Genomic DNA, 505,360 nt, shown 5'->3' with positions numbered 1-505,360 from the left:
TACTCGGTAGTGAAGCCACTTTATAAAAAGGGAGACAGGGATAATATTGACAATTATAGACCTATTTCTATGCCATCGGTGTTTGCTAAAGTTATCGAGAAGGTTGTATATACAAGGTTACTGGTGCATTTAAATTCACACAATTTGCTGTCAAATGTTCAGTTTGGTTTTAGAAATGGTTTAACAACTGAAAATGCTATATTCTCTTTTCTCTGTGAGGTTTTGGACGGATTAAATAAAAGGTTGCGAACGCTAGGAGTTTCCTTTGATTTAACGAAGGCTTTTGACTGTGTTGACCACAAAATATTACTGCAGAAGTTGGACCATTATGGAGTAAGGGGAGTAGCTTACAATTGGTTCGCCTCTTACTTTAAGAACAGAAAGCAGAAGGTAATTCTCCGCAATATTGAGAGTGGTAGTGATGTTCAGTCCCAATGGGGCACTGTTAAGTGGGGCGTTCCCCAAGGGTCGGTGCTGGGGCCACTGCTGTTTCTTATTTATATAAATGATACGCCTTCTAGTATTACAGGTGATTCAAAAATATTTCTGTTTGCTGATGACACCAGCTTGGTAGTGAAGGATCTTGTGTGTAATATTGAAACAGTATCAAATAATGTAGTTCATGAAATACGTTCGTGGCTTGTGGAAAATAATTTGATGTTAAATCACAGTAAGACTCAGTTTTTACAGTTTCTAACTCACAATTCAACAAGAACCGATATTTTGATCAGACAGAATGGGCATATTATAAGCGAGACGGAACAGTTCAAGTTCCTAGGCGTTCGGATAAATAGTAAGCTGTTGTGGAAGGCCCATGTCCAGGACCTTGTTCAGAAACTAAATGCTGCTTTATTTACCATTAGAACAGTATCTGAAATAAGTGACACTTCAACACGAAAAGAAGTCTACTTCGCATATTTTCATACGCTTATGTCGTATGGTATTATTTTTTGGGGTAATTCTTCTGATTCAAAAAGGGTATTTTTGGCTCAAAAACGAGCTGTTCGAGCTATGTGTGGTGTAAGTTCGAGAACGTCTTGTCGACCCCTATTCAATACTCTGGGAATTCTAACATTGCCCTCACAGTATATATTTTCTTTAATGTCGTTTGTTGTTTGCAATATTAGCCTATTCCCAAGAGTTAGCAGCTTTCACTCAGTTAATACTAGGCAGAAATCCAATCTGCATGTGGAATGCACTTCCTTGACTCTTGTGCAGAAAGGAGTGCAGTATTCTGCTGCATCCATTTTCAATAAGCTACCACAAGAACTCAAAAATCTTAGTAGTAGCCCAAACTCTTTTAAGTCTAAACTGAAGAGTTTCCTCATGGCTCACTCCTTCTATTCTGTCGAGGAGCTCCTGGAAGATCTAAAAAATTAAGCAAATTCCAATGTTACATTGTTGATTTTCTTTATTTAAACTTACTTGCCACCTGAATATGTTTTTTATATTTCATTTTATCTGTTTCTAATATCGTGTTATAATTGCATGTATTGACTTGTTCCATGACCATGGAGACTTTTCCTTAATTTGGTCCCACGGAACAATAAACAAATAAATAAATAAAATAAAAAGAAATTTGTTTCATATCAAGCGAGAACGCAGATTCAGTTTTCCAGTCAGTACTTTCAGGACTGCTCCATTAGACGTCTCATGCTGTTGCAGCAGTTTTGTTAAATCCATTCGATAGCTTGTGTGGAGACAGTATCACAATGTTCACCTTGACATCCAGCCACTCTCCCTTCCCACCACCTCGAACACTTACACACGCCATTTTGGCTATTCGAGACAATGTAACACCGTCGACCAAGATACTGATAACCAGGAGCACTATAAAACAGTAACATTACATGCTACCACACATCCAGATGCCTAACCTATCATCACCCAACATGCCAACACCAAACCGCATACTACCCAAACATACACATCCACCAATAAAATGTACAAACAGAAAGAGTAAACCTCAACACCAAACAACTGGACTCTACCGAATTTGATTCCATCCACCCACGGTACACTCCATCCAGGGAACTCCCAGCCAGATCTGCTACAACCATATTGATAACCCAAGGTACAGCCCAAAAATAGCATTATGCACTACCATAAACCCAGGCATTGTCTAACCTAGCTTCACCCAACATACCAATACCAAAAGACAGGTTGTCCAGACAGGCACCTCCCAATCGTTCATTGCCCAAACAGCAATCTTCTAACCTAGAAACTGACCAAACAGAAGAAGTAAACCTCAACACCATACACCAGGATTCTACTGAACCTGATTCCATTCAGCTACAACACCCACAACCAAATTGATAATCCCAGGCACTGTCCAAGAATAACATTACACACTACCACACACTCATTCATTGTTTAAACTATCATCGCCCAACATACCAACACCAGAGAACAGACTGCCCAAACAGCACCTCCCAATTAGTCAACCCCAAACAATACTCTGCTCAGCTAGAAACTGACCAAACATCAGAAGTAAACCTCAACAACATAAACCAACTGTATATCGAACCTAAGCCCATCCACTCATGGAGCACACCATACAGGAAGCAACCAGCCACGTCCTTCACAACCACATTGATAACCCCAGCCACTGTCCAACAGTATCATTACACACTACCATACAATCATATATTGTCTAATCTACCATCGCCTAGGTTAGGAACACCAGGCCAAACAGGCACTGCCCAATTAGTTATTCCCCAACCAATACTCTGCTCACCTATAAACTGTCCCAACAGAAGAAGTAAACCTCACAACCCTACACTTAGACTCTATTGTACCCACGGCGCACCCAGCCACATCCCCCACAACCAGAAATCGCCCAAACCACTACACTACTCGCACTCTTGCAGCCCAACCAGTCACTGTCCAACCAGTCACTGGCACTCCTTTCTGTTGTTATCAGGCCAAAGTGCCAGCCTACAGACTGCTGTTAGCAATCACTTCCATCAGAATCACAAAATTCAGATTTCCATATGGACTACCGCTTAAAAGGTAGCCAACAAACCACAGCAATGATGTTTCGTTATTGTCTCCTGACAATGAAAAGCTATGTGTACCAACTTGCGTCACGTTAAGACCCCACTTGTGGCAGAAAAGGCCACTGACCGTTTGTGCTGAGAAGTCTTTGTGACTAGTGTGTCACGTATGGTGTTGAGTTCGCATAACATCGTGGGCGTCAGCAGGTTATCCACAGCCGGGAAAAAAGGAAACCAAGCAAATTGGGAGGAGGAGACCAAATGGAACTTCACGATTTGACAGAGTGTGTGATCCTATTTCAGTGATCACAAAATGGAGTGAAATTCACGAAGAACGTGGCCTCTTGAGTCCACTTATCAGTATGACGCTGCACTGCTCTTGCCTGAATACAAGTCATGTTTCGTGTGGAAAGGGTATCACAAAGCGCTTGTGATCAACGGAAGTGTCCGATTCCACCCGTCTACTTTAATCCTTGATGCATGGAACCGTGCTGCTGCTACGGTCGCAGGTTCGAATCCTGCCTCGGGCATGGATGTGTGTGATGTCCTTAGGTTAGTTAGGTTTAAGTAGTTCTAAGTCTAGGAGACTGATGACCTCATACGTTAAGTCCCATAGTGCTTAGAGCCATTTGAACCATTTGTATTGTTGTATTTGATGGTGCCCTCTGGCAGTGAATGTGGAAGTGCTGAGTTTAACGTGTGGTATTGGGTTCATTTGAATTTTGGTTGTCATTGTGCTAACGTAGTTTTGAGTTTAGGTAATTGATGCGGTAATGTGGGTTGTGGAAGTGTCTTCAGTGAATTATCGAGGTTTTTTTTTGTTTATGTGTTTGGTGTTTATGTCAGGTCTGATTAATTTAGTGTGAAGGTGTGTGTGTGTGTGCCGGAAACTTTTGTTGGAAATTTTTGTTTCGATTTTATTCTGTAGTAATTTTAATGTTTTGTGTATGTTTGTATTTGTGGTAGGGCGGTTGTGTCGACTCCAGTGATTTTGCTGGTGTAGCAGAATGTTGTAATTTAAATTTTTTTTGGATATTAATTGTTTTGGGATGATGTGGTGTCCTTTCATTGTTGTATATTTAGCTTGTCCTTGCCTCAAACCCCCAGATTTCTGTGGTGCCTCGTTAGTTTCGTTTTATTTTTGGAGAGAGACATTATTGCGTCATTTATACTTTTGTTCTCGTTTTTTGACATGTGTATGTAGTGATATCATTGTCGTCATTTTCTATAAGCTGGAAGAAGCAGTTTCCACCATATTGATGACGTCATGGGTCAAAGCAGACGGATGGACTCGGACGCTTCTGTAATGCCAAGAAATGTTAGAGACCCCGTCATATTTTCAGTCGCCCTATGAAAGTTTAGCCTGTTACCGGGTATTACATTGATAACAGTGAGATTGCATAGATGTTCATTCATGGGTGAAAAAAATTATATATCAAGGGAACTATTTTACATGGCATTACTAGTGAGTTCATAACACTTATGTGCTCGATTAAGATCAGACAGGTACGGGGATTGCCCAGAAAGTAATGCACCGAATTTTTTTTTCTTCAACAATTTTTTATTGAACGTAATGAGAATTACATACACGAAACAATGGTGTTTTATCTACGCACCCTATTTTTCCACGCAACCTCAGTCCCGTTTCATGGCCTTCGTCCAGTGCGAAACAATGGCGTGTGTTCCCTGTCGGTACCAATCCATGTCCTGGTGGCGGAGCCAGTGCTTCACTGTGTGAACTTCCTTTGCTGATTGACAGATGCAGCGCCAACTGTCTGTCCTCGCGAATGACAACATCAGCTCGCTGCAACATGTCAGGTGTGACAGCCGTGGACTGTTCAGATAGTTCAAATGGCTCTGAACACTATGGGACTTAACATCTGAGGTCATCAGTCCCCTAGACTTAGAACTACTTAAACCTAACTAACCTAAGGACATCACACACATCCATGCCCGAGGCAGGATTCGAACCTGCGACCGTAGCGCTCGCGCGGTTCCAGACTGAAGCGCCTAGAACCGCTCGGTCACACCAGCCGGCCCGTAGACTGCCTCCCCGACCGCTGCAAATCGTGGAGCCGAACCGAACCGGCTTCTGACGACCTCACCCTCCGTGCCCAGGGACTAACTGTACTTCTGTCGACAGCAGACGCTCCATAGACTTTGTACAAGCCTTTGTGAATTTTCCCCACAGTTTCCTTCTCTGCAGTGAGAAATTCAGTGACGGCACGTTGGTCGTAACGTACATCACCTACAGACGCCATTTTGGAACTGCCCTGCAGCTACGCTATCTGTCGGAAGTGACGGAAACTTGGCGCTCTCTCTCAGGAGACTTCAAATAATACGTACGTAACATTTCGCATTCGTAGCATTGTTTTCGGCTGAGAGAAAAAATGTGGTCCATTACTTTCTGGGCAACCCTCGTAGTAAGCGGCTTTTAGTCTCTTCGTCCATGAGATACAGAGAACTGTAGACAGTGTTGTTCAGTATGATGCTGCGTCCCTTGAGATGCGGGAGGTATTCGATAGAGTTCCGCAGTGTCAGTTAGTGTCAGAGTATCGGAGAAGATTTCTGACTGGATTCCTAGCAGAAAGAATTCAACAGTTCGTTCTTAACGGGACAACATAGTCTGACGTAAAAGTTACTTCTGGACTACCCTAAGGGAATGTTATACGGCCGCCATAGTTCCTGTAATACTACGGGGAAGCAAGAAATTGTAGCAGAGCAAGCTGGACGGCGTAATATTGTCTTCAAACAAGAAGAGGAGGTAAATAACTTCAAGGCTGCAAGAACTATCATCTAATAATCCAATATCATATGTCACAAATTTTCCGTGTGTACGACAAGTCATAAGCCTGACTGTCTGTAGTGTGTGTCGTTGTTCGTAAATTAGCTGAAACACACGCTCCCGAGTGAACTCACTATCTTGTGCGACGTCAGTAAATTTCCGTCGTAATTATTTATTATTCTTAAAATTGGAAACTAACCAGTAGAACTGACGACCGTTCCCTGGTCGGTGCTAGGTAGATTAGACACGTGCAATAATGAAATGTTGTGTAACATTCTATTGTACTAATTGTTTTTTATTCATTTTGTTCCATGATTGGAATAACACTGCCGAGAGAAAACCAAGGGCAAGCACCACGTGTAATGCGTAAATTGCTAATTGTTAACCGGACGAATTGTACCAACAACATTTGAGAAGATCGTCTGTAAGGCAGGAAAGAGCTCCACCTTATAGTTCGCATGTCTGCGCTTGGTAATGCCTCGATCAAAAGTAGTATCATTACCTTACCCTGTCCTGTCATAAATTTGAAGCATTTTTTGTGAGCAATAGAGATTTGTGATAACATTTTTTGATATTTTGCAATCTGGACACAAAAATTGTAAACGGCAACAATAAGCTCCAACACTACCGTAGAATACGTCATATACTTATCGGGAAAATTTTCGGAATCAGTTTTGAGATTTAATTTTATTTCACATTTATAACTTTATAAAAGATTTACAAAATGGAACCAGTTAAAAAGGTTGTGCTGACTAATGAAAAAAGTGAAGAGATACAAAATGTCGCCGCAATGGATGCGACGACAAATAATGGTGACACCGAAAATGTCGATCCTATCGACAGTGGGGAATATTACAGAAATTCAGTTTATGCTGATGACAAAAATGTCTCACTGCCATGCTAACGGTAGACAAGACTAATTCCCAAAACTCACCGAGAAGCATTTTCTCGTAAAAAGCCAGTGCAAGACGCGCTAGTGCGGAATCAGCAAAATTTCAATTTCTCCATGTCACAAGAACTTGTTTCAAATGTGACGGAACAAGAGACGGTAGATACATAAGAATCTAATGTGTCATCAGTGCATTCAATGCTGGACATGTATAAATGCCTCATGACCCAATGAAGAATTTATTTAATAATTTTTCTACACAACAAATCGAAAAACTTGATCAAAAATTTAGTGATTTTAAAAATGAACAAAAGCAAACATTTGATGGCTTTAGGAATGACCCATCACACAGGTTCGTTAATTTAGGTCAAAATCTACGCACTGGCCCCTCTAATAATTTAACATGCAAAACTTCAGGTATGGGGAAGAAATTAAAAGTGAATTATTCACTGATTTGCCTCAGGGGATAAACAAACTAGATCGAAAAATATCATCTGTAGACCAGGCACAAGAGTCAATGGCAGACCCAGATAAAAGAGGCTCAGTCAGGAATTTGCAAAAATTTAGAAAATATGACAGGTGCTGTTAATGAGTTGCAATCTTTATGTAAAGAATTGCCAGAACAAGTGCAGGAGCTGTCGATAAAATTGAAAGCGCAAGAAAAAATCAAAAAGTAGGTGAAGAATTTAGAGGACAGAGCCGAAGTGGGAGTGGTAAGTAGGGATATGACCTGCGGCGCGGGATTAGCCGAGCGGTCTCGGGCGTTGCAGTCATGGACTGTGCGGCTGGTCCCGGCGGAGGTTCGAATCCTCCCTCGGGCATGGGTGTGTGTGTTTGCCCTTAGGATAATTTAGGTTAAGTAGTGTGTAAGCTTAGGGACTGATGACCTTAGCAGTTAAGTCCCATGAGATTTCACACACATTTGAACATTTTTTTGGATATGACCCTCGCCACAGAAGGTCGTACAAGAGCATAAGACCTATGTCGAAACAGTTGAACAGGTAGTAAAGGAAAGGGTTGACGAATTGAATGCTAGGACGGAGCTAGACGTAAAGGCAGCGGAAGAGAAATTGCAGAGCAGTCCAGTTAACATTGCGGATGTCACAAGAGAGACGCCATGGCAACAATCAGGTGCAGTCGGACAGAATAGTTAGCGGCAATATGTATCAATGATTTGCTACCAGTCCCTCAGACGGAGAAGGAAGGAATTACAGGCACTGCCAATGTCAATACCACTTGCGCCAACACATCCAGAGTATAATACTGAACATCAGAACAACGCCATGGCGGCAATAAACAATACTGCATGTTTGTATACTTGCATACTTTATTAGAGATGGTCAGCTCCATCATAGGCAATTTCTGATTCTTTCAACAAAGGGTGAGAGAACGAACCCAATAATGTTTATCAGACCTTTTCGCAACGTGTTCCCCGCAACTGGTCAGAAGCGCAGAGGATCGGGTGTGGGGTGCACGCAGGGCGATGTTTTATTGTGGGCAACAGATATGGCTGAGAGATGCCATCAATTTTATGGACTTTCTTGGACAAACATTAGTCCACAGCAATCCAAGAGAGGCTACCTCGAGAGGTTTTCGACCCCTCACCATACATTAGTAAACATGGAATACTGATGAAGTATTTCGAAAAACAAAACCAGATCTTGGAGAAACCCAGTCTTCCATGTGGATGTCTTGAAAATACGGAAAAGTCGCCTGTCCACCCGTATCAAGGAAAATCTGATCACTTGACCTGAAAATGATACTGGGTATATCTTATCAGTACTCAGCTAGATTGATCTAACATACACTACTGGCCATTAAAATTGCTACACCACGAAGATGACGTGCTACAGACGCGAAATTTCACCGACAGGAAGAAGATGCTGTGATATGCAAATGATTAGCTTTTCAGAGCATTCACACAAGCTTCGCGCCGGTGGCGACACCTACAACGTGCTGACAAAAGGAAAGATTCCAACCGATTTCTCATACAGAAACAGCATCTGACCGGCGTTGCCTGGTGAAACGTTGTTGTGATGCCTCGTGTAAAGAGGAGAAATGCGTACCATCACGTTTCCGACTTTGATAAAGGTCGGATTGTAGCCTATCGCGATTGCGGTTTATCGTATCGCGACATTGCTGCTCGCGTTGGTCGAGATCCAATGACTGTTAGCAGAATATGGAATCGGTGGGTTCAGGAGGGTAACACGGAACGTCGTGCTGAATCCCAACGGCCTCGTATCACTAGCAGTCGAGATGACAGGCATCTTATCCGCATGGCTGTAACGGATCGTGCAGCCACGTCTCGATCCCTGAGACAACAGATGGGTACGTTTGCAAGACAACAACCATCTGCACGAACAGTTCGACGACGTTTGCAGCAGCTCGGAGACCGTGGCTGCGGTTACCCATTACGCTGCATCACAGACAGGAGGGCCTGTGATGGTGTACTCAACGACGAACCTGGGTGCACGAATGGCAAAACGTCATTTTTTCGGGTGAATTTAGGTTATATTTACAGCATCATGATGGTCGCATCCGTGTTTGGCGACATCGCGGTGAACCCACATTGGAAGCGTGTATTCGTCATCGCCATACTGGCGTATCACCCGGTGTGGTGGTATGGGGAGCCATTGGTTACACGTCTCGGTCACCTCTTGTTCGCACTGATGGCACTTTGAACAGTGGACGTTACATTTCAGATGTGTTACGACCCGTGGCTCTACCCTTCATTCGATCCTTACGAAACCCTACATTTCAGCAGGATAATGCACGACCACATGTTGCATGTCCTGTACGGGTCTTTCTGGTTACAGAAAATGTTCAACTGCTGCCCTGACCAGCACATTCTCCAGATCTCTCACCAATTGAAAACGTCTGGTCAATGGTGGCCGAGAAGCTGGCTCATTACAATACGCCAGTCACTACCCTTGATGAACTGTGGTATCGTGTGAAAAATGCTTGGGCAGCTGTACCTGTACACGCCATCCAAGCTCTGTTTGACTCAATGCCCAGGCGCATCAAGGCCGTTATTACGGCCAGAGGTGGTTTTTCAGGGTACTGATTTCTCAGAATCTATGCACCCAAAATGCGTGAAAGTGTAATCACATGTCAGTTCTAGTATAATATATTTGTCCACTGAATACCCGTTTATCATCTGCATTTCTTCTTGGTGTAGCAATTTTAATGGCCAGTAGTGTATGAAAAGGGGCCGTTGCAACCACAGAACATTAATACGCAATGTGCGCCTCCGCAAAATAGTCAACAGCAGAATGGCAACGGTGGCGATAACCAACACAATTGACACTCGTACGTCCCGAGCAAGAACAATAACACAAGCAAAACCTAAATTACAAACTAGCTTTCAATGGAAATTACAAACCGAATTATAATAGACAAGTTTATATGGAACACAGAGGCTATGGCCAACAAGTTCACAACGCACCCCAGCAGGTGGCGGTAACGAATACAGTAATTGGCGGGAACCGACAGCAAACAGACCATCCGGCAGTCTTCCACCTGGCATTTACGATCAACGGAATAGCAATTATGTATCCAGTGAGGGTCAAGGTCAAGGAGAATTTAATTCCAGGGCAATACAGGACACGAACTGGCGAGGTCAAACCTACACCACCGTGCACATAGTTGAAACCACTCACAATGAAGAGTCTAACTCCCCAACAAATCAGGAAAACTCGAACAGGTGGCGATAAGCCCCTTTTCGCGGACCAGTAAAAGAAGTAGGGCATGCAATTTATTAGAAATTACCTTCTCAGATATGACCGAGGAGTAGACACGTAAGAACTGTGTCGGGAAGATGTAAATAATATAGACAAGGATACGAGGAGTCAGTGCAAGCTGTAATTCATGTCCAGATATGTAACCTCGTGTTACCTGTGTTGCTTGACACGGGTGCATAGACAAATCTAATATCGCAAGGGCTGTTTAACGAGCTGCAAGGACGATGTTATATACCAAGTTTTCCGGTACACAATTTTCGTACTTTGACCTCATTGGGGAGCAAATAAAAAGGAGTTCAACTTCAAGCATTCAGGTATTAGTACCCATTACCATCAGCAATTTTTCTCTAAAGTGTATTTTTCTTGTAGCGGAAAAACTTGTAGTAAACTTATTGGAACAGATACCTTCCGACACTGCAAAGTACAGATTGACATACGGCAAGGAAAATTTTTCTTTACAATCAACGAACAGAGGTTATCAGTAAATTTAATTAAAACTACCACAACTGAAAATACACTCAAACCGATTACTGATATCGGAGTACAGTTATAATATCCAAACATACTGTTTTGAGCAGCTGTCTGAAGAAGACATGAACCCGGAGACTGTCCAAACCAAAGTAAGTGAATCTGCTTGTTTGTCAGAAGATCAGAAGGAGCAGTTACAAGAAGCAATACTTTGGTACGCGCAAGTATTTAGAAGGTGCCCTGGGGTAATAAAGGATTACGAGTATAAAATTGTCGTTTACCCACAAGAGACATTTTGCTTTTATTCATATCCAATTCCCTGGACAAAAAAAAGAAGTTAAGAGGAAAGAAATTGAAAGGATGGTAAATTGGAAGATCATACGGCCCTCCTATTCCACATATTGCAGCCCTATTTTAGCTATCACCAAACCCGATGATAGCATCAGGCTTGTCTTTCACGCCCGAAGTATAAACAAAATCATTGTTCTTGTCAGGACACGCCTTGACAACCTTGAGGAACATTTATTGAAATTTCACAGTGTTAAATACCTCATTATAATTGATTTAAAAATGTCGTCTTGGCGCCGGCCAGAGTGGCCGAGCGGTTCTAGGCGCTTCAGTCTGGAACCGTGCGACCGCTACGGTCGCAGGTTCGAATCCTGCCTCGGGCGTGGATGTGTGTGATGTCCTTAGGTTAGTTAGGTTCAAGTAGTTCTAAGTTCTAGGGGACTGATGACCTCAGAAGTTAAGTCCCATTGTACTCAGAGCCATTTGAACCATTTTTTTGTCGTCTTGGCAAATAGCATTACAGGAGAGCTTCTGTAAAGTTTGGAAGGTAGGAGGCGAGGTACTGGCAGAAGTAATGCTGTGAGGACGGGGCGTGAATCGTGCATGGGTAGCTCAGTTGGTAGAGCACCTGCCTGCGAAAGACAAAGGTCCCGAGTTCGAGTCTCGGCCCGGCACACAGTTTTAATCTGCCAGGAAGTTTCAGCATTACATGAAGATAGCGGGTAGTACACAGCCATTGTATGTAGAGTCAGAAGCTTTGAAATTTGTGTTTTGGTGTTCGGCTTGAACATGAGTGTGGGTATTTTCATTTCCACGTTAGACAAACTTTTGTTAAATTTGAATCGCCTATTTTCTCCTCCGATTACCAAAATACTTTTTCGCGGCCACCAACATAGGGAGAAATGATCGTCATAACAAAATAAGAAGAACCAGAGCTCGCTCAGAAAGATTTAAATGCTCGTTTTTCTCGCGCACCGTTCGAGAGTGGGACGGTAGAGAAATAGCTTGAAGGTGGTTCGATGAACCCTCTACCCAGTTAGTCATCTGTGAATTGAGGCGTAATCATGTAGGTGTTGATGCTTGTGGATGTATACACAGAATTCGCCAGTAGAGTCACTCTCTATGTTGATGACTTGCCAACAGCTACTCCCACATGGGAAGAACATGTGAGGCTTCTGGCACACGTACTATACCGATTTGCAAAATATGGGGCACAGCTAATTTAGCAAATTCGGAGTTTAGCAAAGAAAAGGTCAAATTCCTGTGTCATACTATCTCGGCATTTCCTGGATCAGACATCTGCCACCAACAACTCAAGGTATATTTGGGTTTGGTTTCATTTTTTAGGCAATTCATTCCAGATCAGTTACTGAATAGTGACGCATTGCTGAATATTTTGAGGCCAAACAATCCATGGATGTGGACCATTCAATGTCAAGCAGACTTCAACAAAATAAAGGAAGCCTTACTATGTGCAAACATACCACATTACCCTGACGTGTCACAGGATTTTTGCTTGAGTACAGGTGCATCTTCACAGGGACTAGTTAGTACGCTTATTTCAAATCACTGAGACGATGGGGAACCGACACCCAAGATAATCTGTTTTGCTAGTCGAACACTTTCTGAATCAGAGCAATCATACTCCGTGACAGACCTCAAATCATACTCCGTGACATACTTCGAGGCTCTCGGGGTTACATGGGCATTTAGGAAATTTAAGTACTACTTATGGAGCAAGCACACCAAAGTCTCTTGTGACCATTAAGCGCTTTCTTTCCTGTTGACATGCAACTTATTACAATGAAGGTTATCCAGGTAGTGCAGGAGTTCAGTTCACATACATGAAGGGTAAACAAAACATAATCACATATGGCTTTTTAAGGTCACCTCAAGAGCTCCATAAATTCTTCGAAATCACGGAACACAATCCTGAAATTAGGATTCTGCTTATGCAGGACAAGACACAACAACCCAACAACCATATTATGTGAAGACGTTTAAGAGTTTGGAGCAATTGCAAGAGGCAGACCTGTGATGGAGAAAGGTAAGGTAGAAACTGTCTGAAAGTAACGACGAAAATTTGAAGAAATTCTATACTATATACAAGAGAGTCCTTCTTCATCTGCATACACCGAATCAAGAAGAGTGGTGTGTGCGTTTACCGGAAAGTTAAGTAGGTGATTTCATTTTGTGCACTCACAACGTATGGGGTCACTACGATCTTTCCAAATGCACAAACAAGGTAAGTACGTACTACTGTTTTGCCAACTTGCGGAGAAGAGTTTTCCAAGTAATTCGGCAGTGCATTATTTGCGAAAAGACGAAATTCTCAAACAAGTCCAAGTCGATTGATCTATGTCCTATACTGCCCACAAAAATCCTTAGAATTAGTGACCTTGTATGCTGCTGGACCCTATACACAAAGGAAGGGAGGTGTCAGATATGTCATTGCCTTGTATGATGTTTTCACAAAATATGTTAAATATGATAAGTTGTACGCAGTGCGGTTTGTGACTGCAGGTTCTATTATGAGGAGGATTATGGAAGATTATTTCCCGAGACTGTGGAAGCCAGACGTATTGTTAACGGACAATGCATCGCATTTTGTAGGCACCAGATGGAAGTAATTTACTAACACAAACAAGATAAAACGAATACTGGTATCCGGTTTTCACCCGAAGGCAAGTCCAATAGAAAGGATAGCCAAAGAATTTAACAGGTTTATATGCACCTACGCACCCCAGAAACACACAAGTTTGTCTCACCATTTCAACAAATCTTTAACAACTTACCACACACTTCAACCTATTTTACACCTACAGAATTGATGTTGAAAAGAAGTCTACAAGTGGGAAAAACCATAGCCAAAGATACCCAGGGGAGTTGAAGAAAAAGTAAGCCAGGCCTTGATTAATCTGAAGCAAAGGGCTGAGAAGAGGAAAATGTCATACGACAAAAGATTAGGGCGCACTGTACCATTTCAAGCAGGACAAGAGGTGTTACTACAAATGCACCCTAAATCTACGAAATATGGGAAGCTCAATCGTAAATGGCAGTTTTGTGCACAGGGCCATTTGTAGTTATTAAAAATTCCGCATCTAGGTGTATACAGATTAGTCTACCCTAATAGGGGCATTGACAAGGGACTTTATCCACTCAAGGATCGAAGATGATTGGACAAAGGTCAAACCTCACTTGAAGTACTATACATGAACAACTGAAATATTTCAATACAATACATATATAACAATTATTCGCTTAGTTTTATTTTATTTATTTATATGTTTTAAATGGAAGCAAGGTACGTTACAATAGTTTAAGATTCTGTTTGATGTCAAACACGGTTGCAGTGATGCCGATTCATTCTACAATAGGTAGATTTCCCAAATACAATATGATGATGCACTTAGGAAGTAAACACGTGAAGTAGCATTACAAGCCAGAGAGGACACCCAGGCGTAGTAGCAGCTAACAAATAGGTCAGCAACCTCATTGCAAGCGCAGAAACAGTTCAGTCCAGATGGAATGGAAGCTGTATTCTGGAGGTTTTGACATAAGTTAATTACTCTTAAAATGAAGGTGTCTACACTATAAGGGTAATATAGTAAGGAGGTATAAAAATTTACAGATGAAGAAAAAATAACTAACTAAAAGAACCTACGTATATAATACACTACTATTTATAGTATTTTCAAATTTACACGGTAGTTGTGTACACAATGAATAAAACACTACAGCGAAAGTATCTATGTACAACGGAAAAAATAATAATTGTAGAAGTATGGTCACATTCTAAATAAACTATACGAGGTATGAGGTTGTGCCCGTCTACAACACTTATTAACTGCAGATGTAATCGTACGCGAATGTGGAAGTACTGAAATAGTAGAAACGACGGACATGCTCTGAATATTTTCGCTCTTATAAAAGAACTGGTTTTGAGAACTGAAAAGGAGTTGATGATTTTCCTCGTCCAAGTACTTAAAGTAAAAAGTTGTGTGTGTGAGGGGAAAAATGGTAAGTTAGTTAGCCAAGGAGCGACTACGTTCTTAGTTTATAACTTATTATTAAGTTTCTTTTCCAAGTAACGATACAAGGACACGCCCTGGTAAAGGCAGGAAGGAGAATTTAGGTAGCTGATACCAAAAAACGGCCCACACCGCAATACGAGTAATTATATGTATATAAACATGTGTATGAATGTGTATGTGAAAAGATTACAGTTCGTAGAATGTTGTTAAATGAAGTTTAGTTCTGGTACTACCAAGGGAAAAAAGGGGTTAGGCCACATATTAATAAAGCGCAAACTACTGATGTGAACGCCAAATACGAGTATTCATGATGCATTTACACAGGATGAAGACTTATCTGAAAGTTCTTCTAGAATATTTTCTAGGCACAACCTACGTAGTTGCATATTTAAGTATATTGTATACACAAGGTGGTATCCTGAAGATGGATATAAGCTGGGAAAACAGGTACTTTCAAACAAATAATATTGATAATTTATGTGACACTGTACTGTGAGATTTCTGCAGTTAGTTCAGCAAACAGTAAGTAAGTAGTTTCACAAAGATGCAACGAAGTGTGCGGGAAGAGTTTACTCAATTATTCTATGGTATGTAGGCGATGGATTTCAGTAGCAGATAAAAAAATTCTTCTTTTCATTCCCTGTATATCAGTAAACGCATTCCTAGTAGACTTGGGAGGGTGGGGATAAGCGTAGCTATTTTTGCTTGTGTTGGTTCACGTGTAAGAAGATTTCTTCTCTTTATCAATCTGGATTTACAGGCACGAGTCAGACATGTGAGAACAGTGGTTTATATATATTACTCGTATGTATATTGCTCTTTCAACCCAGAAATTGAAAAAAAAGAATTCTGTGTAAGGTAATACTATTGCATGAACTCAGAAATTAAGAGAGTTACCTGTTCATGGAAAAACTGTAAGAGAAAAGTAGCCTTTGATTGGTCAGAGAAAATGCAAGTATTGTGTATTTAAAATGTCATAAGAAGTTCCTACTGGCCATTAAAATTGCTACACCAAGATGAAATGCAGATGATAAACGGGTTTTCATTTGACAAATATATTATACTAGAACTGACATGTGATTACATTTTCACGCAATTTGGGTGCATAGATACTGAGAAATCAGTACCCAGAACAACCAACTCTGGCCGTAATAACGGTCTTGATACGCCTGGGTATTCAGTCAGAGCTTGGATGGCGTGTACAGGTACAGCTGCCCATGCAGCTTCAACACGATACCACAACTCATCAAGAGTAGTGACGGGCGTATTGTGACGAGCCAGTTGCTCGGCCAGCATTGACCAGACGTTTTCAGTTGGTGAGAGATCTGGAGAATGTGCTGGCCAGGACAGCAGTCGAACATTTTCTGTATCCAGAAAGGCCCGTACAGGAGCTGCAAATTGCGGTCGTGCATTATCCTGCTGAAATGTAGGGTTTCGCAGGAATCGAATTAAGGGTAGAGCCATGGGTCATAACACATCTGAAATGTAACGTCCACTGTTCAAAGTGCCGTCAGTGCGAACAAGAGGTGACCGAGACGTGTAACCAATGGCACCCGATACCATCACGCCGGGTGATACGCCAGTATGGCGACGCCGAATACACGCTTCCAATGTGGGTTCACCGCGATGTCGCCAAACACGGATGCGACCATCATGATGCTGCAAACAGAAACTGGATTCATACGAAAAAATGACGTTTTGCCATTCGTGCACCCAGATTCGTCGTTGAGTACACCATCGCCGGCGCTCCTGTCTGTGATGCAGAATCAAGGGTAACCGCAGCCATGGTCTCCGAGCTGATAGTCCATGCTCCTGCAAACGTCGTCGAACTGTTCGTGCAGATGGTTGTTGTCTTGCAAACGTCCCCATCTGTTGATTCAGGGATGGAGACGTGGCTGCACGATCCGTTACAGCCATGCGGATAAGGTGCCTGTCATCTCGACTGCTAGTGATACGAGACCGTTGGGATCCAGCATGGCGTTCCGTATTACCCTCCTGAACCGTTCGATTCCATATTCTGCTAATAGTCATTGGTCTCGACCAACGCGAGCAGCAATGTCGCGATACGATAAACCGCAATCGCGATAGGCTACAATCCGACCTTTTTCAAAGTCGGAAACGTGAATGTACGCATTTCTTCTCTTTACACGAGGCATCACAACAACGTTTCACCAGGCAACGCTGGTCAGCTGCTGTTTGTGTATGAGAAATCGGTTGGAATCTTTCCTTTTGTCAGCACGTTATAGGTGTCGCCACCGGCGCCAACCTTTTGTGAATGCTCTGATAAGCTAATCATTTGCATATCACAGCATCTTCTTCCTGGCGGTTAAATTTCGCGTCTGTAGCACGTCATCTTCGTGGTGTAGCAATTTTAATGGCCAGTAGCGTATAATACGCGTCCCAGCAGAACATGCAGTGATATTGAAATATTGTTTTATGCACGAGTTATAAATGTTATAATAAATCTAGATGCGGAAATGTATAAAGTGTACAATATATGTACCCAATGTTTCAGCAAGACGTAGATATAGATTTATGTATGCTTAGGTTAAATCAAATGATGTTGGACTCTAATGCTTATTTATGTTATTTGAAACAATATATGTATTGACAAAAGAGTCGTCAAGAGGAACTATACAATTAATAAATGCTTGGCGTGTGCTGTAAAAAGCTTACACTGACGTCTATCATTGTTGTTGTTGTTGTCTTCAGTTCTGAGACTGGTTTGATGCAGCTCTCCATGCTACTCTATCGCGTGCAAGCTTCTTCATCTCCCAGTACCTACTGCAACCTACATCCTTCTGAATCTGCTTAGTGTATTCATCTCTTGGTCTCCCCCTACGAGTTTTACCCTCCACGATGCCCTCCAATACTAAATTAGTGATCCCTTGATGCCTCAAAACATGTCCTACCAACCGATCCCTTCTTCTAGTCAAGTTGTGCCACAAACTTCTCTTCTCCCCATTCCTATTCAATACCTTCTCATTAGTTACGTGATCTACCCACCTTATCTTCAGCATTCTTCTGTAGCACCACATTTCGAAAGCTTCTATTCTCTTCTTGTCCAAACTAGTTATCGTCCATGTTTCACTTCCATACATGGCTACACTCCATACAAATACTTTCAGCAAAGACTTCCTGACACTTAAATCTATACTCGATGTTAACAAATTTCTCTTCTTCAGAAACGATTTCCTTGCCATTTCCAGTCTACATCTTATATCCTCTCTACTTCGACCATCATCAGTTATTTTACTCCCCAAATAGCAAAACTCCTTTACTAATTTAAGTGTCTCATTTCCTAATCTAATTCCCTCAGCATCACCCGATTTAATTTGACTACATTCCATTATCCTCGTTTTGCTTTTGTTGATGTTCATCTTATATCCTCCTTTCAAGACACTGTCCATTCCGTTCAACTGTTCTTCCAAGTCCTTTGCTGTCTCTGACAGAATTACAATGTCATCGGCGAACCTCAAAGTTTTTACTTCTTCTCCATGAATTGTAATTCCTACTCCGAATTTTTCTTTTGTTTCCTTTACTGCTTGCTCAATATACAGATTGAATAACATTGGGGAGAGGCTACAACCCTGTCTCACTCCTTTCCCAACCACTGCTTCCCTTTCATGCCCCTCGACTCTTATAACTGCCATCTGGTTTCTGTACAAATTGTAAATAGCCTTTCGCTCCCTGTATTTTACCCCTGCCACCTTCAGAATTTGAAAAAGAGTATTCCAGTTAACATTGTCAAAAGCTTTCTCTAAGTCTACAAATGCTAGAAACGTAGGTTTGCCTTTCCTTATTCTTTCTTCTAAGATAAGTCTTAAGGTCAGTATTCCCTCACGTGTTCCAATATTTCTACGGAATCCAAACTGATCGTCCCCAAGGTTGGCTTCTACTAGTTTTTCCATTCGTCTGTAAAGAATTCGTGTTAGTATTTTGCAGCTGTGACTTATTAAACTGATTGTTCGGTAATTTTCACATCTGTCAACACCTGCTTTCTTTGGGATTGGAATTATTATATTCTTCTTGAAGTCTGAGGGTATTTCGCCTGTCTGATACATCTTGCTCACCAGATGGTAGAGTTTTGTCATGACTGGCTCTCCCAAGGCCAATCAGTAGTTCTAATGGAATGTTGTCTACTCCCGGGGCCTTTTTTCGACTCAGGTCTTTCAGTGCTCTGTCAAACTCTTCACGCAGTATCTTATCTCCCATTTCGTCTTCATCTACATCCTCTTCCATTTCCATAATATTGTCCTCAAGTACATCGCCCTTGTGTAGACCCTCTATATACTCCTTCCACCTTTCTGCCTTCCCTTCTTTGCTTAGAACTGGGTTGCCATCTGAGCTCTTGATATTCATACAAGTGGTTCTCTTCTCTCCAAAGGTCTCTTTAATTTTCCTGTAGGCAGTATCTATCTTACCCCTAGTGAGACAAGCCTCTACATCCTTACATTTGTCCTCTAAGCCATCCCTGCTTAGCAATTTTGCACTTCCCGTCGATCTCATTTTTGAGACGTTTTTATTCCTTTTTGCCTGCTTCATTTACTGCATTTTTATATTTTCTCCTTTCATCAATTAAATTCAATATTTCTTCTGTTACCCAAAGATTTCTATTAGCCCTCGTCTTTTTACCTACTTGATCGTCTGCTGCCTTCACTACTTCATCCCTTAGAGCTACCCATTCTTCTTCTACTGTATTTCTTTCCCCCATTCCTGTCAATTGTTCCCTTATGCTCTCCCTGAAACTCTGTACAACCTCTCGTTCTTTCAGTTTATCCAGGTCCCATCTCCTTAAATTCCCACCTTTTTGCAGTTTCTTCAGTTTTAATCTACAGTTCATAACCAATAGATTGTGGTCCGAATGCACATCTGCCCCTGGAAATATCTTACAATTTAAAACCTGGTTCCTAAATCTCTGTCTTACCATTATATAATCTATCTGATACCTTTTAGTATCTCCAGGATTCTTCCAGGTATACAACCTTCTTTTATGATTCTTGAACCAAGTGTTAGCTATGATTAAGTGTATCATAGTATCATAGTGAGTGGAAATGCAAGTGCTCACGTTTTCGGTTCGTTTGTAGCGACGAGGAATGCTAGACTTTGCTTGAAGGGACCATATAATGTGAAAACGTTTGTGACTTTACCTGACATTTGACAAGATCTCGACGTGATGCTGGCGGGCTGGCCTTGGACACTGAAATATATGACGCACGACGTGGTTCCGGTACCATACACCGGAAACGACGGGGCTTTCCGTTCTAGAATCAGAAACCCAATCACGCAGTCGCCTGTACACACTATACTACGGAACAGTTCTATGGACATTTTGACGACATAAGACTCGTTGTTATCTAAAAAGTGTGAAAACAATGTGTACCGCCTAGCCATGTTGCAACAACGGATTTACGAGGTGCGTGCGCAACGAACTTCGCTTAAGGGGGGTAGGACGTCAAGCGGCCCGACTTGGAGCAAGACAGGCACCACAGGACATTTTAATTCCCACTGTCTATACTTTTACAAATACATTCGTAAAACTTTGTCAGCATGACCAGCAGGGATTCAGGATTCACACTCATAGTAGTGGAAGTTCAAAAACATAGCAAAATAATTTTGTTTTACATGTGAAATTTCATCATTTTTTAGTTTACTACTGGCTGTATTTGTTGCTATAGGTACACTTTTCTTCGTAAGTAAGAGAGATTGTTCGATTAATTTTGCACCGCACACAAACCATACTTACAGGTATATGAAACTCTAGAATTCATTTAATTTATGAAAAAATGAATGAGCTGTTGCATTTTAAACTTCATGTTTAGAAAAACACTCAACTCTTATAGTGAATTACCTCAATTTTTACCACAGTTTTTAATAGATTTGGAAAATTCTAGAGTTTCATACACATGTAAGCATGGTTTGTATGCTGTGCAAAATTCATCGAACAATCTCTCTTACTTATGAAGAAAAGTGTACCTATAGCAACAAATGCAGCCAATAGTAAGTGAAAAAATGCTGAAATTTCACAAGCAAAAAAATATTTATTCTGTTATGTGTTTGAACTTCCACTGTTATGAGTATGAATCCTCAATCCTACCTGGTCATGCTGACAAAGTTTTACGAATTTATTGGTAAAAGTATAGACAGTGGGAATTAAAATGTCCTGTGGTGCCTGTCTTGCTCCAAGTCGGGCCGCTTGACATCCTACCCCCCTTAACGAGTGTGAGCATAGCCCTGCAAGAGCCGTGTAGCGGTTACTTCGCAATAATGCAGCCGCGGACTGTACCTCTTAACATGCCTTTTGTTGCGGCATGGTGTAAGAGGTATGTGCTTCCTGCGATATGTAAGCTATAAGAGAATCTGAGACCAAAGAGCAGTGTTGATTGCAGTACGAACTGTGTAGCTGCAGCAGTAAGTTGTTGCTAGCGAGCAGTCGCCTGTCTGCGTTTGTCAATCCAGTCTGGTGTATCATGTTGGTTGGGCCGGTCGCGGTGCAGCGATGCCGGAGCCTGAGTATTATTGTATAAGGTAAAAAGCAGCCTCGCGCATATCTAGTAATGTTATGTGAAGTCCCATGTAAATCTTTTAAAAATGTCCTAATAATAATCTTCGTGATATAAAGTAATATCTAACAAACATTCATTTCAATTTAAAGAATTTACTAATTTCTTCAATCCATGATCATTCCTATTGTTGCAAAAGAAAAATCAGTTGCTTCCTTTCATAAATGACAGATCTATCGGCCAGCATTGCACAGAGCTGTCCCGGAAAAATTTTATATAAGAGCAGACATATTCGCCTTTTTTATTGAGGTAAGAATTTTTCCTTTTTTATTCAGAATGATCTTACAGGGCCATGACGCAGCGTTGCTGTCGTCCAAATTCTACCAGGTTACTGAATTTATTTTTTATTACGAGGTTTAGGAATTTTTCTGTTTCGAGCTTACATTAAATGGGAAACAAATTTTGTGTGGAGGTTAAATGTGAATGAATTTCTGTAGGGAGGTTATAAATGGAAACCAATTTTGTTCTGAGGTTACACTAAAATTAGAATCGCTATCCGTAATATTTATTTAATTACATTTTTTTTTTTTTTTTTTTTTTTTTTTTTTTTTTTTTTTTTTTTTTGCGGGGAGGTTACAATGGCTTTGGAAAATTAAACTTCCAGAATACGTATACAAAACAGTAAAACAAGAGTGGCACGTCTAGGGTATACACTAATATAAGATTGGCCATCAATAAAGGTATTTTAAACACCCGATAAGGCCAAAGATACAATACGAGTTATAACCGAAAATAAATTTTAATATGTTATGATTGTAGGTACACATATGCTCATAAATTAAGGATGATTGCAGAATGTGGTGTCACACAACATGGCACTACACAAAACTGCCGCTAAATGCATAGGCACATAGGGAACACACACTACACAGGTCTGTAAGTCCACAGTATTGGTGATAAGTTGAGAAAACCGTCCCGAAACACATGTGCTACAAAACGCCACTGTTTCCTGCGCATGTACCCCAAAATCAATACTGGATATGATCACCATGCACACGTACACAGGCCGCACAACGAGTTGGGATACTCTGGATCAGGTGGTCGAGCAGCTGCTGGGGTATAGCCTCCCTTCTTGCACCAGTGCCTTTCGGAGCTCCTGAAGTGTAGTGAAAACGTGCAGTGATACGTCGACCGAGAGCATCCCAGACGTGCTCAGTGGGGTTTAGGTCTGGAGAACAGGCAGGCCACTCCCTTCGCCTGATATCTTCTGTTTCAAGGTACTCCTCCACGACAGCAGCTCGGTGGGGCCGTGCGGTATCATCCAGCAGGAGGAAGGTGGGACCCCCACTGCACCCCCGAAAAGGCGGACACACTGGTGCAAAATAACGTCCCGATACAACTGACCTGTTACAGTTCCTCTGTCAAAGACATGCAGGGGTTCACGTGCACCAATCATAATCCCTCCCCACACCATCAAACCACGAGTTCCGTACAGGTCCCTTTCAAGGCCATTAAGGAGTTGGTATCTGGTTCCTGGTTGATGAAAACCCGGCGAGAATCACTGTTCAGACTATACCTGGACTCGTCCGTGAACATAACCTGGGACCACTGTTCTAATAATAATGTACTGTGTTCTTGACACTAGGCTTTACGGGCTCTCCTCTGACGAGGGATCAGTGGAATGCACCTTGCAGGTCTCCGGGCAAATAAATCATGTCTGTTCAGTCGTCTGTAGACTGTGTTTCTGGAGACAACTGTTCCATTGGCTGCAGTAAGGTGCCGAGCAAGGCTACCTGCAATACTCCGTGGCCGTCTGTGGGCACTGATGGTGGTGTTGTACGCTGTGTTCGTCCCGTACTGTAGCGCCTGGACACGTTTCCTGCCTGCTGGAATCGTTGCCATAATCTTGAGATCACACTTTGTGGCACACGGAGGGTCCATGGTACGACCTGCTGTGTTTGACCAGCCTCCAGTCGCCCTAGTATTCTACCCCTCATAACGTCATCAATATGGTTCTTTGGGCCATTTTCAATTCACAGTCACCATTAGCACGTCTGAAAACGTCTGCACACTTACTCGCTGCACCGTACTCTTGACATGCACCAACACACCTCTAAGTATGTGGATTGCTGCCAGCGACACCGTGCAACGACCGCAGGTCAAATGCACGGCATGGTCATACCCCGAGGTGATTAAACCCGCAAACCACGCACCAGAGCATTATTTCACCATGCATCAGCATTATCTTTAATTTATGAGCATACTGTATACTGCCGTTCAGTAATCTGGGAACACACCAGTATACAGTAGGGGGGGGGGGGCAGTTGTACTAGAACTTACGCTGATTTACACATACAGGAACATGTTTTATTTTTTCTGTCAATTTTTATCCATTCTTTCGCCTAAGTAGTTTACAGTAAATATTAAAATGCGGTATGCCCACAGCAATGAAGCCTGTGGTGCTAGTCTTTAACATTGAGTTTCTTATGTTTGTAAAAACTCTATCGGATGTTTCATCGATCTTTTGTTGTTTTTATCTCCCAGTTCATGGTAGAAGGAAGACGTGAAATTCTGTTTAGTTTACTAGTAATGTGAAATATCAATTCTTGTAGTACTAGTTACTTATTTCCCCTGATCTATCTATCTGCGTTATCAGTGCCTGTAGTAATACACAACTGACCGTTAAGATTGCTACACCACGAAGATGACGTGCTACAGACGCGAAATGTAACCGACAGGAAGAAGATGCTGTGATATGCAAATGATTAACTTTTCAGATCATTCAGACAAGGTTGGCGCCGGTGGCGACACCTACAACGTGCTCACATGAGGGAAGTTTCCAACCGATTTCTCATACACAAACAGCAGTTGACTAGCGTTGCCTGGTGAAACGTTGTTGTGATGACTCGTGTAAAGAGGAGAAATGCGTACCATCACGTTTCCGACTTTGATAAAGGTCGGATTGTAGACTATCGCGATTGCGGTTTATCGTATCGCGACATTGCTGCTCGCGTTGGTCGAGATCCAATGACTGTTAGCAGAATATGGAATCGGTGGGTTCAGGAGGGTAATACGGATCGCCGTGCTGGCTCCCAACGGCGCACCTAGCAGTCGAGATGACAGGCACCTTATCCGCATGGCTGTAATGGATCGTGAAGCAAAGTCTCGATTCCTGAGTCAAGAGATGGGGACGTTTGCAAGACAACAACCATCTGCACGAACAGTTCGACGACGTTTGCTGCAGCATGGACTATCAGCGCGGAGGCCATGGCTGCATTTACCCCTGACGCTGCATCACAGACAGGAGCGCCTGCAATTGTAACGCTACCGCCCTTAACGGACGTACGTTATCTGTATAAAGCCTGTACTGTAATAAGTTCACGGGCTTCACCTTATAAACAAGGATTTTAGTACATAAGTTGACCGCGTGTACCTAATAGAAGCAAAATCGGACTTGTATTCAGTCAATAACCACATTGATGCAGCAAGCAAATGTCAAGTATAATTGCTCGTTCGCATGGACAAGAAGTACCCACAGTAGATGCTACCGTTAATTAATAATTCGGTCGCCAGCCTACTTAGGCAATGAGTGAGTTTTCCTTGTACAAGTGGGTGCATGTACAAGCATAGTAACACGTAGTAATGATGCGTTATATGGCAAAGTTTGTAACCAGAAAAAGCCACTGAACTAAAGTTTTCTCTTTTTGTACTAATTTTGACGAGATAAATTCACACAACACCACACAGCAATCATTACTACGAACTGCATTTTGTATATTGATCTGACTGAAATCGGACATAGATTGTCCTAAAATGAGCAGTTTTGAAAGCACACATACAATGTCACTATTAAAATTGGAAAACAACACTAATACACTTAGGATTAATATAGAACTTAACTATACTGGTCAAATCTGATCAACACATTTCAAGGTTTGAAAGAATGGACAAGAAAGGGGGGGGGGGGGGGCTGAAACTGTTATGGTCGTTATACTGAAACTGTTAAGTACTAAAGGGCAAATTAACACTCAAAATTATCAATCTATGGATAACTACTCTTTTGTCTTACTTCTGAATAATTTAACTGTCATTATTTCTGTCTCAGATTAATTAAATAACATCGCTAACTCAATTCAAAAAACTCTCTTCCAATTTAGTCATACTTTTGTTCTTTACCAACATTTGCAATAACACACAGAACTTTTAAACTTCTTTATAGCATAGATTGATCTACTGATAATTCTTATTAACACTAATTTTTAATCTTTCAGTTCAGGATACTCGGGTTGCACAATACGAGGTAAGGATCCTGTCTAGGTCAGTGATCAGGATAAGTCATGGCTAAGGCAATTCTGGTAAAAGTCACGTTATTATTGAACAGTTAGAAACATTTTCGACACTGGTCCACACAGATACACTTCTAAAGATGAAATAAATGTTTGACCTGTGCAAGTCGGTGCGGCGGTTGGCGGGCAGCGAGATAGCGGGCAGCACGGCACACATACAAGCACGGCTAAGGCTCTCATTACATAGGCACTTTCCTTCTTCTTAGCGTCGTAATCTTTCCAACTTTGTGCCTCAGAATATATCCATGCCAAGTAGTCGTCAGAATCGGTGCATCCGAGGCTCAATGGAATCCACTTTTCCTGGGTAGCCGCCTCGGTACAGTACGTGTTCCTCTGACCGATTCACAACTCCGACTGTTGTACTGAGCCCGTTGTGCCGAACCGCGCCAGTGTGCGTCTTCCCGCACTCGCCTGCCTCCACCTTTTCCCGCTCCCCTACAGTTAGGGTATTCACCACAGGTTTTCTACTACACATATCTTAATACCTTTCCTACGTATGGACCAAGTGTATAAATTACAATTTTCACATCTTACAATAGTTTTAACATTAAGTACACTTCCTTTTGATTATCACATTATTTGAAATCTAACATAAATAATAATATTCATTTCAAAAGTTGCTCACAGTCTCTTTAACATAACGATACGAACCGAAAAAGAAGTTCAAAACTTGCTTACATTAATTTATCTAAATTCATAAAGAAAAAAAATCTTTATATGTACATTTGTCGTTACACAATGATGTACTCAACGAAGAACTTGGGCTCACGAATGGCAAAATGTCATTTTTTTCGGATGGATCCAGGTTCTGTTTACAGTATCATGATGGTCGCATCCGTGTTTGGCGACATCGCGGTGAACGCACATTGGAAGCGTGTATTCGTCATCGCCATACTGGCGTATCACCCGGCGTGATGGTATGGGGTGCCATTGGTTACACGTCTCGGTCACCTCTTGTTCGCATTGACGGCACTCTGAACAGTGGACGTTAGATTTCAGATGTGTTACGACCCGTGGCTCTACCCATCATTCGATTCCTGCGCAACCCTACATTTCATTAGGATGATGCACGAACCACATGTTGCAGGTCCTGTACGGGCCTTTCTGGATACAGACAATGTTCGGCTGCTGTCCTGGCCAACACATTCTCCAAATCTCTCACCAATTGAAAACGTCTGGTAAATGGTGGCTCGTCACAATACGCCAGTCACTGCTCTTGATGAACTGTGGTATCGTGTTGAAGCTGCATGGGCAGCTGTACCTGTACACGGCATCCAAGCTCTGACTCAATTTCCAGGCGTATCAAGACCGTCATTACGACCAAAGGTGGTTGTTCTGGGTACTGATTTGTCAGTATCTATGCACCCAAATTGTGTAAAAATGTAACCACATGTCAGTTCTCGTATAATATATATGTCCAATGACTACCCGTTTATCATCTGCATTTCTTCTTGGTGTAGCAGTTTTAATGGCCAGTAGTATACTTCGGAGAAGCAAGAAATTTAAGCACAGCAACCTGGACGCCGTAACATTATCTTCAAAGAAAAAAGAGGGGGTAAATAATTACAAGGCTCGAAGAACTATCATCTCATAATCCATCGTAATTATTATTCTTAAAACTATTAATTAATCTGTAGAACAGAGAAGAGGGCTTGAGAGCCCAGACTTGTCAAGACGAGCTGTTGCAATCAGGTTATTAAAAGTGGGACAACAGGCGCACACACCTCTAGCCGGTCTGCCACCCACGTTACAACACCGACGCGCACGGCTCGACTGGTGCTGTCAGAGGATCACTTGGAAGATCGAATGGCGCACCGTGGTCTTCAGCAATGAAGTCACATTCTGCCTGCATGCAAGAGATGCTCGTTTGCGCGTACGACGTAGATCTGTTGAGCACTATCTCGTAGAGTAAATTTGTCCGAGTCACACCGGATTCAGCCCAGGCCTTAAGGTCTGGGGAACGATAAGTACAACTCTCGTTCACTTTGGTGTTTCTGAGGGAGGGGGGAGGGGGGGGCGCTAAGCAGCGCTCGGTATGTGCAGTCCCATTCTTTTGCTATTCTTGCAACGGGAAGGTGGTGTGTCGTTCCAACAGGATAACGCTCGCCCACACATTGTCCGTGAAACTCCACGTGCTCTGCAAGACGTACAGTAACTTCCCTGGCCAGAACAGTATCCAGACCTGTCTCTAAACGAGCACAGGTGGGATACGATGGGACGAGAAGTGACTCGTGCGACTCGTCAAGAAACAACTCTTGCAGAACTACGCGAACAGGTCGAGAAGGTATGGCATAACGTATCCCAGGACAGTATTCGTCATCTATACGATCGAATGGATGCAAGAGTCAGAGCCTGCATTGCCACCTGAGGAGGCACTAATATGGATCGCTACCTGGTACTTCAGAACCGCTTGTGCTGTTGATCTGTAAATGTAATCACTTCATTTACACTACATGCGCTGTAGCAATAATAAATCTTGAGTGAATTGGAAAACTCTGAAAGGTTGTACTAATTTTTTTCCTACAGTGTAGTATGTCACCATATGATACAGTATCCTTTTGTTTTGTTATTTCATTTTTTTAAATCTGGCATGTACATATTTTCATTATTTCTTTGCCAGTGATGATCAGCTGTAATATTTTGGTAAAAGTTCCATCTGAACAGTTGCAAAGTGGACGCACTGGCAATGTCACGGACATTTCATTATAAAGAATCAGAGATGGTGTAGATGATGCGTAGGATCTGTGGCGTACGAGGGATCAAGTGGACAGTCTGAAATCACCAGTTAATTAAATTTGGCGCAATGTAGCTGCGAGAAAAGGCTCCCACAAGTGGGTGTCTGTGTTCACGGTATGTTGCCAACGCGCGCGGCAACGTGGCAAGGTGTGAGGGGCATGTAATCCTGTAAACTACAGTACAGTGCTAATTAATGAAGTGGCTTCAAGAGGACTGTAAAGGGTGGGTGCGGTGTAGCTAAAACACATTCGCAAATTATCCACAACTGTAAGACGAGCCAGAGCAGGTATAACTGTTGCCTCTAAACTAAGACACGGCGCCACCAGTCTAACATCAAGTAACACTGTACCATTTCAGACGACTAGTGCTGTAAAAGACTTGCCAGTGTCGTAAAGTTTTCTTCGGACAATACACTGATGAGTGTGTGAAACTTAGTCATAATCCTATAAATAATTAATTACCCAAGCCATTATTGCCATAAGAAGAGTCCATATCCTACCATCCTAACAACTACATATCACATAATAAAAAAGAGAAATGTTACAATCTAAAAACTGGTAGATGTGCCAGAAAATAAAGCTAAATGTTGTCTCAGATTAAAAGAGCAATCCTTGTAGTTAAAATCGTTACGTAAATTCTGAACCCCAGTAATATTAAGTTTTTTAAAGTAATATTCATTAAATGTTCAAATTATTGAATCTGGTAGACGATAATGATTTTCATTATTTTATTCAGATATATTACTTAGTTTTGTGAGTTTAATTTCGTGTATCGATATCGTGGCCATCGCATTTCGGCGTTACCTTCGATTGTTGCTGTTATTTCTCACGTCACATATGTTTAAATGTTCTATTTTTGGTAACGAATTTTGAATGTTTGTAAGAAGTGGTTAGTTGTACTCAGTGACAGTGGATATTACTTTGATATCACGCAACGTAGTTCTTACCATGTCGTGCGAGACAATATGTCCGTCAATTCTGAATCTAAATAGTCCTAAAGTGTTGAAATTAATAGTAACTGACCAAATGGATTTTTGTGATAACTTAGTAATCTTCTCCTCCCACACCATTCTCTGTCTTTGCACAAATTTTGAAAGCTTCGAGAGGCGTAAGATATACAAAAGAATAACTTTTTACTTATCTTCATTATCTCTTTGTTGTTGTCGATGGCTGAAAGTTTTGCCTACCAGGGGAACATTCTTGCAGCTGAAATTTCGATTTCGTAGGTTCTTTATGACAAAATAACTGGTGAAGATTGGCCTATATTATTCTTGAATTTTATTCTCTGTCACATCTTTCAACATACCACCGTTTTTACATTTTCCACATTAAAAAAAAAAAACAATAACTACATAGTTGATGACAAACTTAGAAAACGTCTACTTCCATCAGAGGCCTGCCCACCACTACTTACATTCTGCGGTACTCACGTTATTGCAAAGAGTTTACAAAGCAAAAGAGTTTACAAACATTCTTTACCAAACAAGAATATTCACCAAATTATATCATTATTTTATAAATAAATCCAGAAATAAATTTAATAGAGTTACATTGTGCAATTAATAATATGAATTCTAGGTATACCAGACATTTCGTAATTTCAAATATTTTTAAAAGTACATATCGATTGTAACATATTAATTTCTTTTTTATACATTTTAGCCTGAACTATAGCTAATAAATCGTACACAACATCATATGAATTCTTCTAATGAAACAGCTGAGACAATTTTAACCTATGCAAAAATCGATTGTATAAATGGTATCAGTTATCTCTATATAAAAAAAGGTAATAATAGAGGATGGTGATTCATTATAACTTGCGTATTCAATAGAGCTCCCACATAAGTAATGGCCGTCGTCGTTCACGCACATATCCTTAGTTGTAATGTATATAAGTTCAGATTCAATGTAATCCAATTAATAGCAAAACTGTTGTGGACTTTAGGACTAACGACCGTATTATTCGCATCTGTAATTAAATTTTCAGTAAACTGCAGTTTGTTAACCAGTAACAAATTCAAGTAACTGATCAAAATTAACCGTGAAGCATATTTATACCCATTCGTTATTAGGACAAAATTCTGTGTGTCATAGTAACAAGCAGTTGTATACTTTCCCACATCATTTCGGTTTATTTTCTTCAGAGATGATGCAATTTTCGGTAAATGGGTACACTTGAACACGGTCCACTGCAAGAATACCGAAGGCAGTGAGAGAGTTACGAGATATTATGCATCGCAGACAAATTTACTGGTAAAAATTCCAAGATAGTCCTTTCCAAGAAGTCAGGCAAAATGTTACATCCTTCCACATATATGACTGCAGTGGGAATATTAGAGATGTTAGTGCGCATATAGAAGCTTATCGGCATTTGTCCTTCCCACACACCATCTCGGCTAGGAATCCATCCAAAAATGACTTTGAGTGTAAATTTAGATGGGTGCAACAGAACCAATGCGCCTAAAAACGAGTTAGTAAGCAATCCAACTTACTCGTCTGTGTAGAGGTTTGCGGTTCTTCCAGGCGTTTCGCGTCGAGAGCTGCTGTTCGTGGTCAACGCAACGTATTTAACGTAATAAACTCCGTTGCCTATTGCAGACTGCCGGCCGCGGTGGTCTAGCGGTTCTGGCGCTGCAGTCCGGAACCGCGGGACTGCTACGGTCGCAGGTTCGAATCCTGCCTTGGGCATGGGTGTGTGTGATGTGCTTAGGTTAGTTAGGTTTAAGTAGTTCTAAGTTCTAGGGGACTTATGACCTAAGATGTTGAGTCCCATAGTGCTCAGAGCCATTTGAACCATTTGAACCTATTGCAGACTACTACTAGTTGCAATGCACACAGCTGAGTTCGGCATTGATGGGAGACGTTTTTACTATCGTGTAGTGCTAAGTGGCTTAGTGAACGAAAGCTGTAGATATAAAAGTTACATTTATCTCACCAATGAATACAACTTCAACAAGAAGGTGACGGTGAATACGTGTAACTTTAGAGAATTATGAAGCTATCTGTTAACTTCAGTTTACATATCTGTTGTAACAAACTATAAATTTAAAATCATCTTGCAGTTAATGCTTCAATTTGACGATATGACAATTTAAGTCTGATAACAATTATTCATTTCCATTCTGGAAAAATTGGAGTAATTTAATTCCTGTTTACAGATTTTCTGAATTACACCAATACACACTTAACTGACATACACCGTACCTTGTACGACTGAATAATTACTTCTTCCTTTGATGATTTTTGTCTGACTTGCGTGGGTTTATCAATTTTAGACGATATCTACTGCTGCTTTTACTATGACATTGGAAGTTCAGTGGCGCTTTTGCTGAAGATATAATGTTTTACCAGATTTTCATTGGTGGTTCGTCGTTAAACATATTGATATTTTAGATTAGATTACATACCCTCTTCGACCCACAGAGCCATAGAGACGACATCCTCGACACGTGGAACACATCAGAAAAACAAAAACACATAGTAAAGTAATTATCTCAAAATATCTTATATATGAAACTGTTCTCTATGGCGTGGAAAAAATAAAAAAAAAGAGTTTTACAATAGAAACATCAGTTAAAAATTACCACAGGTATACAGTTGTACGCATGAAAGTTTACAGAAATAGCTGCAACCAGTCGCCTTTTGTGATGGTTCAATTCTTTATTATACCATGACCGGTTTCGAATCGCCTAAAACCTCATCTCTAAATGATATACACTTTTAATGGTTGTTTGTAGCATTGTGGGGGTCGCATAGCGGTGGCTAGATAGAAAAGACTGTACAGATAAACACTGTATGTGGAGGAGTGTCAGGAATAATTTACATCAGAAGATTCCAGATACCTCCTCACATTCAGTGGTTAATTCTTTCGCCATTCCTGTCTTGTTACAGATATACGACCCCCACAGTGCTACAAACAATCATCAGAAGTGTGTGCTCTCTAAAGATGAATCGCTAGGCGATTCGAAACCGGTCATAGTATAGTAAAAAACTGAACCATCACAAAATGAAAAATTATCGCAGTTGTTTCTAAAAACCTATATTCTTGACAGTTCCACATTCACAATCGATAAAAGTTTTAATTGTATTATTGATTTCAAGACTAATGTAGCCAAGCATCATCAAAAAGAAAAAGAAAAGTTTGCTAGGTTTGCTTAAACAGACCACTGTATTGCACTGAAGCTACGCCGACATCAGATTTGAGATATTAGAACAACGACTTGATCTGGTACGATATTCATCAGTCGAGTAGGAAAAGTAGGCTAGCAATAAAGGGCTCGTCTTAATGTGTATTCTGGCAGTAGTCAAACCATTTATGGTTGCTGGGAAGCTACTGAAAATATGTATTCCTGAATAAAGGAAGCCATTCGGGACCTAACAGAATGACTTTAAGTCTTTATGAAGATTTTTGTTCTTGCTTGTAGTGATCCTAACTAAGTCGTTGGTTTGCGGGAGAGATTGCATGGGGGCTTAATTAAATATAATGCAAATAATTTTAATTTTTTGATTTAGTAGCTGTCTCGTAACCGGTTGACCCTGACTAGTATTAGTACGCAATCTGACTGCATAGAATAACAACAAAGAATGAAAGGAAACTTCCGTTAACACAATTAATGAATTAAGTCCCCAGCAACTATAAAAGCTACGAAACAACAAAGCACAAGTGTAACTGTTCTGTGTGTGGAAGTGTGAATCAACGTACACATCTGGCACGGTTCTTCCTCAATAAGACAAGATATTTTAAATACCATTTACACTGAATTAATTAAATAAAACTGAAATACTATAATTGCACATAGAAACCCGAATTACAGTCTAATACATGAACATAAGCCAGATGCTTTGTTGACTGAACCTGTGACCAAGAGGCATTGTTAGTTAGGAAATTTTAAAAAAAAATTAAAAAAATGTTTTTTACCTTCATATATATTGACTAAAAATACACTCTGATCATTACAACATCTCCATTCGAACAACATCTGCTGTCTAGCCCATCAAAACAACTGCACACGACATGGCCTCAAATAGTACCGCTATCAACATCCTCTCAGCAAAGCACTAACTACCACAACTTCTGAACAAGCACTGCCAGTGGAGGCGGCGGAATAAAACTCTTTGGCGCAATCTCTGGCGCTGTGACTCAGTGTAGCCACCTTTCAAGATATACTGTATAATTACGTCATAATTCATTCCGGAATAAATACAGCAAGAATCAGTAATTAGTTTATCCAGTTTTAAAGAGGTTACTGCAAAATATTCTTATATTTACACCACAAATACGTGGAGAATTCAGAAAGAAAGTTACACGTGTCATCCCACGGCCATGGCGCAATGAGAAAGGCGCATTGTCAGAAAAGAGTACATACCTCCTGCTCCACATTTCCTCCAAAACAGTTCTGTTGCATTACGGATAACAGGTGCATCGCAGTGTGCAACTGAAATTTAGCGGTAACTAGAAACATCCTCCAAGATTTGAAGTACGTAAGACAGTACTAAATGGCTCTGAGCACTATGCGACTTAACTTCTGAGGTCATCAGTCGCCTATAACTTAGAACTAATTAAACCTAACTAACCTAAGGACATCACACATATCCATGCCCGAGGCAGGATTCGAGCCTGCGACCGTAGCGGTCGCTCGGCTCCAGACTGTAGCGCCTAGAACCGCACGGCCACTCCGGCCGGCTAAGACAGTACTATTCTCATGGGTAAAGTGTCTAAATTTCACACTGATTCAACGTAAAATTTTGACAGTATATGGAATGCAGTTGTAGGGGAAGAAGTAGAAGAAAATTTGACTGGGTACTATGGGCCTGGGACAAGGAAAGAGCAAGGAGAAAGACTAACTGAGTTCTGTAATAAATTTTGGCTAGTAACAGCGAAAACTCAGTTCAAGAATCACAAGAGAAGGAGACATACTTGGAAAAGGCCAGGTGATACGAGCAGGTTTCAGTTAGATTACATCATGATCAGACAGAGATTCCGAAATCAGATACTGGATTGTCAGGCGTGTTCAGGAGCAGATTTAGACGCAGGTCACAATTTAGTAGTGATGAAGAGTAGACTGAAGTTTAACAGATAACTCAGGAAGAACCAATACGCAAAGAAGTGGACACGGAAGTACTAAGGAATGACGAGATACGGTTGAAGTTCTCTAAGGCTATAGATACAGAAATAAGGAATAGCTCAGTAGGCAGTAAGGTTGAGCGGAATGGACGTCTCTAAAAATGGCAATCGCAGAAGTTGGAAAGAAAAACATACGTGCAAAGAAGGTATCTGCGAAGAAACCATGGGTAATAAAAGAAATAATTCAGCTGATCGATGAAAGAAGGAAGTACAAAAACGTTCAGGGAAATTCAGAAATACAAGTCGCTGAGAAGTGAAATAAATAGGAAGTGCAGGGAAACTATAACGAAATGGCTGCAGAAAAAATGTGAATGAAGAGGAGAGAGCGGATAGGTCGAAGGAATACATTGAAGGCCTCTATAAGGGGGGAGATTAGCCTGATGCGATAGAGGGAGAAACAGGAGTCGGTTTAGAAGAGATAAGGGATTCAGTATTAGAATCAGAATTTAAGAGAGCTTTGGAGGATTAAGATCAAATAAGGCAGAAGGGATAGATAACATTCCATCAGAATTTCTAAAATCATTGGGGGAAGTGCCAACAAAAGGACTATTCACGTTGGTGTGTAGAATGTTTGAGTCTGACGACATACCAACCGACATTTGGAAAAATGTCATCGCCGCGCGGGGTAGCCGCGCGGTCTCCGGCGCCTTGTCACGGCCCGCGCGGCTCCTCCCGTCGGATGTTCGAGTCCTTCCTCGGGCATGGGTGTGTGTGTTGTCCTTAGCGTAAGTTAGTTTAAGTTAGATTAAGTGGTGCGTAAGCTTAGGGACGGATGACCTCAGCAGTTTGGTCCCATAACACTACCACAAATTTTCAAATTTCCAAAAATGTCATCAACGCAATTCCGAGGACCGCAAGAGCTGACAAGTGCGAGAATTACCGCACAATGAGCTTAACAGCTAATTCATCCAAGTTGCTGACAAGAATAATATAAAGAATAACGGAAAAGAAAGTTGAGGATGTTTTAGGTGACGATCAGTTTGGCTTTAGGAAAGGTACAGGCACAGGACAGGCAATTCTTACGTTGCGGTTGATAATGGAAGCAAGACTAAAGAAAAATCAAGGCAAGTACATAGGACTTGTCAAACTTGGAAAAAGCGTTCGACAATGTAAAATGGAGCAATTCTGTGAGAAACAGGGGTAAGCTATAGGGAGAGACGGATAATGTACAACATGTATCAGAGCCAAGAGGGTGTAATAAGAGTGGACGACCAAGAACGAAGTGCTCGGATTAAAAGGGTGTAAGATAAGGATGTAGTCTTCCGCCCTACTGTTCAATCTGTACATCCAGGAAGAAATGATGGAAATAAAAGAAAGGTTCAGGAGTAGGATTAAAATTCAAAGTGGAAGGATATCAGTGATGCGATTCGCTGAGGACATTGCTCTCCTGAGTGAAAGTGAGGAAGAATTACATAATTTGCTGAATGGAATGAACAATCTAATGAGTATAATAGAGTAATTCGAAGAAAGACGAAAGTAATGAGAACTAGCAGAAATGAGAAAGGCGAGTAAATTAACATCAGAATTGATGGTCACGAATCAGACGAAGTTAAGGAATTCTGCTATCTAGACAGCAAAATAACTAATGACACGTTCATAGACTAATGACGGATGGAGCAAGACGAGCACAGGCAAAAAGGGCATTATTGGCCGAGAAAAGTCTACTAATATCAAACATAGGCCTTGATTTAAGGAAGAAATTTATGAGACTGTACGTCTGGAGCACAGGATTGAACGGATTGAAAGATGGAATGTGAGAAAACCACTCGGAAGAGAATCGAAGCATTTGAGATGTGGTGCTACAGACGAATGTTGAAAATTAGGTGGACTGATAAGGCAAGGAAAGAGGAGGTTCTGCGCAGAATCGGAGAGGAACGACATATGTGACAAACACTGATAAGAAGGGACATGATGGTAAGACATCTATAAGACATGAGGGACTGACATCCATCATACTAGAGGGGGCTGTAGAGGGCAAAAACTGTAGAAGGAGACAGAGATTGAAATACACCCAGCAAATAGTTGAGGACGTAGGTTGTGAGTGCTACTCTGAAATGAGATACCTATAAGAGTCTATAAAGATTATGCGAAAGAACTTGCCCCTCTTCCAGCAGTAATTTATCGTAGATCAATTGAGCAACAAAAGGTACCTAACGACATGTTTTATGCTCAAGAATTATGAGGCTTTTGGAAAATGAACATCTCCTCTAAAAAAAATCAACACGGATTCCGCAAACAGAGATCCTGCGCAACTCAGCTCGCTCTGTTCTTCCTTGAGATCCACAGCGCAGTGGACAACGACACTCAGGTTGATGCCGTGTTCCTTGGTTTCAGTAGGGCATTTGAAACGTCCCGCATTGCGGTTTAATGAAAAAAATAGGAGCATACGGAGTATCGGAGCAGACTTGCGATTGGATTCAAGACTTTCTTGCAGATAGAACTCAACACTTCGCTCTTAACGGATTACAGATGTAAAAATAATATCCGGAGTACCACAGGGAAGTGATATAGGACCGTTGCTGTTAACAGTAAATATAAACGATCTTGTAGAAAGCGTCGGATGCTCTTTAAGGCTATTCGCAGATGATGCAGTTGTCTATACCAAAGTAGCAACGCCAGAAGATAGTAAGAATTTGCAGAACGACCTGGAGAGAATTGATGAGTGGTGCAGGCTCTGGCTGTTGACCCTGAACGTTAATAAATGTAACATATTGGGCATACATAGGAAAAGAAATCTACTACTGTGCAGCTACACTATTGATGACAAACAGTTGGAGACAGCGTCTGCCGTACAATATCTAGGTGTAACTATCCAGAGGGACATTAAGTTGAATGACCACATAAATCAGATAGTGGGAAAGCAGACACCAGACTCAGGTTCATCGGAAGAATCTTAAGGAAATGTAACTCATCCACGGAAGAAGTGGCTTGTTAGGCGCTTGTTCGCCCGAATCTTGAGGTTTGTTCATCTATCTGGGATCCCTATCAGTTAGGACTGATGGGGGAGATAGAGAAGATCCAAAGAAGAGCGGCGCGTTTCGTCACTGGGTCGTTTAGCTGACGAGAGAGCGTTACGGAGATACTACACAAACTCCACTGACAGACGTTACAAGAGAGGCGTTGTGCATCACGGAGAGATGCACTTTTCAGGAGGAGTCGGACAACATATTACTTCCCCCCGCATACGTCTCGCGTAATGACCACGAGGAGAAAATTCGGGAAATTAAAGCCATTCTTCCCACGCACTATTCGCGAGTGGAACAGAGTTGGAGGGATCAGACAGTGGTACCGAAAGTACCCTCCGCCACACACCATTAGCTGGCTTGCGGAGTATGTGATGCAGATGTAGATGAAGAGGTTGGCACAGGTGAGAAATTCGTGGCAGGCAACCGCAAACCAGTCAGAAGACTGATGAAAAAAAAAAAAAGACCAAATACAGTGTCACATCCAGTCGTAGTGAAATGGCGGCCACAATTTGACCGACGGCGTTCAGATACGGGTGACCTCTGACCAGGAAGCTCAGCTGAAAGTGTGGCGTATCCATGGCTGCACTCTTGCATGTTCGGCCACCACGCTTACGGATACGCTTAGGAGGCCTAGTCCCTGTGTTACCTCGGAGGATGTTTACCAACAGAGAAGTCGCTGAAATGTTTACCGCCACAGCGTCCGGGGGCGTGTGAGTCGCATCGCATGTACCTATTTGCGTCCGCGCGGTCACGTATCCACGTGACGCCGGTGGCGCGTGTGATCTTTCGCCGGATGCGTACTTAGCTCGCACCAGTTAAGCTCCGGACTCCAACCCCTGCTGCTGCCCGCCAAGGTGTCGTGTCGCCCTCACACTTGCCGTGAGCAGCGCACGACGCAGCACTTCCGTACGCCACACATAGCGGTATTTTGCCCCAAAGCTGCCCAAAAGTCCGCTTTTCAAAATGGAGTAATTTCTGAAATGCATAACTTCCTGAGATAATCTGGTAAATGGGGCCTCGCCGACGCAGTGTACTATTTGCTTATACTGCGCACTGATGCACAGTAGAACCAGCCTATATCTGCGCTTCGCTTGCAGTGTTCCTTGTAAAGGGACACCCTCCTCTAGCATTACTTTTCAACAGAAGTAGTCGAAACCAGAAATATCTTCGAATTTTGAATAGATTAATATTAACTCAGCTGTTTTTCTAAAAGAATTTCATATGATTTTGTACACGACGTAAAAAGAAATTACTTTATTTTCGTCGTTACAATCGATATGCACTAGCTCTGAATGTACAGTTGAAATTATTTTTCTTTTAGAAACGTCTGAAATTACGAAACATTTGGTACACTTAAAATTTCTATTGTTAATTACGCAATTTAGTACTGTTTATTACGTTTGTTTCTGGGTTCATTTATAAAATAATAATATAAATTACTAGAAATTCATTTATCAAGACAATTTGTAAACCCTTTGGAATATTGTTATTACCGCAGAGTGAGGTAGTAGTGGGCATGCCTCTGATGTGATCGGTCGTGTTTTTATTTTTGGGAAGAACAATGTAATTTTCGGCTTTGTTAATGTGAAAATTCGAAAGACAGTGTGATACAGAAAAATGTGAGAGAATAAATTATCGTGAAAAAAATAAAAAATCTGAACAGGCTTACTTCGAAATTAATTATGTCAGTTGGAACCATCAGAACCTATAACTTAAAAAAATTCACCCCTAGAGGTGAAGAACTGGAGTAAACGACGAGAAAAGAAAATCAGAAAAAAGTTATTGTAAATCTTAATCCTCTCGAAACTTATTACAAGAGTTCACCATAAACACAGTGACAATCAACAAATGATGTGAGGGAGGGGTAGATTACAACCTGAAGCTCCTGTACTGGCTTTAAATCACTCTAGATTTTGAATAGGTTAAAGTGTGCTTTCACTTGGAGTGCGACGAGAAGCAGTATGTATTCCAAAGATTCGGGTACGTACCGTTATTTTCAATTATTTTCATTCATATTACTTGGTACTTCAATGTTAATCGTCGTTTTTGTTATAGTTCACGGTATTTCCCTGCATATTTGTTAATACAATGTGACAGAAAAATCATTGCCCTACTGAAAATTTAAAAAAGCAGCCGCTGAATTCCGTATGATTTTGTACGATTTTTTTTACGTTAATGAGTAATTGGCTATAAAAAAGTTATCTCCGAAATGAATTCTGAAAGTATTTTCTTTTTATCCTAGGTTCTTCGAAAGCCAAAATTATAACAAGAAAAGGCCTCTGTGGCCTTATGAAGATATGTTCTTAAAAAGAGTTTGTGAAGAGATTTGGCTTTATGGAAAATTATTTATTAATAGATTCTACCTTCCCTGAGGAAGAAAGTTTTTGAATATAAACTGTCTTATATAAAGTCACGATTAAAGAATCTGTGGCTTGCCTCACACAAAGTTGAAAGTGCCTTCTTAAAAAATAACCGTAATTGGCTGCGAAGTACAATTACAATTACGTGTTGCAAACCTCAAGATTGTACGCCATCAAAGTCGTTTGTGTAGCTAAGTTAAGGCAGTAGATGGTGTAAGAGATAGCTATCGAGAAACAATTTTGGAACCACAGGATTAACGTATGGCGGTCAAGTGAAGCTCCCAGAATCTGGAAATGTTGTTCCAAAGCAATTAAAGGTATTACTTTATCTCCTACACGAGAAGCTAAATACAGACAAGCATTAGATCTGAGTAGTGGAGTCTTACAAGCAAGGTAATGACTTTCTCGTATCTAAGCCTTGTCAATCTGTGTGGAAGCCTCACTGATAAGGAAACAATACGAAATAATTAGAACATCTGATAAGAAGTATAGGCCTGTTACACTATCCTTCAAGAGGCTAAGAACCTTCGCTAGCCTGTCACTCAATCCTACCAGGTGCCAGCCATTTGCGTGGGGATTCAACTTTAAGCCTTGCTTAATGACACATGTCACCAATTAATATCATATTTGGAAGAAGTTTTAAATGATCTTCCAAATGATGACATAAAGCTATTGGAACTTATCTATAAATGAGGTTCTGACGGTTCACAGCAAATTCAGTTTAAACAAAAATTTGAAAATAACCATGACTGATGCGAATAAACCTGTCATCTTTAGTACCACTCCAACTTATTAGTCCCGCGAGTAAAGACCTAATTCTTTGGAAAAATCATACACCAGCCCTTTCTCGCGCTTGCATACGAGTAAGAATTAGATTTATTCATGAAACACCTAACATTACTAGTGAAGAAATTGGTTTCATCAACAGACGAACTCGAACATTACAAGAAACAAAAACTGGTAGAACAGAGGGTGATTTCTCCATAAAACACACAATTGCTGATGACTATGGTAGATGCATGAGTCTGCAGTGCAGCAACAGAGGCAGCATCGACAATGAGGTGCTGTATTTGCAAAGCTACCTCGACAGACTTGTCAAAAACCAAAGTGGTAAATACAAAAGCTCCTCAGTTCGGCCTGTCTATACTCCATTCCCTAATTAAATTATTCAAATTTTTGTTTCGTTTGTCCTCTAAAATAAACATCAAGGTGTGCCACATCCGTTCAAAAAGGAAAAGAAACTTGATGAAGAGAGGAAAAAAGTCACACAAGAAATGTTCAGAAACCGATTTGAATTAACTGCAGATGTTCGCAAGCTAGGCTATTGAAATAGCAATGATGGAAATACCAGCTTTTTAGACCCTGAAACATCAGCAGAAATCACAGGTGTAGATCTGCAATTCATCTATTGATTGAGGTTTTTCTAGAATAGTGGCTCCCAGCCTGTGGCTAATTACCTCCTGAGGGGCAAAATGAAATTTTCTGATGGGTAAAAACTAAGTGATTCGATTCTGTTTCAGCCACGCAATAAAGTTATTTTCAAAAGATAATTACTATTATCACAGTTATGTAAGACTAATACTGATAAGTTATCAATATAATTACTTTTTCCAATTAGTAACATTAATGCACTGGAGGTTACAGGTTCCTCACATAGTTCGTCCAGTACACACATAAGTTGTGGCTTGTCCCATACATCGCTGATGTAAAAGTGAGACATATATCTAACAAATGTTAAACATCTCAAGAAAATGTATTCTCCAAGTTGTAGATAGTACCTGAACTGCATGAACTGTATGATTAAGTACCTGAAATAGTCCGTAAATTGCTTCCGTACTCGCTTCGAAACGGATAAATGAATTAATTGACAGCACGACACAGCAGTAACTACATAAGGGCTACTATAATGCTTACACAGTATTAGTCTTATTCTTCTTCTTATTATTATTATTAGAGTGGTTAGATGCAAAACTTTAACAGCCTGAAGTCTTCCAATTTTTGCCAGTTCAGAAGTGAGGAGTGCAGCAATCAAGTAATTTACGAACGGCAAGTGTAGCGCATGTATTTTAACTTGGCTGATTTTAAATTGGGTCGCAGTGTGCAGGTCATGCAAGTGCCGCAGTGAAGAGTAATGCAGGGGATGTACGTTTTGTAACAAGTGTGTGCCCTCACTGTGGATAGTTAGCTTTCTTATCTGAGAAGGATTTGTGGGTAGCACTTGCGAAGCACCACGAATCCGTTCGTCGTTCATTCTAAATGTGACCATCCCCTCTCGCCCCCCCCCCCCCCCCCCACCGACACACAAATGGGAGTCATCTTTCATCATTTTAAAAATAAAAGTTTTCCAAGAAAATTCTTACATTTTACAATTTAGTTAGGTGCTAAAGTTGTGATAATGCGGGGGAGGAGGGACAACAGACTGCAGGGGGTTGGGGGTACTAGCTAATGTCTGATTGCACTCAGGAGTAATGGTCTAAGAAAGATAGGGAACCAGCGTTCTAGGAGCTATTTACAGTGGACGTAAGACGGACATAGACAAATTTTCTGCTGGTACTGACAAACAGCGAGACTGTATGTTGACTTATAGTCATGGCATCGTACAAGGGATAGGAAAAATAATGTGAACACCTTTACTTACTTAGGAACGGTTTATCAATAAGGGGTTCGACCCCCATTTGCCCGTAATACAGTTGTGAGTCTTCTTGGAACACTGACATGTAATAATCGCATAGTCTCCAGTGGAATATTGTGCTACTCTTCGGTCAGAACCTCTTATAACTCCTGTAGTGACGAGGGAGGCAGAAATCTGCTCCGGAATCTGCGCTCCGATACCGCCCACAAGGGACTGTGTTGGCCAGGGAAGACGCTGCAGTTCAGTTGCATGCTCCTCATACCACGATTGTACTGTCCTGGCTGTGTGAATGGGTGCATTATCGTCCTGAAATATGGCATCATTTTTGGGGAATAACATTTAAATCATAGGGTGCAGCTGATCACCTAAAATGTTCACATAATTATTGTCTGTAACACGACCCTTGAGAGTAATGATGGGACCAACAGGATATCATGATATGGCTGCCCACACCATCACACTTCCACCTTCGTGCTTAACCGCTGGAACCAAGCAATCAGGATTGTAGGCTCTGAGCACTATGGGACTTAACATCTGAGGTCATCAGTTCCCTAGAACTTAGAACTACTTAAACCTAACTAACCTAAGGACATAACACACATCCATGCACGAGGCAGGATTCGAACCTGCGACCGTAGCGGTCGTGCGGTTCTAGACTGAAGCGCCTAGAACCGCTCGGCCACACCGGCCGGTCATCAGGATTGTAGGCTTCTTTTGGTGTTCTCCAGACGTAAACCCGGTTCGATGTTGGAAATAACGAAAACGTTGACTCGTCGGACCATACGACGTGTTTCCACTGATCAGCCGTCCAAGATTTATGCTCCTGACACCATGTTTTACGCTTCTTTGCGTTGGTTGTCGTCACTTATGGTTTCGGTATCCGTGAATATTTCCTTTATGGGGTTCTCGGTGGACAGTGTCGATGGATACGGGTCTCTAAGATGGCTACTGAGCTCTGCAGTCACTTTAACCGCTGCAGTTTTGTGTTGTTTTGACGCAATTCGTGTTAGCGTACGACGATTTCTGTCATATAGATTTGATTTGCGCCCACTATTACGTTTACACGATGATGTCTTTCCATGTTTGTGCAGGCTGTCATGACTATTGAAACAGTTGCTCTTCAAACATTCTATAAGTTGGCTGTCTTGGTTACTGATGCTCAAACTAAGCGCGCCCCCAAAATCTGCCCTCTCTGGAACTGTTATGTCTTTCATTGCACGTCGACCTCTGCCTCTGAATGAAAATACGAAGTGTGCAGTAGTCGTAAACAACCATCCCATTACTTCCACTGATCACATTATTTTGCCTATCCCCTGTATGTCTCCCACCGCACACAAGATCTTGGTGCATGGTCCAACAGTCATTGAACGTGCCCTTTTACCCACAGGTAGTTTAACAAAAGAAGCAGCCGAGGCCGGCAATAAGCGCTTTATTCTATATCGCCATCGTTTGCCACGAAATTCTCATGAGAAGTAAGCAATCGGCACGAAATAAACAGGCTACTGCTGACGTGTTATCCATTAATAACAGGCATGAGACCGAGGTCAAAGACAACCAGCAATGTTTTCTAAAACAAAGATTACATTTACTGCCCCTACGCGAAGAATGGACCAGACAGGCCCCTCAGGCTAAAAATGATAATGAATGGAGTTCCCAACAGAAACAGACTGCTCAGATGGACGGAACTGGGAGGCATCATCTGAATAATACACTACTGTCCATTAAAATTGCTACACCACGAAGATGACGTGCTACAGACGCGGAATTTAACCGACAGGAAGAAGATGCTGTGATATGCAAATGATTAGCTTTTCAGAGCATTCACACAAGGTTGGCGCCGGTGGCGACACCTACAACGTCCTGACATGAGGAAAGTTTCCAACCGATTTCTCATATACAAACAGCAGTTGACCGCCGTTGCCTGGTGAAACGTTGTTGTGATGTCTGTGTAAGGAGGAGAAATGCGTACCATCACGTTTCCGACTTTGATAAAGGTCGGATTGTAACCTACCGCGATTGCGGTTTATCGTATCGCGACATTGCAGCTCGCGTTGGTCGAGATCCAATGACTGTTAGCAGAATATAGAATCGGTGGATTCAGGAGGGTAATACGGAACGCCGTGCTGGATCCCAACGGCCTCATACCACTAGCAGTCGAGATGACAGGCATCTTATCCGCATGGCTGTAATGGATCGTGTAGCCACGTCTCGATCCCTGAGTCAACAGATGGGGAGGTTTGCAAGACAACAACCATCTGCACGAACAGTTCGACGACGTTTGCAGCAGCGTGGACTAACAGCTCGGAGACCACGGCTGCGGTTACCCTTGACGCTGCATCACAGACAGGAGCGCCTTCGATGGTGTACTCAGCGACGAACCTGGGTGCACGAATGGCAAAACGTTATTTTTTCGGATGAATCCAGGTTTTGCTTACAGCATCATGACGGTCGCATACGTGTTTGGCGACATCGCGGTGAACGCACGTTGGAAGCGTGTATTCGTCATCGCCATACTGGCGTATCACCCGGCGTGATGGTATGGGGTGCCATTGGTTGCACGTCTCGGTCACCTCTTGTTCGCATTGATGGCACTTTGAACAGTGGACGTTACATTTCAGATGCGTTACGACCCGTGGCTCTACCCTTAATTCGATCCCTGCGAAGCCCTACATTTCAGCAGGATAATGCACGACCGCATGTTGCAGGTCCTGTACGGGCCTTTCTGGATACAGAAAATGTTCGACTGCTGTCCTGGCCAGCACATTCTCCAGATCTCTCACCAATTGAAAACGCCTGGTCGATGGTGGCCTAGCATCTGGCTCGTCACAGTACGCCAGTCACTACTCTTGATGAACTGTGGTATCGTGTTGAAGCTGCATGGGATGCTGTACCTGTACACGCCATCCAAGCTCTGTTTGACTCAATGCCCAGGCGTACCAAGGCCGTTATTACGGCCTGAGGTGGTTGTTCTGGGTACTGATTTCTCAGGATCTACGCACCCAAATTGCGTGAAAATGTAATCACATGTCAATTCTAGTATAATATATTTATCATCTGCATTTCTTCTTGGTGTAGCAATTTTAATGGCCAGTAGTGTACATAGCATTCTACGTAAGAAATAAAGAATCTTATAGAAATACCGTAATTGTTTTATTTCATGTTGTAACTTTGGCCAACTTCGTGCATGAAATACGCGTATGTGCACCGCCTCCGAGGGCACCGCTTAGACTATCTGCATGTGACTGTCCACAAAGTCGTCACTTCGCGGGACCGTGTCGTTCACTTACCCTCCCTGTTCCCCGCCACATCGACGTTCATGGGCTTTGTCCCAGTGACCACCTGTCGGGCACCGTGTCGAGGATCGAAATTTCCATTATCACGTTGTGAGGGACATCGGTTCTCAGAAACCGTATGTAGTTTGTTATGTTAATAAATAGTTGATACTGCAAGTTGTGTATTTCAGCACTGCTAGTAACACGACCACGGTTAAGGACACTCCAGTAATAGCGACGAGGCTGTTTTTCACATGTCTTTTTGTGTTTCCCGAAGTATATTATGTAGTTCGTTGGACTGAAGCAGACCGTTAATTTCAAATGTGTGTGTTTGGTGTTCAACCTACTGGATATTCGTTTGAGAACAAGTTCGTTTTAATACTTATTGCGTGATCATATGCTACGTTCAGTGTTAGAACAATATAATGTAATCATTAAAATCGGAACTATAAGAGCCGCGCAGTTGAAGGCGTCATGTCACGGACTGCACGACCCCTCCCGCCGGAGGCTCGAGTCCTCCTTCGGGCATGGGTGATTGTGTTGTTCTTCGTAGTTAGTTTAAGTAATGTGTAAGTCTAGGGACCGATGACCTAAGCAGTTTGGTCCCTTAGGAAGTCACAAGCATTTAAACAGAACCTTAAGAATAAAGAAATCAGAATGACACAAATAAACTGAACCTGTAATTATTAAAGAAGAAACTCAGTAGAATCAAACTAATAGACAAATAATAAATGCCAAAATGATATCTAATTATATTTAAATCAGTATAAGTTGTACTGATTTTGGTAGGCGTTCGTTACATTTCATTTTGCACATTGTGTCGAAATTTCGCAGTCGCAACTACGCGAAATTCTTGTCCTGGTAACCGTTCTCATTTGTGCATAGTTCAGGCGGTCCGTTCTTGTGATGTTGCATTAGGAATACTCTTATTTAATGCTGTTGGTCTGTATTGTTGTCGGTGCTTATGTGATGAATTTTTGGTGATTCTGTGATAGTTCGGGTTACAATTTGCTGACAGTGTATTTTCGCGTTAGGTTTGCGTGTCCTCTTGAATTATCCTGTCTGTTCAAACATCGGAGCTGTCACTAAGTCATTCAGTGACAGCGTTAGAAAACTCAGGAGCTATTGCAGAGCATACCTCAGCTCACTTAGGTTTTGGCTACGAAGGCCGCACTTCGGCAAGCCGCTGCCACATTTACGCCGAATTTTCGGACGTCTGACGGCCACAAAGAGGACTGGATCACGTACCGTCTGCAGTTGGAGATGCACTTTATAACGTATGGCATACAAGATACTCAGCGCAGTGCTCACTTTATTACAAGTGCTGGTGCAGAGATACGCCGTTTGTGCTGTCAGTTTTTCCCAGAGTCTTATGCACATGACGTAGATTTTGCTTTATTAGTGAAACTGTTAGATGCACATTTAATGCATATTTAACTGGAAGAATGCAGAAGGTTGAAATTAACATTACAGATAGTCGGCAAAAATTAGCAGAGCCCTCTAAATGGGTAGGTATCAAGAATAGTGTCCCATAGGGTTCATTCCTGGGTCCCTTATTGTTCTTAAAATATATTAATGACTTGCCGCTCTGTATTTATGAAGATGTAAAGCTAGTTCTTTTTGCTGATGACACTAGTAATCACGTGCAACAAACAAGAATTAGATGAGGAGATTGTAAATAATGTCTTTCAGAAAATTATTAAGTGGTTCTGTGCAAATGGACTCTCACTAAATTTTGAGAAAACGCAGAACATACAATTCTGTACAGTAAATGGCATAACACCATTGAAAAATATAGACTTTAAACAGAAGTTTGTTGGTAGGGCAGAATATTCAAAAATTCTGGGTGCACTGATGAGAAATTGAATTGGAAGAAACACGTTGATGATCTGCTGAGATGTTTACGTTCAGCTGCTTATGGTGTGAGCGTTATTGCTAATTCTGGTGATAAACATATCGGTAAATTGGCCTGCTATGCCTATTTCCATTCACTGCTTTCATATGGCATCATATTTTGGGATAATTCATCATTAAGAGAAGAAGTATTCATTGCCAAAAAGCGTGTAATCAAAATAATAGCTGGGGACCACCCAAGATCACCTTCCAGACGTTTATTTAACGAATTTGGGGTGTTCACAGTACCTTCGCAATCCATACATTCACTTACGAAATTTGTTATCAATGACCCATCCCAGTTCAAAAATAATAGAGAAGTGCATAGTTGCAACACTAGAAGAAAGGATGAGCTTCACTATTCTGGCTTGAATCTGACTTTGGCACAGAAAAGGGTGAATTATGCTGCCACAAAAATCTTTAGTCATTTGCGAAATAGCGTCAAAAGTCTGACAGATAGCCAACCAACATTTAAAAATAAATTAAAAGAATTTCTGAATGACAATTCCTTCTACTTAATAGATGAGTTTTTGGATATGAAGTAGTAACTAAAAAAAAAGCAAGATATTGTATAAACAAAACTTATGTTAAACTGACACGTTCCACATCATTACGAATTCATCATGTATGGAACACGTATTAATGTAATGTAATGTAATATTTCTGTTATTAACAGTCCCTTCAGACCGAGCTGTTAGTGTGCAACGTTCTTGGGTACTGACAAACAATCTTCTCCTCAGTGTTCGAGTGAGGCTTGAACAAGGACAGTGCCGAGACTGGACGTCTGCGAGTTACGTGTGTGTGGCGAGCTGGAACACTTTTCTGTCTGGTAGTTTGCAATGTTGTCGTGCCGGGTGGTATTCAGTTTCGTATTCACAGAGGGTGCATCAGCGAGTTGAGGCAAGCGACGATCTTCCAAAGGACGCCATTTCCGACTGCTTCTGCTGTTACTAATGAACACCCTCAAAGGAGGTGCGTCGACCTTAAAACTGTAAACATGTGCCCTGCGGAAGTGCCAAGTAATGGCGCCGTATGCGATTCGTTCGACGACGGAAATTTAGCAACTATGAACGCACATATTAATAACATTGCACCGGAGCTCAAAGAAAAGTATAACTCTCTGTTAGCCCATCACCAGTTTTCAGGTGCAGTCAAACTACTTATGCCATAACCCAGGCGAGCTTGGAAGGTCAGGTAGGCATACTGAAACAGGAATATGCTAGACTAAGACAATAAGTGGAGATACGCACCATCGCTATTGCAAGACATGACCTCGAATCTATTGATTCACTGTAACAAGCCAGAATTGAAGGTCAAAGAGGCGTCCTGAAGAATGAAAACGATAAGCTTGTGGAGGAGTTAGAGGAGGACAAATTCAGATTAAAAAGAAGAAACCGAGAAACAGAGAAAATCAAGACAGAAGCTGAAAAATTAAAAACCATACCAGGACTTCCATTTTAGTCCTTTGCTGCAGTAGTCACTAATAACAAAAGGAAAAATACATTGAAACAAAAATAAAAAACACCAAATCAAAACAAGAAGTAACTTTGTTTGTTAAATCAGACTCTAATCATGACTTAAACATGTTATCTGAGTACTTACATCCCAAGTAAACCCTTACAAAGAGAAACTGAAAATTAAAGCAGTGCGCACAATTCCAACTGTGGTAATCATTGAAACTGAAACGCAGCAAGATTACCGAAAACTTCAAGAGAGAGCTGATCAAATTACAGACATAAAGAGTGAAACAACAACAACAAAAAACGCCAACCACTTACAACTGTTCAGCACCTTCCTGGCACATACACGGAACAAAGGCTGCTGCAACCAAGAAACAGTTCGCACCAGAGGTTAAACTTAGGTTTAAGACAGGCCCAAAGCTTGGAAAAGGCTTCTTAAACAACGTACTTGAAGTGAGCTCACGTGTGACAAATCTACTCCTCAACCAAGGCCGAGTATTTCTGGGTTTCCAGTCATTATTCCTTAAAGGCTTTGTGGCCGTACCACACTGCTTCAAGTGCTGAGACGTAGACAACACAACAAAGCCTAGCACGGAAAAGCAAATAGTTTGTGGCAGTGGCGGAGAAGAAGGACAAAAATGGTTCAAATGGCTCTGAGCACTATGTGACTTAACATCTGTGGTCATCAGTCCCCTAGAACCTAGAACTACTTAAACCTAACTAACCTAAGGACATCACACACATCCATGCCCGAGGCAATATCGAACCTGTGACCGTAGCGGTCACACGGTTCCAGACTGAAGCGCCTAGAACCGCACGGCCACACCGACCGGCGAAGAAGGACACAAAAGGACCGAGTGCCAGTAGGAGATAAACACCATTGGATGCATCTCTTGCACACGTAGATGCAGAGGAAAATCCTGTAATACAAACGGTGGGGTGGATTGTCAGACCTACAAGCCAGCTAGAAAACATAGACTATGGCAATGGCTCCAGAATGAGATTTTCACTCTGCAGTGGAGTGTGCGCTGATATGAAACTTCCTGGCTGATTAAAACTGTGTGCCGGACCGAGACTCGATCTCGGGACCTTTGCCTTTCGCGGGTAAATGCTCTACCATCTCTTTTTTATCTCATTTTGTTCTATCTTGTTCGTTGAATTTGTTCGTGGCGGACGTCCGATGACACCCGTTCAAGTTGTTCGTTGATCCGTTCACTCAGTATATGTATATTACAGAGGGTAGCTAAATCCTCTGACCGAACAAGCTGAGCTACCATGCCGGCACCATCTGAGCTACCCAAGCATGACTCACGCCCCGTCCTCACAGCTTTACTTCCGCCAGTCCCGAGTTCGAGTCTCGGTCCGGCACACAGTTTTAATCTGCTATGGCAATGGCTGCTAGTTCTATAAACTACCTGACAACACCGAGCAACTATCCATGTCTTGATTTTTGTATGTCCATCCTTGTGCCAGGGGGTCTGGGGGACTACGGCCGTTCACAGTTGTGAGAAAATGAAATACCTACAGCCATCCTTATGTTGTCATTTATTGTTTAGCTAGCACTTTCAGCGCTTCAATGCACCATCTTCTGGCCTTAGTCGATGGTGAAGGGGTTATCATGAGTCATAAATACGATGCATCAGTGGTCAACAACTGGTTTACGCACACTGTAACCATGATGGTGTCTCTCTAACCATCAACTGAGCTGACAGTTGACGGTTGGAGAGACGAAATCACAGTTACAGTCTGCATAAACCAGTTGTTGGCCACTGATGGTGTCAACAGTCGATGGTTGGAGAGACAACACCACAGTTACAGTCTGTGTAAACCAGTTGTTGGCCACTGATGTAGTTGACAGTTGATGGTTGGAGAGACGACATCACAGTTATAGTCTGTGTAAACCAGTTCTTGGCCACTGATGGAGTTGACAGTTGATGGTATGAGAAACGACACACGGTCTGTGTAAACCAGTTGTTGGCCACTGATGGAGCTGACAGTTGATAGTTGGAGGGATGACATCACAGTTACTGTCTGCATAAACCAGTTGTTGGTCACTGATGCATCATACATACCGATCGTGATAACCCCTTCAGCATCAACTAAGCCCAGAACATGGTGTACTGAAGCACCAAAACTGGTAGTTACACAGTGAATGACAACATAAGGACGGCTGTAGGTGTTTCATTTTCTTACAATATCCAAGCCTTGATCCCAACTCAAAAAAATGGGTTCAAATGGCTCTGATCACTATGGGACTCAACTGCTGTGGTCATCAGTCCCCTAGAACTTAGAACTACTTAAACCTAACTAACCTAAGGACATCACACACATCCATGCCCGAGGCAGGATTCGAACCTGCGACCATAGCAGTCGCACGGTTCCGGACTGCGCGCCTAGAACCGCGAGACCATCGCGGCCGGCTGATCCCAACTCAAATGTTTACACACCACACAGTAGGGATAAGCACAAATCAACTTTCACAAGGACGAGAAGCTGGCGCCGGGCCATATCCTGGTGCCGACAGAGTGGTCTGTTTCTTGCAACACCAAATGTTGACAGTGATTCCCTCATACTAGTCCACATTGAGGTAACTCGGTCGAGCTTTCTAAACGTTACAGACTTCACTGAAGACATGTGCTTTGTGGGGTTGACTGACCGAGGAGTAGCATGGCAGTTAAAATACGATCTACAGGAATGGGCCATATTACAGAACAGTGACTCTCAGATAGAAGAACCTGAGCAACAGCAGCTGCAGTACCCGCGAAAGAGGCATGGAAAAGTACTGAAGACAACTCTAACCCCACTGTCACGCCACAGAACATTGAAGCACAATTAACAGACCTTAACACCGAACCAAAATTCCAAACTACTGATACAAAGCTTAAGCAGAATACATACGATACTGTTAAGTCACCTTTATATCTGGAGGTTTCCAAAAGTCAGATACAATCATAGCAGACAATCCCAGCCTAGACATGATAAACAACGACAAGATGATTGATGTCTCTGCCACCCAAGTGTGTGATAAGTAACCATGTCACAAACAAGAGAATGAAGTGGCAAGTAAGCGTTTTTATATGTCAATATGTAAAGTATGTATGTCGAACTGTAAACGGATCCTAGCCAAGGCTCCTCGAGTTACGTACCAGGAATAATGGAGATTAACCGTTGTGCGCAATTTCTGGTTATAAGGACAATTATAAATTTAAAAATTACAGGGTCGCCACCAGCCCAAGCCTTTCCTAACAGTTAAAAAAAGACCGAACTGGAAATTATTAGTTTCATTAAATTAAGAATTTAATTATAAGAAAGCAAATTTTTGAAACAAACTAACATGATGAACAGCATTGTATGTCGTACATCAATGAGCTTCTTTAATTAAATGTGAATTCCTTAATTTTGAGACATTACACCGTTCACTTTGATTTTTCCTCCCATTTTTGTTCATCACAAGCAAGCAGATTAACATTAAAAAAAATAAGGGAATAGAATATTAATTTGAAAAGTGGCATCAATGAGAAAGGTAAAGGATGCAGAATTTATCTTTTACGTAGCACATTTATTTCATGACTGAATGTTATGCACATCCTTTGAATGCACATGACTGGTGCCTGAATGAAAAATTTAACTAATTAATTCGCCAAAAAATGGTAGAATAGCACAATTAAAAAGGAAAAAGACACAAAAGGGAAGTGGAACACAATAATTCAATCATTCCATTTACATACCCACGACAGAAATAGTTCAGAGAGATACCTATCACCGTTATACTCATGCACTAGCTTGGTAAGAGGTTTATCCGATTCGCAAGGTTTTGTAGAGTAGATATACGAAGTAGAAACCGCGCCGGCCACTTACGAACGGCCGAACTTCAGCACGTGGTTAACTTGATTACGAGTTAAATGTTCAGAAATTAGACATTAAACGAAGCACAAATGTAAGAAATTTTAAAGGTGCAATGCCAGAATGATTTTGCCACCACGAAATAAAATTAATTCGTCAAGGTCACTGAAGCAATTAGGACAAAGAAAATCTCTCAGATACTAACAAACCCATAGACAACTGTAGTGACAAATAACACGATTGTAAAGAAGATATACACACTGGTGGTACCTACCAGATGCAAGATACAAATAACACACGTAATTACGTACACCATACAAAAACCAACAAAACAGGCGGAATTACATATGTAATATGGAGATCTGGAAACTAACCTCAAATTAAGTAAGATGGATCAGTGAGACATATTTCAGACCGCGCTTAGGCTTTTATCCGTCAGTCTACCCAAAGGGAGACTCAGTCTGTTTCCCAACGGCGGAACAGGCTAATAGAATGATAATGCGTACAGAGAACATGCCAACAGACCTAACTGCATTCCGCGAGCTGCTCCTTTCGGTATGTAAGCCGAGACTGGAGGGCCTAGATATAGAGGAAATTTACAGAGACATTGTTAGAGCCCTTGGTAGAGTATTCTTTGTCCCACAACAAAGAGGTACAAAATGCTTCTTCTATACGAAATTGCCCTGCGAATCTTAAAGCTAACTACCACAAGGAGCACTCTAGTGGCCGCTGAATTACACCGACTCATAGGTGAATGTAAACCAGACATTCTATGTCTACAAGAACCTTACGTCAGTAATGACAGTTAACTTGCCTTCCATCAAACGCCATGACAATCACTGGAGATCGTAAAGCCATCGCGGCAGTTGTTCTTAACAGGAACTTCAGTATCATCGAGGTAAGTCAGCTTTTCAATCGTCATTTAGTAACGATTGACATATAAACAGTGATAGTCAAACCTGCATAATAACACCATTACATGCTCAGTATGTTCACGCAAAAGAATATAGATCGCTACACGAATATGGTAGGAAATGTGGCACATTTTGCCAGAGGTGCAAAGCTGCTGATATCTGCAGACATGTCAGTCAGCACTCTGGAATGCAGATAGAACCGGCGACATAGGACAACCTGTTAATGAAGTAATTCAAGAGAATACTCTATTGTACATATACACAGATACTCCGCAAGCCATCGTAAGGTGCGTGGCGGAAGGTACCCCGTACTATTAATTGTCATTTCCCCTCCTGTTCCACTCGCAAATAGAGCGCGAGAAGAAGGACGGTCTGTGCGCCTCCATATGAGCCCTAATTTAGACAGAGATTTAGGAACCTGGTTTTAAATTGTAAGACATTTCCAGGGGGAGATGTGACTCTGTCCACAATTTATTGGTTATGAACTGTACATTAAAACTGAAGAAACTGCAAAAAATGTTGGAATTTAAGGGTATGGGACCTGTATAAACTGAAAGAACCGGAATAGTTCAGAGGGAGCTTTAGGGAACCATTGCCAAGAACAGGACAAAGTAATACAGCAGGAGAATAATGGGTAACTTTGAGAGATGAAATACTGAAGGCAGCAGAGGAACATCACATGGTCGGTTACACCACATGGCTAGTGACCATAACATAATCATTATAAACATTCGTGACAATGTATACTAAACTACAGACACTCGACTCATTGTCAGCAAAGCGAACTGGAACAATGAGAATGTACGTACCAGAGGAACTAAAGAATAATACAGCCGGTAGTACTGATAATATGTCTCACAAATTAACTGAAATATTGCGAACTGCGCAAAACATTGCTATACCACAAATATTAAATAGTCCAAGCACAAAAGTACCATGAAGTTCTGAAATAACCAGACTTAGATACGACACGAGACGGAAGACAAAACTGTATCAAAGAGCTATTACATCCAGAGATAGACAACTACACTAGTGTCCAAAATTAAAGCAACAAACCGCTAGCTTCAACCAGACGTCCGTCCGATCGTCTTCTGCACGGAAGACGGCATTCCGGTCAACGGACAACAATGTCAATAATGATGATGTCAGGGCACCTATGAAACGAAGTAATGTTTGCCGGGTAGCCCCACATCCACAGTCGCTGTGTACACAGTCACAGACGGTGCAGTATGGCACAGAGGAGACGCCTACCAGACTGCGATGGAGGGCCATAGAAAGAAAGGAAGCAGGATAGTCGCAAACTGATGTGGCCCGTTGGCTTAATGTGAATCGTTCTGTTGTTTCTCGGAATGGCGACAGTTTATAGAGAGCGAAACTGTGTCCCAAAGACCAGGGCAGGGTTGACCACGTGTGACTTCAGGAGAGAGGACCGTCACCTGGCTGTAAGGGCACGACATTACCGCCTTAGTACTGCACGGCAACTGGCATGTGAGCTCGCAGCATCCACTGGACGTGTTGCATAGAGGCAAACGGTGTACAGAAGGCTTCAGCAGAGTGGCCTTTGTAGTCTGAGATCTGCCATATGAGTTCCTCTGACGCTTCTTCACAGAAGGAAACGTGTAGAGTGGAGTCATCAACATGTCACCTGGGCGATCGAACAGTGGCCGATGTTGTTTTCACACAAGAGTCCTGATTTCGTCTGGAGAGTAGTTCTCGACGGATCCACATCTGGAGGGAACGCGGAACACGATTTCTGTACCCAAACTTGTGGAAAGAGACCGATATCGAGGAGGATCCCTAATGGTCTGGGCAGGGATTATGTTGACCAATCGAATATCTCTTCATGAAATTGTATGGGTGTAGTGGCAAGGTTTAATTGCTGCCAGGTATCGTGACGAGATCTTGGGACCTCGTATGCGGTTGTTGCGAGGTGTTGTGGGCCCAGACTTCGTACTAAAAATGGTTCAAATGGCTCTGAGCACTATGGAACTCAACATCGTAGGTCATAAGTCCCCTAGAACTTAGAACTACTAAACCCAACTAACCTAAGGACATCACACACACCCATGCCCGAGGCAGGATTCGAACCTGCGACCGTAGCAGTCCTGCGGTTCCGGACTGCAGCGCCAGAACCGCACGGCCACCGCGGCCGGCAGACTTCGTACTGATAGAAGATAATGCTCGCCCTCAAAGAGCACAGATGCGTGATGTTTTCTTGGAACGGAAGATATTGCACGCATGGCGTGTCCTGCGCGCTCTCCCGATTTGAATCCCATAGAGCATGTCTGGGGAGACGGCTTGCATCACGTCAGCATCCACCAGCCGCGCTGCAAGACTGCGAGTGGCTCTGCAGGAAGAATGGACGTTATTGCCTCAACGTGAGATTGATGACACCATTCACAGCGTGTTCCGTCGTTTGTCAGGCCTGTATTGCTGCCAGAGGTGGTCACACTCCATGTAGAGCACATTAACAAGTTCTCGGAATGTGTGTGCATATCTGTTAAGTTGGAAAGAGCTAAGAGGATTTTTGTCTAACGTTATGCATGTTGCAGTCGTTTACGTTTTGTATTCTTTACATTGTTTCTACTTCAGTATCACCTCTGGGAAAATAAACGCAGCCTTGCAAAATTTCCGCTTGTTGCTTTAATTTTCGACGCCAGTGTAAGATTACAGGACTACAGAAATGCGAAGGGCCTATTTAACGACATACTACAGACGTCAAGGAAACATCACTGGGAGGAAAACGTCTCAGTGCAATTGCAAAGCAACACCTGGGGTCTACCGTACAAAATAATCGACGAAAACAATTAAGTCCCCTTTAGTTCTGTCAACAATGAAGGTGGTTAATGATACAACGACACGAGGATGGAGAAGTATAGCGCAGTTTCTGCTGAACACATTCCAGTCAGATGATGACCCAGCCACGGATACACTAACACAATACAGACTAAGAGACGAATTGAACACGGAGAATATAACTGAAACGGTTACCTATTCATTCGCGTGGGAGGGGGTCGCATTAGCAATTGCAGGACTAGAGAACAAGAAAGATCCAGGTCCAGACAAAATACGCTCAGTAACAATACAACAGGTTGCACCGCTAATAGTAGCATATTTGACGGACTTATTACATGACGCTCTGTGGCTGAGTGTGGTACCTGAGTTGTGAAAGACAACTAGTTGGTTGGTTCTGAGCACTATACGACTTAACTTCTGAGGTCATCAGTCGCCTAGAACTTAGAACTAATTAAACCTAACTAACCTAAGGACATCACACACATCCATGCCCGAGGCAGGATTCGAACCTGCGACCGTAGCGGTCACGCGGTTCCAGACTGAAGCGCCTTTAACTGCACGGCCACACCGGCCGGCAAAGACAGCTAGTACTGTAATAATTAGAAAATCAGCTGACTAAGACTTTCAGAAGCGAAATCCTACAGGCCAATATGCCTTTTAAATTCTCTACCAAAGGTGCAGGAACGATTACCGTACAACCGCCTACTGGCGAACAGAGTGCTCTACGGCCTTAGTTCACATCAGTACGGATTTAGAGCAGGCAAATCAATCGACGAGTTTAGTAGATTGTATGGCGCACCCCACGTAATGTGCAATAGCGACTTCAATTGACATTGCAGGCGTCTTTGATAATCTTCAGTGGCCTGCTATGCTTGCACGACTCCATGAACTTAAGGTACCAGTAACCCCGTACGGCGGTTTTCTCGACTATTGTAAAAACAGGGTAGCAGATTGGCAGGTGGGCTCCCGCAAAGTAGTGGAAGAGGCTCGACATGCAGTCGATCACATTTGATCCCCTTCTGCATCTATTAGATGGGGATGACTTCACTGATGAAGTCGTAGGCTATGCTGACTGTTGTGTACGACATCATACACAATGGTAATGTAGCGGCACCACCGTTTAGGATAGGGAAAGTTAGTTTTGTGCCATATTCTGAGCACAAGTTACAGCCAGATGCGTGCCAGATTGCAGTGAGTTACGCATACCAACAGTTGCGGAAGTGGAATAGAGGCCACAGGGCTGTCAAATTGCTGAAAGAGTGTACAAGCAGTTTTACTTGTCGCAAGGCATAGGCAGAAAGGGCCCACTGGCCAACCTAGCGTGTTACGAGTACGTGACGCGAAGCGGCGCATATGCAAAACAGAGGTGCACAGCCATGTACAAATAGGTGCAGATTTCTAACGAGATTCATTCAAGTGTGACAGCTCTCCTGGACGGTGGGGCGTGTCACACCACCAGCTACACACAGCAGCAAATGGGGCTCCAGAGTTCCAGTCCACAGCGGGTCGCTGGTTCGACCCTCTGAGGCCGACGGGGGTCCGTAGCTAGCCAGCGGTGGGCCACTCCACAGCTCACTACCGCAGGCAGTCGTCCTGGCTTCTGACACATGCTGGAGGCATCCTGAGGCAAGGGTTGCAGATTTGGACTCCGGATCGCTGGTGCTTGTTGTCCCCACGATCTTAGCCATGCTGGCGAGAAGCATGCAGGTGGCCGCCTGCAGCTCACATTGAGCAGTGCTGAGTCGGCAGGGAAGCAGACCACTGAGTCAACTGCCGGCATCCTGACGACAACGCAACTCCGTTGCCGTACGAGGCCGACTCACAGCAGTGTGTGCACGGGTCGCTGAGGCAGCCATTCCACGCCAAGCTGCAAGCCATTTTGCAGAGAGCGGAGTGATGTCCTCAGCATTGTGGGACCCAGAGATGCAGTACGAGAGGAGGGGGGGCACTGTAGTTGGAAACGATAAATCATTTGGAAAGCTCAGACAAGTCTTAATATGGTGCCTTCTACCTCTTCCCGCTACATTTGGTGTTGCTGTTACATTTGGTGGCAGAAGATGCCACTACAGTAAGGAGAGGTGGGAAACAGAATGATGCAGCAGCTGTCTTTATAGCAAACCTGGATGGATGCACAAATGATTAGTGAGCCAGTTAACACAGTAAACAAAAGATTTACTTAACTTGTATTTCTCCAAGTGAATGAAGACTCATTATAAATGATGGTGCAAGAAACAGAGTCCAACTGTCATTGTCAATCAGGAAGAGGCTCGTTGAACTGAGCACAAATGATGATGTCACTGCGATGAGGCACGAAGTGCGAATTGCTCGAGTCGCTGCCACCGGCCATCCTATATTGCATTGGCAGAGGGTGCTCATGGTACAGAGCTGCTGGAGTTGTGGCGCACCAGGTGCACACCATTGGGTCCGCCAGATAGCGCACGGCTGCTATTGGTGTCGGACAGAAACTTGCAATTCCGTTGCTATGATGCCCGCCCATGGGGAGGTACCGATATATGATACCATACTGACAACCTGATGGTAGCTGTATCAGCAAACACAATATTGGCATTAGAGAGCAAATCCCGTGGTATCCTGAACACAGCACTGCACTGGTGCAACAAACAAATTAACAATTGTGGTGCACGAAACGGTTCATATAGTAATGAAAGTCACACAACAAAGACACCCAGCGATAAAAATAAACTACACAAACATGAAAAGAGACACAGCCACATGATACTTGGGAGTACATGTTGATGACAAACGTACTTGAGCCAGCACATAAAACTACAAATAAGGCAGAGAAAATTTTGCACAGATTAGCACATTTCAATACCACACAATACAGACTACCCATCACGCACATCAGACCACACCACAGCGCCCTCTGTGAGTCGTTAGTATGTTACGTGGAAAGTGTGTGGGCGCATAGACTCGTCCCTGTGATGAACGGGATGACTGTGAGGTGCAGACAGGGGAATGTGCTCATGTGTCACTCAACCGTGTCAGTAGAGGCAGTGTGTGGGGTGTCGGGTGTCTGTCCCATAGATATGACTACGAAATATCGAGCTGCGTCCTACTGGCTGAAGAAGAGAAGATCTCTTAAGGTAAGGGAAATTACAGAAGAAAATATCGGACAGAAATGGCAAATAATCTTCTGGTGGGCTGGCATCTGGCAACGGGAATGGGACCAAAGTGATAAGGGTCGTAGGCTGTAAGCCTTTTTCCCCAAGGTCAGGAACCTGTTACGATTGAGACATGGCAGTCTGACCCATGGCACGGATCACCTCTTAACTAGACACTGTGGCGGAACAAGGGTTGTATCATTTGAGAGATACAGAGGTGAGCGAGTGTACCAAGACTTACCCAGTCCACTGCTACTGACGCCACGTCATCGTAACGTGCCTGTCCGTAGCATACAAAGTATTGCGCCATAATCTAAGAATAAAATTAAAAATTAAAGTAGGTTTTCCAAACTTTGTCAACTTATGCTTCAGTATATTAATGTTTAAATTATTAAATCTCAGGGCGATCAGGTGAATATGTTTCCCTAAATACAGGGTTATTACAAATGATTGGAGCGATTTCACAGCTCTATAATAACTTTATTATTTGAGATATTTTCACAATGCTTTGCACACACATACAAAAACTCAAAAAGATTTTTTAGGCATTCACAAATGTTCGATATGTGCCCCTTTAGTGATTCGGCAGACATCAAGCCGATAACACTGTTCGACAAAGATTCTATTTCTGATATTAAAGTGCGTGCTTCTAAACCAGTTTACCATGGGAAATTCAAATATGGAAACAAAATATCGTTGTCAGGAATACCTTTTATGTAAAATATATATATATATATATATATATATATATATATATATATATATATATATATATATAATTCAGGACAAACACGGGGACGTTAGAGCAATACTGGTATGTTGCCGCATCCAATAGTGGTGGAACGTGATAATTTCTTGTTCAGCAGCATGTGGAAAGAATCAGACGTCATTGGGTAATCCCCCGCCACACCTATGTCATTAACCTGCAATACCTCATTAAACCGAACGGTGATCAGTCCGGAACCAAGCAGCTGCTGCAGTCGCAGGTTCGAATCCTGCCTCGGGCATGGATGTCTGTGATGTCCTTTGGTTAGTTAGGTTTACGTAGTTCTGAGTCTATGGTACTGATGACCTCAGATGTTAAGTCTCTTAGTGCTTAGAGCCGTTTGAACTATTTGATCTAGTATTAATGTAGTACAGGTATATTACTGAAGAGGTATTTTTAAAATTTCAGAATTGCCACGTCATCGTGGATATCGATATAAGCCAGACAACATCTGCTATATCTGTGGGAAGTTCACCTTTGTCAGAAGCAGGAAGAAAAATTCAATAATCATAAAGAAAGCATATAATCATTAATTTGGAGTAGAGGTAGGAGACCAAGAATGGGCACCACATTTCTGTTGTGCTACTGTTACTGCAAATTAATTCAGTGGTGGAAAGATAAGAGAAAGCGGCGTTGTCCGCTGTGCCCTAGGCATGGAGAGAGTCCAAGGACACGCTACTGATTATTATTTCTGTCTCACAAAAATGCAGGGTTTTACAAACAAAAAGTCGAAGAGGCACACTGTTTACCAAGATCTGCCTTCAGCGAGAATGCCAGTGCAGCGTTCTGACAGCCATCCAGTACCTTCAAGAGCTCGAGGTCGAATTCGGAGTAACAGAAAAGTAAGTACTACTGAAGAAACCACAGATGATGATCCTTTATATCGCTGCTCAAGTAATTCATCGCTACATTTGTTAACACAAGCAGATTTAAATTATTTGGTATGTGATGTAGGACTAAGTAAACAAAGGCGCAGCTGCTTGGATCCAAATTACCAGAGTATGATCTACTCCACCAAAGCACTAAAATCATTGTGTTCAGGCACAGAGATCATGCTTTTATTTCCTATTTTGCAACTGACGGAGCACTGAAATTTTGCAGTGTCTTTGTTGGCCTAATGAAAGTGCTGAACTTCACCTATATTTCACATCCAAGTGGAGACTTTTCATAGACACGTCGAAAACAAGTTTCAAGGGTGTTTTGCTCTATAACGGAAATAAAATACCCTCTGTTCCCGTAGATTACGCCAGCTTGACAAAATAGAATGCTAAATTCATTACAATACAATGAATACAAATGGAAAATATGTGCAGATTTCAAAGTAATTGCTATGGTAGTGGGAATGCAACAAGGCTTCATGAAATATGCCTGTTTTCTTAGCGAGTGGGATAGTCGTGATAGAAATTCTCACTACATGGAAAAGAAATGGCGTAGGTGGAGATGGAAAGCGGGCGAAAATAATGTACAACATGGAAGTCTCGTAGGTCCTCTACATACACTACTTCCATTGCTTCACATCAAACTTGTCCTAATGAAACAATTCGTAAATGCCATGGATGCAACAGGCACTGGGTTTGTATATCTATCTACTAGATTCCTCCGTCTTTCAGCTGCAGAAATAATGGAAAGTGTATTTGTGGGCCCACAAAACAAGGAGCTGCAGAAAGATGCAAATTTTGAGGCACGGTTAACTGACAAAGAAAAGACAGCAAGAGACTGTTTCAAGATGGTGTCAGAAAACTTCCTTGGAAGAAGAAGAGCTAATAACTTCAAAGCAAGGTGGATGACATGATCAAAGCATATCGAGATATGGGGTACAATATGCCTTTGAAGGTACATACGATGGACTCTCATCTGGACTACTTCACAGAGTTGTAGCGACGTATCGGATGAACACGGGAAAAGATTCCATAAAGACATTTCTACCATAGAAAGACATTATGGAGGGAAGTGGGTACCTTCTATGTTAGCAGAATATTGTTGTAATATCAGTCTAGAGAAGAAAGATTCACAATACAAGAGAAAAAAGTGATGTGCATTACAATACAATGGTTCATTTGAATTTTCTTTAATTTCTCATGTCAAATAAATGCTACAAAGCGTATACACCAAGATTACTCTTTTATATGTTAGATATCACCCTCCATTAAGGTGATGCACTTATAACATCATAAAAACTTGAATCTGTTTATCGAAATTCACCTCATGTTTGCTGCACTATATCAGAAACAGAAAAGAGAAATAAAATTGCGATTAATCATAAACTATCCCTGACAGAGAAAAAATAAAAACAGCTTTGAATTCAGCACACGAAGTACAACTAGAATCACAATTTATTTTTTCAGAAATAGAAAAAAAGTCTTTTTTGTAGAACAGTGTAATCAAGTTCCTCCCACACTCGGCGCAGCATGTCCCCATCAATGAGTTCGAAAGCATCGTTGATGCGAGCTCGCAGTTCTGGCACATTTCTTGGTAGAGGAGGTTTAAACACTGAATCTTTCACATAACCCCACAGAAAGAAATCGCCTGGGGTTAAGTCAGGAGAGCGTGGAGGCCATGACATGAATTGCTGATCATGATCTCCACCACGACCGATCCATCGGTTTTCCAATCTCCTGTTTAAGAAATGCCGAACATCATGATGGAAGTGCGGTGGAGCACCATCCTGTTGAAAGATGAAGTCGGCGCTGTCGGTCTCCAGTTGTGGCATGAGCCAATTTTCCGGCATGTCCAGATACACGTGTCCTGTAACGTTTCTTTCGCAGAAGAAAAAGGGGCCGTAAACTTTAAACCGTGAGATTGCACAAAACACGTTAACTTTTGGTGAATTGCAAATTTGCTGCACGAATACGTGAGGATTCTCTACCGCCAAGATTCGCACGTTGTGTCTGTTCGCTTCACCATGTAACCTCCCCACAAAAATAAAAGAAAATAATTAAATGTGAATGGACATCATACTAAACGTAACCTCCCAGCAGAAATAAAAGAAAAGTCTATGATAATGGAAACGAGCCAAATGTTTGGTCCCCACAAAAATTATAGAATAATAATGACCCAAATGAAAACTCGACACAAAAATTGAGAAATGAAATTTAATCATTAAACCCACAATAATAGGGCAGCACCGCTGACAGGCCCTGTGCAATAATTAATCTGATAAATAGATTCTGGGAGGAAAAGCATAGGAAATATTGTTTCAATTGGAATGATTCTTTTCTTAAAAACGATTGCTTTGAAAACAAAATTATTATTGGGGCATTTCTTGAACAAATTAATTACAATTAACAGATGTTATTGGCTGAGCGCAATGCTGCTTCATTACCTTATTTAACAATATACCTCGTCCCGAACCTTGACCAGAGACCCATGTCGCCGCCCGCCGACCCCTCACACACTACTTCCGACTGAGTCCAACTCACAACTGAACTGTTCCTGCCGACTCGCCACACGCAACTCCTACTCGCAACTGAACACTCGCGCGGTCAAGCGCAGACTAGCAACGATAAATAACTCTCTGGTCAGAGATTCTGTCATGCCTCGCCATCGCTGGTACTGAATACATACGCGTTTCATAACCCTCCACTGGGGGGGGGGGGGGGCAAAAATTTGGCAGCGATGGTGAGTCATTTGGACTTGCCATGAGCAACAAATTTTTTCTTGACTAATTAACTTTACAATCACAGAATATACAGATGTAGAACATGAAGTAAATGTGGTGCACATGCACCGAGTACAAAACATATTAGACAATAACAAAATGTGAGTACAAAACATATTAACAAATGACATAAGTGCACACGCACTGAAAAACTCTTTAGCATTTTCACAACAAATAAACGTAATGGCAAAAAATCATGTTGACAAGTGACATAAGTGCACATGCACTGTAGTTCAGAATATATCAGCAAATAAAAATGTACATACAATGAGTAGTAATCATGTTAGAAAATGACGAAAGTGCACACACACTGAAAAACTCTTTAGCATTTTCACAACAAATAAACGTAATGGCAAAAAAATCATGTTGACAAGTGACATAAGTGCACATGTACTATAGTTCAGAACATATCAGCAAATCACAAAATGAATATACGATAAGTAGAAATCATGTTAGAAAAATGACAAAAGTGCACACGCACTGAAATTCAGAATATATCAGCAAATCACAAAATGTGTATACAATAAGTAGAAATCATGTTAGAAAAATGACAAAAGTGCACACGCACTGTAGTTCAGAATATATCGAAAAAAATGTATAGGCCATGAATATAAATCATGTTAGCAAAATTGATTTTCACTATGTTACAAGAATTAGGATAGGAAAGGGAAGGATTGCATCATGGTTGTAGCACTTTAGGTTGCACGCAGCTGCACTGAAAGTCCATATCTTTCCACAGAAGTACAACACCAAGTGAGACAATCTGAAGTTCTTTTCCCAGAAGTGTTTATCAGCGTAACCAAGACACTGAAATGTCGTAGTAATATTCCATGTTATCGTTTTGGCAGTACATCAGGTACACCACAGTGGGACCATAATAACGTCTCCATCGCTCACGGTGGTGGACAGCACGTTGTGTCAACACCACGCTCTTACAAGGCACATCAACGTAGAATTAGTGCAAAAACCAAATATAGTGCTCCGTGATCAAGAGGATATACAGGACAAATGGATATTGCAGTAATTCAGGGTAGTTAGGTGAGAAGGTGAAGGACATTAAGTCACATACTAGTCTTCATTGGGAATTACATTAGTAGTTTGCGGCAGTCATAGCCCAGTTATTGAACATTTCTGTACCATGTATGTAGTATTACAGAAAAATGTTCATAAATTGTTTTACAGAGAACATTGGCATTCATTGCCTAATTACAAATCATCAGTAGTCATTCGTTTTACAGAGAACATTGAAATTCGTTGCCTAATTACAAATCATCAGAAGTTACTCGTTTTACAGAGAACATTTTACAGAGAACATTGGCATTCATTCCCTAATTACAAATCATCAGAAGTCATTACTTAAAACAGGAGGTAGTCAATAACATAGTATTACAGAATAATGTTGATAATTAATCATTGGTCATTCCAATACAGTAATCAGTAGCATTCATTTCCCAGTTAAAAAGCATTATTAATTAATCATTGGTCATCCCAATACAGTAATTAGTAGCATTAGCATTCATTTCTCAGTTACAAAGCATTATTAATTAATCATTGGTCATCCAAATACAGTAATTAGTAGCATTAGCATTCATTTCTCAGTTACAAAGCATTATTAATTAATCATTGGTCATCTCAATACAGTAATTAGTAGCATTCATTTCCCAGTTACAAAGCATTATTAATTAATCATTGGTCATCTCAATACAGTAATTAGTAGCATTCATTTCCCAGTTACAAAGCATTATTAATTAATCATTGGTCATCTCAATACAGTAATCAGTAGCATTCATTTCCCAGTTACAAAACATTATTAATTAATCATTGGTCATCTCAATACAGTAATGAAATTATGCGCATAGTATTTATGCATTCATTATCCAAGTGACATACTATTCAGAGCTAATCAGTATTACTCAGAACTCTCTTAAGCTGGTATCATTATTTGGGACTGGTAACACATTTTTTTGTTAGCAATGCATTGCTTTGGGTAATTATAGGGGAAAGCAAGAAGAGAAAAAAAATTTGCTTCTGGGTTGTTCCTTTAAATGAAAATGTGTAACGTCATTTGTCATGAGTCAGCTGTAGCAAGATTATGACAAGTAGAGTATATGTGATCACATTCATAAATGACATGGGTTAAATGAACAACTGCTTATAGCACATTAATTTCATAAATAATTTCTCCTGCAAAAATATATAAGAAAAATGGATTATTAAGCTGAAAGAAGAAACGCATTTTATGCTGAAAAGTAGTGAACTTCGAATTAACAGGTAGTGAAATGTGTATAAAAATGTGTTCCATAGCTGTCCTTTCCAAAACCTTCAGTCATTATACTATGCAATATAACACCTGCTGTCAAAGCGAACTGCAACAAATACTTAAATAACTACATAGCATGAATACATAACTTCCACATTATCCTCATCTGTAAAGAAAAACAACTTCATTATCCATCACTTCATTATCTATATTACCATAACTCCATTATTATCATCTCCTGTAAAGAAAAACTTCATTATCCATAGTAGCATATTCTTCATCATTATTCATCAGCATTCATTATCATCTGCAAAAAATCACTTCATTACTCATTACATAACTATTCCTTATCTCTAGCATATTCCATCACTAAAACTAAGATGTGTAGTTCTGTCTGACAGCCTGCATCAATCGCCTTGTATTCTGAAAGAAAAAAATAGTTAAGACTGCTATTCAACGATGTATATAGTATATTCTTGTTAATGCTTGTTAATCCTGATCCATTTACTTTTCCTCACGAGGTTTGCATCTTCTTTCGATCATTCCGAAGGTGAAATTCCCATTTCTGTTTAATTTCTTTCTTTCACGCATCATTTCTTTCTGAAATTGATGAACAGAGATTAATGTCTTGCATGTAAATCATATACTCACTAAATAATGATTGGTTTATGGTAACATAATTAAGCATACAGCATAACATGACAGAAAACGTGATATGTGAAAAACTTATATAGTGTTCAGAGGCAAAAAATGTACTCAGTGTATCACAATGTAACAGTAAAGTAGTCACGATGTTGAGATATCATAAGGCAAAATGTCAAAGTCAACTGGTGTTTGCTATATCTTAACTATTTCATAGTGCATACAAACAAAACATGAAACAATCGTATATATCTAAGAAAGACAAAATGTGACATTTGTTGTGTTCAGCTTGTATGTTGTGTAGTTAATAGAGGCGAGATTTAAAGACTTTAATGGAAAGAAAATTTAATAAAATTAATATGTCACTAGATAGCATTGAATAATTATTTATAAGATATGTAAGTTTATCTGGAAAAAATGTGCACAGTCTGATATGTATAACGACAAGAAGAGCGACCTGCTAACCTTACCTTGCCGGGCACTTGCCAAGAAAAAATACGATAATCATCAGTAATTAGTCATGTGAATATAATTGCATAAGTGATCATAAAACTAGCAAAATGGCATTATAGCATGTTAAATCATAAAGTGTCTTCATTCAATAAAAGGTTTGATGTTTGACCAATGGTGGTTGCCTTTGGATTTTCTGGTTCTCAAAGTTTCGACGTGTACAACATTTGGGTGAGGAATGCTGCGAATCCGATATGGACCTGCGTATAGAAGTTCAAATTTACTGCACCTACCTTTTCCTTTGTTGGATAAATAGTGTGTACGTACTAATATTTTCTGTCCAATGTGAAAGTCACGGCGTGTACAAACCTGTTTTTGCTGTCTTCTCCGGCGCTCTGCGGCACGTTTGATGTTGTTCAGCGCACTGTCAATTATTTCATGGTGTCGTAGTCGACGAGATGTAGGAAAGTTTACTAATTCTGTAATTTTGTTAGGTGGTTCAACATTTTTCAGTATAACAGACGGAGATAGCATAGTGGATTCATTTGGTATGGAATTAATTACATCTTGGAATGAAAGTATGTGTGTGTCCCAATCAATATGCCTTCTATGGCAGTATATTCTACACAGTTTACCAATTTCTTTCATTAATCGTTCACAAGGGTTCGAAGAAGCATGGTACTTGGATATATAGATCGGAGAAATGTTTCTAGCTCGTAACATACGTGTCCATATAGCAGATCTAAATTGTGATCCATTGTCGGAAATTACTTTCATCACATGCCCTACATGAAATAGAAAATGTTTTACAAATGCTTTCGAAACGGTTTTAGCAGTAGCTTTGCGTAACAGAGTGAAAGTAACAAATTTTTAAGTGAGTTCAACAGCGACAAAGATGTAGCAAAAACCTCTATTAGTTCTGGGAATCGGACCAAAAATGTCTACTGCGGCCATATGTCTTAATTTAACAGGTACAATGGGATATAATGGAGGAATATGTGAAGTTGTGTCTGACTTAGCTTTCTGGCAGATTTTACATGACGCTAAAACTCGTCGTATACGTTTCTCCATGTTGGCAAAATAACAGTTCTGTCTCAGTATAAGAAAACATTTTCTAGCTCCGTAATGTGCGTAACTTAAATGAGTATACCAGATTAATTTGTTAACCAGTTCGTCAGGAATGCATAATAACCAATTGTTGCTGTCAGGATGAGAGCGGCGAAACAGAATGTCATTGCGTACAGTGTAATTGTTTCTAATGGTAACATTATTCTTATCTTGCCAAAGGTGTTTAATTTCTTTCCACACGTTGTCTTTATTTTGCTCTTTTGCTATGTCCTGTAATGACGACGAAATAAAATTTTCAAATGCAACTTGCTGAATGTACAAGACGCTGAAATTTGCTTTGCAGAAGTTGGTTGCGATGTCTTGCTGATTGTTGCTGAGAGAACGAGATAGTGCATTCCTGCAAATAAAGTTTCCATCTGCTTAATCTGTCGTGAGTAAATTTAGCTGAAAGTAAAAATTGGATAGCTCTATGGTGTGTGTAAACGGTGGTGTGTCTTCCATAAAGAAAGAGCCGAAATCTCGTGAAAGCCCAAACAACACATAATGTTTCCAATTCAGTGACAGAATAATTTCGTTCAGCAGGTAACAGAATGCGACTTGCAAATGCGATGTTTTTAATTACTGTTGAGCCATCTTCTTTAATTTCCTGAAAAATATGTACGCCTAAAGCGGTGTTGGAACTGTCGGTGGCAATGGAAAAATTTCTGGTAAGATCTGGGTGCGATAAAAGTGGTGCATTCAACAAAGCATGTTTCAGATTCATAAATTCAGAATGTGCTTGCTTATCCCAGGACCAAATAGTGTTTTTACCTGTTAATTGGCATAATCTAGGTGTGTCTAAAGCAGAGTGATGAATAAATTTACGAAAAAAGTTAATTAATCCCAAAAAGCTGCGTAATTGTTTTTTTGTTGTAGGAACAGTAATGTCACGTAGAGCTTGAAGTTTTTCCGGATCAGGCGCAATGCCTTCTGCTGAAATTACGTGTCCAAGAAATTTTATAGAAGTTTTACCAAAATGCGATTTACTGAGATTAACTGTGGGTCCTTGTGCACGAAAAGTTTGCAACAGTTGTTCAAGAATCAGATTGTGTTCAGTCCAGTTAGCTTCTGCAATAAGAATGTCATCTATGTACACTCTTTGACATAAAACTTGACCGGCGGTCGGCCGCTTCAGAGGCTAAGTCCGCGCCGATCGCGACATGGGACAAAAAAACTGGCCAACTCGCTAATTCTCTAAGTTCGGTTATCTGCACAATCTGGCAACACTGTAGACTGCGGCACTTCCTGGAGGAAAACTTGTCCCATGATAGAGAAACTCTAGGCTGATTACGCCTGTGGTCTAGCGGTAGCGTGCGTTCTTTCTGTTCATAATGTCAGTGGATCGAGAGCAGCTGGCATAAAATATTTTTATAGCCTCTTCTGTCTGAATGCTGAAGACGTGAATGTAATGGTAGTGCAGATTCAATCTATTTCGCTTTGTGACACACCGATATCAAAATTTTATCCAGTAACGATTTTGCGGCAGATTTCCTGCAGACTGTCCTCCTCTGGACGCCGTATGCGGCAAAGCTCCGGGATCCATTTGCTGGCTACTGGCAGCGGCCGTGGCGACAGCAGCGGCGCTGCACTCCCCCGTTCTTTATCGAAAGCGCCTGCTACCGCTCATCGCTTTTGATGATTTAAAACGCTTTATTATTAAATGTTGCTCCACAGAAAATTTCTACAATTTCCATTCACGCTCAAAAGCAACGGAGACAGACGCCCTGATTAGTAGGCGGGTATTATATTACATTAATCGGCAAGAGCTGAGTATGGCCCGAAATTAATTTTGTAGACTGGGACGAAATTAAACCAACTCACTACATTCGATGAATTTATAAATGCTTCATACCTCGTTTCTTTTCCTTTCAAACTCAATTATTTGTGCAACTTTTGGTCACTGTTTGGATGTTTTCGTCAAGCCAGAGTGAGCGTCTGTGGTGTAAAGTGTATTACAGTTCTTGTTTCATTCCTTATGGTAAGTCTATGCGATAAACAGTGTGAATACCTTGCAATGCATGCTCTGTAGCAGTGCAGGAACACTGCACATTTGGAGTTCCATGTATGGGTTCATGAAGTATTTATTGTTGATCGGAAGTGATAGTTAAGGTCATCAGATTTAAACCAGAAAAATTTGTCGTTTTGAAGGTTTCAGAGAACGGAAAGGAATTGCTAACGCCGGTTTTAGAAAACGTCTACAGTTAAATGCTATTGCAAAAATTTAGAAGAAGGGAACTACATTAATGAACATGTGCACTTCATAAACAACCTTCTGACATGTTAGACCTATATGACGAACAAAGCTCAAATTTATATAGTTGACAGTCGGTTTGAATCTTTTCAGGGTCTATTTTACAGTGAAGCACCTTGGAATTTGCAAAGCAGAAATCCATGATATTAACTTAATTTACTAAGTCGAAATCGGACGAAGATTGATGTTTAAAGGCATTCTTCAGATTTCGCATAAGAAATTTTTACTAGCAGTTTGCAACTCCATTAATTAAAATGGAAAATAAAAGGTTGTATGCAGCGGCTTCTACCGTGATTCGAACTGCTATGTCTTATAGTACAAGCACTGCAACGCACAAGGGAACCTCTGAGCTAACGACACACTGGCGGCCAGAGGCGGAATATAGTCACTACGATGTTGCCTGAGCCTCAAAACGCAACATTAAACACACGAACAGAGGAGGTGGAGATTACTGTTTTAACGTCCCGTCGACAACGATGTCATTAGAAACGGAGCACAAGCTCGGATTAGGGAAGGATGGGGAAGGAAATCGGCCGTGCCCTTCCTAAGGAACCATCCCGGCATTTGCCTGAAGCGATTTAGGGAAATCATTGAAAACCTAAATCAGGATGGCCGGGCGCGGGATTGCACCGTCGTCCTCCCGAATGCACACACAAACAGGTGTTACTTATGTGAAGAACGCCGTTCTTGGAGTCCAGAAATTAAATATACTTTCTAATTGTGTCATCTTGCAGTGGATTATATCGTACGAGTCTTCGATGTGGAAAACGAACGTCAAGTGAATTTAGCGAGGTAACGCCGACCTACACCCGGAAGTAAATGCACTATCAGAGTGTTGACAAATACTTGCTACGACGCTGCCATTTCTAGGCTCTCTGACGAGGCAGCTCTTCAGCGAAATGCTTGCCGTGATTCTCCGATACGGTTCTTCAGAGTGGAGACGTGCGCGCACGTTTGGTTTTTATGCGGCGTTCTCCCCTGATGGTTTCTGACGTCGCCTTGTAGGCTATGTATACATATGAGACATTCAATTATCATTAATCCAGAATGATACAAGTTTCAGCTTCCGGCGTGGAAGAAGGCTGTTGACGCCGACATTATATCATTTCAACGTAGGGAAAGCAAAACGGATCATTCAATGTTTCTCATTCAACATAAAGCATGTGAGATAATTTTCCGTAACGTTCATAATCATCTAAAAATACAAACGAAGTAAAAATACACCGGAAGCTTATTCGAATTGAATATAACGCTTAGCACCTCGATGTCGAATTTGTCCACTTGCAATCTTTTGCAGCATACACATAGAATGTCATGATTACCACGAGAATGAAGAAATATGTTGGTAAGGATGGAAGCAGGAAGAGACGCAGTCAACAAATATTCTATTCCTCATGGCATTTATTTCATTTGACACGTAAGAAGAGGTAAAGCGGGAATTTACTTTCGTTAACACGAAAGATATGCCGCACATATTGATAACGAGGAAGTCTGCGTCTTCATACGTTTCCTCCTTGAAATCTGTATGCTCTATTATATACTAAGTAGCCCGATCATTGTTTCAGTAATGTTACCCTCTTGTTTGACCCCGTAACGATGAACAGATTCCAAATGCATGTCTCCCTTCCTGGGTTGTTTTTTGTGTTTTATTGCTTGGAATTCCTGAAGCAGACCACTGTGCCTTCCCCCCTCGTGGGTTAGGTCTCAAAACTAAACCGCTTTGTATCCAATGGCATAATTTATTCAGACAGCATCAGCATAAGACTATCAAACAAAGCCTTCCATTTACAGTTGCAGCACTCTAACCAGCACTGACCAAAGTGTAATCCACGGTCATGGTCCTAAATTACCAGCTGTCTGCTACTGTGGCAAAGTCCGTACTACACTGTCGATTCCGCAGCACCATTTTATCTGGTAACAATGTGTAGTTGCACAGTTGTGCTACCAGGTCTGTCCTCACACTGTCAACTTTATGTATCTCACTTCTCCTGTAGCGTAGATCACGAGGAGCCGAAGTAAATGAGTGTATTCTGCATGACGTAACATTCAGTATTCCCTTCTTTCATAGCCACTCTTCATGTGCATCGATACCAAATAGGAATGCGAAAACTCTTGCGAGTGAGAGAATGACAATAACAATCGTAACAAGAACAAGCAAATAATGAATGATGTTTATTCCAACGCAGAACGAGAATGGCTTTAAATATAAAAATCTGTATCTATATCTATATCCATATCTATTGATCTTTGAGTTGGCACAATGCAAATATATTCTTAGCATTTAGTTACTGAATTTAGTTCTGGATGTTTGCAGAGAAAAGGAAAAGTCGGTACTTCTCGCTAGTGTAATATAATGTGAACCAGCAACTACCCTTTCCTTAGAACACGACTCAAGCAGGTCCTCAAGTAGGTAGCAAGGCACTGCTGCATTCTGTTCCCTGACATTGCTCTGATGACGGTTAATGCAGATAGTTCCGATTATGAAATACAAAACGTATTGCAGGTTAGTTCCTAGGATAGTAACATTAAATTTGCGTTGTAGACGGCACATGAACGTGACGACTATCCATATTACTCATCAATATAAAAAGACAATATTTTGGGAATTTAGCAGGATTACTCAAAATGAATTCTGAAATTGGGTGACTGACTGCACAGGTGCTAAACGTCGTCAAGAGTATACGATGTCCTAATCGCTTTAGGAATATGAAGATCGTCTTCGACAGCTCGCAACTTTCACATTGCTATCTCCACCCTACTCCAGACAGCCCTCGGTGGAGTTGCACTACGTTGCCGATGTTATGGAAGGCCTTCAAACCGACAACAGACCACATATTGAAAAATACAAGCGAATTCTCTTGCAGCGTAAGCTTATTGTAACTAATCTAAAAATTATTGGAGAGGAACATTGTCCTATTCAAAAAAAGTAAAATGTTACACACTGTTGACGTCAAACGGACATTATCTATGTCCTGTCTTGTGTCCTACTCATCTATAATATCAAGTGTACTATGAAAATGATTATATATAATGGATGATAGGGTAATGCATTGATACCAGATGGTGGGGGCCGGCCGGTGTGGCCGTGCGGTTCTAGGCGCTTCAGTCTGGAACCGCGTGACCGCTACGGTCGCAGGTTCGAATCCTGCCTCGGGCATGGATGTGAGTGATGTCCTTAGGTTAGTTAGGTTTAAGTAGTTCTAAGTTCTAGGGGACTGATGACCTTAGAAGTTAAGTGCCATAGTGCTCAGAACCATTTGAACTATTTGAACTATTTAACACAAAATGACATTAAAAATTAAAGTTATTCACGAGCAGCTAGTTGAGAATATGTATGAACATTAAATGACACGACGAACTGAAATAATATGACGAAGAGTTCAGCGCTCACTGGGAATAGAGCCCCACACATATCGTTGTTGACTACACACAAAGAGACGTCAGCTACCGAATTTTTCTCCACCAGCTGCTCAGAATAGCATCTTGAACTTATAGTCATCTCGCAAATATTTCTGTGTCTCACTGGGAGTTAAAAACGTCAGATATCGTTAGTGTTGACAACGAATGAAAATACATTAAAAATCAAAATTATTATCCACCAGCAGATAGGTGTTCTCATGATAGAGCTTGATAATACATAATTAAATCTTTAGTGCCGGGCCAGGATTCGATCCCATTCACGCGTAATATGTGAAGGTGTTGAGGAATCTGCAGTTTTGAACAAACAACAAATTGTAGCCGAGCTGTATTGCCACGAAGGGATCAAATTCCGCGTTAAGGGCGGTCTGAGTTGCATTCCCAGTTTAGAACCAATTTTATCGACATACAGAAGCTCAAATAAAAGATGGAATAAGTGTCCTGTGACCATACATAGCGTTTGTGTCGTCACTTGAAATAAATAACTAGTATAAGAAAGGTTACTGGTGATAGAGTTTCTACATGTCGCCACTCCAGACTTTATTGTGGTTCAACCTACCGTCTACTTGGTAAAGAAGGAATATCATCTTTAATGTGAATTTTCAGACCACGCAGCCATTATATCTCCTTCACTTGGTGTAGCCAGGAGAGAATGGAATCTGTCTCTCCCTATCTAAAATCATTGACGGAAGTGGGAATCGAACCCAGACCATAGGTATAACAACCTACCATCCGTCCAACAGACCACGAAATCCTCTTCTCTGCGAGTCATTTTTCTATCGTAACGCAGTTGCGCCACACTGGATGAGAATTCTGACACACAGGCTCCCTGTAGTAATTTGCAGCATGTTCAGTAAATTCATTTACTTGGTTGACCGAATCACCATGAACTAGCTGCCTCGGCTACCCAGTGCATACATTCGACTATTTTGTAATCACAGAAATAAAATCACGTAACTGCCACCTACACACAACTGCCAACAGTGTAGGATGCAGAAGTTTAAATAGGAAGTGTTCCTTTCCACTTGAGCTATTCTATTGCGCTATCTGTTACTAGAAAACGTCGTTCAGTCCAAAAGAAAAGCTGTAACTGTTTGTCTCTCAGAAGTCAAGACCTGGCCATATGCATAATCTCACAGTGCTGTGGAATCCAAAAGTTCTGGAGGAATAGTTGCCGAGCTCTGTAGCTACGTGTCAGTTTGTAGCATAGATAAGATGTCGCGAGTTCGAATACATTCAGTGCTACATTTTTTAAAACGCAATTCTGCTCTCTGCTGAAGGTATCAATCTAATGGAACTTTGAACATAATTCCCTTCACTTCTCAACCCAAAGTAGTCGCATGTGGAAAAAGGGCTAACTACTGTGACATTTTGTTCTATTCAGGTTTAATAGACAGCAGGCAGCAGATGCATCTCGAAGATGTGCAGGGAGAGCGCATCGTGCCATAATATGTCAGAAAAGTATTTTCTACATTAGCCGTCGTGTGGTAGTGATATTTTATTCTTCTTCAAACTTTGTTTGACAGCTTTAACTCAGAACAAGTTTTCTACATGCATGTAATCAATAAACTGCATGTGCATTGTCAGACTGTCATAGGTAACATCAGAGAATTCGCATATATCGTTGATGATTAATTTCTCTCTCATGTTTGCTATTGTTTTAACAACACTAAAGGAAACCTTACGAAAATTGTGCACTGTATTATAAGAAATGAAATAAAACTAACCATGATAACCTTACGACGAAAGTATTTGTACACAAGCATGCCTCTATCGACACGAATTAGTAAAATACTACTCACTTAGATTTTGATTGGGTCTGTGTTTAATTGGTATGCTGTGTCATACTCAAGAGGTATGCAAATGTGGCATTTCATAAATATAGTTACGTATTCCTAGAAACCCAAAATTCGCTTGTCAGCAGCGGAAAGAGGCCGTACCTGTTGTGCAGCATTGTAAGTTTTTCAACATTGCACTATGAGCTGAAAGCATTTTCTTGCGATTTCCTTATTGATGTTTGATCTGACTGCTTGTAGCTCTTTCACAGAAGGGATAAAAACGTTACAGTCAGTGAGACTGGAACTGCGAACCGTAACAGACGCTTTTTCACAGGTCAGCACGTTACCACAGAGCTGGCGAGGAGGTATGGGTCTTAGCTTCCTATTACGAGGGTAATAGTAACTAGAACTCGTAAACCGCTATTTGAAGGTCGAGATTAGTTGCGGTTTCCACCTGCAACGACTTTCCTGGGCTGAAAACCGTAAATTTTCAATCTTTTGTTACCCTTCAAGCGATAATAACTCAGACTATTCAATGGAAATGACAGGTAAAATCAAGTGAACTTTGAGGCTTAATTCCGTGCACACCAGGAAGTAACTCGTCGATCACAGAGTTGCCAAACATACGTTGCCTTGTTGCCAAATCTCAGTTACAGTACCAGCAGGAAGAAGACGAACCGATGTGATCCTACAGCGGTCTGGGAAGTGACCATAGCTGGTGTCTCCAAGTCACGGCTGCTACGGCCTGGAATACGTAATGCGTCTGATTCGCTTTCTGTAACTAGGTTTAGGGACTGGAGCGTAGTTACTAATAATACTCAGAACTGACTGCAAACTGAGCATCATAAATCAGTAACTCTCATTGTTGTTTTTATATTTCTTTCGTAAGTGTACTCAAAACTAAGAAAGTCATTCACAGGCGTTTTCGTGCCTCGCCGATAGTCGAGCACAACATACAAATAAAAATAAAAAAGAATGTGTGTGTGTGTGTGTTTGTGTGTGTGTGAGAGAGAGAGAGAGAGAGAGAGAGAGAGAGAGATAAATAAAAAGCAATGAGAGAGAGTGTAAAAAATTGTTGTAAAGAAATTTAATCATGGTATTTAAAGAAATCTTTCATTAAAATGACACGTTCCACATCATTACGAAATGTCGTATTCATGATCTAAGGGACAAGAGTTAATCTAATGTAATCTAATCTAATCTAATCACATCATATTGATGATTAGCCATGAAGAGTCATGAATTACCGAAATTTTGGCCAATACCAGTAACCAAATCTAAACTTGAAAATAAAAGACGACAATTTTTGTAATAAACCGTGACTCCTATCAAGACCCTTTCGTCCCTGTTATCTAACCACGAAAGATGTCTGATATACCTCCATTCTGAAGTAACAAAGTGTGCATGCATTTAAAGATGAAGTGCATGATGTGAAGTTCTGTGACGGAGATACGAACCCAACACGTAATCCGATTGTTAACTAAGATAAATCAAATTTTACGTATCGGTTTTTCTTACGAGCCGCTAGGTGTCTGAATCTAAAATAAGGATACAAACTTTTGTGCCTAAGCGACAATCGAACTGCACACCTACCGTGCATCCACGAATATAGCTTAAGTATCAGTTGCTTACTCATGAACAGTAAGATGTGTGCGTGTTTGACCAGAAATAACGACACCTGTTGCGATTGTTGGAAACACATGAACAGACATTGAAATTGCGCGTTAATTTTCACTATCAGGTGGGTGTGCACTTGATAAAGCTAGAAATGAAATTATGAATATTGTTGTACTGGATCAGGTTTCAGACCCACATACTTACCTTTGGAGGAGACCTAGAGAAGATTGCAGTCTTGGGAAAAGGAACGAAATGACTGAACTGTACTGTTCCGAGAGATTCAGATCCTCGAAAGAGGAGATACGAATTCGAATCACAGTCCAGCACCAAATTTTTAAACGTCTCTAGTTCAATCAAGTACAAGTAAAATAAGAGCCCTGTCCCTTTAAATGGCTATCGGTTCATCAAATAAAATAAAATTTTCTAATGTAAGTAAGCTTACTGGTGACTGTATTTCTGTTTACCATGACTTCCGCTGTGTCATTTCTCAACGTAAACCGGCTCTGCCCAGTTGGTAATGAAGGAACGTGATGTTTAATGCGGATTCTGGATTATAACGTCTTTCTCTTGAGGTTACCAGAGGTAAAATAAATCTGTTTGTGCCTCTTAAAAGTAAATGCCTGAACCACGCATTGCACCTGTGATAGCTCGTTCCACCATACCATTGTGGCCACATTTCCCAGCCCCAAGAGTGTGCTGTAACGGATGATGTGCTTAGCTTACAAAATTAGTCACGGTGGAAAAAATGCGAGTCTATTAAATGGTCAAGTAGAAGCAAGCTTCTGACGCAGAGATTATGCTATTCTCATGTCAGCAGGATGTAAAGACTCTTCTAGGCATCATAGGCTGGATGTGAAGCCATTTTGATTTTTCACAAATTCAGCAAATTTCTTAGTTCGAGAAAATCCACTGTGAAGTGTGAAGTTGCCGGATAATTCGATTATTACTGTTATTATTACTATCATTTTATTCATACCGCTGCAGGAACACGACCGTAGTCTTCAGGTAAAACGCGAGACCAGCTAATATGACGTCTGGCGACCGAAAGCACATATAAATATTTATCGCCCCTTTCCTCTCGGTGCTGAAGCTATGAGTGTAATTCAAGCGAATCTACAATATCATATTAGCTGGTCTCGCGTTTTACCTCAAGACTACGGTCGTAGTCAAGAGTAATGTACTAAGACTGGAGTCAAGACTTCCTCTGGGAAGTGCCGCAGTCTACATGTTGCTAGATCGAGCATATTGCCAGACATAGAATTCTGAGAGGAGCACGACTGTATTGTCCACCTTACGTGAACGACTCGGCGGTCAATTTTTTGGTCTGAGACTGTATCTACAACACATATTGCACGCTGAAGACCCAGAAGAATTTAAAAAAAAAAGTAGTTTATGAGAGCAACGTTAACCATAGCGTTCGAAGTATTCATAGTATTGTATACGTGTGTGTAAACGCCTTCCAATGACCACTCAAGAAAGACAAGGATACACAGTCTAGCTCCAATATTATAAATACGCCTCAGTTTGTGGATGAACTCAGGTTGATAATAATTGTGAAAATTTAGCAGCACTGTACCCATTGGTGTTAAACTCGTTTTCAACCAATGATTCCCACAGCTACAGGGATACTACTTGTGATACCTCTTAGACAAAATACTTAAGCAGTGTTATCAGACGAAAAGATCAACCTGACACAAACTGTGGGAAGTTTGTTTTACAACCTTCGTACCTGGATATTCAGCTTTTTCCTATTTGAGATATCTGTGAACGTTACTGCTTAAGACGATTTAAGCAGAAACTAAATTCCCTTAGCTTCGACAATGTTTAAAGAAATCGTCTTATTGGCACTAAATCGTGGTTTGTGAATTGTTTACCAGCCGTACTCTGCCGTATTTTGCCGGTTGGAAGGCAAAAGCTTACTGACAAATTTCACACAGAAATTACTGTTACAGTGTACTTATGGAGCCAAATGAGTGAATTGCGTATTTTCCGGTGAGAAACAGCACTGGCAAACAGTCTTCGCTACATTAGGTTATTTAAACTGGTGTCACTCTGAGCTAGAATTTATGGTCAGCGACTAAGTGTAAGGTCAACGTTTCGGATGCGAGTTTAGCGACTGTGAAATACTTTCCTACATTATAGAAGCGAATATTAAATTTGAACTAATATTGCGAAAATTTTGTACTTGGACAGCTTAGAATGAAAATACTTCTGTTTATTTGAAAGGGAAACAATAGATTTTCTAAAACACTGTCTGTCATACACAACTTGAAACAGGTCATGTCGACCAAATCATGTGGAAGAACTAACAGCAACGTATATTCGAAGGCAGTAAGATCTCTTGCCTTTTGGTTTGTCAGTACTCGATAGCCATTTCTAGGCGAAAGCAAATGAAGAAAGGCAGTGCGTTTTTGTTACCAGGTAACGCCTTCGTCAATTACTTTAGTTTTAAAGTAATCTACGAGTAATTGCTGGTGTTTGATATTAAGATGAAAAGGATTCCGTAGACAGGGAAAGAACCTGTTCTTGGGAAACTACATCTATAGTGACCAAAAGGCATTAAATGATGTTCAAGCACTTGTGTTACAGCAGCGGTATGAATAAAATGATAGTAATAATAACAGTAATAATCGAATTATCCGGCAACTTCACACTTCACAGAGGATTTTCCCGAACTAAGAAATTTGCTGAATTTGTGAAAAATCAAAATGGCTTCACATCCAGCCTATGATGCCTAGAAGAGTCTTTACATCCTGCTGACATGAGAATAGCATAATCTCTGCGTCAGAAGCTTGCTTCTACTTGACCATTTAATAGACTCGCATTTTTTCCACCGTGACTAATTTTGTAAGCTAAGCACATCATCCGTTACAGCACACTCTTGGGGCTGGGAAATGTGGCCACAATGATATGGTGGAACGAGCTATCACAGGTGCAATGCGTGGTTCAGGCATTTACTTTTAAGAGGCACAAACAGATTTATTTTACCTCTGGTAACCTCAAGAGAAAGACGTTATAATCCAGAATCCGCATTAAACATCACGTTCCTTCATTACCAACTGGGCAGAGCCGGTTTACGTTGGGAAATGACACAGCGGAAGTCATGGTAAACAGAAATACAGTCGCCAGTAAGCTTACTTTCATTAGAAAATTTTATTTTATTTGATGAACCGATAGCCATTTAAAGGGACAGGGCTCTTATTTTACTTGTACTTGATTGAACTAGAGACGTTTAAAAATTTGGTGCTGGACTGTGATTCGAATTCGTATCTCCTCTTTCGAGGATCTGAATCTCTCGGAACAGTACAGTTCAGTCATTTCGTTCCTTTTCCCAAGACTGCAATCTTCTCTAGGTCTCCTCCAAAGGTAAGTATGTGGGTCTGAAACCTGATCCAGTACAAAAATATTCATAATTTCATTTCTAGCTTTATCAAGTGCACACCCACCTGATAGTGAAAATTAACGCGCAATTTCAATGTCTGTTCATGTGTTTCCAACAATCGCAACAGGTGTCGTTATTTCTGGTCAAACACGCACACATCTTACCGTTCATGAGTAAGCAACTGATACTTAAGCTATATTCGTGGATGCACGGTAGGTGTGCAGTTCGATTGTCGCTTAGGCACAAAAGTTTGTATCCTTATTTTAGATTCAGACACCTAGCGGCTCGTAAGAAAAACCGATACGTAAAATTTGATTTATCTTAGTTAACAATCGGATTACGTGTTGGGTTCGTATCTCCGTCACAGAACTTCACATCATGCACTTCATCTTTAAATGCATGCACACTTTGTTACTTCAGAATGGAGGTATATCAGACATCTTTCGTGGTTAGATAACAGGGACGAAAGGGTCTTGATAGGAGTCACGGTTTATTACAAAAATTGTCGTCTTTTATTTTCAAGTTTAGATTTGGTTACTGGTATTGGCCAAAATTTCGGTAATTCATGACTCTTCATGGCTAATCATCAATATGATGTGATTAGATTAGATTAGATTACATTAGATTAACTCTTGTTCCTTAGATCATGAATACAACATTTCGTAATGATGTGGAACGTGTCATTTTAATGAAAGATTTCTTTAAATACCATGATTAAATTTCTTTACAACAATTTTTTACACTCTCTCTCATTGCTTTTTATTTATCTCTCTCTCTCTCTCTCTCTCTCTCTCTCACACACACACAAACACACACACACACACACATTCTTTTTTATTTTTATTTGTATGTTGTGCTCGACTATCGGCGAGGCACGAAAACGCCTGTGAATGACTTTCTTAGTTTTGAGTACACTTACGAAAGAAATATAAAAACAACAATGAGAGTTACTGATTTATGATGCTCAGTTTGCAGTCAGTTCTGAGTATTATTAGTAACTACGCTCCAGTCCCTAAACCTAGTTACAGAAAGCGAATCAGACGCATTACGTATTCCAGGCCGTAGCAGCCGTGACTTGGAGACACCAGCTATGGTCACTTCCCAGACCGCTGTAGGATCACATCGGTTCGTCTTCTTCCTGCTGGTACTGTAACTGAGATTTGGCAACAAGGCAACGTATGTTTGGCAACTCTGTGATCGACGAGTTACTTCCTGGTGTGCACGGAATTAAGCCTCAAAGTTCACTTGATTTTACCTGTCATTTCCATTGAATAGTCTGAGTTATTATCGCTTGAAGGGTAACAAAAGATTGAAAATTTACGGTTTTCAGCCCAGGAAAGTCGTTGCAGGTGGAAACCGCAACTAATCTCGACCTTCAAATAGCGGTTTACGAGTTCTAGTTTCTATTGCCCTCGTAATAGGAAGCTAAGACCCATACCTCCTCGCCAGCTCTGTGGTAACGTGCTGACCTGTGAAAAAGCGTCTGTTACGGTTCGCAGTTCCAGTCTCACTGACTGTAACGTTTTTATCCCTTCTGTGAAAGAGCTACAAGCAGTCAGATCAAACATCAATAAGGAAATCGCAAGAAAATGCTTTCAGCTCATAGTGCAATGTTGAAAAACTTACAATGCTGCACAACAGGTACGGCCTCTTTCCGCTGCTGACAAGCGAATTTTGGGTTTCTAGGAATACGTAACTATATTTATGAAATGCCACATTTGCATACCTCTTGAGTATGACACAGCATACCAATTAAACACAGACCCAATCAAAATCTAAGTGAGTAGTATTTTACTAATTCGTGTCGATAGAGGCATGCTTGTGTACAGATACTTTCGTCGTAAGGTTATCATGGTTAGTTTTATTTCATTTCTTATTATACAGTGCACAATTTTCGTAAGGTTTCCTTTAGTGTTGTTAAAACAATAGCAAACATGAGAGAGAAATTAATCATCAACGATATATGCGAATTCTCTGATGTTACCTATGACAGTCTGACAATGCACATGCAGTTTATTGATTACATGCATGTAGAAAACTTGTTCTGAGTTAAAGCTGTCAAACAAAGTTTGAAGAAGAATAAAATATCACTACCACACGACGGCTAATGTAGAAAATACTTTTCTGACATATTATGGCACGATGCGCTCTCCCTGCACATCTTCGAGATGCATCTGCTGCCTGCTGTCTATTAAACCTGAATAGAACAAAATGTCACAGTAGTTAGCCCTTTTTCCACATGCGACTACTTTGGGTTGAGAAGTGAAGGGAATTATGTTCAAAGTTCCATTAGATTGATACCTTCAGCACAGAGCAGAATTGCGATTAAAAAATGTAGCACTGAATGTATTCGAACTCGCGACATCTTATCTATGCTACAAGCTGACACGTAGCTACAGAGCTCGGCAACTATTCCTCCAGAACTTTTTGGATTCCACAGCACTGTGAGATTATGCATATGGCCAGGTCTTGACTTCTGAGAGACAAACAGTTACAGCTTTTCTTTTGGACTGAACGACGTTTTCTAGTAACAGATAGCGCAATAGAATAGCTCAAGTGGAAAGGAACACTTCCTATTTAAACTTCTGCATCCTACACTGTTGGCAGTTGTGTGTAGGTGGCAGTTACGTGATTTTATTTCTGTGATTACAAAATAGTCGAATGTATGCACTGGGTAGCCGAGGCAGCTAGTTCATGGTGATTCGGTCAACCAAGTAAATGAATTTACTGAACATGCTGCAAATTACTACAGGGAGCCTGTGTGTCAGAATTCTCATCCAGTGTGGCGCAACTGCGTTACGATAGAAAAATGACTCGCAGAGAAGAGGATTTCGTGGTCTGTTGGACGGATGGTAGGTTGTTATACCTATGGTCTGGGTTCGATTCCCACTTCCGTCAATGATTTTAGATAGGGAGAGACAGATTCCATTCTCTCCTGGCTACACCAAGTGAAGGAGATATAATGGCTGCGTGGTCTGAAAATTCACATTAAAGATGATATTCCTTCTTTACCAAGTAGACGGTAGGTTGAACCACAATAAAGTCTGGAGTGGCGACATGTAGAAACTTCCGGGTGTAGGTCGGCGTTACCTCGCTAAATTCACTTGACATTCGTTTTCCACATCGAAGACTCGTACGATATAATCCACTGCAAGATGACACAATTAGAAAGTATATTTAATTTCTGGACTCCAAGAACGGCGTTCTTCACATAAGTAACACCTGTTTGTGTGTGCATTCGGGAGGACGACGGTGCAATCCCGCGCCCGGCCATCCTGATTTAGGTTTTCAATGATTTCCCTACATCGCTTCAGGCAAATGCCGGGATGGTTCCTTAGGAAGGGCACGGCCGATTTCTTTCCCCATCCTTCCCTAATCCGAGCTTGTGCTCCGTCTCTAATGACATCGTTGTCGACGGGGCGTTAAAACAGTAATCTCCACCTCCTCTGTTCGTGTGTTTAATGTTGCGTTTTGAGGCTCAGGCAACATCGCAGTAACTATATTCCGCCTCTGGCTGCCAGTGTGTCGTTAGCTCAGAGGTTCCCTTGTGCGTTGCAGTGCTTGTACTATAATTAATGGAGTTGCAAACTGCTAGTAAAAATTTCTTATGCGAAATCTGAAGAATGCCTTTAAACATCAATCTTCGTCCGATTTCGACTTAGTAAATTAAGTTAATATCATGGATTTCTGCTTTGCAAATTCCAAGGTGCTTCAGTGTAAAATAGACCCTGTAAAGATTCAAACCGACTGTCAACGATATAAATTTGAGCTTTGTTCGTCATATAGGTCTAACATGTCAGAAGGTTGTTTATGAAGTGCACATGTTCATTAATGTAGTTCCCTTCTTCTAAATTTTTGCAATAGCATTTAACTGTAGACGTTTTCTAAAACCGGCGTTAGCAATTCCTTTCCGTTCTCTGAAACCTTCAAAACGACAAATTTTTCTGGTTTAAATCTGATGACCTTAACTATCACTTCCGATCAACAATAAATACTTCATGAACCCATACATGGAACTCCAAATGTGCAGTGTTCCTGCACTGCTACAGAGCATGCATTGCAAGGTATTCACACTGTTTATCGCATAGACTTACCATAAGGAATGAAACAAGAACTGTAATACACTTTACACCACAGACGCTCACTCTGGCTTGACGAAAACATCCAAACATTGACCAAAAGTTGCACAAATAATTGAGTTTCAAAGGAAAAGAAACGAGGTATGAAGCATTTATAAATTCATCGAATGTAGTGAGTTGGTTTAATTTCGTCCCAGTCTACAAAATTAATTTCGGGCCATACTCAGCTCTTGCCGATTAATGTAATATAATACCCGCCTACTAATCAGGGCGACTGTCTCCGTTGCTTTTGAGCGTGAATGGAAATTGTAGAAATTTTCTGTGGAGCAACATTTAATAATAAAGCGTTTTAAATCATCAAAAGCGATGAGCGGTAGCAGGCGCTTTCGATAAAGAACGGGGGAGTGCAGCGCCGCTGCTGTCGCCACGGCCGCTGCCAGTAGCCAGCAAATGGATCCCGGAGCTTTGCCGCATACGGCGTCCAGAGGAGGACAGTCTGCAGGAAATCTGCCGCAAAATCGTTACTGGATAAAATTTTGATATCGGTGTGTCACAAAGCGAAATAGATTGAATCTGCACTACCATTACATTCACGTCTTCAGCATTCAGACAGAAGAGGCTATAAAAATATTTTATGTCAGCTGCTCTCGATCCACTGACATTATGAACAGAAAGAACGCACGCTACCGCTAGACCACAGGCGTAATCAGCCTAGAGTTTCTCTATCATGGGACAAGTTTTCCTCCAGGAAGTGCCGCAGTCTACAGTGTTGCCAGATTGTGCAGATAACCGGACTTAGAGAATTAGCGAGTTGGCCAGTTTTTTTGTCCCATATCGCGATCGGCGCGGACTTAGCCTCTGAAGCGGCCGGCCGCCGGTCAAGTTTTATGTCAAAGAGTGTACGTTGTAATTCTGTCTTTGAGTTCTGTCGGAAGTATTGTGTTCAAACCGCGAATAAAAGCTGCTGAAGAAATAGTTAAACCGAACGGTAATTTACAAAATTGATAACAGTCACCAAAACAGAGAAAAGCTGTATACTTTCTGCAATTCGGATGGAGCTGAATTTGCCAAAATCCCGATTTTAGATCTAATGTAGAATAAATAGCAGTACCGTGAAATTTCTGTAGAAGTTCCTCTAATGTCTGTGGTCTATCTGTTTCATTAATAATAATGTCATTAATGTGACGCGAATCAAGTACAAGGCGAAGTGAGCCATCCTTTTTCTTGACAATATGAAGCGGGTTTATGTACGGACTAACTGCCGGTTCTATAATTCCTTGGTCGAGCATATCTTGCAACTCTTTTTTAACTTGTTCTCTGTGGATATATGGAATGGGATAATGCTTTGCTTTAAATGTGTCGTGCTGTTTGACTTGAAATTCATACATAAAACCGGACATAGTACCAGGAATGTTGTCGAAAACTGGAGCTTGCTGTAAAATAATTTTGTGTATTTGCGTGCGTTCGTCGTCTGTATTTGCACAGCTCTGCTTAATTTTATCAGAAATCATCTGCATTACATCATAGTCAGCTTCGTCTGGAGTATTATAGTTACGTACGTACGTATCTGTGAACAATGTGGAATTACAGTCTATGTTACGTGATGCGGAAATGACCTCTGTGCGATTAATTGTTTGTTCTTCCGCAGATAGTGAGTGCTGAAATTCTATAGCAAATTGTATATTTTCGTCTTTCAACATTAAATAGGAATTCTGAAAATCGATAACTCCGTCGTGTTGTACCAGAAAATTCGTACCTAAAATAACGTCTGTTGTCAATAAAGGAACAATCCAAAAATTTGAGTGAAATGTGTGACCTGCAATACAAAATGATAAATGTGTCTGTAATTTAACGTCTACTCCTTTACTCGATACTGCTCCTTTCACTTTCGTTTTGCCTAATGGTAATGTAGGATAGGTATTCTCTTTGTTACACTCGTTAAAAGTTTCTTCATTTATTACTGACATAGGTGATCCGGAGTCGATTACTGCTGAAAATTTCGATGAACCAATTTTAATTTCGATGACAGGATGTGAAATGGTTTTTTGAACAACTGGTCTTTCCTGCAAAAGAGTGTCTCGTATGTCGTCAAAAGTAATAACATTTTCGTGAATAACATTCTGCGTGTCTAAAGTTGTGCTTGTGTTACTGGATGATGCGACCTGTACAGTATCTAGTCAAATTCTATCTGATGTGTTATTATTTACGGGAGGATTCTGTGGCATTTCGACTATTTGAACTGTTCTATTATTTCTTCCAGACGTATTACGCTCTGGATGATACCTACTGTCGGGTTCATTCATGAGAATATGTTGTTGCTGATCATTTTGCTGCTCGTAAGACCGACTGTTATTATACGTACGCTGATAATTGTGCTCATTGTTTTTACGTCTGTCGTGATAGTCATTCCTATACGGTGCATTGCGATAGGAATTGAAGTACTGTGTTTTCTGTACGTAGTTGTTTCCTTGCTGCCGTGCATTACCATTTGTTGTACCTGGGACTAGACGTGCACGCGCCGAAACATTAAAGCTTGGTTGACCCTTGGCACTACGTTGTTGGTTAGGTATGCTAACCGGATGACTTTCATGCTGTTGCGGTGGAAAACGTCTATTGTTACCAAAATGTGGTTCCTGTTGCTGAAAATTTTGACGATATTTATATAATTAGAATTTTGTCCGTTATTAAAGTCCTGATGATTGTCATTCCTGGAGCGTCTAATACCTTTACTATTGAAATTACGTGGCTGATGGTAATAGCTGTATGTATGTTGACCTTGGTTATTATATGAAAAATTTTTGTTTACAAAGGAATAATCCAATTGCTGTTCTTCCAAAAGCTGTAACAGATCTCTGAATGCCGAAATGTTTTCTTTTTGCTGACCCGTTAGAAGTGACACTCTTAATGATCGTGGTAATTTAGAGATACATAATTGAATAAGTGCAGATTCACTGTACGGTTCACTTAGGTATTGGTTTTGTTGCAACATGTGCTCAAAAAATTGCGTCACACTGGGAAAATTTGAGTTCTCATAATTTGGTAAACTAATTAACTGATCTTTAATTCCGCGCTGTGTCGTCTTCGACCAATACGCTGACAGAAAAGCATTCTGAAACTCTTCTACTGAGTAACATTGTCTCGCGATCGGTCTCATACGAGTTGCCGGTTCACCTTCCAAAAAGCTACAAATAAATTCAAGTTTATGTGTTACGGGCCAAGTCGGTGGAAAAGCAAAGCTAAATTTTTGTATCCAATCCAGTGGGTGAATCTGTGTTCTGTCATTTTTAAACACTTTAAATTTTCTCACTGACAGAAAATGTTTGTAATCAAAATTATCGTCTCTGTATGATGGAACAGGTTCACGATTGTAAGAGAATCTATTTGTCTGTGTCTGTTTGGAATCTAAGTCGCGTACTCCTGTAGATTACCCAAATTATACGCGCTGCGTGAGTCTGACAAATGTTCGCAAAGTGGCGTCTGCTGTGATGTGTTATTAACTGAAATATTTTTCATCTCTGTTACTTCTTGCTGTAAACTTGACAATTTTCTACGCAATGTGTTATTAGATGAATCGATCTCACTGATTGTCTGTTGTAGATTTTGAAATTCAGGTGTTTGATTAAATGAAACCGGTGAGGTATCGTCTGATTTGCTGTCATTATTACTTTCAATAACGTTAATACGACTGGCCAATTCATCATATTTTTCAGTCAGTATTTTTACCTGATCATCGGTTTTAGTGTCAGAGGCATTAATCTGTTTTTGCATTTTACGTGTGGTTTCGTTCAGTTTTTTAACTTCAGCTTTGATGTCATCGGAATCCTGTGTTAGTTCTAATTGTTCGAGTCTGTCGGTCACTGTTTGAATATCTACTGTGTGTGTATCTGTTTTTGATTTAAGATCAGAAATTTCATCACGTAATTCGATGTTCAACTGTTCGATGGTATTAATTTTGTCCGATACTGTGGCAGTATTGTTGTCTACGTATGTTTTTGCCTTCGCAAACATTTTACGTTTATCTTCTTGTCTCTGTGCAGTAACTGTTTCCATGACTTGACGTTTTACTTTATTTTGATCCTGTATAAATTTGCAGAAACGCGTATCACTGTTTTGTAGGTGAAGATTAAAACGTTCATCAATCTGAGTGTTCTGTTGGTCGAATTTCGCGTCTATCTTTGCATCCATTGTACGCGAAAGTTCTGCTGTCATTAATTTAAACTCGTCGCGTAATTGTGTTGCTTTTTCAGAGCATTGTTTAGCGACTCCGCTAATTTCGTCTCTAAGTGTTTCTGTTGTAGCTGTTTGCATTTCCCTTAATTCTTGAGCAACAGATCTAATTTCTTCGCTATTTTTTCTTGAACAAGCCTCAATTTCCTCGCGTAACTGTTCCTTAGTGTCATGACACTGCGCGGCAACGGCTCTAATCTGTTCACTAAGCTGTCTGGAATTGTTGTCTAATTTTTCATTAAAGTATTGTTTGAGATTTTCATTATTTTCATTAAGTTGTTGGAAATTTTCACTATTTTGTTTCTTCTGTTCACTAAGTTGTTTGGAATTGTTGTCTAATTTTCATTAAGTTTTTTGAGACTGTTCTCGTTAAGTTGTATCATTAATGCTATGATTCCGTCCATGTCAAAATTCGCTACTGTATTCTTTGTGTTGTTTAATGGCGTACCTGCAATTGTCACGCTTTCTGTAACCATTTGGTTATTTTGTGATTCTTGAAAATGGGTGCTAATCAGATGTGCATTGTTAGTCACTGCACCGGAATTAAATAAATCTGTCGTACTTTCAGTACACTGTTCATTTTCATTAGAAAAATTTGTCTGTTCGTCACGTGAATTTAGCAAACCGGTTGTGTTAAGCTGGGCAGCGCTCATTGCAACAGAACGCACCGCGTCATCAATTGTCGTCAAATTAACAGAGGACACAAGTGAGTTTGTTTGTTCATCATTAAGATAATAATCATCATTAGTGGTTGGAACGCACTGATTGTCAGTAAACGCAGGATTGTCATCGTTACACTGCGTGTCACAAGTACTATCGGTGAAGTTGTTTAAGTCGGTAATTTCATTCATTACACCTCGTGATGTACTATTAATAGTTTTTCGCGGCATTTTTACACTAGTCACAATTATTCACAAATGAGACAAAGACAATGCAAAATCCAACAAATACAAATACAACCAAGAGCAACAAATTGCCGATGATCTGAGGAAAGAAAGTCACAAAATTAGTAAAAGCGTTGCGCCGAATCCTAATTATATTTTAGTAAATAAGAGCAGATATCTGACTACTTTTCAGAAGATTCTCAAAGAAATACGATCAAGGCCGGATGTCGCCAAGTGTAACCTCCCCACAAAAATAAAAGAAAATAATTAAATGTGAATGGACATCATACTAAACGTAACCTCCCAGCAGAAATAAAAGAAAAGTCTATGATAATGGAAACGAGCCAAATGTTTGGTCCCCACAAAAATTATAGAATAATAATGACCCAAATGTAAACTCGACACAAAAATTGAGAAATGAAATTTAATAATTAAACCCACAATAATAGGGCAGCATCGCTGACCTTAGGCCCTGTGCAATAATTAATCTGATAAATAGATTCTGGGAGGAAAATCATAGGAAATATTGTTTCAATTGGAATGATTCTTTTCTCAAAAACGATTGCTTTGAAAACAAAATTATTATTGGGGCATTTCTTGAACAAATTAATTACAATTAACAGATGTTATTGGCTGAGCGCAATGCTGCTTCATTATCTTATTTAACAATATACCTCGTCCCGAACCTTGACCAGAGACCCATGTCGCCGCCCGCCGACTCCTCACACACTACTTCCGACTGAGTCCAACTCACAACTGAACTGTTCCTGCCGACTCGCTACACGCAACTCCTACTCGCAACTGAACACTCGCGCGGTCAAGCGCAGACTAGCAACGATAAATAACTCTCTGGTCAGAGATTCTGTCATGCCTCGCCATCGCTGGTACTGAATACATACGCGTTTCAACCATTAAGAAAAAATGTTGCTTCATCACTGAAAACAAGTTTCGCACTGAACGCATCCTCTTCCATGAGCTGTTGCAACCGCGCCGAAAATTCAAAGCGTTTGACTTTGTCATCGGGTGTCAGGGCTTGTAGCAATTGTAAACGGTAAGGTTTATGCTTTAGCCTTTTCCGTAAGATTTTCCAAACCGTCGGCTGTGGTACGTTTAGCTCCCTGCTTGCTTTATTCGTCGACTTCCGCGGGCTACGCGTGAAACTTGCCCGCACGCGTTCAACCGTTTCTTCGCTCACTGCAGGCCGACCCGTTGATTTCCCCTTACAGAGGCATCCACAAGCTTTAAACTGCGCATACCATCGCCGAATGGAGTTAGCAGTTAGTGGACCTTTGTTGAACTTCGTCCTGAAGTGTCGTTGCACTGTTATGACTGACTGATTTGAGTGCATTACAAGCACGACATACGCTTTCTCGGCTCCTGTCGCTATTTTGTCTCACTGCGCTCTCGAGCGCTCTGGCGGCAGAAACCTGAAGTGCGGCTTCAGCCGAACAAAACTTTATGAGTTTTTCTACGTATCTGTAGTGTGTCGTGACATTTGTCAATGAACGGAGCTACAATGAATTTATGAAATCGCTTCAATCATTTGTAATAGCCCTGTACATCGTTTTAAGAGAAATATAAGTGGCGCTAAATAATAAAGCTAGGAAGCCATAAAGTGTTCAGAATTGCATATGTATGTCACCATCAACTGTTAGAAGTCAACTTGATGGGAGTAACATTTTGGTCAAGATCGGAGGTCTTACGAAAAATTGGAGGCGATAAATATTACACTCAGAGCGATGAAAATTGGTATGATGCTTCAGTTTGATATAAAACCATTAATTATGTGACCCCATTAAGCTACCGCTAATAGTTTTCAAGTAATTTACTCAAAACTAAATTTGGAACAAAAACGTTCTTATTTGTAATAGATTAAGTACCATTAATAAAAATGATAGAAAGTTTCGATAACAGTACCTTGACTGCATCCATTAAATAACAAAGATATAACAATTTTCAGGTCCTTAATGTAAATAACAATCAATACAAGGTCTCTTAAAGATGTAGTTCAGAGGTCATGTTCTACTGTCGGTTCCGTTCTAAAAATTCTGCGCCCTTATATAAACATGGCATGAGAGGCTGTGACTTCGCACCCAGGTCCGCTTCAGTCTAACGCCAACTTACGCGCTGCCTCCGATGACGTCACATCCAGGCTGCAACTAAATGCATGTTTTCGGTACAAATAGGAAGTGAACTCGCGAGGACTGTACACCGCCCAACATGGCTTAGATTACACGTAAGTAACTATTTGTGTGCCGCCCGGTTAACAAAACCGCGTGGCAAATTGGTGAGGTTATTTTACAATTTTGTGGCGAGCAATTAATTAGTTTTGGTGATTGTAGGTCAGGGCGAAAGAGCATATTACGAGGGCAGTTCAATAAGTAATGCAACACATTTTTTTTCTCGGCCAATTTTGGTTGAAAAAACCGGAAATTTCTTGTGGAATATTTTCAAACATTCCCGCTTCGTCTCGTATAGTTTCATTGACTTCCGACAGGTGGCAGCGCTGTACAGAGCTGTTAAAATGGCGTCTGTAACGGATGTGCGTTGCAAACAACGGGCAGTGATCGAGTTTCTTTTGGTGGAAAACCAGGGCATCTCAGATATTCATAGGCGCTTGCAGAATGTCTACGGTGATCTGGCAGTGGACAAAAGCACGGTGAGTCGTTGGGCAAAGCGTGTGTCATCATCGCCGCAAGGTCAAGCAAGACTGTCTGATCTCCTGCGTGCGGGCCGGCCGTGCACAGCTGTGACTCCTGCAATGGCGGAGCGTGCGAACACACTCGTTCGAGATGATCGACGGATCACCATCAAACAACTCAGTGCTCAACTTGACATCTCTGTTGGTAGTGCTGTCACAATTGTTCACCAGTTGGGATATTCAAAGGTTTGTTCCCGCTGGGTCCCTCGTTGTCTAACCGAACACCATAAAGAGCAAAGGAGAACCATCTGTGCGGAATTGCTTGCTCGTCATGTGGCTGAGGGTGACAATTTCTTGTCAAAGATTGTTACAGGCGATGAAACATGGGTTCATCACTTCGAACCTGAAACAAAACGGCAATCAATGGAGTGGCGCCACACCCACTCCCCTACCAAGAAAAAGTTTAAAGCCATACCCTCAGCCGGTAAAGTCATGGTTACAGTCTTCTGGGACGCTGAAGGGGTTATTCTGTTCGATGTCCTTCCCCATGGTCAAACGATCAACTCTGAAGTGTATTGTACTACTCTTCAGAAAGTGAAGAAACGACTTCAGCGTGTTCGTAGGCACAAAAATCTGAACGAACTTCTCCTTCTTCATGACAACGCAAGACCTCACACAAGTCTTCGCACCCGAGAGGAGCTCACAAAACTTCAGTGGACTGTTCTTCCTCATGCACCCTGCAGCCCCGATCTCGCACCGTCGGATTTCCATATGTTTGGCCCAATGAAGGACGGAATCCGTGGGACGCACTACGCGGATGATGAAGAAGTTATTGATGCAGTACGACGTTGGCTCCGACATCGACCAGTGGAATGGTTCCGTGCAGGCATACAGGCCCTCATTTCAAGGTGGCGTAAGGCCGTAGCATTGAATGGAGATTACGTTGAAAAATAGTGTTGTGTAGCTAAAAGATTGGGGAATAACCTAGTGTATTTCAATGCTGAATAAAACAACCCCTGTTTCAGAAAAAAAATGTGTTGCATTACTTATTGAACTGCCCTCGTAATTGGAACTTATCGTAGAAGTGATAATTAATTGAAACTCTCTGCTGCCGAGAGGTGTTGTTGATATATCTCGATGGGGACAGCTGAAAATGTGTGTCCCGACCGGGACTCGAACCCGGGATCTCCTGCTTACATGGCAGACGCCCTATAAGCGCTTATAGAGCGTCTTCCATGTAAGCAGGAGATCCCGGGTTCGAGCCCGCAACAGCTACCCAGCACCCAAAGATATCGAACAGTTGTATCGACGAAATATTGTGGGATTTGCACAATGCGATCCGAGAGCAAACCCGAGAAGAGTATTTGCATCACCACAGGAATTTGGTGGAAATGGCATGCTCTGACCCACAGGAAAAAAAGAAAGAGAAAAAAACAGAACGTTCACAGATTCTTTATCGGTGTCGGATGAAAAATACGGTCGAAAAAAAAAAGGATAGCCACCACTACAGTTTTGTATGCAGTGCCACTGAACGAAAGGCACAGCATTCATTGCGTATTTTTAATTAGTATTGTTGAAGTTGGCCTGGTTTGAGGTGGACGTAATCTAGCGGGAGTTGCTGTACGGAGTGGTAATGTATGAACGCTCTGAACTGGGCTGCACAAATAAAATAACGGGCAGTTACTGTGCATCTTGTGGGTCAACGTGTAAATATTTAGACAGTCGAAAGAAAGAAGTGCTCAGAGGAAATACCTCAGAAGGGATTTTTGGATAGGAATAAAGTCTCCAGCTTTCGATGATAGTCTAGCCGGCCGGAGTGGCCGTGCGGTTCTAGGCGCTACAGTCTGGAGCCGTGTGACCGCTACGGTCGCAGGTTCGAATCCTGCCTCGGGCATGGATGTGTGTGGTGTCCTTAGGTTAGTTAGGTTTAAGTGGTTCTAAGTTCTAGGGGACTGATGACCACAGATGTTAAGTCCCATAGTGCTCAGATCCATTTTTCGATGATAGCCTCCACTTAACAGAGTAATTTTTACCAAAGTACACCATTGCGAAAGATTTCATAGAGAGACACTTTTATGAGCGGAAAATGGTGGTGTCAAAGAGACGTTCTTTTGGATTATTATTTTGTTGGTGTCGCTAGATTCGGTGTTTGGAAGCCATGTAGTAGGGCATAAAACATCGACTTCTTCGGTATGCTTCCCTAAGATATATATAAGCTCGTCACGGGTACATTTCTGCCAGGTAACGACACAAAAAATCGGCCAGTTTCATTGAATATCACAGCTACGGGGACTCATAGCATCAGTATCAACGCTTGTCTCATTTAAGATGGCTGCATCAGAAACACAGCACTGTGTTATCCCAAATAACTCCTCTCGGTTTATACAGTTCGTCCTCTCATGCTCATACGCTGTCAGCATAACAAAAGTCGAAGGATAAAGAATTCATATTAATGTCACAAGCACGTGGGAGTTCGGTAGTGCAGAAATCCTTCTCCGGCATACATTGTGCAAACTCTAAGGAATTCGTCAGCTTTGTGCACTGTAATATATGTGAATTTGTATATTCATTTAAAACAGGCTCTTCAACTTCTATGTTGATGGAGCACATATGCGTAGTCCTTCCACGGCAAAAATCTGGTGAGTTGACTCTTACCGGTTCAGTAGTGACAGAAACGAAGACTTTCTAGCAAATGCTTGTTTGCAGCTCTGAACTCGAGATCTGCGCCCATTTACTTTTGTCACTGGAGCCGAATTCCGTTAGCTACTTCAACATCTCGTTGATGAAGGTGTCCAATATCCAGGAATAGGGCATGTGAATATGAATAACATCCTACCCATCCATCAACAACATCCAGAAATATTTCTAAATCTGCTGATAAGTCGAGGATTGAATTTACAGCACAAATTAAGCAGTATGTCAAAGAGGGATTTACAGCACAAATTAAGCAGTATGTCAAAGAGGGAACATGTGCTTTTGAAGCTGATTTACGGTCAGAGAAATTTACCAAACGATTGTTTGCCAACAGGTCAGTGTATAACCAAGGATTTCAAAATGAAAACACGAGTTTTATGTACTTTAAAATTACTTTGTGAGGAACAAAAACGTGACTGAGACAGAGATACTAGCAGAAATAGAGAAATGCGATATTCCTACTGACGACTTACAAAATGCTGTGTTTGTTAGTGATCAAGCATCAAATACGAAACTTGCTGTACCACTACTTTCCAAACATCCGCAGGCTGGCACGCCAAGAATTTCGCTGTACCTGCCTCTAGCGCCTCTGCAGAAAGCAAATTCAGTCGTGCAAGACTTGTAGTTTTCGAGAAATATATATATATATATCACTTACAAACTCACATGGGAAGTATTTTATTTTTTAAATATAATCTACACTGGTTGAAAATGTTAAAATTTCTACGTGCATTACTCCAAGATCTAATAAAGTCGCTAATTTTTTATATAGAAGAATGTGGATTGCTGTGCTATAAAGGTCATGTCCAGAAGAGGATGGGCACCAGGTTGAGGAAGTTTACCGCGCGACTGCTACTGTCACAGGTTCGAATCCTGCCTTGGGCATGGATGTGTGTGATGTCCTTAGGTTAGTTAGGTTTAAGTAGTTCTAAGTTCTAGGGGACCAATGACCTCAGATGTTAAGTCATATAGTGCTCAGAGCTATTTGAACCATTTTTGAGGAAGTTGAAACAAAGTTTTAGAGACAAGAAACTTTCTGATGGTAAAACTATAAGAGGCAGACTGACAGACAAAATGATTGATGGACTATTGCAGTATTATGGGATGGCCATTAGAAATAATACTGAGGATTTGTTGAAAATGAAGCAGGCAGTATGGGCTACCATCTTCCACAGACTGTCAACTGATGAAAAACTAGTACAGTACCTTTGCCCTCCTGGACCTGATTCATAGTGCAATTTCCGGAATGCCTAGTACTCAAAAAGTTCATACAGCCATAAACATTCCACCCCAGCAGCAGACATCGATATTTACTGAGACCTGGTGAATCCTGAATTACTGAAGAAGTGCCTGCATGGTCAGACTCAAAATCCCAATGAGTCGTTCAATAATCTTATATGGACTCGCTTACCAAATATGTTTTTGTTGGAATGAAGACACTGAAGAGGGGTCAGTGATGCTGTTATTACTTTTAATGATGGCAACATTGGTAGGGTGAAAGTGCTACAGCACATCAAAATTAATCCTGGAATAAACTGTATCAGAGAACTTGAACAGATGGACAAGGTTCACATTGATAAAGCAGAGTAAGCAGCACAGTTGGCCTCTAAGGAGTCCAGAAAGAAGAAAAGAACTTGGAAAAAGATCAAGAGGATGATATACAGTATGGTGCAGGGTGCTTCTGAGTGAGTAGAAATAAAAAATTAAGTAAGTTACAGTCTCTTGAAACTTTAGAAGCCATTCCGGAAAACTTACATTTTCTGTTGCATTCTTCCCTAAATTGCAGAAACCACTTTGAGTAGAATATTCAAATTTTCAGGGAGTAATAACATACATATCCCAAATCTACTGAACTAGAAGAAGAACATAATGTTATGTACAAATAAAATTATTTAGGATAATGTACAAAAAAGTACACAAAATTTTAATCGTGTAGTTAAATAATTGTATTTCCGAAAGCAGTGGCTGAAATGCAATTATTGTAGTTCAGTAGACCCAGAACACACAGTTTAATGTCCTGTAAAAGTTTCATGTCGATGGCTACAGTGGTTCCTGAAATACAGGGAAGCCAAGTCACTAAATTTAACATTGTCGGGATTGGGCATTCCAACTCCCCTTAACGTGGCAGCTTAAATTTTTTACACCTCCAATGGGCTGTAGAATTTAGTGTAAGACATAACCACCGTGTCAGCACCAGACAGTTGGCTCACCAGTATAGGGTAAGCCAGACGACTGTGTGGAACATTCTGCATGACAATCGCCACTATTCTTATCACGCAAAAGCTTGTGCAGGGCTTACTAGCGACTGCCTTTCCACATTGCGAGCGGTTTATTCATGCAGGGGCCGCATATTCGTGCTCCCTTTGACACTGTTGAGATGCAGCCTGGCTGATGTGAATGTGTGAGACAGAACATGCTACGGCGTGTACACGGTTGTGTTGAGTCACATGGAAGCCATTTTAACACACTGTTATTGTGCCTGCATGATACAGTGCATATTAGACAGCAGTCTCTGTAATAATGTATGGATGAATAAATGGTCGCTAGCATGGAAACCGTGCATTTCCGGACATAAGTTCATTAGACCATTTTTGTTCTGTATCCTCTCATCGATCAATCCCTAGAGTTTGTACACGGTGGAAAAAATCACTCTGTATAAAACTACTTGAGACAGTTTATGCTTTAGAAAATTATCTCTTCCAGCCGTGAATTACCCTACGCACTTAGATAGGTTATATGAGATGCTGTGACCCTGAAAGACACGGACGAGATGAGCGCTGCTGATGTATCCCACTGAGTGAGCGTTGTGGCCTGGGCCTGGCCTGGTTCGCAAGCTACAGGTGGGCAGGCTGGAGGGGATGACCAGGCCAGCCACAGCCCAGTGTCCTGGCACGGGCTTAGCGGGACTGAGTTGGATTGGTGGGTCAGTGAGTGGACAGCCCGCCCAGCTGGCTGGCTGTGATGAACCAGCAAACCGCAGTATATGGCTCTGCTCTCGACACCACTGGCACCACATCCACAACCATCCCAGTGGGCGCTCCTGCCTTCCAGCACCACATGTTTGGCAATCTTGTTAGATGTAAGCTTGCATTCTTATTCAGATGCTCATGCCAGTTTTGTGGTTCTTATTGAGCATCATGTTTTTGTTCTGTTTAAAGCTTGTGGGATGAAAAGTTGTGTTACAGCATTCAGCAACTTGTTGGTCACTTCTCAGGGACATGTTTACACACTGGCTGGTTGTACTCTTGTTTCATTCCACTTGTTGGGACAATCTCTCATGCTGGCTGTGTTGTACCTTCTCTACTGGGCACTGCACCTCTTTGTGATGGCTGCACCATCTATTTGAAGGGGGCAGAAATGTGAAGGATGCAGGGCTGCACTCCTGCACATTCTGCCACCACAATTTTGGATATGTTTGTAGGGCAAGTATTGCTTATGTCTCACTTCAGAGGATGTTCATCAATAGAAGAGTCACTGAGTTGTTTACTGCAAAGCTTCCCGCAGCCATTCCATACATGAATAACAGGCCCCTCTTTACCAAATGGACAGCTTCAACAATTCCGTTTCTCATCTTTTGAAAAGTAGCTGCTATAGGTGACACAAAGAGTCTGTCTTTTACGTATACCCACAATGCGCAAGGACTGGTGGCCTGGGAGGCCAAAAGCAATGAACAATATCGTGTTGTCCACCTTTTCTGATCTAACATTGTGTGATGATGTTGTTATGACGATGCAACACCTCTAGATGAACGTAAGAAAGGGGCCAACATGCATAAAAATGTAAACATTGGAATCTACGTGAAGTTGTGGAAACAACCAATTTTGCAGTGTGTCCAGGCATGACATTCCTGTTACAACTGCCTCTACAAAAAAGGAAAGTTCATATACTACTTTGTCAACAGAAACAGAACAAAAAACATTCAGTGCCGGTGAGTCTCTTTCACATTCAGTGGAGACACCTGGATTATTTGATCCGCAAATTCCTACATTAAGGTAGTTTACTTTACCCAGTAGATGAAATGTCAATTCATTCAAAAATGTGAGTCACTCGGAAAAAGTGTTCTCTGCCATATCCTGGAGAACTGAAATGCAAAATTTGTACCTTCTGTTATGGCCACCGGGACATGATTAGTGCAGTAACTGCAACTTGTGAGGCTTCATATGCAGGTGTCACTCCAGAACATACCGCATCATCATTTGAATAAGTTTAAATTCCTTTCTGTCCATCTTATGGTCTTCCAAGGGCTCTGTGTGAACACATCTTAGATACACTCGACATTTTCATCAAACGTGCAAGGCCGCTCAATGCTCTTCCCTTTGCATATGCATCTGACTTCTAAGAATTTTGTCTGTCAGTGCAGAGGCAGCTTCTTGCTGAATCAATGGCAGAATACATGTTGCACTTGAACAGTGGATTGACTCTGTACAAATTGTGAGGCACAAAATGATCTCTCTTGCACTGCAACTGCCATGTTGCTACAAACAACAGCACAGCTGTGTCTAAGCATCAAACCTGCCTTTAGCCAGTGACATGTGCAGTGCCAGAGTGTTTATATCATTTATAGTTTGTCTGTAATAAACAGTCAAAATCTGTTCTTCTTTTGAATCTCCTGGTATATCTCTTGAACAAAAGCCTGTGCCCAGTGATTGGGTGAATGCACAGATCAGGACTGTTCAGAAGAAGAGTAGTAGAACTGACATTTAAAATTACAGCCCTATCTCATTGAGATCCATCTGCTGGTACATCTGTTGTAAAATCCCAGAAGATTTTTGGGTATGAACATAGCAACACATCATGAACAGAATGCCATTCTCTGTGCTAAACAATACAGATTCAATAACATTGATCATGTGAAAGCCAATGTGAACTTTTATCACATGACATCCTGAAATATTTGGGTCAAGGAAAGATGTGGATCAATCGTTTCCAACTTCCAAAGAGCTTTGGACTCAGTATCACACCAATGATTATTAACAAAAGTACGACAATATGGGGGTATGAAACAAAATTTGAGACTCGACTGAAGACTTCTTGGTACGGAGGACCCAATATGTATTAAATGGAGAATCATCAACGCAAGGAGGAGTAACTTCAGGCATGCCTCAGGGAAGTGTGTTGGGACCCTTGCTGTTCATGTTGTACATTAGTGACCTAGTAGAAAATAATAATAGTCAACTTGGACTTTTTTGTGGATAGTACAGCTGTTTGTAATGAAATGCTCTCTGAAAAAAGCTGCACAAATATCCAATCAAATCTTGATAAGGTTTGACAAGCTGTAAAGATTTGCAACTTGCATTAAACACACAGATAAGTAAAATTGTGCACTTTACAAATTGCAGAAAAATAGTATCCTGAGAGAACAGCATCAGTGAGTCAGGCTTGGAATCAGCAGAATCACTGAAGTAGCAATTTGTAGGAATATGATAAAGAATGACCACAAGCTCAGTTGTGCAATGCACTTGTGCATCCAGAATGAGAATACTGCTCAAATATGTGGGTGGGGTGATATATCCAACAGGACTAACAGGGGGTATTGCAGATACATAAAAATAGTTGGCATGAATAGTCACAGGTTTGTCTGACAAGCAGGAGAGGTGTACAGAAATATTAAACTGCTAGATGCCTGAAGGTGGACTATTACCTTGTGAAAGTTTGCTTACAAAGTTTCAAGAGTAAGTATTAAGCTAAGAATATGGAAAAATTCTTCACCCCTCTCCATATCATTCCTGTAAGGAATGTAAAAATGTCATCAGACTAATTACATGACATACAGAGGCATTTAAGCCGTCATCCTTCCCATGCTTCATATGTGAATGGAACGGGAAGAAATCCTTATATAGAATACATGAGATGTACCCTCTGCCATACATATCAACATGGTTTGTAGAGTTTAGCTGTAGACAATAGGATCAGTCTTCAACTTCAGGGACTAAGGACAATATCATGCTCTAACAACATATTTTCCAAAAAATGTGTGGAGAAGTAACTGAGACAGGGATTATACTAAATCAACAGGAAACATTCATCTCTGGGTAGGGGAATGTGGGGATCTCTGGCACAAATTCAGGCATATTGTAGGCCATGTGCTAGGTATAGTTGTTCCTAGAAGATAGTGATGGATGGAACAGCCATGGATAATGTAATAACAATAGCAGGAATAATACTAGGTTCACCAGGAAAATTAACTATTTCTGTTTGTTGTATATTAGATGGAGGGTTGTTTTCATACATGAGGAACAACAGGAGATTGAGCCATGTGGAAACTCATAAGCGGTTTCTCTCCAACCAGAAGAATCTCCCCAGTTCACATTAATTGAATCATTATTAAGTAGAACTTTTTGAATTATTTTGATCATGTATGACAGTATCCATCCATACCATCAGTTGCATAAAACCTCAGTTTAATCCGGAGAATATTGCGACTCACACAGTCAAATGTCTTGTAGAGGTCACAGAAAATACCAACTGGTGCCATTTTGTTATTTAGTGCTCCTGAGGACCTTATTGTTGCTCAAGTGGAATACTATTCTAGAATACATGACCATCTCAAAAAGTTTGGAAAGTGATGTCAGTAGTGAAACGGGTCTGCAGTTATCGACACCTCTCTTATCTCCTTTCTTATAGAGTGGCTGACCATGTTGGCTGCAGTGTGGTCACTTGTGACCACAACAAAGCCTCACACCTAATGCAATGATCCAATCCGATATGAAGTAACTTAGGAAAACCACATAAAATCTAAATCAGTACAGGGAGATGGAAACTGAATACTCCATCCTTCCCTATACAGTGTCAGGGTATTTAAAACAGTGCAACCTCTTTCATTTTATCCCTACTGTGCAATACTGTTTTGCATATTTATTATTTAATAATTTAAACAGCTAGTGCTACATTGTTCATTCATTACACTGCCAATCACTACATACACCATACATAAATTATGTGGTGTCACCGCTAGACACCACACTTGCTAGGTGGTAACTTAAATCGGCCGCGGTCCTGTAGTACATGTCGGACCCGCGTGTCACCACTGTGTAATCGCAAACCTAGCGCCACCACATGGCAGGTCACAAGACACGGACTAGACCTCGCCCCAGTTGTACGGACGACATAGCTTGCGACCAGACGTACGAAGCTTTCCTCTCATTTGCCGAGAGACAGATAGAATAGCCTTCAGCTTAGTCCATAGCTACGACCTAGCAAGGCGCCATTTGTATCAGTGCTTATAGCTTACTAATATTCAAGAGAGATGTATTCCAACAAGAGAATTAAAGATAAGTATTAAAAACGCTACATACTTTTCTTCTTATTCATTAATAAGTCTCATGTTCCAGAACTTCAAGCCCGTCTGCGTTAGTTTAGCGTGCACCTAGCTACCTCATTGTGTCTATGCTGTATGAACTAGACACAACATTATTTGGCGACGAGTAAAAGAGTTTGTATTAATTCGTTTGTGTCATGGCTTCGCCACAATCTCCAGATGTACTGTCCGCATTTTTTCGCTTGCAGAATCAGCAGACGCAGGCGTTATTGGAAGCCCTTGGACAGCTCGTCCAGGGTCAACGTGCGCTGCAAACCGATGCGGCAGCCGCCGCTTCTTCGCTACCGCTGCCTCCAAACGCTGTTGCACCTCCGTTTCGTAGTTTTGACGCAGCTCAAGAGTCGTGGACTGAATGGTCCCGACAATTTGCCTTCCATCTAGCAGCCTACAGAATTCAAGGTAATGAGCGGCAGCCGTTTTTGCTTTCTTGTGTCGGTGTGTCTACCTACCGTGTGATAGTGAAATTGTTTCCCCGACGCGACGTAGCAACTCTGTCCTACGAAGAAATTTTGTCTGCTTTAGATGCCTATTTCAAAGAAACAGTAAATGTAGTTGCAAAACGGTATACGTTCTTTCGTACAAAACGTACGGCCGGTCAGACTAATAGGGAGTGGGTAGCAACTTTGCAAGGACTTACTAGGGAGTGTGCATTTGAATGTGACTGTGGACTTCCTTATTCAGATACTATGGTGCGTGATGCAATAGCACAGAACGTGTCTGATGTTCGCATACGGGAACAGATTTTGAAACTAGTAAATCCCTCCCTTCAACAAGTGATAGACATATTGGATAGGCAAGACACACTTGACTTTGCTCCGGCTTCTTTTGAAACTTCGCCAGCAGTGTGTCACATTCACCAGCCCGCCGGGCCCGCTGCACGGGACGCTAAGCGGCCCTCGCGCCCGTCGCAGCAGCGGCAGCCTACCTTGCAAACACGTGCGCCGCGTAAGCCAGCAACTGCAGTGAAATCATGCCCGCGGTGTGCAACTAGACATTCGCGTGAAAATTGCCCGTCACGCCAAGCTATTTGCTTTTACTGCCAAAAGAAAGGACATGTTCAAAGTGTTTGCCAGAAAAAGCTTCGATCAGACAATCACACAAATTCCAGGCCTTTTGCTTCGCGCCGGAATCGAACCCAGGACAATCGGGCTCGTGGACCTTCGCCCATGGACATTCATGTAGTTCATTCCCACCCGTCCAGTGACACTTTAGCTAACAGTGACTGTGTTCGTCCCACCAAAAGTGTGCGTCGACGTCGCCGGAAATCCCGTAAAGTCGCAAGTGCTTCTGTACCTGTATCAGTTCAAATTGCACGTGACAGTCGCTCTTGTCGTCAGCAGGCCAATAAACTTTTTGTGGACTTAGACTTTGAAGGCAAAGTGATACCATTCCAGCTCGATACCGGAGCTGCAGTTTCATTGCTCAATCACGACACGTACATACAACTGGGCCAACCGCCATTGCGTGCCGCAAAGGTTAAGTTAACTAGTTACTCAGGACAGCATATACCTGTGTTAGGACAGTGCAGCCTTCTTGCCACATACAAGGGACAAACGAAACTTGTGTCATTCTACGTTCTTCGTTCTTCTGGTGCAGTGAACTTGTTTGGTTTAGATTTGTTTCAATTGTTTAATTTGTCTATAGTAAATCAGGTCCTATCAGTGAATCCGACTGTGCCTTCCGCCAGTGTTTCTAGTCTTTGTGAAGAATTTGCAGACATTTTTGCACTGGGCCTTGGTTGCGCTAAGAACTATGAAGCACATTTGGAATTGAAAGACAACGCGCAACCGAAATTTTTCAGAGCGCGCAATGTTCCCCACGCATTGCGTGATGAGGTCGCAAGAACATTGCACGATTTAGAATCTCAAGGTGTAATTGAACGTGTGCAGGCTTCTCTCTGGGCCTCACCCTTAGTAATTTTGCCAAAACCTTCCGGTAAATTGAGACTTTGTGTGGACTTCAAGGCAACTGTGAATCCACAACTTGTGACTGCAACTTTTCCTTTGCCCCGCCCGGAAGATCTTTTTGACAAACTGTGCCCGGGAAAATATTTTTCAAAATTGGACCTAGCAGATGCGTACTTGCAGATACCGGTGGACGAAGAATCCCAGCGCGTCTTGGTGGTAAACACGCATCTTGGCTTGTATCGCTTCAAAAGACTGCCATTCGGGTGTGCATCCACACCTGCTTTATTTTAGCATTAATTCCATACAGGTTTGTGCGCAATGCTTCTTCCATTTCAGCTCCGCTTCATCGTTTACGCCGTACAGGTGTTCCGTTCGTCTGGACGACGGAATGCGAACGCGCCTTTCGCCAGTTGAAATCGGCGTTACTTTCACATACTTGCCTTACGCCATTCGATCCCCGAAAACCCCTTTTGTTGATGGTAGATGCTTCGGAATTCGGGATCGGTGCTGTGCTTGCGCACAAGGATGGCTCGCATGATCGCCCTATTGCCTTTGCGTCCCAATTGCTCTCATCTGCGCAAAGAAATTATTCACAGATAGAGAAAGAAGCTTTAGCTCTCGTGTTTGGTGTTACCAAGTTCCATGACTTCTTGTATGGTCGTCACTTTACCATCATCACAGACCACAAACCGTTGACATCGCTTTTTCATCCGACCGAGTCTGTACCTCCACGTACAGCGCAGAAATTCATTCGCTGGTCACTTTTTCTCTCGCAGTACCGCTACGATATCTTGTATCGGTCCACTGCTAAGCACGGAAACGCTGATGCGTTGTCCCGTTTGCCTGTTGCTGAGGATAAAGCATTCGATTCTTCCGATCTTGCTTGCATGTTCATTGATTCGGAAGCCGATGACGTGGTCGCATCGTTTCCGATTGATTTTCGTCGTGTAGCTACAGCCACAGCTGCTGATCCTGTCCTTGCTACTGTTTTGCGTTTTGTTGCTACGCAATGGCCCTTGTCAAAGTCACGGATCGAAGATCCTTTGGTTCGCCGTTTTTTTGCTCACAAGGAGAGACTTTTTGTACGACGTGGTGTTTTGTTGTTGCGTTCCGATAATGATCAGTCCAGAGTCGTGGTCCCACGATCGTTACAGTCCTCTGTCTTACGGCTTCTTCACCAAGGACATTGGGGTATAGTGCGCACGAAACAACTTGCTCGTCAGCACTGTACTTGGTTCGGAATCGATGCTGCGATTACGAATATGTGCTCCTCTTGCGTGGCGTGTGCCGAACAACACTCCGCACCGCCGCGGAAGTTCTTTGCATGGCCGAAAGCCACTTCCCCTTGGCAACGCTTGCACATCGATTTTGCTGGTCCATTCTGGAATGCTCGATGGTTGGTTGTGGTCGATGCTTTCAGTAATTTTCCTTTTGTTGTCAGAATGTCTTCCACGACGTCTTCTGCCACAATCCAAGCCTTGTCTGCTATCTTTTGCATTGAAGGTCTTCCGCAGACTATTGTTTCCGACAATGGCCCACAATTCATGTCCGCAGAATTTCAGTCATTCTGTGAGGCCAATGGTATTCAACATCTGACATCCGCGCCGTTTTCGCCTCAGTCAAACGGTGCCGCTGAACGATTGGTCCGGACTTTCAAGTCACAGATGTTGAAGTTGAAAGAGTCGCATTCTCGGTAGGACGCTTTGTTGCTCTTTTTGTCTTCGTATCGCTCTCAGCCCCGCGATGGTCGCTCGCCGTCTGAATTGCTCCATGGTCGTCCTCATCGCACCCTCATGTCTTTGCTGCATCCGCCGCATCAGGTTCCTGTGCAGCGGCAGACTCCTGCTTTTGCTCCTGGCGACGTTGTCTGTTATCGCAACTATCGCGGTTCACGGCGTTGGCTCGCAGGGCGCATTCTTCGCTGCCTCGGCCGCGCGATGTATTTGGTTTTGGGGGCCTCTGGTGAGGTGCGTCGGCATCTCAATCAGCTGCGCCTCTGTCGTCGCCTGGGTTCTGCCGCTCCCCGTCTGCTTTCAGCGACGGAGCCGTCCGGTCAGCGCCCTGGGGACCCATCTCCTGGCTCGCCTCATCCCCAGGTGTTACCGACGCTGCCTTCCATTTTGCCTCATGGCGTCGCGCCGCCGTCGCAGCCGCCGCCGGCGCCGCCCGCAGCGGACGCTTCGCTGCAGCCGCCGGGCGCCTCCCTGGGTCACGCGCCGCCGCTCGCTTCCCGTGACCAGCCGTCCTCCACCATGGACCTCTTGCCCGCTCCGGACCAGATGTCGTCTTCGCCCATCGGGTGCTCCGACCACATGGAGGTCGACCCTTCGGCCCCTCCTGTCTCATTACGTGCGCATACACCCCATGTTGACGTGCACCCTGGACTAGGTTTGCAGGCGTTTCCTAGCTCCCCTCGGACCGAATGGCCGGGTGCGGGTGGCACAGCCTCGCCTGTTGTTAGGCTCCCCACCTCATCGCATACGTCAACATGGGGTCCTCCCCACGGCGGGCGGAAGCCTTATCTCACGACCGTTCGCCGATTTGCGGGGGAGGAATGTGGTGTCACCGCTAGACACCACACTTGCTAGGTGGTAACTTAAATCGGCCGCGGTCCTGTAGTACATGTCGGACCCGCGTGTCGCCACTGTGTAATCGCAAACCTAGCGCCACCACATGGCAGGTCACAAGACACGGACTAGACCTCGCCCCAGTTGTACGGACGACATAGCTTGCGACCAGACGTACGAAGCTTTCCTCTCATTTGCCGAGAGACATAGAATAGCCTTCAGCTTAGTCCATAGCTATGACCTAGCAAGGCGCCATTTGTATCAGTGCTTATAGCTTACTAATATTCAAGAGAGATGTATTCCAACAAGAGAATTAAAGATAAGTATTAAAAACGCTACGTACTTTTCTTCTTATTCATTAATAAGTCTCATGTTCCAGAACTTCAAGCCCGTCTGCGTTAGTTTAGCGTGCACCTAGCTACCTCATTGTGTCTATGCTGTATGAACTAGACACAACAAATTATTTCATGGTGTAATACACACACACTATCAGATGACAACAGAATTGTAGTGAAATCGTTTGGTTTTCATTTTGTGTACCGCATCTTCTCATTTGCTTGCCTGTGTAACTGAGCCAACATCCCTCTATAATGAACGAGATGTTATGCTCAGAAAGAGAATGAGGCATTAGTGTTACATATTCCAAAGCTGTGGAAGTAAGGTTTTCCAGAAAAGAAACATTATAATGCAGAAATGTTAGAGGCTATGTGAAATAACAGATGTTTTATGATTTTATTTATTTCTGTTACTTTTTCTTGAAACATCTACCCCTTCACTGTATAGAATATAATGCTTAACACATTCTTTTCAACTGCCTTTTTAAATAATTTTGTTTTAGTAATCTCTTGGCTAATTTACTTTCATTGTACAACTTCATTCCCTGGTAGAAAATGGTTTGTTTACTCTTCATTGGTAAATGTAAATTCAGAATATTGTACCACGGTTATGGACAGAGCTGTTTGTGCATAATTATAAAAGTTATTTTTATGTGCACTACCAATTGGTAACTGTAGTGACATCTGCATCTAAATCAACAGACAGACTCTGCAAACCACTGTGAAGTGCATAGCAAAGAATACTTTCCAGGGCACCAGTTATCAGCGATGTTCCCAGATCCATTCAACATATTGGGCACGAGAAGAATGATTGCTTAACATATTGACTGCCATGAGGCCACTGGTGGTTTTGCAGCAGAGTCTTATACCTGACATTATGTGCCTAGCCTGGCATAGTGGTGAAACATTCATCTATGTGCATGTGGCAATCAGGCAGTCATTATGTTAAACTTGGTTCTTCAAGCTCACTGAGGAGGTTTTCATGGAGCACCTTATGCCTATCTTCAAGCTTTTGCCTGGTCTGTTCTTTCAGCATATCCCTAATGCTCCCATGAAGGTCAAACAAATCTCTGATTTTTGTTGTGCTACCATTATTTATACAAGTTCTATATCTCCTATGTGTCATGTTTCATATAGATTCCACACACTTGAACAGTATTCTAAGATGGGTCACACAAGTGATTGGTAAGCAGTCTCTGCTGTAGACTCCCTGCATTATCACAGTATCCTACCAATGAACCCAAGTCTGCCATCTGGTACTTTTATTTTAAAATTCTGAAAAAATATACTGATTGTTTTTAAACAACAGAAAATCCAGTATGGAATAACGACAAAGGATAGATTGCTATTCACTACACAGAGGACAATCTGAGTCACAGGCAGGCACAAGTCTTCTACCATATTCCATTAACATTTTAAATTTTTCAGTTAGACTTAACCCAAACATTTAACTGTTATTAGTAGATGTGACTCTTCGACATGAATGTCACAGTCAATATTTTCCGGTTCAGGACCATACTTAAATATCAATATCTTTTTAAAAATTATATTATGTGTAAAAGTTGACAACAATTAATGAAATCTATATTTTTGTAAATTTTTTGTGGTGAGCCTGTAGTACCACCCCGTCCCCAATTGGTAACACGTTACAGAAAATGCATTGGTATTGCCCTATGTTTAAGGTTGAATATTCTATGTTGTACAATCACATTAATGTGACCACAGCCTACACTCAAAGTCAATGCACAATAACAATTCACATACAGCAGGTAGCAGCACTGTTAGTGTAGGGCATATGGAGTGTGTCGGGATACGTGCCAAAAAGTAGTTGTTGTAATGCAGAAACAAAGTGATTTAGCTGAAGTCCAACAGGATATGATCATTGGCTTGTAGGCCAAGGATGAAAGCATTTCTTGTATAGCGAAGTTAGTAAACTGTTTGTTTGCTGTTGTGGTTGAAGTACAGCGTGGTTATAATAAAAGTTAAACTCTCAAAACACTGTAGAAATAACACTACTGGCCAGAATGATGTCAAATTTCAACAGAACATTATTGGAGAAGGGGGAAAACATACGGAAGAAGAAAAAAATAGTGTGAAAATTGATCAATAGATGGCGCAGTATGTGTCGGAATACGTAATGAAAACACCTGTCATGCGCACGACCCACTGAAGTTGGTATAAACACATCGGGTACACAGCTCCTTTCATCTGCGATGTTCACCATGAATGTCACAATGCAGGATCACACTCTGTTTGTAAAACTGTATTACAAGAATGATGACTGTGTACACGTCACTCTGCAGAAGTTCTGGACACTGAAGGGTTTGAATAAAGGCATTGGTCCGACAACTGCCATGGGTGTGCAGAAAATAATTTGGAAATTCGAAAAGACAGGTTCCTTTGCTGTGCAACTTGGTAGAGGGAGGAAATGAATTGATTCAACATCAGTGGAAGCAGTGCCCACAGCAATGCAGGGGATAAGTGGTGGTGTGCAAACGTGTAGTGCACGAAGAATTACCTGAACATTGGACATACCAATGAACACGGTGCCTAAAATCCTACGAATCATCCTTCTTTGCTATCTGTTCAAAACTACCCAGGTGCACGAGTTGCTTCCTGTTGACCTGCCAGCAAGAGAAATCTTTGCTTTAGAATATCTTGCTCACATGGAAGTGGACAATGAAGATTTTGTGGACAGACAAAGCCCACGTCCATCTGACAGGATATGTCAATACATAGAATTTTTGAATATGGGCAATGGAAAATCCACACGCAAATCAAGCAGTACCACTTCATCCTGATAAGATCACTGTGTGGTGCAGGTTTACGGCATCTTTTATCATAGGGCCATATTTTTTTGAACAGGTAGGTGCTTCTGGTCCTGTTACCTGTACCATCACTGATAAGCGCTGTGAGTGTCTCTTGCACAACCACATCTTTCCAGCTCTTTGACAGTGTGGATGTGTGAATGGAATCATTTTTATGCAAGATGGCGTACCTCATCACATTGCAAATCCAGTTAAGCAGTTGCTGAAGCGCCATTTAGGAAATTAGAATTATTATCCACCATTTCCCTACAGCCTGGCCGTCACAATCACCTGATCTCAATACGTGTGACTTCTGGCTGTGGGGCTATCTGAAAGATGTTGTGTTCAGTGTTCTGATTGCAAGCTTAGGTGCACTGAAGGCACACATTGTGCAATACATCCAGAACGTGATCCCAGAAATACTTTGATCAGTTGTGGAACATGCTGTTTCTCGATTTCAACTTGTTGCAGAAAAAGGTGGACAGCATATTAAACATGATTTGCACCAGTCACACGGAAATTAATAATCCAATTTGATTTTGATTAATGCTTTTTATGAGGTTTTTGGCCTCAGGACAATTAAAAACTGATTTGAGTGATGCTTTTTATGCAGGTTTTGTTCTCATGACAATTATAAACCAATTTTTCCCATCAAATGTGATATGACCTTGCCATGATAGATGTGCTTATGTAACTAACATTATCACACCTGTACACCCTTGCACACTGAGTAGTACAGTTTGTTCAATGTGAAACGTAAACCTTAGGCATTGTTGAATGATTCATTTGTCATCTGTCGTTGACCACTATTAAATTATGATGCTTACAGCTCCATCTATTGCTGCATTTTGTAACTATTTATTTTTCTTCTGCCATACGTTTTCCCTCTTTTCTGATAATATTCCATTGCAATTTGACATCATTCTGACCAATGATGTTATTTCTACAGTGGTTTGAAAGTTTATTTATAATCGCCGTTTATATCGTGCATGGCAAAATGGCATGATCCAAAACTGGTGCTGAGGCAACTGAGTTGCACCATAGGCCAATAGACGACAGGGGTGAGTGATGGGTGTGGAGATGTATACAGGTGAATATACATGCAACTATTGAGCAACTGACTGCCCATGCTACCAACAGTGTCACCCCAATGACTGTTCAGTGAATGTTGTACATGTGGGTCTCCGCAACAGCCACCTAGTGCGTACACCCAAGCTGTCTGTCATTTGTTGGCAAGTGGATGTCCACTCAGTGGTGGCAGGTGACCTTTTCAAACGAATCACATTTTATGCTCTGTAAGACAGATGTTGTTGGTGTGCATGGTGTGAAACATATGAAAGCAAACAAGGAGGTAGCGTTATGATCTGGGGAATGTTTTCATGGAATTTCCCGGCTGATCTTGTCATTCTGGAAGTCACACTGGATCAATACAGGTATGCATCTATTCTTGACTACCATGTCCCCATGTAAATGCAGTCCGATTTTCCTCAACACAGTGACATTACCAGCAGGACAATGCAGCCAGAGACTCTCTCTCTCTCTCTCTCTCTCTCTGTGTGTGTGTGTGTGTGTGTGTGTGTGTGGGCGCGCGCGCGCGCGCGCCAGCGAGTGCGCAATTGTGTAATTCTTACTTGTTTGGCAGTCTTTTTATTGTGCCTATCAGTGACTCATCATCTATGCTATATGGTGAGTAGCAATGTACTCTTTTCATAATATTTAAGTTAAATACTTAGTGACACTGAGCCTAAATAGCCTTCAAATCACAGTTCTCCAAAAATAACACAACATGTCATTATCTTTTGCACATACATGTTCCATTATTCACAAAAAAGAAAAAAAGTTAATAATATACTAGTCACAGGTGGGTAATAATAAACATTACTGTACAAAGTATGTATGTAATTAATTTCCTAATTTACTTTGACCATTCCTAGTTAATGCTTTTGTTATAGGGTGAAATCAGTAATTGTTTCATGACTTAGATTCTATTGTTGACTCATAAACAAATACAAATTCTGTAATAACTATAAACTTTTGGAAGAATAACTGCTAGGATTAGGATTTTTAAAGTATTTATTTGGCTCTATTCGAAAACATAATAAAGCCAGCGGTAAATTAATTCCAAAATACTTACCAGGTTTGTCAAAAGTATTGTTTGTATAGCTATATCTGTTGATTTCATTATTTAAACAAATAATTCAGCATAACCTTTGTAGTAGGAGGAACTATTAAAAAGGAGGAATTTTTTGATGTATTCAGTTAACTGAATGAGTTATGTTTTAATTGTAGTTTCTGTAACTTAAACATCAAACAATGTATAGTTTCATTGACTATTAGTGTGACGATATATAAAGGACCGATTTTTGGTTCCAAGACAGTCAGTCCATGGTCGATTTTCAGATGGTATCGGTTAGAGTAACAACAATGCATCAACTTAGCAGAGCAATTAGTGTAACACAAATAGGCTGTGTGTTAAGACAATGACAACATCTGTTCAAGTTATTTCAGAAATAGTGTCACATGTATCCTGCAAGAACTGTGTGATTAGGTTTTTACTGCTCATAGATGTTCAACAGCAAACTATTGCAACAGTATGCTGATGTCTGCTTGCAGTCTATTAATGAGGCTTATCAACATTTACCAATAGTGAACTGGCCATATAATTCTGTAATATTGGTGCGGGGGGGGGGGGTTGAATACTGAAAGTAAAGAACTGTGAAACGCAACTGTCGGCTACATCATTTACATGACTCAGTGTTGAATTTCCACCCCTCCCCCCCTTTTTCAGCCAGTATAACAATGCAGTATGTTGACACCAAGGGTGTGAAATAAAGCAGGTGAATGTCACATGTTCATAGACTGAAAAACTTTGGGGAGGGTGTGGTATATAAAGACTGGTGTAATGATATTTGATTTTAATAATTGCATTATTGTTTACAAAACTGCATGGTGAAAATTTAATAACATAGATGACCTATAGACACAACAATCATCTGACTTAACTAAAACATATAGAAGTTGGTTGGAAAAATAAAAAAATTGTCAGTACTATTTGATTAGCATACTCTATACCCATGCAGTGAATTACCTACTTACATATACAGTTGTCACATTTGAAATTTTGTTAATTTGTGCAAATTTTTTGTGAAGGTTTTAACTGAATGATGGAGAGTGTTATCTAGTTCAGGAAAAAAAAAATAGGGCAACATAAGTATAAATTCAAATCATGGAATCTAAATTGCATAATAGCACAATTAGTAAAAGTAAATTTGTATGTGATTGATCTTAACTTATGAATACATTGTATTTTCAGTTACAGTAATTAGTTTTAGGAAAACTGAAACAGGTCACTGGAAAGGTGCTCTCAAGGCTTTCTAATGAGTGGGATCAATTCTGTCAAAACCAATTATTAGCTCACTCAGATTTCATCACTTCACATTGTTGTAACAACTTCAGTTAGCCATTTCCTTTAATTAATAAAGTTTTCATTCAAACTAAATATGCAGCAGACTTTGTAGTCAGGGCAGCCATGGCCTGGGTATGTCGTTTTTAAGATACGACCACTTCAGCTGTGAGTCCAACAATGAACAAAAAGATAGATTGATATTTACGGGTAAAGATAACATGCTAAGTTGCAGACAGACACAATTATGAAACATGTAAACATAAGCTTTTGGGTGCAGCCTTCGACGGAAAAAGAGAAAAACACACCATTCATTCACACAGGCAAGCACACTTCACACACACATGACCACACAACTTAAGTGTGTTAGCTTTACCTGTAAATAGCAATCTGTCTTTTTCTACATTGTTGATATTCCTACCTGGAACTTACATTTTTTTTATACTGCTGAAGATCTGTAAGCCCTTTATTTATAAGCATGACCAGTTTCACAACATTTTAACGGCATCATCAGGTGCAATAAAATCAAGTCATGTTCCAATCAGGAAAAGAGAATGGGATGATCCAACATTCATAGTCAGCAATTTTTTGCTAAGTAGCAGATGTCAAATATAAAACAGCATAGAACACTCCCGTGATACCATGAGTACCAGCATCTGGTGAGCTGGTGGGTCCCCATATACCGAAAAAGTGATCAAAAACGTGCCATAATAATCATCTGTGGGATTATGTAAAATAGTGGTTTACCACTGACAGTGAGTGACAGTCAGCTGCTTAATTGTACACAGTCCCATAGATGATCACATATGGTTCATTTTTGATCACTTTTGGCATATGGGACCCGTTAGCTCACCAGATTCTGGTAATCGTGGTATCACAAGAGCGTTCTATGTTGTCTTATGCTGTTTTACAGTTGACGTCTGTTATTTAATGAAAAATTGCGGACTACATATACTGAGTCATCCAATTCTCTTTCCTTAATTTGAACATGACTTTATTTTATTGCACCTGATGATGCAGTTAAAATGCTGTGAAACTGGTCGTGCTTATAAATAAAGGACTTCCAGCTGAAGTGCTCTTATCTTCATAATGAAACTAAATATACCATTTGGTAATTCTGAAACAAGCTGTGAAATAAGAATTTAATCATTTGGAATATGTACATGGCTTAAGTCATGATTGCATAAATACAATTACTTGAAAGACAAGCAGACACTTATTAACAGGAGTAGAACAACAACAAGTGGAATAGTTTCAACTTGGTTTGTTTCGACTGGAGCAGTAAATCTGTGTCTTCCTTAGATATTTCTGCTTTTCCTCTCTGCATCCACAGTTGCAACTACTGTGTCATCCATGAGTGTCTGCACACTAACTTTGGTGCGACTGATAACCTATGCATATGACTATAATTTATTTAGAATTTGTGAGAGATCTTTCAAGAAGATTCTGCTGTGATAGTCACTGAAGGCTTCATGCATTGCCATCTTCACAACCAAAGATATTTCATTCAGTCTCTCTATCTATGGCACTTCGCTTTCTTTCTCCTCTTTTATGCAGAAGTCACTATTGCTTTACAAATTTCTGTGTAGTGACTGCATATCATGAGGGGACCCTCACATCTTGAAATGTCCTACAAGGCATATATCAACCCAACGAATTGTCACTATTCCTTTATACGATGCCGAAACAAAACTTAGCACATTGTTTTAGGAGTATCCAATTCACTCAAGATTTATTGTTGCAACAGTGCATACAAAGAACATGAAACGATTACTTTACAGACCAACTGCACAAGCGGTTATGAGGTACCAGGTGCTGATCAATGCTGAAACACTCATACTAGTAAGTGGTGTAGCCTCAACAGGTGGCAATGCAAGTGTGCAAGTGCTGACTATGGCAACTAGTTTATTGTACAGATGGTGATTGCTGTCCTGGCATATTTTATGACACACCTGCTTGACCTGTTCAAGTAGTTCTTTAACAGTTGTTGGTTGACAAGTTGCGCGAATCATTTCTCATCCCACTTTGTCTCACAAGTGCTCAATTGGAAAGAAGTGCAGAAATCAAGCTGGCCAGGGAAATTGCTGCACGCGTTAGAGAGCACATTGAGTTTCATGGGCAAGCATTATCCTATTGTAATGACACATCACCTTCCTGTTGCAAAACAATAAAAGAATGGGTCTAACAACATTCTGCATGTATGGGTTTGCACCCCCTCCAGAAACATTAAAGATGAATGAGAGCCTATTGCATCCCAGACCATAAGGCCTCGTGTGGAGCCACTGTGTGTTGGACAAATGCACTCTATGAGACAGCACTCACCAGGTCTGCATCATACTCACAAATGACCATCTCTTGCATGCAGGCACAATCTGCTTTCATTGCTGAAGATCACAGTGCGCCATTCCATCGACCATGTGATCCTCTGATGGCACCAGCTGAGCCATGCACATTAGTGCTTTGGCATGAGTGTAAGACAGATAGAGGTGTGCATGCCCATAGTCCCACTGCTTATAATTGATTCACAACAGTTCATTTTGACACATCTGGGCTCACAAACCTTCTTGTCTGTGCTGTGGTTGCTGTATGGTCAGCCACTGCTGTCCTTACAATAATCCTGGAGGGCATCTGTGCTGTATGGAAATCCAGAACCTGTGAGAATGTTCACGTGACCACTGATAAAAGAATCATTGCACAACTGGTGCAGCATGTCCAACTTGAGCAGTTCTTTGAAAGGACCATCATGTCACTTGGTAGGCCACAGTTTGACCCGTTTCAAACTCATTTTGTTAGCTGTAGGAAGCACAATTGTGTCTCCATGGCACTGTTGCCTGCCTGCTTCACACATTTGCATCACCCAGCCTTTGGTCTGTGACATTCCCTTAAAGTGTAGCCACAGATGGTACTCTGGTGGCTGTCACTTTGCAGTCTGTTGCTAGACAACACTGAAACCATTATCAGTACATCTAATATCCCCCAGGTGGCATATACCATTATCGGATCAAAATCAATGACATCTTTCCAGGAGTACCATTTCTTTGTTCCAGCAATGTACTTGAGGAACAGTTTCTTTAAATGCTTCTGCTGAAAGGTAAACATTTTGAGTTCCTCTTTGAGACAAGCCACAACTGGATCTTTATCTAACTCGCGAAATACGTAAATCTTATTACTTGATTTAGCTGCCCTTTGACCCTACTTTCATTGTTGCTACAATTACCTCATTGTCACTGATACCACTGTCAATACTGATATCCTCAGAGAGCTCATTTTCATTTTTTGCCATTAGGTCTAATATATTTCCATCCTGAGTGGGCTCCTGATTATCTACTCTTGGTAGTTTTCAGAGAAGGCATTTAGAAATATTTCACCTGACATCTTATCATGCCCAACACTTGGAAAATTGTAATTTTCCCAATAAGGTGTTAGGTAATTGAAGCCTTCTCCAGTGATGACAATTTGATTGGGGAATATTTGTACTAATGATCTGACGTCTTCTCTAAGTTTTTACTTATGTCAGTGGTTGAGTCTCGAGCTCAACAAAGATCCAATTACTTGTTTATACACACATTTGATACAGTCTTACCTAGACAATTTTTCATGTATCTTCAATTTCACCATTTATCTAGTCTTATATATTCAATCTGAAGAATATAAATTTTTCTTTCTGTTCATGTATTGCTTCATGTTCACATATACAAGGTCTGTTCAAAAAATTCTTTAACATTCATAATTTCATGCCAATGGTGTGTTGGAGCGAAACGTGGTAGGCACCCCTGCACACGCCTGTGTTTAATGTGTAACTGCCACAAGTTTCATTGCTGTGTATCTGCTAGTTATTGTTCAGTGCTGTACTAAGTAGAACGTTATGTCGCACAGTTTGTGAATTTCAAGATGGCAGAGTTAGAGGAGCAACGTGTCTGCATTAAATTTTCCATGAAACTCAAGAAGACTTTGACAGAGTCACACCAAATGATGCAGGAAGCCTAAGGTGATGAATGCTTAAGCCTTACCTGGTGTTACAAATGTTTCACATGGTTTTTAATAGCTGGATGGAAGTTAAAGATGACCCTCATTCAGGAAGCCCTTCAACGTCTACCAACAATGTTCACGTGAGAAACATCAATGAAATTGTGCATGCCAATCAACAACTGACCATCTGAGAAGAAGAATGTAACATTTCAATTAGATCATGTCATGAAACCCTGACATAGCACCTTTGCCACCAAGTTCGTCCCACAGCTCACGAGTCAAGACCAATAAGACCTTCACCCCACAATGTGTGAAGAGCTTTAGGATCACGCAAATGAGACTGAGATGTTCCTTAAGAGAATCATAACTGGTGACAAGATGTCAGTCTACAGTTAGGATGTTGAGACTAATGTTCAGTCTCCACAGTGGGTCACGAAAGTTTCTCCATGATCAAGAAAAGTTTGTCAAGTCAGGTCAAATGTCAAAGCCATGCTGATAGTTTTCTTTGGCTTTGAAGTATTTGTTCATAATGTATTCATGCCACATCGACAAACTGTTAATCAATGGTACTATTGGAATGTGTTGTGATGCCTGCGAGAAAATGTGATTAGGAAACGGCCTGAAATGTGGCAAGGCAATTCATGGCTCTTGCATCACGATAATGCACCTACACACACTATTCCACAAAAAACGAAATCTCTGTAATTCCTCAACCTCTCTACTCCCCAGACCTGGCTACTGTGGACTTTTTTAATCTCCAAAGTTGAAAACCGCATTGAAAGGACGAAGATTTGCAACAATAGATGAGATAACACAAAAGTCACAGACAGTGCTTCCCTCAGTCAAGCAAGAGGAATACCAAGACTGCTTCTGGAAGTGGAAACAGTGATGGAGTGGTGTATCAATTGAGGTGAAGAGTAATTCAAAGGAGACAGGGCATAATAAGTAAATGTAAGCACAGAAAAATTTTGTGGACAAAGCTCTGGAATTTTTTGAACAGACCTCGTATTTCCAAAGGAATGTTTCTACATATGAAAAAAAGAGTGCTCCCATAAAAAATGGTGGCAAGCTATAGTTTCATATGTAATGTTCTACAAAAGTAATACTCAGCTATAAAAACTAGCAAACATATATACCACTGCGGTGATGGATGATGATGATGAAAGTGAGCAAAATAATCAAAAAGGTTTGCCACAATCCAGAAGGTTGTCAATAAGTCATAGAACAATGATACAGGTAAGATGACAGAACAGATCCTGATGCTCGGCAGCAATCATGGAATGGACATGTCAGAGCTTCGACAAGGCTGTGTAAGTAAAATCTATCAAGTCACCAGTGTTTTTAAAATGGGTGTTGTGCTTGACACAGCCTTCCTGTTTAGCTTACACTGCAACCATAGCTACTTACATGAGGAAGACGTGGCAAGTACTGCTGAAATAACATCACACACCAATGTGAACATTGTGTCACCCTTCCAACAGTTTGATCAGTCCACAATGAATCATGATGTGCAGCAGGTGAATACTAAGCTTCAAAGTTTATTGTCACAAGTAGACTGTTCACAAATTAAACTTACTGCTGCACGGCCATTAAATCAGCAACATCACAATTGCTTCTAAATTCAACTAGGAAAACAACTGCTTGGCCATAAACATTAAATGCACATAGGACAACACCTGTCGAGTTCCGGTAATAGTTAACACTCAAAGAAGATCATTTCTAGGATGTATGGTAAAGGAAGTTACAGAGTAAATGTTGTACCTTTTGATAATTTAGCTTATGTCTAATGCAAACATTATGGAACTTGCCAGAAATGCTATAGATTATCTATACTACTTACAAATATTTCATCAAAATATAAGAAGTTTTTTAAATAAAAATGAAGACCTGCTGCTTTCTCTTCAAGAAACAGCTGACACAGATGGAACTATTGCTCATGTGCTCTGCTTAACTGATCACCATCTAGAAGCTTCAGAAATAAAACAGATACATTTAAGTAGTTATGGAATTCATTCTTACTACTGTAGGACCAATTTAGATGGGGGTGGCACATTACATGAGCAATACTATTAGATCACAAGTCATGAATGCGACTCAGTACTGTATTAAACAGCATTCTGAATGCTGTGGTATCAAATCAGAACTGGAAACTCAGTCCCTCATAACAACAATAGTTTACGGGGTACCTATGCGAACATTCTAAACCTCCTTTCCCAGATAGTAACAGTTCTCACAAAACTTCATAGGAATAACAGTAAGATTATAGTGTGGGGTGATTTTAACATTAATTTTCTTTTAAATGAAACACTTATAAACAATGTCAATCATTATTGTCAACTTACAACTTTCTACATATGATCACATTCCCATCAAGGGTATATAGTGAAATATGACATTTATTTATTTTATTTATTTCATTCATGTTCTGTAGCCCCTTTAGCAATAAATCGCTTGGGTGTAGAACTTGTCTTTTACATAGATTTGAGACATTTGTTTGTAATAATAGGTTGTACAATGAATAATATATTACACAGAAAAAATGTTCACAAGAATTGTTTTTTGTAAAAAGTTACAAATTACATTGAACAGACTTACAATAGATCAAAATCAATACACATATTCTCATACATAAATTCATCCCGTGAGTAAATGGTTTTACTTAGAAGATACTGTTTAAGTTGGTATTTAAAAGTAGGTGGATCAGTAACTGACATTTTTATTGCCTGAGGGAGAGCATTAATATTTTTATGCAAGAGTAGTGTACTCCTTTTTCCACCATACTTAGATTCTTTTGCTGAAGATGTAGATAATTTTTTACCCTGGTGTCATAGTTATGATACATGCTGTTCATTTCAAAAAGGGAATGGTTTTTACACAAGAAACACATGAGAGAGAAAATGTACTGAGATACTGTTGTGAGTATTCTCAGTGCTTGGAAGAGTTTCCTGCAGGAATGTCTGTAATTGGCACCACACAGAATCCTAATGACTCTTTTCTAGGCTCTGAGAATTTTGTTTGCCCTTGGCTGGTTTCCCCACAACATAATTCCATAGGCCATCAGGGCATGAAAATAACCAAAATAGGCAGCTTTCAAAGTATTTATGTCACTGAAGGAAGCAACTGCACAAATAGCGTAAATTGCTGAGCTTAGTTTTTATATAGGTAAGGAATGTGTAAGGACCAGTTTAGATTGCTATTAACAAGTAGACCCAGGAACCTTGTTGACTCCACTCTTGCTAAATTCCCATCATTGTATTTAACATTAATCTCCCCTTCGATATTTTGGCTTGTATGGAATTGAATCAATTGAGTTTTCTCAAAATTTAGTGATAATCCATTAGAGGTAAACCAATTAAAGGCCTCCTGAAAAATTTCATTTACAGTGATTTCAGAATTAGTATTTGTTGAATTGTCTACCAGAATCATCGTGTCATTGGCAAACAAAGTAAATTTTATCTTAGCCATTGTACACATTGGAAGGTCATTTATGAAAATAAGGAAAAGTAGAGGACCCAGAATAGAGCCCTGTGGGACTCCACAGTTTATTGTGCCCCAATAAGAGGACACTGGTTCCCTGCTTCTCCAGTTAACCCATAAAATTCTGCCTTTCTCAGAAAAATCTCATGGTTCACGCAATCAAACGCCTTAGAAAGGTCACAAAAAATTCCAGTTGACGAATTTTATTATTGATTGATTCAAGAATTGCATTGGTGAAAGAATATATTGCATCTTCTGTTGAGATGTTTTTCTGGAAACCGAATTGACTTTTATTGAGACTATTGTATTTAATAAGATGTTCAAGAATCCTTCTGTGTACAAGTTTCTCGAGAATCTTGGAGAAACATGTTAAGAGTGAAATAGGACGATAATTGGTTACTTCGTTTCTGTCACCCTTCTTGTACAATGGTTTCACCACTGCATATTTAAGTCTATCACGGACAATTCCTAGTCTCAGTGATTCATTAAAGATGACATTTTTAGGACAGCATGTCCCATTTCCAAGCTTCCATGACTATAAAAGACATTTGTGACATTTAGCAATCAGGACATCCCACTGTGGGAGATACGAGCAAAAATCAGAAAGTAACTGACAATGATTTTATTACCAAAAAGATTAATAGGTAACAAACCAAAAAAATCACAAATGAACTTACATCTTTTACCTACTTTTCTACATAGTCACAAACATTCTCAACACATTTCACCCATTGTGGTACACTTGCAATATGCCCTGGCTGTAGAAGCCCATTTCATTGGAGTATACCCATCTTCGGACCACTGATTTCACTTCCACATCTGTTGCAAAGCACTGGCCAGTCAGGAATTTCTTCCTGGGACCAAAGAGAAGAAAATTCGATGGTGCATGGACAGGATTGTGTGGTGGATGTTAGAGCACCTCCCACACAAATTTGGCAACTTTCTCAGCAGAAGCATAGAAGTGAGCATTGTCATAAAGAAGTCTGACAATGTCAGCATTAATGTGGCATTTGTCATGAAGGGCAGAACAACTTACCCAAAGTTTTAATGTAGACTACAGCATTCAAAGTGGTCCCATGTTCAGCAAAGTCCATCATGCATATCTCAGAACACTGTCAAAAGCAGTTTTCAAGCAGTTTGAGTCACTTTGATATTCGCTGGCCTTTTTGGTTATCTGTCAGTTCTTAGGCACCCAGCAAGCTATAGCTTTATGAAATTTGAAAGTGTCATGAACAATATCAAACATTGCACCATTGGAAATGTTGAACTGCTGAGATAAGATTCACAGTTGCACACTCCAGTCTTTCAAAATTGCTGCCTTGATGGCTCTGACATTCTGCAGCTGCCTGGAGCATGGCGAATTGCAAATGTTCACATGGTCCTCTTGGAAGAATGCACACCACCTGAAGACTTTTCAACGGTCCATATAATTGTCACTATACACACATGCAAGCCCTCATGAATTTCGCTTGGTTTATGCCCTTTGGCCCACAAACATCAAACTACACTTTGCTGCTCTTCACAAGTTGATGACAGTAACATGTGTACCATATCTGTTTCATAGTCCAGGATTATCTCACTAGAGCTGCACATGAAAACAAAATACCCTCTTTAGAACAAACTTCAGACTATATCATTGTGAAATTTCAACATTCCAACTGCAAAAACAGGGAGAAAAAAATTATTGTGCATTACTCTCAAATCCTCCCTTGTATTATTACAATATGTGCAGATGGGAGAACTTCTTGAACTCACAACTTTCACATGACAAGGTGACAATGAGCCTCCACATGTTCTGTGTGGCCACCTGTTCCTTGGCATCATGCTTTGAAGGTGTTTAGAAAACAAGAAGAACAAGAGGCAAAGTCTTTGCTACGATGGACGCCAAGAAAAATAACTGTCAAATAACTTCTATAAGACAATCTGTCAACTCACTTAGTATATGAGATTATGTTGTTGTAAAAGAAAGTGTGAATGAAAAAAGTTTAAAGTTCAGTTGTTATGTCATTCAAGTAGCATGGAGGATGCTCTCTCAAATCATCCATCCATGCACAAGGAGACAAAGTTCTCTGAAGATTACAGTGAAGTAAAAATACAGGCTCAAATAGTGGAAACTCCAAGTAGGAATATCAACAACGTAGGAACAGATAGATTGATACTTACTGGAAAGAAGTCTCGTTAAGTTGCAGACAGACACAATTAAATTGTCCCTGTCTGCAACTTGCCATGTCTTCTTTATAGTAAGTAGCAATCTATCTTTTCCTACATTGTTAAAAACACAGGCTGTAATAAATAGTCCGTCTGATCATGATGGTCAGACAACAACTTTAAAACAAACAAGCATAAAAACAGTAAATATTCACACCTAAGTAAAACATGTACTGAACTTACTAGATGGTTCAGAAATAGTATACCAGATGGTCAGAATGAATAAGAAATTCAGTTCATTTTGAACTTACTTCTCAAACACTCAGAAGAAGCTTAATTTTCCAAAGATGGATTAAAATCGTACATATCTGTTGTGGAAGCAAGGCGTGGTCAAAAACTGCTATTAAATTACTGTATCTCATGCTAAAAAGAAGAATCTATGTAGAATGCAGAACTAGTAGAAGCCTAGCAGACAAATTACATTACAAGAAATATTGTAAAATCCAAACATGTAACCAGGAAGGCCAAAAACTTGTCCTATGAACAGAAAATTAGCAGGTAAAATAACAAAGTAAAACCATATGGAAGATCATAAAAAGTGAGATACACAGGAGCATAAACTCAGAACAAGCAACGATACCACATCCTCTGGTGCAGATCAGACCAGACGAAAATAATCAAAAAGTTTCAGCCTCAAAATTTAATAAATTTTTGTCACTGTAGATGAAAAAACAAAGAATCATATTAACTGATCTCCCACAGAAGCCACAGAGCTGCTTAATAACATGCAAACTACATCACACATAGCACTGCATTTACAAAGGACAACTCCTAAGGAAATCATAAAATTACTCAGAAGCATTCAGTGCTCTGGATACCATGGTGTTTCAAATAATAATCATGTGGAAATTTAATCGCATTGTGTTATATGTGTTGACTGGTTGGTTGATTTAGAGGAAGGGACCAAACAGTGAGGTCATTGGTCCCATCAGGTTAGAGAAGGTTGGGAAAGGAAGTCAGCTATGCCCTTTCAAAGGAATCATCCCAGCATTTGCCTGAAGCAAATTAGTAAAATCTCAGAAAACATAAATCAGGATGGCCAGACACAGGTTTGAACCGTCGTCCTCCTGAATGCGAGCCCAGTGTCCTAACCACTGTGCCACCTCACTGGGTAATCCATCAATGAATGGTACTTCCAGATAGACTAAAACCTGGAGTTATGATGCCAATCCACAAATATGAAGAGAAGCATGTAATATTCAACTACTAGCCCATCTCTTTGTTGACAGTACTTTCAAATTTATCTGAAAGAATAGTGTATGACAGGATTTATAACCATGCTACACAAAATGGCTTACTGACAACTTCATAACTTGGCTTTGATAACAGATTTTCCACAGAGAGAGCTATGTTTAGTTCAACAGATGTAATCCTAAGAGAACTAAATTGGTGAAGGTATACAATAAACATCTTCGGTTACTTTGCTAAGGCATATGACTGTGGAGGGACTTCACCAATGATAGTAGCAGTGGAGGAGGCTGTGACCAGTGTGGTAGTGGCTGCGAGAAGAATATTTAAAGAGGAAATTAGTGTGCTTTACACTATACGTACACATATCATGTTGTACCACGGCACTTTATTATTTAATAAAGTGCATTTTATCTGCAACCACGTCATTATTAGTCAGTGTCTTTATCCTTTCCCAGGAAAAAATCCACAACTGTGAAGATCACTTTCACACTATGGTAACAAAGACAAACCTTTGACTTGATTAGAATCTTACTTACACACAGAGTCCCCCAGTGCCCGAACCTTAAGCCACTGATTTCTTGATATACTTTATTGATCTACCTAGTGCAATTAATTCAGAGAAAAGAAAGTAATATTTGGTGTTGATACAAGTATTATTTGGGCCATTTTGATTCATCGTGTACATAAATGGTATACTGAATATAGGACAAATCAAATTTGAGAAAGAAGACAGAGAGAGAAACAAGACAAAATTCTGTTTACAAATAACAATCGTAAATTATAAGTAACAAAATTTGAATTTGGCCACAATTACATATTCAATTTATAAGGCTGTTTTTTATAGTTTAAAAATTCTTTTATTGAGAAATACACTGTTCCATTGGAAATGATAGAATTTTAACGTCACTGCAGTTATATCTCCCCACATGGGCTGCTCAATAATTTAACTGTTCTGTAGAACACTTTCCTGATACAATGCTATTCTACACTGAGACATGTGGATATTACCAATGTTTCCTGTGTTGTGGCTATGGATATGCTTATTTTGTTGTAGATTTTCAGTAATGTGTAAAATATATTTGAAAGCAGGATATGCCAATTTACATGCATATGCTTGGCAGGTTCATTTTTTTCTGCTGTGTAAAATGTGATCTACGTGTTTCCTGTTTATTTACGTTGCCGCCAGCCCTGTCTGCTCTTTCTGCATCGTAAAGATTTTTATGCTGGTTGCTGAGATTCCCCATGCAATTAGCCCAAACCACAGTTATGAATGAAAGTATGTACATACGTACTTCTGTAAAAATGCATTCCATTTCTTGGATTACAATGTCGTATATTACTAGTACACTACTTATACGTCATCTACACGACAAAAAAAAATCAAATCAAATCATGACTTGGCTACTCTCTCTCTCTCTCTCTCTCTCTCTCTCTCTTTTTTTTTCCCCACGAAATGGAATGCTGTTTTCCATCTTTAGTGATCAATAGAATTAAGGTTATGAATACAAAGTTCCTTCTGTGAATTCAGCAAATGCTATTGATCGTTTCGCAGGAACAGAAATCGCGGGTCTAGTTTAGCACGGGATACTACCCGTCGGCTTTGACCAATGAAGTCAGATACATTGCCTCGACAGAAATGAGATATTAGAGATAATGTCCGTATCAGTAATCTTGCAGTGAATCATGCCGTGTGTCCGGGACTGCGATTTCTCAACAACGTGCAAATGACAGGTATCAGATAAACCCATTCCCTACGTTAGTCAAGACCGAAACGTAGTAGCAGTATCCTAACTGTCAAACTAGTTCCCGTCGTGCCTTGCTCGCGGTGACATCAAGCATCATACACTAAATTCTTGGGAGTATGGTTTGATGAACACTTAAGATGGGAAAAGCATGTAATATCATTGAACAAAAAATTAAGTCAAACATGTTATATACTTAGAATGCTTAAAAGCTCATGTAATGTTAAAACAGTGTTATGTGTTTATTTCTCATTCATGCACAGTTTATTAAGATACGGCGTACAGTTTTGGGGAAACATCAGTCTAACAAAACACTCATTTAGACTACAAAAGAAGGCAGTCAGAATAATAAAAGGTATAGGATATAGAGATTCTTGTAGGCAAGCTTTCAAAGAATTAAAAATCATGACACTACCATCTTTATACATATATGAAAGCATATGTTTCTTAAAAGAACATGAGGAATTTTCTACATTAAACAGAGAATTTCACAACTACGAAACAAGGAATAGGAATGATTTCCACAGAGAAATTCATAAAACAGCTATGTATCACAAAAGTGTACTATACCAACCCAAAATCCTCTACAGTGCTCTCCCCAAAGAACTAAAAATAATACCAAAACTGTACATATTTAAAAGAAAATTAAAAAACATGTTATTGAGCAATAGTTTTTACAGTATTGAAGAGTTTATGAATTGTTGACAGTAAAAGCGCAGTTAATATTTCCCTGACATAATAAATATGTGTAATTGCTCACATTTAAATACTTGCTGTTTCTATGAAAGTGTGAAACAGTGTTAATGTAAGAATGTAAATAATCTTTGATGTAAGAATCACTAACTTTTTTTTTTGTACATTGTTATCCTACTTGTATATTTTTATGTTAATGTTCTAAAAGTTCTATTAAAATTGTAATGTCTAAGTGACAAATTTTCATGTATATGTATTTTAAATTGTAATGTTTATTGACAAGTCCTATGTCATTTCGATGATGTATTACAAGGACGCTAATAAATTGAATTGAATTGAATTGAAACTGCCGTCAAGACAGCAGCACTATCTGGTGAGAACAGAAAACATTAAAACAATTTCGTAACTTTCTGGTTATCGCAAATTCTTAATTGGTTGAGAGCGTTTATTATTAACTGCGATAAAGCATTGGTTGGATAGAAGTTACTGTGTCGTCAAGATAATATATTGAAATTCACATTTTCATTACAAGTGAATGATTTCATGTTTCTGGTAACAGAATATATGACAGGACGCGCCTTTCAGTGAAAGAATGTTATTACGAATCTTTGCTGATATATGAGCAAATTTGCGTATTCCGGAACGAAGAACTAGATCAAAAATACTAAATGATCGAACTTCTGATACCGTATGAGCAATTTAATCAGCTATGCGAGAAGTGCTAATGTCGCTTAGTATTTGAAGATTTTGTGGTAGGCCTATCGGCCCTATCTGATACAGCTATACCTGTTATTTCTGTTCACGTCTAAATGTTGTGTGTGAACACGTTCGAACTGTAACATGTCAGTCCTAGTTTATACCTCCGTTTAATCTTACGAGACAAGGAGTTTGGTCTGTAAAAATCAATTCATTTTTCTTTTTAGTTCCCTGACTCTTGAGGAAATGCTGCACGCTGCTGAACGCATCACAGCCTGTTTTGTACTTGGGTCGTGTCTCTCGACATAAATGCTTCGATCTTGTACGAATTGGAAAAGGAGAAAATCGGGCATCACTTGTAAACAATAGGGGTGACAATACCCTATAGCGAGCCGACACCGGAAAATCGTCGGATCTGTGATTTTCCTTCCGTACCGCTTGTGGATCATTTTAGCTGTGAGTTAGATAGGAGTGTTGTAGGTACTGGTGGTAGATAATGCCAGAATGAATTTTCACTGTGCAGCGGAGTGTGTGCTGAATTGGAACCTGGCAGATTAAAACAGTATGCCGCACAAGGACAAGAATTTTTGACCCTTGGCTTTTCTTGGGCAAGTGCTCCACCGCTCCAGCTCTCCAAGAACAACTCACAAGTTTCCCCTCAAAGCTTCACAGGCGAAGTTCTGTCACGTTTTGACGGCAGGAAAAGAGGCACTCAAGGAAGTAAAGCTGCGTGGTCGAGTTATGAGTCGTGCTGGGGTAGCTCAGTCGGTACGACACTTTCGCGAAACGCAAAGCTTCCAAATTTGAGTCCTAGTCTGGCGCACAGTTTTAATCTCCCAGAAGTTATCTTTGACCAGATGCCTGCGTAATTAGTTAGTTAGCCGGCCGGAGTGGCCGAGCGGTTCTAGGCGCTACAGTCTGGAGCCGCGCGACCGCTACGGTCGCAGGTTAGAATCCTGCCTCGGGCATGGATGTATGTGATGTCCTTAGGTTAGTTAGGTTTAAGTAATTCTAAGTTCTAGGGGAGTGATGACCTCAGCAGTTAAGTCCCATAGTGCTCAGAGCCATTTGAACCATTTTTAATTAGTTAGTTACTTTCCATGGATCATTTTGCACGATAAATCATCATGATGTGAACGAGTCAATTTACATTCATATTGCAAATTAATTTGTAGATCTATTTCTACTCCAAACATCACCATATAATAGTTATTATTTTTTTCCCCAGCAATGAAAAAATGATATACTGACTGAGTTAGCAATTCCACCCACCACCTTTTACACATTACAAACATAGAAATTCTTCTACGGAATAGAAGGAGTTGTCAAGGAGAAATTTTTTCAGTTTGTTTTCAAATTTTACCTTGCTGTCTGTTAGACATTTTATATCACTAGGTAAGTGGTCAAAAATTTTTATTGCAGCGTTGTGCACACCTTCCTGTGATAAAGACCTTAACGTTGAGTAATGAATGTCATTTTTCCTTCTAGTATTGTAATTATGTACCTCATTGTTCCTTTTGAACTGTATTGAATTATTTACAACAAACTTCATGAGGAAATCAATATATTGTGAAGCAGTAGTCAGAATGCCCAACTCCTTAAACAGATGTCTACAAGATGATCGCGGGTGAGCACCACATATTATTCTTACAGCACGTTTTTGGGCAGTGAAGACCTTCTTTCGTAAGTTTAAGTAATATGGGAATAAATACATTATAATAGATATAGCTGGATGTTGGTTGTTGCCTACCACGTTTGACACAAAACTGAATGCCCGACGGCCGATCCATGTTCTCAGTCCACCGTTCTGACCTAATTTTTATCGTTCACCGAAGCGGTTTGTGATGGCCAAGACCGTACCGAGGGGGATGCGAGACAGCCTTCGCCGCCAAGGGGACAGGCAAGAGGGAACGGAAAAAACTGACTGGGCAAAAAGCAAGAAAGAAAGAAAGACAGTTTAAGAACTAACCAGGAAAGTTATGTTAATTCCACCCCTATCTTCTGCCTAGAGGAAGGCGCCTTTCCCTTGGTCCGCGACTGTAAACGCAGGCTTTTATCGCTGTTTAGTCTGTAGTGTCATTTCAACCAAGCAGCATAATTAAGATACTACTACTATTACTACTACAGAACAGACGTTTATTGCTAACGAGGCAAACAAGGGGACAGGGAGCATACGCATCTCGCTCATGCGCAACAATGGAGTTCATGCCATTAAATTTTATTTATACGTCAAGTTCCATTGGACCAAATTGAGGAGCAAATCTCCAAGGTCATGGAACGTGTCAGTACATGAAATTACAATATAAAAGTATTAACAGATAAAAATAAAATGTTTATGAACCCAAAAAAGCCAAGCCATAAGTTTCAGTAAACGCAGTCAACAATATAACATTAGAATAGCTACAGTTTGTAAGGTCTCAAATGTTGACAAGCGGATGCTGAAGTAACTATGTTACTTGACCAGAGTCTTTCCGATTTTTGCCGCTCGCTGCCAATTGAGGACTGGGACGAGACGTGACGGTGGACGAAGCAGTCAAGAAAGGTGCTGCTGCCTAAATAAGAAACAGTTCAGCGAGAAGCCTACTGTGGCTGATGCATCATATTAGATAGTTGTAGTCGTAGCCTATAGACAGCTATACGCTGTTCAACTAACAGTAAGTTGAACCCTCGTGTGTAAAAAACTCGTAGGCTCTGCCATTTGGTCATCGGCTGCATTGCTCAAGCATCTGTAAGTAGCCCTTACTGAGTATTAGGTATTTTGTTGTTATGCTTGTGCAAATGAAACTCTGACACATGCAAAATCCTCAATTTGTACTGTACAGTAGCTGCCATAAGCAGTTACATAAATATTTTGCTTTGTTTTTAGAAAATTTATACGCAATTTTTTATCAGTGTAGTTCATTTAAGTAATAATTTAATGAAACTTCATTTTTATTAAACAAAGTTATAAAATTATAAAATCTGTGACACCCGTGTAGAAAGAAAATTGCAGAAAGATAGTTTTATGTCGGGAGAGTGGGGGGGGGGGGGGGGGGAAGGACACGCCTTTGAGAATTCTGTCTGTGGAGTAGGATGTGGTCGTTGGTTGTGGTACATGTAAATGTCATGTTACTAGGGCCTCCCGCCGGGTAGACCATTGGCCGGGTGCAAGTCTTTCGATTTGACGCCACTTCGGCGACTTGCGCATCGATGGGGATGAAATGTTGATGATTAGGACAACACAACGCCCAGTCCCTAGGCAGAGAAAAATCTCCGAACCAGCCGCGAAACGAACCCGAGCCCCTTGGTTTGACATTCTGTCGTGCTGACCACTCAGCGGACGTTGGTTGTGGTGATGAAGTTCAGTTGGTCATTTGGTTTATTTGGTCCCCTGATAGGCACTGCCATCAATGTCTTTAGTGTTTATTTTGTTTATTTATTCGCTACATCGCTGAGCACAACAGCATCGGACATGTCAGATACGTTACAGAAAAAAATATGTGCATACCATATATATGAGGGGCGTTCAATAAGTAATGCAACATATTTGTTCTCGGCCAAATTCGGTTGAAAAAATGCAGATTTTCTAGTGAGACATCTTGGAATATTCCTGCTTTAGCCCGTGTAGTTTCATAGATAGATGGTGGCGCTATATGTAACCTTCAAAGTGGCGTCTGTAATGAAGATGCATTCTAAGCAGAGAGCTATGAGCTGTCGCTGATTGTCTATTTTTGCGCAAAACCAGAGCATCACAGATAATAATGGGCGCTTACAGAAAGAATATGGAGACCTGCTACTGAACAAAAGCACGGTGGGTCCCTCATCGACCGTCAGCTGTAGGGAGGCTTTAGGTTGACTTCTGTTTATTCAGGGAGTTTTAGGAAAGTGTAACTCATCTACAAAAAAATCGCCTATAGAATACTAGTGTGCCACTATCTTGAGTAATGCTCGAGTGTTTGGGATCCCTGTTTGGTCGAATTTAAAGAAGACATCGAAGCAATTCAGAAGCGTGCTGCTGTATTAATGATCGATTGTTTTGCTGACGATTCAAATGTTATGGTCATGCTTTGTGAACTCAAGTCGAAATCACTGGAGGGAAGTGACATTCTTTTCATGAAACACTGTTGAGAAAATTTAGAGAATAGGCATTTGCAGCTGACTGAAGAACAATTCAACTGCAGCCAATGTATGTTTCACGTAACGGCAGTGAAGTCAAGATAAGAGAAATTAGAACTCACGTGGTGGCATATAGAAATTCGGTTTTCCTTTACTCCAGTGGAGTAGGAAGGAAAATGACTAGAAGTGGTGCACGGTACCTTCCGCAAGGCACCATTCAGTGGCTTCTGAGCTGACAGAAGTTCAAATGGTTCAAATGGCTCTGAGCACTATGGGACTTAACATCTATGGTCATCAGTCCCCTAGAACTTAGAACTACTTAAACCTAACTAACCGAAGGACATCACACAACACCCAGTCATCACAAGGCAGAGAAAATCCCTGACCCCGCTGGGAATCGAACCCGGGAACCCGGGCGTGGGAAGCGAGAACGCTACCGCACGACCACGAGTTGCGGACAGCTGACAAAAGTCATGGGATACCTCCAAATATTGTGTCGGGCCTCCTTTTATCCGGTGTAGTGCAGCACAGACCCAACAAGTCGTGGATAGTCCTCTGCAAAAATATTGAGCCATGCTGCCCCTATAGCAGCCCATAACTACGACAGTGTTGCCGGTGCAGGATTCTGTGCACGAGCTGACCCCTCGATTATGTCCCATAAATGTTCGATCGGATTCATGTCGGGCTATCTGGGAGGCCAGACCATTCGCTCCAACTGTCCGGAATGTTCTTCAAACCAATCGCAAACAATTGTGGCCTAGAGACATGGTACATCGTCATCCATAAAAATTCCGTAGTTGTTTGGGAACATGAAGTCCATGATTGGCTGCAAATGGTCTTCAGGTAGCTGAGCACACTCATTTCCAGTCAATTATCAGTTCAGTTGGACCAGAGGATCCAGTCAATTCCCTCTCAACACAGCCCTGACCATTATGGAGGCACCAACAGCTTGCGCAGTGCCCTCTTGACAACTGGGTCCATGGCTTGATGGGGTATGTGTCACACTACCATCAGCTCTTACCAACTGAATCGAATAGTTTTCCAATCGTCTAGGGACCAGCCAATACGGTGGGGGACTGCAGGCAATGTCATGCCGTTAGCAAAGGCACTCACTTCAATCATCTGGTGCCACAGCCCATTAACACCATATTTCGCCACACTGGCCTAACAGATACATTTATCGTACGTCCCACACTGATTTCTGCGGTTGTTTCATACAATATTACTTGCCCCTTAGCACTGACAACTCTGCACACATTTCGTTGCTCTCAGTCACTAAGTGAAGGCTGTCAGCCACTGCGTTGTCCGTGGTGAGAGCTAATGCCTGAAATCTGGTATTCTCGCCACACTCTTGACACATTGGATCTCGGGATGTTTAGTTGCCCAGCCATTTCCAAAATGGAATGTCCAATGCATCTGGGTCCTACTACTATTACGCATTGAAAGTCTGTTAATTCCTGTTGTGCAGCCATTATTGCGTCGCAAGACATTTCACATGAATCATCTGAGTACAAATGACAGCTCCACCAATGCCCTGTGCTTTTATACGTTGTGTAGACGATGCTACGTCCATCTGTATATGTGCATAACGCTATCCTATGACTTTTGTCGCCTCTATGTGGATGGGGTAATCCAACTATAATTCAGTATGGCCTGCTGTTTAGAAAGTTTACTCAGTCTGTCGTTAGGTTAACACTTTGACTATCACTCAATCCCATGAACTATTTGGCGTATGCAACATACAGGTCAGTGTTTCAGCACTCTCTGTGATGACAGATGTAGCAGTTTGTGGATGAATAGCCAATTTGTAAGTCTTGTGCAAAAGTATAAAGCAGTTCCTAGCGTGAGAGACACCTAGGAGGCGACTGAACACACTACACTGTCTCCCAATCCGATGAAGCAGTTTGAAATTTGGCTCAATGGTGCCTCCACCTTCCTACCCTCTGTAGTGGTGCAATACTGTGGCGCCTTGCAAGGTTACCGTTGGGCTCGCCAATGCTCGAAACAGCAATGTGTCGACACATGCAAAAGAAGATGAGAGCTCAGAAGTACATGCGGGGTTTAAAGCGGATTAATGATCTGACGGTGACACCACATTTCAGCCAGTTGTGCCCAACGCCACCATGGGCATGTCACATGATGGGAAGGTCGCCACACCCCTTCTTACCCACATTTCACCCCTTCCTCTCGACACCTCTGTGGTGTAGGAGAAGAGCTGCCAATACTGTATACCGATCATGTTCCTTTCAGAGTATGCTGATGCAGTAGCTCCATAGTGAACAATCATACACAACTGTTCGCTCGATGAGTGATCCACATGCAGCGACTGGAAAGTTGCACAGGCCACATCAATATTTGAGAAAGGCAATAGGAGTAATCTACTAAATTACGGGCGCAGATCATTATGAGTTACCTCAAAGTGAATGGTCTAATGGCACACGGTCAACATGGATTTAGGAAACATCATTCTTGTGAAACACAATTAGTTCTTTATTCAGACAAAGCGTTGAGTGCTATTGAAAAGGGATTTCAAATTGATTCTGTATTTTTAGATTTCCAGAAGACCATCCACACCATACTTTACAAGCAGCTTGTAATCGAATTGCGTGCTTACGAAATATCATTTCAGTTATGCAACTGGACTCGTGATTTCCTGTCATAGAGATCACAGTTCATAGTAATTGAAGGAAAGCCATCCAGTAAAACAGAAGGGATTTCTGGCGTTCCCCAAGGTAGTGTTATAAGCCCTCTGCTGTTCCTTATCTATATAAACGGTTTAGCTCTTTGATGCACAGATTTTATGTTTAATTAATTTTTTAATAAAACATGCATTTTCTATGTCTGGTGGGGTTGCTAATAAAGGAAAACATGAATTAAAATTTTTTATTGTATTGATTTTGGTTTTAGATGGTGGTATATATAATATACCACCATGCCACTTAGGGCCGTACCTAAAGTTTTTGAGATATCTTGGTTTGTGCTTGTAACTCACCTTTAAATTCTACTCTAAGCAGTAATAATTAGTATAATTAATGTAAAATAATTTTATTTCTGGCAATTGGTCATTTACAATACAAAATCAAATTACAAACCTTACAAATAAAATATGTTTCTTATTCCTTTTTGTGAAAATCTTGAAAGCACCTTTTTGTTTTGCTAAGGCACAAAGGCACTTTGCATTCAGCGCACATCCAGAAAGTGCGCACTTGCTTCTTTTTTGTACTGCATTTCGCACAACGTCTGGCGGTAGTACGCTCTGGCTGGTGGGATGAATTGTCGAGACGCTGGCGTGAGGAAACATATGGCTTGTTTTTCTTTACGTGGACTTGACTCTCATGAAGTCTAGATGGCCTCAATGGTGTTTTCTGGGTTACTAAGCTTTGCAGGATACTCATCCTGAAGACTTTGGCAGTCATTTTTTCTCTATCGCCTAGTTCCTTCCAAATTATATAGCTGTTGACGATACTGACATCAAGCAGGTGAAAGAATATTCGGTGCCACCACTTTTTACTTCTCCGGCTTATTTCATATGATTTTTTCAGTTGGTCGAACTTGTCGACATTGTTCATGTGTGCATTGTAATCCATCACTGCTTGAGGACAAGGTAGCTCTATGCGTGAACCATCTCTTTCACGGCGAGTCACTGTAGTAACTTCAGGACTGTGAAAATTTGAAAGGAGATGAACAGCTCTCTTATCTTTCCACTTCAAGTAGAGGATGCCACAGTTGCTGACCCTCCAGTCAAATTCACCTCTGCTTAATTCTTTGTCTGTTTTTAATTTGGGTAAATGTTTCCTTGTTGGTTGAACTGTCCCACAGGCATATATGTTTCTCTGCTGTAAACCAGCCAACAAGTTATAGCTATTGAAATAGTTGTCGAAATAAAGATAATGGCCTTTATTTACGAGTTCAGAGGACAAACTCAGCACTACATGCTCCCCAAGGCCTGTTTGCACTGTGTCACCTACTTTTCCGGTGTAAATATCAAATTTCAAGTTGTAAGAGGTCTTGTCACACAGCATCCACACTTTGTAACCACGCTTTATGGGTTTATCTCTCATGTATTGTTTCATACTGTTGCGGCCTTTGAATTTGATCATTGACTCATCAATTGCTAGGTGTTTGCTGGGTTGGTAACACTTGGAAAAAGATTCAGATAGTATCTTGATCACTGGTCGCAGCTTGTACAGTTTGTCATAACCTGGGTGTCCTTTTTCTGGATGCAATGTGTTATCATTCAGATGAATGTTCCTCAGTAACCATCCAAACCGATTTACTGCCATCAGAGATGCAATATAACGATCATGAAGTTCTGGGGCACTAGACCAGTAGTCTCTGTATGCTGGCATACGCTTTATACCCATCAAAATGTTGATTCCCAGGAAAGTTCGTATTTCATTGTCAGTTGTTGGAGTGAAAGACTTGCCAGATTGCGTCGCATATAAATTTGTTTGGAAAACGATTAGCTCAACTAGCTCTTTTGGAAATATTTTTTCGAATATATCGATAGGTTCTGGATCATCAATGTCCCTAATAAAAGCACTTGGTCCTGATTCACTGTCGAACTGCATTCCTGAGGTAGCATTGAATTGTTGTCCCCAAGTTGGCGCTGTGTCAGCAGCGCGTTTTGGCGGAGTGGACTCACTTTCTTCCTCGCTCTCTGAAACTTCGCCTTCAGACGACACAATAGCCTCCGCAACAATGCTTGCTTCATAATCAGATTCGTCATCTGTGGTGTCAACAGTGGAATCCTCGTCTGATGGAATTTCACACAATAATCGTTCGATTTCTTCATCTCGTAAGCCTCTTCTTGACATTTTCATTTTCAAACAACAGCCTGAATCCAAGTAAAGAATACGTAAGCAAAACAAAATGGAGAAAGAGCTAAAATAAGTCACAACACAATTAAAAACTAAACTTTGTAGCGGAGGATTTCGAATTTTATACTAGGAAACGAAATGCAATAGAATACTGCTACATGCACGGTGGTACAAATAATATACCACCAAAATAAATTGTATATAAATAACGGAAGATTGTGCATATGAATGTATACATGGGTTCATACCGTAGCTGTGACGTCCAAGATATGGAAAAAACACAGGCGCAACAAGAAATTCGTTATAAACCACTATTCACACGCAAAAACCATGCACAACTCAGCACGCAGCTTTCACAGTTGTAATCTATGCAATTCTTGGCGGGAACTGATTCCTTATAGGCAGTGAGTGCCATCTGTCTGATAAGTAGAGAACTAGGTGAGCATATTAGAGTGGTGGTCGTGCAGTTAAACCACTGTGCAAAGAGCCAAGAAAATTTTCAAAAGGTGGTATACTATGTATACCACCGTGCTCCAAAGAGTTAGGGGACAATATGTGCAGCTGTCTTAGGTTGTTTCCAATTAATGCTGTGATTTATATTCTAGTAAAATCATCAGAAGATAAAAAATTGTAAAACGATTTAGAAAAGGTATCCGTATGATGCCAAAATTTTCAGATAACGCTGAATAATGAAAAGTGTGAGGTCATCGACATGACTGTAAAAGAAATTCGTTAACTTCAGTTACATGATAAATAAGTCTAATCTAAAAGTCGTAAATTCAACAAAATACTTAGGAACTACAATTAAAAACAACCTAAATTGGAAAGAATACATAGAAAATGTTGTGGGGAAGGTGAAACAAAGTCTGTGTTTTATTGGCAGAGCACTTAGGAGATGCAAAAGATCTACTAAAGAGACTGCCTACACTACGCTTTTCCATCCTCCGGCTGCACACAGTGAGTCCTTACCAGATAGGATTAACGGAGTCCATTGAGACAACGAAGGGCAGCACGTTTTATATTATCGAGAAATAGGGGAGATCGTGTGACAGACATGATACAGGATTGGTGGTGGACATAATTAAAACAAAGGCATTTCTTGTTGCAGCGGAATCTTCTCACGAAATTTCAGTCACCAACTTTCTCCTCCGAATGCGAAAATATTTTGTTGATACCAACCCACATAGGGAGAAACGATCATCATAGTAAAATAAGGGAAATCAGAGCTTGCACGTAAAGATATATATGTTCGTTTTTTTCCACTTGCTTTTTGAGACTGGAATAATAGAGAATTATTGTGAAGGTGGGTCAGTGAACCCTCTGCCAGGCACTTAAGTGTGATTTGCAGAGTATCCATGTAGATGTTGATGTAGATGTGGATGAAGAGGTCAGAACCACGATGTCCAGTTTTGAAATTACGCGGTTTTCTTATGGGTGGCCGAGGAGACCATTTCAGACACACTGCCTCAGTGGCTGGCATAAAAGTCGTCAATGAAGCTACGCTTGCAGTTCTGCAAGCATACTTGCAGGCTCAAGAGCAGCAGCAAGGCCCAGCTGCAGGTGCCAGGTTGTCACAGTATGGTTGGGTTGTTTGGGGGAGGAGACCAGACAGCGAGGTCATCGGTCTCATCGGATTAGAGAAGGATAGGGAAGGAAGTCGGCCGTACCTTTCCAAAGGATCCATCCCGGGATTTGCTTGGAGCGATTTCGGGAAATCACGGAAAACCTAAATCAGGATGGCCGGACGCGGGATTGAACCGTCGTCCTCCCGAATGCGAGTCCAGTCGTCAAGTTTGTTTATGCACAGGTACAGTTCTATTGTCCTCAGAAAAGACGGTCAGGCGACAACGAGATTGTTGCCGATCTGGGGTGTCTTAGAACGACCCTTTATTCACTTACGTGTCGATGTCGCACCCCTCCGTGAGCACACCACATGAGGACACGAAATAGGAGGGCTGAAATAGCACAGCACCTTTTGCCACTTCGTACTGCGTTCAGATTTCGCCAAATGGTTCTGAACGGCCGGCAGCTGTTCCTCTCTGTACAAAAGAACCAAAACTGCGGTCGCACTGCAGTCCAAAGGGGTGCGACAATGTTGAGTGAGGTTGCTTGCCCACTGGTCAAGAACTTCGTACTGTTGCTTAAGGCACTGTGAACCGTCGCTTTCGACCGCGAAATTTGTGGGAATCGACGCCCCAAGGAGAGGTGTGGTCTCGCTGACGCCCTTTGCGGCCACGCCCTAAGGCCTTTGTGTGTCTATTCTGAGTGGCGGTGTGACTGAGAGGTTTTCCTCTGCCTACCATCAGAAAACCGCGTGATTTCAAGTCTGGACGACGCGGTTCTGACCTCCATCGCAGAGGCGTCAGAAGGTGTGAAGTGCAGATAAGAGGGGGTGCGATGACCGTCCCATCGTGTGACGCGTGTACTATGGCGGTGTACAGAATTGTGATGAAATTTTTTGGCAATGTGACATCATTAACCCAACCAGAGTTGCCGACTACGGGTATGCTCAGTCGCTTAAACAAACTCCAAAATTTGAGTGCCTCACTAAAAATTGTTGTATTATTTTTTCTTTACGTTACTGTTCTGTAAAAAAAAATACTGATGGGCGGCTGGCTTTTGCGATACACTGCTGTGAAAATGTTATCTCAAAACAAACGCCTAATTGAACTTGTAGGAATCAAAACCCTCGTTGACATGTGCGGTAAATGTAGTGACTGTTTTCTAAAAAAGTCCGAATATTAAGGGAATGCTGCTTGTTAAGTCAATACTGTAACTTGAAGGCGAATTATTATTACTGCACTCCAGGCAAATGCCGGGATGGTTCCTCTGAAAGGGCACGGCCGAATTCCTTCCCCATCTTTCCCTAATCCGATGAGACCGATGACCTCGCTGTCTGGTCTCCTTCCCCGAAACCAACCAACCAACTATTATTACTGTATTAAATAACTAGAAATGAAGCCGGTTGGGTACAATACGATGAAGAGATTTATACTACGAAGCACGAATTTAATTAGCGGGTTCTTTTAGGATAACCTTTTGACGACATAACCACATACGTTACGAGTAGGCGATATACGTACTGCGAAGACTGCCACATACATCCTAGCTAAAACATTCAGTAATGGACATTATTTATAATATCATGGCGAAGCGCCGACCGGAGTGGCTGTGCGGTTCTAGGCGCTACTGTCTGGAACCGCAAGACCACTAAGGTCGCAGGTTCGAATCCTGCCTCGGGCATGGATGTGTGTGATGTCCTTAGGTTAGTTACGTTTAAGTAGTTCTAAGTTTTAGGGGACTGATGGCCTCAGAAGTTGAGTCCCATAATGCTCAGAGCCATTTGAACCAATCATGGCGAAGCTCTTTGTGCTTTAATAGGCAGCTCTGTAACAATCACGAAACACAACAGCCAGCGGGAGATTTTTTTGTTTTATTATATTGGATATAGTGTAACTTACACGGAACTTGAATTTCCAGACTTCAACACTTGCATGAACACCAGAAGCTGGAACGTGTATATGCTAGACATTAGTTTGCGTTCTGTTCGATCTGTGCTTGGAATTATGTCTTCATGTCAAAATTGTTAAAATGGACATGTAGTTAGTGAAATACAAAAGGACTTTGACTGATAATCGTGATGATGATATCGTATCGACATTGTGTAGCAGTAAAAGTGATCCATCTTCGGCAGCTTGTGACAATAAAATCTACATCTACATCTACATTTATACTCTGCAAGCCACCCAACGGTGTTGCTATTTCTGGTAACTTCCACGGAAAACGATACCGGTACTGAATGTGGTAACTGAAGGGGCAGGACTTTTCAAAAACATGAGTTTTTTCCCCTCCGGTAGGTCTGTGTGTGAAAACGAGAGATTTCCTCCAAAAACTGTTACTACAAACAAGGATTCCTATAATGCCTTCATTAAATACAGCTTTAAGAACTAGTCCGTTGCTCTAAAATGATGGAATCTCATAAAGAAGTAATGTGTTCAGTTAGTGCATGTAATTCTATGAAAAATGAGTAAATATTCTGTCATGAGTCAGTTAATAGTGGCGGGGGGACTAGAAATGTGACACATATTATTATTATGTGCGTATGGATCGTCGGATCACCCATTACATTTATGACTAGCCTTTCAAGTAGCCCATATAGCTTTCATTCTTTTGCTATGTGCTTTGTTCCTTTCTTCTGACCACTCGGTCTCTGATCATTTAAGGACTCCATTCTCTGGCTTTACTACCCATCTATTCATCTTCTGACGTTAAAGTTTCCTGTCTACTGTGTCCAATGTTCCTATCTGTGACTTTTCCAAGTCATATTTGACTTGTCATGTTGATTAATCGGGTTTCTGCCAGTTATTCGCGTCTTTCCTGCACGATATTTTAACTACGTGCACTCTTCTTCAGGTGCTGTCCGATACTGATTCCCGTGTGGAGTCAATTTGTACTTCGCATGTCCTAAATGTATCCACACCGATTAAACAACTAACTATTAATTTCTCTACTATCAAAAAGCTAAGCAGGGATGGCTAGAGGACAAATGTAAGGATGTAGAGGCTTGTCTCACTTGGGGTAAGATAGATACTGCCTACAGGAAAATTAAAGAGACCTTTGGAGAGAAGAGAACCACTTGTATGGATATCAAGAGCTCAGATGGCAACCCAGTTCTAAGCAAAGAAGGGAAGGCAGAAAGGTGGAAGGAGTATATAGAGGGTCTATACAAGGGCAATGTACTTGAGGACAATATTATGGAAATGGAAGAGGATGTAGATGAAATGGGAGATAAGATACTGCGTGAAGAGTTTGACAGAGCACTGAAAGACCTGAGTCGAAACAAGGCCCCGGGAGTAGACAACATTCCATTAGAACTACTGATGGCCTTGGGAGAGCCAGTCATGACAAAAATCTACCATCTGGTGAGCAGGATGTATGAAAAAGGCGAAATACCCACAGACTTCAAGAAGAATATAATAATTCCAATCCCAAAGAAAGCAGGTGTTGACAGATGTGAAAATTACCGAACTATCAGTTTAATAAGTCACAGCTGCAAAATACTAACACGAATTCTTTACAGACGAATGGAAAAACTTGTAGAAGCGGACCTTGGGGAAGATCAGTTTGGATTCCGTAGAAATGTTGGAACACGTGAGGCAATACTAACCTTACGACTTATCTTAGGAGAAAGATTAAGGAAATGCAAACCTACGTTTCTAGCATTTGTAGACTTAGAGAAAGCTTTTGACAACGTTAACTGGAATACTCTCTTTCAAATTCTGAAGGTGGCAGGGGTAAAATACAGGGAGCGAAAGGCTATTTACAATTTGTACAGAAACCAGATGGCAGTTACAAGAGTCGAGGGGCATGAAAGGGAAGCAGTGGTTGGGAAAGGAGTGAGACAGGGTTGTAGCCTCTCCCCGATGTTATTGAATCTGTATATTGAGCAAGCAGTAAAGGAAACAAAAGAAAAATTCGGAGTAGGTATTAAAATTTATGGAGAAGAAGTAAAAACTTTGAGGTTCGCTGATGACATTGTAATTCTGTCAGAGACAGCAAAGGACTTGGAAGAGCAGTTGAACGGAATGGACAGTGTCTTGAAAGGAGGATATAAGATAAACATCAACAAAAGCAAAACGAGGATAATGGAATGTAGTCAAATTAAATCGGGTGATGCTGAGGGGATTAGATTAGGAAATGAGACACTTAAAGTAGTAAAGGAGTTTTGCTATTTAGGGATATAAAATGTAGACTGGCAATGGCAAGGAAATCGTTTCTGAAGAAGAGAAATTTGTTAACATCGAGTATAGATTTAAGTGTCAGGAAGTCGTTTCTGAAAGTATTTGTATGGAGTGTAGCCATGTATGGAAGTGAAACATGGACGAAAACCAGTTTGGACAAGAAGAGAATAGAAGCTTTCGAAATGTGGTGCTACAGAAGAATGCTGAAGATAAGGTGGGTAGATCACGTAACTAATGAGGAGGTATTGAATAGGATTGGGGAGAAGAGAAGTTTGTGGCACAAGTTGACTAGAAGAAGGGATCGGTTGGTAGGACATGTTTTGAGGCATCAAGGGATCACAAATTTAGCATTGGAGGGCAGCGTGGAGGGTAAAAATCGTAGAGGGAGACCAAGAGATGAATGCACTAAGCAGATTGAAAAGGATGTAGGTTGCAGTAGGTACTGGGAGATGAAGAAGCTTGCACAGGATAGAGTAGCATGGAGAGCTGCATCAAACCAGTCTCAGGACTGAGGACCACAACAACAACAACAACAACAACTATCAAAAAATTGGCATCGTACAGGAAACTGTCCTAATTGTTTCTGACCAGTGGCAGTTTATACCGTGCAATTTTGCACTGCCATTGTAGGTATACGTCCACATTTCTTCAATTCTTGAAAGAATCGCTGTGACATCAAATTAGTCGTAACCCCTGTGCCAAGCACAATGGGTACCAAGGTCAAATATTTTGGCTTTAATAGTAGCTTGTACCTTGTCCTCTGTCCAGTTTTTCCGTGTGCTCGCATTACCTTGATACATATCATCTCCCACATCTTTGCCATGATCGTATCTGATAAAGCAAGTGTCGATCACGCTCATGCCCCCACTCCCCTCCGAGATCACAGAAAGGGGACCTACCGTGACTGGTTCAAGTGTTCCGGCATCGCAGTGGCATTGATCTCAAGATTAGGCGGAACTTCCACTATGTTGACCCTTGGTGTTTAGTTACGCCAATGATTGTCCTGAGAGGCTCTCGACTGAAATTCTCTTTACCTCTGCGTGTTATTCGGCATATGTGTGTTACTTTTCTGGTTGAATTCCGCTGTCGTGGGTTATTCGGTTGTCCGTTATTGTTCGGCGCTTGCCAAGCGATCGGCAGATTATTGCCGGAAGCTTGTGTCTGTACATATTGTACACGCTGGCCATATGCTACTCGTCCATTGTAATTGTTTTTGCTAAATTTTTGCCCATTTCTTTTATATCCACCGTTGTGATTACCATTACCATTACCGTAGGTCTGTGTGGGGTGAGGTTGCCATCCGTGTTGTACTATGAATACGTTGTTTACCTGTTGGTCTGTAACTCCCTGTGTCACTATCGGCATATTAACAGGCTTTGGTTGTACTGGTCTCTCTTCACATATTAATCTATTGAGTCCAGTACAGATAGAAAGTATTGTGTCGTGTTCTGGGATAGTGGGCAGGAAGACGGCTCTTTAAAATTTTCAGCACGTTTACTTGAGATATACGGATCCTGTACACCTCCTGAAAACTCGATCCTCCTCACCCACTTGTCTCCCCCATCCTCTCCCCCCCCCCCACCTGCTGCCGTGCCTGTATTCCCACGTCCCACCGGGTCTCCATCTCTCCACCCTCCTTACCCTCTCCCAAGGTGGCTTCCGCCAGCTCCCTGTCCCTGATGATGCCCTCCTCCCCTCCATCTACCCCTCCTACCAACTTTGATCCTCCCTCCCTCTTCCTATGCTTGCTCCTTTGGGCACCCTCCCTCCCTTCTCTCTCTCTACCCTCCCTCCTCCATTTCTCCCCACTCCACCCCCGGGCTTCCCCTCCCCTGTCCCTCTACTCCTCCCCCCATCTCCTCAGCCATTGGCATCTTTGTTCTCCCCCCCCCCCCCCACCACCTCACCCTTCTTCCCCTCTTGGCAGGTTCCCGGACTCGCACACGCTACGTGGACATTCGTGCGCCGGAGATCATCACCATCAGTGTCTCGTGCGTGCCGTCGTGTTTAGAGTTCAGTGTACACCGTCACACTCCATCATTCACCTGTGCCATCGCCATCTTCAGTGTTTGTGCGTCGTGTCAACAGTTTGTAGTGTGGATTATCGTTGAGTGTGAACGGCTCCGTGTTTGTCTTTCTGTGTCTACTGTTTTATTACCCACCGTTATGTCACTTATGTGTATTCTTTCTGTTGTTTATTTATCTATTCTATGGCTGAAGAGTGGCGTAACATGCTGCTGACAGCCTGCCTGTTTGTACGGGTTTAAAAATAACAATACAGAAAAAAAAATACTTGAGATACCGGGTTCGTCCAGTATCTTGTTTCAAAAAAGCCCCTTAAGCTTCCGTACTTGATACTGAACAGAGTTGGGTTGAATAGTTCTCATCTGAGCCTCTCTTGTACGGCCTCAGACCAATATTTATCCAGAAATGTTCTCTCAAACTGTTCATAATAGTGGCAAAGTTCCGCCATGTCTGTAGCCCATAGCAGAACGTCACCCTGTGTGTATCCAACAACAAATCTAATTTTCTGGTCTTCGGTCCAGGTACAAGGTAAGACATTTCGAAACTCTCTGAAAAAGACCACTGGATGTGTTCTTTTCGCTTCAATATCGGAAACTAACGACGTCTAAATAATCCCTCATTGGCGAGTAATGTTGACAAACACGCCGCGCTGCCAGTGACAGGGGTGTTTATGTTCGCTTGTGGGGTAGCGCATGGCAACTGCGCTTGCCCGACAGGTGCAACTGCCGGCAAGTGTTGTTACATTGTGTAACCTTCGCTATTTTCCTACGACGAGCTAACACCGTATTGTGGGTAACCAGTGAAGGTATCTAACTTCTCCAAAAGCATGTGTTTGTTTTCTGTCATAAGTTGTTTTGGAATGTCAGTAGTTTTAGCAACACTGGCCTGCAATCCTTCCTCTGCTTCCTTTAAAGCCGAGTCTATTTTAGCTAGAAGTTGACTTTCCTTCACTTTTAAAGCTTCTTCTTCAGTGTCTAAATATATTTTGTATTCTGACACTTCCTTTTCAACAAGGCTGCTGCCATTATCCAAAATCCCGGCTTCAGCTTTTTCATTCATTTCCTTTACATCTGCACATAACTTATCTCTCTGTTTTTTGGCAAATTCTGACTCTAAACTTAACTGATATCCTCTTAGACTCATGTTGTGTATTTCTGTAGGTAGGTTTTTGAAATCCGTACTGGTTAGCATGGAGGTGGTGTAGTGATTCCATGACCACTATGATCGCAACTGACAATGTCATCGGATCAACGAAGGAACACATAGGGATCGTCTATTAAGGAGTCCTATGTTTAACGAGGCCAATAAACTTCCAGATGTATAAGCCAGTCAATCTACAAGGAATATGCAACACGCAGTTTCACCTACACATTGTAATGGCAGCTAGTAGTGACAGACAAAGTGAGTAACTGTAACAGTGGTCAGACTATACGTAAGTGCCCAGTGAACCATAAGAGTAACATTAAAATAGTCCTTTGTAGTATTTGTGGAGAGTGTAGATAAAAATGTTGGTAGATTACATCTGATGACACTCAGAAAAAATCTCAGGCAGAATGGCAATAACATACAAAACCTTATTTTGAAAATTTCTTGTTGGAGGAATGAAGTTATAACTGAGACTGCAAACACTCTGGTTAGCTGTGAAGTAATCTCTGTAATACAGAAACTCAGATACCAAAGTACTTCACAGCAACACAAGGCATAATTTGTAGAGAAGGGAATACTTCCAGTAATTGAATATGATGTGCCAGTAATGTCTTTAAGGAGATGATGGACGATGTAAGGGGATGCAGACATGAGGCCCCAACCAGTATATGCTGTGACATTCAAATTGCAACTGGGGCCATGCTGTGCTAAAATCTATTGTGTATGATGCCTTGCAGAGCCTTATATTTCCCCAGTGGTACAACTGTTTTCATAGTGGACATGGTAGCAAGGAATGCAGTAGCCAAAGAAGATGCAATCAGTGCGCTGGTACACAGAGCACTAACATATGTCCAAAAGGAGGACTCCCTGTATGTATGCACTGCCAAGGAATAGAACACCATGGATAAAACTTGCCCAGGGTACTTAACACCAATGAAAACAAAGAATAGAATAGTGTACAGTGACATGAGTTATCAAGAAGCTTGTGCATCCTATGAAAGTAGGCAGTATGCAAACACAACAGCAGGGCAGCTGATCAACTTGCAGACCCCTACAGCATTTCCTCCACTGCCAGTGTCAGTGGCAGGCCCACTGTCTCACTGTGTTCAGCAACCACAGACCTCTCCAGCAGCCAGACAGCCTGTATTTACACTGTTAGTGACAATGTGGTATGCAGTGCCCCACCAACTTCACTATGACAGCAGTGGAGGACAGCCGCGCAGCTGCCAACAACACATGCAGGGTGTTCCAGAAGAAATGGTCAGTATTCAGTGATATGACAGGAACAGTCATTTGAAGCATAAAACTTCGTAGGGACATATACCCTATTCTTAGTTGTTTCCAGGATAGAACATATTTAATGTACATTGATATTTATTTTCTGTATTATTCAGTACATTGTCAGGTTTACACACATACATAAGTAAAACAGTTAGTAAATGCAAACATGCGTTTTGCTAAGTATCGATTGAAAAATACATATTTCTTGGATGTCAACGTCTAAGCATTATGGTATGTATCACATTACAGCTGTTGTAGAGTTCACAATAAATGTTCAAGTATTTCATCAACTTAAATGCACTTGTACACTGTTGAGAGATCATTGATGTGTCAGTAACTGACATGGTTATGAAAGACCGTGAGACAGCTGCAAAAATGTAAAGCATTAATAAGTAGAGGCACCTGTTTGTGGTGAAAATTTTTGCCCGATTTCCTCATTTTTAAAAAGTTATTTTGGTACAGTTTTCGCTAGTTTTTTTTCCATTTCGTCAATAATTTCGCTAAATTTTGTTTCCACTTTTCAGCAGCAAAAGGTAAAGGAAATACATTTATGGCACATTCGCAGTGAAAAATCTTTTATTTTATATAAATTGAAAAAGCATAAAAATTATAAATCTTATTAAAACACAAATACCAAATCATGAAATTTTGGAAAAAATTTATCCTGTCCTAGTCTATGTACACAACACACAAGTCAGTCTGAGAAAAACAAGGATACCATGACTGGGAGTCAGAGCTGTTCTCCTGTCAGACATTATATTGCAATATCTAGAAAATGATCTCTCACTATCAACATTACTGACTGGGATCCACAAAGCCTTCACTGCAGCTTCCACAAAAAGTCCATACTCTGCTTTCAGGGAAAGAACAATACTAATCACCAACATCTTTACCTTCTCTACAAGAACTAGCTACTAAATCTCTAAACAATGTGTATGGTACAAGAAATTCTGATGTTGGAAGTTCTTATAGAATGGGAATTTTCTTTATCAGTTGAGAGATTTCAGCACTGTCTAAATTGCCTTTTATTATGTTTCTCGGATCAAACAATTTACCTATAGAAGAAATGACAATTTTTCCTGTATCACATCATCAAGTGGTACAGTTTTGTAAGACTTGCTCTACCTACAGACTGGAAGAGTGATGTTAACTGTACTTGCATATGCTCTGGCAGTTTAAGAAGTTTTTCTGAGGTTATCTCGGAAAAAAAAAAAATTGCATCCTCTAGTAACTTAAAGCTCCTTGCAACGTCACCAAGCTTAGACTGCAGAAGACGAATTAATGGTATCTTGGAGCCCTCTAATGTCAGCAGCAAATTGCAACATTTTGAGCTGTGCTCAACTAGAAAAATAGCTAAGCATTAAATTTTTTTTTTTTTTTTTTTTTTTTTTTTTTTTTTTTTTTTTGCTTCAGCAGAAGTCAAAGTTAAAATAATTGACAGCTACATTCTCATCTGCAGCAGTTTCAACAAATTCTACTATATCACAGAGATATTCTCCAAGGCACTCAACACTTTAAAACCATGAATTCCACCTTGTAATGACAGGAATAGGGAAAATTTTAGCTTTTGTGGGTACACCTACATATTTCTGAGCTAAGAACTGAATGTATGCATGCTTTCTCTTTCGGGTATTAAGGAAGATGTTTTTTGTCTGCAAAACACAATGGTTCAAATCACAAAGTTTCACAGCCCACACATTGCCAATCAAATTTAATTTATGAGCCCAGCATTGTGTGCGTACTAACCTTTCTGAAACTAAAACCCTAACTGCATTTATACACTTGCCCATATAACGGGCTGAATCTGAAGGTTTTTTTTTTAAAAAAAAAACACCTAAATTTCTGTACTGAATTTTCAAGTTTGTTTTACACTCATAATTGCTTGTGCACATTCTGTAGCATTTGCAATTACTTTCACTCCCCCGACAAATAATTTCTGAACTGCACCATCGCCAAAACTTTATTACTATACTAAGTACTTCTATCAGAACCACGAACACACACTGCCCTTTTCTGTCTGTCATTTCATCACAAAGAATCGAAACTCTTTCGTCTTTCACGGCTCCTTTTAATCTTTCTTCTTCTTCTTTAATGATTCGAGGTACGTAACCTTCCTGTAGTCTTCCAGCTGAGGGTAAGTCTCCAGCACCTTAAAAATGTCAATAGAACTGCTATTAGAGTACTATGTAACAAATTAAATTACCACATTACCCAATTATAAGACTGTTTTGAGAGGGTGCTCAAGGAAAAATTATTTTTAATATAGGACTATTCTGACCAACAAAAATTATTAGCTATCAAGATTACCTAATCTTTGCTGCGATTAGCAGACGGTAAATTAATTATTACACAAACCCGGTATGTATTTGTTCATCCATTCTCTCAGCTTCGGATGATCAACTTTTTCCATAGGAATGTTAGCCTCAATGAAAGCTCAAGTAGTTGATACAATGAATTCTTCTTTATCATTTTTCGCTCGTTTTGCCGCTGCAGTGACTTCGGTGAGCGTAGCTTGTCTTTTTATACCAGTAGTTGTTAGCGCCTTCTACTTGTTCTTGTTATGGGAAGAACTGTTAATAATGTGTTTCAGGCACGTGTCCTTCCTCTGTCACTCAATACGCACATTGCAGTATTTGCACATAAGTATCTTCCTACTTTTGTCGAAAACATAAACTCCTTCTGACGAAAATTCCTTTTCTCAGTCGAAAACTGTCACTACCATATTAATCATCTGTAGCATGAAACCAAAACACAAACTACCACACTTAATGCACCGGCGATCCACAATGATATCCAACACACAATACTGACTACACAATGGAGGTAAGAATCTTACCTCCATGGAATACACCACCAGAACATTGTAGAATGTCTTTCGAATACTTGATATATTATATATATCGAAATGGTGTACAATCGATACCTGGATTGTATTACCATAACTCCAATCGAATTTCCGCAGTTAAGTTCAAATGATGAGATTTTGCAAAGTTTCGTCAATTATTTCGCGATTTGGCTTAAAAGTAAATAGTTCCGCGTTTTCAGCAAAATGTGTAAAATTTCGTTAAAATTTTGCGCTTTGCAAAAAACAGGTGCCTCTATTAATAAATCTATTTGCAACTAGCTGAGTACCTTGCATTGCCATTGTATGTGTCTATTCCAGTCTTCTATTAGTGCAGCTCCTGCTTCCCTTCTGTCTGTTCATCTCCCTCCCTCTCTCCCTTCCCTCTGTCCAACCCCTCCACCCCACTTCCTGTCTACCTCCTCTTGACTTATTTTCGTCCATCTCATCGTGCCCCTCTCTCCATCCATCTCTTCCTGCCCCTCTCTCTGTCTATTTGCTCCTCCCCCTCTCTCTGTCCATCTCTTTCTGAACTTTGTGTGTGTCCACCTCATCCTCTTTCCTTTCTTTGTCCATCTGCTCCTCCAACCTCTGTCCATCTTCTCCGCCCCTTCTCTTGGTCCTTCGGTAACTGATTCTTACCCCCATGGCATTTCTCTCCAGATAGTAAGTAATATGTGTACCAAGTTTGGTTTAAATTGATCCAATGGTGTAGAAGGAGCTTTTCACCTGTGGTTTTTAACCTCGGCTGCACATTCATATATATTTCACATATATTTAACATGTTTCACACACATTTGTACGCATACTTCATCAGTATTTCTGGTGATTTGCGCCCTGCAGTTTCATTTTCATATAGCCCAATGTCTATGACGCCATACCACTTGAACTATGTGTCGTACAGTGATATAATTTTGCGGGTACATCCAGTGGTATACGTGGATACTATCTGTGAAATTTTTTGCAAAAGAGTAGTAGTTAAGAAGCAATAAAGTAAAATCTCATGCATGATGCACCAGTCTTTCATGCATCTTAGTGTATATACGTCATCTCCTAAACTACATGTCAAATAATAATATATTTTTGCAAGTACCTCAGTGGTATATGTGAATACTGTCTGAAAAATTTGTTGCCCATAGAGTTAGTAGTAGAGAAATAATAAGTTAAAAGGTCTCATATGATGGGGCAGTTCTACTGCGTGAACAGGGAAAACGTAGTAATAGATAAACTCTTTTCCTTTCATCATTTTGTCAAGCGATATCAGTGACAAAAAATGTCTTTAAGTTTCGAATCATGTGTGAAGTTGTCTCCAAATCACTGAGTGCTCTTATTCTCAAATACTGGAGGAATATAATTTTGCTGTTTGCATGTTGTGAGCTATGCTCGTTTTTCAAACCCACCCTTATCACTTTTAGAGATAAGCAGTTGTTACCTCGACTGTAGTTCTTTCCAGACAATAAGTGATATGTGTAGCAAGTTTGGTTGAAACTGATACAGTAGTTCAGCAAGAGGTAGAACATATGTACAAACACAGGTGACAAAAGTCCTGAATACATCCTAATATTGTGTCAGACTTCCTTTTACTCAGCATAGTGCAGTAACTCAATGTAGCATGGACTCAACAACTTGTTGGAAGTCCCTTGCAGAAATAATGACCCATGCTGCCTCAGTAGATGTCAAGAATTGCAGACGTATTGCTAATACAGGATTTCATGCATGAACTGATCTCTCAATTATGTCCCAAAAATGTTCAGTGGGATTCATCTCGGGTGATCTGGGTGCCCAAATCATTTGTTTGAATTGTCCGGAATGTCCTCCAAGCCAGTCATGAATAATTGTGACCCAGCGCAATGGAGCATTGTCATTACAAAAATTTCATCATTTAATGGCTGCAAATGTCCTCCAGGTAGCTGAACATAACCATCTCCAGTCAATGATCTGTTCAGTTGGACCAGGGGACCCAGTCAATTTCCACACAAACACAGCCCACACCATCATGGATCCACCACCAGCTTGCACAGTGTCTTATTGACAACTTGGGTCCATGGTTTCATGGGATCTGTGCCCCACTTGAGCCCTACTATTGGCTCTTACAAACTGAAATTGTAACTCGTCTGACCAGGACTTGGTTTTCCACTTGACTAGGGTCCGTCCGATATGGTCACTAGCCCAGGAGAGGCAATGTTGTGCTGTTAGGAAAGGCACTCACGTCAATTGTCTGCTGCCATAGCCCATAAATACCAAATTTCACTGCACTGTCCTAATGGATATGTTTGTAGTACATCCCACACTGATTTCTGCAGTTATTTCATGCAGTGTTGCTTGTCTGTTAGCACTGACAACTCTACACAGATGTCTGTTCTCCGTGATTAAGTGAAGCCCTTTGGCCACAAAATTGTCCTTGGTGAGAGGTAATGCCTGAAATTTGCTATTCTGTGAACACTCTTGTCACTGTGGATCTCAGAATACTGAATTCCTTATCTGTTTCTGAAATGGAATGTCCCACACATCTAGCTCCAACTACCATTCCACATTCAAAGTCTGTGAATTCTCATTCTGCAACCATAATAATGATGAAAACTTTTTCACACGAATCATACTGCTACGCCAACACATCGCCCATTTATACCTTGTGTACACGATACTGCCACAATCTGTATATGTGTATATCGCTGTCCCAAGACTTTTGTCACCTTCATGTACATACATTTTTATAATATGTATGGATATGTACACTTAAAAATTTAAATATACATAGCTTTGAAGTACTTTGAGTTCTTCTGTGGTACTGAGATACAAACAGTGAGAATAATGTTGTCAATAGAAACAAATAAGCTTGAATACTAATATAATCAGGCAAGTCACTGACAAGTAGTAATTGTATTAAAGTAATTGTATTAAAGATATATTGACTCATGAACGTAGCCCAAGTCCGGCTGTTTAGAAAGACACTCAGTGAGTCAGTGTCGCAGGCAGTGAGGTCATGGAAATTCAGCGTCCTCTGGTAGCATTTGTGATTCCATCAGAGACTGCAAGTGTTGGAAGAGTGAGTAACCAGTATTTTTTGTTATTTACTTGGTCTTGATTGTAACAGGTGTTTTTCATTTTTTACTAATGACCAAGGAAAAACACTGAAACATCAATTAGCCATAGCAGCAATGCTAAAACTTTTAATTTTGAATAAAACCTTTTTAAAAATGGCATAATATTTATATGAAAAATCTGCATTGGCTTGAAATACTGCGCTACTATGGAAAATGGTGCGTTTTTATAGAAAATGGGAAAATCGATCAGTGCTATTTTAGTAGCAATGCCCGCAAAAATGAACAACAAACACCTTGCATAAGAACTGGTGCAGTTTTGCACAGACAATAATATGGATGTTGCCACATGTCATGGCTTAATGTATTTAATGGACTGTAAGACATTACAGACCATAAGAGGCATCTTAATTTTCAAGCAATTTTTTTTTTAATAACGTTTTTACAATTTTTATTATTAGACTGGAAAGCCAGACTGAAAAAATTCTTAGTTTATAAAACCAAACTGACGTTTAAAATCCCTGAAAATAGTCATCTGAACTTTGATCTTCTTTTTCCTCTTCATTGTCATCATTGTCCTCTTCATATATAAGATCATCTACAATGATATCGTGAGCATTATTTATACTGCACTTCTTGAAATATCTAATAGTATCATCATCTCTCACTCTAGATCACAAATTTTTTATCCACTAACCCACCTTTTGTCTGTAGGTTGTTTCAAAGCTCCCTTTGGTGTGACTTCATGTTGGGTTTCATCCTCCATCCATTTGTTCAATTCCTCTCTTATATATACTTTAAATGGTTTACTTATCAAGACATCAAGAGACTGCAATTGTGAAGTAAGTCCCACCTAGACCATCCAGTCCTTTTCATATAAATGAACAACACCTCTCAGTTCTTCAGAAGGTTTTGGCACTGTTTTGCACTTGAAAATGGTCGTTTGATTAAGTTTAGTACCATCAGGAAAAAATGAAAGGTGAACAGTGTAGTGCATTTTTTCATGTCCACTTCTTTTTATAATTAAAGTTTTTAACACCTTTCATGCCAACAGTTCTGTTACTCGGCACATCAAATGTCGGAGGAGTTTTGTCCATATTCAGTATTTGGCTTAGTTCCACACAGGTTTTTTTTCTGATGTTGAGTAGTAAAGTGATAGAAAGATAATATTTTCTATGCATACTCTTCTGGAATTTTTTGAGATATTTTGGTTTTGATTCACTTGCTATGATGCTTCATAAACCTGTAGCACCAACCAACTCCACCCTTAAAGTCTGTTAAGTTCCACTGTAGCTCTAGCTCATGAGCATGTATTTGAATCATGTTTGTATTAATTCCAATGCCATTTTGACAATGTCCTTGAATCCATTTCAGTACATCATCTTCTAGTTTTGGCGATTTTGCATTCAGTCCTCTGTTTGCACATTGTCTTCCACTTTTTTTCTTTTTGCCTTACTAGCACGCCAATTACAAATGCCCTTTTCTGTTGGTGGAGGGCTGAAATGCCACTCACCTGCTCTGTTTCTATGTTCTTCTGCATATGCAATTACTATCCATTTATTAGATTAGATTAGATTTACTTTCATTCCAATTGATCCGTAGTGAGGAGGTCCTCCAGGATGTGGAACATGTCAGAAAAACAACAATACATGACAAATATTTACAACTAAAAAAAGTAAGCTAATGTATCATTCCACAGGTCCCAAGTGGAATGGCTGTTATTTTTTAATGAACACTATATGAAAGAGTCATTTTATAAATACTAATACACTGAATTTAAAATGAAAAAGTTTTTTATTTATTTATAAGGTAATAAACATGTAATACAACTACTATAATACTTATTTACAATGAACACATTACTGCACTGAAATGGTGCAGAAGTTAGATTGTACTTACACACACACACACACACACACACACACACACAAATTTTCAATGACACATTACTGCACTGAAATTGTGCAGAAGTTATATTGTACTTATATACAAATTAGTTGCTTTTTCTGAGGAATTCATCAATGGAGTAGAAGGAGCTGGCCACCAATAAATCCTTTAGGCTTCTCTTAAACTGAATTTCATTGGTTGTAAAGCTTTCTATGGCTGCTGGCAAGTTATTGAAAATGTGTGTTCCTCAATAATGCACACCTTTTTGTACAAGACCTTGTGAAGATTATTCTTATTTGTAGTATTGATTCCATGAATTGAGCTGTTGGTTTGAAAAAGTGATATATTTTTAATGACAAATTTCATTAAGGAATAAATATATTGGGAAGCAGTAGTTAGTATCCCTAGTTCCCTAAACAGGCTTCTGCAAGGTGTTCTTGAGTTCATACCACACATAACTCTTACTGCACGTTTTTGTGCTCGGAAAACTTTAGCTTGGCTTGATGAATTACCCCAAAAAATAATCCCATATGACAATATGCAATGAAAGTAAGCATAGTATGCCAGCTTTTTCATTTTTATATCCCCTATGTCTGACAAAACCTTGTGGGACCCCACATGTAATTAGTTCCCAGTTGGATGATGCCTGATAGCTTGATACATGTCTCTTTCCTAATAACACCCTTTGTTTCCTGCCAGAGATATAAGATTTGAACCATTTTGCAGCATTTCCTGTTACACTATAATATTCTAATTTACTTAAAAGGATATTGTGATTTACACAGTCAAATGCCTTTGACAGATCACAAAATATACCAGTTGCCTGCAATTTTTTGTCTAATGAATTAAGCACATTTTCACTGTAAGTGTAGATAGCCTTCTCAATATCAGAACCTTTTAGAAATCCAAACAGTGACTTTGACAGTATGTTATTTGAGATAAGATGGTTATAAAGCCGACTGTACATTACTTTTTCGAAAATTTTTGAGAATTCTGGCAACAGTGAAATTGGACAGAAATTTGATGCTATTTCTTTATCTCCCTTCTTAAACAGTGGCTTAACTTCAGCATATTTCAGCCATTCAGGAAATATTCCACTGATAAACGACTGGTTACACAGATAGCTTAATATGTTACTTAGCTCAGAATCACATTCTTTAATTAACTTTGTTGATATTTCATCAAACCCATTAGATGTTTTTGATTTTAAAGATTTTATAGCCAGCATCATATGAATGCCTTTCATTTTTTACCATTATGATTAACAAAAATATTTTACTGTTGACTAGCACCATAGACTGCAGTGACACATCATAGGCTAGACAGTGTTCTGGGTTTGTGATGGTGGAATGGAAGGGAGACAGTGTTAGCAAGCTTGTGGATACCTGCAACTCATGTTCGTTGCGTCGGTGCACTGCTGCTGCCAGTTGCATCCAGTGTTCCAGAGAGAGATAGGTTTCCCGCAGCAACACGTATATGTTCATTTTTAAGACTGGTGGGATTTTTAAATCAAATACTGGACATTTTTATGTCAATTTCAAGTATAAGACACACCTGAATTATGGAGGCAATTTTTCGAAGAAAAAAGTGTGCCTTATAATCTGCAAAATATGGTATGTGTAATGTGCAATACTTGTCCACAGCTGGACTATACAGCTGAATTTTCTCATGCTGAGAATTAAAAGGAGTGATCTGTTTTCTTGGTAAACACTTTCTTAAGCCGTGATTGCATTACTTCATTTACAAACAAACAGTTCTGACAGATTTGCTATCATGTAGATAAAATGTAACACATGATAACTTGGCATGAGGTCCAGCTCAAAGTGAGCATATTTTGTAACATAAATTTTTGAAGAACTGAAGAGGACAATAAAGTCTGTTGGAACTGGTTGTTTGTAAATAAATAAATGTTTATGCACTCTTGGCTTCATAAAATTTTTACAAAGGTTTATAGGGTAGATTCTCACTGTCATCACTGGACATCGGTTATATTGCAGAATGGCAGCAACCATAGTCTGGATGTATTTTTACGAACTGATGTAGCAATGAAGTACTATGCTTTATTTGCTTTAAAAGATTAAAGATTTGTCTGACATTTCTATGAAATAATAAAAGGGAAGGGAAATTACGGTAACAAAAATAAATTGAAAACTTAATAGCAATTCATTCATAGTATAAATAAAAACAGAGAGTGGCTGATCTACTGCCTGTGTCTACATAATATGCCTTTATCTGCTTGAAGCCCTTGAAAGCAGAAAAATTAGCATGAAAAACGGTGTTCTTCAACCTCGGTTTTCACCCTGTAGCACTGACTGACTGTTTGTAACTCCCAGATAGTGGTATGATTTCCGATTACACCATGATTTTTGAGCAGAGTTCCAAAAAATTAGAATCAATAGGAGAACATTTTGAGAAAAGCAGTGGACATTGGATGGACTAAGTTTTCTTTTAATTGCCTATTTAATTTAATATTTTGATTCTATGTATGTTTAAATGGAGTGTGTCAAAATTTTTCAATCTATATTCGATTTCTATGTTTATTACATGAAATAAAAGTAACAAAAAATTGAAAATTGTTATTTTAGAAGCAGGTTATTTTGATTGGTTTTAACAGGTTAAACTGGCGTGGGAGAAAACCAATATAGGTAACCAAAAACTGGTTGCTTCAGTGATAACTATCATCCCTACTCCCTGTTAGCTGGGTGCATAGTGTGGCATGCTGGGTACGGTCAGTGAAGCTGCTGTTGATACTGCAGACATATTGTGTTCCTTGTCAGAGTGCCTCTACACATTCCCGAGTAAAGGTTGCAGCATCCACAATGCAATCATTCACTTCATTTAGCATATCCACATTTTTGCATCTACATCTACATACTCCACAAGCCACCATGTGATGCATAGCTGAGGGTACTCCATACCACTACTAGTAATTTCCTTTGCTGTTTACTTGCAAATAGATCAAGGGGAAAATGACTGTCCATGTGCCTCCATACAAGCCCTAATTTATCTTATCTTCATGGTTCTTATGTGAAATGTACATTATCAGCAGGAGAATCATCCTGCAGTCAGCCTCAAATGATGGCTCTCCAAATTTTCTCAGTAGTGGTCCTCAAAAAGAATGTTGGCTTCACTTCAGTGACTCCCATTTGAGTTCCCGAAGCATCCCCATAATACCTGTGTGTTGCTCGAACATAACATTGGAGCAGTACTCAAGAACAGGTCACACTAGCGACCTATATGTGGTCTCCTTTGCAGCGAACCACACTGAGCTGTGCAAGGCTTGTGTTCATGCCATTTATTTTTGTCATCCTCTATTATGGTACTGCCACCTCATTTTCTTATTCCATTTACTGGTGTCACTAACTTCCTGCCTTATTTGCCCGTGAGCGGCAGCAGCAGCGCGTATCGATAAGTGCACTGTCGTACCATCTCTGGAGCGACTGATAGTATTTCCGGGTCATTGTCTGTCTGGCAGCAGTGCAGTCGGGATGCAGCAGCAGTGAAGTCAGGAGCAGAGATCCGGTGAGGTGTGGACAGCCAGTACTCGCCCGACTGCTGGCAACATACATGCGTTGTCTGACGGAAGGAGGTTTGAGTGGGGACAGTTCTTGGTTGGTCGTTCGGTCGGTCGTCTCATTGGGCAACATGTAACTGGTTCTCTGACTGTTTCTGGGTCTCTTCAATTGGTTATCTTGCCGGACTTGGGTCGGTCCTTTCCCGGTGCAGGGATGTCAGTTAGCCAGTGGGCTTGTTTCCTCTGCATGGTTGGGTCCGAGCTAGTATTTCCGCTGTTGTGTGTTTGGCATTCAGTTGGGAGATCAGTCAGGACACAGAAGTCAGTTGGAGATGGACCAGCAGTGTAGTCTGGACACAGCAGCAGTGAAGTCGGGGGACGGAGTGCCAGTGAGACGCCGACAACCAGCGCTCGCCGAACGCTGGCAACACACATGAACTGTCCGATGGAGGGAGATTGGAGCAGGACAACCGTTGGTTGTTTATTTGTTTGGTCATCTCATCAGCCGACGTATATTTGGTCCTTTCACCGTTTCCGAGCCTGAGCAGTTGGTCGATTGGCGTGGAGCAGCGAGGAAACCTCCACGGCACATAGTTTGGCCGGGCCCGCTGGCAGCCTTTATGCGGTCAGAGTTTGTGGTGCTGTTCTCATTGCTACGAGGTTCATGGCTCACTGATCCTGGACATGAAAGTTGAGTTTTGACTTTATCTACCAGCAAGTCACAACTGTTCACATTGTGTCGTTTGGAGTTCATTATTGGCTGTTGGGATATCCCCGCAAGCAACAACATGTGTTTTCCAGTTGGCAGACTTTAGCCACCCTCCAGTGGAGTTTAACTGTACTTGGTTATTTGAATTGAAGTGCACCAGCGGAACCTTCTGCCTTGTGGCCACTAACATTCCAGTTACCTGCCCTGGCCATTGACGTAAATTCAGGCAGTGTATTTTCCTCATCATGTTGTCACTGTCTGGCACGGTGTGTAGTTTGACAGCTAAATGTGTAATCTGTTGTTGACGCTGATACCTTTTGCATTGTTCCATTGAACTCCCTGTTGCGTGCTGGTCGAGTGGAGTGGAAGTTATCGTATCGCTTGGTCCGTTGACTGTCTGTCGGTTGGGTTGTCATCAGATCGACAATAGTTGGGCCAACTGCCTGTCTCACCTAAGCGAGCATTAGTGTTTGAATTCCACGCCGACCTTCGGAACTTCTGAGCGCCCTTGGGTGTACTGTCTTTTCTTGCTTGTTCTTGTTGTTTGTACTGTCTGTCGGTTGGGTTGTCGTCAGATCGACAATGGTTGGGCCAACTGCCTGTCTCACCTAAGCGAGCATTAGTGTTTGAATTCCACGCTGGCCTTCGGAACTTCTGAGCACCCTTGGGTGTACTGTCTTTTCTTGCTTGTTCTTGTTGTTTGTACTTGTATGGCTTCTAGCCGATTTTTAGATGAAGGTTGTTTTGCCCTTAAGGCATCAGGTGGTTTGGGCCTTCAGCCTAATTTAAGAACTGTTTTACGTAAAGCCTTTGGCATTTTTAAAATTAATGTTATTGAGTCTTAAGTGTTGTGCCTTCAGCCAATTTTGAATTTAAGTTGTTTGCTCTTAAAGTGTCAGTTTCTTTGGGGCTTCAGCCGATTTTAAATTAAAGTTGTCCTGCTCTTAAGGTGTTAGATGGTTTGGGCCTTCAGCTCAATTTAAGAACTGTTTTACGTAAAGCCTTTGGCATTTTTAAAATTAATGTTATTGAGTCTTAAGTGTTGCGCTTTCAGCTGATTTTGAATTTAAGTTATTTGCACTTAAAGTGTTAGATTCTTTGGGCTTTCAGCCTAATTAAGGAACTGTTTTAAGATGAGGCCTTGCCTTTTAAATTTCTGGTTTTGGTTGAGCTTTAAGTTATTGGCTTTCAGCGATTTTTAAATTGAAGTGGTCTTGCCCTTAAGGCATCAGATTGTACGGTGCATTCAGCCTCTAATTAAGATCCAAAACTAAAGCTGTGTTTTTTTTTTCATTAAAAAAAAATAAATAAATAAAAACACACAAAAAAAAAACTTTTTCTTGGCTCTTGTAATGTTTGATCAAATAAAATGTTGTATGTTCGAGTGTAGCTGACAGTCACTCATTTTGGCCCCTTTCCACAACATAAACTATCTGACCTGTCCTGCAGGTTTAGCAGGGCATTTTACACACTTTCCTAAAATTCTCCCAATAAACCGAAGTTGACCATTCCCCTTTCCTCCTACAGTTCTCACATGTTTGTCGCATTTCATATCACTTTGCACATAACACCCAGATATTTAAATGAAGTGACTGTCTCAAGAAGGACACTATTAATGCTGTTTTCAAATTTTATGGGTTTGTTTTTACTGCTCATTCAAGTTAACTTACATTTTTCTACATTTAAATGTACTGCCACTCATCACACCACCTAGAAACTTTGTCTTTGTATCCAGCTACAGTCACTCAACAATGACACCCCCCTGTGCACAACAGCACCATCAGCAAACAACAGCAGATTGCTGCCTTCCTATCCATGAGATCATTGATGTATACAGAAAATGACAATGGTCTCATCACACTATCCTGGGGCAGGCCTGACCATACCCTTGTCTCTGATGAACACTCACAGTTGAAGACAACATACTGGGTTCTGTTAGTTAAGAAGTCTTTGAGCCACTCACATACCTGTGAATCTATTCCATATGCTTGTACCTTCATTAATATTTGGCAGTTCGGCATCGTGTCAAATGCTTTACAGAAATCTGGGAATACGGAATCTGCCTGTCGCCCTTTTTCTATTGTTTGTAGGATCTCACATGAGAAAAGCGCAAGCTGAGTTTAGCACAAGTGATGCTTTCGAAAACCATGCTGATCTGTGGACAGAAGGCTTTCCCTATCAAGGAAATTTATTATATTTGAACTTACAATATTTTCAAGAATTCTGAAGCAAACCCGTGTTAGAAATCAATCTGTCATTGCAGTCCATGTGGCTAAAGGAACATCATTAAAGTTTTCAGCAAATGAATCTTCCAGAAAATGCAAGTAATTCCATCCTGTCATTCGTTCATCTGAAATGACTAGATCTGTCAACATGTTACCGATCATGTCAATCCAAGCATTGATTGAAAACTGAACTTGGAAATTGGTTTCAGCTGTAGTGAATGGATTTTCCTGCCACCATAGTTGATTACTACAAGTGTTGTTGATTCCAATCCACATAAATGTGGCTTCATCGGTGAATGATATTAATGGAAACAAATTTCAATTATCATTTAAGTTGTGTGGCATTATAGGTGATGTGAAAATTAGGGACACACTGTATGTGAGATGGGTACAAGTTTTCCACATCTAATGTTAACCATATATGTGTTTGTGGGGCACTGATATATGCAGAAGTTCACTGTGTGCTGGTAGTATGACTACGCTGCTCCATTTCAGTAATGTGTTGCTATTCCTGTACAGACTGTTGAACTACATGTTCAGAAGAAAAATGGGACCATGAAAGGATACCTGTCCCACACAATGTCTCAAAAGCTCTATTAAACTTTCTACGAACAGAAATTTGACGCATCAAAAAGTGCCAATGGTATTCTCCTACAACAGCAGGAGCACTACCATTGCAGAAGTCGTAAATATACACCATATTCACATATTCTTCATTAGTGTAGATGTGTGCATTTTAGTCAACACATGTACAAACATATTCTTCATTAGTGTAGATGTGTGGCATTTTAGCCAGCTTGTGTATAAACATAATTAACGAATGCTTCCTTCTGATACATTCTGTCTCTCATCCCACTTCACTCACAACTCACCATGGGCAATTCCATACTCAGCGGGCTAATTCAATGGCAGAAAGACGTACCAAGTGAAGAGGTTGAAAGCAATGAGGTGGGTTAGGATAGAATAAAATGTTGAACAGACTGGGTGGATAAGGCACATTCATCTACGCCAATAGCCCAAAAACCAAATGCACATTAAATGTGTCCTATCTCAGAAACCATTTGGAATAGAGCATCCATACAAAGTGGATGTCATATCCCCGAATTTTTATCACTCATTCCGGGACACACTGTACATAGGACATACAATTCATGAGAATGCACATAAAAAAGTAACAGGAAGAGCACCATTTGCTGTGGTAGGCTAATCAAAACCCAGCATATGATGCCATACAATAGTTATTTTTAGTTTGTAGGGAGGGGGTGGGGGGGGTGGGGGTGGAAGTGAGCTAGGCTTTGGGGTATAGAGTATTTTGGAAGATGAACGGTGACTTGAAGTAGCCATAAAAAATCTTCAGTTTTGATCTGTTAAAAGCTTGCATAAAAATACCAACTTTTAAATAATTTTCTTGAAATAAAAACACCTATCTACACTAATTTGCCTGAAAGCTGAGGTGCACGAGAGGGGGGGAGGGGGATGGCAGCCCTCTTGCCTGCCCTTGGTACCCAGCAACATCAAACAAAGAAATCCATATCCTCCCCAATCTCAGTGGATAACTACAAGCGAACAAATGAAAAACAACCTAATTCTCCAGCAACTTGCTCCAGCCATACCCGAGTATTCGACTTAGTGCAACTGATCAGCTCACTTCAGTTTCTCTAAAACCGATGGCAAAAGTTGTCCATAGCATATGCAATGGCATGTGGGTAATTTAGATCCTATAAAGTCTCACCTGCTACATCCAAATACAGGATTTCTCAGCCTGTGCCATCCCTGAAGCATACCTCCAGCCAATGGAGGACTTCAATTTCCCAGATTACTATGTCAATAGAAGCTACAGAAACAATGGGTATAGAGGAGTAGCTACATTTGTCAAAGAAAATATTCCTTACAATAGTCTTCAAAAAAGCTGCACCAACCAAGACATAAAAACCACAGAAACATCCACGCAAAACTTGGAATCCGACCTGAATGCTTTTGCTTCTACAGGCCACCTAATACTCTCATTTTTGGCACCAATATGACATTTCTGTCACAACAATTTGGCCATCCACTGCATGTGCTGGGAGACTTCACGTGCATTACACATCATGGGGATGCAAGAATGCCAATTGCAATGGTGGGCTATAAATGACCATTGTAGAAGATGAAAACCTAGTGCTGCTGAATGATAGAGCCACTGCAAACATAACACCACAGTTACAGACAAGATCAGCGACAGACCTCAGCTTTGCATTACCTCATCTGGCACTACTAACCATTTGGGAAGTAAAAGTAAATCCTTTAGGATCTGATCACCTGCCTTTTGTTCCAACTTTACCTGGCACAAAGAAAGAACCATGCTGGATCAGCCCTTCAGATGGAAAATAGAGGAAGCTGACTGGAATAAATATGTTTACAGAGTAAAAGAGAGCCTTCCACGGTCAGAGAGAGCTCACATAAATATCTCTTTGTTTCAACAACCAGTTTCTGCAGACTTTTCTGTCATCTTCTGGTCTTCAAAAATTTTTGTTACAAAACATGTTCATTGTTGATTGGAAACTCATGCCTCTAATATGACAACTTTGCATGAGATTCCAACTCCCAATGAACACGTTTAGTAACAAAACTTTTTGAAGACCAGAAAATGACAGTGAATTCTGTTAAAACTGGCTGTCAAAAATAAAGAGGTATTTATATGATCTTGGCTAAAAAAAGTTTTTTACCAGTTCCCAACTAACACAATGCATTGCTGAGGCCACCGTACAGGCAGTTCCTAAACAGGACCCATTTTGCATTAGAAACGGAACCATTCCTGTGTGGGCTGGCCGGAGTGGCCGAGCAGTTCTAGGCGCTACAGTCTGGAACCGCGCGACCACTATAGTCGCAGGTTCGAATCCTGCCTCGGGCATGGATGTTTGTGTGATGTCCTTAGGTTAGTTAGATTTCAGTAGTTCTAAGTTCTAGGGGACTGATGACCTCAGAAGTTAGGTCCCATAGTGCTCAGAGCCATTTGAACCATTCCTGTGTGGTGGGATACCAAATACCAGAGAGCCATCAATGAACATTATGTGCAAGATGGCCTGCCATTCTGAGGATATTTATGGATTTATTTCAAAAAATTTTGTTTCAAAATGTAATCCCTATATTTCACATCTTCTCCCAGTAGAACTTCACATGTGCCTGCCTGTTTAGGTCAGAGGCAGTTCCATCCAGTAAAAGTTGTTGGCTATGACATCACACTACTTTTATGGTGTCTCTACTGAATAAAATTGTGATTCCACACCACAGTTTAGCCAGTAGGGAACATGGGAGGCACAGTGCTTGCATGATCATTGGAGGGTCTTGGGACACAGAGAGCAGTTGTTTGTCTCTCTCTTGGTTTTCAGCACTCGAACGGAGCAGACGTCTTCTGACTAGCCTTTGTCAAGGGTAGACGGCTTCGAGCTGTTGGCCTCTGACTTTCTGCTCACTAGGAGTGGCCACTAGCTGCATAGACATGAACCACCACCTCTGCCATGCCTTATTTGTCATTATTTAGGCCCCAATTCTAGACTGGTAGTCACTCTTCATCTTGTCCCTTGTGGTAAGCCTCTGCAGTATACCACAAGTGCAGAATATACCATGCATTTCCTTTAGTTCCCTCACTCAGTTTCAAACCAGCCTCCCTTCTGTCACTCACAAACCATTCTGCTCTGCATTCTGTACAGTAAGGCAGCTCTGAAGAAATATAAGAGACAGAATACCCAACAAAACTACACCAGCTTGAAAAAAATACACGTGGGAACCTAGAGGTTTTTTGAAAAATAAGAAGAAGTCAGGTTGGAAAAACCTCTCCAATTCTGTACTAAGGACACTAAAATGTTATGTGTGTGTGGAAGAAGGTGGAGAGCTTCAAGAAGTTGTCGACACCTCACCACTAAAATCTGCTGCCTACAAATTGTGTTGCAGAATAGTCATTAAAAAAGTAGACACCTCCTTCCATCAAACACCAACCTAGCACAGAGAGTCCAAACCACTGTGAAAGTCACTCACTTCTACAGCACTCTCAATGTCAAGCTGCAGAGAGCTTTTGTCATTGTAAAAAGAGTGCCCCATATCTGAGATAATATCCCCTATAGTGCACTGTCATTTCTGTCATATGAAGGACAATAGAGTCTACTCCATATTTAAAATAAAGTGTGGTATGAACATTACAATATTGAGCCCTTAAACACAGTCAGGATGATTCCTGTGCTCAAACTAGAGAAGGATCCTGGTTTGGTGGCATCATTCCAGGTAATAATGTTACTGCAATGTCTCTACAAAATGTTGGAAAGAATGGTCAAATGCTGGTTACAGTGGTAGTCTGAATACCATGACCTGCTCTCAAGTAATCAGGCAGGTTTTCGCAAATGGAATGGTACTGAAGATATTCTCATGCATTTGGTGAGTAACATACAGCTCTGTTTCAGCTGAAATGTGCATCTAACAGGTATGGCAGTGAAACAGGTGACTTGACAACCTTGGAAATAGCACATTACATTAGGAATGAGAAAACAGGGAGTGGTACCATCTGGATAACAAATCTGTGCCATTGATTCTGGTATTGATATTCAATCAAGATGGCATTGACTGGTGAATAATGCACTGTTGCCATGAAGGCACCGAGCGAGGTGGCGCAGTGGTTAGACACTGGACTCACATTCGGGAGGGCGACGGTTCAATCCCGCGTCCGGCCATCCTGATTTAGGTTTTCCGTGATTTCCCTAAATCACTCCAGGCAAATGCCGGGATGGTTCCTCTGAAAGGGCACGGCCGACTTCCTTCCCCATCCTTCCCTAATCCGATGAGACCGATGACCACGCTGTCTGGTCTCCTTCCCCAAAACAACCAACCAACCATGAAGGCATTATACAAGAACAATGACAGCTGCGTGGCCACAAGTGTGTATGTCATGGTCATTACAAACTCACACATGATGTCCCAGTCCTGTTGGAACATGTTATGAAAGTGTGGGCACAGAACTTTGAGGAAATGGGTGATACAGTACAGAAGAGGGGTGGAAATGCAAAATGCATGGCGCACCACAGAATGTTGCAAGAGTGGAAGAAGCCTTCGGCCCAAGCCTCAAGCATTCTGCGTGCAAGTATGTCATTCAACTTGACATATTTGATCACACTGTGCAGTGAATATTGCACGAAGAACTGTAATACCACCCTCACAAAATTCAGATAGTGCAAAAACTAAATGTGGATGATCTCCCAAAGAGATTACGCTTTTGCCGAGAGTGGTTGGAATTCATGAACAACAACACAGGCCTGTGCAAAAATCTGATCATGAGCAATGCAGCCAATTTTTATGGATCAGGCTTTGTTAACAAGCAAAACTTTAGATACTGGCCATGTGCAAATCGTGAAATACTTCATGAAATGTCACTTCACAGTCATAAAGTGGTATTGTGGTGCGGTGTATCATCATTTGGAATCATAGGGCCTTATTTTTTTAAGATGATCACACTAATGCTGTTATTATCACTACAGAAGATTATGTTGACATGCTGAACTATTTCATAGTGTGACAACTTGCTGATATCCCTGTAACTACAAACACATTCTTCCAACAAGGCAGAACCACATACCCTACTTCACAACATACCGTGAAAACACTACAGAAAATCTTTCCTGATCATCTCATCTTCAAAACTGGGACATTTCCTGTCCTTCAAGACCCACTGACCTTTTAATGTGTGATTTATTTCTTTGCAGTCATTTGAAATCTCAGATCTTCCATTGTGAACCATCAGAAACCATCCAGGAACTGAAGGATTAAATGCTGGAGGAACTTAATCGAATTCCAGTGCTTGCCCTGCAAGATGTGGTAACTACTTTCTTGTAAAAGGCTTGAAATGTGTGTGAAGGAAAATGGTGGCAACCTATGTGATGTCATTTTCAAGTGATAGGCATTGTAAATTGCAAGCATTGCAAATTCATGTTGTATTTCTTTTATATTGTTGTGAATAAATTTTGTATTGCTCGTGGAGGTTTCAAAATTGTAGTTTCATTGCCACACCTGTTACTAGGCTTTTTATCTAAACAGTACCAGTGATAACACATTACACCCAGTGCTAGCCACAAAACTAAAGGAGCAATGCATATCCACATATTTGCAGAACACGTGTTATGTTTTCTGTCTGGATGAGTGCTACTAGTTGTGTGTGAAGGGTGTGTGATAGGACCATGAACTACGAGTATAGCACTGTCAAAAGGATTTGTTTTGGCACCTCTTCTGTTTAATATCCATGCCATTGACCTACGTAGGATATTCCCAGAAAGGTGAAACTTGTACAACACACAGCCAATATATGTATTTACATGGAAAGAATGTTCTGAGAGGACTACAAGTCACAACTGACAGTCGCAAAGTCTGTACTCCAACAGTGGCTCAAGATAAATGGACTGGATATACACCAAAGAACCAAAGAAACTGCTACACCTGCCTTAGATTGTGAAGGGCCGAGTACGCAGAAGTGCTGCAACATGATGTGACATGGACTCGACTAATGTCTGAAGTAGTGCTGGATGGAACTGACACCATGGATCCTGCAGGGCTGTCCATAAATCCATAAGAGTATGAGGGGGTGGAGATCTCTTCTGAACAGCAAGCTGCAAGGCATCCCAGATATGCTCAATGATGTTCATGTCTGGGGAGTTTGTTGGCCAGCAGAAGTGTTTATACTCAGAAGAGTGCTCCTGGAGCTACTCTGTAGCAATTCTGGACATATGGGCTGTCACATTGTCCTGCTGGAATTGCCCAAGTCTGTCAGAATGCACAATGGACATGAATGGATGCAGGTGATCAGACAGGATGCTTACGTATGTGTCATCTGTCAAAGTCATGTCTAGACATATCAGGGATTCCATATCACTCCAACTGCACACAACCTGCATCATTACAGAGTCTCCAACAGCTTGAACAGCCCCTGCTGGCATGCAGGGTCCATAGATTCATGAGGTTGCCTCTATACCCATACACGTCCATCTGCTCGATACAATTTTAAACAAGACTTGTCCGACCAGGCAACATGTTTCCAGTCATGAGCAGTCCCATGTCAGTGTTTATGGACCCAGGTGAGGCCTAAAGCTTTGTGTCATGCAGTCATCAAGGGTACATGAGCGGGCCTGGCTCTGAGAGCCCATATGGATGATGTTTCATTGAATGGTTCACACACTGACACCTGTTAATGGCTCAGCATTGAAATCTGGAGCAATTTGTGGGAGGATTGCACTTATGCCACGTTGAATGTTTCTCTTCAGTTGTCATTGGTTGTTGCAGGATCTTTTCCAGATGCAGCTATGTCTGAAATTTGATGTTTTACTGGATTACTGATATTTCGTTATGTGCTTGAAATGGTCATACGGGAAAGTCCCCACTTCATCGCTACCTCAGTGATGCTGTGTCTTATCACTCGTGCGCCGACTATAATGCCATGTCAGACTCACTTAAACCCTGATACCTTCCATTGTTGCAGCAGTAACTGATCTAACAACTGTGCCAGACACTTGTTGTGTTGTATAGGCGTTGCTGACGGCAGCACCATATTCTGCCTGTTTACATGTCTCTGTACTTGAATGTGCATGCCTATACCAGTTCCTTTGGTGCTTCAGTGTATATCCACGTCTAAGTTAAAACACATTAGTGTTTTGAAGACACAGAGTGAATCTGCCAGATGTAATAGCACTAGGCTCATACAACTTCCCTTTGAAGATGCAAGTCAAATACCTGGGACTAGAAATGGTTCGTTCGTGAACTAACAGGTCCAAAGAAATGGTTCATCAAGATGAACAGTACAAGTAAGGAACGAATTCTAAGGAACAGTCTTTCATAGTTCACTTCGGTCACGGCTTTCTACTTATAGTTCCCGGGAACGGGAAACGATCGGTCTCATTCCCGCAACAGCATGTCAGCTGGTCTCATTTCAGCCTTGGTCCTGTTTCCATCTGTCTCAGTCTTGGTCATGGCTTTCTACTTATCATTCCTCGGAATGGGAAACATTGGTCTTGTTCCCAGAACAGACTTGGTCCCGTTCCCTTCTGTCTCAGTCTTGGTCTCGCTTGGGCGGACTCATCATTCTTCGCGTGGACACTCATCACATTTCCAATGCCGACTGCTCATAGTTAATTCAGTACATTTCGTTCACTGCACATGCCCATTCTAGATCTGTTTCAAACCGTTTTTGAACTCTGAACTTCTGGTTCTTTTCGTATTCTATTCAGCAGCCATGACCAGTAATTAAAATGTATTTCATAATTACATAAATTACATAAAAATTACGTGCTATGTAATACATACATCTTTTCAGGTAACAAAACAGCTTATCAACTTACTTCACTATTTCGATGAACAGCAGAAGAAATATCTGTAAAAAGGCAAAGTTTTTTGTTGTTACACATGCAAAGGAAGTCAGCAGGGCACACATGAGTGGCCATTTTCTGTGTTTTTTTTTATCCAAGGTAATAGAGCATGTTCATTGTTATGGAAGGCAGACCGACTTACAACTGAATGAAGCCTGCCCTCCATAACTGAGAGTCTGGTGTCACATTTTGTAAAGAAAATATGATAACTTCTACAACATTATTTCAGTGGTACAGGGTGGCACACCAAAAATCTGCCCCGAGTACTAGACTGCTCATTGTCACCCACCAATCATCATCTATTGTTTCGAAGTTATTGTTTGCATTAGCTTATTTCTTCAATGCCTAATTATTACATGTTTATCTATTCTGTGTGTAGCAGTCAACAAATCATGTGTAACTGGCGAGCAGTCTGTACTCAGAGCTGGTTTTTCATGCACCACCTTACATTATTTCACTGCGATCAGCCACATAATGCTACAGTTGCCTAAACGAGAGGTTTTACAGAATCACAAAAATTACAAGTGTGTGAGAATTTTGTTATGAATAAAAACTCTGTACTTGAGGGGAGAGGCAAGTGCCCCTTCGTGGCGCCTTCCATCTACCAAACACAAATGAATGGTGAATGAGTAAAAATGAATGGTTCCCAAAAAAAGAGTGATCACCAGTGAACTAATTGCCAAGGATGAATGAGTTTGCCCATCCCTACCTTGGTGAAGAAGTATGAGATGGCTGTCAGTATAAACAGAGCTATGAGAGGATGCAAGTGAGGCTTGAACATCAGTACAGTACTAACACTTTACTGTACATGGTATGTTCAGTTATTGATTATGGGAGTGCTTGTTGTGAGCCTGCAACTGATGGTCTACAGAATTAATCAATGCAAATATAAAGCACTGAGAACTTTTTCATGAGCAATGTGCTCCACCCCTTCCAGTGCATTCCTGGTTGAAGCACAAGAACCTCCAATCTATCTATGCCAGCAGTATCTCTGCGCCAAATTCTTTCTTAAAAGGAACCAGTAAGAATCCAGCAAAGTGAAACCTTTCACCTCAGATGTAACCATAAAGTGCTTTACCAGATGTTTCTGGATCACTAGAACGTCCTCCTCTAGTTCAAGGATATGTAGATTCTTGGGAGATTTCATGGAAGATCACTTAGTCAGAGAAGCTGCTGTGACATGGCATACCAGCTGGGCTGCAATCCGTAGTATGGGCTACTGATATGCCCTCCACAGATGCATGGCAGAAGACCAGTAACAGGAACGGAAGAAAGCAACAGCATACAGAGGTAGGACGTACACATCATCTCTCCCATTGGCCATTTATTCCATGAAATCTGATACAAATTCAATGCCTAGGCCCTTCGCCTCTCTAATAGCTAGTCTCAGATTTAACCATGGATGTTTCTGTAAAACTCTTCACAGGATGGGCATCATGGAGCCACCCTCCTGCTCTTGTGGAGTATAAGAGGACACAGGTAATCTTTTCCTTGGGTGCCCCAGACTATGTGGAAGTACGACAATCATTTTACAAGAACTTGTGAAGCTTGGCCACCCATTGCCAACCAGTGTGATGGCTTTGTTAGCTACATAGAATCATAGACTTTCCCTGCAGTGCACAAATTCATTGTTGCCACACATCTCTGCATCTGCAACAAACAGTTACTGACAATGATCTTCACAAAAGTGCTTTGTAAGATTTGATTTTACTGTGATTGTACAGTACTAGTCTGTCTGTAACTAATAGGATGTGCAGAAAAGTAATGATTTAGAATTATTTATGTGAAAGTGTAGAAGCTTTTAAAATAAACCAACATTATTAACATTCCACATCTTTGTTCTTCATGTCTACATATTTGAAGCCCTGTGCTGCTAGAGGACTCTTCTCCATCAGCATGATAATGCTAGACAACAAACAAGTGCAATGATATCTGCAACAAATTGACAGCTTGGGTTCACTGTTGTGTGTCATTCTCCATACAGTAATGACTTGGCCCCATCCGATGTTCATCTATTTTCAGAACTTAAAGAATACCTTCAACGATTTCATTTTGACAGTGATGAATGAGTGCAAGCAGAGGTGAGGCTGTGACTCTGGCAATGAAGTCAGACATTCTACTTGATGGTATCAACAAATTGGCCTTTTGTTTGGAGGAATCTGTTTGTCACTGGGATGACTATGCTGAGAAATAAATATGCAGACATGGAAAATAAAGATGTAGAATGACAATAACATTTGTTTTATTTAAAAAGCTTTGAGAATTTTCACATAAAAAATTTTTTGATGGCATTACTTTCCAGCATGCCTTAGTATGTAAGTGCATCCATGCAAACAAATAAATATTTGAACACTAATTTTCTATCAGTAACTGGATATTTTATGTAAGTATGAGCTGGCTGTATGCTGAAGGCCAATAAATTAAATAAAGAAGTGTGCTGAATGGAATCCAATGAAACACTTGTGCCTACTCTGTCACCAGATTTGCAACAGACTGCCGCCTATTCAGCTTTATAGCATGTGGAAGCCTCCATCTTCCATGTTCTATCATTAGGTGTTGATATACAACACTGTGTTGCCTGGTCATGGTTTCACCATCATTCAATCACTCTCCATAAATACTCTCAACATCAACATGCGAACAGCGAAAGAGCTCCGCCATTTCTGAGATGCTCGGTCCCAGGTGCCAGGCCATAACAACCTGCCCTTGGTCAGAGTCATTTATGTCACTGGATTTCCTCATTTTCAGCTCGTATTGCTGCTCTAATGATTGCCCATTTGTCTCTGCTCTGCTTAACTGAACAACATCCCAACAACACCATCAGATGGCATTGTCTTGCAGTGGGCAGTGGTCATAATGTTTTGGCTCATCAGTGTGTGACAGTCTTTGTAGTGAGAGTGCACTGTGTTTGGTCCATCATATGATGGGTCTCATAGCATTTGTTGCGTGTCCTTCAATACTTAGATGTTAGAAGCCTTCAGTAGGAGAACTGCACAATTGCTGCTTCAGTCACTAAATAAGAAGCCACCATCTGATAAAGCAATGACTTTATTTAATGCATTTTGGGTAGAATACATCCTCAGATTGTAATGAATGTCTTGGTGACCAGAAATATAAAGACAATAAATAACATACAAAGCTGTCATGGCAAACAACTGCATGATCTTCCATGGCAGCTTTGTTTCTTAAATACTGTCTTTATTTATCTGATCACCAAGATGTTTATGACAATTTGAGAATTGGTTCTACCCAAAACACGTCAGATAAAGTCATTAGTTTATCAGATGCTGGCTTCTTATTTAGTGACCATTACAGCAACTGTGCAGTACTCTGTTGATTTGCAATATGGTAGCATTTTTCTGCATGAGTTTATGTTGCAATTACGAGCTCTCGATGTATTGATTATGGGGACTTGACTAAACACACTTACATTTTGAATTAGTAGTGCCATCTTGTAAGATTCATTTTCCTTATCTGCTGATGACACTATGCACAACACATACATCAGGCACATTGCAGCGAGCTCAGTCCCAGCAGTCCAGACAACGTAGGACTTTGCAATCCCCGTGACTCAGTGGCCAGGCCAGCAGAGGGCATCAACCATGCTCTGTCGGGCCACCAGAAAGCATACATGATGACAATAGATGTCGCTGACAAACTGCATCTCTTCATGTATCTCCTGTGTCATGTGCAGAAACTAGGCCCACAAGTGTCCATCCGTGAGGCAGCTATTTAGGCCAGTGTATGAGCTCAAGACAGCAGCTCCATTGCAGCCAGCAACCAGAAGACCTTCACCTATGCTAGGCCAAGGACTCAGCTGCTGCCATGAACAGCATTCCACCTCAATGGCCCTGGGACTTTAAGTGTTCAGCAAAGTGTCATTTGGGGAATGTATCATTTGTACTGTTGTTCCACTGACTGACAAGGCAGTATCAGTCTCACAATTTTCTGTCCGTTTCAGACTTATAAATTTCTGTTGCTGTTGGACTGTTGATGCTTCAGCAAGTGAAGTACCTATATGAGATTTCATCAAGTGTTTGTTCTTTCTATAAACTGAAGTTGGTTGCAGACTTGTGTACTAAAACAGAGGTGAGGAAAGCTTTTTTCTGTTCAAGTTTAAGTTCTGAATATTGCTTAGTTTTGGTTTCTTAAAGTGATTGACTGTCTCGAGAAATGTGTAATTTAATTATTTATTTTGTGAGCTTGGTGCTTTAAATTAATTTCTATGTTGAAGAACTTTCATTTATTTTGTTTTCGGAGTCTTTTGTGCTAATCAGACTTACAGAAACTTCAGAGGCCTTGGAACAGTGTTTATCAATAAATTTGCGTGATTGTGATTACTTGCCTTATATTGTGGATGTATCCCTAGAATTGGACACGTCACTGTGTTTAGTTTGTTTGATGTCTTTATTTTTAACTGTTCCTCAAACCACTGTTCTGTTGTTATTTAATGATCTCACATTTCACTGTAAAAGAACATTAGTCTTGTTTTATTGATGAGCGGAGGTTAGTTGGTAGGAATGTCATGACTGCCTTCTCTAATTTACATCTACATATACATCAATGCTCTGCAATCCAGATGGTGATGTGTGGTGGAGGGTACTTCTGGTACCAATAACTGATCTCCTCCTTTCCATGTAAAGAATGATTGTCTGTAAGCCTCTGTATTAGCTCTAATTTCTCAAATTTTCTAGTTGTAGTCATTCATGAGACGTATTTGGGAGGAAGTAATATGTTGCCCACCTCATCCCGGAAAGCACTCTCTTGAATTTTCAGTGGTAAAAGTCTCTGTGATGTGCAATGCCTGTCTGCCAATTGAGTTTATTGAGCATCTTTGTAATACTCTCACACCAACTAAATGATCCCATGATGAAATACACTGCTCGTCATAGGATCTTCTCTATCTTTTCTATCAGTCGTACCTAAGGGTCCCAGAGTAATGAATAATACTCAAGAATCAGTCAAACAAGGGCTTTTGAAGCCACTTCTTTAGTGGATAAGTTATATTCCTGTAAGATTCTGCCTGTGAATCTGAGTCTGACATACGCTTTTCCTACTATTTCTTGTGTATAGACATTCTGCTTAAGGTTGATCTGGACAGATAAATTCAGTGATGATATAAGGAAGAAATTTTGTTGTAAAAGTAAGTTTGTCCTGGTGTTCTTGTGGTGAGATGAAAACTTACCATCCCAATTTTTATGTATCTCTGAACAATAAAATACTTTGCTGAGACAGGAGATAACTTGATTAAATTCATTTGTCTTTCCGAAGATTTGGTTGAAATACGGAGGAATCTACATCTGAGTAAATCATGCATATTGGGAAATAGAGACATGTTCATGTAATGTAAGCTATTTGTAATATATTTTGTTTGTTTCAAAAAGAGACAAACCATATTTTATGTTCTATTGGTCTCTTGTTTGGCTTTCACGTATTTTCCTTGCTTCACACTTATTTTCACTATTTTTTGGATCAGGTACTCCACTCTGGACAAAAGAGGAAATGACTCAAGAGGAAATCAGTGTAAGAGCTATGCGGCAGGCAGTGTATAATGGAGATGTTGATGTGAGTAGTCAGTTTTTCTTGGCGTTCATGGGGTAGGCAAATATAAGTTAAGTTTTTTGCAAGTTGTGCTTCACATTCATGAATTCCATTTTGAGAATGAACAAAAGCTGCAATTTATCTTTATTCCTTTGAATAGGTTTGACCAATGGCCATCATTCAACTGATGCGTTGTACCAGTATATAAATGTAATAAGCTAAAAATAATGAAATGAAATGCATCAAAAACATAAAGTTTTACAAAGGATCTTTGAAAATAAATTTGATGTGTACCTGTACGCAGACCAATATTAAAGTTTGCCAGATAATGGTTGCTGATGAAAACTATCTGCAGAACTAATTAATAATATAAAATATCAATGTCTAATGGTTCGCAAAATGTCATTAATGAATTATTAGGTGTTAATATGGTTTAAACTATTGAACCTTACCTGCTGGACAGTATGAACTGAATTCCCTGAAAACTGTTTTCTTTGTTCTTATTTGTCTTACTCACATAACAGGTTGCAATGGAACAGACCTGGCTTTCAAAATTGCTGGTACCAGACTCGATCACAACTAAGCTGAAAATCTAATTGTATGTGCGATGTGTAACAAAGCAGGTGGATCCTTTTCAGATGTTGTGTTTTTCGTGCCCCCAAAACTATTTTTATTTTTGTCAAATTCTCAGAGATCTCCAATAATATTTTCTAAGACATGCACAGTACTTAAAATCCCAAATATTGACCCAGGGCTTATCCAACTTAACTTTATAATCTGTTACATTCCTTTGGCTTGTCTAAAGACAATGCTAATTATGAAATATTAGAAATCTCAAACTTCATTATAATAATAATTTCTTAGGCTTTCCTTGCGATTTTATGACATCTCGTTGAATGAGGTGTACTGCCAGTGGTCTGTGTTTTTCTAACACAATATTTTGGCATCATACCTCGGCGTCTTCATCAGGTGCTTCCTGTGACTGAACGACAGGCTGACCATGACCCATATTTATGTCTGGATGGTGTCTGGTGTTCCCTATGCCGTCCGGTCCTACTGCAACCATGTCGGTTGGTCACCGGATGTTCCGTCTTCCGTCCATGCCCACTTCCACTGTTTTCCCCAGTGGTGGCCGTTTCATGGCATTCCCTACTAGGGCGCACTCCTTGCACTGTCGACAGGCTGTGTTTGCTGTTGGTGACCATTCCGACTTTCTCCAGTGCCCCTGTCATTCTCCTAGTCTTGTGTTTTCTTCCATTGTTTTTGTAATAGATCCAAGGCTGGATTCCACACCATGCTGAGTTGGTATCCAGCTTCCTGGTTTATCAAGTTCTCTGTCATCTTGATTTTGATCGATTCAGTGATGATGATATCCCAAAATTTGGGGGTCTGAGATAAAATTCTGGTTTTATCATATATAATCGTGTGTTCAAGTCCCAAGCAATGTTCTACTATTGCCGATTTAGTGGCTTGTCGTAGACTGGTATGCCTTTGGTGCTTTTTACATCTTATGTCCATGGTCCTGGTGGTTTGGCCAATCTAAAGCATACCGAACTCACATGGTATATGGTAGATACCAGGTTTTCTCAATCCCAGATCATCCTTAACCATTCCAAGAAGCGCCCTGATCTTGTTTAGTGGGCAGAACACACTCTTGATATTGTGCTTTTTCAGTATTCTGCTGATCTTAGCAGGTATAGGTCCTGCATATGGTAGAAAGGCTACCCTCCTGGTCTCTTCTTCTTGTTCTTCTCCCTCAGTATCAGGTCGTCTGGAGGAATGTAGCACCTTGTGGAAGTCCCCTGTTGAGTATCCATTGTCTGCGAACACTTTATGTAGGTGTTGTAACTCTGCTGCCAAGCTGTCTGAGTTGGACAGTGTTTTGGCTCAGTGAACAAGTGTTCTCAGAACCCCATTCTTCTGTGCTGGATGATGGCAGCTGTCAGCTTGTAGATAGAAGTCGGTGTGTGTAGGTTTTCTATACACACTATACCTAATGTGCTGTCTGTCATCCTTTTCGCAAGGACATCCAGGAAATGAAGTTGACCATTATTTTCTAGTTACATTGTGAACTTAATGCTGGGGTGTCTCGAGTTCAGATGGTCAAGAAACTCGTGCAGTTTTTCCCAACCATGTAGCCAGATGACAAACGTGTTATCAATGTACCTAAAGAAACAGGTTGGCTTGTAGGCAGTGGTCATAAGTGCCTCATCCTTGAATCTCTCCATAAACAGTTTTGCCACTACCAGAGATAAGGGATTACCTATCGCCACTCCTTCAGTCTGTTCATAAAGTACCTACAAGTTGACAGCTGCCATCATCCAATACAGAAGAATGGGGTGCTGAGAACACTTGTTCACCAAGCCAAAACACTGTCCGACTGAGACAGCTTGGCAGTACAGCAAGTGTTTGCAGACAATGGATAGTCAACAGGGGACATCCAAAAGGCAGTACATCCCTCCAGATGAACTGATACTGAGGGAGAAGAACAAGAAGAAGAGACCAGGAGGGTAGCTTTCTACCACATGCACCTATATCTGCTAAGATCAGCAGAATACTGAGAAAGCACAATATCAAGAGTGTGTTCTGCCCACCAAACAAGATCAGGGCGCTTCTTGGAATGGTTAAGGATGATCTGGGATTGAGAAAACTTGGTATCTACCATATACCATGTGAATGCAGTATGTCTTAAATTGGCTAAACCATCTGGACCAAGGACATAAGATGTAAAGAGCACCAAAGGCATACCAGGCTACAACAAGCCACTAAATCGGCAATAGTAGAACATTGCTTGGAACTTGAGCACACCATTATATATGATAAAACCAGGATCTTATCTCAGACCCCCAAATTTTGGGATATCATCATCACTGAATCGATCAAAATCAAGATGACAGAGAACTTGATAAACCGGGAAGCTGGATACCAACTCAGCATGGCGTGGAACCTGGCTTTGGACCTATTACAAAAACAACAGAAGAAAACACAAGACTAGGAGAATGACAGGGCACTGGAGAAAGTCAGAATGGTCACCAACAGCAAATGCATCCTGTCGACAGTGCAAGGAATGTGCGTGGTGGGCACGGACCTAGTAGGGTACACCATGAAACGGCCACCACCGGGGAAAACAGCGGAAGTGGGCACGGACGGATGATGGAACATCGGGTGACCAACTGACAAGGTTGCAGCAGGAGTGGACAGCGTAGGGAACGCCAGACACCATCCAGACATAAGTATGGGACACGGTCAGCCTGTCATTCAGTCACAGGAAGCACCCGATGAAGACGCCGAGGTACAACGTTGAAATATTGTGTTAGAAAAATGCAGACCACCTACTGTACACTTGATTCAACGAGAGGTCCGTTATCATTGTTCATATGTAAACATATACCAACTGCCAACTTCCTGATAAAATCTTTAATTGCAATTTACGAAAATTTAGTGAATAACAATAACAAACCTCAGTTTAATTATTGTAAATTTACTAGCTTAAATTTATTGTACACTTATTAGAAGAAAATTTGAGTCAATCTGTTCAAAATGGTTCAAATGGCTCTGAGCACTATGGGACTTAACATCTGTGGTCATCAGTCCCCTAGAACTTAGAACTACTTAAACCTAACTAACCTAAGGACATCACACATATCCATGCCCGAGGCAGGATTCGAACCTGCGACCGTAGCAGTCGCGCGGTTCCGGACTGAGTGTCTGAGTCAATCTGTGATGAGTTTGAAAGTCGCAAGACCTATGTCAAAAAAAATGGGATAGTGTACTGCAGACAATGTAATACAAATTACAATTTATAAAATGTACTGCATTTTATCTAAATTTCATGGCTGGGAGTTTGATAATTCAGTGATTGCAATGATTAATTGGACAGAGAATGTGTAATTGTTGTCATGGACTGTGTCAAATTCCAATAATGATCATCATCTATTGTGACATTAGGATAAGACTGTGAACTGTGTTATTTCCTATTGACATTTACTGTGCATATTTTATTTGAACTGATATGATTATCTACTAAGAAGGACAGTGTAATGAGTGACTGGTACAATGGCTATATTAATTATTTACTTGCCATGCATGAATAATTGTACTTAATTACATCTGTATTAGGTAAGTGCACTTGAATTATATTGGTTGATATCAGTGCACTGTGTGGATATCCGATTACCTGTACTGTAATTATGATTGTTGAGACTCACTGTGATCATAAACAGTAGTTCATTCGACATCTGAGTGCAAGTAAACTGTCTGAACTGCTTATCTAGTGTAGACTACATTATTGACAATAGCCTACATTCAGCACTATCCTTAAGCATTTGTTTTTATGCTTGACGTGTTATGCTTTGCAAATACTTGCACCAGTTTGCAGTATGCAAACGGGATGTCTGGTTAAGTCATCCCTTCTGATAAATTTCCCCCGACCTGAGGTTATGGCTACTTTTCCAAACTCTACCACTTCTCCTACACCTCTCCAGTCCTTATCCTTCATCCCTGTTCCTTCCCCTCCAACTCTTCTGCCAGAAGAAGAAGCCATTGTCTCTCAATGCTTGCGTGTGCAAAAACATTTTTTTTTAAATATGTGTGTTCTACTGCCACTTGGTGAGTAGATTTTTTATGTATCCATTTACATGATATGTATCTATCTATCTATCTGAAGTTCTTGAGTTCTGTGGTGACTAGAGCACATATCCTCGCATGCAGAATACACATAATAGAAACTTGAGTTTAATAATGAGAGTATGTCTGACATAGGTGTTAGTCATTAGCTCTCAAAACCTGGACTGAGTATTTCATGACTGAGATCATCTTATAGAGATTGGTGTAGGAATAAACTGTAATGCTTTGAAATTTGGCTGCGTTGGTTACTGCATGTATGTGAGCAGTAACAACTTTTTTTCATAAAAATGATTTACTGCATGCCGTTATTCCATATTACATTACTGATCAAAAATATGCAATATACAGGGTGAGTCACTTGACTTATCTTCATTCACCTTGCTGAACTGAATATGGTGCATCTTTCTGAAATCAAGACTGAGGCCATTTGCAGAAAACAATCAATAATACTTTTAAGAATATTGTTTAATATTTCTTCTGTTGCTGTTTGTAAGTTGGAATTGATTACAATGATTTCTCTCCACTTAGAAAAATTTCCTCAGTTTACATTTGTTGAAATAGTAAATATAGACTTCTGCATAATTTTTGTTAGATATGACATTAAATGCTGGTGGGATATACTGCTGATTCCATAAAACCTCCATTTATGTATGAGGACATTTTGATTCACACAGTCAATAGCCTTAGATAGGTCACAGAAAATACCACCCAGTGTTATTTTGTTATTTAAAGCTCATAAAATTTGGTGAGTGAACGTGTAAATGTCATTCTCAGATGATCAACGCTTCTGAGTTCTAAAGGGTTGGCCTGCATCAACTTCTCAAAGATTTTGGAAAGTGATGTCAGTAGGGAAATGGGTGAGCTCTTATTGAAATTGATGGGTTTAACAATGGCATATTTCAAATATATCTGGAAAAATGATCAGAGTTAGTGATGCATTACATATTTCAGGAAATAGAGGAGTTATTATGTGGAAACAAGTCTTTACTGCTCTGTTGGAAACATCATAATATCAGGAAGAGCTCTTATTTTTGACAGAATATACAATTTTCTTAATTTCATAAGGGGAAGTTGGTAAATGTAATCAAATTTTATGGGAGTTGCTTTTTTTAACATGCTGCTTTGATTACTATCTTGAATTGCTTGGTCCTATATTTTGTAGTACAGTTAAGAAATGATTATTAAACATATCTGTTAGCTGTGACTGATCGTTTATAGCTCTCCCATGCAAATCAATCATGATTTTATCATGTTCTTGTCAAATTATTGATTTCTGACATAATGTGCATGTTCCTTGATGTTTTAATATCTTTTCTTGGTAATTTTGTGCAGTTTTTGTAATGAGCAACTAGTGCAAAATCTTTACTTGCTCTTGCCAACAGATACACTTTCATTTTGTTTCACAAGATACTATAATCCCTCTACTGACCCATGACTTTTTACATGACTGTGTAAAGTCTTTTCTGATCAACTGATGAGGAAAGTTATTTTCATATATTGATAAGAATTTATCATGGAACAAATTAAGTTTTATGTCATCATTGGAGGAGCCCAGATGCAAAAGCCATGAAATGAATTTTTTGTCAATTTTGAGTTGAGTTCTCTGTCATATAAATTTTTTCCAGCACCTATATGATGGAATAAGTATCAGAGTGCAAAACCCACTATAAACCATAGAAAGTAGCTTTAGAAAATCATGTTCAGTTGCAAAAACTGCCATCTGCATGTTCTCTTTGGGTGCAAAGCCCACTAAATGTCCAGTGTTTGCAAAACCCGCCAAGTTCAAAATGCCATGTCAGGATGCAAAGCACCCGAACTGACATCAGACTTACCAATCTAGACATTTTAAGCTAAATTTCAGTTTGTTAGGGTTAGAAGGGATATTTTTCTTAGTCAGAGTTAGGTTAGCTGCGCTGTAGTGAACACTTATGCAACAGTGAGGCTCTTACTGCTGACGCAGTTTCGAAATAGATGCCAGTAAGCACAGCTCAGGTGATCAGCTGTATGTGTGTTGAAGTATTTGCATGAGTGTTTTGAATAAAATAAGTGATTTAATGGGCAGTTTAAATGCAGAAGATATTAGAAATGAAGTGGGAGTAATTGAAATGTAGGAATTCTGCAAGAAATAGAACCTGTAGTAGTAGTTGAAAATGACGAGAACAGTACCGAGAGCAACACCTCCCAGAAAAGGAAGTGGTGTTATGATCAATGGAAAAGAAGTGTTTCCAAAAAAGGAAGGTAAGAACATGAAAAGTATTATTAAAGCAATGTTATGCAATGAAAACCGTGGTGACACTAATTGTTATGACATATGCGGAAGGCTTGGTGAAAGTGACTTGTAACTGGCATTTCCACATTCAAAAAGCAAAAAAATTCATATTCATGAAAAGCAAAAACAAGAAGATTTGACTTGTTCATGGAGAGCCCTTCAACAGTTTTGAAGCTGGACATGGTAAGAGTGTCCTGACAAGAGGAAAAAATTTCAGCAAAGGAAATGGCCCAACACCAATCACAGCAGGTACAGAACTTTCAGAAGGCAAATTTGGAGATGTCAAAAAGCTGTTGTAGCTCTACTTTCGTGTGAACCCTGTTGGTTCACTATAAATTTTGTCCCAGGCCATCTTATGTAAACTATTACTAAACATATATCCTAGAGTCATTAATTATTGTAACTTACTTCCAGTGCGGGGAATATATCTGTAAGGCTCTATCTTATTTATCCTAATTAATTGTGCTTCATTGTCTGAGAGAGAATTTCTTATTGGGTATACAGTTATTTTCTTGCTTTGGGCTTCATCAAAGAAAACATTATCGATCAGAGTTATATTGTCTTCATCCACTTGTGTTTGTGAGTTAACTTCTGAGAACAAATTGTAGGATGCAAAACAAGTTGCCAGAGCATTTTCCATATCAGAATCATTTAGAAAATCTATGACGAAACCACCACAGACTGTTAACTGCTTGTTGTTATCAAATAGATAGCACAGTAAGGACTCCATGTGACTCATACACTTTAGGATTTCCCAGTTGTGACAGGTATACAGTTACAATTAAAAGTGAATATTTTTCAGTATTAATTCACAAGCATACATCCTATGTGCTTTTCTCTACAAAATCTCATTGTATCAATGTTTTTGAACTAATGTTCTGTGTTTATATACTGCCTGGCAAAATTGCCCTCAAGCTACAACATTATACATACACACGCATTAACTTCCTGCACCTTTGACCCAGTCATCGGGTCACTTTCATAACACATTTTATGCCAGTCACATGGAAGAAGACGATTTCTCAATTTGTGCATGCACGTTCCTTTCTGACATTCTCACAGCCTAGCTGCCAGCACTACCTCAGTGTACCTGAGAGCCCGCGGCCCACCGAACATTGGTTGGGGTGAGGAAGCACGCTTCTGATGTTTGAGCTAAGTACAGCTATTGACATGGTACACACGTGCCATTTATTTTACATTTTATGTGAGTCTTTTGCCCTTTTGGGCATTCTGTATTAATGTTGGACCATGCCTCTTTAGGCATTAGTGTGTTCCAAAGAAGGGGTGGTTATCCGCCCTGAAACCTAGGTTAACACCCGGTTTCTATTTGCAGTCAAGGTGGATTCTTTATAATCATTAAATTATTCACGATTTCTGACATGCTACAGTGTTAAAAGCTTACACCTGATGTCTTCCCACAACATCACTGTGACTCTCCAGTGTTGAATATTTCTGGCTGATGATCATCCAGGATAATGCAATGCCCAGAGTCACCACTGCACACAATTTGATGCCATTCATCAGCAGCCCATGCTTCCTAGCCATGATATCACTCCAAACACAGCCATTTGCGTTGTGTTAATGGCAGTCTATGCATGGGACAGTAATTCCCCAGTCTGGCTACTGCTAGTCTACAACAAATGGTGCACAAAAACATAGAATGTTGCAGGGAACTCATTACTTGTTCTCAGATGGGAGGTGCAGATGCCAAGAGGTTAAGATGTGCTTGGCACACAGTATGGTGATCTCCCCTTGTGGATTTAATTGACCAGAACTTTGACAACAAGTATGCCTGCCCTCACACTCCTGTGCAGTCCAGCATCAGGCCATTGTTTATCTGAATGCTCCACAAATATGGATATGCAGCTGGCTAGGTGGACACCCACAATGACACTCATTTATAACACTGTCAGGTGCTGATAATGCTGTCTCACATGGGTATGCAGCATCTCCATGTCCTTCACAGTGATCTGTCAATATCTGATGTTGCTCAAGCACCTTATATACCCTACCAGTCCTGGTAACATTAAAAAGCACAAACAACTCTAATGCATCCTGGTAACTGGTCTACCTGTCACAGAGAACGGCAACTCTGATCATTTTTGTAGCCTCCGACAGTGTGCATATGTACAAAGTTACACCAGCACCCAGCCATATTTTCTGAGTACTAAATTTTTTTGTCAGGCAGTGTGTATGTGATGACTCATGGTTTTCATGTAATAATTCCCAGTGAGAAAGATAGTAGAATGTAATCAAATAACTTCTCTAACCATCTAGCTCTGTGGTGCTCTGATAGGCACAGGATGTGTAAGTTATCTTTCCAGAGTTCTTTAAAGTTTCCAGACAAACAAACTCTTCTGTTTTATTACTCAGTCCCCTGATATTCTGATGAAATAAGCTAACCTTACTTTTCTGTTCATTCTTAATCATTCATGAGCCTTTTCTATTTTTGTAACTTGTATCACAAGAGGCTGCCTGAAATCTGACACCAACCTAAAAAAGAATAATAATATACGAATATTAACAATGTGAAAAGGATAGACAGCTACTCATCACATACAGGAGGCACTGAGTCACATGAGCTAGGCACCAATGCAGGAACAGTGTGTGGTACTGGATTCTGGCTAATGATAGAGAGACTTTTCTGTATTGGTGCAGATGGAAGGAGCAAGGATCCATAGTGTAGGTGTAAAAAACCATAAAAATATGTGGGGAAAATCACAGAAAGGTTGAAATGGATGAGGTATGGGGAAAAAAGGTGAAACCTGAGGGAGTAGGGTCTATAGTGAAAGGCAAAAACAAACTAAAATCTATGTGAAAGCATTATGAGATCAAAAAGAAAACAAACAGAAAGATAATAATAATGGGACGCAGACAGGAGGTGTGCTGTGTGAAGAGAGGGGCAGCAGGTGTAACTGGAGTAGGTGAGTTCACTACGTGTGTCCTGTAACAATAGAACAGAGAGGGAGAGAGAGAGAGAGAGAGAGAGAGAGAGAGAGAGAGAGAGAGAAAGAGAAAGAGAAAGAGAAAGAGATAGGGGGGGAGGGTCAGTTGTCAGGTATGGGGTTCAGCAAGGTACATGTGGCACAGGAAGATATAGAAAATCAGAGGAAAATACATCTGAGGTAGGAAGGGTGGTCAATTTGGAGGTCCAGGAATAATAGCATCACCGAGTATAATGTGGGACATGGAACACTGGGCTAGCAGTCCATGATGTCACGAAGCTGTGTGTTGCATTTGGATGATATCATTGACACATGGTGACTCAAAATTCAAATTGTTTGTGGTTTGGAAGGTGACAGTTGGTTTATGTCTCTTCAACGTAAGTGCTGGCCAACTATTATGTCTCATTTTAACAATAACATGCAGTTTTTTCCTTCACTCAGAGAACTATTTCAATCAACTGATCAACTAAAGTATTTATTATTATTATTATTAACTCTGTCCATGGAATTTTAAATTTTAAGAAAGTGAAGCATACAATACACGGGAATAATCAAGCTCTGCGAACTGTTATATCCTTCTATCCTTCATTTTTGTGGCAAAAATCACTGACTGTAGCACTAGTCAACAAATGAGATAAGGTAATGGTAATTGTGTTGTCCTTCTCTTTTTTTTAACTACCATCATTTCTTGTAAATACAGCTTATGTTAATAATTTTGCAATGATTGTCATTTTTACAGCATTTTAAGACTCATTTATTATTTATTTACTGTGGCCTTTGTTGGTTTTTGCATGTATAGGCATTAAAAGAACTGATATCAAAAGGTGCCAATTCAAATGCAGAAGTTCGCAGTGATGAGCCACTGCTGTTATGTGCTGCTGTCTACAATGAAGTGGAAATCATCAGATATCTGCTGAAAGATGCCCAAGTTCCAATAGAATCACGTAATAAACGTGGTCACACAGCTTTTTTGACTGCAGCATCATGTGGAAGTCTGGATGTGAGTTCCATTAGAAATGATATATGTTATCATCTTTGATACTGGTTTATTTATTTTTTATTTATGAGGTTAAGTTAATAAGTATCTGGACTTCTGTTCTAAACATCTTTAGGTGGGCAGTATTGCTTAGCAGTACTGCTAGATGTCACCATTCTCTTCACTTGTGGCTGGTTCCAGTATTATCACATTAATTTGTTTTGTCCTTATGTGAAGTAATGTGACTGTGCCACCCTCATTTGCACTGATGAAGAAAAATGTTATATAATCAGTTTTTTGTGGTTGGAATGTATACCAGAAGCTGAAACCTATGGAAGACATACAGTACAATAGGGGAGGGGGGCAATATTTTATTATGGGCAAGTTTTATCAGTGGACTGAACAATTTAAAAGTCACATATAGGATGGGGAAAGAGCAGGGAATCCAGTAATATCCACTACTGATGCCAATATCAAGCAGGCCCCTTCCATTTTTTTGAATAATCTATGAGTGACTGTTGATGAAATGGCACCAAACGCAAATTAATCATGGTGCTTCAAATGACATCATCCATTACAGGTTAAATCATCATAAAGTCTGAATGAGACTCAATAAAGAGTGTAAACATAAGTGTGTGAGAATCTGACAGTAACTATTGGACTGTCATGCTACTGAAGATAAAATGTTTTTATAAAGAATCAACACAGAGAATGAAACATTGACTTTTGCATTTGAACCAGAGAGTGAACATCAGAGCATGGACTAAAATGCTCCAGATTTCCAGTCAAAATGAAACCTATGAGTCAAACCTGTGCAGGAAACGTGATGTTCACAGTTTCTTGCTGTGCACAAGAGCCTATTACCTGGAAAAGGGATTAACAGTAAATGGTGAACATTACAGTGATGTAGTTTACAGTGAGTTGAAACCTAGATTTTGAAATGATTGCTGTGATTTATTGTTTGTTGGAATTAATATGTGCATCCTCATACCACCACCCACACCATTCATTGTCTTCAGAATTTGCATTTTTAGGTGTACTGCCTACAATTAGGAGGTAACCCCATTAAATATTCATTTTTCTAGTGTGCTAGAAGATGGTTTAAGATGCGGCTGATTCACTTCTGAAGAAAAAGTGCAGGAGGTGGTGCATAAGTGGCTGGAATACTTCTGATTTTTTAAAATGATAATGATGTTGGAAAGCTTGTGCAATAATGGGCTAAGTGCATAAAATTGGGATGACTATGTCAAAAAATTATGTCACTGTAAATTTTGTAGTACTATTGTAATAAATTAGAAAAATGATGTGCAGAACTTTGTGACTTTCCTTCGTATGACTTAACTGGGTAAGTGCAAGAGACTGTTGTATTTGCATTGCAATGCATTGCTTCACAACCCTTCAGCAGATTCTAACTACATGACCCTAACCTGTCCTTTACAGAACTCTAGGCTCTCTGTTCCCTAAAAGCTGATGACCACATCATTATCCCCCCATCAGACAAGGGAGTGCTACATGACCAGTGCGAGTATGTAAGAAAGGGGCTACAACAGCTGTCTGACACCTCTACATACATCATCTGCCATCAGGATACCATCCCTGTGATACAAACTGACTTGCAGTCCCTCGTTAAAATCTCTGGCCCCTCACAAAGACTAACCGAGCAATCTGTAGGACTTCTTTCCCCACGCAATCCCAGCAACACCATCTTTTACTTTATTCCTAAGATCCACAAACCCTATCACTCTGTGCCAATATTGTTATGGGTCACTTGGAGGGGGCTTTCCTAGGATCCATAAGCCTTCAGCCCCTTGTTTGGTTTAGATACCTATGGACTCATGGTGAGGCTGACATGATAAAGTTCTTGGAACTTCTAAATATGTTCTCGTAATTAAATTTCACAAGCTCCTACTCCAAATTCCATGCCACTTTCCTTGATGTTGACCTCATCCTCACCAAAGATCAGCTGTACTCTTCTATTCACATTAAAAATACTAACAAATAACAGTTCTTACATTTTGACAGTTGCCTTCCTTCCCATGTCAAACATTTTCTCCCATACAGCCTTGGCATTGGAAGCTAATGTTCTTGTTCAGATGCAGACTCTTTTCACCAGTACACCACCTCAGCCTTCACTGGACATAATTACCCCCCAGTCCAGTTGAAAATCAGATTTTCCAGTCCATCACATCCTATCCTGAAAAAAAAAAAAAAACAAAGGAGTACACCTCTTGTCACTGAGTATTATCCTGGTCTTGAATGTATTAATCAGCTTCTTCAAGACTCAGACATCCTAAAATTATGCCCTGAAATGAGGTCCATTCTGTGTAACATATCGCCCACGACACCTAGAGTAGGTTTACGTTACCCTCCCATCTCCACAATATCCTTGTCCAACACCGTGCTCTTTCTGCACACGTATCCCTATCCTATGGCTACTATCCTGTCATCATCCCTGTAGCAAGATTTGCCGTATGCACCCTCCTACCAATACCTCTGCCAGCCCTGTAACAGGCAAAACATATACTATCAAAGGGAGAGCCACCTGTGAAACAACACGTCATCTACCAGCTGTTCAGCCTTTTACATTGGCATGACTAGCGCCAAGTCATCCGTTAGGATGGATGGGCATAGGCAGAGGGTGTATACTGGCAACATACAGTATCCTGTCTCAGAGCATCCTCTACAACATGATAGTTGTGACAGTGGTGCCTGTTTCACTACACGTGCCATCTTCATTCTTACTTTGGACACCAGTTTCTCAGAACTCCTCAGCTGGGATCTGACATTACAACATGTCCTTGGTTCTCGCCACCCACCTATGCTTAATATATGTTAGTTTCTTTAGTCTCAGCATTTCTTCACAGTAACTATTGATTTCTTCAGTGCCTTTTAGTTTTATATGTCTTTCATTTTCTTACCTGTCTATTCCCCCCCCCCCCCCCCCTTTTCCCTCAGTCCTCCCCCCCCCCTCCCACCTCCCCCACCCACCTCTATCACATAAAATGCACTTAGCTTTCTGCTCTTATTAACTTGTGCACAATGTTTTGCGAATAATGTCTGTCTTCCACCTTTGAGCTCTCAGGTTTATGAAATTTTGTCTGGTACAGTCCCCAACAATCATTCTTTCCTTCTCAGCCCATCTGGTAAGTCTTTCCTGACTGAGGGTTCTGGGTGACTTTTCCAAACTCTCTCCATTTCCTAAACCTCAGCAGTCTTATTCCTTCACTCTTCTTCCTTTCCCTTCAAACCTTCTGCTAGAAGAAGGAGCCACTGACTCTGAAAGCATGGAAATTAAAATACCTTTATATGTGTGCTATCCTGCCACTACTCGGTGATTAGATTTTATATCTGTTCAATTACATTATATTTTCTTAATGCTGTCTGTTGCTCAATGTTTTTCTTTTTTTAATTTTGAAATTGGTTCAGAGGCTATTTGATGTCCATCACATGGTTGAAATATGACTTCCACAACACAGAGAAAGATTGGCAGTTGGTATCACAATGTCACTTCTATTTTGGGAGATGCACAAAATTTGTGTAGGTGGCCACCCCTAAGAGAGAGAGAGAGAGAGAGAGAGAGATGGAGATGAGGCTTGTTCCCCCACCCTGTTCTTCTCTGCTTGGGTGGTTTAAACTTTTGTTTGTTTATGCTCATGGCAGATTGCAACATTATTGTCCTCAAACTCGACTGTGTTTTAAAGCTTCTAGCTTACACTGAGTGTTGTGTTCATTGTTATCCATTTTACATTGTTTTCTTTACTATTATGTATTATTTACTTTGTTTGGACTATGATGAAATTGGCTGCACGGATAGTGATAAAAGATGAATGAATAAACTGAAAACCATTTTAAAAGTATTTGGCGAATTTAAAAATATAGCTATTGTTGACAGTTTACTGTCCATCAGATTTAGTGAACTATTTAACCACTCATATATTGTTTAATATGTTGATTTTGCCTTTCTGAACCCAAGTTGATACGGCTGCATATCTGTCATAAATGGAAATCTGTGAGGACTTTCAGCATTGTTTTCATGTGAGATTTTTTGCCACCAACATAAAATGTGATGCTAGTTGTTTTGACTGTACTGGCATTCTCACTGTCAGTATACAATCTTGGAAGAAAGAGTATCTAATCTTGAAAGTTTGTGTGGGTTCGTTGATTGCACAGTAAGGGTTAGGACAATATTGACATTCAGTTTACAGTAGTAAGGCTATAATTATGTCAGAAGACCAGATACAGTTAACCCTGCTAAATCAGTTTAAACAGTCAGGAGGCTATGTAAACAACAGTATTATAGAAAGGATAGATTACTGCTCACTATAAAGATGACACATTGAGTTGCTGACAGGCATACTGAAAAGCTTTCAGCAGTAGCTTTCTTCAGAAAAGAAAAATGCACACACATTCATACAGGCAAACACATCTCACACACATGGCACAGTTGTTCACCATCTCCAGCTGCTCCAGTGACACTCTGGCCAGAGTGGCCAGAGAAAGGTCATGTGTGTTGAGATGTGCTACCTTGTGTGAATTAACATGCCAGCTTGTTGCATACATTATCTATCAGGGAGACATCTGTGTATCTTGCTGGCCACAGGAGTACTTCATCATCACACAAGACAGTTAATAGAGACATGTTCCTCGTGTGGATGAGCATTTTCCTGTTGAAAAATGGCACCACAATACTGCTGCATGAGGGGTAACACAGGATGATGCAGGACACACATGATGCATCTCTGTGCTGTCAGAGTTCCTTCAGTCATTGCCAGCCATGACCTGAAGTCATAGACAGTGGCTCCCCATACCGTGACATGAGGAGTAACGCTGCTGTGCCTGTACAAACCATTGAAAGTTGGGGCCTCTCCCCAGGTCACCACCATGTTCACTGATGATGGTTATCAGGAATAGTGCAGAACCATCATTCTTCACCAAACTCAATGCAATGCCCATCCATGCTTGCCATTCATAGTGCCATTCCAAACACAGCTGTTTACATTGTAGTGTTAGCAGTAGCCTGTGTGGGGCACACTTCAGCTACTGCTGGTCTCCAAACAGAGGTGTGGGATGGCACAGAATGTTGCAGGGAGCCCGTTACTTGTTCTCTGATGGCAGGAATAGATGTGAAGGTGTTACAATGTGCTTGTTGCATAATACAGCCATTCACCATTGTGGTGGACAGACGTGTTCAACTGAAACTTTGACAATGATTATGGCTGCTGTTATGTCTCCATGCAGTCCAACATTGTGCCACTGTCATATTAGACTCCTCCACAAATCTGAATATTGGACAATTTGACCAGTTGATCAAATGAAGATCCTCAATGAAGCACCTTTCAACTCTGCTAGGCGCTGATAATGCTGTCTCAGATGAGTATGTGGCATCTCCATGCCCTGCATAGTCAACACTCAATGTCTGATGCTGTTCACATCCCTTATGCACCCAATCAAGTCTGTTAACAACACTAAACATGAACAACACTAATGCACTCTACGTGTTGCACACAATTGCAGTTCTAGTCACTTACATGCCTGCTGATGGTGTGTGTGTGTGTGTGTGTGTGTGTGTGTGTGTGTGTGTGAAGTTACATTGACATCCAGCCATGTCTTCTGGCTGCTTCACTTTTCACTACCTTCACATGGCGCATATAAACACCAAGTTTCTATCAATAGTTCCTCCTCTCAAACTTTTAAAATGTGCTGATGATCTGTCTCAATAATGATCTGAATGGTGACACACTCCCTACAACTGACACCCCCACCCCCTTGACACCTACTTCATTGCTCACATGTTTCTTTTACTTCATTATCCAATAGCTCTCAATGTTCAGATTGTGTGTTGTGTAAACTCATATCTCAGTGTATATGTTACATGTAATAATTATTTTGCCTGTTACTGAGGCCATTAAAAGTGTCTTATAGATCTACAACAACAATATTATGAAAAGAATAAATTACTACTCTCTGTAAAGATGACACATTGAGTTGCAGACAGGCACAATAGAAAGACAGTTACACATTTGGCTTCCAGCTGAAGCCTTCTTCAGCAAAGGAAAAACACACACATTCATTCATACAAACAAGGAGACCTCATGTGCACATGACTGCCATCTCCAACAGATCAGTCTGAAATTCAAATGTCGTGTAGAATGCAAGCAGCAATCTAGAGGGGTTGGAGAGGAGGAATGAATAGCAGGGTAAGGGTGGGGGAGAAAAGAGCACTATTTGGTGGAGTGTGCAGGGACTAGACTGCCTACAGATGCAGTGTTGGGAGACTATTTGGCAGAGAGGTGGGGGTGGGGAGGAAATGAAGAGCAGAAAAGGAGCAGGAAGAAGAAAGTGCATTGGCAGAGTGCAGCACACAAAGAGGTTGAGGGGATGAAAATAGGGTGGAGGTGACTGTTCAGAGAGGGCAGAAACTGTTGGGTGAAGGGTGTGGGGACAGTGGGTTACCACAGGTTGAGCCCAGGATAACTTCTGAAGTGGAGAATGTTTTGGAAGGTTAACTCCCATCTGCACAGTTCAGAATAGCTGGTGGTGGAGGAGAGGATCCAGATGGCCTGGGTTGTGAAGCAGCCATGGAAATCAAATGTGTTAAGTTCACAGCATGTTGTGCGACAGGGTGGTCTACTTTGCTGTTGACCACAGTTTGGAAGTGGATGTTCATCTTGCTGAACACTTGATTGGTAGTCATACCAATATAAAAAAAAGACTGTGCAATGATTGCAGCAGTTTTGGTACACGACTTGGTTGCTTTCACAGGTGGCCTGGCCTTTTATGGTGTAGGATAAGCCTGTGAAAGGACTGGAATAGGAAGTGCTGGGTGGGAGGGTTGGGCAGGTCTTGTGTGTTGGTCTTCCACTGGGATATGATCCTTATGGCAAGTGGCATAGGGATGGTCTAGAAAATTGTGGAGGTTGGGCAAGTGACAAAACTCCAATTTAATAGGGATGGAAAGGATCTTGGGCTGGATGTTCCTCATTTTAGGGCATGATAGGTAATTGAAGCCTCTAGATCTATTTTTCAGATATAGTGCTGCCATTCTGGAACAAAATTCTTGTCATCTAGGCTGTGCGGTGCATGCTCTCAGTTGGCGCTGACGTCCTGGCGAGAACTGCACTGGATGAGACAGCACTGCATCTCTCTGCACGCACTGAGTCAGTGGAGACTTTCAAGTTTCTCCAGGAGTCAGGAATTCCTGTGGATGCCCTGGACATTCGTGGCAGGACTGTCCTCCACCATGCAGCTCAGTATGGATATCCAAACATGGTGGAATGTATCCTGCAAGGGGGATGGCTGCCTGTTGACTGTCAAGACAAGAATGGACAAACACCACTGATGTTGACAGCAGACTTCCCAAGGAGTGAGGTACATGGTTATCTTTAGTCAAGTTATCATTATATGTAATAGTTAAAAGATATTTCTATTTTATGTTAACTGTGTTACCTGTTTTATGATGCACTTTCACATACTACTTGATACCACTCTATTGCTTCCCATCCTTTTCTATCCTAGTAATTGATCCAAGGACAGCTTAGATATACCATTTTGGATATACTATGTAATACCACTGAATAAACACTATTAAATATACTGAACTTTCTTTGATTTATTATATATTTTCTTAAGAGCACATACAATAACCGTCCATCACAAAACAGTGTCCCAAAGTTCTCAGTCCTTATATATAGATATCACATTGTATTCTGAGTTCATTACTTGATTCATATCTATTCCACCACATTAGTAGCCCCCCCTCCATTTTTGGGAAAGCTGAAGAGGGCAGGGGGCTGACAAAGTCGACACGCAGTCTCTCAGAAGGGGTGGGAAAATCAGAAATAGGAGCAGCCATATGTCTACTAGTTTTGCTTGTTTGGCATTTGATGCATTCCCTCACTCAACTGTTGCAATACTTTGGTAACCCAGGCCAGATGGTTTTTTCTGTTACTAAACGCACAGTCACTCTTACCCCTGAGAGCCAAAGAGTTAAATGAATTATAAATTATTTGATGCCACTTGTCAGGGATAAATGGATGTATTTTTAATCCAGAAACATCACACCAAATACCATTTGCAAAACTGTCCAGGGATAGGCATTGCCCATTGATTCTGGATGCAGCTGATATTGGAGGAAGAGCGGGTCTCTGTCCTGATCTGCAGCCACTTTTACCCAATCAATAACAGTAATCGTTGCACAATTGTGAGACAGACAGTCTGGTATCACATTGTCCTGCCCCTAAATATGCTGAATACCTGTAAAAAAATTGAACTATGAAATCAGCCTGGCATGCCTGTCATGGAGAATTTAGCTCTGTGACATTTTTGAAAATGGAAGTTAATGGTTTGTGGTCAGTATTTATAATTAAAGTCTAGTCTTCAGGCCAATGACAAAAATATTTTATAGCAAGACAAATGACTAGCAGCTGTCTGTCAAAAGTTCTCCAAGACTGTTGCCATTTTGACAAATTTTTAGAGAATAAAGCCAGAAGTTCCCATGCTTGAGAAGTATGCTGCTGCACTACAGCGCCCATGGTAACTTGACCAGCATCAGCAGAAGAGCAATGGAAGCTTAAGCTGTGGGGTAAACTAGCAAAGAAACCTGAGCAAGTTTTGATTTTGTCCTTGACAGCTTTAAGTACCCTATAATTCTAAGAAATATTTCTCTTGCCTGAAGTGTTCTTTCCTTATAGCAAGATGTTAAGAGATTCTTTACTTCAGCCAGCATGGGACGGTGTATGTGATCACAATTTAATGAGCCTAAGAAACGGCAGTCATTGGAAAGTCTCAGGGTGAGGCATTTTTTTGAATATTCGTAACCTTATCACGGCCAACGGCCTTGCCATAGTGGTAACAAGAGTTCCCATCAGATGACCAAAGTTAAGCACTGTCGGGCTGGGCTAGCACTTGGATGGGTGACCATCCGGTCTACCGAGTACTATTGGCAAGTGGGGTGCACTCAGCCTTTGTGAGGCAAACTGAAGAGCTACTTGATTGAGAATAGCGGCTCAGGGTCTCGTAAACTGACATACAGCCAGGAGAGCAGTGTGCTAACCACATGCTCCTCCATATCTGCATCCAGTGATGCCTGTGGGCTGAGGATGACATGTTGGCCAGTCGGTACCATTGGGCCTTCCAAGGTACCTTCAGACAGAGTTTAGTGTAGTTTAGTTAAATCTTATCAGGCATAGGAGAAATACGTTTGCTAGACACCTTGTAGCTTAAGACAGGAACCTCTTTCTTCATGAAAATACACCTGTCAACATTATTGATCCTCCAACCACTGCATGTAAATATTTCAAATGGTCCTCATGTGTAGCAGAGAAAATTAATGTGTCATTGACAAAACAAAAAGCAGATGCAAAATTCTGAAGAACATTGTGCATGAACTGTTGCCACGGTTGGGCTGTATTATACAGTCCAAAAGGCAAAATATTGTGTTCAAATAACCCAAAAAGTGTAGTAATAGCTGTCTTAATTTTGTCTTTGGAAGCCATAGGAAACTGTGCAAAAGCCTTAGCACAGTAATGAACATTGAAAAAATGTCCACCCTACAAGTTACTGGTAGAATCGGAGACATTAGGGGACAGTGTACCTGTCAGGGATGTATGAGAGCTCAAAGGTTTGTAATCCCCACATATGCTCCAGTTTTCATCTCTTTTTTTAATCATCTGTAAGAGAGAAGACCAAGTACTCTTAGAATGAGAAACAGAACCATCACTAATCATCCTGTCAAATGCTTGCTAGGCAGCATGCAGCTTTTCTGGAGACAGGCAACAAGTGATCTACTAAGCACTGGCAGTCCTAGCATAGTGTTGATATGATGCCTCTTTGTTGTGATTGTTGAAATGATAAGTGCTGGAAAATCCTTCACTAATAGCTGGCCGAGATCATTGTCTGCCATCCAGGTGGTCTCAGGTGAGGGACATGGGGATGCCAGGTCTTCGATCTGCATGGCAGCCACTTCATGTATGTGTTGTAATTGCCAGCATGCCCAGTTCAAGGCCATAAGCACCTACTTCACCTGACCTCACAAGTGCTGATTTCACTCTAGTAGATAGGTCATCGCATCATTTTCTTCATGCCACATTTCTAAACATTTCTCAATTTGAGCTGTAAGTGTGGTGCACTGGGCATTCAGCTCTGAAATTTGTGTCATGGCACATTCAGGAGAAAAGGATGTCTTGTTGCATAATGCACATGTGTGCATTCCACAAGCGGACGTGTGTAGCTCTGAGATGCATTGCACTTCACGGGAAATGTGGTTGATTCAGAAATTTGTGTGGTCCATGGCATGGAAATGATGCCAATCATGGCCCAATGTGGTAGGGAGTTGAGCACATGGATGTCCTTTCATAAGACACTTATTTACCAAGTCTGGTACCAGAGAAAAAGGACTCAAGAATCAGCACCTATAATAGGTCCAGAAACATTGGCAACAATCAGACTCCAAGTAGGTGAAAAATCATTCTCCACTGCCAATGTTAACACTTGTTTACCAAAGGTTTTCATTGGTTAATTATTAGCTGCTGTTGAAATAGGCATTTTAATAACTTGTTTAAAAGCACTTGCAGTTAGAGGAATAACACTAATTCAGTATCAATCAAGAACACAGCTTGTGATAACTTGTCCTCGATGAACAGTCTTGCAGAAACAGCAACATCAGTAACTGTGGCATTTGAGCAGTAATGTACGTGCTGTAAATGAGATCAATGAGCAGGTGTGCCTATTGGCACTCGTTGGTCAAGTTTGGGTACAAGCAAAGTTTGGTACATTACTTTACTGCTGTTCCAAAACACTGATGATATCGACACCAGCTATGAATATATTGAAATTTGTTTCTTACCTTAGGAGTAGACTCAGAATTCTGTCTGTTTAACTTGGCATTTAGACGTGCAAGCTTGTTCAACAAACTCGCCACAGATGACTCTGTCAGTGTCTCCTGTAACAGGGATGTATCTGCATGGCCCATAGCATTCATGCATGGTTTGGGGCTGCAATTCACAACCTCTTTAATGGTGCCACATTTGTTACTGTCAACACTTTCAGCTGCAATTGTAGTTGCATCAGCTTTCTTAGCCAGTTTGTCAACAGACTGATCAGTAAAAGCTGACAGAACTGCCTTGACATTATGTGGGAGCCTGCGCTTCTGAAAGATATTTAATGAAGCATCAGCTAGCAGTTTGTTACCTGTATGCATGTAAAGTGCTTCAAGAATTTCAGATGGTGTCACACACGTGAAAACAAAGCATTGGAGCACTGTCTCTTTGAACACACGAAAAGACTGCAAGTGCAGAATATCATTGACCTGCTCAATTGCATTAAGATCCTTTTGTGAAATGGCCAAGGAAAATTGGTCTGAGTCTGACATGAGGGCTTACAACATAAAAATATCATCAACCTGGGTAAGCCATAATTGTGCACTTGTAGGACAAAAAACAGGCAACTTGATGTTAAAATACCTATTGGGGTCATAGAACTGGTGAAACAATGTTGCCAGATGTGGCTGTGGATGAAGATGCTGACTTCATGACAACATTTTTTATAGTATCCATTATGCCTCTCTGAAGACATAAAATATGCAACAAACTCACTCAGTATCGGGATCACCACTTTAGGTACCCTATGTAATACCACTGAATGTTGTTGTTGCAGTCTTCAGTCCTGAGACTGGTTTGATGCAGCTCTCCGTGCTACCCTATCCTGTGCAAGCTTCTTCGTCTCCCAGAACTTACTGCCTCCTACATCTTCTGAATCTGCTTAGTGTATTCATCTCTTGGTCCCCCTCTACGATTTTTACCCTCCACGCTGCCCTCCAATGCTAAATTGGTGATCCCTTGGTGCCTCAGAACATGTCCTACCAACCGGTCCCTTCTTCTTGTCAAGTTGTGCCACAAACTTCTCTTCTCCCCAATTCTATTCAATACCACCTCATTAGTTATGTGATCTACCCACCTAATCTTCAGCATTCTTCTGTAGCACCATATTTCGAAAGCTTCTATTCTCTTCTTGTCCAAACTATTTATCGTCCATGTTTCTCTTCCATACATGGCTACACTCCATACAAATACCTTCAGAAATGAGTTCCTGACACTTAAATCTATACTCGATGTTAACAAATTTCTCTTCTTCACAAATGCTTTCCTTGCCATTGCCAGTCTACATTTTATATCTTCTCTACTTCAAACCATCATCAGTTATTTTGCTCCCCAAATAACAAAACTCCTTTACTACTTTCAGTGTCTCATTTCCTAATCTAATTCCCTCAGCATCACATGACTTAATTCGACTGCATTCCATTATCCTCGATGTTCATCTTATATCCTCCTTTCAAGACACTGTCCATTCTGTTCAACTGCTCTTCCAAGTCCTTTGCTGTCTCTGACAGAATTACAATGTCATCGGCGAACCTCAAAGTTTTTATTTTTTCTCCACAGATTTTAATACCTACTCTGAATTTTTCTTTTGTTTCCTTTACTGCTTGCTCAATATACAGATTGAATAACATCGGGGAGAGGCTACAACCCTGTCTCACTCCCTTCCCAACCACTGCTTCCCTTTCATGTCCCTCGACTCTTATAACTGCCATCTGGTTTCTGTACAAATTGTAAATAGCCTTTCACTCCCTGTATTTTACCCCTGCCACCTTTAGAATTTGAAAGAGAGTATTCCAGTCAACATTGTCAAAAGCTTTCTCTATGTCTACAAATGCTAGGAACATAGGTTTGCCTTTCCTTAATCTTTCTTCTAAGATAAGTCGTAAGGTCAGTATTGCCTCACATGTTCCAATATTTCTACGGAATCCAGACGGTTCTTCCCCAAAGTCAGCTTCTACCAGTTTTTCCATTCGTCTGTAAAGAATTCATGTTATTATTTTGACCACAGAATAAACATTATTACATATACTGTACTTTTGTCAGTTTAATATATACTTTTTTCAGAGCACATACAATAACCATACATCACAAAACAGTATCCCAAAGAACTCAGTCCTTATACATAGATATCATGTTTTATTGTAAGTTCATAACTTGATTCAAATTGATTCTGCCACACCTTTCTGAATTTCAGCTAGTTGATGAGCTTGTCTTATCTTAATTAATCCAGTAATACTTACCTAGTAGGAGCCATTGAGTGTCAGGCAGACACATTTCAGGAGACAGCTAGAGATGTCGTACTGTAACCACTGTTAAATCCAATTCCCAAAGTGGGGTAGTTAATGAAGTACAAACTCAGCACCAATAGCATATTTATCTGAAACACCAACATACAGAGGCAGCTATACTGAATGGAGAGTGTTTTTCTTTATACAAACACTGATGATTCCTGGATATGCTAATATTACAGACATAGGAAATTTAGAGAACTTTCCATAAATAATACATACTTGTATGCTGATCAAATTTACTGGTAACAAATCCAGCAGCTTACCTTTGAATTGCTTCAACGTCTTCTTTCAAACTAACATGGTGTGGACCCCAAACACTCAGGCAGTACTCAATAATAGGTCACACTAGTGTCATGTGTGGGGTCTCCTTTGCAGATAAACCGCACTTTCCTAAAATTCTCCCAATAAACCAAAGTCGACCATTTGCCTTCCCTACCACAATGCTCACATTCCAATTCCATTTTGTATCACTTTGCAATGTTGTGCCTAAATATTTAAACAATGTGCCCGTGTCAAGGTGGACACTACTAATGATGTATCCAAATGTGGGTTTGCTTTTCCCCCTCATCCAAATTAACTTACATTTTTCTACATTTAGAGCCAGCTGCTGTTCATCACATGAACTAGAAATTTTGTCTAGGTCACCTTGTATCAATCTTCAGTCAGTTACCTTTGACACTTTCCTGTACACCACAGCATCATCAGTGAACAACTGCAGATTGCTGCCTATCCTGTCTATCAGATCATATATGTATATAGAAAATAGCAGCGGTCCTACTACACTTCCATGGGGCACTCCTGATGTTACACCTGCCTCTGATGAACACTTGCTATTGAGGACAACATACTGTGCTCTTTTACTTAAGAAGTCTTCAAGCCAGTTGCATATCTGGGAGTCTATTCCATATGCACATACCTTAGTTAGCAGTCTGCAATCTAGATTCCATGCCAATTGCTTTTCGGAAGTCTAGCGACATGGACTCAGCCTGTTGCCCTTCATCCATAGTTCGCAGAATATCATGTGAGAAAAGAGCAAGCTGGGTTTTGCATGAGTGATGGTTTCTAAAGCCTTGCTAATTCATGGACATGAGCTTTTTGGTCTATAGGAAATTGATTACATTTGAACTCAGAATATGCTCTAGAATTCCTTAGCAAACCAATGTTAAGGACATTGGTCTGTAGTTTTTTGGGTCTGTTCTTTTAATCTTCTTATACACAGGTGTCACCTGAGCTTTTTTCCAGTCGCTTGACACTTTGTGCTGGTTGAGAGATTCACGATAAATGCAAACTAAGTATGAGGCCAATGGCATAGAGTACTCTTTGTAAAACCAAATTGGGAATCCATCCAGACCTGATGACTTATTTGTTTTTAACTCTTTCAGTTGTTTCTCTATGACAGGGATGCTTATTACTATGCCATGCATACAGGACTCTGTGGAATGCCCAAATGATGGCATGTTTGTATGATTCTCCTGCATGAACAATTTCTTAACTGTGTAATTTAAAACTTCAGCTTTCCTTTTGCTCTCTTATACTGCCAAACCAGACTGGTCAACAAGTGACTGAATGGAAGCCTTAGACCCAATTAGCAATTTTACATATGGCCAGAATTTGTTCAGGTTCTCTGCCAGATCTTTAGCCAAGGTGTGACAATGGTAACTGTTGTATCCTTTGCGCATAGATCTTTTCACAGATGCACGAATCTCTACTACCTTTACCTGTTGTCATTTGTGTGTCCTCTTTTGAACCAAGAGTGCTACATCCTTTGCTTCCTCAGCATTTTCTGAACTTTGTTATTAAACCACACTGGGTCTTTTCTGTCCTTAATCCACTTAGAAGCAACATACTTGTCCAGGGCATGATTTACAATCTTGCCCATAGTTCCTCTATGGCTATCATTCTGGAATGAAATGATTGCAGTTCATTGTCTAAGTGAGATGCTAACAACAGTTGTGATGAGTATGCGGTGGACACTCGTATCTTCCAAAATGGGAACAGCCATGATTACAGGGCTGCACATATATATTCCTGATTTGAGGAGCACTCTGGTTTCCTACTGCACCTTCACTGGCCTGTTAAATCACTCAGTCTTAATCCCATATGAAGACTCTGGTTGATACCAAGGATCTTTTCCCATTTTGAGCCAAAACAATATTGTTGGCCTCATGGACAGTAATAATAGTAAAATGCTCTGACTGTGAGTGTACATTTTTTGTGCTTGATCTTGGAATTTCCACTTCTGATATCCGGTAACTACATGTGTCTGTCATTTGGTGATATCGATAAACTGTATATAGCTTCTAGGTGTGTCTCTGTTAATGTTTACCACTGTTTCCATGTATCATCCAAAGTACCTTAGAGAGCTGCAGCGTATTTCTCTGTTTCTTGGTTCTTGAGAGTTAGGCATAGACCATTAGTCATATGGAAAGATATGAAGATTATCCACAGAAGATTAAAGTATGTTGCTGGTTATTATTCATTATCTCAATTTAATGCAAAATTTCTAATGTTCTTGTTAGCAGTTTATTGATGAATAGTTTATTCACTGCAGACTTGCACCTCCTTGCAGATTTTAAATAGTCATTATCTCCTCATCCCTATTATTATTCAAATTAGTATTAATCCAAAGGTATCTGAGGGCTCTTGGCTTCTTAAACAGCATGCTTCCGATGTCCAGTGTTCCCTCTGCTTCTTCTACATCATCCCTAAGTTATTACAGTACATTCCATTTTCTCTTCATTTTTGTCTCACTTGTTAACGTTCTATCAGTTGTTTTTAGTTTGTTTCCCTCATCTACTATAAGGACAGTATTGTCAGCAGAGGCTAACAGTTTTATCTCATAATGTATGCTCACACCTCTAACAATCAATGTTGTCTTTTTTAGTGCCTTCTTCAATAACAGGTTAAACAGACCGGGGAAGATGGTAGTGTGCTCACTTTACACCAATTTCCACCATAAAAATTCAGATTACCTGCCTTAATACTCACTTTAAATGGACACTGACACTGAGCAATTAGAAAAAGGAAATTACCACACTTTTAAATAAAATGCTAAGCAAGTTTCTGAACCATTGTCTGAGCATGGAAGATTTAGAAAAAAAACCAGAAATAAATGCACTATACAATGAACTGGGTATGACAGCAGAAATAAGGAATAGAATAATTTAATGGTAGGAACATATACTGAGAAGGGATGGTAAAAATAGTGCTATAAGAAAACCCCAAGGAAGAGACATCTTGGCAGGCCCAAGGCAGTTGACATATTACATATACAGCAGAAAAAGAAAAACAAGAAGGTAAAGTCTACATGGACACAGCTTTTATGTCTTATATTGTCACCGAATGTATTTGGATATCATCTGAGAGAGATTTTGCTAAAGTGTCACAAATGATACTAAGAGGGAAATGTAATTGGAAATAGATGTAGTAATTCATTTACATCTGAAGCAGACCCTACAAAGTGTGCAGTTATCTACTTTATGCAATATCCTTGATGGTGACTTCTGTTTAATAAATAACCACCTCTGCAGCCAAGATCGCTGACACATACCCGCGCTGTGTGAGTTGATGTGGGAGTATACATATACCAGCATGAAGTTTCACCCTCTCTTTTAGTCTCACAAAACAAATGTGACACCAGAAAGCACACACATCCATTATAATCACCTAAGCTCAAAATATACACTTAAGGCAAAACCTTCAGATGCCATTAGGGAAAGGGCCAGTGTACATAGCAGAGGAAGCCCCTTTACAATTAGATAGCCGAATCTACTCCCACTCCCAAGGGTCTCCCTGCCAACAGTACCATCCAGCTCTTTCTTTATTTTTGTAAGTGATTACTTTATTTGCTATTGTAACTATGGACTACCTTTTTCAGCTGAGTTTATGGTCTTCTTTTTCAGAAAGATAGAGTCACACATAGCCACTGGTTTGCCGGTTTAGGAATTAACAAGGTAAGCATAAGAAAGCACTGAAAATTTTTAATTATAGTTTTTGAAGAGTGATGGACTGCAGATCTAGAGTTCTGTGTTCAAAACTGCATGGTTTCCATTAGGTTGCAACTAAGTGTTAGGCTGTTTCCTGAAAGCCATATGCTGATGCTACCAACTATTTGTCAGCTAGATCATTTACATTCCATTCCATGTCTTTCACAATAACACTTGCATCATAGCCGAAGAACAAAATTATTGAATCATCTGCCCTGTTTAGTGTCAGATCGTTTATGTATACATCGATAAAAGCAACAGACCCAGAATACAATCCTGTGGAACCCTACTTTTGATGGCTCTACTCCAATTGAAATCTCTTCTCTGTTTTTTGACACTGGAGTACAGCCTTCTGCTTCCTACATACATATAGAAAGTGAACCATCATTGAACTCTTCCCCTAATCCACCACAAAGTTCACAATAATCCAGAATTCTTGCATAGTCTGTATTACCAATGCATTAGTTAAATCAAAGAAAATCTCTGCTGTCCTCAGTTCTTTCTGTAGCCCTGCTAACACATCATGCACAAAATAATAAATTCCTTTTTCTGTGGATACTCCTTCCTTGAAGCCAAGCTCTGAGCCTGGCAGCAAATAATTGTTACTGACCTGTGCCACTGCTCCCTTATACACTGTTTTTTCAGTATCTTTGGAAAACACTGGTAACAAAGAAATTTGATAGTAGTTGCCTGTGTTATCTCTTTCACCCATTTTATAATGTTTCACTAGCATGTCTGTCAATGTGCCAGGAAGATGATCACACATAAAAGAAATGTTGCACAAAAATATAAGGAAAAACATAGATTGCTACTCATCATAAAGTTGACACTCTGAGTTGTAGACAGGCATAACAAAAAGCCTGTTACACATTTAGCTTTTGGCCAAAGCCTTCTTCAGGGTAGGAAAGACACACACATTTGTTCATACTAGCAAGTGCAGCTCAAGCACACATGACTGACATCTCCAGCAGTGTTTGGACTGGAATGTGGTTATCATGTGAACAAAAGCAGGTATCTAAATACTGAGCTAAAATATGGGCACTGTTCTTGATAACCCTAAAAGATATTTCATCATATCTGTTAGATGCCTTACCCTTTCGATCAGTACAGTTTATTTATTTACATGTTAACAATGTACATTTTATGGACTTAGTCCAATATTTATAAAAAAATGTAGACACACAGTACAATTTTTCAGCCAAGGCTGGGTGCAATAAAGCTTGTTATACTTAAGTTATTATTTATTTATTGATTTATGTATTTGTCCATATAAATCTCTTTTTCAGTACATGTGTCATACACAGGATATTGGGCAGAAAACATTTTTATCTATTGGTTTTTCAGTCATCAAACATACATTATTTAAATTTTTATAACAAACTGGATCTATAAAGTTAATAATTACAATTTTAGAAAAATACTGTATATTTGTCACTTATTCCTACAATTAAAGATACAAATTACATTTTTTATTGCATGAGATACTGTGAGATTGAGTAGCAGCAGTTTTTCAGAAGGTGGGCTATCACAGACTTTTAAAGCTCTATAGTTCAGTAAGGGATTTTATATGTCTTGGTAATCTGTTGTATAGTTTTGTTTCTGCATTATATAAACCTTTTTGGCATGATGTGGTGTTACAATGACTAACATGTATGTCACTGTCTGACCTGGTATTGTAATCATGGACACTTTTGTATTGAGGAAAAAGTTTTTCTTTTCCCAGTATGCTTTTTTATGTGCATGACTACTTCCAGTATATAAATGCAGGAAAGGGTAAGACCATTAGATCTTCAAAGAAAGGTTTGCATGGTTTTCTTCTGCTCACTTGTTTCATTATTCTTATAATTGCCTTTTCTTTCCTGAAAACTGTTATGGCCTGGTGTACATTTCCCCAGAAAATGATACCATACTTCAGTATTGAATATACACAAGCAATATATACAGCCCTTACCGTTTCTGCACTAATACTGTTGCAAAGAATTCTTTCTACATGGCTCATTTTTGCTAGTTTTGAATTTAGGGATGTGATTTGAGTGCTTCATTTAAGATTTTCCTGGATATGACAGCACTAATGTTTTGATTATCTATACATATTATGGGTTGTGCCACGTTTTTATTTTGATCTGTGTGGAAATTCATGAGTAATGGTACCTTTTTTGGGGAGATTAATTATTAGCCTGTTTCTGGTAAACCATTCAGCTACTTCTTTTGTAATATCTTTTGCAGATACAGTAAGATTTTCTTCTTTCTTTCCTACAATCAATAGACTGGTGTCATCTGCAAACAGTACTGGTTCAGAATCTCTAACGTGTGATGGGAAATCATCAATTTATGCCAAAAAAAGAAAGAGACCTAAAATAGATCCCTGTGAAACACCACGACTTAGTCCACATGGTTCTGAATGGTGGACCTGGAGTTCATTTCCTTCCATGTACTTAATCTCAGTTACCTGAGAGCAATATTCCAAATATGATTTAATCCACTGATTTGGCACACCTCTTACACCATACCATTCAAGCCTTCTCAGGAGCACAGAATGATCAATCACATCAAAAGCTTTTGTTAGGTCAATAATAAACCTGAGATTTTTCTGTGGTTGTCCACTGCATTTAAGACATGGTTTATCAGGTTGAAAGTGGCTGTTTCAGTTGCTTGCTGTGGTCTGACACCATGTTGACATGCAGAAATAATATTATTCTTGTCAAAGAATGTAGTTACTTGTGAAAGGAACATTTTTTCAATAATTTTCAAAAGCCCTGACAGTAGTGACACAGGCCTATAGCTACCCCTACATTGCTAGCTAGCTACCCAATACATCACTAGTTACCCATACATTGCTGATCACCTTTTTTATATAGGGGCATTACTTTTCCCATTTTCAGTTGCTGTGGGAAGACACCACATGAAAAGGAAAAATTGCATGTGTCTAATAAAGGAGAGAGTATGTGTCTTGCTGAAGAAGAAGAACACTTATGTTGCTTACAGGAGATTTATATACATATAAAATAATAGTTTTTTTAGACATTAACTCAACAGCTGTGATTTCAATGTCTCTTTCACAACTTAGTTTGCAAACAGATGCTATACTCTTATAAGCTACATTTTCTTTTACATTCTATTCTACAAAAGCTGTTTGCATGGTTAAAATGCAATATTTTAAAGTAGTTTGCAAACAGAGGCTATACTCTTATAATCTACATTTTCTTTTACATATGTACAAGTTCCCCCTTGTTTTGATTCTATTCTACAAAAGCAGTTTGAAAGGTTAAAATACAATATTTTTACGCATTGGAAATACTCATTTTGTAAACAATGTTAACAAAACATAAAACTGAAACATCTTTCCATTCACTATTGAGGAATATATGTATTTCACCAACTTTGTTTGTTAACGACTGAACATTCTGGTGTACAATCTTTAGTGTGTATTTGCAATTTAGTTCTGCATCACTTTTTTTTTTTTTTTTTTTTTGATACAGTACACTTCCCTAAAAATGTCTTTCATCCTTTTTAAAAGACATTGCATCTTTCTTTATGACCCATTTGTCCAAAGCACTTTGGACTGCTTCTATACTATGCCTGTTGTGACTCAAATTTGCTAAATGACAGATTTCTTCAAACAAAAATTGTTTCCCACTGTGATTTAAATGAAGGCCGTGGCTGGTATGCATGGATCTGTCTAACGTGCTTACATTTATTAAGTTCACATATGGAAATTTTTTGGTTATTACACACCTATCTCTTTGTTTACTCTTCCTATTAATTTATTTGTGGCATCAACAGGTCATATCAACCATGAGCAACATAATCTTTGGGACTCAGATTGCTTATCTGAGCCACCATGTTAATTCAGTCTGTTCTTATACCTTGCACTGTGTGCACGTGTAGATCATGGCGAAATACATATATGTCCAGATATTAATGGGGACAGTTTAGTCCTTATTCCAATAATCGTATCCTGTTCCCATACTGGTGATCCCGAAGTTTCTACATCTTCCATGACTTCCGTGCCGGGTGTTGTAAACCAACAGGTTATGCGCACACCGCCATGGCCACCTCACCCGACACTTTGTTCGAAGATTTGGAAGCCCAACAATGATCACCAGACATCTTTATTCCTTTTTGAATGTCCAGTTCTACATTAATTCACAGTGATTCATGATCTCCAGCCACGTTAACTTCAAACTTTGTCACTCTACAACGGGAACACAAACAGTGGACTCAGGTTTTGTGTCGCCGGACTGTGCTCACCAACATGTGAAATGTGAAGTGAATAATATTCAGAACTGTGTACCTACCAATCGATCGTATAATGTTCAAAGCGATCTATATTCGCACATGTACATTGACTCTCAACGGGCCCCAACAACAGTTACTGTCATGCCGAGTGCAGCACCGCCATTATTGCTAAATGCACCTGGCCACTATCAACTGTAACCTGTTCTGGTTTTGCCTCATTGGCAAACTAATTAAGAACATTTTAGTGCGCACAATTCTCCATGCTCATTTAAGAAGAACCGCCCCCCCCCCCCCCTCTCTGCCTACCGCAACCCACCCCCTTCCCCACTGCACTCGTAGGGGGCCCGGGTTCCAGCTGCTCGCCTCTCCCACAGGATGGGTCAGTTCAAATCAGTGCTTGTAGCCTACAGCCCAGTTTATGGGACACCAATGCCTACTGCACAACCGCTCATTCCCATGGTACTGACTGTGTTAGCTACATTGTGTTTTCACAACACATCAAGGACAATGCAACCCACCTTTGCTATGGACGTTTTCACCAGATACACACCTGCGCCTACTGCACCGGCTTGCTGTATAGCCTCTCCTGTCATGGGCCAGCCAGTTTTTCAAGAGACACCAAAGTCGCCTTTGTCCCCTCCCTCAGGTCATCTGGCAAGGTTGCCACCTTTATACGAAGACAACCCAGTGTCATGGTTTGAGCTTGTCATGCACCTTTTTTAGTTGCATCACATGTCTGATGACAACTCTAAATTCCTGTGCCTCATCACGCACCTCCATGATCATTCGGACTTGGTTTGCGATCAACTCCTCTCGCCACCACCTCCACCAAAATACGAGTTCGTGAAGAAGATGCAACTGAACTCGGGCTCGTTTACTACCTATTTTTCACGTGGCTCATCTGTAAAGGGGGTTGGTAGTAAACTGTTGCATTTGCGCCCCTATTATTGAGTCTGATATTGGCTGACTTTTTAAGAGCAGTGAATTGAACTATACACGTTCAGATTGAAACTTATTTATTCAAAAGAAACACTTTAACGTTGTGGCCATGCATTTTTAAGTTCACAAATAATAATCGGTGCAATTCATACACTGTTTGTCTCACACCCACACACTTTCACTTTGTTCCTTCGCATACCCTGGCGTCCATGCTTGCACTCGTGGCACTTTGCCGCTCCCAACTCACCACCACAACGGCCAACAACAAAAGACCACGATTTTCCCGCTCATATCCACAGTCCTGAGTCGGGTCACATGACACCACAGTAATCAAAATAATCGCTAAACATGGCCACAATTTGTTTACAATATTTTATAATATTTAAATACTTAAATCTAAATACATTATATAATTTTACAAATTATCACCACACTTATATAATTCGTTGCAATTAAAAGAAAACCAAAACACTATCCAACGGAACTACAACGTCCATCAAAACATAAAACAAGTATTTTTCGGTCTATTTTGCCCAGCATATTATCTCTGCTGCTGTGCTTTAAATTTTAAATTACTTGAAAGAGTTCCATATTATCCCCTGTTACCTTACATACCTCCACTTCATGGAGACATTACCTTAGTAACGGCAACATGAAGTAGCACCAAATGGAGTGAACCCATATTACTTTATATATTAAACATTTTAATTATAACTATAATGGCACCAAAACATGTAGAACAGTGTTATAGTGGTGAGTTAATCAGTGTAAGTACTGTCATTAGGAAACATACATACATAATCCAACAATGTATCCAACTCAAATATACGATTAGATAGTATCCTATTGAGTCTGATTGGGCAGGCAAAATAAATGCCCGTGTTAGTCTATATGTAGGTTGCCCACTCACTGCACATTAACACTTTCACTTTTTACACAGTTGTTTCTGTAAGTTGCACGAAGTTGTAACCAGATCCTTGTGTTCACAGGTTTATGCATTGGACTACAGTCTTTCCAAACTTGTCAGCCAGCAGCACTGTGCTTCCTCTCATTAGCCAAGCCATCCTATCAATATTTAATCAAATCCTCATAAATCTTGAATAGACATGCAGACCCACATTTCCCAGGAATCAGACTATCCAAATCCTCCCTGGAACATCCTGTTTTCACTGATCAGTTCTTATTGAGGTTTGTACAAATGACAAACATGCACACAAATCAAATACAAACATGGCATAGTTAAATATATTCTATTTCACCCTTCAAATGTTCCCAGACCAGGACCTCTGACACTTCTACCCCCCCGCACCAAGAGAACTCCAGGTGCCACAGATACATTAGAAATTTTAATAAAATCTCAACTAGCAGATTTCCTCCCTCCTATATTCTCCACACATTTATACAGAAATAGACTATATGTACAGTAGGTTTCAGTTCCCGTATGACTTTCAACAAGGCTTCTATTACACCCACACCAGTTGTGCATATCCATTGGACAACAGATTCCCTTATTGCAAATACATACAGTATAATGAAGTTTGTTGACCACCAACAATGGCATCGCAACATACACAGTAACACAAATAATACTCCAATTATAAATACATGTATACATAGCCCCCAATATATATATATATATATATATATATATATATATATATATATATATATATATATATATATATCTAAAAAGAAAGATGATGAGACTTACCAAACAAAAGCGCTGGCAGGTCGATAGACACACAAACAAACACAAATATACACACAAAATTCAAGCTTTCGCAACAAACTGTTGCCTCATCAGGAAAGAGGGAAGGAGAGGGAAAGACGAAAGGATGTGGGTTTTAAGGGAGAGGGTAAGGAGTCATTCCAATCCCAGGAGCGGGAAGACTTACCTTAGGGGGAAAAAAGGACAGGTATACACTCGCACACACACACATATCCATCCACACATACAGACACAAGCAGACATATTTAAAGACAAAGAGTTTGGGCAGAGATGTCAGTCGAGGTGGAAGAGTAGAGGCAAAGAAGTTGTTGAGAGACAGGTGAGGTATGAGTGGCGGCAACTTGAAATTAGCGGAGATTGAGGCCTGGCGGATAACGAGAAGAGAGGATATACTGAAGGGCAAGTTCCCATCTCCGGAGTTCGGATAGGTTGGTGTTGGTGGGAAGTATCCAGATAACCCGGACGGTGTAACACTGTGCCAAGATGTGCTGGCTGTGCACCAAGGCATGTTTAGCCACAGGGTGATCCTCATTACCAACAAACACTGTCTGCCTGTGTCCATTCATGCGAATGGACAGTTTGTTGCTGGTCATTCCCACATAGAATGCATCACAGTGTAGGCAGGTCAGTTGGTAAATCACGTGGGTGCTTTCACACGTGGCTCTGCCTTTGATCGTGTACACCTTCCGGGTTACAGGACTGGAGTAGGTGGTGGTGGGAGGATGCATGGGACAGGTTTTGCACCGGGGGCGGTTACAAGGATAGGAGCCAGAGGGTAGGGAAGGTGGTTTGGGGATTTCATAGGGATGAACTAACAGGTTACGAAGGTTAGGTGGACGGCGGAAAGACACTCTTGGCGGAGTGGGGAGGATTTCATGAAGGATGGATCTCATTTCAGGGCAGGATTTGAGGAAGTCGTATCCCTGCTGGAGAGCCACATTCAGAGTCTGGTCCAGTCCCGGAAAGTATCCTGTCACTAGTGGGGCACTTTTGTGGTTCTTCTGTGGGGGATTCTGGGTTTGAGGGGATGAGGAAGTGGCTCTGGTTATTTGCTTCTGTACCAGGCCGGGAGGGTAGTTGCGGGATGCGAAAGCTGTTGTCAGGTTGTTGGTGTAATGTTTCAGGGATTCCGGACTGGAGCAGATTCGTTTGCCACGAAGACCTAGGCTGTAGGGAAGGGACCGTTTGATGTGGAATGGGTGGCAGCTGTCATAATGGAGGTACTGTTGCTTGTTGGTGGGTTTGATGTGGACGGACGTGTGAAGTTGGCCATTGGACAGGTGGAGGTCAACGTCAAGGAAAGTGGCATGGGATTTGGAGTAGGACCAGGTGAATCTGATGGAACCAAAGGAGTTGAGGTTGGAGAGGAAATTCTGGAGTTCTTCTTCACTGTGAGTCCAGATCATGAAGATGTCATCAATAAATCTGTACCAAACTTTGGGTTGGCAGACCTGGGTAACCAAGAAGGCTTCCTCTAAGCGACCCATGAATAGGTTGGCGTACGAGGGGGCCATCCTGGTACCCATGGCTGTTCCCTTTAATTGTTGGTATGTCTGGCCTTCAAAAGTGAAGAAGTTGTGGGTAATGCCACTGCTACTGCTATAAAATCCACCGTTTCTAGTTCACAAACAGTTCCTTTCAGCTATTAAACAACCTTTTCGGCTAGTTTTAATAACTTTTGCTTTATTTCGATTTCCGTTTTTTCACATCACCGATCATTTTTAGCCGCTTCCCACAGGTTTTAACGTTATTATTTCTCCACCAGACCATTGTTAGCCTTATTTCCATAATCTGCCACCACCATACCACTACTTTTGATACATCCTCACGTAGTTTTTTCGAAATTTTCCCGAATTTCTCCACCCTTTAACGTGTTGTGGCGGCAACACAACCACCTAACCTTTATGCACATCGTTTTCTACCTACACTATTTCACCACAGGATCAACATAACCCAGCTCCAACCAACCCCTTTTCGCCTCTTTTCACACCAGATCTCCATTTGATTTCTACTTCACCTTTATCTCTCCCCACATATTTTTATATTCATTTTCATTTCAGCCTCACGTTACACTTTCGACCTTCTAGTACCATGTCACCCGCACAACACCCCCACAACGCCCCCATTAAGTTTTATTTACATTCCCTCCGCAGACATGCCTTCGCCCTAGCCAGATTACGCTCCCATATTCTATTTTCTCAGGCTTGTCTGACATTTGGCATTACCCCCAAAGGCCTCACACTTAAAGTTCCCATCTCTGGCTGCAACCCTTCCTTCCATCAGTCCCTATACCAGTTCCAAACTGAACAATCCATTGCCCTCACCCACCTAATCCTTCACCTACACATCAACTCAGCCAATGAACACACCCGTCAACTCCTATCCTTAATAAAAGTCCTTAAACTTTCCTCTCCCACATCCACACCGGCTGTTCAGAGCATCCTCCTACAGGCCAACCGTAAATTAGAACAGCATGCCACCCTCCACCTCAAAAAACTATCCAATCTCCTGGTTTCCCACCTCCGGAAAGGCAACTCACTCACCCTTCACAACCTTTCCAGCAAACCTCAACCACCTCTCATTGCACACAAACCCAGTCTCTCCCTTCTACTCAATCTCCCACTTCCAGCTCCACTCCCTCCAAAACCTCAAAATTCCTTTCAACACAATCTGGAACCACAACACCCTAATTCAGTAGTTAACCTTTCCTCCAAACCTCTCTCCCAATCCGAAACCTCTGTCCTATCCAAAGGCCTCACCTTCAGCCCCACTCCCAGATTCAACCAAACAGCCCTCGTCAAAGATTTACTGTCCTACACCCGTACTCTCTGCTGGAAATATCACTTTGCCACGAAGAAAAATGATCCTAATCCTACTCCTAATGATCCAACTCCCCAAGACACCATCCAAATTGAACCCTGCCTGGAACAGTTCAGTCCTCCGTCACAGCGGGACCCACCTCCTCTTCCTCAAAATCACCCTCTCCAAACCTTCCAGGAATTTCTGACTTCCAGCCTTGCATCTCAATCCTTCTTAAAAAACCTTAATCCTACACCCAACATCACCACTGCTGAAGCCCAGGCTATCCGTGATCTGAAGGCTGACCGATCCATCGTCATTCTTCCGGCGGACAAGGGTTCCACGACCGTGGTACTTGATCGTCGGGAGTATGTGGCTGAGGGACTGCGTCAGCTTTCAGACAACACCACATACAAAGTTTGCCAAGGTAACCCCATTCCCGATGTCCAGGCGGAGCTTCAAGGAATCCTCAGAACCTTAGGCCCCCTGCAAAACCTTTCACCTGACTCCATCAACCTCCTGACCCCACCGACACCCCGCACCCCAACCTTCTACCTTCTTCCTAAAATCCACAAACCCAATCATCCCGGCCGCCCCATTGTAGCTGGTTACCAAGCCCCCACAGAACGTATCTCTGCCTACGTAGATCAACACCTTCAACCCATTACATGCAGTCTCCCATCCTTCATCAAAGACACCAACCACTTCCTTGAACGCCTGGAATCCTTACCCAATCTGTTACCCCCGGAAACCATCCTTGTAACCATTGATGCCACTTCCTTATACACAAATATTCCGCACGTCCAGGGCCTCGCTGCGATGGAGCATTTCCTTTCACGCCGATCACCTGCCACCCTACCTAAAACCTCTTTCCTCATTACCTTAGCCAGCTTCATCCTGACCCACAACTTCTTCACTTTTGAAGGCCAGACATACCAACAATTAAAGGGAACAGCCATGGGTACCAGGATGGCCCCCTTGTACGCCAACCTATTCATGGGTCGCTTAGAGGAAGCCTTCTTGGTTACCCAGGTCTGCCAACCCAAAGTTTGGTACAGATTTATTGATGACATCTTCATGATCTGGACTCACAGTGAAGAAGAACTCCAGAATTTCCTCTCCAACCTCAACTCCTTTGGTTCCATCAGATTCACCTGGTCCTACTCCAAATCCCATGCCACTTTCCTTGACGTTGACCTCCACCTGTCCAATGGCCAACTTCACACGTCCGTCCACATCAAACCCACCAACAGGCAACAGTACCTCCATTATGACAGCTGCCACCCATTCCACATCAAACGGTCCCTTCCCTACAGCCTAGGTCTTCGTGGCAAACGAATCTGCTCCAGTCCGGAATCCCTGAAACATTACACCAACAACCTGACAACAGCTTTCGCATCCCGCAACTACCCTCCCGGCCTGGTACAGAAGCAAATAACCAGAGCCACTTCCTCATCCCCTCAAACCCAGAATCCCCCACAGAAGAACCACAAAAGTGCCCCACTAGTGACAGGATACTTTCCGGGACTGGACCAGACTCTGAATGTGGCTCTCCAGCAGGGATACGACTTCCTCAAATCCTGCCCTGAAATGAGATCCATCCTTCATGAAATCCTCCCCACTCCGCCAAGAGTGTCTTTCCGCCGTCCACCTAACCTTCGTAACCTGTTAGTTCATCCCTATGAAATCCCCAAACCACCTTCCCTACCCTCTGGCTCCTATCCTTGTAACCGCCCCCGGTGCAAAACCTGTCCCATGCACCCTCCCACCACCACCTACTCCAGTCCTGTAACCCGGAAGGTGTACACGATCAAAGGCAGAGCCACGTGTGAAAGCACCCACGTGATTTACCAACTGACCTGCCTACACTGTGATGCATTCTATGTGGGAATGACCAGCAACAAACTGTCCATTCGCATGAATGGACACAGGCAGACAGTGTTTGTTGGTAATGAGGATCACCCTGTGGCTAAACATGCCTTGGTGCACAGCCAGCACATCTTGGCACAGTGTTACACCGTCCGGGTTATCTGGATACTTCCCACCAACACCAACCTATCCGAACTCCGGAGATGGGAACTTGCCCTTCAGTATATCCTCTCTTCTCGTTATCCGCCAGGCCTCAATCTCCGCTAATTTCAAGTTGCCGCCACTCATACCTCACCTGTCTCTCAACAACTTCTTTGCCTCTACTCTTCCACCTCGACTGACATCTCTGCCCAAATTCTTTGTCTTTAAATATGTCTGCTTGTGTCTGTATGTGTGGATGGATATGTGTGTGTGTGCGAGTGTATACCTGTCCTTTTTTCCCCCTAAGGTAAGTCTTCCCGCTCCCGGGATTGGAATGACTCCTTACCCTCTCCCTTAAAACCCACATCCTTTCGTCTTTCCCTCTCCTTCCCTCTTTCCTGATGAGGCAACAGTTTGTTGCGAAAGCTTGAATTTTGTGTGTATATTTGTGTTTGTTTGTGTGTCTATCGACCTGCCAGCGCTTTTGTTTGGTAAGTCTCATCATCTTTCTTTTTAGATATATTTTTTTCCACGTGGAATGTTTCCCTCTGTTTTTTATATATATATATATATATATATATATATTTTTTTCTTTTTTTACTCGACATTAGTGTACATGGGAATCTCACTTCCTTAACCTCTATTCTTTTACCACATATTTCTTCAACTCCGTTACATTTCTCAGTCCAAATGGCTTTTTGGACACTGGATATACCAACCTATATGCATTAGGGTGTGGACAACCCGTTATCTCAAAGGGTCCATGGTATAATTCAATTAACTTTTTGATTTCGCCATCAATGTCACTGGATTTTTTCTTGTTCCTCACCAGCACCTTATCTCCCTCCTTGAACTTTGTTGTCTTATACCTTTCTCCATGCCTCCTCTGTCTCTCATGTCCTTTCTTTAAAATTTGCTGTCTGGCCATCTCTATCTTCTCTTGACTTGTCAAGTCTTGAGATGGAGGAAAATCTATGTGTTCTGCTATTAGATTGTCTGGCTTGATATCTTTCATGAGATCATAGGGTGAGAATCCTGTTGCACAACTCTTCACTGTGTTCATAAGATCCTCAAACACAGTTATATATTCTGCCTAAGTACTATGCTTTTTACTGCAATATGTCCTACATAGCCTACCCAGCTCCCTCATATACCTCTCAGCAGGGTTTCCTGCAGGGTGATACACTGAAATCCTTATATGCTTCATCCCAGATCTTTGCATAAACTTCCCCCACACACTAGATACAAATTGTGCTCCATTATCAGACAGAACATACTCTGGTTTTATAACATTCACAAAGTAATCTTTCTCTAGCTTGTTAATTATATTCTGGCTAGTGGCCTTTTTCAGTGGATACAGCCTTACAAACTTTGAGAATACATCAACAGCTAAAAGAACACACTTTACACCCCCTCAACCTGTTGGCAGCCTCCCAAATAAATCAATAGCCAGCAGTTCACCATTTCTTTTAGGAACAATATTCTGCATCTCTCCTTGTACTGCAATAGTATTATACTTCACTTTTGGACATTTGTCACAAGAAGCCAACTGTCTCTTTACTCTCCTGGCCATGTTGTTACAACTAACATAGTCCTGCAGTATTTCCAAACATTTTTGAGCCCCATAATGCCCATGGCTAAGGTGGATGTAATTTATTAATTTTTCCACATGCTCATCTGGAAAACATGCCTTCCACTCCTCTTTGTCCAAATTTCTTCATCTAAATAAAATACCCTTATAAATTGTATAATATTTAGCTATTTTTTCATGTTCTTTACTTCCAAAGTTTGTTTTGATAAACTTCAAGGTTTGGTCCCCATTCTGAAGTCTCCTCATGTCCTTACAGATAGATCTGATTTCCTTCTCTCCACCCACTCCTTTCATATACAATATCTGTAGTTCTTTCTCGTCTCCATTCGCTTCATGTTCTTCTCCAATGAATGGTAATCTTGATAAGGCATCAGCCACATTGTTGTCTGTGCCCTTAATATATCTTATCTCATAGTTAAACTGCTGCAAAAACATGGCCCATCTCATGAGTCTACTATTTAACAGCTTACATTCTTGCAAATAGCTCAGAGCCTTATGGTCTGTGTAAACAATCACTTTCCTACCTTCCACATATATCCTGAACTTCTGAAATCCAAAAACTATGGCTAAAAGTTCCTTCTCTGAGATACCATACATTAATTCATCTTTGGACAGCATTCTGCTTGCAAAAGCGATTGCCCTGTGCTCGGTCTTCCCATCTACTACCCTCTCCTGAAATAGCACTGCCCCTATCCCATAATCTGAGCTGTCTGCCCCAATACAGAAAGGCAAAGACAAATCTGGATAGAACAAAATTTTGCTGTTTTTTAAGCTATTATTTATGGCTTTAAATTCCCGGTCACACTCAGATGTCCAGCACCAGGTTACACTTTTCTTTAATAGTCTACATAAGTTAGGTGAATTCAGGCTATAATCACTTATGTACTTCCTATAGAATGAACATAGTCCTATAAATGATTTCAATTGTTTCCTGTTCGTTGGCACCTTGCAGTCAACAATAGCCTTGATTTTCTCTTTATTGGGCAGAATGCCATCAGGAGTTAACTGATGACCGATAAATAGTAATGTTGCTTGAAAAAATTCACACTTACTTAACTTAAGGGTCATCCCCCCTTTAGATATAGCCTTGAATACATCCTCCAACAGCTGACAGTGCTCTTGCCAATTGCTACTCGTAATCAAAATGTCATCTACGTACACTGTCAATTTTCTCATTAGTTCATCACCCAACACATGACTTAAAGCCCTTACAAAAACTGCTACAGATATTGATAAACCAAATGGCACAACTGTAAACATATAAGTCCTGCCCTCAAATAAGAAAGTAGTGTACTTTCTGCTCTCTTCAGCCAATTGCACCTGCCAGAACCCTGAAGTCAAATCAACACTTGACAGAATTTTAACATTATAAAATTTTTTCAACAGCTCATCCATGTTCTCTGGCTGATCATTTTCTTTGACTATTATTTTATTTAGCTTTCTTGCATCCAATACTATTCTTATAGAACCACCCCTCTTTTTCACCACTACTATTGGATTACAATACTCACTCCTCCCCATTTCCAGTATGCCCCACTTCAACATCATCTGTATCCTTGCCCTTACAGCCTCTCTATTAGCTATTGCTATAGGATAAGGTTTGGCCCTTATCACTTCATGTGGCAATACCCTCAAAACATAACTGAAATCTATGACTTTTCCAGGTCTGTCAGAGAACACATGCTTATGCTTACACAATAAACCTGTAAGCTGCACCTTTTGTTCCTCATTTAAATGTCCCATTTCATTTACTTTGTCATGTATCTGCTGTTCAGTGCACATCTCATCACCTACCTCTTCTATCCTTTGTAAATGAGTAATTGTCTCACCTCCTTTTAATTCCCCTTTAAATTTTATTCTTCGTTTATTTCCACCAGCATCAAATTCTACCACTCTGTTCTTTACAAAAATGCTACAGTCATACTTGTACAAGAAGTCCATACCCAAAATTACATTCAATGCCAAACCCTTCACCACAAAGCAACTAATATCAAAACAATACTCATTACTATTAAATTCCAGTAATACTTCCCTGCTGATGGGCTTGCTACATGTCCCAGTTGCTGTCTTAATTTTGACTCCTTTAACTGGTAATTCTATTAATCCTAAACCTTTAATTTGCTGCCAGAAAGATTCAGAGATTGCAGATAAACTTGAGCCAGAGTCTAATAATGCTATATCTGTAACTCCTCCCACACTGATATCAATTATTGGCTGTATCACCTCTATTTCTACTCTGTTCAGCCCTGATTCATGTAATAAATCTCTTTCTACTTCACTCCTGCTTTCCTCTTGCATAATGCAAATATCTTTAGGTCTTTCTCCAAAACATACATCAGTATCCCCTTCAAACAGATCCTTAATAGCAAACTCAACATTCTCTTCTTCACTTAATTCTTCCAATTTTCTGGCAATTTTAAATTTTATTTTACCCCATTCTTCAGGCATCAAAGCTTTATGTAATTTTGCACAGGACACCCAATCACTCAAATCATAATCAGCCTCCTCCTTTCCTAACCATCCACAATTAACATCTGTGAGGCTTGCATCATCAGTTAAGAAAACATAGGTTTCAATCTTATCTTCTGGGCAACCTACAGCAACATTCTCCATATCATTATGCATTTCCATATCCACACTGAAGTCATTATCACTACCACAGTTAACACCTGCACCCACTAGCACAGTAACCTTATCTGTAGGTAATTTACCAGCATTTTCCACATTGTCAAATACACCACTCATATTAGGCTTTACATCACACTGAATAACCCTCTCCTCACCTTTTCCACAATTCCACAATTCCACTATTTCCAATAGACATCTCTACCCATTCATCACACCCATTATTACTGTGAACATTGCCCCTTAATTCCATATCCACTTCTGTTCCCCCTTTTGATGAAACTACCTCTGTCTCTGATCTTTCAATGAATTTTGCTGCACACAAACCAATATTGTCCTCCTCTGCTTGTAATTTCTCTTCCCTTTTAAACATGTCATCAATGTAAAACTCACACTGTTGATTGCTGATATTAGCCTTGTTCCCTTTTTTCCTCTTATACCTTTTATCTGTATTTCTATAATTGTTAACCCCCCCCCATAGATTTTCATTTCCTAAGACAGCATCCATATGACATATCCCAATTTCCCTATTTTCCTTGCTGACTTTATTACTCATCCCATCATGTCCTTGTCTGGCCCTGTTCACATAATTACCAGCCCCCCTGAGGACCTTAAGTGAGGCATCAATTAGTTTTTTGATTGCCTACCCTGTCCATTTGCATCTGGCATTCCTACTCTCATACCTTCTCTCTCACTCCTCATCTGATCAAAATTGTCTCTTCTCCCTCCAAAATTTCTGTTATACCTTTGTGGCTTGCTTCTCCAATCTCTATCCTGATTATTCTGATCACTTCTATCTCCTCTCCACCTGTTATGGTTATTACTGTATTCATAATTAATACTGTTTCCCCTTTCATGATACCTTCCACTCTCCCTATGTTCCATGTATTTAGGTCTGTAACACAATGCCCTGTCCATATTATCCACAAAATTAAGAACTTCTTCCACTGAATCTGTTGCACTGTGAATTAAATCCCATTGCAAATGCTCTGGTAATCTTCTCTTTAGTGTAGATATTTCTGTTAATACACCCAGTGGCCTATCCAGATGATTTAATTTATTCAGTTCTCTAACACAGAACTCTCTCATACTTTCCTTTCCACTCTTGTAACTGGATCCATTCAAACAATCGTTTTGCAATCTTAATTGTTTTGCTTGGCCCTAGTGTTTGTTCAAGAACAGGTTTTCGAAGGTTTTAAAATCACAAAATTTATCATCATTTTGGTTTGCCCATGTTTGAGCTCCCCCTTCCAACTGCCTCTTAACATATTTAATTTTTGCCTGCTCACTCATCCCTGTCACAAAGTTATCCTTACACGCAGCTAGAAAGTCAACTGCATGGTATTTATTCTCCCCATTAAAAGGTTTTGACTGAAATCCATGCCCCAGAGGATATCCCAACAATAAATTTCCATTCCCTGCTGCCACAGTATTAACTGTTTCCCTCAAGACATTTATTTCCCCTTCTAATTCCTTCTTATTGTCAGTAATTCCCTTATGGCAATCCAGCACTCCTATCTTAATGGATTCAATGTCTGCCTCTGTTTGTCTTTGAAATAATGTGCATTTCTTTTCCTGTACCTGAATCTGCCCCACAAGATTACTTTGCACAGTGTCCACCTTGGCTACTAGACCTCTTTCAACCTCATCAACTCTCTCGATAATTCCCTCAACAGTTTTAACTGTGTTTTCAACTTTATATGTAATTTGAGTGAATTTGAGATCTAGCTGATCAAATTTTTCACTCACTGTCTTTATTTTATCACTAAGCCTTAATTCCATATCCCCTATTTTCGAATCCATTTCTCCAACTATTGCAGTTTTTATATTCCCTATTTTCGAGTCTATTTCTCCTAATTTACTAGTAAGTTTTACAAAAAATGTGCTGAGGTCACTTCCTGGTATCCAGCCTATTTCTTTTGGCATGCTAGGGCTACTACAGGTACTCCTAACATCCACTGATTCGCCTTCACTTTGAGATTCACGCATCTCATCGGCCATGGCTAATGAAAGGACACAATTTTGCAATGTAGCTGCTGGCTGTACTTATCTTTTATATCCTCGTGTGACGCGACGCCTGCAGTGAGCTCTGCAGCACAGCTATGCAATGAATCGTAATCGGCGGCGTGGACACACAGCAAACTCAATCAGGAGCGAGAACACGTTAGGTAGGCCCCTGGCAGCATGTAGTTGTGTTGGTCGGCAGCACGTGGATACAGCTTCGACTGCTCTACCCGTAGCAACACATGGACGTGGCACGGACGATGGTTTTTTCTCGCGGCAGCACGTGTCGCGGCACGGACGACTGTTTTACCCGCGGCAACACGTGGACACGGCAAGCATGGCGGTTTTACCCGCGGCAACACGTGGTCGACTCATCAGACTGTGTAAATGACTGCTTCACAATCATGGTGGCCTTATACCGGCATAACCACGGGGCAGCGCGTATCTTGTCCAGCACAAACACTCCGGTACTGCTAATGCACCGATTTAGCTCAGAGCCCCCACACTGACTGTTCAAAAGCCTAATGTCAGATGGACATTCGATTCCGAAATACTATGGAATATGGAAGAAAGTCCTATCCCGGACGAGCCACCAATTGCAACTGAACTCGGGCTCGTTTACTACCTATTTTTCACGTGGCTCATCTGTAAAGGGGGTTGGTAGTAAACTGTTGCATTTGCGCCCCTATTATTGAGTCTGATATTGGCTGGCTTTTTAAGAGCAGTGAATTGAACTATACACGTTCAGATTGAAACTTATTTATTCAAAAGAAACACTTAAACGTTGTGGCCATGCATTTTTAAGTTCACAAATAATAATCAGTGCAATTCGTACACTGTTTGTCTCACACCCACACACTTTCACTTTGTTCCTTCGCATACCCTGGCGTCCATGCTTGCACTCGTGGCACTTTGCTGCTCCCAACTCACCACCACAACGGCCAACGACAAAAGACCACGATTTTCCCGCTCATATCCACAGTCCTGAGTTGGGTCACATGACACCACAGTAGTCAAAATAATCGCTAAACATGGCCACAATTTGTATACAATATTTTATAATATTTAAATACTTAAATCTAAATACATCATATAATTTTACAAATTATCACCACACTTATATAATTCGTTGCAATTAAAAGAAAACCAAAACACTATCCAACGGAACTACAACGTCCATCAAAACACAAAACAAGTATTTTTCGGTCTATTTTGCCCAGCATATTATCTCTGCTGCTGTGCTTTAAATTTTAAATTACTTGAAAGAGTTCCATATTATCCCCTGTTACCTTACAAAGATGATCATAGAGCACCTTGCCTGCTCACCACAATAATTAAAAATCATGATCTTGTATGAAGAACATCTGGGAGACCAAACCCCATCACGACTCTGGCGTCGCCTTTGGTTACTTGTGAATGAGCATACCTTCTGGTCATCACACTGTGGGCGGTGTGGTCTGCCAAGCTGTCTACTGACCTACAGATCCACCTGCTACCGCACTCCTTTGGACCAACTGTATTCACTGCTATGACAATGCCAGCCAGCTCACCACTCACCGCCTGTTGGCACAACTACTCCCACTTACTGGCCGTCTGCTGGCAGAGGCAGGGCTCACTTCACCTCCACAGCTTCTACATCACATGGCAGCATCCGCTCACTCTCTCCACCATCCGAGCACTCCAGGATCGTCCACGCACCATACGTGCCGGTTTACATGCCGGAATATATCAACGAGGCCAAGCCTCCTCCGCTGCTGTGGTCACCACCACCACCACATTCGGCTCATCCGTACTGCTTGTACCACAAGATTTTCGGCGATAATGCCAAGAAGTGCCAATTACTTTGCCAGCACTCAAACGCCGACCGCAGGACCTAAAAGATGCCAAGTCCTGTGGGGAACCTCTCAGACGTCCTCATACATTGCACTCCATCCACTCGCCCACCCGACCAAGCGGTCATTTGTACATGACTGACATTTCATCATGGCTCGTTTTTCTAGTTGACACTGATGCTGACGTGTCTATCATACCTACATCGATGGCTCCCCCATCTTTTCATTGATGAAGTCACTTCTACGAGCTGTCAATGCATCAACGTTACAAATCTCAGACTCTGTCAAAATTATGATGCACCTATCTCCTTCTCTGTCTTTTCCATAACTTTCTACATTGCTAACATCGATGAACCAATTCTTGGTATGGATTTTTGTCCCATTACAAACTCTCCCCGAACACAGTTCAGGGCTCAGTGCTACACCATCCCACTAACACTCAGATAATGTGCTCCTGCACTTATGTTCCATGATCTGTTTCTCTTGCAACATGTGAGTTTGTACACAAGTGCTCCATGCTCGCAGACGACATTGTGACATCACTAACTTACTGTCAGAATATGACTCGGCGGCACATCTCTGCCGGGAAAACGAAGAGCTGAAACAATGCATAACACACGCTTACAACAAGCTCATCGCAGCTCGTACCTCGCCGTTGAAACTGCAGTCCTCATATTCACCACCTAATCGAGCTTCTCCAGCAGACACCAGTTTGGACACTCATCAGGTTAATCCAAAAACATTAATTGCGTGTGGCAATTTGCGTCCGGTAGACTCTGCACCCCCAACGTGCTCGCCACATTCAGTGCCATGTGTTTCAAACAGTGCTCCTAATGACAGTCGCACATGCAATACGACCATGCCCACCACACAGGCAGCCGCCCCGTGTGTTGATAAACATTGGCCCTCTCTTGCTCCAGCCACGTGACTCGGCAGCCATCGCTGTTCCACATGCGATGCCAATGATCCTCTCACCTGTGCCGCTTACCAAGTGCAAGGTTGTCAGCAGACAGTCGCCGTGTGCTCCGACTTGCTTCACACTGTGCACAGCCGCCTCTCCAAATAAGCAGATGCTCACATACTAGGCATGTGACTTTCGTGCTACTGTTTCCCACTCGCACTAACGGCTACGCCCTGTAGTGCCCTCCTCATCCAAAAACTTCGAGTCAGCACAATGATCAGTCTAGTGTGCAGTTCTCGCTTTCTTCAATCACCAAATAAATGACACACAAGATAGTTACCATTTCCGGCCCTCCTATTGGGCACAAGGTTAGGCGCCTCATCCCTATTAAGTTGCGTGCGGCCCACAGCAAATTAACGAACTTTTGGAGGCAGTTCTCCTGCAACCGTCAGAGAGCAACTGGTCTTCACCTCATCCTCAAACATGATGCTTCTTTCCAAATGTGTGGTGATTACAGAAATCTGAGCACTCGTATCATCATGGACAATTACCCCATGCCTAAGATAAGTGATTTCACTCAAATGTTATCTGGTGCTACAATTTTCAGTGTTATTGACTGTAGATGTGCCTACCACCAGATTCCTGTAGCGCCAGAAGACATCCCTAAAACAGCTATTATCATGCCACATGGTTTGTTCCAATACAACTTCATACCATTCAGCCTAAAAAACACGGTGCAAATGTGGCAGTTTTTCATTGACTTCATCTTACGGCAGTTCAAGTTTTGCTTTGCATATCTAGACAACATACTCATTTTCAGCGAGTCAACTGAGGAACATGAAAATCATTTATCCATGGTCCTCCAGACCTCGAACTCCAATGGCGTCAAGGTCAACAATGACGAATTCCAATTGCGTCAGCCTTCCGTCACTTTCTTGGGTTACACCGTCTCCACTGACGAAATATAGTCTCCCAAATCTCGTTCACAGTCCATCACTTCACTGCCGCCCCTGGCTACTTACAAAGAACCCCGACGTTTCCTGGGCACAATAAATTACTACTGTCATCACCTGCCTTCTGCAGCTGCCGTGCAGGCCCCGCTGACTGACTCGCTGCCGGGTAAACAGACTTCAGGACTCAAACCCGTTCGCTGGACTGCACCTATGCTGGAGACTTTCAATGCATTAAAGACTTCTTTAGCTCATGCCATGACGCTTGCCCACACTGACCCCTCAGCAGAATTGTTCATCACTACGGACGCCAGTGACATTGCAGTGGGAGCAGTACTACAGCAACACAAGGCAGACACGGTTTCCCCTCTTTATTTCTTCTCTAAAAAACTATCGAGAGCTGAGAAAAAATACTCCGCTTTCGATAGAGAACTCCCTGTGGTTTACGAGGCCGTCAAACACTTCTGCGCTGACTTGGAGGGTCACTTGTTCTTCATCCTCATAGATCACAAACCACTCGCAGATGCTTTCTGCAACCCCCCCCCCCCCCCCCCCCCGGTGACCCACCCCCTCAGCATTTCTGCCTCTTTGATCTAGTCTCCCAATTCACAACCAATGTTCGCTACATCAAAGACATGGACTACGTCACTGCAGATTTTTTCTCATGGATCAATATTATTTCACGTGTCATTGACTTATCCAACCTGGCCACCCTACAAGCCTCTGACGAGGAATTTCAAGCTCTCCTCACGGACCCTCAAATAGCTCTTGTGTTTACTAAAGCTAAATTCCCTGGCATTGTGGATGAGGTGTGGTGTGACTCTTCTACCGGTATCTTACTCCCATTACTTCCACCCCCAGTGCCGGCAGACCTTTGATGCTCTGCATAACCTCACTCACCCTGGCGTCCATGCCACTACACAGCTCATCTCCGAGCGTCTTTTTTGGAAAAATATAAAATGGGACTTTAAGACCTGGGCACACAGCTGCATCTCCTGCCAATGCAACAAAATCAGCCGCCTCCCCACCCCACCACTGGGCAACTTCAACATCCCCCCACAACGATTTCACCATGTACATATCGATCTTATTGATCCTCTTCCACCGTTGGAGGGCTTAAGATACATTCTATCCCCAATCGACTAGATGTGCCACTGGGTAGAGGCAGTTCCCTTACTTAACATCACTGCTGAGACCATGGCCAAGAGTTTTATCTCCTCGTGGATTGCTAGGTTTGGTTGTCCAACCACCATCACCACTGACCAGGGTCGGCAGTTTGTCTTCCCTGTTCACCATTTTATGTAACGTCTGTTGCATAAAGAAAATTCACACCAAATCCTACCACCCACAAAGCCATGGGTTAGTGGAACAGTGGCACCGCTCTCTAAAAATAGCACTCAGGTGCCATGACTAGCTCTGGTCTGAAGCACTTCCACGGGTGCTGCTCGGCGTCCATTCAACTTTCAAGCCCGACTTACAGGGAACTATCTCAGAACTCGTTTTCATGGAGAACCTCATTCTACCAGGGGAACTCATTCAGCCTCAGGTACCCAAAGGTTTCTCCCCTCCTAGGATGTCATAAGTCGCATGCGCACTCACTTCAAAGAGGCACGCCTGCACCCACCTATCAGCCACTCCCTGCCAGACACTTACATGCCAACCGCCCTCAACACTTGCTCCCATGTAATGCTGAGAAACGATTCAGTCTGACAACCTCTGCAACCACCTTATCTCGGCCCCTTTAAAGTCCTCTGGTGGGGCGATACATCTTTTGACATCATCGTCAAAGACAGTCCGCAAACTGTTTCGTTACACCAACTCAAACCAGCATTCATGGACCCCAACACCCCTCTGCTGGCTCAGTCTGATTCTCCTAATGTCTCTCCCGCCAGTCTCCCTCTCGCCGTGGAGACCAACAATGTTTCCTCTCGGGCCACCACGCCGATTTGTTTACCCGACGCCTCCCCGTCGCCTTTCGCAGGTTTCTTAGACACGTCCCCCTCCACCCCATGTGTGGGTTTCGCTGCTACCTCATCAACTACGGAGACACCCTCTCCCATAGTCACCCTGCTCTGCAACATACCCCCACACTGCACGTACAACATTTCAATCATCACTCTCGACAAACGAGTTCTCATCCTATTCACAGACACCGTGGCCTTGCCACCCAATGACCAGTTAAACGGCAGTGTTGTGCATAGCCTCACCCACCCTCGTGAGTGCGTCCTGACGACAATTCGTGCCTTCATCTCGCTGGACATCTCGATTAGCATCTGGGCGTGCCACACCTACAGCCCACCATACGCCGTTCCGCCCACCTGCTCTTCGATGGCCGCCACATCGCCACAAGGACTTTGAGGTGGACCTGCCTCCTGTCGCTCTGCCTCCGCACCCCACCCCGCTCGAGGGTAAGGTCCCAGTCGTGCATCTGCCATCTTGTACAACCTCCAACAACAGTCTTGATGTCCACATGGTGTTCCCTCTGCAGTACTTCATACTGCTCGGGAGGGGGGAGGGGAGGGGGGGGGGGGGGAGCTGTATGGCATTGATAGGTCATATTGACCATGAACAACATAATCTTTGGGACTCAGATCACTCATCTGAGCCACCATGTTAATTCAGTCTGTTCTTATACCTTGTACTGTGTGCATGTGTATGGTCATTGTTGAAATATAGATATGTGCAGATATTAATGGGGACAGTTTATTCCATATATCGATACTTTCTTGAGATGTTAATTTGTGAATTCTGAAAGTTGCACAGCTTGGCAGCACCACTAATGCTTAACTTTGCTGCTTGCTGCTTGTTGGTACTAACCCACTTGTCACTGAACATTCCTGTGTTAATTAGCGCATGAATATAGTAGTGCCTCATATCAATGTGTTTTGTTCAGGCATGACGCACACAATTGACTCAGTGCAATGGCACCTCTATTATCATGGGACAGAGTTACTTGTTTTTCACAATGGTTAATACACAAGCCATGGAGCAATCCTTGAAGGTATATTGCTTCTTGCACTGCTGTTGCAGGGCCATGTAGTCAACTTCTGTAGTTGATAGGGCAATCATTTAGTGCCACTATGAATTCCATGAAACTGGTGCTCCAGCTGGCTTGAAAATATAGGCTGTCATTGATTGCCACTGACTGAGATCTGATACTTAATGAGCATCATAGGAGCCCTCAATTTCAGTTGGTCCACTTTTCCAGAAATTTAGTCATATATAGGTTTGTTGTTGTTGTGGTCTTCAGTCCTGAGACTGGTCTGATGCAGCTCTCCATGCTACTCTATCCTGTGCAAGCTGCTTCATCTCCCAGTACCTACTGCAACCTACATCCTTCTGAATCTGCTTAGTGTATTCATCCCTTGGTCTCCCTGTACAATTTTTACCCTCCACGCTGCCCTCCAATACTAAATTGGTGATCCCTTGGTGCCTCAGAACATGTCCTACCTACCAACTGATCCCATCTTCTAGTCAAGTTGAGCCACAAACTCCTCTTCTCCCCAATTCTATTCTATTGGTTATGGCTTTGATATATCTCATAAAATGTTTGGCTGCTTTCCAGTGCTCTCTCTCTCTCTCTCTCTCTCTCTCTCTCTCTCTCTCTCTCTCTCTCTAATGCTCACAGCACATGCAGTGTGCGGTCTTGTGCCTTGAGCCAAATATAGAGGTGACCCAATGGTTTGCTGACAAGGAATATAATGTAACACAAGTTCTTCCTCATCTGTCAATTTTATTTTTTATTTTATTTTATTTTATTTATTTATTCTCTCTCTCTCTCTCTCTCTTTTTTTTTTTTCAAACAGATGTGCAACCAGGCTGTGAGCCTTCATACTAAATTTTCTGTTATTTGCAAGCTGAAGAAGGCAATTGTTGGTAAAATAGCCATCATGTATTTGGTATCAGAAGGTAGATCTAACACAACATAAAATGAACCTAAAGAAGTCAGAATGTGAGCCCTGCATTTATTACAGAATTGAGAAGCAAAATATACTCATTATAACTGTTTATGGAAATGACCTGATAATAGGTAAAAAGAGAACTGAATTGAGAATTAACAAATCAATTTAAGGTGAGAAATGTTGGTGAACTCAGTTGGTGCCTTGCTTGGCATGAGAATAAAACAAAACAGAAAACAAGGGACGATCAATGCTAATCATCCCTTGTTTTCTGTTTTGTTTTATTCTCATGCCAAGCAAGGCACCAACTGAGTTCACCAACATTTCTCACCTTAAATTGATTTGTTAATTCTTTCTTCAGTTCTCTTTTTACCTATTATCAGGTCATTTCCATAAACAGTTATAATGAGTATATTTTGCTTCTCAGTTCTGTAATAAATGCAGGGCTCACATTCTGACTTCTTTAGGTTCATTTTATGTTGTGTTAGATCTACCTTCTGATACCAAATACATGATGGCTATTGTACCAACAATTGCCTTCTTCAGCTTGCAAACCTTCATCTCCTCCCCCTTCTAATTTTCAGATTGAAAAATAGACTTTTTTTTATCAGAATTGTCATATAGGAATACAGTTCAAACATCCTCATTTTCAGTGTCAAGATCAATTTCAGCTGTTATACCTAACAGGATATGAACTGTAGAATGATCAACATATGCGAACTTTTCATCAAAGTCCACTCCTAGTTTCTTGGAATGATCTTTTGTGTCAAAATGAGCCTCATAACATTCAATTGCACAATTTGATCTTTCTTTGACTTTGAAAACCCATTTCAAAAAGACTGCCAACCTGCTTGGTGGTAAATCAGTCAAAATCTGTGTCTCATTTTCAAATAATGACTTACATTCATCATTTAAGGCTTCCTTTCATGTTTTTCAATCGTCATGACTCCTTGCTTCTTCATATAAATTAGTTTCAGAAATACCAGCAACATGAGCAAAATCACCATTAAAATATTTAGTATTTGGTTGTTTCACGTGATGATTTTCTAATTTCTGACTGCACAGTTTCACCAAGCGAGGTGGCACAGTGGTTATCACATTGAAATCGCATTCAGGAGTACGATGGTTCAAACCCGAGTCTGGCCATCCTGATTTAGGTTTTCTGTGAATTCCCTAAATCGTTTCAGATGAACGCTGGGATGGTTCCTTTGAAATGGCATGGCTGACTTTCTTCCTGATCCTTCCCTAATCCGATGAGACCAATGACTTTGCTCTTTGGTCCCTTCCCACAAGTCAACCAAACAACTGCACAGTTCCTGTATCTGACTGATCAGTGTTCCCGTGTACATTGCCATTCACTGTCTGCTCAGTGTCATCTTGGGCCAATTCAAGAAAGCTGCATTCCTGCCACCGTGAGCATGTTGTTGTCAGTTCCATAGCTTCATCGATGATATTATGTGCTGCCACCAGTTGAGCAATGCCCATACCACTGCTGTCAATAGGCTTATTGTTCATGATGCTGTTTCCACAGTTTCACTTTGAATTTTCAAAGAATTGCATCTCACAGGCCTTCAAAATTGTCTTTGGTAAATTTGGATCAGTCAGACAGTAGGCTTTAGAATCTTCACAATATCCAACAAAGATAAATTGATTGACAAAATCCGTTCCATTATTTATTCAAAGTATTTCAATCTTTTGACCAGTTTCATTCTCCACTCATGTTTTGAACTCAATGACTTCAGCATGTAACTGAATGCTTTTCTTGATATATCATCCATAAAAGTGAAAAGATAACTTGCTCCTTCCCATGAAGCCATGCTCATCAGTCAATGAACATCAGAATGCACTATGTCAAGTAGACCTTTTGAATTTCTACTTGATGTTTTAGGAAAAGGTTGATGAGACTTTTTTTCTTTTAACAATATTATGGGTAGGAAAGTTGCTACTCAACGTATGGTGGAGATGCTGAGTCACAGAATGGCACAACAAAAAGAATTTCACACATAAAGCTTTTGGTCAATGCCCTTTATCAACAATAGACACATACACAAACACCCACACACGCAAATGCAACTCATGCACCCGACAGCAGTCTCAGGCAACTGAAACCATACTGCGAACAGCAGCAGCAGTGTATGACTGGAGCGGTGACTGGGTGGGGGAAAGGAGGAGGCTGGGGCGAGTAGGGGGAGGGGTAGTGTGGTGGAGATGGCGGACAGTGAAGTGCTGCAAGTTGGGCGGTGGGCAGGGGAGAATTGGGGAGGGTGTGGGGGAAGGGGGGAGGGGAAGCAGTGGGGGAAAAAATCCACCATCCAGTCAAATCTGCCGTCCCCCTTCTTCTCACTTCTCCACCCTCAGACCTGCTAACCACAGTAATACATATATTTTTTATCAGTTATTCTTTACTTTTATGCTTGTGACTTCTCCCACAAATTTCATCTTGTTTCACCCTTTTGAATCCATTTTGTCCTTTTTGTATATTTTCACACTTATGTGGGTGTATTTTTGTGAAATTTTTCGGATGTTATTCTACATATTTACGTAATTTTTTGCATTTTTCCGCCACCATGGATTTTTGCTCCTTGCCTCTGCATCAATGCAGAAAATTCTCCTTATCCCTAGCCAGATACCAGTCCCACATACTGTTCTTGCATTGTTGCTTGGCTCATGGAATCCCCCCCTAATGGCCTTAGCATCAAATTATCCATCTCTGGCTGCCACCCCTCCTTCCACAATGACTTCTGCCTGTTCAAATTGCTCCAATCCTTAGCCCTCACCGTCATAGTCCTGCAAAATCATATCAACCAAGCCCACACCTCCTTGCAGTACCTTCTCTCCATCCGCAAGATTCTCCTGCTATGCAATCCAAAATTCCTGGAACCCATAATACACATTGAAACTCTTGCCCTGCAAGGAACTTGATCAACATGCACGACACCACCTCAAAAAGCTCTCCATCCTGCTCACTTCCTACTCTTGCCTTGGAGTGCCACTGTCCACCACCGCTACAACAACCTCCAAACCTCCCACATGCCCCCTCATAGCTGACAAACCCTGTCTTGCAGACCTGTTACACTTACCTCACCCTCTAAAACTACCTCCCACCATCACATAGAATCCAGAACCTAAACAAACCAGAGCACAGTCATGAACCTTTCCTTGAGAAGCCTTGGCCCCACAGAAATATCAGTCCTTTCCAAGGGCCTCAGCTTTTGCCCCACTCCCAAATTCAATCATGCTGGACTTGTTAAAGACCTTCTCTCCTTCTCCTGGCCCCTACAGTGGAAAGACTGTTTTGCGACCAACCCCACCAATCAGACTCAACCAAAGACCAATATTGAACCTTGACTAACTCAGTTCCCTACTTCATCCAACCATGATCCACCCTCACTGCCCCCAAACAACCTCCTGTTAACTTTCCAGAGTTTCTTAACCTCAAACCTTGCCTTGCTATCATTACCGAAATCCCTCTCCAAAAGAGGATGGACAAACATAGTGTAGGCAGCCTCTTTAGTAGATCTGTTGCATCTTCTAAGTGTCCTGCCAATAAAATGCAGTCTTTGGTTCACCTTCCCTACAACATCTTCTATGTGATCTTTCGAATTTAAGTTGTTCATAATTGTAATTCCTATTTTTAGTCGAATTTATGTCCTTTAGATTTGATTGATTTATCATGTAACTGAGGTTCAGTGGATTCCTTTTAGCACTCATGTGGATGATCTCACACTTTTCATTATTTAATGTCAATTGACAATTTTTGAATCATACAGATATCTTTTCTGAAATGTTTTGCAATTTGTTTTGATCTTCTGATGACTTTACTAGTCAGTAAATTACAGTCTTACCTGCAAACAACCAAAGACTGCTGCTCAGTTTGTCTCCTAAATTGTTTATATAGATAAGAAACAGCAGAGGGCCTATAACACTACCTTGAGGTCTGCCAGAACTCACTTCTGTTGTACTCAGTGACTTTCCATCAATTACTACAAAATGTGACCTCTTTGATAAAAAATCACAAATCCAGTCATGTAACTGAGATGATATTCCATAACCACGTGAATTGATTACAAGCTGCTTATGAGGTATGGTGTCAAAAGCCTTCTGGAAATCTAGAAATATGGAATAAATTTGAAATCCCTTGTCAGTAACACTCAACACTGTGCGAGTAAAGAGTTAGTTGTGTTTCACAACAATGATGTACCTCAAATCTGTGTTGACTATGTGTCAGTACACCATTCTCTTCCAGGTAATTCATAATGCTCATATATAATATATGTCCCAAAAACCTGCTGCATGTTGACATTAATGATATGGGCATGTAGTTTAGTAGATTACTCCTATTGCCTTTCTTGAATAGTGTTGTCGCCTGTGCAACTTTCCAGTCTTTGGGTAGGAATCTTTCATCAACCAAGCAGTTGTATATGATTGTTAAGTATGGATCTATTGTATCAGCATACTCTCAAAGGAACAACACCTGGAAAAGTGCCTGTCAATGCAAATTAATCATCTCATTAACATTAATGTTAACTACTAATGATTTAAATATTTCAGCTTTGTTAATATAGCCTCTCACTACCTGTATGTACTTTGTCCCACCATTATGAAAGTAACCAGCATTTGCATTAATATTTTCTACAACTTGACAGCCTGTCACATCATCATTCACTTTGTCTACAATTTTGTTTACTACTTGCCTGCACACTGGTTCAGCATCATCAAATATATTAACATGTACCTTAATAATTTCCTGAACTGCTCTCAGATTCTGAAATATCAACAAAATTTATTTGCTTTATATCAGAAATCATTTCATTATCTTCATTACAAGACCAAGTTTGCACTATCTCTGTTAACTTGGCCTGACAAGAATCACCAACAACGACTTCAATATCTTCATTACATAGGTTTTCAATTTAATCTCTGCTAGACTGAATATCCTTGCACTTTTCTTCTTCCCTATACAGTTTTGCATTGAACTTAACTTACTACTTACATTGCTCAAATTTGGCAGTACACTCTGAATTTCATTTTTAATATCACTTTTAAAATCACTGTAAATTGTGTCTATTTTTGAACTTCAACTGCCATGACTTTCTTGCCATGATGTAAGTATTTCCCCACATAGTTTGTCGAGCCCACTTTTAACCACCTTCAATACCATTTCACTTTCCTCATCACCCCTCCAACCACTTTGAACCTTTTGGTGCCCCTTTTGCTAATATTGGATGAACACTTAGTACTAAACACTTTTATCTTGTATTGTCCTGATATCACTTACTGTTGTCAATAAAAATTGTTATCTGCCTTTCATATTGCACATCCATCTGCAGTGTTAACATCTGGTTTCCCAGTTTGTTCCTCATTGGTTGCTCCAGTCTTTATTGTCTATTGGCTGAAATTTCTCTCAAAGATGGTGCTGCTTCCTAATTTTGCATTAGCTAAATTCCAATTTGTTGCCTTTTTTGCCACATTCTTCCATGTCATCAGTAAATCATCAAATTAACTCTGTCTTTTCCGTTATTATCTTATGCTCTCTTATTTTCTGTTTTTATGTGTGTTGTGACTATTATGCCACACAAAATTTTGTTTGGACACTGTCCACTGATTTCTAAGTTCTCTCTTTATTAACCCCAGTGCTACTTTCAAATAGTTCTTTGTTATATTGTGCTTCAACAAATTCATAAGTTCTTTTGTCATTGCAAAAAAAGGAATGGATCCTCATGTGGCAGCACCAAATGGAACAAACTAACCTGACTTGAGCCTTATCTTCTTGGTCTTCTCTGTAGCACGTAAGGTCACTGTCTCGAAACTGAAAACTGTTTGGGTATTGAACTGTGTTGTGTAATAATGGATGCAATACAACTGTTTTTTTAGTTTCATTTGGTTACACATTTATTAACTGTAAATGGGACTGTTGGATAATGACCAGTCTTCTAACACTTGTAATCATATAATCAGAACCAGACAAGACCATCCATGCAGTGACAGTTCCAGTGGCAATGCTGATCATGAAACTACTTATCTTCTAATTTACAGTTTATAGAAACAGACAACTGAACACAGCTCATTATTAGAATAAACATACACTGTGACACAAAACCAAAACGTTTACAAAGTGTAATCTGATGAGCATAGTCTATGTTAGCAACAGCTGAAGAAGTTTGCACAGATGTTTCACAACTGCATATTGTTGATGATCCATGTAATTTATCTGAGATATATGTCAGCAAACTGATTTTTATGGCTTTCAATTTATAACTTGATCCAAATAAGCACAGATTACTGTCAAACTATTAAAAGAGTACTTTCTATGACTAATTTTACTACATAATCACAGATACCAGCAGGAAGAGGTTAGTCTTACAGATGTTTGTGGCAGGCTCGTTACTTAGATCTTATCTGTATGATTATTGGCCTCAGACTGAAGACACTTGGGTGATGGGGTGTATTTAAAAGCTTGTGTATGAAAACAATTGGACTTGGGGGTCCAGTATCTCCTTCCAAGCCTCTGGATTGATTTAGACCAAATTTGGTCCACAAACAGCAAATTTCACAAGTTTGAGCATTGTGGGGGTTTAGACCTCCTAGCTCCAGTAGGAGTGGAGAAATAGGCAGAAAATTGTTTTTCAGCTGTACACATCAAAAAAGTTTTGCATCACCTCGGTTCTGAGACTTCCAGAGCCTGTACAGAAAACTGGAATAGAGATCAACATAAACATCATTTCTGCCCTTTTTATTGCTCGTGAAAACCACACATTGCATGTTGTACCACCATACAGCGAGACCTTCAGAGGTGGTGGTCCACATTGCTGTACATACCGGTACCTCTAATACCCAGTAGCATGTCTTGCATTGATGCATGACTGTATTCATTGTGGCATACTACCCACAAGTTCATCAAGGCACTGTTGGTCCATATTGACCCACTCCTCAATGGTGATTTGGAGTAGATCCCTCAGAGTGGTTGGTGGATCTCATCATCCATAAACAGTCCTTTTCAATCTATGTCAGGCATGTTTGATAGTGTTCATGTCTGGAGAACATGCTGGCCACTCTATTCGAGCAATATCATATCCTGAAGGAAGTCATTACCAAGATGTGCATGATGGGGGCACCAATTGTCATCTACAAAGACAAATGTCTCGCCAGTATGCTGCTGATATGGTTACACTATTGGTTGGAGGATGGCATTCATGTATCGTACAGTCGTTATGGCGCCTTCCATGACCACCAGCGGCATATGTCGGCCCCATACAATGCCACCCCAAAACAGCAGGAAACCTCCACCTTGGCACTTGCTGGACAGTGTGTCTCAGGCATGCAGGCTGATTGGGTTGCCTCCGAACACGTCTCTGACAATTATCTGGTTGAAGGCATATGTGACACTCATTGGTGAAGAGAACATGATACCAATCCTGAGTGGTCCATTCAACATGTTGTTGGGCCCATCTGTACTGCGCTGCATGTAGTGAATAGTGTTTTATTCGTCTCATAACATACAATTTCTAATCATGTGATTAGTGTACAGGAGACACGTCAAAAAAAATGGATAACACTACTTAGGCCTAATTGGTACAAAGAATTTTAACATTCATATAAACTTTTATTTTTCTTTCCTCGCTTTTGTGAAGGACAGCTACATTTACACACAAGACTATATGTAAATTTATCCTGCTCAAATGTTCAGTTCACCCTTCATGAACTCCTCAACAGTGTAGTAGCAGCGTTTGACAAGTATATCATATACCTTTGTTTTCAGTGTCTCTAGGTTCATACTCAGAACATTCTTTCCTTTTAGCTTGTTATGAATTTTCATTGCCATATACTGAGGAGACTGCGCATATAGGTTTCTCACTGTTTATACACATTGAAGTTTCACTGCTGCTTTGAGATTGTACTTTCTGAGTGCAGTTTTTATGCATTAAAGTTTCACTCTTTATACATACTGAACTTTCACTGCTATTTTGGGAATGTACTTTACCAGTGCAGTTTTCTCCCATCATTGTTTGCCACTTGTGTGCAGATGTTGAGTCTTCTTGCTTCTTCAGCGACTCACGTTTTTCTGCATGAAGTTTCTGTATGTCCAGCTTTAAAGCACCGATTATCATTTGTAAACTGGATATTCGTTTGTTTAGCTTCGAGATCTCGTCCTTACAATTTACACACATATTCTTTTTACTACCGAAATTTACTTTTTTTCGCGGGGATACACAAATTACTTTTACACTCGCCACCATCTTGTCCTATGGTGTTGTGGTTGCAAAGGTGGACCTCGTCATGGATGTCAGGAGTGAAGTTGCACATCATGCAGCCTATTGTGCACAGTTTGAGTCATGACACGACTTCCTGTGGCTGCATTGAAAATATTATTCAACATGGTGGCATTGCTGTCAGCGTTCCTCCGAGACACAATCCATAAGTAGCGGTTATCCACTGCAGTATTAGCCCTTGGGCAGCCTGAGCGAGGCATGTCATTGACAGTTCCTGTCTCCCTGTATCTCCTCCATGTCCGAACAATGTCGCTTTGGTTCACTCCGAGATGCCTGGACACTTCCCTTGTTGAGAGCCCTTCCTGGCACAAAGTAACAATGTGGATGTGATTGAACAGTGGTATTGACCATCTAGGCATGGTTGAACTACAGAGAACATGAGCCATGTCCCTCTGTCCTGATAGAATGATGAACTGATCGGCTGTTGGACGCCCTCCGTCTTATAGGTGCTGCTCATGCATGGTTGTTTACATCTTTGGGCAGTTTAGTGACATCTCTGAACAGTCAAAGGGACTGTGTCTGTGATACAATATCCACAGTCAACATCTATCTTCAGGAGTTCTGGGAACTGGGGTGATGCAAAACTTTTTTTGATGTGTGTACATGACAAATTAGTTGTTTGGGAATAATATTGGCGTGCCTTATTGTCCAGCTTTGCAGGGTACCCTATACATCAGGCACAAAAAAAACAGTTTTCTAACATCCAAGTCTCCATGACAGGCATGTTGTGGGAGTGGTATCAGCTTACTTTATCGACCTGTTTTGCAATGCCTACAACTGTGGAAGGGAACAGCTAGAAAAGGGTTGAAATGGCTAGATGTGGGGATGGACAGAGAGAGGACACACTAGGGAATGGGCAGGGAGAGAATAGGGAATGGACAGAGAGAGGGAGAACAGGAGGGGATGGACAGAGGGGGAGGTGAAAGGAGGAGGTGGATTGGATAGGGAGATGGGGCCAGGAAGAAATGGGAATGCATAGGGAGATGCATAGGGAGAAAGGGGGAGGTGGAGATGGACAGGAAGAAGAGGGGAGGAAGCGACAGACACAGTGAGTGGTGAGGAGGAGATGTGTGCAATAGATCTGTTGAATGCGTATGTGAGCAAAGCCATGGGGATAAGGCTAGTTTGTTTATAAAACTGGGCTATAAGATCAAGCAACAAAATAGGTGCCAGTAGTTAGTTAATAAAGTAAAAAAAAAATTACAAAACTTTTTTTTATACCTACACTGTGAATTAAGAAAAGGATAGATTGCTACTCACCAAATAGTGGAGATGCTGAATTGAAGATAGGCTCAACAAAAAGACAACTAAACATGTAAGCTTTCAGCCTGAAGGCATCCTTCCAAAATAAACAACATACACGCAGACATTCCCACAGACACAGCTCATTTGTAGGAGCATACAGGGGTGAGGTGGAGAGAGTAGGCCAGCTCCCACAAACAGCACTTTACCCCCCCCCCCCCTCCCCCCGTGCCCTCCACCCATACCCTGCTGTCCCTCCCCCTCCCTACCCAATCTACCTGCACCACCCAGATTGCTTTTCCCATCATGCGCAGTTGCTCACAGTCTGGCCTCAGCATCCAGAGACAGTGGTCATGTGTGTGTGGGCTGTGTTTGTGTAAATATGTACATATATATTTTCTATTTTGGAAGAAGGCTTTGTGGCTGAAAGCTTATATTTGTAGTTGTCTTTTTGTTGTGCCTGTCTGTTAGACAACATCTCCACTATATGGTGAGTAGCAGTCTATCCTTTTCATAATACTGTTATTATTCCATCCTAAATTTTCTGTTATTTGATTTTACACTGTGAATTATATATTAATGAGTGCAGATGCATATGTAGAATTAGGATAAGTTATTCAAATCCTTAAATACTGGCTTAATTGTTTAATCAGGTGTGTCTACATCTACATCTACATCTACATTCATACTCCGCAAGCCACCCAACGGAGTGTGGCGGAGGGCACTTTACGTGCCACTGTCATTACATCCCTTTCCTGTTCCAGTCACGTATGGTTCGCGGGAAGAACGACTGTCTGAAAGCCTCCGTGCGCGCTCTAATCTCTCTAATTTTACATTCGTGATCTCCTCGGGAGGTATAAGTAGGGGGAAGCAATATACTCGATACCTCATCCAGAAACGCACCCTCTCGAAACCTGGCGAGCAAGCTACACCGCGATGCAGAGCGCCTCTCTTCCAGAGTCTGCCACTTGAGTTTGCTAAACATCTCCGTAAAGCTATCACGGTTACCAAATAACCCTGTGATGAAACGCGCCGCTCTTCTTTGGATCTTCTCTATCTCCTCCGTCAACCCGATCTGGTACGGATCCCACACTGATGAGCAATACTCAAGTATAGGTCGAACGAGTGTTTTGTAAGCCACCTCCTTTGTTGATGGACTACATTTTCTAAGCACTCTCCCAATGAATCTCAACCTGGCACCCGCCTTACCAACAATTAATTTTATATGATCATTCCACTTCAAATCGTTCCGCACGCATACTCCCAGATATTTTACAGAAGTAACTGCTACCAGTGTTTCTTCCGCTATCATATAATCATACAATAAAGGATCCTTCTTTCTATGTATTCGCAATACATTACATTTGTCTATGTTAAGGGACAGTTGCCACTCCCTGCACCAAGTGCCTATCCGCTGCAGATCTTCCTGCATTTCGCTACAATTTTCTAATGCTGCAACTTCTCTGTATACTACAGCATCATCCGCGAAAAGCCGCATGGAACTTCCGACACTATCTAGTAGGTCATTTATATATATTGTGAAAAGCAATGGTCCCATAACACTCCCCTGTGGCATGCCAGAGGTTACTTTAACGTCTGTAGATGTCTCTCCATTGATAACAACATGCTGTGTTCTGTTTACTAAAAACTCTTCAATCCAGCCACACAGCTGGTCTGATATTCCGTAGGCTCTTACTTTGTTTATCAGGCGACAGTGCGGAACTGTATCGAACGCCTTCCGGAAGTCAAGAAAAATAGCATCTACCTGGGAGCCTATATCTAATATTTTCTGGGTCTCATGAACAAATAACGCGAGTTGGGTCTCACACGATCGCTGTTTCCGGAATCCATGTTGATTCCTACATAGTAGATTCTGGGTTTCCAAAAACGACATGATACTCGAGCAAAAAACATGTTCTAAAATTCTACAACAGATCGACGTCAGAGATATAGGTCTATAGTTTTGCGCATCTGCTCGACGACCCTTCTTGAAGACTGGGACTACCTGTGCTCTTTTCCAATCATTTGGAACCCTCCATTCCTCTAGAGACTTGCGGTACACGGCTGTTAGAAGGGGGGCAAGTTCTTTCGTGTACTCTGTGTAGAATCGAATTGGTATCCCGTCAGGTCCAGTGGACTTTCCTCTGTTGAGTGATTCCAGTTGCTTTTCTATTCCTTGGACACTTATTTCGATGTCAGCCATTTTTTCGTTTGTGCGAGGATTTAGAGAAGGAACTGCAGTGTGGTCTTCCTCTGTGAAACAGCTTTGGAAAAAGGTGTTTAGTATTTCAGCTTTACGCGTGTCATCCTCTGTTTCAATGCCATCATCATCCCGGAGTGTCTGGATATGCTGTTTCGAGCCACTTACTGATTTAACGTAAGACCAGAACTTCCTAGGATTTTCTGTCAAGTCTGTACATAGAATTTTACTTTCGAATTCACTGAACGCTTCTCGCATAGCCCTCCTTAAGCTAACTTTGACATCGCTTAGCTTCTGTTTGTCTGAGAGGTTTTGGCTGCGTTTAAACTTGGAGTGAAGCTCTCTTTGCTTTCGCAGTAGTTTCCTAACTTTGTTGTTGTACCACGGTGGGTTTTTCCCGTCCCTCACAGTTTTACTCGGCACGTACCTGTCTAAAACGCATTTTACGATTGCCTTGAACTTTTTCCATAAACACTCAACATTGTCAGTGTCGGAACAGAAATTTTCGTTTTGATCTGTTAGGTAGTCTGAAATCTGCCTTCTATTACTCTTGCTAAACAGATAAACCTTCCTCCCTTTTTTTATATTCCTATTAACTTCCATATTCAGGGATGCTACAACGGCCTTATGATCACTGATTCCCTGTTCTGCACTTACGGAGTCGAAAAGTTCGGGTCTATTTGTTATCAGTAGGTCCAAGATGTTATCTCCACGAGTCGGTTCTCTGCTTAATTGCTCGAGGTAATTTTCGGATAGTGCACTCAGTATAATGTCACTCGATGCTCTGTCCCTACCACCCGTCCTAAACATCTGAGTGTCCCAGTCTATATCTGGTAAATTGAAATCTCCACCTAAGACTATAACATGCTGAGAAAATTTATGTGAAATGTATTCCAAATTTTCTCTCAGTTGTTCTGCCACTAACGCTGCTGAGTCGGGAGGTCGGTAAAAGGAGCCAATTATTAACCCAGCTCGGTTGTTGAGTGTAACCTCCACCCATAATAATTCACAAGAACTATCCACTTCTACTTCACTACAGGATAAACTACTACTAACAGCGACGAACACTCCACCACCGGTCGCATGCAATCTATCCTTCCTAAACACCATCTGTACCTTTGTAAAAATTTCGGCAGAATTTATCTCTGGCTTAAGCCAGCTCTCTGTACCTATAACGATTTCAGCTTTGGTGCTTTCTATCAGCGCTTGAAGTTCTGGTACTTTACCAACGCAGCTTCGACAGTTTACAATTACAATACCGATTGCTGCTTGGTCCCCGCATGTCCTGACTTTGCTCCGCACCCTTTGAGGCTGTTGCCCTTTCTGTACTTGCCCGAGGCCATCTAACCTAAAAAACCGCCCAGTCCATGCCACACAACCCCTGCTACCTGTGTAGCCGCTTGCTGCGTGTAGTGGACTCCTGACCTATCCAGCGGAACCCGAAACCCCACCACCCTATGGCGCAAGTCGAGGAATCTGCAGCCCACATGGTCACAGAACCGTCTCAGCCTCTGATTCAGACCCTCCACTCGGCTCTGTACCAAAGGTCCGCAGTCAGTCCTGTCGACGATGCTGCAGATGGTGAGCTCTGCTTTCATCCCACTAGCGAGACTGGCAGTCTTCACCAAATCAGATAGCCGCCGGAAGCCAGAGAGGATTTCCTCCGATCCATAGCGACACACATCATTGGTGCCGACATGAGCGACCACCTGCAGATGGGTGCACTCTGTACCCTTCATGGCATCCGGAAGGACCCTTTCCACATCTGGAATGACTCCCTCCGGTATGCACACGGAGTGCACATTGGTTTTCTTCCCCTCTCTTGCTGCCATTTCCCTAAGGGGCCCCATTACGCGCCTGACGTTGGAGCTCCCAACTACCAGTAAGCCCACCCTCTGCGACCGCCCGGATCTTGCAGACTGAGGGGCAACCTCTGGAACAGGACAAGCAGCCATGTCAGGCCGAAGATCAGTATCAGCCTGAGACAGAGCCTGAAACCGGTTCATCAGACAAACTGGAGAGGCCTTCCGTTCAGCCCTCCGGAATGTCTTTCGCCCCCTGCCACACCTTGAGACGACCTCCCACTCTACCACAGGTGAGGGATCAGCCTCAATGCGGGCAGTATCCCGGGCAACCACAGTCCTAGTCCGATCGGGGGATGCGAGGGACGAGCTGGCCGTCCCCGACAAACCCCCATCCGGACCCCCACAGTGATGCCCATTGGCAACAGCCTCAAGCTGTGTGACCGAAGCCAACACTGCCTGAAGCTGGGAGCGAAGGGATGCCAACTCAGCCTGCATCCAAACACAGCAGTTGCAGTCCCTATCCATGCTAAAAACTGTTTTGCAAAGAACGTCTGAACTAATCTACAGAGAGCGCAAACAAATCGACAAAATTTAAACGGTTATTAAAATACAAGATTGCCTAGTAAATGCAGTAATGCTGCTACTTGCGCACTGCTGACACACTGCTCGGCAGCGGAAGGAGACTACGCGATTTTACACTATTCAGGTACTAAAACGCGATGCTACAACTCTCAAATACTATAATACGCCCGAAATTTATGTATCAAACAATGCAAGTACCAAAAACACGCAAAGAAATTAAGAATTAAACTATGTAAGAAATGAGTGAGCTAGGAGTATACGACTTGCTGCTGCAGCTGCTTATCCAACGGTGGCAGGGAGCACACTGACTGTGACCAACCGACACTGGCCGTTCAAAACAAAAACAAAAGACAAACGACTATGCGAATTTACACTATTCAGGTACTAAAACGTGATGCTACAACTCTCAAATACTATAATACGCTCGAAATTTATGTATCAAACAATGCAACTACCAAAAACATGCATTAATAGTTTGCAAGCATATGCCAGCATACTGCTACAATAGTTTGCTGTTGAATATTTATGAGCAATAAAAAGCCAACCACACAGTTCTTGCAGAATAATACGGTACATATTGAACAAACATTGTCATTGTTTTAAAACATGACTGATTCATGAAAGCTGATTCATGAAACTATAGGGGGGGGGGATCTCGGGCCACACATGGTCAAATACCTGTTGTAATAGGTAGGAAAAGAAGGTATTTTTTAGGATAAATCCAGACAACGGGTTGCCCTGCCTAAAGAGTATTTCCAGCACTTTAAAGAATCCTGAAACAATCACTCACAATACAGATTTTAACACCTCAAATATCATATATACCAGATGTCACAAAGAAAAACAAACCATTGGAAAGAGTAACATGGTACAGTTCACAGACTTAACAGTCCTCCATCAAAACATGCAATCAATAAAAAATGAAATATGACTATTAGAAGTTGAGCTCCAATCTTTGAACTGCACAGTAGTTTGTATTACTGAGCACTGATGTAGAGACACAGAAATCCAACATATCATTGTATGAAAAGGCAAACTCTTACTGCAGAACTACTTCAAGGGGTGGAGCATCATGCATTTACATCAGAAAAGGAACACAGTTCAAATCAAGACATGACCTCAGTACCGTAAGTGAAGACAAACATTTTGAAATATCAGCTATTGAATTAACAGGGCTTGATGTCACCAAGAAATTAATCATTTTGTGTGTGTATAGATCTCCCAGTTGTAGTGTGGACACTTTTTTCACTAAGTTAACAGAAGTTCTAGATAAAGTCTCAAGTATAAAGGTCAACATAATTCTGTGTGAGGACTTTAACATCAACACTAACATGATAAATGAATCCAGCAGAACCTTCATAAACATCCTTCAAAGTTTTGTCATGTCCCTTTTGGTCAGTAGTGCAACAAGGGTTACCACAACTTCATCGGTAATTGACCATGTGGCCACAAATATGGACAGGGAAAAATGTGATGTAGCTGTAAAAGATCTCAGACTATCAGACCATCTCTGTCAAATAACAACAGTAAAGTCAGGAATCGAATCATTCCCTAAACTACAAGCCTACAAACAACATCTATCAGAAATCAAAATAAAAGATTTTTCAAAGGAACTAGAAACACAAAGACAGAATGAAGTGTATAAGGAAACCAATGTGAATATGAAGTGCTCTAAATTCTCCACATTCTTTAAATTGAACTTTGAAAAGGCATTTCCAAAAGTATGCATGTCTGCATCAACATCCCACAAAAACAGGTGGATAACAGCAGGTATTAAGAAGTCCTCCTAAACACTTAAACACCTCAGTTCCATAAAAAAGATTTGCAGTGATCCAGAATTCTTAAATTTCTATCATAGATACAAAAAGACCTGTAGGAAGGTACTGATTGCTACAAAAAAGTCATTTAATAACAAAATAATATACAATGCAGGCAATAAAAGCAAAGCAGTCTGGGATGTTATAAAAAAGGAAATGGGGAGAGGCAAACAAACACAGAATAACCTACTGATAAGGGAGGGGGATAAAGTAATAAATGGTCCACAGCACTTAGCAAACTATGTAAACGAGCATTTTTCAAGTATTGCAGGGAAGTTACAGCAAAAATTCCCCCAAACTAATATAAAACCTGTAAATAATGTTGCACTAAATACAATGATGTTACTTCAAACCACAGAGAATGAAGTCAGTAAAACAATTTAAAAACTAAAAAATAAAAGATCAGTAGGCTTAGATGAAGTACCAATGTGTGTACTGAAACAATGCATAGGGATTATACAAGTCCCCTTAACAAATATAATAAATGAATCCTTCACATCAGGGACATTTCCAGAGCAGTTAAAACAGGCAAGAAAGGTAATGCAGAAGGCATAGAAAATTACCGGCCCATTTCCCTGCTGTCAGAATTCTCAAAAATAACAGAAGCAATTATGAAAGGCAGATTAATAAATTACCTGAATAAATACAATCTTTTAAGCGAATCACAGTTTGGCTTCCGAAGTGACAAAAATATGGAGTCAGCCATAGTGGAATTCACAAAAGTTGTACTTGATGCTCTTGATAAAGATGAGCGTGTCACAGGCATATTTTTGGGTCTTTCTAAGGCTTCTGCTACAGTTGACCACAAGATTCTATTAAATAAATTGGAAGCATTAGGAATAAGATGGGTAGCTAATGACTGGTTTCTATCATACCTAACAGATAGGGTACAAAGAGTAGAGATAACACATACTTCAGATAGATCCAAACATTTAGTAAAACACTTATCAGAACCAAAGTACATTAATATAGGGGTTCTGCAAGGAAGCATATTAGGACCAGTACTGTTCCTGATATACATCAATGACTTTCCCAGTAATGTTACTCATGGTGAAAAAATCCTCTTCGCTGATGACAGCAATATTATAGTCACAGAGGAAACAAGGGAACTCCTTGCCAAGAAAGCAAATGAAACTCTCCAGGAAGTTTATGATTGGTCACTAAGTAATAAAGTGACATTGAACATAAAGAAAACTAATGCCATGAATTTCAGTTTGAAGAGGAAAAATGACAATGTTAAATTAAATGTAGATGGCACCTCTATAGACATTGTAACAAATGCAAAATTTCTAGGAATGGATATTGATTCTCAGTTGAAGTGGTGTGAACACACAAATCTACTTGCAAACAGAATGTCATCAGCATGTTACGCCCTTAGAATCCTATCATCAGTGTGTAACACGCATTGTCTTTTACTCACATATTATTCATATCTACACTCAATTCTTAGCTATGACATTCTTTTTTGGGGAAAATGCACAAAATAGGTACACAATTTTCAAACTGCAGAAAAGAGCCATAAGAATAATAACCAAAAATACTAATCGAGCTCATTGTAAAGATCTGTTCAGAACACTGGGGATTTTAACTACTCCATGTGAATACATTTACCAGTCAGTTGTACACATCAAAACTAACATTGGTAATTACTGCACAAACAGCTCTGACCATGACCATGTAACAAGAGATAGACACAACTTACATTTACCAAGAAAAAATAAAGATAAAAACTCAAAACAGCATTATCTACCTAGGAATAAAACTCTACAATAAATAACCAAAAGAGATTAAAGAAATTGCAAAAATACACTTATTTAAAAAGGCAGCTAAAAAGTACCTGTTTATGCAATATATTTTATTCATTGAAGGATTACTTAGCTAAAACAGAGTAGGGGTTTGATAAAAAAAAATGTTATACAAATAAAAATAAGAATAATGATTATAAAATATCCAAAATTCCACGTAATACCTTCACTTTATGTTTTTTCTTTCTTTTTTTTCCCTTTCTAGAAATACTTACCCCAAGTTGAGCATGGCACAATACTGACACCTCTTCCTCTTTCTGAGCTCAACATCTCACTCATGGGGATGCTGACTCAGGTTCTCAGGACAGCAAATGGGAAGTTGTGGTACAGAAAATGTCCCAGAGATCACCAGTGTGTGTGTGCGTGTGTGTGTGTGTGTGTGTGTGTGTGTGTGTGTGTGTGTGTGTGTGTGTGTGTTTGTGTGTGTAGTGAGTGAAGTGTTATGAAACAATGTGTGTATAGTGTGTGCAGTGACTGACAGTGAGATATGAGTGAACAATGTGGCATTACATTATTTAATAAGTTGTTTGTAAAAAAAGTACTGTATACCAGGAGTAAATCTAATGATTGTCTCTAACTAGAAGTCTGTAAACATATGTGTATATGAATTAGCTTATTTTAAATTGATCTAAATTTGTAAATACTTTGACATGTCTTATATCCTTGTAAAAAGATATCTACGGATGAATAAAGCTATTTCCACTACTACTACTACTTCTATGCCTATTTGTCTTACACTTACTTCATGGTTAAGTTGTTGCACTGTTGTTGTTCTAACCAACATAGGTTCCTCGTCTGAAAATAGGCTGCACACTAACTGTCACAGGACGAAAAATCAGGCCTTTATATATCGTCACAATAATAGACACTGAAACTACACATTATTCGATGTTTAAGTTGCAGAAATTACAATTAAAACATGATGATTGTGATGTGGTCTTCAGTCCTGAGACTGGTTTGATGGAGCTCTCCATGCTAATCTTTCCTGTGCAAGCTTCTTCACCTCCCAGCGCCTACTGCAGGCTACATCCTTCTGAATCTGCTTAGTTTATTCACCTCTAGGTCCCCCTCTAAGATTTTTACCCTCCACACTGCCCTCCAGTACTAAATTGGTGATCCCTTGATGCCTCAGAACATGTCCTACCAACCGATCCCTTCTTCTAGTCAAGTTGAGCCACAAACTCCTGTTCTCCCCAATTCTATTCAATACCTCCTCGTTATTTATGTGATCTACCCATCTAATCTTCTGCATTCATCTGTAGCACCACATTTTGAAAGCTTCTGTTCTCTTCTTATCCAGCCGGCCGGAGTGGCCGAGCGGTTAAAGACGCTACAGTCTGGAACCGCATGACCGCTACGGTCGCAGGTTCGAATCCTGCCTCGGGCATGGATGTGTGTGATATCCTTAGGTTAGTTAGGTTTAAGTAGTTCTAAGTTCTAGGGGACTTATGACCACAGCAGTTGAGTCCCATAGTGCTCAGAGCCATTTGAACCATCTTCTTGTCCAAACTATTTATCGTCCATGTTTCACTTCCAAACATGGCTACACTCCATACAAATACTTTCAGATATGACTTCCTGACACTTAAATCAATACTCGATGTTAACGAATTTCTCTTCTTCAGAAACGCTTTCCTTGCCATTGCCAGTCTACATTTTATATCCTCTCTACTTCGACCATTATCAGTTATTTTGCTCCCCAAATAGCAAAACTCCTTTACTACTTTAAGTGTCTCATTTCCTAATCTAATTCCCTCAGCATCACCCGACTTAATTCGACTACATTCCATTATCATCGTTTTGCTTTTGTTGATGTTCATCTTATACCCTCCTTTCATGACACTGTCCATTCCGTTCAACTGCTCTTCCAAGTCCTTTGCTGTCTCTGACAGAATTACAATGTCATTGGTGAACCTTAAAGCTTTTATTTCTTCTCCATTAATTTTAACACCTGATACACAGATTGAACAACATCGGGGAGAGGCTACAACCCTTTCTCACTCCCTTCCCAACCACTGCTTCCCTTTCATGTCCATCGACTCTTATAACTGCCATCTGGTTTCTGTACAAATTGTAAATAGCGTTTTGCTGCTTGTATTTTACCCCTGCCATCTTCAGAATTTGAAAGAGAGTATTCCAGTCAACATTGTCAAAAGCTTTCTCTAAGTCTACAAATGCTAGAAACATAGGTTTGCCTTTTCTTAATCTAGTTTGTAAAATAAGTCATAGGGTCAGTGTTGCCTCACATGTTCCCATATTTCTATGGAATCCAAACTGATCTTCCCTGAGGTTGCCTTCTACCAGTTTTTTCATTCGTCTGTAAAGAATTCGTGTTAGTATTTTGCAGCTGTGACTTATTAAACTGATCGTTTGGTAATTTTCACATCTGTAAAGGCCTGCTTTCTTTGGGATTGAAATTATTATATTCTTCTTAAAGTCTGAGGCTATTTTGCTTGTCTCATACACTTTGCTCGCCAGATGGTAGATTATTGTCACGACTGGCTCTCCCAAGGCCGTCAGTAGGTCTAATAGAATGTTGTGTACGCCCGGGGCCTTGTTTCGACTTAGGTCTTTCAATGCTCTGTCAAACTCTTCACGCAGTATCATATCTCCCATTTCATCTTCATCTACATCCTCTTCCATTTCCATAATATTGTCCTCAAGTACATCGCCCTTGTATAGACCCTCTATATACTCCTTCCACCTTTCTGCTTTCCCTTCTTTGCTTAGAACTGGGTTTCCATCAAAGCTCTTGATATTCATGCAAGTGGTTCTCCTTTCTCCAAAGCTCTCTTTAATTTTCCTGTAGGCAGTATCTATCTTACCCCTAGTGAGATAAGCCTCTACATCCTTACATTTGTCCTCTAGCCATCCCTGCTTAGCCATTTTGCACTTCCTGTCAATCTCATTTTTGAGACGTTTGTGTTTCTTTATGCCTGCTTCATTTACTGCATTTTTGTATTTTCTCCTTTCATCAATTAAATTCAATATTTCTTCTGTTACCCAAGGGTTTCTACTAGCCCTCATCTTTAAAACATAACTTATCCAATTAACTGAGTCTATAGAAAAGTTCCTTCTTTTTAACAGTTTCTTCTACTACAAGGGTTAGGCTGAATTTTTTGTTTAAATCATGAAATTAACAGATATCATTACAAAAACAATACTTTTGACCAAACTTGTAAGTACTCTAGAATTAATTAAGGGCTTGCATTGCTAATATGTTTTCGAATAGATCCAAATAAAAACTTTAACAATCCTAGTGATTCTTTTTCCAAATGTTTATAATTATTACATAATTTATATTTGTTTATAATTCAACAACAGAATCTAAGGCACGGAACAATTACTGATTTCACTGTATAATGAAAGATATTAACTAGGAATAGTCAAAATAAATTAGGAAATTGATGACATACACAAAACTAAGCACAAAATTAGATCTGGTGGTATATTCCTTAAGACTGAGGGCCAACCTTTCTCTTTTATGGAAGTTCAGATTATTATCACGTCTGTTAATGGTAATTATGCAAAAATGAAAATAAAATGAATTTTAAGGAGGCAGATAGCAAAACAAGAAAGGAAGTAAAGAGATTGCAGCTTGCTTCATCACAATATCTTTCTAATGATATGTGCCAATATTTCCAAAAATACTGATTAGCTCAGTCAAAATCTATCATTATCTGCTGTAGTAAAATTTTCAGTTATCCATTACTTCTAATTAGCAATGTTTCCAGTAAGACTAACAAACCTGATCACCACAACCCTGATTGATAATCTGTTCCTAGATCCCACAAATTACAATGAAGTGATGACACAGGCAGTAACAAATGGTCTGTCTGATCATGATGGTCAAATGACAACCCTAAAACTTGCCAGCAGAAAAACAACACATGGCCATTGTAACCAAGTTAAACATGCTAGAACAATAAATGCTGAATCTATTTGCTTGTTCAGAAATATTTTATGCCATGAACAATGGGAGGAAGTATACCAGGCTGACACACTGGATGAGAAGTTCAATTCATTCCCGAACTTATACCTTAAACATTTTGAAGCCTCTTTCCCCCGAAGACAAATACAAATCAAACCAACCTGTAGTAAAAGGAAAGAGTGGCTAACTACTGGCATAAAAATATCATGTAACAAAAAGAGAGATCTGTATGTACAACAGAGGACTAGTACAGACCCAGCAGTAAAGTTACGTTACAAGAAATACTGCAAAATTCTAACAAGTGTAATCAAGAAGGCCAAACAGTTGCACTATGTATAAAAAATTAGCAACTCAAACAATAAAATAAAAACAATATGGCACATCATGAAAAGTGAGACAAATAGGAACATAAAACCTGACAATAATAAACACAAAGTTGCAGCCTCAGATTTCAACAATTTTTTTCTCTCTATAACTGAAAATACAGTGAACCATAATCAACAGTCTCACACAGAAGCTATTGAACTACTTAACCACATGCAAATAACATCTAAATTAGCACTTCATTTCAGAAGTACAGCCCCTAAAGAAATTGAAAAAACCATAAAATTACTCAAAAACTCAGATTCCTGTGGATGCGATGGTATGCCAAGTATGATTTTAAAATCATGTGCAGACTTAATCAGTTATATATTGTGCTATTTGTGTAACCAATCTATGGAAACTGGTGTGTTCCCAGATAGATTAAAACATGCAGTAGTGATGCCAATCCACAAAAGTGGAGTAAGGGGTGAAATATCCAACTATCGGCCCATCTCCCTGCTGCCAGTATTCTCAAAGGTATTTGAAAGAATAGTGTATGATAGGATTTATAGTCACACTACATAAAATGGCTTACTGGCTCCTACACGGTTTGGCTTTTGTAAGGTCTCCTCCACAAACAGAGCTATATTTAACCTAACATATGAAATTTTAGGTGAACTAAATTTCAAAAGTTATCCAATGGGGATATTTTGTGACCTTGCCAAGGCATTTGATTGTGTAGATCACAACACACACTTAAAAAAGCTTCCGCATTAAGGCATTAAAGACAAATCTTTGACTTGTTTAGAATCATACTTACAGAACAGGAAGCAAAGGGTTGTCTTAAGGTGGATAGCTACAGCATTAAAATCAGACTGGAGAAATATAAAGTATGGAGTCCTGCAGGGCTCAATTCTTGGGCCATTAATTTTCATGATCTACATTAATGATCTACCAATCACAATTAATAACAAAACAAAAATAGTAATGTATGCTGACGATACACGTATCCTCGTAAAAGGACCCAACTCCACAATGCAGGATACAGCCATGACAGTCTCTACTCAAGTACACAAATGGTTCACTGCGAATAGCCTAACCTTAAATCTTTCAAAAACCAATATGATACAGTTTCTGACAAAAAATAAAAAAAATAAAGCTCCTGAAATACATGTTAACAATCACAAAATTAATGAAACCACACACACAAAATTCCTAGGTATCTAGATAGACAGTCACCTGAGATGGAAAGAACAAATTGATCAGCTGGTCGAGAAACTTAGCTCATCGTGCTTTGCACTAAGAGCTCTCCATCAGTTAGTAGACAGAGAAATAATGTTGTTGTCATATTTTGCATATTTCCATTCTGTTCTCTCCCATGGCATAATCTTCTGGGGAAACGCTGCAGGTGTTGAAAAAGTCTTCAAAATACAAAAACGAGCAGTGAGGCTAATATGTGGGGTTCCTAATGGGACATCTTGCAGAGGTCTCTTCAAATCTCTCAGGATACTTACCATCACAGGTCAGTATATATACTCACTGATGTTATTTGTAGCCAACAACAGGGAATTGTCTCAGAAAAATTGTGACATCCACAACCATGACACAAGACAGGTGTAAAATTTTCCCCAAGGCTCTGCAACTCTCACTAAAGTACGTAGGGGAGTTACTGAGTCAGGTATAAAGGTCTTCAATAAGCTCCCCATCAGTATAAAAAAAGAAATAAATAATGTACAGGTTTTCAAAAGGAAACTAAAATAATTCCTCATCGAACAAACTTTCTATAAAATGAATGAATTCTTAGAGTTATAAGGTATAAGAGTGGGGAAAACTGCCTAAGAAAAGCACTCCCTTAAAGATAAAGTGTGATGCTGTTACTTGCAGTTTAACTGAAATTGTGGTGATAAAATGTAAATTTATCGGTTTTATTACGAGAAAATGTGAACTACCATGTATCCAACTCTCTTGAGCATACACTTAAACCTCTTCTTAAGGAATGCAGTTAAAATTTGTATTCAGTTCAAACCATGACCATGAGAAAACTTACTTGCTTATATATGTCAGTAGCATAAAAATATGCACTGTTACTTATTCTACTATTTTAAACAGTCACTTAAACTGTTTTTGACATAATGCAGGCTTTAATACTGCATGCAAGTAATTGTTCTTGTTAAATAAACAAATGTCTGTGCAATGTGATGTATAAATGTTCATGTACTACTGTAATTGCATCAATTGACTTGTCCTATATTATTTGTACACTGCCAGTATAATATGTAATCAACAGGACCAAATAAATAAATAAAATAAAATAAAAATAAACCACTAAATATAATCCAAAGACAAAGGTAATAACTCCAGTAAATGAAAGGACAATGTACCTATGTCCCGTTACACCCAAAGAAGTACAAATGGCTATCAGCAAACTAAAGAGTAAATGCCTGCGGATTTGATGGTATCCCTGACAAAGTTATTAAATATAGTACCAATAATGTTGTCTCTCAACTTATGGACATAATCCATGACTCCTTTGAAACTGGTGTGTTCCCATGTAAACTTAAGCAGTGAACAGTAATACCAGTTTGTAAATGTGGTGACAAGTTTGACATTAAAAATTTCAGTCCTCTATCATTATTACCTGTATTTTCAAAAATAATTGAAAGAATAATGTATGACAGATTGCTAAACATCGTAAACAAAAATAAAATTCTTCTAAATACACAGTATGGTTTCGAAAAAGGCAGATTTACACAACAGGCTCTCTTCAGTTTCCTAAAACTTGTTTATAAAGATATTGATGACAAGGAACTGATCTGTTTTTTTTTTGGACATTTCTAAAGCATTTGATCTTATAAATCATAATCTATTGCTTTTAAAACTGTATAATTATGGTGTCCTTGGTATTTCCTATGAGTGGTTCAAGTCATAGTTAACTGATAGGAAACAAAGAGTACAAATTTCTCAGGATGGAAATGTGTACCTTTCTGAAAATAAAAGAGTTAATTATGGGGTGCCCCAGTGCTCAGTATTGGGACCATTGTTATTATTGATTTTTATTAATGACCTACCACAACAGTTTTCAACAGCTGATACTATATTATTTGCTGATGATACCAGCTTCATTATAAAAGGGAAGAATGATAATGACATGCAGCAAAAAATCAACAAAATAGCAGAAGTGGCAGAAAAATGATTTAAAGATAACTGTCTAGTTGTCGATGACAAGAAAACTGTATGGATGAACTTCAACGACATAGGGAACAAAAATAGGACCAATGTAAAATTCACATTATGGAATAGCAAAATTCAGCAAAATAATCTCATAAAATTTTTGGGAATATCAGTTAATGAGGATCTAGGATGGGAAAAACCTGTAGAAATGCTTAATAAAAAATTAAGCAAGTACTGTTACTTATTAAGAGTGCTTAAAGATTGCTGCAATACCGAAACAGTGTTAAGTGCTTATTATGCACACATGCATAGTCTTCTGCAGTATAGTGTAGTGTTCTGGGAAAATACCTCTTTTGCAAAGCAGTCTTTTAAGTTCCAAAAGAAAGCTGTAAAATTAATAAGTGTGTTGCCTACAGAGTACCATGTAGAGCTATCTTTAAGGAATTGAAAATCATGACCTTACCATCTATATTTATATTTGAAAGCATCTTCTTCATTAAAAACCATCAAGTTTCAGCTTTGAATAGTGAGATCCACAATTATCATGATGCTGGTCCTGGCGGAGGTTCGAGTCCTCCCTCGGGCATGGGTGTGTGTGTTTGTCCTTAGGATAATTTACGTTAAGTAGTGTGTAAGCTTAGGGACTGATGATCTTAGCAGTTAAGTCCCATAGGATTTCACACACAATTGAATTGAATTATCAAACAAGGAACAGGGGTGACTATCATATGGATGTGCACAGAAAATCAATTTGTCAGGACAGTGCTGTTTACAAACAAAAAAATTCTTTACAGCACATTGCCAGGTAACATAAAAAAATACCAAACATTAATCCATTCAAAAAAGAACTAAAAAGCTACTAATAAACAGCAGCTTCTACAGCATTACTGAATACCTGGAATTTTGCTAAAATCTGTAGGTCTGCTTCATAACTCACTAAACAAAAATCCATAATTATCAACCATTCCTAGATGAAACCAAACTTCTTTCATCCATGTATGTATCTAATTATGCACCTAGCTTTTGTGCCATATGTTACTATGCCTACTGAAGTACTGGTATTTAATAGTTTTAGTAAAATCATCCAAGGGGTTTCTGTAGCTTTTATTCTGTCTGTATGTACGTATATAATTTTATAATCAAATCAAGCAGAATAATGTTTTTGTTACAAAGATGTGTTGATACCAATGATAAGATTTTGTACATGATGTAAATATGTAATATTTTATACTGTTCTGTACCTTGACAAGTCCAATATCATGAATGTGATAATACGGATGCTAAATAAAATAAATAAATATACTTAAGGTATGGTAGTTCTCTACCACCATGAACCATGGACCTTGCCGTTGGTGGGGAGGCTTGCGTGCCTCAGCAATACAGATAGCCGTACCGTAGGTGCAACCACAACGGAGGGGTATCTGTTGAGAGGCCAGACAAACGTGTGGTTCCTGAAGAGGGGCAGCAGCCTTTTCAGTAGTTGCAGGGGCAACAGTCTGGATGATTGACTGAGCTGTGGGTGAATATGGATTGGGGGAGAGAAATGAAAGAGGAAGCCGTCTGGTAGAATTTTGCACAGAGCATAACTTAATCATAGCAAACACTTGGTTCAAGAATCATAAAAGAAGGTTGTATACATGGAAGAATCCTGGAGATACTAGAAGGTATCAGATAGATGATATAATGGTAAGACAGAGATTTAGGAACCAGATTTTAAATTGTAAGACATTTCCAGGGGCAGATGTGGACTCTGACCACAATCTATTGGTTATGAACTGTAGATTAAAACCGAAGAAACTGCAAAAAGGTGGTAATTTAAGGAGATGGGACCTGGATAAACTGACTAAACCAGAGGTTGTACAGAGTTTCAGGGAGAGCATAAGGCAACAATTGACAGAAATGGGGGAAAGAAATACAATAGAAGAGGGATGGGTAGCTCTGAGGGATGAAGTAGTGAAGGCAGCAGAGGATCAAGTAGGTAAAAAGATGAGGGTTAGTAGCAATCCTTGGGTAACAGAATAAATATTGAATTTAATTGATGAAAGGAGAAAATATAAAAACGCAGTAAATGAAGCAGGCAAAAAGGAATACAAACATCTCAAAAATGAGATCGACAGGAAGTGCAAAATGGCTGAGCAGGGATGGCTAGAGGACAAATGTAAGGATGTAGAGGCAATATCACTAGGGGTAAATAGATACTGCCTACAGGAAAATTAAAGAGACCTTTGGAGAAAAGAGAGCCACTTGTATGAATATCAAGAGCTCAGATGGAAACCCAGTTCTAAGCAAAGAAGGGAAAGCAGAAAGGTGGAAGGAGTATATAGAGGGTCTATACAAGGGCGATGTACTTGAGGACAATATTATGGAAATGGAAGAGGATGTAGATGAAGATGAAATAGGAGATATGATAGTGCGTGAACAGTTTGACAGAGCACTGAAAGACCTGAGTCGAAACAAGGCCCCGGGAGTAGACAACATTCCATTGGAACTACTGACGGCCTTGGGAGAGCCAGTCCTGACAAAACACTACCATCTTGTGAGCAAGATGTATGAGACAGGTGAAATACTCTCAGACTTTAAGAAGAATATAATAATTCCAATCCCAAAGAAAACAGGTGTTGACAGATGTGAAAATTACCGAACTATCAGTTTAATAAGTCACAGCTACAAAATACTAACGTGAATTCTTTACAGACGAATGTAAAAACTGGTAGAAGCCAACCTCGGTGAAGATCAGTTTGGATTCTGCAGAAATATTGGAACACGTGAGGCAATACTGACCCTACGACTTATCTTAGAAGAAAGATTAGGGAAAGGCAAACCTACATTTCTAGCATCTGTAGACTTAGAGAAAGCTTTTGACAATATTGACTGGAATGCTCTCTTTCAAATTCTAAAGGCGGCATGGGTAAAATACAGGGAGCGAAAGGCTATTTACAATTTGTACAGAAAGCAGATGGCAGTTATAAGAGTCGAGGGGTATGAAAGGGAAGCAGTGGTTGGGAAGGGAATGAGACAGGGTTGTAGCCTCTCCCCCGATGTTATTCAATCTGTATATTGAGCAAGCAGTAAAGGAAACAAAAGAAAAATTAGGAGTAGGTATTAAAGTCCATGGAGAAGAAATAAACTTTGAGGTTCGCCGATGATATTGTAATTCTGTCAGAGACAGCAAAGTACCTGGAAGAGCAGTTGAACGGAATGGACAGTGTGTTGAAAGGAGGATATAAGATGAACATCAACAAAAGCAAAATGAGGATAATGGAATGTAGTCGAATTAAGTCGGGTGATGCTGAGGGAATTAGATTAGGAAATGAGACACTTAAAGTAGTAAAGGAATTTTGCTATTTGGGGAGCAAAATAACTGATGATGGTCGAAGTAGAGAGGATATAAAATGTAGACTGGCAATGGGAAGGAAAGCGTTTCTGAAGAAGAGAAATTTGTTAACATCAAATATAGATTTAAGTGTCAGGAAGTCGTTTCTGAAAGTGTTTGTATGGAGTGTAGCCGTGTATGGAAGTGAAACATGGACGATAAATAGTTTGGACAAGAAGAGAATAGAAGCATTCAAAATGTGGTGCTACAGAAGAATGCTGAAGATTACATGGGTAGATCACATAACTAATGAGGAGGTATTGAACAGAATTGGGGAGAAGAGGAGTTTGTGGCACAACTTGACAAGAAGAAGGGACCGGTTGGTAGGACATGTTCTGAGGCATCAAGGGATCACAAATTTAGCATTGGAGGGCAGCGTGGAGGGTAAAAATCGTAGAGGGAGACCAAGAGATGAATGTAATAAGCAGATTCAGAAGGATGTAGGTTGCAGTAAGTATTGGGAGATGAAGAAGCTTGCTCAGGATAGAGTAGCATGGAGAGCTGCATCAAACCAGTCTCAGGACTGAAGACAACAACAACAACAACAACAACAACATGGTAGTTCTGCAGATAAGCCACTGATATTCCAGTGCATGAGTAGGGAAATTTTTTACTGTAATTTCATGTGCATCCCCTCTTTGGTACCCGTATCTTTTATTTTCAGTTTTTACCTTCACTTTTTCCCTTGTTTTTAAAATTTTACTCATGTCTGTGAACATTTTTCTTAATTTAATAGAGCCTAAGCTATTGAGGCATAGTCCATCTTTCCCCAGACATTTATCATGTAAAAACTCATTAAATTTTACATGCATTAAATAACAAAATTGCAGTGGTTGGTACTTTCTGTGATCTATCTAAGACATTTAAGTGTTAAATCACAATACTCTCATAAATAAATTGATTTTTTATGGAACTGGTGGTACGGCCAACCAATGAATAGTGTTGTATTTAACCAAAAGAATGTAGACAATTGTACTTAATACTGAACTAATGTAAGAAGAAGAGATTTTCCTCCTGGAGGGGCTACAAAATGGTTCAATCTGAAGTCCACTACTGTTTCTCATACATGTAAATGGCCTTATATTTAATATAAAACAAGCAAAATTAGTTCTTTTTGCATATGACACTAGCACTGTAATCAGTCCAGACATATGTGCGACAAAAGAATAAATGGCATATAATTTTCTTAATAATATTATTGAGTGGTTCTCTACAGGTGGTCTCCCTTTCCATTTAAAAAGAAAACACAGTGTCTTTAGTTCTGCATATCAAGAGGTACTACAATAATGACAAATGTAACACACTGTGAAGAAATAATAGCTAGGTTGGAAGCTTCAAAATCTTAATGTGTCAATATCGATAAGAACTTAAACTGGAAAACACATTTCCTTTAACCCCTAAAACACCTTAGGTCAACTGCATTCACACTTTCAATCTTTGCAGATCTTGGGCAGAGGCAAATAAGTAATTTAACATACTTTGTTTACAGGGCCAGTTTAAGGTCCAAGTGACACAAGCTGGCACCTGGGGTGGCAAGTTGAGAGTAGTGACAGAGGTGTCACAAATCTAAGATTTCTATACATGACATATCATAATTATTAGTGGCTGCTTGGAGTGTCATACTGAGAGGTACAGCTGAAGTGCAAGACTTGTATAAATGCATACTGGAGTTAGTTGTGAAAGCTGACAAAGGTGAACGTGTAAGAGGGGAAAGGGGGGGACAGGGGGGTAGAGAGTGGGCTGATGGGACATGTTGAATGATAAGTTGCTTGTGTGGAAAATATTATCAAACTGGCTCTGTTCATATATTTTCATTGAATAATGTCCTATGGAATAATACTGTGCGTTAACTTTTCTGCAGGAAAAAGTGTTTTCATTGCTAAAAAGTGTATTGTGAGAATAATATATACTGTTCAAACATTATCATCTTGTAGACCTGTTTCCAGAGTTGGGCATTTTGACTGTCACTTTACAGTTCATTTATTCCCTCACAGAAGTCATTGTAAATAACCTGCTAAAAGGAGCAATTATGTACATACTTACTATACATGAAGTAAAAATGATGTTCATTTTTACACATTTATGTTGTCTTTAATACAAAAAGAGGCTCACAGTGATGTCACCAAAATTTTTATCACTTACTCTTTAATATGAAGTGTCTGACAGACAGCAAAGCTAAGTTTGATTTCACCCCATTGTGATTAATTGTACAAATGATCCATGGAATATAAAACTAACTGGCTTACTAACTAGTTCATAGCAGTCAATATAACTCTTAATCTTACAACAGTTTGTGAAACCTGTATTTTTCGTGGTGTATAAAATGTTTAGATAAGTTACAGGAATGCAGCCAGGTGACAGCTTGCTGAACACACCTACAGTGAAGACCAGAACTGATTGAATTTTCCTTTTGATATAGTTAACTCTAAAATTAGGCCCACTGATTTTCTGTGTATGTAATGTGTTAGCTGCTATTATAGCAGGGGGGGGGGGGGGGGGAGATGGGAGCATCATGATGATTTTGGAATGAATTACATAACAGTTTTGAGATTTCATGACAGATGTTCTTTGTTCACTTGCTACCAGTTAGTATTCGTTACGCATTTGGACTTTCTTCAAACTGATACTAAACTGATTCATTTGTTTTATTCTGCTGGGCAGTATGAGAGTCCCATTTTCAAAGATTTTTTTTCTTTATTTCTTTCTTTTTTTTTTCCTAGGAAGTTGCAGCTGCCCTTTCCTGCCACTTGCTGGGTACGTCCTTGATTAGCTTAATCACTGAACTCAGTTACAAGGCACATCCAGGTCATCCATAGCTGAATTTTCTGATGAAGAGTTGCAGTCTGCATGTGAATCATGCAATGGCTTTCTACATTTTTATAATATATCATACTGATCTTAAGTCCACATCTTTTGATGACTCACCAGACTCTCAGAATGATTGTTATACATATATTTGGCTTGTTTTCTACATATTGCTATATATTTATGAATTAAGTTTCAAAGACACTTCTGCATTTTGCAGGTTTTAATGCTACTTCATGATGCTGGAGCCGATCTTTCAAAAAGGGATGTTCTTGGGAGGACTGCACTCCATAGAACACTGGGAAACAAGGAAAATTTTGAGTACTTGTGGGAAAACTGTAAAGATTTCACACACTCTGTTGATAAGAAAGGGCAGACGCCAATACACAGAGCTATTTCAGATTTCCATCTTCATTGGGAAATGCGATATGTAGTGAGGCTCCTATTGGAAGCTGGTGCAGATGCCAAATCATGTGATACAGAAGGAAAGACACCTGTATGTATTGCTGTAGAGAAAGGCTCACGTGATGTAAGTATCTTTTTATTTTTTTCATTGTATGTGAACTATTTTACAGGCATCACTTTGTGAATCAAATGTCTGGTGGATGGTCAAGTAAATGGAATGAAATGGGTAGAGAGAAAAGAGGTGGGAAGCAACAGGACAGGTTGGGAACAGGTAGTTAGTGAGTCAGGGGAGACAGTGGTTGTACAGGCTATACATGTGGCACATAGCTACTGGAGCCTGTGGGGTGCAGCTAATGGAGAGGATGACATGGAGGCATAGATTTGGAGGGAGTCATAGGACAGAGAAAGAGGAAACTATTGGGTATAGGGTGTGGGGCAGCAGGTTAGAGAAGACAGAAGCCAGGAGGATTATGGGAGTGTAGGATATGTTGCAAGGATAACAATCATCAAATGTAATTCAGGAATGCTGTTGCTGGAGGGAAGGATCCAGAGAGTATAGGTTGTGAGGCAGCCATCAAATTGTATTAGGCATAAAAACATAGATTCTGTAACTGTCCCTAAATTTGTAAATAAGCTGTTGTAAATTTGGCTTGTAGAACCACAGCTCCTCCAGTACCAAAAATGCAGCTGAGGCATGGATCTTGTTTCTATAAAATGTTAGTGCCACAGTATTCAGAAATTCATCATTAGGTTGCAGGAGTACAATTCTTAGATTAACTGGTTAGTTTTTGTGGTCCTGGTAGGAGTAACGAATGACAATGCAGAAATTTACTGCAGTTCAAAACCTTAATTTAGAATGTTATAGTACCCTCACACACACACACACACACACACACACACACACACACACACACATATATATATATATATATATATATATATATATATATATATATATATAGAGGGAAACATTCCACATGGGAAAAATATATCTAAAAACAAAGATGATGTGACTTACCGAACGATAGCGCTGGCAGGTCAATAGACACACAAACAAACACAAACACACACACACAAAATTCAAGCTTTCGCAACAAACTGTTGCCTCATCAGAAAAGAGGGAAGGAGAGGGAAAGACGAAAGGATGTGGGTTTTAAGGGAGAGGGTAAGGAGTCATTCCAATCCCGGGAGTGGAAAGACTTACCTTAGGGGGAAAAAAGGACGGGTATACACTCACACACACACACATATCCATCCACACATATACAGACACAAGCAGACATCTCACAAGCAGACATCAGGCTTGTGAGATGTCTGCTTGTGTCTGTATATGTGTGGATGGATATGTGTGTGTGTGCGAGTGTATACCCGTCCTTTTTTCCCCCTAAGGTAAGTCTTTCCGCTCCCGGGATTGGAATGACTCCCTACCCTCTCCCTTAAAACCCACATCCTTTCGTCTTTCCCTCTCCTTCCCTCTTTCCTGATGAGGCAAAAGTTTGTTGCGAAAGCTTGAATTTTGTGTGTGTGTGTTTGTGTTTGTTTGTGTGTCTATCGACCTGCCAGCGCTTTCGTTCGGTAAGTCACATCATCTTTGTATTTAATATGGTCTTTAAATATGTCTGCTTGTGTCTGTATATGTGTGGATGGATATGTGTGTGTGTGCGAGTGTATACCCGTCCTTTTTCCCCCCTAAGGTAAGTCTTTCCGCTCCCGGGATTGGAATGACTCCTTACCCTCTCCCTTAAAACCCACATCCTTTCGTCTTTCCCTCTCCTTCCCTCTTTCCTGATGAGGCAACAGTTTGTTGCGAAAGCTTGAACTTTGTGTGTATGTTTTTGTTTTTAGATATATTTTTCCCACGTGGAATGTTTCCCTCTATTAATTTATATATATATATATATATATATATATATATATATATATATATATATATATATATATATATATATATATATATACGAGGGCAGTTCAATAAGTAATGCAACACATTTTTTTCTGAAACAGGGGTTGTTTTATTCAGCATTGAAATACACCAGGTTATTCCCCAATCTTTTAGCTACACAACACTATTTTTCAACGTAATCTCCATTCAATGCTACGGCCTTACGCCACCTTGAAATGAGGGCCTGTATGCCTGCACGGTACCATTCCACTGGTCGATGTCGGAGCCAACGTCGTACTGCATCAATAACTTCTTCATCATCCGCGTAGTGCGTCCCACGGATTGCGTCCTTCATTGGGCCAAACATATGGAAATCCGACGGTGTGAGATCGGGGCTGTAGGGTGCATGAGGAAGAACAGTCCACTGAAGTTTTGTGAGCTCCTCTCGGGTGCGAAGACTTGTGTGAGGTCTTGCGTTGTCATGAAGAAGGAGAAGTTCGTTCAGATTTTTGTGCCTACGAACACGCTGAAGTCGTTTCTTCAATTTCTGAAGAGTAGCACAATACACTTCAGAGTTGATCGTTTGACCATGGGGAAGGACATCGAACAGAATAACCCCTTCAGTGTCCTAGAAGACTGTAACCATGACTTTACCGGCTGAGGGTATGGCTTTAAACTTTTTCTTGGTAGGGGAGTGGGTGTGGCGCCACTCCATTGATTGCTGTTTTATTTCAGGTTCGAAGTGATGAACCCATGTTTCATCGCCTGTAACAATCTTTGACAAGAAATTGTCACCCTCAGCCACATGACGAGCAAGCAATTCCGCACATATGGTTCTCCTTTGCTCTTTATGGTGTTCGGTTAGACAACGAGGTACCCAGCGGGAACAAACCTTTGAATATCCCAACTGGTGAACAATTGTGACAGCACTACCAACAGAGATGTCAAGTTGAGCACTGAGTTGTTTGATGGTGATCCGTCGATCATCTCGAACGAGTGTGTTCGCACGCTCCGCCATTGCAGGAATCACAGCTGTGCACGGCCGGGCCGCACGCGGGAGATCAGACAGTCTTGCTTGACCTTGCGGCGATGATGACACACGCTTTGCCCAACGACTCACCATGCTTTTGTCCACTGCCAGATCGCCGTAGACATTCTGCAAGCGCCTATGAATATCTGAGATGCCCTGGTTTTCCGCCAAAAGAAACTCGATCACTGCCCGTTGTTTGCAACGCACATCCGTTACAGACGCTCCTTTAACAACTCCGTACAGGGCTGCCACCTGTCGGAAGTCAATGAAACTATACGAGACGAAGCGGGAATGTTTGAAAATATTCCACAAGAAATTTCCGGTTTTTTCAACCAAAATTGGCCGAGAAAAAAAATGTGTTGCATTACTTATTGAACTGCCCTCGTATATATATATAAAAAAAACAAAGATGATGTGACTTACTGAACGAAAGTGCTGGCAGGTCGATAGACACACAAACAAACACAAACACACACACAAAATTCAAGCTTTCACAACAAACTGTTGTCTCATCAGGAAAGAGGGGAAGAAGAGGGAAAGACGAAAGGATGTGGGTTTTAAGGGAGAGGGTAAGGAGTCATTCCGATCCCGGGAGCGGAAAGACTTACCTTAGGGGGAAAAAAGGACAGGTATACACTCGCACACACACACACACACACACACATATCCATCCACACATATATAGACACAAGCAGACATATTTAAAGACGTCTGCTTGTGTCTGTATATGTGTGGATGGATATGAGTGTGTGTGCGAGTGTATTCCAGTCCTTTTTTCCCACTAAGGTAAGTCTTTCCGCTCCCGGGATTGGAATTACTCCTTACCCTCTCCCTTAAAATCCACATCCTTTCGTCTTTCCCTCTCCTTCCCCTCTTTCCTGATGAGACAACAGTTTGTTGCGAAAGCTTGAATTTCGTGTGTGTGTTTGTGTTTGTTTGTGTGTATATCGACCTGCCAGCACTTTCGTTCGGTAAGTAACATCATCTGTTTTTAGATATATTTTTCCCACGTGGAATGTTTCCCTCTATTGTATATATATGTCGACACACAAACATACACACAAAATTCAAGCTTTCGCAACAAACTGTTGCCTCATCAGGAAAGAGGGAAGGAGAGGGAAAGACGAAAGGATGTGGGTTTTAAGGGAGAGGGTAAGGAGTCATTCCAATCCCGGGAGCGGAAAGACTTACTTTAGGGGGAGAAAAGGACAGGTATACACTCGCACACACACACATATCCATCCACACATATACAGACACAAGCAGACATTTAAATAAGTGTGTCTGTATATGTGTGGATATGTGGATGGATATGTGTGTGTGGGTGTGAGTGTATACCCATCCTTTTTCCCCCTAAGGCAAGTCTTTCCACTCCCGGGATTGGAATGACTCCTTACCCTCTCCCTTAAAACCCACATCCTTTCGTCTTTCCCTCTCCTTCCCTCTTTCCTGATGAAGCAACCGTTGGTTGCGAAAGCTTGAATTTTGTGTGTATGTTTGTGTTTGTTTGTCTGTCTATCGACCTGTCAGCGCTTTCATTTGGTAAGTCACACCATCTTTCTTTTTATATCTTGTCCACCCAAAATATCTCTGGAACAATAACAGCTATTGGAAAACGACTTTCACTGGTATCAATGTAGGGCTGGGGCCCATGAATGTACATATTTGTAAACATTCTAAAACGAAAGCATATGTGTTTTTTAACACAAACTTATGTTTTTTTAAATGGACCTCCTATATTTTTTCTTCAGCAATCCATAGCATTACAAAGCACATACACAATGGCATTGATTGCATCGCAATATTCCCATTACATCCCGAAATATTAAGACGCGAAGTTGACGCTTGAAACACCCGACATGCGCTGTTAGCGCACGTCCTGAGGCTCAGGCGTGAACCCCATGCTGCCCGTAATCGCGATGTGATTGACATGCGTAATCACACTTCCATACTTATCAAGAGGTCTGAAATGAATAATATGGTCTACTGCCATCCTGCATTAACGTCGTACATTCCAGCAGGTATTCATCCCATAGGCTAGGGGTGATGCGGTTCTGTAACATATCTGTGTACCGCAACGTTAGTCACAAAGTTAACTTCGCTTATCATTGATCCGTTACTAAAAAGGTAATGCCGTTCAACGTTAAAACTTTACTTTACTGTAGATCTAGCACAAGTGACAGTTAATCATTCACTCGTAATAGTAAAATTCATGTTGATGGTTTTAGTGAAACGAGCAAGTGGACTAAAAGTTTTACCATTGTTTAGGTAAAAATGTTTTGATTTGGGAAGTTCAGGTAGGACATAGAAGATGAATGTAAACATGTTTAACCAATTAGTTTTATTATCACATAATTATCAATGTTATGTTTATCTAATGCGTTAAATGACAAATTGTTGCAAACAAATGTTTCTTAACATGACTGGGTAAAATGGCCCTTTGTAGAAACTTCCTCTGTGATACCAGCACTACAGACTAAACATAGCGTTCACATCTCATGCTCAAAGTGATGCCCATTGGCTTGCATACATAGGGTCACTCTGTGGATGAAGAATTCCCTACTTCGTGCTACTGTTTCCTCTTTGATGGCTGTACAAGCATCAATAATGCGTTGCTTCCCTCTGGTGTTGTTGGTTCATGTTGGTAAACAGCATCCTTCACTGCTCCCCAAAGAAAATAATCCAGCGGTGTAAGGTCCGGAGATCGGGCAGGCCACCTAACTGGGCCACCTCGTCCAATCCACCTACCAGGGAACTTATGGTTCAGAAGACGTCGTGCTCGTAAGGCATTATGTGTAGGGCATCCGTCATGCTGATACCACATGACCATTCTCCGGTTCAGAGGTACGGTGTCCAAGAGAACAGGAAGATTGTGTCATATAAATCTGGAGAATTGTCTGCCATTTTGGATGCCATTTATAAAGAAAGGTCCGATAATGGTATCTCCAATAATCCCACACCAAACATTAGCTTTCCTCGGACATTGATGCTCTACCTGACGGAGCCATTTTGGATTGTCTGCAGACCAATAATGAATATTCCTCATATTGGCAATTCATTTGTTGGAGAATGATGCCTCGTGAGTAAAGAGAACATCTGCAAAAAAAATTGGCTTAGTCAGAAGTTTTTGCTGAGCCCACCGACAAAATGTTACCCTATTGCAGAAGTCATTTCCATGAAGATCCTGGTGTAAATGAACATGGTAAGGATGAAATTTATCATGTTTAAGAATACGCTGTGCACTTGATTTCGACACATCAACTTCACGTTCAATTTGGCGTGTGCTGATTTGAGGATTCACAGCTATGGTAGCGAGCACAGAAACTTCAGCACATTCATCTGTGTGTGTTCTAGGACAATGTTGAGGTCTTGGATTTAAGTTTCCCATTTCACATAGACGAGATGTGAGACGACCAAACATCCAGCGCGAAGGTGATGGCTTGTCAGGGAATCGTCTTCTGTACAGTCGTTCTGCCTGAACAGCATTTCGTTCACCTACAACAGGGTACAGTACAGGTATGTAGAGTAGGGTAGATAACAGACATATTAACTTAATAATCATAATGTTCGCTAACAGTGCTATCAACAAACAAGCAATCTCATAACGTATTTCCCGTCAACGTACATTCTCCATTGATCAGCAGCATTTCTACCGTATCTTCATGTGTGTACATTATACTGTACAGTATAAGTTCCACAACACAACATTTATTCACAATCTGTACTACCTCCGTGCCGTCACTAGATTACTCTGATGCATGACTACACTGGCAAGCGGTGTACTGCACGCCAAAGCAACAACAAATGGGATGCTCGGAGGGTGGTGGAGTACAGGAGTTTGCATGGGTCACAAATCGTAAACAAGGCAAAGTGGTAACTGTGGCAGTAGTGGGAACTATGTTGGACACTTGACTAGGTAGAGCCAGGACCTGCGTGACAGGCACAATGGGTCATATAACGCATTAGATAAACCTTATTTTGGGTGTGCAGGATAAATAAGACAACCTGACGGGTGTACACCAATCGGTACTGGTTCATATTGTGTATGTAGATACGTAAAACGTGCAAGAGGGAAACCATTATGTGCTTATGAGAGTTGATGGCAGCAGACCGTATTATTCGTTTTGGATCTCTTGATACGTATGGAGGTATAATTACACATGTCAATCACATCGCGATTACGGGCAGCATGGGGTTCATGCCTGAGCCTCAGGACGTGCGCTAGCAGCGCATGTCGGGTGTTTCAAGTGTTAACTTCGCGTCTCAATATCTCGGGATGTAATGGGAATGTTGCGATGCAATCAACGCCATTGTGTATGTGCTTTGTCATGCTATGGATTGCTGAAGAAAAAATATAGGAGGTCCATTTAAAAAAACATAAGTTTGTGTTAAAAAACACATATGCTTTTGTTTTAGAATGTGTCCAAATATGTACTCATGGGCCCCAGCCCTACATTGATACCGGTGAAAGTCGTTTTCCAATAGCTGTTATTGTTTCAGAGATATTTTGGGTGGACAAGATAGCTGGGACACCCTGTATATATAGGGTGTTACAAAAAGTTAAGGCCAAACTTTCAGGAAACATTCCTCACACACAAAGAAAGAAAATATGTAATGTGGACATGTGTCCGGAAACGCTTACTTTCCACGTTAGAGCTCATTTTATTACTTCTCTTCAAATCACATTAATCATGGAATGGAAACACACAGCAACAGAATGTACCAGCATGACTTCAAACACTTCGTTACAGGAAATGTTCAAAATGTTCTCTGTTAGTGAGGATATATGCATCCACCCTACGTTGCATGGAATCCCTGATGCGCTGATGCAGCACTGGAGAATGGCGTATTGTATCACAGCCATCCACAATACGAGCATGAAGGGTCTCTACATTTGGTACCGGGGTTGCGTAGACAAGAGCTTTCAAATGCCCCCATAAATGAAAGTCAAGAGGGTTGAGGTCAGGAGAGCGTGGAGGATTTGGAATTGCTCCACCTCTACCAATTCATCAGTCACCAAATCTGTTGTTGAGAAGCATACAAACACTTCGACTGAAATGTTCAGGAGCTCCATCGTGCATGAACCACATTTTTGTTGTACTTGTAAAGGCACATGTTCTAGCAGCACAGGTAGAGTATCCCGCATGAAATCATGATAACGTGTTCCATTGAGCGTAGGTGGAATAATATGAGGCCCAATCAAGACATCACCAACAATGCCTGCCCAAACGTTCACAGAAAATCTGTGATGATGATGTGATTGCACAATTGCGTGCGGATTCTCGTCAGTCCACACATGCTGATTGTGAAAATTTACAATTGGATCACGTTGGAATGAAGCCTCATCCGTAAAGAGAAGATCTGCACTGAAATGAGGATTGACACATTGTTGGATGAACCATTCACAGAAGTGTACCCGTGGAGGCCAATCAGCTGCTTATAGTGCCTGCACATGCTGTACATGGTGCGGAAACAACTGGTTCTCCCGTAGCACTCTCCATACAGTGACGTGGTCAACATTACCTTGTACAGCAGCAACTTCTATGACACTGATATTAGGGTTATCATCAACTGCACTAAGAATTGCCTCATCCATTGCAGGTGTCCTCGTCATTCTAGGTCTTCCCCAGTCACGAGTCATAGGCTGGAATGTTCCGTGCTCCCTAAGATGCCAATCAATTGCTGCGAACGTCTTCCTGTTGGGACACCTTTGTTCTGGAAATCTGTCTTGATACAAACGTATCGCGCCGCAGCTATTGCCCCGTACTAATCCATACATCAAATGGGCATTTTTTTTAACATTGTACTGACTGCAAAACCACGTTTGTGATGAACACTAACCTGTTGATGCCACGCATGAGTCGCATGTCAACACAAGCACCGAAGTCAACATTACCTTCCTTCAATTGGGCCAACTGGTGGTGAATCGAGGAAACATTCCACGTGGGAAAAATATATCTAAAAACAAAGATGATGTGACTTACCAAACGAAAGCGCTGGCACGTCGATAGACACACAAACAAACACAAACATACACACAAAATTCAAACTTTCGCAACAAACTGTTGCCTCATCAGGAAAGAGGGAAGGAGAGGGAAAGACGAAAGGATGTGGGTTTTAAGGGAGAGGGTAAGGAGTCATTCCAATCCCGGGAGCGGAAAGACTTATCTTAGGGGGAAAAAAGGACGGGTATACACTCGCACACACACACACACACACATTCCCATCCACACATATACAGAAAAAAATAAACAAAGATGATGTGACTTACCGAACGAAATCGCTGGTAGGTCGATAGACACAAAAACAAACACAAACACACACACAAAATTCAAGCTTTCGCAACAAACTGTTGCCTCATCAGGAAGGAGGGAAGGAGAGGGAAAGACGAAAGGATGTGGGTTTTAAGGGAGAGGGTAAGGAGTCATTCCAATCCCGGGAGCGGAAAGACTTACCTTAGGGGGAAAAAGGGACGGGTATACACTCGCACACACACACACATATCCATCCACACATATACAGACACAAGCAGACATCTCACAAGCAGACATGTTTAAAGACAAAGAGTTTGGGCAGAGATGTCAGTCGAGGCAGAAGTGAAGAGGCAAAGATGATGTTGAATGACAGGTGAGGTATGAGTGGCGGCAACTTGAAATTAGCGGAGATTGAGGCCTGGTGGGTAACGGGAAGAGAGGATATATTGAAGAGCAAGTTCCCATCTCCAGAGTTCGGATAGGTTGGTGTTGGTGGGAAGTATCCAGATAACCCGGACGGTGTAACACTGTGCCAAGATGTGCTGGCCGTGCACCAAGGCATGTTTAGCCACAGGGTGATCCTCATTACCAACAAACACTGTCTGCCTGTGTCCATTCATGCGAATGGACAGTTTGTTGCTGGTCATTCCCACATAGAATGCATCACAGTGTAGGCAGGTCAGTTGGTAAATCACGTGGGTGCTTTCACATGTGGCTCTGCCTTTGATCGTGTACACCTTCCAGGTTACAGGACTGGAGTAGGTGGTGGTGGGAGGGTGCATGGGACAGGTTTTACACCGGGGGCGGTTACAAGGATAGGAGCCAGAGGGTAGGGAAGGTGGTTTGGGGATTTCATAGGGATGAACTAACAGGTTACGAAGGTTAGGTGGACGGCGGAAAGACACTCTTGGTGGAGTGGGGAGGATTTCATGAAGGATGGATCTCATTTCAGGGCAGGATTTGAGGAAGTCGTATCCCTGCTGGAGAGCCACATTCAGAGTCTGGTCCAGTCCCGGAAAGTATCCTGTCACAAGTGGGGCACTTTTGTGGTTCTTCTGTGGAGGATTCTGGGTTCGAGGGGATGAGGAGGTGGCTCTGGTTATTTGCTTCTGTACCAGGTCGGGAGGGTAGTTGCGAGATGCAGCTGCCACCCATTCCACATTAAACGGTCCCTTCCCTACAGCCTAGGTCTTCGTGGCAAACGAATCTGCTCCAGTCCGGAATCCCTGAACCATTACACCTACAACCTGACAACAGCTTTCGCATCTCGCAACTACCCATTGTCCACCAGATGGTTCAATTTGTTCAACAAGGCTGCCCAGGTAAACCACTGAGTCAGGCTTTGGACCCCCTGAACAATTATTTTTCCTTATGATATCACCTCTCTGTTATTGACAGTGTTTTTCTGTTGTCAATGGAAGATGTCTCTTTGAGACTAGTCATTCCCAGTGCATTACAATGAAAAGTTCTATGTCTTCTCCACCAGGGCGATTGGGGAGTTCCATGCACTAAACTGTTAGCAAGGAGATATGTTTTTTGCTCAGAAATTGATGGCGAAATCGTCCATTTTGTTGTGGCTTGTGAATGATGTGCCTGACAAAAGGCAGTCCCAGGGTATATCTGTCCCCCTGGCTAGCTCCATGCCAGCCATGGGAATACATTCATGTTGGCTTTGCAGATCCCTTCTTGAATTCCTGTTGGCTCATCATTTTTGATCTATTTTCCAGTGCATGTCGATATTGGCTGAGGTCACAATTCTTATGATTTTTAGGGTTTTTCCTATTGAGGGGTTGCCTTGTACCTTAGTTTTTGATAATGGGCCTCAGTCCATTTCCCACACCTTTCACACATCATGCTATGGCTCTGCCATTCCACCCTCAATCGAATGGTGACACAGAACAACTAAGCATAAGTTCAAGTTCTGAATGAAAAAGTTTGCTATGGATTCTTCGCCAGATGACATCCTTCTCAGTTTTCTGAGCACCTAATGCTTCATTCGTATGGGGGACAGGAGCCCAGCTGAGATGCTTCATGACTGGCAGCTATACAGACTGCTTCACCTTCTGCAGCCTGCACTGCACCTGTTGCATCTGGATTCACCCATCCGCTTTGCACCGGGATTACTGGTGTGGGAACAAGGGTCTGGTTGCAGGCCCAGGTGGATACTGGCCACTGTTGTCTGCTGCCAGGGATATTGTCTTTTATCATCTCTGCAGCCAATGGGCTGATGGTGTGCCGCTTGTTCAGTCACGCATCTGCTCACTGCTGGAAACTACAGGTTTGTGGGTGCAGCCCCCCGTCACCAGAGCCTGCCTCGCCAATCTCAGTTGCAAATGATGTTTACAGCATATTCAGATTTTGGTCACTGTGTGACCGTCTTCAGTGATAAAAACATGTAAATAACCAGTTGCAATAAGGTAACATGCATGCATTATAAAATGTACAGATGCATAAGCTTTAAATATATGCCAGTCATAAAATACATACCAGAAAATGTTAGTTAAAACATTAAAACCATTTGTATATGATTATAGTCCTGACCAGATTATTCATGTCAGAGACAGAGTTCACACTGAGGTGGCTGTTCACAGTTGCAACATAGCTGGCTTTAGTGTACACCATACCAATCTACAGTGCTCTCATGACATGGATCATACATTGACAACATGTATTAACTTTATTTTACAATTCATATGGTTTATCATTTTATTTAGTATTTTGTACTTTTCACACACTTATGAACATAAAACAAACAATGTGGTTGCAATCAAAACCAGTGACTAATGTTTTAAAGTTATGCACAATGGTAACTGTGTGATCTACCAGTGGTGCCAGTTACCGCTGCACGTTTTACAACTGAACGTAGTTTAAAAATACAAAAGTCTTAGTTTAAAAATACAAAAGTCTTGTACAAATACACAACTTAATAAAATATTTATGAAACCCAAGCTATATACCAAGTACAGTTAACATATTTGGAACAGAAAAGAGTGGTGCTGTAAGTCATTGTACCATCATCAGTATGTTGAAAGGCCAGGAATCTTTCTGCTTTAACAAGTCCTCTCTTATGAATTTATTATTATTATTATTACAGGATTAATCAATACAAAGATTAATTAATAACAACATCTTGTTGTATTCCTGTTATCTTCCACCAAGCCTCTTTATGCAGCGCATCTTCATTGTCGATGCTGCAATGTTCCATTATCCCATTTATATGGTCTGTCCAAGAATGTCATGGTCTTCTGCACTTACGTCTGCTGGATGGTTTCCAGTCACATACCCTCTTTGGCCACCGATGATCTGGCATTCTCATCATATGTCCATACCATTTTAATGATTTTCTTTCAGTTCTATCTGTTACTATATCATTTGCCTTCATTCTAGCTCTTACTTCCTCATTAGTTTTTCTTTTTATTCTTGATATTCTGGCACTCCTACACAAGTAACCTATTTCCACAGCTATTAGTCTTCTTTTGAGATCCACATTTAAGATCCAGAGTTCTGATCCATAACATAGCACTGACTCAACCATTATCTTAGCTACTGTTTTTGTATTGCTGTTGGAAATATTCTTATCCCACCAAAAATAATTCATACACCCTAACACTTTTCTGCTGTGTTGTATTCTATATTTTACGTCTTTATGGCCCAGTCCATTTTTATCAATATGTGCCCCGAGATATTTAAATTTCTCTACCTGTCTCATAACTACTTTTTTTTTATGTGATCTTCAAATTTAGCATCACTATTCATCACCAGATACTCTGTTTTTGTTAGACTCATTTGTAGTCATTTGTTGTATTCCCGATTTAAATGTCATATCATGACATTAGATGGTTTGTTTCACATGGCTCTGAGCACTATGGGACTTAACACATGACATTAGAAATAGTCAAAATCTAAATGGAGCAGCCCATTACAAACAGTATTGTAAGGAGCTTAAAAAAGTTATTAGGAAGGCAAAAAGTATGTGGTATGCAGATAGAATAGCTAAGTCTCAGAATAAAATTAAAACCATGGTCAGTCGTAAAGGAAGTGGCTGGTCTGCAGAGACAGGTCGAGGATATACAATCAGTGCGTAGTGGGAATGTTCATGTTACTGATAAGTCGCATATATGTACAGTATTTAATAATCACTTTCTGAATATAGCAGGTGAACTAAATAGTAACCTAGTCCCAACAGGGAATCATATAGCGCTCGTAGAAAAAAGTGTTCCAAGACTGTTACCTGAAATGCTCCTCCATGATACTGACAAGAGGGAGATTGAGTTAATAATTAAATCACTAAAGACCAAGAACTCTCATGGATATGATGGGGTATCTAGCAGAATACTGAAGTATTGTTCTATGTATGTTATCCCAGTACTTAGTCATGTCTGTAACTTTTCCTTTAGGAGTGGTCAGTTTCCTGACCGATTAAAGTACTTGGTAGTGAAACCACTTTATAAAAAGGGAGACAGGGATAATGTTGACAATTATAGACCTATTTCTATGCCATCGGTGTTTGCTAAAGTTATTGAGAGGGTTGTATACATAAGGTTACTGGAGCATTCAAATTCACATAATTTGCTGTCAAATGTGCAGTTTGGTTTTAGAAGTGGTTTAACAACTGAAAATGCTATATTCTCTTTTCTCTGTGCGGTTTTGGATGGATTAAATAAAAGGTTGCAAACGCTAGGTGTTTTCTTTGATTTAACGAAGGCTTTTGACTGTGCTGACCACAAAATATTACTGCAGAAGTTGTACCATTATGGAGCAAGGGGCATAGCTTACAATTGGTTCACCTCTTACTTTAAGAACAGAAAGCAGAAAGTAATTCTCTGCAATATTGAGAGTGGTAGTGTTGTTCTGTCCCAATGGGGCACTGTTAAGTGGGGCGTTCCCCAAGGGTCGGTGCTGGGGCCACTGCTGTTTCTTATTTATATAAATGATATGCTTTCTAGTATTACAGGTGATTCAAAAATATTTCTGTTTGCTGATGACACCAGCTTGGTAGTGAAGGATCTTGCGTGAAATCTTGAAACAGTATCAAATAATGTAGTTCATGAAATAAGTTCGTGGCTTGTGGAAAATAATTTGATGCTAAATCACAGTAAGACTCAGTTTTTACAGTTTATAACTCACAATTCAACAAGAACTGATATTTTGATCAGACAGAATAGGCATATTATAAGAGAGATGGAACAGTTCAAGTTCCTAGGCGTTCGGATAGATAGTAAGCTGTTGTGGAAAGCCGATGTTCAGGATCTTGTTCAGAAACTAAATGCTGCTTTATTTACCATTAGAACAGTATCTGAAATAAGTGACAGTTCAACACGAAAAGTAGTCTACTTCGCATATTTTCATACGCTTATGTCATATGGTATTATTTTTTGGGGTAATTCTTCTGATTCAAAAAGGGTATTTTTAGCTCAAAAACGGGCTGTTCAGGCTATGTGTGCTGTTAGTTTGAGAACATCTTGTTGACCCCTATTCAATAACCTGGGACTTCTGACATTGCCCTCACAGTATATATTTTCTTTAATGTCGTTTGTTGTTAGTAATATTAGCTTATTCCCAAGAGTTAGCAGCTTTCACTCAGTTAATACTAGGCAGAAATCAAATCTGCATGTGGAATGTGCTTCCTTGACTCTTTTGCAGAAAGGAGTGCAGTATTCTGCTGCATCCATTTTCAATAAGCTACCACAAGAACTGAAAAATCTTAGCAGTAGCCCAAACACTTTTAAGTCTAAACTGAAGAGTTTCCTCATGGCTCACTCCTTCTATTCTGTTGAGGAGCTCCTGGAAGAGCTGAAAAATTAAACAAATTCCAGTGTTATATTGTTGATTTTCTTTATTTATACTTATGAATTGTCGCCTGAATATGTTACATATATTTCATTTTATCTGTTTCTACTATTGTGTTATAATTTCATGTATTGACTCGTTCCATGACCATGGAGACTTCTCCTTAATTTGGTCCCACGGAACAATAAATAAATAAAAATAAAATAAATGAACTCAAGGTCATAATCATCTTGTGCTAATAGCTTGATCATCAGCAAAACTTAAGGAAAATATCTGTGCTTTGTTGACATTGATTCCCATTCCTCTGCAGCTGTTCTTCCAATTTCGGAGAGCCACTTCTACATATAAATTGAACAAGATGGGTGACATACTGCAACCTTGCCGCAAACCTTTAGCGACATTAATCGGTTCTGATAACTTTGAACTTCATTTAATCTGTAGCATATTGTCTCTGTACATTTCAATAATAATTTGTAAAATGTGATCATCCATACGTATGTCTTCTATAGCTTCCCACAGCTTAGATTTAGGGACTGTATTGTAAGCTTTTGCTAAATCTATCTACACATTTGTAGCTCCTTCCCTACTGCTATAAATTTCTCCATTAGTTGTTGTAAAATAAATAGGTTATCTGTATATGATCCATTCTGCCTAAACCCGCTCTGGTCTTCCCCAATATGGTGGCCAACATTTTGTCTAATTTTTTCAAACATTATCTTGCCAAATAAGCTGCTCATTGTACAATTGACACTAATGCCTCTATAGCAGTTTGTGTCTTTTCTATACCCTTTCTTAAAAATAGAAATAATGTATGATTTTTTCCATTCTGAGGGAATTTCAATCCTTTTACAACAGTTGTTCATCAGGCAGGTTATTCATTTCTTCAGATATCTTCCTACAGCCTTCAATAATTCAACAGGAATGTTTCCTGGACCAGGTGATCAGCCATTCTTCATTTTAATCATGCGCAATTCACTTCCTCTATTGTAATGTTTATATTTTGATATTTACTTCCATCTTCTCTTCATTCCTTTGCGTCTGATATGGCCTATCTTCAGTTAAAAGGTCTGCATAATGCTTTTTCCATTCCTTTCAGGGAATTAGTTTGTCTACTGCTTTGTTTACTTGTGTTCTTCATACTGGTAATTATCGTCCACACTTCTGTTGTTTCTGATCCACCTATTTGACTCTCAGTTTCAGTACATTTCTATTCCCACATCTTGTTATTTTCTACTTTAATTTTGTTTCTTAATTTGTAATTTGTTGTCTGGTAGTTTTGCCTGTCCTGTAGTGATTTAGTTGTTAAGCATTTTTTGCAGAGATTTTTCTTTTCCCTAATCAACATCTTCAGTTCATCAGACATCCATGGAGAATCACGTTTACCTAGACCCTTACTCTCAGTCCCTAGTACCTCTAGAGAAATTTTTGTAATTGCTTTTTTAATATTCTCATATTGTACTTCACCATTGTCATCTTCTGGAATCACTTTAAGTTCATTTTCTAATCTACGTTGAAGTAAATCCTTGATGCTGAACTGCTTCAGGAGGAAGAGCTTATAGCTTGCCTGCTCTAATTTCTCATGATTGCTGTGGCAGCCACTTGGCCAGTTGTTGATGGTTTTCGCCTAAATGGGTATGTTAACTTTTCTAAACCTAAGTAGTGATCAGGCCCACAGATGGCTCCCCGCATGACTGTACTACTACCATTTTTGGTCATTGCTTGGTAGTGATGTAATCAATTATTGATATCTGCTGTAGTGATGGTCTCTCCCATGTATATCTGTGGATATCTTTATGTGAATAATGTGTGTTCAGAATTTTCATCTTATACTGGTATGGAGTTCTCCAAGATTTTCTCCAGAACTATTAATGACATTTTCTCCATATTTTCCTATTACTGCATCATTTATTTCTGAGCCAACCCTCGCATTAAAATCTTCTGCTATTACTACTTCTTGGTGCTTTTTGACTTGGTTGAGTAGATGGTGTGATTTCTGGTAGAAATGGTCTCTGGTTTGCTGTGCCGCATCGTCGTTTGGTGCATACACTCCTGTTATAACTGTTTCAATGCCGTATAACTTGATGGTAATAGTGACAACTCTTTTGCATATAAATGCATAGTCCTTGCTGCAAGCACTCAGAGCTTTGTTAATTAGAATGGAAATGCCGGCTTTTGCTTGTTTTCGTTTATCAACTCCAGACCAAAAATGGATGCAATTTCCAAATTTTCCATTCCCTTTTGCCTTCTTTTTTGTTTCTGACAGAATAATTATATCCACCTTCAGTCAACTAATTTCATTCTCTATTTCAGTGTGTTTATTTGTGAGGCTTTGAACGTTCCATGCACCAACTCTCAATATCCTTTTCCTTTCCAATAATTGTCGTAAAGAGTTTCTATCCAATTTCTGGGCTCCATTTTAGATTCTCGAGCTTTTAGAAGTTTTTTTGTGGATAATAGGGTGCTGGCCCATTGACCCAAACTCCAACTTGGAGGACCTGGATTTGATATCAGGATTTACTCTCCTAGGAGGGTTAGCTTCACCACACCTGTAGAGACCACCCTGCACTAGGTGGGACATGTTTCATCTGGCTCCTCCATTGAGGCCTGTCCGGTTTGGGTGACCCTGCCAGTAGCTACACTACCACTGGCATAGCCCTCAACTTTACTGGAGCAAGCAACTCATATACAAATGGTGATGAACCTAACTGGGATGTCTTTACTTCCTCTCTTGTTTTGCCATTTGTCTCCTTAAGTTCACTATATTTTCATTTTTGCCTAATTACCACCAACATGCATTAGTATAATCTGTATTTTTATAAAGGAGAAAGGTTGGCCCTCAGTCTTAAGGAATATAGTACCAGTTCTAAGTTTGTGCTTAGTTTTGTGTATGTAATTAATTTCCTAATTTATTTTGACCATTCCTAGTTAATATCTTTTGTCAGATGGTGAAATCAGTAGTTGGTCCGTGATTTAGATTCTATCCTTGACTTATAAACAAATATAAATTCTGTATTAACTATAAACATTTGGAGGAAGAACTGCTAGGATTTGTAAAGTATTTATTTGGCTCTATTCAAAAACATACTAGCAAAGCCAGCACTTAATTCCAAAATAATTACCAGGTTTGTCAAAAGTATTGTTTGTATAACTATATCTGTTAATTTCATTATTTAAACAAATAATTTGGCCAAACCTTTCTGATGAAAGGAACTGTTAAAAAGGAGAATTTTTTTAGTGTATTCAGTTAATTGAATGAGTTATGCTTTAATTGTAATTTCAGTAATTTAGACATCAGACAATGTATAGTTTCAGTGCCCATATATAAAGTGTTTGATCCTGCCCACTTGTCTGTTACAGGGTGCCTAGGAAGCTGTTTTCTCAAGCAATTCATATTAATGGAGTTTATTATAGGAACTGAATACTTAACTTTTGTTTCTACATGATGGGTCACAAGCTATTGACAACATGCAAGTAATCGATGTCCTTTGCTATATGCAATGTCCATACAAGCTAATCACACAAGTTCAGAAGCCACTGCTATCATTAATATCACTGCTGCTCTTCTAGTGCGGCTTTGTTAATGTGTCTGAAGCTTTTAATCTCTTTGTGCAGATGCCGCACCTGTTGTGGTGACGTCCTAGTCAGTGTGCTATTGGCTGATGTTGCCTCACAGCCCTCTCTGCTATATCATCCTTGATCTTTGTGCTAGTGCTTGTCGTGCTGGAACATAAAGGACTGATTTTTGGTCCTGAGACAGTCAGTCCATGGCTGATTTTCAGACATGAAACATGTATTGGTTAGAATAACAACAATGCATCAACTTAACATTGGAATAAATGAAACACAAACAGGCTGTGTGTTAGAATAATTAATAACAATGTCTCTAAAAAACACGGATGATGTGACTTACCGAAGGAAAATGCTGGCAGGTCGATAGACACACAAACAAACACAAACATACACACGAAATTCAAGCTTTCGCAACAAACTGTTGCCTCATCAGGAAAGAGGGAAGGAGAGGGAAAGACGAAAGGATGTGGGTTTTAAGGGAGAGGGTAAGGAGTCATTCCAATCCCGGGAGCGGAAAGACTTATCTTAGGGGGAAAAAAGGACAGGTATACACTCGCACACAAACACATATCCATCCACACGTACACAGACACAAGCAGACATTTGTAAAGGCAAAGAGTTTGGGCAGAGATGTCAGTCGAGGCGGAAGTACAGAGGCAAAGATGTTGTTGAAAGACAGGTGAGGTATGAGCGGCGGCAAATTGAAATTAGCGGAGTGCTGCTGTAATAATAAAGATCAATATTCTGATAATATGACATGTTAATGTAGTAGTATTCACATCTGTCATCACCTGCTTCTTTTGGGACTGGAATTTTTACATTCTTCTTGAAGTCCGATGGTATTTAGCCTGTCTCTTCTGGCAAACCAGGTGGAATAGTTTTGTCATGGCTGGCTCTTTCAAGAATTTTAGTAATTCTGAAGGAATGTCTTCTGCTCCAGTAGCCTTGTTTTAACATACAAAGCTCTTTCAGTACTCTGTCAAATTCTTCTCGTAGAGTAATATCTTCCACATCATCTGTCAGATTATTCTCATAGAGTAATACCTTCCACATCATCTTCATATACATCCACTACTCTTTGTGTAATATTGTCTTCAAGTTCATTTCATTTTTACATGTCTTCTATTTATTCCTGCCACCTTTCTGCCTTTTGACTTTGTTTAGTATTGGCTTGCCATCTCAGCACTTGAGGTTTGTATAACTCCTTGCATTTTCTCCAACAGTCTCTTTAATTTTTCTATACATGGCATTTATCTTACCTCAATCAATGCACACTTTTGCAGCCCAGCTCTGTGTTTGTAGACAATTGATCCCTGCTTCGATACAATCTTATATTTAGACATCTTGTTTCTCTTTCACCTGCTTCATTTCCTGCATTTTTACATTACCTTTTTCCATCAATTAAACTGAATATCTTGTGTGGTATCCAAGGATATCTATTGGTCCTTCTCTTTGCATCCTTGATTCTCTGCTGCCTTCATTATTTCATCTCTCAAAGCTACCCATTCATCTTCTATTATATTTCTTTCAGTTCATTGTTGCATAATCCTCAATTTGAAACTATCAGCAACTTCTGGATCTTTTAATGTCCCTAATTTCCGAGCATTCTGCACTTTCTTCAATTTAATCTGCAGATCATAACCAGTAAATCATGGTCAGAGTCTGGAAATGCCTTACAGTTTAATATTTGGTTTAAAAATATTTGCCTTACCATTACATAATCAATCTGAAACCTAGGAAGAAAAGGATAAAGATCAAGGTCATGAATACCTTATGGCAATCATGGGAGTCATAAGTCAGTCCTGTAGATGATGCTTGTTAGATTACTAACATTTTGAACCCAGTGATATCATCCAGTGTGGTAGTATTTTTCACATCGATTATGTAATTGTTGGTGCAGACAACAGTTTGATCTCCAATCCTAATCACGCAATTGAGGATGAGATCAGGCACACATCACTGACAATACTCCTAATAGTGTTGTGAATACTGTGTAAGTCTTTTCAAGGTATAAGTTTTATTCTATCTTCTACACATCGTATAAGTCATGATGAATCATGACAGCCGTCCTAGACTAGACCTGGTGAGCTGTATGCAGTCTGTTCATCAGCGGATCCTGGGCTGTGGTTGTGTCTTTAATGATGTATGTGGCAATCATGGCAGCTTTAGCAGTGTTGACCTTAGCTGAGCACAGCTAACTGGCGTCATAGATTTGATAGACTGAGACAAGTAAATAACCAAGACCATGAAAACTTCAGTACATTTATTCAGTACTGTATACAATTTAAGAAAAGACTAGTAATGGCCCATCTGTAACAGCAAAACATCAGACAGCATGATTTTTCAGGTTGGTGCCACCCTAATGGATCCTTGCCAATGCTCATTTCCTTTGGGATGTTCAATGACAGTATATATGCCATGTCATCTTCTGCTGCGTGCTCAACTGGTAGCATATCTGATGGGATTGGTCATAGGACAGGCCACAGGGAAATACTGTGACTTCATAAGAGATAGTCAGATCTCCCTTTTTTCTAAATCTGGTTCACATTTTTACCTCATCTCCCTCCATGTACAGAATTTTTGTAATTCTAATAGTGATAAACTGAAGATGTATTCTGCCTATGACAAATGTATTGATTGTAGTTAATGTATAACATACAAAAACAGAAATTCTTATTCTAGTAGTCGGCAATGAGAGTAACTCCTACAACATAATGTTGGCCTCATGTACTGCATGAAATCAGCTATCAGCTCAGTGTGATGTTACACAAAGATGCTTAACAACCAGTGATGGCTCCATAGCCTTCAACTTTTAGTTCAGGTGCTGACTTGGTGGTCTGATGCCCCTTGAACATCTTCTGATGCAGAGGTACAACCGCCGTGTTGCTGGTGGACCACCTTCATTCATTATATAACTTTAGCTGTGCGTATGGCATAATATGTACTGGTAGTAACAGAAGTGTGTTTCCTCAGCAGTTCTTTGTTCTGAAACTCCTCGTGCCAGTGTTCCTTGCTATGTTCATTATGGGCATCACTCTCCCAACTGGTCCTGAATCTGCAGGCACCTGAGGCATCATCTCTGGGGCACCTGTGAAGTGTCTAACTTGTCCCACATGGAAAGTGATTGTCCTGGTGGGTAACTGTAGTTTCACATTGATTTGAGGTCACTTCTCAATCACTTGGAGTGGGTTTATGAGTTTTTTGACTTTTTTTTCTTTTTACATTTAGGGTTATGTACAAACTGTTCAGCATCACTCATTGTCTGAATTAGTGTTTCAGAAGCATGCAATGCTTCCCCACAGCCCCCTCTGAGCATTCCAAAGCCTTCATGCTGGCACCATTTCTGTGCCTGTAGATGGCTTTTAATCTCTTGGCAAAGGCCTGTCTGGATGAAAGTTATTCCCCTGGCAGTAGTTTAGACAATTCAATGGATGAGGATATTTTCTTGCTGTATATCACTTCATGAAGTTTAAACTTGGATTGTTTGCAGCTACTATGGAATACATATCATCATGATTATTGCAAAGGTCATTTACATTAAGGGTGATAATATTGCAAAATGTAGTCTCTACTCACTCAATATGACCACTGCATACAAGTTGGTAAGGACTATTCTATAATTTTGCCATTCCAATTATTCTGCACAATTCTGTCATCAGTTCTGAAATGCAGTTCAAACCCTGCTCAGGGGTGACAGACATCCAGTACATCAACAGCCATTGAGATAACATAGTGTGAGTGATGGTCTCAGCTCTTTGATCCATGCAACCACTAATGGGAAGTACTTTGAGGAATAACCAATTGTCATTACGGAGTATTTATTCTGGTCAAGAATCTATGCAAATACACCATAGATTTCGAATCTGGAATGGCTCCTCTGTTTCCAGTAGCCACTATAATGGTGATCATTTCATATGTTCAGTTTTTTACAAGCTACTTAACTTTCTTATTTCTATGTTTCTACCAGTAAAATTGTGCAGTGCAGTGCACATTTCCTATCTTGCTCCATGAGGATTGCATCATGTGCTCGTCATAGCTCTATGCCTTGAAAAATCAATGGGACCATAACTGCTGACCCTATCATATATTATGGTAAAGGATTCTGTCACATGGGCTGAATTGTGTTGCGAATCATTGACTTTTTGTGTCTTCATGTCATGCGCACATCTGTTATTCCACATTCACTCCAACTTCCTGCTTTTCACATACTTTCTAGCTTACACCATCAACATTACCATGCTCCAACTAAAAGTCAAACTTATTGAGACTCAATATCCATTTTGTGAGACTGCTTGTTGGGTGTTTAAGATTAAGGAATGACCATAAGGCTGGGTGGGTGTGAAAAGTCTGCAATACAGGTAGCAGCATATATAAATTATTCCATATATCATGATCAGTAATTGCTTCTCTGTTGTAAAATAGCTCTTTTCGGATTTTTTCTGCTGAAGGTGTTCTACTCCATTAATGTCCTCTTAAGGCACACACATAGTTGCAAAATTACTGGCATTGCAGGAGAGGATGAAGTGTGTTTCATAGATTGGATATGCAAGAATGGAGTAGTTTCCAAAGCCATACAAAAACTTGTTTGAACTAAACAGTTCAGATGAAACTTTGTCTCCGTTTTCAGCAGTAGCATTAGAAGGCTTGTAATTTTTTCATAGTTGGGCAGAAATTTTTGACTGTAATTGACCACACTGAAAAAAGGATTGCAATTGTTTTATCATGTTGTCTGCTGGGAAATTGAGGCCCTTAGCTGCAAGCCTGGTTTAATTCCTTTCTGACTAATGATGTGACCAAATAATATAATCTTGTAGAGCAAAGTGGCATTTCTCTAGGCAAAGCATGAATTAAGCAGTCCTGAGCTGATCTAATATACTCTTCTGTCTTACAATGTGCTCAATGTTGCACCCACTTAAAACAATAATTTCATTTAGATAGAAAATATTTTACCTGGGACTTAGTCCATGCAACAAACTATCTAGCAGAGACTGGACTGTTTTGGGGGGATTTCATGATCAAAACGGCTTGTAACAACATTAGTAGTCTGCTGAGGAAATAAATGGTGTTTCAGGCCTATTTACCAACATCATTCCTAGTCGGTGGTAAATCAGTGGTATGGTAGTAAAATTCTTGCACTGCCCTAAATTGTGCAGAATACAAAGGCTGCTGTGTGTTGATTCAGTGACCTTTAGTCATCACAGAACCAATACACTTTGCCTGTGTTTGCACATCTCTTAAGTACAACAATGAGTGACAAACTTGGCCTTCAGTCTCTCCTATAATGACATCTTGGAGCTACTGGGCCACCACTTCCTTGGGTACTTAAGATGCTGTAGCTTACAACACAGCTTCCTGCATTCTGGTTGCTTGTTCCTGATGGGAATCCAGTGTTGGCTAACATGCACTGCTACAAGTGTTCGATTAGGACTACATCACTTGAAGCACTGCAGCCATTTTTTCCCATCTATTTTTTGCTCCTTTTGCCCACAGTGCTACTTTTTCAACAGCTTTATTCAGGTAAGGCCTCCACAAACTTTCTTCTCTTTCCAACTCCTCTTCATCTAATGCATGCAAGCTTGCAATGAACATTCTGCAAGCTAAACCAGCTTCCACATCTCCAAAATTATCCATCCTGATAGGAATTACGCACTACCCTTCATGCTTACACGTATACAATGTACAAAAGTATACCAAGCATCGTTCCATGTTCTAGTCACTGTTATCGGCCAATGAATCCAAGGCAAACAATGCTTCAGTTGACAACTAAATCCCAATATCCACGCAGATTATGATCCCTTTCCTTCCAGAATCCTGTGATGTGAATTGAGCTTGAGGAACCATAATCATGATTTAGCAATAATCTTATGGCCTCCGTCATCATCTCACATCAATTTGGTATCATCAGTTGTGGTGCACATGGAGAATGGAACCCATCCAATTTCCACAATATGCCACTTTAAGCCAACTATGATACAAGATAAAGTTAGGAAAACAACATAGCTGTCTTCCTGCACGAGGGAGTACTTCAAACCAAAACTAGATTTTATGGTAGGTTGCATATTAGCTGCTAGTCTTGCTGATTGACTAGTCGGACGCCCAAATATGACATAAACACTAAAGGAAGGGGGATGTGGTCAAAGTAACACATGATGAACAGAGAGAATCCTTGTCAGAGATAAAACTTAACTATTGATTGTCTTCTTGTCAAAGATAAAACTGTCTAGTGATTTTGCAGAGCTACTGTCCATATGTTTCTAAGTTTCATTGCCTCCTCTTTTCTATTAAAATTATCTTAATGCTTATAAATTTCTGTGGCTTCTCTACAGCACAGTTCTGGACAAAACGTCAGGAACAGAAGGGTTTCTTGGACCACGACCTCACATCCCAAAAGGTTTATTAGCAGTTATGTCATCTGGTCATGAAAGTCTTCATTCTATGATCAGGTTGCATATTGTTCTGCCAAAAGAAGCAACAGGTAACAACTGACAATTGTCTAATAAAAATTTGCCTTCTCACTGTTCTATTTTGCTGGTTACACAACTGATCAGTGGCTCTATTTCCAAAAAGTGCCACCAGTGGCAACAACACTTCCATACCTGTTAAGGAAGTGCTACCAAATGTGGACATTCATGGTTGCTGACATTCTCTTTGTTGGTTGCCAGCTGACAACATTATCTACTCATACAGTGATGCATTATAATTTATATGACTATATGACTTTATTGTTGACATTTATAACATGTCACTTCAGATCCATTCAAGTTCTACTTTTCTCTTGACCACATATTGGATTCTATTTCTGTCAGAATGATTGCAAATGTCACTCCTCTCTACAAAGTGTCTGGAAAAAATTGTTCACCCTTTTCTCCAAATCTCACTTGGTAGTCACACAGAAGCAATCAGTTGTGTGCTGCTCAGCATCTTGGATCACTATGTGAACCACTTCTGCAATCCCTGTTGAGCCAAATGTTTTCTTGTTCACTTTGTGAATATGAATGCCAATTCTTTGTATCCTTCCCCATGCTTAATTGAGATTAAGTAGTTCTCAGTAGTTCTTAGTGGTTTCTGTTGAGTGGTAGCACTCATGGAATACAGCTTCCTAATATGGGAAAGTTTCCACACAGCTTCTCATGAAACTTCATTAACACATGTGCATCACATGCCAGTTTTAGCCATGCTATACTCAGTAATTGGTCCTTCAGCTACTTACCCAATGTATGGTACTTGTGGCCCTCTATATGTGCAGAAAAACTTCTTCCCCAGGTTTCCTTATAAATTAGGAAGATAATAAACTCTCTCAAGAATGAAAGCTCACATGGAATTGATGGAATTTCCAGCAGGATAATAAAAGCTTGTTCCCAAGAAATAAGTGGGATTCTTAGCCACATATCTAATAGCTCTCTGAAGCAGGATATTTTCCCAGATAGACTGAAGTATGCCATTGTTAAACCACTACATAAAAAAGGGGATACGTCTGATGTCAACAACTACTGCCCAATCTCTCTTCTGACTGCCTTATCCAAAATTCTTGAAAAAGTAATGTATTGTAGAGTAGCTTCACACCTTTATAAAAATAAAGTTTTAACAAAATGTCCATTTGGTTTCCAGAAGTGTTTTTCAACGGAAAATGCTATATATACTTTCACTAATGAAATATTAAATGCTCTGAGTAACCGGAAGTCACCCGTTGGGACTTTTTGTGATCTATCAAAGGCTTTTGATTGTGTAAATCATGGAATACTTCTAGATAAGCTCAAGTACTGTGGTATGAATGGGACAGTGCTCAAATGGTTCAAATCATACCTAACTGGAAGAGTGCAGAAAGTTAAAGTAAGCAGTTCACATAATATACAAAAAACTGGTGATTTCTCAAACTGGGGAACAATCAAGAAGGGGGTGCCGCAAAGTTCGGTCTTGGGCCCTCTGCTGTTCTTAATATATGTTAATGACTTGCCATTCTATATTCACGGAGATGCAAACCTGGTACTTTTTGCCAATGATACAAGTATAGATATCACACCCAACAGACAAGAGTTAACTGGTGAAATTGTAAACGATGTTTTTCAGAAAATCATTAAGTCATTCTCTGCAAATGGGCTCTCATTAAAGTTTGACAAAACACAGTATATACAGTTCCACACAGTAAATGGAATGACACCATTAATAAATATAGATTTTGATCAGAAATCAGTAGCTAAGGTAGAATATTCAAAATTTCTAGGTGTGTGCATTGATGAGAGGATGAACTGGAAAAAACACACTGAGGATCTGCTGAAACATTTGAGTTCAGCTACTTATGCTATTAGGGTCATTGCAAATTTTGACAATATACATCTGAGTAAATTAGCTTACCATGCCCATTTTCATTCTCTGCTTTCATATGGCATCATATTCTGGGGTAACTCATCATTGAGTAAAAGAGTGTTCATTGCACAAAAGCGTGTAATCAGAATAATTGCAGGAGCTCATCCAAGATCATGCTGCAGACACTTATTTAAAGAGCTAGAGATCTTTGCTGTAGCCTCACAATATATATATATTCACTTATGAAATTTGTTATTAACAATCCAAACGAATTCAAAAGTAATAGCGGTGTACATGGTTACAACACGGGGAGAAAGAATTATCTTCACTACTCAAGGTTAAATCTAACTTTGGCTCAGAAGGGGGTAAACGATGCTGCCACAAAAGTCTTTGGTCACTTACCTAATAGCATCAAAAGTCTGGCAGAGAGAAATATAGCATTTAAAAGGAAATTAAAAGAATTTCTTAATGGCAACTCTGTCTACTCATTAGATGAATTTTTGGACATAGTAAGTGGGTAATTTCCCCAACGCCAAGGAAAGAAAGAGATATTAAGTGCCTTGTAATATTTTGTGTAATGTAATATCTTGTATAGACCCTTTTTATTAACCTGACACGTTCCACATCATTACGAAGTGTCATATTCATGATCTATGGAACAAGTACTAATCTAATCTAATGGTTTTAGTAAGACAGACATTGGAATGTCTGAAAGTGGGGAGGAGGGACTGTATGATGAAAGAGTTTCTGCCCTTCTGGCTATTTTTAGTTTATATATTTTTATTTATTGATTTACATTTTTTGCTTGTAGGTCATCAAGCTGATGTCTTTTACAAACGTCATACACAGGTTGAGTAGATTACTATAGATAACACTTACATACAGTAGTGGTGCATACATTAATCTTAATATTCTAATTATATTACATGGTACAACAGAGGGCAAGTAGATTAGAATTCATTGAGTGAATAAAAACATTTATCTCCTAAGAAGGCTTTTAACTCCCTCTGGAATAGCTTTGGTTCACAGGTTTTCAGATTGTTGCAGCTTGTAGAACCATATCTGTCCATTAATATAAGGACTATTGTCAGTTATTTTTAATTTTGTCCTCTGCCTGAAGTAATTACCCTTACTTCTAGTATCATAATTATCTATATCACTGCACTTATTTATAACAACAAAAACAAACAGTTTTTGACATAATTATTTAATTGGGTAGATAAACAATCGACTAACCAGTGGTGGCAGAATATACACACATGACTGCTGTAATTGGCAAGCTTTCAGAGCCAGTGGCTCCTTCTTCAGGCAGAAGGGTCGATGGGGAAAGAAGTTTTTACTATTCAGAAAAATATGAAATAAGTTTATACAGCTACTGCTGATTTTCTCACATACAGAAGTAATGTGGTTTACCCAATGGAGATTTTTGTCCACATGAACACCAAGAAAATTTAATGTTATCTGTTTCTGCTGATGTAATACTACAAATATTGTCTATTTCAGCCTCATGAGAACTAGTTGTTTTAAATATTAGTAGCTGGGATACTGATATTGGTGTTTAGACCCTCATATAGAAAATATGTGGTTTCTTCTGTCACACCCTTAGTTGCAGCCGAGTGTAATGTCTCTGAGTCTTTTTCATAAAATAAGAGGGAGGTGTCATCAGCATAGGTTACTAGATGTGAGTTGCAGGGTTGTGTCATGTCACTGACATAACCCAAGAAGAGAACGAGACCAAGGATTGATCCCTGTTGTACACACTAGACTTTTGTATCTCTAGAAGACTAGAAATATATTACCTTACTATCTGTTTTACATGGAAGTTTAGTGCACTGTTTGCAATTTGTCAAGTATGTGGTCAGTAAACATAGATGAGTCCTCAGAGTTGTAAACTTTCAATTTCTGAAAGAGCAACCTGTGGTTGACTGAGTCAAAGACTTTGGAAATCTAAGAATATGCCTGCTGTCTTCATACCTTGCTCTAGGAGGACGTTCACTTCATGGAGAAATTCAGCAACTGTAGTCATTTTGCATCGATGTTTCCTAAGGCTATGCTGCATTTCTGTTAATTTGTTCTTTGTACAATAAACAGAGAGCTGAGAAAAGATAGCCATTTCCAAAACCTTACTAAAGGTAGGTATCAACGACATTGGGCGGTAGTTTGAAATCTCTTTTGTACTCCCCTTCTTATGCTCTATCTTAACAATGCTTATTTTTAGACTACTAGGATAAGTACTTTCTCTCATATTACAGTTTAGGAGGTACATTAGTGGCTTAACTATTTCTTTTATGAATTATTTAGCTACTACACTCGATGCACCATTCCATCCATCTGAGTACTTGTTCTTTAATGTGAGGATTTCCTTTCTTATACCATTTTCTTTAACTTCATGAAATTCAAAACTCACTGTTTGAGTGGTATGATTTGGTATCTCTAGATACATTTCTAAAGTGTATGTCGGATTTCCTGTTGATGGTATGAAATGTTTATTAAAATGGTTACATAATGCTTTGAGTTCTTTTATAATATTACCATCCTGTATAATGCATAAGGGTTTGCTTCCATAGTTTTGGAGATTTTTCGTAACTTATTATCAGTTTCCAGGATGCCTTGCTTACATTTGTAGATTGTGAGATTTCATTACTGTGGACTTGTTTTTTAATGTTTGGAAGTTCTGCTTTAAAGATTTTCATAGCTGTGTTATATTTCTGTTTCAAAATGTGCAGCCTTGTTGATTTGTGCAGGACATCCAGGTGATAAATATTTTGCCCGAGTTTAACAAAGCTTGCTGGAAGTCTGAGTTTGCTATTTCTTCCACTCTGACTGTGTATTAGCCCTGTCTGAATTTCTTTAATGCGACAACAGGAATCAAAGTGTCTCAATAGGATGTTATCTGATCCTTCCACAAGCTAGATTCTATCCCACTTCTCCTCAGCTAGTTTAATTCTCAGAAAGTTGATGTTACTGTTGCTCATAACTCATTTCTTTTCAAAAGTTTTGGGTATTATTGTAGGAGCTGTTTTTCTATATTGTCTGTTGTGAAAGGTGGTTAGAGTAATGAAAGTCTATGTTACTATTGTTAACAGTCTCTTCAGCAGTTTAGTTGACTATTACTTAATCTATCCTGGTAGAGCTACAATCTGAACTGCTGGTATCCATGGTAACTATATTTCTCATTAGTGTTTGCATCAACGGTGAAGTCTCCAAGTATAGTAAGGTCATTGGGATCAGTTTGCATAATTATTGTATTGAAGCTGTTGAGAAAATGGATTACATCTACACAAGGTGGTCTGTATATTCCTATTACTTTATGTTTTACTACATTGACTTCAAGCTCTTTTAATTGAATTGCAATACCACTTATTTCTAATATCCCCTCTTCAATATATTGCTCAATAAATATAAGTTTCTTTGACTGAGTATGTTCTCTCACAAATATTGCCACATCTCCACCCCTATGCTGCTTCCTACAATGTTGTTGTTGTTGTTGTGGTCTTCAGTCCTGAGACTGGTTTGATGCAGCTCTCCATGCTACTCTATCCTGTGCAAGCTTCTTCATCTCCCAGTAACTACTGCAACCTACATCCTTCTGAATCTGCTTGGTGTATTCATCTCTTGGCCTTCCTCTACAATTTTTACCCTCCACGCTGCCCTCCAATACTAAATTGGTGATACTTTGATGCTTCAGAACATGTCCTACCAACTGATCCCTTCTTCTAGTCAAGTTATGCCACAAACTTCTCTTCTCCCAAATCCTCTTCAACACCTCCTCATTAGTTATGTGATCTACCCATCTAATGTTCAGCATTCTTCTGTAGCACCACATTTCAAAAGCTTCTATTCTCTTCTTGTCTGAACTATTTATCGCCCATGTTTCACTTTCATACATGGCTACACTCCATACAAAAACTTCCAGAAACAACTTCCTGACACTTAAATCTATACTCGATGTTAACGAATTTCTCTTCTTCAGAAACGCTTTCCTTCCCATTGCCAGTCTACATTTTATATCCTCTCTACTTCGACCATCATCAGTTATTTTGCTCCCCAAATAGCAAAACTCCTTTACTACTTTAAGTGTCTCATTTCCTAATCTAATTCCCTCAGCATCACCCGACTTAATTCGACTACATTCCATTATCCTCGTTTTGCTTTTGTTGATGTTCATCTTATATCCTCCTTTCAAGACACTATCCATTCCATTCAACTGCTCTTCCAAGTCCTTTGCTGTCTCTGACAGAATTACAATGTCATCGGCGAACCTCAAAGTTTTTATTTCTTCTCCATGGATTTTAATACCTACTCCGAATTTTTCTTCTGTTTCCTTCACTGCTTGCTCAATATACAGATTGAATAACATCGGGGAGAGGCTACAACCCTGTCTCACTCCATTCCTAACCACTGCTTCCCTTTCATGCCCCTCAACTCGTATAACCACCATTTGGTTTCTATACAAATTGTAAGTAGCCTTTCACTCCCTATATTTTACCCCTGCCACCTTCAGAATTTGAAAGAGAGCATTCCAGTCAACATTGTCAAAAGCTTTCTCTAAGTCTACAAATGCTAGAAATGTAGGTTTGCCTTTCCTTAATCTAGCTTCTAAGATAAGTCGTAGGGTCAGTATTGCCTCACGTGTTCCAATATTTTACGGAATCCAAACTGATCTTCCCCTAGGTCGGCTTCTACTAGTTTTTCCATTCGTCTGTAAAGAATTCGCATTAGTATTTTGCAGCTTTTCTCTAATAAAGCATCAGGATTATAACCTAGTGCTACTGGTTCCTTCTTGTTGGTGAATCGTGCACAGAGAACTTTTATTTCATTCACTAATCTTAATTTTTCCTCCCTGTTCATGTGTAGTCCATGCTGGGTGTGTTCATCTCCGTTAATTTTGCAAACATTTGTTAACTTTACTTAGCTGATTTTTTCATATAGTTTTCGTGGGACTGAATTGTGAGTTTCTATTTCTCTATTAACACAAGACCACTCTGGAAGGTAATATCATATTGGTATGTATATTTTGATAACATTGGTATGGTGTAATTGTGGCAATAACTTTCTGTAACTTCTTAGTGCTCACTTACCTTTGTTTCTATAACTGGTGCCACCAATAATCAAAATGCAGTCATCTTTGTTGAGTTCATTTGTTTCTATGGTTAAGTCTTCTACCTTAGAATTGAATGTAGCTCCAGGTTTGAGCTTAGCAAACACTGAATAATGTTACTTCACATTTTCACAAAGGGAAACAGAGAGACCTTTTCCATGGCTATCGGTGTAAATTAGGAGTTTTTCAGTTTTTCTTGATGCTTCAACATCACCGTTTAGAGCTTTGTTGGACATCTTGTTATATGTTGTTTTGCCTTACTAATAGTTGCTTCACAGTTTGGATCTTGGGCTGGGTTCTTAGATAGCCCAGGTGAAGATGTGAGACTTGTGTGTTCTGCTTGGTTGTGCATTTTCTTCAGTACATTGCACTTCTGCTGCAGTGAATGAATGCGGTTACCTTCACTATCGTGGATATTATTTGTGAAAATGGTTCTTACGCATGTGTTATCCTTATTGCCAACTGTAAGTAGTCTGGTTCTATTTGCAGCCAGTCTGCGGCACTGATATGCTGTTTCTTCTTTCCTGCAAGAGATCCAATTTGGCAACAATTTAAACTTACACTCACTACATTTCCAATCCATCACCTATTTTTTGTAAACCCTCACTGACAGATCCACAATCCTGGTTTTCATTGTTCTGTTTATTTCGTATTTCTCATGCAGTTTTTTAGTTTTGTCCTGCAAGACTCTAATCATTGAAATAAACAATTGGTTTTCCTATTTGATACTGTCAAGTGCTCTACCTGTCTCACAAGTACACATTTCGTGGCTATTTATGGTCACTGATTTTTGTTTACAGTCTACACAGTTCCACACAGTCGCATACCTATTGCCACTTCTCACTGAAGTGTCAATCTTCCCACACCAAAAATGAAACTTTTGATTCCACTGAATGCAAAGTAAGCCACTTTTAACACTTTTTGTGCACTTTTTGCAAGATTGACACTTCATAACATTATTTTCATGAACCTCTAAATTCAAGACATCCACAGCTTCTTCAAACCAACAGATTTCCTCAGTCAAATTCTGATTACATATGTGCAGTATCATTTAAGAGACATTGCAACACCTCTTGTCAGGTAACTCTTTCCCCACTGACATCTACTTGATACTGAATGCTAAGGATGGAAAGAAAAAAATTCCCTGCCAGGTTGCACATGCCAGTGGCACTCACCCATTAGTCTGCTACGACCATCACCACTGATGTGTATCATCCATCCCACCACCTACTGACAATATCCTCCTGCATACTGATTCCACCTGCTGTTGCCAGTAATTATGGTTAACATAGGCAGTGATGCATCAGAATGGCCAGCCTAACTTTGACATGGTGATTTGTACTGCATTCACATGACATTGCTTCACAGGCTGCAGCATGTCTCAGCAGCAGCTTCCGCAGTGTTTTCCACAGTTGGGCACAGCTGACTGGGGACTCTGGTTTGACAGGACTGACTGCAGCAAATAAAGAAGACCATACATACATACATACATACATACATACATTCAGTACTGTGTACAATACAAGACAAAATTATCCATAGATGGCAGGAAGTGTGAGGGCACAGTTCTTCAGACCTATGCCACAACAGTCAGTGGTTGCCAGTTGGCAGGATAGCCACAAGAGCAGCTGGTGATGATGCAGTGCAGTAACTAAAAAAATCCAATTCTTGTTCAAACTGTTTAGTTTTCTTATTAATGTTGGAAATATTTTATTTAAAGAAGAATTAGTGATTTACTATACATGCAAACAGTGGGATGATGAAATTTTTAGTGACATAAAAGTTGTTTGATTCTAGATTGCTATTGCCCATTTGAAAACCCTTATTCTGCTCTTTTCAATAAATATTTTACAAAAATGTTGTATTTCAAACATTATTGTATTGAAAATTTTTGTGTCCTAAAATTCAGTACTGTAGTTTTGTAGCCCTCATTAGCCTATTTTCTAAAATGTATAATTTAACTAAATTAATTTGTTAGTTTGTTAATTATCCTAATTAGAAAGTTTCACTTCTGCATAATTTTTTGGTGGGCTTTGGAAATCTCTTTTTGCAGTGAATTGGTCTGATAGTAAATTAGTACTGATAATTTTGCCATTTTCTACTAATAAAATTATTCATTAAACAAACTTTTGTCTCTATGTAGTGTGTCTTTGTCTCCTTCAATTTTCCTGATTTTTATGTTAATATCTTCCATGTTATGATTTTGTATTTTACCATTTTGTGATTCCGATATTGCACATATCTATAAACAAGCATCACACATGGAGACTAAGGTAGTTGGAAGCTAACAAGTGGTGGCGTGTTGCTACTTGCACCCCTTCTCACCAGACCATTCCTGAGCTGAAAGCAGTTTCATGAAAACATCATCATTCACTTCATATTGACTATGGAATTCATAAGCACTCTAGTTACAAACATTAGTGGCCACTGTGTACACTGTACAAAGGATAACCACATTCCCATTCTCTGTTTTGACAGCATTTTGTGCTCTGCTTATAAGAAACATCCATTTTGTAAATTTCTACTTCACATTGACTATGGAATTCATAAGAACTCTAATTACAACCATTACTGGCTACTGTGTGTACTGTACAAAGGATAACCACATTCCCATTCCCTGTTTTGATACCATTTTGTGCTCTACTAATAAGGTACATCCATTTTGGAAATGTCTACTTCCAAGTTCATATACAAACTTTTTGGTGTGGAATTATGTTATTGTTTTATTTGTATCAGGTCATGTATTTTCCATTCTGTACTAGTTATATCAAATTTGTTATACAATATTTCCATTTATCATATTTTATGTGTATTTCAGCTACTTTGTGTTAGCTACTGAAATAATAGCATTGTATTACAGTTGATGAATTCCTTCATATCATAGACTGTGTGGAAAACTAACCAGTCATATATACACTCAAGAAGATTGCAAAGTTATGCCAAAATATTTTGTACCATGTCACCTAACCTAATGAAGACTACTATATCTTATAGCTTACAAAATATAGCTCCTTAAGAAACTCCTTAATGTGCCCATTACAACTCAACAGATTGAACATTCATTTTGCATATGAGATTTCATTAGTTCTTATGTAATTAATCATCATTTCAGGAATTTTTATGTGATTACTTGCACTCTCTAACTCTATAGCTATTGTTTTTATCAGTAATGCCTCATAGCAAAGTGTCTTGGTTCATTCTTTCTTAAATTCAATGTCAGTAGAGGACAGTAATAAGAATGAATAACATATGGCAAATGTTACACTTATTTTATTTATTTCCTCATCTCTATCACTTCACAGCTGTTGAAGATTTCATATGTATATCTTTCCCTGTAGCTCTTGAAATTATGAAATTTAAATATGAAAATAGCAAATTTTCAGAGTTGTTCCTCATGTTCAATTTTTTCTCATTTTGTTTCAGGCAGTGCAGGCATTAATAAAAGCAGGAGTTGAAACATCATGCTTTGGGAAGGATCTTCTCACAAAGTGTCTGCACATTGCTGTAGGTGCACATGATTCTGAGGTAAACAAAGGAAAATCTTTACCTCCTATTTACATCTACATCTACAAAAGTACTTCACAAGCCGCCATATGGTGCATGGCAGAGGGTACCTTGTATAGTACTAGCCATTTCCTTTCTTGTTCCACTCGCAAATAGAGCAAGGGAAAAATGACTTTCTATATGCCTCAGTACGAACCCTAATTCTCTTATCTTATTACACTACCACAAAGTCTCCATTTGTATCAGTAGAATAATTCTGCAGCTAACTTTACATGCTGGTTCTCTAATTTTCTCAATAGTGTTCCAGGTAGAGAACATTTTCTTCATTCCAGTGATTACCAATTGAGTTCATGAAGCATCTCCATAATACTTTCATGTCGATCAAACCTACTGGTAACAAATCTAGCAACCTGCCTGTGAAATGCTTTGATGTCTTCCCTTAATCCAACCTGGTGGGGATCCCAAACACTCAAGCAGAACTCAGGAATTGGTTACACTAGTGTTCTGTATACACTCTCATTTACAGATGAACCACACTTTCCTAAAATTGGCCCAATAAACTGAAGTTGACCATTTGCCTTCCCTACTGCAGTCATTACATCTTTGTTCCATTTCATAACACTTTGCAATGGTACACTCTCGAGTGGGCACACCTATGTATAAAGTGTGACAACTATAAATAAAATATTCTTGTACCATTCCATTCTTGTTTCATGATTTTGAATTCATACCTATTCATTCATTATTGTTTCAACTAACACAGTTATAAATTGTGTTGTTATATGGCAAAGCAAGCAGCAGTAATATAAAATAAACAGCGAGTTAGATGAGAAAAATTTACAAGCCGTGAAAGAGACTGGCCCATATTAGAAGCTAACAGCATGATCTCATTATGAGACCATTTTCTATGAGATACTAGTAATTGAATAAGTGGTTGGCTGGTATCTGATGCAGCTGCATTGTTTAATGCTTCGAGTGGGTTGTTACTGTGGGGTAACACCTGCCATGGCAACAGAGTAATATAATGAAAGTTTATTCCATTATTGTTTAATTAAATATTGGTTTACCTCATATTATTTAAATTTATTTTATCATTGTTTAATACAACTAAAATTAAACTGTGATTTTATGCATACATAATGACCTAGGTAACATATAGACAGCCATTCTTTACATGTGTACGAAGTGTGCCATGTGTCCACTCGTGTTACGTTAAAGACGTGCCCACTCTAGGGTTAATTGATGTGTCTGTGTCAAGCAGTACATTACTATCCTGTATTCAAATATTATGGATTGTTTTGCCTACTCATATGTATTAATTTACATTTTTTTCTATATTTACAGTAAGCTGCCATTCATCTCACCCAACTAGAAAGTTTGTCTAAGTCATCTTGTTTCCTCCTACAGTCACTCACTGATGAAACCATCCCATACACCACAGCATCAACAGTAAACAGCCACAGACTGCTGTTCACACTGTTCATCAGATTTTTTTTATGTACGTAGAGAATAAGAGTGGCCCTGTAGCACTTCCCTCTGGCACTCCTGATGATACACTTATCTCAGATGAACACTTGCCATCAAAGACAACATACTGGGTTCTATTACATCAGAAGTCACCAAGCCATTCACATATCTGGGAACCTATTCCATTTATCATATTTTATGTGTATTTCGGCTACTTTGTATTAGCTACTGAACTAACAGCATTGTATTACAGTTAATGAATTCCTTCATGTCAAAGAATGTGTGGAAAACTAACCAGTCATATATACACTCAAGAAGATTGCAAAGTTATGCCAAACTATTTTGTGCCATGTCACCTAACCTAGTGAAGACCACTATATCTTATAGGTTACTGAATGCAGCTCTTTAAACAACTCCTTAATGTGCCCATTCCAACATAACAGATTGAACAATCATTTAACATATGGGATTTCATTAAGAGTCTGTAGTGGGGCACTGTGTCCAATGCTTTGCAGAAGTCTATGAATTTGGACTCTGCTGGTTTCCATTGATCCATAGCTTGCAGAATATGATGTCAGAAAAGGGCAAGTTGAGTTTCCTATGAGCGATGCTTTTTAAATCTGTGCTGATTTGTGGACAGATGCTCTATCATCTCAGGGAAATTTATTATATTTGAACAGAGAATATGTTCTAGAATTCTGAGACTAACAAGTGTTATTTTGTGGTTCTGTTCTCTTACCTTTCTTGTACACATGTGCATTTTTCAGTAGCTGGGGACTTGGGTTGGGTGAGAGATTCACAATGAATGCAAGCTAAGCAAGGGTCCCTTTCCATAGAGTATACTCTGTAAAACGGTATTGGAAATCCATCCTGTCCTGGTGACTCATTTTTTTATACTCTTTCAGTTGTTTCTATATGTGAGAGATATCTATTAATATTCTATTAATATCTATTAATATCCCCCCATGAACCATGGATCTTGCCATTGGTGGGGAGGCTTGCGTGCCTCAACAATACAGATAGCCGTACCGTAGGTGCAACCACAACGGAGGGGTATCTGTTGAGAGGCCAGACAAATGTGTGGTTCCAGAAGAGGGGCAGCAACCTTTTCAGTAGTTGCAGGGGCAACAGTCTGGATGATTGACTGACATGGCCTTGTAACACTAACCAAAATGGCCTTGCTGTGCTGGTACTGCGAACGGCTGAAAGCAAGGGGAAACTACAGCCGTAATTTTTCCTGAGGGCATGCAGCTTTACTGTGTGATTAAATGATGATGGCGTCCTCTTGGGTAAAATATTCCCCCATTTGGATCTCCAGGTGGGGACTACTCAAGGGGACGTCGTTATCAGGAGAAAGAAAACTGGCGTACTACGGGTCGGAGTGTGGAATGTCATATCCGTTAATCGGGTAGGTAGATTAGAAAATTTAAAAAGGAAAATGGATAGGTTAAAGTTAGATATAGTGGGAATTAGTGAAGTTCGGTGGCAGGAGGAACAAGACTTTTGGTCAGGTGAATACAGGGTTATAAATACAAAATCAAATAGGGGTAATGCAGGAGTAGGTTTAATAACGAATAAATAGGAGTGCGGGTAAGCTACTACAAACAGCGTAGTGAATGCATTATTGTGGCCAAGATAGACACAAAGCCCATTCCTACTACAATAGTACAAGTTTATATGCCAACTAGGTCTGCAGATGATGAAGAAATTGATGAAATGTATGATGAGATAAAAGAAATTTTTCAGGTAGTGAAGAGAGACGAAAATTTAATAGTCATTGGTGACTGGAATTCGACAGTAGAAAAAGGAAGAGAAGGAAATGTAGTAGGTGAATATGGATTGGGGCTAAGAAATGCAAGAGAAAGCCACCTGGCAGAATTTTGCACAGAGCACAACTTAATCATAGCTAACACTTGGTTCAAGAATCATGAAAGAAGGTTGTATACATGGAAGAACCCTGGAGATACTAGAAGGTTTGAGATAGATTACATAATGGTGAGAGAGATTTAGGAACCAGATTTTAAATTGTAAGACATTTCCAGGGGCAGATGTGGACTCTGACCACAACCTATTGGTTATGAACTGTAGATTAAAACTGAAGAAACTGCAAAAAGGTGGGAATTTAAGGAGATGGGACCTGGATAAATTGAAAGAACCAGAGGTTGTACAGAGTTTCAGGGAGAGCATAAGGGAACAATTGACAGGAATGGGGGAAAGAAATACAGTAGAAGAAGAATGGGTAGCTTTGAGGAATGAAATAGTGAAGGCAGCAGAGGATCAAGCAGGTAAAAAGACAAGGGCTAGTAGAAATCCTTGGGTAACAGAAGAAATATTGAATTTAACTGATGAAAGGAGAAAATATAAAAACGCAGTAAATGAAGCAGGCAAAAAGGAATACAAACATCTCGAAAATGAGATCGACAGGAAGTGCAAAATGGCTGAGCAGGGATGGCTAGAGGACAAATGTAAGGATGTAGAGGCTTATCTCACTAGGGGTAAGATAGATACTGCCTACAGGAAAATTTAGAGACCTTTGGAGAAAAGAGAACCACTTGTATGAATATCAAAAGCTCAGAGGGAAACCCAGTTCTAAGCAAAGAAGGGAAAGCAGAAAGGTGGAAGGGGTGTATAGAGGGTCTATACAGGGGTGATGTTCTTGAGGACAATATTATAGAAATGGAAGAGGAGGTAGATGAAGATGAAATGGGAGATATGATTTTGCGTGAAGAGTTCAACAGAGCACTGAAAGACCTGAGTCTAAACAAGGCCCTGGGAGTAGACAACATTCCATTAGAACTACTGACAGCCTTGGGAGAGCAACAAAACTCTACCATCTGGTGAGCAAGATGTATGAGACAAGCGAAATTCCCTCAGACTTCAAGAAGAATATAATATTTCCAATCCCAAAGAAAGCAGGTGTTGACAGATGTGAAAATTACCAAACTATCAGTTTAATAAGTCACAGCTGCAAAATACTAACGTGAATTCTTTACAGACGAATGGAAAAACTGGTAGAAGCCGGCCTCGGGGAAGATCAGTTTCGGGGAAGATCAGTTTGGATTGCATATAAATGTTGGAACATGCGAGGCAATACTGACCCTACGACTTATCTTAGAAGAAAGATTAAGGAAAGGCAAACCTACCTTTTTAGCATTTGTAGACTTAGAGAAAGCTTTTGACAATGTTGACCGGAATACTCTCTTTCAAATTCTGAAGGTGGCAGGGGTAAAATACAGGGAGCAAAAGGTTATTTACAATTTGTACAGAAACCAGATGGCAATTATAAGAATCGAGGGGCATGAAAGGGAAGCAGTGGTTGGGAAGGGAGTGAGACAGGGTTGTAGCCTCTCCCTGATGCTATTCAATCTGTATATTGAGGAAACAGTACAGGAAAGAAAAGAAAAGTTCAAAGTACGTATTAAAACCCATGCTGAAGAAATTAAAACTTTGAGGTTCGCCGATGACATTGTAATTCTGTCAGAGACAGCAAAGTACTTGGAAGTGCAGTTGAACAGACTGGACAGTGTCTTGAAAGGAGGGTATAAGATGAACATCAACAAAAGCAAAACAAGGATAATGGATTGTAGTCAAATTAAGTCGGGTGATGCTGAGGGAATTAGATTAGGAAATGAGGCACTTAAAGTAGTAAAGGAGTTTTGCTATTTGGGGAGCAAAATAACTGATGATGGTCGAAGTAGAGAGAATATAAAATGTAGACTGGCAATGGCAAGGAAATCGTTTCTGAAGAAGAGAAATTTGTTAACATTGAGTATAGATTTAAGTGTCAGGAAATCGTTTCTGAAAGTATTTGTATGGAGTGTAGCCATGTATGGAGGTAAAACATGGACGATAAATAGTTTAGACAAGAAGAGAATAGAAGCTTTCGAAATGTTGTGCTACAGTAGAATGCTGAAGATTAGATGGGTAGATCACATAACTAATGAGGAGGTATTGAATAGAATTGGGGAGAAGAGGAGTTTGTGGCGCAACTTGACCAGAAGAACGGATCGGTTGGTAGGACATGTTCTGAGGCATCAAGGGGTCACCAATTTAGTACTGGAGGGCAGAATAGAGGGTAAAAATCGTAGAGGGAGACCAAGAGATGAATACACTAAGCAGATGTAGGCTGCATTAGGTACTAGGAGATGAAGAAGCTTGCACAGGATAGAGTAGCATGGAGAGCTGCATCAAACCAATCTCAAGAGTGAAAACCACACAACAACAACAACATCTATTAATATGTCCTCCATTTGGGAGTCTGTATTATGATCAAACAACAGTATGTTTGTACAATCCTCCCATGTGAATGGTTTCTGAAATCCAAGATTTAAAACCTCCATCTTAATTTTTTATCTTGCCCTGACAACACTTAAATATTCTGTTATAAATCTACTTATTTTCTTGTCATATATTGCAGTGTCTGTATCCATATGAGCACTTGTTCTCTATATCCAGAGCTTCCTCTCAACTACTAATTCGGATGACAGTTTGTAAGGATATAAAATGGAATGATCACATACTCGGTCATTGGAGAGGTAAGTTGCAGACATTGCCTCATAGGTAGGATATTGTAAATATGCAGGACAGTCTATGAAGATTATTTTTTACAAAACAGTGATGCAGCCCATCCTAAAATACTGCTGAAGTGTGTGGGACCTGTTCAGAATACCACTAATGGGGGATATTGAATTTTGACAAAAGATGTTTTTATACCTAGCACCAGAAGGCTACTGTAAAACTTTATTTTACTGCACTAGTTTTACAGTCAAATATTTGGACCATAACTTAAAGAAGCTTTTGTGGAGTTTTCTTGAACATGCTAGATAAGCTGTAATAGCATACTGTAATCTTACCCTTCCACAAATTACCATTAAATTTTTCTTTATCTAAAAGTTCCAAAAGCTTCAAGAGGCGTAAGCTGTACAAAAGAAAAACTTGTTAGTTATCTTCATTTTCTCTTATTGTCGACTGCAGTTCTCATGTCTAGGGGTGCATTCTTGAGGCAGAAAATTTTCATTTTGTAGGTTCCTGTTGATCTGAATAATGTTTGAAGATTTGCCTGTTTTATTATTGAATTTTATTTTTTGTCACATTTTTCAGTTTTACAGTTTCCACATCAAAACGCAAATGCACATTGTTAAAATCATAAATACATCTGTTTCCATCAGAGGCATGCCCACTACTACTTACATTCTGCAGTACTCACAATATTCCAAAGAGTTTACAAAGCAAAAGAGTTTATAAACTTTCTTGACTAAAGAAGAATCGTCATTAAGATATAATATTATTTTATAAAAGAATCCAGAAATAATTTTATTAATTAGTGTTAGATTGTGCAATTGTATATATGCCAGACATTTTGTAATTTCAAATATTTCTAAAAGAAGAGTAACTTTAGCTGTACATATTGATTATAACAAATTAATTTCATTTTATACATTTTAGCTTGAAATATATTACATTGTTTACAAAATAATATAAAATTCTTTTAGTGAAACAGCTGAGATAATTTTAACCTACACAAGATTCGAAAATACTTATATGGTATCCCCTATTTCTATAAAGAAAGGTGATGCTAGAAGAGGATATCCCATTATGATATGATTTGGAAACTGAATGTTTACAATATTTTGTGATAGACTATAAGGTTTGCCAAACAGTGTACATACTGATGGCCAGGATAGAAGATGGATCTATAGAAGTATCTGATACATAACATATTGCAGAAAACATAAGAAAAATATCTACTATACAGGTCATAATCTGTACATATATATCAGGATAAGGCATTCAGATTTTTATATCTGTGGAACATACTGTCACAAGACAAATCATATAAGGTCAAAACTAAAAGATTACACCATTATGCTATAGAAATAATTACAGAGACAATGTAAATTACAAGAATTATATATTGTAAGTTAACATCCATACAATCAAACCTTCAAAATCTTCAAAAGAGAAGAGAAAACTTCAGAGCCTAAGTGTATGACAAGTGAGTCGACTTGAAAAACTTACAATGATGGGTGCAGGCCAGAAGAAAATACTCAGTCATGAGTGGGAATCAATCAGCCACATAAACCATAGCATTTAAGCATATGTTGACTCAAGAAAGAACAAAATAATGAAAAAATATTAGGGCCTAAGTTTACGATGTGAGGATGACTCATAAATCTATACCACTCTGGATACAAACCAGCAAAAATTTTTAGCACAACAAAATTAATAAAGCTCATAATCATATCAGTAAGTGTGATCACATGTGAAGACTAATTGTGAGAAGCATCAAGCCTCAATCAATGATTGTACGTTCTCCTTGAGTAAACACACACACACACACACAGTCACGATGACCAGGGGTACCCAAAACAGTGTTAAGCATGAGTCTGTCCACAACTCAAGTTCCAATCAGATACAATGTTGCAATACTCAGGATAAATTCAGGTAAACTATGTTATAAATAGCTTTGAATAATGACACAATCCAGTAGCTTTAGAACCTAAATCAGAGTATGAAAGCAGACATGTATACATCTTGTTATATTTTTATAATAGAGGGAAACATTCCACGTGGGAAAAATATATCTAAAAACAAAGATGATGTGACTTACCGAACAAAAGCGCTGGCAGGTCGATAGATACACAAACAAACACAAACACACACACAAAATTCAAGCTTTCACAACAAACTGTTGCCTCATCGGGAAAGGGGGGAAGGAGAGGGAAAGACGAAAGGATGTGGGTTTTAAGGGTGAGGGTAAGGAGTCATTCCAATCCCGGGAGCGGAAAGACTTACCTTAGGGGGAAAAAAGGACAAGTATACAATCGCACACACACACATATCCATCCACACATATACAGACACAAGCAGACATATTTAAAGTTTGGGCAGAGATGTCAGTCGAGGTGGAAGTGAAGAGGCAAAGATGATGTTGAATGACAGGTGAGGTATGAGTGGCGGCAACTTGAAATTAGCGGAGATTGAGGCCTGGTGGGTAACGGTAAGAGAGGATATATTGAAGAGCAAGTTCCCATCTCCGGAGTTCGGATAGGTTGGTGTTGGTGGGAAGTATCCAGATAACCCGGACGATGTAACACTGTGCCAAGATGTGCTGGTCGTGCACCAAGGCATGTTTAGCCACAGGGTGATCCTCATTACCAACAAACACTGTCTGCCTGTGTCCATTCATGTGAATGGTCAGTTTGTTGCTGGTCATTCCCACATAGAATGCATCACAGTGTAGGCAGGTCAGTTGGTAAATCACGTGGGTGCTTTCACATGTGGCTCTGCCTTTGATCGTGTACACCTTCCGGGTTACAGGACTGGAGTAGGTGGAGGTGGGAGGGTGCATGGGACAGGTTTTACACCAGGGGCGGTTACAAGGATAGGAGCCAGATGGTAGGGAAGGTGGTTGGGGGATTTCATAGGGATGAACTAACAGGTTACGAAGGTTAGGTGGACAGCGGAAAGACACTCTTGGTGGAGTGGGAAGGATTTCATGTAGGATGGATCTCATTTCAGGGCAGGATTTGAGGAAGTCGTATCCCTGCTGGAGAGCCACATTCAGAGTCTGGTCCAGTCCCGGAAAGTATCCTGTCACAAGTGGGGCACTTTTGTGGTTCTTCTGTGGGGGATTCTGGGTTCGAGGGGATGAGGAAGTGGCTCTGGTTACTTGCTTCTGTACCAGGTCGGGAGGGTAGTTGCGAGATGTGAAAGCTGTTGTCAGGTTGTAGGTGTAATGGTTCAGGGATTCCGGACTGGAGCAGAATCATTTGCCACGAAGACCTAGGCTGTAGGGAAGGGACCGTTTGATGTGGAATGGGTGGCAGCTGTCATAATGCAGATACTGTTGCTTGTTGGTGGGTTTGATGTGGACGGACGTGTGAAGCTGGCCATTGGACAGGTGGAGGTCAACGTCAAGGAAAGTGGCATGGGATTTGGAGTAGGACCAGGTGAATCTGATGGAACCAAAGGAGTTGAGGTTGGAGAGGAAATTCTGAAGTTCTTCTTCACTGTGAGTCCAGATCATGAAGATGTCATCAATAAATCTGTACCAAACTTTGGGTTGGCAGGCCTGGGTAACCAAGAAGGCTTCCTCTAAGCGACCCATGAATAGGTTGGCGTATGAGGGGGCCATCCTGGTACCCATGGCTGTTCCCTTTAATTGTTGGTATGTCTGGCCTTCAAAAGTGAAGAAGTTGTGGGTCAGGATGAAGCTGGCTAAGGTGATGAGGAAAGAGGTTTTAGGTAGGGTGGCAGGTGATCGGCGTGAGAGGAAGTGCTCCATCGCAGCGAGGCCCTGGACGTGCGGAATATTTGTGTATAAGGAAGTGGCATCAATGGTTACAAGGATGGTTTCCGGGGGTAACAGATTGGGTAAGGATTCCAGGCGTTCGAGAAAGTGGTTGGTGTAGGACTAGGATCATTTTTCTTCGTGGCAAAGTGATATTTCCAGCAGAGAGTACGAGTGTAGGACAGTAAATGTTTGGTTGAATCTGGGAGTGGGGCTGAAGGTGAGGCCTTTGGATAGGACAGAGGTTTCGGATTGGGAGAGAGGTTTGGAGGAAAGGTTAACTACATTCCCGATGACCAGGCGGAGCTTCAAGGAATCCTCAGAACCTTAGGCTCCCTACAAAACCTTTCACCTGACTCCATCAACCTCCTGACCGCACCGACACTCCGCACCCCTACCTTCTACCTTCTTCCTAAAATCCACAAACCCAATCATCCTGGCTGCCTAATTGTAGCTGGTTACCAAGCCCCCATAGAACGGATCTCTGCCTACGTAGATCAACACCTTCAACCCATTACATGCAGTCTCCCATCCTTCATCAAAGACACCAACCACTTTCTCGAACGCCTGGAATCCTTACCCAATCTGTTACCCCCGGAAACCATCCTTGTAACCATTGATGCCACTTCCTTATACACAAATATTCCGCACGTCCAGGGCCTCGCTGCAATGGAGCACTTCCTCTCACGCCGATCACCTGCCACCCTACCTAAAACCTCTTTCCTCATCACCTTAGCCAGCTTCATCCTGACCCACAACTTCTTCACTTTTGAAGGCCAGACATACCAACAATTAAAGGGAACAGCCATGGGTACCAGGATGGCCCCCTCGTACGCCAACCTATTCATGGGTCGCTTAGAGGAAGCCTTCTTGGTTACCCAGGCCTGCCAACCCAAAGTTTGGTACAGATTTATTGATGACATCTTCATGATCTGGACTCACAGTGAAGAAGAACTTCAGAATTTCCCCTCCAACCTCAACTCCTTTGGTTCCATCAGATTCACCTGGTCCTACTCCAAATCCCATGCCACTTTCCTTGACGTTGACCTCCACCTGTCCAATGGCCAGCTTCACACGTCCGTCCACATCAAACCCACCAACAAGCAACAGTACCTGCATTATGACAGCTGCCACCCATTCCACATCAAACGGTCCCTTCCCTACAGCCTAGGTCTTCGTGGCAAACGAATCTGCTCCAGTCCGGAATCCCTGAACCATTACACCTACAACCTGACAACAGCTTTCGCATCTCGCAACTACCCTCCCGACCTGGTACAGAAGCAAGTAACCAGAGCCACTTCCTCATCCCCTCGAACCCAGAATCCCCTACAGAAGAACCACAAAAGTGCCCCACTTGTGACAGGATACTTTCTGGGACTGTACCAGACTCTGAATGTGGCTCTCCAGCAGGGATACGACTTCCTCAAATCCTGCCCTGAAATGAGATCCATCCTACATGAAATCCTTCCCACTCCACCAAGAGTGTCTTTCCGCCATCCACCTAACCTTCGTAACCTGTTAGTTCATCCCTATGAAATCCCCAAACCACCTTCCCTACCATCTGGCTCCTATCCTTGTAACCGCCCCCGGTGTAAAACCTGTCCCATGCACCCTCCCACCACCACCTACTCCAGTCCTGTAACCCGGAAGGTGTACGCGATCAAAGGCAGAGCCACATGTGAAAGCACCCACGTGATTTACCAACTGACCTGCCTACACTGTGATGCATTCTGTGTGGGAATGACAAGCAACAAACTGTCCATTCGCATGAATGGACACAGGCAGACAGTGTTTGTTGGTAATGAGGATCACCCTGTGGCTAAACATGCCTTGGTGCACGACCAGCACATCTTGGCACAGTGTTACACCGTCCGGGTTATCTGGATACTTCCCACCAACACCAACCTATCCGAACTCCGGGGATGGGATCTTGCTCTTCAATATATCCTCTCTTACCGTTACCCACCAGGCCTCAATCTCCGCTAATTTCAAGTTGCCGCCACTCATACCTCACCTGTCATTCAACATCATCTTTGCCTCTTCACTTCCGCCTCGACTGACATCTCTGCCCAAACTTTAAATATGTCTGCTTGTGTCTGTATATGTGTGGATGGATATGTGTGTGTGTGCGATTGTATACCTGTCCTTTTTTCCCCCTAAGGTAAGTCTTTCCGCTCCCGGGATTGGAATGACTCCTTACCCTCTCCCTTAAAACCCACATCCTTTCGTCTTTCCCTCTCCGTCGTCTTATTTTCTCTTTTTGTTTTTGCCAGTAGTTTCACTTTGTATTCACATTCTCCTTTTTACCGTAATCTGCTATACAATTTTATCCCGCCTATATACACTTAATAATACGTAACCCACTTCTAAACCATAACCAAAAAAATTTTTTTACCGCTTTCAACACTACCGCCGCTATAAAATCCACCATTTCTAGTTCACAAACAGTTCCTTTCACCTTTTAAACAACCATTTCGGCTAGTTCTAGTAATTTTCGCTTTTTTATTTCCGTTTTTCCCACATCACTGATAATTTTTATCCGCTTCCCACAGATTTGAATGTCATTATTTCTTCGTCAGACTATTGTTAGCCTCATTTTCATAATCTGCCACCACAAAACCACTCCTTTTAATATATTACACGCAGTTTTTTCGAAATTTTCCCGAATTTCTCCGTCCTTTAACGTGTTTTGGCGGCAACACAACCACCTAACCTTTGTGCACATCGTTATCTACCAACCCAAGTCCAACATAGCCCAGCTGTAACCAACACCTTCTCACCTTTTTTCACACCAGATCTCCAGTTACTTTCCAGTCCACCTTTCTCTCTCCCCATATATTTTTATTTTCATTTTCATTTCAGCCTCATGTTACACTTTCCACCTTCTAATACCATGTCACCCTCACAACACCCACACAACGACCCCATTAAGTTTTATTTACATTCCCTCCGCAAACATGCCTTCACCCTATCCAGATTACGCTCCCATATTCTATTTTCTCAGGCTTGTCTGACATTTGGCATTACCCCCAAGGGCCTCACACTTAAAGTTCCCATCTCTGGCTGCAACCCTTCTTTCCATCAGTCCCTATACCAGTTCCAAACTGAACAATCCATTGCCCTCACCCACCTAATCCTTCACCTACACATCAACTCAGCCAATAAACACACCCGTCAACTCCTATCCTTAATAAAAGTCCTTAATCCTTCCTCTCCCACATCCACACCGGCTGTTCAGAGCATCCTTCTACAGGCCAACCGTAAATTAGAACAGCATGCCACCCTCCACCTCAAAAAACTATCCAATCTCTTGGTTTCCCACCTCCGGAAAGGCAACTCACTCACCCTTCACAACCTTTCCAGCAAACCTCAACCTCCTCTCATTGCACACCAACCCAGTCTCTCCCATCTACTCAATCTCCCACTTCCAGCTCCACTCCCTCCAAAACCTCAAAATTCCAATCAACACAACCTGGAACCACAACACCCTAATTCAGTAGTTAACCTTTCCTCCAAACCTCTCTCCCAATCCGAAACCTCTGTCCTATCCAAAGGCCTCACCTGCAGCCCCACTCCCAGATTCAACCAAACAGCCCTCGTCAAAGATTTACTGTCCTACACTCATACTCTCTGCTGGAAATATCACTTTGCCACGAAGAAAAATGATCCTAATCCTACTCCTAATGATCCAACTCCCCAAGACACCATCCAAATTGAACCCTGCCTGGAACAGTTCCGTCCTCCGTCGCAGCGGGACCCACCTCCTCTTCCTCAAAATCACCCTCTCCAAACCTTCCAGGAATTTCTGACTTCCAGCCTTGCATCTCAATCCTTCTTAAAAAACCTTGATCCTACTCCCAACATCACCACTGCTGAAGCCCAGGCTATCCGTGATCTGAAGGCTGACCGATCCATCGTCATTCTTCCGGCGGACAAGGGTTCCACGACCGTGGTACTTGATCGTCGGGAGTATGTGGCTGAGGGTCTGCGTCAGCTTTCAGACAACACCACATACAAAGTTTGCCAAGGTAACCCCATTCCCGATGTCCAGGCGGAGCTTCAAGGAATCCTCAGAACCTTAGGCCCCCTACAAAACCTTTCACCTGACTCCATCAACCTCCTGACCCCACCGACACCCCGCACCCCTACCTTCTACCTTCTTCCTAAAATCCACAAACCCAATCATCCTGGCTGCCCAATTGTAGCTGGTTACCAAGCCCCCACAGAACGGATCTCTGCCTACGTAGATCAACACCTTCAACCCATTACATGCAGTCTCCCATCCTTCATCAAAGACACCAACCACTTTCTCGAACGCCTGGAATCCTTACCCAATCTGTTACCCCCGGAAACCATCCTTGTAACCATTGATGCCACTTCCTTATACACAAATATTCCGCACGTCCAGGGCCTCGCTGCAATGGAGCACTTCCTCTCACGCCGATCACCTGCCACCCTACCTAAAACCTCTTTCCTCATCACCTTAGCCAGCTTCATCCTGACCCACAACTTCTTCACTTTTGAAGGCCAGACATACCAACAATTAAAGGGAACAGCCATGGGTACCAGGATGGCCCCCTCGTACGCCAACCTATTCATGGGTCGCTTAGAGGAAGCCTTCTTGGTTACCCAGGCCTGCCAACCCAAAGTTTGGTACAGATTTATTGATGACATCTTCATGATCTGGACTCACAGTGAAGAAGAACTTCAGAATTTCCTCTCCAACCTCAACTCCTTTGGTTCCATCAGATTCACCTGGTCCTACTCCAAATCCCATGCCACTTTCCTTGACGTTGACCTCCACCTGTCCAATGGCCAGCTTCACACGTCCGTCCACATCAAACCCACCAACAAGCAACAGTACCTGCATTATGACAGCTGCCACCCATTCCACATCAAACGGTCCCTTCCCTACAGCCTAGGTCTTCGTGGCAAACGAATCTGCTCCAGTCCGGAATCCCTGAACCATTACACCTACAACCTGACAACAGCTTTCGCATCTCGCAACTACCCTCCCAACCTGGTACAGAAGCAAGTAACCAGAGCCACTTCCTCATCCCCTCGAACCCAGAATCCCCCACAGAAGAACCACAAAAGTGCCCCACTTGTGACAGGATACTTTCTGGGACTGGACCAGACTCTGAATGTGGCTCTCCAGCAGGGATACGACTTCCTCAAATCCTGCCCTGAAATGAGATCCATCCTACATGAAATCCTTCCCACTCCACCAAGAGTGTCTTTCCGCCGTCCACCTAACCTTCGTAACCTGTTAGTTCATCCCTATGAAATCCCCAAACCACCTTCCCTACCATCTGGCTCCTATCCTTGTAACCGCCCCCGGTGTAAAACCTGTCCCATGCACCCTCCCACCACCACCTACTCCAGTCCTGTAACCCGGAAGGTGTACACGATCAAAGGCAGAGCCACATGTGAAAGCACCCACGTGATTTACCAACTGACCTGCCTACACTGTGATGCATTCTATGTGGGAATGACCAGCAACAAACTGTCCATTCGCATGAATGGACACAGGCAGACAGTGTTTGTTGGTAATGAGGATCACCCTGTGGCTAAACATGCCTTGGTGCACGACCAGCACATCTTGGCACAGTGTTACACCGTCCGGGTTATCTGGATACTTCCAACCAACACCAACCTATCCGAACTCCGGAGATGGGAACTTGCTCTTCAATATATCCTCTCTTCCCGTTACCAACCAGGCCTCAATCTCCGCTAATTTCAAGTTGCCGCCACTCATACCTCACCTGTCATTCGACATCATCTTTGCCTCTTCACTTCCGCCTCGACTGACATCTCTGCCCAAACTTTAAATATGTCTGCTTGTGTCTTTATATGTGTGGATGGATATGTGTGTGTGTGCGATTGTATACCTGTCCTTTTTTCCCCCTAAGGTAAGTCTTTCCGCTCCCGGGATTGGAATGACTCCTTACCCTCTCCCTTAAAACCCACATCCTTTCGTCTTTCCCTCTCCTTCCCCTCTTTCTTGTTATATTTTCTATACTAGTAAATGTCTTCCACACTATTTGCCAATTGCCCATACAAACTAACCTACATACACAAAAACCTAGAAGATTCATTTACAATTGATAAAAAAGATACACAGTGATTTAAAGTTATATAATGTATTGGAACATCAATCCCATACTTGAAAAAACATGCATTTATGCTAAATAACACTGTCTTTAGCAGTCTTGGCTAATGATTCCAAATATTATTATGCACAGATATGCTCAGATATTATTCTAATTTTTACAGTACAAATTATGAATATTGTCCCATTTCAAAATTGCAAGAAGATCTACTCATTTAGTCTCAGAGAGAACTTTAAAAGCATGTCATCCTACGTACTAAATTCCAGACAAACAAAACACAATTATATAGTTTTATGAATCTACAGATAGATTTAAACCCAGTCAATAGATAAGAACCGAGTGAGGTGGTGCAGTGGTTAAACACTGGACTCGCATTCGGGAGGACGACGGTTCAATCCCGCATCCGGCCATCCTGATTTAGGTTTTCTGTGATTTCCCTAAATTGCTCCAGGCAAATGCCGGGATGGTTCCTTTCAAAGGGCACAGCCGACTTCCTTCCCCATCCTTCCTTAATCCGATGAGACCGATGACCTCGCTGTCTGGTCTCCTTCCCGAAAACAACCCAACCCAATAAAAAATTAGTTACTTATGGATCATGTCTATATGTTTTCAGTTCAGTGATTTTGCATAATCCAGACGACTTCTTAGAATTAGGATATACAAGCCTGTATGCATAAGGATGTGGATTTTCATGAATTTCGAATGGTCCAATATAAATACTGAAAAATTTCTTTACCATCGTCCTCCCGAATGCGAGTCCAGTGTTTAACCACTGCGCCACCTCGCTCGGTTCTTATCTATTGACTGGGTTTAAATCTATCTGTAGATTCATAAAACTAACACAAGATCTCCTACTTCAAACTTAGAAAATCTACCTTTACCATAATGTCTCTGCTTTCCCCTATCCCACTCTTTTTCATCATCTCCCTAACACATTCTTCCCTCTGTTGTAGTGACAGAATTTTACATAGTGGAAACTCGACATTTTCAGAAATAAAGTTAGTTGGTGTGCAATTAAACATGATTTCAAATGGTGAACAACTTGTTTAAGAGTGTTGTAAGCTGTTCATAATACCCTCAAAATCACTGACATAATCTATCAAACTGGTATGATTCTTACTACTATATGTTCTAAACAGTCTTCCAATCTCTCTCATATATCTTTCTGTAGGGTTACTCGAAGGATGGTACACTGAGGTTAGAATATGCCTTATTTTTGCATGAACAACAAAATGTTTCCAAGCTTGTGATGTAAACTGAGGACCATTATTAGACAAAATTGTTTTAATAATATCCATCTGATGAAAATATTTATTTTCAAACTTAGAGATGATTTGCTTACTGGTAGTTTTCTTAAGAGGAAACAGCTTTATGAACTTTGAAAATACGAGGGCCGTTCAGAAAGTAACCTCCGGTTGATTTAAAAAAATACACCAAGTTAAATAAAAATATTTTAATATATACATCTTACAACTACATCTTTGCACTATTTTTCTACATAGTCTCCATAGCGATTGAGGCACTTATCGTATCTCTTCACAAGCTTTGAAATTCCTTCTGCATAAAAATCACCCGCTTGTGCCTGGAGCCAGCCTGTGACCGCATCTTTGAGCTCTTCGTCGTCATCAAACCGCTGTGACCCGAGCCATTTCTTCAAATGCATGAAGAGGTGATAATCACTTGGCGCCAGGTCTGGGCTGTAAGGTGGATGGTTGATAACGTCCCACTTGAAGGACTCAAGAAAGGCCGTTGTTCTGCGAGCAGAGTGAGGACGGGCGTTATCGTGCAAAAAAACGATACCGGAAGTCAGCATACCACGGCGTTTGTTCTGTATAGCCCGTCGTAACTTTTTTATTGTTTCACAGTACACGTCTTGATTAATGGTCGTACCACGTTCCATGAATTCAACCAACAACACCCCTTTGGCATCCCAAAACACCGTTGCCATCAGTTTTCTGGCAGAAAAATCTTGCGAGGCTTTTCTTGGTTTGGTAGGCGAATTTGAATGTGCCCACATCTTTGATTGTTCTTTTGTCTCAGGGTTCACGTACTTAATCCAGGTTTCGTCACCGGTCATGATTCTGTTTAACAATGGTTCTCCTTCGTCCTCATAACGTGACAGAAAGTCTAATGCAGAGGCCATTCTTTGAGTTTTGTGGTGGTCGGTAAGAATTTTGGGCACCCATCGTGCACAGAACTTACGGTAACCCAATCTTGCTGTCACTATCTCGTACAAGAGAGTCTTAGAAATCTGTGGAAAACCAGTAGACAACTCCGACATTGAGAAACGTCGATTTTCACGAACTTTTGCATCAACTGTCTGAACGAGTTCGTCAGTCACCAATGATGGTCTACCACTCCTCTCTTCATCATGAACGTTTTCTCGTCCACTTTTAAATAAACGTACCCATTCACGGACAATTCCTTCACTCATAACTCTTGGTCTGTACACGGCACAAAGCTCACGATGAACAGCTGCTGCAGAATATCCTTTGGCTGTAAAAAACCTTATGACAGCACGCACTTCACATTTGGCGGGGTTTTCTATTGCAGCACACATTTCAAACTGCCACAAAAACTAAACTAGCGCAGGTACGACGTTCACTCGACCATGGCTTGATGCCGACTGACCTGTTGAGTGCGTGAACGCACAGATGGCGTCGCTACTCCCCCCACAACCCGCACTGTGACCAATCGGAGGTTACTTTCTGAACCGCCCTCGTACATCAACCACCACAAAAATATAACAAAATCCTTTCTTAGACTTAGGTAAACGTCCATAAACGTCCACAGACACGAGGTCAAGGTTACTATTAGCAGTATGTTTTGCATGTGGCCTCTACTTGTTTGGTTACTTACCTTCACTCTCTGACATTGGTCACAGCTGGCAATCTTCTTGACTCTCCTTCTTATGTTATAAAAATAGACGTTTTCCTGAATCTTTTGTGTGCATTTGGTTGATCCACAATGACCAAAACTCTCATGTGTATAATAACTAAAGTATCAATACACAGTTCCAACCAACATAGTTTCTAATTCTCTGAGTCTGTCTTTTGTCTCCTGAATAAAATACCCTTGTGTACTTTATAATACTGTTCTGTCTTTCCTCCTCCTTTCTTACCCAACATTCCCTTAACCAATTTCCAATTTTGATCATGATTTTGATAGCTGCAGATGTCTTTGAAAATTTTCAAGATCTCTTTTTCCTCTTTCACACCTCTCAGGTACATAATTTCAAACTCTTTTTCTCCTTCTCCAAAGTTATTAGATGATTTATTTTCTAAAGGTAGCCTAGACAAAGCATCAGTAACTACATTGTCTGTACCCTTAATGTATCTGATTTCATAATTGAACTGCTGTAAAAACTAGGCCCAATGAGTAATTCTGTTATGGTACAACTTACACACCTGAAGAAAACATTATGCTTTGTGATCAGTATAGATGATGACTTTGTGACCTAGTAAATAATTTTTAAATTTGTTGAATGGCCAATGTACAGCCAAAAGTTCTTTCTCAGTTGCAATGTATGTCTTTTCGTGTTTCTATAATACTCTACTAGCAAATACAAGAGATCTATGTTCAATAACACCATCAACTTCAACTTCCTGAAATAAATGATCTCCTGCCTGACATCACTTCTGTCTGTCGTAATACAACAAGACAGAGACAAATCTGGTCTGAACAATATCTGACTTCGACAGAACTGTCGTTTGATATCATCAAAAGCATACTGACACTCATGATTCCAATCCCAAATGGTGATCTTCAAAAGCTCACACAAGCATGGAGCATTCAAAGCTTCGCTACAACAAACTTTTCTATAAAATCTAGTTGACCCAAAAAATGATTTAAGCTGTTTTTTGTTGCGAGGAGTAGGGAAATTAGCAATAGTATCAAGTTTCTCTTTATCAGGTGCAATTTCTTTTTCAGATATAACTTGTGCTAAAAATTTAACTTTTTCCACACCAAATTTACACTTACCTATTTTGAAGTCATACCTTTTCAAATTCTAAAGGTGGTAGGGGTAAAATACAGGGAGCAAAGGCTATTTACAATTTGTATAGAAACCAAATGGCAGTTATAAGAGTTGAGGGGCATGAAAGGGAAGCAGTGGTTGGTAAGCGAGTGAGACAGGGTTGTAGCCTCTCCCCGATGTTATTCAATCTGTATATTGAGCAAGCAGTGAAGGAAACAGAAGAAAAATTCAGAGTAGGTATTAAAATCCAAGGAGAAGAAATAAAAACTTTGAGGTTCGCCGATGACATTGTAATTCTGTCAGAGACAGCAAAGGACTTGGAAGAGCAGTTGAACGGAATGGACAGTGTCTTGAAAGGAGGATATAAGATGAACATCCACAAAAGCAAATGAGGATAGTGGAATGTAGTCTAATTAAATCAGGTGATGCTGGGGGACTTACATTAGGAAATGAGACACTTAAAGTAGTAGATGACATTTGCTATTTGGGGAGCAAAATAACTGATGATGGGCGAAGTAGAGAGGATATAAAATGTAGACTGGCAATGGGAAGGAAAGCATTTGTGAAGAAGAGAAATTTGTTAACAACGAGTATAGATTTAAGTGTCAGGAAGTCGTTTCTGAAAGTATTTGTATGGAGTGTAGCCATGTATGGAAGTGAAACATGGACGATAAATAGTTTAGACAAGAAGAGAATAGACGCTTTCGAAATTTGGTGCTACAGAAGAATGCTGAAGATTAGATGGGTAGATCACATAACTAATGAGGAGGTGTTGAATAGGATTGGGGAGAAGAGAAGTTTGTGGCACAACTTGACTAGAAGAAGGGATCGGTTGGTAGGACATGTTCTGAGGCATCAAGGGATCACCAATTTAGTATTGGAGGGCAGCATGGAGGGTAAAAATCGTAGAGAGAAACCAAGAGATGAATACACTAAGCAGATGTAGGCTGCAGTAGGTACTGGGAGATGAAGAAGCTTGCACAGGATAGAGTAGTATGGAGAGCTGCATCAAACCAGTCTCAGGACTGAAGACCACAACAACAACAACCTCCTGATTCTAATTTTGAAAACACATCTCTTAACAGATCCAAATGTTGTTCCCAGTTCTTTTCTGTGAGCAGAAGGTCATCAACATACACAAATAATTTTGAACTCACTTCACTTCCTAAGACAGAATCCAGAGCTCTTATGAATTCAGCTACAAATACATTTAGCCCAAATGGCACCACACAGTACTGAAAACACTTACCTCCATCAAAATTGCTGTATACTTTCCAAAATAAATTTCAAGTGGGATCTGGTGAAATCCAGAGGTCAAGTCCAAACTACTCATTTATTTTACATAATCAAATTTGTGTAAGAGCACGTCCATGTTCTCAGAATGGTCATTCTCTCTGATAAGAAATTTATTAAGATGTCTAGAGCCCATTCTCACTCCACCATGTCTCTTACTTACCACAATTAAAGGATTATTGTAAACACTCCTACTTCTCTCAACTACACCCCATGTTTCTATTTTCTGAATTTCTTTGCCAGAGTGGCCGTGTGGTTCTAGGCGCTACAGTCTAGATCCAAGTGACTGCTACGGTTGCAGGTTCGAATCCTGCCTCGGGCATGGATGTGGGTGATGTCCTTAGGTTAGTTAGGTTTAATTAGTTCTAACTTCTAGGCAACTGATGACCTCAGAAGTTAAGTCGCATAGTGCTCAGAGCCATTTGAACCATTTGAATTTCTTTTCCAAATCTTTCCTGGTTTTTCACTGAACACATTTCTAAACTCCAATAACAAATTCCTAAGTTGTTCTTTTTGTAGGTCATTAAGAGTTGTAGCTTCCCTTACTTTAGAATCTACTACACTTTCAAAATCTTGATCATCAATCTCACACTCATGCTCGTAAATTAAGGATAATGCTGATACATGGTGAAACAACGTTCTGGTGGGCAGTTTGTGGGTTTAAATCACCTCGGGGTATGACCATGCAGTGCATTTGATTTGCGGTTGTTGCACAGCAGCGCTGGCAGCAGTCCACATATGCAGAGGTGTGTTGGTGCATGTCAGAGTTCGGTGCATCGAGTAAGTGTGCAGACATTTTCAGAGGTGCTAATGGTGACTGTGTGTTGAAAATGGCTCAAAGAATACATATTGATGACGTTATGAGGGGTAGAATACTAGGGCAACTGGAAGCTGGTCAAAAAAAGCATGTCATAGCATGGGACCTCCGTGTGCCACAAAGTGTGATCTCAAGATTATGTCAATGATTCCAGCAGACAGGGAACATGTCCAGGTGCTACAGTATGGGATGTCCACAGTGTACAACACTACAAGAAGACTGATATCTCACCATCAGTGCCCGCAGACAGCCTCGGAATACTGCAGGTAGCCTTGCTCAGAACCTTACCACAGCCACTGGAACAGTTTTCTCCAGACACACAGTCTACAGACAACTGAAAAGACATGGATTTTTTGCCCAGAGACCTACAAGGTGCATTACACTGACTCCTGGTCACAGGAGAGCCCATAAAGCCTGATGTCAAGAACACAGTACATGGTCATTGGAACAGTGGTCCCAGGTTATGTTCACGGACGAGTCCAGGTATAGTCTGAACAGTGATTCTCGCTGGGTTTTCATCTGGCGTGGACCAGGAACCAGATACCAACCCCTAATGTCCTTAAAAGAGACCTGTATGGAGGTCCGTGGTGTGATGGTGTGGGGTGGGATTATGATTGGTGCACATACACCCCTGCATGTCTTTGACAGAGGAACTGTAACAGGTCAGGTGTATCAGGACATCAATTTGCACCTGCATGTCTGCCTTTTCAGGGGTGCAGTGGATCCCAGCTTCCTCCTGATGGATGATAACACACAGCCCCACCGAGCTGCCTTCATGGGGGAGTACCTTGAAACAGAAGATATCAGGCGAATGGAGTGGCCTGCCTGTTTTCCAGAGCTAAACCCCATTGAGCACATCTGGGATGCTCTCGGTCGATGTATTGCTGCACATGTTCAAACCCCTCCAACACTTCAGGAGCTCTGACAGTCACTGGTGCAAGAAGGGAGGCTATACCCCAGCAGCTGCTCAACCACCTGATCCAGAGTATGCCAAACCGTTGAGTGGCCTGTGTATGTGTGTGTGGTGATCGTACCCCATATTGATGTCAGGATACATATGCAGGAAGCAGTGGCGTTTTGTAGCACATGTTTCGGAAGGTTTTCTCAACTTATCACCAATATAGTGGACCTGTTCAGAATACCACTACAGGGGGATATTGAATTTTGACAAAAGATGTTTTTATACCTAACACAGAAGGCTGCTGTAAAACTTTATTGTACTGCACTAGTTTTACAGTCAAATATTTGGACCATAACTTAAAGCAGCTTTTGTGGAGTTTTCTTGAACATGCTAAATAAGCTGTAGTAGCATACTGTAATCTTACCCTCCCACAAATTACCATTAAATTACTATGTCTCTGAAGGTTTCATAAGCTTCGAGAGGCGTAAGATATACAAAAGAAAACCTTTTTAGTTATCTTCATTTTCTCTTGTTGTCGGCTGTGTTCTCACATACAGGGGTACAGTCTTGAGGCTGAAATTTTCATTTTTAGGTTCCTATTGATCTGAATAATGTTTGAAGATTTGCCTGTTTTACTGTTGAATTTTATTGTTTGTCACAATTTTCAGTATCACACTGACTTTACAATTTCCACTTCAGAACACAAATGCATGTTGTTAAAATTATAAATATGTCTGTGTCCATCAGAGGCTTGCCCACTACTACTTACATTCTGCAGTACTCACAATATTCCAAAGAGTTTACAAAGCAAAAGAGTTTACAAACTTTCTTGACAAAAGAAGAATCATCACCAAGATACAACATTATTTTATAAAAGAATCCAGAAATAAATTTAATAGTTATTGTTAGATTGTGCAATTAATAATATGAATTTTAAATATGCCAGATATTTTTTAATTTCAAATGTTTCTAAAAGAAGAGTAATTTTAGCTATACACATTGATTGTAACAAATTAATTTCTTTTGATACATTTTAGCTTGAAATATAATAAATCGCACACAAAGTCATAGGAAATTCTTTTAGTGAAACAGCTGAGATAATTTTAACCTATATAAGAGTCGGAAATAATTCTATGGTATCACCTTTTTCTATAAAGGAAGGTGATGCTAGAAGAGGGAGCTCAAATTAAAATTAGCAAAATTTGTTGAGAGCACACATTGTAACCAGAGATTTATAGAGCAGAAAATTTTACCTGTATTCTCTGGTGATGACATAAAATCTGCCTGATGACAGTGAAATAGCTGAAACTGTTTATGACAAACTGAAGTTTTGTAACAGGTCACATGTTTGACAGACTGCAAAGAATCATGGAAATGCTGAAAAACCCCTTAATGGGCAGATGCTGGAAGAAAGACCAGTACTAAGCACAAAACCAAGGAGTATACTATAGACTATTACCTATCACTCCAATAGGGGCTGCATGGACAACATTAGAATAATTACAGTGTGTACAGAGGCCTTTAAATGGTTGAAGTCAAAGGAAGAGTAGAGCTCTAGCAATTTGTAGACTTAGTTAAACTGTGCACTCCTAGTCAAGTGTAAAAAGGTACTCAGATTCACAAAATAAATCTATTTCCCAGTGGTGATCATAACTATCAATAGTGGACTACTAAAGGTCTAGGACACCAATCACCATAAACAGCCACAATTCAAGTCCATAGTGGAGATGCGGAAGACCAGACAGAAACATTGTATCAGCACTAAGAATTGCCCACCCATCAGCCAGTACTTATATAGGATGTCTCCAGATGAGCAATGGGTAAATCAGTAAGAAGTGGAGAAGGTGCTACAAGATGACATCATCCAAAAGATCAGAGAGGCCTTGGTCATCTCCTAAGTTCCTTGTGAAGAAGGAACTTGGCACTTGGCAGTTTTACATCTGTTACTGATGGCTGAACAAATCCACCAAAGAAGATTTACACTCATACAAAAAATTGATGACACCTTGCACTGTGTTGTGGGAACAAAGTATTTATTTGCTGTTGATATGATGGCTGGCTACTGACCATCAATCTTCACAGGGGTGACTGGGAAAAAAACTGTATAAATTACACCTAATGGTGGTTTCTTTGAGTTCAGAGTTAAGCTACCAGGTGTAGAAGTATGAAACCGAAATTTGATTGCAATAATTACGTCTGTTGTTTGAAACTGATGAACAACATTTTATTCAAAATAATCTCCATAGCTATTTATAAATTTCTCCCACCTCTCTGGCAGGCTATGAATGCCACACCAAAAAAACAGTTCTTCTTTTGAAGCAAACCAGTCAGTGAGCCATTTTTGTACATTTTCATACAAATTGAAGCATTGTTCAGCGAGGGCATGTCCCAGTGATGCAAATAGATGATAATTAGATAGAACCAAGTCTGGAGAATAAGTTGCATGCCCTAGTATTTCCAAACTGAATGCCTCGATGGTTTTCAGAGCCGTTTTTCTGTGTATGATGTGGCATTATCATGGAGCAATATGACTTTGTGTTGCCTTTCTCCATATTCCAGTCATTTTTTGCTCAATTTAAATCAATCATTTGCTGTTGGTAGTGATCAGTGTTAACTGTTTCACCAGGTTTTAGCAGCTCATAATAGATGACACCCTTCTGATCCCACCAAACACAGAGCATTGTCTTGTTTCCAAAGCAATTTGGTTGCAGAGAATGTTGATGGTTCACCTGGATTCACCCTCGAGTTACAATGCTTACAATTCTCAAAATATATCCATTTTTCATCACCTGTCACTATTTGAAGGAGAAACGACTTTCTTTTGTATCTGGCGAGCAGCATTTCACAAGTGGTCTTTTGATTTGTTTGCCGTCTTTCGTTCAGTTCATGCAGAACCCATTTTCTGCAACTTTCCCATAGCTTTCAACCAAAGAGAAACAGCTTTCTGCATCACATTCAATTGTCCCATCAGTTCCTGTATAATTTGAGTATCGTCTTCATCCAATAAGGCCTGTAATTCATTGTCTTCAAACTTTTTCTTTAGTTTCCTGCACTTATCATTTCTCACATCAAAATCACCCCTTCTGAATTTTTTGAACCACTTGAAACACTGCGTTTTCCCAAGAGTGTGTTTGCCGAAAGCTTCAACTAGCATTTGATGTGATTCTGCAGCTGTTTTCTTCAAATGATAACAGAAAACCAATGCTGTCCACAAATCGTAGTTCATAGGCACAAAACTCAACATGTTTATGGGTTGAAACAGATGCCGATGTATGGAACTTGGGTTACTGTGTGTTGACATTCATTGTCAGCCTTTACAGGAAGCAGATGGCACTCCAGACGCGGTCTCAGAGCCCTACACAGATGGCTAGCACCATCTGTAGGGAAATTCTAGTTTCTTACCCCTACACCTGGTATTTAGTATGTTCAGTACGCCAGCCACCTTTGAATGCATGATGGACAGTATGTTTAAACATCTTCTTTGGAAGGCATGTCTTTGCTACCAGGATGACATGGTAGTTTTTGTCAAATGCGTATGATGACCGTTTAAGCTACTTGAGATCGGTGCTGAGATGTGTTCATGACACAGCTCTTCATCTTAACCTGATAAAGTGCTTCTTTGTTGCTCAAGAAATTAAAATCTTACAGCAGCTAGTTAAGTGATGTAGAGCCCACCCAGATCTAGAAAAAGGGACACTCCATAACACATTTCCCAACTCCTCAGTACATTCATAAAGTGAGAGGCTTTCTTGGAATGTGCTCCAACTGCAGATGTTTCACAAAGAATTTCATTTGCATGGCACAACCACTACAATAACTGCTGCAGGGATATGCCAAATTTTCTTGTATCCCTTGTATCCCTCTAGCAACTGATCGAGGGTTGAGGAGACCAGCCTTGCTCCCAGAATTTCAATGAAACCCACTATTTGCAGCACTGGAGTCTCTGGTTCTGAGTTGAGTAGAAGGATGATACCAGAAACTTTGAAGATTCTGTGACAAGCTAGGCTGCTATTCCCTGGAATTGTGCCCTAGGACTGAGAACTGTAGGGTCCCCCTTAAATGGATTAGGGGTACTCTACACATGAGGAGTTGCAACCCAAATAGCTGACTGTGTGTGGGTATTTGTATGGAGTGTAGCCATGTATGGAAGTGAAACATGGACGATAACTAGTTTAGGCAAGAAGAGAATAGAAGCTTCTGAAATGTGGTGCTGCGGAAGAATACTGAAGATTAGATGGGTAGATCACATAACTAATGAGGAGGTACTGAATAGAATTGGGGAGAAGAGAAATTTGTGGCACAACTTGACTAGAAGAAGGACTCAGTTGGTAGGACATGTTGTGAGGCATCAAGGGATCACCAATTTAGTGTTGGAGGCCAGTGTGGAGGGTAAAAATCTTAGAGGGTGACCAAGGGTTGAATACACTAAGCAGATTCAGAAGGACGTAGGTTGCAATAGTTACCTGGAGATGCAGAAGATTGTGCAGGATAGAGTAGCATGGAGGACTGCATCAAACCAGTCTCTGGACCGAAGACCACAACACACAACACACATGTGGGGTGCACACAACCTTCTTCTGCTTCTCTTTCTTCTTCTTATTTCTTTTTTTCATTTTTTAAAATTTTCGATTTTTTTTTTTTTTTTTTTTTTTTTTTTTTTTTTTTTTAAAGGCTTAGATGATTATTCTCGATTCAGTTCAGATAATGATAGACTAATAGTGGTAGGAGACTCCAACATATTAATGTAAGGTCCTAAGAAAGGTCCCCCACAGATGAAAAGATTAAAATCAATGTGATCAATTTCCAAAACATTCACAACAAAGTCACACAGCTTAAAGCAGCCTAAAAACCAAAAGAGCTCATAAAATACTATGCACAGAAAGGTGAGTAAATCCCAAAATTACCCCTTTAGTTGTGAAATTTTCTGAGAGGTTGCTCAATGTATATGTGCATGGAAAGCCAATGGGCTATACCTGTGGACTGAGTTCACAGCCACCGAACCATGTGGTTCAAGCTGACTAGCACATAAGCAGGTTCAAATGGCTCTGAGCACTATGGAACTCAACTTCTGAGGTCATTAGTCCCCTAGAACGTAGAACTAGCTAAACCTAACTAACCTAAGGACATCACACACATCCATGCCTGAGGCAGGATTCGAACCTGTGACCATAGCGATCTCACGGTTCCAGACTGCAGCGCCTAGAACTGCACAGCCACTTCGGCTGGCACATAAGGAGGAACTGGATATATATATGTACACTGTTGTTCACTTATGTGGAGTCTGCAGATCTAGCAAAGGTAGAGATCTAGAGGCCAGGCTTACCAAAGAGGGGTGGAGTTTTGTGCAGCTACTGTTTTGTAGGAGCTATTTTGGAGATAGTGGTTTGCCAAGTAGTTGGAAGAAGCCTGAGAAGCCAGCAGGAGCCAAAAAAATCATTGTGGCAGTTGTGACAACCAGTGTGTTTATGTACTGTGAGCCAAGTCAAGTCAGTCACTGCAATACGTATGTTGCAGAAAGAGTACAGGGCAAATGCAGGACTGGCTGGCTGTGGTTTCCTCACCTTCAAGCGAAGGACTTGTTATACCGAACAGGGTCAGAGGCTGTACATTGGCACAACAAATGAGCACTGAATCTGTATTAATACCCCTCATTTCTAGCCAAAGGTATTCCAATCTGGCAGCACAAACCATGACGAGAGGGCTTCATGAGGCAGTGTGAGAAAATGGTTCTACAAGAAACTACCATGAGTTTTGGCCTTCACCAACTGTGTTCCAATGCAGGCATTAAGTCCACCATCTCAGACGTGCCTCATTTCCACTGGTGAACCACCTTCTGGATCATTCAGGCCACAGCAGACTTCTGCCTCAGAAGGCAACCATTCAAACCCAGGGCAGTGCAGCTGCTCATCCTCCTGCACGGTGCAGGCACTCCCACTCACAGTGGTGAGTTCCACTTCTGATGGCTTGCTTCCCCTGTAAGAATTGTTGTGGGCTTTTGTGCCCCTGACCTCCAGCTGTGGTGTGCTCAGTCGGTGCACGTGCCACCACACAGTTGCTAGCTGTCAGCACTTATCTAGCCACTTACCTCAGAGATAGCCTCTGGCTGACTGCAGGTCTCAGCTGTCCACCATCTGCTACCTACCCTACAGGCCAGAGGGGGCATGCTTGCTTCAGAGCAGCACTATCAATGTTGTAGAATTAAGCTGAATAAAAATTTTGACTGTTGATGCTATTTACATGTGTTCCAAATGACCAACATCTTGACAATAATCCACCACTGCTATCCATCCTTGCCCCCATAGATGCCATCCGCCCTTAGCCATACATTGCAAATATCATTTTGAAAATCAGCAAAGTCTTTCAAACTCATGAACCTTTTTTTATCACACAACACTATGTTCTTGCTGTTACTACTGCATAACAAGGCTCATGGCTTTCTCTTCCTTGCTTCTTCCATTCTTTTCCACACTGTAAAGCATGTTGCATCTTTTCTTCTTTGGTAAACATTCAATGTTCTTGGGGCAGTCATAGACATTTTGTTTTGTCACTTCCCAATTAGTTCTTGTTTTCCTCTTCTTTTGTCACCATGCATTCCTCATGTTTATGCTGCTTCCCCAGTAGTTTGATCCATTTACTAGCTTCAGCTTGATTTAAATCTGTTTTTCTTCCAACCATCATTCTGCCTGGAATGCTGTGTCAGAATCTGCACAACCCTTTACTGTCATTCCTACATGCATCTAGCACTCAACTGTATACATCTCCCTTTAGTTTCCTTGATTCAAAACTGATCATTTCCTGTTACTTCCAGCTGGTAAGCCAGCATATTTTGAAGTTCGTAAAAAATTTGATGGGATGGATCGTACCTCTCAAATAAATGTTGTTAGATCAATTTAAGTGAGAGTGAAACCCTAATACTACGGTGCCACTGAGTAAGTTACTTAACTCTGTCTTTAATTTGTTTCACTGTATTCCTATACAGCTTCTTTGATGTTGTTACTGTTCTTGGTTATTTAATGATTATAGAGTTCATACCATTTCTTGTGTGTTTCCTTTACAGTCTTTTCAATTTTGGTAACATCATTATGCACCAATGGTATGTTATCATGCACTACTTCTACATTTTCTTTGTTATGTAAACCTGTGCTTTCTTGGATATATTCCCCACTATCTGCAGCTGCACATATTTGTGGTTTGCATTGTGTCCTGCATCAAGTTCAGATATTCTTTCCCATTTATTTGTTCCTAATTCTTTGCATTTTGTTATACATTCTTCTGGTTTACAGAGTGTTGACACAATAATTTATTTTATATCTTCGTTTTTGCTTAGCCATTGCTCTTCCTGTTCTCTTTCCTCCTTCAACCATTGTGCCTCCTGTTCTTTCATTAATTCTGTAAGTTCCTCCTTTCATTCTCTCTCCTCCTTTAACCAGTTCTTTAATTAAATATTTTGTAAATGCTTTAAAGACTTCCATTTGTTGATTTATTCCTTTTGTTATTCAATTCACGATTTCATAACCCAGTTCTGATGACCTACAAGTGACCCTGAACGAGGCATACAACCATGTAAGATATCCGCTGATTTCCCCCCTTGTTCCATTTTGTTGTCATATTGGTTCCTATTCATCCCACTAAATACTTCTCTTATTTCAGCCATAATAATTAATTTGCAATAGTTCAAGCCTAAAAATAACCATTCAGTTTCAGGAGATATGTAAGTTCAGTTCCAACACATAGTCTGGCGTTCTCTATTGTATTGAAAACTCCTGACTTTTATGTAGCATCTCCTGACTCTTAAATTTGGTAGAGAATGTACTGTTGCTGGATTCAGTTCTGAGTGATGTTAACAAATACTGATTTTGATTTCTGCTTTTTCTTATTTTGCAGTTAATAAGCAGAATGCTTGCTGAAGGGGCAGATATAAATGGTAGATACAGAGGTCTATATGAAGGCCCACCATCAAGAGAGAAAGGCCACACTATAAAATGCTTAGTAAGTCTAAGCTCCAAGTAATTTATAAAATTTCATGTATAATCAGTTCATCTGCTCTAGTGAAACACAGAATTTTTATGCTATGTTATTCTTTTTCACAGGGATGCTTTGATTCAGAGCTTGAAGTACATGATAGTATCTCAGGACAATCTCCTATATTTGAAGCTCTTCGCTCCAAAAAAGTAAGGAAGCTCTTTCTTGACTTTGTGAAAGTACTGCCCTTAGAGTGCCTCAATTAATATCCTCTTTCGTGATCTGTTGATGATTTTTGAATTAAAAAAAAGCTTTTTTTAGGTGGTTGGAACATTAAGGCAACTATTAAGATGTGTCAAATGCTTACCCCGGACATATATTTTCAACATTTTCCCCCAGATTATGCACTAAGTTATGAACAACCCTATAGATTTTGAGATGATGATAAATGTGTAAAAATTTACGGATTTTTGTATGTACTTGTCTAGATTTTTCCTTAGTTATTCCCAGAATCAAATTTCCAATTTTAAAACCAAAATGGTTTTTTTTTTTTTTTTTTTTTTTTTTTTTTTTTTTTTTTTTTTTTCCACTGCTCTCTAATCCTTGATCTTTATTTGTTATAACTTTTCCTCTTCTATTACTTTGTTAGGATGTGTTTTGGGAATGTTTGTGACCATTCATTTTCACTGTGGCTTCCAAACATAAGTTCTGGTTGAGTGTAATTTTTTGATGAATTGATTACTGGTTCATGATTTGTTTTATGTCATACGATAATTAAACCACTTACTCCCCTTCTTTGTTACATATAACCTCACAAGCCAATGTAGTTGTAAAAAGACATTCCACTTGATCGGCTTTTGAATGGAATTTCAAGCCAAAGGCTTATTTGATGCTAATCACATGCAGAAAGTTTCTCCATTTTGCACATATAAACTGCTACCAGCGTCTGAAAGCATTGCTACTAGCTTTCCTATTTCCTTAAAGTAATTTGCTCTGGTGTGTTTAATGAAGAAGTACTGGTCTTCCTTTTCACAGCAGTTCCACTTGCCAGCGCACATTGCACTGGGAAGATTGAACGCTTGATGTTGCTTGATATCAATTTTTCATTTACAGCTGTGGATAATACCTGACTTCTCTTCAAAATTATCAGTATATTTTTTTACCTTGTCACAGTAATTTTTAGATCAGTGTAGAACACTTCTAGCAAGCAATTTGATTCATAATCTTGTCAGAAATAGCAACTTGAAAGTTTTATTTAGCCTTTCCTTTAGTAACTATCTCCTGTGATGTCCCTTTCTTGGTGCCTACCACTTTCAATTGAACTTGGCAACAGACTTTATCATGTCCTGTAGTGGATTTATCAAGTCAGTTTCTGTCTCTTCTTTTTGCCCATGGCAAATAAACTGCCCCTTTGCAAAATCTATGCTCCTCAAAGGCCTGCACCAAGAATCAAATTCATATCTCAGTCCTTGGTAAATATGAATGAATGCTTCATGCAACTTCCTCCAGTTCCAGATTGTAACCTAGCTTTTAATTTTACTGCTCTTGCCTCATTATTTATCTCCCCCCCCCCCCCCCCCTGCCCTGCTGCCCCAACTGAGTGTCTGATAACTTCAGTGTTAGCCTGCACTTCAGGAAAAATCACACTCAGCTCTGCTCCTGTGCCTGTGATACTGGTATTGCAGTTTTCCTTTACTCTTATCCATCATCTCTTGGAGTTAAATGTTTCTACTCTCAGTTCCTTATCATCATAGTGAATTAAATCAATATTCTGTTCATGGCCCATATCTGTTTTCTGGACTAATACCATGAGTATTTTCACAACCTCTTTCAGTTTTCATTATGTTCGTTTTCATGTGGTGTTTGAGTATTATATAATGGATTGCTGTCCGATCATTGTTGTTGTTGGTACATCTGAATATTTCATTGTGGGCATCTTGGATAACTGTCTGGTCCGTGGTTGTTTCAGTGTCCTGGATGATATCTATTTTGACTCTTCTTATTATGTCAGTTTTACCTTTAGAAACCATTCCCATTATGTGTGTTATTGTTATATTGGAAATGAAATCTTGGAAGCTGCTTATTAATGTAAGGCTTTGTGTCATTCTGTCACATGTGAAATTTCTCTATTGCTTATTTTGAATTTCCACTTCTGTCTGCTTATACATATATTCTGCTGTGTACTCACATGATGATCATCTTCCAAGAGGTCCATACTGCGTACTGTCAAGAACTGACAAAAGTGCATCTATGACTTGATCACATACCACTGTGTGAAGTTCTTCTGTGGAAATGATGTGCCCCTCCCCCCCTTCTTTCTCCATTACTGTGCTGAGATTAGATTAGATTAGATTTACTTTCATTCCAATTGATTCATAGTGAGGAGATCCTACAGGATGTAGAATATGTCAGAAAAAAAAACTACATGACAAATATTTACAAATAAAACAAATAAGCTAATGTACCTACTTTCCACAGGTCCCAAGTGGAATGATCACTTTTTTCCCTTTCTTTCCTTTTTTTCTTTTTCTTTCTTTCTTTCTTATTTTTTTAAATAAACACTATATGAAAGGATCATTTTACAACACTCATTTACTAAGATTGCATTAATGCACTGAATTTAAAATTTAATTTATTTATTTATTTATAAGGTAATAAACATATAATACAACTACTAGAATAAACAGTGAACACATTACTGCACTGATGGTGCAGAAGTAGTTAGATTGTATATATCACATTATCACACACACACACACACACACACACACATCATCAACGCTACAAACATTTTAAAAATCTCTTAAGTGCAAAACAGTCTACAACTAAAAATGGAAACGATCCAAAGACCAATTACGAAGGTGTTTTTATTCATTCTGGGACAAATTCAATATGAAGCAGCAGTCAGGGAGAAATTGTAAGTGAGACGAGAAACATCATTCTTTCAGCCAAAGCATTGTACACAAACTCAAGACTGGTTATAAGTGAAATTCTGCACAGAAGGTCAGTAAGCAGTTCTTATATAAGCAACATAAACAGTGCTATCAGGGAACAGTGTGACGAACTTGGGACAATATTCGTTGACCCCAACAAATTTGTAAGTGACAAATGCTTAGGAAAGGATGGCGTGCATTTAAACAGACTAGGCTCAATGAATTTCAGTAAGATGGTTACAGACATCTGTAAAATCATCAAGAACAAGGGAAACTGATACCGTGTGGATGGGGTGATAATTCAAAAGTGAAATTGAAAATAAAAAATATCGTCCAGGCAGAAATTCCAATATAAATATAAGTACTAAGGATAGTAAGTTTCAGAACTTGTGTTTAACTCCAAACCTGATGGTATTTCATCAAAATGTACAATCCCTATCCAACATAGTAAACGAATTTCAAATTTTGTTGGAAAGTGACATGAAAAACACCTCTGTATTATGTTTTACTGAACATTGGCTTGACAGAGAGAAACTTCATATGCTATGCATTCCAAATTTTGTATTGGGTAGTTATTTTTGTTGTAAATTGTATAAACATGGTGGTAGTTGCATTTATGTTAAAAATAGCATAAATTTTAAATGTATGCCGTATGTAGAAACATTATCCATAGAGAAAGATATTGAGGTAAATGGAATTGAAATCACAGACGAAAAAATTGCTATAATTTGTCTATACAGGGCGCCAACTGGCAATATTAACATTATGTTAAAGAACCTTGAAAATATCTTACAAAAAAAAAAAAAAAAAAAAAAAAAAAAAACTAATTATATGTGGGGATTTCAACATTGACTTTGCAAGTGAGTCTAATCAAAAAACTGCTTTACTGAACCTCTTAGCAACTTTCAATTTAAAGGCTACTATAGAAACACCAACACACATTACAAAAACCTCAGCCACAATCCTTGATCAAATATTTACAAATGTGCCCTTGAAACATACAGCACAAACCCACAATACAGGCTTTGGGGACCACACAGCCCAAGAAATTAGTATAAGATTAAGAAAACCACTTAGTTCAACTGAATGTCTAACTACAACATCTAGGTAATATAATGACCAGAATATACAACATTTCCTTAACTATCTGTGTAAAGAAACTTGGGAAGACATCTATGAATGTGAAAGTACAAATTATAAGTTCAATAAATTCCTAAATAGTTTTACCTATTATGTTGAACTTTCCTTTCCACTCCATAAAAAGACAGTCACAAAAAAGGATCTGAAAATAAATTGGGTCACAACAGGGATACAAATATCTGTGAAGAAAAAGAGACTACTGCATGAAATATCTAGACAGCACACAACATCCACAGAATTTGATTCCTATTTTAAGAATTACAAAAAGATTTTAACTAAAGTCATAAAAGAAGCACAAAAATGGCAAATAGTTCCTTCATAGCAAATGCACAAAATAAAATGAAAGCCATATGGGAGATTGCAAGGCATGAAACAGGAGTAAAACGAAGAGAATACCATAATATCAAACTGAATGAAAACACTTCTGTAATATCTGATCCCCAGCAGATAGCAAATAATTTTAACTCACATTTCTCTGAGGCAGCTGAGATTCTGGTGAAGCAAAACTTTCAAAATGCTGTCACTGCAAATCAGATTAAAACTATCCCTAGTAACAAGTCTCTCTTCCTACACCCAACAGATGAACAGGAAATACTAAATACAATAGGGGAGCTAAAATCAAAATTTTCCTCTGGTACTGACAACATATCAGTCCATATCATTAAAAAAAGTGCACCCTTAGTAGTTAAGCCCATGGTAGACATATGCAATAGTTCACTTTCTCAGGGAATCTTCCCAGAAAGGCTAAAAATAGCTAAAGTGAAGCCATTGTTCAAAAAGGGTGAAAAAACAGATATAATAAATTATAGGCCAGTCTCTCTACTATCTGTTTTTTCTAAAATAATTGAAAAAATCTTTTCTAAAAGACTCATAGATTTCATTGAAAAAAATAAACTTTTCTCAGCTACACAGCATGGTTTCCGAAAATGTAAATCCACTGAGACAGCTATTTTCGATTTCTTAAATGAAGCTTTCAATGCATTAGATAAAAAAGAACACATAGCAGCAATATTCCTAGATCTTTCAAAAGCATTTGACATCATTAACCATGGTCTTTTGCTTAGAAAGCTAGAAAATGTTGGTGTCAGAGGCCCAGCCTATGAATGGGTAAAGTCATATCTACAAAACAGACACCAAATAGTTGAAGTCTTGTACAAAGAAGGAAAAAATTTAACTTCCTATCAATCAGAAAAACAGTGTGTTAAATACGGTGTGCCACAGGGTTCCGTGCTGGGACCAATCCTGTTCTTGCTGTTTGTAAATGACCTGGAACCATCCAGCCATAACTATAAGTACATTAAATATGCCGATGATACAAATATACTTATCAAAGGAAAGACCCAAGAAGAGCTCCAAAATGAAATAAAAAAGAGCACTACACATGTATCAAAATGGTTCGCAATGAACAACTTAATAATAAACACACATAAGACAAACACTATGCATCTACACACAGTGCAGAATAAACAGCCTTTAACTGCAGCCATAGAACTGTTAGGCAAAAGAAATTGTAAATAGCACCAAATTTTTGGGAGTTTGGATCCAAGATGACCTAAGATGGCAGAAACACACACAACACCTATGTAGTAAATAAAATTCCATTTGTTATAGTATAAAAATTCTTGCTGGATGCACATCTATGCAAGCCATAAAAAATGTGTACTATGCCCAAGCAGAATCATTACTAAGACATGGTTTAATTTGCTGGGGAAATTCACCACGCAGCAAAAGCTGATTTATTGCACAAAATAGAATTATAAGAGCCATGGAAGGCTTAGCGCCTCGATCTTCATGCAAACCCTCATTTAAAAAGCTTCATATTCTTCCATTACCATGCCTATATATCCTAGAAACATTAATGTTTATAAGGAAAATCGTAGATGAAAATAACAAGATTGCTCCAAAAAACCAAAATATACATTCATACAACACAAGAAATAATCAAGATTTACATACACAGTTTTCACATACAACACTAAAACAAAAAGGACCCTTGCAAGCAGGAAAAGAACTGTATAACAAACTACCTAAAGAAATTAAGGCAATAACTGGCATGCATAAATTCAAAACTGCAGTGAGTGACTACTTGCTACAGAATTGTTACTATAGTGTTGATGAATTTTTATCTACAATGTAAATATGTGAAAAATTTAAATAGATTATACAATTAAGGCCAAAATAAGAAACGTGTACATGAGATTTATCTGTGTATTATATGTGGTCTATTGCATATATGGGTGTGTCTGTGTAATCAAGGCCAAAAGTATGTAATTTGTGCGTGTAAAATTTATTTGTGAAATGTTATTCCCATATTTTAGAGTTATATTGCTATATACTGAAAACCATACAACAGCTTATTTCTGTTAAACTTTATTGCAAATTATTTGACTTGTTCTATATCATTATGTACCACTGTACAGTGTATGATTCACGGGACCAATAAATATACAATACAATATAATACACACAAAATCAGTTGGTTCTACTGAGAAATTCATCAGTGGATTAGAAGGAGTTGCCCACCAATAAATCCTTTAGGTTTATTTTACTTTATTTTATTTATTTATTTATTGTTCCATAGGACCAAATTAAGGAGAGGTCTCCATGGTCATGGAATGAGTCAATACGTGAAATTATAACACAATAGTAGAAACAAGGCCCCTGGAGTAGACAACATTCCATTGGAACTACTGACGGCCTTGGGAGAGTCAGTCCTGACAAAACTCTACCATCTGGTGAGCAAGATGTATGAAACAGGCGAAATACCCTCAGACTTCAAGAAGAATATAATAATTCCAATCCCAAAGAAAGCAGGTGTTGACAGATGTGAAAATTACCGAACAATCAGTTTAATAAGTCACAGCTGCAAAATACTAACACGAATTCTTTACAGATGAATGGAAAAACTAGTAGAAGCCGACCTTGGGGAAGATCAGTTTGGATTCCGTAGAAATACTGGAACACATGAGGCAATACTGACCTTACGACTTGTCTTAGAAGAAAGATAAAGGAAAGGCAAACCTACGTTTCTAGCATTTGTAGACTTAGAGAAAGCTTTTGACAATGTTGACTGGAATACTCTCTTCCAAATTCTAAAGGTGGCAGGGGTAAAATACAGGGAGCGAAGGGCTATTTACAATTTGTGCAGAAAGCAGATGGCAGTTATAAGAGTTGAGGGACATGAAAGGGAAGCAGTTGTTGGGAAGGGAGTGAGACAGGCTTGTAGCCTCTCCCCGATGTTATTCAATCTCTATGTTGAGCAAGCAGTGAAGGAAACAAAAGAAAAATTCGGAGTAGGTATTAAAATCCATGGAGAAGAAATAAAAACTTTGAGGTTCGCCGATGACATTGTAATTCTGTCAGAGACAGCAAAGGACTTGGAAGAACAGTTAAATGGAATGGATAGCGTCTTGAAAGGAGGATATAAGATGAACATCAACAAAAGCAAAATGAGGATAATGGAATGTAGTCGAATTAAGTCGGGTGATGCTGAGGGAATTAGATTAGGAAATGGGACACTTAAGGTAGTAAAGGAGTTTTGCTATTTAGGAAGCAAAATAACTGATGATGGTCGAAGTAGAGAGGATATAAAATGTAGACTGGCAATGGAAAGGAAAGTGTTTCTGAAGAAGAGAAATTTGTTAACATCGAGTATAGATTTAAGTGTCAGGAAGTCATTTCTGAAAGCATTTGTATGGAGTGTAGCCATGTATGGAAGTGAAACATGGGCGATAAATAGTTTGGACAAGAAGAGAATAGAAGCTTTCGAAATGTGGTGCTACAGAAGAATGCTGAACATTAGATGGGTAGATCACATAACTAATGAGGAGGTGTTGAATAGGATTGGGGAGAAGAGAAGTTTGTGGCACAACTTGACCAGAAGAAGGGATCGGTTGGTAGGACATGTTCTGAGGCATCAAGGGATCACCAATTTAGTACTGGAAGGCAGCGTGGAGGGTAAAAATTGTAGAGGGAGACCAAGGGATGAATACACTAAGCAGATTCAGAAGGATGTAGGCTGCAGTAGGTACTGGGAGATGAAGAAGCTTGCACAGGATAGAGTAGCATGGAGACCTGCATCAAACCAGTCTCAGGACTGAAGACCACAACAACAGAAACAGATAAAATGAAATATAACAAACATATTCAAATGACAAGTCGTAAGTTTAAATAAAGAAAATCAACAATGTAATACTGGAATTTGCTTAATTTTTCAGCTCTTTCAGGAGTTCCTTGACAGAATAGAAGGAGTGAGCCATGAGGAAACTCTTCAGTTTTGACTTAAAAGTGTTTGGGCTACTGCTAAGATTTTTGAGTTCTTGTGGTAGCTTATTGAAAATGGATGCGGCAGAATACTGCACTCCTTTCTGCACAAGAGTCAAGGAAGTGCATTCCACATGCAGATTTGATTCCTGCCTAGTATTAACTGAGTGAAAGCTGCTAACTCTTGGGAATAAGCTAATATTGCTAACAACAAATGACATTAAAGAAAATATATACTATGAGGGCAATGTCAGAACTCCCAGACTATTGAATAGGGGTCGGCAAGAGGTTCTCGTACTTACACCACATATAGCTCGAACATCCCGCTTTTGAGCTAAAAATACCCGTTTTGAATCAGATGAATTACGCCAAAAAATAATACCATATGACATAAGCGTATGAAAATACGTGAAATAGACTACTTTTTGTGTTGAGCTGTCACTTATTTCATATACCGTTGTAATGGTATACAAAACAGCATTTAGTTTCTGAACAAGATCCTGGATATGGGCTTTCCACAACAGCTTACTATCTATCTGAACGCCTAGGAACTTGAACTGTTCAGTTCGCTTATAATATGCCCATTCTGTCTGATAAAAATATCGGTTCTTGTTGAATTGTGAGTTATAAACTGTAAAAACTGAGTCTTATTGTAATTTAGCATCAAATTATTTTCCACAAGCCATGAGCTTATATCATGAACTACATTATTTGATACTGTTTGAATATTGCACACAAGATCCTTTACTACCAAGCTGGTGTCATCAAGCAAACAAATATTTTTGAATCACCTGTAATACTAGAAGGCATATCATTTATATAAATAAGAACCAGCAGTGGCCCCAGCACCGACCCTTGGGGAATGCCCCACTTAACAGTGCCCCATTGGGACTGAACATCACTACCACTCTCAATATTGCGGAGAATTACTTTCTGCTTTCTGTTCTTAAAATAAGAGGCGAACTAATTGTAAGCTACTCCCCTTACTCCATAATGGTACAACTTCTGCAGTAATATTTTGTGGTCAACACAGTCAAAAGCCTTTGTTAAATCAAAGAAAACACCTAGCATTTGCAACCTTTTATTTAATCCATCCAAAACCTCACAGAGAAAAGAGAATATAGCATTTTCAGTTGTTAAACTATTTCTGAAACCAAACTGTACATTTGACAGCAAATTATGTGAATTTAAATGCTCCTGTCACCTTGTATATACAACCTTCTCGATAACTTTAGCAAACACCGATGGCATAGAAATAGGTCTAAAATTGTCAACATTATCCCTGTCTCCCGTTTTATAAAGTGGCTTTACTACCGAGTACTTTAATTGGTCAGGAAACCGACCACTCCTAAAGAAAAAGTTACATATATGACTAAGTACTGGGCTAACATACATAGAACAATACTTCAGTATTCTGCTAGATACCCCATCATATCCATGAGAGTTCTTGGTCTTTAGTGATTTAATTATTAACTCAATCTCCCTCTTGTCAGTATCATGGAGGAGCATTTCAGGTAACAGTCTCGGAACACTTTTTTCTACGAGCGCTATATGATTCCCTGTTGGGACTCGGCTTCTATTTAGTTCACCTGCTATATTCAGAAAGTGATTATTAAATCTGTACATATATGCAACTTATCAGTAACATGGACATTCCCACTATGCACTGATTCTATATCCTCGACCTGTCTCTGCAGACCAACCACTTCCTTTACGACTGACCATATGGTTTTAATTTTATCCTGAGACTTAGCTATTCTATCTGCAGACCACATACTTTTTGCCTTCCTAATAATATTTTTAAGCACCTTACAATACTGTTTGTAATGGGCTGCTGCATTTATATTTTGACTGTTTCTAACGTTTTGATATAAATGCCACTTTGTTCTACAAGATATTCTTATCCCTCTAGTCAGCCACCCAGGCTGCCTGTTTATGCTGGTACCCTGTTTTGAACGCTCTAATGGAAAGCAACTTTCAAAGAGCATGAGAAAAGTCTTGAGGAAAGCATTATATTTATCGTCTACTGTATCAGCACTATAAACATTTTGCCACTCTTATTCCTTGATAAGGTTTACAAAGGTCTCTACAGGAACTGGATCAGCTTTCCTGAACAGTTGATAACTATATTTAATGTGTATTGCAGCACAAAAATCTTTTAGAGTTAAAATTTGTGCATCATGATCTGAAAGGCCATTCACCATTTTGCTAACAGAATGCCCTTCTAGTAATGAGGATTGAACAAAAATGTTTTCTTTGGTTGTTCTACTGTTCCCTTGCACTCTCGTTGGAAAGAATATGGTTTGCATAAGATTATATGAATTAAGGAGGTCTACCAGCATCCTTTTCCTTGCACAATCACTTATAGAATTAATATTGGAGTCACTACATATAACTAACTTTTTGTATTTCCTATAAAGTGAACCAAGAAGCTCCTCTGAAATCGGAGTCTGGGGATCTATACATAACAACAGTTAGAAGTTTAGCTCCACTAAATGTAACCACATCTGCACAACATTCAAACACCTTTTCATTGCAGTACTTTGAAACATCAATTGACTCAAATGGGTTGCCGTTTTTCACGTACACGGCTACGCCCCCACACCGCAAAGAGCTCCTAGAAAAGCTGCCAGCCAACCTGTATCCTGGTAAAGGAAGCCCTCCTTATTTAAGAAGTGTTCAGATACACCAATAATTTCAGAGTCAACATCTATAAGCAGTTCACTAAGTTTATCTCTAATACCTTGTATATTTTGATGAAATATACTAATTCCCTCATTACTCAGATACCTAATCTTTGTCAAAAGTGGTTCCTTTGTTAGAGAAACTTCCCTTAGGCAGGAATACCTATCAGCTGACTTCAATCTAAAAAAGGTGCATCTCTAACACCCACTACTGCAGGAATTTTCCCATGAGTGATCCCACCACCCCCACCTATGCTGTCACCTATAAGCTTTGCCAACCTCCCCTTCCCATACCTGTTGAGGTGCAGGCCATGTCTAGTGAAACCCGTCCTGCTGATAGACTCCACCGACACCACTGAAATGTGTCCCATGCCTTCTGTCATCAGCGCATCCCCAAGTCTCATGTTATTATTCCTGATGGCTGTATTAAGATGAGGCCAATTGTGATGCTGAAGCAGTTCCACGAAATGCACATTCATGTTGCCAGTCTGAGTGGCTGTCTTTTACAGGTCACCATCTATGTCATACTCTTCATTCATTCTCTTAAACTGAATTTCATTGGTTGTTAAGATTTTTATGGCTGCTGACAAGTTATTGAAAATGTGTGTTCCTAAATAATGCACACCTTTTTGTACAAGAGTAAGTGACTTTAAATCCTTGTGAATATTATTCTTATTTCTAGTATTGATTTCATGAACTGAGCTGTTAGTTTGAAGAAGTGATATATTTTTAATGACAAATTTCACTAAGCAATAAATATATTGGGAAGCAGTAGATAGTATCCCTAGTTCCTTAACCAGGCCTGTGCAGGATTTTCTTGAGTTCTCACCACATATAACTCAATTGCATGTTTTTGTGCCTGGAAAACTTTAGCTTGGGTTGATGAATTACCCCAAAAAATAATCCCATATGACATGGAGTGAAAAGTAAGTATAGTATGCCAGATTTTTCATTTTTATATCCCCTATGTCTGACAGAATTTACATTGCAAATAGAGATTTGTTTAGACACTTCAGCAGTTCTATGGTGTACTCCTCCCAACTGAATTTAGTATCAAGCTGTAATCCCAAGAATTTAACACTGTCGACTTCTTCTATCTGCTTTTCATCATATATTAGGTATATACTCGTGAGACACCCCTTACGAGTTCTGAACTGCATGTAGGAACCAGTGATTAATGTCCACAAATATTTTATGAGCCGATCTTTCTAAGACTGTACTTGATTTGCTATTTATTGCAATATTTGTATCATTGGCAAACAAAACAAACTTGGCGTCTATTAGTGTTATTGGTGGAAGATATTTGATATACACAAGAAAAAGTAAGAGCCATAAGATGGGATCTTGCGGGACCCCACATGTAATTAGTTCCATGTTAGATGATGCCTGATAGCTTAATACGTGTCTCTTTCCTAAGAACACCCTTTGTTTCCTGCCAGAGATATAAGATTTGAACCATTTTGGCAGCTTTTCCTGTTGCACCATAATATTCTAATTTACTTAAAAGGATATTGTGATTTGGATGGTTGAAAGCCTTTGACAGATCACAAAATATACCAGTTGGTTGCAATTTTTTGTCTGATGAATTAAGTTCATTTTCATTGTAAGTGTAGCATTCTCAGTATCAGAGCCCTTTAGAAATCCAAACTGCAACTTTGACAGAATGTTATATGTGATAAGATGGTTATAAATCTGATTGTATATTACCTTTTCTAAAATTTTTGAGAATGCTGGCAAAAGTGAGATTAGACAGAAATTTGATGCTATTTCTTTATCTCCCTTCTTAAACAGTGGCTTAACTTCAGCATATTTCAACCATTCAGGAAATATTCCACTGATAAACGAATGGTTACACAGATGGCTTAATATGTTACTTAACTCAGAATCACTTTCTTTAATTAACTTTGTTGATATTTCAACATACCCACTAGATGTTTTTGATTTTAAAGGTTTTATGATGGGCTGCTGGGGTAGTGAGGATCAAATTCAAATTATGGAAGATACTTGAAATGTCTGCTTTGACGTACCCCATGGCAGCATCTACAGAACATGACAACCCCATCTTTTCAGTAACAGTTATAAAATGTTTGTTAAAAAGTCTGCAACACTATACACATCTGTCACCAATGTATCATTTACTCTTAATACTATTTGCCCTCTTCATGTCTGGTTCTACCAGTCTCCTCCTTCACTATATCCCATATTGTCTTTATTTTGTTATCTGATATGACTATTTCTTCCTTTTAAGATATTTGCTTTGATGTCCGTATTACAGTCTTTAATATTTTGCAGTATTTCTTGTAATGTGCTGTAGCATCAACATCAGAACTGTTTCAGACTGACAGATACATTTTTCTTTTTGTTTTACAAGATACCTCTATTCCTTGAGTAATCCATGGCTTTTCTGTAGACTTTGCTCTAACCTTGGTTAGTTTTGCGGGAAAACAATGTTCAAATAAGGTAAGCACTTTGTTAGCAAAAGTGTTATATTTTTCATTCATGCCATGAGCACTGTAAACATCACTCCAGTGAATGTCTCTGAGGAGAGTCCTAAAATAATCAATTTTTGGCTTATTGATAACCCTCTTGAGTTCAGATTTAACAGATTTTATATCCTGCTCAGTATTAACATTTAACAGAGCAAACTGCATGTCATGGTCTGAGAGGCCATTGACTATTGGTTTTATAATATAATTTTGTTCATTGGGCTTTTCTATAAAGATATTATCAATGACTGTTTGCGAGCAATTGGCTACCCTAGTTGAGAATTTTACAGTGGGAATTAAGTTGAATGATAGTATTACTAATTCAAATAAGTTCTTATTGGGAGAGTCTTTAAGGAAATGTACAGTGAAGTCACCAGCAACCATTATTTCTTTGTTTCTGGTTGTTAAATGCGCCAGTAGAGCTTCAAGGTGGTTTATGAATAGATGTTACCTGCAGGTGCTCGATATACACTTAATATTGTGAAGGATTTTGTATAAAATTCTACTTCTGTTCCACGTGCTTCCATATGCTGTTCTAGACAAAATTTATGAATGTCTATGTTCTTAAATTTATGACAGTTCCTGATGAATGTGGCGACTCCTCCTTTCTCCATTTCTGCTCTATAAAAGTGAGATGCTAACCTAAATCCTGTAACACTTAAAAGTTCTATACCAGTGGTCATATGATGTTCAGAGAGGCATATTATGTCAGCTGGGTTTGAGGCCTTTAATTCATCTATGCAGATAATTAATTCATTAATTTTATTTCTCAGTCCTCGAATATTTTGATGCAATGAAGATAGTTGACATTTAACATTGACTGAGTTAAAATTGGGTGGAGTTGAAATTTCTGCTGATTGTTGAAAATTCTTAACCAACAGCTGTTTATGCTGATATACTAAGCTAGACTTATGTTTTTTGGTTTCTTTCTCAAACTGAAGGTTTGTCTCAGTCCTAACCTCTTTTAAAGGTTGGTTTCTTTCTTCATCCCTACCCTAAAAAAGGGTCTTTTCTGAACTCTGTAACCACTGGTATTTTATCACTCATGACAGTGCCTCCCCCCTTTAACTTTCCTGCTCTTTTCCCAGCCAATTTGCCCTTCCCTTTTCTGTTGAGGTGAAGACCATGCCACCTATTGAGAGAATCAACAGGAACCATACCAATGTGTGACCCTGCATCCAACAAAGCTGCTGTTCTGACTCCAAAATAACTCTCTTGACAGAAGAGTTCAAATGAGGTTGGTCATGGCACCCAAGAACAGATACAAATTAAACACTAGTATGCTTCGATGCTGATGCAGTTTTTGCCAGGTCACACTCTATACTGTGCCAAAGATCTCTGACAATACTATTACCTGGCCCACCCACTATAACCACAGTGTCTTCCTTAGTGAAATATTTGCAAATTGATCCTAAATGCTCTGTCACCAGCTCCAGACCAGCACTAGGTTTAAAAAAATTGGTGATTTCGTATTCTGATCCCAGTTCATCCTGCAAAAGTTGGCCAACACCTCTTCCATGGGAACTACCTAACAACAACACTTTCTCTGCACTGATTTTCCTACATTCTTACTTTTCAATTGGCTCCTGAAAGCTTTTTGTGCCCTGTCTGCACGTGCAACTACTTTAGTGTCACCAGCTTCTAACTGAAAAAAAACAGGTAAAATCTTTTTTCCACATTCACCACAAAACTGTCAGACAAAGTTCTGGGCCTGTTCCTCCTGTTGCCATTTCCTACCTCTCTTTGCCCTTCTCCCTCCTTAACCTATCAAGATCTCCCCTGGCCTTGTCTAACTCAGCCTGAAGGGCAGCAATTTCCCTTCCTGTTCTAGCATATTCCTATCTCCACTACATATCCCCTACTCCCACACTCCCTACTCCCCTACTCCCACACCCCTAGAGTCACCTACATTGAAAAAACTACAACACCTGTAACCCCAAAGCACCAACCTAACAAGTCTACCTAACAACACTTTTCACTCATGATAAAAATAATAATTTATTAAGAATAAGTCAGTTAAATTACAGATAAATACGGAAATATCATTCCACAAATTTGTCCTATCCACAACTGTATGTAAACAAAAACAACAGTGCAAAGTTTCTGAAACAACTTAAACTTTGCGCTACTTTCCAGAAATGTGAGTTAAATAATGAAGAGGTATGCTGCAGTTAAATTGCTGGAGAGAGCTAAGAACCATTCTATAGATTTTCTGTGGCAAAACATAAACAGAAAATATGACTATAACCCAACTGTATGATCTTTTCATTTTTTCTGCTATATTATATAAAGAAAAACAAAACCTTTAATGGTATGCTTATAAAGCACACTAATACACCTATTTACCATGTAATCAGTACCAAACTAAATGTTATTATAATCTAAAATGACTTATCTTTACGAGAACACCAAAATTTGTGCTAGTCACCTGACTGCAGGGCTGCCACTAACCTGTCAATACCATTATTGTAACAAAATTTCTGATGAATGCTGATGTCTGGTGTTGAAATGTTGTTGTACTAGGGTTGCCACTGATTTAAATTACCCTTTTCCATTGTCAAACTGGAATCTAGTACATTGATCATTGGTGAGCATAGTGAGGGTTGCTGCATCTTGACTGATGCAGGAACAAGTACAATCCCTGTGATATGCAACAATGCATTGCTAAGCTCTGGGCTCATCAATGAGCTTTACAGTGGCATATTTTCAAGTGTGCACCAGTGTGGCAGTTTGCCAACATGAAGCCTTGAGATGTGGTCCACCGTGAACTCTTGATGATAGAAAGCAGGTAGTATAATGAATTTTATGGCCATGTATTGAAAAAATGCTGGACAGAGTCAAACAGTGGAAAACCCAGGATGGAATGTAAGAATATTATGAAAAAGATAGTTGCTATTCACCATATAACGGAGATGTTGAGTCACAGGTAGGCACAAAACAGAAATTGAGCTTTTGGCCAACAAGGTTGTTATCAGAAATAGGCAACATACACATGCAAATTCTCATGTGAACGCAGCTCGCACACACATGGCCACAGTCTCTGGCTGCTGAGGCCAGATTGCGAGCAGCAGCACATTATGGGAGAAGCAACCAGGTGTTAGGGTAAGAAGGATACTGGAGAGAAAAGGGGAAGGGATGGCACGATAGGGGTGGGGGATGTTAAAGTGCTGCTTGTGGGTGCATACAGGGATGAGGTGGAGAGAGGGTAGGGGAGGTAAGTGCACTCATGAGATTAGACAGGACAGAGCGACAGGGGGAGAGAAGTAAAATGACTGTGAGTGTGATGCTGGAATAGAGGGCTGTGTAGTGCTGGAATGGGAAGAGATAGGTACTAGATGGGTAAGACAGTGACTAACAAAGGTTGAGGCAAGGAGGGTTACAGGAACATAGGAACATAGGAAGAGTCCCCATCTGCACAATTCAAAAAAATTTGGTATTGATGGGAAGGATCCAGATGGCACAGGCTATGAGGCAGTCACTGAAATGACGTGTTCCACACCCATGAGAATCACTCGTTTTTGGGTCTATGGAGCAAAAGCTGAATTAAATCTAATCTAATCTGAAGAATGTCATGTTGGGTGGCATGCCTTATCACCTTACGAACCACACTGCACGTTCTACTTATAAGTAATACTGTATCAACTGTCTCAGCCATACACAACAAATGACTACAAGACTGTGCTCATTGTTGGTGCAGCATCTCATGTCCCACATTACTCCTGCGGATATCATTAATCTTATACCTCCAAATTGATCACTCTTCCTGTGTCACTCTTGCATATGTTTACTTGTTGTTTCCCTTACCTTCCTGTGCCACACAAAATTGTGTCTCATTCTAGGAACCCCTCCCCACCACCTACTCCTTCTCCACTCTATATTCCAGTTTGCACCTGCTAATGTCACCCAATCCAGTCACATCTCCTGTCCCCCTACTTCACACTTATCCACCCACAAACCTCACAATATTTTTATTTATTTTTTCTTTGATCTCATTGTGTCTTCATGCCAGTATCAGTTGTTTTCCGCCTGCTATTGGCGTGCTGCCTCAGATTTCATCTTGTTTTCCCTCACTTCTTATGTTTCATACATTTTTAGTTTTTACCACACGCTTTGGTTTATTTTTGCAAATTTTTTGGGCGCATTGTTATACATTTTTCCAACCATGGCTTCTTGCCCCTTCTGTCTATGTTAATATGGAAAAGTTTCCTTATCCATAGCCAGAACCCAGTCCCACATACTGTTCCTGCATTGTTGCTTTGGTGATGAAATCCCCCCCAAATGGCATCACCATCAAATTACACATCTCCAGCTGCCACCCTTCCTTCCCCAATGACCTCCATCTGTTCACATTCCACCAATCCTTAACCCTCACCAACTTGTGTCTGTTATGTGCGGATGGATATGTGTGTGTGTCCGAGTTTATACCTGTCCCTTTAACCCCCCCAAGGTAAGTCTTTCTGCTCCCGGGATTGGAATGACTCCTTATCCTCTCCCTTAAAACCCACATCCTTTCGTCTTTCTCTCTCCTTTCCTCTTTCCTGATGAAGCAACCGTGGGTTGCAAAAGTTTGAAATTTGTGTGTGTGTTTGCGTTTGTTATTGTTTCTATCAACTTACCAACGCTTTCGTTTGGTAAGTTACAGAATCTTTGTTTTTAGATATATTGTTCGCCCCTCAAATTTCTCCCTCATATCACAAAATTGTCGTCTGATGTAGTACAAACTGAAAAAATAAATTCCTTTTAAAGCACAGTTTCGTATATAATTTATATTCAAAACCTTACACCTGTATCACAGAGCAAATCCTACATCAAGAATACTTTACAGAAGTTTAAGGGAAGAAATCCTTCCGATAATTATTACAGTATTTAAAGAACATCAACATATGAACAGGCTGAAATGAACCAACAGTACATGAGACTATGTCAATCAATTCAACTGTAAAAAGCTAAGGAGCATATTATTAGCAAAATGAGAAATATGCAAAAGTGAAATGCCAAAATGAGCACTTCTCAATTGGGAGTAAATCAAAACAATCAGAATGGCTGAAAGAGAGCACAATAACATGAGCCATAAACGAATAAGAGCTAAGGAACTAAGCAAATAAGAGAATAGGCAAAAATGAGATGCCAACAAAATGAGAGCTGTCCGAAATCTGTCGGCACTTATATACGGTTGCGCTCGTGGCGGCACCTCGCGGCCCATACGCAACACGCGCGCCTGCGATCGCAGTGCACTCTTAGCACTCACGGCGGCATCTAGCAGCCTGTACGCAAGTTGTGCAATTGCTGTCACAGGAATGATGATGGAAATAGGATCACATTTGAGGAAGTGGAGAAAATGGTCAATAGATTGCAGTGCAATAAAGCAGCTGGGGTGGATGAAATTAAGTCGGAACTCATCAAATACAGTGGAATGTCAGGTCTTAAATGGCTACACAGGATAATTGAAATGGCCTGGGAGTCAGGACAGGTTCCATCAGACTGGACAAAAGCAGTAATAACACCAATCTTTAAACATGGAAACAGAAAAGATTGTAACAACTACAGAGGTATCTCTTTAATCAGCATTGTGGGTAAAATCTTCTCAGGTATTGTTGAAAGGAAAGTGTGAGTATTAGTTGAGGACCAATTGGATGAAAATCAGTGTGGGTTTAGGCCTCTTAGAGGTTGTCAGGACCAGATCTTTAGCTTACGGCAAAAAATGGAGAAGTGTTATGAGTGGAACAGGGAATTGTATCTATGTTTTATAGATCTAGAAAAGGCATATGACTGGGTTCCTAGGAGGAAGTTATTGTCTGTTCTACGAGATTATGGAATAGGAGGCAAACTTTTGTAAGCAATTAAAGGTCTTTACATGGATAGTCAGGCAGCAGTTAGAGTTGATGGTAAATTGAGTTCATGGTTCAGAGTAGTTTCAGGTGTAAGACAAGGCTGCAGCCTGTCTCCACTGTTGTTCATATTATTTATGGATCATATGTTGAAAACAATAGACTAGCTGGGTGAGATTAAGATATGTGAACACAAAATTAAGCAGTCTTGGATATGCGGATGACTTAGTTGTGATGGCAGATTCGATTGAAAGTTTGCAAAGTAATATTTCAGAGCTAGATCAGAAATGTAAGGACTATGGTATGAAGATTAGCATCTCCAAAACGAAAGTAATGTCAGTGGGAAAGAAATATAAACGGATTGAGTGCCAAATAGGAGGAACAAAGTTAGAACAGGTGGACGGTTTCAAGTACTTAGGATGCATATTCTCACTGGATGGCAACATAGTGAAAGAACTGGAAGCAAGGTGTAGCAAAGCTAATGCAGTGAGTGCTCAGCTACGATCTACTCTCTTCCGCAAGAAGGAAGTCAGTACCAAGACTAAGTTATCTGTGCACCGTTCAATCTTTCGACCAACCTTGTTGTATGGGAGCAAAAGCTGGGTGGATTCAGGTTACCTTATCAACAAGGTTGAGGTTACAGATATGAAAGTAGCTAGGATGATTGCAGGTACTAGTAGATGGGAACAATGGGGCACAATGAGGAAATCAAAGAAAAACTGGGAATGAACTCTATAGATGTAGCAGTCAGGGCGAACAGGCTTAGATGGTGGGGTCATGTTACACGCATGGGAGAAGCAAGGTTACCCAAGAGACTCGTGGGTTCAGCAGTAGAGGGTAGGAGGAGTCAGGGCAGACCAAGCAGAAGGTACCTGGATTCGGTTAAGAATGATTTTGAAGTAATAGGTTTAACATCAGAAGAGGCACCAATGTTAGCACTGAACAGGGGATCGTGGAGGAATTTTATAAGGGGGCTATGCTCCAGACTGAACGCTGAAAGGCATAATCAGTCTTAAATGATGATGATGATGATGATGATGATGCTTCGTCACATCACCCCCTCATTTGATTGACCAAAGAGATATTGCAAATAGCTAACTGAGCAATTCAGTGAGCACAAGTGATGCCAGAAGTTTGGTTTAAGATCTACGCACAATAAAATATTACAAAAGAAATCTTATCAAAAACTACAGTACATATGTTTTTTTCAAATTTATACTAATATGAACTGTCCATTTGAAAATCCTCATACAAAATATTTACATACAGCGTATTGTACATTTACACAAAATATCTACAAGTTATACTTTTGGTATTTTAAACATAGCTGCGCTACAGCAACGGTTCCACGTGATAAGATTAAAAGCAGCCGACCAGCTGAAAAGGATAAAGTACTCTTTACCTAGGTTTCGATAGATTTAAATCTATCTTCTTCAGAAGACGGCCTGAGGACAATGAACATCGTAATTTATATTAAAGGTACGAAACATGAGTCAAGAATAAAGTTGAACATATATTAGGAGAATCTTGTATTACAAAATGTGAGAAGGATTCCTGGTACTTACAGTATTACATTAACATGGAGTGATATGTCCTTGTCGTTTTTACAAACATCTGCATAACTCCATTAGTCAAATAAAATATAGCCCTGAGAACAGGGTTTGTCAGACAAATAAAAATAAGAACATGGAAGTTGGAGAGCGCATAGGCGACTGAGTAAAATCGGCCAGCGTAGTAGCACTGCGGCCAGGGCAGGTGGCGCTCAGGTCGCGAACTATGTGCCGATTGGCTTACTGAAGTAACATGTAAAATATCAATATTACATTACCTCTAGTACAAACTCAAAATGTGCAGTAGCATAGATTTACTAATCATATAGCTTAATTACTATCCAGATCAAGATTAAGGGGATGAAAGTTATACTTTTAATAAAGATTGGCATCTTCATCGAAAGTGACGTCCTTTTTGGGTAAACAAAGTTTACATTCAAAGATACATATCATTTGATACAAGTCCTGTCTTGCTTCAAATAATAAATCCTCTCCTGAGTTGCAATATACAGAAAATTTCACTTGCTCAATGTTAAGTATTTTTCACAAGCACTTGCACACTCTCACCAAGTTGTCCATGCCTTCAATTGGTCCAAGTGGCAGTTAGTAAGGAAATGCACTGCTATCACTCTATCAGTTCCCTTGGAGGTCGTTCTCCTCTGCCACAGTATATGAAGAAATGAGACAAAATGCCCTACTTTGGTACACTTACTTTTACTTCTAACTTAAGTATAAGAAAAAAATTGTTTAACACTAATGGCAAATGATAGTAATTACATCATAAATAAATATATTGCATAGTTCTCATAACATTACAATAATTAGCACTAAAATTGACTGTAGTGTGAAAGGTGTAGGGTAGTAAAAATGTAAAATCAAGTGCACATGACACTACAAAACATTACTCTTAAGTCATAACTGTCTGACACTAGATAAACTTGAAAGCTTTTTGTTTCTTTCGCATTTGCAAAATATCACCTTAGTGACTGAAATACGTACATTACCTCTAGTACAAACTCAAAATGTGCAGTAGCATAGATTTACTAATCATATAGCTTAATTACTATCCAGATCAAGAGTAAGGGGATGAAAGTTGTACCAAATCATTGCCCCACTTGTCTGTCAACTCTGAGCACTACTCTCATTCAACCAGAAAATTAAATCCTCATAAAATCACAAACTGTTACCAAATGGTTGACCTGTCAGAATATTCACATCAGTCAAGCACCATAGTTACCAGTTAATCAGCAAAATTACTGTTCTTCATGCCAGTATTACCACTTTGAGCTCATAGTCCCTCAGGTACCTCACCAAAATATTGCTCTTTTTGTTAAGCTCTCATTCCCAGCTGCAGTGTCATGAATTGCACAATATAAACAGTACCCTATGTTGCCCAGTTCAAAATTTACGTCCTCAATACAGTTACATGACATTTGTTTGTTAACAATTTTTTTTTATCATTAATCATGTCTATCAGCTCCATTATTTTACTTACATTTCTTTCCTTGTTAGCTAGTGGAGTGCATTCTCAAAAAATATCCCTACTGCAGAGACAGGCTCCGTAACCATTAAGACCATAACTTTATTCATTATTTTATTATTTCCTTTTGCTTCATTATGTAATAAATAAACACCTGCTCTGCTTATCTAAAGTAAAATTGATTCTACAGAAAAACACCCCACAGTAACACATCCAGTTATCACTTTTCTACCTATTATTTCACTGTATTCCATCAAATTACTTAACATTCTCGCCTGAAGTGCAATATACATACATGTCTTGCTTACTCTTTCCACACACCTTACTCCAGGTAATTATGTTTAAAGTTGTAATTCCTGAATGTTAGAAAAGGCTGTACTATGACACACTTCTATGGGTAGAGTGTTATCTCAATATACTAACTGCACTGAACACAACCACTTCTATTATACCACAATTAATATTAAGATCTCATATTTAAGATGGTTTTTACCGCATATTGCCTCTGCTGCTGCACCAGTGAGCTGATTACTTCAGATGGTAATTGTAGTTTTCAGATAACATACACCTTCTCCTCCACATATGCTGACATCTTTCATTTTCAGTTTACCTTCCAGTTGTTTGACAGAAATTCTTTAACCATGGTACCACTTTATTTTCTTCCATCCTCTTATGATTGCATTATTTATCACTAACACAACATAATATATATAAATAATATTGGAGAAACCTTTTCTAAAATATACTTATACTAAAGAACCCTACTGTACAAAATCACATGAAAGTAGAAGATAGACTGTTCCCGATTCACTTATGAACTACAGATAGGATAGGAGAAAGGTTTGATTGCCTCAGGAAACACAAAATATGAGACATACAGCTGGGGTAAGTTTCATTTCTACATAATGAATCCAACACAGAATGTTGAACCCCCTGCTTGCTTGTAGGTCTTATTTCTGGTTCAATGCACTCTCCATTTTCCTAACAAATGTTTCAAACTGTTGTGGATCAATACTCAAACATCTAATTGATGATATATAGAGTTTCAGGTCAATAATATTCTTTAGCTCAAAAGTCCTGTTAGTCTTTGTGCAGGCCAATTCATAAGAGTTGTTATGGGGAGTGTGTACCACTTTGAAAGGAACATGATACATTTGCAAAAACTTCTTAATATCATCATTTACTTTGCTAGATTTTTCTTTAGTTTTAATAAGGGTAAGGTCACCTGTTCTGAAACAAGTTGGATTCACTCCTTTGTCATGCCTTCTCTTTCTTTCTGATGCTTTCTTTTTCATCATCTCTTTAGCCAATCTAATCTTTTTGTCCTATGCTACTTCACTTACCTGAGGGAAATCCACTTCTTCTCTGATGATGTTGCTGGGCCTCTCATTGAACATAAGCTCACATGGAGTATATCCTGTTGATTTCTTCCACAAATTGTTGATAATGTTTTCAAAACATCAAATATGACCTGCTCAAGTAGTGTGTTTCTTGCTACAATAAGTCCTGCACAGTTTATTAATCTCCTTCATAACCCTTTCACTCATGTTCCTTGTGGAAAATAGGTAGAAATCTTTATGTGTTTTGTCTTGTGTATTGCCATACAGTGTTCAAACCTCTCTGAAACAAATTGTGGACCATTGTCAGACAAAAGTGATCTTGGTATCCCTGCATTGCAAAAGTAATCAGATGTCAACTTCTCAATTATAGTACTAGTATTTGCCTTCTTAATTGGATACAGTTTTACATATTTTCAGAATGTATCCAAAACAATGAAAATATATTTACAACCTCCTGTAGATGCAGGCAACACTCCTTGAAGGTCAACTGTTATAAGCTCTTTAGGCTCGCTAGGAAGGACAGAATGCATTAAGCCTTTTGATGGCACCCCAGTTGTCTTCACTCTCTGACATTTATCAGGCTACTATTTTCCTGGTCCCATAATGTCCATAAATCTCATGCAAGTAGTCAATAAATTTATCAACATGTTGGTCAGGAAAGCGTAACTTCCAGTTCTGATCATTCAAATTTTTCCTCCTAAACAACAACCCTTTATGTATAGTATAGTACTGTTTCACATTTTGCATGTTGTCTGAATTGTAATATTGCTTAACTAACCTTCAATTTGGATCTTCATTCTGCTCCCTTCTCATCTGCTTGCAAATCCTCCTAATAAGCTTCTCATCCTTCACTCCCTGCAAATAAAACAATCTTACCTGTTCTTCACGCTCTTCACCACTGTCAGTATCCTTCTTCCATGCTGACATTCTAGATAATGCATCAGCCACAATATTGTCTTTTCCCTGCACATTTCTTACCTCCAAAATCAAACTGTTGCAAATATAAAGTCCACCTAGTTAACCTGGTGTGTTTCAGCCTGCACTTCTGAAGATAACTCAGAACCTTATGATCTGTATACACTAAGGTCTTATGTCCAAGCAAATAGTATTAAAACTTTTGAAATCCAAAAATAATTGCCAAAGCCTCTAATTCTGAAATGTAATAGTGCTTTTCATGTGGCTGTAATGTTCTACTAGCAAAAGCAATAGTTTTGTGTTCAACCCCTATCTCATTAGGTGCTAATTGGAAAATTTCTACCACCAAACCAGAAAAACTTGCCTCAGTACTCATACAGAAAGGAAGTGAAAAATCACATTTCACTACTTACTAATTCTTTTTTCAAACTCTGAAATGCCTCTTGACATTTCTCTGTCCAATTCCACACCACATTCATTTTCAACAAATTACCAAGGCAAGGATGATTAAATGACTGATCTGATATGAACTTTTGGTAGAAGCCAAACAAGCCAAACATAGCTTTAAGATCCTTCTTGTTCTTTGGGGGTGGGAAATCCGCAATAGTAGCAAGCTTTTTTGTATCAGGCTTTATATTTTCCTCGTTAATTCTGTGACCCAAAAATGAAATTTCCTTCTTTACAAATTCAGATTCACTTAATTTTAGTTTCATACCTCCTCTATGCGTAGCTCTCAGTACTCCATCCAGAATCTTACAGTGCTGGAACCATTCTGCACTCGCTATCAGGATATCATCTACATAGACGGTTATTTCATTGGTTAATATCTCACCTAGCACCTTGTCAATTGCTCTGATAAACACACACACAGACTAGTTTGGACCAAATGGCACCACACAGTATTGTTAACACTTACCTTCATGTAAAAATGCTGTACATGGCCTAGATTCCTTGGCCAAACTGATATTCCAGTAGCCAAAAGTCACATCAAAAGAAGTCATAAATTTACATCTGTGGAACTTTTGCAAAATTTCATCAGTGTTAGCTGGTCTGTCACTCTCCCCTATTCCAATGTCATTCAACTTTCTGGCATCCAGAACCAACATGACACCACTGATACCTGCTGGCTGACATTTCAATAATCCCCCATTAGACCATCTTTTGAATTCCAGAATGAGATTTTCACTCTGCAGCTTCGGTAGCTCAGATGGTAGAGCACCTGTCCGTGAAAGGCAAAGGTCCCGAGTTCGAGTCTCGGTCGGACACACAGTTTTAATCTGCCAGGAAGTTTCATCTTTTGAATTTCTTTCCTCACTGCTTCCTTTTTCGAAAATGGAATAATATAAGGTTTTTTGAAAAACAGTTCATGACCCTTAAGCTTTAATTTGCACTCAAAATCTTTTACCAAACCTGGCCTGTCTGAAAATGCCTTGCGGTTGCTCAGAATACTTTTAATTCCTCCCTTTGGCTATTTGTAATACCTTCAATATCCTCAACTCTCTTTTTTATCTCTCCTCTTCTTCCTCAGTATCCTGCTCAGTGGACAAAACTCTTAATAGCAAATCTAATTCAGTTTGCACACATTCATCCATACCTCCCAAAAATGATACTTCGTACCTACTTCTGTTGCACTTAAAACTAAACTTACTACTAGCAAAATCAATATTTACACATCATTTACACAATAAATTAGTCCCAAATATTACATCTATGCTGAGATTTGGAATTACCAAGAAACTGCACTCCAACAGCTGTCTGGCCAATTCCGTAGTTAACAGTACCTCTTGTTTCACACTCTTTGATAGCTTACCAATAGTACCAACAATTTTTATTCCAGAGACATGTGCCACTACTATGTCCTCTGTGTTCTTAATAAATTTAAAAAATACCTGTTAAATGCCATTCAAATCACTACAACTGTCCAGTAAACACTTAACATGTATACCTTGTACACTTACTGTTATTACAGGGTGTCACACTTCCTTTTTACTTAATATGCAACCTTCTTCATACAACACATCCTAACTAATCCTCTCCCTGGAAAAGTCACCCAGCGTACCAAATTAATTATCAGACACAGTCAAATGACAGCATGGCCCTCTTCCTCATTACCACTCTCAAACGCCAACTCTTCACTAGACCTCTATTCTTTATTTACTTACCACATGGCCATCATTATCAATTATAAATTCATATACCTGGTCCTCACCACTACTGGATTTATCACTGCTATCATCATTACCTTTACTGTCAGAATCAGACCCACTGTCAATTTCACTGTCCTCAAATATTTGGCTGATTAGTTGGTCCTTGTTTCCAGTATTAGATCACAAAGCAAAACACCTGAACTTCTTATGTTCTCTTAAAAATTTAATATCCATCTTGACACTTTGGACATCCTGAGCAACAGTAACACACTCTGTTTCATTACTTAATTTTGTTATAGTAACTTCCTCCTCTTTTTTACACAATAAACACTGCTACATGCACCATCATTCAACATCTCACTAGAATTAGAAATTACACTTGTCTTACTACTATCATTTACATTACCCTTACCTATTATTACAGCACATTTATATACACATGGCTCTTCATCACTACCTGCTCTAGTGCAAGCCAAAACTGGAGCATTATCTATTTTAAATGGTTTGATCCAGAATTAAAGTCATCTCCTTCATTTCTTTTACTTGAATTTCTCCTATCATTTCTGTACCAATTCTGGCTATCCTCCACCTAATCATTCCTTGAATTTCTATTGTAATTAGTCTTATTCATCCTATTTACCTGAAATTCTCTCCCCGATTGAATATTGTCATCAAAATTCCTCCTATGATCTTCCACTGAGGGCTTCACTCTCTCCACTTTATCAACATAATTCAAGAAATCACTAATATTACCCCTAGGGGCAGGTACAAGCAATTCTTTAACTTTCTGAAGCAGCTTAGTTTCTAAACCTATAATTATTGATTCACTACCTAGCTCTTTGTCCAAATATTTCTGTTTGTTTATCCAAAGCTGACAGAAACCTTTCACAGTACCCTTCCTAGAGTCAAATCTCTCTCATCCACAAAATACATTCAAAATCCTCTGCTGCTTATCTTTGGATCAATATTCATCTAAAAAAAAGCTTTATCAAAGCTTTGCCATGAAGCGCAACTATCAGCTACTCGAGCTGCCCATCCCCCTTCAAAAAAGCTCTCACAAATGACATTTTCTCTTTGTCTTTCCACATTTCAGGCAAGTCATTAAATCCCCTAATAAAATCCAGTGGGTGCACTTCCCCATATGGTCCAAAATTATTAAATTTCTTACAACTAACAAATGAAGGACTGTTTGGGATGATACATACTCCATGCTTTAGATTTTGTACCTCTTTCATCTTTTTCTCCATTTCAGTCAATTACTAATCTACATTTTTATTTACTTTTACCAGTTTTTCCTCTATCACTAGTAAACACTTGGTTGCTACCTCTGTTTCTAAATCATTTTCAATCTGATTGTTTTGGTTCTCAAGTTTAACCCTATTTTCAGCTCAAAATTTCCCGGCTGCTTTGACTTCATCTTTACACTGTTTTTCAGGAGCCTCCACCCTCCTACTATAGTCATCACAAAGCTTCCTTCTGTCTTTTACACATGTACTTCTCATCAATGTTAATTTCTCGTTACTGTTATGTACTAATGTCTTCATCTTTTCATCACAATCTTTAGCTACCAGTTCAACCTTCTTATGTAATTCTAAAAGATTAGAGCTGACTCCCTAATCTCCTTCTTCATTTCTTTCTTCAGTTCGTCCTTTAAGTTAACCATGTCAGTTCTAATGCTATCAGTTTTTTTTTTTTTCACCGTATTAATGTCTTTTTTCATACTACTAATGTCTTTATGAACTACTAATGTCTCTTTTCATATTACTAATGTCTTTGTTCATACTCATATTACTCAAACTACTCATAATTTACATTAACATCCCATCCACTTTTCCATCTGCCATAAACTTTTGCCCTTGCTGATTTTTGCTGCTAGGTTCCTCCTCCTTGACCTTAACAATCTCATGCACTTCAGTACTGTTTTCGTCAATTTTGCTCACCTCACCATACAATATAGATGATCCTTTTAACATTTCATCCACAATAGGACTTTTGTCTGCATCATTCAAAGTTACATTCAAGTCTGATTTATAAGCACTATCATTTACTGAACCAGGCCCCTGTTGTGCCTTGTCTCCCATCACTGTCTTATTCATTAAGGCCACTCATTATGTACCACTTAATATGAAACAGCTTTTGCTTTGAAATTAACTTGTTTATAATCACTCATCTGCTGCTGGAGTTGTCATCTCGATTTGTTGTCTGCTGCAAGTTGTAATTCTCTCGGGGAGGTGTCTTGTTTATCTCTGGTCAGCTGTGCCCTCCTGCGTGCTGATTGGCTGCTCCTGTACTCAGAGGTTGCTTCCATAGAACCCACTTGCTGACTGGTTGCTGTTATACTGTGGCCATGAAACCCATGCACTGATTGGCTGTTGCACCACTGCACTGTAAACCACTGTTGAGTTCACTGTTTAAATTTCACAATTCCTTGTTTATTGTGGGTACGTACAGTATTCCTCACCCGGGACACCACATGTGATGATTCACCTTCTTTAATTCTTCGTCGATTGTCCTCGGTGTCGATGTACTGCATTGCCACACTGACTGAAAATTGGGGTTTGTAATTCCAACACTGACTACTGTAAATAATGTAGCCAACAGGTGCACAGTTGTTTTTCATAGTACTTTAATTTCACTGTTCACAACCCCCCAATAATACACAGTTATATGGCCAGTGCACTATTGTCTAACTTTCGAAAAGCCTCATTAACAGTTTTCAGGCAAACCTCCACATACTGCTACAATAGTTTACTATTGTACATCTACGAGTAGTAAAAACCTAACCACAAGGTTCACAGTTCTTGAAGAACAGAAATGTGCATATGGAGCAGACACTGTCATTGTTTTAACACACAGTAACACTTGTTTCACAGTTAAGTTGAAGTGTTGTTGTTGTTCTAACCAACACAAGTTTCTCATCTGAAACTTGGCTGTGGGCTCACTTTCTCGGGACCAAAAATTGGGCTCTTATATATCTTCACAATAATAGGTACTGAAACTACAGTGTTCAAAGTTAAATTTATGGAAATTACGATTAAACTTAACTCATTAAATTAACTGAATATATCAAAAAATTTGTTCTTTTTAACAGTTTCTTCTACTGCAAGGGTTAAGCCGAATTATTTGTTTAAATGATGAAATTAACATATATCATTAGGCAAACAATGCTTTTGACAAAACTGTTAATCACTTTGGAATTAATTAAGGGCTGCCTTTGCTAACATGTTTTCAAATAGAGCGAAATAGATCCTTTAAGAATGCTATTAGTTGTTCCTCCAAATGTTTATAATTAGTACAGAATTTATATTTGTTTATAAATCAACAATAGAACTTAAGTTACGAAACAAATACTGGTTTCACCTTATAACAAAATACATTAACTAGGCATAATTGAAATAAATTAAACAACCAATTACATGTGGGACCGATGACCATAGCAGTCTTGTCCCTTTAATCTCACAAACCAATTACATGTGTAAAACTAAGCACAAAATTAGACCTGGTGTTATATTCTTTAAAACTGAGGGCCAACCTTTCTCTTTTATGAAAATGCAGATTATACTCACGTAGGTTAAAGGTAATTAGTTAAAATTGAAAAAACGAATTTAAGTAGGCAGATGGCAAAACAAGAGGGAAAGTAAAAATAGCTTGCTTCATCACTAAGTCCTTTGCATACAACCTAGCCACCTGTGGTCATCACATCTGCAGTGATGAGCCGTCTCTCTCAAAATATACTGAGGGTTTCACTGAAGCCTTCACAGACCGTAATTATCCTCCCAACCTTGTACAAAAACAAATCTCCCATGCCTTATCTTTCCAGTCCCCCACCACCTCACAAAGTTCCACTGTCCGGCCACAGAGGAGCATTCCACTTGTAGCTCAGTACCACCCAGGACTGGAGCAACTGAATTACATTCTCCGCCAAGGTTGTGACTACCTCTTATTGTGCCCTGAAATGAGAAATGTCCTGCCCACTATCCTTCTCACCTCTCCCACAGTGGTATTCCCCCGACCACAGAACCTACACGATATACTCGTCCATCCATATACAATCCCTGCTCCCAACCCCTAGCTCATGGCTCATACCCCTGTAATAGACCTAATGCAAGACCAGTCCTATAAATCCTACCACCACCTACTCCAGTCTGGTCAAAACATCACCTATCCCATCAAAGGCAGGACTACCTGTGAAACCAGTCATGTGATCAAAAAGCTAATCTGCAGCCACTGTGCTGCATTCTATGTGGGCATGACAACCAACAAGCTGTCTGCCCACATGAATGACCACTGACAAACAGAGGCCAAGAAACAAGTGGATGACCCTGTTGGCACTACACACGCTGGCAGATGATGTTCACCAAACATTTGCCATACCCACACCCAACCATTGGAATGTCATATTGTGTACCGTGATTCGTCATTCCTCACAATGTTTTTCCAGTGTTCAATTGTCCAATGTTTACGCTCCTTACTCAAAGTGAGGCATTGTTTGGCATTTACCACCTTGACGTGTGGCTTATGAGCAGCCACTCGATTGTGAAATCCAAGTTTTCTCACCTCCCACCTAACTGTCATAATACTTGCAGTTTGGATAGATGGATAGAAGTCTGCCTATTACACATTATGACCCTCTTCAACTGTCGCCAGTCTGTCCAGTCTGTCAGTCAACAGACGAGGTTGACCTGTACGCTTTTGTGCTGTACATGTCCTTTCATGTTTCTACTTCACTATCACATTGGAAACAGTGGACCTAGGGATGTTTAGGTGTGTGGAAACCTTGCATACAGACATATGACACAAGTAACACCCAATCACCTGACCATGTTCAAAGTCCATGAGTTCTGTGGAGCCCCCCGTTCTGCTTTCTCACAATGTCTAATGACCACTGAGGTCGCTGATATGGAGTATCTGGCAGTAGGTGGCAGCAAAATGCACCTAATACAAAAAACATATGTTTTTGAGGGTGTCTGGATACTTTTGATCACATAGTGTATCAGTCATTTCCAGAGCCCTCACCTTTTGCCCACTCCCAAATTCAATCATGCAGGACTTGTTAAAGACCTTCTCTCCTTCTCTCAGTCCCTACAGTGGAAACTTTTTTTTGCCACCAGCCTTACGTATCAGACTCTACCAAAGACCAATGTTGAACCCTGCCTAACTCAGTTTGCTCCTCCATACAACTGCGATCCAACCTCACTGCCCTCAAATCACCCCTATCAACTTTCCAGAATTTCTTAACTTCTAACCTTGTCTCACCATCATTCCTCTAAACCCTCGATAAGCAAACTAACTTTACATATGCAGAAAGAATGACAGTGCACCATCTAAAAACTGCTCCTGACCTTATAATCCTACCTGTGGATAAAGGATCCACCACTGTTGTTTCGAACTGCAAGGATTGTCTGGCAGTAGGAATCTGCCAGCTGTCAGATACATCCACCTACAAACGTTGTCACAGTGACCCATTCAAGAAATCCAGGAGGATCTCCAATCACTCGTCAAATCCTTAGGTCCATCCCAGAACCTCTCCCCGGAGTCCATGTCTCAGCTCACCCCTACCACTCCCAGCACTCTTACCTTCTACACGCTTCCTAAAGTCCATAAACCCAACCACCCAGGATGCCCCAATGTGGCCAGTTACTGTGCCCCCACTGAGAGCATCTCTGCTCCCATAGACCAACACCTTCAACCTACTACCCACAACCTGCCCTCCTATGTAAAAGCTACCAACCATTTCCTCCACCGACTCTCCACAGTTCCTGTCCCTTTTACACACGGTGTCCTGCTCATCACTATTGATGCCACTTCCCTTTACACTAACATCCCTAATACCCATGGCCTTACCACTATTGAACACTACCTTTCCACTGGTTGTACTCAACCCAACAAGTCACCATCCTAGATGCTGACCTCCACCTCAAAGATGATTAGATCAGTACCTCCATCCACATCAAACCCACTAATTACCAACAATACCATCCTGTTGCTGAGGACACTGCCAAACATGACATCCTTCATTTCAGTGACTGCTTCACAGCCTTTTCCATATGGACCTTTCCCACCAACACAGGTTTTTCTGAATTGCGCTGGTGAGAATTTCTCCTGCAGTATATCCTACATTCCCATAACCCTCCTGGCCTCAACCTTTGTTAGTCATTGTCCTCTCCCATCCACCCCTTTCTCTATTCCCATTCCAGCACTACACATCCCTCTTTCCTCCATCACACCCAGTCTTTTAGGTTCTCTCCTTTTCTGCTATCAAATACCCCCTCCCCACCTCTACTTAGCCCTTTGGTTAACCTCCCAACTGCACATAGCCGCCCTACCCTCTTTCTACCTTGACCCTGTGCACTCCTCAACAGCACGTCACTGTCCACCACCCCTACCCTACTATCCTTTCCCCTCTACACCCCAGTCTCCTCCTTACTCTCACCCAGTTGGCACTCCCATCATGCACTGGTGTTGCTGCTCACAGTGTGGCCTCAGTTGCCTGAGAGTGCAGTCGTGTGTGTGTGTGTGTGTGTGTTTGTCGTCAAATTTTCACAAAGGCCTTACTGGCCGAAAGCTATATTTATGACAGTCTTTTTGTTGTGTCTATCTGGGACTCAGTGTATCCTTTTCACAATATTGTTTCTTTACATACTGGATTTTCCATTGCTCAAATCATCTTTCGTTTCCTTCCATCAGTACTTTTCTACTACTCTCCAATTTGTTGCCTAATATCCCCATGAGCCAATAAAATGTCACCATTCATCTTATGTAACACTTCTAGCTTCATTTCGGTTGGCACCGTCACTCATGGTCCCAATTTCTTATCCTCCCCGCATGAACCATGGACCTTGCCATTGGTGGGCAGTCTTGCGTGCCTCAGCGATATGGATGGCTGTACCGTAGGTATCTGTTGAGAGGCCAGACAAACATGTGGTTCCTGAAAAGGGGCAGCAGCCTTTTCAGTAGTTGCAGGGACAACAGTCTGGATGATTGACTGATCTGGCCTTGTAACACTAACCAAAACAGCCTTGCTGTGATGGTACTGCAAACATTACAAGCATGCAGCTTTACTGTATGGTTAAATGATAATGGCGTCCTCTTGGGTAAAATATTCCGGAGGTAAAATAGTCCCCCATTCGGATCTCCAGGTGGGGAGTACTCAGGAGGACGTCATTATCAGGAGAACGAGAACTGGCGTTCTACGGATCGGAGCGTGGAATATCAGATCCCTTAATCGGGCAGGTAGATTAGAAAATTTAAAAAGGGAAATGGATAGGTTAAAGTTAGATATAGTGGGAATTAGTGAAGTTCGGTGGCAGGAGGAACAAGACTTTTGGTCAGGTGAATACAGCGTTATAAATACAGAATCAAATAGGGGTAATGCAGGAGTAGGTTTAATAATGAATAAAAATAGGAGTGTGGGTAAGCTACTACAAACATCATAGTGAACACATTATTGTGGCCAAGATAGACATGAATCCCATGCCTACTACAGTAGTACAAGTTTATATGCCAACTAGCTCTGCAGATGATGAAGAAATTGATGAAATGTATGATGAGATAAAAGAAATTATTCAGGCAGTGCAGGGAGACGAAAATTTAATAGTCATGGCTGAATGGAATTTGAGAGTAGGAAAAGGGAGAGAAGGAAACATAGTAGGTGAATATGGTTTGGGGGTAAGAAATGAAAGAGGAAGCCGTCTGGTAGAATTTTGCACAGAGCATAAGATAATCCTAGCTAACACTTGGTTCTAGAAACAAAAAAGGAGGTTGTATACATGGAAGAATCCTGGAGATGCTAGAAGGTATCAGATAGATTATATAACGGTAAGACAGAGATTTAGGAACCAGGTTTTAAATTGTAAGACATTTCCAGGGGCAGATGTCAACTCTGACCATAATCTATTGGTTATGAACTGTAGATTAAAACTGAAGAAACTGCAAAAAGGTGGGAATTTAAGGAGATGAGACCTGGATAAACTGACTAAACCAGAGGTTGTACAAAGTTTCAGGGAGAGCATAAGGGCACAATTGACAGGAATGGGGGAAAGAAGTACAGTAGAAGAAGAATGGGTAGCTCTGAGGGATGAAGTAGTGAAGGCAGCAGAGGATCAAGTAGGTAAAAAGACGAGGGCTAGTAGAAATCCTTGGGTAACAGAACAAATATTAAATATGACTGCTGAAAGGAGAAAATATAAAAATGCTGTAAATGAAGCAGTCAAAAAGGAATACAAACGTCTCAAAAATGATATTGACAGGAAGTGCAAAATGGTTAAGCAGTGATGGCTAGAGGACAAATGTAAGGATGTAGAGGCTTATCTCACTAGGGGTAAGATAGATACTGCCTACAGGAAAATTAAAGAGACCTTTGGAGAAAAGAGAACCACTTGTATGAATATCAAGAGCTCAGATGGAAAACCAGTTCTAAGCAAAGAAGGGAAAGCAGAAAGATGGAAGGAGTATATAGAGGGTATAGAGGGCGATGTACTTGAGGACAATATTATGGAAATGGAAGAGGATGTAGATGAGATGAAATGGGAGATACAATACTGCATGAAGAGTTTGACAGAGCACTGAAAGACCTGAGTCGAAACAAGGCCCCGAAGGGTAGACAACATTCCATTAGAACTACTGACGGCCTTGGGAGAGCCAGTCCTGACAAAACTCTCCAGCTGGTGAGCAAGATGCATGAGACAGGCGAAATACCCTCAGACTTCAAGAAGAATATAATAATTCCAACCTCAAAGAAACCAGTTGTTGACAGATGTGAAAATTACCAAACTATCGGTTTAATAAGTAACAGCTGCAAAATACTAACACGAATTCTTACAGACAAATGGAAAAACTGGTAGAAGCCGACCTCGGTGAAGATCAGTTTGGATTCCGTAGAAATGTTGGAACACGTGAGGCAATACTGACCCTATGACTTATCTTAGAAGAAAGATTAAGGAAAGGCAAACCTACGTTTCTATCATTTGTAGACTTAGAGAAAGCTTTTGACAATGTTGACTGGAATACTCTCTTTCAAATTCTAAAGGTGGCAGGGGTAAAATACAGGGAGCAAAAGGCTATTTACAGTTTGTACAGAAACCAGATGGCAGTTATAAGAGTCGAGGGGCATGAAAGGGATGCAGTGGTTGGGAAGGGGGTGAGACAGGGTTGTAGCCTCTCCCCGATGTTATTCAATCTGTATATTGAGCAAGTAGTAAAGGATGGAATGTAGTCGAATTAAGTCGGGTGATGCTGAGGGAATTAGATTAGGAAATGAGACACTTAAAGTAGTAAAGGAGTTTTGCTATTTGGGGAGCATAATAACTGATGACGGTCAAAATAGAGAAGATGTAATATGTAGACTGGCAATGACAAGGAAAGCGTTTCTGAAGAAGAGAAATTTGTTAACATCGAGTCTAGATTTGAGTGTCAGGAAGTCGTTTCTGAAAGTATTTGTGTGGAGTGTAGCCTTGTATGGAAGTGAAATGTGGACGATAAATAGTGTGTGCTACAGAAGAATGCTGAAGATTAGATGGGTGGATCACATAACTAATGAGGAGGTATTGGATAGAATTGGGGAAAAGAGGAATTTGTGGCACACCTTGACAAGAAGGAGGGACCGGTTGGTAGGACATGTTCTGAGGCATCAAGGGATCACAAATTTAGCTTTGGAGGGCAGCATGGAGGGTAAAAATTGCAGAGGGAGACCAAGAGATAAATACACTAAGCAGATTCAGAAGGATGTAGGTTGCAGTAAGTACTGAGAGATGAAGAAGCTTGCACAGGATAGGGTAGCATGGAGAGCTGCATCATACCAGTCTCAGGACTGAAGACCACAACAACAGTGTAGTGTCATCAGCGAAAATGGTGAATCTACAATATTCCGTACAGAGAGGGAGATCATTTATAAATATAATAAAATGTAGAGGGCCCAGAACTGAGCCCAACATAATAATCAGTCTGGCATGCTAAACCACTGTTGCTTGCCATATCTTCATTGGCCCTTTGCACTGCTTGTTATTCCCCAAGTTCATGACCTAGTGACTGTATTACAGCTATTTTTCTGATTATTCCATCTGTATTTCCATGCTTTTTTCTTAGCTTGTGGATAACTTTTTATACAAATTCACAGAGTTTTAGTGCCCACCTTGTCAATCTACTGGATGGACCTTCAAACCAAGTAACCACTTCAAAGCAGAACAGTTCATCACTTCCTCAAGCCTCCTTCCACACAGGTAGCACCAGAACTACGTCAGTCCATACATCAACTCAAGCATTTCCTTTCTATTTTAGCACTATTCGTTGCTGCATTCAACTGGCTCGATGCATAGGTAACAGGGCATTCTTGATCATCAACCTCCTGGCTCAAAACACACCCCATAGTATGATTCAACCCATCACCTGATAATATGAACTCATTCTGGAAGTCTGGAAACACCAACACCAGAATCAACATTAATACCCTTTCCGACCCGACAAATGCTTGCTGGCATTCTTTCGACCATACAAACTTAATTCCCTGCTTTAGAAGTTTTGAGAGCAGCCTGGCAACAACCACAAACCTCTTTATGAATTTTCCATAATAATTTGCAAGACTGAGTAATGATTGTAATTCCTTGGTTGCCCATGGTACTGGAAACTTTTGCACTCCCTGTATTAACCTTCAATCAGTTCTTACACTCTCCATGCTAATGATATGGCCCAGATAGTTAACCCCTTCCAGCACAACATAACATTTTACCATTCTGAGTTTAAAATGAGCTGGTTGTAATTTTTTTTTTAACATTTCCCTCAGACATTGTCTATACTCTCGCTTGTCCCTTGAAAAGATAATTATATAATCAAGATGTGTGAGACCTTTACACACTTTCACTCTTTTCAGCACTCCTTGCAGCATCTTTTGGAATGTTGCTGGCACATTCTCCAACACAAACAGCATTCTCGTATATTGCTGAAAATGCCGTTTTTGTTCTGCCTTCCAGAGCATCTTCTGACCGATGGTATCCACTGCTTTAGTCCATTGTTGAGAATGACTGGCTTTATCCTAGGTTATGTGTTGTCCCCATCATGTTTGGAATTAGTCAGGCATCTGTCATAGTTTTACTGTTCAGTTGATGGTAGCTGCAACAAACCGATACTTCCTTGAGGCATCCGTAGACTTTTTCAGCACGATCACTATTCCCGTTGGTTTATAAATTCCTCCAAAGCTGGTTGCAATGATTGTGGGATTCTGTACGGCCTCCTATACATTGCCACTTATTTGGGTTACTGGAATTGCAGGCAATGGCCCTTGCAGGAGAAAAAAAATCTTGAAATGCTAGCAGGTCCTCCATTTGTGGCCTTTCTGTTCCTCTTAAATGACTCAGTTTCTCATGAAATGCAGTCCTAGCAGCATCCTGTGCATCATCACAGCCAACACCCCCTGTGTGGCAATCTTCCTCATCTGGAATTTCTAATACAGCCAATAACATTTCCTTTGACAACTTAACATCTTCATTGTCAAAATAATCCACATTGATGGGTACTACATTGCCTCCATCCCTCTCTTCTATGCATACAATACTTCATTTCACCAAACAACATACTACATCCAATATTTCACTACCCTCTAGTGATTCTAGTATACATATCATCTGGTAATTCAGGCTCCAAATTCACCCATAGCATCTTCCTGGTGCCTCCTGAAACACGGTCATGCAAATAAAGCCTCAGTGTCATTGCTTATGGTTTAACTGGATTGTTTTGCACATTAGGCATTTTTAGCAGCAAATCAACTGTGACAATAATTTCCCTTAGTACGAATTTCGTCCCACCAGATTTTACTACACATCATTGGAGGTAAATTATGGCATGATATTGATGCAGAAAGGCCAAATCTAGAGTCATGCTGTAGCCCTCGCTTACGTGAGATGCCACTTCTACACATATGAGAATGCAGGCTTTCTCAGCGAATCTCGATGACAAAATCTTCTCAGGTAGACAGCTGAGTCAGTGCGTCATTCTCTGGAAATGTTTCAACAAATTTCTTACTTTCCATCTTCAGGTGAAGTGAAGATGGCAAGTAAGAAACTTGCTGAAACATTGCCAGAGAACAATGCATTGACTTGGCTGTCAACTCGAGAAGATTTTATCATCATATCTACACATTGCTCAAACCTGGTTGCATCGAACAAAAAACTCATCACTACTGACCTGAATGTTCATATATCAGTACCCCATACCCCATGCAAGTTATAACATGTTAGGTTCCAATGCCTGCCTACTTCCCACTAACTCCCTTGAGGCCACTGACGCATTTGCCCCTGTGTCCAACAAAATTTTGTATTTCCTACCATCTATCACACCCATTGTAGCACATTCCATGTCTGCATACATTTTCACTGCATATAATTTTACGAGGAACCCTTATTGGTGACTTTGGGGTTCCCTCCTACGCTTAATGGACCCTTCCTTCCCCCCTGGGCCACCTCTTTTACCACCCCAATGTCCTTGTTGGTGACCTACACCTCCCCTACTACCATTCCCGTTAAACTGATGGACACTCATTCATGGCTGGTAACACTATCCCTGTTTATCCACAATTAAAATATTATTTTTGATGCCAATATATTTCTTCAATCCATCTTACTTGTTGATCTATCAATTTCCTTGTATTCCAGTGCCAACCTCACTGCTGAAGAGTACTCTGCAACTACCTGTTCTATCTATATTAGTTATGTTATTTGTCCATGTTTATCTGAGTTGTGAAAATAAGTGAAGTTGTGGCAGAGGCAAAGTCAGAGAGACAAGTTGTCACCAGTGAGGAGGCTTTGTAATCGTTAGTGAATCAGGTATCTCAGTTTAGAGTGGATATTATGGTTGTGAATAATATATTGGCATAGAAGGATCACAAAATAGAACTGCTGAGGTCTCACGTCCAAGGGGTGGATCTGGCTACTGCTAAACTTATTTGTCCCTTCTCTGACAGGTTGTCTAAGGATATGGTAGCATTTATGAAAGATCTCAAATCATTGTCTAACTTAGGGGATTTGTTGGACATGTAGTTATTGCAGATTGTGATGTTAGAGTTGACAGGGGGAAGTGAAGTCATTTGCAATCTGCACAGAAGTGTAGCATGAAGCATGAAGATCTTTAGCACCTCTGTACATTTCCTCATAGAAATCTCTGGTTCCAAAGCCCTCAGAAAAAATATTGAGTGCTTTCTGCTTTGTCTGTTGTACCACCTCTTTATTCACCTTGTCATTCTGCAATAACTTCGTAGTTGTGAACATTTAACTTCCTAATCCTATCCACAAAGTCCTCAACTGCCTCATTATGCCTTCTGAACACAGCACTCAACTGCTCCTGAAAACACTGCACACTATTCTGCTTCCTATACCATTGTTCCAACCCCTGTCTTGGTCGAACAAACGTCTCTGCATTATGCTACACTTCTGTGCAGATTGCAAATGACTTCACTTCCCCCTGTCAACTCTAACATCACAATCTGCAATAACTACATGTCCAACAAATCCCCTAAGTTAGACAATGATTTGAGATCTTTCATAAATGCTACCATATCCTTAGAAAACCTGTCAGAGAAGGGACAAATAAGTTTAGCAGTAGCCAGATCCACCCCTTGGACGTGAGACCTCAGCAGTTCTATTTTGTGATCCTTCTATGCCAATATATTATTCACAACCATAATATCCACTCTAAACTGAGATACCTGATTCACTAACGTTTACAAAGCCTCCTCACTGGTGACAACTTGTCTCTCTGACTTTACCGAGCGAGGTGGCGCAGTGGTTAGCACACTGGACTCGCATTCGGGAGGACGACGGTTCAATCCCGTCTCCGGCCATCCTGATTTAGGTTTTCCGTGATTTCCCTAAATCGTTTCAGGCAAATGCCGGGATGGTTCCTTTGAAAGGGCACGGCCGATTTCCTTCCCCATCCCTCCCTAACCTGAGCTTGCGCTCCGTCTCTAATGACCTCGTTGTCGACGGGACGTTAAACACCACTAACCTAACCTAACCTCTCTGACTTTGCCTCTGCCACAACTTCACTTATTTTCACAACTCAGATAAACATGGACAAATAACATAACTAATATAGATAGAACAGGTAGTTGCAGAGTACTCTATCAGCTTACTTCTTCTGTCCTACCATGAGTCACCTGAACATCCTATACTGTCCATCTGTGTGCCAAAAATGACTACATGTAAAGCAATTCACTGCTACCAATTCAGTGCAGAGCACACTAACTACACTGCACAGAAGTGAGTAAATTGAATGTGGATCCTGACACCTCACTGATGCCACATATATCACCTGAGGTTACCAACCTGCCCATCAACCTGTAGCTGAAATGTCACCACCACTTACAGCCACACTGACACTGTGGCCAGTAGTCCATGTACAAGTACACGAGCTGACTGATGAATAAAGTTTCAGTTCCGTTACTTTTCTGCTGCCTCACACTTTGTTTCAATTCCATTACTTTCCTGGTGTGTCACACTTTTGGGGCAAGGATGGGGGGACAGGGGAGGGGGAAGTGCAGCATGTGGAAACAATTTATCTAAAAATTGACTTTAGTTAATGTTACCTTTGATATAAACTTGTATTTTTTAATTCTCTCTGTGTCTAGTGCTTTTAAAGGGGTGGAAAAATATACAGAAAGACCACAAAACACAACACATTACCGTGCCTAATATGATGTAGGAAAACTGTTGCCAATCAAACCAGCTTCCAGTTGTCTCTTAATGGACATGTACAAGTCCTGTATGGTTTTCAAGGGAATTTTCTACCATTCTTCCTGCAAGACAGTGGCAAGTTCAGGTAATTATGAGGTAGACGGATAGCAATCGTGTGCCCTTCTCTCTGAAGTAGATCACAAAGGCTCACCAATATGGAGATCTGGTGACTGTGGTGGCCAGAGGAGATGTGGTAATTCATCCTCGTGCTCACAAAACAGTCCTGGATGATGCAGGCCGGTGCTCTGTCATCTTGTAACACAGTGTCACCATTGGTGGACACACACTGTACCATGGGCGGGACCTGATGAGCCAGTATGGTCACATAACCCTTGGCAGTAATGCAAACTTGCAGAGGTACCATGAGGGCTATAGAAGACCATGATACGGCTGCCCAAGTCATCACCAAACCCCCACTGTGTGTCACTCTTGGGACATAATTTTGGCCAGAAGTTATATATGTTGTAAAACGAGATTTGTCTGATCAAATTAAATTCTTCCATTGCTCCATAGTTCACGTTTTCTGGCTTCAGCACCATGTTTTCATGACACGGGCATTTGGATCACTGATGTATGGTTTTGGAATTCCAGCTCATCCTACAATTCCCATCTTATGGAGGTCCCTTCACTTTGTTGTTGTGCTGGTAGGATTCCTGAGTGCAACATTCAGTTCTGCAGTGACTTTTGTACCAGTCATCCTCTAATTTTTTGTCACAAACCTCATCAAAGAACATCTGTCAAAAACACTCAGTACATACTTTTGTCCATGTTTTGAATTAGTGGATGATATTTTATCACTTTTCCTGTATGCAATATAAATCTGATGTAGTTTCTATTGAGGCATCAAATAGTTCAACTAACTTGGTTATGAAAGCACCAGTCATATAAGCGCCAGTAATGTGTCCGCATTTGAATTCACTTAGTTCCAACATAATACACTCATGCTACACTGAACACTGTTCTAACCACAACTGACATTTGCAGTACATTGAGAAAATTGCACAGGTGCTGTTTGTGGTCAAATACAACAGCACCACCTGCAGGCTAGGTTAGCATCTGCATTTATGTTCAAGCATGCATTTTTCATGGTGTTTCCATATTTTTGTCCAACCCCTGTATGTAACAGCATAATTTGTATCTTTTGTTGTGAGTAATAAATTCATTTCAATACACTTAAATGCTGTGTACATTATTATACATGGTGTACCAGTCTTACCTAGAAGGTTATAAGTCAGCTGGTTTTTCAGTTCACTCTCTTTTCCCCAGTTTTCCAATTCACTCTCTTTTTCCTCATTAGAGTTGCAAGCTTATCCCAAACTGCATTAACAAATGTTGAATAACAGAGCTTAAACATTATTTTTATTAATGGTTGTTAATGAAGAATACAAACACTATTGATTCTTTCTGGAGTGAAGATATACAAAATACTCTACCATATTTGTCTGTTTTTAGAAGCACAGTTACAGGTTTTTTTTTATAATGAATAAGATCAAAACAAGTTCCTTTACATTACTGTATTAATTCCATTACACTTTTTAGGCATTTGGATCCAAATGAAATTTTGCATCTCTTTTGTATAGTACACAGAAACAATCTGGTGTTTACACGTCATTGAACCTGAGCTGAATATTTATGTATTTTTGTATGTTAAGTTATTCACAGAGCTCTGTCACTTTAGTGCTGCTTTTTGCCTTATGTTTTACAAGACTCCAAATAACAGTATTTCTTTGACTCTAATTATTAGCCACATATGTTTGTTGCACTTTCAGGTTGACAACAACTTTTGCTCTTGTTTAAGAGACAATGGTTCACATTTTATTTTTCTATCTTTATTTTTTAAATTTTCTTTTGAATGTACCTGGACCTAACCAATTGTGTCCCTTTTTTCCAGATGCTCAAATTGTTGATTGATGCTGGAGCAGACGTGAATTTCAAAGATGACCATGGTTGCTCACCACTTCAAGAAGCCCTTAGTTCTGGAAGTTTTAAGGCATGGTCCCTATATCATTATCCAAACAAGAAATGAAACTCTGTGATGCATACTTTTGTAGCTACTCTTCCTTTCCATGAATATATTGCTCAAAACAAAATTTATAAGCAGATTTTAATGATTCACCAGAGAGCTTGAAAAATGTGTCTGTTTAGTAACTGTGTAGAAAATAACATCCTAGAAGGGAATTACCCAAGTAAAGACAGCATGTGCTTGTCATTTTTTCATTATATCTTTGAATTTTCTGCTATAATAACATACATGTTATTATTATTCTATCGTTTTCACATGGGATATAATGAGTTACGCATGACCCTCTATCTAGCTTATAACAAATAGTACCTCCATAGTTTGGCTTCATAGAGCATTTAAGTAAGCTGTGTCATCCTCTACCAACAATATCACTATATATTTGAATGGAGGTGTCTGTGGTTATCACATCAGCCTGCAAGCTATTCATATCAGCTTTTCCAAATGAGCACAACACTTCCCTTTCATGTAGATCTACACTTGTCTGCATGGGCATGAGTCTATTCCATTTTAGTGTTCTGAAAAAGAAAAATTCCTTGAATTTATTGGAAATCAGAATTTGGTTCTCAGTGCGCCAGCTCATTGCAGAGAATGTATACTTTAGTAGCTGTTAAATATCATTAACGTTATTCACTGCATGCTTAAAGAGTCCTTAAATGAATATCATATAAAATTAGAAAAAGAGCTGATCCTTTGGAGAGAGTTCCCACTTATCCACTTAAATCATGTGGTTGCTGCTTACATGGCTGCTAAGTAGGCCTACTTTAATTGCATAGACTTATATTTGTCACAGGGTAAGACACGATTACATGTTGTGCAAAGCACTTAAAGCTTGATATCATTTGTAAATTTTCTGACCATAATTGTTCAGGATTGGCAACTTAACGTATGAACAGTTTTGGATTTATACATATATAAGTTAACATTCATATAGTTTTGATTGACCCTCTGACAGTGATGGTTAGTTAACCATAATAAACAACATGGAATATACTTCAGTCAAGTGGCCACAATGAGAAAAGAGTAGGTGGAGATCTTCCGACAGTGTCAGTAGTGACCTACAGAATATCAGTCAGAATGACACATATGATGTGTTAGGTTTTAGAATTGTGAATTGTGTTTTATTCATCTCATGATGTACTTATGCAATCCATTTGGCTTGCGTACAAGAGACATGTCAAAAATTTATGGTACAATTACAGTGATTTTTACATTAATAAATAAAAGCACTACAATAAATAATAACACTATAAGGATATTTCTTGGAATATGTAACACATTGTATCCAGCTCAAATTTCCAGTTTGTCCTGTGTGAATTCATCCACTGAGTAATAACATTTCAGTGTCGGTACCTCATATAGCTTTCCTTTATGTGAACCTAAATTCATCTGCATCAACTTGTTCCCTTTTAATTTATTTAGAATTTTCATTCCCATGTGTTGAGGTCCCTTGGCATACAGTCTGAGATGGTGGGTGGGGAGCATAAAATTTTCTTTGTTTCTAGTATCATGTGAATGGACTAAATAATTTCCCTCAAATAACTCACGTCTGGTGTACAAAAATATAATAATCTCATATATTTATAAGGATGGGGTCAACAAGGTTCTTTGTGATGTGCAGTGTGCATATCTCAAATGACTTTTTTCTTTATTTTTAGCATCCGCACTACATTTGTCGAGTTATCCCAAAAAACAATACTATACCTAATAATGGATTTGAAGTAGCTTGTATATGCCATTTTTCATGTATCCATGTCAGTTGCTGTTGATAATATTTGCATTGCAAATGCAAAGCTGCTCAGTTTGTTTGCTAGGTATTCAGTGTGTGCCTACAAGCCCAAATTTTTATCTAGATTTAAACCTAAGAATTTGACTGAGTCAACTTCTTCTATATCTTGATTGTTGTCTACAGTCTTAACCTGCACACATTTTGACTGTTTGGTTTTGAACTGCATCATGTGAGTCTTGAATACGTTTAGATTCAACCCATTTAGCTGAAACCAAGTTTCTAAGCTACTGGGGGTACTGAACACAGATTTGAGAATTTTTCTCCGAACCCTGATCTTCAACTAAGACAGTAGTGTCATCTGCAAACAGAACTAATGGGGATCTGATATTTAATGGTAAGTCATTAACATACAAAAGAAATAGGACTGGGCCTAATATGGAGCCTTGTGGAACAGCTGGAGATATTTTTTTCCAATCAGAAAAAAATATGCACCATTTGAAGAAATGCTAACTCTTTGCTTTCTGTATGATATGCAGGATTTAAGCCACTGTAGGGCACTGCTAATAACACCATAGTTTTGAAGTTTGTAAACAAGCAACACACGGTTTACAGAATCAATCGCCTTTGTTAGGTCGCAGAAAATTCCTGCCACAATATTTCTGTTGTCTAATAATGTACTTATGTTTGCAATGAAACTGTTTACTGCATCTATGGTGTTTTCCACTGCTGAAAACCAAATTAATTGTTTAGAATAATAGAATATTTTGCAATGAAGTTTTTCATATATTTTAGATAGGACTGAGAGAATCTAGATAGGACAATAATTTCCCATGATCTCTCTTGATCCCTTCTTGAAGAGTGGTTTGACTTCTGCATATTTCAGTACCTCTGGGAAACAGCCCTTTTCAAAACATTGATTTATTATTTGAGCTAGTGGGTTTGTAATTCTGTTTTTTACCACTTTAATAACTTTGGTAGGTATTCCATCCCAACCTGCAGATATTTTATGTCTTTATGTTAGAATAGCATTTTCTACATCATCCACAGAAACTATTAAGAATTTTGTAAATTTTTCAGTTTTTACCTAGTTTAGTTCTGAACTAAACAAATTTCTTCCTCTCCACATAACAGCTGCTTCTGCCTTGGATAACAAAATAATTCAAAATATCATGCTGCAAAAGAAGGAAATGCGCTAAAATTATCAGGATTACATAAGATCTGCAACTACTACAGTTCTGTAAGAATTACTGGTCTACTATAAGAAAAAATATTAAAAATCAAAATTTCTTACACATTATGTTCAAAATTAACAACTGAGTTAGCTCGTCTCTTAACCATAATGTACTGTGTATCTGTTGATCAGGAAACTGTGCCTGACAGTAAGTATTCCCCAAACCTATCATCCAGTATCACTGACATCTATATCTCACAGAATCGTAGACAATATTCTGAGCTCAAACATAATGAAGTAACTCTAATAGGCTGACGTTCCCCATGCCAAGTGGCTTGGAATGAAACTCCTCACAATATGAAAGAAACTCAAGTCTTCAAACATAACCAACATCTTCTTTGTCAGGAGATGACTGTCTGCTGGAAGCCAAGTCCATCTCCTTTATTGCAGCATTCAAGCTTGTCATTAATTGAGTGACTCTGCTTGGCACTCTAACTTTTAAATGACATTATAACTACGTTAAACAAGCAATTAGGAAAACTGCTCTAGAATACTAAGAACTGAGAGTAAGAGTGTATACAAACTGGATCCTTCATGAATGTTGGATGACATTAAGAAGTTGATTTAGTAAAAGGAGAATTTACACAAAAAAATAGTTATCAACTAAATCACCTTAAGACAGACAAAATTATCTGACAATAAATGAGGAGTTAAGAGGCACAATTAAATCAGAAAAAAATAAGATGTGGGAACAGAAATGCATTGGGATAGAGATTTCAATAGGTGGACCATAGACAACAGAAGTATGAAGGACTATTATCAGATCAAGCAGTAGAGAACTTTATTCCTTTAAGAGAATGGAAAAAGCATTTTACACCTCTTCTAATTGAAAACAAACCCCAGTACATAAAAGAGGAAGAAGGTACGACTGAAGACACCATTTGAAATATGACCATTATGATAGAGGAAGTAAACAGCACACCATCTAAAATGAAGTATGACTGATCAACTCAACCTGGAAATATTCCTGTTGAATTATTGAAATCTGGAGGACACTATTTGAAGAAAAGAATAATGCACTTTATGGACAACTGTTGACAATGGAGTTAGATTCCATCAGAGTGGAAAAGGTCATACAGTGTATGTTGTCCAGTTTCAACAAGGAGTGTAGAAGAGACAATAATTGATACAGAGGCATTAGTGTGAACTGCACAATGAGATGCTTATTTGGCAGAATTATGTATGAGAAAATAAGACAAAATGTTGGCCTCCATATTGGGGAGAACCAGAGTAGGTTCAGACAGAACAGACCCTGTGCAGATAACCTCTCTATTTTATAACAGCTATGGGAGAAATTTACAGCACTAGGGAAGGAATTACACATTGCCTTTGTAAGTTTAGTAAAAGCTAATGACATGGTTTCTAGAGCAAAACTGTAGGAAACTTTGAAAGATATAGATTTGGATGACCATCATTTACAGATCCGTATTAAAATGTACAGACATGATAAAAAACAGATTAAGAGAGATCAAAATTATCATAACCTGTTAATGTAACAAAAGGCTGACACAAGGTTGCAGAATGTCACCCTTCTTGTTCAGTTTATATATAGAAGTGGATCTCCGAAGATGTAAGAACAGCTGTGGAAGAATGAGAATCATTGTTAATGATGTACAGGTGTTTTCAAGGTTTGCTGATGGTCAGAGTGTCCTAACACTAGATAAATATGATCATGAGTTCATGATATGACATTTATATCCGGAATATGACAAATGGGAACTACAGATGAGTCTAACAAAAACTGAGGATCTGATACTGAATAGTGACACTAGATTTAAAGTTCACATCAATGACAGAGCAGTTATGAGACAGGTATAGAATTTCAAAGGCTGTGTGGCAGGCATTGAAAAAAGTGGATTGCATAATATAAAAGTAAAATACAGAATACAACAAAGCAGAAAAACAATAGGGTGTATGAAATCTTTTTCATGGGACAAATACATTTCTAACAACAATAAGAAAAGTGTGGGTTGGCTGATGGTTGAATATGTCTTGTGCTATGGATGAGAACTATGGATTTTAAATGCTGACCTCAAGAGAAGACCAACAACTACATAAAAAGATTATTTACAGAGGAGTGCCAGAATATCTAGAATAGAGAAAAAACTAGGGATGAAGTAAGAGCTAGAATGAGGGCAAATGAGAACAATTCTTATAATTGTATGGGCGTTTGTTGAGAATGACAGATCATCAGTGGCTCAAGAAAATTTTTGAATGGAAACCACCTGGCAGATGAAAACATGGCGGACCACGACATTCTTGAAATGACCACATCAGCAAAATAATGGTGCATCACAGTGTACACAGGGAGGATGCACTGAAAAAGAATGCTTGGTAGAAAATAACAGAAGTACAGCAAACTATTGTTGTGAATTGATATTTTTAGTAATTAATCCTATAATAATAATAATAATAATAACTTTTACTGGTGCAGTGATGTCACCTGGAGAGTGAAATTCACATGTACAAATGTGAAAAATTGGCAATGAGGCAGTGACCACCCGCTCCCCCACTGGGGGAACATGGGAATGGAGAGGGAACATAGAGCATCCCTACCACCAGCTTTTCGCTTGAGAATTTATTTTTCTTGGTTTTATTTGTTTGAAAATGCTCCATCTCAAGTGTTTGTCTCCAAATGCAAAAGAGGTTACAGTGTCCATCTTAACATAGTTAGTACACATGTGAATTTCTAATGCTTCTTTTATTATACAGTCCTAGTAAGTCAATGAATGGGAGAGGATCTTCTCAAAGCTACATCATTCCATAAGAAGGTACACTATGTGATCCAAAGTATCCAGACACCCCAAAAAACATATGTTTTTCATATTAGTGGCATTGTGCTGCCACATACTGCCAGGTACTCCATATCAATGAGATTTTCCACTCCTAAACATCCCTAGGTCCACTATTTCCAATGTGATAGTGAAGTGAACACATTAAGGGTCACATACGGCACAAAAGTATACAGGCTGAACTCGTCTGCTGACTGACAAGAGACCCCTGACAGTTGAAGAGGGTCATAATGTGTAATGGGCAGATATCTATCCAGACCATCACACAGGAATTCCAAACTGAATCAGAATCCACTGCAAGTACTATGACGGTTTGGCAGGAGGTGAGAAAACTTGGATTTCATGGTCGAGCAGCTGCTCATAAGCTACACATGACGCCGGTAAATGCCAAACAACACCTCCCTTGGTGTAAGGAGTGTAAACATTGGACTATTGAACAGTAGAAAACATTGTGTGGGGTGATAAATCACAGTACACAATGTGGCAATCTGATGGCAGGCTGTGGGTATGGTGAATGCCCGGCGAACGTCATCTGCCAGCATGTGTAGTGCCAACAGTAAGATTTGGAGGCGGTGGTGTTATGGTGTGGTTGTGTTTTTCATGGAGGGGACTTGCACCCCTTGTTGTTTTGTGTGGCACTATTGCAACACAGACCTACATTGATGTTTTAAGCACCAACCTACATTGATGTTTTAAGCACCTTCTTGCTTCCCAATGTTGTTCATAATGCACAGCCTGTAGTGGAGTCATTGAGTGACAATAACATCCCTGTAATGGACTGGCCTGCTCAGAGTCCTGACCTGACTCCTATAGGACACCTTTTGGATGTTTTGGAATGCCAACTTCATGCCAGGCCTCACCAGCCGACATCGATACCTCTCCTCAGTGCAGCACTCCGTGAAGAATGGGCTGCTATTCCCCAAGAAACCTTCCAGCACCCGACTGAATGTATGCCTGTGAGAGTGGAAGCCGTCATCAAGGCTAATGGAGGGTCAACACCATAATGAATTCCAGCATTACTGATGGAGGGTGCCACGAACTTGCAAGTCATTTTCAGCCAGGTGTCCAGATACTTTTGATCACATAGTGTACAAATGAAGTAATCTCAGAGTTGACATTATGCCCTCCTGTGAGTGTGCTGAACTGAGGCAGAGCTCCTGGAGGAAGTTTTCAGAAATCAAAGACGGAAATGTTTGTGACAATAACAGTTTGACTCCGGACTGGAGCTGTACACAGATGGCATATTGGTTACTACAAATAAACTCCGTTAAAATAAGTAATTCATTTTTCCTAAGAAGTGTAACAGCATATAAGCTATAAAAGTAATCTCAAAACTCAAAATAAAAACATCTAGTGACTGAGTTGATATATCATTTACATTACTTAAAGGTAGCAAAAATGAATTAATAAAACCAATAATTTAATAAGCAGTTCAATTGGTGAGTGGGCATTGTTTGTACTTTTAAAAATTACTGAGATATGACCATTATATAAAAAGGGTTCAATGACTGAGATGAACAATTACAGGCCAATCTCATAGACTTCAGCACTTGACAAGCTGCATGAAACAGTAATTCTAGACCAAATTGAATCCATCTTCTGTAAATACTCAATATTAAACAACAGCAGTAGCAACTTTTTCAATGAACTGCTGAACAGACTGGATAAAGAAAACAAAGTAATTGGGACTTTTCTAGATTTGTCTAAAGCATTTGATTCTGTGAATCATGCAGTGCTATTATCCAACTTAGAAAGGTTTTATAAGAGGAGCAGCATCAAAATTCTTAATAATCTTATACCCAAGGTAGAAGACAGTGCACTAAACTAAGTTATAACAATGAAAGTAAGCTCCAAACAGTAAAATCAGCATTCAGAACTTTCAACTGTGGAATCCCACAGGGAAGTATACTTTGGCCAGTCTTGTTTCTTGTGCATAAATAGCACAGCCAAAAAACTCAAAACTATCAAACTATGCTAATGGTATATCATTTACTAGTTGGGGACTTACTGAGCACCTAGCATTCCAAAGCAATAAAGAGAATTTTGAAATGACCACAGAATATTTAACAATGAATAAACTTACACTGAATAAGGACAAGCCCGTAGTAATACACTTCTTATTAAATTATAATAATATTCATATTGAATCAGTGTCTACATTTGAAGCATCTGATAAACATAAGTTTTTAGGCATTTTGATTGATGAACATCTCACATGGAAAGAATGTAACAGCTACATCTGTAAAAAGGTTACCAGCAATATTTGCTTACTAAAACATCTTGCAAATATGCCAAATAAACTGGTACACCTGTCTGATATCGTATAGGGCTCCCACGAGCACGCAGAAGTGGCGCAGCACAATGTGGCATGGACTCAACTAATGTCTGAAGTCGTGTTGGAGGAAATTGACACCATGAATCCTGCAGGGCTGTTCATAAATCCATAAGAGTATGAGGGGGTGGAGATCTTTTGTGAAAAGCATGTTGCAAGTCATCCCAAATATGCTCAATAATGTTTATGTCTGGAGAGTTTGGTGGACAGTGGAAGTGTTTGAACTCAGAAGAGTGTTCCTTGATCCACTCTGTAGCAATTCTAGACATGTGGGGTATCACATTGCCCTGCTGGAATTGCCCAAGTCTGTCAGAATGTACGGATACGCATGATCAGACAGGATGCTTACATATTTGTCACGTGTCTAAGCCGTGTCTAGACATATCAGGGGTCCCTTACCACTCCAACTGCACATGCCCTGCACCTTTACAGAGCCTCCACCTGCTTGAACAGTTCCCTGCTGACATGCAGGGTCCATTGATTCATGGGGTTGTCTCCATGCCTGTACATGTCCATCCACTCGATACAATTTGAAATTAGACTTGTCCGACCAGGCAACATGTGTCCAGTCATCAACAGTCCAAAGCCAGTGTTGATGGCCCCAGTTGAGGTGCAAATTTTTGTGTCATGCAGTTATCAAGGGTACATGGATGGGCCTTCAGCTCTGAAAGCCCATATTGATGATGTTTCACTGAATTGTTTGTGTGCTGTCACTTTTTGCTGGCACAGCACTGCAATCTGCAACAATTTGGAGAAGTGTTGCACTTCTGTCATGTTGAACATCATTGGTCCTGTTCTTGCACGAACTTTTTCTGGACACAGCGATGTCAGAAATTTGATGTTTTACCAAACTCCTTATATTCATGGTACACCTGTGAAATGGACGTATGGGAAAATCTTCATTTCATCGCTACCTTGGAGATGCTTTGTTCCATCATTCATGCACTGACTATAACATCACATTCAAACTCTCTTAAATCTTGAGAACCTATCATTGTAGCAGCACTAACTGATCTAACAACTGTGTCAGACACTTGTTGTCTTATATAGGCATTGCTGGCTGCAATGCTGTATTCTGCCTGTTTACACATATCTGTATTTGTATATGCATGTGTATACAGTTTCTTTGGTGTTTCAGTATATAATACCCCCCCCCCCCCTTTCTTTAAATGAGTGTACTACAGTTAAATTCACTCACATTTGCAATATGGGTCTGAAATTTGAGATGCGGCACTCCCAGCCTTCATGGATAGGATTTTCAGGCTTCTAAAGAGAGCAATTATGATAATTGCCAATACAAGCAGATGCCAGTGCTGTAGACTACTTCAAAAATTAAAAAATTACTGACTGTGTATTTGTTGTATGAGTATAAGACTATAATATTTGTAAAAGAGAATGATGAAATAAGTGTGATGAACAGAGAGATCCATAATTACTATACAGAAGCCAGATGTGACTATCGTAGGATAGTTACTAATAAAGGAGCTATAGATTACAGTTCCTTTGAAACTGGGAGACAACTCCATAACAAGTTACCATATAATATAAAGCAGCTCCATGGCAATCTTTTTAAGGGCAAGTTTCTAAATGGAAGTCTTTGAGTACAAGAGTTGTTATGGTGGTAATGGTGTCGTGAGAGGGCTTATTGTGTGGTGTATGTGAAAAATTTGTTGTGTTGATGTTAATGTTGTCTGACCATAGCATTCCACTGTCTGCTACTGAAAGTTGGAATATAATGGAAGTTGATAGTGGATCAAAAGTAATAAAAGAAAGTGCAGAGGTAGTAACCCATACAGTAGACTCCAATCCAGGAAGTCCGCAGAAGTCGTCAAAAGACTGAATAGTAGATGCTTTGGATCAGGTAGAACTGCCTGTGGAATGACTAAGAAGAGAAGCTTTAAAATTGGAAAAAGAAAGGGACACACTTCTTACAACGTTAAACACACTTAAAAATTCTGAGATGATGATTGAATTGTCTGAAAGTGATAGGGAGCATGTGTTGCACTATGCAGATCATATAGCTAACCACTGTTTAACTGTGGAGGTCCTTGTGAAGACTACACATGATGGAATCCAGGAGGAAGATCTGCATCAAGTGAATGGTTTTATTGATTCACTTGTAATCAGATTACGTGAAGATCATTTTGGAAAAAAATCCAAGTGTATCGCATTCATGAATTCGTGTTCATCACATACATCCATTGGAAACATTGACAAGAATTTTGAAAGTGCAATCTTGGGCTGTACACTTGATGATCAGAAGAGGATAAAGAAATGGTTGCAAGGTTTATTAGATTACATAGACACTTTGTCTGGGTAGAAGTTATGTTGTGCCTTCCAAGAGTAACGAGATTGCACAGTTTTAGCACTGGAAATGCTTTACAAAATTCCATTCCCAATATTTTCAGTATAAGCATCATAATTGAGACACAACAATTGACAAGAACTAACTTAGAATTAAGTTTCAGAAATAATACAATTTTTGTGTTTCAGCTTTTGTGGCTAATTTGCGAAAGCATATTCGATGTGTTGTAAAGGAATTTCATTTGTATTGTTATTTTATAGCTGTTCATAGTTAATGTAAAAATTGCACAGCTGCTTTGGAAATATGGATGACATTTATTGCTTCATATAAAGACAGTTTATGACACTGTGAGGTTACTAGTAAAGACATAACTACCACTGGTAGCAATTATGTTTAGAATATAATATATAAAAGACATCATATTGAGGAATATAGGTGATATAACTTCATATTAGTTAAATGTCATTCTTTGTTTCAGATATGTGATATTTTGCGAAATAAAACAGTTAGTTACATCTTTCAAAAACGCGTTTACTGCCATATTGGTGTGAACATTTTTCATTTGTGAAAATTGTGGTTTCCAGTATTTTCTTATCAATTGTTTTATTGGAAATCGAGCAATATTAACAGTTGGCTGGAAATGGTAGGTGCTATCATTTCTGCTGTCCTAGATTTTTTTAAATATAAATTTTCTAAAGCTTGAATTATATTTGGCCAGGAAAATCCATTTTTGCTTATGGGGTGCTGGAGAATAACTTCTTGTGACATAATATTTGCACTAAGTCAGATAGAATCAATTGATAGTTTACTTAACTGCATTTAAATGCAGTAGAACAACAGTGATCTTGTACTTAAAACTCCTCTGCTCATTTATTTTGGCAAAAGTAAAGCATTTGCAAAATATTAAGGTAGCTCTTGGATAAAGCATTATGTTGTAGGCAGTTTCAAATTACTGTTACTGGAAACATCACTCGTGTGTAAGTGTGGGAACTGGAAAATTAGTTTAAGTTCGATAGAGGCATCATAACTAACTAATTTGCTGAATGTCCATCAGTTTCAGCTGAAAATGTTGCTATCAGTTCACTGCCTTTTTTATGATACTTATGAATTTTAGATGGTGTAGTAATTTGTCTTAAAAGTGATAACTTTTAATTCCTTAAAAGTATCAATAATAAGCATAAGCTTACCTTGTTTCCACTGCTAATTTCTTCTTAAATACATCAAATGATCATATTCTACATTATTTTCAAACAAAAATTTTGGTGCAAATGTATATGCAGCTTTGTTGCAGTAAATCTATTTTTATACAGTTATAATATTATAAAAGTGGCTTATTACATATTTTTTGTAGTGTGTACAGGAATAATCCTCAGTAAATTGACATAAATTATTGCTTCTATGCTTCATACGAGGTGCGGCTAGAAAAAAACCGGACTGATGCTGGAAAAAACATTTATTTACAATTATTTACAATTTCATGTTATCTCCTTCAATGTACTCTCCTCCTCGGTCTCTACACCGCTCCATACGAATTTTCCACTGTTCATAGCAATGCTGCAGATCATTTTCGGTAAGTTCATACATTACTTCTGTCGCTTTTTCTTTTACTGCTTCAACAGTCTCAAATCTAGTTCCTTTCAAAGCTGACTTGACTTTAGGGAAAAGAAAAAAGTCACAGGGGGCCAAATCAGGTGAGTAGGGTGGATGATCTAAGATGGGAATGTTGTGTTTTGCCAAAAACGTCTTCACTGACAACGCACTGTGAGCTGGGGCATTGTCTTGGTGAAGGATCCATGACTTTTTTCTCCACAAATCGTTCCGTTTTCTCCGTACTCGCTCACGTAGGGTAGCCAGGACGCTAATGTAGTAATGCTGATTCACTGTTTGTCCCTCTGGTACCCAATCAATGTGCACAATCCCTTTGATGTCAAAAAAAACAATCATCATTGCCTTGAATTTCGATTTTGACATTCGTGCTTTTGTTTGTCGTGGAGAACCAGGAGTTTTCCAATGCATCGATTGGCGTTTAGTTTCGGGATCGTAAGTAAAAAACCACGATTCATCGCAAGTAATAACATTTTGTAAGAAGGTGGGATCACTTTCAATGTTTTCCAGGATGTCAGAACAAATCATTCTTCGGCGTTCCTTCTGTTCAATTGTGAGACACCTTGGAACCATTTTTGAACACACTTTGTTCATGATGAAACTTTCATGAAGAATCTGCCTAACACTTTCCTTGTCAACTCCTGTTAACTCAGACACTGCTCTGATTGTTAAACGGCGATCTTGTCGAACAAGTTTACCGATTTTTTCAATGTTTGCATCAGTTTTTGCTGACAATGGTCTGCCAGTGCGAGTGTCATCACTGGTGTCTTCGCGGCCATCTTTAAATCGTTTAAACCACTCAAACACTTGTGTTCGCGATAAACAATCTTCGCCGTACACTTTTTGTAACATTACAAACGTTTCACTTGCACATTTTCCTAGTTTGAAACAAAATTTGATGTTAACACGCTGTTCTTTCTGTACACTCAACATTTTCCGACGCACAGACAAAACGTCAACTACTTAAAACAGACGCCACGGGCAGACTGAGTGCAGGAGGCAGATGAAACTCGAGCAGTAGGCGGAGCGAGAGTCACGTGACAGGCCACGCGACTTTCAGCCTTATTGCATTTTGTTTTATTGTTTCACCAGTAGTAGTCCGGTTTTTTTCTAGCCACACCTCGTATTCAAATTAGAAGGAGTTTAATAACTTGAAAATTTCAGGCTTGGAAATAATATGAGAGTACCTTAATTAAACAGACATAACTTTTTGCAAGTTTCTGACATAGAAGTGCTTGTAACTTGAGCTTGTTACCTTGGTGTTTGCTGCGTAGCTTAAAGTTTCCAACATATGAAAGTCAGAAGGATGTGACGTTTCTTACCTTCAGTACTTAAACTATTTATGTATTTTATATTCTGTATTGTCACACATTATGCAAGTTCCTGATGCCTTAAAAAATAAAAAAAAGATTTTTGTAATTGCTGTATGGTTTGCACACATCTTCCTCACTTGGGGCACATGGTTAATTCACTAATTATTTTGCAGTGTACTATGAATGACAACAACTGTTCCATTATTGTATTGCAAAATAAGAATGATTAAAATACATAATTGTGCCAAACAGTTGTTAATTGAAAAATGTTTATACTCACTTAAAGAATTCTGAGCTGCAGTATAGATAGTTTCAATTTTTTAAATTACAGTATATTAGTGGTAGTAAATCTTTATATTAGAGAGTGTAGTGTGCTACTTGATTTATATGTTACTGTAAAAGTAAGATAATTGGTAAATCCTAGAATTAACCAGTGAAACCTAAGATTTACCATTGATGTGTAGTATAAATTTCTAATTATATGCATAGATTTTGAACTTCTACCAAGAGACATTGGTAAACTTTAGGATTTACCAATGCAAACTGGTAAAAGCTGGGTCGAAGACTCCTGCATCCATCGTGCAGGTTCAGACAGGTTTCATTGTTGCCAGTTTTGTGTTTAGAAAAGTTTCTTTGTTGGCAATTATGAGTTCTCAGTCTGCTCATGGCTGCTTAGTTTCAGTACATCCTAAAATTTACCAATGTCTCTTGGTAAAAGTTCAAAATCTATACATACAATAAGACATTTCAGACTTTTACCATACCGTGATGGTAAGTCTTAAGTTTCACCAATTAATTCTAGGATGTACCAATCATCTTACTTTACAGTAGCATATGTATTTATTAATTATGTTTATGGCATGATATCAACAAAAAAATGCAAAAAAAAGTTATGATGTCAAAGACTGTAAAGTTAATACAAACAAATAAAGATTATTGTTGTTGTTGTTATTATTATTATTTCTATTTTTCTCAGACCTTAGGTCTGGTTAAAAATGGAAAGTGACGCAGACCTTGATCAAGCATGACTTCCTTTTAACTGTACGGTATATGTTACATTGTATTTAGGAACTTTCGGGTTATTGAACACGTATCATTAATTACGGATTTCTGTAGTTGTATATATACGTTTGGATGTAGCTGTATTGTGTTGATGTACTGGTGGATATTGTGTGGTATGACTCCTGTAGTTGATAGAATAATCAGTATAATGTCAACTTTATCCTGATGCCACATGTCCTTGACTTCCTCAGCCAGTTGGATGTATTTTTCAATTTTTTCTCCTGTTTTCTTCTGTATATTTGTTGTACTGGGTATGGATATTTCGATTAGTTGTGTTAATTTCTTCTTTTTATTGGTGAGTATGATGTCAGGTTTGTTATGTGGTGTTGTTTTATCTGTTATAATGGTTCTGTTCCAGTATAATTTGTATTCATCATTCTCCAGTACATTTTGTGGTGCATACTTGTATGTGGGAACGTGTTGTTTTATTAGTTTATGTTTTATGACAAGTTGTTGATGTATTATTTTTGCTACATTGTCATGTCTTCTGGGGTATTCTGTATTTGCTAGTATTGTACATCCACTGTTTCTATTTGTTGTTTGCAAAGTCTGCATTTATTTGTTGTGGTATTGGGATCTTTAATAATATGCTTGCTGTAATATCTGGTGTTTATTGTTTGATCCTGTATTGCAGTCATGAATCCTTCCGTCTCACTGTATATATTGCCTTTTCTTAGCCATGTGTTGGATGCGTCTTGATCGATGTGTGGCTGTGTTAGATGATACGGGTGCTTGCCATGTAGTGTTTTCTTTTTCCAATTTACTTTCTTCGTATCTGTTGATGTTATGTGATCTAAAGGGTTGTAGAAGTGGTTATGAAATTGCAGTGGTGTAGCCGATGTATTTATATGAGTGATTGCTTTGTGTATTTTGCTAGTTTCTGCTCGTTCTAGAAAGAATTTTCTTAAATTGTCTACCTGTCCATAATGTAGGTTTTTTATGTCGATGAATCCCCTTCCTCCTTCCTTTCTCCTTAATGTGAATCTTTCTGTTGCTGAATGTATGTGACGTATTCTATATTTGTGGCACTGTGATCGTGTAAGTGTATTGAGTGCTTCTAGGTCTGTGTTACTCCATTTTACTACTCCAAATGAGTAGGTCAATATTGGTATAGCATAAGTATTTATAGCTTTTGTCTTGTTTCTTGCTGTCAATTCTGTTTTCAGTATTTTTGTTAGTCTTTGTCTATATTTTTCTTTTAGTTCTTCTTTAATATTTGTATTATCTATTCCTATTTTTTGTCTGTATCCTAGATATTTATAGGCATCTGTTTTTTCCATCGCTTCTATGGAGTCACGGTGGTTATTCAATATGTAATCTTCTTGTTTAGTGTGTTTTCCCTTGACTATGCTATTTTTCTTACATTTGTCTGTTCCAAAAGCCATATTTATGTCATTGCTGAATACTTCTGTTATCTTTAGTAATTGGTTGAGTTGTTGATTGGTTGCTGCCAGTAGTTTTAGATCATCCATGTATAGCAAATGTGTGATTTTGTGTGGGTATGTTCCAGTAATATTATATCCATAATTTGTATTATTTAGCATGTTGGATAGTGGGTTCAGAGCAAGACAGAACCAGAAAGGACTTAATGAGTCTCCTTGGTATATTCCACACTTAATCTGTACTGGCTGTGATGTGATATTATCTGAATTTGTTTGGATATTAAGTGTGGTTTTCCAGTTTTTCATTACTATGTTTAGGAACTGTATCAATTTAGGATCTACTTTGTATGTTTCCAATATCTGTAGTAACCATGAGTGGGGTACACTATCAAAAGCTTTTTGGTAATCAATGTATGCATAGTGTAGCGACCTTTGTTTAGTTTTAGCTTGATATGCCACCTCTGCATCTATTATCAGTTGCTCTTTACATCCTCGTGCTCCTTTGCAACAGCCTTTTTGTTCTTCATTTATAATTTTGTTCTGTGTTGTATGTGTCATTAATTTCTGTGTAATGACTGAAGTTAATATTTTGTATATTGTTGGTAGGCATGTTATGGGGCGATATTTTGCTGGGTTTGCTGTGTCTGCTTGATCTTTAGGTTTCAGATAAGTTATTCCATGTGTAAGTGTATCAGGGAATGTGTATGGGTCTGCAATGTAACTGTTAACTAATTTATATCTAAAAACAAAGATGATGTGACTTACCAGACGAAAGCACTGGCATGTCGATAGACACACAAACAAACACAAACATACACACAAAATTCAAGATTCAAGCTTTCGCAACAAACTGTTGCCTCATCAGGAAAGAGGGAAGGAGAGGGAAAGACAAAAGGATGTGGGTTTTAAGGGAGAGGGTAAGGAGTCATTCCAATCCCGGGAGCGGAAAGACTTACCTTAGGGGGAAAAAACGACGGGTATACACTCGCACACACACACATATCCATCCACACATATACAGACACAAGCAGACATATTTAAAGACAAAGAGTTTGGGCAGAGATGTCAGTCGAGGCGGAAGTGCAGAGGCAAAAATGTTGTTGAATGACAGGTGAGGTATGAGTGGCGGCAACTTGAAATTAGCGGAGATTGAGGCCTGGTGGATAACGGGAAGAGAGGATATATTGAAGAGCAAGTTCCCATCTCCGGAGTTCGGATAGGTTGGTGTTAGTGGGAAGTATCCAGATAACCCGGACAGTGTAACACTGTGCCAAGATGTGCTGGCCGTGCACCAAGGCATGTTTAACCACAGGGTGAGCCTCATTACCAACAAACACTGTCTGCCTGTGTCCATTCATGCGAATGGACAGTTTGTTGCTGGTCATTCCCACATAGAATGCATCACAGTGTAGGCAGGTCAGTTGGTAGATCACATGGGTGCTTTCACACGTGGCTCTGCCTTAGATCGTGAACACCTTCCGGGTTACAGGACTGGAGTAGGTGGTGGTGGGAGGGTGCATGGGACAGGTTTTACACCAGGGGCGGTTACAAGGGTAGGAGCCAGAGGGTAGGGAAGGTGGTTTGGGGATTTCATAGGGATGAACTAAGAGGTTACGAAGGTTAGGTGGACGGCGGAAAGACACTCTTGGTGGAGTGGGGAGGATTTCATGAAGGATGGATCTCATTTCATAAACCGCCCCCGGTGTGAAACCTGTCCCATGCACCCTCCCACCACCACCTACTCCAGTCCTGTAACCTGGAAGGTGTACACGATCAAAGGCAGAGCCACGTGTGAAAGCACCCACGTGATCTACCAACTGACCTGCCTACACTGTGACGCATTCTATGTGGGAATGACCAGCAACAAACTGTCCATTCGCATGAATGGACACAGGCAGACAGTGTTTGTTGGTAATGAGGATCACCCTGTGGCTAAACATGCCTTGGTGCACGGCCAGCACATCTTGGCACAGTGTTACACCGTCTGGGTTACCTGGATACTTCCCACTAACACCAACCTATCCGAACTCCGGAGATGGGAACTTGCTCTTCAATACATCCTCTCTTCCCGTTATCCACCAGGCCTCAATCTCCGCATATTTCAATTTGCCGCCGCTCATACCTCACCTGTCTTTCAACAACATCTTTGCCTCTGTACTTCCGCCTCGACTGACATCTCTGCCCAAACTCTTTGCCTTTACAAATGTCTGCTTGTGTCTGTGTACGTGTGGATGGATATGTGTTTGTGTGCGAGTGTATACCTGTCCTTTTTTCCCCCTAAGATAAGTCTTTCCGCTCCCGGGATTGGAATGACTCCTTACCCTCTCCCTTAAAACCCACATCCTTTTGTCTTTCCCTCTCCTTCCCTCTTTCCTGATGAGGCAACAGTTTGTTGCGAAAGCTTGAATCTTGAATTTTGTGTGTATGTTTGTGTTTGTTTGTGTGTCTATCGACGTGCCAGCGCTTTCGTTTGGTAAGTCACATCATCTTTGTTTTTAGATATATTTTTTCCCACGTTGAATGTTTCCTTCTATTATATTCATATTGTTAACTAATTTAGCTAGATGTGAATGTGTTGAGGTGAATTTCTTTAGCCAGAAATTTGCTATTTTATCTTTTCCAGGGGCTTTCCAATTGTGAGTAGAATTAATTGCTTGGGTGACTTCATGTTGCAAAATTATCACTTCAGGCATTTGTGGTATCATCTTGTATGTATCTGTTTCTGCTTGTAATTTCTGCTTCTTTTCATCTAATTGCTCTATCACTTCTTGTTGTGAGATTTTACCTAACCTTTTTCGTTTTTTTTTCTGACATTTCATTTCTTATAAATTGTGTTAGCTGTCCGATGTCTTTTCTCAGTTTTTTTATTCTGATCTGTAGCCTGTGTTGCCATGCTGGTTTTGTGGGTTTCTTCTGTGTGTTGGTTGGTTCTGATCTCTGCCTAGTGTGTATATTTAGTGAAGTGAGTGCTCCTACATAAACCAGTAGTTGTAACTCTTCCATAGTTGTGTTTTCATTTATTTTGTTGTGTATAATTGTGTTGATAGTTTTTATTGTTGTTTCGACTTTTGGGTTATTTGGCGGTCTATGCAAGAATGGTCTAATGTCTGTATTTGTGGCTTTGTATTCTATATATGTCAGCTGAAATTTTTCTTCTATATCTAACATGTGTGTCACTTCGTGTTCTATTTGTGCTTGTTCTGGTGGCTGTCTTAAGATTTCGTTTTCCTCTGACTGTTAAATTGATCCGTGTTGTTCTTTGTTTGTTTGCTCTGGGATGTTTGAGTCCATTACTGTATTTTCTTCTTCTTCTGATTGCACATTATTTTGTTCCAGTATTTGTTGTACTTGTTGTTTGATGTTTTCTAATTCTGACTGGGGTATCCTGTTATTTTTTATTATTACACGGATCTGATCAGCTAGTCATTGTTCTGTTAAAAATTTTAATTCTGGGTATCTGGTAATAAATGTTGTGTATACTTGTGATCTGTATCCAGTTGTGTTGGTTCCTAGGTTTGTTGCTTGGTAATAACAGAACATGAGGTGTCGATTAACTTCATCTGACCATCTCATCCTCTGTCTTTGTTTTCCTTCTAGGGTTGTTACAGGAAGCATATCCTGCAAAACACCTCTATTTGGATTTGAATCATTTTCCAGTTGGCTAGCAGTGTCATTACCATTGTGGGTGGGCATAGGGTTCAAGCGTCGTCCCCGACCATGACGGCGCTTGTCCGAGGCTTCTTTAGTTCTGTCCTGAACCAACTAATCACACTAAAAGGGGGGTTAGCCCTATTAGTGGTTTGTTCTTTTCGTCGCCTTTTATGACTGGCAGAACATACCGGAGGCCTATTCTTTTCCCAGGCCTCCACGGGAATTATTATTATTATTATTATTATTATTATTATTATTATTGACTGATCACAGTATTCAGGAAATCCAGATTTGAGTTCTAGTCTGGCAGGAATTTCAGTTGACACTAAATATTTATTACAGTTTTTAGGAATGGCTTTTTAGATAAGATTTCCATTAATTTTCCAGGCAGGAGCCCCTATTGCTTAAGCCATTTCTATAGGTAGCTTTTCAAAGCCCCACACTGAGATACAGGGCTACATTCTGTGCTCATAAACTGTGTTTTCATAGTAAATGTCTTCCCGCCGTCCCTAATGTGTCTCAAGTTTTAGAGAACTTTTCATTTATTTTTCATGTAGGATACATTTGTGTGTGAGCTACAATGTATTTTAGAATCTCTAAGAGTTAGGTTGAATTTAAAATTGCCAGAACTTCTACTAAAGAGAAATGGAAAATGTTCTTACCACTTTAAACATTTATGTTACACTTTCTTCAACAAAATTGTTGCACAGAACATTCAACCTATTGAAATGATTAGTTGATATATCTGACTGTTTTAAGGTCAATTAAATCAAAAAGTTCTGTTTCCGTTTGAATTCACAAATCTAAATTGTTGAAAAGCAAACAAGCAGTTCAGCTGGTATGCCTGTATTGAATGATTGTATTGTTTTTTTTAAAGGGCCTGAACATGCTGTTGGATGTTGGTGCTGATCCCAGTAGTGTGGATGACTGTGGAGTGTCACTGCTCCACATGCTGGCTTCTAGGCCTGTGGACCATAAGGTAATGTAATTTTTTTTGTGTCAAAAGTTAAGGATTCTTTGAGACCTATGAAACAACTTTACACATCGAGATAATGTGTACTGTGTCAATATTGCAACTCATGACACTGTAAGTTTATCAGAAAACTCATCATGGTTTGTGAGTGACAAATATTGTGTACAGTGTGTCAATACTGATGGCATACAGACTGCCTGTATAAGAATAGAGGTCCTCTCATGGTGATATAGGATGCACACTAGATCCCCACACTTGTAGATTGACTCATTTGATCCACTGAATGTGGTCTGAAATAATGCTGCCAATTGCCCTTTGAGGGTTGGAAATGATCTGTGGCAATGGTACACTTTCTCAGTGTAGAACATTTTGTGCATCTTCAATTGGATTTAAGTGTAAGGAGCGAGTTGATCATTCTAGATGCATGTAGAAACCCATCTTATGTAGCTAATCTGCTTTGGATCTTCTCTATCTCTTCTATCAACCCTATCTGGTACGGATCCCACACTGGTGAGCAATATCAAGCAGTGGGCAAACAAGTGTACTGTAACCTACTTCCTTTGTTTTCAGATTGCATTTCCTCAGGATTCTTCCAATGAATCTCAGTCTGGCATCTGTTTTACCAATGATCAACTTTATATGATCATTCCATTCTAAATCACTCCTACCAGCATCCATGATGTCAGTGATTCAGCCAGTTAATGCCACAGTTGCTCTGCAAGTTGTCTGGCCTGAAGTGATGTGATACTGCAAGGACTCGAAGTCACATGGCTTGCCAGCACTGCAATACTGGATGACATACACATCCGATACTGGATGACGCAAAATATCTAAAGGCCAGATACAACATGTTCACTTCAATTTGATCATCCCCTTGCTGGTGTGAGAAGATTACCATATATTCTTTCTGTGATGATGATGAGGGCATTTGTACCGCTGTGGATATCGTGTTTCGGCATTCGTCACTACCGAAGTGGGTTGCCAGTTTGAGTCCATACCGTTTGTTCTCCAAGCTATATAACCTCTGCAGCATTGAGTGCTGCCACACCACAGCCTGCCCCTTCACAGTGCAGTGGACTGGCAGAACACTGTCTTCAAATATTTGAGGCAGCACTTATGAACCCTGGGAGCCAGTGGACAGAGTCCTTACCCTGGGTTCTACTTAGTGTCTGTTATACATTCAAAGAAGACTTCAAAGCATCTTTGCCAGAGATTTTGTATGGAAAGCCACTCAACGTATCAGCAGATTTCATATATCTAGTACAACCACCAGCAACTACAGAGCTACAAGCAATAGCCCATGGAGTGAAATAACATACTGCATGAATGTGAATACTGCAGCCCCTGTCCTGCAGCTTACCAAAATTTGTTGTATACAAAGTCCTGTCAGACTGTGAGTGCATAATGTTACAGAACAATACAATCAGACTAGCACTGCATATTTTGGACCACACAGAGTACTAAATCTGGGAGACATTACATTCAGTATACTACCACATGTGAAGCCAGTCACTATTCTCAAGCATCACTTGAAACACACATGGATTTTGTGAGATACACCCATATAGTTTACTGAATTCTGTTGTTTGAATCCAACAAGACTCAATAATATCATTGAAAGCAATCAATGCCAATCTTCTGCAAAGGGGCATCTTGTCATTATGAGGAAATAACACTGACCCGACTAGAGGCCCTTTTTCAAAATTTCACAGCTGTGTATGCAACGCTTCACAAAATCTTATGGTCTATGGGTAGCATCTTTGATTCATAATCAAAATGTCTTTGGTCCCGGGTTTGAATCCCACCACTGCTTAAATTTTTAATAATCAGCATTGGCAGCCAAAGACATCCGGCATAAGAAGTCACCCCTCATTCTGCCAATGACCTTGTCAAAGAGGCGAAGGTGTGGACAGAGGTTCAGGGCACTCACTTGTCCTAGGGTTGCAAAACTGCCCCTAAAGGTGGAGCTCAGGAATAGAGAAATACAAATCTCTGAGGAATGAAATAAGTAGGAAGTGCAGGGAAACTATGACAAAACGGCTGCAGGAAAAATGTGAAGACAGCAAAAAAGAAATGATTGTTGGAAGCACAGACTCAGCATACAGTAAATTCAACAGCATTAGGATGCAGAAGACAATGGAAACCACTGCATTAAAGACACACAACATGTATCCATAGGACATGTGGCCTGTAATTGAAGAAGTGTCATGATGATCACTCCATTGGCAAAATATTCCAAAATAGTCCTCCATTTGTATCTCCAAGAAGGGACTTCCAACAGGAAGGTTACTATGAGAAAAAGATTTAATAATCAACGGAAGGACAACATTCTGTGAGTCAGGGCATGGAACATCAGAAAATTGAATGTGGTAGGGAAACTAGAAGATCTGAGAAGGGAAATGCAAAGAATTGATCTCGACATAGTAGAGGTTAGTGTAGTGAAGTCGAAAGAAGATAAGGATTTCTGATCAGATAAGTATAGGGTAATATCAACAGCAGCAAAAAATGGTATAACAGGAGTAGAATTCGTTATGAATAGAAGGGTAGGGCAGAGAGTGTGTTACTTAAACAGTTCAGTGATAAGGTTGTTCTTATCAGAATCGGCAGCAAACCAGCACCGACAATGATAGTTCAGGTATACAAGCCAATGTTGCAAGCTGAAGATGAAGAGATAGAGAAAGTGTATGAGGATATTGAAAGGGTAATACAGTATGTAAAGGGATATGAAAATCTAATAGTAATGGGAGACTGGAATCCAGTTGTAGGGGAAGGAGTAGAAGAAAAGGTTACAGAATACTATGGGCATGGGACAAGGAAAGGGAGAGCAGAAAGACTAATTGAGTTCTGTAACAAGTTTCAGCTGGGAATAGTGAATATTCTGCTCAAGAATCACAAGAGGAGGAGTTATACTTGGAAAACGCTGAGAGATATGGGAAGATTTCAGTTAGATTACATCATGGTCAGACAGAGATTCCAAAATCAGATACTGGATTGTAATGCATACTCAGGAGCAGACATAGACTCAGACTACAATATAATAGTGATGAAGAGTATGCTGAAGATTAAGACATTATTCAGAAAGAATCAATACACAAAGAAGTGGGATACAGAAGTACTAAGGAATAACGAGATACGGTTGAAGTTCTCTAAGGCTATAGCTACAGCAATAAGGAATAGCTCAGTAGGCAGTACAGTTGAAGAGGAGTGGAAATTTCTAAAAAGGGCCATCGCAGAAGTTGGGAAGGAAAACATAGGTACAAAGAAGGTAACTGTGAAGAAATCATGGGTAACAACAGAAGAAATACTTCAGCTTATTGATGAAAGGATGAAGTACAAAAATGTTCTGGGAAACTCAGGAATAGAGAAATACAAGACACTGAGAAATGAAATAAATAGGAAGTGCAGGGAAGCTAAGACAAAATGCGAGCAGGAAAAATGTGAAGACAGTGAAAAAGAAATGATTGTTGGAAGCACAGACTCAGCATACAGGAAACAAACTTAGGTGACATTAAAAGCAAGGGTGATAACAGTAAGAGAGGAATTCCACTGTTAAATGCAGAGGAGAGAGTGGATAGGAGAAAAGAATACATTGAAAGCCTCTATGAGGGGGAAGAATTGTCTGATGTGATAGGAGAAGAAACAGGAGTCGATTTAGAAGAGATAGGGGATCCAGTATTAGAATTAGAATTTAAAAGACCTTTGGAGGACTTAAGAATAAATGAGACAGAAGGGTTAGATAACATTCCATCAGAATTTCTAAACTCATTGGGGGAAGTGGCAACAAAATGACTATTCTTGTTGGTGTGTAGAATGTATGAGTCTGGCAACATACCATCTGACTTTTGGAAAAGCATCATCCACACAATTCCAAAGATGGCAAGAGCTGACAAGTGTGAGAATTACCACGCAATCCACTTAACAGCTCATGCATCCAAGTTGCTTACAAGAATAATATACAGAATAATGTGAAAAATATGTAAAAATCAGCCGGTTGGTTACATATTTTTCAAATTTGTGTATACGGTTGCTGCAAATGTGAGACATGTTCAAAATTGTACAGAAGACTGGAAAAGAAAATTGAGGATGCACTAGATGACAATCAGTTTGGCTTTAGGAAAGGTAAAGGCACAAGACAGGCAATTCTGACTTTGTGGTTAATAATGGAAGCAAAGCTGAAGAAAAATCAAGACACGTTCATAGGCTTTGTCAACCTGGCAAAAGCATTCAGTAATGTAAAATGATGCAAGATGTTCAAAATTCTGAGAAAAGTAGGGGTAAGGTATGGGGAGAGATGGGTCATTTACAATATGTACAAAAGCCAACAGGGAATGATAAGAGTGGAAGACCAAGAACAAAGTGCTTGTATTAGAAATGATGTAAGGTAAGGATGTAGCCTTTTCCTCCTACTGTTCAATCTGTACATCGAGGAAGCAATGATGGAAATAAAAGAAAGGTTCAGGAGTGTAATTAAAATTCAAGGTGAAATGATATGAGTGATAGAATTCACTGATGACGTTGCTATCCTGAGTGAAAGTGGAGAAGAATTAACATGATCCGCTGAACAGAATGAACAGTCTAATGAGTAAAGAATATGGATTGAGAGTAAATAAAAGAAAGACAAAGGTTATGAGAAGTAGTAGAAATGAGAACAGTGAGAAACTTAACATCAGGATTGATGGTCACGAAGTAGACGAAGTTAAGGGATTTTGCTACCTAGCCAGTAAAATAACCACTGATAGAGGGAGCAAGGAGGACGTCAAAAGTAGACTAGGAATGGCAAAAAGGGCATTCCTGGCCAAGAGAAGTCTACTAATATCAAATGTCGGCCTTAATTTGTGGAAGTAATTTCTGAGAAAGTACGACTGGGGTACAGCATTGTATGTTAGTGAAACATGAACTGTGGGAAAACTGGAACGGAACAGAATCAAAGCATTTGAGCTACAGACAAATGTTAAAAATTAGGTGAACTGATAAGGTAAGGAAAGAGGAGGTTCTGGGCAGAATCAGTGAGGAATGGATTATGTGGAAAAGGAGAAGGAGAAGGAACAGGAGGATAGGACATCTGTTAAGACGTGAGGGAATGACTTCCATGGTACTAAAGGGAGCCGTAGAGGGCAAAAACTGTAGAAGAAGACAGAAATTGGAATAGATCCAGCAAATAATTGAGGATGTAGGTTGCAAGTGCTACTGTGAGATGAAGAGGTTACCACAGGAGAGGAATTTGTGGCAGGTCGCATGAAACCAGTCAGAAGACTGATGGGAAAAAAATGGCTTTTTAAGGAGCTTTGAGTGGTTTTGTACAAAAGAGAAACATTTTATAATTAATTCCAAATGAAACAAGTGGTCCATTTTTATATTAGAGTTATAAATGACTACAGATGTTGCCATTTTGCAATTGGTCATAATATAGAATATATCACCATCATCATTTAACAGTTCCAGTTTCCCGTGTACTGGTAATGAGCCTCTTCCACTTCGTCCTGTCCAGATACACCTGTTCATGGAGAACATCGTCCACTGTCCATCCTCTAATCACTAGATCAGCCTTGATCAAGTCCATCCATCAGGTTTGAGGTCTTCCTTGTGGTCTTTTCCCATCCACCTGTCTTTCCAAATTTATTTTGGCTGTTCTAGTTGACTCCATTCTCATCACACGCTTGTACCATCGAAGCCTGGATGCACAATTTGATCTAATAGGGATGTCTTCACTCCAGCTTCTTTCCTCACCTCCCCATTCCTTAACTTGTCCATCTTGGTCCCCTGGATGGTGGAGCTAAGAAATTTCGTCTCTGCTGCTTGCAGTCTTGATGATTCTCTTTTTGTAAGGGTGCATGTTTCAATACCACAGGTCAATCTTCTTCTTCTTCTTTCTTCTTTATCATCGCCTTGTCCCACATCACATAGGGTCGGTGTTGCTCTTCTGGGTCCTTCTCCTCCATAGTACTCTATCCATTGTCTCTTTCTTCTTCCATTCTTTCTCCCTTAAGTCCCTGGATATCTTATCCTTCCACCTCATCTTTGGTCTTCCTCTCCTTCTCGCTCCTTCAATCTTTATATCTTCACCTCTGTTTCTGATATACTCTTCCCCTTTCCTCTGTAAGTGTTAGTACCACCTTAGTCTGCTCTCTTGTATATTTCTCCCCATGGGTCCCACTTTCACAGCTCCTCTAACAAATTCATTTCTAATCCTGTCCTTCCTTGTTACCCCACACATGTACCTCAGCATCCTCATTTCCTCCACTTTCATCTTCCTTTCCTGGGCTACTGTGATTGGTCATGTCTCTGCCGCATATATCATAGCAGGCCTTACCATCGACTTGTACACTTTCCCTTTCAAGCCAATGCTCACCTTCTTGTCATACAACACTCCACTCATTTTCCTCCAGTTGTTCCAACCGCAACTTATTCGGTGTTGTATCTCGCTTTCCAGTCCTCCGTCCCTCTGTATGTATGACCTCAGGTATTTCAATTTGCAGACTAATTTCAGCTCATCATCCTGGATCTTGCAAGACCTCATCTGCATATCCTTCAGTGCCAAATATTCGACTTTTCCTGCTAATTTTCATCTCTCTTTCTTCTAGTGCCTTCCTCCAATCCTCCAGCTTTTCCTCAAGTTTGTCAATGCTCTGCTCACAAAGAACCACATAATCCGCAAACATCTTATTCCACGGCGCTTCCTTCTTCACATCTTTCACCAACACATCCATAATCAGGTCAAAGAGGTAGGGACTAAGTGCAGACCCTTGACGTAACCCTACTTTTAATAGAAACTCCTTTGTCATGCCCACACTACTTCTCACCTGTGTCATTGCTCCTCTGTACATTTCCTTCACTAACCTCACATACTTCTCTGGCACGCACTGCTCTCTCATGCTTCTCCATATTCCTTCCCTTGGGACTCTTGTCATATGCTTTCTCCAAATCAATTAAAGCCATATGTAGATCGGCTTGTAGCTTCCCGTGTCTCTCCACTATCCTCCTTAAAGCATGTATTGCATCAGTTGTTCCTCTTCCAGGCATTAACCCAAACTGTTCTTCACACACCACAGTCTCCTTGTGTAATCTTGCTTCTATAACTCTTTCCCAAATTTTCATTGTGTGCCATCAGTTTAATACCTCTATAGTTAATGCAGTCCTGCACATCACCTTTCCCCTTAAATATTGGGATCAGTACACTAGTTCTCCACTCGTCTGGCATCTCCTCCTGTCGCCAAATCTTCTTCATTAAATCCAAAAGGAACTCAATTCCCTTTTTACCGAGACACTTCCATACCTCAACGGGGATCTGGTCTGGGCCAACTGCCTTCCCATTTTTCATCTTTTCAACTGCCCGTTCGACTTCATCTCTACTTATATCCATCATTAATCCTTCATTTGCCCCTCTTTCCTCAGTTTTCACTCTTACATTTTCTGAATTCAGCAATTTCTCAAAATAATTCAACCACCTGTGGATTATTTTTCCATGGGCATGCAGAATTATTCCTGTTTCATCTTTCATTTGTTTTATTGCTGTTAGATCCTTAGAAACTTTATCTCTTGATTTGCCTATCTGTATCAGTTGTCTCATATCCTGATTTTTCTGTAGTTGTTTGTGTGCCTCCCTTACTGATCCAGCTTTAGCTTTAGCCACGCCTCATTTTGTCTCCTTTTTTGCACTTTTGTATGCTTGCCCATCCTCAGTGCTTCTGGACATACCCCACTTCCTCTTAGTGTCTTTCTTTTCCTTCAGAACCTTCTGCACCTCTTCATTCCACCATCATGCTTCCTTATCTTTTGGCACTCCTCTGCCAGATGTTAACCCAAACACTTCCTCCCCAGTCTTCCTTATAATAGCACTATTTACTTTCCACCACTCCTGCACACTCTCTGCCAATTTTACCTTTCCCAGTACTTTTTCAGTAAACTCCTCTCTCAAATTTTTATCCTTTAATCTCCACCACTTAATTTTCCTTTCACGTTGATTTATGTGCCTCTGTCTTTTACATACTTTCATCTCACAATCCGCTACAATCAATTTATGTTGTGTTGCTATTCCTTCGCCGTATATGACCTTAGTATTTTGCACCTCCCCACTATTTTTCCTTCTACATAATATGTAATGAATTTGGCTTTTATTTTTGCCACTCATGTATGTTATTAGTTTTTCTCTTTTTCTCTGGAAGTAGGTATTCGTAAACACTAGATCAAAAGCCACTGCAGATTCCACTATCTTTTTTCCTTCCTCATTTCTCTCGCCATACCCCCATCCTCCACGCCACCTCTCTTCTCCACCTTCCCTTCCGCCAGCATGACAATTTAGATCCCCTCCGACTATCACTCTTTCATTCTCTGGTATTCCAACCATTACTCCATCCAAATCTCTCCAAAATTTTTCCTTCTCATCCTCCGAACATCCTGCTTGGGGTGCATAGGCTGTCAGCACTGTTATCATTTCTCCGCCAAACATCATCTTAACATACATGATCCTATCATTTACTCTGCTGACTTCACATACCTCTTCTTGAAGCTCTCTGTGCAAAATAACTCCAACTCAATTTCTTGATTCCGGGCTTGCACTACTATAAAGTAGCTTACAGCCTTCAGCTGAGATCTTTGCCTTATTGCCCTTCCATCTTGTCTCTTGCACACACAAAGCATTTATCTTCCTCCTCTGCATCATGTCTACTATCTCTCTTCCCTTTCTCGTCATCGTTCCCACGTTTAGAGTTCCTACTCTGATCTTGAACACTTTTGGATCCTTCGCAAAACACCTCACCCAGAGATCCGAATGGGAGGCTATTACTCCGGAACATTTATCTTGAGAAGCATACATCATTCCTCTTATTTTGGCAATGTTTTTACAGCCGGATACCCTTCCTGCCGCCAACCCCCTTCCCTTGTTAGAGGGGTGGAGGCTTGCTAGTTTTGGTCCGCCCTGGGTATTTTATTTCCCCAGTAAAATATCTGGGAGTATGCGTGCGGAACGATTTGAAGTGGAATGATCATATAAAATTAATTGTTGGTAAGGCGGGTACCAGGTTGAGATTCATTGGGAGAGTGCTTAGAAAATGTAGTCCAGCAACAAAGGAGGTGGCTTACAAAACACTCATTCGACCTATACTTGAGTATTGCTCATCAGTGTGGGATCCGTACCAGATCGGGTTGACGGAGGAGATAGAGAAGATCCAAAGAAGAGCGGCGTGTTTCGTCACAGGGTTATTTGGTAACCGTGATAGCGTTACGGAGATGTTTAATAAACTCAAGTGGCAGACTCTGCAAGAGAGGCGCTCTGCATCGCGGTGTAGCTTGCTCGCCAGGTTTCGAGAGGGTGCGTTTCTGGATGAGGTATCAAGTATATTGCTTCCCCCTACTTATACCTCCCGAGGAGATCATGAATGTAAAATTAGAGAGATTAGAGCGCGCACGGAGGCTTTCAGACAGTCGTTCTTCCCGCGAACCATACGCGACTGGAACAGGAAAGGGAGGTAATGACAGTGGCACGTAAAGTGCCCTCCGCCACACACCGTTGGGTGGCTTGCGGAGTATGAATGTAGATGTAGATGTAGATGTAGATGTACCCACCATATCTGGTGAGCGTTCCCCTATCCACCACCTGGGGAGGTGCCTGATGTGAGACTAGCAACTCCACATTGGTTCAATACCACAGGTCAATATTGGTATGAAATATCTATTAAACATCATCAGTTTGGCCAGTTTTGGGATCAAGTCATCCCATAAAAGTGATCTTACTTGTTCGTGGAATTCAGATCCTTTTCTTTCACTCTGTTGGTGATTTCATTTCTGACAAAGTTATCACTGGAAATTACACTCTCAAGGTAAGGAGAACTGTCCACACACTCCAGTTGGTGGTCTCCTAGTTGTACACTTGCTTGTTGCCCATATCAACTGACTGCCATCGCCACTGTCTTGGTCTTGCTGATGTTGAGGTTATATTTCTGGAACTGAGAATAACATAGAATATAAACACCAGTAATCTGCCAAAAGAAAACAGCACAGAGTTCACTAATTTCTCTCAATCTGGGACCAATTTTGTTGGTTTTAAATTTATGTAGACTGCAATTTACTGTAGGTCTGAAGGGGAAAACCACATTATATGTAATGTTAACTTAAAAAATATGGTAACATTTGAAAAGGACATTTTAAAGATAACATATATGCAAAATTTGTTTCTTAAAAATCTCCAATGAAAGAATAAAGTGAAACTTTGAAACATTTTATTTCAAAACACCTGATTCTCATCACAAATATTCAACCAGTCTTAACTCACTCAAATTTAGAGATAGAAATCTACTTTTTTAATAGATTGTTCAGAATTTAATGTTGAAAATAAAAATTACAATAACTGAAAATCCAAAATTTTCAACAAGTGATCCCTTATCGCTTTCCATCTTGTTAATACACTGCTACCTGAAGGTTGTCATTTATTATTTTACTATTGCATTTATTAATATACTCCTCACATTCCTTAACAGATATCCCAGTTTTTCTTCCAACTATTGTCTATACAGATTTAATTTTATTTTCTGAATTATTATTGTAGGCATTATATGGAGACTGTTTGATTTTTTAATCGCTTTTCATAATAATGTAGCTTGTAACCAGTCCTATCCTCTGTTTATCCTTAACATTTCAAACAATTTCGTTTTCCTGGCACATGATATTTTGACTATTATGTAAACCGGACTTTTCTGATAGTTTTCTTGTACCATATTATTGTTTTCTTGGGAAATCAGTTATTAAAGACTGATAGAAACCAATCTAAAAATGCATAAAATTTGGAACTGACATCTGTTCCATTGTAAATAACTCTCTAAATAGCTTCCTGTTAGGCTACACTGAAATTTTGTTGTAAACATGAAAACCACTCATCATTCTGACTGGATAACAGCTGGCTACAACTCTGTATAAGGAATGGTGTATGATCATGGGAAGTGATCAAGCATATGTAAACCTCTCCAGCGTGTTATTGTCAGTAGTTGAGTCCTGATGACACTGCTACTTCTTTATTCAAGCATATCATCATTTGGCCTCATGAGGCTGATTAGACCGTGTTCCAGACTTCCATACCTCAGAAATCCAAAGAAGTGCTGGGAATCAAACCTTGGTTCACCTGCACCGAAGGCAGTGACTCTAATTATTTGGCTGTCAACTTTCCATTATCCATTCATCAACTGTTCCAGCTGTTTTCCATAATGCCACTTCACTGCAGTTAGATATATTGTTTAGTATTGCAAGTTGTGCATCATGGACAGAGAGGTCATTCACTACTGGATAAATACTTATATCACTTTTTAAGTGTTCACTTTCAAAAGTATTGTTTATTGCCTTCCTGTGTAATCCTGGTGGGAAAATTTAGAACACAACACATGCTTTTAAGCAGCATTTCTATTTTTTTTTTTTTTTTACTTTTATCTCAGTCTCTCAGTAAATAAATCATAAAATCTGCACAGATTATCATTTGTTCAAATTTTTGTGAGGCTACTAGAAAGTTTCTCAGTGGTGATCTATACACAGTAACAATTATAAATGGCATTTTTGGTAGCAGCAGTTCACACTCACACATTTCCAATTGTTCATTATAGAGAAATTACTGCTATCAATAGAATTGAACTTGATGTTATTTTTACATATATGACAAAACTCCTTCTGTCTCTAAATTTAGAACACAACACATGCTTTTAAGCAGCATTTCTATTTTTTTTTTTTACTTTTATCTCAGTCTCTCAGTAAATAAATCATAAAATCTGCACAGATTATCATTTGTTCAAATTTTTGTGAGGCTACTAGAAAGTTTCTCAGTGGTGATCTATACACAGTAACAATTATAAATGGCATTTTTGGTAGCAGCAGTTCACACTCACACATTTCCAATTGTTCATTATAGAGAAATTACTGCTATCAATAGAATTGAACTTGATGTTATTTTTACATATATGACAAAACTCCTTCTGTCTCTAAATTTTGCTACAGAAATGGGCTACTAATTTATAGTCCTTTATGTTTAATATATGGACTCCTGCATTTGCATAGTACTCAGATAGACTTAAGATGTCAACTTCTTTTTTGACAGTCTAGATTTTGTGTTTTGGTAAGAAGTTCATTAATATTTCTTTTAGTTTTCTAACATTCTGATGTATAACTGCAAAGTTATTCAAACAAGTTTCTTTTGTGTTGTGTGACTCTCCTCCATCTTTGAAGTGACCTGAGAATGTTGTCCCCATATTATGCACATCATGATTGCAGTATAAACTTTAATGTTTATCTGGGAACATGTCTTAAACACTACTAGTAACAAAAACTTTTAAACTATCTATAGCCAAATTCGTAAATGTGTTTCTGCACCAGTGCTTCAAACAACTTCTATTTCTTTCTAATTTGTTTTCTATGTCAGTGACTAATGTATGAATGGTCTATTACAGGAATTTTCAAAGATTACAGAGAGGCTCATACAAAGTGGAATGAGAGTGAATGTTGCAGATCATAATGGCAGAACACCAATACATTATGCAGCTAAAGAAGGAAATTGGAAGGTATAAAATGACTAATGCATCTAGAAGTTACTACAATAAATTGTATTATGAAAATGATAGATTGCTACTCACCATATGCAGGAGACATTGAGTTGCAGACAGGCACAACAAAAAGTTTGTTATATGTTTTAACTTTTGCCCAAAAGGCCTTCTTCTGAAGTAGAAAACCCACACACATTCACACAAGCACAACTCACACACACATGAGACTCTCTCTGGCTGCTGTGGCTGCACACCACATAATAATGGTAATGTATGAGGTTGCTGTGCATGTGTGTTCAGAAGAAGGCCTTTTGGCTGAAACCTAAAATGTGTGGCAGCCTTTATTCCATCCTGGACTTTCCATCATTTGAATAAGTTATCTGAGATACACTGTATTCCATTTACTGACTTATCACCCTTCGGCAATTGTTTGCATGGAAGTGTTGTGGTGACAGTATGACAGATGTCCACAGTCTACCAAACATTGTCTACCTTTCCAGGAAAATTTCTGGGTAGTTGTAGAAAGTGTCTAAAGACATTTTTTTTATATTTCTCAGAAACAAAGTGGCTACAGATATTTTACACTATTCCTTGTTTCACCCACTTTTTATTTTCTTCCATGACACATTTTGTGGTTTTACACCCACATCTTAAGGGAAAGAAATGCACATGTAAACCATTTAACCTCCTGAAGATGAGGGTGTAGACTTTGAAAACTGCACCATGGAAGAAAATAAAAAGTGACCAAGCTACACATCATCGGGCATAGGGTCACCCATCCAGAATGTTTGGGCTTTTGCACTGGGGGTAGAGGGGTAGGGAGGTCGGTGGTGTGGGCTGAGAGTTTTCAAGGCTTTGCCCTCCCTCTACCTCAGCCCCCCCCCCCCCCCCCCCTGCACCACCAAATTCTCCTCCCATCCCTTGGGATTTAGATTGCCAATTTTTTCCTGAAGTTATGAGGTGAAAATAATCGTAATTTGGTTCCATATTGATAAAGCAGGACCTAAGAAAAATTCAGTTGAGGAAACTAATTAATTATGAAACATAATTTCTGACCATAACTTGCCTTCAGGTGGTAAAATGTGTATTACTACCAATATGCACATAAAAGTAAAATTAATACTTTCAACTCTCTCTCATCCCAATTAGGTCTCATAATTTATTGATAAAACTCTGATTGATTCATTTATCAATAAAACTTTGATTCATTCAAATGTGTCAAAGGGCAATGCACAGTTAATGACATTCCTGTTTTGCCAAATCATTTAATGATCTATTTAGTACAGTTATTAGAGTTAGTCAGAATATACACCTCCAAGCCAAAATATTCTGATATACTGTAAAAGGAAAGGCTAATAAAGTAAGCTCACCAGAGGAAAAAATAGTCACTTCAGTGTGCATGCACAGATTAATCATTACTCCTTTACAGGTGGTGCAGCGATTGAGTATCATGTTCAACTACATGTGCACTGTCTCTGTGCAAGCACAAGACAGCAGCCATCAGTGAGATATGTGTGTCTCAAGCAGATGTTTATGTAAACATGGGTAAATGTAAGGAAGTGACATAGTGCAAAGTGGGAAAATCGTGTTTGGATGTGCCTAGGTCAGACAGTGTGTTAAGTTGCCAGATTTGTCAGTGTTTCACAGCAGGCTGTTCAGTGTGTCTACAAGCAGTGGTGTAACATCCCGGGCCATGAAACACATCAGAACAGTGAGTGGAAAAATATCCACAGCTTGTGAACTAAAATTACTTCCAAACCTGACGGGAATTGATACAGGCAGTGAATGGAAGTCCAATCACAACATGTTACAGAGAGAGAATGTTGCGCCAGGAACTGCATGCAATAAGCATTTGTAGTCAGTCACCTCACAGGAGGCCATTAGTCACACAGGGACATAAGGAGGGCAGCAGCAAACTTTATTGGACTGAAAGAATATGTGACAGAAAATCTGTGGGACATATTGGAATAGCAGGTAAAATGACAATTTCAGCATCCCCACAATTTGGTGGAATTGTGCAATCAGATCTTCAGCGAGTGGCTTAATCCGGATGCGATGCACCTGCACAACTTTGTGGACTCACTCCCTAATCGAATACAGCTGGTTATCGAGTCCAGGGGTGGAATTACATGGTATTAACCATTTCTCTTGGGATGACTCATTGTTGAGCTTATTCCCTTGCCTCATTTTTTTGAGTATCTAATAATTTTCAGTTCATACTGATGCCTTCTGCAATCAGTTGTAGAATATAAAATTCAGTTCTGAGCCATTGCTGGGGAAACATAATCTACATGGAATTTATTTTACTTACAGTACTGCAGTTGTCAATTGCACTGATTCTGAATTATTTATTGTTATTAAATGTAAATACTATTAGGAGTAGGACATGTATGTATTGGTATGTAAATGTAAGATTCCCTTGGTCTCTGAAGAGGCTTGTGCAAGAAGTTTAGTTATCAATTTTACACACTATTTTTACTGCACAATTCTGTGGAATAAACACATTTGACCTCTGCTGCATTGCACCAGGAGATTATGCCACAGGACACTACTGAGTTAAAGTAAGCAAAGTGTGCTAGCAAGTTCAACTGCATATCAACACAGTGAGAGAGATTTCTAAGTGCAGAGCAGGCATAATTGACCTTCTTGGTCCAGTCATCCATATTCTGGTACCACATCAGTGTATTATCAATCTGGATGCCTAAGAACATCACACATGGACTCTTAACCAGTAAGTTCAGATTGGAATGTTTATCCTAAGCATAAGTTAGTCATCAATGGCGGTGGTGTGTTTATTGCAGTAAAAAATTCGATAAAATCTAGTGAGGTTATCACAAATTCCAAATGCAAATTAATCTGGGTGAAATTGAGTAACAAAGAAAAGCCAAAACAGTGATCAGGTGCTTCTATAGACCACCTGGGTCATGATCTGCAGTTGTAGAGCGCTTCAGACAGAACTTGCAGAATATCATTAGTAATTTTCCTGATCACACCATTGTAATAGTGGGTGACTTTAACTTCCCATGTATAGATTGGGAGTGTTATACCATCAAAACTGGTGCCAGAGACAGGGATTCGTGTGGCATTGATCTGAATGTCTTGTCCAAAAATTACCTTGAGCAGATAGTTAGAGAACCAACTCAAGTGGGTTAAGTCTTGGACCTCCTGGCAATAGACAGAACTGAAGTTATCGAATCAGTTAACACAGAGGAAGTTATCAGTGATCATAAGGGTGTGACAGCATCTATGATGATGGGTCCTACAAGCAATGTTAAGAAAGGGAGGAAGATACACTTGCTCAGAAAGGGTGAAGGATACAAATTTCAGAATACCTCAGCAGTCAGCATCAAATATTTAGTGATGAAGACAAAGATGTGGAGATCAAATGGAAAAAATTGAAAGGCATCATTCAGTATGCCCTAGACAAGTATGCTCTGAGTAAGGTTTTAAGGGATGGGAAAGATCCACCATAGTTTAATATCCATGTTAGAAAAGTGCTATGTAAACAAAGAGCACTTAAACTCAAATTCAAGAGAAGTAAAAATGTAGCTGACAAACAAAAGCTGAACAAAGTGAAAATGAGCATAAGGAAAGAAATGAGAGAAGCGTTCAACGATTTTGAAAGTAAGACATTGTCAGCCGACCTGAGTAAAAAAACCTAACAGATTTTGGTCATATTGTGGGTAAAATCTATTCATTCTCTCACCGACCACACCAGCACCGAAACAGAAGATAACAGAGAGAAGGCCAAAATACTGAATTCGGTCTTCCGAAGCTGTTTCACCATAGAAGATTGTAACACTGTCCCTCCTTTCAATTGTGTTGTGACAGTTGAAATGGCAGATATTGAGATAACCGATTGTGGAACTGAAAAGCAGCTACAATTGCTTAGTAGTGGAAAGGTGTCAGGACCATATGAGATACCAATAAGATTTTATAAAGATTATGTGAAAAAACTTGCTCCCCTTCCAGCAGCAATTTATCGCAGCTTGCTGGAGCAATGAAAGATATCTAATGACTGGAAAAAAGTGCATCTCATTCCCATTTTTAAGAAAGGCCGTAATACAGATCCACAGAATTATAGACCTATATCGTTGATGTCAATCTGTTGTAGAAATGTGGAACATATTTTATACTCAAGAATTATGACGTTTTTGGAAAATGAATGTCTCCTCTAGAAAAGTCAACATGGATTCCACAAACAGAGATTCTGCAAAACTCAGGTCTCTCTGTTCCTCCATGAGATCCGCAGTGCAGTGGACAATGGCACTCACATTGATGCTGTATTCCTTGATTTCAGTAACACATTTGGCACTGTCCCACATTGCTGTTTAATGAAAAAAATATGAGCTTATGGAGTATCGGAGAAGACTTACAATTGGATTCAAAAATTTCTTGCAGATAGAACTCAACACATTGATCTTAACTAATCAAAATCAACAAATGAAAAGGTAATATCTGGAGTACCACAGGGACGTGTGATAGGACCGTTGCTGTTCACAGTATGTATAAATGATCTAGCAGAAAGCATCAGATGCTCTTTAAGGCTATTCAGAGATCATGCAGTTGTCAATACCAAAGTAGCAATGCCAGAAGATAATAAGAATTTTGCAGAATGACCTGCAGAGAATTGATGATTGGTGCAGGCTCTGGCAGTTGACCCTGAATGTAAATAAATGTAATATATTGCACATACATAGGAAAGGAAATCCACTACTGTACAGCTACACTTTTGGTGACAAGCAGCTGGAGACAACATCTGCCATAAAATATCTAAGCACAATCTTAAGGGGAATGACCATATAAAACAGACAGTGGGAAAAGCAGACACCATACTCATATTCATCAGAAGAATCTTAAGGACATGTAATTCATCCACAAAAGAAGTGGCTTATAGGGTGCCTGTTCACCCAATTCACGAGTAATGTTTATCCATTGGGGGTCCCTATCAGGCAGGACTGATAGAGGAGATAGAGAAGATCCAATGAAGAGTCTTGTGTTACATCACGGGATTGTTTAGCCGGCAAGAGACCATTACGGAGATGTTAGACAAACAGATGTTACAAGAGAGGCATTGTGCATCATGGAGAGATTTACTATTGAAATTTTGGGACAGCACTTTTCAGATGAAATTGGACAACATATTACTTCCCCGCACATACATCTCTCATATTGACCATGAGGAGAAAATTCAAGAAATTAGAGCGAATACAGATGCTTACTGACAATCATTCTTCCCACACACTATTCGTGAGTGGAAGAGTTGGATGGATCAGATAGTGGTACCGAAAGTACCTTCCACCACACTCCATTAGGTTGCTTGTGGGATATGATGTAGATGTAGAGGTATTTGCCCATTGATTTGTTTTCTGGCCAATATTTGTCCATTGATTTGTTTCCTGGTACCCATAAGTTGGTTTTATGTCTTTTTGAATTACATTATATAAGTCTTGTTAGGATTGGGGGTGGGTTCAAAATGGTTCAAATGGCTCTGAGCACTATGGGACTCAACATCTTAGGTCATAAGTCCCCTAGAACTTAGAACTACTTAAACCTAACTAACCTAAGGACATCACACACACCCATGCCCGAGGCAGGATTCGAACCTGCGACCGTAGCAGTCTGGCGGTTCCGGAGTGCAGCGCCAGAACCGCTAGACCACCGCGGCCGGTGATTGGGGGTGGGGCTGAGCTGTTTATTGTGAAACAATTTTAGGCATGTGTCACCATTTTACTGTCTGTGTATGGTGTGGTTGTATTAGGCCCTATATTAGCATACTTCTCTCATCAGCAAACATCTGAGTTTCTGAAGAATCCTCCAGTGTCCTGGAACAGGAGAGGACCTAGCACCAAATCTTGTGGGACAACATACTTAATGCTTCCCTACTCTGAACTTATTATTACTCAGGTTCTGTCATATATTAATGTGATCCTCTATTTTCTATTGTTAAGATATGACTACATTCATGATCTTCCTTATAACTTCAGCTTTCCTAATGCAGTTTTATGATAAATACGAACATAAGACTTGGCAAGGTAACAGAATATCAATAGGGTAATTTTTCCTGTTTAGTTCTACTAGAACTTGTTCATAATTTTCCTTCTCATCAGATAAACTATTACATAAGCAAAACTGGGCTCTTGGTAGGTTATGGTTAGAAGGGTGGTCCAGGATTACATTGTAGTAATTCCAGTCCTAACGTTGATGTGGTCGAGGATGGAAATTGTCAACAAACAATTGGGTAAAAACAATTTAATGAAACATAAAAGCACAATACAATTGAACAACTCATCACACTGCACAGTCACAAAGACAAAGAGAGAAAAGTTAAAGATCATAATATCAACGATTAACAATAGTGACATAGTGGTTGATGGATGCTACAGAGCCATTTTTCCCCCCCTCCCCAAAGGGAGTGCAGAGCATGAAGGCTGTGCAAAGCAGGTGATGCCACTGATGGTAAAATCTCCCATTCACTCAGGTAGATGAAGAGGACATTCTGTGTGGGAAAGAGGGAGGACGTTGGCGAGAGTGATGACCATAATCAGAGGTCAAATGGGGCTGATGATGGAGACTGGGCCATCAGAGGAAATATTTGTGTAAATATGATTCTGGGAGGTGTCAAGAGGATCGGAGGTAGTCTGAAAGAGTTCAGGAGCCAGATGTTCATGGTGGAGGCATTGTCTCAAGACAGTGGTGAGGTGATGTATATGGAGGCTGTACTGTTCCTGACCTCAGTAGAGAGGTCAACAGTGAACACAGTGAGAGTCATCTGTGTGGAGGCAGAGGTGGGGGTGACACATGGTACTTCACTATTGTTGCTCATGTGGCTCGGAACAGTAGGAGGCCCATGTGGGAACCACAAAGGGAAGTGACTCACTGTCACTTCACGTATCATATGTTGACAGCCTGAGTAAGATCATCAGAGAGTGACCAAGCAGGTTTCAGTCAGTTCTCAAAGATCATCTGACATTTCCCATCTATGATGTCAAAAGTGTTTGTCCATGAGTGACTACCTCGTGAGGACTCGAGTAGGGAAGCTTGCATGATTCCTGAACAGAGTCATCATGGAGCATCACATCATTGTAAGTAGCAAGTTCTTTGTGAACAAAAACATGGGGTGGAGAATACAGCTACAGAGGTGGCAATGCATTTGGCAGGTAGGACAAGCAGCTCATTATACAACTTGTCTGCATGTGATGTCTGGAGACTCTTCTTGTAAGCAGCACATATCCCTATAAGGGTCCACAGTAGTGCTTCTGACTGGGAACCTCCATGGCACACAAGTGCCACCTTTAGTGTGCAGGTGCAATGTTTCATGAGACCATTGCTCTACAGGTGGTAAGCAGTGGTGCGAAATTTGTTGAAACTGTACAGCTTGCAAAGTTTTGAGAAGAGTGGGGACTCAGATTGGTGTCCCTGGTTGGTTGCAAATGAGGAGGGGCAGCCAAAGTGGGCAATCCAGGAATTAACAAAAACAACAAAAACATGGGCAACTGTTTTGGCCGCAATGTCAGGTAGAGCAATGTCTTCAACTCTCCTCATAACTGTGTCTATGGTAGACAGAATTTAACAAAAACAATCTCAGGGCGCTAGTGGTCCCAAAATGTCAATATGGACATAGTGTAGACGACCTTTGGGGATGCTGAATTGTCCAAGGTGGGGCTGGCATACCATCCCACCTTACTACCGTGACAGGAGATACATGTGGGTGTCCAAGTGCAACCATATATATATATATATATATATATTTTTTTTTTTTTTTTTTTTTTTTTTTTTTTTTTTTTTTTTTTGCCAAAAGAAGTATTCAGTACTTAGTTTTGTTGTAGCTTTGATACTTGGTTGGCCCAGTCTCTGCAGGGATATGTGAAGATTGGCTGGTATAGAGGGACAGGCATTACCAAGCAGAGCATGCCTGTCGAGGTATTGTACATGATGGTTATGGGGAAACTCAGGAGGAGGTGATGCGTTAAAGAGCATTTTGTATCTGTCAACATGTCAGCTAGCTCAGGGTCATCTGTCAGTAGGCATGCCGACTCGTTCCTGTAGAGGGGAGTAGAGATAATGTTTATCTGGGACAAATATCCATGATGACATGATCAGACTCAAGCATGTACTGCACATTTGTGGAATACTGGCAGATGAGGTCCATGTGCTAGAACTGTTGAGGAGGAACATCCTTTCCATGGTTATGGATGGTGGTAGCCAGCGGGCAGTGGTCCATAAATATGGTGAATTTGTGTCCCTCGATATCATCGTGGAACTGTTGCTTGGTAGGCCACAAGAAGTCTGTGGTCGAATGTTGGCCATTTGTACTGAGAGATTGAAAGTTTCTTAGAAAAGAATCAAAGAAGTTTGGTTGTGCTGCTGATATGCCGCTGCAATACTGTGCCAATCAATGTGTCACTCGCATCTGTGGTAATTGAGATGTGAGAAGTGGGCCCTGGGTGAGCCAGTGTGACAGTACAGGTGAGGCTGATCTGGAGTGACTCAAAAACTTTGATCGTATCATTCGTCCAAGGCACCTTTCCAGTGCCTGACGTGTTCTTATCAACGAGGGCTTTGGTAAGGGGGACCTGAATAGAGACAGTATGTGGTAGGTGGCAGCAGCAGAAATTTATGATGCCAAGGAAACTGCATAGTTCACGGTAGTCTCCATTGGTGAAGGTAAGTTGCCAATGAGCTCCATATGGTCAGACATCAGTTGGCTACCATCATAAAAAATGGTATAACCCAGGAAGGTGATACTGTCTCAGGTCAGCTTTGACTTTTCATGATTGATTTCGAAACAGTTGCAGTGCAGTGTGACCTGGACCTGTGACAGGCGCTGTTCATTCTCCTCAGTGGTAGATTGAAAAATCAAAATGACATCAAGATGAGCATATGTGAATGGCACATTGTACAAGTGAGAGTCAATAAATCTCTGCCACATTGGGGCATTTTTAATGCAGTAAGGCATGAAGCACTACTGGCAATGCTCAAAGGGTTTAATCAATGAGGTTTTTGGAAAGTTGTCAGTGAACATAGGTATTTGGTGGAAAGCCTTGTAGCAGTCCAGGATACTATATATCCATGCACCATTAAGCAACTAAGTGTAGTCTTGGATGAGAGGGACTGGGTAGTTATCTATGACAGTTGAAGAGCTTAGGACGTGGTAATCCCCACATTGACAAAAAACCTGTATTTCTTTTGGACGTGGTGTATGGAGAAAGACCAGTTGCTGCCTGATGGGCAAATGCTTCTGATGTTGAGTAGTTGAGTGACAATTGACCTGGCATGTAGAGACTTTTGGGTATTAAGGCCTTATGGTATATGGGAGGACCTTCCATTGTAATGATTCTATGGCACATGCCACTAGGGATCGCTGCCATGAGCGCTTTGTTGCAACTCGCCTGAAGAGTACAAGTGGGGAGTACACTGGGGTGAGACACTGGAGAGACAAATGTCACTGACTTTGGAGTCCTGAGACATCAATGGCGACAAAGGTGGAGCAGATTGGATAGTAGCCGCATCACTCAATTGTGAGGAAATTGTGTTGGAGGGATGGCATACTACATGAAGATCATATACCATCCACGCAGATGCATTGTTGATCTGTTGACTCAGTAAGGCTTTGTGCACCTGAAGAGTGTCGATGGTGGAGTGCTTGAGCAAAAGCTCGACTAGTGAAATGATGAGGTGGTCCAATAACACAGAGTGCTTGGAGAGGGAGTGTAGGAGGGGTTCTTGTATAGGTGGCATGGAAGGGGCTGTGCCAAACGAGCCCAGAATTAGTGAGCCATGTGCATGGTGTAGCATTGAATCTGACTGTACGTTAGATGAAAATCCAAAATGTCTAAGGAAGTTGATGCTGAGCACTGGTTCATCAACATCAGTGACTTGACATGTCCACAGGAAACACAGTTAAGACATGAGATGAACCTGGAGGTCCACAAGCACTGAGGACTCTGATGCAGGAGTTGTTCACCACACACAGTGTCAGTTTGGTAAGGAATGTACAAGGAAAGACCAGTGCCATAGGTATAACACTAGCCTCTGCATCAGTATCAGTGAGAAATCCGAGGCCCTATATGCAGTCCGTAACGTAAAGACAACCATGGGAAGATGAAGTCTTCACCAACAGTTGTGTGATAAGGCATGCTGTGTGAGGGGTGTGTGCTGGGACTCCTCAACCAGTCTTTGTGAAGAGTTTACTGCACCAGATGGGTGACAATTCTGAGCAGCATATTCAAATGTATTGTGGAACCAGAAAAGGAGGTACATGAAGTGGGGAGTAACCCTTGCTACTTGCATGCCTTTTCTTGAATTCTCAGAGAGGTGACTTGCTGTTCAGTTGCTATCTAAGAAGCAATCAGGATGTTGATGCGAGTAGTTGGGTAGTGTATGAAAGTTGTTGCCAGGTGGCTGTGTGTCGTCCAGGGCAGCCCTGCGCACTCTCATGCGGCCTCTGCCAACTGAGCAAAGTGGAGTGGAGTGGGACAGGGGGCAGGGGAGATCCAAAAGGCAGAACCAGTGGATTGGAAGCATGAGACAATAATTGTAATTGCCATTCGTCTAGGAGTTTGATAACCCACAACGTCCAGCATGAATTCATCATCCACTGATATGCAAAGGTGCTACCAAAGTTGGGATGAGGTCCTATATCCTAATTTCTCATTGTGTATGATATGATGTGTGGGTTCAGAAGAACAGATGTGACAGACATTCAATAATAGTAGTTTTAGCCATAGAATGTTTGCGATGGGCAGATGCAGAGAGCACCAAGTCACTAATAAGGTCAGTGTGGTTGTTCAAATGATTATTCTGGCAAATAAAACAGAGTTCTTCATCCATAATGTCATGAAAGTCAAAGATGTTATCCGCCAAGATGAACCACATTCATGGATTGTCCTTCAGAAACAAATGCAATTGAGGAAACCTGTTGCATAAAACCATCTGCATAGTGTTCACATAAGAGGTGGATCTGTGATGACCAGTGAAAGTGGTACAGCATTGGCAGGGACAAAATGTGGATTGAGCAGCTGCAGGTGTCCCAGTGAGGCATTGCTCAAGGTTGTTGTGGGTTGGATGATGTGATGACCTCATTCAGCACATGATGCAGTAGGTGTGACAGCACAGTAGGCTGGCACGGCTGGGATAACAGCGGTCACCAAAGATAACGGTGCATAAACATGTGGAAGGTGGACGTGATGCGATGTGTTGCCTGAGGCCCATATGGAGAGCTGAGGAGTCGTGACACAGGAGGTACGGAACTGCGGTTGACTGTCACAGAGGGTACAGCTGAAGATGCAGAATGTGAAAACAGAGAAGTCGTAACATACCGACCTAGGGAGCTTATGATATCTGTAGATGGCAAGTAGTGCACAAATCCCAGGCCACCATGCAGCATTGGTGACATATGTAGTACGTTGTGTAGATTCGTAGATAGTAAGGTGCACATGTGGAAGTGTACACATTGTGAGGTAACAACCAGTCCAGAACATACATTGTCAATATGTTGCGTGACGTGCAAAGTGCCAAAACTGACATTACTGTTTGGAAACACTCAAGTCGGTGCTCTGTTTTCATGCCAGTGTGCAGTCAGTAATGTTATAGTGTCCGTTTGAGTCACATAAGAGCAGAATTGTTCCTGCTCCAGATTAACGTAGGATATGGAGGACAACACATTTGAGATTCATGGTCTCATGGCATAATGTGATGGGGTAATACAGAGTTCTACACAGTGTACATTGCTGCATTCATAGTTAGTAAGGTGTACATATGGAAGTAAATAAACACCAGAATAACATTTGACAGAATGTAGGTGAGTACGGGGCTGTACTCATGAGAAAATAGAAAGGGGCCTAGAAAAATGTAAACACTCCTGATAGTAAATATAATGGAACAAGATGACACGTCATTACAATTCTTTTACAGGGGGACAATTACGATTATTTTATGTGTTCAAAGTGACCCCCACTGATAGCAAAACAATGTTGATGCTGCTGAACTGTTGACCAAACTATATCTGCCATTGTTGCTCGCATGATAGCCAGAAAGGAGGCCTCCAATGTTTCTCGTAGCTCATTCAGTGTAGCTTGCTTCTGTTGACCAAACTTCATTTTTCAAGGTAATCCATAGGTAGAAGTCAAAAGGTGTGAGGTCTGGAGACAGTGGTAGGTACTCAACAGCTGCTCTTTGACCTGACCATCACCCAGGTAGATTTTCATCCATGTGGGCTCTGACATCTTTGTGGTAGTGAGGTGGAGCATCATCTTGTTGTAGATAAAATCTTTCATTTCCAAATACCTGTTAGGTGGCAGACAAAATCGATGTTTGCAGTATATGAAGATACACCTCACCCATTACGGTACCTTCAAAGAAGAGTGAGCCAGTCAAATGAGGCAATGACAGACCACACCAACACATTAACACCTGGTAGAGTAACATGTTTGTGCATATGAACGTGACGATTTTCAGGAGCCCAGTACATGCAATTTTGATGGTCTACAGTACTCAGAATGAGATTTTCACTCTGCAGTGGAGTGTGCACTGATATGAAACTTGCTGACAGATTAAAACTGTGTGCCAGACAGAGACTCGAACTCGGGACCTTTGCCTTTCTCGGGCAAGTACTCTACCAACTGAGCTACCCAAGCATGACTCACGCCCCATCCTCGCAGTTTTGCTCTACAGTACTGTTCAGTCTGAACTGCACCTCGCCAGACCAGATAATGATCCCTGCAAACCGTTCATCTTCATGAAGCATCCCTTCAAACCACTTGTACTTCATCCTTAGATCCAGGTCATCATCATTCATAGCGTGCATGTTGCAGATTGTTGAGGTGATGTAATAAAATGTTGCAACACAGCAGTGCCAGAAACTGGAGTTATTGATGTTTTTGGTTATCCAGATCCTTCCTTATGCACATCCTGAACAGTACCATTGGCTTCAAATCCATCCCAAATTTTGTATGTGTTGGTGGCTGAGTTCCGTACACATTACACCATTGCTGTTGTACCTCCACCATTTTTTCCTACTTCCAGTATCACTTCAATACAGTCTTGCATTCCTCAAACAACAATCTTACTTCACTCATAGCTGCATTTTCATCTGCTGGAAAACATCTGCGAAGATCTGTTGAGAAAACAATGGATTACACTACCGCCCTAAATTGCTGTGATATGTCATTTTGTTCCAGAGATATTAACTATCAAAGATTGTCTACATTTTTCTGGACCCCTCTGTACATACTCATCACACTTCCAATAACTGCATCCAGATACAGCAAGCTGTAAAACTGGCAAACAAAGAAGTCCGACAAAAGATAGCCACATTGTCAGTCATCACAAAGCTCAAATCCGTGATGTTGGCATTGAAAATGATGTTAGTGATCATTGTCAGGGTCACCAATGTGGTAGAGGATGGAATCACCAACAAGCTATTCATTATCAGAAGCTTTAATGCAACTTACAAGCACAATACAGTTGAACTACTCATAATGGCACACAGACACACAGACAAAGAGAGCAGAGTCAAATATTATGTCATCAAAGATGAACATTAATGTTCTAGTGGCTGATAGTTGCCTCAGTACTGTGAGCTAACTTCTCAAACATTTTCTGATGGAAGGTGAGAGATGGATCTATAATTAGGGGTCAATTGCTTATCTTCATTTTTGTAAATGTGTGTTACTACCACATGCATAAATCTTTCAGGTTATTTGAGTCATGGATTAAGGGACTTGGTGTTACTGAAAAATTCAAATTAATGGAGGATTCCACACTGTACACTACATTCTAATTAAAAAAGCACTTTGATCTTGCCAAAATCTGATCTATCCTTTCATAGCTCCTCAGAGTCCTCAACACGTATCTGGCATTCGACTGCTTTATTTCTTCATTGATAGTCCTCAGTGTTGACATACTGTGTTGTTACACTGGCTGAAAAATAGGGAGTGGAAGTTCAACTACGACTACTGTAAATGATGTAGCCGGCAGTTGCACAGTGGCATTTCACAGTTCTTTACTTTCACTGTTCACAATCCCCCAATATTACATATTTAATATGGCCAGTTCACTCATTAATGGTTTGCAGGCATATATCAGCATACTGCTACAATAGTTACCATTGAACAACCAATACAGGTTTCTTGTCCAAAAATCGGCCATGGACTGACTGTCTTGGGACCAAAAATTTGGCCTTTATATATCCTCACAATAATAGGTACTGAAACTAAACATTGTTTGGTATTTAATTTACAGAAATTACAATTAAAACATAACTCATTCAATTAACTGAATATATCGAAATATATCTCCTTTTGAACAGTTCCTTCTATCACAAAGGTTAGGCTGAATTATTTGTTTAAATAATGAAATTGACAGATATAGCTACGCAAGCAATGCTTTTGACAAATCTGGTAATTATTTTGGAATTAAATAAGGGCTGGATTTGCCAACATGTTTATGAATAGAGCCAAATACATACTTTAACAATGCTAGTAGTAGTTCTTCCAAATGTTTATAATTATAACAGAATTTAGATTTGTTTATAAGTCAAGAATAGAATCTAAGCGATGAAACAATTACTGATTTCACCCGATAACAAAAGATATAAACTAGGAACAATCAAAATAAATTAGGAAATTGAGTACATACAGCAACTAAGCACAAAATAAATCTGGTGCTATATTTCTTAAAACTGAGGGCTAACCTTTATGTTTTATGAAAATGCAGATTATACTCATGTATGTTAATGGTAATTAGACAAAAATGAAAATAAAATTAATTTAAGGAGGCAGATGGCAAAACAACAGAGGAATAAAGAGATCCCAGCTTGCTTCATCACATTACGCCCTCATTGGTTTGACCAGATAGATGTTGCCCCCTCCTCTGGTTGCTGAGTAGATCATGCCACTATTGTGTCAGCTGCTGCAAGGCACTGACAATTGAGAACAGTCAGTCGTAGCAAGCCTAACAAAGTAGCCTCTTTGATTTGCCAGACACTGCCCACTCAATTACCCTTGCATTTTCAAATGTTAAGGTACCTATCAGCTTGAGAACCACTCACAGACACTTAGTGTTGCCAGAACCACTTGTGCACATGCACTGTTTTGGCAGTGACTGATTAGGGAAAAGAATGGACACACAATCAAGGTTCTGACAATTTATTTTTAAAAATAGTAAAATTTTCATTAATTCTTTTGAAGCACAATAACCTTTGCAGAATGTATCATAACAACTGGACCACTTCCAAGGTCTTATAACATTAACAATACATCTTCTTAGTATCACAAATTTACCAGAATCAATTTTAAAAAGACAAGGAACTCTGCTGAAATTTACCCTGCTACATTAACAAATGAGGTCCTTATAATCAGCAGTTTACCAGATGTTACATTTTAAAAAAGAACAAGGCATGTTAGCATATACAAACAATATAGTCAAAATGTTATATGTGTTGACAATTGCCTTTAAATCATCATTTAATTCAAGCTTTGACCCTTTAAAAGGAATCAAAAATCACTATAGTTATAGTACAATAGATAAAAGGGTTAACCACATTAGCAACAAATCTGTAGTAACTCCCTCTTACTAAAATTACTTTGAATTTGTTTCAGAAGCTTTGCAGATCAGAATCTATTACTTTAAGTTATCCATATCAACAAAAATCTGGGTTCATGCCCATTATACATACGAACAACAGTATTTTGTTGATTAAGTGCAGAGCATTTCCTCAAATGTTGGTATTTTAGAAACAGTTCAAATGACTGGTGTGCACACTACGACAACATAGTTTCATGGTCTGTGCACTCAAACAAGATATCTTCTCCCACAAATTGCTTGCTGTTGTGAATCATTAGGGAATTCAATGTTCTGAGATTTACAGGAGTGCACCAAGAATACCAGATTTCAGGTATTTCCTCTCGCCATAGATAATGCAGTGGCCAACAGCCTTCACTTAATGATGAGAGCAGTGGGATTTGCGTAGAGTTGTCAGTGCTAAGGCAGACAAACAACACTGTGTGAAACAACTGCAGAAATCAATGAGAGATGTATGATGAATGTAACTGTCAGGACAGTGTGACAAAATTTGGTGTTAACGAGCTGTGGCAGCAGACGACCAACACTAGAGCCTTTGCTAACAGCACAAGATCACCTGCAGTGCCTCTCCTGGGCTTGTAACCATATTGATTGGACTCTAGATGATTGGAAAACCATGGTCTGATCAGATGAGACAGAATTTCAATTGGTAAGAGCTGATGGCAGGATTTGAGTGTGCTGCAGATCTCACAAAGCCATGGATTGAAGTTTTTAATCAGGCATTGTCCAAGCTGGTAGTGGTTCCATAATACTGTGGGCTGTGTTTACATGGAATGGACTGGGTCCTCTGGTCCAACTGGATTGATCATTGACTGGAAATGGTTGTTTTGCAGCCATTCATGGACTTAACGTACCCAAACAACAATGAAATTTTTATGGATGACAATGTGCCATGTCACCAGACTGCAATTACTCATGACTGGTTTGAAGAACATTCTAGACAACTTGAGTAAATGATTTGGCCCACCAGATCACCCAACATAAATCCCATCAAACATTTATGGGATATAATCAAGACATTAGTTTGTGCACAAAATCATGCACCAGCAACACTTTTGCGAGTGTGGATGGTTATAGATGCAGCATGGCTGACTATTTCTGCAGGTGACTTTCAACAGCTTGTTGAGTCCATGCCACCTCAAATTAATACACTGTGCCCACCAAAAGGTGGTCTGACGCAATATTGGGAAGTATTCCATGGCTTTTGTCACCTCAGTGCATTCTAGTCTAACAAGGCAGCATCTGTATAGCAAGATTCCACAGCTTCCACTGCACTGTATACACGCACAAAATTCTACCAATGCTTAACAGATAGAACATACCATGAACATACCATGACAATATGGAGTCACATTGAGTCTGCATATATGTCTACATGGTGTTCTGCAAATCACTTTTTGTGCTTAGCAGAGGGTTCATCAAACCACATTCATAATTCTCTATTATTCCAATCTCGTATAGTACATGGAAAGAACGAAAACTTATATCTTGCTGTAAAACCTCTGATTTCCCTTATTTTATCATGGTGATACACTACTGGCCATTAAAATTGCTGCACCATGAAGATGATGCGCTACAGATGCAAAATTTAACCGACAGAAAGAAGATGCTGTGATATGCAAATGATTAGTTTTGCAGAGCATTCACACAAGGTTGGCACCAGTGGCGACACCTACAACATGCTGACATGAGGAAAGTTTCCAACTGATTTCTCATACACAAACAGCAGTTGACCGGCATTGCCTGGTGAAACGTTGTTGTGATGCCTCATGTAAGGAGGAGAAAAGCGTACCATTATGTTTCCGATTATGATGAAGCTCGGATTGTAGCCTATCGCGATTGTGGTTTATCGTATCGTGACATTCCTGCTCGCGTTTGTCGAGATCCAATGACTGTTAGCAGAATATGGAATAGGTGGGTTCAGGAGGGTAATACGGAACGCCGTGCTGGATCCCAACAGCCTTGTATCACTACCAGTCGAGATGACAGGCATCTTATCCACATGGCTGTAATGGATCGTGCAGCCACATCTCGATCCCTGAGTCAACAGATGGGGATGTTTGCAAGACAACAACAATCTGCATTAACAGTTCGATGATGTTTGCAGCAGCATCGACTATCAGCTCTAAGACCATGGCAGTGGTTACTCTTGACGTTGCATCACAGGCAGGAGCGCCTGCTATGGTGTACTCAATGATGAACCTGGGTGCACAAATGGCAAAATGTCATTTTTTCGGATGAATCCAGGTTCTGTTTACAGCATCATGTTGGTTGCATCCGTTTTTGGCGACATCGCGGTGAACGCACATTGGAAGTGTGTATTTGTCATCGCCATACTGGCGTATCACCTGGCGTGATGGTATGGGGTGCCATTGGTTACACGTCTCGGTCACCACTTTGAACAGTGGACATTACATTTCAGATGTGTTACGACCGGTGGCTCTACCCTTCATTTGATCCCTGCGAAACCCTACATTTCAACATGATAATGCACGACCGCATGTTGCAGGTCCTGTATGGGCCTTTCTGGATACAGAAAATGCTCGCCTGCTGCCCTGGCCAGCACATTCTCCAGATCTCTCATGAATTGAAAACGTCTGGTTAATCATGGCCGAGCAACTGGCTCATCACAATACGCCAGTCACTACTCTTGATGAACTATGGTATCGTGTTGAAGCTGCATGGGCAGTTGTACCTGTACACGCTATCCAAGCTCTGTTTGACTCAATGCCCAGACGTATCAAGGCCGTTATTACGGCCAGAGGTGGTTGTTCTGGGTACTGATTTCTCAGGATCTATGCACCCAAATTGCATGAAACTGTAATCACACGTCAATTCTAGTATAATATATTTGTCCAATGAATACCTGTTTATCATCTGCAATTCTTCTTGGTGTAGCAATTTTAATGACCAGTAGTGCAATTTCTCCCCATGTAGACTGGCGTCAACAAAATATTTTTGCATTCAGAGAAGAAAGTTGGTGATTGAAATTTCGTGAAAAGATTCTGCTGTAATGAAAAATGCCTTTGTTTTAATGTTGTCCATCCCAAATACTGTATCATTTCAGTGGCACTCTCTCCCCTATTTCGCAATAATACAAAACATGCTTCCCTTCTTTGAACTTTTTCAATTTACTCCATCAATCCTATCTGGTAAGGATCCCACACTGTGCAGCAGAATTCTAAAAGAGAACAGACAACTGTAGTGTAGGCAGTGTCTTTAGTAGATCTGTTACATTTTTTAAGTACCCTGCCAGTAAAATGCAGTCTTTGGTTAGCCTAACCCAAAACATTTTTTATGTGTTCCTTCCAATTTAAGTTGCTCATAATTGTAAGTGCTAGGCAGTTAGCTGAATTTACGGCCTTTAGATTTGACTGATTTATCATGTAACCAAAGTTTAACGGATACCTTTTAGCACTCATGTGGATGCCCTCACACTTTTCATTATTTAGGGTCAACTGCCAATTTTCGTACCATACAGATATATCTTTAGTTTCAATAACTTATTCAAGTCACCCTTGGCCTCATAAAACAGCAAGATCAAACTTTACATGGCACTGGTAAAACCATTTCTGTTATATGACTGCGAGACATGGGTGACTTCACAAACTCTTGAAGAATGCATTTGTACATTTGAAAGGAAAGTACTCAGACCTATGGGCCTACATTCAACAGAGAAAATGGAAGATTTGAAAGGAGGCAAAAAGAGTTGTACCAAAGTTGTGGGAAAGCTGATATTCGTAGGACCATCAGAGGACGACGACTCCAGTGGCTGGGACATGTCTTAAGAGCTGGAGAATCTATCCCCATCCGAGTGTTCAATTCCCTGCTGATTGGAAGACGTCCAAGAGGTCGTCCAAGGACTAGGTGGAAAGACAAGGTAATGAGGACATTACAGAAGGTAGAACCAGTAGCATCCCTGGAAGATGCAATTGATGGACGAAAGTGGAACAACATCTGCAGGAAATACCTGCAACTGTGATAAGGACAATGCTCCTCCCTGTGTCACTGATTGTGTTATTGATCTTTGTATAGTGTGTTATTCTGGTTTGTAATATTTCTTTTGCTTTCTGTCATGGGCCTTTATGCCCTGTTATGTACAATAAATGATGATGATGATGATGATGATGACAGATATATTTTCTAAATTGTTTTGCAATTTGTTTTTATCTTCTGATGACTTTACTAGTTGATAAATGACATCATCATCTGCAAACAACCTAAGATGGCTAATCAGATTATCTCCCAAATCATTTATATAGATAAGGAACAGCAAATGGGCTATAACACTGCCTTGGGGAAATCGGTTCTGTTTTATTCGATTACTTCCCATCGATTACTATGAACTGTGACCTCTCTGACAGGAAATCACCAATCCAATCACATAACTGACAAGATATTCCATAAGCACACAATTTCACTACAAGCCGCTTGAGTGGTACAGTGTCAAAAGCCTTCTGGAAATCCAGAAATACAGAATTATTTTCAAATCTCTTGTCAGTAGCACTCAACACTTCATGCGAGTAAAGAGTTAGTTGCATTTCATGAGAATGATGATTTCTAAATCTGTGTTGACTGTGTGTCACTAGATTGTTTTCTTCAAGGTAGTTCATAGAGTTTGAACACAATATACAAGGGCCATTCAATAATTAAAAAGACTAATTGGTCTGGGGAAAAAACTGTTAGTAGGGCAATTTTGGTACTTTTATAGCTTTAAGTTGGCATCACTGGGATGAGCCCTGATCAGCTGACGTATCAACATTGTTTTGTTTATACCATTACAAAATACATTTCAAGATGGCGAGTACACTTGAAACATTTAAGTTAGTTGAACAACTTCCTGTTATTCATGTTTTACTTGCTGAAGGTGAGAAACCAGTGAATATATATTGTAGAATGTCTAAAGTTTATGGTGAAAGTTGTATGAAGTGTGCAAATTTTTACAAGAGGGTACAGCAGTTCAAAGATCGTCGCAACTCAGTGACTGATGAACACAGTTCTGTCCAACCAGTTAGAGTTTCAACTCCTCACTTGAAAGTCAAATTGATGACATTAATCGTGCTGACTGCCATGTGAATGTGGAAATGATAGTTGATAAGTTTGAAGTTAGTGCTGGTACAGTTCATAATGTTATCTGTAACAAGCTGAAGTACCGCAAAACATATGCAAGATGGGCCCCCAAGGAGTTGACGTGGCTACACAAGGAAACAAGGTTGAGAGTGTGCACAGAGCTAAAGGAACATTATCAAAGAGAAGGTGAACACTTCCTCAACAAAATTTTAACTTGTGATGAAAGTTGGATTCACTATTATGAGCAAGAATCAAAAAGACAAGGCATGGAATGAAAGCATACCAACTCACCTGTCAAGAAAAATTCAAAACCCAAGCATCAGCAGGAAAAGTCATGTTGACAGTGTTTTGGGATGCTGAAGGTCCAGTTTTTTTTTGTGATTATCTTGAAGAGCAGCATACAATGAACAGCCAGTACTACTCAGATTTGCTGTTAAACAAGGTGAAGCCAGCCATCAGAGAGAGGCGTCGTGAATCTCAGAGGAGAGGTGTGATTCTCCAGCAAGATAGCGCATGTCCTCATATTGCTCAACTCACCCATGAAACCATCGTCAAAATGGGCTGGGAAGCACTGCCTCATCCCCCTTACAGTACTGATTTAGCATCTAGTGATTTCCATTTGTTTGGTGCACTGAAGGAGGCATTATGTGGGAAGAGATTCCGGGACAATGGAGATGTGAAAAAGTTTGTGGAAAATTGGTTCAAACATCAAGATAAAGAATTTCTTTGCAGCCAGAATAAAAAAGCTTGTTGCCTGTTGAATCAAGTGCATAAATGTTCTAGGGGATTATGTTGAAAAGTAGAAAAAGTATTGTTTTGTAAAAATAAATGCTTTTTTTCTCAAGACCAATTTTTCTCTTTAATTATTGAATGACACTTGTATATTCCAAAGTCCTGCTGCATATCAATGTTAATGATATGGGCCTGTAATTTAATGGATTACCCCTACTACCTTTCTTGAATATTGGTGTGACCTGTGCAACTTTCTAGTCTTCGGGTACGGATCTTTTGTGAAGTGAACTGTTATATATGATTAAATGTGGAACTATTGCATCAGCATACTCTGAAAGGAACCTAATTGGTAAACTGTCTGGAGCAGAAGACTTGCTTTTATTAAGTGATTTAAGTTGCTTCACTACTCTGTTTCACTCTTATATGTGTCAGTATGGAGCAAACTAATGATTGTGTCCACATCCATCACACAATGCTGGGCATAGCAGTTATCCATGTTGGACACTCCTAAGGCTCCACTCAAGGGCAAATATGCTTAGTACTCACGTCATTACATGTGTCTGTCATAGTCATACTGCTTCCACCTAGAAGAACTTCCACTCCACTTCTGAAACATAAGCAACTCATTACAAGCAACTGCCCAGCCGCCACAGTAGAGAGTGTGAACCACACTGACCAACTGCCCAGAAGTAATGGCTTTTTAGTGCAAAGAGCTATCATTTATTGTGATCCAGACACTTCTGAAACATAGGTGACTCATAAACCACTGCCAAGCTGCCACAGTTTAGAGGATCAACATACTTTCTGACTGCCTAGAAGTAACTGCTTTCCAGCATTAAATACTATCACTCTGGACCACCCAGACACTTCTGATCATACGCAACTCAGAAACAGCTGTCCAGCTGACATAGTCGATAGCATCAACCATGTCATCCAACTGCCAAGAAGTGGCTCCTTTTGTGCTCACTCCACACACATCGCAAGACCCAGTCTGCTTCTCTCCTTGAAAGATGCTATTTAGTGATGGGCCCAAATACATTTTTGACACTTGTCAGACAAGCTTAGAAAAGTCTACTTCTTACATTGATCAGTAGGTGTTGCAACCAGTGTTGATTTGATGGGGTGGGGGGAAGAAAACTCGTCAGGATGGGGAGATGCCAAGGTATCTATGGGAGGGAGGTCATATCAAGTGTCCAAACTGGCTTGATTGTATTGATTGAGACAGTTAGCAGCTTACTGCACAAGAGGATGTTGAAGGTGTGGGCCGAGTGGGGGGGGGGGCAGAAGTGGGGGGGCGGGGGGGGGGGGGGGAGGCAGTTCAGTGGGTCAGATCGGGAATTCACTGTAAACTATGTCAACCAGAGAAGCCTCCAAGTCCTCCTTGAATGCCATGTGAATTCCAAGCAGAATCCAGGGAAGGCTCTTAGGCTAGGAAGTGGAATGACACGTTAGTACTGTGTTAAGGGTACAGCACCAGCAATCAACCAATGCATTACTTTGTGGATGACAAGCAGTTGTGCAAAATTTATTGGCACTGCACAAGTCACACACTCCGCTGAAAAGGACAGATTCGAAGTGTCACCCCTGATTAGTAGTAATAGAAGAGGGGCAACCGAAGTGAGCAATCCAAAAGGCGACAAATGCATGAGTGACATTATTGGTGGTAATGTTTGGGAGAAGACAGCATCAACCCACCTGCTGATGCAGTTGATAATGGACAATATGTATTTGCAATCATCTGAGGGACGAAGAGGGCTGATGAGGTTGAGTTGAAAATGTTGGAACTGTCCTTTGAAGATGTTGAATTGACCCATTGGAGGTTGGGCGTGGCATTTGACTTTACTATGTTGACACTGTAAGCATGTCCAGGTGCACAGTCTGACTTAATCTACATCCAAAAATGAAGCATTCGGTGACAAGGAGAATAGTGGCCTTAATGCCTGAATGAGCGAGGTCACGAGCTGCTGAGAAGACTTTGCGGTGCAGTGAGGCTGGAAGAAAGGGGTGGAGGGTACCACTAGATATCCAGAACATCTTGTTTTAGCACACCAGCTCACCCAAGTCCAATAGTGAAGAGCCAGTGTGTAGATGTGCAATGTAGTCAATGATGATGATATCAGTTCCTTTGATGTAGCGGACGTCAGTAGTCTACTGGCAAATGAGATCCTTATGATGCAAATGCTGGGGTGGCAAGTTGTTAGCAGGATTATGGATGGCATCCATGAGTGGTTTGCGATCTGTGTGAATAGTTGCAGACTGGCCTTCTATGTTCTCATGAATGTGATGGACTGCCTTGTATATAGAAAACAGGTCCCTATCAAAGGTGGACCACTTACTTTGTGAGGCAGGCAGTTTCTTGAAAAGAAATGAAAGGGCTGCACTGTGTCACCGAGATATTGTTGCAGGATGGTGCCGATGAAAGACTCATTCATATCAGTAGTGAAAGAAATGGGTGCATCAGTGATAGGGTGAGCAAGCTACAGCTTTGGCCTCTGTGGTTTTAAGTGTGTTGAAAGTGCTCCACATGTCATCAGACAGTAGCACATTGCAAGTGGTGGAAATATTTTTGCCCGACAAGGCATCTGTCAGAGGGACTTGCAGGGATGCAGTGTGAGGAATATTATGCTGGAAAAAATTAATCATTCCAAGTAAATGACAGAGAATCCTAAAATATTTCTGGTAATGGCAAATCATGAATGAATGCAACACAGTCAGATGTAGTGCGAATGCCATCAACGGAGATGATATGACCCAGGAAAGTGACAGTGATGGCACATAACTGAGATTTATCATTTTGACACTATTGTTGGCAATTGCTTTGAGAACTCAAGATAAATAGAGCTAGTGTTCTTCAGCAGAAGAGAAGTAGGTGAGAACGTCATCAATGCATGCATACCAAAATGGGAGTCAGAACAAAACAGAGTCAACAGAATGTTGCCACATCTGTGCAGCTTTTTGATACTGTATGCCCTGTAGCAGTAGGCAAATGAGCCAAATGGTGTGATATTGGTTGTTTTAAGTATATCATCACTGTGCATTGGGATTCAGTGACAAGCCTTGTGACAGTTGATTATGCTGAAAATCTGCACACCATGCAGTTGTTGCATGAAATCATGGACGTACGGTATCAGGTAATTGTCAAGGATCGTCTAAGCATTGAGTTACTGATAGTTCCCGTACAATTGAAAATAACCATCTTTTTTAGGTACAAGGTGTATAGGGGATGACAAATTACTGTCTGAAGGGTCCACAATCTATGAGGTCCTGGATAGTAGCTTTAGTGTGGCAGATGTTTGTGGTGGTGTGGCAGCAAGCCTTATACTGGACAGGGGGTCTCTCAGTAGTAACTAGCCTATGGCAGGTTCTGTGCTTGTACGAGGTGTGGCTAGAAAAAAAACCGGATTAGTACTGGTGAAACAATAAAACGAATGCAATAAGGCTGAAAATCGCGTGGCCTGTCACGTGACTCTCGCTCCGCCTACTGCTCGAGTTTCATCTGCCTCCTGCACTCAGTCTGCCCGTGGCGTCTGTTTTAAGTAGTTGACGTTTTGTCTGTGCGTCGGAAAATGATGAGTGTACCGAAAGAACAGCGTGTTAACATCAAATTTTGTTTCAAACTAGGAAAATCTGCAAGTGAAACGTTTGTAATGTTACAACAAGTGTACGGCGATGATTGTTTATCACGAACACAAGTGTTTGAGTGGTTTAAACGATTTAAAGATGGCCGCGAAGACACCAGTGATGACACTCGCACTGGCAGACCATTGTCAGCAAAAACTGATGCAAACATTGAAAAAATCGGTAAACTTGTTCGACAAGATCGCCGTTTAACAATCAGAGCAGTGTCTGAGTTAACAGGAGTTGACAAGGAAAGTGTTAGGCAGATTCTTCATGAAAGTTTCATCATGAACAAAGTGTGTTCAAAAATGGTTCCAAGGTGTCTCACAATTGAACAGAAGGAACGTCGAAGAATGATTTGTTCTGACATCCTGGAAAACATTGAAAGTGATCCCACCTTCTTACAAAATGTTATTACTTGCGATGAATCGTGGTTTTTTACTTACGATCCCGAAACTAAACGCCAATCGATGCATTGGAAAACTCCTGGTTCTCCACGACAAAAAAAAGCACAAACGTCAAAATCGAAATTCAAGGCAATGATGATTGTTTTTTTTGACATCAAAGGGATTGTGCACATTGATTGGGTACCAGAGGGACAAACAGTGAATCAGCATTACTCCATTAGCGTCCTGGCTACCCTACGTGAGCGAGTACGGAGAAAACGAAACGATTTGTGGAGAAAAAAGTCATGGATCCTTCACCAAGACAATGCCCCAGCTCACAGTGCGTTGTCAGTGAAGACGTTTTTGGCAAAACACAACATTCCCATCTTAGATCATCCACCCTACTCACCTGATTTGGCCCCCTGTGACTTTTTTCTTTTCCCTAAAGTCAAGTCAGCTTTGAAAGGAACTAGATTTGAGACTGTTGAAGCAGTAAAAGAAAAAGCGACGGAAGTAATGTATGGACTTACCGAAAATGATCTGCAGCATTGCTATGAACAGTGGAAAATTCGTATGGAGCGGTGTAGAGACCGAGGAGGAGAGTACATTGAAGGAGATAACATGAAATTGTAAATAATTGTAAATAAATTTTTTTTCCAGCATCAGTCCAGTTTTTTTCTAGCCGCACCTCGTATACTGCCTATAACTGAGGGGCACATATATAACAACACTGGAGCTCACAAAACACTGGTAGTTTGACCGTCACAGACCTGTGGAGTTTGCAGTGAAGGTCAAGGTGGAGGCAGGTCAGGAATAGGTGAAGCATTGCCGACATTGTGTGGCCACAACGCCGTGAGGTCATACACTGTGACATATTAGCAATCAACTGATGCATTTGTTAGTTGTCAGAGTGAAGGTTGAAGATCTTGAAACATTGAGTAGTAAGCTGGGACAGCAAGTTGATGAGATCTGCCATCAGACGTGAGCATTCAAAGGTAGCGTGGATGAGTGTATTGCTCTGAGCAGAGGAGGAGGAGGAGGAGGAGGAGGAGGAGGAGGAGGAGGAGGCTGAGGTAGCACGTACCTGGAATGTGGGAGCCCAATGTGTGGTGAAGCAGTGCGGCTGATTGGAGGTCTGGTGAGAGGCGGAAATATTTGAGGAAATTTATCCTGAGGATGGGGCTGTTTACGTCAGTGACCTGGAAGGTCCAAGGTAAGAGTAGGTCTGGTGTGGGCTGAAGATGAAAATTAACTGAGCTGTGGACAGGTATATCGGAGTAGTTGGTTTTGTGAGGTAATAGTGATGCAGTGAGAAGGCTTGAAGGAGCATGCTGGCGTGGTCCCGGTGTCAATGAAGAAGTTGAATGTGCCAGCACTGGAGCAAATCCACATAATGTACGTACATCCGGTGCAGTGGCACTGGGGAAGGTGAAGACATGTCTTGCTTGATTGGCTGTGGAATGAAGTTGGGGTTTTGTGGTACGTTGTGGAACTACAAATGTTGTCATACGTGCAGTTCTCACGAAGGTGGCTGCAACCCAGATAGGTAAGAGTTCACATTCGTGGTCTGGTGCATCCTGGTAGGCACATGCAAGTGTTGTATAGGCTGAATGGTAGGGGTGAAACTACAAAAAATACTATCTGTGCATGCACATTGTAGTCCAAGTCACAGAACTGTTGCCTTTCTATTGTCAGGCTTTGTTGTGAAGACATGAATGCATTGCACAAAAACATGGTTGAATGGAAGATGTCAGGGATCACCAATGTGGCAATTCCTATTCTCACAGCAAATTGACAAAAAAAGGAGATCACCAACACAAAAGCAAACACACAGAGCAATGACTCTTATTGAAGTAAGCACATTACAACAAGAAGCATAACACATACAATTGCTGTTGAAACCATACTGGGTCAAAGGTAATCATGAAGTCCCTCACAGTAGTGACTTCCCTCAGGTTATTGTCAAGGATCGTCTAAGCGTTGAGTTAGTGATAGTCCCCGTAGAATTGAAAATAACCATCTTTTTAGGTACAAGGTGTATAGGGGATGAAAAAATACTGTCTTAAGGGTCCACAATATATGAGGTCCTGAATAGCAGCTTTAGTGTTGTATAGGCTGAACGGTAGGGGTGACACTACAAAAAATACTATCTGTGCATGCACATTGTAGTCCAAGTCACAGAACTGTTGCCTTTCTATTGTCAGGCTTTGTTGTGAAGAATATAATAATTCCAATCCCAAAGAAAGCAGGTGTTGACAGATCTGAAAATTACCGAACTATCAGTTTAATAAGTCACGGCTGCAAAATACTAATGCGAATTCTTTACAGACAAATGGAAAAACTAGTAGAAGCCGACCTCGGGGAAGATCAGTTTGGATTCTGTAGAAATATCGGAACATGTGAGGCAATACTGACTCTACGACTTATCTTAGGAGCTAGATTAAGGAAAGGCAAATCTACGTTTCTAGCATTTGTAGACTTAGAGAAAGCTTTTGACAATGTTGACTGGAATACACTCTTTCAAATTCTGAAGGTTGCAGGGGCAAAATACAGGGAGCGAAAGGCTATTTACAATTTGAACAGAAAGCAGATGGCAGTTATAAGAGTCGAGGGGTATGAAAGGGAAGCAATGGTTGGGAAGGGAGTGAGACAGGGTTGTAGCCTCTCCCCGATGTTATTCAATCTCTATGTTGAGCAAGCAGTAAAGGAAACAAAAGAAAAATTCAGAGTAGGTATTAAAATCCATGGAGAAGAAATAAAAACTTTGAGGTTCGCCGATGACATTGTAATTCTGTCAGAGACAGCGAAGGACTTGGAAGAGCAGTTGAACGGAATGGATAGTGTCTTGAAAGGAGGATTAAGATGAACATCAACAAAAGCAAAACGAGGATAATGATATGTAGATGAATTAAGTTGGGTGATGCTGAGGGAATTAGATTAGGAAATGAGGTACTTAAAGTAGTATGAAGGAGTTTTGCTATTTGGGGAGCAAAATAACTGATGATGGTCGAAGTAGAGAGGATATCAAATGTAGACTGGCAATGGCAAGGAAAGCATTTCTGAAGAAGAGAAATTTGTTAACATCTAGTATAGATCCAAGTGTCAGGAAGTCGTTTCTGAAAGTATTTGTATGGAGTGTAGCCATGTATGGAAGTGAAACATGGACGATAAATATTTTGGACAAGAAGAGAATAGAAGCTTTCAAAATGTGGTGCTACAGAAGAATGCTGAACATTAGATGGGTAGATCATATAACTAATGAGGAAGTGTTGAATAGGATTGGGGAGAAGAGAAGTTTGTGGCACAACTTGACTAGAAGAAGGGATCAGTTAGTAGTACATGCCTTATCTGCATCTGCTAAATCATGTACTGTTGCTGTTATATATTATATAGCTTACGCTGTGTTTCATGGTAACCTTTCTTAGAGTAATAGTTCTTTACAGATATTTCTGAAGGGTCTCATAATTTATTTCTCTCATTCCAGTACCTAAAAATACTCATTGATGCTGGAGGCGATGTTAGTTCTGTGGATGTGAAACAAACTTGTCACAAAACAAGTGAATTTTCTATACAATGAGGTGCTTGTTACAATTCTAAGACTATTGCAGTCATGCAGCATAAAATAGAAAAATCATTTTGCATCTCTTATTTCTAATAATCATATACTGCACTGAATTTGTACCAAAGTCAGATTGTACATAATACTCAAATTATTTGATATTATTGGCAGCCTCCACATCTGAGTGGTCAGCACTGCTGACTGCCATGTGGAAGACCTGGGTTCAATTCACGGTATTGCCAGGGAGTTTTCCATGGTGGAGGACTGAAATGTGGTGTACTCAGCCTCGTGAGGCCAGCTGAGAAGCTGCTTGACTGATCAGTAGTGGGTTCAAAGTCAAGAAACCCAACAATGACCACGAGAGCTGTGTGCCGACCAAATGCCCCTCCATACCACATCCAGTGATGCCATTGGTAGAGAATTACATGGCAGTTGGTCAGGCCCAATTTAGGGCCAGAATTTAGAATGTTGTATCAATATTATTGATAACATATACACATCAGTTAGTTCTGCTAAGAAATTGATAAGTGGGATAGAAAGAGTTGACCACCAATAAATCCATTTGGCTCATCTTAAACTGCTCTTTATTAGTAGTTAACTTTTTATGGTAGCTGGCAATGGATGTTCCTGAGTAACAGATACCTTTCTGTACCAAAGTAACTGACTTTCAATCTTTGTGAAGATTATTCTTATTTCTAGTACTGATTTGATGAAGTGAGCCATTTGAAAATGGATACATTTTAATAAAAATTTAATTCAGTAGTAAGTACACTGATGAGCCAAAACATTATGACCTCCGTGACATTGGATGCCACCTGATGGCATTGCAAGCACGAGACACGATAACAAAAGTATGTAAGTGGAGCACACACTGATGGAGGATTGCCCTAGTGAAGATATGGACTGCCAATTGGGAAATCCAATGAGATAAGTGACTTTGACAAAGAGCAGATTATTATTACACAGAGTCTGTGAACGAGGATCTTGAAAACAGTGAAGCTGGTCAAATGTTCACGTGCTGTTGTTGTCAGCATCTACGGAAGGAGGTAGATGGACTGTGAAACTATCACTTGGAACTAAACGGTTGTACAGCCACGACTCTTCACAGAACATGGAAGTTTGGAGCGTTGTCTACTCTGTAAAGCAGGGCAGATGGTGATCTGTGGCATCTCTGCTGATAGAACACAATGCAGATGCAAGAACAAGTGTTTTGGAGTGCACCATTCATCATACATTGATGAACATGTTGACACAATGACATCCCCAATTACAACTGCAGTAGGCACATGTCCATTAGGATTCAATCATTGATCAATGGAAATGTGTTAGCCCTTCCAGTGAATCACAATTTTGTTGCACTAGGTTAATGGTCATCTCCACAAACACCATCATCAAGGTGAATGGCAGCTTGAAATGTGCACTGAGCCACAGACGTAGGTTGGTGGGAGCAGTATTATGTTATGGGAGACATTCTCTGGGGATTTGCATGAGACCTGTGGTAGTAATCAAAGACAAACTGACAGCTACGAACCATCTGCACCCCTTCATGCTTGATGTCTTCCTCAATGGTGATGTCTTCTTTCATAATTATAACTGCCAATAACTTCGAGCTAGAACCATGCTACAGTGGTTTGAGGAGCATTATATTGAGCTCATGTTGACGTCTCAGCGACCAAATCTGCCTGATGTAAATCCTATGGAACTCATCTGAGTCACTACTGGACGCCATCATCAGGGCCCATTATTTATGTGTATTACATGACCTATGCTTAGACATCTAAAGCCACATACCTCCCACAGATCTACCAACAAACTGTTGGATTCCTGATCTGCAGAAACAGTGATGTATTTAAATCCAAAGATAGACAAACAAACTATTAAGCAGGTAGTCATAATGTTTGTATATTGGGAAGCAATGATTAGTATCCCTAGTTCCCTAAACAGGCCTCTGCAGGATGTTCCTGAGTTCACACAACAGATCATTCTTATTGCATGATTTTGGACTTAGGAAACTTTACCTTGGTTTCATGAGTTACCCCAAAAAATGATCCCATGTGATGTTATGGTATGAAAGTATGCAAAAGCTGCTAGCTTTTTTATTTTACATCACCTATGTCTGACAGCATTCACATTGCAAATAGAGCTTTGTCTAGGTGCTTCAGTGGCTCTGTGGTGTGCTCCTCCCAGTTGAGTATATTATCAAGCTATAATCTCAAGAATTTAACACTGTCAATTTCTTTTGTTTGTTGTCATATTTTAGACATATAGGACTACTGGTTGGAAACCTCTTAAAAGTTTTGAACTGCATATAGTGTGTTTATTGCAAAGTTGAGTGACACAGGATTGACTAGGAATAATTTATCAGTGACACAGGATTGACTAGGAATAATTTATCAGTGTCCATAAATATCTCATTAATCAATCTTTCTAATACTGTACTTGATTTGCTGTTTATTGTAATGTTTGTCTCATCAGAAAACAAAATAAATTCAGCATGTTGTAAAGTTATTGATTCAAGATCATCGACATACACAAGAGAAGAAAGGGCCCGAAGATGGAACCTTGTGGAACATCACATACAATTGGTTCCCAGTTGGATGATGCTTGATGGCTTACTTCATGACCCTTTCCTATAGTTTCTTGTCAGTGATATAGGATTTGAATAGTTTTGTAGCATTTCCCATTACACCATAATATTATAATTTACTTTAAAGGATAAATTTGATTTACACAATCAAATGCCTTTGATAGATCACAAAATGTACCAGGAACCTTTAATTTATTGTCTAGTGAATTAAGTACATTCTTGATTTATGTGTAGACAGTCTTCTAAATATTGTAACTCTTCAGAAATACAAACTGTAACTTTGACAATATATTATTTGTTCCAGAGTATTCTGCAAAAAGTCACAATCTGGGTGCAGTGTTGAAAAAGATTATCAAAGTATTTACTTTAGAGTAATATGACATCAAAATAATAAATACGCTTCAGGAACTAAGATACTGAGCCAAGTGCAGTCACTTGCCCTGTTTCAGAGGGAGCCTTTCGGCATGCAAGACCACCGATGATATGTGTCACTTTGGATTCGAAGAGATTCTCTCCGGTTTCTGGCACCCATCTGAAGTGGTAAAGACTATCACTCCTGCTTGTGAGATGAAGGCTGAGCTCACTGTCCTAGCAGTATCGACAGGATCAGTTGTGGACCTTTAGTACAGAGCCAAGTGGAGGGCCTGAGTCGGAGGCTCAGATGGTTCGACGACTGTGTAGGCTGCAGATTCCTTGACTTGCGCCACAGTGTGGTGGGGTATCGGGTTTTACTTGATAGATCAGGGTCCATCACACACAGGAGGGGGCTACAAGGATATAGGGGTGCTATGTGGAGTAGCTGGACAGTTTTTTAGGTTATGAGGTCTCTGAGACATTACAGAAAGAGCTTTAATTTCAAAGGGTGCCAGTCAAACACAGGATGGGGTAGACCCAGGAACCATTGGTATCTTAGTGTTAAATTGTCATATCTTCATAGGGGAAGAACCAGAGCCCCGAGAGCTAATAGAAAGCACTTAAGCTCAAATCACTGTAGGTACTGAACGCTGGCTAAAGCCAAAGATAAGTTCAGTCAGAATTTTTGCAAGGGACCTTACAATATTCATAAAAGGCGTGTTAATGCACTTGTTGCTGTTAGCAGTAGTTTTTCTTATATTGAAATTGAAGCAATGAGTTAATATGTGTAGAAGTTATACTTGACAACCGGAATAAATGAATAACTGGTTACTTTTACTAACTCAATGACTCAGATGATATTTATTACTGAAAGGTACAATGAAAACTTGTCTCATTTCAAATAGTTAACCCACTCACATACTTATAGTTGATTGTGACTTCAATTTAATCTCTGTATGTTAGCAAAAATTCATGTCTAAAGTTGGTCGTAGATACAAAACACCATCTGAGGTTGTGCTGAATTCTTAAATTATTTTGAGGAATTAGTTCAGTAGCCCACAAATGTGTGTATGAGCTGTGTTTGCATGAGTGTGTATGTGTGTGTATGTTGTTTAATTTTGACGAAGGCATTGTTGGCCGAGAGCTAATTGTGTGACAGTTTCTTTGTTGTGCCTTTCTGTGACTCAGGATCTCTACTATATGGTGAATAACAACTATCCTTTTCATTATACTGTTACATTCCATCATGTATTTTCCATTGTTGAAGTAATCTGTTTATTATTTCAAAAGTAATCACCATAACTGTTGATGCATTTATCCCACTGTGAGACAACACATTTGATGCCTTCATGAAAAAATGTTTGCAGCTGCCCATGGAACCATGATTGTACCCAGGTGTGCACATTTTTGTTTCACTGGGAAGCCCTTAAACATCCTCCATACAATCCTGCCTAGGTTCAATCCTGGTTCTGTAGGCAACTGTAAACATTTTTGCATGAAGGTACTGAACATCTCGTCTCACAGTGGGACAAATGTATTAGCAGTTAAGGTGCTTACTTTTGAAATAATAAACTGTTTATTTACTTTTTTTCCATTGTGTCATTTTCCTATGGCTGCCTCTTGTAGAGAGTGATGTTTTCAAAATTTCAGTGTCACTGTCTTGCGATCCAAATCTGTCTGTTTGGAAAAATGTATAGTTTTCCCAGAATAGTGCATTAGTTTATGAGATATTCAGTTAGAAAATTGGAGTTTCCAGAAAATTCCTGGCAGGCTTTTGTAGATCCAAGTGGTTGCCAATACATCTGTGTCATAAAACAGAGCTATCATTTGTACCAATTCAGTCATTTATTTATTCATTCAACCTTTGACTGCTGTTTGGAGCAGTATTTATATCAATGTATATTTACAGTTTACAGTTACAGGGTAAATTACAATTATAACATTTATATTATTGTACAGTAGACACACATATACACATATGGATAAATAACTAACAGAAACCTTTATTACTAATTTAAATTACAAGATAGGAGTAACCAATTTCACTTTTTGCGCAATGCTTGATTGTTGATCCAAAAAAAAAGTGGCATTTGTACTTTTCACTGACACAGTATATGCAGTACATCTGCCGCCTGGAATTCTTCTGGGCTGTTGACCACATGGTCAGTATATAAAATTGTCTGAAGTTTTGGCCACTTGCAATAGTGACCAAAACATTGGACAGTTTTATATATTGGCATTGTGATCAACAGCCCAGAAGAAATTTATTGACAGTGACAATGCAAGCCTACACTTACATAAAGCAGGGATGTTAATGTAAAAAACTTCTATTTGTTTCAGACTGCACAAACACTGATTGATGCTGGAGCTAACATAACTGCAAGTGATATAAATGGCCAGAAAATCATACATAGGGCATCTCAGTTTGGGAACACCACAGCCATTGATTATCTCATGGAAATTTGGCCCTTAGTATGGGGCTGTGACAACCATGGAAACACTGTTCTACACTTCGGCACAAAAAGTAGTAACAATAGGCTGAGGATTATAGAGCATATCCTGTCAATGAAGCTGGCATCTGTAGATGAGAGAAATGCAGAAGGACAGACAGCTCTTGCAATGCTTGTGGAGCAAGGTTTAAATTGGAAATCTGTACAGCATGAAGTAGAGATGTTGCTGGCAGAAGGAGCAAATCCCACTGTCAAGGACAACAAAGGGAAAACTCCTTTACACATCGCATCCTGTGTTGGTGATGTAAAGGTACAGTAATTTCTAAGAGTTATCATTGTAAGTGTCAATTTATGGAATGAAAATTAATTTCTGTAACAGCAACAGTTAAATGAACAAGATTTGCATTCTGAGACATGGATTCTAGGTCTCACTAACATTCTTATCAAAGATTTTGTTAACTTCATTGGTATATCAAGAGCCAGCAGTGTCCTGCCTTACTTCTGTGTGTGATGCTATCCAGTATAATGAGTGACCTGTGTATTGCCCGAATGACTGAGGTCTTCCCTGATTTTGTAAATATACCTGGTATATGCACAGAGCTTCTCATAATACATCAGTATCTCCTCTATTAATCTTCTTGAGTGTATGCATTTCATATGGCCATAGAAGCTTAACTGTTGTTTTGTATGACATCCCTCGGGGCTTCACTGCATTGGTACACCTCCATATTGCTCTTGAACTTCCACTCACTTTCATGATTCCTCCTAAGCCGTAATACCTTTATGAGAAACTGGCGTTCTCTGAGCTCCAGTATTCTACTACAGCCCACTGTACTAATAGCCCAATAACTGTGCTGCAGTGATTGATTTTGGCATTTCTGCTACCATGTCTTGTATTATACAGTCCAGTGATAGTCCTATATGCTATTTCCAGTTTAAAAATACCATTGGTTGTCTGTTTTTCTGAGATGTTAAAAAAAATGATTTCACCAAAGTACTGAAATTTTGAAAACTTCACTTAGTCTATGTATTAACTCTCTATCCACTAGTACATAGTAATGGTTTTTATTTAATTATTATTCTACCTATTTACAGACAACTGTGTTTTGACTTTGGCCTATCTTCCAAGATGAAAAATGTTCTTTACTTTCTAAAATTTATCAATACATACTGGAAGAACATCCACTAAATAAGTATAAAATATAACTAACTTTTGTAGTTGTAAATAATTACAAATCATTTTGGATTGCTTCCACTTTGTAAAAAGAAGTAATTTACACATATAAAATACACTTCCTTCTACCTATATATACAGTCCATACAGTGAACACATGTTAGTGTAAAACAATTAATGTCTAGTGCCTACACACCTAATTTCTCAGTCAGCTGGTAAAATATTCAGCTGTACAGATTCACTTTGCAGTAAACTTGATCTACACCTATATACATGATATAGGAAAGCTTATAGCTGTTTTAATTGCATAAAGTTTTATGTGCTTACAGAAAATGTCATACAGAACTATTATATATTTTTCTCCTGCATGTAGTCATGGGAGTGGACCACAGACATGGACTGCTAAAATCTTCAAAGGTTTATTAGGTACGATGGCATGCTAACTCACACTTAAAACACTCATTTGTTGGTTTAGCATTTTGACAGATTAAGCATGTGCTTAAGATCTGCTGCACGTTCTCCTCGTATCTGGAAAATAGCAGAATCTACATCTACATCTATACTCCACAAGCCACCTGACGGTGTGTGGCGGAGGGTACTTTGAGTACCTCTATCAGTTCTCCCTTCTATTCCAGTCTCGTATTGTTCGTGGAAAGAAAGATTGTTGGTATGCCTCTGTGTGGGCTCTAATCTCTCTGATTTTATCCTCATGGTCTCTCCGCAAGATATACGTAGGAGGGAGCAATATACTGCTTGACTCCTTGGTGAAGGTATGTTCTTGAAACTTCAACAAAAGCCCGTACCAAGCTACTGAGCGTCTCTCCTGCAGAGTCTTCCACTGGAGTTAATCTATCATCTCCGTAACGCTTTCACAATTACTAAATGATCCTGTAATGAAGTGTGCTGCTCCCTGTTGGATCTTCTCTATCTCTTCTATCAACCCTATCTGGTACGAATCCCACACTGGTAAGCAATATTCAAGCAGTGGGCGAACAAGTGTACTGTAACCTACTACCTTTGTTTTCGGATTGCATCTGCTTTACCAACGATCAACTTTTTATGATCATTCCATTTTAAATCACTCCTAATGCATACTCCCAGACAATTTATGGAATTAACTGCTTCCAGTTGCTGACCTGCTATATTGTAGCTAAATGATAAAGGACCTTTCTTTCTATGTATTTGCAGCACATTACACTTGTCTACATTGAGATTCAACTGCCATTCCCTGCACCATGCATCAATTCATTGCAGATCCTCCTGCAATTCAGTACAATTTTCCACTGTTACAACCTCTTGATATACTACAGCATCATCCGCAAAAAGCCTCAGTGAACTTCTGATGTTATCCACAAGGTCATTTATGTATATCGTGAATAGCAACAGTCCTACGACACTCCCCTGTGGCACACCTAAAATCACACTTACTTCAGAAGACTTCTCTCCATTGAGAATGACATGCTGCATTCTGTTATCTAGGAACTCTTCAATCCAATCACACAATTGGTCTGATAGTCCATATGCTCTTACTTTGTTCATTAAATGACTGTGGGGAATTATATCGAATGCCTTGTGGAAGTCAAGAAACACGGCATCTATCTGGGAACCTGTGTCTATGGCCCTCTGAGTCTTGTGGATGAATAGTGCGAGCTGGGCTGGGTTTCACACAATCATCTTTTTCGAAACCCATCCTGATTCCTACAGAGTAGATTTTTAGTCTCCAGAAAAGTCATTATACTCGAACGTAATAAGTGTTCCAAAATTCTACAACTGATCGACGTTAGAGATTTAGGTCTACAGTTCTGCACATCTGTTCAATGTCCCTTCTTGAAAATGAGGATGACCTGTGCCCTTTTCCAATCCTTTGGAACACTATGCTCTTCTAGACACCGCTGCAAGAAGGGGGGCAAGTTCCTTCACATACTCTGTGTAAAATCGAACTGGTATCGCATCAGGTCCAGCGGCCTTTCCTCTTTTGAGCGATTTTAATTGTTTTTCTATCCCTCTGTCATCTATTTCGATATCTACCATTTTGTCATTTGTGCGACAATCTAGAGAAGGAACTACAGTGCAGTCTTCCTCTGTGAAACAGCGTTGGAAAAAGACATTTAGTATTTCAGCCTTTAGTCTGTCATCCTCTGTTTCAGTACCATTTTGGTCACGGAGTGTCTGGACATTTTGTATTGATCCACGTACCGCTTTGACATAAGACCAAAATTTCTTAGGATTTTCTGCCAAGTCAATACATAGAACTTTACTTTAAAATTCATTGAACGCCTCTTGCATAGCCCTCCTCACACAAAATTTGGTTTCACATAATTTTTGTTTATGTGCAAGACTGGCTATGTTTATGTTTACTGTGAAGTTCCCTTTGCTTCCATAGCAGTTTTCTTACTTCGTTGTAGAACCACGGTGGCTCTTTTCCATCTCTTACGATCTTGCTTGGCACATACTCATCTAATGCATATTTTACGATGGTTTTGAACTTTGTCCACTGATCCTCAACACTATCTGTACCTGAGACAAAACTTTTCTGTTGAGCCATCAAGTACTCTGAAATCTGCTTTTTGTCGCTTTTGCTAAATAGAAAAATCTTCCTAGCTTTCTTAATATTTGTATTTATGGCTGAAATCTTTGATGCAGTAACCGCTTTATGATCACCGATTCCCTGTTCTGCGTTAACTGTTTCAAATAGTTCGGATCTGTTTGTCACCAGAAGGTCTAATATGTTACCGCCACGAGTCGTTTCTCTGTTTCACTGCTCAAGGTAGTTTTGAGATAATGCACTTAAAAAAATTTCACTGGATTCTTTGTCCCTACGACCAGTTATAAACGTTTGAGTCTCCCAGTCTATATCCGGCAAATTAAAATCTCTACCCAGAACTATAACATGGTCGGGAAATCTACTCAAAATATTTTCCAAATTTTCCTTCAGGTGCTCTGCCACAACAGCTGCCAAGCCAGGGGGCCTATAGAGACAACCAATTACCATGTTTGAGCCTGCTTTAACCATGACCTTCACCCAAATTATTTCACATTTCAGATCTCCAACAATTTCCTTCGATACTATTGCACTTTTTATCACTATAAACATGCCTCCCCCTTCACTGTCCAGCCTGTCTCTGTGGAATACATTCCAATCTGAGTTTAGAATTTCATTACTGTTTACATTTGGTTTCAGCCAACTTTTTGTCCCTTGTACTATGTGGGCATTGTGACCATTTATTAATGAGAGCAGTTCTGGGACCTTTCTATAGATGCTCCTGCGGTTTACTATTACCACATTAATATTGTTATTCCCTGTTGCGTTTTGCCTACTGGTACCTTGTCGTGTCTCAGGAGGCGTCTTGTCGGGCCTAGGGAGGGAATTCTCTAACCTAAAAAACCCACATGTGCACTCCACACGTACTCCGCTACTCTTGTAGCCGCTTCCTGTGTGTAGTGCACGCCTGACCTATTCAGGGGAACCCTACATTTCTCCACCCAATAGCGGAGGTCGAGAAATTTGCACCCCAGATCTCCGCAGAATTGTCTGAGCCTCTGGATAAGCCTTCCACTCGGCTCCAAACCAGAGGACCGCGATCGGTTCTGGGAACGATACTACAAATAGCTCAGATTCCAGTCCACGAATGAGGCTTTCTGCCTTCACCAACTCCGCCAACCACCTATATGATCTGAGGATGACCTCTGAACCCAGACGGCAGGAGTCATTGGTGCCGACATGAGCAACAATTTGCAGTCGGGTGCATCCAGTGCAATGAGTTAATTTTATTTGCATAGTTTATAACACTGTAGTGTCCCCATGCATATCTATATCATATCATTTTGCTTTGACTCAGATGGAATGCACATGCACTAGTGATCAGATTCAGGATCACAGTAGTAAAATAATACATCAGTGCAAACCACATAAAGCTCTGTAAGCTTTTCTGAAGGGTTGGTTGTCTGTAGCTGTTTAACTGTATTACACATCAGAATTGCATCCTGTAGTTTTTCCAGATTCTTGAATATATCAAGATAATACTTTCTAAGTCACACATCTTTCATTAATAAAACTCTTAAGTCCCAAGACTGGTCATTGCAGTCCAGCACATCTTGTAATCCGTCCGATAACTAAGACTGTGCATCTGTTACCACACTGTTTTCACATCAATCTTGAAGTCACACACTTGGAGGGCCAGTGGTAATATGCATGCAACAGCTTGCAGCTTAATAGAAAAACCCCTCAGGGTCCTCACGTACATGTGTGGCTAGCATGGGACCCCAAGTTATTGCAGCACAGTTCTCAGCCATTCTAAGTAGAATTTTGTGATCTACACAGTCAAGTGCTTTAGACAGATCACAAAAGACTTCAACTGGTGACATTTTATTGTCTATGGATTTGAGAAGTTGGTTAACAAATGAGAAAAATGGACTGTTCAGTTGAAATACCATTTTGGAATCCAAATTGGTTTTTATCTAGGATATTGTGTTTATTAAGATGATATTGGCTGATATATGGAAACCTCAGCTTTAACACCTGTTTTGAAAAGTGGTTTGACAACTGCATAATTGGCTCTATTAAGGATGGTTCCTTGGTTTAGAAACCCATGAAATATGTGACAGAGAACTTTAAGAACAAATTTATAGCAGTGCTCCAGTACTTTAATTGTTATATTGTCCATACCATTGCAATCATCAAACTGAACTGTTTCTGTTATTGTTGTATTAGTGTGTGTGTGTGTGTGTGTGTGTGTGTGTGTGTGTGTGTGTGTGTGTGTGTGGAAGGATTCATCTGAAAGGTAATGAAATTTTCAGTCTTTTTGTGTGCCTGTTTTATGACTCGTTACCTCTACCATCTGGTGTCTGGCGAGTTGTTACCTTACTCCTAATTTACTGTCTGTCTACTTACATTTTCTCCTTCCACTTAGCAATAGCAAATGTTTCCTTCTGCAATTCACTTGTCTTGAGGAAACAGCCTACAAGTTCCACAGGTGTATACAAATGTATTCTCCTACACGATAATTACTTCTTGTCTTTAGTGAATGGCTAACTTGTTCAGATGGACCCTACAAATCTTCACTTGATAGTTAAGATCTGAAAATCTGTATCCAAAATCTTTGCAGGAATGCCTAAGTCTCTGGTTTAAGCCCTCCACTTGGTTCCAAACCAGAGCACTGCAGTGGTGGCCCGAAACAGAAGAGAAAGAAGTTTTTTGGCTGGGGCTCTGAGGGTCCTCAGTCTCACAAATCAGGTGATCCTGCAGCGTGATTTGAATGCCAGTGCATGTTTTCTAATGACATTTCAATCTATTCCTGTGTGATCTGGTTGATTGTTGTCACATACAAAAAGGTGATGAACAAAAAGGCAGCTTCCTTTTAAAATTTAAATAATAAAAAGTTCTCAAGTTTTGGGACTGTGGTAGCTTGTACATCTCCTCCCATGTCTCTGAAACAATTCCCCATGGTTTAATTTAACAGTCCAAATCTTGAATAAAATTGTTACTCTCTGTGCAGTGACTACAGTTGATGGAACAGGACTGTGATGGCATCAGCATTATGAAGATAGCTGAAGTGGGTTTAAGAGACAATTTTAATGAGTACATGTAACTGAAACACTCATATTACATCCATTAGAGCATAATGTAAAAATAATACAGTAAATACATGTTTACAGGTCAGTTTTAAAATTAATAAAAGGTGGGAGTGACTGATTTCTAGAGTTATTAGAGTAGGTAAGAGACCAGCCATGATTAGTAATAGAACAGGTTAATGACAATGGAATTGGTATGATTCTCCATAATCAATAGAATAGGTGCTGTGTCATGTTGAGATGCGTCCTCATCAGACTGTGGTCAGTTTTGTTAAAATGACATGGGTACACATTGGCCAGCATCCTTATGGGAACAGGATAACCACCAGGGTGGCACTAATTTGTTTCCAACCTGATGAGAAGGCAGGTCAAAGTCATGTAACAGAATTCTGAAACAGAACAGTTATTTTAACTGTAATCAGGAAGAACTGAAGCACTGTAAATAAAATTTATTCTGATTTCATCAGCATCACCAATTACATCCTCTAAGCAATTTTATAACTATTTAACTGACCAAAGAAAAGCTGCAAAACTGAAAATGTATTAATGTGCGGAAGGCAATGAGTCAGCTACTTCATAAGTCCTTCTGAGCATCAACCAGAATGACTTATGAAAATAAATAGATGTAACTAACAAAACTATAAAACTACTCAACTGAGAAACATGATACTTCTCATTGCATGAATGTGACATACAAACAAATAACAACCTTTAGAACGAACATCTGAAGGTTGATCCCCCCAATCCAATAATATATTATCACAATAACAAGGTAGTCAAATCAGACTTAAAGTGAATAATAAACAGGTTGTAGAAATATCTGGTGACAATAAAACATCAAACCCTAGCTGGGTTTACAAAATTACAGTTCATGACAGTAGAAAAATAAAAGTTGTCATTAACGTTTGCAGTTCATCTCAGTACAATCCACTGGTAATAGGTCAAAGCACATGATCAGCTAGAGTGGCTGTACACAGTCTACTACATAACTCATATGTGAAACAGTAGTATACCATCATGCTCAGTATCAGAACAGTAAGTAGAGTGTAAGTCACTTTGAGAACAGTTACGTTAAGTAAAATATCATATTGGTAGAAGTAAAATATCGTTTTGGTAGAATGCTGCAATATGGGCAGCAGCTTGATCTAGTTTGATTTGTTGCTGCTCCTGTACCATCAAGTACTCCGAGGACTTGTTAGTATCTGGAACAACTTGTGAGACAGAATGTGTACTGAGATATAACTTAAATTCTGGAATGAATAACAAGAACAGTTTGATAGTGGGTTTCAGAGTTTCCTTCCAGTGTGTGGTAAACTGAAATCCAAGTCCTAGGATATTACAATGGGATGCTTTGAAATAGAAGTCTGCTATTATTCAGCCGGCCGGGGTGGCCAAGCGGTTCTAGGCGCTACAGTCTGGAACCACGCGACCGCTACGGTTGCAGGTTCGAATCCTGCCTCGGGCATGGATGTGTGTGATGTCCTTAGGTTAGTTAGGTTTAAGTAGTTCTAAGTTCTATGGGACTGATGACCTCAGAAGTTAAGTCCCATAGTGCTCAGAGCCATTTGAACCATTTTTTTGCTATTATTCAGTTATACTCACTTAGTGTATACTCTTTTCAACATATATGTGAATGATCAACCAGTTGCACCAGGGACTAGGAGCTTTGCTTACGTGGACAATCTTGCAATAGATGTGAAGGGTCAGAACTTTAACGACATAGAAATTAGCCTTACGAATGCCCTCAACGGTCTAATGCCATACTACGAAGCAAACTGCCTATGCCCGAACGCAGCAAAAACAGTATCCTGCCTATTCCATCTTCGAAACCGAGATGCCAAACATACCCTAAACAGCACATGGAACAACCAACAGATCGCGTTCAGCAGCACTCCTTTTTATTTAGGCATCACCCTTGATCGCACACTTACTTACAGACATCATGTAGACAAGGTCAAGGGTAAACTATCAACAAGAAACAACCTCCTGAGTAAGTTCAAATCCACAAAATGGGGTGCCGACCAACATACTTTACGTACGTCGGCACTTGCACTCTGCTATTTGGTTGCTGAATACACTGCCCCAGCTTGGGAAAGATCAGCGCATGCGAAACGAGTGGATCCTCTGCTGAACGATGCCTGTCGCATAATCACGGGATGCCTAAGACCCGCCCTGGTTAGCCAACTTTATTTGCTTAGTGGCATAGCTCCACCCAACATCAGATGAGCTGTAGCAAGCAAAGCAGAGCGCCTCAAACAGCTGCGCGACCAGCACCATCCTCTCTTCGGACAAAACCCTCCACACACACGTCTAAAATCAAGACGGAGTTTCCTCACCTCAGTTCAACCGCTCGAAACCTGAAAACATAAGGCCAGATTGTCAAAATGGCAAGCAACACTGCCTATGGGAGACCAGGCACCTCTAATCTCACCCAACGAACAATTGGCCTCTGGAAATGAACTAAAATGTCCATTATGGAGAACCCTCAACCGCCTACGAACTGGGGTGGGCAGATGCAACGTAAACATGTGTAAATGGGGATACCGAGATGGGATGGACACATGCCAGTGCGGACAGACCCAAACAATGGACCACCTCCTGGAATGCAGCAACATGGGGGAAGTGTGCAGGAAAGAAGATCTGGCAAATGCTACGGCAGTGGCAGTTAAATGTGCTGAATTTTGGCAGGACGTGATATGATATATATATACTATGTTTGTCTTTATATTGTAATGTGACTCCCCATTTTGGGTTTGTTTTATTTGTACATATGTGTATTGTATTTGTATTTGTGTGTATATGTAATATGTGGGTTGTCTATGGCTTGGACACGATTAAATAAATAAATAAGTGTATACTGTGAAATTACAGGTTGGAACACACAAGTGAAACCAGAATGGGGTATAAGATAGCCTATATATAGCTAATTCTTATGCCATAGAGCATAATTTGCATTAATTTGACTGTCACCCAGGGGCATGGCAGTTGTTTAGCTTCTGCTAATAACAGAGAAATTTCACAAAGAGAAGTGTTGCGGTATAAATTTAAATCAGTACAAATGTAGTTTGAATTGCTCCATCAATTTGGTAATCATGAATCAATGTTATGTAATACAGCTGTAATACAATGGTATAAAACTAGAAGTGAGGGTATATACTATTTGAAGAGGAGGGTTTAGATGTGTTGAGATATTTGTAAGAGTATGAAGCAAGGGAGGAATTAAAAGTGAACTGAGTTTTGTAGGCCAGTCTCTATGGCCCAACATTAATATACACACTTGGTGTGAACAGAGTTAAGGTTGTAAAACATGGTCTGTAGTGCATGGGATATTGTTAAAGTTGCAGCTATGTTACTAAGTTGTTTTTGAATAGCATCCATAAGTTGATTTATTATGTTGTGAAGGAGTTCATTATGAGAGTGCAACAGGATGGGGGCTTCTCAAATTTGTTGTGTATGGGACAATAAACTGTCTTTAATATATTCCAAGAAGGAACTGAGTCTATAAAAAATGTTGAATTGTATCACTCATATGTAAGTAAACATGCTGAAATGTGACACCAATTTCTGCTTGGAGACCAGTCACGTGGAGTGGTCCCAGTTTGTGCCTGTTTAACAGTGGTTGAACAATAGGATGAGAGGAATCTTATTTTTGCAGATTTCTTCAAAAGAACACAGTAGCCTCCTCCATGATGAAACTTGTGATCTGCACTTTGGTAATGCAAGTTTTCAAATTTTGTAGAACTTTAACATAACTTTTCCATACCACACAGTTGTGAACACATCAGAAAACAAGAGTGGTGCACAGCAAAGAAAAGGTGTCAGCTGTGTGACTGGCACTGTTTGACAAAAGTCAGGTGTCCGTGACAGACAGAACATTGCTCGTGGAAAGCAGCCCAAAGTGGGAGAAGTTCTCTCCATGCAGTGATAATATCAAACCAACATTCTTAAAAACCTATAAGGGACAGAAGTAAATTTACAACAAGCAATGACACATATGCAACACTTAAGGAAACTTTCCAGCTAATTGGGGCCTGATAAGGTGAGAACTGACAACAGAATCATGTCTGGCTAAACAGTTGTGCGACAGGAAACATCGGGACTGTGTCCATCTAAGACTTACGATGAGATCTGTTCTTGATGATCAGACTGTAAATTTTACACAGAGACAGAACATAAATTATAGTGACTGGAACGCTTCAATTGCTATGTAATAGTTTTATTGGGTATTGGCTTTTCTGCTGAATGATTCTTTCTGAGTTTAGCTGTATCCACTATAGTAGATAGCATTTCATTACCTTTGTATTTCATTAGGCAATAAAAATAATCTTCTGATTTCAGAGCTGTATTCGACATTGGCAAGTGACATGAAATGCAATTTCTGGAATGGTTCATTGGCATGGCATGTAAATTTCTTGGTTCTCCCATGTTTCACAGCAGTTTGCTGTTTCTCACAGGAAAAATATTGGTGTTGCTCCCCCTTGTTCCGTAAATACTGACTAAGGTAGTGAGGAGTCCTAAGCACACACCCATAATGGGAGCAGTGGTTGTACTTAGCACTGTCCTGCTGTGTGAACTGAAGTATGATGCCAATGGTTATGGGGCGAGGAAGGGTGGAGATTAGTGTTGGTTTGGTGGTGTCTTCCCCCTCTTGTGAATCTTGTCTCTCCAGCGAAGCAGTGTCTACATTATCATTTGCTAGATTTTGCAGAACCCACACTGGTTGCAAGCATTTGAAACAACGTGTTAAGTGTTATACGAAATTATACAAGAAAGTAATTACTGCAGCAAAAAAGTTAAATAATGATTCATATATCAGTAGAAATAATGACAACAAAAAAATGAAATCAGTTTGGAAAGTGATCAATAGTAACTTAGGAAGAAGCAAAGTAAGAAACAACGTTGTTATTAAAACTGAGGACAAAACCATAAATGATCCATTACACATTACCAATATATTCAACTGTCATTTTACAAGTGTAGTTCAAAACCTCATACAAACCCAAAGTAGTACAGACATCAGTCATAACATCACATTGAATCCCAAAACTATGTTTTTGTATCCTGTAACAGTACATGAGGTAGAGAATGCCATCAGCAAACCTGTGGCACCGATGGCATTCCAGACAAAATCATTAAACACAGCAGATATATTACTCCTCTTCTTGTAGATATCATTAATGCATCTTTCAGTACTGGCACTTTCCCTAGAAAGCTGAAACAATCAATTATAAAACCATTATGCAAAAATGGGGATCGTTATGATGTAAAAAACTACAGGCCTTTATCAATGTTATCTTGTTTTTCAAAAATTATAGAAAAAGTAATGTATGGAAAACTCTCTACTTTCCTAAAAAAAGTGGAATATTGGTCAATGAACAAAATGGCTTTCGAAAGAATAGATCAATTGAAACAGCTATATACAACTTTCTAAGACTTGTCCTAAATTCCATTGATAATAATGAAGTAAATTGTGGGGTCTTTTTAGATTTATCAAAGGCCTTTGACGTTATTGATCATAAACTACTGCTCGAAAAACTTAGTTGCTATGGAGTCCATGGCACTGCTCATGCATGGTTTAATTCATACTTATCTGGCAGATGCCAGAAAGTAGAAATGGTTCATGATGGAAAGTCATACTTTTCTGGTTATAAGGAAGTTAGTTATGGGGTGCCCCTAGGTTCGGTGTTGGGACCCCTGTTGTTCTTGATCTTTATAAATGACTTGCCAAACTATTTAACACAAGCTGATTGTGTACTTTTTGCTGATGATACAAGTCTCTTTATTAAAGCTCAGAATGAGACTGACCTTAACAGGAAAATTGAAACAACAACAGTTGAAGCAATTAAATGGTTCAGGGACAACAGTTGGTTTGTGAATGAGAAAAAAACATTATGGATGAATTACAGACATGTTTCAAATAATGTGAAGCCCAATATAACTGTGAAGCTATGCCAACAGAATATACTACAAACGCCAAATACAAAATTCTTAGGAATTTGGTTAGATGAGCATCTAAAGTGGGACAAGCATATAGATGTGCTTAATAAAAAATTATGTAAATGTTGCTATGTATTTAGAATGCTCAAAAATTGCTGCAGTGATCAAACAGTATTGTGTACATATTATGCATTTATGCATAGTCTTTTGCGATATGGTGTCATATTTTGGGGCAATTCAAGTCAGGCAAAACACTCTTTTATTATTCAAAAATGAGCGATAAGGATCATAAAATGAGCTGCACCTAGAGATCCATGTAGGGAATTATTCAAGGAATATAAAATCATGACTCTTCCATCCATTTACATCTATGAAAGTCTCACCCCCAGTTTTCTTCTTTAAACAGTGAGTTCCATGACTATACAACAAGACAGAGTAATGACTTTCACAGAGAAGTGCATAAGAAAGCCCAGTACAACAAGAGTGCAATATACCACCTGAAAATTCTCTATAGTGCTCTTCCCTTAAAAATTATAAGGATTCAGAAGCTGAGCAGTTTTAAAAGTGAACTCAAAAGAATGTTAATTAGTAATAGTTTTTGCAGTGTTAGTGAATACATGAATTCTTCAGAAAGATAGCGTGCCTGCACCTATCTTATAAGTCACACATATACAAACTTGTGTCGTGGGGTAGACTCCTTTATGTACACACAAAAATTAATATATTTGTCAATATAGAGTGTTATAATCATTGTTTCTTGTTGCTGTCCATTATACACAGAATATATGTAACTTATTTGTGTCCTATATTGTTACAAATTTATATCATGTAAGCTATAATTGTTTTTGCCTATATATTTAATTCAGTTTGTTCACTGATATTTTTTACGTAATATGTTGTTATTCATATTTTTTTCTGTGTGTAACATATGACAAATCCCATATCATTGTACATGATGAAATGGGTGCTCAATAAATCAAATCGAATCAAATCAAATAGCAATGAGAACATGGAAGTCATCCCATGTAGTATGTCAAAAGTCTGCTCTCATCACTTAAGAACTGAATGGAGTCCTGTACAAGGAGTTTGGAGAGCGGTACGGATTGTATCATCCCAGAGCATCATGTATTTGCAGTCTTCCATGATTTTCTAAATACATGTTGTTTGCCATGTGGTTGTAGAGGTGGTATGTGCATACATCCAATGTGCTGTTTAAACTACCTGACCAAACATGGCAGCTCTGTGGTTTTGTTAATAAAGCAGGAGCTATGAATTCTGCTGGCAGTGTGGGACTTATATTGTGCAAGATTTCTGCTAAAGATGCCTTTAAGTCTAACACCTAGAAGTACCCATGGCAATGCTTCTGTTCATTGTTCTTTATGTCACATGAGTGCAGCCTTAACAGTATGGTGCAAATGCACTATGAGTCCATTGTCCTGTGGGTGGTAAACCATCACTGAAAAGTGCAGTTTGCATAGTTATGGAACCAGCTAAGATTTAAGCTTGTGGCCTCTGCCCATTGAAACTGATATCCAGAACAACAAAACCATGATATCCAAATTTGTTGAAATGTTTTTGCCACAGTTTTGGCTGTTATATAAAGAAAGTACTGCATCTACCAAAGGAGTAACACAATCTGTTGCTGAGAGTATGTTGCGAAAGCTTTCCAACGCAGGTAGGGGTTCCATGAGGTTGAGATGTATGTGGTGCAGATGACATTTGCTATTGTATAGCTGCCACATGTGGGAGATGCATGACTACTGGCTTTACTATGCCAACAGTTGATGCAAACTTGTGCCCATACTTTGAATCTGCCTTTTGTGTAGGCCAGACAAATGGTTCTGTAACTGACTTTGTGGACAATTGTACTGCAGACTGAGACATGTTGTGCAGGTTATCAAAAACTGTTCTGTGAAACTTCTGCACAACATTTAATCATAACCTGTTGTGTGAGATGTTGCCCCATAATTGTGCATCAGTTCTGGGAATCATCATACACTCCAGTTTCAGGCAGGTTACTTGCTGTTTGAAGAGTGACAGTTTTTGTTATTGACAACTATCCCAAATTATTCCAAAGCCTTGAAAATTTGTTGTAGGTGATTTTTATGTTCTTTGGGAGATTATGAGGATATGAGGATGTCATCCAAATAGAAAAAACAAAGAGGACATCTATAGAGAACTATCAGTAAAACACTGACAAGTCTGTGCATCATTTTTCAATCCAGAGGGCATAAAAAGAAACTCATATAGTCAAACAGTGTAATTACTGCAATTTTATGTCTCTTCTAGAGACAATTGGATCTGCAAATTTGCTTTCTAGCAGTCCAATGCACTAAATGCAGAGGCACCTTCTAAGTGTGTGCAAAATCTGGTATGTTTCATATTGGGTATCAGTCAGAAACTGTGAGTGAATTAAGGGCTCAGTAATCCCCTAGCATGAACCATCCTTTTTCAGCATTAAATGAGTCAGTGAAGCCCACAGGCTCTGATTGCAGCAAGTCATTAATAGCAGCCTTAATGACACATAACTTGTCTCAAGCTAGCTGGTGAGCCATGCGTACTATTTATTCTATAAACTATGTCATCTTTGACATCTCTTTTTACAAGGAGCATTTGTCATGGCCAGAGCACTGGTTACACTGGGACCGTGGTTTTATGAACTGACATTAGCTTTACTACCTACATTAATGTGTAAGTATCCTCACAAGGTGCACATGCATGGCACTGAGACAAACAGTGATTTTACTTCACATATGTTTTTGTACACAGTGAACTGCATCCTTGTATGCTTGTTGCACATGCTCCTTGCATTCATTGTCAATATCATTTTAGTAACATTTCGTCTAAACATATCAATGGCTTGTCATTTCTGGAGGTTCAGTAAAGTTTTCCACCAGCCTCTGAAGATTTTCCCCATCCATCAGTTTAACTATCTGTTTTCTAGCATCTTCTAATTCTTTTCTCCTGTTGGCAACTGAGATTTTAATTCTTGATTTCATTCATTCCACGCTCATGACTTCATATTTATTGTTGACAGAGACCAGTTTCAGCATTAAGTTGCAGTAAGATTCATTGATTGTTTAGTTAATGTTGTACTATGTTTTAGAAACTGTCAATCACTCTTGTGAATGCATAGGCAGACTGCCTCTTATGCCTGGCACTCACTCTTCTTGCTAGTGTAGTAAAGTACACCATTGATTAGGTTGGGAGAGAGGTGGTACTGTCTTTAAGAACCAGAAATGGCTCATTTGCATCAGCAATAGTGAAATGTCAAGTGAAAGGTTCACATGGGCCAAGGTACACTGTGCAAGTGATTGTTGCATATAGTTTCATGTGCATGCCATCTGTGGCTCACAGCTTAAGGATGGAATCTGAAATCTCTATTTTAGATGTTGTTTTGGGGAGGTTGTTCACTTCAGAATCCATGTTGACAAGGAAATACTAGTTCAATGTCTTGTCTGGGAAATACAAGCTGCACTTGTTCCAAGTAGGTTGAGTTAAACTTTCTTGGTTAACCCATCCGTAGTGAAGGTGCCTTTCTTATGTACCACGAACCATCCACCTATCATGGGTGGTTGCATGGTGCAGAACATTTGTGTGCTTAGTACCCAAAACATGTGTGAAACCAACACTGAAGTGTGTTTTCTGCATCATGGATAGAACATCAACCCACATTGACTGTGTGTCTGCCATGCACAGCTTACAGTGTTCCATTTACCAGTTATTTTGTTGCTCTCAGTTTTGAAGAATCTTGAATTCTCATATCTCAATTAACTAATGTACTGAGAACTGATAAGCAAAAAGAGAAATTTAAATAATGTAAACTGGTCATGAAATAAGATTTACTGATGATTTACATCAACGTATTTTCGCTATATTATGATTTGTTACCAGTGTTAGTTTCACAAGTCACAGTATACACAGGTAAAAGGAAGCACATTTCCTTCTTTGTAATCCCAGAAGGAAGGAGCATCACCCAATGACTAAACAATCTCACAGATATGATTAAACTCCACAGTGGCAGAATAATTGTATCATGACAGAAGTATGATTTGTATTAGTTAGTCTGAGTATTATGGTCACATAATTCATAACACTGTCTTGTTAATATTGCTAGTGGAATATTAGTTCCCTGAAGACACAGGTTTGCAGTTTCACATGAAAGGATCAAGACACATGGTGTTACACAGGTTCATACTCTTTATAAAAGTACTTGTTACGATATAGACATCAGTTTTATGATCTCTGGGCACAGACTGCAGACATTGGGGTGGGGCAGGTGTAAGAACATGATGTGAATTCTGAAATTACATACCGCTTTGAAATTTGGCTAGGTAAGATTTTTCTATTTTGCATGGACACTAAACTTTACTATCGTTTGGTTTGTGTAAAATGTTTCCAATTAGTAATCCACATCAGTACACAGAACATTATTATTACACATTTTTTGATTCCCCTATTTGCAAGTATAGTATCCATATTGAAACAAATCTTTTATGATTCTAAATTATTTGGTATCTTAATTACTGACTGAGTTAAGTTAGTTAGTTAGTTAGTTACATGTTCTTTGGATCATAATGATTTGGAATGACTCATTTTACATTTACATTCACGTTGCAAATTTTTACACACAGTTAAATACTGAACATTTCTAAGTCATATATGTATAGGAAACACTTTCTCAGTTTGTTATCAAATTTTATTTTGCTATCTGTCAGACATTTTATGTCACTGGGTAAGTGATCAAAAATTTTTGTTGCAGCATTGTGCACCCCTTTTTGTGCTAAAGACAACCTTAATGTGGAGTAATGAATGTTATTTTTCCTTCTGGTATTGTAGTTATGTACCTCATTGTTGCTTTCAAACTGTAGTTGATTATTTACGACAAACTTCATGAGGGAATAAATATACTGTGAAGCAGTAGTCAGAATGCCCAACTCCTTAAACAGATGTCTACAAGATGATCATGGGTGAGCACCACATACTACTCTTACAGCACATTTTCATTCAATGAAGACTTCCTTTCTTAAAAATGAGTTACCCCGTATATAAATATGCGTAATATGCCAGCGTACTGAGCTATCTCTCTCCCCAAGATGTGCAATGATTCTAAGTGCAAATGTGGCTGAACTAAGTTGTTTTAGGAGTTCCAAAACGTGTTTTTTCCAATTTAAATTCTCATCAATATGCACCCTTAAAAATTTTGAAATTTCCACCCCATTTATTATTTCCTCATCATGTCTTACAATTATCATTGGAGCAGTACCTCTAAGAACTGAATCTGTTGTGCGTATTTAAAATTGAGGATAAGATCTTTGCCACTTCTTCTTCTTTCTGTACATATGCTTGGATTGATTACAGTACTTGTGCCATGTGCAAAAAGAACTAGTTCTGCTTGTTGTATACAAGATGGAACATCATTTACAATAATGGACTGAAGACTGAACTTTGGGGAATGTGATTTCTCTTCAGTCAGAATTATATCCCTGGACTATATTGCTTCAATTGCTAAGTACAACTTTCTGCATTCTTTTGATTAAATATGACATTATCCATTGGTGGGCTATACAATCAATCCCATAAAACTTTAATTTATCTATGAGAATACCATCATTCATACAGTCAAATGGCATAGAGAGATCGCAGAAAATACCAATAAGGGCTGTTTTATTATTTAAAGCTTGTAAAATCTGATGAGTGAATGTTTAAATGGCATTCTCAGTAGAGCAACCCTTCTGAAACTAAAACTGTGAGTTGCTAAAGTGAGATACCTGTTGCTCCATTATTCACGTGACCAGAAGAACTGTGCCTCCTGCCAATGAACTTCACTAATTCACTCTATATCTAACTTTAACCTATCCACTTCCCTTTATAAATTTTCTAATCTACACTGTGTGATCAAAAGTACCCGGACACCCCAAAAAACATACGTTTTTCATATTAGGTGCATTGTGCTGCCACCTGCTGCCAGGTACTCCATACCAGTGACCTCAGTAGTCATTAGACATTGTGAAAGAACAGAATGGCGCACCCCACAGAGCTCACAAATTTCGAACGTGGTCAGGTGATTGCGTGTCACTTGTGTCATATGCCTGTACATGAGATTTCCACACTCCTAAACATATCTAGGTCCACTGTTTCCAATGTGATAGTGAAGTGGGAACGTGAAGGGACACATATAGCACAAAAGCGTACAGGCCGACCTCATCTGTTGACTGACAGAGACCACCGACAGTTGAAGAGGGTCCTATCATGTAATAGGCAGTCATCTATTCAGACCATCACACAGGAATTCCATACTGCATCAGCATCCACGTCAAGTGCTATGACAGTTAGGCAGGAGGTGAGAAAACTTGGATTTCATGGCTGAGTGGCTGCTCATAAGCCACACATAATGCTGGTAAATGCCAAACAATGCCTCTCTTGGTGTAAGGAGCATAAACATTGGATGATTGAACAGTGGAAAAACGTTGTGTGGAGTGATGAAGCATGGTACACAATGTGGCAATCCAATGGCAGAGTGTGGGTATAGCGAATTTCCTGGTGAACGTCATCTGCCAGTGTAAGTAGTGCCAACAGTAAAATTGGGAGGCAGTGGTGTTGTGGTGTGGTCATGTTTTTCATGGAGGGGGCTTGCACCCCATGTTGTTTTGCTTGGCACTATCACATCACAGGCCTACATTGATGTTTTAAGTACCTTCTTGCTTCCCACTGTTGAAGAGCAATGAGCACCTTTTCATAATGCACGACATGTGGCGGACTGGTTACACAACAATAACATTCCTGTAATGGACTGACCTGTATGGAGTCATGACCTGAATCCTATAGAACACCTTTGGGGTGTTTTGGAATTGTGACTTCATGGCAGGCCTCAGTGCATGACATCGATACCTCTCCTCAGTGCAGCACTCCGTGAAGAATGGGCTGCCATTCCCCAAGAAACCTTCCAGCCTTGACATGCCTGTGAGAGTGGAAGCTGTCATCAAGCCTAAGGATGGACGAACACCATATAGAATGCCAGCATTACTGATGGAGGGCACCGTGAACTTGTAAGTCATTTTCAGCCAGGTGTCTGGATACTTTTGATCATATAGTGTACCTGCCCAATTAAGGGATCTAATATTCCTTGCTTGGATCCACAGAATGCCAATTTTGCTTCTCCCAATGATGACATCCTCCTAAGCAGTCCCCACCTGGAGATCCAAATGGGGTACTATTTTACCTTTGGAATATTTTACTCAAGAGGATGCCATCATCATTTAACCACACAGCAGAGCTGGATGCCCGCAGGAGAAATTATAGCTGTAGTTTCCTCTTACTTTCAGTTGATGTTACAATGCCAGATCAGTCAAGCATCCAGACCATTGCCCCTGCAACTACTGAAAAGGCTGAAGCCCCTCTTTAGGAACCACACATTTGTCTGGCCTCTCAACAGATACCCCTCCATTGTGGTTGCACCTACGGTACAGCTATCTGTATCGCTAAGGCACACAAGCCTCCCCACTAATGGCAAGGTCCATGGTTCTTAATAGATGATTGAAATTTCTAGGATGTGAACTTTTCATGTCAATTATTTCATAAGTTAATTACTTTTAGATAATTCCAATTATGTTCTCAGAATGTTGGGATTGCCTAGTGCTAACAATAATTCCTCAGCTAGTGATTAGCTTTCAAAGATATTCCTTCACATATTGCTCTAACTTTCATGATCTGTATCTATTAATTATTAAAGCTTTCCAAAAACCTAATTGTGTTATTGTAATTAGGAACATAAATATAAAGAACTAAGATATAAATTCAAAAGAAACCTTACATAGAAATTGATTTCACATGTTCCTGTACTGATGGTGACTTAAAAGTGCATCTGCAGTATATATAGTATGAAAAATAAAAAAATAGTTATTTTTGATAGCAGAAACATGACAGATGGATTAAACTCTAACTTGTTACATCTCAGGCTGGTGTCTGGGACTCCTGTTAGCTGCAGTGGCCTTTTTGTTTACATGTGGCATTGTTGTGTCTCTCCATAAGTGCTTAGCATCATTCAGTGTCTTGTTGCCATGGCAGACATCTTAGGGACTGCCGCAAGTATAAGGTATTGCTGCTGCCATAATAGTGTTACCAGTGGTGTGAGTGTTCGAAAATTCTGCTTGAAATTTGTAATCTGTCTTCCCATCTATTGTATTCATGCAAAATCATTGTAGTCTGTATTTATGGTGGCACCTTACTTAACCAAAGAGTTCAAAGCAAGTTACCCAGCAGGTACACTGGATAAGTCAGTTCTACATATGCATACCTACTTCGCAGGCACCACGTGAAGCATGATTCAGGGTACCACTACTAGTCATTTCCTTTTCTGTTTTACTTGCAAACCGAATGAGGGAAAAAAATTGTCTAATGCCTCTCTATGAGTTCCAATTGCTCTAATCCTGTCTTTGTAGTCTTTAAGCAAAATGTACATTGGTGGTAGTAGAATTATTCTGCAGTCAGTTTCAAATTCTGGCCCTCTACATTTCCTCAATAGAGTTCCTTGAATGTTGCCTTCTCTCCAGGGTTTCCTATTTGATCTTGCATAGCATCTTCAACATACTGGCTTGTTGTCCGAACCTACTGCAACAAATGTAGCAGCTTGCTTCTGAATTACTTCAATGTCTTCCTTTAATCTGACCTGGTGTGCATCCCAAACACCTGAGCAGTACTTAACAATGGGTTGCATAGTGTCCTATATTCAGTCTCCTTTACAAACGAACCCCACTTTCCTAAAATTCTTCCAATAAATTCAAGTCAAACATTCGGCTTTCCTACTACAATCCTTACATGGTTGTTCTGCTTCATATTGTTTTGCAATGTTATGTCTCGATATTTAATCAACATGACTAAGTCGAGAAGCACACTACTGATGCTGTATTCAAACATTATAGGTTTGTTTTTCCTACTCATCTGCATTAACTTACATTTTAATACATTTAGAGCTAGCTAGAAATCTTGTACACTATGTGATCAAAGGTATCCGGACACCTGGCTGAAAATGTCTTACAAGTTCGTGGCACCCTCCATCAGCAATGCTGGAATACAATATGGTTTTGGCCCACACTTAGCCTTGATGACAGCTTCCACACTTGCAGGTGTACGTTCAATCAGGTGCTGGAAGATTTCTTGGGGAATGACAGCCCATTCTTCATGGAGTGCTGCACTGAGGAGAGGTACTGATGTTGGTCAGTGAGGCCTGGCATGAAGTCAGGCTCCCAAAACATCCCAAAGGTGTACTATAGGATTCAGGTCAGGATTCTGTGCAGGCCAGTCCTTACAGGGATGTTATTGTCATGTAGCCACTCCACCACAGTCCGTGCATTATGAATAAGTGCTCGATCATCTTGAAATATACAATTGCCATCCCCAAATTGCTCTTCAACAGTGGGGAGCTAGAAGGTGCTTAAAATATCAATGTAGGTCTGTGATGTGATAGTGCCATGCACACCAACAAGGGGAGCAAGTGCCCTCCATGAAAAACATGACCACACCATAACATCACCACCTCCAAATTTTACTGTTGGCACTACACACAATGGCAGATGGCGTTCACTGGGTATTCGCCATACCCACACCCTGCGATCAGATTTCTACATTGTGTACCATGATTTGTCACTCCACACAACGTTTTTCCACTGTTAAATCATCCAATGTTTACACTCCTTACACCAAGCGAGGCGTATTTTGGCATTTACCAGTGTGATGTGTGACTTATGAGCAGCCACTCAGCTGTGAAATCCAAGTTTTCTCACCTCCCACCTAACTGTCATAGTACTTGAAGTGGATCCTGATGCAGTTTGGAATTCCTGTGTGATGGTCTGAATATATGACTGCCTATTACACATTACGACCCTCTTCAACTGTTGGCGGTCTCTGTCAGTTAACAGATGAGGTTGGCCTGTACGCTTTTGTGCTGTACATGTGCCTTCATGTTTCCACTTCACTCTCACATCAGAAACAGTGGACCTAGGGATATTTAAGAGTGTGGAAATCCTGCATACAGACATATAACACAAGTGACACCCAATCACCTGACCACATTCAAACTCCGTGAGCTCCGTGGGGTGACCCATTCTGTTCTCTCGTGATGTTTAATGATTACTGATGCCGCTGATATGGAGTACCTGGCAGCAGGTGACAGCACAATGCACCTAGTATGAAAAACGTATGTTTTTGGGGGTGTCCAGATACTTTTGATCACATGGTGTATAAGTCATATTGCGTCCTCCTACCGCTACTCAATTATGACACCTTCCCATATATCACAGCATCATCAGCAAACAGCTACAGACTGCTGCTCACCCTGTCATCATATCATTTATATAGAGAGAGAATAAGAGCAGTCCTATCACTCTTCCCTGGGGCATCTCTGATGATATCCCTGTTTCTGATGAACACATGCCACTGAGGACAATGTACCAGGTCTGGTTACTTAAGCAGTTACTGAGGCACTCATATCTCTCAGAAACTGTTCTGTATGCTCATACCTTCGATAACAGTTTTCAGTGGATGGAATGGACTTGCAAATTTACAAGCGAATATCCTTAACATCAGTTTGCCACAGAATTCTTGAACATGTTGTCAGCTAAAATATCATAAATTTTCTTGAGATGGAAAAGCATGGTTTTAGAAAGCATCACTCATGTGAAACTCAGCTTGCCCTTTTTTCACATGATATCCTTATAACTATGATACAAAACTCACTGTATTTGTTGGTCTGGCATTTTTGTTAAACGTTGGAGGAAGGTAGCTTTTGTGGTATTAAATTCATAGGTGGCAAGAGGCAACTGAATCTCACCACTTATTAGGTAAGCATATTCCCCAACATTGTCTACTGGGGTAGAAAACTTTTAAGTATTGTCCATTGTGTTGTGGTTGGCAAGGAATTTTTCCACAGTGGCAAACCATGTTCTTGGATGATCTGTTTGAAAAGGAATTAGGTCAGGTGGAGAAACTGTGTCATAGGAATTTCGTGGAAAACATGCCCAAGTTCTGTCAATCTGTGGGCTTTGCTGTATGAAACTCCATTGATCATATATGGCATAGAAGGAAACTCAGAAATCTTTTGTACCTGTTCTGCTGACTTCTACATAGTTTAAGAAATAGATTTTACTGTATTGTTCTTGTTTTTTTTCTGTGCAGGTGTGTGTGTGTGTGTGTGTGTGTGTGTGTGTGTGTGTGTGTGTGTGTGTGTGAGTGAGAGAGAGTGAGAGAGAAAGTGAGTGAGAGAGAGAGTGAGAGACAGATTCATGTATTTTCAAGAGGAAGAAAATCTTAAAAACAGGCCTATATGTTTGTAGTGCTGTGCTGTATGGATAAGATGCAGGAGGTATAATAATACTACATGAATCTGATAGAGCCCAGTTTTTGTTTTGCTTATGGCCATACAAGTCAGATACAGTTGCACAACACAGAAGCCATTAAGTGAACTAACAGCCAAAGTTCATGCATGTGGTCACAGTTGACCCCCAGTGATGTCTTTGTAGTCATGGAGTTCACATATGCTTAAATTTCTTGTTATAGCACCTGAGTATTTGAACAATGTAACCTGTAGGTGGTAAGCTGTCATCTTCACACATACCATTGGCTGTTTATTCTCTCACATTTTTGTTGTCCAAATAACTTTTGCTATGTGAAACATGAGCTCCTGAAAGAAGAAATCTAGGTGCAAAAACTATGTTGTATAAGATTTGTAAGATAATATTATCAGTTGATTTTAAATTGTTATTAAATTTACTGGAGGTTTATAATCAAATAATGTATGCAGCTTAAAAGTTACATGATAATAAATCTAAAAGTAAGTTATTTTTAGGTAATGGAAGTCTTGATTGTAGCTGGAGCAGATATTGAATCAAAGGATGCCATGGGTAGAACACCACTGCACTGGGCAGCCGAGGCACACAATGTAGATGGTCTGGAGTTGCTATTGCACAAGGCAGTGAACACTGATGAACAGGACAACAGCGGCCAGACAGCACTGATGCTGGCTGTCGGCAGTGGTGATGCGGTCAATTTACTGCTCAGGAATGGAGCAAGTGTTAGTATGAGAGATAACTTGGGGAGGACAGCACTGCAGGAAGCCACAGACCGTGGCAGCCATGATGTAAGTTCCAAGTGCATTTGTTTGCACTACAGAAAGAGGTATCTCATGGTCAAATGTGTGTTTCTTCTGATGCAATTGCAGTTGTGAGTACAAATCAGAATGCAGTCATGTACAAGTTGTGATTGTAACTGTTATTTATAGATGCTATTTTGCAAAAGAAGCCATTTTCACTGGCAACAAGCTTAGTAGTATTTAAGATTTGACAAAACATTAGGATAGAAAATATACTACTCACTCTTCTTTGAGCAGAAGGCCATAAGTCCGATCTCCAGAGAAAAAAATTAACAAAAATTTGACCAATAGACAGCACTGTAACTGTTAGAATATGCCCACCAACAGATGCACAGCACATGGCTGTTTCTCAGTTCGTGTCCGAGATACCCAACATGACTGTGTCCGTGAATGATTGCATGCTGCTGGTAAAGCTCTTTTACAGAAGTTCTGGACACTCAAGGATATAGAGGAGGGGTTGAGTGGTGGCATTCAAATATGCAGTGCACACGGAATTGCCCAAACACTGGACAAGCCTGCAAGCATGGTGCATAACATCCTATACGAAACAACCTGAATTTCTATCCATACAAAATCATCTGTGTTCAGGAAATGATTCTTGCTGTCCTTCCAGCAATACGAACCATTCACTATGGAATTTCTTGGCTACCCTTTGAAGCAAGGCTAGCTAGGACACAATGGTTCTGAAGTAAAAGGTAATAGGCCAAAAAATGAAATTAACTTCATTGACAAAATCATACTTTGCCACTTGAGCAATGCACAGAGTTGTTAAGAAAAACAACATACCATTAGCATTAGCCACATTACATACGAACACATTCCAGTTTTTAATTTCATTCAACAGGACCTGACCTATCAGGGTTCTTAAGTTTCATCCAGCACAAGCTGTCTTTAAAACAAATGACACAAACTAACAAACAATCTGAATTCAACAGGCCTTTTGTTACTATGTAATTCCAAGACAATAAGACCTCAGTATTCCCCATGGCTCTCAGTACTCTCACCTAAAAGGATCATTTCTTATTCTCAGTTCCAATTGCACATAAGACATAGAATCATTCAAATCAGCCAGGGCTCTAGCTGTCTATATGATTACAACACTCAAATTTTAATTAGCTTGTAGCCGCTTTAAAATGCTTAACTCGACTTCTCTACTCAAAGCAGCAGTATCCACTTAAATTGCAAATTACATACAAAATAAAATAAAATAAATTTACCTGTGGTCCAAAGATTGTACAAACATACAAAACATGGAGTTTAACTCAGCACTTAGCCACTTTTGAATTCAAAATTTGAATTGGCACTAGCTGTTTAAATTTTCAAACTACACAAGTAGTTAAATATTAAAATGCCCAAGGTGCTAACGTTTTCAACAGCTAACACAAACAGAATAAATTTTAATTTTAACTTGGCACTTAGCTGTCTTTAAATTCTCCAATGAGTTTAGCAATCTGAATTGGCACTAGCCATTTGAACTTCAGCAGTACACCAAAAGTTTTTTTAAAATCTGGGGCCCCTGGACAAAAATAACACCAGAATTTGTTTAAAAACAAATTCATGGCTCTGGCCGCCATTAAATTAAGCATGTTAACAATTTTCCTGAGCAATGATTTTTATTTGGGGGTTTCAGTTGAAAGCACTAATAAAGCTAATCATCTAACAATAAATCCTCAAACATAGGTCTCAATTGACACACCACATGAAAACAACACTTGCATTAACTGGTGCCTTCAGTGTTGACAAGACACCCCATTACACATAAGTCTGGCCAGTTAGATGAAATAATATGGACACTAGCTGTTTGATACGTCATCAGACATGATATTAGGATTTGTCAATGAATAAGCCCTTAAATACTTTAACATAACATGTGGAAGGTTTTAAAAGTATTCAGTGGTAACATATTGAACATAAAGGTATTACTGGAGACCAAACAATTTTAGTACCCCAAATTACTCTAATACAACACATATGGCGGTACTACCAAAACACATTAAAGATGGTCATAAGAATAATAACAACAGAGATTATGTTAACTAGTTGGCTCTAGTCACTTACGTATCAAGTTCAAGGAACTTTAATTGTGGACACTGTGCATGTGAACACTAAATGGAAAAAATATTTGTTACAGTATTCAAAATACACTTACGTATTTATGCGTGTCAGTATTTCCTGTAATAGAGACATAGATGTCATGTTTTCTATTTCAGGACTTACAAATTTTGGTTTGAGGTAGAGCAGATTTTCTCATTATATACAAAGCAATACGTAAACAATTTAAGAATTTGTGTACTACTCAAGACCTTTGTTATTAAAATCAGACACTTTTTTTTAAAGGCAGAGCAATAGAGCATCCACAGACTCTGTACTGCTGTTGGAGTGGCACTCAGTATCACAGTTTTTGTTATATCCTAGATTCATCATTCCATCTGTTACACATTGCTGGTTTTTCTTCTATACATGTTAAGAACTGGATCTTAATTTCTTACCTCTGTTCTTGTAACCCAGTCTGCAGCTTTAGTTCCAGTCATTACAGCTCATACCATTTTTTGTGGGTATGCTTGATGTGTAGCAGCAAGGTGGAAAACATCATGTCCCGTCAATTTTCCATAATAGTTGTGAGTTCTGTGATCTCATTCACTACCATTTTGGTTAACATGTAACAGACTTCATCCATGTCTTCATAACTACCATTCCCTGTTGCTCGGTAATCTTCTGCTCCTCAGTCGTTTATTTCTGTGAACTTCATCATTTGGTTAGTTGTGCCAGTATCATTGCATTAAGAGGTCTAGAGTGGTAAAATGGTACACACTGCTCATGTTTTTTTGTGCTATGATTATGCACTTGACTATTCACACAGGAACATAATAATTTTATATCCGATGAGTAGCTCATCTCCAGCCTCACCAATCTTCCTGAGCAAACTGGCTGCAATGCATTTTACATGAATGCTAAGAATGAGATATTCTCATACTTCACAAATTACATTTTTTGTATATTTCATTATCTTCTCACTGTACAAATCAATTAATGTGTATGTCATTTGAAACACGTAGACAAGATGATTAATATGAGGCCTAATTCTCATCTGTATCTCAACTGCTACTGAGATAACCTTCATAAAATACATTCTAAGGCAAAAATTGGTGCACCACAAAGGAATTATCTGAATGGGACAGAAATCAGTAGATGTGATATACATGTACAGACAAACAGATGATTACGGTTTCAGAAAAACTGGATGATTTATTCAAGAGGAAGCGTTTCACAAACTGAGTAAGTCAATAACGCATTGGTCCACTTCTGGTCCTTATGCAAGCAATTATTCAGCTTGGCATTGTTTCACAGAGTTGTTGGCTGCCCTCCTGAGGGATATCATGCCAAATTATTTCCAGTTGGTGTGTTAGATTGTTAAAAACCTGAGACGGTTGGAGGGCCCAGACTGTAATGTTCCAAATGTTCTCATTTGTGGATAGATTGGGTGACATTGCTGGCCAACATAGGGCTTGGCAAGCATGAAGACAAGCAGTAGAAACTCTCGCCATGTTCAGGCAGGCAATATCTTGCTGAAATGGAAGACCAGGATACCTTGCCATATAGGGCATAAATGCAGGGGCGCAGAATATCACCAACATACTGCTGTGCTGTAAAGGTACCAAGCATGACAACCATAGTGGTCCACTCCAGACCATCACTCCTTATTTTTGAGCCATATGGTGGGTGTCAGTCAGGTTGGTATCCCACTCCCCTGTTGAGACATCTCCAGACCTGTATTCAGCCTGGAATCTCATTGACTAGAGTAGAATTGTCTTCAGTTATGAGTTCTGCCTTGAACTGAGCCCTGATGAGCAGCGAAGATGTGTCCAGGTACAGCCTGGATTGTGGTGGGATACAAACCTGACTGTTGCCCGCCATACAGTCCAACACCCAGGAGTCACGGCCTGCGCTGCTATTTCTTTTCCTAGCAGAACCCCTGTGGTTTCTACAGCACCCTTTCAGCATTGCGGTATGTCGACGTTATTGTACACTCTGTTTTGTTGCCCTTTATGGCAAGCCATCTTGTGCATACATTTCAGCACGATAGTGCCTGTCTGCATACAGTGAGAGTTTCTACCATTTGTGTTTATGCTTTCCAAACCCACCTTGGCCAGAAAGGTCACCAGGTCTCTCCCCAACTGAGAATGTTTGGAGCATTATGGTCAGACCTACATCTACATCTACATCTACATCCATACTCCGCAAGCCACCTGACGGTGTGTGGCGGAGGGTACCCTGAGTACCTCTATCGGTTCTCCCTTCTATTCCAGTCTCATATTGTTCATGGAAAGAAGGATTGTCGGTATGCTTCTGTGTGGGCTCTAATCTCTCTGATTTTATCCTCATGGTCTCTTCGCGAGATATACGTAGGAGGGAGCAATATACTGCTTGACTCTTCGGTGAAGGTATGTTCTCGAAACTTTAACAAAAGGTCGGTACCGAGCTACTGAGCGTCTCTCCTGCAGAGTTTTCCACTGGAGTTTATCTATCATCTCCATAACGCTTTCGCGATTACTAAATGATCCTGAAACGAAGCGCGCTGCTCTCCGTTGGATCTTCTTTATCTCTTCTATCAACCCTATCTGGTACGGATCCCACACTGCTGAGCAGTATTCAAGTATAGGTCGAACGAGTGTTTTGTAAGCCACCTCCTTTGTTGCTGGACTACATTTTCTAAGCACTCTCCCAATGAATCTCAACCTGGTACCCGCCTTACCAACAATTAATTTTATATGATCATTCCACTTCAAATCGTCTCAAGGTTTTGACTATCTAACACACCAATTTGACAGAATTTGGCACAATATCCCTCAGGAGGAAACCCAGCAACTCTATCAATCAATGCCAAGCTGAATAACTGTCTGCATAAGGGCCAAAGGTGGACCAATGCATTATTGACATGCTCAATTTGTGAAGCTCTTTCTTTTCAATAAATCATCCAGTTTATCTGAAATTATAAACTTTTGTTTGTCTGTCCATGTACATCACATCTACCAGTTTCTGCCCCATTTGAATAATTCCTGGCCTTAGAGAGCATTTTACTACAACCACCCGAAATTATTAAATAATTTAATAAGAAAAATTTGACACACAACCTACAACTACAACATAGGATCATCCTTATTACAGAACTTTCTTAATGTTAGTTTTTATGTTATAAAAACAATTATATTTAATATGAAATCCAACACTTACAAATAACAAAATTAGTGATAATAGCAGTAGCTACAGCAGAACAAGTTAATGAAAAGTAGAGCAATAAAGACAGATTGAGGGTAGGTAGATTTCGCCAAAGGCAATGGATATAAGAGAGAGATGGAAGAGGGAGAGTAATAAGAACTTTATAGGGCACACACAATTAAGAAATGGAAAAAGAAACATTTGGGCGATTGACTGAGAAACAAAACAAGAAAGAAGTATAAGTAGGAAAATATGGGAGCATTTGTTTGACAGAGAGAAACAAGCCATGTATATCAATTTTTAAGGAAAAAGTAATGAGGCTGACAGAAGTAAGTATTTCAATTTTTATTAACTGGAACAGCATATTGAATTGTGTGAAGGGTAGCTTGGTTCAAAGGCAGAGAGTGGCAGAGAGAGTTTTCAAATAGTTTGGTTTTACAGCAGGGCACAGGTAGGGTACTAGTTTTTGTTTCCATTTGTTGCCACTGTAGGCTTGTAGCATGGGAAGCAAGGAGAGGATGTTGTTTGGTGGCCAATATCCTCTTTTTAGGACACAACTGCACACATGTACAACAGGGTTCTTTATTCACAGAACAGAAAGTCACTTATCTTTAAGCAAGTTGTTGTGGTACAAGCTCTTCAGTAATAGTTCTGCTTGTGAAGGACAAGTCCTGCTGTGTAGACTACTCTGATCACTATGTACTGACTGACTCTGAGCTAGAGACTGTGGCTCTGACTGACTGTGACTATGACTCCAACTGTGACTGGACGACTGCCTGGAACTGTGACTGACGATTCAACTCGGTGGCTCACTGGATGACTGACTGGACCTCTCCAGTCTGCAGCGGTGAAATAAATACTGATGGTCAAGAGGGCATTGGTGGCACATTACTTGCGAAGCTGTCATTGGCCTCTCTCCTGATAGGCTCACTGCTTGTGCCTACTATTGATCTTCTTGCAACCTCTTTGTTCCCGGTGTGCTGGTGACAGCTTGTACCAGCACATTGCTCCCCTCCTCCCCCCCCCCCCCAAAAAAAATGCCACACCATTGTCATGTTGTGAGGCTGCAAATGACAACGGGGAGGGAGGCAGGTCGCTGGATGTAGAGATGAGCCGGGAGACGTAGCTGCGGAGGATGGTGTACTCCTGACTTACCATGCCATATGGCTTGTGAGGCAACAGGAACATCCCCCAGAAAACTGCTGCCAGGGCACACATCCAGGCGGGATGTTTCCTGGGGTGATGATGGTGATTGCTGTGGTGGGTACACGTCCATGGAGTCAGTGAGCGGGTACGGCGGGGGCGAGGGTGCTTGTCCATCTGCTCCTCCACAGGTGCCTCGGTGGTACCAGTGGGCGGCTGCGAAGGCCACACGGCTGTGAAGATCATACGGTCCCATGAGGCCATGAACCTGGAAGAAGAAAAGCAGCTCATAGGCCAAAAGGACATGCACAAATTTGGTTCTGGTGCCAGCACTGCAAACCATCAGGACCTGCAATCAAATAAATTGGAGAGCCGATGCATTCCTGGATTACACCTCTTTCCCAGCACCTCACAACCATGAAGAGAACAAGATTGTGTGGTGGAAAGCAATACTTGTGGACCATTGGTGGTGCCGGATGCTGCAGTGAATGTAGCAAGTGTAGCAGTGTCCAATGGCGGAGGCCAGGCAGAAGTTCCGCTGGTAATGGTCTCTCTCGTGGGTGGGAGCAATATGAGGCAAGAAAGAGTTGCAAAGCTTGTTACCATGTGTGAGTGGTATGAAGCTTAGTCAACTGTTGCTTAAAAGTGCATAGGAAGTGTTCTGCTTCTCCATTGGACTGCAGGTGGAAGGGAGCACTTGTTAAATGACGAATGCCGTTTCATTTACAAAACTGTTCGAAATCATGCAAAGTTAACTGTGGTCCGTTGTCCGGCATGAGTACTTCTGGCAAACCTACTATGCAAAATATCGAGGACAATGCTTGAATGGCGCTACGTGATATGGTAGAGTTCATAGGCACCACAAATGGAAACTTGCTAAAATTGTCTAACACTATGAGACTAATGAGTCTTCCAAAATGATCTTGCAAAGTCAATGTGCACTCGTTGGCATGGTTTTAGGGCAAGCTGAGAATGTCTGTGGTGGAGCAGATTGGTTTTCTGCATGTGTGCAACACTGTGATGTCATCTGTTCAATGTGGACATCCATGCTCTGCCAAGTACAGTGCTGGTGCTCTAACTGTTTAGTGTGAACAATTTCCCAATGTCCTTGGTGGTGTAATCACAACACATCCTTTTGAAACATTTTGGGAATATGCGCAGGTGACTGTCCACAGTAATTTTGAACTAGAATCACATTCTGTTGAACTGAAAGGCTATGCCGACATGCAAAATATTGGCCCACAACTAGGTTCTGAATACTGTCAATGAATGAGAAAAGATGTGTGAATGTAATGCAACAAAATCTTGAGATCTGAGTCTGCATCCAAGGTCTGTGCAATTTTTCTGTAGTGCAAGGGAAAAGATTCCAGCAATTCAGAGTCCTGCGCATCGATCTGACAACAAGATGTGACAGATGCATCAAAATCAGAGTCTGCGCCAATCAGAAGGCGAGATAGGGCATCTGCATTGCCATGCTTTGCCATAGGTGTGTACACAATTTCATACTGATACTGCAAAAACAACAAAGCCCAATGCTGGAATTTTTGAGCAGTGCGTGTAGGAACCAGATTTGATGGATGAAACAAGGTCTGCAAAGGCTTGTGATCTGTCACTAAATAGAACTTGTGACCATACAAATAGTGATGGAATTTTGTCACACCATACACCATAGTGAGAGCCTCTTTTTCTGTTTGAGAATAATTGCACTGAGTTTGAGTTAATAACTTTGAGGCAAAAGCAATAGGTCTGTCTTGTGCACCAATCCTGTGCAGAAGCACAGTGCCAATTCCATAGGAAGAAGTGCCAACTTTCAAAACTACTGGCTTGGCAGTGTAAAAACGCGCTAAACATCTGTCACTGAGCAAAGCATTTTTGAGTTTTTGAATTCATCTTGACAGTCTTTAGTCAGCACAAAAGGTACATTTTTGTGACACAAGAGATGCAATAGAGCCGCGATCTGAGCAGCATTTGGTATGAACCAAATGTAGTACGTCATTTTGCCTAGTACTGACTGCAGTTCAGACAAATTGCAAGGAACAGACAGGTCATGGTTTGCAAGAAAATGAGATTGGAGGGATGCACACCCTGATTGTTTATCACATGACCTAAGTATTGTAGTTAAGTTTGAAAAAAAAGGCACATTTTTCGAGATGACACTTGAGTCCTGCTTCTGACAACACTCGCAAAAGAGTACGCGAATTGGCAATGTGTTTCTCTGGTGTAGAGCTTGAGATGACAACATCATCAAGGTAGTTTGAACAAAATGGCACTTTTGCAGTCAGTTGTTCCAAGTAATGTTGAAAAGTGGTGGGTGCGGAAGCACTGCCAAAGAGCAAACACAAATACTTGAACAGCCCTAAGTGTGTATTTACAACAAACACTTTCTGTGATTCTTCATCCAATGGAATTTGCAAGTAGACATCATGCCAATCTATCTTAGAAAAGTAACGTCCTGCACCAAGCTTGTCCATGAGTTCTTCAGGTCGTGGTAATGGATAAGTGTCAACTATTGTCCATGGGTTGACTGCAAACTTTGGCTACTTTGTCTCTTAAAGCAATTGGAACAGGGCGGGCCTGAAAAAACTTAGGCTGTGCAATGTCTTTCAATTTAACATGCACTACGAAGTCATTAGCTTTTCCCATTCCTTCTGAAAATAGTTTGGGAAATTCTTTAAGCAAGTCAGCAACACTGTCTTTGGTACAAAAGCCGATATGGAAAGTACGTTGTGGTGGATGCTAAATCCAAACAAATCAAAGGCATCTAAATTGAAAATGTTATCACTGTCTCTTGATTTCAACACAGTAAAATTCACTATCCTAGTGTGAGATTTATAAGTGGCAGGCAAACTACACTGTCCAAGCACTGGAATACCTGTCCATTGTAAGCAGAGAGGTGCTTGCTAGATTTAGAAAGGTGTGGTGAGTCTAACTTCATACGTGGCACGATTAAGCAAAGTTACTGAGGACCTTGTGCCTAACTGAAAGTTCACATGATAGCCAGCAATTTGTAATGAGACAATTAGTTTGTTAGAATGCCGTTGCACAGCACTAGAGCAAGAAGGGGGTACAACCTTAATCTTGCTTTTGTCAGTGCCTGCTGTAGATTTGGAAAACACAGCGTTCACTGCATGTGCACAAGCCTGTTTTTTTCTGGGAGCAGGCAAAATTGGCGTTTTTGTGCTGTTGCAAACAAACTGCTTGGACATGGCCTTGTTTTCCACATGTTTAACACATTGTGTTACATGATGGACAATCCTGCCCTTTTGTGACAAGCAAAACACCTAGGGCAAAACTTCACTAAGTTCACAGGTCTGTTTACATATCTATATGGCTGTACGCGTGGCTGTGTATGCACTCATTGTTGTGGATGCTTGGGGCGGGTTGTGAGCAAGAGGCAACTGGACCCGACAAATAGGGGCCTGGTCACACTTATTGGCTGCTAGGGCACCTGAATCATATTGCTCTAAGATTTGGACAGTTGAGGAAGTGATGGATCAGAGTACTTTAAGATCTGTTCCCATATTCTAATATCTGGGACACTAAATGTTATTGCATCCCCAATCATTAAATCGTTGTAAAAGTTGTCATAACTAGACTTAAATTTACACTTCCTAGTCATGCGCGTTAATTCTGTGTACCACTGGACTTGCTGATCTTAGTACTTGGTTAATGCAGCCATTACTTGGTCATAACTGATTTCCTCAGAAGATGCAACTGGGAATAGCTTTTGCATTAACCTGAACACTGGGGACCCCACAATCGAAATAAGTATTTTAGCTTCACAGTACCTTGAACTCGATGAACTTCACAATGTGCTTGGAACTGTGTCAGATATTCAAGCCATTTCTCTTTGGTGTCATTAAATTGCCAGAGCGGTGGTAGGCAGGTAGGTGGCACTTTCTAGGCCTGTCGGTTTGTCTGTTGGGCAGCCAACGCAGCTTGTGCAGCCAGTAGTTGTTGTACTGTCAGCAAATTGTTGGTTCTGAAGCTGAAAAGCAAGTGTCAGAACCATCACATTGGCCATCTGCGGCTGTGGCACAGGGGCAGGGGGTGGAGGGAGTGGGGGAGCCATGGTTTACACAAATACATTATACCAAAAAGCAAGCAAAGCCACTGAAAAGAGACATTTGATTAGTTCTGCAGCTCCCTTCCTGGAATACATGCAAGAACACAACAATACATTATCATCCCTGCAAAATAAAACACAAGAGAAACAAGCAAACTCTGCACTGAATTATACTTGTTGCCAGTTTAGTTTTGTGTTGCCCACTGTTGAGTCTTGTACCAGAGGAAGCAAGGAGAAGGTGTTGTTTGTTGGCTGGTATTCTCTTTCTATAACAAAACTGCACACATGCATAATAGGGTTCTTTATTCACAGAACAGAAAGTTACTTATCTTTAAGCAAGTCATTGTTGTACAAACTCTTCCAGAATAGTCAATGTTAGTGTCATTGCTCGTGAAGGACAAGTCCCACTGTGTACACTACTCTGGTTGCTATGTACTGACTGACTCTGCTAGAGACTGTGGCTCTGACTTACTGCGACTGCGACTGTGACTGCCTGGAACTGTGACTGATGACTCAACTTGGTGACTCACTGGATGACTGACTGGAGCCCTCTGGTCCACAGCAGCAATCTAAATATTGGCAGTCAAGAGGGTGTTGGAGGCGCACTACTTGCGAGTCTGTCATTGGTCTCTCTCCTGATAGGCTCACTGTTGTCACCTACTATCGATCTCCTCACAACCTCTTTGCCATCCAGTGTGCTGTTGACCACTTACACCAGCACACTAGATAAACAAGACCTTCTGTTGTGGTCATGATGACTTGAAAGTTACTCAATATGTGATGGATGGTACTGCAGTGTACATGCACTGAGGAGCTGATGAAGTAGACATAGCATATGGTAGCCACATAACTTGTCTGACTACAGCCATCCTGAATGAGCAAGTGAACCAATGACATGGTCAAATAGAAGGGTGTTGCAAATGTAATACACACAAGCATTCATGGCTAGTTCTAATCATCTAGTTTTGAATATTCATGCTGTGTAGTATTACTTCACAATAGGGGAGCTGTGGCAGAATTAGTGGTTTCACCAGTTCGCCTTTCACATCCTGTGGAAATATGATCTGAAACTTCTGGAAGGCATAGAGACAAGTGGAAGTCTTCCTCGATGTGGCATCAATATTTTCTGCCTAGTTGAGCTGCGCACCTGAAGTTACTCCCCAGGTCTTTGCCATTTTCTGGTATGATATGGTGTAGAAACTGGTAGATTACTACAGATATTGTCAAGAAAAAAAGGGGGCAGCTGTTCACAGAATCCAAAACATATTTATTGTTGAGAAACTGAAATTATTGGAGGCTTTTTTGCATTTAGTTTAGGCCCCAGGTTTTGCACTTACCTGAACACAGAAATCAAATGGTCATTCATCTGGATAATGGCAATATTGATAGCTGCAGGTCTCCCATTTAATTAAAACTGGAGGTCATTGGCACAGAAATGATCTTTAATGGAACAAATGAGATGTATATGACATACAAGAAAAACAGTTTTCGGCCCAGGACTGACCCTTATGGCACTCCTGAAAGAACATGATTCTGTGATGACTTTTCAGTTCTGTGAACTGCTGTCTGTTTTTCTATTATCTTTAAACCCACTTCAGTGCATCATCTGAAAATTACACCTGTCGTATTTTCTTCTGAGCCATATACCTAAGTTGAGAGTATCTGATGGTGACCCTATGGTTGTCTGCGGTCTATTTTGGGTTATCAGTTACCTTAATCAGTGCAGTGTTTGGATGTTGGTGTTTGTGAAAATCAGACTGATATTTGTATGTAAGTAGAATTTGCATATTATTCAGTCAGTTGTTTGAGAACAATAGATTACAGGGCTTTGGGTACAGCAGATAAGATTTTAATTGGCTGGTAATCCAGAGCTGGTTGTGAGTTCTCATTCTTAAGAATATGTCATAGTAAGCTTCTTGTAAGCTGAAATTAAATGTGTCTGTCAAGACTAGTACAGCAGCTTGAGTGCTGAGTACTAATGATGCTCAAAAGTATTCATTCATTTCATCAGCTGAGATGTGAAAACCTGTTTCTTATTTTATCTTTGTGACACTCAGGCTGTAGAGATCCTTCCACAGGATTGTAGGGCACATATTGCTGCACGCAGTGAAAAGAGTATGCTTTATTTTGGCTTTTTGAACATATTGCTTTACACTGTTTTGTAGTCTTCTGTGTCCTTCATAGCATTCAGGCTTCACATTTTATTTTTATTTAATATGCCTCTTTTCATTATTTTTCACAAGTCAATTGTCAGCTAAAGTATACACATAGGAGATATCTGGTCACAGAAAACTGCAAGCTCATTAGTGAGCTCATCAGTTTTACCATCTGTTGTGGGATCACTACAGTATTATGGAATAAATAATACAGCATTAAAAGTAATTAATTCTTATCTAAATATTAGAAGGCAATTTGTGTCAATTCAAAATAAGCATTCTTCACTGAAGAAAATCACATTTGATGTGCCTCAGATCTCTGTTCTTGGACCATTCTTCTTCACTGTTGCAATTAACAATTTGCCACATTATGTTGGACTTGTCAGTTATCTGCTATGTTGACAACACAACTTTAATCACCACAGATTGAGATAGGTTTAGGTTATGCCAGAAATCAGAGGACACACTCTCCTTAACACTACCTGGTTCACATATAATAAACTACTGCAGAATCTGGACAAAACTCAACACCTGCTGCTGGGACTAGCTAAAGACATAGAAGCAGAATCTGTAAAACTGCTTGGAATACATACTGATTCCAAACTAATTTGGCAACCCCATATTAATGATGTCTGCAGAAAGATATCAAGAGTGTCCTATCTCATATGGAAATTATATGAACTAGTGAGAAAAGAATATCTTAGGATAACTTACTCGAAACTTTTTCAGTCTTGCGTGTCCTATGGGCTGTTGCTGTGGGGTCTCTTAGGTCACGTCAGTGATGTATTACTGATTCAAAAGAAACGTGCTAAGAATAATGTGTAAGGTTGGTTCAAGGGAACACTGGCGCCCTTTATTCACTAAGACCAAAATAATGACAGTAGTAAATCTTTATATCTATGTGTTATTGATGTATGTAAAAAACAGCGTAGCAGAGTTTAATGGCAGAGAGAACATACACCATTGTAACACTAGACATAAGACAACTATTGACATTCCTAGACATAGGTTGGCACAAACAGGCAACTTTCACAAAGTGAACTGTTTGAAATGTTGTAATAAATTGCCACATTCTGCAATGGATACACATTTCAATAATTTTAAAAGTGAGTTGTATAAATGGTTAATAAACAATCCATTCTACAGTTTCAGAGAATTCTAGGATACTAGTAGTGTAGAAATTGAGTTTTAGGATTAGGATTACAGTGCTGTACAACAGGTTAATATAGGATAAATCTTTGTACAAGCATTGTGAAAAGTAGTTAATATGGTAATTGCTATTGTATATCAATATAAAGTCCATTCCATTACACATGGTCAATGGCTAATAAAGAACCCGAATCAGAAACAAATAATTGGGTGCTATTGAACAATCCACTATTAGAACATGACAGTCTATATTTGTTCCTACATGTTATGTGATATGATTTGAGCTTTGAGTGCTCTGAGCAGAAGACCACAATTATTATGTCATATGCTGTGAGACCTGGAACAAGTTTCTGTCCGATACCTTTTACACTGTCAGTGTTTGTTTTCTGTTATTACATCTGTAAGAGCGTGACTGTGTGATGTGTGGGAAGTAATGGAAGAATACTAGTTGCAACTATACAGTCCCCTTGGGTTTATTGTGGAGGGAATGTCTCTCAGCAAGTCTATATTCATGTCTCCAGTTATGATGACCTCGTCTACATCTACATCTGTCTACAGCTGTCTCTTTAGTGGACTTGTTGCATCTTCTAACTGTCCTGCCAATGAAACGCAACCTTTGGCTCACCTCCCCCACAATATTATCTATGTGGTCTTTCCAACTGAAGTTGTTCGTAATTTTAACACCCAGGTACTTAGTTGAATTGACAGCCTTGAGAATTGTACTATTTACCGAGTAATCGAATTCCAACGGATTTCTTTTGGAACTCAGGTGGATCACCTCACACTTTTCGTTATTTAGCATCAACTGCCACCTGCCACACCATACAGAAATCTTTTCTAAATCACTTTGCAACTGATACTGGTCTTTGGATGACCTTACTAGACGGTAAATTACAGCATCATCTGCGAACAACCTAAGAGAACTGCCCAGATTGTCACTCAGGTCATTTATATAGATCAGGAACAGCAGAGGTCCCAGGACGCTTCCCTGGGGAACACCTGATATCACTTCAGTTTTACTCGATCATTTGCCGTCTATTACTATGAACTGCGACCTTCCTGACAGGAAATCACGAATCCAGTCGCACAACTGAGACGACACCCCATAGGCCCACAGCTTTATTAGAAGTCGCTTGTGAGGAACAGTGTCAAAAGCTTTCCGGAAATCTAGAAATACGGAATGAACTTGAGATACCCTGTCGATAGTGACCATTACTTCATGCAAATAAAGAGCTAGCTGCGTTGCACAAGAACGATGTTTTCTGAAACCATGCTGATTGCGTATCAATAGATCATTCCCTTCGAGGTGATTCATAATGTTTGAATACAGTATATGCTCCAAAACCCTACTGCAAACTGACGTCAATGATATAGGTCTGTAGTTCGATGGATTACTCCTACTACCCTTCTTAAACACTGGTGCGACCTGCGCAATTTTCCAATCTGTAGGTACAGATCTATCGGTGAGCGAGCGGTTGTATATGATTGCTAAGTAGGGAGCTATTGTATCAGCATAATCTGAAAGGAACCTAATTGGTATACAATCTGGACCTGAAGACTTGCCCGTATCAAGCGATTTGAGTTGCTTCGCAACCCCTAAGGTATCTACTTCTAAGAAACTCATGCTAGCAGCTGTTCATGTTTCAAATTCTGGAATATTCCATTCATCTTCCCTGGGGAAGGAATTTCGGAAAACTGCGTTCAATAACTCCGCTTTAGCGGCACAGTCATCAGTAACAGTACCATCGGCACTGCGCAGCGAAGGTATTGACTGCGTCTTGCCGGTTGTGTACTTTACATACGACCAGAATTTCTTCAGATTTTCTACCAAATTTTGAGACAATGTTTCATTGTGGAACCTATTAAAGGCATCTCGCATTGAAGTCTGTACCAAATTTCCCGCGTCTGTAAATTTTAGGCAATCTTTGGGATTTCGCTTTCTTCTGAACTTCACACGCTTTTTCTGTTGCCTCTGCACCAGCATTTGGACCTGTTTTGTGTACCATGGGGGATCAGTTCCATCTCTTACCAGTTTATGAGATATGAATCTCTCAATTGCTGTTGCTACTATATCTTAGAATTTGAGCCACATCTCGTCTACATTTGCATAGTCAGTTCAGAAGGAATGGAGATTGTCTCTTAGGAAGGCTTCTAGTGACACTTTATCTGCTTTTTTAAATAAAATTATTTTGCGTTTGTTTCTGGTGGATTTGGAAGATACGGTATTACACCTAGCTACAACGACCTTCTGATCACTAATCCCTGTATCAGTCATGATGCTCTTTATTAGCTCTGGATTGTTTGTGGCTAAGAGGTCAAGCGTGTTTTCGCAACCATTTACAATTCACGTGGGTTCATGGACTAACTGAGAAAGCGTTTAGGACAATCTCGGAAGATGTTTTCTGCCTACCACCAGTTTTGACAAGTATATTTGCCAACATATCGAGGGAAGGTTGAAGTCCCCACCAACTGTAACCATATGAGTGGGGTATTTATTTGTTATGAGACTCAAATTTTCTCTGAACTGTTCAGCAACTATATCATCGGAGTCTGGGGGTCATATTAACACATAAATGAATGTAACTGCAACAGGAAAGATGTCAGTATGTTGATTTTAGGTAGATTATAGGTGACATGAATTAAATACTTCTGGCTCTGTAGACTTGTCTCAGTGAACATATTCCACCTTTGTTGCTTCATTAGGGATCAATGTACTTATGAATGTGTGTTTTGAGGTGAGATTTTATATGTGGGTTGACTCCCTCACTACCCTTATCTGGCCTGTCAGCCCCGATATCCTGGGAAATGAACAGATGCTGAGGACATGTGACCCTTTAGCGACATTTCAGGCTGGAGGATTGTGTGAAAGTAGGCTCAGTTCTTCGTACTGTAAGGACAAGGACAGGAACTGGACATTACAGTGTGCCACTAATAGTTCTGACACAATTCCTCACTTAACTATGTGCAGCTTGTGCATGGCAGTTTGACAGTTATGCTCCTGCCTATTGCAAAGGTCACTCGCCCACATTTCTGGGAAGCTGCATAATTGTTGAATATAAACATTTGTGGTAATTAGTATAAGTATGTAGCTAAATACAAAACAAATTATGAATATGTAGTTTGTTAACTAATTTGTTGAAATTACATATGCAATGTACATAAATAATTTTTTATACGAGGTGTGGCTAGAAAAAAACCGGACTAGTACTGGTGAAACAATAAAACGAATGCAATAAGGCTGAAAGTCGCGTGGCCTGTCACGTGACTCTCGCTCCGCCTACTGCTCGAGTTTCATCTGCCTCCTGCACTCAGTCTGCCCGTGGCGTCTGTTTTAAGCTAGTTGACGTTTTGTCTGTGCGTCGGAAAATGCTGAGTGTACAGAAAGAACAGCGTGTTAACATCAAATTTTGTTTCAAACTAGGAAAATCTGCAAGTGAAACGTTTGTAATGTTACAACAAGTGTACAGCGATGATTGTTTATCGCGAACACAAGTGTTTGAGTGGTTTAAACGATTTAAAGATGGCCGCGAAGACACCAGTGATGACACTCGCACTGGCAGACCATTGTCAGCAAAAACTGATGCAAACATTGAAAAAATCGGTAAACTTGTTCGACAAGATCGCCGTTTAACAATCAGAGCAGTGTCTGAGTTAACAGGAGTTGACAAGGAAAGTGTTAGGCAGATTCTTCATGAAAGTTTCAACATGAACAAAGTGTGTTCAAAAATGGTTCCAAAGTGTCTCACAATTGAACAGAAGGAACGCCGAAGAATGATTTGTTCTGACATCCTGGAAAACATTGAAAGTGATCCCACCTTCTTACAAAATGTTATTACTTGCGATGAATCATGGTTTTTTTACTTACGATCCCGAAACTAAACGCCAATCGATGCATTGGAAAACTCCTGGTTCTCCACGACAAAAAAAAGCACGAATGTCAAAATCGAAATTCAAGGCAATGATGATTGTTTTTTTTTTTTTTTTTTTTTTTTTTTTTTTTTTTTTTTTTTTTGACATCAAAGGGATTGTGCACATTGATTGGGTACCAGAGGGACAAACAGTGAATCAGCATTACTACATTAGCGTCCTGGCTACCCTACTTGAGTGAGTACGGAGAAAACGGAACGATTTGTGGAGAAAAAAGTCATGGATCCTTCACCAAGACAATGCCCCAGCTCACAGTGCGTTGTCAGTGAAGACGTTTTTGGCAAAACACAACATTCCCATCTTAGATCATCCACCCTACTCACCTGATTTGGCCCCCTGTGACTTTTTTCTTTTCCCTAAAGTCAAGTCAGCTTTGAAAGGAACTAGATTTGAGACTGTTGAAGCAGTAAAAGAAAAAGCGATGGAAGTAATGTATGGACTTACCGAAAATGATCTGCAGCAGTGCTATGAACAGTGGAAAATTCGTATGGAGCGGTGTAGAGACCGAGGAGGAGAGTACATTGAAGGAGATAACACGAAATTGTAAATAATTGTAAATAAATGTTTTTTTCCAGCATCAGTCCGGTTTTTTTTCTAGCCGCACCTCGTATATAAAAGACAAAGATGCTGTGACTTACCAAACAAGAAAGCGCTGGTAGATAGACACAATAAAAAACACACAAACACACACACAAATTTCAAGCTTTCGCAACCCAAGGTTGCTTCATCAGGAAAGAGGGAAGGAGAGGGAAAGACAAAAGGATGTGGGTTTTAAGGGAGAGGGTAAGGAGTCATTCCAATCATGGGAGCAAAAAGACTTACCTTAGGGGGAAAAAAGGACAGGTATACACTCGCACACACACACATATCCATCCGGTGTGTGGTAGTGTATACTTGTCCTTTTTCCCCCTAAGGTAAGTCTTTTCACTCTCTGGAATGACTCCTTACCCTCTCCCTTAAAACCCACATCTTTTCGTCTTTCCCTCTCCTTCCCTCTTTCCTGATGAAGCAACCTTGGGTTGTGAAAGCTTGAAATTTGTGTATGTGTTTGTTATTGTGTCTATCTACCAGCGCTTTCTCATTTGGTAAGTCACAGCATCTTTGTGTTTTATATATATTTTTCCCACGTGGAATGTTTCCCTCTATTATATAAATAATTTTTTAAAAATACATAACTTAAACATTCAATATAAAAGTTAACTTCTATGATAAATAAATTAGATTTCAGAAGAATATGAATATTCAAGCTAGATGAATATTCGAGCAAGTACTTTATTGATAAAATAGATTTTATATATAGAGTCATGTGAGTGTGTGATTAATTATAAACTAAGATGGGGAATATCTTAACACAACGACATGTTTTTTGACCTTAATTTTTTTCTGGTGCAGGCAGTGAAATCCCTATGGAAGGCAGGAAGCAGCTTCATGGACATTCCACAGGAATCTTGCATCAGGGCAGTGCATTTAGCTATGACAGCAGGAGATGTGGAGGTAAGCTAAAGTGCTTTCTGAAGTGAATTTAGGTAGAATTATATTTATTGTGCTGAGATTATTGTTTGCAAACAAACCTCCCTCTCTTCCAAACCAGCTTTAGATTACTTTTGAACATATTTATGTTACCTAACAGCTCTTTTATTACTGAAAGTAAATTAAAAAATTAATTAATTTTATTGCTGTGTGCTTCACTACTTTCTTAATGCCATGATTGTATTTAAATGAACTGGGCCTCCATTAACAGATTCTGTTGTTCATCAAATGTATGAGGTTCATTCAAATGAAACCTGGTCAGTGTGTCTACCTTTGCCTTGCAAGTAAGGCAGCACCACATAACTGCGGGTATGACACATCTGTTGGTAGAGAGACTGATGCGTGCACACCATTTGATGCTGCATAGCACCAGTGTGATTTCACACCGAAGAGAAGGTGGTCACACAAGTTATCATCCACTATAGAACATGCAGGCAAGTAAGCAGGAACAATGAGGAGTGATTCAATTTTTGGCGGCAGAGGGAATTGGAGGCCGTGAAATGTATCGACAGATGTAGGCTGTGTACAGTGAGTACAGCATGAGTTTTTCAAGTGTTTTGGAATGATACAAACGGTTCCTTGAGGGCCATGAGTCACTGGAAGATGATACTCATCCTGGATGGGCTCAACATGTCATCACACTGCAAATGGTTGTGGAAGTAACTGCTTTAGCCCTGGACAACCGCAGAATCACTGTGGACAAGATCCATCAGTTACTGGGTATTAGCGTGGGCACTTCCCACACTATAATGCATCAAAACTTGAACTTTCGAAAAATCTGTGCACTGTGGGTTCCCCACCAACTGACTGCTGAACAGTGCAATACTCAAATAGTGCTGTCTTTGAGTCATCTGCAATGTTATCATGAGGAGGAATATGGCTTTTTGTCGCTATTGTCAAAGGTGATGAAACATGGTGCCACCATTTTGAACTGGAAAGCAAACATCAGGGCAAGCAGTGGAAACATGCGACTTCACCACCTCCAAAGAAATCAAAGGCTGCACACACCAGTTCTGGTAAGGTCATGAGGTCCTCCTTTTTAGACCACAAGGACCCACTGTTTGTCCAGCTCCTGGAATGGGGAACCACCATAAATGCCCAGCATTATTTTACACTAGTGACTGGGTTTCATTTGAATGCCCCTTAAACTTTGAAGTTACTGTTAGTATTTTTAATGTTTCGAACAGACAAAAGTGAGGTGTATGTGTGTATGAATGCAACAGGTAATTCCAATCAGATTATTTGTGCACTGAAAATTAGGTGCTCAAACATGGCCACTTTTAATGAAGTCAGTGCCTGTATGCCCTCCAAAATGCAGGAAAGCCTGCCACTTATCGTTTGCTAGAACTTTATCAATGAATAAATGCAGCAGTGCCTGTTGGGTAAGAGCACAAGAGCATGTTAACACCCAACGTTTTGACTCCTTGTGGATTTATTGGTTATTTTTCTTTGAATGCTGTTAAACAAAATGTAGATGCAGTAATCTAAATTTACCATGCTATCCTACATTGCTACTCCTGCAGACTCCACGAAACTTGACAACAGGGTCGTGAGCACACCTGCAGTTGTGCATGTTTATAATAATAATAATAATAATATTTAAGAAGCTTTTGCACATGTGCAGCTGGTGTCATGTAATTGCATTATGGGCCAAATACCTAGGGATCTGATAAACAATGTGCATAGTTCACGGCATGCATAGCTAGCGGTTACCACTCAGCTGTAAGTTTACATAAGTCCCCCCAGGTGATAGCACACTGCGGCAGATTTTTATCCTCATTCGCTTGCCATTAATCCCACTAGATAGTAGGACATTCCTCAGATATATGAGTTCACTCACTATATGGTAAAATTAGTTTGGACATTAATGTATGTTATAGTTATACTGACAGAAAAACTATTTTGTGGGATTCTCAATGAGATTATAGTTTATTAAGTTTTGGATTTTATCATACAGTAGTCTACTTGAGATTCTCAGAAGCACATGCACATTATCATTGATTGTGAGACTGTAGCTTCTGACATCTGTTAATCTTATGGTGGGTTAGGTTTATCTGTGCTGTAGACCTGCATTTACATGCACATTCATGAAATGCTGGTTTCTCTGACATTCATTTAAATGTGGAATCAACAACAGTGTGCTTTTGGCCCTTTTGGTTTTCACCATGTCATTTTATTCCAGTTAAGTGACCATGTTGATAGACAATACTGCTTGAATTTAATCATTTCCACAAATGGCAGTTTATATTTGGAGTTGGTTGTTTACTGTGCAGGAATCAGCTTTTGTGTGTAATGTCAGTATGAACTCTGTCAAATCTGTTTTGAGTGCTAACAGAAAAGAAAATTACCAGGAAAAGGTATGTGCAAAGGAACAAGGGCCTCCCAGAACAGATCTGTTGACTGAGAAAGTGACGAAATCAAATAAGTGAGACTGCAAATGAACATTTAACAAAGAAGTTATAATAAGCATAAATTGTTGTGATGGTGCAACATAAAAGTGTCTCATCTTCAGATCAGAAGTTCATTAACTAATACATATGTTAGGGGTTTGAATGTTTGTTCAGAATAAAGAATGCACGAGACCTCTCACTTACACAAAAACGTGAAGCAGAGGGTAGTGAAACCTTAAACGTTGTTTTGTTCTTGGCCTGAATGGTATTCAATCATGTACAAAACAACAAAATAACACAAAAACAAATCTTTCTTTTTTCAAACAAGTTATGCACATTATTATTATTATTATTATTATTATTATTATTATTATTATTATTATTATTAATGTTGACAGTGATTAATTGTTATACAGCAGATGCTATTACACTACTGGCCATTAAAATTGCTACACCAAGAACAAATGCAGATGATAAACGGGTATTCATTGGACAAATATGTTATACTACAACTGACATGTGATTACATTTTCACGCAGTTTGGGTGCATAGATCCTGAGAAATCAGTACCCAGAACTACCACCTCTGGCCGTAATAATGGCCTTGATACGCCTGGGCATTGAGTCAAACAGAGCTTGGATGGCGAGTACAGGTACAGCTGCACATGCAGCTTCAACACGATACGACAGTTCATCAAGAGTAGTGACTGGCGTATTGTGATGAGCCAGTTGCTCGACCACCATTGGCCAGACGTTTTCAATGGCCAGGGCAGAAGTCAAACATTTTCTGTATCCAGAAAGGCCCGTACAGGACCTGCAACATGTGGTCATGCATTATCCTGCTGAAATGTAGGGTTTCGCAGGGATCGAATGGAGGGTAGAGCCACGGGTCGTAACAAACCTGAAATGTAACGTCCACTGTTCAAAGTGCCGTCGATGCGAACAAGAGGTGACCGAGACGTGTTACCAATGGCACACCATACCATCACGCAGGGTGATACACCAGTATGGCGATGATGAATACATGCTTCCAATGTGCGTTCACCACGATGTCGCCAATCATGGATGCGACCATCATGATGCTGTAAACAGAACCTGGATTCATCCAAAAAAATGACGTTTTGCCATTCGTGCACCCAGGTTTGTCATTGAGTACACCATCGCAGGCGCTCCTGCCATGGTCTCCAAGCTCATAGTCCACGCTGCTGCAAACATTGTCGAACTGTTTGTGCAGATGGTTGTTGTCTTGCAAACGTCCCAATCTGCTGACTCAAGGATCGAGACGTGGCTGCACGATCCATTACAGCCATGCGGATAATAGGCCTGTCATCTCGACTGCTAGTGATACAAGGCCGTTGGGATCCAGCACGGCATTCCGTATTACCCTCCTGAACCCACCGATTCCATATTCTGCAAACAGTCATTGGATCTCGACCAACGTGAGCAGCAGTGTCGCGATATGATAAACCGCAACCATGATAGGCTACAATCTGACCTTTGTCAAAGTTGGAAACGTGATGGTACGCATTTATCCTCCTTACACGATGCATCACAACAACGTTTCACCAGGCAACACCGGTCAACTGCTGTTTGTGTATGAGAAATCGGTTGGAAACTTTCCCCTTGTCAGCACGTTGCAGGTGTTGCCACCGGCACCAACCTTGTGTGACTGCTCTGAAAAGCTAATCATTTGCATATCACAGCATCTTCTTCCTGTTGGTTAAATTTCATGTCTTTAGCATGTCATCTTCTTGGTGTAGCAATTTTAATGGCCAGTAGTGTAATTTCATGCTCTCGTATTTATCTGACCCCAAAAATTTGTGAACATCCAGAATGTATACTTACTAGCTGCCACTGAATAAATGGTAAAAGTTAGAGAGAAAGCAAACATTATAATATGGGCTCCCACAGCTAAAGATAAAACGCAAACAGCTGTTTATGATCCTTTAATAGTAGACCCTACTGCTGGCACCAGTTTCACAAAAGTAAAATAGCATCTTCAGGTACATTTATTTTCAGATCAGTTGAGCACATTGGATGTTTCATCATTCCCAGTCAGTTTGTAGTAATTCATCAAAATAGTGACAAGAGTCAAAAGTTAAAACTGGCAGAATAAAGAAGATGACCTTGAAAGGAAGTCAGCTAGTAATTGCTGGTGAATAACTCCCCACTTTTGGCAATTGCAAAATTCATGTTATCAACATTGTTCAGTGGACTTATTGTAATAAACAGATTTCTGTTAATGGAGGTGAAGCAAGTGTTGATGGATGACTATTCTACTGAGCGCTGTGCCACAAATTATAGCTGGATATTCAAATTAGTGATACTAAGAGCATACAGGGAGTCATAATAAACCTTTCCTTCTGTGAAGGAGTTTGCCCCTTCTCATGTCACACCTGGTCTCAAAGCTGGAGCCTGGCCTACTTGAAACTTAATGGCATCTCAGTCCAGTGCACTGTTTTCATCTACCAGGAAGATTCACTTACAAAGAGTGTTAATACAGTTATGTAAATTTAAAGAATTAATTATCACTGTTTTTGAAGATATAGTTGTAGATTTTCCTTCAGACAGTGCTGATCAAGAACACATGAAGCTGGTTATGTCATGAACTGGATTTGTTCTCAGAGAGGGTAGAAATATGTAATGCAAGAGCCAATCTTAACTTACTTTTTGTTATAACTATCTAACTGCCTTCAGTGACTTCCTTGTAAAAGCAAAAATGATTGTGCTGCACTAGTGGCGTTGTTTTTTCTCTGTGTAGTACAAATTGTTTGTCCTCATCTATAGTTTACTTAGTGTAGATATTGAAAGTGATACCTGTGTCTGAGATTTTCCACCTAACTTTCCCTGTAATCATCTTTTTATGTTTTCACTGCAATCAGAAAATCAAAAAAGTCTTGGAAATTTAGATGCTGTTGTTATAGGATAATGGCTTGCCATTTTCTCACATGATATCCAATGAACCATGGATGAAGGTCAAAAGGCAGATTCCACATTCCTAGATTGCCAGAAAGCAACTGACATGGTGCCCCCCTCCAGACTGTTAACAAAGGTCCAAGTGCATGCATTAGGTTCCCAGATACACGAGTGGCTCAAAGACTCCTTCAGCAATAGAACCCAGTACGTCATCCTCAACTGCAAGTTTTCTTAGAGATAAGTGTATCATCAGTATCTGTTCTGTTGCAAACTGCACTGTGACTTCCTGGACTTGTGCCATAGGGTTGAGAACTGTAGGATTCCCATAAATAGGTCATGTATGTACTACATATCAGAGGCTGCTACTCAGGGGTGCAAGGGTTTTTTAGAGTAGGTGACTCTCCATCCAATCCAGATAACAGTAGCTGTAGGAAACACAGAAATATCAGTGTAAGATTGAAAGAAATGCCTCTTACAGGTGAGAGTATTAAAATCCCAACAGTAAGCTGCATAACCATTCGCAACAAAGTGCCAGAGTTTGAAGTGCTCATGAAAATCAGTGAAGCTCACATAATACTAAGTACAGAAAAGCTGGTTGAAACCTGAAATTCATAACTGAGTTTTTTGGGGAAATTTTAAGGTATAACAAAAGGATAGGAAAATGGGAAATGAAGGTGGTGTATTTATCACAGTAGACAAGAAACTGAAATCCACCAACATAGAAATTGATACTGTATGTGAGATTGTTTGGGCAAGACTCAGTGTCAGAGGTGCACATAAACTGATAATTGGATCCTTTTATTGCCCATCAGACTCATCTTCTATTGTAACTGTAATCATCAGTGGAGACTTTAATCATCCAACAATTAATTGGGTAATTACAGTTTTGTTAGTGGTGGGCATTATAAGGCATCCTGTGAAACTTCATTAAATGTCTTCTGTGAAAACTACCTAGAACAGAAATTCAGGAACCCCTCTCACAATGGAAATACACACATCAAAAAAAGTTTTGCATCACTCTGGTTCCCACAAACTCCTGAAGATATATGTTGACTGTGGATATTATATCACAGACACAGTCCTGTTGACTGTTCAGAGATGTCACTGAACCCTCCCAAAGATGTAAACAACTATGCATGAGCAGTGCCTATTTGACAGAGGGGGTCCAACAGCCAATCAATTCCAGTCATTCCACCAGGAAGAGGTACACGGCTCATGTTGTCTGTAGTTCAACCGTGCCTGGATAGTCAATACCATGGTTCGATTGCATCCGCATTGTTATTTTGTGTCAGGAAGGGCTCTCAACAAGGGAAGTGTCAAGGCATCTCAGAGTGAACCAAAGTGATGTTGTTCAGACATGGAAAAGATACAGAGAGACAGGAATTATTGATGACATGCCTTGCTCAGGCTGCCCAAGGGCTACTACTGCAGTGGATGACCACTACCTATGGGTTATGGCTCATAGGAACCCTAGCAGCAACACCACCATGTTGAATAATGCTTTTCATGCAGCCACAGGATGTCATGTTATGATTCAAACTGTGTGCAATAGGCCTGCCTGACATCCATGGCAAGGTCCATCTTTGCAACCACACCATGCAGCGTGGTACAGATGGACTGAGCAACACTCGAATGGACCGCTCAAGATTGACATCACATTCTCTTCTTCGATGAGTGTCGCATATGCCTTCAACCAGACAATCGTCGGAGATGTGTTTGGAGGCAACCTGGTCAGGCTGAACGCCTTAGACACACTGTCCAGCAAGTGCAGCGAGGTGGAGATTCCGTGCTGGTTTGGGTGGCATTATGTGGGGTCGACGTATGCCACTGGTGGTTATGGAAGACGCCGTAATGGCTGTACGATACGTAAATGCCATCCTCCGACCGTGAGTGCAACCATATCGGCAGCATATTGGTGAGGCATTCGTCTTCATGGACGACAATTCGAGCCCCCATAGTGCACATCTTGTGAATTACTTCCTTCAGGCTAATGGCATCGCTTGACTAGAGTGGCCGTCATGTTCTCCAGACATGAACCCTATCGAACATGCTTGGGATAGATTGAAAAGAGCTGTTTATGAATGATGTGACTCACCAAACACTCTGAGGTATCTACGCTGAATTGCCATTGAGGAGTGGGACAATCTGTACCAACAGTGCTTTGATGAACTTGTGGATAGTGTGCCACGATGAATACAGGCATGCATCAATGCAAGAGGATGTGCTACTGGTATTAGAGGTACCGGGGTGTACAGCAATCTGGAAGACCACCTCTGAAGGTCTCACTGTATGGTGGTACAACATGCAATGTGTGGTTTTCATGAGCAATAAAAAGGGCAGGAATAGTGTTTATGTTGATCTCTATTTCAATTTTCTGTACAGGTTCCAGAACTCTTGGAACCGAAGTGATGCAAAACTATTTTTGATGTGTGTATATTGGATCTAATGGCAACAAATAGAGAATGTCCACATCAAAACTGGTATCAGTGACCATGACACAGTTGTGGCAATAATGATTACCAAAGTACAAAGGACAACTAAAACAAACAGAAAGATATATATATTAAGTAAACTAGAAAAAACATCAGCAGTGTCATACCTCAATGAGGAACTAGAAACTTTCAGCACAGGTCAGGAGCAAGTAGAAGAACTCTGGCTCAAGTTTAAAAGAGTAGTTGACCACCCAGCAGAACAGTTCATAATGGGAGGGAACCTCCATGGTATACAGTCACCATAAACAAACTTCTAAAGAAACAGAGATTACTGCATAATAGGTGTAAAACAAAAGAATAGGGCTGTAAGTGGAGAGTTCCTAAATGAACACTGCTTGGTTGTCAAGAGAGCAATGCATGATGACTTCAGTGACTACCATAGCAGAATATTGTCAAGTGATCTTTCATAGAACCCAGAGAAATTCTGGTCATTTTTAAAGGCTGTTAGTGGCACCAAAGTTAGTGTCCAGCTCCTAGCAAATGAGATAGGAACTGAAATTGAGGGTAGCAAAGCAAAAGCTGAAATGTTTAACTTCATTTTCAAATGTTCCTTTACAAAGGAAAAACACATGAGAACTGCCCCAATTTAATCCTTGTACCACTGAAAATATGAATGAAATAAGTATTGGTGTCAGTGGTGTTGAGAAACAGCTGAAAGCGTTAAAATTGAACAGAGCTCCAGGGCCCAATGTAGTCCCGTGAGATCTTATGCTGAATTTGTGGCTGATTTAGCCCCTCTTCTAACTATAATCTGTCATAGGTCCCTCAATAAAAAACGATGCCCAGTTCTTGTAAAAAGGCCCAGGTCACGCCCAACTACAAGAAAGGTAGTGGAAGTGATCCGCGAAGCTACTGTCCGGTATCCTTTGACATCAATTTGTTATAGAATTTTAGAGCATATTCTGAGCTGAAACATAATGAAATAACTTGAACAGAATGACATCCTCAATGCCAACCAGTGTGGATTTCGAAAACATCGATCATGTGAAACCTGACTCGCACTTTTCTCACGTGAGGTACTGAAAGCTTTAGATCAAGGCAACCAGGTAGAAGCAGTGTATCTTGATTTCAGAAAAGCATTTGGCTCAGTGCTGCATCTATGCTTATTGTCAAAAGTATGATCATATGGGCTGTCAAGTGAAATTTGTGACTAGATTGAGGAGTTTTTGGTAGAGAAGAGACAGCATGTTATCTTGGATGGAGAGTCATCATCAGATGTAGAAGTAACTTCGGGTGTGCCCCAAGGAAGTGTATACTAATGACCTTGCAGACAATATTAATAGTAAAATCAGGCATTTCACAGATGATGCTGTTATTTATAATGAAGTACTATCTGAGAGAAACTGCATAAATATTCAGTCAGATCTTGATAAGGTTTCAATGTGGTGCAGAGATTGGCAACTTGCTCTAAATGTTCAGAAATGTAAAATCTTGTACTTCACAAAATGAAAAAATGTAGTATCCTGCGACTATAATTTCAGTGAATCACTGTTGGAATCGGCCAACTCGTACAAATGCCTGAGTGTAACACTTTGTAGGATATGAAATGGAATGATCGCATAGGTTCAGTCATGGATAAAGTAGTTAGTAGACCAGTTTGTTGGTAGAATACTGGGCAAGCACAGTCAGTCTGCAAAAGAGATTGCTCACAAATGGCTCGCACGAGCAGTTCTAGAACATTGCTCATGTGTGTGGGACCCATACCAGATTGGACTAACAGGGGATCTTGACTGTATACAGAGAAGGGCAGCATGAATGGTCATGGTTTAATCCGTGGGAGAGTGTCACAGATATATGAAGGAACTGAGCTGGCAGACTCTTGAAGACAGACGTAAACTATCCCAAGAAAGTCTTTTAACAAAGTTTTAAGAACCAGTTGTAAATGATTGCTCTATGGATATACTACAATCCCCTATGTATTGCTCACATAGGGATCATCAGGATAAGATCAGAATAATTACTGCATGCACAGAGGCATTCAAACAATCATTTTTCCCGCACTCCATACATGAATGGAACAGGAAGAAAACAGTACAATGGGGTGTACCCTCTACCATGCACCTCACAGTAGTTTGCATAGTGTAGATGTAGATGTAGTAGTGCCCCACAGGAAATATTACTGAACCACTCTTGTTCTCTACACACATAAAAGATTAGACATACAGGGTGGACAGCAATCTGTAGGTGCTTCCTGATGACATTGTGGGGAAAGAGAAGGTGTCGTCCTTGAATAACTGTGATAATAAACAAGATGACATACATAGATTTCTATTTGAAGTGATGAGTGGCAGTTTTTACTAAATGTATAAAAATCTAAGTTAATGCAGAAGAGCAGGAAAAACAATCCTGTGGTATTTGAACAAAACGCTAGTAGTGTGTTGTGTGACAAAGTCATGTGAATTAAATTCTGTGGATTATGTTGCAAAGTGATATGAAATAGAATGAGCAGATAAGGAATGGTTGACTTCAGTTTATTAGGAACATTTTAGGAAAGTGTAGCTCACCTTTAATGAAGAGGTTGTACAGAACAGTTGTGTGACCCATTCTTGAGTCCTGCTCAAGTGTTGGGATTCCCATCAGGTCAGATTAAAAGAAGCAATTCGGAGGTGTGATGCTAGATTTGTTACTGGTAGGTTCAATCAATGTGCAGGCATTACAGAAAAGCTTCATGAACTCAAATTAGAATCCCTGGAGGAAATATGACATTCTTTTCATTAAACAGTACTGAGAATATTTAGAGAACTGACATTTGAAGCTGACTGCAGAACGATTCTACTGCCACAAACATACATTTCATGTAAGGACCATGAAGATAACATAAACTAGGGCTCATATGAAGATATACAGACAGCCATTTTTGTCATGCTCTATTTACAAGTGGAATAGGAAAGATGACAAATGAGTAGTAGTGGTACAAAATACCCTTTGCTGTGCACTGTATCCCAACTTGTGAAATATGTATTTAATATAGATGTAGATAATCTGAGATGGAATAATAACAGTATAAAATGTAAATTACTGAAGAAAATCACTTGCCTAAACAGAAGTGTAACATCACTGAAAGGCACATACAGACAGAATGAAAATGTTGGTACCTTCTGGTAGAAGACCTTTGATGAACCATTGGAAACAAAAAACACACACAATTACTCATGCGTAACTCACTCATGCTTGGCCACTGCCATCTCTGGGTGATAAACCTTAGAGTAAGCCTAAGTCTGTGCCTTAACACCCAGAGATAACAGTAGCCATGTACATGTATGTTATTTATGTGTGAATGTGTGTGTGTGTTTTGTACACAACTGATAAGGGACTTACAATTAGTCTGATCGTTGATAATATAAGGGCCTGCTGAAAGGTGATGCCACTGAATTTTTTATGTGATAACTATTAAAGCTTTTTAAATAAAAGAAATGTTATTAACATAGTGCATCCTTATTCTTCATGTTTATACATTTAAAGCCCTCTGCTGCTAGAAGGCTCTGAATTGTTTTGTGTAACACGGCAGTTTGTAATGTAACTATGCCTGTTCATGAGAAAAAGCATGCTATAATTGAGTCTTTAATTCAATTAGTTTGTCCATACGTGGGACACCCTCTCCTTCAGCATAATGCCAGACCACATACAATGGCTGTGACATTTGTAACAATCCAACGTCTTTGGTTAACTGTCATTGATCATCCTCCATGCAGTCATGGCTTGACCCCCATCTGATTTTCATCTTTTTCTGAAACTTAAAGAACACTTTCCAGGTCTTCACTTTGACAGTAATGAAGCGCTGCAAGCAGAGATGATGATGTGACTGAAGTCAAACATTCTACAGTGACGGTATCATTGAACAGGTCTCTTGCTGGGAGAAATTTGTTTGTTGCCAGGGTGATTATGTTGAGAAATAAATATACTAACATGAAGAATAAAGATGTAGAATTCCAGAATCAGATTTTCACTCTGCAGCGGAGTGTGTGCTGATATGAAACTTCCTGGCAGCGAGACTCGGTCCGGCACAGTTTTAATCTGCCAGGAAGTTTCAAAGATGTAGAATGTTAATAAAATCTGTTTTATTTAAAAATGTTTAAGAGTTTTTACATCAAAAATTTGGAGACATTGCTTTTCAGCACCCCTTGTATGTACAAGTCTTTTTTTTTTTTTTTTTTTTTTAATTACCTCTGTGCTACTCATCATCTTCTCTTTTTCGTAAGTAACTATCCAGATATTTCGTATTCTTGTTATGGGATAGTATTTTTTGGTTACCTACTTACAGATATTGTGTCCTTTTCGTAATTCAGAAATCCACACATGTGCAACACCTCATACACAGAATTTGTTGGAGAGGTATGCTTTGCTATTATATTTGTGCCAATGACAGCCTAAACATTATACCTCTTCCTAAACTGTAAGATACTTTAGTCTGTGTCATAGTGATAATTACAGTGCTCATAATATTCCATTGCTTCATTCATTTATTTGGCTGCTCCCTGTAAGTTTTCCTCTTACTTCTTGCCTCTCCCATTTTTAATATTTTAATAAACTTTCATTCATTTCAGTCCATATCCTACATGATACTTAAACAACAAAGCATTAATTTTTGACAAAAAATATACACTCAGCATGTTATTTGTGCTATGTCATTTGAAATGTTTTTGCAATGGCCCTTTGTTAAATCAATCATAACTCTGTTTTAATCTTAGCTTTTGGTTAAAGAGCCATCAATTCTAAAAATGTAAAAACTTTGCTAGTCTATGTATTTCTGTTTTGCAGATGTTGGACTACTTGATTTCTTTGGGAAAGTCCCTGTCTGACTGCTGGTGGGATCCCGAGCACAATACTACACTGCTGCACTGCGCAGTACAGTCGACTGTGCAAATGGTTAAGAAACTAATAGACAGTGGTCACACTGAAAATGCATATGACCACAAAGGACGTTTACCATTGCACCTTGCAGTTACATCACAAAATTACATAGTAACAAAGTACTTGGTGGAGGAAGCACATGTGCCGGTGAATGACAGGGATGCTGATGGCAGAACAGCCTTAATGTTAGCAGTCAGCAGTGACTGGTATTATACTGATGTATATGACATGCTTGAAATTCTGGTGAATGCAGGAGCAGATATCAGTGCTCAAGACAAAGATGGTAAGACTGTCTACCAGTTGGCTCATAGGCCTTGGTTTGAAACAACTCATGATTTACTAGATTATATGCAGTATCGACTTTGATTGTATATGGGTAAGAGGCAAATGTTGCAGTCAGGTCTAATTTACAGTGTTTTTAAACACTTCAGGTTGGAATATTAAGAATGTTAGGAAAAGGGATAGATTGCTACCCAGTGTAAACATGGCCCACTGAGTTGCAGACGGGCACAACGAAAAGACCATTACACATTATAGCTTTTGGCCACAGAGTATTCATGTTCTTTATATCAGATTCATGTATCATTGGAATGAATAACTAAACATTTTGTAAGATATTCCCATTGTGTCATGTTTATGTATGAATAAAATTAATTTCTAGAAAAAATTAAAATATGAATATGTGTCAGTGTTTAACATACACCAATTTATTAACCAGGGCATCTGTATATTGTGACACTAAGCAAGATTGTGCACAGCAATCCATTATATTACATAATATTTGAAATTTCCTTCTCATTTCTTTTCAAACCAAGCAGCGATAAATGTATAGCTTACAATATGGGGCACGAAAACAGTTTGGATATTGCTGAAGATGCAGTAAAACACCATTCCAAAGCAGTACATTGTATTCTGAAACAATGGGTGAGATTGCTAAGAAAGTAGCAAGAAAGGTTTAATATAGTTTAGAGCAGAAGTTGTCAAACTTTTATTTTTAATGGCCAATATGCAGATTGTCGAGCAACACATCAAGCTGCATCTGTACCAATCTTATTATTAATTGGTAACCTATATAAATTAGTATGTTATGAGCCCTGAAAGACTGTCTATAATAAGGACGCAGTAATTTGGCTGCTGTCCCCCAAGTACTAATCTTTAGAAGAGAGCACAGTTCAGAATACTTTGTGTGAATTGTTCTGTGCGTTGCTGCCATCCTCAGTGATCCCAAAGTTGTGACACTGTAAGTGCATGAAAAAGTGTTTTGTTATCTGTGTGAGGCAACAATTAATTGATTACTAACAACAGTTGTACTTATTGCTAAATATGTAATGCAGTATGAGACACAATCTTACAGATTTAATAAACATTCTGAATGTCATTTATCTTTTACTCATTGTGTTGTATTACAGCACCCTTATTTTAATTTCATATTCTTTCCCACAAATATCTACATTTGAAGATGATTGTCTGTAGAATGTGCATTCACCAGTCACATGCCCATGAGTTGTCAGAAGACAAACAATGAAATATTCCTCCTCTCACATCCTCTAAATCAGCAGTGGCAGTGGCTCTGCCCGTGAGGTAAGTCGTCAGATTTACTTACCTGATGGCCAAACTAAACAATGTCAATTACAACTAAGCACATCTCAAAATATGGCTGTCTCAGTAAGTATTTTTGTTACTGAACAGCAAAACTACGCTGGTAAGAAGCTTTTAACATTAACTGCCGTTTTTGGATTCAGCTTAGTCAGTAGATGTGCATTATTATAAACTATGGCAGAGAACTGTAGGCAGCATGAATACTTGGTTCAGGCAGATGTGGTTTGCAGGCTGTAGTTGAGCAGTAGCAGTTTGAGGCTTTTGGCTTTAGGAGTCGTTTAACAACTGAAAATGCTATATTCTCATTTCTCTGTGAGGTACTGAATGGGTTAAACAAGAAGTTTCGAAGGCTAGGCATATTTTTTTGATTTACTAAGGCGTTTGATTGTGTTGATCACAAAATATTGCTCCAAAAGTTGGACCATTATGGAATATGGGGAGTAGCTCTCAATTGGTTCACCTCTTACTTTAGCAACAGACAGCAAAAAGTCATTACTCACAATGTTGAGAATGGCTGTGATGTGGGGTCTGAGTGGGATACAGTCAAGTGGGGGGTGCCCCAGGGATTAGTGTTTTGGTCACTCCTGTTCCTTATTTATATAAATGGTATGTCCTCTAGTATTACGGGTAACTCTAAAATACAGGGTGGAGCAGAGGAAACGCATGTTTTTTGAACCGCTAGTATGCGGTGACGAGAGGGTGTATTAACCTTGAATGAATATTGGCAGACTGCCCATACAATGCAGTTTCAGTCGCTATGGAGCGTTGGAGTGTAGAGCATCGTGTGTTCGTTGTTGAGCAGTACTTTAGAAACAATCCGTCAAAATTTTAGAGCTGAACGTCGCGGTGCAGTGCCTGATCGAAATACTGTACTCCGGTGGGTTTCAGCGTTTAGAAATATTGGATCTCTGATGAAAAAGAAAACAACTCGTCTTCCCCATTCAGTTTGTACTCTGGAAAATGTAGACTGAGTGAGAACGGCAGTGTTTGCTAGTCCGAAACAATCGGCTAGACGACAGGCTGCAGTGCTGCGTATGTCACGTCGTTCCATTCACCGCATCTTACATGACGATCTTAAGTTTCACCCGTACAAGATAATGATCGTCCAGCAGCTTAATGAACGGGATTTTGTGCAGCACAGAGAGTTTTGTCACGTAATGGACGAAATTTTTACAGCAGTTGCAGATGCTACAGTCTTCATGAGTGATGCACATTTTCATGTCGACATTTACGTCAATGTTCAAAATTGTCGGTATTGGGCGCCGGAGAGCCCTCATGAATTCCACCAAAGACCCTCCACAGTTTAAAAGTAACAGTGTGGTCCTGCATTTCAAGGATGGGGATTGTTGGACCCTATTTTTTTGAAGAAGAAAGAACTGCAGTTACTGTGACATCAGTGCACTACGTAAAAATGATAAATAACTTTCTTCATCCAAAACTTGAAAGGCGCCAAGTGAACATGAGAGAAATATGGTTTCAGCAGGACGGTGCCACAGCTCACACAGCAAGAGCATCTATGAAGTGGTTCGACAAATGTTCCCAGGACATGTTATTTCGAGATATGGCGATGTTTACTGGCCCCCTCGCTCACCCGATTTGTCGATATGTGACTTCTTTTTAAGGGGGATATTTAAAATCAGAAGTCTACACGAACAAGCCCCGCGCAATCGATGACCTGAAGAGTTCCATTCGTCAGGACATTGAAGCGACGCCGAATGAAATCTTGGAGAAGGCCATGCGTAAATTTTGGGAGCGGATCCAAATTTGTATCCAGCAAGAAGAACATCATCTCCAAGGCATCATTTTTCGAACCTAATTAAAGCATGTATATTTCAAAACTGCATTAAAAAATCTATCATTTAATGCTTGTTTTTATTATTTTTATCAAACCCTGTCCAAGTCATTCAATAGTGAAAAACATGCGTTTCCTCTGCTCCACCCTGAATTTCTGTTGCTGATGACAGTAAATGGTAGAAGGATGATGTGTGCAACATTGGCCCAGTTTCAAATAGTGCAGGTCTTGACAATTCAACAAAAACTGACGTTTTAATTTCACAGAATGGGCATACGATTAGTGAAACTGGACAGTTCAAATTTCTAGGTGATTAGACAGATAGTAAACTGTCGTCGAAAGACCACGTTCAGGATCTTGTTCCAAGACTTAATGCAGCCATTTTTACTATTCGAAAGGTATCTAAATTGAGTGATCGTTCGACATGAAAATTAGTCTACTTTGCTTATTTTCATTCGCTTATGCCGTATGGTATTATATTTTGGGGTAACTCTTCCCATTCTAAAAGGATATTTTTGGCTCAGAAACGGGTAGTTCGGGCAATAAGTGGTATAAGTTCTTGGACCTCTTGTCGACCCCTGTTTATGAGTCTGAGTATTTTGACATTGGCCTCTCAACATATATATTCCTTACTGTCATTTCTTGTTAACAATATTAGCTTATTCCCAAGAATAAGCAGCTTTCACTCAGTTAATACTCGGCAAAAACGAATCCTGCATTTGGATCGGACTTACTTAACCCTTGTGCAGAAAGGTGTGCAGTATGCTGCTGCATCTATTTTCAATAAGCTACCGCTCGAATTCAAAAATCTTAGTAGTAATCCACGCACTCTTAAATCGAAACTGAAGAGTTTCTGTCGAGGAGTTCCTTGAAAAAGTAAGCTCAATCTTGTTGTATTGTTGATTGTGTTTACTTAAACTTATGCACTGACTTTTTTCGGCTTCATAAACATTTCATTTTTACCTGTTATTACTTTTACATTGTAATTTCATGTACTGTCATGTTTCATGGCCTTGGAGATCTGCTCCTCAATTTGGTCCTACGGAACTTGACGTGTAAATAAATAAATAACTAAATAAATAAATCGTTGTCCTTGTGCTGCTGACCAGACACTTCCTTCACAACTGACCATATGGTTTTAATTTTATCCTGTGAATTAGCTATTCTATTTGCGTACTTGTAATGGGCTAATGAAGCTCGATTGTGACTACTTCTAACATTTTGATGTAAGTCCCGCTTTGTTCTACGCGATATTCTTATCCCACTAGTCAGCCCCCCAGGGTACCTTTTACTGCTACTACCCCGTTCAGAAATTTCTAATGGAAAGCAACTCTCAAAGGCCATGAAAAATGTGTTAAGGAAAGCATTATATTTGTCATCTATGTTATCGACACTATAAACATCCTGCCTCTGTTGTTGCTTAACAAGGTTTAAAAAACTCTTTATCTGCCAATGGATTAGTTTTCCTACATAGTTTGTGAATATACGTCACATTTGTTTGAATACAAAAGGCTTTTCGTGTTAAAATTTGTGAATCAAGGTCTGAAAGACCATTCACCGTTTTACTAACAGAACGCCCATCCAGTAATGAGAAATGAACAAAAATATTGTCTATGGCTGTGCTACTGTTCCCCTGCACCCTAGTTGGAAAAAACACAATATGAATTTAGGAGATCCACCACCATCCTTTTCCTTGCACAATAATCTACGAATTTAATACTGAGGTCACCACATAAACTAATTTCTGGTACTTCCTATAAAGTTAACCAAGAACCCGCTCTAGCTCGATGTTTGATATTGGTGTTTGGTTGGTGGGGCACTCAACTGCGAGGTCATCAGCGCCCATACAAAGTCCAAATTTTTACGCAGTCCAATTTTTTTTCACAGTCCAATCTAGCCCCTGTCACGACTGAAGATGATGATGAAATGATGAGGACAACATAAACACCCAGTCACTTGGCAGACAAAACCCCCAACCCGGCCGGAATCGAACTCAGGACCCCGTGATCCACAGGCAGCAACGCTAACACTAGCCACGAGACCACGAGCTGCGGACAACAAGAGTATGTAAGCCTACTCGTCAGTAGGGCTAGGTTGTACCCTAGAATGAGTGCATTTGTGAGGTCCAAGCAAGGTGTCGCTTGCCGGCCAGTGTGTTTTCAATGGGCTTGAATGGCTGCCGTATGAGGTAAATGACGTCTGTGAAAATTAATCTCTTGATTGATGCTTTTTATGCGGTTTTTGGCCTCAGGATAGTTAAAAACCCATTTTTCCCATCCGATGTGATATGACCTTGCCGTATTGCATGGGCTTACGTAACTAACAGTATCACACCTGTACACCCATGCACACTGAGTAGTACAGTTTGTTTAACATCAAACATATATCTTAGGCATTGTTGTATGATTCATTTGCCATTTGTGGTCGACCAATATTAAATTATGGTGCTTACAGAGCCATCTATTGCAACATTTTGTAACTATTTATTTTTCTTCTGCCATACGTTTTCCCCCTTCTCCGATAATATTCCGTTGCAATTTCATGTCATTTTGACGAGTGGTGTTTGAAAGTTTAACTTTATTTATAACCACCCTGTATATTGGTCCGAGAAAAGATTTGCGGAAAGAGTTTTACACAGTGCCTTACTGCAATCTGTAAACAAAGGTACGAGAAAACGGAAGAGGTTCTCAGATACTTGAGTGGTTCGAAGACCTCTTTAAAAATAAAAAGCAGTATGTTGTCCTCGACGGTGAGTGTTGATCATCTCCGGCGGTACTCCGCAAGGTTACCGCCCTTCGATGGTGCCATTCCAGCACTAATCGAAGTGCTAGGTTTTTCAGGTGCCAGCCAGCCAGCCAGCCAGCCAGCCAGCCAGCCAGCCAGCCGAACAGAGCAGCAGCGGTCCAGCAGCAGCAGTAGCAGCAGCAGCAGCGGTCCCGGTCCCGGCCTGCAGCGGCGGTCCAACCGGCAGCAGCCAGCCAGTCCTCCTGCAGCAGCAGCAGCAGCGGTCCAGCCAGCCAGCCAGCCAGCCTGCTAGCAGCAGCAGCAGCAGCAGCAGCCCCGGCCCCATCCGCGGCAGCAGCAGCAGCAGCAGCAGCAGCTGCGGCGTTCCTGCCACCCGCCGTCGCCGTCGCCGTCGCCATCGCCGTCGCTGTCGCCATAGCCGTCCGACCCTGGTCTTCATCCGTCTTCGTCTTCCTCCGTCTTTGTCTTCGTCTGTCCCCAGTTTGTGTCCTTTCTTTTTCGTCCTGTGCATTTTTGTTTCTCCCTGTCGTCATGTCCGCCCCCACCACCACCGCCACCACTTCCACCACAGCTATAGTTTATACTTCCCCTTCCGCCGCCACCACCACTATAACATGGTGTGCCCAGTCACACCCCCCTCCTTCCATCCCACCTCTTCTCACTCTCCCTTCGCCCTTGCTCTTTGTCGCCCCCTCTCCAGCTTCTTCCTCCCGCTCCTCTCGATCTGATCCTTTCCCCCCACTCCTCCAGCCTGTCACTGCAGCTCCAGCTAGGGTGGTGGCCCGTCTGGCCACTGTCCATGCCCAGCTCTCCCCATCGCCTTCGCCATCACTGCCGCCACCGTCACAGTCGCCGTCGCCTTCACCGTAACCATCTCCGGCGCCGACTGCTGCGTCCACACCGGGACCTGTCCCTTCCCACCACCTCCCTATAGCTCCCGTCCCTCATATCACCACCCGCCCTTCTGCCGCCATTAAACGCCCTAGTGGCACCACCACCACCTCCGCTCCCAAAAAGGCCCCGCCCCGTCCTCCTTCCCCCCCCCCCAGGGTGCCATGGATGTCTCCCCACCTGGCCCTGCTCCCTCCGCCTCCTCCTCCTCCTCCTCCTCCCCCCACTCTTTATACAAATACCTCCTCTCCCGTCCCGATCCTTCCCTTCTCGAGGCCCGGAATCTCTCCCTCCTCCTCCGCCAACACTTCCCTGGTGCCCCCATCTCTCTCCTCACTCCTAGACGGGATTCTGTTCTCATCTCCTCCCCCAGCCCAACCCTCCATACTGACATCCTCTCCCGCCTCCCCATCACCCGTTTTGGCCCCAACACCTCCCTCACCCCTGCTCCTTCTCCATCTCCTACCCGCCAACCCCAACCCCCGCGACGCCCGCTGACCCTCACCGCCGTGATCACTCGGCTCAGTACGTCGATCACAGAGGAGGAGGTGTTGGCGGAGCTCAAGGCGCATCCCACGCTGGAGGTGCGGGCAGTCCGCCGCATTTTCAACTAGGCCGGCCCCACCCGCCTTATGCGGGTTTTCTCCGAGGACGCCCCCTCCATTGACCGTCTCCTGAAGGAGGGTGCCCTCCTCTTAAACCAGCGCTACAAGGTCGACCCCTCCCGTTCCCCTCCTCAATCCCTGCGCTGCCAGAGGTGTCTGCGCTATAACGCACACCCAACAGCTGAGTGCCGCGAGGCCCCTACCTGCCCGCATTGTAGGCAAGCGCACTTCCTCCGGCAGTGCCCTAACCTTCAATCCCCTCCCTCCTGCAATACCTGCAATCTCCCCCATCCCACCTACTCCCAAAAGTGTAAAGCCTGACCCCCTCCGACCACTCCTGAACTCACCGTACCTGTCCATCCTCTGGATGCCCCCACCCCTCCTGGCAATTCCCTTCGTCCCCCCCCCCCCCACCGCTGAGGCAGGTTCCTCACCATCATCCTTCAGAATGTTCATCCCTTTCAGCGCCCCCACACCCTCCAACAGATCTTCCTCGCTGCCCGTTCCGTTTTCCAACTCAAAATGTACGCCACCTACTCCAACAACCAGGCCCATTTCACCTTCTCCCGTCTTGACACCCTCGTCTAAATCCCTGTCATGGCGCGACAGCAACGTATCCTTTTCAACAATATCCGCTCCCTTCCCGCCAACAAGAACCTCTTCCTGCACACCCTTGCCACCCACCGCGTGGATGCCTTCCTCCTCAGTGAAACCTTCCTCCAACCCCACCACTCCATCCACACCTCGCCCTATCTCCTCCACCGCTCCGATAATCCCCTCCCAATTGCGCGTGGCGGAGTTGCCATTGGTCACCACCACCAGATCCCCGTTCGGCTCCAACCTCTCCTTCCCGACCCCACCGAACACCTGATCCTTAGTCTCTTCTTCCCCGGCCTTACCGTCACCTGTGCCACCATCTATGTCCGCCCCAATGCCCCTATTCCCTTCGACTTCCTCACCCACACTGACCGTACCTTCTCCTCCTACGTGATCGCCACCGACCTCAACATCCATAGTTGTTCCGCTGCCCAGTTACGGCGGTGGCATCGGTTCCTCTCCTCCCTTCAAGGCGACCTCATCCCCATCCCCCAGCACACCCGTCCCGAATCCAACTCCACTCCTGATGTTATCCTTTCCTCCCCCAACCTCCTTGGCCGCATAACGGTGGATGTCCCGAAGCCTATTGGTAGCGACCATCTCCCTGTCCTCCTCACTGTTTCAGACGGTCGTCGCCTCCGCCCTGACCCTCGTAATGACCCTCCCCCTAAGTGCATCCATGACTGTTCCCGTGCCAACTGGAATGCCTACCGGGATACCCTTTCCACCCAGGTCGATAGCCACCCCTTCACCTACCACCACCCTGACGATGTAACCCATGCCGCCTCCTTTCTCCAGCAGACCTTGTCTGAGGCCATGGAGGCCCACGTCCCTACTGTCGCCGTCCACCCCCACCGTCCTACCTTACCCCCGCAGGCCGTCCTCCTCCTCCGTGAATCCCGTCGGCTCTACCGTGCCTTCCTCCCCACGCGTGACCCGGACACACTACGACGCCACCGGCAACTCCAGCGACACATTCGTAATTTGCTCACGGCTAAGAAACGCTGGGACTGGCGACAGACATGCACCCGTTTAAATGCTACCCTACCAATCAACTCGTCCAAGTTCTGGTCGGCCTTCCGTTGCCTTACCGGAACTAAACCCTCCCCCTATTATCCTCTTCTCCATGATGATCACCCTTTCCCTGACACCCTTAGTAAGGCCAATCACTTTGCCTCCTACCTCTCCAATGTATTTTCCATCCCCGATGATCCCCAGTTCGATTACTCCCTCTTCCCGGATATCCGCGATCAAACTGACACCTCTGTCCCTCCCCTCGCTCCTGGATTCCAGTACTTGGACAACATTGCACACAAGGAACTCAATGCCCCTATCACTACACAGGATCTCCTTGCTACACTCCGCACAAAACGCAACACGGCTCCTGGTCACGATCGTGTCACCTACCGTCACCTTCATGAAGCTCCTGTCTCTTTCCTCTCCACCCTGGCCAGGTCTACAATGTAGTCCTGTCCACCGGTTACTACCCCGACCTGTGGAAAACCTCCCGTATCCTCATGTTCCTTAAACCTGGCAAACCGCCGTCCGCCATCTCCTCCTACCGTCCCATCAGCCTTACCTCGGTCTTCAGCAAGGTCCTGGAATCTATCCTCACCCGACGCATCCACCAGCATCTCCGCCAGCACCGCCTCCTTCCCGTTACCCAGTGTGGCTTTCGGCCGTCCTTCTCTTCCGACGACCTTCTCCTTCACCTCACTCATCTCCTTTCCGAACAGCTTAATTCCCGTCGCTCCGCAGTCTTCAAAAAATGGTTCAAATGGCTCTGAGCACTATGGGACTCAACTGCTGTGGTCATAAGTCCCCTAGAACTTAGAACTACTTAAACCTAACTAACCTAAGGACAGCACACAACACCCAGCCATCACGAGGCAGAGAAAATCCCTGACCCCGCCGGGAATCGAACCCGGGAACCCGGGCGTGGGAAGCAAGAACGCTACCGCACGACCACGAGATGCGGGCGCTCCGCAGTCTTCCTCTCCCTGGACCTCGAACGTGCTTATGACTGCGTATGGCATTCTGGTTTCCTCTTCAAGCTCCAAACCTTCGCCCTTCCCATTAACTACGTCCGTCTGATCGGCTCCTTTCTCTCCCGCCGTCCTTCCTATGTCACCATCCATAACGCAGATTCCTACACCTTTTTCCCCTCCGCCGGTGTGCCCCAAGGCTCCGTCCTCTCCCCCCTTCTGTACCTTTTGTACACGGCGGACATGCCGCCGCCGTCAGCCCCCGTCCACCTTCTCCAGTTTGCCGATGACACCGCCTTCCTTGCCCTTGCCCCCACCCTACAGCGCTCCCAACACCTTCTCCAATCCCATCTTGACCAGTTCACCGCTTGGTGCAACCAGTGGTTGCTCAAGGTCAATCCCTCCAAAACCCAGGCGATCATTGTAGGCAAAACCACCCCTTCCTTCCGCCTCCTTGATTTCTATGTCACCATCTATGGCCGTCCTATCGCCCTCATTCCAACCCTTAAGTACCTTGGCGTCACCCTCGACCGTCGCCTCTCCTGGACTCCCCACCTCCGGACAATCCAAGCCAAGGCACGCTCCCGACTCAGTCTCCTCAAGCTCCTCTCCGGCCGTACGTGGGGTCTGGATCCCTCCACCATTCTCCACACCTATAAATCCCTCATCCGCCCTATCCTTTGTTATGCCCATCCGGCTTGGATCTCCGCCCCCCCCCCTACTT

General features: G+C 40.3%; 2 protein-coding genes, 1 long non-coding RNA gene and 1 pseudogene across 3 annotated transcripts; all 4 read left to right on the top strand.

The window, feature by feature from the left end:
- Nucleotides 1–126,866: 126,866 nt before the first annotated feature.
- On the top strand, nucleotides 126,867–370,537 carry LOC126229628 (putative ankyrin repeat protein RF_0381). The gene is made up of 10 exons (XM_049942370.1): nucleotides 126,867–126,938; nucleotides 175,513–175,601; nucleotides 186,217–186,417; nucleotides 193,462–193,761; nucleotides 203,461–203,511; nucleotides 260,587–260,895; nucleotides 296,126–296,227; nucleotides 326,951–327,055; nucleotides 327,157–327,237; nucleotides 370,403–370,537. The coding sequence occupies exons 1-10, from the start codon at nucleotides 126,932–126,934 to the stop codon at nucleotides 370,535–370,537; spliced, it is 1,380 nt and encodes a 459-aa protein (XP_049798327.1). The 5' UTR covers nucleotides 126,867–126,931.
- Nucleotides 370,538–380,350: 9,813 nt separating this feature from the next.
- On the top strand, nucleotides 380,351–380,935 carry LOC126229627 (BAG family molecular chaperone regulator 2-like; annotated as a pseudogene).
- A 9,882-nt stretch (nucleotides 380,936–390,817) lies between these two features.
- Nucleotides 390,818–432,325, top strand: LOC126229614 (uncharacterized). Its single transcript, XR_007544197.1, has 3 exons — nucleotides 390,818–390,912; nucleotides 403,326–403,436; nucleotides 432,294–432,325. It is a non-coding gene; the product is annotated as an uncharacterized LOC126229614 (long non-coding RNA).
- A 5,098-nt stretch (nucleotides 432,326–437,423) lies between these two features.
- LOC126229626 (putative ankyrin repeat protein RF_0381) lies at nucleotides 437,424–495,735 on the top strand. Its single transcript, XM_049942369.1, has 5 exons — nucleotides 437,424–437,471; nucleotides 437,650–438,069; nucleotides 462,284–462,574; nucleotides 481,637–481,738; nucleotides 494,330–495,735. The coding sequence occupies exons 1-5, from the start codon at nucleotides 437,424–437,426 to the stop codon at nucleotides 494,786–494,788; spliced, it is 1,320 nt and encodes a 439-aa protein (XP_049798326.1). The 3' UTR covers nucleotides 494,789–495,735.
- The last annotated feature ends 9,625 nt before the right edge of the window (nucleotides 495,736–505,360 follow it).

The sequence above is a fragment of the Schistocerca nitens genome, unplaced genomic scaffold (genome assembly GCF_023898315.1).
Source record: "Schistocerca nitens isolate TAMUIC-IGC-003100 unplaced genomic scaffold, iqSchNite1.1 HiC_scaffold_376, whole genome shotgun sequence".
Taxonomy (NCBI): domain Eukaryota; kingdom Metazoa; phylum Arthropoda; class Insecta; order Orthoptera; family Acrididae; genus Schistocerca; species Schistocerca nitens.
This window is presented reverse-complemented; position numbering and strand designations above follow the sequence as displayed.

Bases quoted from the DNA above. Each gene is read 5' to 3' on its own strand.
- LOC126229628 (XM_049942370.1), top strand. The intron at 260,896-296,125 runs GTAAGTATCTTT...ATTTTGTTTCAG, and splicing joins TAGAGAAAGGCTCACGTGAT to GCAGTGCAGGCATTAATAAA. The intron at 296,228-326,950 runs GTAAACAAAGGA...CTTATTTTGCAG, and splicing joins TAGGTGCACATGATTCTGAG to TTAATAAGCAGAATGCTTGC.
- LOC126229626 (XM_049942369.1), top strand. From the start codon at position 437,424: ATGCAGTACATCTGCCGCCTGGAATTCTTCTGGGCTGTTGACCACATG. The intron at 437,472-437,649 runs GTCAGTATATAA...TATTTGTTTCAG, and splicing joins TCTGGGCTGTTGACCACATG to ACTGCACAAACACTGATTGA. The intron at 481,739-494,329 runs GTAAGCTAAAGT...TCTGTTTTGCAG, and splicing joins TGACAGCAGGAGATGTGGAG to ATGTTGGACTACTTGATTTC.